Below are 504,558 nucleotides of genomic sequence, written 5' to 3' on the forward strand. Positions count from 1 at the left end.
CCCTAGAGGCCCTCCTGGCTCGGCTGGGATGATGTGAACATTTGGTGTCTTTGCTCCTGATTGAAGTTCTAGAAGGCCTGGCAGGGTCAGGGCGCGATGGTGAGGGTGGGGGTGGAGGGATTTGGAGCCCAAGAGGGAGTGTGTAACAATGGACAGTAGGTTCATGTGGGATTCAAGACCCAAAAGGGAGTGATCTGTTGGCTTGTGGGTAATGGTGAGGCAAAGCCCTTGGGAATAATAGTGGTTTGATTGAGTGATTGATTGATTGATGTGTGTGTATGTCTTCTAAGTACATTTCAAATATTAATTAACCCGTTTCATCCTTACAGTCACCTAGCGGGCAAGCACTGTTATCTCAGTTTTTAACAGATGGAGAGGCTGCCGCAGGGCATTCACTAACTTGCCCAAGATGGCCATTAGCGAGTGCAGAATCCAAGCCAGGCTCCCAAATCCACAGCCCACATGCTAAGAAAGGGAGTGGAATTAAGTGTGGAAAGCACAGAGCTAGAGATGCCTGGGGATGGTGGGGGGGGGGGCGGGAAGAAGAAGAAGTTGCCTTTTAGACTGTGGTAGCTGGGCTGGGACATTTTCACCAACATAATATCAAAATCTCATATTTAACTCTAAAGGAAAATATTTCCTTCACTCGAGAAACAAGAAACAGGCTCAAAACTGAAGAGAAACTTGACTGTAGTCCAATTTCTGGTAACAGAACCCATACTGACTGCAGCTCTTCTGAGTTCAACATGGCTCTTTTTTAAGCCCCCAAGGAGGCAAGAAAAACCCTATTGTGTTCTGCTGCACCCTTTGTCACATCATACCTGTTTTTAAGGTACCCATGGCACATCCAATCTTTCAGCCCCTTCCTACAGTAGTGTGCATTCATCTGAATCACTAAGCACCTTCACCCAAGGCCTTCAAAGATATCTATATATGAGATGCAAGCTGTTGTCTCTCCGTAAAGCAATTTCAAGCATCAGTGAGCAAGTGAGGGAGGTGAGGGTTTGGTGTATGCATGCAGCAGGCTTTCCACAGCCTACAGCCTTCTGTTTATAAAGGGCTTACCTGCTGGCATTTGACGAAGTTCTGTAGGCTCTAGAACACCTGGAGAATCCTAGATGATTTGGATGTGTTCACAGGCAAGGTCTGGGATGAAAGAAACCTAACCACCTGCCCTCCCCAGGACTCAGTGAAAGGCCTGTCAGGTATTGGCACAGATGCCTGACCAACTGAGTATGCCTCAGGATGGGCAGGGCGAGGCAGGCTGGAGGGTTATTGCTGCAGGTGCAACTTCCAGGAGAAATATAATGCTAAGGACACCAGAGTTTGCTGTGTGTGGGCACACAGGAAAGTGTTCTGGTCCCTTCCTTTCTTCACAGCATAAATAATACTGATGGGCAAGTAACGGTTTTCATGCATATGAAAGGGTTTATCAGGCAAAGCAGTAGCCAGCTGGTGATGGAATATGAGAAAATGAAATTTTAGTCTGATAGATTTTAGTGTGGTAGATGTAAAAGAAGAATTTCAAGATGTTGCCTGATTGAAGTCATCTGATGTCTGTCCATGCGAGGCCAAGTTGAGAGGCAAATCCTCCAATAAAAGTAACAAGGCTGGGAATGTGGCTTAGCGGTAGAGTGTTTGCCTTGCATGCATGAAGCCTTGGGTTCGATTCCTCAGCACCACATATATAGAAAAAATCCAGACATGGCGCTGTGGCTCAAGTGGTAGAGTGCTAGCCTTGAGCAAAAAGAAGCCAGGGACAGTGCTCAGGCCCTGATTCTAAGCCCCAGGACTGGTCAAAAAAAAAAAAAGGAACTGAACACAGCAAAGAAAGCATACTTTATAAGGAACCAATAATCATAAAATCTAGCACAGTTTTTTTTCTAAGAGAGAGGTGTGCATAGATGCATGTTATTGGTGGGGGTCTAGCCCATGGAGGTGATTCAATGGCGGTGGGTTTATTATCCTTCAGAACTTATGTGGACTTTTTAATGCTTCAAATGTTAGCTTTAATTCTTATATTTTTCCATTGGCATTATTCTTTTTATTACCTTCAAATAGTCATTTAAAGGGGCTTCAATTTAACCAGACCACTTTTGTGTATAAGGTATCTTGAGCACTGTCATTCCAGGTTTAACTCTAAGTAAACATCAAAATAGGTCACACTCTTTCCCTCTGTTTTCTTCTGTGGTTGAGAATTTACTGTAATCTTTGTTACATTTCATTTTTCCTTTGGCATGACATCATTCTTACCAGTATATAAATATCTAATTTCTCCTTTTTGATCTACTTGCATCTATCTCTGCCCAATTTCTCTGCTCCCCTTTATTGCAAAGTTCTTTAAAAACATGACCTATTTGTGTGGCCTCTAAACTCCCATTTATCTCTTAAATCTACTCAAATCAGTTTCTCATACCCATCACTAAAACTATATCCATCACCCAAACTCTACTTATCTATCCCGTGTGCCGTGTTGCTAATTGCTAATTCCAAGGTCATCTCTCAACCTTGGTTCAATCTATTGGCAGCATTTGACTCAGTCACTCTCCCTCTCATCCTCCTAACAGCGTCTTTCCACAGCTTTCAGGACAACACATGCTCTGAGTGTTCTCCTTTCCCATTGGCTGCTCCTAGTCCATCTTTGTTGATTTTCCTTATCTCTTTCCTGCCTTAAGCTGGGAGTGCCTGAGGACTAATCCTTGGATTTCTCTTTCTGCAGTTACTCTCATCTGATCTCATGTTTTGAAATCCTTAAACTAAGCTATGGATCGTAGAGCCCTATTCTGCCTTCCTCTTCCAGAATATACAATGTTTTCAAGTGTAGATTATAAGGAAAAAATTAACTATTAAATTCTGCTGTTAAAAAAAGAGAGATCCTTAAACTCTATATTAGATTATACAGTTGTCTACTTGATTGCTGGATGTCTGACAGGCTTCTAGAATTTTACACATATCAATCATGTGCCAACATTCCTCTCCAAACCAGCATCTCCAGGCTTACCCTTATCAAGAAATGCATCCTTCTAGTTGCACTGTATCCATCCAACAGCTCACATGAAGACCCTTGTTATTATCCCTGGCTGTTTTTCTCTCACAGCTTACCTCCAGTCCCAGCAAGTGTTGTTGGCTCTATCTGCAAAAGACATCTCTAATCTCAACACCCATCTCTGCCTCCAGTATCCTGAGCTGTGCTACTGCTGTGCCTTCCTAACCTATCTCCCACTTTCTGCTTTTGCTCTTCTACAGCCAAGACTCAACAGCATCCAGAGCAATCCTGTGGAAACTCAAGGCTGAGGCGGTCACTCCTCTGCTCAGATGTCTCAGCACCTCCTGCCTTACACAGAGGAAGTCAAAGTGACCCATTGGTTCCTTAAACTCTCTAAGCCCATCTTTCCTTCCTCCATTCCCTCAGCTACACTAGCCATCTTAATCTTCCTTAGAAAGACCAGGGCCCTTCCTGCTTCTAAACTTTTGTACGTGCATTGCTTCGGCCATGACTATAACCTGAGTAGGCTAGGCCTCACAGGATGTATAATTACCTGCATTTCCTCTGCCAGGACTAGGACTTATTCAGGTAGCCATATGGTTCCAAGCTCCTTCAGGTTCCTATCCAATAACATTTGAGGGAACCCTCTCTGACCCACCCCCTCTATTTATCTCTGACTCCTCTATTTAAAACAAAACACCCTCATCCCTTTCAACATCTCTCTTTGTTTACTATCACCAAATATTATACATTTTCCAAGATTGTATTTGATTCATTTTGTTATATTCTTTCACTGCAGTGCATTGGACTTTTAAATTTTTATTTCTGGGGCCTGTAACAGGGTTATACACAAAATGGGTACCATTAATACTTGTTTAGTAAATAATATTTCCCCCCTTTTCTGTACTTCCACCTTTCCTTTGCTTCCTCCTCTTTCCAAGAGGCCTTCCTGAAAACATACTTTAGCATCTATTTTTTTCTCTTTCTGGATCTTAGGGGCTAAAAGAATTTGGTCCAGAAATGACCTGGAAGCTAAAGAGAGACTTCGCAAGAGAAGATATAAAAATGGCATGAGGAAATGTTCAACATCCCTGGTAGTAAAGGAAATGCAAATGAAAACAACCCTGAGATACCACCTCACCCCAGTTAGAATGGCCTATACTCTGAACTCAGGCAACAACAAATGCTGGAGGGGGTGCGGGGAAAGAGGAACCCTTCTCCATTGTTGGTGGGAGTGCAAATTAGTACAACCACTTTGGAGAACAGTATGGAGGTTTCTCAAAAAGCTCAATATAGACCTACCCTATGACCCAGCCATACCACTCCTAGGCATCTATCCTAAACAGCAAAATCCAAGATATCAAAAAGGCATGTGTACTTCCATGTTTATCGCGGCACAATTCACAATAGCCAAAATATGGAAACAACCCAGATGCCCCTCCACAGACTAATGGATCCAAAAAATATGGTACTTATACACAATGGAATACTACATAGCAATTAGGAATGGTGAAATATTGTTATTCGCAGGGAAATGGTCAGAACTTGAACAAATAATGTTGAGCGAGACAAGCCTAGAACACAGAAAACAATGGGGCATGATCTCCCTGATATATGACTGTTAACAAAGGGAGACGGAGAGACAGTAGAGACTAAGTCTGTGAAACCAAAAACTGCTTGTCAAATAGTATTTCCCACAGGATTGGGGTAGCGACCCAACAGTGTGTAACTAAAACCAAACAATTACTCAACATATAAAGGTCAAAAATTGACCTCTCAGGGGAATACAATAGCTCAAAAGCTATGTATGTACGTTCATATAAGACTACTGTCGACATATTGTCTAATTTCAACATTACATTTAAAGCCCTAGGTGAACTTTCTTGGGCATGGCCACGTGGCTACTGTATATGTTCTTGATACATTGTATATTGTATATATGTCTATCTGACCTAGAGAAGGGATAGAAAAACAGGGCGTAAGATATCACAAGAAATGTACACCCTGCCCTACTATGTAACTGTACCCTTTTTGCACAACACCTTGTCAAAAAAATTTGTGTTCAATTAATAAATAAATTAAATTTTTTTTAAAAAAGGAGAGAAAAGGCGAAAAAAAAAAAAAAAAAGAAATAACCTGAAGATAGGAATCCTTATTGTTGGTAGTACCTCCACCATATCTACTTCATTTTTTTTATGAATCATTTTATTTTTTAGTTGGGTTTACGTTACTACATATATTTCACAGTATACATTTTAACCTTCACAATGATGAAAATTATCATTCTCTACATAGCTTACAGAGTCTATGAACTTTAACAATGAAATAATATCCATATCCACTTTATAACTAACGTCATTTGCCCTACACTAGCTAGGAGCTCAGAAAGCAAGCTCTGCCTGTTCTGTGTGGCTTATCTCATGGCTCATTTTCCTCAGGTCCTAAGTGTGTCCTTTCCTCAGAGGAAGCAAGAGTGACCTGTCCTGCCTGCTGCTCGGAGCCCTGCCAGTCTGGGACTGAGCTGTGATGATGGCATCAGTCGAAGGCTTAGGTCATGTGTAGCACATGGGATTTACCTGTGGATCATGACTCTCCACCTCCACATGGAGCCAATCAGTGTACCTTGTGTGCATAGACTCCCTTTGTATATGCATTCACTTTCTTTTACTGCAGAACAAATTACTACAAACCTAGCAGCTTAAAATAACACTGATTCATCAGTCCATTTCCACAGGGCAGTAATTAGGGAAAAGGCCAACTAGATCCTCTGCTAAGGGTTTTATCAGCCAAATGTCAGCTGTCCATGATTTTACCTGCAGCCCAGGGTCTTCTTTGATGCTTATTGACCTTATTCAGTTCCTTGAACTGCATGTAGCCTCTGTGCTGAAGCTGGCTATTGGCCAGAAATTTCTCTGCTTCTAGAAGTCACCTCAGGTCCTAGTTACATAGCCTCTTCTCCCACCAGTATAGAGTGGCTGTTTTCTCTCTTCCAGGGCACCAGAAGCATCTTTTTAAAAGGCTGATCTGGTTAGATCAGGCTCACCAAGATGTATCATTTTTGTGTAATTCTGTATAATTCAAAGTCAACTGATTAGGGACCTTAATTATAACTGGAGATTCCCTTTTGCCACGATAAATTTAATCACAACAGTGTGATTTCCTCTTGTAAATACCTAAAGGGATGAGGTAATACTGGGCAGATTCATCAGAGAGTAGAAATCTTAGGGGTCAGCATGAAATTCTTCTTATCACAACTTGCCTCCCCATGAGGAGAAATGACAAACGGATCCATCAACTCCAGAGTTAGATCCAGGGCAGGCTGAGCTACCTTTTATTGTACTGGATTTTCTTTTCCTTCCTGCAACCTCTGAGTGTGGCCTTCTCTTCAGACCCCTCAAAAACAGCACTTCCTGTAATCATGTTCTTATAGTGGACAGAACATTTGTTCTACAGAAGTAAAAATGTCCACTTAAAAGACTGCTTCTTCAAGGCTTTGAGTGATAAGAAAAGGTGTGTGATGTTGAGGGAGTTGTGGGAGGGGCTCCTCCCTTGGCATATACATCTTCTATGGCAGCTAGGAATCTCAGCAGCCCCAAGCCTCTGTGGCACCTTTGTTTACATAAGACAAAGTGGTCACTGAGGCAGACACAGCCCCTTGGGCATATGGCCTGGCAAATTGGGTGGGAGCTGGACTTTAGCCACTATCATCCTTCAGACAACTGTCTAGTTTTCCTGCCTCCAGAACCTTCTATTTCTATCCTGTATTATTCATCTTCTAAATATGCACAACACCATCCTTCCTCCCCCAACCCCCCAAAAAAGAGAAAAAGAAAGAAAGTAGACTTCATTCCTTGGTTTTTGCTACCTTCCCTTTATGAGAACTCCTGCCCTGTGCAGTTTTCTAGCTGTCTCTCTGTAAATGTCTCAAATCTACACCTAGTTCCCTTCATCTTAACCTCTAGTCCAAGTGTCCTGGACTCCTTGAAGATAAAGTCATAGAAGAAGCACTGTCTTTCCCAGGCCAGCCTCACACAGTTCCTATGATGCTAGTGAAGACAAGCTTCTCCTTGTTAATCCAATGTACACTGCAAACTCTCCCTCAACCCCTACCACCTCCTTACACAGCCACCAGCCAGTCTGGGCCATTTGTCCTGTCTTTCTGGTCTTACTTACTCCACTCAGATCTCAGTGGTCTGCATTCATGTCTCACATGTGTCGTTGCAATTTTCAGATCACAGCGTCATTCCTTTTCCAGTGGCTCTCCTTGGGGGCATTGGGCAGTGTCTAGTGACATTATTGCTTGTTACAACTGAGAGTGATTGGCTATTAGCATATGGTGAGGCCAGGGATGCTGTGTGACAGCCCATAGAACACTGGCTTGTCCCCCAAATGAAGAATCACCACACCTGACAAATGTGTTATATTGAGATGGAGAAACCCTTGTCTATGTCCCTTCCTCCAAGTTTATAACCTGGAGCTATAGGCTGACTCTTCTTAAGGCACTTTGAAGCCAGGCATGCTGGCATATGCCTATAATCCTAGTTACTTGAAAGGCAGAAGTAGAAGAATCAGGAGTTTGAGACCAGCCCTAGCAAAGTTATTGAGACCCTCATCTCAAAAACTAGATACCAAAAAGAAAATGGGCTTCCATGGAGAGCTTGGGTCTGGAACCATTGTTCTGTCTTTCAGCATGTTTGTGCTGATAGTGATGTGATCCACTTACACCAATACGTTCCACATTTCCCAACCGCAATGCCAACTCTAGTGCGGTTAGACACAGTTTTATACTCTCTTGGCATAGCATCAGGCTCAGTAAATGTCTACCAATGAAAGTTTTACCAAGGAAAATTATGATTAAGTGTATTGAACAGTTACCAAATTTCATAACCAGAGTGAAATTCAATTGGTTCTTCTCTTTGGTACCATAGCCATTTGAGGTGATCTAACTCAGTAACTTTTCCATATTGCTTTGAAACTGGCTGAGGTCTAGGCTCTGTGTGGCTTAGATGCTTGATTGGAATCTCACTAAAACTGAGGGCTTTTTATATTATCTTCCCCTCCCTTGAAATCAATATTCAAACACTCTATTTCATTGTCCCAGTGCTGGTCTGCAGGGAGCAAATGTTCTCCTAGCTTTCTCAGTCTAAAGCTTGTTGTTACACTGTGCCCAAACACATGCTTCATAAATGCTGTTTTGTCCCATGATTCCCTTCAATGAATTTTTACTTAAATATTTAATGATGTAAAAATTGGTGTAAGTACTTCCTTAGGGAATCTTGAGAAAGTACAGGGATGTAATAAAATGGCTTTCCAATTGTACTTACTTATTTATAACTTTAATTTGAAAAGAAGGACCAAAGTTTTGAAAGAGGATTTTCACACTACACAAAAACTTTAGTCAATGGAATGAGGGGTAATCATTCTTAAGAAAAAGAAGAACTACCAAGTCATCGTCTGGAGTTACTACTTCTTACTCTTCTGATGTGGTAATAGTTATTTGTATGAGAAATTAAAAAGGCAATTGCTTCTGCCCACTGCTAACTATGGCTCTATATGCCTAATTCTACTATAGGGGAATCTCAGTCTAATCTCATGACTCTATGTTTACGACAAAACTCTCCACCAAGTTTCTTTTGAACCAGAATGATGATAGAGATGGATGGTAGGCATTTTGATTAACAGTTCACCTCCATGATTTCACAGAATTTGAAAATTGTGAAACTAAAGCTAGGTACCAGAGGCTCACACCTGTAGGCCTAGCTACCCAGGAGATTAAGAATAGGGGATTGCTGTTTGAAGTCAGCCCAGACAGAAAAGTTTACAAGATTCTATCTCCAAAATTACTAGCACATTATACTCATAAATTGAAATGTTGAATTGAAACCCCTTTGTACAACTTTGTAATGATAATAATTTTTTTAAAAAGCACAAAGCCAGGCTACAGTCATGATTCAAGTAGAGTGCCAGCAGAGCAAGCTTGAGGTCCTGAGTTCAAATGCTGGTTCTGCTCCTGCACGAGAAAAGGAAGAAATTTATATAGTTTAAGTAACCAGGATTTTCTTGGACTTTAGGCAGTTTTGTTTTTATATGCCTCTCATTAAAAATATAAAAACTTACATTTTATTATTGTGTTGGCAACACACACACATGCATATATCAGTATTGAGGTTTGAACTCAAGTTCTGGGTGCTGTACCTTGAGTTTTTTCACTCAAAGCTGGTGTTCTACCACTTGGGCCACAACTTGCTTCTGGCTTTTCACTGCTTCATTGGTGATAAGAGTATCACACACTTATCTGCCTGGGCTTGCTTTGAATCAAGATCCTCAGATCTCAGCCTCTTGAGTAGCTAGGATTACAGATGTGAACCACTAGTGCCCTGCTGTGACACATATACTAGAATTATATATGAACTTATCTTGATGCACCCTAAAAGTATTTTGCCCCCTAGGCACTGGGTCTCCTGTGCAAAATGAGTGAGCTGTGCCAGTTAGCGAACAATAGGATGAGTTGGTAGCTTAGGTCCTTTGTCAGGGTTTAAAGAGACCTGGGTCCCAATCTGTTTTCAATGACTTCTGAGTTAGGAAGTTCTGATCATAATATTTTTCCTCTGAGAGGCTGGACGGGTGGGGATGTTAGAAGGGTAGACAGTTGTGGGCCTCTGAAGGTAATGTCTTTATGTCCTAGGTTAGTCCCAGATTAGTCCTAGTCCTTCAAGCCTAATCTTTCTTATCATAGAGTTATTATACCTTTTCCACATGTTACAGAGGGTATTCCAGTCTAGAGGGGACCCAGGATGACTGTCCCATTCTCCAGGGAGCCTAAGCATGGTGAGATGACCCTGAGTGGTTTGCTCTTCTATGGCTGAATAAGATGCAACAACAGTAGAAAGGGAGATATGTTTTTGGGGGTTTTTTCTTACAATAAACGTGATACTGGTTTGTTATGAAACTTTGGAAAATATGACAAGGTGAGAGATTTAACAAAACCCCAATTCCCTTAAATCAAATCTCCAGAGCCAACCTCTGCTTACCTCTCCATGGAGTCCTATAAATGGATAGGGCATACCACACACCACGGATGGGACAGGAGAATTCACATTCCTGGGAGCCAGCCTGACAATGCCTGTCATTGCTGTGGTTTTTGTCTGATGCTGGACTTTACTGCAATGTCTTCTTCCCCTGCTCCCCTAAATGATTATAAGCTATGATGGTAACAGAAAAAAAGGGAAGATTGCAAAATGTATGTATAGTATGATCTCAATTATGTAGAAGCATGCATAACAAAACAGAGGAAGGCAATAGGTAGTTATCAGAGGTATTTTCTGTCCCAGAGCTATGAAAACTCCTGGCTGGATGAGGAACAGAGTTTTGGGAGATGGTAGCTTATCAGCATCACACTAACCCTCCCTCAAAGGCAATTGCCTCATCATTTTAGGACTAATATGCTCCTGTTTATATGTCTTAGAAAAGGGCAAAAGGGATGGTAATCCTTCCAGGTGTAACCCTCAGCCCTTGGGAGGTGTGGTCCTCATTCCTCCCTTCCTGTGCCCACCTGTGAGGCATCATTTTTGCAGGCTCCCATTTGTGTCCCAGGCTGACAGTGGATTTCCGCAGCTATCCTCCCGGGAACACGATTCTATTCTCTACATAAAAGCAAAGATACAATTAAAGCTACACATCAGAGAGCAATCAAGGGAAGTAACAACTCCGCATTACCATGGAGAGGAGGATGCTACTGAGCAAGGCAGTTTCTACAAACTGCTTCTTCTTATTGTTGTCCAAAATGCACAACTGCCTCTGGTGCTTCTTCAGCAGCTCGTATCTAGCTCATTCCAGAGAGATGGAGATTTACTGACAAAATATAATATCATCTTCAATGGTCTGCTCCAACACCTTACAGTATTTCCTTTTAATTCTTACCTACACCTTGCCTTATCTGTTTTCCTTGAAGTCATAGAACATTGGCCATGTGTCCCATCTGCTTGCCTTCCTCAGCTTTATCTTGGCTGGTTCAGATCCTAATGCCTTGCTGTTTTCTCAGAATTAGAGACACAGAGAGGAAGAGAGAAAGACAGACAGACAGACAGACAGACAGAGAAAAGGAAACTAAACATTTTGGACACAATCTACTTGTATAACTCCACAGGAGGACTTGAAAACTATGAAGCTGAGCAAAGCCACATAATGGTTTTTGTAGATTCTACTGCATTTGTGGGCCTCCTCTTCAAAAAAAAAAAAAAAAAGAAAAAGCAAAATCTCACATATTACATAATCCCAGCTTGCCATTGGGTTTCCTCTAAAATTTCTGCTTAATTTTAAAAATAATACAAGGTTAAGAAATTTTGAGTCTAAATGGTACATTCAGTAATTTAATTCAGTATAATGTGAAATTGGTTTCTTAAGTTTAAATGTGAGTTTTTACATATATTGTTCAGTTTGGGAATTAACTGCAATCCCAAAATGGGCTTCTCACACACTGGGCTTCTCACAAACTCAGTATATGACTCGTCATTTAACAGGGCAGTATTCATTCACCCAACAAACAGTATTTTTATGGCACACCTATACTTGGGAAACAAAAGCCTACCTTTCATATTAAATCAGTCCAAACATGATCAAGAAAAGAGATCTTCGGGGAAAGAGATACTGTATAGCAGGAGTCCCCAGGACAGCAGCAGGGGGGTTTGAGGAGGTGACAGCTGTGGGTACGGTCCCTTCTCTAACACAAGGCTGGCTGCAGGAGAATCCTGGGGGCTGGACTTGCCTCTCATTCTTGAATTGCATTTATTTTGGGAACCCAGCAGTGTGCTATGTCAATCTGCTATGAGGGAGGCAGAATTATAAATAGAAAATGTGCTGGAAATAGGAAATAAGATGAAAGATGGCATTTGGGGCTTTCACGGCTCCCCTACCAATCCCCATCCCCTTCAGCAGAGAGAAAAATCCATCCAGTTTGGGTGGAAACAAGAAATTCTGGAGTCCCTGTTCCAAGAGAAGTGGAGGGAAGGAGGAAGTGCAAAGTGGTGGAAAGTCAAGAGGTGAAAAGATCTGAGAGAGACAGGAACAGAGGGGTGGGAAGGTAAGCTGGCCCCCTGAGCAGATGCGAGGAAATCAAAGAGGAAAAAACCAGCACCGGCACAAAGAGTGAGGATTTACCCAGCTGGGGAGAAACTTGAAATAGCAAGATAACAATAACACATGGCCAGAAAGAAAGATTGGGTAGGGAAAGGATTTAAATGCTTAAGCCATAAAAAATGGAATTAAGCAAGAAGGTTGGTAAATAGTGAGGTAAAAGACCAGACCTGATCAGTAGCATTCCCAAGTAACACTAGCTTAAACTTTTCCCCAAAGCAGTCCTTTGCCTTCAGTTCTTCCAAAGCATTGTTGCATTCCCCATTGGGATTGTCCTTCTACTTGGTGTGGGAAGGGAGGAAGGCTGTATGGGAAAATGTCTTAGCAATGGAGGGGAGTTTGAATTCTACTGTTACCTTCACATCTGACTGGCATCTGTGAACTGGATTTGAATACAGACTCTGTTACAAACTTCTTTTAGATTTTGAAGTACACGCTAGGCAAGCACTGCACCACTGTTGGAATGGCTTGATCTACTAGACTTCATTCATTTTCTTTCTTCCTTTAGTGTTGGGTATTTGACTCTGTGTCTTAAAAGCAGCCACCTGGTTGGTAGAGAGTAGCACACACCTATAATCCTAGCTACTCTAGTGGCTGAGATCTGAGGATAGAGGTTCAAAGATAGCCTGCAAAGACAAATATGGTAACCAGACAAAAGCCAGAACTAGAGGTATGGTTCAAGTGTCAGAGTACCAGACATAAGAGAGCACAAGACCCTGATTTCAAGCCCCAGTACTAGTATGTATAGCACGTGCGCGTGCACACACACATATACATACAAGTGTAGCTAGGAATCATCTGGTATGACATGCTACACTTTAATACATGGATGAATACTAGGAGAGAATTTGATTTGTTCACACAGGAACTTTCTGTCACTTAAGGGAAGTTTGCACTTTATAGAATTTAGATAAATAGGATTATATGGTATGTGCTCTTTGGTGTGTGGCTTACCTCATTCAGCATAATTATGTTAGGACTGTTTTATTGTGATATCAATAATTCATTCCTTTTTAATACTGAATAGTACTTTATTGTGTGACAGACAAAATTTACCTATTCACTTATTGAGAGACATGTGATTTTTTTTTTCTGTGCTGGGCTATTCTCATTAAAGCTGCTATGAATATTAATGTGTAAGCTTTTTCCATGTAAAATGCTTTTGTGAGAACATATGCTTTAATTTTTCTGAATAAATATTTAGGAGTCCAATGGCTGGATCACATGACAGGTACATATTTAACAATTTTAAGAAACTGCACTGCTTTTCATTGTGGCTATGCTATTTTACATTGCTGACAGCATCCTGAGAGAGTTAAAATCATTCCACATGCATGTCAGTGGTTGGTAAGGCCAGTTTATTAAAAAGTTCTTGCCATCATAGTGAATATTTAATGGTAATTCCATGTGGTTTTAATTCACATAATGACTAATGCTCACTACCAACTAATCATGTTGAGTGATTTCCATGTATCCATAGGTCATTCATATATGTTCTTTGATAGAATATCTCTAAAGGTTTTGCTCATTTAAAAATTGTGTCAGGGGCTGGGGATATGGCCTAGTGGCAAGAGTGCTTGCCTTGTATACATGAAGCCCTGGGTTCAATTTCCCATCACCACATATACAGAAAACAGCCCAAGTGGCACTGTGGCTCAAGTGACAGAGTGCTAGCCTTGAGCAAAAAGAAGGCAGGGACAGTGCTCAGGTCCTGAGTCCAAACCCCAGGATTGACAAAAGAAAACAAAACAAAAAAATTGTGTTGGTATTATTGAGTAGTGAGAGTTATTTATATACTGGGGATAAGTCCTTCATCATATACATAAGTTTTGCAAGTATTTTCTCCCGTTCTGTGGATTAACCTATCTTTCTCTAAACAATATCTTTCAAAGACTACATTTTAAATTTGATATTAAATATAACTAATTTTTGTTTCATTGTCTTGCATATTAAGAAACCTTTGCTTACCCACAAACTGCAATATTACCTGCTTCTTAATTGTAGTTTTAGGTTTTTACATCACTGTAAAATTTTTGTATGGGCATGCTGGTACTGTGCTTGAACTCAGGACCTCAAGTTCTTGTTTATTATTGTTTTTACTCATGGCTGGTGCTCTATCCATTGAATCATGCCTCCAGTTTTGGCTTTCTACTGGTTTATTAGAAGAGTCTCCTACAGATCTGAGGATTGTGTTTCAAAGCCAACATGAGCAGGAAAGTACAGGAGACTCTTATTGCCAATTAGCCACTGAAAAGCTAGAAGTGGAGCTGTGGCTCAAGTGGTAAAGTGCTAGCCTTGAAAAAAAAAGCTCAGGGACAGCACCCTAAGGTCAAGCCTCAGTACTGGAACAACAACAACAGAGTTATATTATATAAGCCTGATAGGAGGAATCATCTATTCCTAGCCTTTCCCAAAATGTTACCTCCCTTCTCTGGTTTCCTATAACTTGAGAAGACAACAGTTCAGGTCATACCACGATAAAGTACTGTAATTTGGAGACAAAGTAACTGAGATCTCACTGGCATAATTTATTGGCATTATTATTCCCAATTAAGCCACTTTTGTAAACATTTTATAAAAAGAGATGAACTCAGAGAATGGGCAAGTTTAGCAGTTTTTTTTTTGTTGTTGTTGTTTTGGTTTTTTTTTAGGGAAAGGGATTAGAAAGTCACAATCCTTTGGAACAAAACTGGATCCTTCCTGGCTTGCAACTTACCTAAATGGCAGATGATCATCTGGTGTCAAATAAACTTAAGTTGAACTACCTTCAACTTTGCTTGTAGCCTCTTATCTTTTGTCAACTCCCTGAAGCAACCAAACCATCCTTGTCTTACAATTTAAAATTATTTTATTTGATGCATACTTAAAGGTTTTCATCGGTTTATAAAAAAAGGAAATTGTTTTAGCTAAAATAGTTTTCTTGTTTCAGAGGATACCGACTTACTTCATTTGACCAGAATTCATCCATCCGATGTTCTAATTATCACTTCTTATAGCAGCTACCATCAGGGAACTTGACATGGTGAGAGAGAGACAGGGGTGAGTAGATGTTTTAAAGATAGATCTTATGTTGCTATCCCTAAAGAAATGTGACTTCCCTAGCACCTTCTCAAATAGTTACTTAAGAGTCATCCTTCTTCTCCCTCCACTCCTTCTTCCTTGTGGTATTGCAGATTGAAATAGGGACTTGTGCATGCTAGGCAGTTAATATTCCCAGCTCTTGAGAATCATTCTTGGGCTGGGAATATGGCCTAGTGGTAGTGCATGCCTCGCATACATGAAGCCATGGGTTCGATTCCCAAGCACCACAAGTGCCAGAAGTGCCAGAAGTGCCAGAAGTGGCGCTGTGGCTCAAGTGGCAGAGTGCTAGCCTTGAGTAAAAAGAAGCCAGGGACAGTGCTCAGGCCCTGTGTCCAAGGCCCAGGACTGGCAAAAAAAAAAAAAAAATCAAAAAGGAGAATCATTCTTGTAAAGAAAATATTGCTGATATTGATACAGATAGCTGATAGCTATTGCATCAGGGATTTGAGAAGGAGAAGACCATGTGTGTCCTTTGCTTAGCTATCTTCTTGGCTTTGGACAGTTAACTCAAACTTACACAGAGCATTGCCTGAACCTCAAAAATACTTGGAATAAGTCTACATACCCATCAGCCACACTCACGTGTGTGTGTGTGCATGTGAATGTGCAATGGAGAATTATTCAGCCATAAAGAAGAATGAAATTATATCATTTTCAGGAAAATGAAAATATTAAGTAAAATAGACTAGACTCAGAAAGACCAATATTTCATATTATTTCTTATATTCAGAGTTTAGACCTATAAAAGTAGGTTTAAATTTGGCATTAGGTGGGTCACATCTATAATCCTAGATACTCAGGAAACTGAGATCTGAGGATCATGGATGAAGCCAGCCATGGAAGGAAAGTCCATGAGACTTTTATTTCCAATTAATCTCCAAAAATCTAGAAATGGAATAGTGGCTCAATTGGTAGAGCTAAAAAGCTCAGGGACAGCACCCATATCCAGAGTTCAAGCCCCAGGGCTGGTCACAAAATGTAGGTCTAGATTATGATTATAAAAGGACATAAGGGTGGAAAGGAGACAATTAATGTAGGGAACCAATTGGAGAACAAACAGAAAGGTTTATGATAATTGAATTTGATCAAGGTACTTTATGCTCAGGTGAAAATATATTGAAACCATTAAAACTGGAAAAGAAGGGGTCTAGAGAAGAAAGAGTAATAGAGATGTAAGTTATATGCTTGCATGGAAATACTACAATGAAACCACTTTGCAGAGTTAATCTGTGCTAACAACAAAAACAATTCCTAAAGGCAGGCATTGGTGGCTCATGCCTATAATTCTAGCTACTCAGAAGGCTGAGCTCTGAGGATCACCGTTCAAAGACAACCCTGTCAGAGAAGTCCCTGAGGCTCTTGTCTCCAATAAACTACTAAAAAAAAGTCCAGAAATGGCACTGTGGCTCATGTGGTAGAGTTTAGTCTTGAGTAAAAAAACAAAAACAAACAAACCACTTAGGGACAGTGCCTAGGCCCTGAGTTCAAGCTTCAGGACTGGCAAAAAATTTAAAAAAACAAATACCTGAGATGGTTGCTCAGTGAGTAGCAGTACATTGAACTTCCTTCTACCTTGGCTTTTATGTCCAGAAATATGGACCAAGTATGAGAGACACTAAAACAGAACAGATCCAACTCCATTGGGCCTTACCACTTCAAGACTCCTGGACATCTTCCACCTGCCACTTTCTGCTTGAGAACTTTATCTCAAACCCCATAACACCACCAAGCCCAAGATATATGGCAATTCAGAAGTGCTAGAAAATTAACTGTAGCCTGTCTCCCAGAAGCATCCTTTAACAATGAGTGATGGGAGATGATGAATAAATATCCCAGCAGCCTTCTCCCTTGGGTGGGATAAGTCTGAGGTGTGTGTTTTACACTGTTCCCATAGTCTCCCCACAGGATTAAGCTGCAGTTGTCCAACATGTAGTTGGCTTAATAATTCACTTTTTATGGGCTGCCTTTCCTTCCCTGACTCACTTCCTCACTTTCTTACTGGTATTTCCTTAGATTATCTCCCAAATAAATTATTTGCTTTCACTTTTTAATGTTTCAAGGTCAGCTTCTAGAGGACCTCATACCAAGATAGTTCTTTAGTATAAGTTAACATCACAAAACACACTTTACTGGGGAAGTGTTAAATGAGAAAGGTATGTGTTCCTTTTCTTATTCCCTCTTCCTATTTGAGGCAGTGGGGTCCATGCCCAGAGAGGCTGTCATGTAGACATTTTCCTCTGTGTAGCGCTTGGAACTGTGCACAGGTATTGGGAGGTCTCCTCACAGTGATGCAAATTGTTGGAGTAAGACATATTGATTGACTGGTGTTGGTGGCTCAGGCCTATAATCCCAGCTTTTCAGGAGCCTGAGATCTGAGGATTGCAGTTTAAAGCCAGTCTGAGCAGAAAAATCTTCAATTTGCCAGTAAAAAGCTCAGTGGAAGTGTGGCAGAGCACCAGACTTGAGCAAAATGGCTAGGTGAGAGCATGAGGCCCGGAGTTCAAACCCTAATACTAACACACACAAAAATACATAGAAGAGAGTATAGGGAAGAGGCAGGAAGGCAGGGAGGGAGGGAGATGATAGTAAGCAAGACGAACTATCCTCATTAATACTGTGGAGGCAGAGATAGGAGGATCATGGTTTGAGGTGGTCCCTGGCAAAAAGTTAGCAAAACCCTCTCTCAAATAAAAAGCCCGATGTGGTGATATATGCCAGTAGCAGGTGAAGGTAGAAAGATTGTAATCTTAGCCAAGAGTGAGAGACCTTAGGTAGCTTGTCTACTAAGTATGAGGCCTTGAGCTAGACAGAGAGAGACAGAGAGAGAGAGAGAGAGAGAGGGAGAGAGAGAGAGAGCATGTAATCTAAACTGTGCAGAGGTTTGGGAATCAATCGATTAAGCAAAGACTTTTGTGCTTTTCTTGGGGCTTGAATTCAGGACCTGGGCACTGCCCCTGAGCCTTTTTGCTCAGGATTAGTGCTTTACCACTTGAGCTACAGCTCCACTTCTGGATTTTGGGTGTTTAATTGGATATGAGTCTCACTAACTTTCCTGCCCAAGCTCAGATCTCAGCCTCCTGAGTAGATAGGATTACAGGCATGAGAAACTGGGACCTGGCTAAAGCAAAGACTATTTTACAACAGAATTTCTCAGACTCTCTGAAAGAAGGATCATACATATGATGTTTTCCAAACCTCTCTGACCACAGACCATTTGAGGACATATATTTTCCCTCTCTGTAATGTCTATCTTTCCATCATGAATATTTTAAAATAAATTTACCTCAGGAGGCTGAAACATCCACTTTAGTGGAGCTTTCTCTCTGTCTCTCTGTTTCTCTCTCTCTCTCTCTCTCTCTCTCACTGCAATCTCCTGGCTTTTGCAGTTTCTTCCCACATGTGAACATTGTTATAAAACAATCTTGAAGATAGATGTTAGAGAGCCTTAGAGCTGAGCATCCTTCATCTGAAAAGTTCACAAATCTGAAACATGTTTTTCAATAAAGTTTGGATTTTAGATAGAGCATTCAGGATTTTTGAGTTTTCAATCAGAAACGTTTGAACAAAAAAAGTCTAAGCAAATATTCCAAAATTTGGAAAAACTCCTAAATCGGAAACATGTCTAGTCTTTCTGGCATTATGGATAGGGATCCTTAGTCTGTATTGAATAGGAGAAGGAATTAGAGAGGTTTTCCCAGAATTCCTTGGTGGTATGTCACTGTGTGCCAAGGGGATGAGAAGCAAGCAACACAAACTCAGGACTCTGACTTTTTTTTAATGGACTGAACTTTGAGTAAAATATTCAGTGAACATAGGAGATTTTATTTTTGCACAGACTTAGAGGTTTGAGGAGCAAGACAGAAAAGAGGAAGAGGAAATCACACGAGATTCTTCCAGATGGTCTTCACATCTCAGGAGGTCGATAGTCCTGGTAATACGAGAGCTTCTAGAACTAACCTTAGGTTAGAAGTTTTGCTCCATCCTTTATTAGATGTGTAGCTTTGGATGAATTACTTAAACAAGCTGCGCCTCAAGTTTCTTCACTTGGAAAACAGAGCAAGAACAGAATTTCTCATAGGGCTGCGACAAGAATACAAGTAGGTAATAGATAAGCTTATGGTATAGGAGGTGCCTGACATGTAGTAGGAGTGACAAAGGAAAGGTAGCTATGACTGGTAGAACTAGGTGTGTGACTTCTAATTTGGGGCACAAATTAATGGTAACAACAACAAGAAGAACCAGGCATTGGTGGTGGTGCTTTACCAGAAACAGTACTGTTTTCTAACAACTTTTGATAGTTTGTTCATTTTTGCCGAGTTTTATTTTTTGTAAAAATGGGACTGAGATAAGTCTTTACCATTTCCTTTCTCTCTAAACCAAGAGCCAGTTCATGTTCCCTTACACAGTAACCTGCTTTCCAACTGAAAGGAAAAAAAATTGAGAACTTATGGAACCACAACCCAGGAACATGAGCACTTTTCATTGCAGCTTTTCTTGGAAAATTTTGTGCTGTGGTTTGAAATGGCATTGGGATGCCCATCTTCTCTCCCTGCCCTTAAACTCCCAATCGTGATTTATATTTCCCTGTTTTAAGCTAGTGCAGATTTACGAGACTTTAAACACCATAGTTGAAGTTATTGGAGATTTAAAGGGATTAAGCAGGTCCAGCAGCACCTGGAAGTATGGAGGTTGTTTAAAAGATTTATCAGCATTTCTATGTTAAAATTCACTTTTCAAGAGTCCTCGTAGTTTAGGTCTGAATCTATTTATTTTGGAGTGAGGAGTAAATTTTTAGGATTTCTCATAAATAGGGGGAAAAATCCACCCCTCTAGCACTTCCTGCCTTTTTCTGCCTGCCTCTGACTTCTTTCATGCCTAGCCTTGTCTTCCCTGGGGTTCCCTTCTCTCTGTTCTTGTTTTCTCTCAAGCAACTGAGGCTTTCTGTTTGTGTATACTAACACTACCTTCTGGCCATGAATCGTGACATTGAAGGGAGCCTGGTGCTTCCTTCCTGCCCTGGGCTCCTTGTTGTCCAGGGAGGGCTTACAGTGGTGGGTAAGACTCCAGCAGAGGTGACAGATCCCTGTGTTTACACCAGAGGGAGCAATGACTCCGTGGCTGAGGGGCTGCTTAGAGTTTTCCAAATCAACTGTTCATTGAAAAGATACACCGTTCCTAAGATGTCAGGTTTAAGCTGAACTGAGTAACCTTGAAAATAGGTTCAGGATATAAGGTGGGAACACATGTTTTATTATATTCCAGCAATGCAGGGAAGAGCCAGTGCCCTTCTCATTGCCAATAATTATGCTCCTCAGCCTCCACATCTTTCCTCTCAGGTTTCTTCCAAGTTCCAGCTCTGCCTGCCCTGTCAAATCAGTGTGGGTGTAGGGAACGTGAACTCATTTTAATATCAGCCTAAACCAGACATCACTGGGAAGGAAATCAGAGAAGCCATTCCAAAGTCAACTAAAAATAACTCCTGTGAGTACATAGTCTATGATTCCATTTAGATGAAACCCTAGAAAAGGCAAATGTGATAGATGGAGACAGAAAGCATACTGGTGATTGCCTGGGGGGCAAGGTGGGGCAGGTTAACCAAAATGTGGAACTTTTGGGATGACTGGAAGATGCTGTGTCTTGATTGTATCTCTGGTTGCACTGGTATTCAAAATTGCATAAACTCATTAACACCTACAGTTAATTGTGGTATAAACTAGAGCTTGGTTTTAAAAAAAATCTATTGGCTATTTATCCAAACATATTTCCATCAGCACACATAATAGAGAACTTATAAATCTGAGTGCTTCCAATCCATGGGTACACAGCCTATGCCATGTACCCATACAGGGCAGGTATCTTCTATGCATGCACGGTCCCTCAGCACAACCTGATTTACAGGAGGAACAGGGAGGGAGCAAGCAGCCAAGAAATGTGGTAGGGGAAGCCAGATGAAACAATTACAGGGGAGAGACAAGAGGATGAATGACCACATGGGTGATAACAACTTGTTGACTCTGTAATGTGAACTGTGTATTGTGTGAGACTGTAAAGGGATTGGTGAGTTTGGACAGATGCTCATTAGAAACCAAGCCAGCCACACCAAGTGGTCCTGGCATCTGGATAACAGGAGGTCTTCATCAACTCCATCTTTCCCATATCTTTAATTAAACATTTGATATTACTTAAGTCGGGTTCAGTGCCCTATTCATTCTGACATCCAAATATCCATTTGAAAGTTGGCCTGCCTCACCCAGAAGATGATGTAACCAGATTGAGAGATGGAAATTAAGATAAAAAAACAAAAGCATTGGATGTTTGTCCTTGCTGTGTGACCTGCTGGGAAATCATTCTCCCTGTTTGTTTATTTGTTTACTTCATGAAATTATTTAGCATCTACTACAAATTAGGCAGCTTGAAACAAACTGGCTCTAGACTTTGCTTTCCTCATTGGCAAATCTTCATTTTGGGACCCCTATCCTGTCGTGACTACTGTATAGAGGCTGATGTGGGTAAGAATGTGGTCAGATTGGGAGACACTCAAGGCTGCTTCTCAGTGATAAAGATATCTATGAGGCATAGAAAAAGATAAAACTCTCACTTTTCTGATCTCTCTCTCCCTTTTCAAAAGACAGTTGCAGGCCACTTAAAGGATCATTGCCATAAAAAATTCTATAGAAATGAAATTAAACATTTTTAGTTTTTATTGCTGAAAGACTGCCCTTAACAAGCCTTCTAAGGCATTTTTAAAATTAGTTCCTTATTGCTTCAAAGCTTAAACTCTCATATAGTTACAAATCAAGTTAACATTTGATCTCATGCAGGGCAGTAGATCAAGGTTTTTGACAAGCTTTACAAAGTGCTGGGTCCCACCCATGGCTCCCCAAGCAAATTTACAAGTCAATAGAAACAACATTGTCTCCCATCTTTAATTTCTTTGATTATTTTTGTCACTTATATTTTGCGTGTATTGCTTAAGATTTCATCTACTTCATTTTCATTCAATTCCTTAGTTGTAGAAGTTGTTAGCTTTTGGAGAAGACATAGTTACTTATGTTTTCATTTTACTAGTACATCTATGTTGGTTGGGATTTACCCATCTGAGTGCAAGTTTTTTATTGGATGGTTGAATCTCCTATGACTTTTCAGATTTTCCAATGTTTAGCACAATTGGGAAGGGGCAGAATGAGAATATCTGGGAAAGGTATGAGAGAGAGAGAGAAAGAGAGAGAGAGTGCATTTGAGAGTGAGATTGATGAAGGATGAATAATACTGAAATACATCCTATCTATATCTGAAAATGGTACAAGGAAACTCACCAACAACAGGTAAGGAGCACAGGGAAAAGAGAGTAATAGAAGTCAATCTAACTAAATTATAATATACACACATGTGAAGTACCATGATGAAACCCCTTTGTACAATTAATATATGCTAATAAAATGGAAAAGGAAAGGAAAGTAAAACAGGCTCTATTGGGGGGACAGGTATGAGCAGGAAGTGGAAGGGTGAATATGGTGGAAGTACTTATGTGTGTGTATGAAAATAGAACAATGAAACCTATTGCTATTGTTTATCAATAGGCTATACAGGTTGGTGGAAAATGGTGAGCAATGGAAAAGGTGAAATAGACACAGTATCACCTTTCTGCATGACCTCCTCCTCACACTTGTTTTCCATGCATCTGAGATTTCTAGGGAATTTTCAAGTACACAAGTTCTTTTCCTTTCCATATCATCAAACTAGCTGTCAGAAAAGTCTGATATAGCAGGATTAAATTTCGTTCTGTCCATTTCTAGTGTGTGACCCAGAGAAAATTTCTATGCCTCGGTTTTTTCAATTGGAACTCAGGAGAATAGTATGTATTTTCAGTTGTGAGTTTAAAGAAGCTAATGGATGTAGCATCTAACATAGTGCCATGGTGATTGTTACTAAAGTAACAAAGTAAAGTAAAGTGAAAGCTGGAGATTGAAGAGGAAAAACTACCAGAGTACAAAGTATTCCACTGATTTCTTGGAGTGGAGAAACTAAAAACCTTCAGCCTTTATTGAGTGCATAGATACATCAGGGAAATACATGTTATCGTTCTGGAGGATTGACATTTTAAGGAAGTTAAGGCATCCATATGCTCTTGACTAGGGAAGGGGAGGGCCTTTCTCTTAGAGACCAGCTATTGGAGGAATGCATATGGGATAATGATGGAGGGGGGGGGGAAGCACATCCTAGCTATTTAGGATGACCATATCAGCAGATGCCACCACAAGATTACCTACACATTCTTCCAGGAAAGGTCAAATCTCCTGGACCTCTCCAACAAAGATATTTTTCCACCCAACAGGTCAGAATCAGTGTCAGAAAAAGGGCTGAGAACCTGGTGATGGAGTATGCCTGCTGATCCAAGAACAACAGACAACTGGCTCAGGCAGTGATTCCAGCCGGCAGAACAATGGCCACATTCATGATCTAGACTTCTGTTTACTCTCCTTTTCCAAGGCCCATCATCTTCCCTCCACACAGCCAGCCAACTGTGTTCTGAGATTTGTGGTGTTAGCACCTGGAGGTGTTGGATGGTCTTGATTACTGAATAACAAAATTTAACATGCATGATTTGAAAGTACAGTTATAAGGTGCCAATCTATTTATAATTGCTAGGAGCCCCCAAATGAAAATAAAGCTCCACATGAGTAGAGATCACATCTATATTTTTTACTGCCTTATACCCAGTAATAAGCAAGGAGCCTTTTAGGGTGACCAATCAAAAACCCAAACAATCCTGGTTAGTGCAGGGTTTTTAATCTGAAAATTCTTGTGACTGGCAAAAATTCTTAGTCACAAGCAACATGGAATGGTTGGTCACCCTAGACAGGGCACAGAATTCATTTTGTCAGTAAAATGAGTACATTAAAGGATAGGAGATAGCTCAGAGGTAGAGCACGTACCTTGCATATACAAGGCTGGGGGTATGACCCTCAGTATCACAATAACTATAGCTAACTAAATGTGTATGTGCAAATACATATGTATATATAGAGAGATATACATTAAATAAGAAATACAAATATAACAGCAATTATGAAGAATTGCATTGGGTTAACTGTTATGGCTGTGAGGATTGGAATCTACCTCTAACAAATGCTGATTGGAACTTGGAGAACCTTGTTTGATGATATGTAGTCCCAGGATAATACTTTTTGCAAAATCGATGTCTCTTCTTTTTGATGTTGGTTTAATACATCTGAGCAATCAGCATTAGATTGCACAGTTCCAATTTCTAAACTCTATTTTCCTAATTGTTAACTTTCCCATTTCATCTACATAGAAGCTAGATACTTAAATATGATCCGTACTATACACTTTGGAAGGGAGGAGCATTTGTCCAGTTAGACATCACAGTTCTTTATGAGTTCTTTACACACTCTTTCAGGTGCTGCAGAATGTCTACAATGAGTAAACTACAAACTTTGTCCACAGTAGCTTTCAATCTTGGAAGGTTTATGACACAGCAAACCTGATTCATGTATGCTATTTTAATAATTTTCATTTCACCCTGTGTGACTCTTGGAGAGAGGAAGCTTAAGTCATTGTGGAGACTTTTTCTTGAAGGTGGTGGGTTTTAAGTTGGCCTGTAAAGGAAGCCTCGGACTTGGAAAGGTGCCTGCAGGGTAGAGGGAGAATGATTTTCTGCTCAGAATGAAGAGTGAAAAGAACAATTAGTTGCATTAGGCCACTCAAGACATGCACCTGACTGGAGTACATTAATTAAAAGCTGGCATGTTATGACACACAAAAAGAATTCCAAGACTGATATACCAGACTCAAGCTCAGTGTCCAGATTCAGTGTCCTATTCTCCTTTTCTCCTACTTCTTTATCCTTGTGGTGTTGTGCCTTAGGTTCCTAGGATGGCGGTTCCATCCAAACCCTAGTATGTATAGAAAAGGGAGGAAAAATAAAGAATAAAAAGGGTAGAAGGAAAGGAGACCATGGCTTATAGGAGGATGGCAACAAATTTTCCTAAGACCCTAGCATACTTTTATTTTGTCAGTTGTCTTTCCTAACAAGAAGCAAGTTACATGACTAGGCTTAGCTTCAAGGAGTCAAGGAAGGCGAGTATTTCAGTGAGAAATATTGTCCTCTGGAATGATATTATAGTATATTAATAAGAAAGTAGGATAGAGATGGAGGAAAATGGTGACCACTGGGAATAATTAGTACACGTCTAGGATAGTCCTAGTAGAAGATCACAATAGCTCAATAGCCATGCCCATATAAACACATAAGATGATGCTAAGCAAAATGAACTCCAAGTTACAGAAACAAGTGGTATATCATTGTTGTTGTTATTTTCAACATGCCATGTGAACATGTGCCCCTTTTTCATATTTATTTCCTGTGGTTTTACCCCTCATATCACTGCAACTGATTTTAGTGCCCTGGATATTGTATATATGTGTATTGGAACTAGGGAAGGGAAAGGGAATACCAAAAACAAGAGACCAAGGATAAAAAGGCAAACCAATGTAACAGCAATGCTTACAAAACTATATGCTGTAAACCAACTGTATAACTCATGGGGGGAGAGAAATGGGGAGGGTGGAAGGCAGGGAAAAATGAGGGATGAGGTAACAAGTTGGATAAGAAATGTACTCACTGCCTTACATCTGAAACTGTAACCCTTGGTACTTCACTTTGACAATAAAGAAAAAAAAAGAAAGTAGGAAAGAATAGATTGGGGGAAGGTAACTAGAAGTATCTATGTCTGTGGGGGAAGAACAGAGATTGCTTGATAAATGAGAGAGTAGAATCTTGTGCTCGGGATGGAGCAGTTATAGTTTGATTGTGGAGTGCAATAGGATAGGCAGGAAAGGGTTGGGCTTGATGCTTTCTAAAATATGGGGAGGGGAAATCTGAAGAAAATATTTGAAAAAAAAAGAAGCCCAATAAAAGAGATACAGCTCTCATCTGTCCCTTTTATTTCTCCAAGAAAGTTCCAGAACAGCCTAGATAACCCCATGTTTCACGTTTTATAGGATAGAATTTATCCTTTATTCTCAGTCTTTCCACACTAAGCCTTATGGCATCAAGCACCGAATAGAGATATTAAAACATCTCTTTGAAGCTTGTATGTGCATGTCAATGTCAGAAGAAACTGATGAAGTGCTTAAAGCATTTGCTTTCCCTAAAATTCATATGCTATAAATATTTCAATCTTATATTATTGCTCATATATTATTATCATTAATCAAATTCTGTATTTCCCTCAGTCTTTTTACAATGACATAGTTGTGATTTTAGTTTTGCCAGATAGTAATAAGGAAACAAAAATTTGTATTAGTGAAACATAATACTATTTATAGTTATATATACATATACACATCTCTGCATATGTACATTGATGATTAGTATTTAATAATGCTAACGTCATTTTACTCAGCCTCACTTGTATTTCCCATTCTATCTGTAGCAGACTTTTTGAGAGTCTTAACTTTGCAATTTCTTTTTTGTCTTGGGGGCTGTCTTAATAAGCTATGGCTCTATGAATAAATTTTTCTCACTGCTTGGATCCAGCCTCGGTTTTTTTCAGGGTAATAGTTTTGGAAGATTACTTGAAGTATAAAGAATAATTGAGGATAATAACATCAGGGGACATTCTAACATTATTATTACAATAAGTTAGGAATTAACTAAATTTTTTTTCCTCGAGTACCAGATAGTACTTTTTCTTTCTTTCTTTTTTTTGTGCCATTGAACTCAGGGCCTGAACTCAGGGCTTGAACTCAGGGCCTGGGTATTTTTGTTCAAAGCTAGTACTCTACACTTGAGCAACAGTTCCACATACTGGTGTGTGTGTGTGTGTGTGTGTGTGTGTGTGTGTGTGTGTGTAACTGTAGAAAAGAGTCTTACAGATTTTCCTGTCTGGGCTGGCTTTGAACCTCAGATCTCAGCCTCCTGTGTAGCTAAGGATTACAGGTGTGAGCCACTAACAATCAATTCATTTTATTTCCTATGTTTATTTTCTTTTTTATAGTACTGGGGCTTGGACCTAGTGCTTCCCACTTGCTAGGTAGGTGCTCTACCACTTAAGCCATGCCTTTGCTCTTTTTGCTTTAATTTTTTTTCTGGTACGGTCTCATGTTTTTTCCTCAGTCAACCTAAATTTCATAGAGATGACAGGCAAGCAACACCATGCCTGGCTTATTAATTGAAATGAGATCTTCTACTTTTTGATCAGGTTAACATTGAACTATTAGCATCCTTATCTCTGCCTCCCAAGATACTGTGTTTTGTCCACATCTTGATCCTTTCTTGTTTCTTGCTATAAGATATATCCTGAGGAATGATTGATGGATGCATTTAGTCTTTTGAAATGACATCAGAGAGGAAAACTAGAGAGGCACTGGGGCTGCCCGGATTTTGTGTCACGATACCTCTTAAATAGACAAACATCTTGGGTAGTTTAGGACATGCTTAGGTTTTTTTCCATGGCATTCTTTCTGGGTTTTCTCTGGACCTGATGATTAAAGGCATCTTCTCCTCAAAAGTTGGTACCATCAGAGGCATGTTAGCATGCTCTCATCTTTTTGAGCTTCTCCATCTCTTGCAGATGTCTGTGAAGGCCATCAGGAACATGCAGCATCTAGAAGAGCAACTTCCTTGAGATCTGTAGGAAATCTATATCTCTTTACCTTCTGCAGATTTCCTCATCCTGACATGTTTTGCGTTTTTTAGTCACTACATGCTTCCCTAAAGACAGGATGAGAGGCAGTGGGCTTCAACCACAGCAGAAAAGATTAAGAGTACAGGTCAGGAAGAACTTCAGGGCTGTGGCAAGGCCAGGACCAGGGGATGTTTTGGCGTTCCCTTGGAACTGTTAAAAGCACAGGACAGATTACTTCCTATCCTCACTCTAAACAGAAAAAAATAGTGTGACAAAGGAAACAGCTTTCTGTTAGAAATTTCCGGTGCAATAAGGACTGAGGGCTGGGAATCAAGATTTGAGGCCCAAATATCTTTCACTAGTTTCCTCTATACAGACCAACACTCAGGGTGACAGCTACTCACTGTGACAGGGAAGGCCACCCATCCTTTTGGAGTGACAATGACAGTCTTACAGTTTCAGAATTTCCTGCTTCTTCTTTTTCTCTCTGATGTCTCCCCCACCCTGGCCTTCTTAACCTTTTAATAATGCAGAGCTAGCTCTATTTTGAAAATAAACCAGTTAGAAGTTTAGCCATCTTGTGTAACTTCTGCCTGCCTTCCTTCCCTCCCTTCTCTCCCTTCCCTCCTTTCCCTCCCTTCCTTCCCTCTCTCCCTCCCTCCCTTCCTTCTTTCTTGCCTTCCTCCCTTCTTTTTTTTTTTTCCTTTTCTTCTATTTATGAGCTGGCACTAGGGCTTGAACTCAAGGACTTGGACTCTAACTTGTCTTTATTACTCAAGGGTGGCACTCTACCACTTGAATGGCAACTCCACTTCTGGCTTTTTGCTGATTAATCGGAGATAAGAATCTCAGAGACTTTCCTATTGGGGCTGGCTTTGAACTGCAATCCTCAGATCTCAGTCTCTCAAGTAGCTAGAGTTACTAGTATAAGCTACCAGTGTCTAGACTGACTTTCTTTCACTACCCACACTTTATGGACAGAAGCTTCTTCTTTGCTGCCACCTTCCCCTCATAGCACACTGGCTCCTGTTGGGTCTACAGTGAGCTCTGTCTTCTGCCTTGTTCTTTCATACTCTTTTCTACTGAAGGCAGCTTCTTTCTTCTCATTACCCTCCACTTAGTCAAATCTTATGTCCATAGCTCAATCTCCACTGCTCCTCAGGTACCTGTGGCATCTCATGCTTTCCATGTGTGGCTCTTCATGTGCCTCCTGATGCTCTCTTGTTTCCTCTCCATATAGATTGACATGTTTTGTGACTTATCTGTCTCTCTTGCCTTGGCTTTTCTTTTATTCTATCTAACCATTCCTTTCATTTCCTTGCCTGGGGCTGGACAGTGGTGGTGGTGGTAGAATAGATAGTAAGCAGCTGTAGAAATTCAAGATCACAGAACTTTCTGGGTATTGTGGTACACATCTGTAATTCCAGCTGCTTGGGAGGCCGAGGAAGGAGGATCACTAGAACTCATGAATTATAAGACTCACCTAGGCAACATAGTGGAAATCCTGTCTTGAATTGAAATGAAATGAAATGAAATATACATCACAGGATGGTGTTAGAGGGAGAAGAGGACCTTTGAAATAACTTTTAGAAGGAAACCTTTGGTTTACTGATAGTCTGGATGCAGGAAGAAGAGGAGGATGGGGGAGAACCCAACCAATCTCTCATGTTCTAGTCTATGTGATGGAAGGGTGAAGTCAGGAGAGTGGGAAGAAGTACCATGCTAGGGAAGATTTGATTTGAACAGAAAGAAGAACATACAAGGGAAAGTTAATAGAAATAGAAAACCTTTTATCTCATTTGCTCTTGCTGTTTCATCCATCTATTTCCAGCTCCTAACCCCTCCCCCAATCTCTACGCTGACAGTTCTAATGGCTGATCAAACATCACCACCAGGATATCCCTCATCACTTCAGATTCCTGAGGTAAGAGGGGAGTTGTGTGTGACAGGGCAACCATATGAAAACTGGCCTGGTACTCATGCAGCTAACATCTGCTTGTAGCAAAGTCACTTCTTCCCCTCTTGTTTACTGTTCTCTCCTTGTGAAAATAACTTAGATAACATGTTGCTTAATCACTTTCTCATTATTACTCATTGGCTCCTTCTTAGATTTTGTTTTTCTTGTGGTCTTGTCAGGATTCTCTGTTACCTAGTCTAACCTAGGAGGCACCTGGGACATCTACTTCTCACTCCTTCCTCTTTCCTACTCATACCTGCTCTGCTTTCTATGTAAGCCATCGGCACATGCTATTGCTTCTCATCTCATCCTTTCCCATGGCTTTCCATAGCTTGACATTTCAGGCCACTGCCTTGGCAATGTATTTGGCTCCTCCTCCCAGGCTAACTCTATTGACTCCAAATGCCTCTCTCCAGTTTTTGCACACATCTACCTTCCTAAAACACATCTCCCAACTTGTCCCATTCAGTCTGCCCACTCCTTACATTTTCAAAGAGGACCAGAGAGAAGGGGGTACCTGTCAAGATTCCTTGGTGCTTTTGCTAAATACATATAGCTGAACCTCTCTTCCATCTTTCTTGTTAATAACCTTGGGTACCACGTGAAAAAGTTTGCCAGGGTAATGATCCCTCCATTGTAAAGAAGCTATGATGTAAACACACATTTACATTTTATACAGGTTTTTATAGGACAAAAGTCATATGTAATTCTGTACAACTGATATTTTCTTTTAGTCACATATAGCTTTACTTAATGTATTATTTTAAAATCTTTATTGAGGTATAATTGACATGTGGCAAACTGCATGTAGTTAAAGTACATAATTGGATCAGTTTTGACACACGGCATACATCACTATAGTCAAGAACATATCTGTTGGGGCTGGGGATATAGCCTAGTGGCAAGAGTGCCTGCCTCGCATACACGAGGCCCTAGGTTCGATTCCCCAGCACCACATATACAGAAAACGGCCAGAAGCGGCGCTGTGGCTCAAGTGGCAGAGTGCTAGCCTTGAGCGGGAAGAAGCCAGGGACAGTGCTCAGGCCCTGAGTCCAAGGCCCAGGACTGGCCAAAAAAAAAAAAAAAAAAAAAAGAACATATCTGTTACCTACCAAAGTTTCTTTGTTCCTGTTTGTAATCCCACCTTGCCACCTCTCCTTTCCCAGTTTCCCACTGTGGTCTTTTCCAGACAATCACTCACTTGCCTCTGTCAGTATAGATTAAATTGCCCAGGTTGTTTTCTTTCATTCAATTAATTATTTTGAGACTTATTCAAATACTGAGTAATATTCCATCATATGTACATATCATAACTTGTTTATCCAATCACTTGTTGATGGATTTTTGGATTGCTTCCTAGCTTGGGCTCTTATAAATGAAATTGCTATGAATATTTGCATACAAGTCTTTGCATGGATATTTTATTTCTTTTGGATAAATACCAAGGGTGACAAGATTGGGTCAATTGGGTCATATAGTGGGTGTATGTTTAACTATTTAATGTAAATCACCAAACTGTTTTCTAAAATAGTTGTACTATTTTGCATTCTTTTTCTCCAGTTGGTCATGGAACTCAGGACCTGCGTGCTATCTCTGAGTTTTGTTTTGTTTTTTTCTTTTGCTCAAGGCTGGCACTGTACCACTTTGAACCATAGTTCCAGTTCTGGTTTTCAGGTAGTTAATTGGAGTTAAGAGTCTCACAGACTTTCCTGCTCAGTCTGGCTTTGAACTGAAGTCCTCAAAGCTCAGCTTCCTGAGTAGCTAGAATTACAGGTGTAACTGAACAGCACCCAGTTCCATTTTACATTCTTATCAGAAGTATAGGAAAGTTCCATTTCAGATCCATTTTGACATCCTCACCAACATTTCACAGGTTCACTCTTAAATTTTAGATACTATTTTTATTTATTTTTTGAATTACTAAAGTTTGAACTTAGGGCCTTGCACTTGTCAGGCAGATGTTATACTGGTTGAACCATGCTTCTGCCCTTTTATACTCTGAGCCAGTCCAGGCAAACAAATCTGAAAGAGCCTTATCTCCAATTAATCAGCATAAAATTAGATTGGTGACATAGCTCAAGTGGTAGAGCTCTATCCTTGAGTGAAAGAGGTGAGGCCCTGAGTTCAAGTTCACAGTGTTAGGTTTTACATTTAGGCCTGTGGTCTATCTTGAGTTAATTTTTGTGTATAGAGCAAGATGTGACTATAAGTTAACTATTTTTTAATATAGGAGCATTGTGATGAGTAGAATAATGACTTCTCTCCCACAGATCTCTAAATCCTAGTATTTAGATGTGGTAAATGTATTAAGTTACATAGCAATGGGGAATTAAAGCTGTAGTTGAAACTAAGGTTGGTAATCAGCTAACCTTAAGATAGAGACGTTATCTAGGATTTGTCTAGATTTGTCCAATGTAATAAGTGCTTTTGGAAGCAGAAAAGGGAGGGCTTGAGTGTATAGATTAGTGGCAGAACATATGCTTTGGGCGAACAAGCCTTGGGTTTAATCTCCAACACAACACACACACACACACACACACACACACACACACACACACTCACAAAGAGTGGCACTGTGCCACTGAAGAGAAACTTAAGCCAAAAAACCAAGTGGTCTTTAAAAGTAGAAGTAAAGAAATGGATTTTTTTCTTAGATTCTCTGGAAAGAATACATCCCTGCTAGCACCTTAATTTTAGTCAAGTGCGACCCATTTTGACTTCTGATTTCCAGAACTCTAAGATATTGTTTTTGTACTGTAACTCAGATAATAAAATTCATGTTTAAACCCTATAAAATTTATGGCAATTATGTATAGCAGCCATTGAAATACTAATTTTTCAGTTGTTCAAGCACCATTTGTAAAGACCATCATTTTTATACTGGATTCATTTGGTCTTGGTTGATAATCATTTGATTATATAGATTTGATATCAACTTATTTCAGTTTATTCCATTGATTTACACCTCTACATTGCCACAACTTTATATAGTAAGTCCTAAAATTGAATAGTGTAATATCTCTAACATTTTTTCTTCTTCGTTTTTTGTTGTCTTTTCTAGGGTCTTTGTGTTGAATCAACTTATCTATTTCTAAAAAAAGATACAACTAGGATTTTGACTGTGATTGCACTGAATCCATAAATCAATTTGGAGAAAATTGATGACTTGTGCATGACACAAAATATTTCTTTTTATTTAGCACTCCTTCACTTTCTTTTTGAAATGTATAGTTTTGTATATTTTAAAAATCAGACTAAGACTTTAGATTTCATATTTTCCATGCTAATATAGTGATATTTAAAATTTTTCAAGTCCTAAATCTTCATTGCTCTGGTGTAAAAGTGCACTTTATTTTTATATTGGTGGGTTTGTTTTGAAATCTTTCTAAGTTAATCTATTGTTAATGCTAGTAGTTTTATTTTTTGATAGATTTTGTAGAATTTTTCTAAAATAACAATCATGTTTTCTCTGACTAAAGGTAAAGTTTTACCTTTTTATCTCTTTGTTTTTGTTTTGTATGCTGTTTGCTGAGAGCATTTTAGTTTTTAGTGCACTGGCTAGAACATCCTGGATAATGTTGATCAGGAACAAAAGTGGATATCCTTACCTTGTTGATGTTAGAGGGAAAATTTTCAATCTTTAGCTATTAATCATGACATTCTGATGCTAATTAGGCTTATTTAGATGCTTTTTGATTAATCATTTTATTTTATGTTATTATGTTATTTTATTTTATTGTAAAGGTGATGTACACAGGGGTTACAATTACATTAATCAGGTAATGAGTACATTTCTTTTTGAACAGTGTCACCTCTTTCCTCATTTTCTCCATTTTCCCTCATGACCTCTCTCCCACAAGTTATATAGCTCATTTTCAACCTAGTATCTAGTGAGTATCACTGCTGTATGAATTTACCCTTTGTCTTGCCATTTCTGTGTTTCCCCTATTTTTCCCCAAACAGATAAACTTACATACAAGACAAAAGGCACAGAAATCATAAACAGCAACAAAAGAGGGGGAAAAGAAAGCAAAATAACATAAAACCTCTTGTTTCCACTTCTTGGAGTTCATTTGATAAACATCATTTTATATGATCCCATGCCCACAACTACTTAACCTTTGTGATCCTCTCCTAAGAATATCCTCCTTTGGTCTCACTGTGTGAATATCTAAAGTCTTGTATAATTTATCATGTCTAAGTGTATTTTTTTTCTTTTGCCATCCAGTGTGTTTACTTGTAGATTTATAGGCACTTTCTAGTTACAACAAATGAGAGAAAACATGCAAACTACGTGACTTTGAGTCTGGCTTACTTTGCTTAGTATCTGTCAAGTCTTTCTATTTCCTTATGAATGGAAAATCATTCTTTCTGATGGAAGCATAGTATTCTATCATATATATATATATATATATATATACATATATATACAAAGATAGCCATATCTATATATCACCATTTTCCTGATCTATTCATCTATGAAGGGCATCTGGGTTGATTCCTTATCTTGGCTATAGTAAACAATGCTGCAGTGAACATGGTTGTTCTGCTAGCATTAGTGTGGCCTTGGTTGTGGTCTATTGGATTAATGCACAGGAGTGGAATTGCTAGGTCACAGGGAAACTCTATCTTTAGTCTTTTGAGGAACCTCCATACTGCTTTCCAGAGTGGTTGAACAAGTTTTCATTCCCAACAATGTAGTAGTGTTCCCAGTTGGCCACATCCCTGCCAGCATCTGTAATTATTAGTTTTCTTGATAATAGCCATTCTAACTGGGGTAAGGTAGAATTTCAGTGTTGTTTTTATTTGCATTTCTTTTATGGCCAGAGATGTTGAACATTTCTTCATTTGCTTATTGGCCATTCTTACATCTTCTTCTGAGAAGTCTCTCTTTAAGTTTTTAGCCCATTTATTAATTGGGTTGTTGATTAAAAACATGTGTTTCTGCTATTCTTTTATTTATTTATTTATTTTTATTTTTGGCCATGGTACCTAAGCTTCTTTTGCTCAAGGCTAGCACTCTAACACTTGAGCAATAGCTTAATTTCCAGCTTTTTTTTTCTTTCTTTCAGTTTATTGGCAGTATGATTCTCATGGATTTCCCTGCCTGAGCTGGCTTGGCACCACAACCCTCAGAGCTCAGACTCCTGAGTAGCTAGGATTACAGGCATGAGTCACTGTTCCCTAGCTTATCTGCTATTTCTGAGTCAAGTGTTCTACTAACAGACTACTGTTAGTAGAATTTATTTAGTTTTTATTTTTGTTGGTTGTGGGGATTGAACTCAGGGCCTGGATGCTGTCCTGGGTTTTGAGCTCAAGACTAGTGCTCTACCACTTGACCCACAGTATCACTTCATGTTTTTTTTTTTTTTTTTTTTGCCAGTCCTGGGCCTTGGACTCAGGGCCTGAGCACTGTCCCTGGCTCCTTCCCGCTCAAGGCTAGCACTCTGCCACTTGAGCCATAGCGCCGCTTCTGGCCGTTTTCTGTATATGTGGTGCTGGGGAATCGAACCTAGGGCCTCGAGTATCCAAGGCAGGCACTCTTGCCACTAGGCTATATCCCCAGCCCCTCACTTCATGTTTTGAGTGGTTAATTGGAGATAAGACTCTCATAGGGATGTTCCTGCCCAGGCTGGCTTCAAACCAGGATCCTTAGATCTCAGCTTCCTGAGTAGCTAATTACAGGAGTGAGCCACTGGTACCTGGCTGATAGAATTTTAAAAGTCTTTTATGTCTTTACCCATTATTCAATCAGTTATTAAGAGACAGATATTAAAATGTCTGGCAATAATTATGAATTTGTCTATTATTCCTTGCAATCCTATCAGTTTTGTTCCAAGTATTTTGAAGCCTCTTATTAGGTGCAAAGACTTCCAAGATTGCTATGTCCACTTGATGAATTGAAATGTCCCTCATATCTATGCCTTCCTAATAACCTCTGCTCTGAAATCATTGTCTGATATTAATGTAGTTGTGAGAATTTCATATTTGAATATAAGTCCCTTTTTTCTTTTTGTGTAATTACATAAGGTAGTCTCTTTTGTGTATCACAACATAAATTATTATCCCTTTCTGGGCATATCTGTTGAAATTATGATAGAAATCTTCCTCTAAACATGTTTCCTGGGAATTGGGATGAGCAAACACCTTGCTAGGCCATGCACAATGGCAGCATTTAACAGTAGCTCTGTTGTCATGTGCATGAATGACTTAGTATGCTGGCTGACCAAGAAAGAAGCATGGGATTAAGGAGAGAGCAAGATTTAGAAAAAACAAATCACTGTTGGAGAAGACAGTAGGTAGGAGGCATCTGGCTTCTGTAAGACATTTCAAGATATCAGGGCTAGATGAATTAGATATCAGGACTGTGAGCTTGTGATTTCAGAGTCACTACTGAAGTAGATAGCTGTACCCAAGGTTGAAGACAGGTACACTAATAAGTGAAAAACGAAGAGGCCATTTACAACATTCAGTTAAAAAAAAAAAAGACAAATACCAGGAGCCAGAAAGTTCACTAAAAAGACACTCCATTCCTCTCATTGGCTGTTAGGGTTACCCAGTTACAGGATCTGGAAATGTCCCAGGTGCTTTGGCATCTGAAGAGAGGTGGAACCAAATTATTTCTCCAGAGACATACAAATCTGGGAGATGCTGACTGATGGTTAGCAGACCATCAACTTTAGAGCAGCTTGTTTTTCCTGTGCAATGCCTTTTAACACATTAGGTCACACCACCGCTCCATCTGTCTGGGTGAAGGTGACAGCAAATATTCCTCAACATATTACATTATGGTCTCAGGTCTAACTACCCTCTGTTTATAGGCTATACAGTTACTGGGATGATAAACAGACTACTGACTAATTATTGTTTAATTATTGCTTAAAAACCTATTGCCACAATACAATCACTGCATTAATTACCCCATACAGCATCTGTTTTCTTTCTTTCTTTTTAAAATCACCCCCATTTCGCCCCAGTCCTTTCTCCCCACTTTAATTGAAATTCAGCTTGCTGTAACACCTCCTTTCTCTGGGCCAACTGGATCTCTCCATTCATACCAGGGAGAAGAACAAAACAGAGATGGCCCCAGGGATTAGGGAGTTTTGACAGCTGTCCAAGAGGAGCACCGAGATAGGGGCCAAGTACAGAGACAGGACCCAGACAAACAAGACACAAGAGAGTTGACCGTGAGGACAAGAAAGATAGGCAGGGAAACATCACAAGAGGAATACACTGGACACAGATCCACAGAGAACAGCAGAAATGTTGGCAGGAAAGCAAAGAAAAAAAAAAAGGGGGGGTGGGTGGGTGGGGAAGGAACCAGACAGCTAAAAGAGAGAGACCTGGGCAGGAGAATCCGAGAGGCTGGGGAGGGAGGGCAGGGAGGACTAGGTGCAGCTGGAGGTTGGCGGGGCTGGGGTGGGCTGGGGCTCCGAGGGCTGGGGTTCCCCGGGCGCACCTGGGGGTGTGTTGGGGCGGGGCTGAAGAGGTGGCGGGCTGCAGGGGAGAGGTTGGGGTGGGGTGGGAGGTGGGGGGGGGCGTAGTGCGGCCGCCAAGCACCCCCCCCCCTCTCCCTGGGAGCCAGGCGAGCGCCCTGCGGCCCCGCCCCCTGCTCGGCCGCCTCCTCGGCCGGAGCCCGGGTTTTTCCTGCGGGGCTCAGGAAGCCCGGCCTAACGGCAGGGTGAACAATAGCTCGGGGCTCGGGCTGGGGCTCTCCGGAGGGCCGGCTCGGGCCGCGGGGAAGGCGGCAGCCGCGTCGCCGGACGCCTCGCAGCGAGCCCCGCGGCCAGAGGGAGCCTCGGTGGAGCTCGGCGCTGCCCGGGTCATTGTTGGCCAGGACTGAGGGAGCGGGGAGCCGGGGAGGAGCCGAGGCGGCGGCGCGGGCCAGAGGGGGAGCCCGAGAGCGCACGAGCGAGCGCGCGAGCGAGCGAGCGAACGAGCCGGGAGGGAGACCGCGGAGAGCGAGCGAGCGAGCGAGCGGGCGGGCGGGCGGGCGAGGGAGGGAGGAGGTAGGGAGACAGGGAGGGTGGGAGGGAGGAGGAAAAATAAAGAGGAGAGAGGCGAGCAGGGCTGAACAATAGAGACGGGCGGACGGGCGAGGAGGAGAGCCAGCTGCCGCTGCTGGAGGACCGCGGGCGCCCAGGCAGCACGGACCCTCCAGCCACGGCTCGGGCCCGGGTGCCGGCCCCGGCCCCAGACAGCAGGCGACCAGAGTCCCGGGGAAGGGGGACCATGGGGTGGCCGGCGGCAGGCGCCTGCAGCCCGCCGCGCGCCGCCGCCTGAGCAAGGCTCGGCGTCCTCTGCCTCAGCCCCGCCGCCCAGCGCCCGCCCTCGGAGCCCCCGCGGCCGCCGGCTCCGCTCCGCGGCCACGGCCGCTGCGCCCTCCGCCCACCGGGCGCCGCTCCGCGCTCGGCCCCAGGCTTCGCCGGCGCCCGGCAGCCCGCGGACGCCCTTCCCCAGTCATGAACCCCCCAGAGGGGGCGGCGGAGGAAGGGGGAGCAGCCGACTCGGACGTGGACGCCTTTTTCCGGACAGGTAAGCTGGCTGGGCAGGGCGCAAGGGCCGGGGTGAAGGCTGCTGCCCTGGACGCGGCGTCTCGGACAAGTTTGGGGACGGCCGGCTGTTGCCGGGGTGTGCGTGTCGGGGGGGGGGCAGCCTTCTCCCCCACCCCCTAACGTGTACAGTCCCCCCTCCTCCCCCGATCGTCCGGGCTGGAGTTGCCGAGATTCTTGTTGTTATGGCAGTGCTGGATGCGTTTTGAGGGGAGGGCGTGGGGGTGGGGAGCTGGGCGCTCCTCGGCATTCACCCCAGTTGCGGGAATGTGTGCTGGGGAGGCGGGAGGCAGTCCCCTCGGGCCGCCTTCTCCCGGAGCGCACGGATGGGGCGATGTTGGATCACTTTGCCGCGCGCCGCCCCGGCCCCTCCCTGGGCTCCGGGTTCTCCCGGTGCCTTGTCAGCGGGGCTCCGGGGTGCTCTGGGCCGGCACCCTTTCTCCTGGCCGGAGCCGGGAGCCCTGATCTGCAAAGAGAGGCAGCCGGAGGGGGCCGGAGATGCACTGGCTGCGGGGCTGGACGGGCCCTCGGGATCGGAGCGGACCGACACGAGGGTGCCGGGTGCGTGCCCGGGAGCCAGGTCGCGGACTCCGCCGGCGGATCCGGCTGGGAGGGAGGTGGGCGCTTCGGACCCCCCCCCCCCCCCCGCCTCCTTGTTCTCCGCTCCAGTTCTGGGAACGGATGAGCTTTTAATAAGAACCGCTCGTTCCTGGAAGCGTGAGTTAGTGTCCCTCTCATACACACCCACCAAATCTTTGCTTGCTTGAGATGTCTCTGCAGCTTTTTGCAACCCTGCCACCTCCCATAACCCAGAGGCCTGTAGCTCCTCCTGTTCCCATGCTCCACGTCCCTTCCCCAGCGCGGACACAGACCGCCCTCATCTCCCACCACCTGTGGCCCTGTCTGTCTGCTAGCCAAGGAGTCCCCATAGCCCCCATACCTGTGGCTTCCATCAGCTGCGTTTTATGTAGTTCCCCATCTCCCCACATGTCTGGAACCATTTTGTCTATAATCTTTGTCCCAAGCAGTCTGATAAGTTATCCCCCCCCCCCCGCCCCATCTGCTGTCCTTTTGGAAAGTTGATTAGAGGACATATACTGGTGGGGTCAGGGGTCGGGTTAGCTGTAGCTGCTGCACATCCATCTGTCTCCTAACTGTATTGCTTTGCCCTGGAGGTCAGCTCTAGGGAAGGGAGTAAGGTTCTTTGTTGAGAAGACTAGTGGCACTGGAACTCAACACTTAGCTGTTCTCTATGGTCATTCCCTAGTTGGTCCGGAAAGGAAAGAGGGTAGGAGCTTATGTGTCAGGAATCTGGGAAGGCTGCGGGAACCTCTGTCTTCTACCCTGCTTCCAGAGAGCTCAGCCTGTCCTTCTCTCTCCTGTCTCCTCCCTCCCCCCTCTCCCATTCCGTCTTCTCCCTTTTTTCTCTTCCCTCTCCTTCTCCCTTCTCCCTTTTTTCCCTTCCCTCTCCTTCTCCCTTCTTTCTCCCTCTCTCCTTCTCTCCACTCTCACCCTCTTTCTCTTACCCACCCATACCCCATAAATTCTAAAGGGGTTTCTTACTTGAGTTTATAATCTAGGAAAGAGGTTCTGGAAGCTGAATGACAGCCTGGAACGCTCTCCAGAAGGGCCCACCTGATTTCTGTTTTAGCTCTTAGCATTCTCTTAAGGGGGGGGGGGCGGGGAGGGAGTCTTGTGGAGTGTGTGTTTTCTCACTTTCATTTTCTCACCCATTTCCATCTTTTGGTGTCCACTCTTCCTTCCCTTTTCCTGATATCCCAGTACAAGGACACATATCTATCCTCTTTGTCCCAGGCCCCTAGAGCAGAGCTCCAGTTTCGGGAGCCTAGCTTATTTCTGACAAATGAATTCACAGTGTTAACGGTGTTAAAGGTGTTAATGGTGTTAATGGTGTTAATGACCTATAATGGTCCGATGTGTCACTTTTCCCAGGACCGTTCAAAACACAACTGTGGCTTATATTGTCTACAGATCACAGAGTAAATAGAAGACAGGTTCAGTCTCCTTTGGGACTCCTTTTGGGGATAGCCTTCTTCAGGAACCAATCCTCAGTGCATAAAGATGGAAATGATTGATGACTTCTAGCAAGTTGCAAAGGAAAATAGATGTAGGACCACCGTCTTTCCTGTCTGGCCCTCTGTATTATAATTTCTGATCTTTGCCCCACTTCAATCTCTAGCAGAATAGCTAGCGATTGAACCTTCTCTGTTCTGATTTCTCTACCTCTGTGTGATATAATACTATATGTGGTTGGCTGTCTGGAATGTAAATTCATTCAATGAAACAATTGAGAAACCATCAAACAAAATTGCAAAGTTCCTAGCACCAGACCTACCCAATTCTTTGTGGTAGAAAAATTTTGCATGTATAAAGACCAGATTGGTAATTACTTTGTCTAAACCCTGGCATACTCTGCCCCTAATTAGGCATGTTCTAAATAATTCTATTGTTGGTTCCTTACTTGTTTTCTGATTATTTTGGTGTATTAGTTCTCTTGACCAACGAAGCTATATTTCATAAATCTCACTTCCCTGAATACACAGGTGTACAAACATAGCCTACCCTCAGCCCATTATTCGTATACATAAGTGGACTCCAGATAGTCTTTTTGGTAATTCTCTGTTCAAAGCCTGAGGAACTGTGGTACAACTTTTAGATTTTAATTTAATTAAATTTGGTGAGCTGAATGTGGTGGCTCCTGTCTGTAATTCTAGCTACTCAGGAAGCTGAGATTTGAGGATCTCTCGTTAAAGCCAGTCCAGGCAGGAAAGTCCTTAATATTTTTATCTCCAATTAACTACCCAAAAGCTGGAAGTGGAGCTGTGGCTCAAGTGGTAGAGTAATAAGTGCTATCCTTGAGCACAAAAACTCAGAGATAGTACTCAGGTTCTAGGTTCAAGGACCCCCCCCAAAAAAAAAAAAGTGTGTGTGTATATATGTACTGGTCATGGTTATAAGGAAGAGAAGGCGAGATAATGAAATTCCAAACAGAATAAAAACCAACTGACCAGTCAATCAATAAGAACTTTTCAACTCCTACAAAAACGGTCTGCTGTCCAGGGTGCTATGGAACACAAAATATTCGAAGTGGAGTCTGCCCTCCAAGAACTTCTAGATTCCTAATTATTTAGTTGCCAAGTGTTGGAGTACTATAAATTACAAACTTGATAGAACTTGGGGTGGGTGGTGAACTCTTGGGTGATTCTTGAAGAGTGGGTGATGAGTAGGCCATTGAAATCAGAGCATTAAGCAGCATAGGTTAGTGAGGAATGAGAATCAAGACCAAATAAGAGCAGTCTTGAAAGCCCAAGAGAGGAGTTTGGATTTGCTTGGTTCTTTGTTTTTGGTGCTGGTCCTGGGGCTTTAATTCAGGGCCTAGATTGCCCCTTGAGCTTTGTTGCTCTCTACCACTTGAGCTACAACTTCACTTCTGGCTTTTTGGTTGTTAATGGGAGGTAAGAGTCTCATGGACTTCCTTGCCCCTGATGGCTCTGAACCATGATCCTTAGATCCCAGCCTCTTGAGTAGCTATTACAAGTAGAATTACAAGTGCAACACTTGGCTTAGGAGTTTGGATTTGACTCAGGAGCAGTAGGGAGGCCTTACAGGTTCATGAAAAATGCGGTACTTAGAAAGGTTGAGCTGGGGCTGATATTACTCATGAATTGGTGAAACGTAAGACAAATCTAGGACCCAAAGAGATTAAAAAAAAAAAAGATCTAGAGCTGAGGAGTATTTGGTCAAGATTGGAGGCAGAGGGGCTGGGGATATAGCCTAGTGGCAAGAGTGCCTGCCTCAGATACACGAGGCCCTAGGTTCGATTCCCCAGCACCCACATATACAGAAAACGGCCAGAAGCGGCGCTGTGGCTCAAGTGGCAGAGTGCTAGCCTTGAGCGGGAAGAAGCCAGGGACAGTGCTCAGGCCCTGAGTCCAAGGCCCAGGACTGGCAAAAAAAAAAAAAAAAAAAAAAAAAAAAAAGATTGGAGGCAGAAAGGATGAGGAGTCAGAAATAACTCTGAGATTTTTTTTTTGGGGGGGGGGGTGTAGAATTGTGGAGATTTGTTGACAAATTACTTACAATAAGTGGAAGAAGAAAGTAAGTCCACTAGTAAACTGAGGTAACTGGGTTGGGAGTCCAAAGAACAGGCAGTGTCCCAACTGCCTGACATAGTCCCGTTGTGGATAGGAGCCAGTTATGTAGGGAGAAATCCAAGTGCTGTTGTTTTTGTCAGGAGCTGGAAATGTGGGACTTAAGAGAGGAGCTCTGGCTGGAGGATGGGACAGATGACACTGGCTTGAAAGGCCAAATGCTGCTAGTTTTTTTTTTTTTTCCTTAATGTGTTAGCCTCCATGGGAAGGGAGTACAAGGAGAAGAACAAGGGCTGAAGTTAGATTTTGAAAAGAACCTTTATTTTGCAAGTGGCAACAAAGAAATGTGGATCCCCCAAACCCCAGGAAGTCAGAATGGGCTCTAATATGATAGAAGATAGGCTGACAGGTAAGAGCAGAAGTGTGTGTGTGTGTGTGTGTGTGTGTGTGTGTGTGTGTGTGTTTAATTTTAAAAGGTCTCAGTGCTGTCTCTATGGACACAGGATAGAATGGACATTCAGGATGAGTATTTAGGACGATAAACAAGATATAGTTACTTGTAGTTTATCAGTGGTAGGAGAAAGAAGGATGTGCTAGTCAGAGTCACGAGTTGTTTTTATTTTTTGTTAGAGCACCAGAGAAGATTTGGGGAAGAGCTTGTATAGAAGAAACCCAAAGATGCTAGAATGATGTTTGAGTTTGGATGCCTGTGGAGGTGAGACAAGAATAGGTTCTGTAACACAAGTAAGAGTTTAGCTTTGGAGAGAAGAAAAAAAAATTCTTTAAAATGTAAAGGCATGGGTGGGTGTGGTGGTATATGCCTGTAAATCTAGATACTCAGGAAGTGGAGGTAGGAGGATTACACAGTTCAAAGCTGGCTAAAGGAATAGTGTGAGTCTCTACCTAAAAAATAAATGAAAGTAAAAGAACTAGGGAAGTGGTAGAGCACAACGGCCTATGTCCAATCTCTAGTTACCCCTCTTCAAATGCAAAAGCAAAAACTTAAGATCAACAAAAAGAGATTAATATGAAATACCTTCTACCTTCATCTATTTGACACCCTTTGGCCTCTGCATCCATTTTCAACTGGAGTGATGCTGTTACTTGGGCCTGGGCCAACCCTCAGGCTCAGCTGTGTCTTTCCAACTTTGCAGACTCTTTCCTCTGCCTGATTTCCTAACTTGTGTAGGTGACATTTTCAGCAGTCATGATGTTTTGAATGGTGGTAATGACTGTGAAGAATCTGTCTCCTCTAACAAGTTTTGTTGGATTGCCTGGCATAGTTAGCCCTTCCTATTAACCCTCAGGGCTATGCCCATAATCCAGGTTCCAGTGTGACTTTCACAGTCACTTCCTTGCCTTCCTTTTCACTCCTCAGAATCTGCTCCTTTATCCACACTCCACATTGCACTGTAGATTACAATGCCTAAATTGCTACTTTCATCCCCAACCACCAACTGGTATATGAACCTATAGTGACTCCCTAGTGCCTTCAGGGTCAAGTCTATTTTTCACTGACTGTTTGTCCTACTGTCCTTGAGCACCTTGACTGATATTTTCATTGATTCATCTGCACTTTTACCAGCATGCTCCAAAGCCAATTAACTCTTCAGGGGTTAAGCTCCACCTTCTTTCACAATGGCCAGTGACTTCCTCAGTAAAACCCTGTCAGTACTAGTGCATGCAGGGCTTATTTCCCATTGAAATTATTCTTTAGAGATAAGGAAAGAAGTCTTTAAAATACCATGTGATTCATCAAAAGCCCTCCATGAATAAAGATAGAGCAAAAGTAATGCTTAATGAATATATAATGTAAAATAAATGAGCAGTTTTTTTAACCTAGGTGATGGTATGTTTGTATTTATGGTTCACAGCGTAAATCATTAAAGTTTTCTCTCAAGTAATAAGCCCACTTCACCTAGACAGGGAAGTTGGAACCATAGCCATGTCTAGATCATAGAGAAGGAAGATTTTTAGAACAACTAAATTTTTGTGGAATTCTTGGAGTAAATATCACCACTAAGTCTGTGCATTGACAGGCACCTAAAAAGGGAAGGATTCCTTATCACTTAAGATCTCTTTTACAGCAAAGGAAAATGTCTTGACATTATACTTGATGTTCTGGGAGGTTGACATGATGCTTAATTCAATTCTTATTGTGCCTTCTTGAGTCTCTTCTACTGCACCATCAAGAATTGGGTATTTGTGTACACTAATTCCCAGGAATTTCTGGGGGAATATAGAGAAAACTTCATGGTTTTGGTGAGAGGCTATTGTTAATATTGTATTTTATATAGGCAGTGTCTACATGAACAATATTTTATTTATTTATTTATTTCCATTTTTTATTTTTTATTTTATTAATTGAACATAAATTTTTTTACAAGGTGTTGTGCAAAGAGGGTGCAGTTACATAGTAGGGCAGTGTGTACATTTCTTGTGATATCTTACAACCTGTTTTTCCATCCCTTGTCTAGGTCAGGTAGACACATATGTAATATACAATGTATCAAGAACATATACAGTGTTCACAGACTTGGTCTCTACTGTCTCTCCGTCTTCCTTTGTTAACAGTCATATCAGGGAGATCATGCCCCTTTGTTTTCTGTTACATGAACAATATTTTAGAACATATTGATGATATCCATGTCCATCTCTGTAAGACTGAGGAGGCTTTGGTTCACAAAGTACTAGACACTAAGAATTATTCAATAAAAATGTCAATAGTACTGAGGTTGATAACTCTGTTTTGGAACAGATAGGCATGGTGGTAACTATGGATAAGGTCTGGTTGAAATATTTCTATTTCTCCTGAGTCTTCTGCATAATGGGTTTAATAAAGTTTAATTCACAAGATGAGAAGATTAAGTTGGAAAAAGTATATGAGAAGCATCAGTCTCATACATGGTAGGATCACGAGAAATCCTTTTTATCTAGCCAGATTGTTCCTATTGTTTTAGTTATGAAGTGGATGTGATGGCATAGTAGTTAGGACATCTCTGGAGGGGTGGTAGGCATAGAGAAGGTGTGAGAGTTGCAGCATAATGGAACTAAGGTTCCTTGCCTGTGTGTGGACTCAGAAAGTTAGGATTTGGGCCTCAGTGCTCTTTTATTCATTTACTACTTTGTTCAACAAGTATTTAGTTTTGAGTGCTTATTATAGGCAGTATAGAGAATATGGTGTGGGAGAGTATAAAGCCAGGAAAGACTATAGAGCAGGAAGGGAACTAGATATAAATATACCCCTGAAGAAGCATTTGGACTTAAGAGGCTCAAAGGGGAGAAAAATCTGTGAAGGAAGACCTGGAAAGAGGACTGGGACTAACAGTTTTCTTTGCTTCCTACTTATCTGAATGAGTTGGGCAATTGACTTTGACCTGTGTGTAAGATGAGGATAATAGTCTCCCTATCCTCTTTCCCTTTATAGACCTGTGGAAAGATTTAAATAAGATAGCATACATGAGAGGTTTGTATAAGTTGTATAATGGTATACAAATATATGTCAATTTTACTTTCAAATAGGATATTCTATTACTCTTAAGTGCCTCTTCTGACAAATAGTATCTTATTGAACCTGACCTCCATGGGACTTTTGCTGTCCAGAAGGAATACACTTCCTCATCTGTTAGAACAGATCAGAGCATTTCTGTTCTTTCCTCTTCCACAGAGGAATAAAAATGCTCCCCTGCTCAGGCCCTGGGTCACATGGCCCAATGTGATCTGGAGGATCCTAGTGTGAATGGAGTTCTTGATTCTGCTGAGCTTCAGGTGGATTTAGGGAGTTACCTTTTCCTTCTATGTCTGCCTGCAGTTCAGACTCCTCCTGCAACTCCTTTGTGTGTAGATGACTGGCAACAAAATAACTAGGAAATGACTGACAGCCATGGAGCTGTTGGATCAATAGAGCTGCTTAAAATCGTGTCTGCTGAGAAGTGAGAGAACAGAAAGAATCATCTGTGAGGACAGAGGAATTAATTCATGGAAGTAAAGCAGAAGCTGTTGAGAATTAGCTTTGTATCTTCTCTGCCCCATGGCTTTATTAGAAGGGAGCCAGCCAGATGCTAGCTACAGCACATGGTTGCAAGGCATAAAAAAAAAAAAAAAAAAAAAAAAAAGCAGAAAAATGGAGAATGGCGGATGAGTTGTGGTTTATTTCTTTTCCAGCCGGGGCTTGAAAAATAGAAAATATTTGGGCAAGAAAGCAAAGTGTAGTTTTTCTAGGATTGAGTGGTGGAAGAGGAGGTGGGACCATTCATGGCTTAATTAGAACAGTAAATAGTCCAGTTAATATGACCCTGAGGATATAGGTAGAAGATCAAACAAGATGACACTTGGAAAAGGATGTAGATTGATTACTTTTTTTTTTGGATCAGGCATTTACTAGGCTTCTAGGTCATAAAGGCTTTGAATAGAAGTCCAGTGAGTTTAGTTTTCCCCACAGCTGTTTTTAGAAGTCCCGTTAAGTTTCTGAATGGCACAGTGACATGATCAGGGAGATAAATGGTCAGCCCTGTGGAAGTGGAGGCCAATGTTTGCCAGGGATGTGATAGGTTGGGAGGGTCTGAACTTGGGGTGCTATGGTAGAAATGGGAAGGATCTTTTGGAGGTCCAGTCTATATGACTTGGCAATTTAGACATAGGAGCATTAAGGAAGATGTAGGAATCCAAGATTACTCCTGAGTTTAGAGACTGAATGACTAGTCAGCTGGAGGTGCCCTTGGTGAAAATCAGGAGATGAAAAGAAGGGAAGCAGCTGTGGGGAGGCAGGAGGAGAGGGAGGATTTGGAGAATTTACTTCGGGACATGTTGCATTTCAGGTGTCAGTGCAATAGCTAAGGAAGGTGTTGATTCAGTAGGAGGATAAGAAGGGAGTCTGGAGCTTTGGAGGAAGGCCAGAGCTGGAAATATAGATTTAGGAGATATCTGAAAGAAGTTGTGGCTAGAGCTATCAGAATAGATGAGATAATAAATGAAAAGCTTACACAGACTTAAGGGCAGAAGGCCAAGGGCAGAAGTGTAGATTAAAGTGTAGGGCTGGAGGGGAACCAGGAGAGAGCAATGCTTAGAGAAAAACAAGTGACCACCACAGTCTGCAGAGAGGTTGAAGGAGATGGGGACTGAGCAAACACCACAGGTTCTGGAAACAAGGAGATTGTTGGTAACCTTTGAAATTACCAATCTTGTTTAAGGGAATGGAATTCAAACTGCAGGGGGAATGAAGACTGAGTGGATGGGGAGGAAGTGGTGGGAGTGCATATAGATGACTTTTTGGAAAGGTTTGGCTGTAAAAAGAAGGTTAAAAATAGTAAAGTAGTTAGAGATGGGGAGCAGACTTGAGGGGAGGTTTAAAAAATTATTTTTTTTTTTAGGTAGGGAAGATATGTGAATACCTGGGGTGGAGGAGCAAATTGATGGAGGAAAGTTCTAGATAAGCTCACAGAAGTGCTTGCCTGGGATCCAACTCAGGGCCTTTAGCATACTAGGCAAATTGTCTACCACTGATCCAAATGCTTAGCTTTAGCCTGGGGAGGTAGATACCAGGGTCATCTGAGATGCAAGCTTTGTGCCAGAGAAGGATACAGACCACAGAAAAATTGCTGGCTAGTAAGGGCCTGAGAATGCAATGGGCCTGACTGACTGCTTCCAGTAGAGAGAGCATCATCTGACTGTGATACCCAGGAGCCAGTGCTACTGTGCTTGTGGAGGCCAGTACAAGCTGTAAAGTGGGTGCACTGGTTGATGGCCCTCAGGTTTGGGGGCTGAAAACCTGGAAAGTAAGGTTGGAGGGTTCAAGGTTAGCACTTACAAGGTTAGACTGCTCCAGACGGGTGGGGGAATCTAGGCTAGTACAGAATCTCTTCCAGCAGGGGATATGTCAGACAGACAAGTCTGGGAGGTGAGTGAAGAGAGGACAGGGAGGCAGACTCGGGCAAGAATTTGTCAGGTAGTCTCCTGGATATCGCTTCATCCCTGGCCACCAAGGGCAGTATCTACCAGGGATTGCATCTGATCATGATTTTTCAGTTTCCTTAATGCCTCTGATGTCCTAGGAGAAAGCAGAGTTAGCACAGTTACAGAGAAGCCTTTTGCTCCTTCTTTATGAGGAGGTAACTGTCACACAAGGTAGACAACATCACACTGTATCTTTTGTCTCCAAACACTCTTTTCTTTTTGTCTTAGGGACTTGCTGAAGAACCATTATCAAGTGAAAAGCCTGATTGTATTAAGGCTCCTTAGGGTCAGGTGGCCCTGCAGAGGGCTGGGGTAGGCATCAGGGTGGCTGTGGGTGACCTGGTTTATTTTCCCTGGAGTAGAAGATGGTGGGAGTTTCCTTAGGGGTGAATCAATTTCACAATCCAGAGAATCTTACAGCAAAAAGGCACCCCTAGCTATGAGATGTTGTGCAAGTTATCTCTGAGCCTTAGTCTCTTCATCTTTAAAATGAGTAAGAAAAAGAATCCAACATATATCCTACAAAATGAAGAAGAGTGAGGGGCTGGGTGGGTAGGGGAGGGATGGGTGATAACGTTGAAAGGGCTGATCAAGATATAGTGTACTCATAAACTGCTTTGTTAAATGGCAACTCCTTTGTACAACTACTTAAAGATAATAAAAAGGGGAAAAAGAAATATATCAAAGATTATCTGAAGGTAGTGGAGAGGACAAGTAATTTGAATCATCTAAAGTGGTGAGCTGAGATATCAATTACTGGACATCAGGCATCATGCTAAGTTTCTAAATCTAGTTCAAGGAGAAAAATTTAATCTACTCACCTCTATTTCTTACATCTTGAAATTAAAAGATGCAGTGCAATTTTGTATGACGAATAGATAAATATTATTAAACATCAATTTTAAAAGCAAGATGTGATAATATACACATTATTATGTTACTCTTAATTTGACCCCTTTACTTTCCACACCATCAGAATTATGATTCTTTAGTTTCCTCACTCCATTCCTTTCTCTCTCCCTTTCTTCTTCCTTTCTCCCTCCCTGTCTCCCTCTTCCAGTGAAGAGATAGGTTAAGAATGTGATTTTTAAGCTTGGAATTACAATTATTCCAGGGCATGATGAGTAGGAACTAGGGCTTGGGGGAAATCTCTACCTTTTACACTGTTATCCCACAGCCCACAGACAAAGGGCATCTTGGGGATGGGGGTTACACAGTATCGAGTTGGCAGCTGGACAGTGAACCTAGAAGGGGGCCTGGGAGACTGACAGATGGTTAATTGGATGTGACAGAGGGGGTTAAAAGGAGGAGTCTGGGACTCCTAAGGGATTCTTATTTATGTCTACTTGCTGTCCTAGAAAGGAGGGTGTGGGGAAAGGGAAGAGCAGCTCTACAAACAGTTGGAGAGAAGGGTTGTCACATACCCTGTCAGAACTGTATCGAGAGACAGAGTAATATCATAGTTCTATGTCAAAGGGAAGACTACAAGATGTCCAGCTTCTTTTCCACAACCCAGGTGCATTGGCATGTGTATCATACTCAGATAATTGGGTGAATGCTTGACCAAATATTAGACCACTATACTTCTCTCATTCTTCAAGGTCCCATCCACTGAGTTTTGATAGCTAAATTTCATTACTTTTGATGAGAACAAAGAACTTAATCATTTTTGCTCAATATTTACTCAAGTGTCAAACCTCAGCTGTACCTACTAAGTGTGAGACACTGAGTGCACACTGATAAGTCAGAAATAATCTTTCTCACAAGGAGGGCAGTGTAAAGAGATTTGCTGGCACATACACAGATGGTAGTGCAGTGAGCTGAGGGGTGTGAGGAGATGGCACTATGTAGTGAGAATGTAGGGGAAGAACTGCAGCTTTACTTGGATGTATATGGAAAGAATTCACCAAAAACAGAATGCCTGGTCTGAAATGGATAAGAAGATTTTAAAAATGAAGACAGTAAGTATAGACCACCATTCAGGAAATTTGATACTAAACGTAATGAAAAACATGATAATCAAAAGGACATTTTGGGGGTGTTATAGCATTTTGGGGTTTTATTTTTTGACTGTAGCTATACTTTGTGTGAAATTTCAGTGACATGCATATAGATTACAGGTACAGTTTTGTGCATGCATTTTATTCTTCAATTAAAAAGTTAAAAGGTTATCTGGTGTTCTGTGAAAATTCTCGTCCTTCCCAAGGAGTGGGAAAACTTCGAATGTCTGAAAAACTTACAGGAGGAGATAATGATGGAGATTGTCTCTGTTAAAAGGTGGTATGTATTGAGGCAGATTACCAGGGTTGATGTCACGCTTCCTCAAAAGTAAGATGAGTATGAAATTCTTGGACAAAGAGATTATCTTCTTCGTCTGTGGATATGGGAAAAGACTAGGTGGATTTAAGGTCAGATGTTAAGAGTTTTTATTAAGCTGAGCTCAGTTGTCTTAGTGAGCCGGAGCCAAGATTATCTGCAGGCACTGATAGGTATTGGGAACCCAGGAAGAGAGGAGCCAGCCTGGATGCATTATCTGGAGAATTACATAAACATTTGATCTGTCTGGTGAGTTCAGAGTGGATTGGTATGCCAAGTTCTTCATGCTGGGGATAAAAACATGGACTCTTAAGGCCCAGGACTGGCAAAAAAAAAAAAAAAAAAACCTCCAAAAACATGGACTCTTGTGTTCTTGAGTGGTGACTTAGACATTTGGGGTACAATGAAGTATGTGCCAGTCCTGTTTGGACATAATTATCTTCCCAAATCTTTATTGAACACTGCCTTGGAAAATGTGTGTGTCCATGTATGCTGTATATTCCTTTGCTTTGGACTTTGTACTTTTTCTCAACACTTAGTTTAGTGCCTTGCAGATAATACCAGATTAACTAGTACTTGTCTTGGTTTTTTTTTCCCCCATACTAACTGATTATAGGCCACTTGGGAATTAATGAAACACTAGGGATTTTTTTTTTCCCCTGAAACACTGGAGCTTGTACTCAAGACCTTGTGATTGCTTAGCTTGCTTGCTTGACTGATACTCTACCACTTAAGCCCATGCCTCCAGACCACCATTTTGCTGATTTTTTGGAGACAGAAACTTAGAGCTTTCCTCATAGGCCAGTTTTGAACTTGAATCCTCTGGCTCTCAGCTGTTGAGTAGCTAAGGTGCCAAGCATGAGCCACTGGTGCCTGGTAGGAAATGAGTCATTCTTATGGACAAGCAAACCCATAACAAGAAGACTACAAAGTTAACCTTGTGAAATATGGCAGTCTGTTGTGTCTGGATTAGTCAGAGAGCCCCTTTATTATCCTTTACTTAAAGTAGTCATGTATTTCATAGGCACCAAAAAAGTAAATAAAGATACATTCTCCTTTTAGACAAACACAAAAAGGAAATACAAATGGATCAACTAATCAATACTGAGTGAATAACTAAATGTGTCTAGTAATATGTCAGAACTAAGAGGGCTGGCAAAAGAAGGTTTTCTTTGAGCAATTTATGGTCTTGAATTAAGAGAAAAATGGCTAACTTGAAATCAACCAGAAAGGAAGTTTCATCCAAGCATTGATTCATGTAATATGTATTTGTCTATAAGCTAAAATAATTTCAATAATTACTAAAGTAAAGTTTTATTTAGAGAGTCACTTTTAGGTATGCCTTCATAGAATATTTAATGTTTTATGGTGTTGTTGTTTTTTTTTAGTATGAAACAGTATTATAATGCTGTACCACTGTATAGAAATGGACAGTCTGATGAATTACAAGAAACAGAAAAGCCACTATAATCCCCTCACTTGGAGAGAAGACCTGTTGACTAAAGGTTTCCTTAGATTTTTTTAATAAATGAAGTTTTTTTCAATTGATTTAAGTGTAGAACATACTCAGATACATATATTTTATTGAGCAAAGTAAGACGTTGATAAACTCATTAACAGTTATGTGGGGGCATGTAGAAAGACATAAAAATCCTTTGGTTGTTGGGTCAAAGCATTCATACTGTCACACAAAAATGTTTACATAAAGCAAAAGTAAGGACACACACATATACATACACACATATGCATATTTTTTTCTTTTTGGTGTTAGTATTGGAGTTTGAATTCAGAGTCTCACACTCATATTTGGCTTCCTTTTCCCATCAAAGCTGGTGTTCTACCACTTGAACTACAACTTCCCTTCATCTTTTTGCTAGTTAATTGGAGATAAGACTCTCACAGACTTTCTCTGCCCAGGCTGGCTTCCAGCAGTGATCCTTAGATCTCAGTTGCCTAAATACCTAAGATTACAGCCATGAGCTATCAGTGCTCAGGATTCAGGATGTACTTTCTTCCTTTCCTCACAGACTGTTTGGATACATTTACCAGGTATATGTGCTTGGTTTAATTACATGTTTACATAAGTGAATAGCTTTTAAATTTTATTTAACAGAAAAGAGGATCATGCTCTATCTGTTATTCTGCAACTTGTATTATTATCACTTGATAATCACAGATTTTTATTTTTTTGGTCAGGACATATAGCATTACCTCATTTGCCTTAAGAGGTGTTTTACAGCTGTTGTGTGGATATGCCATATTTTATTTAACCACTGTTCTAAGGATAGATGCTTATAACCCAGATTTTCTGTGGACTAGTGTTGGTTCTGGGACATTATTTGTTTCAAACCATACTAAGAAGGGGCACTTGTATTTTTGATCCTTTTCAAAGGTGGCTGTAGGAGAACTGTGGGTTCAGGATGTGTCCTCTGCTTTTATCCTCAGGAGAGAAAAAAGAGAGGGAGGACAGCCAGTTCCTGTTCCCCAAGGGATAGCTTTCTGTAGAATGTTTAAGGGTGCTCTGTTGGTAACATTAAAATGAATAGTGGAGACCATTCTTGGCCTCTTTTACTGTGTGCTTTTAAGTGACTTAGGAGACAGATATACAGATATACAACCATTAAAAAAAAAGGCACGTGTCTATAAGCTTGAGTGCCAGTTAATTCTAGTACTGCAGTTAGTTATGGAAGCACTTCAGGTTGTGTGTACAAAAGCCATAGCCTGTGGTTCGCTAGAAGAAACAAAAGATGTGATTTGGGAGACCTTGATTTCCAATCGTACCCTCTGCTAAGTAACTATATGACTTGACCAAGCCAGTTCTTACAACCCGATTTTACAGTTGAGACCTCTCTTTAATCATCTGAATAAAGAGGTCAACATTCTTCCCTGCCATATCCCATAGGAATAGTACAAGATAAAGTAAGATGATAGAAGAAAAGTGCTTTGGAAAAACAAAATTGCTGAGTACATGAGAAGAGATTTTGTCAGCTCTTCTCTAGGGTCTTCTCTGGTTTTGAGTGTGGTTGCAAGCTGAGCTAGAGGACTTGTATGGGAGTGACAGATCATACTGTACTCAGGACTATATATTTTTTTTCCATGTCTGGTAGAAAATTGGCAGCATGGAGATGGAGTGAAACATTTCATGATATGTTCCATTTGCTTCTGAAAGAGTTGTATGTATGAAAGTAGAACAGTTGCTTATCTAACTACTCAGAGCCAGTGAGAGTTTTCTTCTGGGTGGCAGTGCTGTTCTCTTGCACACTTATTTCTCATGATCAGATGTGCAAAGAAAATACAGCTTTTAAGATGTTATAAAGTGGAGGCTCACTCATCTACCCTTGCCCAGTTTTGTTAATTTATAATGTATTGCTGCTTTTCTGGATTATTCTCTTTTGGATGACTGTTTCTGTTGGGCTACTCACTCAATGACCTGCCCACCTTCTTTTCCAGCATTGGGCCTAAGTGTGTTGAGGTCCTAAGGTAAACTTGTGCTGATGGTGGTGAGAGCAGGAGGAGAGGGTGCCAGGAGCTGAGGCATGCTGGCCATACTTGCCTGTTCTTTGGCATTTGTAAAGATGTTGCTTTTTGAAGTATTGTTTTGAGATACAGCACCAAAATTCAAGTCGTATTATTTGCCTCTGGGGTCAAAGCTTCTGAAGACCAGAGCCTCTTTGTCCTGATTCTAGGTCTTTCCCTAGGCATTGACTCCCTATGATCATCACCAGGGAACAAAGAAGTATGTGGATGCCCAGCTTGCTTCAGTGTCAACTGCAAGAAGATGACAAGACCAGAGCCTCAGAGTGCTGTGTTCTTCTTTACTCATCACTATCCCCCCCTCTCCACAGGTCTTTCATGGTATTTGACAGAAAGTAGTCATTCTTCTAGAGGTCTCCAGTGTTTCAGGGTGTCCTTAGAGGTCTCAAGTTGCTGTTATATCTATTGGATTCTTCCCTTCCCTTCCCTTCCCTTCCCTTCCCTTCCCTTCCCTTCCCTTCCCTTCCCTTCCCTTCCCTTCCCTTCCCTTCCCTTCCCTTCCCTTCCCTTCCCTTCCCTTCCCTTCCCTTCCCTTCCCTTCCCTTCCCTTCCCTTCCCTTCCCTCCCCTCCCCTCCCCTCCCCTCCTTCCCCCATACTTTCTTTTTGGTGATCTTGGGGTTTGAATAGCACTTGCTGAGCAAGTGCTCTATCACTTGAGCCATGCCCAAGCCCCTTTTGATTTAGTTATTTTTCAGGGAGAGTCTCTTGCTTTTGCTCTCTCCAGTCTCAGAAATCAATCTTCATGTGGCCCTCAATCCTTCTGCCTGTATCTTCTACCTACTTTCTTGGAAGGTAATGCCTGGCTGTCTATTGAGTTATTTCTAAAGATGCCTTCCTTCAGTGTTAGTTGGTTAGTACTTGAAGTGGGAATATAAATAGGAACCTGAAACCTTGCTTTTTGCTCTAGACTGAATCTTTCTGATATCCATCCCCAGATGCTCGAAGGAGAGGACTTTCCCTCTTATATGGCAGGGATCTCTCCTGTGTTATAACCTCACTACTTCCCATATTTGGTTTGAAGTAACCTCCCTGTAGGTCTATCCAGCCTGCATCTTGGTATATATGTTCATGGGCACTTGGGAATTTAAGCTGTATGCTAAAAAAAGCTAATCTTGAATATCAACAGCTGAACATTACTGCTTTGTCTTTGCCTGCTACTGTAAGTATCCTAAACCTTCTGGAAGCAAATAGAGGCTTAAAGTGGGAGATTAATATGTAGAAAATGTAGAAGAGCAAGCTACATTACACTAAAACTTAGTTTCCTAGTTAAAATAGTGATTTTGGGAAGCAGAGGCTTAGAAATGAGGCTTCTTGGATTCCCCATATGCATTCCTGGGGATCTCATGTATATGTGTGTTTGTGCTGTGTACTTGTAGACAGTCAAGGGTGTGAGCACAAGCTTTTGGAGAGCACTTGGTACATATTACGTTGTGGTACAGAGGGGTATATGGAATAGTCTCTGTATTTAAGGAGCTCTGGTTGTAGGAGGAAATGGAGTGGAGATGGATTATAAACCAACATGCACCATGTAGATCTGCTTTGGGAAAGGCTGGTGTTTGGGTTCAGTAAACATGACTAATGTTTGAGGTAGGGTCTGTTTTTCCCTTACTTTGCCAGGATCTATTTTGGGAGTCATTTTAGCCTCCTAAAATGATGAATTCCAGTCAGTTTTTCTTTTTTTTTTCAAATGAAGTTAATTCCTTTAACATCAATCTTAAGTGTTCAGGAAATATATTCCTTAGGAAGGATGTGGTTAAATGAGATCGATTTTAGTCAGTAATAAATATATAGCAAAATGACATCCAATGTAGAGCTGCTGCTCTGCTGCTCTGTGGTGGAGCTCCTTGTTCACTGTTTTTTCCAGTCCTTGGGCTTGAATTCAGAGCCTGGGCACTCTCCTTGAGCTTTGTTACCCAAGGATAGCCACATTTGAGCCACATCATTTGAGCCACAGCTCTACTTCCACTGTTTTTGGTGGGTAATTGGAGGTAAGAGTCTCATTGATGTTCCTGCCTTGGCTGGCTTTGAACCTTGATCCTCAGATCTCAGCCTCATGAGTAGCTAGAATTAGAGATGTGAACCACTGGTGTCTGACTTCAATGTTGTTTTCAACCAAAATTCTTTCATTTCTTTTAACACAGAAAAACTTACATATTTTATGTACTGTTCTCACTCCAGGGCTCTAGGGTTCAAACAGTGTTAGGAGTTATAAGCTTTATTTCTAGTTTGACTGGGGAAAATGGCAACTTTGTCCCCTGTGATGGTGGCAGGAATTGGAAGACTGGCAAACTAGGCCAGGTCAAGCAAGTCCTGAGTAAAAATAAAGCAGCAGTACCAGGTGTTTATAATAATTCCAACACTCAGGGAACTGAAATGGGAAGGTTATGTAGCCAGCCCGGGCTACATAGACCCTCTGTCCCCAAAAATGTAATCAATCAGCCACCCAACCAGCCAAATAACTAAATGAAGCAGCAGTAAGTGATGACGATATCAAACAGTTGCGTTCAGTATAACAGCTGGCTGGGTGCTAGGAAAACAGCATTTCAGTTATTCAGCTTGGGAAAGTCCCTTTCCTTTGCTGAAGTCAATGGCAAAGTTGAACTACATGGCCTGGGATGTATCTTCCACTCACAAGATTCTGAGTTAAATGGGCAGGAAGGAGGGAACAGGGAAGCTAAGGATATAGGAACCAGGTAGTGAGCAATCTCAGGGCATTTTGCCTTTGTGCATCACAGACTTTCTACCCATCCCAGGCCTTTTGTCTCTGCAAGCTCAGGGTTGCTGCTCAGCCCCCTGTTGCTGGAGCTCATAGACCACCCAGTGTTCTTACTTGGTAGAGAGCTATTAATCCCCTTCGAGAGAATCACTCTGATGGTCAGAATCATTGTGATGGTCAGCAGGTTGCTGACTATCATTTTTGGCCCATAATACTTTGAAAGGAGGACTATGTTGCTGGAATTTCTGGATCCTCAGTTTGTTCCTCTGGATTCAGAGTCTGCAGCTGGGAATGTACCAGACACCCTAGATAATGCCTTCGTGAGAGACCACTCTGTAAGTTAGTTCTCACTGGTCTATCAGTCCATGTCTTTGAACTTTCCCTCTTAGATGGAAAAGATGGTAAAAGTAATTCCAGATCTTCTTTTTCTGGAGCGAACGCCATCATCTCAAAGGAGAAAAAGGGGAATCAAACTAGTGTTTTAACTTTGTTCTGCCTTTCACCCATAACTGCATCTCCATTCTCCCTCCCCACTCCATTTTCTAAATCTTCTTAAAACCTACATTTTGGTAGAGGGCAACATGGTAAAAAAAATTTAAAGGGCATGAAATTATTCCAGGCATATGAAAGGATTTTGCTAGTGGCTAACAGGAAACATACAAGGAGCGGTGAAGCCTATTTTGGAAGAATAGGGTAGTGTCATACTGTAAGAACTATTTGAATGGTGTTTAGAAGATGGGTTCATTATCAAGAGTGTCAGGATGGGAAAGAACATTTATATCACTAGGAGAGGACGGGGGAGAGGCCTGAAGGCCTGGAGATGTGTGTGAAATCTTGGCTTTTCATATTCTAGGATTTGGAATTTTGGTTTTATTGTCAGAACTGTGGTTTGAACTCAGGACTTTGCACTTGCTAAATAGGTACCCTCCTGCTGAACCATGCCTCCAAGCCCTTTTTTGCTCTGGTTATTTTTGAGAAAAGTCTTAACTCCCCTCCACCACCACCACCACCACCATCACACACACACACACACACACACACACACACACACACACACACACACACAGAGTTGAGAAGACATCAGTATACCACTGTACTTAGCTTTTTCTGTTGTGATTTTTTTTTCCCCCCGAGTTTGCTTTGGAACCATGATCCCTCCTGATCTTAGTTTCCTGCATAGCTGGGATGTCTCATGTCTATACCACCTTGCCCAGATATTGGTTGAGAAGGGGATCTTGAAAACTTTTTCACTGGGCTGGCTTCAAACTGTGATTACACAATTACAAGTGTGAGCTACCCCACCTAGCAAGATTTAAATTTTTGATTTTAGGATTTAGATATTATCTTGCAAGCAGTGTGTGCATGTGGGGGTATAAAGTATATTGAGAATGATGTGATGAACTAAAAACTTCAATTGGGGTCAATTTAGGACCTTTGTACTAATTTGAAAGGGCCAACATTGGAGACAGGATTTCATGTTAGGAAAATACTGAGACATAGCTAATAATGCAAGAAATGTAAGGATAGAGGAGTCTACAGGATTCACTGTCAGTTTGCAGGAGTTTGACATGGGTTTTCAGGAGAGAATGAAGATTTATAATCTCCATGTATGGCTTAGATTGTGTTTTTACCAAGCCTGGTACTACAAGAATCACATAGGGTATAGAGCTATTTCTCAAGCCACTGTAGCTTTCTATTGTAAAGGAATTTGACATTGTGCCAGTCTTCAAACTCTCTAACACTTTGAATATGAAGCATAAACTGAACTCAGAGTGACTGATGGCTGGACAGTTTTATACTTAGATAACAGTTGTCTGTTAAGAGTGGCAAGTCAGCATGCTTGTGTGTGCATATGTGTGCCATGTACATGCCTGTGATGTTACTCGTGTTTGGGTGCAAATGTTTCTGCTTTTTTTGGTGACAGTATCATTTTTCAACATTAAAAGTCCCATCCTTATCCAGAAGTGCTCTACTTAGGATCTATTTCTGCTTGGCTCTGTGCATGCAAACATTCCAGTGGAATTGATTGCTTGTGTCAAATTTAATTTTTTCGTATCTCATGGGGAGTGTCTACCATGTACAAACTGGGGAAATCCCCAGGCCTCTTGCCAAATGCAAAGCTCAGATAGAGGATCAAGTCAGGCTTAGGTAAAAAATGGTCATAGATAACCTTTAGGGCCTGTATTTTTATATTTATGCTAACCTTCCTGGAATGCTTTGTGACTCTTCTTAGAAAACAGAAGCCTTGAGGCTAGGTGGAGATGACCCATATAAGAGCATCTTTTAACACCAATTGCAATATCACTTTCTTCTCCCTTTCCATCTTCCTGTTACATGGAAACCATGATGAATATCCTCATTCCCCACCCAACTGTTGTGTAATTTTACAGAGCTCTGGGATTATTTTCCTTTCAGCCTCTTTCCTGATACTTCCCTGTAAGTTTGATGTACCTTCAGAATGTAACTCTCAGCTTTTCTCTAGTAGGTAGCCCATAATACCATCATACTCAATCAGCCAGCCTTACCACATTTGCCAACCTCTTGATAGCAGATAAGGGATCTTCAGACTATCTTTTTTATAGTTAGACTTACTAGCCAGTAGGCATGGTCACAACAGTGTGTTCTAGACTATACTGTTTACTAATGAGCTAACTTGTATCTTGGCAGTAGTAAGTAAAATAATAAGAAGTGATAATTCCCCCAGGATTTCTGAGAGTCCTAATTAGAGTAATTTTAAGATCAAGTTTTCAGATTTTGTTTGTCCCTAGTTCCAGCTGATTTCTCTATGAGAATATAATCTATAATGTAGCTGAATACAGCTCTTTATTTCATAAGGGTTATGTCAAATAGTTTATTCGGTTAACCACTAACAGTCAGGACCTTTGGAACTTTAAGAAGAAACCTGCTGAATTCCTCATAACAAATAGCAAAATACTGAACTTCCAAATGTGTGACTTAACTGTTACTTTTTTGTGGGGAATTGAGGCTTGCATTCTCTTTATCAAAAACTTCAACATAAATCAATAGCAGAAATGACAGTATTTCCCAACAGATTCTATAATGTATCACTTCTGATAGATATACAATTTAATTATAATTTTTCTAGAATTGGAATGTAATTTCTTGTTTTTTGAGCCAGAATGACTGGGCTATTAGTTGGGTGAGGGGTTCGCAGAGGTTTGCTAACTGCTAACCAAAATGTTTCCTCTTTTGATGCCACCGAAAATCTCTCTTGAGTCCAAAAGGAGGTCATTTAATTTTTTCTCTTTAACCTGGCCCAGTTTCTAAACTCTTGTAGCTATATAGTTCTGCCTAGTTTTCTGGGTTGTTTATTTGATTTGTTATGTGTCTTATGTTAGTCTTAAGTTATTTGTTATGCTATAAATCTCTGGGAAATATTTTCAGGTTATCTTAATTACTGTATGTAGTATGATTCAAGGCACTGAACAAGCGTCTTTGTGGTTTTCCTCACAGATTGTGTGTTTTTTTTTTTTTTCTTTCTGAGAAAGACCAAGAGGTTTTCCCAATGAGGTTCTGTCTGACAGACCCATGGTAGAGTGTGTGATCATGGGCTACACCTAGGTTTCCCAGAGGCCCCAGATTGGAAGAACTCTCCAATTGGCAGGACCTGACTATAGAGGAGGTGCCATCAAATCCAACCCTAAATCTCTTTAGCATTATTTTTAAGATGCTGTCAAGTTTTTGGTTGGGTGCCATTTTTTTTCCCAAGACAAGAGTTTTTCCATTTTATGCATTTGGTTCTGCACCCAGGGTATGTACTTTATTCATTTCTTCTAGGACCCTCAGGACTGGGCTTTGATCTCTGAGACTTTTTCATTTCTGGGCTGTTGGATTCAATTTGATCTTCCCATACATCAGCATGAATGGTGAGAGCCTTGCAAATTCCTAGAGAGCCTTTGTGTAGGTTAATAACAAAGGAGATAGTCAGTACTTTTAACCCTACGTTTTCCCTTCTCCCTTTTGGGGTTGTTTAAATCTTTGCTAGAACTTTGCCTTAAAAGTCATGTGTATGCTGTTGTTGTGGTGTACTTTACAAAAGAGAAACATGTTTTTATTGTGGGATAGAAGAGGATTCTTTCCAAAATAAGATTAAGTCAAAACCTGCCTTTCTTTGGGTGTTAGCAGGGACCTTCTCAAATCTGGCTACGTACTCCATGGCCTCAGTGGGGTATGGTGTTGTGTCCCAAGTGTGTAGTGGGGACTCCTGCATGCTGCTCCTTTTTTTTTTTGGCCAGTCCTGGGGCCTGGACTCAGGGCCCGAGAACTGTCCCTGGCTTCTTTTTGCTCAAGGCTAGCACTCTGCCACTTGAGCCACAGCGCCACTTCTGCCCATTTTCTGTATATGTGGTGCTGGGGAATTGAACCCAGGGCCTCATGTGTAAGAGGCAAGCACTCTTGCCACTAGGCCATATCCCCAGCCCCTGCATGCTGCTTCTGAGCTGTATGCTGGCCACTCTGTGATCTTGATCAGCCCACAATCTGAATTTCTAGGTCTGAGTTTCTTCACTACAAAGTGGAGGTGCTGAAATGGGAGATCGATGAAGTTTTTTCAACCTCCAAGTCATTTTGAAAGTCAAGTACATCCTTGATAATGTACTTATGAGAAAGGCTTTCCCCTGTTTATCTCAACTCAGAAGATGCGAGTCTTGCAGAGATTATCTTATGCCTGGGAATCCCTTTTCTCAGACATGACACATAAAATTCACAATATACTGCCACCAGCTGCTATTGTCCCTATCCATTAGAAATCCAGGAACAAGAATCTCTATCTTGCCAGTTTCTGGATGAGCTGTACAGAATAAGTTCTGAGCCAGCTATATTCTCCTTAGTTTATAATTTTGTAGAACCCGCCAAATATTTATGGGCTTCCCAAGAAAGTACAGTCAACACTTTTGAGGTAGCCATAATCTCTTAAACATGATTTATTTTCCTTTCCTTGTCTGTTAAGGATGATTTTTTTTGAAAGGAGAAAAATTTTGTTTGAATTCTCTCAGAACCTCCAAGTTCTTTAAATTGGATATTTGGCAAATCCTTTTCCCCAGAGTTATCCATCTTGGCTGGCCCTGCAAGATCTTTCCCCTCCCTCTTAGAGGGATTTATTCCTTACCACATTTGGCTTTGGTGAAGGGCTCATGAGGAGGATGATCCTGTCCCCAGACTGCTGCTTCCTCTAGACAGTTCGTCTTCAGAAAATGCCCTGTTCTTTTTCTTAGAGCCTTTCCCCACCCCCTGCTACTCTCTCTTCAGGTGTGAGTTCGATATCTTGGAAGCTAAACAGAGAGTGAGAAATTGGGATTGAGGAAACAGAGGCAAGATTTAAAGATGACAAAGCACTACAAGTTTATACAATGACCAAAAGTCAGAGTGGAGGAGGAAGCCAGGTCAGAGTGCACCACAAAGCCAGATTAGAGATCAGGAAGGTAGATAAAGTCTAAGAAGATAAAGTTGTTAATGGTCAGTCTAGGAAGGTAGTGAGTCATCCATTCTGCATCCAGGGCATCTGTAGAAACTGGAGGAGCAGAAGGGAGGGGAAAACAGTGATTGGGGATCACCATGCCCCGGCCCTGCCCCCTGCATAGGCAGGTACTAGCTCCCAAGTCAGAGGAGTAAACAGACTGACTGGTGGAACCCAGTGAAAGCATTGGGGCATAGTTCTTGATGTTCTGTATTTCTTTCTGAATCAAGCTATCTCTTGAGATGGTCATTTCTCCTGCTATGGACCTTTCCGTCTTCTGAACCTACAAGTGTCCAGGATTATTTTACCTTGAAGGTTCAAACTATCTTATTATGTTAAGAAAATAAGACATTGGGCATCAGAATTTCCTACAGCTTGAGGGCCTTTGTATGTGTAATTTTTCTCCTTCAGTTCATGGTAACACAGTTACTTCTGTATCTTTATCTGTCTTGTGGTGGAAACATATCTGTTTCTGAGTCCTTAGGCTGGGTTAACTCATTTTGACTGGTGTGCCAGATGCTTTTCCTGGCCACACATAAAACAGGTTGTAAATTGAAGAGGTCCATTTATTTAGCTGCTTCTATTCTATTGTATTCTATAACAAGAGAGGCCCTTACTGTTTTCTGACCCAGACCCAAATGCTAGTTACCTTTTTTTTTTTTAACCTCAAGCTTGCAAGATTTGAAGCCACGTGTCTACCTATAATGCTGGAGAGCATCTGCCCTATCTGTGGCTTGACTTAGCACAGTGGGCCTCATAGCTTGACCTGCTATTGGATTTTCTTGAGAATTTCTTACTAGCATTGATTTAATACAATTAAATCAGTGAACTTCCCTCTTGTATCTGTCTCAGCATCCTTCACTTATAGGTGTAATATCTTTCTCCAGCCTTTTACAAACTACAGTATCTAGGATAGATACTTTTAGGATAGAGAGGAAAGCATTTAGATTTATTAAACATTTTTCTTAAACAGCCAAGTTGAAGTTTGTGTTTTTGTAAGTGGCTTCTTTAATGTGAGAAATGTCTGGCACTCCGAAGTGACTATTGGTTTGTATTTAGTTGAGTCCAACTCTACTTCCATTGGGTATGTGTTCCTTATAATACTGTTTCTTGCCTTCCTTTCCTAGAGACTTTCAGCAAGGAATCGTGTAGTACAGAGGTCCCAAATTTTATTTGTTCATAGTATCCTAGCACTCTAGTAATTTTTATACAGTGCTTTGAAACTACAACTTTAATTTTATTGTTATTAAGGTATTGTACAGAGGGGTCACCATTTCATAAGTAAGGTAATGAGTACAGTTCTTTTTGGACAATGTTACCCCTTGCTTTGCTTTCACTACTTTTTTTGGTGCCAATCTTGGGTCTTGAACTCAGGGCCTGAGCACTGTTTCTCAGCTTTTTTGTTCAAGGTTAGCACTATACTACTTGAACCACCAACCCACTTCAAGATTTTTGATGGTACATTGGAGATATGACTCTAATAGACTTTCATTCATGTGGTGGCTTTGAGCTGTGATTTTCAGATCTCAGCCTCCTGAATAGCTAGGTTACTGGTGTAAGCCACTAGCTTCTATGGTACCTTTAGGTCAAATAAATATAGCCTATTGATTAAAAACTAGCCTGGTACAAGAAATGTATCCAATGCCTAATGTATGAAACTGTAACCTCTCTGTACATCAGTTTTATAAAAAAAACTTAAAAAAATAAAATGAGAAAAGGCAAAAAAAAAACAGAACAAAAAAACTAGCCTGGTAGTTAGTTCCAAACAGTTGTTGGGACTAACAATTTTATATTAGTGGTCTCACAATGTAGAAGTTTTTATGAATAAATAATACACATATGTTGACATATATTTTCAAATATACAATAAATTGTTATTAATTATAGTCACCATATTGCATGATAAATCTTTCGCATTTGTTTACTCTTTCTGACTAACTGAAAGTGTGTATCCTTTGACCAACATCTCCTCAATCCCTCCCTAGGAAAGTATTTTTATTTAATTCCTAAACTCAGGTTACTCACTAACAGTTACTCACTAACAAGATGTATATGCCTGTTGGGTATTGCACAACTTCTCAGATGTTGGTATCAGATTGGATATTTCTCCTCTCATTTCCTGTTCAAAACTGATTTTTGTGCTGTGCTTGCTTTTTTATTATAGCAACTGCCCCAAATCTACTTTTGCAGAGATATGATGTCATTGAATGGAATGAAGTATGATTTTAATGTAGAAACTGAGAACTGTCTTGTGCTAATAGTTCTTGCAATGTCTGACAGATGCCCAGTGTTGGCATCCACTGTGACTGATCAAGCTGAGCCCCTTGTGGATGAGGAATTCACTAAACCATGGTTTATTGGCTGCTGCCATGTCTCTGGTAATATTTATAGCCAACTTATATGGAATGCCCGTAATGTGTCAGACATCATGTGGAGTGCTTTATTTGTAATAATTCATCTAATTCTTGTAATGACCACATTTTATAGATAATAAAACTGAAGTTAAATGAATTATTCCAAACCCTATGGCACACAGAGTCAAGTTTTGAAACTAGGTAATATGATTTTGGAGCCCACTTCTGAACCAGGCCACCATTCTCTTTCGGTGTCATCCAGCTTTTGTTCCTAACAATGCCACTAAGTATATCGTTATTTCTACTCCCAAATAAAAACCCTTTTGTTTGGTCCTACAAGTATTTTCAGACAAAAACATCTATCTATCTATCTATCTATCTATCTATCTATCTATCTATCTATCTATCTAGAAATTTCCTTGTAAGGTGAGAAAACCAAGAAGCCACATTTTGAAAGGTTGAATCTTGGAGTCTTTATTAAAAGGCTGGCGACTGCATGGTGGACTCTGTCTCAAAGACCAGCAGCCAGCAAATACACTTAACACTATTAGAAAACTGAACCATGAAGGCCAGAAAGAAAGAACAAAAACAATACCAACAAACCAATTCAGCTCCAATGGAAAACTGAATTGGGACACCATGGTGACAACAGAAGAGCCAGGAGACCAGAGACAGGACATTAACAGAGAGATGGGTGGCATGGTGTAATGGTGCCTGAGGTGGTCTGGGCCTAAATAGGTCAGATCAAGGGGCAGGGTCATAGGAAACTCACGTCTCAGGCACTGGACTGACAGGATTAGTAACCTGTCAATGAAGTGCCTGCCCCTGTCTCCAGGGATTCAGGCACGCTCATCACCTGGGAGGTGGGGATTTCACCTTTCCCCACTGTGAAGACAAGATGGTGCCCAAAGATGGCGCTGGCCAGATCCCAATGTCCTATTTCATCCAGTAAAATGAAATAATCTAAGTTTCCAGATACATTTCAAAAGCAGTTATGTAGTTTGAATCTTCTCAAACCCCAGTTTTCATCCTCCAATCATAGCATGGATGTTTTTAGTAACAACAGTCACAGTTTGAGGCTTGTGTACCCTCTTGTGAAGCTCCACTTGTCAACAGGTAACTCTATCAACAGAGTAACTGCCTCTGTCAACAGGTAACTGGGGCCAAACCTGGAGGCAGGTGTGAAGGGAGTCTGCTTTGGAAAGTCTGCTTATTTCCCAGTGTAGTTGAGGAACAAGGGATAGACCACTTTCTGAGGCATTAGTGCTAGTTTTGAAGAAATAGGCCACTTGTTTAGAGCAACAGAAGAGCTATTATTTCCCCTACTAAGACTTGGTACTCAACCTATGGGTGGTGGGCCAGCAGCATTGGTGTTAGCTGGAAGCTAGTTAGAAGTGCAGAATCCCAAACCCGCCTCCCCCTTGGTGAATCAGATTCTGCATATTAAAAAGTGGCTCAAGCTGGGTGTCGATGGCTCACACTTGTAATCCTAGCTACTCAGGAGGTGGAGATCTGAGGATTTTGGTTCAAAGCCAGCCTGGACAGGAAAGTCAATGAGACTCTTATCTGCAGTTAACCACCAGAAAACTGGAAGTGGCACTGTGGCTCCAGTAGTAGAGTACTAGCCTTGAGCTGGAGAGCTCAGGGGCAGCGCCCAGGCTCACAGTTTAAGCCCCACAACTGGCAAAAAAAAAAAACAAAAAAAAACAAAAAAAACCAGAACAAAACAAACCAAAAAGTGACTCAGGCAATTCATTTGCACACTTTAAAAAACTTTGTGCATATGTCTGCTCATTTATTTATTTCCATGGATACAGGACATCTGAATAACTTAGGATATTCTGCCTTGGGTTGGTATGGTCTTCAGTAGGCAGGGAAACTCCTTTGAGCTTCATTATTATTATTATTATTACTATTATTATTATTATTGCTGCCAGTCCTGGGGCTTGGACTCAGGGCCTGAGCACTGTCCCTGGCTTCTTTTTGCTCAAGGCTAGCACTTTACCTCTTGAGCCACAGTGCCACTTCTGGCTTTTTCTATATATGCAGTGCTGAGGAATTGAACCCAGGGTTTCATGTATGCTAGGCAAGCACTCTACTACTAGGGCATATTCCCAGACCCTCAATATTTTTTTTCCCCATCAAATGAAGTTTGACTAGATAATTTCTGTGGTTTTCCCCAGTTCTATGATTTTAGTAAAAATCCCCAAGTAACATAGCTTTGTAACAGTTTATTGCTTCTATTTAAAGCCACCTTTGGGCATTTGCACATTTTTAGACCTGTCTGTTTTATCATATACTAAGCTACCAAAACCCATTGCCCTCCTCACCCCACCCCTGAGAGTGACTTAGGGCTGCTTGCATCAAATTCACTTTAATCATTTGTTCAAGTGCAGGTACTTGGGCCCCGGCCCAGCTTTCCTAAATTAGAGTCTCTGGGGTTTGGTCCTAGAAATCCACATCTTTAACCTCTGTTGGAGTGTATGTGTTAACACTTCCCTGCTATTTTTCAAATAATAATGCTTCTACTGGTTCTCTTCTTTGGTTGGGTCAGTCAGTCTGTCTGTCTCTCTCCTTGCTTCCTTGGCACCTTAATAAAATAAAGGCACAGTGGAAGAAAGGGGGATTCTGGGAAAAGAAGGTAATTTAGAGGGAAACATTGAATTGCATTAATAACCAGTAATTAAAATGCAGATTTCTGGAAAACATTTGAGTCTGTGAGACACAGTATGCAGTAGAGAACAGGGCAGTGCCAAACAGCCAGGTATATGTTTTAAGGGCAGTGGGAAGAGCAACAGAGGAAAGAAAATGATAAGGGATGTGACTGGGGTGGAGGTTCTATTAATGCTTTTTATGGGTCAGTTTGAGGGGCCTTAATGGGTCAGAGTTGAGGAGAGGTGAGTGAGTGCCCTCAGTGCATGCACAGTGCTTACACAGTAGTGTCTACAAAGTTGCCAGCTTGGAGGGGAAGTGATGTGGGTGCAATGGGGGAAGATGCTTGGTAAAGACACAAACATTCTTGGCCAGTTGGCAAACATTGGGAGCAGCAAGCTGGAGGCAAACAGATGTCAGTATTTAACAAGATGTTAGGACATTTTGAAAGCAAGTGAGCCCTTCTCTCAGCCCACTTACAGGAGGAACTGGTAATTCTCTTCCTCATTTGAACTTTGTCAGGTACTTAGCATAATTCAAAGACACTGGAGCTATATTTGGCACACGGTCAACTTCTCCAGGGAGCTTGGACTATGGACATTGTCAGACCAATCAACAAGCATTTCTCGAGGGTGTGCCATATGTGAGCACTGCCTTTGGTTAGTGAGGATGGAAAAGGGTTGAGCTGCTCTGTCTGGAGTCCTGGTCTAAAGAAATTGATTGATGTATAAAGCTCTAATAAGAAGCAGACTTTTATTCTTTTTGCTCAAGGCTAGCACTCTATCACTTGAGCAATAGCTCCACTTCCGGCTTTTTCTATATATGTGGTGCTGAGGAATCAAACCCAGGGCTTCATGTATATGAGGTGAGCACTTTACCACTAGGCCATATTTCTAGCCCACTTTTATTCCTAATATGCACACATACATGCTTTCCGGATGTGTATTGTTTTCCATTAACTCTTCTATCAAATGAGCTATTGAGAAGCATTTGGGGATTATTTTTGAAAGGAAAGAAAAATAGATAGTCTTTTGCCATTAGCAAGATAAAGAAAGTGCTTTTGGGAGAAGTGCTAGAAAGTAGTTCATTTTGACCAATTGATGCTTGACAGGCCCTGAGTTAAGGACAGACAAGGGCACAGACAAGAAAGAACTGGTTTTAGCCTCAAGGAGCTTGGAATCTAATGGAGGCATCAGCACAGAAGCAGATCATTCTAGCTCATCCTGACAGGTCTTACAATTGGGCCATCACTGGATGTTAAGGGAGAGTAGGAGGAGGGACCAAACTTAGGAAGTGATTTTGATTAACCCAGAAAGAACACATAAATAGGATTTTAAACTGCCTAGAGGATTTTTAAAATCAGCAAATGAGATGATGTGACTCCTCTCTGGCAGCCATTTGGAACTACGACATGTGTTTTTTGGTGTTTAGGGATGTGTTAGGGAATGAGCTCCTGAATTGTAGGCAGGGAGGACACAGATGATGCCTTTCTGCTCTGTACTTTTCTTCTCTACATCTCACTTTACTATTTCCTTCCTTCATGAGAAAGTCTGAAGCCAGAAGGAAAGCAGCAATGATGATGGCTGGATCCCTTTGCTAACTGCCCACTGCACATACTGCCTAGCCAGGTCTGGGGGAAGAAATGTGGAAGTTTTTCGAGAAGGTACCCTATGATGATGTCTGGACAGTGCAGGTATTTATCACCTGAGTACAGAGGGAAAAACATGGTGTGTATATGAGGACTGATTTTGGTTGGGAACTAGAATATCACAGTGGCTCTCTCATATCTGAGAATGACCTAGCCTTGCCTTTCTTTCCCAATCCACTTGACCTATACAGATGTTGCTTCCAGAACAAGCATGTTCAAGGCAAACACAGCAAATTTTGAGTTTTCTCTCAGGAAGAGACCCCCATTTCCCTCTGTGCAAGATCTTACCATATCTCTGCTCCTTGTTTGCTCACTGTGGACATAAGCAGTGCCACATATGTATTCCTTACCATGTCTCTCCAGTGGTTTGTGTTGCAGTCAGCAGAGGCTAAGATAGGAAGATCGGTGTTTACCATGGAGAAAAAACTGGTTTGAATTAGACTTATGCAGTAGCAGAGAGAAAGAGAACTGGAGTAAGAAAAAAGGGTATCCAAGAAGGAAGAAGCACAGCAAAGGAATAAGGGGTACTGTGATGATGGGGGTACTTGCAGATGCTGGCTTTTTAGCAGAAGCATGTGAATAAAAATGGAAACAAGGTGGGGGAGATCAGCTTGGCCCCCTGCAAGGAAGTATGCAGGATGAAGGGTTGTCTTTAGGGGAGATAAGAAATTTGAGTATCAACTGATTATTAGATGGCCTTAAGTATTTGCTGTTAATTGTAATAGTTTTGTGGCCAAAAGATGAATCGTAATTTTGTAGGTGAAAAGCCATGATAGTAATTATAAATAATTAAGTAAAAATAATGAAACAAGCATGGTAACAAACTAATAATTGCTACATGTAGGTTATAGCAATGTGGGGACTGGTTACAATATTTGATCTATTTTCCTGCATGGTTAAACACAGTAAAATATAAAAAGCCAAATACAAAAGAGTGCAGGCTTTGGAACCAGACTACAGTGGCCTGAATCCTGGCATGTGGTTTTAACCTCTCTGTGCTGTTTTCTCTTTTGTAAAATAAGATGTGATGATAAAGTTCTCTACTGTATACATTTGGGTGAAGATTGCATTATATAATACACAAGATGCTTAGATTGATATCTGGTACATAGGTACTTAATCACTGTTATTGCTGTATACTAGAAAGAAACCATGTAAAGAAGTTGAAATGTCAAGCTTAGACAGGCCGAGGCTGAGACTGAACATTACTATCCCAGAAGCCAGACAGACATATTCAACTTGGATCACTTCTACTCTGTGTAAATCCAGGAGAGGAGAAGCAGAGCTGGGCTCAGTGGGGACCTGGGGTCCTTGAGGACACTGATTTCCATGGGAGGATAACCTGGGTGTTGTTAGAAAAGGTTCTTCTCTAAGAAGAAATGTTGAATCAGCTTAGGGGGTAGAGCATATTAGACAATGGAGTGAATTTTGTAATGCTCATCCAGGCACAGAACCAGGGTTCTTAGCCATTGTGATGTTAATTCTGAACAGGGAAATTTTCACGTAGACAAAGAGACAAATCAGGTTCTGTCTCCTACAGAAAGTCGGAATATGTTGAATTGCACAGTGCAGAAACTTGAGTGATCAGTTGTTCACCAGTGGGACTAGGGAGAAAATGAGCTTATTAGATGCAACCAGTTAGTTTCTTTGGGAAACAAATGTCCTTAGGTTGCATAATGAGAGGGTGGTTTAATGGGGGGCTTTTTATAAAGGTGGGTAGAGGCTTATAACCAGGAGAGGTCAGGTTTCCTCAACAGAGAGGAGTGAGTGGCCTCTAGAACTGATCATGGAGAGTCTCTGTGGAATAGGGACCTCAAAAGGAGCTATGACTCTGGGTTGAGGGACACAGCCAAGCCATCAGATTCACAGAGAGGTGGTCAGGAAGTAGGGGACAGCCTATTTGTCTGCTTCTTGCTTCCTCTGATATATTCTTAAGGCTTCCTCCTTGTCAAACCAAGCAGGGTGTCAGATGGCAAGGGAACTTTGGGGAGATTTCTACAGGCCAGCCTCCCAGAAGAGAGCCCGGCTAAAGAGGGATGGAGGTGTACCTAGGACAGGTGGAGAGTGATACAGAAGCAAACAGGAGACATACAGCTCACTAGGATAATAAGATACTTTTAAGAGAAAAAAAAATGGTCCTCTCAATTATTTCCCCTTCTCCAGAATACATGCTAGGTGATCTCTGTTCTCTGTACAATCGCTATTAGGTTTTCACAAATACCACTTTATGCCATATTCTCTATCATGTTCAGGCTGGAAGTATACTTTGAATACCCAACTTGGAGCTCCAGAAGGAGTCAGAAGGGACATTAGAGATAATTTAGTCTTGTGTACCTTATTTCTTCAGATAAGAAAACTGAGTTCCCATGAGGCCAAGCCATTAGTCAACTGATTCTTAGTGGTAGAATGAGGGCAACTCATATCCTAGCTTTTTAAAAAATGGTCTTTCCTTGAGGCCCTAATTTTACTCTGACTTCAGCTTTGAAATTGGCACTATTACTTTTTTAACTTCATTCCTTGTCCTTGACCTTGACTTCTTACTTCTCCCATCCTGTCCCTGTTGTGAAGGGAAGTTATCCCAGTGCCACGGTAGCTTTTGTTGGCACCTTAAGTAAGTCATGAACCGAAAGGTCACAGCCAAATTCGCATGCTAAGAGCACATAGTTTCTTGAATCAATTTTCAACATAGCAAAGAAACCAAAATACACAAACATGGAAAGAAAGATATGGGATAGACTTAAGCAATTATTTTAGGGTACATGTGGTATAAGGACCACTGACTTCTGTATTGTATTATATTACAAGGGTCATATATCCTTTTAGCTTCCCTAGATTTAGCCTTTCCTGCTCATGAAGTATTTGAACTGACAGGTATGTGAGAGGACACATGAGGAAAAACTTGCTTTTTCAGAGATGATCTGTGGGATTTGTTTACATGGTTCTGGTAGAAGATTAATGGGGTCTGAATGGTGTTACCATTGAGCAGTCATTGACAAGCATGGATGTGACCTGTCTACTTGACCTTTTTTCCCTTCCTTGTTTCTCACAGCTCATGAACTACATTTGTACTTATTACCTATACTTAGTCTTATCTGTCTTCATTTTGCTTTTTTCTCCTTCTTTTGTATGTGGGAGAATTGAACATTCTTCAATTGTAGAGCAAACATCTCACATTTCATATATGAAAGCCAAATGCTTGTATTTTGTGGTTTGTATTTCATTTTCTAGGCTTTGGAGATTAAAAAAATAGCACCCAAAGATGGAAAGAAATAGTGAGCCCTTTAGTGACTTTTTCCCACTGAAGTTGCCTATTTTGTCCATCTTGGAATGCTAAACTGAATTCTTATACTGTCTCTATTAACCATAAAATGAGAAGACAGTTTAAGAGGCTTCTAATGTAGGTTCCTTACCTTCCACTGGTGTTCTGATGTACTGGACCTGTCTTCTCAGGACTTGTACTAGTAGTGCACTTGGTCAGTAGTGGTCTTAAGGAGGCCAAACCATGAGTCTGACCATGGTAGAGACCAGCTAGTGTTGTATGAAAGACAAAAATAGCTTTTCTTCCATAGGATGTGCTTCCTTTAGTGCTAGATGGCTGTTTTGAACATCATTTCTTCCATGGGACAGGATAACAAAATTTGGATGACAGTTTAACCAGTTCTAGTTTTAAGATGAACTAGATGTTGGGGCATCTTTGTTTCTGAAGGGAACTACTTGTTTCTATCTGGGGATCTTAAGTGTATCTGACAGCCTCACCTTGTATAATTTGCCTTTCCTCAGGCAGCAGTCTCTGTGATGTCCTATCAGATTGCTGCCTGGAAACATCCAGGCACTTCATGAAATTGGGACTAAAACCAAACAGGGGAATTGACTCATTGACACTGATGATGCTAGTGCCTCTGTGTAAGTGTACACTTCCACTTCCAGTCTCTGGGAGGCTTTTCTGCTGAAGGTCCCATAGAAGGAGATTTCCCCTCTAGTGTTCTTCTGAAATGAATTCCCATTTTCACCCAACACAGTATTTTGTTCAGAGTCACAATCATGAAGCAACCAGAATAAAACCTACCCACTGTCATCACAAACAAATGTCCAGAACCCCCTTCACCCTGTATGGAAGTGATAGAGAAGCCTGGTGAATTTTAAACATTTACTGATTTATAATCTTTCTCCAAATAGTTGAAGAATGCCTATTGACAGGATTTGGGAAATATCATTTTTACAGAAGGATAGAAAGATCATAGCACTTGTAGGAGTTAGGGAAGTGGGAGAGGAACCCTTCCTGAAAGATGGCATAACATTTCCCACCTGAAGGATGAGGTGGTGATGGATGTAAAGGGCTTCCAGGTTCTAATAGTGCCCACACTGAAACTGGATACCAAGGTTGTAAAGTGGGACTCTGATCTACTTTTGTCTTCCTGCATATATAGAAGCATGAATAAGAACAATGCCCTCAGTAAACCTACCTACTATTAACATGAATACCATACGTTTAATAAAGGGCAGAGCGTTTTCACAAATCTCTCAGTCTTAACCTGTGGTACCCATTTTTGTGGTGAAGAATTAGAGACTCAAGGAAGTTAGAAACTTGTCAAAAGTCACACAGTTAAAAGTTGACAGAGCTAAAACTTGAAGCAAGTAGTCTGTGTCTCTTCTTTCATGACCATGTTCCTTCCATTGTACCATCTGGGGGAAAAATTAATGGGAACCTAATAATAGACAGAGAAAGATACACTTAGGGAACATAATTAAGTTGTCTGAGAGAATGTGGATCTCTGTGAGCTAAGTCAGTACATGTGTCCCTCTGTGTAGCCCAAAAACAGTGTTGAAGAAGAACCTTGCTGTTCTTTTTTTAATTTATGGAGGGGAACAAGGCATGGCTTGAAGAATACAGGATTGTTAGAACAAAAGTAGGAAATCAACCTACAGGTAAACTGTTAGTAAAATGGAAAGTCTTTCATTGTGTAATAGAGAGTTATTGAGTGAGAGAATGACATAATAGAACTGCTTTGCTTTAGTATAATTCAAATTTTAGCAGTGTTTAGAATAGATTTCAGTGTGGAATACAGAAGTAGATAGCACATGTATTTGCAGCTCAGGCAGAACAGAGGTGAGTTTTATCTGAGGGAGTGGGGGAATGGTTTGTAGGAAAGCTGATATTTGGCTGAGACCTGAAAGAATAAGTTTCTGTGGAAAAGGCCTCTCTTGTCATGATGACCACTATGCAAATGGGTTAGAGTAGCAGGAATGTATCTAGATGCTAGCCTCATAAAGGAAGGACTTATATGCATTACAAGGGGCCATGTGTGGTGGCACAGATCTGTAATTTCAGTTACTCTTGAAGCAGAGATTGGAAGTATCCTAGTTCAAGGCTAATCTGGGGGAAAAAAGTTAATATCTCAACCAGTACGTCAGGTGTGATGGTCTGTGCTGTAGCCCCATTCACACAGGAGACCTAGGTAAGAGGAACATTATTGGAAGCAATCCCTGAGCAAAAGAGGACACCCTATCTGAAAAAAAATAATTTAAAGCAAAAAGGGATGGGCTGTGGCTCAAGTACTTGCCTGGGTTCTAACCCTAATAGTGCAGAAAGTCTATTATAAATAATACAAACTAAGGAAAAATAAGTAGTCATGATATAGGGAAAGAAGAAGGCTTAGAGTAGGAAGAGTGAGATGAAGGTAGGATTGAGGTCAGTGAGCCAGGTGTATTTGTCCTGATTTTTGGAGGACTTGTTCCTCCAGGCTTTTAGATGGGGACCATTAGACAAGGTAGCATGTGTGGAGGGCGGGCAGAAACTGAAGAGGCAGTGGCATTACAGACTTCACCCCTATGGGCAGAAGCAAGAATAGTTGGATAAGTTTGTGTGGAAAGCAAGGAAGAGGTTTCTGCAATGAGTGTGTGGTCAGAGCCGTGTGTGTGTGTGTGTGTGTGTATGTGTGTGTATGTGTGTATCAGTACCATGGAGATTGCTGAGAAATTTGGAGTCCTGGAGGACTCTGCTTTATATATAAAGCTCTGTGATATCTAGTAAGAAGTATAGGAAACATCAGTTTTATAATTGTTAGATAGGCCCTCAGAGCCTGGTAGCATTATCTTTTATCTGACTTGAAAACATACCATGTTCAGTCTAACCTCCAGGGCTCAGCTCCTATGGAACCTTACATTGAGGGTCCTTTTCATCCCAGCTGGGATCTGTTCACACTGTGTGCATGATGTGATGCTCTAGCATGCCCTGTTACATGTGGGGAGGAAGTTTCTGTGACCTCATTCTGTTACTACCTTGGACCTCCCTGAACACATTGTATGACCTATCATGACAAACCTACTTTACTTGCTTCATATGCTAGGTGTTTTCTAGGTAGCTAGTAGATAGAGACGGATATTTTTCTTAAGTTTTAGTGTATAAACCAGTGTTGTTCATATGGTAGCAGGTAATAAATACAAACTTGACCTTCCCTTCCTTTAGCATCTTGACCTGTGTTTCTATTTTAGTGGGTTTGCATAGTGTAGGATAGTAAATGAGGCCATCTACCTTGTAAGGAGGTCTTGGTTTAGGAATGGATCTGCTGTTGATTTGAATCTATCTCTTCTTTTGACAAATCCACCTTTTCTTTTCCCACTGGTGAAATGAGAGGGTACATTAAATGAGTGACCGAGGTCCCTTTTACATATATTTTATGATTCAAATTGTCCTAATTAGGAAGATCTTGCCTTGTCTCATTCTCTCCAACTATCTTTCCTCCCAAGCGTGCTGATGTCTTTCATAGAAGAATTTTTGTTCATGTTTAAAACTCATGTTTAAGACTAGGAAGGTAGCATTTCTATTTGAGTGGTGACTAGGAGACAAGGGAGGCATCCTTACACCTGGTTGGCTGACACAAGAGAAATGGTGTTTATGTCTGCTTAGGTGCACTAGGATGCATGGCAATCTGATCTCAGTTAGGTTATAGCTGATAGGTAACTTCTCAGTTGTGCCATCTGTAACAAACACCAACTTTCTGGATAGTCACCTGTAATATAAGCAGCCATTGACTAAGTTCTTTTCGAATGTTATTTCTAGTCTTATCAACTCTAAAATAGTAATTTCTCCCATTTATAGTGAGGAAATAGGTTAAGGTGGTTTGCCAGAAATCGTCATAATTTAAGCCTGTCTGGTTCCCAAGCTTGGGCTGTTAATGTCAACATTGCCTTGCAACTCAAACCTAGAAGAGAGAAGAAGACATCCGTGCCACATCTGTGTAGCCAGGCAGAGTCTCCCAAATGGTAAAGTATCTCCTCAAACAGAACTTCTAAATGATACACCTATCAGTTCCTGAGCCAGAGGATTCTGAAGGACCACTGGAGGATGACTTGTAGCCTAAGAAATTTGAGGCTTGAGACATATTAAGACATATTTCTATACTCTTAAGTTCTAAGGACTAAAGCTAAATGTTCTTCCCTGTGCTAAGACATTAGGGAAGTAAAAGGGGATATTAGCCAGGATAAATGTCACAAAAGAGCTGTTCCTTTTTAAGTAGTGGATATCAATTTCTAAATACAACCTAGGAACATGTTCCTTCCTTCTGCAAATCCTTATAAAGACAGCAGCTTAGCACATCCTTCTTCCTAGATTTGTTCTGTTCTGTTCTGCTACCAGAATCTGTTCTCTCTCTCTCTCTCTCTCTCTCTCTCTCTCTCTCTCTCTCTCTCTCTCTCTCTCTCTCTCTCTCTGCCCCTCCCCACCCCCAACACCAATGCTGGAAAGTAGTCTCTTCCTGTCAACAAAGTTAATGCCTACAGCCTAACCTACCAACTCAATCAAGGCTAATTTATTAGCGGTAGCTAATGAATTCCTATTCTATTTGCTGAAGAACCATAGCATAAAATAGAAGATGAGGGTCCTGGTCAGGGGAAGGGGATTTTAATTTTTCTCACAGAAGTTTTCTGGAGGTTACAGTGAAGCCATTTTCCATGACCACAAACTTGGAAGTAATAAAAATGAATCTGCAAATGAGGGTTAAAGTGGTCCACTCACACATCCCACATTGATGTAATATACTGTTTGCAGCTATGGACCAGAAGATGTGTGTGAGAGAAGAGGAAAGACTATCATGTGACCTGAGAGTAATTGTCGGGATGCTGCTTTGAAATTCAACTATAGTTTACTAATGCCAAACTCAATCACACAAAGTGCAGTCTGAGGGAAAAAAAACTGTGTAGATGGTGTTGATTGGCAAGAGGTGCTTCTGAAGGACAAGCTAAAGAAACAGAAGCTGGTCATGCCTGTTTAGGCTTGACCACAGAGCAGAATCCGTTGGTTACCTGGCAGGTCTAGGTTTATTCTTGGGGTACAGGCATCAATAGCTTGATGCCACTGAGTGGTAAAGGTAGACTTTTCTAGTTTGATCACATGCTCACAAGGTAACTTTCTGATCATGGCTTGGCTTCCCCAGGACTTTAGTCTACACTGATCATGTTGACCTGAACTCTAGAGTTGTGTGGCCGTTGTCTTTTGTTGGTGATGTTAGCATTGAATACATAGAGCTTCTGGATTATACATCAGCTTTGTGAGTTTGGTTACTATGAGTCTTCATTCAGTGATGGATTTTTCTCTTAAAATACAGACACAATGTAGTTTCAGAGCACTATCCCTTTCCTTTGGTGGGTAAATCAAAGGCAGTTCAATTTCTGGAGATGGCTGAAAGCAGGTAATGGCCCACTCCTGGTTAAGCTACAGGTTTACCACCTGTTTCTACATATACTTTACTCAAGAATGTATATGAGTGACACTGGCCTTCACAATTTATAAACATATATCAGCAAGTCTAAACACTTACTGCACAGAGAGTAATAAAGGGGTAAATGAGAGCCAACAGAGTTGTAGAGCAGAAAGTGATAAAATAAAACTTATCTTTTAGAAGCCACATTTAATTTCAGAAAGACAAGAAAGGAATCTGGCTTCTGTTTAGGAAGATGTTAGTACTAGGTAATATTTATTGAGCACTTGTTAGTCAACAGCTATTCTACCAAGCTTAAAATTTTTTTTTTTTTTGCCAGTACTGAGATTTGAATTCAGGGCCTTATGCTTTTCAGCAGTGCTCTACTACTTGAGTCACTTCTCCAGATAGCTTTTTGCTAGTTATTTTGGATATAGTCTCATGGAGTTTTCTGCCAGGGCTAGCTTCAAATTGCCATTCTTCAGATCTCAAATCTCAGCCTCCTGAATAGCTAGGATTACAGGTGCAAGCTACCAGTATCCAGCTTATACCACACTTGGTATAAACATTCACACAGGTGATCGCCTTTAATAGATAAACTTAATTATCCTCTTTGACAAATGGGGATATTGAATTCTGAGTTCACTCAGATGGTGATTAGAAGAGCCAGAATTTGAGCATGTCTGTCTGTCTCTCTCTGTGTCATCTCTAGATAGATATAGAGTATCTTATTAGAATTTGCCTTAACAGGTGCTCAACATGGAATTCTTTTGCTCTTGCCTTCCCTAGTGAAGCATTGACCTTAAGTACAAAGTGATAGAGTAGATTTTAAATTCTTGTGATGACTATGGGCATACGGTGTGTTGCCCCTAGTTTGGAAGGAATGAAAGGTCTTGAATAAGCATAGCTAGATGCTAAGGGGAAGTCACTTATGCTGGAAACAGCAGAAATCAAATAGGTAGAAAGAGTAGGTTTCTATAGGGTGGGGAAAGTTGGGGATGCTGAGCTTACTCTGATGTGTATTTCTATAGTCAATTCCTGCTGTATGCCCACAATATGTAATAACAAAAAATAGTCTAAAAAGAAGTGAACAAATCTGATCTTACTCATGTTTATTTTAGAATTCTTGGTTTCTAGCACCAAAGTGATTTTTCTATGAATGTTTACATTGGATTTATAAATTAGAAGTTCCATGAATTGAATGGGTAACTTCAGGTAAAGGAAGAATGGCTGGCCCATGGCAAGTATGTCTGATCAAGGTTTAGACAAAGATGGTGGACAGTTTTCCTGTAGGTCTACTAAATATTTTCTTCTGAGACTAAATTTGGGTTTTTCCAGGTATGTGTAGTTCTGCAGCCCACAATCAAAAGTTTGGGGAAATAGAGCCCAGAATTAATCTCATCTGGAGAGAACACTAAGAAACTATTGTGAGGTGTGGCTAGGTCTCATCACGCTGACACTTATCTGATCCTTTCATCAACTATAGACCTCAAAAAACCTTCCAATCATTTCTCTATCAGTCACTTTTTCCTGCCTGAAAGGGTGTAGACATGTAGAGTAGCTCGCTGTTCACTCCCTCCCATAGCTTGTAAAAATTGTGTCAAACCATTTCTAATGATGATGATAATAAATCTTTCTTTTATATTTCTTAATTTTGAAAAGCACCAGTTTTTTCTTTTATAAAAATTTATTTTACCTGATATCAAATAGGGTAAATATATTACAAGTGGTTGATAGGGCTCTTAAGCCCTTTTAAAAGAGCTGGAGATATAGCTCATTTGTAGAGTGCTTGTCTAGCATGCCCTGAGTTTAATAGTCCTGGGTTTTCGCTGGGAATATAGCTTAGTGGTACAGTGCTTGCCTAGCATGCATGAAGCCCTGGGTTTGATTCCTCAGTACCACATACACAGAAAAAGCAGGAAGTGGCGTTGTGGCTCAAGTGGTAGAATGCTAGCCTTAAACAAAAAGCTCAAGGACAGCACCCAGCCCCTGAGTGCAAGCCCCAGGACCACACAAAAAATAAAAAAATAAAGACTTGTACTTGCTTCTGAACATTAAATTTTTTTTTACTAGTCCTAGGTTTAATCCCAAGCACTGAAAAATAAAAGAAGAAAAGGAAACACTTTTAAAATGTATAACATCTCTTTCTTTCTATTTCTTCTTTTTTTTTGTTTTTGTTTATTCTTTCTTTTTGTTTTTGGTCTACAAGCCAGTTCCCTGAAAAAGTATTTTGCTTGTCTTTTTACTATAGTAAAAATTTGCTCATAATTTTCCAGAAATGTATGCAAACTACACCCACCCACAGATTCCATTTAATTCACGTTATTTACTCCTTCAAAAACTTGTGTATATAGTATATATGTTATTTTGTATATACACGTGTGTTTTATATATACATGTATGTGTATATATTATGTGTATATATACATATATATTACTCTTATAAGCACTGTACTGTATTTTCCTCTAAGTCATGTTTGTTTGCCGGCTTAATAAGCCTATTGTTAATATCAATTCTGCTTACTTTACTGGTGTGAAGATGAGAACTCACCCTGATTTTCTTATGAATGGAGCTGCCATGGGCTCTCTGCCAATATTAGAGCATGAGTGACTTTGTAATCAGAGGTTACACATTTTGGGCAGCAGCTCTACAATTTCACCCTTGAATTCCTTTAGGACTCCCAGGTGGATGCCATATGGTCCTGGTGATTTACTTACCTCAGTTGTCAGCCGGCTTCCTCATCCTGGCTACAAGCACAATACTGACCTCTTTCCCATTCATTGAGGAGGGCAAGTTGGGAAGGACCTTCATTCTCAAGTATATGCCTTGTGCCAGCAATATCACTAACTGGCTCCACTGATCCTGTATCCTATATCCCATTGCTTTCCTTTGGTGGAACAAATAAACCCTCTGAGATTGACCTTGACACTGGCATCCCTCCGCTTCATTTTTGGTCTGATTAATTTCCTGGGTTGTTGTTCCATTTTTACATGACATTTCTTCCTCCATAGTCTCTTTGAAATTTCTGTCTAGTCCTGCAGGATGTTTTTCTTCTTTGAGGGTCTGCTAATTTGGACCTTGTCATCACCTTATCTGTCCTGCAATTGTAATACTGCATTTTAAAATAGTGTCCAGGATTCTCTGGCTTTATGACATTATATATTTTGCTTATTGATTTCCCCTTAACAAAGTCTCTCTCTCACTTTCTGTATAGCTTGGCATTTGGGTTTAGGTACAGCTTGAGAGAGTACTTGGAGACACCCGTAGAATAAGCTGGAATGGTGAACATTGGGCATTCTTACCCAGAAGCCTTTTATTTCAGTGCACTGGAGAAGCTGAGCATGCTGTCTGGGTAAGGTCAAGACTTAGGTCCTAAAGTGTTTTTGTTTTTTTTTTTGGTCTGGTAGTATCTGTACCCAGGAATGTCCTGAGGCTGCCAGCCCTGTAGATATACCTCTCTCTGCAATGCGGTCAGTGAGCAGGCTTTCTTTCCATACCTCAACTCCAAAGGGTTAGGTGACTGCTTTGAGAATCTTGCTTGATATTCTTTCTGAGCCTGGGAAGAGGCCAGAATCTCTGTAGGACAGACAAAAGAGGAATGAATGGCTGCTGTGGCAGAGGGAGAAGCTGATTTTGTATACAACAGAAAAATTTTCAAGGAGCCCAGGCAAGCTCAAGGAGAAATGGAATCTCTCTGGTGAAATGTAGAATATCTGTCTGTGTGAACAGGCAATGCTGACCAAGTAAAGCAAGGGCAGCGGGGGTGGGGGATCTCTCCTGAAGCTTTTAGTCTGAAGCTGCTTCTGATCAAGACCACTTCCTGCTCCAGCAGCAAGTGCCTGACCAGGGTTGTTAAGCTAATTGTTAAATTAGAGTGGCTGGGAAGCAAATTGTTTCATGATGGGGTTTCTCTGACTGTGTCCAAGGCTGATGTCATCTGGCCTTGTGCCTCCTTGGTGGAGTGTGAGGGGGAGTGTACAGGCCCAACACAAGTGTTAATGAACCTTTATTAGCTGCAGCAAGAGCCTGCTCCCTGAGAAGCCCACATCTTCCATCGCGGGCAATTCACTGCCGCTCCTCTGTGTTGTTTGCTATCCCTAATGCCTGAGCCTTAAGATAATAGTATTTTAGGTCATCTTCTTTAGGGGCTGTGAACTCATGTGAATTCAGGTGCTTACAGGGGCCAAAGCATTAGTGTAATGATTGGAATGATTCGAGTATAGATGAGAAATGACCTCTAAAATAGCAGTAGACAGTGGTAGTATTGTGGCAAACTAAAGGGTAGTGTCCTGTCTGAGAGGACCAGTAGCTACTCAGGTCCAGTTTATGGATGCCAGGTAGAAATGTCAGTTACATGATGCCGGATTTTTTCTAGGGAGGCTGAAAATATTCTTTTTTTTTTGTGATGGCCTGATTTACAAGTATGGAGGCTAATTCAATTAAAATATGTTTGTCAAACAAAGTCCATTTGCAGATAACCTTGGCCCATGTATCTCCAACTAGCAACTTACAATTCTAATCTGGGCTCCTGTTTTACAGATGAGCAGACTGAGATCCAGAGAAGTTGAGTGTCTGGTTTAAGGTTTTAGGGAGTCATGAAGAAGTTAGATTCCAACTCTGAGCTTCTAACTCCTTGGTGCTGGCTTGGGGCCAGGCATTCTCTGTGCTGGAGTCGGCTAGTCACAGGAGTATAAATCTAGGTAGAAATGACTGTATGGTGTCCCATGTTATTGCTTTTGTGGGTGACTGGGACTCAGATGTCCTGCTTAGATGGGATAGATGGGGGAGTTCTAGAAGCTTTTGCAAGTGGCAGCAGTGTTTAAGAGTAGGGAGCTTCTTTGGAACTTGAGGGCGTAAAGCTGGTATTTTCACCTACTATTCCTACTCTTTCCCATGCATGCACACATGCAGAGCCATTTCCAAATCCTCATCCTTCTCTGCCATGCAATTTTCTTGACTTCTCTGAGCTTGTTTCCTTCTCCGTAACAGGAATGTTTTGTATTTAATTGTTTCAAGGAATAAATGGGATCCTGAATGTAAAACACTAACTATGACACACACTTAATTTTCAATGAAAGAATAACTTATGGGCCTTGGAATTCTGGTCCTCTGTTGCCTGTCCTATAGACTTAGCTCTAGTTACTCCAATTATTTGTTGATCTCTCTATATCTTTGCTCCTGTTTTTCTGTTCTCTAATACTCCTTTTTTTGGGGGGGGGTGTTCCTGTGTATATTCGTATCATAAGTATTTTATACATTTGACTAGCTTTCTTATTCAGGATGTACTTTTTGATGCCAAGACCTGGGCTCAACTCATACCCACAAGACACTCATGAAATGTTTGTGGAATGGTTGTTACTCTCAGTGAAGCAGCTGCCTGGACCTGGGTTCTACATTAATGATTGATTGACAGTGTCTCTCAGTATAAAATCATCTCACGTATATTTATTGAGTCCTACTGTGATTAGGCAACACAGTTCCAGTCTGAAGGATCCTGCAATGTGAACATGGGTAGGAAAAGAAGCCATTGTAGTGGGTATGGAAGGATGGTGATAGGACAGAGAGGGCATAGGGTGCTCTGAAGGCCTCCTAGAAGAAGAGATATTTCCTTGTGACCAGATAGCTAGCAGAACCTTGATTCAGAAGCGTGGTTAATTGTGTTGCAGTACTGGGTTTGAACACAGAGCCTTGTGCTCTCACTTGGCTGTTTTGCTCAAGCTGGAGATCTACCACTTAAACTCCATCTCCACTTCTGGCTTTTTGGTGGTTAAGAGACTCACGGACCTTAATGCATGGGCTGTCTTTGAATCTTGATCTTCAGATCTCAGCCTGAGTAGCTAGTATTACAGGGATGAGCTACCAGCATTGGGCCTAAAAATGATTTTAATCTCAATTTAACAAATTTTTTTTACTTGCATTGGTTTATGAGCAATTACTGGGAATAATTCTTGACTACCAGGTTTTCTAAGTGATCTGTCACCAGTTGAAAATTTCCCAGGATAGAGACAAGGGTTGCTGATTGTAGTTAAATTTTAAGCAGCATCCAAGTCTGCAACTGTGGCTGGAGAAGGCAGGTTGTCTTTTAAGAGCAGAGTGGGAGAGTATTCTTTTCTACTTGAAAAACATAGTCATATACTTTTATGCTCTCAGGGTAGGGTCCATTTTGTATTTGTTTATTGCTTGCTTGTTCTGTGGTTTCAGCTGTGTGGATGCAGAAGGAAGGCTGGAAACAGGAAATGGCTAGAGAGCTTATTTGACCCTCCTGATGGTTCTTCAGCTTGGGTCAAGAAGAACGATTGCAGTAGCAGATGATGTGATCTGCAGCTGCGAAGGAAGCAGAACTTTTTGCACGTAGTGGAGATTGAGAGATCAAGAACTGCTAAGCATGTCAAGTAACGTGACCCCAGAAAGGCCACAGAAGATAGGGGGTCTGTAGACCCTGTAGGAAAGGAACACATGGAGGAAGGTGCATGGATTAAAGATCATTGTAATGGAACAATGGGAAGTATTTTGAGCCATACTTTTATGCTCCTTTGAGAGGGGTTACTTTTGTGTTTTATTTATTTTCAAAAAATATTGCAAAACTGTTCATTTCTTTTTGACCACACCTAACAATTAGAATTCAGAGTCAAGGCATCTACTGCCACCTGGTGGCAAAGTACATTGCCTGTGGGAATTGGAATTGATAGTTTACATTGAAAATCAATTCTGCAATGGAATTATGGAATAGTAGAATATTAGAGCCATTGATGATCTTAAAGTGTCTGTAGTTTTTAGAATGAAATCCAGCCTATTTTTCTGCATAGTTTCTTACTTGAATGCTTCTAGTGACAGGGAACTCAGAACTCACCTTGTAGACTATCCTTTAATTAATTACAATGTTTTTTTTAATATTTAACAGAAAAAATAATTTGTGTCTCTTTGTGGTAGCATTTACCACCAGAAAGCCAAGTTTTCAGCCTAATCTATGTAATAACCCTTTAGATATTTGAAACAATCTGTTTCTCTCCCTGTAATCTTCTTGTCTTGAGGTTAAGGAGTTTCAGTTCTGTCAATCATTATTATGCCATGCCTTTCAAAATTCCACTAGCCATTTATTTTCTCTAGTTGCATCCTACTTTGTCAATGTCCCTGCATAATTGTACTTCTGTGTTGAGAGTAGCAGTGTTCCAGGCATGATCAGCTAGGTGACCCTTGGCACTTGCAGATTATCCAGACACCAAACTCTGCCACGCTCTAGATAGTATGAGTTAGCTCTTTGCAATCTTTCTGCGGTGCTGATTCCTTTTAACTTCATGGCAACAGAAAGCCAAGGAATTTCTGCCTTCCTCTGTATTTTTGGACTTTTGTTTTTAAAGCCAAACACAAGACTTTACGGTTTAAAAAAAACCTTAATTATACAAATGAACAGAAAATACATTCTGCATTTCAGATGTTACTGGTAAAGTCAAAGCCCTTTTGAAGTCTTTAACAACTTATTCACTCATTGGATATAAATCTTGGAGTCTTTGTGGACCTTTTGATGAATATACATATAGCCATATATTTATCTGTAGAAATGTGCAAATTTCTTAATGGTTCACACTGTATCTGAATATGTATGTGCTTTACATATCCTTTTGCAACTTTTTTCATTTCCTGAAAATCTGTGTAACCAATTCTGTGTAGTATAATCTGTGGAATATATTCTTAATATGAATAGCCCATAGTTTCTTAACAATTCTGCCAACATGTTTTAAACAACATTATAAACAATACTGTGGGAGTACTTGCCACAGCATATTTCCTGTGCACCTGTCTAAGTGTTTCTGTAGAGTAGATACAGAAGACAATAAATGCCTGAGGAGTAATATGTACACCTTATTTTGAAATATATACCTCAGATATAAAGTTTTCCCTTACTAATTTTGACCTAAGGTTTAAATTTGCCAAGATACTTTTACATCCTTATTTTAGTCATCTGTGATAGTACTATAATACTCACTACACCAGTATTTTCATCATCTGCCCACATTACAAGCATATCTCTGCTTCATCATTTAAGGAAATTATTTTTTAATAAGTAAGATGGCAGTAGAGGGAGCTGATCTGTGTTCAGAGCTCCACATCCCTACAAAACTCACTGCATCCTCCTAACAAATTCTCTGTGGGCCCTGAAATTCATTTGAACTAATTCCACCCAACTATGCTCTCATCCCATTCTTTTTTCATCCTCTTATCTACCAGAATATCTTGGAGGACATTTATCAGAGGCCTAGTAGAAATCCAGACACATGTTCAGTGACATTTGCTTCTCTACTCTAGTGGTTTTGTCTTAGAGGGAAATGAGTATAGCATATACACATTGCCCCAGGGCAAGTGTAATTTCAAATAGACCCCAGTAACTGTTTAATGAGCAGTGTGTTTATACATCTCTACTCAAGAGTACATTTGGTCTCAAAGATACCAGGAAAAAAATACTGTTTATTCCCAATTGACCTTCTTACCTATCTGCTCCCAGTCTACTTGGTCTCCCAGGGAAACTGTATTTGATGACTAAGACAAAGCTGCCTTAGTAACAAGCTCAGGGTTGTATTTCCAGTGCTTTCTGGCTAATCTGTTCCACTCCTGACAGAGGAATATTCACACAGCCATTCCCACAGGTCTACATGTATATGTGTATAGACATCACTACATGTTCTCTGTCTAATAAAAGAGAAAAATATGTCCTCCCAGTCAGAGCCTTAATCATTTACACCATATTATCTCTAAGAAGAATGGAAACAATGGAAAATTTTAGACTCACTTTAATCTGGTACTGGAATTTGTTTTAAGTCATGCTCAAAATGGTAGTGACGGTGAGATTTGAGTTAGGGTGGGAGGAACTGTTGAGAAAGTGTGATTCTTCCAGATCACCCTTCAAAACAGGTATGCAGTCATAACACAGTGTACTCTCGTGTCCCCCTGTTCCAGAACCCCCCTGCTTCCTGGCTGGGGCTGGAGGAAACCATTGCCTTTCTGAAGGGTGCCAATCTTGCATTTTTTTCACCGAGGAAAAGATTCTATATTCTGTCATTCTTAGGGCAACCAGGATGGAAAACATAACCTCATGTATCTATGATGCAATCACCCAGAGAAAAGTTGCTTCAGCATTTTCTTACTATAAGTAGGAATTCTATTTCCTTTATTCCTTTAGTGAGCCTAGGCTATCAAAAGCTTCAGACAGATTTACAGCCAAGTAGCTCTTCTCCCAAATCCCACAGGTGGCCTTTGGGGGTGGGATGGGGTAGCAGTGCTAGCTCTGCTTCAGAAGATAAAAGTAGAACAAACAGCAAGTAGTTCTTTAACTCCTGATGTTTCTTTTCTTTTTCTTTTTTTCTACTGGGAGAACCAGAGAGACCACTGCTGGGAGAGTAGGGTTGGGGATCGTGAAAAGTGCAGAAAGGAAGAAGTGATAGAAATTGATAAACAGTGAACAGTTTGCCTTTGCAGTCTGCAGTGTCCCTTGGCTCTGGGCAAGGAATTGTGTGAGGTCCTGGGTAAGATGGCAGTGTGGTGGGATACAAAGTGGCAATGATTTCCATAGGTAGTTTGTTGAGGTCAGTGAGGTAAAGGCAGTCTGTAGACAGCATGGAATGTGATGATCTGATGACCGTTGTTTCTTTTGGATACATTAGACTGCTACTTGGTAAAATACTCTTATAAAGAGAAGGCCATCAGGGTATATATTATGTAAAAATGTAACTACGTAACTTGAGAGCAGGGATGGAAGAGGAAAAATGGGAGAAACAATGGAAGGAGTGACATTGATCAGGAAGCATTGTACTCATAACTTGATTTATTAAATTGTAACCTTTGCACAACTACATAATAGTAATAACAGCAGTAACAATGGTAAAAAGGAAAGGCCATTCCCACCATTATAGAGTCAGTCTTATTTATTCTCTAATGCAGGGCTGATAAACTGCATCAAGTATATTTGACTGCTTGGTTCATATTCAAAAGACACACCTTAGGCAAAGTTGCATTCCCCTCTGAGAACCTCTTCTTTCTGATACCTGGTTGACCTGTTACTTTGGGAAGAACTACCCCATCACTTCTATTGTCTTGAATCACTGTTATAAGATAGAAACTGTTTATGCAGTTGTAAGCTTGTGGAGAGCACCTTGGGTGTTTTATTTCTTCCTGTATATTCAGGGGTAGTCCAGGGTGTGATAGTTGAATGTAACAGCTGCCCAGCATCCATTTTCTATCATCCATCTATTCATTCACTCATTCAGTTGCTCATTTATTGAGTGTTTTCTCTCTGCTAGCAACTAGTGATATGGCAATGAATAGGAACTGGTTGGGGAGGCACACATGGAGAAAATCAGAATATAATATGGTCCTAAGGAAATGTGTTATGGGTGCACAGGCTGGGATACCCAGCTCAGCTGAGTAGACCAGTAAATGCTTCTTGGGGTTAAATGAAGGAAGTTAAATGAAGGCAGAATAAGGAACAATGTGCCAGACCTTGGAAAAGCAGAGACAGTAAACCAAAGGTAAAAGATACCTTAGCATGGAAAAGTCAAAGATGACTACTTAATAATAATGGCATTCATAACACTACATTGCACTTAGGATATTTTCTGTATGCCAAGTATGCTCAGCCCCTTATATTTACTAACTTATTTAGGTACTCTTAATGTCCTGTTCACAGTTGCACACAACTAATGAGTGGTGAATTGGAGTCTTAACCATGTCTGTCTCTCTTTTTCACCAGCTGAAAGAAAAGAAGCATTCTTAGACAATTACTCCCTAAGGGAGCCCAAGGACTGGCTTTGTTTATTGAACATTTTTAGTTACAACACGTGAAGTTCTGGGATTTTTTTTTTTTTTTACTGTCTATTTATTTCTTCTGTTTTTGGCTATAGGGATAGGGAAGATGAGTGAATTCTCAATTAACAGAACACTTGGAGATTTCAAAATTATGAGAGGGATGTTCCTTTTTTTATTGTCAAGATGATGTACAAAGGGGTTACAGGGGGTTACAATTCCATACCTAAGGTAGTGAGTACATTTCTTGTCATACTTGTTACCCCTTTACTCATTTTTCTCCCACCTTCCCCCCCTTCATCATTTTTTAACCTTCCCAATGATGGACATAATCATTTTAGTCTGCATTGCTTATGAACTCTATGAACATTAACAATAAAACAATTTCTTCCAGGTAGGGTGATTTGTACATTTCTTTCCTTTTGCTTAGGATAATGTGTTCCCTCTTTTTCTCTCATTTCTTCCCCCCTCACCCTGCTGCCTTTGAGTTGCTTAGTTCACTTTCAATAATGTCCATTGCAGCTGTTGGGCCCCCATTACTGTACTATTTTTTCACCTGTTTTCCACTCATTCTGTGCCCTCCTCTCAGTTCTCCCCAGATACACACATGTATACACCATATGTGAGGTAAAGAATATAGGGTCCTCTAGATACTGTAATATTAATTAAGAAGAAGTCATTTGTTTCCTTGTCTTTGGAGTTATTTTCAGTCTGTATATTATTTTAGGTATGTATGAAATAGTGCTTGGGTCTTATTTTGGTGCATTTCTCCCAAGACTGTCCTTTTTTGGTCTCACTGTGCATTAGTATCTTAGGTCCTGTTTGCTTTGTCATGTCTCTTTGCAATTTGATTTTAACACCCGCATATCAGGGAGACCATGTGCTGTTTGTCTCTCTGTTCTTGGCTTGTCTTGCTCAACATGATTTGTTCTAGTCCTGTCCATTTCCCTGTGAATAGAAAGGCATGTTCTTGCATGGATTCAGTTGTTGAGTCTTTGGGATGAATAACTCAGTAAAATGTGACAGATGGAACTCAGGCTCAGAGCTTACCTCAGGCCAGCATTGCACCCAGATGTCCAGAGTCATTCAAATGCAGCGGTGTGGAGCCACATTCCCACCTGCAAGGGGCCATTTCTCCTCCTCAGACTTTCCACATCTTCACAATGTCTGCTTATAGACACACCACATAATTCATAGTCACAATCATTATTAATCTCCGTTTACTCCCTGCCACCTTCCACAACCTGCAGCTCCCCAAACCCAGATTCTACTTGAAGTTCGGATGGCTCATTTAATGTGTGCATGAGGCACAGCCCATTGTACAAGGAGGGATGGCCCATTTGAAAGCCCACATGTTATGGCTTTTCTTGCCTTGTTGTTGGCAGATGTCAGTAATTGATGGTAAACTCTTTCCCCATCCAGCTTACAGTGTGGCGTCAGAATCATTAGTATGAGTCTCTGCATAGTCCCTTTGCCTTGGTTACAGCTAGAACTTGAGATGAAATAGTTGCCATCGCTGGCCAAAGTCCCCTAAGGTGTCTTGAGTGGCTGACAAATGAATAGTCTGAGTGGAACTGAGGTTCTTCCTGAATGCTCCTTAAGTTCATGGAGAGCCTATCCAGACTCTTGTGGCGTATGAGGGATGTGGAACAAAGTTGAGGCTAAAAGGAATTTTCCTGGCACACAGTCATAGAACTTCATCTGCTTGGCGCTTGGGCAGGCAGATAAGTCTAGGGATCTAGTTATTCTGACCTGCAGATTGTCTGACCATCTCATACTCCAGATCTTGTGAGGAGGGAAGGGGAGATGGAAACTGTAGCCTGGCCCTGAGAGGGAAATCTCCTTCTCAGAAAAGATCTGAATTGTTCCTTTAGTCAGCCTGAAGGTTTCATGCTCTGAAAATTATCAAATATTTATGCGAAAAAATTTAAAACCAAATTTTATATGACACCATCTCTTAACTACCTTTCCCTAAAGATACCTACTGTTAAAAGTTTGGTATATGTCTATATGTGGGAACTCTTTTTCTATGTACATGTATATATCTGTTTCCTTTTTTTTTTTTTTACTAACAAGAGGATAATAAAAGTTATTTTCATTTATTTTGAAAACTGCATTCTCCCAACAATAGGGTGTGGATATCATTTCCTATCATTTCATATCAGACTATATCTTCTTCATAGTTTCCATGTATAATGTACACTATCATAATTTATCTTACTAGCTAATTATTGTAGGACATTTAGGTTATGCCTCCACCTTTTCTTACACAACTACTTAAAAGTAGTTGTATAAAGGAGTTGCCATTCACCAAAGCAGTTTATGAATACAGTGCATCTTGATCAATGTCATCCCTTTCAACATTCTTAACCACTCCTCCCCACCTTTTTATTTGTTATTGTGCTTTAGGTTTTGCCATCATAAAATACATTGTAATGTATGGATTCACACATAGAAATTAAAGACACTTCAGTAGGTGTAGTATAGCTATTTCAACAGAGTCTTAAAAATAGAATTGCTAGGTTGAGGGCTACAATTTTTTAAAATCAGTTTACTATCCTACAAGGCTATATATTTATTTTTGGAAATCTAACAGATAAAGTGTAACATGTTGTTATTGCTTTAATTTGCATTTCCCTGATCATTAGTAAAAGTCAGCATCTTTTCATTATTCTCAATTATTTGTATTTCTCTATCTCTGAATTACCTGTTTATAGTCTTTACTTATTTTTTTTATAAGAGCATTAACTTAAAAAAAATGATTTTAGTGGAAGTACAGCTGTGACTCAAAGTGGTAGAGTGTTAGCCTTGAGTGCAAAAGGTTAGTGCCCAATCTCTGAGTGCAAGCCCCAGGACTGGCAAAAAAAAGAAAAAGAATATTGAGAACTGTGTATCCATTCATACCTTTATGCTGGCATTTAGCTTCATTTTTACCATGAATTTAAATGGTTGCAAATAATATGTTTTATAACCTGTTGCATATTATATGTAGTCTTTAGTTATATTTTTTTCATAGTCTCAGAACTGCAGATTTATATGAATTGAAAGAGGCAAGTCTCATCAAAGCAAGCAGCCAAAGCAGATATATTCACTTCCTGTCAGAGAACATCAGACTTCTTTTTAAAATTCAAGTGTGTTAATTAGATACCCTCGGTGACAACGCTGTCTTCACAATTCTGATTCCAAAACTGGTAGACAGGTAGATAAATAGAGTTGCCATGCTTTTTGTCTTCTAGAAGAAATGCACACAGTCCTCAGTACTTTCTGGGTAAGCTCACTTAGACTGTGGCTTTTACTACTCTTCATGCACAGGCTACACTCTTCCACTTAACCTATTACACTATAAGGATTACCTTATAAATCTTAGAGGTTTATAACAGCAGTACTTGTGAGTATGAAGGTTGATCAGGCAACTCTAGCACATATGATACCACCAGCGGGTTGAGTGGCTGGAGATCCAACGTGGCTACCCCTGATGGCAGTTGGTACTCGGTAGTGGCTGGGACCAGCTGGGGATCCCTACAGCTCTAGGTGGTTTATCCTTGTCATAAGATGGCTGCTAGACTTTGAGAACAGTTCTATTTATTTATTTTTTAGACAATACCCTCTAAAGGTGAAACTTTAAAAAAGATAGACAGTGAAAAGTAGTTTCAATGCCATTGTTCAGCCCCCTATTCTCTTTAGGTGATTTGCACATCCTCTCAAAGATTAGAAAACACTGCATCAACAAAGCCAGTATCTTGAGTTTTGTGTTTTGTTTGGGAACACTTTCCCACTCTATGACAGCAAAATGTTTCTTCTTGAAGTTTGATTTTTTTTCTGTGAATATTTTTTTTTATTAATTGAACATAAATTTTTTTACAAGGTGTTGTGCAAAGAGGGTGCAGTTACATAGTAGGGCAGTGTGTACATTTCTTGTGATATCTTACAACCTGTTTTTCCATCCCTTGTCTAGGTCAGGTAGACACATATGCAATATACAATGTACCAAGAACATATACAGTGTTCACAGACTTGGTCTCTAATGTCTCTCCGTCTCCCTTTGTTAACAGTCATATATCAGGGAGATCATGCCCCTTTGTTTTCTGTGTTCTAGGCTTGTCTCACTCAACATTATTTGTTCGAGTTCTGACCATTTCCCTGCGAATAACAATATTTCACCATTCCTAATGGCTATGTAGTATTCCATTGTGTATAAGTACCATATTTTTTGGATCCATTCGTCTGTGGAGGGGCATCTGGGTTGTTTCCATATTTTGGCTATTGTGAATTGTGCCGCGATAAACATGGAAGTACAAATGTCTTTTTGATATCTTGGGTTTTGCTGTTTAGGATAGATGCCTAGGAGTGGTATGGCTGGGTCATAGGGTAGGTCTATATTGAGCTTTTTGAGAAACCTCCATACTGTTCTCCAAAGTGGTTGTACTAATTTGCACTCCCACCAACAATGGAGAAGGGTTCCTCTTTCCCCACAGCCCCTCCAGCATTTGTTGTTTCCTGAGTTCAGAGTATAGGCCATTCTAACTGGGGTGAGGTGGTATCTCAGGGTTGTTTTTATTTGCATTTCCTTTACTAGCAGGGATGTTGAGCATTTCCTCATGTGTTTCTTTGCCATTTTTATATCTTCTCTTGTGAAGTTTCTCGTTAGCTCTTTTGCCCATTTCCTAATAGGTTTATTGGGCTTGGAGGGGCTTAGTTTTTTGAGTTCTCTGTAGATGACCGATATCAGGCCTTTGTCTGTTGCTGTGCTGGTAAATATCCTTTCCCATATGGTTGGCTGTCTTTCTATTTTGGTGGCTATGACCTTAGCTGTGCAGAAACTTTTTTGACTCGACTTTATTATATGTATGATATGAGCCAGGATGGACACCAACTCATTGCTGTTTATTTATTATGTGAATGCTTAGTTTACCAATGAGAACAGTTTCTTATATCACCATTGCTGAGGGACTTAGGAACTTGGTTTCCCATGTTCTCAGTGCTGAGGACTCTGTTGATCACATGGACATAGTCTAAGACTTCCTCATCATTGACTCTCTCATGGAACTTTCCAACATGATAGGCAGCAGGAGGATGCTAGCTAGATAAGTTGGGGAAGCTAAACACTTTTTCTTCCTTTTATGTAAGAAGTGTCACTGGAATTAGAGAGGGAATACCTGAGAATCTTCCCCTTCTGAAGGGCAATAGAACAGCCTGGAAGACATAGGTGCCTCTCAAACCAGACCACTTGTGCTGAACTCTGGGCTGCATGTGGGCTACTTGGCTGTTATCAGTAGTGGAATGGACATTGGTTTTTAATCTGTCCTAGTGGGTCTCAGGGATTAGGAACTTCAAGCTTCTGGTAAATACACTGACCTTTTACTAAGCACCCACTGTATTGGTGCATTGTTTATTGTTGTTGTTGTTTTGCCAGTCCTGGGGCTTGAATTCGGGGACTGAGCACTGTACTTGGCTTCTTTTTGCTCAAGGATACACTCTACCACTTGAGCCACAGTGCCACTTCTGCCTTTTTCTATATGTGTGCTACTGAGGAATCGAATCCAGGATTTCATGTATGCAAGGCAAGCATTCTACCACTAGGCCATATTCCCAGCATATTGCATTGTGTTTTATGTATGTTATTTGAAGTTACTCAGGCTTTACAGAATTGGTCTTCATACAAAATATGCAGAAACTGGGATTTAGGGAAGTTAAGTAATTTTCCCCAAGTTACTCAGCTAAAAAGAGATTTGGGATTTGAACCTATTTGGTCTGATTCCAAAGCCCCAGATCCTTTTCCTTGTCTTTATAAATAATAGTTATAATCAAAATGATAAGATTTATGAATTCCTAGGAGTCTGTTATTTTTAAGAACCATAAACAGACTTCATATGTGGAAAAAATAATCACAGCTGATCTTTAGCTTTCAGAAAATAAGAACAAAGGAAGAGGCAATCAAATTACCATTATGTAGTTAATCTTGTTACCTAAGCTGGTGTGTGTATATGTGTGAGACACTGAAGGCATTAATTAGTTTAATATTTTGGTTGAATACTGGGTTGCTCAACACAGACATTAAAAAGTTTTCAAAAAAGAAAATATGAAAAAATATAGAAAAAATGTTAGATATCTGTTAGATATCTGTTAAATATCAACAAGTGTATGCTAACCAAAATGTAGCATTTCTCTGGTGATACAGTGAACTCTGATTCTGCTGAGCTTTATGTTCACGATAATCAACCCTAATCCTCATAGTGTGGTTTCTGACTCTACTGTGCAGAAGTGCTGAGGGGGGCTGTTTGGCAAAGTTTGTGGAGGGAATAAGGGAGAATGTGGGCTGTGTGAGGTGTGATATTTCAGTTATGACTGGCAACTTCATTTTCCTGATTCTCTCTCTGTGAGCTGGCAGAATTGAAAGATGAGAGGAACATGTAAGAAAAGCCAAACCTAAGGGGTAGCTAAACTTCTGGTCCTGCAGTATCCTTTGATCCTGCCGTGTCCTCCAGCCATGGAGTCACACCACCTCCTTTGGTAAGTGAAGAGAAGGTTCTCAGTGGGATGACTTGGGGAGCATTGTTACTGACTATGAGGGAAGTATAGGATGTAATAACGAACCTAGATAACTTAGGTCTTTTGGGTCAGGTGGCTTCGTCAGCTATTTCCTAGGTTTTTGGGTTTTTTTTTGTTTTTTTGTTTTTAAATTCCTCTTTTCAAGAAGAACCACTCCAGCTGGATGTATCAGTACATGTCTATAATTCTAACATTCAGGGGCTGAGGCAGGAGGATTGTGAGTTTAAGGCTAGCCTAGGCCACATAGCAAGGCCTGTCCCCAAAACTAACAAACAACAAAGACAGACAGAGAGAGAGAGAGAGAGAGAGAGAGAGAGAGAGAGAGAGAGAGAGAGAGAATATATATACTTTGTAATCCAAGTGCTTTGGCAGCTAGCCAGTAGTCATGTTCTGAGTACGAAGTGGGTCAGGAGAGGGAGAAAGGGGGGTGAGAGAAGCCCTAGTTCTAGTGAATTGCCATCAACAGGTGGTGTGGCAGAGATATGCCTATGAAGACTTAAGTATCAGCCATGGAACTTCTTCCTTTGATTCTAAATATCCTGTTCCTCCCTTCTTCTGGAGGCCCAGACTTCAGTAACCTAAACATTGAGGGGATGAGGTTATCATAATATTTTTCATGAGATATAATCAAGAGGAATAGGGCCCAGAATGTATGAGCTTTACAAGACAGACAAAGAAGAAAGGAGTCTGGATGTTGGTTTGAGGTGTGTTAAAGTGGTTCATATGGCAGGAGATTGTTGTGGATTCTACCTCAGGACTTCTAGGCACACTGGAAATCATTATAAAAGACAGAAAGGAGGAATTAAGCTCCCCCATTGACGAGTGTGGTTTAGAGCCCAGTACAGCAAGAGGTTGCATGAAATCAGCTACGGGATAATTAAAGATCTTTGCAGAGTTTGGAAGTATGAAACATGAAAGCTATACAGAAACTAGGGAAAGAAGGTTAATTCGAATTAGCTTCTACCCCCTTACCCTCAACTTGTCCTTACACTAAGGCGACATTTAAAGCCATTGTATAGTGAAACTGTGACAGAAGGAATGTCTCTGGGCCTGTGAAGAACTGAGGCTCCTTTCTTTTTCTGGGTACTAGCTCTCAAGCCCTCCATTCAGGGCCCTCTGCTGGGCCTCTGTAGAGCCTCTTCTAACAGTGAGCTCAGAGGGACCTCCTTCAACACCAAGGGGCTGGGAGAGAGGTGGGGACTATATTCTAGAATTTGACTAATACCAGCAGACGCCTTGTATTCACAGGTACATGTTTCCAAGGAGAATGTTGTTGAGGAAAAAATCTCAAATGATCAGGATGAAATCCTTGTTTGATTTTTGCCACAGTGCTGTTCAACTTCCACTAAGGGTTTACTGCCTTTCAACAAATCTTTTTTTTAAAAATTTCTTTATTATCAATTTGATGTACAGAGGGGTTATAGTTTCATATGTAAGGCAGTGCATACATTTCTTATCCAACTTGTTACCTCCTCCCTTATTTTTCCCCCACCTTCTGTCCTCCCCATTTCCCTCCTTCCCGTGAGTTGTACAGTTGGTTTACAGCATATAGTTTTCTAAGTATTGCTGTTGCATTGGTTTGTCTTTTGTCCTTTGTCTCTCGATTTTGATGCTCCCCTTCCCTTGCCTAGTTCCAATACATGTATATACAATATCCAGGGTACCAAAATCAGTTACAGTGACATCAGGAGTAAAACCAAGGGAAAGAAAGACAAAATAAAAAAGCATAATTTCACATGGTATGTTGAAAATAACAACAACAATGATAAACCACTTTTTTCCCATAACTTGGAGTTCATTTTGCTTAGCATCATCTTATGTGTTCATATAGACATAGCTATTGAGCTATTGTGATCTTCTGCTAGGATTATCCTAGATGTATACTAATTATTCCTGATGAGGGAAACCATAGAGTTCATGTTTCTTTGGGTCTGGCTCACTTCACTTAGTATTATTTTTTTCCAAGTCCTTCTATTTCCTTACAAATAGGGCAATGTCATTCTTTCTGATAAAGGCATAGAATTTCATTGTGTATATGTACCACATTTTTTTGATCCACTCATCTACTGAGGGGCATCTGGATTGGTTTCGTATTTTAGCTATGACAAATTGTGTTGCGATGAACATAGCTTTGCTTGTGGCTTTAGTGTGGTCTTGCTTATAATCTTTTGGGTAGATGCCTGAAAGTGGGGCTGCTGGGTTGTAGGGGAGCTCTCTGTTTAGCCTTTTGAGGAACCTCCATACTGCTTTCCAGAGTGGTTGAACAAGTTTGCACTCCCACTAACAATATAGTATGGTTCCCTTTTGGCCATGTCACCTCCCACGTCTGTTGTTATTAGTTTTCTTGATAATAGCCATTCTAACTGGGGTGAGGTGGAATCTCAGTGTTGTTTTGATTTGCATTTCTTTTATGGCCAGTGATTCAACAAATCTTAAACTTTCACTATCACTTAAATTAAGCATATTAACTCTTGGGTCTTACCTTGTTGTTTTAGGCATCATTTGATTTTTTTTGAGCAAGGCATATTTTCATAAATGACAGGGCAGGGAGCCACACACAGTAAACTACAATTTAAACCCAACTGATGTGAAAGCAGGACTGATTTAGAGCTCCTCCACTCTGTGTGTGTGCATGTGCATGTGTGAGTGTGTGTGCGCGCGCGTGTGTACATACAATCCTGGGGCTTGAACTCAGTGCCTGTGAGCTTTGAGCTTTTTTTGTACTCAGGGCTAGCACTCTACAACTTGAGCCATAGCTCCACTTCCAGCTTTTTTTGGTATTTAATTGGAGATAAGTGTCTCATTGATTTTCCTGCCTGGACTGGCTTTGAACTATGATCCTCAGATCTTAGCCTCCCAAGTAGCTAGGATTATAGGCCTAAGCAACTGGCTCCCAGCTCCACTTTAACTGAGATACAAAATGTGAGTATGGGAATTAAAATTTTTTGTTTCTGAAATTTCTTTTGGTTTTTGAAAATGTATTGTAATTTTGACTATACCTGGTCAAAATCATAGGTACTAAAAGCACAATAAGGTAGGCTTACTATAGCGAAATGAAGTTAGTGCTGAGGGTAGGAGAGAAGATCAGTGGCAGCAGAAGCAGGTAGATCACCATCTCAGAATCATCTTGGGACCTTGTTAAAAATGTAGGCCTTTGGGAGTGAGGGCCTCGTTATCTGTGTGGATAGCCAACCCTTAAGGCTGTTCTGCTGCCCATTAATCTTTGAGAACTCTGAGATAGCAAATGTGTGAGGTTAGCAGGGAAAGGCCTCCTGGGAGGAGTGGACTTGAATTTCAGTATCTAGGTGATACTGTCCTCAGGTGTGGATTTAAGGAGACTGTTTACCTGGGGACACCAGGCTCTTATAGGAGCGACTAGCAGGTGGCCATCCCATCCCTTGCATGGTGTCTCTAAGAATGTGTTGCTACTGGCTTCCTTTTACTACTTGGTGATAATTGCTAAGGGGACAGAAGTGCAGTGGGAGGTGGCTGATGATGGCGTCTGCTGGAGTGTTTGGTTCATGTTGCAATTGACACGCAGCTTGCAGGGCAAAATGGCAGCTTGATGGAGCCCACTTCCTGAGGTGAGGTGGGAGGAGAACACTATGTCTGTGGGCAGTTTTTACTCCAATTCATGGGTGCCAGCAACTGGCCATTTCTGTGTACCCTTCTCTGGTCAGATAGCTCAAATGTCTCAGGAACCAGCCAGGCTGCTGAGGAAATAGTGGTTATTGTCCTGGGAAGTGAGTAGGAAAGATTTGGGAGATGATTGGTTCTTTCCTCCCTCAATGCTGTTTGCCTTCTGCTCCATCTACTTGTGCTGGCTTTATGTGATCAGGAACATAGTGTTTTCCTGTTGGGGTGGGTAGAGAGAGGGAGAAAGAAGAGTGCCAAGGAACGTAGAAAAGAAGAGAACACATTTCCATTATGACACTGAATAATTGCTGAACACACAGACAGGCAGTGGCCTTCTGCAGTGAATGACTGTTGCTGGCCTGGAGGCACTGTCTGTCTCTGGGGGATGTCTCTGCTATCAGTGGGGTAGGCTGAAGGAAACATAGCAATGAGAATGGCTGGCTTATTTGACCATAATGAAAGAAAGAGTCACTTCGGAAGCATTGTTTAAGACCAAATAGCAACAACAACAACAACAAATCTAATAAGGCGCTGTCCTGGCCAACATCCTGGCCTTTCTAATTGCCCTGCAGCTAAATGGAAACTCTGGCAGTGTCTTGGAACATTTTATTCAACTTTTGTAGGGGCTGCATTTATAGGAAAGCTTATAAGGTTCTGTGGGAGTAGAAAAAAACAAACAGTGGTGGGCTGAGGGGTTCTGAAGAGCCCAGCTTGATGGGCTAAAGCCAATCTTGAGTAAAATTCTGGGCTGAATGGGTTCCTCCTGAGCTTGGCCCAATGGGTAATGCTTATGTTCTTGTGTTTGCTGTGTGCGGGGGAAAGGTTTGCACCCATGTTGTTCTTTATCAGTCTTTGTTCACTTTCCCTCAAAAAAGAAAAAAAAAAGGCTGTTTGGAATGTTTTGCCCTTGATTATTAGAATGAGAGACAGCCTCTACCAGGCCCAAGGTGAGGGGAAGACTTGGACTATCAGCACTGTTGTAGTACTCTCATTTAAACAGTGTACACCCGGGCATTGGTACTATCTGCTTCATAGTAGATAGAGGCTCTTCCCCAAGCCCCTCTTGTCGTTTCTCTTCTACTAGAAGTCTCCCATTTAGATTTCTCTTGAGTTAGGAAAAGAGGCTTTGGTATTTTTATTTGGAGATGTACTCTGGGCAGGTATAAGCTGGGGACCAAAGAAAAAGATCAAAGGCTCTTGATTAGTGTCTACTCTCAGACCTTCTACTCACCCTGTGTCCTTGGCATGCCAAACTTCCCTGAAGGAGCCTCCTAAAGACAGCTATTGGCAGACAGCCCCACTGTGAAGGGGAAGATGTTACGTTTTCCCAGAGAACTGAGGGCAAGAGATTGCATCTATACATCATCTGACCTTATGCATGTTGTTTAGCCACCCAAAATATGTATTTGCTCTTCTGTAGCTGGAGGAAGGTGAATGCGGTTCAACAGACCTTGCAGGGCTGTTAAGAGGCCCAAAGGAGTTGATGGATGTGAAAATACTTTGTGAACTAAAACGTACTGCCACATGTGAGCGATGGATTCTTGTTATTCACAAAAGGGGAGACTGTGGGTCACTTCTCTCTGGAGAAAGGAGGGAGGCTTTGCATTCTTGTGTTAACTGCTCACTGAAATCTTGTCCATTTAAGGCAATAACAGAACAATATTAACAGAACCCCAGAGGTAGCTTCCTGGGTGGTGGTGTCTCTGCTCTATCCCATTCCCTTTAAGAAGAAACCATGAACCAGTAGTGTTGCTAGGCAGGAGCCTAAAGGTAGAGGTTGTAGACTCTGCCTACTTTCTCCTTCTTCTTCTCCCTCCTAGGCCCTGCCCCCTGGTCTTGCCTCCTTTCTAGCCTGAGCCCTGCAGAAACTTGCAGCCTCTCTCATTTTCAAGTTCCTAGGAAGAACGAATGCTGAGGAAACTCTGCTTGCATCAGCTGTCTGAGAGACCAGGAGGCTAGGAGGCTCGTATTTCTGTTAGGATGTTCCGTAAAGCCTAACCAAAGCTGTGAGGAACATGCACATGGCTACTGGATAGTTTTCAGACTTGGAAGATGGGTTGTCCTAGACCTAGAATCCCCTCAGATTTCTGTGAACAGGACTCAGTTACCAGGGGAAGAGCCTCATCAAGTGTGTGGCTAGCCTACTGACTGAGTAGTTCTGAGGAAGGCAAGCACAGGGCACCCAGCCACCCTTCTTCAGGTCTTAATTAGTAGCCAGGAGCTAAAGATCAAGAGTCCATTTTTTTCCTTTGCCACACAAATGGAACAGTTTGGGGTACCCAGATTCATTTGCTTATTTATTGATCTTATTAGAAATCACTTGAGTACTTGTGTCCTCCAAAGTACTATATTGGGTACTTTGGAGGACACAAATGATTAAAAAGCAGATCCTGCCTTTATGAAGCTTATAGTCTAGTCATGGAAAAGAGTCACATAAAAACAAGAAAGTGAAATGAAAATGAAGATAAAGGAAAGTTGATGAGGGAAGGCTATTTAGATTCCATAGATCTTGAAAAAACCAGATAGATTTGGTCTTAATGAGAAGGGGGAATGGGAGGGAGTGCTGCTGGCAGGAAGTACAGAAGCAAAGGCATGATAGATCAGGGAGGGGAAGGTCAGGGAAAACCTTCAGTCTACCAAGTGGAATACCACGAATGCTATATTACTCCTCTATTTTGCACCCTATAGTACTAATGTGAAACAAATACTAGTTCACAGAGGAGGACAGTGACACCAAGGGATTTGAAATAGCTTGCTTAAGGATAGGAAGTGTTACGTTATAACCAGGATTTGAACAATGATCATAGGAACTCAGAGCTCATGCTGTCTGTCTTCTAATTGGTTACATGGAGGGATGTATGAAGAAAGAATTGCAAGCCTTTTTCTAGTCTAGTGGGCCTAGCACTCTTGAAGGAGGAGTACCTGAGGGCCTCTGGCTCCTGGCCTTCTTGACTGATGGTTAAACATCTGGCTTTCCAGTCTACCCTACTGGAAGAGTTATTGGCTTCTGTGTGGAAGGAAGGAAAAGCTGGGATGGTGGGATATACTGGAATGAAATTTAAAACATGGATTTTCTTTCCTAAGACTATCTCCAACCTCACCTCTTTGCAAAAGCCCTCTCTGACTCCCTCCCCCGCATCTCTAGCCTCCCCTTGGGTCCATGCAGGCTCTGTCTGCACACGGCGTTGTTCTGCACTTGTTCCTTTGTTGCTGTGAAACGGGCTCCCGTCACAGTCAGCCTCTGTGTGGGAGGACTGTCTTTACAGGCAGGCTTTTGCTTAGAGCAGGCTGCGTGTAAGCCCAACATCCAGCGATTTTGGCCTCCTTGAGTCAGTGGTGGTGGGATGAGGCTCTGCCCAGGGGACTGGCTGTGAAGGATGAGTTCAGGGTGGGATGACGGACCGCTTCTGGGACCAGTGGTATCTTTGGTATCTCCGTTTACTCCGGCTGCTGGATCGAGGTATCTTGATTGTGTGTATACTGATGTGTGTGTATATGCATGTGTGCATATATGTATTATGATGTGTGTGTGTGTGTCTGTGTGTGAAAGAGAGACAGACATAGACAACACAGAGAAAGACAGCAGATAAGGGAGTTGGAGCAAAAAGAAAGAGAAGGAATGAAGCAGTAAATAATAGCCAAACCCATGGAAAGTAAAGACCATTTTTCCTGGAACATGTGTGACCCAGCTGGGAATGGGGAGTACAGGGAAATCTGGGGAACAGCTGTATGGCAGGATCACAATTCTTGTTGGGTTTTCATCAGGCTCAGGTTCAGGGATTTCATCAGGGGTTTCATCAGGTTCTCCATAGAGCATCAGAGAAGTGGTGCAGGAAGGAGAATGGTCCTTGCAGCAAGAAGCTGGGGTAGGGCAATGCAGACTCAAATCAGCTCTGCCACCACTGCCCAACTCTGTGACTGTTAGGAGAATTTGTGTGGCCTTTCTGAGCTTGTTTCTCCACATGTGAAATGGGCATGGTGGTTATTTAATTGATGCATATAAATCATAACATCATAGCTAGTGTGCACACTGGGGGCTTAGTAAAAGGGAAGTTCCTCCCTGCTTGCTTCTCAGGAGCAACAGAACCTGTCCTGAGGATATCTCTCTTTGTTGATTGCAGTCAGAGCTAGTACAAAATCTTTCTGGGGTTAATGAAAAGACACGAGACCCAGTTTTATTCCTTAAGTTAATCTTGACCTTAAGACATTTTACCATTATTAATTATTAATGTGATAAAAATCTCCACACATATCCAGACATTGTGTTGGAAGGAAGAACAATCATGAACTTTGTATAAAAATTGATTGTTGAATGTTATTTTTAAGAGCTTTGACTCCTGTAAGAAGTTTTTGGCAAGAGTGAGCCCAAACTCCTGATTAAAAAGATGGTCCTGGAAAACCCTGCTGCATACCCCAAGGTGTATTCATTTGCATAAGAGACAGTCTTAGATGTGACAGGAAGTCAGGTGGAAGCAGAGAGCTGCCCAGAGCAGGTAAACCAGGGTCCTTGTCAGGAGAGAAATCAAATATGGAGGAAACAAAACCAGCACATGTAGAATGCAGTCTTTCACTAGACATAGACCCATGGGAGCCCAGACTTAGATGAGGATGAAATGATAGTGATAATAAAATAATAATAAAGAACCTTATACTGAAAAATGTTCCTCCAATTTTGAAGAAATCACAAATAAATGGAGATGTATACAAAAAAGGTATAGAGATCATAGACTATGGAAAAGAGAAGAAAATCATCCCCTATCTGTGGATTTCAGGCAAGTTATTTAACCTCTATGTGCCTTCTTTCCTTGATTGCTAAAAGAATTGATAATGGTGGCGGTAGTACCAACTTAGGGGATTGCTGTAAGGGCTAAGTGAGAAACTACATGTAAAGTACTTATCTCAGTGCCTAGCACAAACAAAATATCCCTAAATCCTGGGAAAGACAGGAATAGGTGCTATGTAATAACTAGGAACTGAAAAAAGTTCAATTAAGAATTGCTAGAGGCTTAGAGAAAATATATATCTATGTGAACTAAAGCAAAGTACATACTAGCATGTGATGCTACTAAGAAGAAACTAGATGGTAATGTACATACTATAATAATAATTTTCAATCTTCATAAAATGTTTGAATCCATGAATTGTGAACTTTGGCTCAAATTCTACCTACATTGTTTTTTAAATGCCCTTGAATAAATAAATAAATGATTTATCCTTGAATCTTTAATCTGAAAGGTGGAATATTAATAATATCAATATCATAGACTCTCAGGGACATGTATGTATCAGGCCATGTGAAAGTGTCCTGCACAATGGATTTGTGGATTCACAGATTCTTCCAGATGGCAAAAGTAGGTTTTCAGAAATGTGTGTCCTTCTTTATATGCTTGGTCACCATCTGTGGCTATAATAACTTGAAAGTTTGTGGCTTTAATATAAACTGTCTATGGGATTTCCCTCAATGTGAAGCTTTTTACTAGCAGCTCCTGCCTGTGTATTCCATCTGATTTCAGACTTTTGGTGTTTGTATGTTGGTGATGCTACCCAGTTCTTGTTAATGGACATTACAGTATTGTACATATCCATGTGTGTATACTCACATTTACATTTAAATGGAATTAGGATATAGCAAGTGTAGTAACTAATGTTAGCTAACATTGCATTAAAAAAAGTATACCTTACAGACTGAGCTAGCTCATTGTAAATATTTGTTGACTAAATGAACAAATGAATGGACAATGAACATACCATTCAGTGCAGCTAGCCAGTTGCTCTTAGATCTATCTCTAGGGTAACAGGATTTTACTTGCTTTATTTGTTTCAGGATTTTATGTCATTTTGCTCTCATTGTTGTTTTGTCTGACATCATTTTGAAAGTTTCAGGCCTCAAGAAAGTGAGGAAGGAATACAAGATGAGAAGAGGTGGAAAATTAGGAGTTTAGCCTAGGAAATTGAGATAATTGACAAGTCGTGTGCCAGCTTGAGTCATCTGCTTGGCTGTGACTGGAGGAGAGATGAATCTGATTTGGCACACCTAGGAAAAGGGAAGAAGCCTTAGAACACATTATGGAGCAGAAATAAACTTTACAAAGAAATAGCAGTGTACATTTGCTGATTGCAGATGAATCTTTAGCTTCTCCATCATTGTTCCACTAATGGTAGGAATTAAAAAATAAAAGACATTGTTTTTTAAGGTTCTCCTAAACCCTTGGCAAGGATTTATGTGCTAATCAATGCCAACTCACCAGACATTACATTTTGATGATTTATTATCATCAGTAACTTGGTATGTTTATGGTGTGTGTTACTGGGTGTTTGTCAGCCCTGCTGACTGTGGTCTATGCTTAGAGATGTTGGCTAATGGTTGCCATGATGGAGACTGTCCATCAAAAGATAAGAGCTCATGCAAACACAGCTCATAAGAGAAGTAATTCTGCCTCTAGTTGTTGATTTTTGGTGTATCAGTGGGATCCTGACAAGGAAGACGGGGTTTGCAGTCCTACATTTGCACTACACTTTGGTAGTAAAGAAGGAAGAGTGAAAGACTGGTGATTTTTATTTCTAGAGCTTCTCCTGTGTTTCCCAGCATGCCAGAACCTCCGTCACTGCTAGTTTATGAGATATTTATTGGTGGTTTACAGATGTCATGTGAGCCTCTCTTGTAGGCCACTGCTTGGTATAGACTGAAGGACAATTTATGTTGCCCAATGCTGCTTCTGCTGAGCTATTCACCCTTACCCTATGCAGTGAGGACCCTGTCAACCCAATTGATTCTTCTTTTTTCCCCACTTCTAGCCTCCCTTATACCTTTCTACCTCTCATCCCATAGTCTCTGGCCCCAGGTGCCTACTTCATCAGCCCCCATGTTCTCTAAGCTCCTGTCTTTCAGGTCCTTTCCTTCTGTCCCCACTGTTCTTTTAAAGACACGTCCTTATGCTACTTGTACCTGTGCCTCATACTTTATCATTGTTCTATTATTCTCCTAATCCATTTCTAAGCTTCTGTCCCTCTCATCCCTTTATTGGACCAATGTGCCCTTCCTTTCCTGCTAACGCTGAAGTTCCAGACTTTTTAATATTACTATACTGTTATCCCCAACCTATTATTATTGTTATTGCTATTATTATTTTTTAATATATGTTAGCTGGGGATTGGTGTCTCATGCCTGTAAACCTAGCTACTCTGGAGATGAGATCTGAGGACTGAGATTTGAAGCTAGTTTGAGCAGACAAGTTCAAGAGATCTTATCTTTTGTACTATTAAACCCCAGTACTAGCACAAATAAAATAAAATAAATGATTTAAAATGGAGTAAATTTAAAGTAATACCAAAGATTCACAGTGTAGGAGGAAGTGGATATGGTGAAAATGATTATAGGAGTATTAAAATGGCCAATACTTGGAAAATCGATAAAAGATATGGAAAGTTTTTCCTACCAAGGGACATTTCAATATTTACAACATCATTCATGGGTCATACAAAATTGTCAGTGTAGGCAGATGGTTGATGAGAAGCATATGTGTCTGTCCTGTTATGTACCAAGTGACTCCAAGGGCCTTATACAACCTGTAGGCTGGATGTTCCTCACCCCTGAGTAAATATGCTGAATTTATTAAGAGGTTCCTGGCTGCTGATTTCTTCCTGGAGCTTTGTCCATATTCCTGGGACTACCACAAAATACTAGAAATTTTGGACCAGAAATCAGCTGCTTATCATCTCTCTGTATTCCTGCCATATCTGGGAGCTCCTAGAAGAACAATGCCTACATTCTTCCTCCCAACTCCCAATCCCAGCAACTGAATTAGAATCACTACAGAGTCCTAGGCACTGGTATCCCAGACTTGCTCTACAGGTGATTCTAATAGTAGCTAGGTTGGAAGCTACATTACTATCTTATATGATGCCAAAGAGTAAAAGCAAAAACTCTGGGGCAAAATAACAAAACAAATTAGACAATCAGTCACTATGAGAAAATAGTAAACACAGAAATGTACTAAAGAACAAACTGTAAAAGAACACAATCCTCTGGGTACAATTCATGCAACCTTATTTAGAAATTACAAACATTTCCTATTAGTTCCTAAACTTTGACTTCCCTTTATATATCCCAGAAGAAAAATTTACCTTGTCTCAGGAGATTTTCTGGCCACATACTTTATTTGATTTTATAGCTCTCAGTCCTGCCTGGTTTTGGAGATAAGGGTGGTGGTTTTTCTCTGTAGATGTCAGTACCTTTTCCTTACTTGTTCAGTTGTAACTCATACTAGGGAATAGGTGAGTGGTCAGTGATTCACACACAATGTGCATACCTCATGGGCAGGTTGTGAGAATTGAAGGAGTGTGTGGCCACAGGAGTGTGATTAGTGCATAGTATTGATAAGTTCTTAGTACATGTGAGCTTGCTCTCCTTAATTTCTGTAGCTGTTATGTCTATGGGGTAATTTCTCTCTACTGAGAGTGGAGGGCCATCACCTAGCCAGAGTTATATTCTAATAGAAAACATAATAAATAATTTGACTAAGAATATTTGGAGTCTTCAGAGAATAATGGATCACCACAGCATTGTTAAGGAGTTAAAAAGAGAATAGTAATGGCTTTATAATTCCAAATATCTTACCTTCTTTGGGCATCTTTATGCTTCCCTGAGATATGTCACATTGGTTCCTATTTGACAGATGGGAGAAATAGGCTTATAGAAGTTAAGAACCTTGCTAAAGTCACATAGTTCCAAAAGAAAAGCTAAGACTTGGGACTCCTGATTCCCATCTAGGATAGATGTCACTTAGAGTTTCTACCATCTGGTGGAGAGATCCCCATCCATTTCTCTCTTTAGCATGCATTTTACACTCTCTCTCCTGATGGAAGATGTCTGAGTATATCACTAGAGTTGTATATCACTAGAGTATATTGTCTGTGGTATGAGATCACCAGACAAGGTGTATCTAGGCCAAGTCCTGGGGGGAGGATAGTGATAGCTATCCAGTGAAGTCCTGGTGTGGGGTTTCTATCTGGTGGAGTGGAAGTTATCACATGTGAGAACAGTAGAGCCAGCACTGCTTCCCCTGCTATGGCATGGCCTCCCAGGGCCTGGTCTTCTGTTGGGGCTGGCTTATTTAATGATGGTTGGAGGTCAAGGGGCAGTGTGTTCCTGGATGGTCAGAAAGTCAGCTGAATTCCTAGTGTGAGTGATGGGTTTGTTTTTCAACTTGTGTATGGAAGTGGTTTGTTATCAAAGACACCATGAAACAGTAAATATTGTGCTGATATTAGTGGCTGTAGTAATACTGAAGAAGGACACAGATATTGCGAGGGCATTATTGGTGCAGGGTAGGGTTTTTGCTCTCAGGGAGCTTACAATTCAAACTCTGAAATGATCTTAAAGGGCCATAATCTGACAGCAACTTTTGAGTCTCTTGTAGCCCCTTATTCAACAATGGATTTTTGGTAAGTAAGGTATCTTCTAATAGGTCAAGGTTCTCTGTGAACAATAGCTGCCTCATCTACAAAATATGTACTAGTAACACTTGTGATATATCCATATGGTATCACAGGGTACGATTTCATGTTCAATTATTAAGTGAGTGCTGTTAATCTACAAAGGTAGAAATAAGAGAATCTGAATAAAGAAATGCTCATTCATTCAATATAAAAACCAACTATATGCTTTACTGTCTTTGGAGCTCTCTGAATACAGTGTCAAAGAAGACAGTGTCTTCATAAAGCGTTATAATCTAGTAGGGAAATAACAGAATAAATAATACAGTGACAGAATGAAAATAGAACAGAGTTAAACTTTAGTAACACTTAAATTTAGTAGTACTTAATTATGAGCCTGGAAGTCAGAGAATCCAGAGTGCATGTGCTTGTGGAAGTAATGACTAACCAGGCTGCCGAGAGCATCTGTGTGGTAAGAGTTGAGGTTGGAGAGAGAGGCTGAGGCCACTTTGTGAGGACTCTTGCTTATGTGTCATTGTTATAAGTAAATGATGGCAGAGTAGTAGCTTCCATTAAAAAATGTAGTGAACAATCCTCATGTATCAAGGAGTGATACAAAGAAGTACAACTTGGAAGTGCTCATGGTCTAAAGGGAGATGAATAGACAAAATGTGCTTAACGAAATTATTAAGCAAAACCAACAAAGCCTGTATTGGGGGACAAACAACTAACTGCCCAGAGGAGTTGGAGAAACATATTTTTCTAGAATATCTGATGGTTTGGCTCAGGCATACAGGATGAAGAAGATAAAGTTGGACATTTTAGTCAGTAAGGCAGAGACAGAGGCACAGAGAGGCCTGAAAGAGAAGCACAGCTAAAGAAGATTTGGAGGAACTGAGTGTATCTGGACAGTAAAGCTCACAAGGAAAGGAAGTCATAGGGAAATGAGCACTAATGCTGGCAATGGTCTTTAAAGGTAGAAGGTTAAATAGGTCAATAGAAGGGAAGGAAGAGTAGGATATGGGTGATAATGTCAGAGGGAGTAATAGGAATGTCTTACTCCTTATATTCAAGGAGGGTAGAGGCCTCTATGCTTTTGTTTGGCTGGAGGCGTGGCTGCAGTTATACTAGAAGTCTGAAGAGGGGACTTGGGTTGAAGGTGTTGGATTATGGATGCAGAACATTTGAGTTTTAGATCACAGAATGTCCAGTTCCTCCATGTATTTGCAGTGTGTCTGGTTCTAGAAAGAGGTGCATAATTTTGAGTAACAGTGAAACTCAGGGAAGATAGCACAGAGAAAAATCTAGAATACTGTAGACTGTTTCTGGAAAGTATTGACACAGGAAGACAGGATCAGAGAGAAGAGTATTTCTTAAAGGTAGGAGGAACAACAATCTCATGGGAATAGAGAAGGGACAGTGAGTGATCTCTAGATACAAATGGGCAGGGTTGAAGGTTTGGTGACAGAAGGCACTGGTGAGTACTTGCAGCATTGTCTCCATGCCTCGATGAGGGAAACCAGATTGCAGTGGGAGGAGGTGGTGAGGATGAGGCAGCAGCCAGCACATATTGTTTGTTTGAGAAATATGTCAGAAAATGCATGGTAAAAATAGAATGATGGTTGGTGGGATGTTAGGGTCAAATGATGATTTTGTTACAGAAGAGAAGCCCATACATATCTGTTCAGGGGGCTACTAACAGAAGTTTGAAAATGCTGAACAGAAATGTATGTATTAATCTATTCAATAAATAGTCCTTGAGTGCTGACAATGAGTCCTGGCATGCCTTTGTTGTTTGCTGGGGACACAGCATGAATAAAGCATGAAGACTTCATGAACTCTGCATTCTAGAGAGTAAGGCAGACAGTACACAAGTCAAGCAACAGTTGAATTTACAGCACCTGTGATATGTGCCATAAAATACTGCAGTGGCCTGAGGAGGTAGAAATGGACTGAATAAAGAGTGCAGATGGAAGTGGTAGACTGGAGGAGGGGAATATTTCCTCTGTTGAGAGGAAGAAAGGAGAAATACTGAGAAAATTATATTTTTAAAGTAATATAAAGGTAAAGGAAAAAAATAAAGTTCAACTGGCCTTGATGCTTTTAGCAAACAGGCAGTGTTATGGGCTGAGATTAGAGAGGTGGGATAGTTCAAGTTCTTGGCTTATTCCTGCTTTGCTTTGCTTTATTCAAATATTCAGCGACCTTGTGACATAGAAGGTGGTATTCTCATGTAAGATTTATTTATTTTTTGGCAATACTGAGAAAGTTTGAACTCAGGGCCTTGTGCTTGTGAGGTTGATACAGTACTGGTAAGCTATATCTCCAGCCCTTAAGATGCCATTCTCATTGTACAGATGAGGTAAATGGAACAACACAAAGAGTGTCCATGTTTAGAAAGTACAAGGACAATGGGAGGATCACCTGGATACTCTGTAGTTGTGCACATCTGAAGGGTTCAGCTCAGGGAGGACAGTCAGTGTCATCAAGCAACTAGGCCTTCCTCTCTCCTGTTGTACAAAGCTTGCACTGAGCCCCATGGAGAAGGGGCAACACCTGCACCAGGACTGGGCTGAAGGCTGATAAATCAGTGTGTACTTAATAATATGTATGCTGACATTGTGAGTATTTAGATCTTTAAGCATATGGATAAGCAAGGGGATAAGTCATGCTGAGAAAGATTAGACTCTACTTTGGACAGGAATCTATGTGGGCTTTTCGCTTAAGTTCATCTCTTCTGGATCATCCATTCTTTGTTGTCACAACTTTCAGATGACTTCCCAATCAAAGGATTGATTGACTGACTCTGCCCCAGTGGAGTACAGGATCAAGGGCAGCTGTAGAGGCCAGACGTGATAGAGTTTACTTGTAATCCCAGCTATTTGTGAGGTATAGGCTGGAGCTTTTATATACAAAGCCATATTAGGCAAAAGTGTGAGGCTTTATCTGGGAAAGAAACTAAATGCAGTACAAGCACTCTAGGGATCCAGAGAAAAGATGTAATTAGAGAAGGCTGAGGCTGGATTAGATTAAAAGAAAAGTGATCATCATGAGATGCTATCAGGAGAGATCAATGGTAAGCAAAGAGGTTTGTTTTTCTTATTTGTTTTACCTCCACAATTGTATCCCCAGCAAAATGAGAAAGAGACAGAGATGGAAGAGACCTTTTAATCTGAGAGATCAGAAAACTTGAGTCCCAACGATGGGGGAAGGGCCAGTAACAGATATTTGAAACTGCTAGAGCATTTTCAGATATGAAGTCAGGGTAAAACCTCCAAGTTGAGACCTCCATTATATTCCCTTTCAAATGTGCTCAAAATGTTGAGGGTGGCAGACTGGAGAAGTTCTGGATTTGAAGATGTCTAACCTTTTACGATTCCTAACAAAATTTCTAGGAAGCCCCAACAGCAAGATTGTTCTCCATCTTTCCTTGTTATTACCATGAAGCTGGGTAGAAGTAGAAGTGGTATGCCCTGGCTCTCTCCTGTTATGGCAGAAATGGGCTCCGCAGGATGAAGGCAGGAGGAGTGTCTTCCTTAGAAACCTAGGCGGAAGAACTGGCATGGGGCTTTTAATCTACATTCATGTGAAATGAAATCTGTTAGATGGGATAATGAGTTCCATGTTTTATAGACTATTTTAAGCCTGTTTCAAAATAAAGCATAGGGCCAGGGGTGGAGGAAGGACGTAAGTCTTGGAGACAAAATGGCATTACTTACTCATCAGTGTTTTCATTTTAATGATCCCAATCCCAGTACAAGTCCCTCAGTGACACAGTAATGGAAACCACATTTTTTTTCTTGCTGGCAGTTTCAGGATGAACACAGCCAAATGCCTAAAGACTAATTAATGTTGCATTCTCATAACCCTGGTAGTACAGAGACCTTTCACCCAGGGGGCTCCAGCTAGAGACAATGTGGTTGGAAAACAATTTAAATTATAGAGATTTCTTCCATCAGCCTCTGGTCCACCACAACTTCTTCTCTAGGCCTTCCCTTCCTGTCCCTTCCCATCCCCCTTCTTCTTCCCTGCTGCCTCACCCACATAAATAAATTAGAATCCTAGTGTTGATTTCTGTGCCTCAGGGAGAGAATCACAGCCTGTGCTGCTGTTTCCACTGGAGGCTGAGCCAGGCTGGAGAAGGCAGCACAGGCAAAGCAGTAAGGGCAGCCAAGGAGCCTCCAATAGATCTGAGGAGCTAGAGAAGGTGTGAACAGTGTTATCATTAGGAATGAAAGAGGCAGGGACTTCTCTGAACATTACAGGCTGGAAAATCCAGCTCATAGGAAGATGTTAAGGATCTAAGAGTACAAGGAAACCCCTTCTTGTGTTTGGATATGGTGGGTAAGAACTTTCTCAGTTTGGATTTCTTTCTAAATCTGTAAAGATCAAAATTAAGAAACTTGGCATGGCCAAACTGATTATTTGGTCTTATTTTTCCTTATCTTAAGCACGGAATATATAAGATAGTGGGAGACCTTTGTAAATGCAGGCACTGTTTGGCCAATTACAGTTCAATCTTACCCTTGAAGGAAATGTTATAGTTAAGTTAGCCCAAGGAACAGAGGGCTAAGATATTTGCCTCTGGTCACATTCTCTGCTTCTGGGAGTGATGATTCTGGAATAGATCAGAGACTCAACCATGAACTTTGATTGGTTCTGTAGAAATCACTGCCACATTTCTCTCTTCACCCCCCAGTGGCCAATAGTCATGTTAGTAGTATGATGTGTTGATTAAGTTTCTTTTGTGGTACTGGAGATTAAACTCAAGGCATGGTCTCACGCTTGCTAAGCAAGAGTTTTACTACTTGAGCCCCACCCCTAGTCCTTTTTTGCTTTTTTTAGTTTGGGAATCATGCTTTGCCTTGTCCATCCTCAGACTATGATCCTCCTGTCTTTGTATTCCAAGTATCTGGGCTTTTAGGTGTGCTTGTTATCATGCCCTGCCAATTAATTCTTGATTCATCTAATTAGTGATAATTAAATATACCTTTCCTAGCCTCAGTTTCCTTCTTCAGATAATTAGAATCATCTATCTATGGCAGTCATTAATGTTACTCAGTAAATGCTTCCAGCTCTTCACCTTCTGGGTATAATAAGTAATAAGTTGTACTTCCATATGCCTTTGGTCATGTGACTTTATTTGGCTCATGAAATATGAGCAGATGTCAGGTATTTCATTTCCCAATAGAAGCTTTAAAAGCCAGTATATTATTTAATTTTTCCTTCTACTGTTTTGTTAATTGTAAAAGCTCTGTTAGGGTTTGGGAGAGGTAGGGGCAGATGGGGTAAGAGTGAATTGAAAGCACCCCTACACATGGCTATTATTCCCTTTTACCATGTCGATGGCTATTTTATCCTGGAACTTGAACCTATCCACTCTTTATCTACCACTTGAGCTTATCAATTTGTGTGATTAGAGTCTTTAAGGAAGTGGAGCTTGTGGCTAAAGTGGTAGAGTACCAGCCTTTAGTGAAAAAGGTAAGGGATAAAGCCCAGGTCTCGAGTTCAAGCCTTGAAACCCTAGTATTGGTACTTTCTTCCCCTATACCCTAGTATTGGTACTTTCTTCCCACAAATTCTTTTTTTTTTGGCCAGTCCTGGGCCTTGGACTCAGGGCCTGAGCACTGTCCCTGGCTTCTTCCCGCTCAAGGCTAGCACTCTGCCACTTGAGCCACAGCGCCGCTTCTGGCCGTTTTCTGTATATGTGGTGCTGGGGAATCGAACCTAGGGCCTCGTGTATCCGAGGCAGGCACTCTTGCCACTAGGCTATATCCCCAGCCCCCCACAAATTCTTAAAATGCAATTGGGAAGTCTTGAGCCTACTGGCCAGGTTTATTTTGTAGGTTGAATTGCTTTTTAGTCAATATGCTGGATGGTTAAATGTGAGGAGGCTATGAATCAAAATGGCCCAACAGCCCATAGTTCCATCACTTACTAGTAAATGACATGGGGCATGTCATTCCACATTTCTAGGCCTTATTTTCCTGATGTGGACAATATCATACTTGAATACTCAATAAATTAGCTATTCTTAACCTACATTGCCTGAGATCTAATTTTGGATTAGAAGAGAGTGTTGACTTGTCAACAGGAGACAAGCTTAGGAAGACAAATTCTGATGGGGTGAGGGAGAGAAAACTGCATGTGAGGACCAGTCTTTGAGAGGAGAAAAGTAGAGTTGGGTTGAGGGACAGATTAGAAAATCAGCTTCCATTTGCTTGGCCACAGCCCTAGGGAAGGGCATTAGTCTCAGGCTGCTTTGTGCACTTGACTGTTTCTAGCGGGAGTGGAGCCATAAGTATGCCTTTTAAGGCTCTTCTTCCTCATCTTAAGGCCACTTGCCAGGCAGCTGACTGGGCTTCCTCTGAGGGGCCAGTTCCTCTGCTAGCCCAGCCAGCCAAGCTCAAGGTGCTTCCTGCTTCACCGGAGTTCCTTCTCCATTAAGTAGATTAAGAGCTTGAGTGACCAGCCCAGAATAATGGACACACTAATTGGCAGTCATTAGGAGGTTCCAGCACTGATAAACCTTACGGCTGTTTGCAGTATCTGCTGAAATATATTTCACTGACCCCTGTGGGAGAGAAGGATCCAAGGGCTTTTGGGAAAGCCAGTGTTGACCAGAGAAGGAGGGGCTGAGGCAGCAGGGTCCTCTCGGGTAACAGAAAGAAGAGAGTAGATTCTGGGCAAAAAGAAGGATGTCAAAAGAAGGATGAAGGTAAGAGAAAGAGTTTTCATTCTTATGTAGCAAAGGTATCTACAGTCAGTGCTTCTTCACTATTTTAAACAGAAGGAGAACAGCTCAGGCCTGAAGCAGCTGATTGGAAGAGGAGTATGTCAGAGGTAGCTTCAGCTGGCCCAGTGGTCACCATCAGTATCTGAATGGCATTCTTCCATTAGTACCTATTTGTATATGAATTTTAGTGGGAAGAAGAGGAAATAGATTTGGAGGAGACCATGAGTCAATGCCCTGTGCTCTCATGTGAACTCTAAGGAGAGCAGTACTGTGTACAAGTTGAAGGTGCTGTGTTTGTGAGGGCTCTGGTGTGATGCGGGGACAAATTATTGCTGATCTTGGAAACAGCAACCCAAGCTGTTTGACACATGTAGTATTGAGATTTGAGAGCTCTGGGTTCTCCTTTACCCCAGGTCAGATACTGGTATCCTCATTGAGACCACTGTAGGCAGCCAAGGCAGCAGAGGAGGCAGGCATGGCTGGCAGGATGATTTGAGAGCAGTTGTACACACAGGGGTATGTATGAATGGGGTGAGAATTATCAGCAGCTAATGAGGAAAAACAAAAACAAAAGTCAAGGCAAAGCCAGTAATACTTGAGTTGCCTCTAGCACCTTTATGGGGACTTCTTATCTGGTGAGGACTAGAAAACTCAAGGAAGAAACTTCATAAGGCAGCATTTATTTATTTAACAAGTATTTATTCAACACTTGTGCACATCCTACTATAAGCACGAGCAAAATAGACGAAGTCTTTGCCTTCATAGGAGTTACTGGGAAAGAAAAGGATGCTCAGTTGGAAGGTGCCATGGAAACAGAGAAGAAAATCCTGGCTGTGGACTTGGCCCTGAAAGGCATTGAGGAATGAGCTGAATGAAGGTGGATTTATGGAGATGGAGAAGAACAACAGAGGAAAGAGGAAGGGAGTTTGAGAAATAGTCTTCATGTGGGGACCTGCATCTATATATGGTGCTTGTGTGATTTGGAGTAATGAGGAAGAAAGCTGGAACCACTGCCTGGGAGGGCTTTATGTACCATGCTAGTGACTAAGGATTTGATTTAGTAGCCAGCAGGCTACCATTGGGAAATGGAGAGCAAAGAAAGTAGCTTGATCAATCTTTTCCTGTCTGGCTGAGGTCACTTAGCAGCATGGGTGTTAGCAGGGCTGTAGGCCATGATTGTTGCATTGCGTTCTCTTCCTAGCCTCCTCAAGGGAACAGTGGCAATTTTATTGTTACCCACATCTCTCTCCATTTTGGGTGTGTGTCCGATTAGCAGCTCTGTGCCTCTAGTTGGAATAAAGTTTCTGTTCCAAGTGCTGGGTGGGTGGAGTCTTTGCACCACTATCCAGGGCTGCTGCCCTCCTTGATGTTAACCTTGGCTTAAGAGGGTGTGTCCCTTGATTTAATGCAGCTTGCTTCCCTTATGTTTTCAGCTCTGTCCTGATAGTTTGGAATGACCAAGGATTCTGCTCTGAGGTAGAGCAAGGGCAGTTGGTGGTATGAATGTGAGTTCTGGCAGCAACTAATAAATGAATAGTCAGTTATTTTAGGAATGTAGATCTTTGCTCCAGGTAGATTTACTTCCATTTTATCATAAATACCAGAAGCTTCACTAATTTAAATTGGTTTCCAGAAATAGTCTGCATCTAGTAACATTTCTCAGTAGAAGGAAGGGTTGTGGACAAAGTTGGGGATGCAGTTTTCAAGATAAGATTTATTTATCTGGGCATGGCCTATGAAGGAGTTAAGTTTGGTATGTTAAAACTTGGAAATGGGTAGGGGAGGAGAGAGAAGAATGGAGGGCAATCATAATCAGGTCTCACTGTATATAGAAATGGACATGTTAAAATGAAATCCTTTGTATAACTAATTAATAGATAAACTTTTTCTTCTGTATAGAGTGTACGGTGCAGATTGATTTTATAGTAATGTGATGTTTTAGAATATTCTATGGTGTTGTGAGCTTAGCTGATATAGACACTGTATTCATGAGGCCAAAGTTGTGGCCTACCTCCTCCTCACTGATGGACAGATAAGCTTTTTCTCTGGTTATAATTAGAGATTACAACTACTGTTTTTAGCTGATAGTGTCTGAGTAGCATTTGATTAGTCATGCAAGAGCAGTAAAGACTATAGATTTTGGTAGGTGTGATGGTACATCTCTACAATAGCAGCTATTTGGAAAACTGAGGATTACAAGTTCAAATCTAGACAATGTAGTAAGACACCATCTCAGGAAGAAAGAAAGATCATAATATAAACCAATGATAAAATTCTAGGCCCTTTATTGAGAAAAGAACCTGGAGAATATAATAATGGTTGTGTTGTGATTTACTTTTTGTTGTGGACATTAATTAGGTACTTTCTATGTGCTAAGAATTGTCCCAGGTTTGTTTTCTTTATCTCAACCCTCACAATGTGTAGACCTGTTTTACAGACCAATATACTGAGACATAAAGACGTTTAGTTACTTGTCCAAGTCATTTAGCTTATATAATATATATCATTAAGATCCTATGCTATTTTTTTTAAAATTCTAAACTCTGTGCCTTTCCACTCTATTGTTTGGGAACTGACAAGAATACCTTAAGGCAGAGTTAGATGTTGGATTGCTCAGTTACATATTGGGGTCTCCTAGGGCCACCAAAGTATTTTTATTTTACTGTGTCCTCTTCTTGTTCTTGTTCTGGCTTCTTCTTGTTTTGAAGCCAAGTTACCTATGTCTCATTTGGAGTTCAAATTCACATCTGCTCATCACCAAGTAGACCCCTGGAGACCTTTCCTACACTATCTTCCAGCCCCCATCTACTGCTGAACTGGGGATGTGACAGATGGAAGATCAAGTGGCACATGGAAGATCAGATTTCAGACGTTGCAGGCTTCATTCTGATCCAGGACATCTCAGAGGGACAGGAAGGGGCCTGGCTGGTGTGTGGAGAAGTGTATTCCCTTGAATTGCTATCTTTAGCTGGAGTCTATACTAAGAATTTCTTTTGTGGAAAAGAGAAACAATGGTGTTTTTTTACGGAGCTGGAAGAGGGATAATTAAAAATATTAGATATTTAAGTAAGTAAAAGATTTATCTGGAGAGGGCAGTTAGTGTGATTTGAAAGGTGCTTCCTACCCAGAATCCCTCAGATCCCACAATGCCTGGGCACCTTGAACAGTTCATCCATTTGTCTGGATAATATCATATAGCAGATCCTTTTGTGAATATTAAATCAATGCACCCATGTGCTAATTTAAGATTCTTCCGGAAGAAATAGAGGAACATTAAGGCAGAGAGTGGGGGGAGTGGGAGGGAGTAGAGTGGGTAGTGCCTAGAGTGAATGGAATGACTCAGATTTGGTGGGAGATATTCTGGGATGGCTTCCTGGAGGAGAAAAGTACTTAGTGTGGTGTGGTATGGGGGCCAAGAGGGCTGTTGGTGCTGTTTTTTTTCAGGAACTATGGATTGAGATACTCACCAAGTTACTGAACATTAGTTTTTAGTTTCTAACATAATGGAATTAACACTACTACAAGATACAAAGCCATTATTAACTTATAAGCCTCTATAATTACTTTTCAAAAGCCCCTTTTGCTTTAGCTTAGTAAATCTTTCAGTGCCAGGGATTTAAATTTTTCAAATGACATTTAATTAATGTCATTTAAGAATGCAAAAGGTAAAGTCCCTTTAGATTTTCAAGCTGCCTTGGGAAGTCAGCCACTCTTTCTCTCCTTCCAAACCCATCCTGTCTTCTCACAGGGATCATCCTGGGAGCTTCCTCCAGGGCTTACATGGGAGCAATAGAAGAGTATGCCTCCCACAGAGTGACTGCAGAATTTTAAGGTACTAGAAGCAGGACATACTTCTTTCTGCACCAAGACCAGACTTTAGGGAGGCTAAGTGGTGGGGCTGTCAGCTGGGGGTAGGACAGAGGGACCGCAGAGGGCAGGCTGCTCTGGCTGCCACTTGAGGAGTATGTTCTTGGAGGTGAGAAGGTGGAAGTGGCTTAGGTTGTACTCCCTGAGAAGTAAACAGTTTGCTTTCCATAGACTCTAGGCAAGATTTAACAAATGAGTGAGGTTTATGGTATGCCTGCAGGGAAGAAAGATTTGAAATGTTTACAAGTGCAACACACACACAGACACACATAGATACACACACACACACACACACACACACACACACACACTTTCTCTCCTTCACAGAAACCTCAGCCTTTGATGTAGGCCCTGGATTGTTATCCTGACTTCTGTATATCTATGTATACAAGTAATGAGAGATACTCACTCAGTTAAGATGTGAATGAGTCAGGCAGTGGGCCCAAATAGTCAATGAGCTCTAATAAAAATAAACAAGTTTCACTTCTTGCATTTTTATAGCCATGTCTTATCTTTGCTGTATACCAGGATTTTCCTAAGTACTTTAGCTTATATACTTTATATACTTATATGCTTTAGCTTTATATTTGATTTTCACAGCAATGCTGAGGGGTAGGGCTTTACAGTTAATCAAGTATGTATATTAATCTCATTTGATTTTTCTTTTGATTTAACTTTTTAATTGTTATTATAAAGATGATGTACAAAGGGGTTAGAGTTATCAGTTGATTTTTCCAATAATATATGTTTCTACATTTTATAGGTGAGAAGTGGCCAGATTAGACTGTAAATTCTTGAAGTAGTGACATTGGAACTTCTTTATTCCCACTTCAATCTTGCTTTCACCATACTATAATGAAAACTTAGAACTGTTTGACCCTCTTCTTATTCTAGAGAGAGTTTTTCTGGGATTCTCTATCTGGGTATATTAGTCAGTTTCCCATCACTGTAACAAAGTACTTGAAACAATTGTTTGTTTAGGTGACAATTCTGGAGGTTCAGGTTTAAGATTGGTTGGCTTCTGGTAAGAGTAGCTCATCATGGTAAGGACACATGGCAGAGCAAGACCAAATCATGAACCAGAAGGTTTAAAAAGGGACAGACTGGGAAATCTCCTACAAAGACACATCCCAAATGAGCTGAGGACCTAGCACAAGGCACTCTCTTACAAAGTAGAGCCATCCTAGGGACCAAAGCTTTATTACATGGGCCTGGCAGGGGGAAATATACTCATGTTTTTTTGTTTTTTGTTTTTTTTTTTGCGGGGGGGGGGGCAGTCCTGGGCCTTGGACTCAGTGCCTGAGCACTGTCCCTGGCTTCTTTTTGCTCAAGGCTAGCGCTCTGCCACTTGAGCCACAGTGCCACCTCTGGCCTTTTCTATATATGTGGTGCTGAGGTATCGAACCCAGGGCTTCATGGATACGAGGCAAGCACTCTTGCCACTAGGCCATATAACCAGCCCCATAGGGGGAAATATACTCAAGGATAGCACTAGGGGAAGTATCTGGGAAGGTAAGATTTTTATGCATATTAGTAGGTTTGGGGAATGCAGATTGAGAGGCAGTATGGAGTGGAGACTGACTGGCAAGGCCCTGGGGTGCTTGTCAGAGAAACTGCACAGATATAGCACCAGCTCCTCATGGTTAAGAGGAAGCCTCACACTTTGGAGTGGATGAAGGCTGTTCCCAATGTCTTCACATCTGTGAGGGGACTGATGACACAAATACTGATGAATAGACAGGAGTTTTCAGACCCAAGTAGATATTAAAATAAATATTTAATTGGAACAAATTGTGCTGTGGATAACGAAGACAAATATAAATCCTATGAATAAGGTTTCTTTTATTTCTCTGAATTACAATAAAGTATTTATTGAGGGAAAGAAGTCAGTTCACTGCCTTAATGACAAAATGTCATTGCTGGCTTCCAAGAATGGCTTCTTTGGCATCTGTCTTACATCACAAGGATGGGGAAGAAAGCAGGAATACTTCCAGGTTAGTCTAACATGATCTGGGGCCAGACCACTCTGATCTGATAAGTCTGACATTGTGTCTGGGATAGAAAAGGGGATTTCATTTTCATTTAACACTTAATTTTGTAGTTCCTAGAGGATACTTTAATTTGGAGAGTGAGGGGAATAGGTTTTGTGATAAGTGATCTCAATTTTCAAGTGGTAAACTCAGAGATACTCTTTGAGAGTATCTGTACTTAGAATTCTCTGATTCACTCAGGGCTTTTGTAGGGAACTTGGATGTCCCACTGGCATCCCTGGGATGTATTCATCACGTATAGGTAGTAGTTTTCACAAACGTGCAAAGCACAGCATATCCAATCCTCCTGATTGCGTCTAGTAAAGTATATTAGTTCATCTCACTACAGAGAAGCTCCTGTTCACTGACTTCCTTAGCTATAGCTTGTTAGAGCAAGGCTGGCTATTCCAGGAGATAAATTTCAAGAGGATGAACTAAAAGACAGCAAGTAGAGGCCAGTGAAGATACCCAGGGTCTCTGGCTCTCTTGTATTGGCTTTGGCTGCAGCTATATGTCTCACAAGGTTCTGACTCCTGTGTTCAAAGTCTTTTAGCAGGCAGGTCCTGTGTGGGTCATATGATGGATGTCTCAGTGGATGGTTTTGCTATCTTAAGTGATGCTTGCTGCTTCAATTTCATTCTGGTTTTCTTTCCGAATGCATAGGTGGCTTAGGTCAAAGCTTGGTGATGAAATGCATCCCTATTTCTCCCTTACAAATACAGTATTCTGGTCAGGAAGAAAGCTTAGCTAGTATATTTGAGGGAGTCGACGAGGACTCACTGTATTATTTACCTTGGCCTTAAACTTTCCATTTTCTGAATCTAGAGTCTGCTTAATTGTATTAGCATGGAAGAGAAATGTCCATTTCTAACAGAATTACTGAATTTAACCATGTACGGAGGACCAGCCATGTGCCTAGCACTATGTTGCTTGTGCTAGAAGATACAGAAATAAATGTCTTCATTTTTTAAGAAACTTAAAGCCCTCATAAGAAAATTTAACATAGATATGTATTTTTCTTTCTACATAATTATCTAAGTATTCATTAAACATATACTTAGTACCTTCTCTTAGCAGACTATCAGGGAAATCAGAAATACTTTGCCTTCAAGATGTGTCAGAGGACATGTTTACAATTACCTTATAAAATGGAGAGTAATGTGAATTCTGGGAAAGCGCTATTGGTGAAAGACTATTAGATGAAAGTGAAAGACTAGTCGATTAGTAGAACAGGGAAGGAGACACCAGATAAAATTTTTGACTGTATATTGTTTTGTCCCCAGAGGCTAGCACAAGGTCTGCTGCACAGTAGATGTTCAGTAAATAGAATAAAATCTTGGTATACACAGATAGATGTTTCTGAGGAAACTACCATTGAGGAAAGACCATGGATACACAGGAAACATGGAGTTCAGTATTTTATTGTGCCTGCTTGATAATCCTCCCCCACCCCCAACACTGCCCAGCTTCAGCTAAAAACATGCTGCTTTTAAACAAATGTAAAATTTTCACTTTATCACTTAAATTAAGAACATTAACTTTTACCTTGATTCTTGGGCATCATTGCTTTTGGAGAGGAAGATTTTCACAAAATTAAGGGCAAGAAAACATTCAGCAAGTCACATGGGACTCACTAAGAGCTTCTTCACATCAACTGACATGTGTCGTGCACACAAGAACGTACAATTTTTGTTTTTGTTTTTGAAGTTTCTTTTTATTTTCTACTATGCTTCGTCAAAACCACGTGTAGTAAATCTGCAAGTAAGATGCACTTACTATCAATATTGAATGAATAATGAACGAATGAATGAATTTTTCTAAGCTGGAGTGGTCAGACGACTTGTAGAAGTCAAGCTTGAGTCAGATATTTAAAATGTGATAGGATTGTGGTTGCAGCAGAGAGGGCATTTCAAATTTTTCAGGGGAAATCACTGCCAACTCCATGGCACTGATATTTATTTCTCTTTCATGTTTCTAAAATATTGCACAAGTCACCCATGTGCACTCAGCTGTTTCTACCTTCTTATCAGACCATTAGAGAAGGGTTGACTCTGGGTACCTGTGGTACCTGGTTGTATGACAAAGTGCAAGAAATAATGATATATTTCTGCTAGAAACGTTTTTTATAGCTTGCAGATGCCTTCAGAGCTTGCCGAAAGAGACTGTGGATTGGGATTCTCCATAAGGCCATTAATTATTGAATTTGCTTTGTTGTAAAACAAAGGAGCTGCTTAGAAGTGTCAGCTGTTAAAGATGCAGAGCGAATCAGTATCAGTATAAGTGCTCTTAATCACAGGCAGACCTGTTAGCAGACACACTCAGGGAAGAAGACAGGATACTGTCAGCACAGTGCTGCAGGGAAGACAGGCAATTATTGGCTTCAGATGTCACATAGCATCTTTCTTCTTTGGTCTCTCTGGTGCTTTGTTGGACAATCAAAGATTTTAAAACAAGTCTCTGAGTGAATTGTGGACTTTGGCTTGCCAAATGGCAAGGTGAGTGGTGGCAGGGAATTTGGCTATAGTGGTCATGGAAGCTCTGCAGGTGGTGGTGCTACAGAGAAAAAGTGCCTGTCATGGAAGGATTTACCTTCTAGGTAGCACTTCAGGTTGCAAGAAGGCAAATCCTTCCATCTTGCCAGGCATTTGTACAGATGATGAAACTAAAGCTCATGTGGGTGAGACTTTCTGTAACTGCTCCACTAGCAATAAACCTTGAATTTCGGACTTCAAATTTTGAGTCTCCTGTTCTGCTTTGTTATTCTTGTTCTCAATTCCTAGTAATAAAGCAGATGGATACATATGACATGACACAAAAACTCTATTAACACACTGACATGCTGTTTTAGGAAAGAGGGGAAGACAAAGTCAGAGACTGTGTCGTGAATAAATAGGAGCTACAGGTGCTGATCTTGAGCTTCATACAAAGGTGAAGGAGCTGTGATATACTAGACAGAGGGCTGTGTGCCTCATTCTTGGCAGAGTTGTCAAACACCATTATTTAAGACGTTTTTGAAATTATTATTCCTGGGCATGTGAGGAGTCTAGAAAGAGTCAAGAGTGAACACATACACCACATTTTAACTTAGAGTGTAATTCCCATTGCCTAGAAATGCTTTCAACACAACTACCTGTCAAAAGCAAAATACCATGGAATGATTTCTCTGTACTTTTTGACTTTGTAGGGAAACAGGAGGAGAAAAGAGATGTCAAGAACCTTGTTGACTCACACAGTTGAGCTATCATTTTCTCTAGTTAATAGGAATGAGCTGCCATGATTTGGGGCTTCCGCTATGAACAGGAGTGGTCCCACAAGTTAGAAGCACCATCTTGGTTTGAGTCTTGACTTCACAAAACAAGTCTAGAGGAAAATGAGATGAACAAAAACCCCTCAGCAATTCCTTCTAAGGAATGCCTTCTAAGGATACCCTTTAACAACTTCTCTTCAGTCTTCATGATTTACCTTGATGTTTGCTATAGAAATCATGTATAAAAGTGGAACATTCTCTTAGAAATTTCTGGGTATTAGGATAGACTTCTATGATTTTACTGAGCCTCAAATTAATGATATTCTCTGTGTGGTTGTGTGTCTGGTCATCTTATGTAGCTCAGGCTAGCCTTGAATTCATGATCCTCTTCTGCCTCCTAAGTTCTAGGATTATAGGTGTATACCACCATGCCTGGCACTTGCCCTTTTAAAATATAAATGAGTCATGAGGAATTTTCAGCAAGATCCCTTTTTCTTCTTCTTTTTCTTCTTCTTCTTCTTCTTCTTCTTCTTCTTCTTCTTCTTCTTCTTCTTCTTCTTCTTCTTCTTCTTCTTCTTCCTTCTTCTTCTTCTTCCTTCTTCCTTCTTCTTTTTTGCCAGTCCTGGGCCTTGGACTCAGGGCCTGAGCACTGTCCCTGGCTTCTTTTTGCTCAAGGCTAGCACTCTGCCACTTGAGTCACAGCGCCACTTCTGGCCATTTTCTGTATATGTGGTACTGGGGAATCGAACCCAGGGCTTCATGTATACGAGGCAAACGTTCTTGCCACTAGGCCATATCCCCAGCCCCTATGTTCTTCTTGAAATTGTCCTAAAGAATCCAAAATTGCCCAACCAGTTTTCTCAGCTACTGTTGGCAATGTTTCTCTAAGCTGCTTCTAAGGTCTCTTACACAAGTATTTGAGGCCCCTTCCTACTCCTCCCTACTCCACTGAGGAGAGGTAGACAGTGGAGGTTTGTCTATGGTCTCAGGGTATCTCTTGGCTTCTTTTCCTTTGTAGTGTTTTGCTGCCTGTTTCAAGCCCAGGATGGTGAACAGGAATGGTATCCAATCACAAGTTTCCTAAAAGAGGTCATATAATTCTCCTAAAAGAGGTCATATAAAGTTTCATGCTTGTAAGAATTTCTCATGATAGTACCTAAGAATAAAGGCTATTCCTTTGCTTCAACTGTAAATTTTCATGTGAAAATGGAATGGCCAAGACCTGCCATACCACGTTCTCCAAGTGACAGTTTCATTAAGTCCGTATGTTCACAGATGAGGGAATCATTGTCACATGGGCAAATGGCCAAGCAAGCTCCTTGCCCACTTCCGCAGGATTGTCCAAGAGTGCCTGGCACATTCCACTCCTCAATTATTCCCATCGATTGTGAACAGATGGGCACAATACTCTTTTAAGCCATAGTAGTGACTTGTATTTGGCCATTATCCAAGATAAATGAAAGAAGGTGTTGTTTGCCTGGCTCAAATATAATATAAGATTCATAAAATAATGACCCCTAGTTAGATAATGACAAGAGTCCAAGGCTGCCAGGATGGCAGCAGCTCAGAGATCACCATTTGCAAGTTTCAAATTGGTTACAGACTTGTGGGCTAGATTTGCTGTTGGCTTCCTTCAGTTTACAACTCTATGGCCTACCGTGTTGCATCAACTTGTTAAATATCTCATAAGATTTTTGGTCATCTCAGTTGACCCAAGTTAGGATTATTTACCAATATAGGCAGGCCTCAATTTACTCGAAATAGATAGTTGCAAGAATAATCATATGGCATAATGTTTCTGGATCTTAAAGTGTTCCTGATACAGGTTACAGAGTGGGTTTTTTTATTTTTTCTAATTTTCCTTTCCTTGGTGAGGTTTTGGGGCCTTACACTTCAATATATACTCATATTTATAAATGTCATCACCCTCCCAGACCTCATGCTTTTTTTTTTTCTATTTATTGTCAAAGTGATGTACAGAGAGGTTACAGTTTCATATGTTAGGCCTGGGGTACATTTCTATACTGTATGTTACCTCCTTCCTCATTCCCCCCTCCCCCTTTCCTCATGCTCTTTTGTTTCAGCAGGCCAAAGCAAAGTCTGCTTTGTTGGACTCTATCAACTTTTAACCACTGAATTCTAGAATAGTAGGAACTCAGTTGTGAATGAGGTATTTGAGTTCATTCGTTCTAACTTTCTACACAAGGCCAAATTGTTTCTATCTAATATATGAGTGGTAAGTGATTCATATCTTCAGTGACAAGGTACTTATGACCCCACATGGCAACGCTTTATTATTGGTTAGATCTAATTATCAGTAAATTGTTTTATGTAATTGAATCTGACTCTGTTTAATTTAGGCTTGTTGATGTTAGTTCAACTCCCTAGAGTAGTACTACAGAGCTGTACAACTTTGTTCCTCCATGAAGTCATTCAGATAGTTGAGGACAGCAGTTATTACTATCCTATAGTATTTTTGTCAATACATTATACTTTTTGGCTGATATTTGTGTCTCCTTAATTTATGTTATACACTTTATTTATCATATTATTCTATTCCACAGTTTTATAGACTCACCTTTCTGTTATGTATCCCTTAAGAATTTATATGTTTTCAAATTTGAGAAAAATAGGGTGAGTTGAAGCTGGGGGGTACTGGTGGTGGTGGTGGTGGTGGTGGTGAGGATGTTGAAGGGATGACACAATCAAGATGTATTGTATACATAAATTGTTTTGTTAAATGGCAAAAGATCAATACATAACCTAAAAATTAAGAAAAGTGAGGGAAGGGATGGGGTGAGAGAGGTGGGTGGGAATGTTAAAAGGGGTGACATTGATCAGGAGGCACTGTACTAATACACTTCTTTGTTGAATGGCAACTCCTTTGTATTACTTAAAGAAAATAAAATGCATTTAAAAATAATTTATGTATTTGATGTATACAGTACATTTTAAGCCACCCAATTATTACCTACCTTTATCCATGCATTCTCTCAATTAATATTCATTAAGTGCTTTTCTGTGTGGCAGGGCTGTGGTGGGTACTGGGAAGACTACCTAGGGCCAGCTCTGTCCTCAAGAAGCTTATTGATGTGTCATGCTCTGACTTCTCTCATTATAGTCATATTTATCAATGAGATAATTCTGGAAAGTAGAAGTCTGAAAACAAGAAGAGAAAACTAGAAAGGGATGGAAAAAAAAATATAAAGCTGTCATGTTGAGATCCTTGCAACCTTGTAATACCTGGAATTCTTTGTCTTTCTCATTACTTGTCACTTGGGGAATTTTAAATTTGTCACTTGAAAAGGTGGGTTTTCTATAGAGATAACAGAGGTATAAACACTGAGGACAGAAGCCTGAGGTGAAACTTTTGGCTGAGAATAAAGTCTTAACTCAGTCCCATTTTGCTGATTGGCATCTTGAATGTGGTAGTTTTACCTTTGCTCCTGTCAGAAATTGTTCCATCTAGGGCTGGGGATATGGCCTAGTGGCAAGAGTGCCTGCCTCGGATACACGAGGCCCTAGGTTCGATTCCCCAGCACCACATATACAGAAAACGGCCAGAAGCGGCGCTGTGGCTCAAGTGGCAGAGTGCTAGCCTTGAGCGGGAAGAAGCCAGGGACAGTGCTCAGGCCCTGAGTCCAAGGCCCAGGACTGGCAAAAAAAAAAAAAAAAAAGAAATTGTTCCATCTGGGTTAACAGTACAGTCAAGCAGGCAAACAAAAGTGAAAATTCAAACCAAGAAATAAGAAGTAAATGGTCCCGCAGGATTAAGACTACTGTACTCTGAGAAAACTTGATTTGGGTTCCCCAAATATCAGAAGAAGTGAGCTTGACAGAGGGGAGCACTGAGGCTGAAGAATGTCTTTATATGAGTGACTCTAGTGTGATACTGAGGTGTTTGTTCCGCCTTGCCTTCTCCACAGATGTCATCTCTACTTTCAACTACTCCTGAAAGGTTCTGGGCTCTAGAGATACTTTATGGATCTAATCCTCATATTCCTGTTCCTGGTCCTTTTTTCCTCGGCCCACTGCACTGTTGATGTGGATATACTTCCACACATGGACAGTTCAGAAAAGCCATGGAGTTATTCCCAGTTAGTGACTTTTGGTGTTTAGAGGTCCAACCTAAAAACACTGAATTAGGGAATAAGTGGCTATAGTACGGATGAGCAAAACATGAGCATTACATAGCCTACTCATCTGAGGACTGCCTCCAATACAATCCCCAAACATCACAGTTAGTGCACCTAGGCAGCTTTTGAAGGAGCATTAGCCAAATGGTATCCTAGTATCACTGTGACCTTAAGTGTGTCCCATCTATGCACAGATACTAGGGGTCCTGTTTCTTCTTACTCTTGTCCTTTGCTTTGCTAAAGGGCAGAGTCCTCTCTACTATGCTCTGTTCAAACATTAATTTAGCTAGGTCCAAGATAGCAAAGAGTTTTGGAAATTATCAGGAGAGATGTCCACATCCTAATTATACTTGAATTTGTTGAAATTGATAGCAACTACTATTTTGAATCACATAAAATGCTACTAACAAATACTATGCTGTGATTTCAAATGATTGGGCAGTAGTTTATGCATGACTTTTGGTACACCTGGCCTAGGGCCAAGCTGTGACATCAGGTTGCACCTGAGGTGACTTAAAGGAGAGGGTATGGTGATTCCCTAAGTTGCCCCTGTTGGGAAGCCTGGGGGATCCACATGACAACACACTGGCCAGCACTAGGTGTTCAGGAAGAGGGTTCTTTTCAGTGGAGATCCTTGGACCATCATAGCCAAGTGAACAGTGCTCTGCTGGACACAGAGTGTCTGGTTCTGGAGGGCCTGCCAAATCACAATGTGATATGAAACAATAGCTTTGCTTCCATGGGCCTTAATTTATCCTCTGTACAATCGAAGATTGATGCTTTAGACTTTTCTTGGTTCTATCTTCATCTGTATGTTTCCCACATAGCCAGTTCTTAATTATTTCTGTATGTATTTTATATGGGCTGTTTTATTTTTTTCTTCAGGTACTGAGGATTGAACCAGGGTTTCATGTGTGTTAGTCAAGTACTCTACCACTTGAGCCAGTCCTCCAGCCCTTTTCATTTGTTTTGAGAAATGGTCTCATACCTTTCCCAGGGCTGTCCTTAAACTTACATCTCTGCTTCATGGGATTATAGGCATTCATCACTATGCCTGGCTACTTGGGCAATTTTAAATCCTGAGCTGGCTTTATCTTTTATGTGACTGTTCCCTACCACTCTTAGGTTCATTTCTGAATGAATACATGCCTAAGAAGCAGCTTGTTTTCCCAAACTCATGCTGTTTCCTAATGAGCAGTATCCATCATTCTGGAATATAGATTATCTATCATTCTGTTAATTGTCTATCTCTTTGCACCATGAGTATAGGACTAAGTGCTGCCTGTATTATATATACTGTCCCTACCACTTTAGCTTCCCTGTACCTTGCTGTAACTTCAGCCTGAGATACCTTGAGAGACAAAATTGTGCCTTGGCCACATTCTCCTAAGGGGCATGAAGGTAGCTTTATCAATGAGTACTGCTAGAGTTTGAATTTTGACACCTGAACCAGGGAAAGAAAGAGATATAAAGAGAAGTCCTGTGAGAAAGCTACCAGCACCAGCACTGAGGTATCTGTTACATTGTCATTCTCTGTGTCCATCTGTCTTGCTCTCACTCTTATGCTCTTTCTGCTTGGCCTGAGCATTTTAAGCCTGAATAGAAATATAGAGCCAAGGAAGGAATATATTATTCTCTGTCTGGGTTGAGCAGAGGTCTTACTTTGCACATGGGAGGACTTGAGGAAGGAGTAGGTCCAGGAATGTGACTGTGGTATCTGAGGAGAAAAGAGGGAATTACAAAATGAGAGAAAAGCTTCATGGCACTTGTACTGTTTCTGTTCCTCTATGGTAATCTGGGGAGGGACTTTTGTTCGTACATAACATTCCAGATTCTCTCATGAAAATTCTGTGGGTCAACGATAAGGGCAGGCCTGACCTTTACAGCTCCTATTCTTTGGAGAATTGCCTTTTTCCTGCTGCTTTGGTATCTAAACTCTTCTCTTTCAACAAATTTCCAATGTTTTGCAGTGGGAGTGAAATCAGGATCAGAACCATGGCTTACCAGGTAGCAAGGCTTATCCTTTTACCATGATGTAGGCCATCTCACTTAGGTAGGGTGCATCTGGTGTCTTCTTAACTCTGGGAGGATGGTAGAGTATGTTACTTAATAGAGTATCCAATATCCTGCAAGGAAGCTTAGTAAGTGTTAGAGGCCCAGAATTTCTGGGTAGAAGATCAAAGAGATCGAGGAGTTCTAATCCAAGACCCAGATCCTGGTGTGGGATGACACGTAGGAAAAGATGATCATGAATTTGCATGGCCAAGAATATGTTTTACAAAGCTGGAGATGGTGCTTTTTAAAGTTACACTTTGTTTACACACTAAATGAAATCCAGAAGAAACTGGGGTGGAAATGTGACTTAGTGATGGCATTATAGGAATGAGGACCTGAATCATCCTGGATGAGTAGGGGAAAGAATTGGTGGGTGTCATGGCTGAAAGAATTTGGGGAGCTATGAAGAATGTTCAGTGTATTTGGGAGAAAAGGTGAATATAGTAGAGGAAGTTGGCAAATTGGTTTTCCCTTCTAAAAGAATGTGCTTAGACAAGTGGGGACTTGAGTCATCTGGTTTTGCTGAGCAGTGAATAAAGCAGTCTTCAAATTTTCACTCAAGTGACCACTATGTGCGTGACCCTGTTTTAGAGGTTGTAGGACCACCAACCTATCAACGATACAATGCCGTGTGAGTGATCCACACAGATATCAGGTCTTTAAGAGTGGGGCAAAAGGCTTTCTGGCTTCCAGAGGGCATTTTCACTCTCCTGTTGGCTCTACTGGTATGAGAGATACAGGGTTGTGGAGTGAGAATAGTATGAAGTAGGACTCCTCATGCTTGAGGCTATGGTATATTTGTTGGTAAGGATGTAAAAAAGGGGAGGGGAATAGATGAAAAATTCCTTATCCTGGGTTATTGTCCCATAATGCTCTCAAAACTTGAGAGTTGGAAAGGCTAGGGGCCACCCTGAGGACACTAAGCTCCTGACAGTAGAGCTGGTTCTCCAAAGAGTCCTTAACAAGCAAATTATGTGTTATTTTTACCCTTCTCCCAAAGATTGCAAGTTGGAAGAAGAGGAAGAAAGCTCCTCCCTTTAAGGGAAGACTGAAGTGTACAGAGGACTAAAAATGATGGTTTAGTTTGCGATGGATGCAGAGGCATGGCTGAGATAACATCTGAACATACCAGTTTTGCTGAGGGCAGGGTGAGGATCACAGCCTTCCTAGAGCAACATGGTGGTATATGTGCTTCATCCTTACAGTCTATAGAGTCTGTCTTGTGGGGGCCAGGGAGGAAAGTATGTAAACAAGAGAGGTCAGAACAGTCCTAGCCAGAGCAGAGCCTTAGGCCCTGGATACTCCTACTGGTCCTCCAACAGGTTGTACCTCAAGACTCACAGGATCTGTCATGGGTGCCATGCCTTATCTCTGTGGTTTCAAGAGTCTCCTTCTATAGTTCTTACCATAACAGCCCTTCTGCTGTCTTCTTTCAGACTTAACTCCCACATCTGGGCTTTGTGAGAGTTAAACATTTAATCAGAACTACAAAGCCATTTCTTGGCCATCAAATAGCAACTTAGTTGGTCTTTTTTTACCCCACCTCCCATCAAAATCATTGGAGGCTCCCCCGACTTTGAAGTAGGTTAGATCTGACTTTGAGGAAGGGACAGACCAGGATGTCTAAGCTCTTGTTCTACCAGTGGTATAACGCACACATATTTGTGCCAAAGAGAGCATTTTGTTGCCTTGGCAACTTTCTTGCCTGTGTCCTGGTGCTCGGAATATCTGACAAATCTAAATGTTTCATGCTCAATGGGCAGAGATAGAGGAGTAGATCAAAGGGTAAATCTCAATCAACAGTGTCAAGGCCAAAGATTAAAAGGCTGACGGGGCAGAGTAGAAGATAGCCATTGACATCTGAAAGGATTTCCTCAAGTTAGTTCCCTCTCCTGCCTTATCTTCCCCCACTTGCCCTTGTACATTCTTATCATTCTTTTCTGTGAGTTCCTGGGGACCTTTTGCCTCTCCTGGTGTGCCAGTCACCAGCATGAACTGAGCTATGTGGTAGGGGCAGAGTGTTCCCTGGTGTTGATGGGAAGTGGTAGACAGGCAGAGAGGAAGAGTCAAGGACCTGACATGTGACCCCTGGTCATGACTGAGGTCCATGGAGGACTTGCAGCCTGTTGGGAGCAAGCTGGGTGCTCATCCCCAGGGCACTTCAGCTAGGGGAACAAAGGATGTCTGAGAGGAAGCCAAGAGGTTAACAACATGTTCTCTCACATCATTCATGTCTGTGCTTACTGTAGAATCTATAATATAGATATAGATATGAGGCCAGAGAAAGAGTCTGTTGTAAAGGGATCAGAAGGAGGCAGGAGGGCCTGCATGAGAGAGGGGCAGCTAGCTTGAGGGGGGGGGGAGGCAGTGGTGGCGGGAATCCCTCTGAAGCAGAGAAGAGCTCTCCTTCCACTTCGGTTCTATCAATAGGACTCAGATTCTTTCCTTTTCCTTTGTGACACCCTTACCTCCATGGATCTAAAGGAGCAGAGAAATGAGGGATTTAGAGGTTGACAACGTACCTTTCGAGCTATTCTTTGGAGCAAACATGTGGAGCTGGGCTCCTGTGTCAGAGTCAGGGGGTGTGTGTCAGTGAAGCCTTTTCAGAAACAGAATGAAGTGCTGTGCTTTGTGTGGCTTCCTGTGGTGAGATCCTCTTGAGTCACTCTGGGGCCAGCATTCTAATGTATGAGCTTCCTTTATTCCATCTGCAGTTCATTATGCGCCAGCCATGCGTCAGGCTCTGCATATACCACTCCTCCCTGCTTGGCTAAGGATTGCTGGACAGTATCCCTCTGCCTTGTTAGGGAATAGGAGTGTGTGTGTGTGTGTGTGTGTGTGTGTGTGTGTGTGTGTGTGTGTCCTGAGGTTTGGATATTAGGATTTCATGGTCGTATTTGGAGGAATGGTTCAGGAGTGTGTGTGTGTGTGTGTGTGTGTGTGTGTGTGTGTCCTGAGGTTTGGATATTAGGATTTTATGGTCGCATTTGGAGGAATGGTTCAGGAGTGTTAGGGTTGGAAGAAAGCATAGATGGGCAATGGGGAAATTCTGTGTCATCTGGTTATGTTTCCTGGTTTTTGATCTCACTCTGTCCTAGTGCAGGTGAACTCTTACTTTGTTTCCGTAATGATAAAGTTGGCATTTTCCTGATTCTTTCTGGAGATTACCCATATCCCCCCCACCCCCTAAGTCCTAAAACATGCTAATTCTAGGCAGCTGGGTTATCTCTTCTGTGACCCTTTTTATCTCATGTGATGGCTTATTCTGGTCTAAGCTATGAAACGTGCTTTTCTGGATCCCTTTGCTCCTCTGGTCTTTTGCTTCAATAGCATACCCAAATAGACTTAGTGATTCCAGTTCTAAAATACTCCCTCCTCCAAAGCATTAAAGCCTTTGCTTTTTACAGGCAGCTGAAACACTAATGCATACTCTTGTATTCATGACTGGTAACAGCTCAATGGTTATTCCTCTTAGAAGAATCTATAATTTAAAAGAAGCATGTTAAGCTAAAGGAGTAAATCTCAAATGATAGAATTGTAATTGCTATTAATGGGAAGGTAAAGGTGATATTGGGGGTTCTAGGATTCATTTAAAGAAGTACTCTTTATTTCTATCCAAGCTTGGAGAGGAAATTCAATTCAAGGTGATCCAATCCCACTTTCAGAAGCAACATGCTCAATGTTAACAGATGGAAAGAGAAACTCATTTTATTTTCTCTTTTTGGGGGGGAGAGAGTCGGGAAGGTGGTACTAAGGTTTGAATTCTACCACTTGAGCCACACCTCTAGTCTTTTTTGCTGTAGTTTATTTTTCAGATAAGGTCTTGTGCTTTTTACTCAGGGCCTACTGTGGATTGTGATCTCCCCCACTGGGATTATAGGTGTGCACCACCATACTCAGTTTGGTTTTGAGAGATAGATTTGCTAACTTTTGCCTATTCTGGCCTGGAACCACAATCCTCCCACCTTCACTTCCCACATAGCTGAGATTATAGACATGTACCACCACATCCAGCCAGTATTTATTTTTTGTTGTCTCAGAGAGTATAATTCAGCCTTCTGAGCAGATGTTAATGGACAAATGGAATCAATAAGATAACAGTTCTGCTCTTGGGTTGGGTAGGAGGCAACTAATATTTTAACTGGCACTGTCTGCATACACTGTACAATGCCAGGTATTTGACTCTTGCCTTATTTACGTTTCAGAGATGTTGAGTACCTTGCCTACCCTTTACGCAGTGATTGTTACCCAGGTCTTTCTGACTCTATACCAAGATGTTAGGCAAGGTTCCTTGTGATTCCCAGTCTCTGACAAAGGTAGATACCACTGTCCTAGAGCAAAAGGAGGTTTCTGCTTGGAGAGGGAAGTGGACTCCATTCTTCTAGGTGTGAGAGTTTCAAGTGAGGGTCGATTGATGGGAATCATTCAGTGTTGGCTCTGGGATTCTGCCGCAATCCTCCTTGTTGACTTTCCCTAGGTGAACATAGAGTTCCCAAGTCATAGAGCAGCTGTCCCACTTTCCCTGGAGGCTTATGGAAGAGGGGAGGGCTAGGCTTACCCTCAGTGAGAGTGGCCCTAACTCCTGCTGCTCTCAAGTTTGTGATTTTGTTCTAAAGTGGATGACCTAAAGAAACCTTAAACTCAATGAGGAAAGTGAAGCTTATCTCCATCATTATCACCTTCAACCTCATTTCTTTTTCTGGGCTTCTTTGGTTCTCAACAAGGTGTCATCGTTCTCTTGGCTTGTTATGTGGGTTAATTTGATTTCCCCTTTTCCAGCTCCCCAGGCACTAGGACTTGTCTGTTTGTCCTTGAAATACCCTGGGAAACAGCCTGCCCTTCCTACTCCCATGCCACCCCCTCATTCAGACTGTCTTTGTCCCACTAGCCCCTTCCCTGGCTTTCTGAGCACTGTGCTAGTTTCCTTTACCTCAAACCTTCTTCTAACCATCTCTCTCCTTGACTCAGCAGTCAGTGGATTTTCATAGGCTGGTTAACAATCAGTCTTTGCCTATACACCAAGATTCGAATTCTTCCAGTCCAACTTTCCCCACCTCTTTTTTTCTAAGCGAAGTTATCTTCTACTTTCTGTGTTTATTGTTTCTAGTGAGATTTTTCCTTTTCCAAACGTTCTTACCTTCCTGCTGGTCTCTGCCTGATTCGTTGTTGTTGGATATTTTACTGTATTAAATTTTTTTTATTGTCAAAATGATGTACAGAGGGGTTACAGTTTCATATGTAAGGCAGTGAGTACATTTCTTACCAAACTTGTTATCTCCTCCCTTAGTTTTCTCCCTCTTCCTCCCTCTCTGGACCCCTCCCCATGATTTGTACAGTTAGATTACAGCATATAGTTTTGTAAGTATTGCTGTTGCATTGGTTTGCCTTTTATTTACCCTTTGTCTCTCCATTTTGATGTTCTCCTTCCCTTCCCTAATTCCAATAAACATATATACAATACTCAGGGTACATATATACAATTCTCAGGGTACCGAAATCAGTAACAGTGACATCAGGGGTAAAAACCTGGGGAAGAAAGACAAAAGAAAGTGGCATAATTTGCCATTGTTAAAATATGGAACCAACCCATATGCCCCTCAGTAGATGAATGGATCAAGAAAATTGGTATATATACACAATGGAATTCTATGCCTCTATCAGAAAGAATGGCACTACCCCTTTCGTAAGGAAATGGAAAGACTTGGAAAAAATTCTACTAAATGAAGTGAGCCAGACCCAAAGAAACATAGACTCTATGGTTTCTCTCATTGATAATTAGTATTATACTAATTATATATACTAGTATTATACTAGGATAGTCCTAGCAGAAGATCACAATAGCTCAATAGCTGTGTACATGTGAATACATAAGATGATGCTAAGTGAAATGAACTCCAAGTTATGGAAATAAGTGGTTTGCCATCATCCTGTTATTTTCAATGTACCCCTGCCTGATTCTTTAAAGGCCCAGATCCAATCTCCATCTTCCATAGAATCATCTTTAGCACCAAATTCCAAAGCAACTGTTCACCCATTTGGACTGTGTTTTGACTTAGTTTTACATGCCTTGTTGCAGATGTTTTGTAGTATTTCACTATTAATTTTCATGCTTTAACTCCCTGATTATGAATTAACATAGGAAAGAATGTTTCATATACCACTGTCTTTTCTGTAGTATGTAGCATGGTTGGGGTGGGGGTTATTTCTTAGTGGCCAACACTAACCAATTTAGTTAGTTGTTCTCCTTTCTGCTCACCACACATGCCCTCCTTTCATTCACATACGGTCTCCACCCCAGGAATCTTCCACTCTTCCTTTGTTAATCCTTGTTACTTTTCAGTCTGTCAGGATCTTCACTACAGTCCTGCTCATACCCACTTTCCTCCCCACTCAGCTTCTCAGCGAAGGCTGTGGGGCCTGTGAAAGTGCTGAACCTCAGCTCTGCTGTGTAGCTTCCCTCAGGTTTGGCTTCTTAAGCTCTGGAAGGGGGACTACACTTTATCCTTAGGTCAAAGCATAGACTATTCCCTCAGCAGCGTTATCCTCTCCACTCTCCCCTTTCCTCTCTGTACTCACAGTCCTTCCTGAGTATTCTACTCAGCTCATCTCTACCCTTCCTGAAATGCTGCAGCATCTATAATGTCAAAGGCATGGGTCTCAGACTGGAAGATTTGCCCAGTGTATGTCTCTCAATTTGTAAATCAGGTAACTGGACCCAGAGTGTGAGTACTATGCTGATTCTCACACTCAGGCCTAGATTCTAGACAGGCATCTGTCAGCATCCATTCTTCCCATGCCATACCGCAGCATACTTGCACTGTTTCAGTCAGGAGCTGTCACTGCTTCTGTGTCCTGCAAAGTGCTTAATGAATCTGGAGGAGGCTGATAAACATTATGTCCATGAGTTCTCTTTCCCTGTTGGGCTGTAGTTCAACCTTTATGCTATTCTTTGTCATTCTTTGGTATTCAGTATGGCTCTGGTTATAATATCTGAAGGTTAATTTCAGGACCTCAAAAATTTTTTTTCTTTACTGGTTCCTGGAGCTGCCCCCAAGATACTCTGACTACCTCTGGAGAACACTGTCTTGTACAGCATCCATTTGTGAGAGCCCCATGGGGGGAGGCCTGCAGGTGTAGCCTTGGCACTGCTGTGTACCACTTTGCCTCCCCCTCTGTCTTCCTCCCAGCTCCACCCTCCACCCACTCCCTGAGCCATGTGCTGTGTGCTCTCAGGCTCTGCTAAGAATAAATCATCATGGTTGCATAGCAACCACTTTGGTTTCTCTTACTCCTTCTCCCCATCCTCCCACAAAAGTGCCTTAGCTCTAAATTTAAGGTAGTGTGTCAGGAGGTTCTGTTACCCCACAGAGACCTCTGAAACCTCGTCTTGCTCCCCCATAGTGGTTCACTTGACAAGGACAAAAACTCTAGCCTCTTTGTTCTTAGTTCTGACTGCAACACTAAGTACTAAGTCACACAGTAGGTTTTCAATGTATGCCAGTTGGATGAAGTATAAATAATTTCTCTAGAATTCTTTATAATTAGGAGGGGCTTCTGGGAATGGTAAACACCATTAGAGGCTCCAAGATGAGCCATGGTTCACTTTTTGGGCTGTACGCCTTCCTCTTCCCTTTCCTTAGTCACCTAGGAAGCTGATGCAGCAAGAGAAGGCATACATTCCTCCATATCTTGTGCGTGGTGAATGTTTTCCTTTTCTGGATGCTGATGGTTGAGGCAGTACACACAGTTTATGGGGCTCAGTGGGAGGCAGCAATCAATAGGGTTTCGTTGTTCCTGTCTGGAAAGGCAGTAGTCTAAAAGGCTAGGGAAGATTATTCCCTCTGGGTAGAAGAGTTGGAGATTTGCTTTCAGGGTAGGATGAACCTCTGTGAGTTTTAAGTCACTGTTTTAGGTTAGAATCCCAAGCTCTGCTACTTGAAAGCTGTGTGACCTGAGTGGCCCCTAAACTTAGCTCATAAGAATTATAGGAGTAAAACTATGAATAGGACCTAATAGAGTGCCAAGAAATGGGGTGGCCAAATAGTGTATTTCCCTTTCTCCTTGGTGGAGAGAGAAACAGAAAATACTTATTATTTGTTAGTGAGGGGGTTGTACATATGCCAGCAGGTAGAGGAAACAAATACAAAAAAAACTAGCCATGTGCTAGTGGTACACACCTGTAATCCTAGCTACTCAGGAGACAGATCTGAGAATGTGGTTCAAAGTCAGCCTGGGCAGAAGAGTCTGTGTGACTCTTATCTATGGTTAATCACCAGAAAGCTGGAAGCAGAGTGGTAGCTTAAGTGGTAGAATGTCATCGTTGAACCAAAAGCTAAGGGATAGCACTCAGGCATCAACTTCAAGCCCTAGTACTGGCACATGCATGGGCGCACATACACACACCAGTAAAACCCCCTCTCCTATAAAAACCAAGCAACATTGAACAATTTTGATGCTCTAAAAGCTTTCATTGCCAACTAAAACAATTTAAAGTGTATGTCCAGCAAGTGAGACTATTTTGAAATATCCTAAATATAAATATAAGAAAGCAATTTGCTCTTGTAGAACAAAATAACCTGAACAATTAGATGGCAGGAGACCTGGAGTGTCTGTCTGGGGAGTATTTTCCCTCTGGCTAAAATTTATTTCTTTTCCTCCTCTTTTTCTGCCTTAAAACGTAAGTGTTGAATTTCATGACTGACTCTCCAGCTGCTTTGTGTTCAGTTTTTTTTCCCTAACATCCCTACATAACATCCCCGATTGACTCACTATATTCCTCAGGAGTGGGAAGTCCAGGGTACAGAGGGAGAATGGTAAGTTCAGTGACTCCTTGGGGGCCATGGAAACAGAGGCTGGAGGGGCTGGAGTAGGGCCTCTGAAAGCTAAAAATAGCAGCAGCAGCTAAGGAAGCAGCCAGAAGTCGAAAGCTAGAGCAGCCCAGGACACATTCTTGGCAGGAATCCTGAGTTTCACTAAGCTATTCTCCGTCCCTTAGGACAGGATGGTGGATACTGCCCATTTCTCTGTCACCTATACCTGCCCAAAGTAGGTAGCTTGCATCTCATCTTCCCTTTCAGGCCTACGTAGCTCCTCTTCCTATCTCCACCCTCTTTGCCTTGCCCATCTCTCTGTTCCTTTTTATGGTTACTGTCGTGGCCTCTGAGGACCCCTTCCCCCTTATTTCCTGGGGGAAATGCCTGAACCTCAGTTCTGAAAGAAACTCCGCCCTACCCCTCATACCGGCAGAAGGAGTAAGGCGTGTCCTTACTGGACTGCTCTAAGCTGAAGTGGGATGCCGAAATCCCTTCCTCGGCCTCCCATAATGTGTCAGGAGCCGCAGGACAAAGATATCGGGGAGACGGTTGGATGGTTGAATGGGTCTCAAAGGATTTAATTGGGAGGGGGGTTTATATAGTGGTAATGGCGGGAAAGGGAAGGACTTGGGCCATTGGCTAAGCCGGGATGCCCATCAGGTGATGTCATGAAACTTCCTTTGTGGGCTGGACAACCCTATCATGGTGACACACACGTGTTCGCCCCTCAGGGGCGGGGTGGGGGGGAGCTTCTTTTCTGGTTGAGTCTGGAAGGTGGGAGGGGCTCCCTCCCACACTGCCCCAGGGCTGGGGAGGGAAGGCCAGCGTCAGGCTCTTGTCGCCCATCCCCCATTAAGGCCAAACTAAATCCCCAACAGTTACCTGCTCAGCCACCATTTGCCAGACATTTTACAAACCAGTCACACTAAATGGTCTTGGGCTTCAGTCCTCTGTAAGTCTACAGTCTGAGAGAGCATACTGGACTCATGAGCCACCAAAAAAAAAAAACAATCAAAGAACAGCTATTAAATAAACAAAAAATAGATAAGATAAAGTATGTTTCATCCTGTATAAGCCAATGCTAGGAAGATTTGGGGGCTTTCTTGGGTGTGCATTTGAGTTTCTTGCCTGAAAAAGGTTGAGCTAAGCTAGTACTATCTTAGGGCCCCAGGGGGTAAGCAAGCCTTCTTCTTTTAGGCAAGAAGATGAAGAGGGAGGCTTACTGGCTAGAGTTTGAGGCTAATGCTTAAGAAGAAGGTGCAGAGGACCTGAAGGGAAGGAATTGGAGGAGATAGGAATCAGGGCCAGACTCTTCCTCATCCATCAATCCTGTGATCCATTCACTATTTACTCTGTATGAACTTAAGGACTCCTGCTAAGTACCAGTGTAGATGAGAGGGTATCCTAAATCAGTGCCTTTTCATCTTGGTCACACCCTTGAATTGCCTGTGGAAATGAGGAAACTACTGAAGCCTGGGCTCTACTGCAGATGAGACATGAATACTATTTTCTGGGTGTGTGGTATACACACGAGTATTCCTTTTAAAGTTTCTCAAGTGATTCACTGTTTATCCAAGATAGGTGACTACTGGTCTTATTGAGGACTCCCCCTTTCCCCCATCCTCCAGGCTCCCTCCTATGACAGTGCCACTCATTGGCCTGTGTTTTGGTCATAGCTGCCTTCTCCCGAGTGATTCGACTTGAAGATGTGACTTACAGTCACTGTGATCTAGCTGGCACTCTGTACTCACCTCACAGAGTCATCTATTGAGCAGCTATCATGTGCCCAATGTTACAGAGACGCCGAGATGAGATTCACAGTATCCCCAGGAAGTAATGTAATAAAAGCACTCAATTTCCTTGAATGTTTATCTGGTGAGCCAGAGGCTGGCATTTCTGATGAATGGGACTTTCCGCAATTTGTCCTGTCTTCTCTCTCAGTAGAAGAGGAACAGTGACTACATCTGGTGCATTTCAGTTAAATGAACATGAAGTAGATAATGGAAAAGAAACAGAGAGGCATGGGTGACCCAGGCAAATAAGGTGGGACAGTGGTAAGGGACAAAATGTTCTCATCAGACAGGTTTCTATGAGTGCACAGTCAAGTTGTCCATATCACAAGGTAAAGGCAAATGATATATGTGTTTAAATATTTAGATTATCATCAAGGTTATGCTCCTTGGAGGTATCTGGTCCTGTGCTAGATGCAGTGGACATGATCCTGACATTCAGAGGACATTCAGTCCAGATGAGGAAGTAAAAATCACCATGCAAGAAAGGTGGTGGCCTTAGTGAAGTAAGCCAAACCCAAAGAAATATAGGTTGAATGTTTTCTCCCATCTGTTGTAATTAGAATGTGCCTATAAATCTACAAGTAAACACATTGGATGGTAAAAGACAACAAATTATACTTGGACATGACAAATTATATGGGACTGTAAACATTCACATAGTGAGACCAAAGGCTCAATGGCACATGCATATATGACCATATAAAATAGTATTTATTGAAATGGACTCCAAGAAATGGAAACTGATTTTTCATTATTTTGGTTTTTTTTCTCCTTTCCTTTGTCACTGTTTTTGATTTCTCTACCTTTTGTCTTATATGTAAATTTTTCTGTGTTGGAGAGGCTAAAGGAGAGCACAGAAATGGTAGGACAAAGGGTAAACAAATACAGCAGTGATACTCACTAGACACCATGTTGAAAATTATACAACTTGTTGGGAAGGGAGATCAGGAGGGAAAAACTGGGAGAAAAGAAGAGAAGTGACACTGTTCATAAGAAATGTACCATTAGCTGACTTATATAACTGTTTCCCCTCTGTACATCACCTTTATAATAACAATAAAAATATTTTCAGAAAAGTAGGAGGAGAATCTTAAGTACTAGATTAAGATTTTACCGTGCATAAGACTGTTAGGAGCTTGGAGAAAGGAGGAACTGAGCAGCTTCTCCCCTCTCTTCTCTACATTCTCTCCTCTCTTCCCTTTCCTGTCTCCATCTTCCCCTCAACTCTCTCCCATTCCTGCTCTCTCTCTGTCCTGGAGCTTGAACTTAAGACCTGGGCACTGTGCTGTATTTTTTTTGTTGTTGTTGTTCAAGGCAAGTACTCTATTACTTGGGCCACTGGCCTACTTCCAGCTTTTTGGTGATAAATTGGAATAAGAGTCTCATGGAATTTTCTGCCTGGGCTGGATCCCCAAATTTCCTTAGTATCTAGGTGTATGAACTAGGTGTATGAACTACCAGCACTGGCTGAGCAGTTCTCTTAAAGTGTGGTCCACCGTACATAGCATGGATCTTTGTTGCTAGTTAGTAGTGATGAGGACAGAAATGGAACAGATGTATTTAGAAACTTCATAGTAGTTTTCCAATGCAATTTTGTATCTGTTGAAACTAAGAATTAAAACCAAGAATTGAAAAAACAGGACTTATAATTGGCTTTTAAATTTGTGCCTCACTACTATCTTATTTCTATTGCAATTTCCTAAAGTATTAGTTTATGACAGATTGTAACAAAAAGAAAAAGAAAAAAGCAAACTGCCCATTCATCACAGATGGTCTGAGAAACACTAAACTGGAGTAGCTGGAAATTGGAGATGTCCTGGAAGGATGGAGAGGTGCCAAAAGTAGAGAAAGGACAGATGATCTGGTTCTGGAAAGGAAGTATGAGTATATCTAGGAACACTAGACCTTATTCATGCATGAGGCTCTATGAACCATAAACATTTTGGTGGATGCGGGAGCATCTTGTGTGCTTTAATGAATTATTTTATTTCATTGATTCCTCCTACAACACTATGACAATAGTTTCTGCCCCAGCTACATTTTGTAGGGACTTGTAGAGGCTAACACCATGCCCAAGCTTTCACAGCTAGTAAGTGGTAGTCCAGAGCCATAGTGGTTTAACCTCCTCATCTAGGCAGTTACATATGGATAGCAAGGGAGCACAGGCAATAAGTGCTACCCATCCCAACTTTCCAGAGTGGGAACAAGGAACAGGCCCTGCAGATGGTTCAGGTTTGTGCAGCTCAAGGTTGTGCTTGCAAGAAGGTATTTATTCCAAGGTAGGCAGAACATGGCCTTCATTTGGCAGTTCAGTTTTTTTGTGTGCTTATTTCCAGAAATACTGAAGTGGGTAGACTTTGATTAGACTCTGAACTGCTCTACCAACATCTTTTGTCAGTGGCATTGTATCTTAAAAAATAAAAATTGAAATAATTATATTTATGGGAAGTTGCAAAAAAAAAAAAACCATACTGGAATCCCATATATCCTTCACGCAGCATCCTTAAACATCTTGCACAACTATTGTATAATATTGCAACTAGAAAATTGACACTGGTATAACGTGTAGACTTGCCCATCCATTTTTGCTCTTACAGTGTGAGTACTCTTAAGAGAAGCATCATGGAGTCTGTGTATCTTGAGGAGGGAGAAGGTGCTGGTCTTGAAGCCAGGTCATATCCAGAAGATACTACTAAAGGGACTACTGTAAAATTTGCTTATGTGTAAATACCACGTTTTAATTGGATCTTTCATTTTAGCACTTATAGCAGCATAAGATATATAGTGGGTCCTCCAACAAATATTTTTGCTATTGATTTTAAACATAAAATATGCTAGAAACACAACAACTATTTTCTATTTTGCTGGGTCTCCAGTGTGGAGCAGGATTTATTCATCTCCTATTACTCTAGGGGTCAGAGCTAGGACTAGGAGGTGGGAGAAGGATGTAGGGGAAATAGCCCACCCAGGAGTGTGGAGGTAACATTGTAACCGGAAGTAGATCTCTCCCCTACACTGAAGTATTTCCTCAGTAGAAGACTATCAGGGATGCGTTTGTACTTTTTGATGCTACACCAGGTAGTTTTAATGCAAGTATTTTCCAGTTTCTTGTGTTCGAGGTTCTAAGAACATACAGTCATGAACAGAAATAAGACATTGGGAGGTGGGTATTTATGGAGTTAGAAGCAAAAGCAATTCATTCTCATAGAAAAGCAACTGTAGACTTTGAAAAGATTGTATCTGTGTTTGAGGGAAAGTCCAAGGCAGCCATATAAAAGCCCTTCTCTTAGTTGCTCTGCGTAACCTGTGGAATCTTTTTCCAGGGGAACATCTAGCATGAACCTGGAAATCAGACTCTCTTGTCTTTTTTTTTTTTTTTCAAAGTGTTATTTGACAACATTGGTCTTAGAGAAAATTTTGGGAGCTGGATTCTGACTGTAAGTGACAGGTTTTCGTCATACTAATCAATTATTGAAATTAAGAAGAGGATTATTGCAGTTTCTATTCTAGGAAGTGAAGCATGCACTGAGTTAATCAGATTAATTCCAGGTGAAAAAAAGAAAAAATATGGACTAGGTTCTTAAATTAGGCCACCTGAGGTTATTATATATTCATATATGATTATCCTATAAGATATGAATGTAAATTATTTATGTCTTTATTTCATTCTAGCTGTTAAGGAAGTTACAAGTTGCTCATGTCAGATGCTTATACAAGAGATGTACCCACTGCCTTACATATGAAACTGTAGCCCCTCCGTATATTACTTTGACAATAAATAATTTTTTTAAAAAGCTCATGAAAAGAAAACTCATCTTTTTGGATGAATTTAAGAAAGTGCTTAAACTTTTAGCCTACTATATGACAGGAGCTTCTGTTATTTTAATAATTTCCCCTGTTATTATAATGAGTAGGTATATCATTTTTTTTTATGAATCATGATATATAGGGTGTTGATATGTAGCTCAGGCTGGCCTTGAGCTCAAAGTCCTCCTGCTGTCATTCCCTGAGTGTTGGGATTACAGGTATGTACCACCATGCCAGTCATATCATTGCTGTTTTATGATCAGGGAAACTGACACATAGAGAAGTATCATATCAAGTGGAAAATAGAACTGAGGTTCAAAGCCAGTGTTCTTTAGTATGGGTGGGATAAAATCCCTAAGTAGGACCCAAGCCTACTATGTCCATGAATGGATTCCTGTCTGGAGAAGAGCCTGCTCAGATTGGATGTATGGGAAAGATTCTACCATTGTTGATAATGCCCTTTTTGTAGTAGTGTAAGATTGAAGCATTCTAAACCATCACTATACTTAAAAACAAATATTTCTACTCCCAAATCCTACTTATCAGCCTCCTCACATGTGATCATGAGGCATGATCTTAAAGGTGAACACCGTTTTTGTGTTGTGGCAGTTTTCTGCTTGTCTGCTGCCCAAATGTTTAATAATTCTAGCCTAATTTTCTCTAAGTCTTGGACGTGTGTCCTTATTAAAGGCCTTGAGAAAAGCCAGAAGACCTCATGGCACTGTGCAGTTCTCTGTCCTTGTGTGACTTACCAGATAAGTGCCTTTAAGGAATCTTTGAACTATCTGAGATTCAGTGCTATCACCAACAAAATGATAGTGATAACCTATATTTCCTTTTTAGGGTTAGCACAGACTGAGATGATATTAGTACCTAGCAGTCTTTGTAAGTAATAAGGCATTACACAGATGTAAGAGAATGAGTGATCTTGTCCCCTGAAAGAGCCTTCTAGAAGGGCTGAGCACCAGCTTACACGTCATAGTAGGAAAACATCAGCTTTTTCTGGCCAGCCAGGTTCTGTTTTACTAGAGACAGATTTGCTCTCTGTGGTCCCCTCTTTTTCCTGAATAGCACAACTGTGTTTCTTGGCTTGGATTATTGAGATAATTGCTCCCAATCTTCCCTTTCCCATGAGCTGGAGGCTGTTAGACCTGAACTACAGCCACTGGCTGAAGCCTTCTACAGTTCCTGACTGGGTAGACTGTATTTCGCTCAGCTTAATTTCTCTGCTGGTTATATAAATATTAGTGTGGTTAATCTTCATTAGAGGGTGTTAGCCAAGAAAAATGGCATTTTTAAAAGCTTGTATATTAACATGGAAAAAAAGTAATAGTAAATCAAGCAAAACTGAAGAATTTTGATGTCCTAACAGCTACAATGAAAACTAAAGGGCCTCTAATGTGTGTATGGTCAACAAATAAGACTGTGGCTTCAAATTCTTTTTGAAAGTGGGCACGTAGCCTAAGTAAGTAAAAAAAAAAAAGTCTGTTTTAGGAAAAAAAGCTCTGAATAATTAGAAGCTATCAATTCTGCTGTCATTTAAAAGGTTTGGATTTGCAAGGCAGATTTTATGGGTTCCTCTACTGGACTTTATTCCTTAAATTTATTTTATGTTTATATTTTCTTATAAAAATTTTTACTGAATTACAACATACATATGGGAAAGTGTGGTGAACTTTTACACAAGGAACATACCTGAGAGCTAGCCCACTGATAGAGAAACAGAGCATTACTAGCACCCCTAAAGATGCTGTTCCCAGTGTCCTCTTAATTCACTAGTTCCTCTTCTTGGGGGTTATCTCTGCATTGACTTCCAGTACCATAGATAAGCTTGTGTGTTTTAAAACAAGAAATGTACTCATTACCTTACCTATGTAACTGTAACCCCTCTGCACATCACCTTGACAATAAAATTAAATTAAAAAACACCCTGAGGCCCGTAGAAAAAAAGCTGTAGACATGTATACTTTGAGAAAATGCTTGGAAAAGATTTAATTAACTTTTACTACATTTCTATTTCATTTTGGACTTTGTTTTGTGAGGTAGAAGGTTCTCTGTGAAAACTTTTGTTCTAATAAAATATTTTATAATAAAAAATCCTGATAAAAATGGGATCATAAAGTATGTACTATTGTATGTCTTCAACAATATATATGCCAGATTAATCTATGTTGCATGTAGCAACCACCTTTATTGCTATGTAATATTCTACTGTATAAATGGACCACAATATATTTATTCATTTTATTTGCATGAGATACTTGGATTATGTCCAGATAGGAGCTTGTTGGAGTAGAATTGGTAAGACCACTCTTGAAGATACCTGTTGATAGCCAATATATACAATTAAGAGGAAGTACCAAACTGTCGGTTTATGAGTATGTTTAGCTTAAGTAAATATTGCCAAACAGTTTTCTAAGTGATTGTAGTAATTTATACTTTCCCCATCAGGCAGAAGACTTCCTATTATTGTTTTTGGCAATACTTGAAGTTATTTGTTTCTTTCTTTATTTGGTATTGCTTGCCATTTTAGCTCTTCTGCTAGATATGTGATAGTGTTCCCTTGTATATGGGTTTTGGCTTGTTTTGTTTTTTTTTTGTAATTTTGCATTTCCCTGATTACTGAAATCAAGAATCTTTTCATGTGCATATTGGACATTTATATAATGTGAATCTTGAAGTGCTTTGCTATTGAGTTACCTGCTTTTTTCTTAATGAGTTGTGGAAGATTTTTATGTGTTTAGATCTGAGTCTTTTGTGGATTATATATCTCTGGAATATTTCTCCTAGTCTTAGAGTCTGCTTCTTTATACTTTTCATGGTGTATTTAGGTGAACAAGCATGATTAACTTTAATGTAATAATTAATTTTTAAATAAATAGTACTCTTTCTGTCCTGTTTATGAAATTTTTGTCTGGTCAATTTTTTTTTTTTTTTTTTTTTTTTTTTTTGCCAGTCTTGGGGCTTGGACTCAGGGCCTGAGCACTGTCCCTGGCTTCTTTTTGCTCAAGGCTAGCACTCTGTCACTTGAGCCACAGCGCCACTTCTGGCCATTTTCTATATATGTGGTGCTGAGGAATCAAACCTAGGGCTTCATGTATACGAGGCAAGCACTCTTGCTACTAGGCCATATTCCCAGCCCCTGGTCTATTTTTTTTTAAATGAAATAAGGTTTTATTTTTCACCTTTGGAACAATAATCAATTTTGAAATGTCTTTTGTATAAGAAGAAGGAAATTATTTTTCTTACTGTTTAACCATCAGTGAACTCAGAAACATTTGTTGAAAAGACTATCCTTTCCCGCACAGCATTGTGGTGTCACCTTTGTCCTAAATCAGAGGACTGTATTCATAGGGGTCTGCTTCCTATATTAACATTTGGAGATGTTACCAAATGACTTACATTGCCTTAAAGCTTGATTATACTAAGTAAGTGACTAGTTTCTTTGCAGAGGCAGAGATGATCAAAAAAGACCAAGCACTGAAGTCCAGAAAATTTCCAGATTCAAAATCCATTAACCCACAGGTTCTACAAGTAAAATGACTTTAATAGATTCCTATATTATCACTTTACGAGACAATGTGCAAACTGTCCTCTCTGTTAGAAGATGAATACATCCCCTGGTTGAGGTGGAGCATACTTACATTCCCAGTTACTTTGGAAGCTGAGGCGAGACGATCACTTGAGCCCAAGAGCCCCCTCCCCACCACAAAAAAAAGTACCATAAGAAATGACTTCAAAGGAATGCCATATCTATTTTCAGAGTAAGTACTGTCTTTCACAAGGCTGGACTGAAAATCTCTCTAGTGCTGGTTCTCCTCAAAGCTTTCTCTGCAAGTAGGCTCAGTTTGTGTCCATTTCTTGGAGTTCATCACATCTGCCTGATCTGAGTGCCCAGGAATCAGACATCTGGAACATTTAATTTCTTGCTTATTTTAACTCCTCTATAGAGGGCCTTTTGTTTGTGCCAAATGCTTCTAGCAACCTGAAATCTTTCCTTTCCTTTTTCTTTTTTTTATTCTAAAGCTGCTTGGTTGGTATGCTTATGCTCCAGTGGATGAGTACCCTTTTTCTAGTTGCTCCATCCAGTTTCAACAATGAAGGACCTCAACTCTGACAGAACTCTGGCTCATTCAGATAATACAGTTCTTTTTCATACCTAAGGTGATGGATGGAACAGGTATCTTCATTCTAAGAGAGGAAGGGCCTGGTGCAGACATCTTCCTAGGGCTGAAAGCAAACCTCACTGGAGCAATGGCTTTTTTTTGAAGTTTCCATTTGCTCAGAAAGTACAATTGAGCACCTTCTTTATATTGGCACTCAGTATCTATTCTCAGTCTTTGAGGAGCTTTAGTTTACTTCTGACAGTGTTAAATGACAGGCTTTAGTTAAATATGGAGCCTGACAAAAATCTTAGTGTTTGATTGTCTGACCTTAACTCCTGCTCATCTCTGTTCCCTGTCATTTTAGCTGAGTTTTAGGGGATGAATCTCAGATGTCTGTTGTGTATTCTACCCCACTTACATTCATGTGACTCAAGTTAATTCATATCTCACTAGTTAGGGTGACTTCAACTCACATGGCAGGTTTTACATGGTAACATGTCCAAAATGGGCACCCGCTTAAAGCCCTGCTGGCCCAAACCACATTCTTAAGGACCTTGAGAAGGTCTGTTACCCCTGGTCTGTCACCAAGCCCTGGCAGGTGTTCTTGTTAGGAGAAAAACTGATATTTTCATATAGTGCCATCTACATATTGGGATCCTGGTTTCCTCTTGTGCCTAAGAATAAAAAAAAAGTATCATGAAATTAGGAATGAGGTATAATATCCCCATACTTGTTATATTTTATTTCAAATAAAAGTCTTTGGCACTATGAGTTTTTAACCACTTTTATGTTACATAAATTCGATCTCATCTATCATTTGGGTAAGAAGATAAAGAGCCTAAAATAATAATAATAATAACATTTATGATGAATGACTTGAAATTTTATTTTGGGGTTTTCAATTTCTTTTCTTTTAAATAGGCATTTAAAATATTTTGGTTTTGTTTTAATTTTTAAAAATATATGCACATTTAAAATCCATTGTGTATAATAGAACCACAGGCTTTTGGAATCCATAGTTATTAGATATCATTAGTCCAGTCTTTTCATGACTAAATAATATTGTGAGATTTCTCTTCTTGACGGTATTTTTAAACATCCTTTTATAGTCACGGGAAGTCAGAGCTGGAGGAGGATGAAGCCTTGTGCTAGGCCAGCAATCTCCCACAGTTGAGGAATCTGGGGCTCCGAGGAAGCTAATTATTGGATTACATAGACTGGTATGATAAGATCCTGGGTTTCCAGACCCTCAACTGTGTAGACAAGACTGCATCTCACTTCCAGTTTTAGTTTTCACTTATTACCCAGAGATAGAATGAGTTTCTTATAGAATCTGTAAATGTATTTGTCATGAAACATTAATCCGTGCCAGGATTTAAGGTAACATGGAAATAGCCAAAATGTCCTTTGGGTAAGAGCCATGAATCTCAGTGGAAGTGGGCTGGGAAAAGCAGTTATGTTAATAAAACCTTTCACATCAGAACTGTGAGTCAGAGTTAATATATAAATACCATTAAAAAGTTACACACAGAGAGAGTTTAATTTTAATCCAAATAGATCATCTGTTTGTACCCCTTCTGAAATAAATGGGGTGGGAATTGTTCTGTCTTTTAAATTACATTGATTACAACAAAAACAGAGAGCAAGCTGGAGGAGGTCAACTCTCTTTTGGATTTCTGTCTTGTATGGGGACTGTTCCTATGAGGCATGAACTTTCTGAGCAACAGAGAGGGAATGCAGTATATGCTTTTGGATACTGTGCTTTTTGCATTAGCACAGGTCAGGAAATCCTACCTCAGCCCTTCAGTGCTTTTTTTTTTTTTTCTCAAATTTTTATTATCAAACTGACGTACAGAGAGGTTACAGTATCATACGTTGGGCATTGGATACATTTCTTGTACTGTTTGTTGCCTTGTCCCTCATGCCCCCCTCCCTCCCCCCCTTTCCCTACCCCCCCAGGTGTTCAGTTCACTTACACCAAACAGTTTTGCAAGTATTGCTTTTGTAGTTATTTCTCTTTTTTTACCCTGTGTCTCTCGAATTTGGTATTCCCTTTGAATTTCCTACTTCCAATACCAGTAAACACGGTTTCCAATATACTCAGATAAGATTACAGAGATAGTGTAGGTACAAACATAGGAAGGTGATACAAAACATCATCAATAATAGAAACTACACATACACATAGGACGTTGAAAGTAGTTACAACTGTGATATATCACTTGTTTCCATAACATGGAGTTCATTTCACTTAGCATCATCTTATTTGTTTCTAAGTGTATAGCTATTGGGCCTTGTGATGCTCTGCTATGGCTTGCCTAAACCTGTACTAATTATTCCCAATAAGGGAGGCCATAGAGTCCATGTTTCTTTGGGTCTGGCTCACTTCACTTAGTATAACTTTTTCCAAGTCCTTCCATTTCCTTACAAATGGAACAATATCATTCTTTCTGATAGAGGCATAAAATTCCATTGTGTAAATGTACCACATTTTCCTGATCCATTCATCTATGGAGGGGCATCTGGGTTGGTTCCAGCTTCTCGCTATGACAAATTGTGCTGCGATGAACATTGTTGTGCTGGTGGCATTACTGTGATTTTGTTTGTGGGCTTTTGGGTAGATACCCAACAGTGGGGCTGCTGGGTCATAGGGGAGTTCTATATTGAGCCTTCTGAGGAATCTCCATACTGCTTGCCAGAGTGGCTGAACCAGTTTACATTCCCACCAACAATGAAGTAGGGTTCCCTTTTGGCCACATCCCCTCCAACAATTGTTATTATTAGTTTTCTTGATATATGACATTCTTGCTGGGGTGAGATGGAATCTCAATGTTGTTTTGATTTGCATTTCCTTTATGGCCAGTGATGTAGAGCATTTTTTCATATGTCTATTGGCCATTCTCATTTCCTCATCAGAGAAGTTTCTTTGTAAGTCTTTAGCCCACTTGATGAGGGGGCTATTGGTTCTTTGCAGTTTTGTTTTGGAAGAAGGTAATTTTTTTAGTTCTGCATATATTTTAGAGATGAGGCCTTTGTCTGTTGAATGTCCGGTAAAGATCTTCTCCCAGTCTGTGGGCTTTCTGTTTATCTTGAGAGCTATGTCCTTTGCCGTGCAGAAGCTCTGGAGTTTGATGCAGTCCCATTTGTCCAACCTTTCTTTGATTTGTAGCCTTTCAGGGTCTTTGTTAAGGAAGTTCTGTCCTGTGCCAAGGAGCCCAAGTGTTTCTCCTACTCCTTCCTTTAGTGTCTTCAGGGTGCCTGTCCTGGGCCAGTCCTGGGCCTTGGACTCAGGGCCTGAGCACTGTCCCTGACTTCTTTTTTGCTCAAGGCTAGCACTCTGCCACTTGAGCCACAGCGCCCCTTCTGGCCGTTTTCTATATATGTGGTGCTGGGGAATTGAACCCAGGGCCTCATGTATACGAGGCAAGCACTCTTGCCACTAGGCCATATCCCCAGCCCCTTCAGCGCTTTTAAAGAGAAGGAAGGCCTATCCTCCAGCTCCTCAGGACTCTCTTTCTGCTGACCTCTCTCCTATAAGGCCACTGGTAGAAGATGTGGCATGTGGACTTTAGAAAGTGACCCACTTTTCATCTCTAGACTTGTTGTCTCCTTTGTGTCATATCCACTCTTTTCTCTGCTCCTTAATGGATTACACAGGGATGTTTGTGATTGAATGAGGAGAATGGAGAAGGTAGGAATGTTACAGTCTCCTCTGAGCTTGTGTCTTATGACTAGAAGGAACCAGATTGGAACCTTAAGGGAATGACAGCCTGCCTATTCCTCGCAGGAAGCAGCCAGTCTAACAGAGAAAATAGTGACTTGTCTGATGGCCTTGGGTATAAAGCAGTATCGGATCCTCTTCATTACTTCTGAAATACCAGTGTCAGTCATAAGCTAGTACAGCAGTGGGAGGAACTGGATCTGAACTGAGGTTCTCTCTGCATAGGCATTGTCAGAAGAAACACTTATGGGTTGATTTGCAAGCACTCTTGAGCATTTTGTTGGGGAGTTTTGTGCAGATATCTCCATTCCTGGAATTTACTGAAAGCTTTCCGTGACGTGCCTTCTGCATCTCATCATGTTAATGGGAAGGAAGGCAGGCTTGGAGACCAGCCAAAGGGCCCACTACAGCCATGTTGGGATGGCCATATTGATTACAGAGTTTGACAGAAGGCTATGACAATGGATAGAGATTCACTTGACTTTCACAAGGCCACTGATAGTGGAGACATAAAGCTCTGGCTCTGGAGTCTGTCTTATTAACTGGGCTCCAAGCCAAGGCTCATCAACACTCTTTTTACCCTGGTCCATCAGGCACAACCCAATCAGGTATAGCTCCTCTGATGACACTGTCTAATTCCCCAATGGCTGAGAAATGACTAATGAAGCCTAGACTGAATGCCCCACAAGGATCAGGTGTAGGTGTAGATCCATAAACAATTGCTGGCACAATGTTACTCAAGTACATCCAGACCACTGTCAAACCCATCTTGTGAGGCAAGACTCACTGGCTAGGCATATGGAGTCATTTCACAGTCCTCTAAAATTTCAGTTTGTTTTGTCTTCTGAACTAACCTCCACCTGCTCAAATCCAGACCCTCCTTGAATACTATGCTGTGGGGCATTTCCCTGGCCATTGATTTTTTTCTATTTATTTATCTGTGTATTTTTATTTATTTTGCCAGTTTTGGGGCTTGAACTTAGGGCCTGAGTTCTGGCTTCTTTTTTGCTCAAGGCTAGCACTACCACTTGAGCCACAGCACTACTTCTGGCTTTGTGTGTATATGTGGTGCTGTGGAATCGAACCCAGGGCTTCATGTATATGAGGCAAATACCCTACCACTATGCCATATTCCCAGCCTCTTTTTTAAACTTCCTTCTGCTGTTAACATCACTTAGTTACATTTTACCTCCTCTGAGTAGGTGTGTAATAGCTCATTTCTCTGAACTCCCTGAGAGCAGGACCCTCTGTAACCTCCAATCTAGGGCTGAATGTAACATGAGCACAAGCTAAATGGAGAGAGATGGAAAGTCAGAATAATGAATTTGTTCTGCAGAATTTAGCACTGTTTCTTTTTTGACCTGTGTTCATACATCTATTTTAAAGTCATTTCTAGAGGTGGATTAATGAGGAGCAGGGAAAACTGGGATAGAAACAGGTGCCTTAGAAAAAATTCCCAGCTCAACAGTGGTTGAGGCAGGATTGAGAGAGCAAGTACTAGAGATAAAAATGAACAAAAGTATGGAAAAACAAAGAAACAGAATTCAACACATCTTGGAGAAGGAAGGTGAGTGTACTGGGTTTAATAAATGTAAAGTTCGTGTCTACCTGAACTTCAGTTTTGACCTATTTGGAAATAAGGTTAAAATAAGGTCCTTGCAGATATAGTTAGTTTAGGTAAAATGAAGTCATACTGGATTAAGATGGTTTCTAAATTTGTGACTAGCATCTTTATAAGAAGAGCAGAGGACACAGAAGGAAGAAGACTGAGGTAGAATGAGGTGAATGATATAGCTTTAACCAAGGAACATCTAGGATGTGAGGAGCCACCAGAAGCTAGGAAGGATAAGAAAGTAAGAGTTCCTAGTCTTCAAGACAGAATATGGCTTTGTGGATACTTTGATTTTGGACTTCTGACCTGCACTGTGGGAAAATAAACTTCTGTCATTTTGGCTATACCATCATATGGTAGCTTGTTGTCACAACCCTAGAGAATTAATGCAGTGGGGTTCACTGCCCATTAAGGGAATATGTATCAGAAATTCAAGGGAAATGAAATGCTTAGATGACTGTGTATTTCTGTGTGTTAGGCACCATAATCAACAATGAATTTCTAGTTGTAGCAAAATGTCTGCACTTCTCATTCATGATGCAATTGTGATAAACACAGGTGTTCATGGCTCACACCTGCAGTCTAGCTTCTTAGGAGGCAGAGATCTGAGGATTTTAGCTCAAAGCCAGCAGGGATATAAAAGTCTGTGAGACTCTTATCTCTGATTAACCACCCAAAAACCTAGAAGTAGGGCTGTGGCTCAAGTGGCAGAGGGCCAACCCTTAGTGGACAATCTAAGAGAAAGTTCCCAGGCCCTGAATTCAAGCTCAGAACAGACACAAATAGAAAAAAAGGAGCATCCTCTATCCATGAGATATAGCTGGCAGATAGAAAACTTGAGGCATCCTGAGCGTGTTGAGAAGCCCAAGACACCATCATCTCTACATGTTCAGGAAGGAGGAAACACCACACAGGATTTCTTGGGTGGTCACATTCATGGTCTGTGTGAGTATTTTTTCAGTTTTGGTACTGTGGATTGAACCAAGGGCCTAATGCATGATAGATAAGTGCTTTATCATTATTCCATAAGGAGCAGAGGAAGTGTGTGCAGTAAAAGAGTTGAGAAGTGTGCTATGGTAGTTTGATAAAAAAGTGAATGGACACTGATCAAGATATATTGTATTCATAAACTGCTTTGTGAAATGGCAACTCCTTTGTACAACTACTTGAAGATAATTAAGAAACAGTTAAAAGAAAAACAAACACCAAACAAGTGGATGGGATGGGGGTTTGCTTTGATGTAAGTAGTAAAAGAAGAGGCAGATAGGAAACGAAAAATTATCCATGCTGTTTCTCTTAAAAATATTTTTATTAAGTCATTGTATAAAAGGGTGTCAATTCTGGAAGTCAGGTTATGAGTACAGTGCATCTTGATCTATGTCACCCCTTTCATCATTCTCCCCTATCTTTCCTTATCCACACTGGTTTCTATAACGCATGATGTTCTGACATCTGTCAGATAGAAAACCCGTAAAACAGAACTTGGGGTAAAGAGCAGCCTTGGCCTTCAGAGGATTTCCTTAGGCAGCACTTCATAATGTTCTTCCTTCTTGTTGCTGTCAGTAGTGTTAAGGCATACTGGGAAATATATGCTGGGAAACTGGTTCTGTTTATGTCAGCTGTTCCCTTTGAGAGAGTCCATCCACTCTTTGGATCTAAGATGTCTCCATTTTGTAGAAGCTTACAATATTGATGTATTGAAAATACTTCGTAATCTTTCAAATTCTGTCTACAGCATTGCATTTTGTAGTTTCCCTCAGGACTGAACGGGAATCTAGATGGAAACAGTTTGGAGGTGTGGGAGAGGCTCACACACAGGAAAGCAACAGAGGTTTTAATGCTATTGAACTGTGCACTTAACATGATCAAAAAGATAAATTTGGGGCTGGGATGTAGCTCAATGGCAAACTGCTTGCCTAGCAAGTGCAATGTCATGGTTTCAGTCCCCAAAACCAAAAAAGAAAAGACAAAAAACAAAAAAGGATAATTTCATGTTCAGTAATTCCTCAATTAAAAAAAAGGCATGAGCATTACTCTCCAAGTTCCTAGGGAAAAAACTCAAAACAGAAATGCAGATACTGACAAAGCCGATATTCATGTAAATTTGACTCTAGATGTTACAAAGCAGTTATTAACACTTTGGGGTGAACACTTGTATTTGCAATCATTTAACAGGACTTGACACAATATATTATAGTTACTGTTTCTGGATAGTTCTAGAAATTTCCTTGTAATTAGATCATAACTGAAGTGTAAATGAACTACAAATCTAGTTACTTAGTTAACAGATAATTTGCGATCACTTCACCTGCTGTACCTCTGCCCTTCCAAGTTAGTCTCACTCTTCGAAATGACTTTTTTTTTTAACCTCTCCCCATTGGTTGCCACGTTACTCTTTATCCTATGTTAGGGTAGAAATGGATGTGCCTCTGAGACAGAAATACGTCATTCTTATGAGGAGTCCTGCATGTCACCAAAAAATTCCTGTGTTATCATGGACCGTGGGTCTCTTGTCAAGACTTTGCACCCAGAAGTGAGAGCAATATACACATCTCCAAGGTTATTTCACTCTCTGGGCCTGTGGAATCCACATCAAAGACTCAGAATCATCTCCCAATTTTCTCATTCCTCTAGCTCTGGGCTGCTTTTGAAGATCAGAACCACAGGTATAAATAAGCAGGGCATGGAAAAAGAAATCCTGCATGATTTCATTTGGATGGAAATTTAAAAATATAGATCTTACAGATCTCATAAACCCCAAATAAACCATTTAAGATCTGGTGTTCAAATATTGGGACATATATGTCCTCTTTCAAATCATCTCTGCACACAATGTAGAAAAACATGTTTAATGTTGAATGACCTATGGTGCCAGATGAGTTTGAGTCACACAGAGAGCCAGTCTCAGCTCTTGAATATAATGGCTATTTGTGTTTCTGAAAGATGTCCAGTTTCTCAGGAAGGGGTTAAAAAACACTCAGTCCCTTCTTTGTGGGCTGCTCCTTGTTGAATTTTGGTCCACAGGTTAGAGAACAAATCCAATCCTCCCAAACTGGACATTAAGACTAGGAGAAGTAGATGCTCATTGGAGCCTATAGAGATGATCCAATAAGGAGCCCACAGCCCTTTGTGATCAGGAAAGGCAGGAATAAGAGTCCATGTGAAGGTGTGGAAGTCAGAAGGAACTTGGAACTCAGCTCCTGTGGCCTTTCAACTTGAGATTCATGAAGAAAAAAAAGTGATGTCTCCCACTGAAAGGTAAGAGTTTAAATCTATCTGAATTCTGAATACTGTGGTCTATTTTAGTTTCAGTGCAGCACCATATTTCTATAATATATTTAAATTAGACTTGAATTTTCATGAATCTTTGTTCTGAGGCAAAATTGAATATCTACTCTTAATAAGCCAAGGTAAAGCCCTTAGAGTGAGAATATTGCCTCATGCTCTCTAAGAAGACTATGATGAAATTTCTGTACAGTGGATCTAGAACACAGACTGACACTAACTATGGCCATATCCTTTCTATCCGTAGTAAAGTGGAGCCTCCATTATGCAAATAGAAGCCCTTCCTCACTGAAGGTGAAGGAGCAGGCCTGACTCCTAAATACAATCTAATCATGTAGGCATGTCTACAGGATGAGGATGACTGAATGCTTCTTCTTGCATGGGAAGTGCCTGACGAATGAGAATTGGTCTGTGGCGAAGCACCAGTACCTCTGTCTAGCACTCTGAATCCACAGTCCTACTTCTGCTGTAGCCTCACATGGGAAACAAAAGCAAACCATCCCAAACTCCTTATACTTACATTCACAAAACTTCACATATACCATGCTGATTGAAGATGAAAAGTTGTTTGTTTGTTTTTTAATAGAGAACACTCTGTTCTCCCTATCATAGCACGAGTGCCTGAAAGTTTCATGTAAAAATCAGTCTCGGATCTAGAAGACACCTCTTGGCAAGCCTTGTGAGGGTGAGGATGTTGAATAGGCAGTAGAAGCATCCATGAAGGGCAAGTAGTTGCTCTAGGACTTGTCAGTAGATTGTTTGGTCACTAATACAGTAGGAAGGAACCATGGATTTCATGCTAATGACACTTGATTTCAGGTTTTGGATTTCCAGGAGTATTAAAAACAGAAGAGAGCCACCGTGTATTGAGGATACAACAACTTACAGAGAAGTAAAGTAACTGGTTTGACAAATCAGTTGTTTTGGCAGTAATATACAGCAGTTCGGAAAAAAGAAATGTCCTCATGTAATACTTCATTGACATGCTCACCATAGCCTAAATCTGTAAATGACATGAAAATACATGTTTGTTAATATTCTTTATGGATGTTTATATGTTTGATGTACCCCAGAAAATAATTAGGGAAGCAAAATAGGTTCTAAAACAGAATAGGTTTCAGATTTAGATCTGCATGAAGAAGAAATAACATAAAATTAGAAGAAACTTGTAAATAGTACAGCATGATACTGAACTATTTTTGGACCTTGACTCACTGATTGAGAGTCTGTGTACACACACACACACACACACACACACACACACACACACACACACACACGGGGGGAGAGAGAGAAAGAGAGAGAGAGTGAGAGTGAGTGAGCACACGCACCAGGCACAGTGACTCACACCTATATTTCTAGTTACTGAAGAGGCTGAGATTGAAAAGACTGTTTTGAGGTCCACTGAGCAGAAATATTCACAAGACCTCATCATTTCAACCAATAAAAGCTGGACATGATGATATGTATTTGCCATTCCATCTATGCAAGAAGTGTAATTAGGAGAATCAAAGTCCAAACCAGCCTAGAGAACAAAAGAAGACTTTATTTTGAAAAATAACCAAAGCAAAAAAGGCCCTGAGTTCAAACCCCAGTATCACACACACAAAAGAAATACACCAAAAAATAGACAACAATGACAACAACAAAAAACAACCTAATAAAACCCCCAAGAGGGGCTGGGAATATGGCCTAGTGGCAAGAGTGCTTACCTTGTATACATGAGGCCCTGGGTTTGATTCCTCAGCACCACATATACAGAAAATGGCCAGAAGGGGCGCTGTGGCTCAAGTGGCAGAGTGCTAGCCTTGAGCAAAAAAGAAGCCAGGGACAGTGCTCAGGCCCTGAGTTCATGGCCTAGGACTGGCCAAAAAAAAACCCCAAAAACCCAAGAGACTGTAGAAAAAACCAGATAGTACAGATTAACGATGTACTTCTGGTAGTTTAAGACAAAACTATTTAAAAAGATATCTGAGTATGTTAAAAGACTATAAGAAGTTTCAAAAAGCTTGGAAAGACAAGTTATGTCTGAGTGCCTTTTCCCATATTCTACACAAAGGTAGAATTCTGAGTGTATCCTGGAACAAGTTTAGAGGATCTCTGGCCAAAGAAAGCAGACTTTATTTCTGAAGAAAGCCTGCTACTTTCTAGTCAGTAATGACTACCTATGGGTTGAGTGGCCTCTGATCTTGGACGACATATTTCTCATCTATAGACTTGCTCTGGTCACCATTTTTTCCTTCCTCTTAAGCTTCCCTTTATATAATCTTGCTGCTGGGTTACCTAACTTTTGTTTTGTTTTTGTTTTTGATGCCTGAGGATTTGCTTCCACCCCTGCATGGTCAGGACTTTGCCAATTCACTATTTCTGTTTACTCAGTTGCAATATCTGCCGCTGCTGGGAACTGCTAGCTTTCATATCTCACAGTCCGGCTTAAATCTAGCATCTACTTGTGGTCATGCGGAGCACAAAATGCTGTCTTTTGTATAGAACTCACATACATAAATGTTCAGTTTTCATAGCTGATGCTGCACCCAGATTGGACAGTGACCTTGGCTGAGACATCCCTTACTTCTGTGTCAGATAAATTCTGCTGGCATTTAAAAGCTCCATGTACTTGTTCCACCTTGTCCAGAGAAGAGTTAAGTGAAAGACTACATCAAGCAATGGAGAAGAGCCACATGGATGGTCACGGATGCTGTGTGAACATTGGACCCAGGGCTTAAAGGTGGTGGTATAAATGCTGATGGCACTGTTGTGTTTGCCTATTACACCTTCAAAGCCAGCAGCGTATATCTTGATTTCACTGTTGAAGTGATGTTTCCAAATATCATCTGAAAGAGTCCACAGATGTTTGACTATAGGAGCAAACTGACGACTTGGATTTATAAAGGCCTCTGGCAGCATGGGAATGGGGTACTGCAGTTTGTAGGTTCCCAGCTTCTAACTGTTCCATTCTCTAGAAGCTAGAGATCAATGTGTCCATATCTAATATGTGTCTTAAACAGGAATTGTTGACTTGTAGAAAACCTGTCTTAGATTGTGCAAATCCCTAGTTTACAGAAACCTATGGAATTACCAAATTATCACAAGAAGCAGTGACCAGGGAGGTCATTATCTGAAGGGATAATATGAAAAATAAAAGTTCATCTACCCCAAATTGTATGTGATTAGTTTGTGTTTTTTCCTGACTATTCTTTTCCTCTTTTTTTGTATTTCTCTTCTAAAATTGAGTGATCTTTCATTATGTACTTCTTGTTGTGTAAAATACCAAATCTAGAAATTAAGGTGGCTTTTTTTATCTTGACTAATAAACAGGAAGCATCATGGTATGGTGCAAGAAGTTGTGGTTCCAGATCCTAACCAGTAGCTTGAGTTTTTCACTCATTAATGACTGCTAACATTGTTCTTATCATGGACCTCTCTGTATCTCTCTTTCTATATCTATAAAATTAGAGGGGTGGTTGGAGGTGCCTTTCTGGCTCTAAAAATCCATTAACTGTATTACCAGTTGTTTCTTCTGTTTGGAGTTTCTAAATCTATCATAAAACAAGAACCAGAGTTTAGGAAGAATGGGAACTTGGACCCCCATTTATAATAATGTTCAAAACTTTGATGCAAATGAAGGTAATTAATTTGTCACCATTACCTGCATATATTATACTTTAAAATACTGCATTATAAAATGTAATCTTTAGAGAATCAAATTGTTACTGAAAATCAGTAATTGTTCCTACATGTCTGAAACCCTCACTGCAGGTGCAGTGCTTAGCCATGGTAGTTCTCAACCTTGGCTGTAAATTAGTGTCATTTAGAGAGGGTGAACTAATGCAGCAGTGATACTCACTATATACTTTGTTGGAAATGAACTATACAATCTGGGAGGGAGGGGGATCCAGAGGGAAAAAACTGGGAGAAAATGCGGGAGGGGTGACATTGTTCAAAAAGATATGTACTCATTACTTGACTTATGTAACTGTAACCCCTCTATACATCACTTTTACAATAAAAAATAAATACACCAGTGGTTGGTCTCTCTCTTTGAAGTTTTGATCTAATTGGTCTGATATGAGTCCTTAGTTACCATTTTTTTTACATTTCTTGGAGTTAATTTTGATAAATATCATTGTTAAAAATTATTATTGTAAAGTTGATGTACAGAAGGGCTACAGTTACATAAGTCAGGTAATGAGACATTTCTTTTTGAACAGTATCCAGGTACAATATTTTAAAGAGCCAACCTTGAGAACAAGTAGCTTGTAAAACCCACACCCTACTATGTAGATCAGATCTACCAGTTCTTGTACCATCTCCATGTGATTCCCTTCAACTTGCCACATTATTTCACACTTCCTTTGCACCTTTCCACACCTTGCCATCTGCTGTTATGACCTAGAACACCACTGTCCCAAGATGTCATTCCTAACTCCTTCTTAGCCTACCTCCTATAATAGTTGGTAATAGCTTGCTTTGCACTCATTCTTCCTGTACTATAAGTATTGTATCCATGATTAAATACATTTATATTCATAAATCTATGCACTTAACTTCCCCATACTCAGTTATCTTCCCATTACCATTAGAATACCACTCACCTTTTCTCATGGCTTGTAAAGCCCTTCATGAGTTGAACCTTCCCCTTTTCTTAGATCTCTCCTTCTACCACTTCTCATTCAAGCCTTAACAGCCTTCAGTCTTTAAACTATGCCATGCTTGTTCTCATCTCGAGACCTTTGCATGTACTGTCATTTGAAGGCACCTCGTTTGTCTCCTTCCCACCTTTCAAACCTCAGCACGAATGTTAGTTTGTATCACCATCCCACTGTCATCCTCTATCCTGCTTTTATGTCCTTTAGAGAACATGCACTCTCTGAAGTGATACTGTCATTCTGTATACATAGATATTGTAAATGTCATTACTGGAACGTAAGTTTTATGAAAATAAGGACTTTATCTGTCTAGTAGAGACTTAATAAATATTGAATGCTGTCTCCCCTGCAAGATAATGCTATGCCTTGTGTAGTGCCTGGAAGTAGGTGTTCAATAAGGGCTTCATGAGTAAGTGGTTACTACATATCATAGACCTGTCTCCTTAATAAATGGGAAGACCACAGAACTCTAAATAATACTAATAAAAACGAAGCTGACATGTCTTTACATTTTTCTTACTATCCATATAGAAAAGCAAATATGTATTTTTCCTCTTTACAGGAAAATAATTTCTCCATATTCTAAAATCACAACAATGGAAGTTTCTTTTCTCCAGTGATCCATTCATCAAACAACAAGGGAAAGAGATTATTCTGGAAACTAGTTTTCCCTTAGAAGTCTGAAATTTAAATGGATATACTTCTCTAAGCTAAAATTTTTTTTGCTGGGTGCCAGTGGCTCATGTCTGTAATTCTAGCTACTCGGGAGGCTGAGATCTGAGGATTGCAGTTCCAAGCTACTCTGGGCAGGGAAGTCCATGAGACTCTTATCTTCAATTAACAGCCAAAAGCTGAAAGTAGAGCTGTGGCTCAAGTGGTAGAGTCCTAGCCTTGAGTGAAAAACCTAAAGGACAGTGACCAGGTCCTGAGTTCAAGACCCATTACTAGCACAAACAAAAACAAACAATAAAACCTCTGTTTGAAAACATTTCTTGAACATCCAAGTTTAGAGCCCTTCCAAATAGATGGCTAGACAGGTGCATGTGGAGAGTAGGATGTAATGATCTCTGGATCTTTGCAGGGTCTTCGTGAGTCTAGGCCCAGGGTTCCCTCAGATCCTATTTTTCACTTTAATCCCCACTTGGGGCCCTTATGAAATTGTTAGACTTTTTTTTTTTTTTTTTTACTGAGGTGGCTACATGGTTCTTATTTCTTGTTTATTTCCTGGGATATGTAGAATTAAACAATTGGGGAGGTTGTCAGAAACTTTTGAATGGAATGGTATGGATGGAACGGGATTCTCCAGGAAACATGAGTTCTTTCAGGTGTAATCTAAGGGGAAATATGTATAGCAGCCTATTTTCCATCTCTGTAAATTTCCCCTCTCCCTGTTTGGTTTGCAAATTAAAGTGGTGAATTACTATTGGTAGCAAATATGACTGGGAGGGATGCTCTAGAGCAGCATTGTCCTATATAGCAGTCAATAGGACATGGCTAACATTAAAATTTGTTAAAATGCAATAAAATAAAATAAAAAACCAGTTCAGGTATGTTAGCTACATTTCAGTTGATCAAAATTGAACATATCAACTCCACTACAGTTCTTGTTGGACAGAGCTTATGTGTGCCTTTCTGTGGTCACAGAATGTACTATTGGACATTGTTGATTTAGAGGGCACACTTACAGCTTGCTTCAGGTGAGAGCTGGGTAATTAGAGAACTGCTGTGGTGTCATCCAGCTTGAAGGCTGAGTAAGTCTGTGGCTTTGTGTTAGAAAGGTCATATCTCTGTCCTTTCTTTGCTGAGAGCCTTTCAGTCTACAGAGAGCTAAAGCTAGTAGAAAGGGGCAAACCATCACAGAGGGTTCCTGTCTGCCTGAAAACATTGTCATTCATCTCAAGCACTGCAGTGAGAATTGTAGAGAGATGCTGAAAGCCCCTAGAATAAGTTGAAGTGTTACATGAGTATAGTTATGGTGACTATTAACTGAATGTATTAGATATGAAGGCAAATTGGTCGTGGCTTCTCCTTGACTTCCTCCCCCTAAATCAATCAAACTGAAATTGGGTTTGAAGCAGTGGGCTTTGGTTGCCATTGGCAACAGATTTTCTCCTTTGTGCAAGCTGTGGGAACCTGACTTAGAATATAGGAATGAGCAATGAGCACTGGTTTTTTTTTTTTTTTTTTTTTTTTTTACTAAGATGAGTTAAGTTTACCTGGTCTTTAGGGATCCCCTAGAGTGGTAGTGAGACTCAGGAGGAAAGCTTACAACAGGTTCAGCCTGTTTGAAAACTACAGGAGGTTCCTGGGGGAGAAGCTTTAGCGGTTTCACTGTTTTTCCCTGATGAAGAATGAGCTCATAGAAAAAATGGTTTTGGCTCCCCTCTCTGAATGTCTTCTGGCCAGCTTTCTTTTTTAACTGGTTTTAACTCCTGTCACAATGACATAGCATATTAAATGTTATAGAAAAGGCACAGAAGAATGTGTGAATAGGTACTATCTCAGTGGATCTCTGATAGGACTCTGGGAATGATTGGAAAGTATCCCCATCTGTCAACAGTGTCACACTTACCTCCAAGAACCTGGTACAATGCTGGGAGCTATAGGAGCAAGGAAAAGGCACTAACTCCATCCTTGAGTAGACATACACTCACAGACAAACAGCATAATATGAAATGTTGGCTCTTGAGTGCAAAGTTGTAGATGTTAAGCCACATGAACCTTCATCTAAATGCTATTTATTGTCTATGAGTTCTGTGTTTATTGTCCTTGGGTTCTGTGTTTCAGTTTTCCCTTACATGAGCTGGAAATGATTATGCCTTACCTGCAAGTATATTCTAGAAATGAAATGGTGAATGAGCATGTACAGGACCAATGGCATTGAGTCATTTAATTATTTCCTTTTTCTTTATGAGGAGTTAGTGTTGTGATTTATATAAAGGTAATGGGAATGGCTGAATTTTGCTAAGCATATGGGCTCTCATGGATGTTAGGCTGATAGGGAAGAGATAGAGATGAATTTTGCTTACTGGGTTAGGGAGGCTCTTCATACAAGACCATTCTGAGCCAGTAGTTGACATTTTAGAAGCTTTAGCTTATAGGCTGTGTGCTGTAGTTGCACAGGGGATATAACTGGCTTATCTACACCCAGCACTTAAATGGAGGCAGGAATCAATGATGGAGGGGCAGTGTGTGTACCTTTAGATGGAAGGAAGGAGACCTGTCATGTCTCCCTGGTACCTCATGCTCAGTAAATTGTTATTTCAATCAATGGTATTGACTGATCTCTGATGGAGATTTAGCTATGTTCATTCAATTTCCTGTTTTGCTATGGAATGTGAGTATATATGTTTGTGTGAGGGAAGGAAGAAGCTATGATCATTAAGTAGACAATAGGGGAGAAGATAGGGAAGAAATGGGGGGCGGTTCTCTCTTGGACTCTCAGTTTCCTGGATTGGGGAGCAGTGCCTTTCTGGAGCAAGGAAGTTAGGACTAGAGGAATATTACAGGCCTTATTCAATGAAGATACTGGAGGAGGATGTAAGAACAATTTTAATGTTGGACTAGAAATATGAGTCTAAGAGGCAAATAGTGGATCTGGAGATGTAGGGAGTAGAGGAGGGTTAACTTGGTTACAACATTTCACAAATTTCCTACTCAGGAACTACGTTGGCAAAGCCTTAACCATATTACTGATATGTAGATACACTGTTTTCCCTTGTTATCCAGGGTATATTGAGTCTATGACTTCAAAATCTATAGTGCTGAAGTTATTTATATAAAATGGCATAGTATTTGTATATAACTTAAGTGTACTTTCCTGTATACTTTATTTTTAGGACACTTATAATACCTAACACAATATAAATGCTTTGTAAGTAGTCATTGTATTATATTGTGTAGGGAACGATGACAAAAAATGTTTGTTTGTGCTCACCACAGATACAGTTTTTCCCCAAATAGCTTCAGTCTGTGTTTGATTGAATCCATAAATACAAAAATCTATGGATACAGAAGCTGGACTGTATTTTGGACACACACACACACACACACACACACACACACACACACACAGAGCAAATAAAAATGACCCAAGGGCCTAGTCCAGTACTCTGGTCCCTTACCAATTGCAAGTTTTAAGATATTCCTTTATTCTGCTTGGCATTCCACAAAGTTTTCTCCTGAAAGAAGTCCTTTTTCCTTATTATCATGGAAGGTGTTGAACCATGAGAAAAGAACTTTACACTTAGCTACTCAACATGTGCCAGACCTACTACTGGAAACATTTATTATGCCTTTTTAAAAATAAAAATTGCAGGCTCTCTGTGTATAAAATCCAATTTTACAGATTAAGAAACTGAGGTTCACAGATATGAAGTATTTTGTCTATGGCCATATTCCTAATAAATATGAAGCAGCTCTGGGGTTTGAACCCCAGATATAACTTTAACCAGATCACTTAGAACTTCTGAATCAGATTAATGAGTTTGCAGTACTTTCCAAAGGAATAGGGAGCTCTTGACTGTGATCAGCAGCTTGATATATGAGAGAAGACATTTTCCTCTTGAGAATACACAGAGGAGTTGTAGATCAATAAAAGCAGCCTCTAAACTGCTCCCATTTTTATGGGCCCTGGTGAAACACTTGGGCTTGGTTCTTCTTTATACAGTCAAAACAGTTTCCTGTTTGGCTCCAGTCTTGGGGTTTCTTGGAGTCTGCAGAGTATCAGGTCATGAGTCACACCAGCTGTCTTGCCTGAGATATACTTTACAACCTTCCTCAGTCCCCACATTCTTTGTGCTCCCCCTTATTCTCAGAAGTCATGAATTTATGTACTGGAGTGATCCTTTGTGGGGCAATCTGGGAAAATGAACTCCAAGCCACAATCCATATTACCCATTTATTCACTCTTCTGCCTACCACACATACTGTGTAGTGCCAGGTTCAACTGTACCCTTCACATTGTACTTCTGTTATCTCTGTTGGAGGATTGGCTGATTGACATCTATAATGTTTAGTTTATTGAGGATAGAGTCCTCAACTTACACATCAGTGGATACTCTATTCCTTCTCACACAGTTCTGGGCTTTTATAGGATGCAGTACACAAATAACATACAGAAGGAAGGTAAGAAACCTCTAGAAAAAGTACTTCCTCATGGTAGCTGACCCCAAAAGAGACTTCTCACCCAGGCATTGCTGAGAGGAGGCAGAGGAAAGGATGTGTAAGTTAGCTATTGCTTTGTAACAGAATACCTAAAGCTTAGTATCTGAAAACTTGCTTATTTGCTTATAATTCTATGAGTCAATACTTTGGATTTAGATCAGCTGGACAGTTCTACTGGTCTTCCTGGGCGTTCCTCATGTGGCTACAGTCACTTGGCAGGTCCATAGAGCAGATGGTCTGAAATGGCTTTATTCACATGTCTAGCAGTTGGTATTGGCTGTCATCTGGGCACCTCTGTTTTTCTCTTTGTAGGTAATCCATCAGAAGGCTGGACTAAGTTCTTTTACATGAGAGCAGAAGAGTTAAAAGAGGGCAAGAGGGGCTGCGAGTATGGCCTAGTGGCAAAGTGCTCACCTCATATACATGAAGCCCTGGGTTCGATTCCTCAGCACCACATATATAGAAAAAGCCAGAAGTGGTACTGTGGCTCAAGTGGTAGAGTGCTAGCCTTCAGCAAAAAGAAGCGAGGGACAGTGCTCAGGCCCTGAGTTCAGTCCCCTGGACTGGCAAAACAATAACAACAACAACAACAAAGAAGGCAAGAGCAGAAGTTGAAACCAGGAGATCAAACTGTGTCTCTTCTGCTATATTAGCACTATTGGTTAAAGCAAGTCTCAGACAAACTCAAATGCACAGGGTAGGAAAATAGATCTTAATGGGAAGAGGTAAAGCACATGGTCAAAGAATGTGCACATAGGACAGAAGGTCTTGGTGTGGCCATTCTTGTAAACCAGTTCTCACAGAAGGACTTCTGTTTTTCTCATCTTCCCTTAAACTTTAACATGTTTTATGAGAAATTCCTGCCTGGGGATATGAAATTAGAATTTGGATTTTTAAGCAGATGGTTTAATAACTGCAAGCAGTTACCACCAGTGTCCCTGAACAAAATCATTTTTCTGAGAGATTTTCTGGAAAGCTTTGGTGGATCCTTAACACCTTTCCCCAAACCTTGCACTACCTCCATGAGCTTTTGGATCCTGGATGAAAAAAATAAGCTTGATGTAGTAGAGAAGCCTGGGTTGGGAGTCAGACAGACCTTCATTTTGCTGGTTCATCTTTAGCTCTGACGGCCACATGACGTTGGTTAGATTAACTGTCTTCTCTGAATCGTAGTTTCTTTATCCACAGAATGGCTATATCTGTTTTGTATGATTGATTTGGGGCGTAATTAATTTAGTAATGAGTAATGATAATTAGAATCAACTTCCAAGGGGAGCATGAACTCAAGGCTCCTCTTTCAAAATTCTTGAATTGTTCCCACCCCTTCACCTTACCTTGGCATGCTAAGTCAGCTAAGTGATAAGTTTCCTTAGGTCTTCCTGTCTTATTGTATTGTAATTGCTCCTAGTATGGATGATTAGGATGGGTTTTCTTGATTCTCACTGGCCCTTGAAGTGAGCAAAAGAAACAGCTAGGAAAACCAGACAAGATGCATGCTCCAGATAAGAATTTCTGATGGGTTAGGTAGAACTGCTAGAAAAGATGCACAGATAACCTGGTCACTGCTTAAGTTGAATTTGGATTCAGAAGGTGCTGGTCCTTGTACCTCTGAGGTCTTGTGTAAGCCTTTTAACTTGTCTGAGCCCTGAGACTGGAGATCAAAAGTTTGTTTTGTGTATTTGTTGAAAAGACAAAATAATTTTGCTAAGAGCATACCAGAGAAACGTAATAGATACACAATAATTGTTAGCTGGTAATGACTCCCAACCTTCTTTGTGCTATAAATCTCTGCTCCATGTGTACCAGGGCTGTGCTATCTACAGGAAAGGCTGGGGTAAGACATTTCTATCTTCAAATGGCCAACCTCCTGGGATGTGCTGTCTGTGTTTTTGAAAATTGTACATCGTGTGAATTTTTTATAAGTTGAACGCTATTTCCTCATTCACTGATCTGATTATTGATCTCAGGAAAGAATTCATTGAAAGCAAATATAATAGGAATGAGCAGAGCTGTCATAATCATCTTCCATCATCATTCTAGCCTGGAAGCTGGGCTTTGGGAGACCAAGTATCTTACTCCAGGACACAGATTGTTTTTATTTTTTAAAGGATAGAAAACTGTATACCAAGAAGACTAGAAAGAAAATAAAAAATTTTGCAGTTAAATATGTGACAGGTAGGGTGGGGTTGTGATATTGGTCATATTATTTTCTGTATTTTTTAAAAAAATCTTTTATGATTACCATGGACTTTATAATAGCAAAGTAAGTTCGGTTAAAGAAAAGTTAAATTTCAAAAGAAGAGTTGGGAAGGCAGAGTGTAAGTAGTGGTCTGGGTCTAGATTGTGGACTTAGGTGTTTTAGATTGGAGGGAATGTTGTGGACGTGGGGGAGTGGATTGGCAGTAGAAACTGACCTTTTGAGGATGGAATTGCCATATGGAAGTGATGTTTCAGTGGATTTGGAATTGTTTGGAGATGGGGAGAATGTCAGACTGACAAACACACTGATATTTCCTCTACTCAGTTTTTTGCTTTGGCATGCTGGCCTTGTGTTGTTAGAAAAGGAATTAGAATGGAAGGGGCCAAGGTTTCCTGTCCTTTTGAATGGCCACATGTCAAGACCAACTGGAGAGACCAGGGCAAGGCCTTAGAGATTCCCAACAGGGCAGGGATGAAAGCTTCTTCTGGCAGCTGTAGAAGAAAATATGTAAAGTTCTGTTATTGTTGCTGTGCAATGCTAAATATTCCACCATATATCATCGTCAAGGAGTCCCTGATGCTCTGCAGACTTTATGCAGCAGTGATGTGGGAACTTTTATTTATTTATTTATTTTTAATTTTTTTCCTAATTTATTGTCAAAGTGATGTACAGAGAGGTTACAGTTTCATACGTTAGGCATTGGATACGTTTCTTGTACTGTTTGTTACCTCCTCCAAAAACGCAGCATCTGTCCCTTTTATGCATAAGGCTAATTTGCTTGTCATTCACTACCAATCTCCCCTTAGGTGGGGCCCCTTTACCAAAAACTCTCAAGTTATAGGAGCCCTTTTTGGACCCAGCTAGGCCACTCCTCCACCCCCAGGATATCAGGCCACTGGGCAAAGTGCCCAGAAGTCCAGAATCACAGCTGTCTCCCTGGAGAAGGACATAAGTGCAGGATTTCCCCTGGGCCTTCATGCACGTAGACTGGAACAGAGCTTCTGTGAGCTTTTTCTGCCACTCCAGTCCCTGGACAAAACAGGCCTTCCCTGCCCATTTGCCAGCAGAGCCCATCCAGAGAAGAAGAGATACCTCCGAGAAGGAAGAGGGAGTAGCTTACAGGAGTATGGACACATTCAGCTGTTGTGCTTATGTGCAGAAGGGAAGGCTTTGTTGAGATCCTTTTCAGGGCTTAAGCTCTCTGCTTTTGCCCAGCTACATGAAGAAGAGGCAGGATGAGCCACCCCAGAATCTACCCCTTCTTTACCACCTGATGATGTGGAAGTTTGTAGTATCCTCTAGTGAAAAAAGGCCTGGAAAGAAATTTTTTAAGGCCTCCTCTCTCCTAATCATCTTAGTCAGTTCCTGTCTCAGACCAAAAGGAAACCATACCTCAGAGATGTGCCTAAGTGATGGTAACTGTTCAGAGGCTGAATGTTTGTATTTGCTTGAGGAATATGTACCATCTGGCTATCATCTTCATTCCATGGCTCTCACCAGGTACATTGGAAGTGTTGTATAAGCCCTGCTATTTTCAATTTCAGGAGAAATACAAAAAGATAAAGATTTATACTAGGCTCCATGGAGGGATGGAAAACTGGCTGATTGGCAGTCAGATGTGGCTATTTTCCCATTAGGGACCTGTGTGTATCCTTATCCAAGAATGTGTAGCCTGAGACTTGCCACAAGGCTCTGGAGCTAGAGGAGTCGTGGCTTCACCAGGCGGCCAGAATTCTCTTTCTTTCTTGGTATCAGCTCTTATAGTCATTGGCAAGGGAAGATGTGTGAAGATGTCTCAGGCCCTATGTACTCAAGAGTAGCAGGATTTGTACCACAGTCTTCTAGTGAGTGTGTGAAGACTCCGTGTTTTTCTTTGAAGAGACAGCTGTCAGGACCCTAACAGCTAACTTCCAATGTCATGAAATCTAATGAAGATGGTGAGGCAATTTGTGGGTCTTGCAGTGGGAGGCCCAACCTAACCCTTGTGTGCAGACAGGGAGGCTTAAGTTCTGCATTTCCCACATGTCCTGGTTTAGTGTATTGAGACCCTTGGAGTGACAGCATGCCAAGTTCTCCTTTCTGAAGGTGCTCATAGAACAGTAGGAAAGTAGTACACAGCCATAGAGGCACTGGCTACCCAGGGCAAAGTGGGCACTGCTCCCCAGAGCAGTGGAGAGCAGTGCCCACAATGTGGCCACTCACTGAACATCTTTGAGATCTCAGCTTCCATTCTTTCTCTGCTCTTTGGTCTAAATAAATACCATGTCCAACATGTTTAAAATTAAACAGCCCCTTCTCAGATACATTTTCCCTCTTTTTCAAGATGTAAGCCTTAGGTTTCTTTAGAGATTTTCTCTCCCTCATAGCCATCTTATCTTAGACTTTAGGTCTAGTTGCCCTTTATAACTGCTTTTCTTTGTCTCTACCTTTCTACCTTCTTACCTGTGATATAAGTACCTTCAAAAGCCTCCTGGTCAGTCTCTCTGATTCTGCCATTCCTTTCTAGCTCCTTAGATCTATCTTTCTAAAATAGCAAATTCCCCCAGTAAGCATTAATCATTTCTATATTAAATGATCTCCATGTAATATCACCCATATTGTGATTATGGTAGCTTGGAAAATGCTGGGTCACCTTTTCTCTGTCAACCATCTTGGGGTATGTTATCATTTGACCTAGGTATGCTCAGGGACTTTGACTCCTTGGGATGTTAGCTGGAACCAAGAGGGTAAAGCAACTGTGGATGCCAAAAGTAAGGGCATATTCTTCAAGCCAAAGGTGGCTGAGTGGGGCTATAGAGGGAGGTTAGCATAAGTCACTCTTCCAGTCTTCTTTCAGTTTTTGTTAAGATGCAAAATGAAATCAGTTCTGTGATCAGCTTATCTGGATTGTTCATTCTACCAGTGTCCTCTGTTTTCAAGAGAAATTAGGAAATGCCTCTGTTTTCTTAGATCATCTCTCTCTTTGACTCATTCCAAAAAGGCATCTTTGAGCCTTTGCTATAAGGAATTATGGAGTGTGATTCAGTCATCCACTCATGGGCATCCACAATTTTCATAAAGCAAAAGCGACAGCTGATTGATTTCCTGTCAGACTCCTGGGGCAGAGAGCCCCATTGAGCCCCAAGAGATCTGAGCACTTAGTAAAGATCACCTGACTTCCCTGAGAAGGGGTGGAGGGTTCCCTTTCTTGTTAGAGATAGATAGAAATGCCTGAGTGGATGCTACTGCTTCAGGTAGGTGTGCTAATGAGTTTCCTTGTTCTCTCTCCATTCCTTTTCATGGGACCTGAGAAACTGAGGGCTCCAGTGTTGGAAACCTCTGTGTGTCTTCGAGGAAAGGTTAGTTCCCATACGCTCAGGACAAGACTGATGCTTGATGGTCATAGATGTACATAAAGCCTTTAGTTTCCTCCTTGGGACATTTTGAACACAATATCCATGGTAACTGTGATCACAACTATAATCTAGCAAAAACATCGGGGATGGCCATTAATTGGGACTAATATTCAGGAGTCAAGACTCACAAATAAATCAGGTGCTTATGAAGGTTTCTTGAAAAACCATTGACAAGATGAGTGTGAAGTTTGAGTGGGTTTGAGATATGTCTGTATGTAATTGATTTTAGAGGCTAGTTGTTTAGACGGTTTTTTTCCTATGCAGTTGTCCCAGTTTCCTAAGCCCCCTCCACTGAATTCATGTAGTACTGAGCAATTCTGTCCAAGTCTCTTTCTTAACATGGAGTCTGGACTAGTTGTTCAGCACCATATGAGATGCTCTTTAAAGTGCAGTGCCCCAGGGTCAACCTGAGTTCAGGTACAAATGGTTACCTGAGGTAAGAGATGAGCACACAGCCCTCTTTACTGGGTTTACAGCATACTTTATTATTAAAAGCGTTATGTTTCAACAACCCTAAGCAGTGGCTAAGAGAATGTAATTTTTTCAGAACAAACGTTTTTTAAATTAAGTCAGATTATGAGTACAATGCGTCCTGATCAATGTCACCCCTTCTTTGTCTCTTATCTTTCTCCATCCTATCTCTACTTTCAGTGACATAGTTCAGCTTTTATGTAATGCATCTGGAATATAATTACTGTGTTTTAAACGAACAAATGCCCAAGATATATGGCTGCATCTTCCTTGCTATTCCCTTTATTAATTTATTTGACTGTAATCATATATACAAACTATGACCAGAAAGATGCTGAGCCTGCAATCTGGGGTAGCATGGGGGGGGGCGGTGATATGTGTCTAGCCTTTCTTGGTTTCATAAGCTATAGCTCTTTTCTGCGAGAACTGTTTTGTTTCCCATTTGCTTTCTGGAAGGAGTACCCTGACATTCTCTTTTCAGTGTTCCCACTGTCTCCAGCCCTTCTGCTCCTTTGTTGAATGCCGCAGTTTTCCATGATGTGGGAAATAGAAACTCTCTGGTCCCCAGAATTCCTTTGCCAGTTTACTCTTGTGCTCTGGTGTTACTCTTTCCTCAACTTTCATTATAAATGTCAAATCTATCTTTTCCTATCTAGGGACAGAAGTGTTAGATATACTAGAGAGTTTAAAGAAGGTTTGTGTTGGATCTTCAAAGACCCATATTGGAACTTTGGCTCCTCTACTTACCAGCTATGTGATATCTGGGAAGTCATAGAAAGTCTCTAAGAATCAGTAGCCTCATCTGTACAATAACAAAATATGACCTCCCTCATGGCAGGATTCTCTTTCATGACACGAGAAACCTCTAATTAACTGGCCCACACATAGTAGTTAGTAAATACAATGCCTTTACTCCTGCACCCTGGCTCTTTCCCTGCATTGTTCACCTCACCCTGATTTCCCTTCTCTCGGTTCTTCCTGGCGGGCCCATCTCTCACATCACTTCCTATAACAAACAGAATTGACCTCACTCTGTGTATGTCTGTGGCCCCAAAGTACAAGTGTGTATGTCTAAAAAGTCAGGTGTCAGAGCTATGTGTTCTTAAAAAATTTGTGCTTACACATAATGGTTAAATATTTCCTAGAATAGACCAAAAAACTGGCCACATACCCTACATGAGTTTACAGTAAAGAGAAAGAACACTATCTTATTAATACGAATAGCAAAAACCACGGCAAAGACAAGTCCTGTTTTACTTTTTTGGAAAGCTGCCCATGATCAAAAGCAGGTTAAATTAAATCAGGAAATGAGGAAGTGGGAAGATAGAGCATTAGCAGAGGCTCTGATGTTGATTTTGGGGTGCTTTTAAGAGCTTTAAAGTTGATGGCTTTGGTTTTGTAAAAAATCAGCTCTAATTTACTCCAAAATGTATGGTGCTCCCTGATGCAGGTGTAAATCTCTGGCACTGATCTTGCAGTTATCAGCCATGATTAGATTATTTTTGGCTCTAAAATAGAACAAAGGAGGGAGGAGAAAATAGATGGGAAAGGAATGAATTTCTTTTTCTTCAGGTAGTTTATAAAAGAGATGAAGGGAAAACAAGGAGGCAAATAGGACAAAACTGCATATCAACATACTCTGCAAACACTGTTTACTCTAGACACTGGTACCTAGGAGAGATACAGGAGCACAGCATCTTTCTTGTGATGGAAAAGAGAGAAACAAGTTCAAGAGAGAAACCAAGGCTGGTGGGAGAGTGAGTGCTATATAGTGTTTTAGGTCCAGGGTACTGTGGAGGGCATGGGGTGAGAATCTTACTGCCATCCTAGTTTTAGGTAGTCCCATACTGACTGTTAGTATCCCAGAAGTGCCTTTATAGTGGCACAATCCTTTTGCAATATGCAGAAGCAATCTGGTAAAAATTACATGCATGATAAAATTATCTTTAGGTAATTAAATACAAGTATATATTCTGGAAGATACTAGTTGGTTAGAAGTCAGAACAATAGGACAGTGGGTATTTGGGGCTAGAGAGAGGACTTTTAGGCAATGTATCAGTTATCTGTTCTTGTAAAGCAAATCATTCCAGATGTGGCTCATTGGGTCTTTTGCTTTACAACTTTCATGGGGCCGAAATGAAGGTATCATCCAGGGTTGAGGTCTCATGTGAAGACTTTACTGGAGATGGATCTACTTTCAAACTTGCTGACATAGTTGTTGGCAGCCCATTAAGGGTTTTTTGGACTAAGGGCCTTTGTTTCTTGCTATGAAGGCCTTTTTAACAGAGCTGTTTGTTCCATCAAAGCCAAGAAGAGATAGCACGAAGGATATAAGACATAGTATTATGTAGTCTAATCATAGAAGTGGCACCTCCTCACCTTTGCCATATTCTGTTGATGAGGAAGCAAGTCTCTAGGTCAGTTTACACTCAAGGAAAGGGCATTGTTAGGGCCTGTCTCAGAGCCTTCATATCACAGTAAACATCAGGTTAAGAACTCAGGGCACTAGGAAATCCACAGTCTGTCTGTCTCTCTCCCCCTCTCCCCCTCTCCCCCCCTCTCTCTTTCTCTCCAGTTGTGGGGCTTGAACTCAGGCCTGTGTGCTGTCCCTGAGCTCTTTTGCTTAAGACTAGCACTCTACCACTTTGAGCAATAGCACCACTTCCTTTTTCCCCCCTGGTGGTTAATTGGAGATAAGAGTGTGACAGACTGTCCTGCTAGCTGTGAACTGCAGTCCTCAGATCTCGGTCTTCTGAGTAGCTAGGATCACAGGCATGAGCCACCAGCACCCAGCACTGAGTCTCATTCTTAACTGGTTCCATCTGTCTTCTTAACTACTTCATGATCTGCCTCCACTCCTGAAAGATGTGAGTTTTTTTGCCTGGATTCCCTGTGTTGCCCATCCATTCTGATCAACACAGCATCTTCACAGCTGTTGTTCCCCATTAAAGATTTTCATTTTGAGTAGAAAACTTCTAAGAAGAAAAATAAAGTGGCAGGGAAGCCAGCCGAAGCAGGAAAGTCCGTGAAACTCACATCCTCAAGTAACCACCAAAAAGCTGGGAGTGGAGCTGTGGTTCAAGTGGTAGAGTGATAGACTTGAGCAAAAATGCTCAGGGACAGTGCTCAGGCCCAGATTTCAAGCCCCAAGATTGGACAATAAGAACAAAAACATAAATTTGCTCCTTCACATTTGTAGGATCATATAGGATAGCAACAGGCTATAAGTCAAGAGGGCTACAAATAAATAAGAATGTAGTGATCAGTGCTGTAATCAGAATGTACTTTTTACTATAGGAATACATAGTAATAGACACTTTAGGCTACTTATATATTGAAGGAATTGTAGTATGACAAGTGAGCTTCTTCGGGGAGAAGAGGTAGAATTCTCAGGTAGAAAAGGAGGAGGGCTGATGGGGACTAGAAAAAGCACAGTGTGAATAGTGGACTCTACAATCTGATAGGTCTGGATTTTTATATAGTACTTAGCAGCTCTGTGACCTTGGACAAGTCAACTTCTCTGTGCCTTAATATCTTCATCTTTGAAGCGAAGTCAATTACAATACTGCCTCATAAAGCTGTTGTAAGGAATGGATGAATTAATAGTGTGAAGAGCTTAGAAGAATGTAAGTTCTTTATAATCATTAGGAATTATAATTGCTTCTGAAATGCAAATCTTTTGATGTCATTCCTTGGGGTTAAAATCCTCATTGATTTCAGTGGAATAAGGTCCAAACTTCTTAGCATGCCCTACCTAGAGTGCCACCCTTCCCCTCTGTTTCTCCTCTGAGGGAGGACAGCACATTGCTCACATTTTTCTCCCACCCATTCTATCCCAACTATAGAGAAAAAGGCTATATGCTCATGAAGACATCGGTCAATTTTCAACTCCCATTTGAAGTCTTTTTTGGTCCTTTCTGCCTTCATTTCTGTAGCCATATATAGATTTCAACTGTAGCATTTATGTTTAAATTCCAGCCCTTTTGTTTACCCTCATAGACAAAATACCTTGAAAGCCCAAACTATGTATTTTCTCCCAAATTTTGTATTTTGGGGATCTGAAGCATACTCAGCATGTAATGAATAGTTTATGGTAGAACTTGTGTAGAAATAGTATATCTGAGTCCTGAAAAGATGGCTTGGATGAGCCAGAGAGGACTTTGAAGATCTGATCTGTGTGAATACACTTAGATGAAGTGGAGGAGCTAGAAGAGTATAACTAGCAACTATTTTTATTTTCTCATTTATGGAACTTTGAAAAAATTATTTCAGTAAGCTACCAAAAACCAGACACATACTTAAGGCTAATGTCCTGCTTGCTCTGGGCTCTCATATCTTTTCCTTCCCAGGTGGAGAAGAGACCTACTTGGACTTCATTTCTTTCTCATTACCTCTGTATTTTTCCTGAAGCTCTAAGGCTTCTGTGTAGGTTCTGCATTAGGTCCTATTTGGTAGGATTCCCCAGTCTGAGGGCCTGCCATCCTTGGCAGGTCAGTGTAATGTTGGTTCTTGGGTGCCTAGGTGCCTAGAACTTATTCCAGGATTTGATCCTTCTTCTTACTCTGGTCAGGGTTTCACTGTTGGGTGACTGGGGCACACCTAGCACATCAATATCATCAGTTGCCTTCACCCTTTATGAGCAGCCTCATAAACATAGTAAGAAGATCTGGGGAAGACTAGGCCAAGCCCTGTCAGCCCAGCCAAATTCCCAGATGGTGGTAGTGCCCCTCCCTGTGGCCCTGCTGCTCCTTTACCTTTTCAGTGTCAAGGTCACTGATGAACTTGTTTGACCTAGTGTAGCAGCTGGTTCAGTGAAGTGAGCAGGTGCTGAGTGGAGCTGGTTGCTAGGAGATGGAAGCAAACCTATGGAACCTGCCCCTGAGCCACAGGAATTTCCCTCTGAGCCGCATTAGGCGTATCAGAAGCATCTCACATCGATAGAGTCACCCTTGAGTTGTGACCTAGAATCAAGTTATCTGGCTGGAGAGCCAGTTTATTTACTATGGCCGCTTCACCAGAGGAAAAATATGTGCAGTGGAGAATAGTCATAGACTCTAAGGGAAAATTCTGGAAGAGGAGATATGTCTCCTTTGAGCAATAGCAATTCATGGATATTTTGTGCCATGGATTTCTTAAGATGTTTGACACAGTAGTTGGGCATTTGGATTCCCAAATCAGGCTTCCTGGATTTCATCTAGATATGCCTTCCAAAGGTTCATGTCTTAAAACAAATTCCATATCCATAGGTTGAGAATATTTGAATATGGGGTTTTGGGGAGATAATTAAGGTTTAATGTGGTCATGAAAGTGGGGCGCCATGATAAGGTGAGATTTGTAGCTCTATAAACAGAGGAAGAGAGACCTGGCCAGGCATGACTACTCTATCTGGCCATGTGATAACCTCTGGCCATTTTATGGCGTAGTAAGAAGTCCCTCACTAGATGCCAGAAGCATGTTCTTAGATTCTTAGTTTCTAGAACTGTGAGCCCAATAAATCTAAGGTGTTTATTTTTCTAATTCCCCAGCCTATACCATATTGTTAGATCAACATATAATGGAGTAAGACAGGCCTATTAGTATTCTTCTCTGTTCCTCAGTATTTGTAATATGGGGGTAAAAGCAGTGGTAAACTCCAAAGGTTTGTAGTGAGGACTGAATAAATTAATACTTTAAAGATTATTAGAAACACACTAACCAAATGGCCAAAACATGTTATTTTAAACATTTAAGCAGTTACTTTGTATGAGTTCAGGAGGAGAGACCTTGTCTTATCATTCGAATCTACAGTGTCAAGCAAGAGTCTGTTATAAGTTGGTGCTGAAGTTTCTCGTTGCCTCCTACAGACAAGGCTAATAAACTCGTTCCTTTTTCCCTAGGAGTGAAAACTCTTTCACAGTTCCCTTATGGAATCTCTCTGGCCAGCTTAACATAGCTCAAATTTTGGCCATAAAAGTAGTTCATTCTTTTGATATAAGGTATTTCCCTTTTTAGGCCTTACCAGTACTCCTAGCTTGAGTGTATCTGATTTCTCCTCAATAGAGGTTGTAACAGAGATGACTGTGGAGACAGTATGGAGAAACTTTCCCAGCAAGGAGGAGCAGAAGAAAGGGATGATGTTTGATGATGCTTTGAGAAGTGGCTGGTGATTATTTTATTTTATTTGTTGTGTATCCAAAGCATCTTCATCAGAGTAACCCTTTCATTATTCTTACTCGCTTCCATTTATCCCTTCTCCTACGAGTCACCTCAAGTTTTTCAGTTTCTTGATTATATAGCAGCATTGTCCAGAGCTCACTGTGGTGGAGAGGAGGGTCTTTCCAAAAGACATAGCAATTAGAATCTAGAACATGTGGATTGCATGGTCTTTAAAGACAAGATTCCTACTTCTAGAGGAAGGCTCTTTAGCATTCTCCTCTTTCTATAGGCATAGAAAGCAAATGTCATATATTTGGAGATGTCCAAATGTTTTTGTCCATATATTTGGAGGGTTTCCAAGTTAGGTCTTCTGAAGTTGGTATCTTTTGTGGCATCCTGATCACCAATCCTGACAGAAAGGATGATTTGAGATGATGAAGCAAGATCTCCGATGGTCTTAGACTATGCCCTGCTGACAGAAGTTCCTAAGCCTTTGTTATGTAGGGATATATTCACCTAGGTTATGCTTCCCTGGAGATTTGGTGCTGGGTGTCAGGGGATAGTGTGGAGGACTATGCATGACAGACTAATAAGTTAGGAGAAACCAGTTTCCAAAGATAACTTTAGCAAGGTTAAACGTGGACTGATGGACAGTTAAGCTGCAGTGGATAGATGGGTCTGCCAAGGAGGAGTAAAGCAAGGGAACAGAATAATTTGGTATATGTTAAGAGGGTAGGTTTCTCTTGCATGTGATTATTAAGGAATTACAAGATAGAGAAAATTCTTAGGATTTCTATTTGAAGGGGGATGAAAGAAATGGATTTGTTGAAGAATGACTGGGATGTTAGATCATAGGAGTGTAAGGGGAAAGTCTTTAATAGATTCATTTTCCCAATAGTATAGGTAGACTGCAGGTTCTCAATGCTGACTGCAGAGGAAATGTCCAAAGAAAGACATTTTTAAACCTTTCAGAATAAAACAAAGCAAATATAAACAAGCAAATAACTCTATGCCTTGGTTTTACTCAAGACTTAATTAGTGATATTCTTTAGAGAGCCCGATCATTACATTTTCATGTGTGACCACAGGATTTAGAACAAATTTTACCACCTATTAGAATCACCTGTGACACTTTTTAAAAAAAATAGAGATGGCTAGGTTTCACTTCTAAAGACTGAGTTTGTCTGGTAAGGGTATGGGAGAGAAATCTGCATTGTCCTCAGTTTTCCCCAGACAACTCAGATCCTATAGTAGCATTGCTAGCTTGGATGATGTAGATGTTCCAGGTAAATGGTCATGAGAGGCTAAGGTGGTGGTGGAGAACAGCTCTGATAGGAAAAAGGCATTTTTGAAGACTTCCCTTCAGTGCAAAAGCTGCTATAGTTAATACCATTATCCTTCAATGTAGCTGGTTTGGACAGAAATTGGTATCTAGCACTCAACTTAGTCAATTTATTACATTTACTTTAAGCTTCTCTTGGCTTCTGGCAGCACGGGCAGTGTGTCTTGTAATCAAGAGAAGGAAGTACTTTGGAATGAGAGAAGCTGGAGTAGGTATTTTGGAGGGAAGAGGGTGCTCTCTTATCACTTGATATCGAGAGCTATAAAGGATTAAGGTCTGAGATTTTATCTACATGCATTTGTTAGCTTGTTTCAAATGCTGGCCATCATTTCTCTTATTTGTTGCTGACCCCAAGACATGATAGTGTAGAACAAAACTGCTTTATTAGGCTCATGTTTTATGTGTCAAGAATTTAGAAATAGCATACTAGGGTTGATTTAGCTCTGTTCCCAATGGCTGAACCTTCAGTTCTATCTGTAGTTATAAGAGACAAGACCCAAAAAAGTATTTTTTCCTACTCTCATTCAAACCACTCCACATAGAATATTATACCTCTGGTCACCAAAATATTTGGTGATTTTCCTCTACCAGAAACCAGTGAATTCTTTTTTCTAGTGGACACCATAGTTCAATTCAATTCCGACACTATCTACTTAGAGATAGCATCAGTTATCAAAGGTTAAAGGCTCAGCACCACAGTTGACACCCACTTCAAATGCAGATTTTAAGTCCCAAATGGTAACTTGCACTCTGACTAACCAAAAAGGTTCTCACCACCCCTTCATCAGGTTTGTTCAATTTGCTAAAGCAGTTCATGGAACTCAAGGAAACACATGTACCCAGTTATTATAGAGGACTTTGCAAAGAATATAGGTGAACTGCCAGCTAGAAGAGATGTATAAGGTAAGGTGTGTAGAAAGGAGTTCAGAGTTTTGATGTCCTCTTCAGGTGTGCCTCTACAGAATCAGTACCCCCTCTTCTTTAGCCTTTCCTCTGTGTGGAAGCTCCTTAGACCCAGTTTGCCAGGGATATTGTGTCAGCTTTATTATGCAGGCTTTGTTGGTTTAATCACTGACATTTGATCTCCATTTGATCTTCATACCCTCTCCGCACCCTGTTTTAGCAGGATTTGGCAGAAAATCCTCACCCTCTAATGTGCCTTGGTCTTTCTGATAATAAGGCCCATTTCTGAAGCCATGAAGGAGTGCCAGCTACGAATCATCCCAGTGGTATATAAACACTAGTATTACTTCAGGTACTCTAAGGCTTTTTAGGAACTGATGATAAACTATTTCAGTATCACAAGTCACATTCCTCCTTGACTAACTCCCTGCTTTTCCTCTCCCACATTGTGTCTTCTGGGCCCAGAATATCCACAGTGCTTTTTCATACCAAGGTTGGTACCTGGGTGAAAATAGCTTCTGTCCATCTGTTTTCTTATCTTTGTGTGGTCTTTCCATTGTACTAGCTTGGGCTTCCTTGCAGCATGGTGATCTCAGTATAGTCAGACTTCTAGTGGTAGGTGGCATTTCCAATGTATTTTAAGGACCCTAGGGAAAGGCTGCAAGGCCTCAGAACTCTCAGAGTATCCCTTCTGTTCCCCAGATTCAGGAAATGGAAATTAGACTGCCTCTTAATTGCCAGTGAGAAATTTTTGAATACCTTCAATCTACCACACCAGGTTGGGCAGCTCAAACTATTTATTATCTTTAGGTGACAGATCTACATGTTTGATGAGAGACCACAGAGGACTCATCATCAGGAAAATATGAGAAACACTGATTATTATAGGCTGCATTATATACCCTTTAAAATTCACATGTTGAAGCCCTAACCCTCCAATACCTCAAATTCGACCACATTTATAAATAGGGCCTTTAAAAAGGTGATTGAGTGGAAAAGAGACTGTTAGCATGGGCCCTAATCTAATTTGACTGTTGTCATTAAGACAGGAAATCAAACAGACACTAGGGGATGCAGACACAGAGAAAAGACCACGTGAAGGCACACTAAGAAAGTTGCATTCTGAAAACTAGCAAGAGAAACTTCAGGAAAAAAAAATCAAACCTGCTGACCCCCTTTGTTCTTGGACTTCCAACTACCGGAACTGTGAAAAAACAAATTCCTATTATGTCCCCCAGACAATGGTATTTTTTTGAAATATTATTTTATGGTAAAGATGATGTACAGAGGGGTTATAGTTACATAGGTAAGGTGCTGAGTACATTTCTTTAAAAAATTTTTATTGTCAAGATGATGTACAGAGAGGTTAGAGTTACATAAGGTAGTGAGTACATTTCTTATCAAACTTGTTACCTCCTTTGTCAGTTTTCTCCCATCTTCCCTCCTCCCCAGCCCCTCCCCCCAGTATAGCTTATTTACAGCTTATTGTCTTATAAGTATTGCTATTGCATTGGTTTACCTTTTACCCTTTGTCTCACCATTTTGATGTTTCCCTTCCCTTCCCTGTTTCAGACAAACATATATACAATACCCAGGGTACCAAAATCAAATACAGTGACAACAGTGCCTAAACCATAGAGAAGACAAAAGAAAAATGAAATAATTTTATATAGTACATTAAAAATAACAACAACAATGATAAACTGTTTGTTTCCATATCTTGGAGTTAATTTTTCTTAGCATCATGTTAAATGATCACATAGTACATTTCTTTTCCAACAGTGTTACCCCTTGTTTTCTACCACTTTCCCTTCCCAAGTGTCCCTATCCTCCAGGTTGTAAAGTCCATTTCCAACATAGTATCTAGTGAGTATGGCTGTTGCATTGGCTCACCCTTTGATTTTCTTATCCTTCCCCAAATCAGAGGATACCAAAATCAGAAACAGTGACCATGTAGAATAAACCAGAGGAGGAAAAAAAAAAGGAAGGCAAAAGAAATAACTGCAAACAATACACTAAAAAGAAAAGAAGGAAAGAGGAAAAGAAAAACAAAATAACCAAAAAACCCTCTTGTTTCCATATTGTGGACATCATTTTGATTAGCATCATTTTATATGGTCATGTGTACAAAACTATTAGGCCAATGTGAACCTCTGCTAGGACTATCTTACAGCCAGTGATATTTTGTTATATGTCAGCCCTATAGACTAATATACAGGTAGCAAGAGTTAACTGTTAAGACACTGTGTTTCTTGTAATTATGTGTATAAAACTTACATTCTCTAGAAAATGGCCAGCTAGTGTACTTGTATAATTTATTGACTAAATCTTTTCATGTTGATCATGGGCTGATTTGTCTTCAGATACATTCAGTTTTTGCCCTGCCTTGGTTTGCATGTTGTCATCCCCCACAGACTGCATTTCCCAGGATCCATGACCACTGGCCCATGCCTGCAGGAGGCCAGTAGAGGGAACTGGTGGGAGATTAAGGGGTAGAAAGTGAGGCCCTACCCCCTTTTTTTTTTTTTTTTTTGGCCAGTCCTGAGGCTTGGACTCAAGGTTTCCTTTTGCTCAAGGCTAACACTCTACCACTTGAGCCACAGTGCCACTTCTGGCCTTTTCTGTTTATGTGGTGCTGAGGAATAGAACCCAGGGCTTCATGCATGCAAGGCAAGCACTCTACCTCTAAGCCATATTCCCAACCCAGCCCTACTCTTTTTGACTCCCACACTTCTATGTGAAGAAACGAGGCTCTGTCTTTTGGTCCTAACTTACATGATGAGAATCCTGGAGTCCCTGAGTTTCCTCTCAATCCTGTCTGGGATAACCAATTTCCTGCATTGAATTGCTTGTTTATTTCAAGAGCAGTGTTTTTCTAGTTGGACCCTGAGTGATTTACTCCTTTAATATTTTCTCCTACTTTAAATAAGTGCTTATACCTCTCCATTCCCAAGCTCACTCCCACAAACTTCTTCTCTACAAATAGAAGCTAATCTAACATTTATTTTGGAATTTCTTTAAAGTGCAATTTCTGGCATTTAAAAGAATAAAGGAAAAAGGCAATCTTTCAGAGTCCAACCTGCAGGTAACCTTTAACCTGGGGTGTATTTTCTTTCATATTCTGTTCCCCTTTTTCTTCACTTTCACTACTATTTTATGCCATTTTTACATAGTTGATCTCACAAAGGCATCTATTTTTTGCATCCTATTTCTTTTAGCTTGACATTTTTATCATAAGCATCCATCCGTTTCTTTAGAACTTTCTATAAGCATCCATTGTGAAAGGGACCAAATAGGTAGAATTAAGGAGGATTCTGACTTAGAAAATTCTATATCCCCAAAAAGAGTGTGACAAGTAAATTTTACATCTCTCTCTCTCTCTTCCTCTTTCTTTCTTTCTCTCTCTCTCTCTCTCTCAAACTGGTTGTTCACTAAGGGCTTATAGTGCCTGTGGTGTAGGGAGAGAAGGGAGAGGATCTGGGAGCAGGGAAGAGGACACACATGGGGGGCAATTAGACAGTTGCAGAAGATAAAAAAGAAATCAGTTGCTAGGTGGAGTACTCCAGACTATGATTGTGATGACGGTGATGATAGTAATAACAATAATAAAACAGAGGAAGGAGAGATCAATCTGAGCTGGTCCTCAAAAGTATCTTCTTGTGACATGATCTGAATAGTGAGTGAACTATGGGCTTGGAGAAGAAAAAAGAATCTTCAGAAGCAGGAAGGTATAGGTTAGAATTCAGACAACCCTCTTAGTATTGGTTTTGTCTTCTGTGTTACCGGCTTCTTAGTTTTCAGTTTCTTGACAGGTGATTTGTCAATGATAGGGGAGGAGAATCACAGGGAACCAGCCTTAACTTAGTAAGAGATGTAATAACATATGGCTAGGTTCATGATACCTTCTCCTGTGGCTCCCTTGCTTGGACTGGATGGGAGGATGGGAGGAATCTTTTCCTTCTCCTCCTCCCCTTGGCCATATGGAGTCACTCATCTTGTCCAGCCTTCTCTCAAATAGGAAGGTCTTAAAATACAGAGCTTTGGTGAATCACTACCCTTGGATGCATTATTCTTGGGCACAGAATTGGCTTCACAAGAGCCTGTCTTTGCCTCCACTCCCATCTACCTCTTGACTCCATTGTTTGGATAATAATGGGGAGCCAAGTTTAGCAGCTGAGCATGGGGTGTTTTGTCCACACTTATGCACAAAAGGACAGCTGCTGAAGCCTGCAGAGGCTTGCCTTCCTGCCAGGAGTTTAATTTCAGATGCTTGCATCCAACTTACCTGCACTGAACTGCAGTCCTGTAATCATTTAAATTCTTGTCAAACGTGCACTTTTGGGCTGGGGATATGGCCTAGTGGCAAGAGTGCTTCCCTCGTATACATAAGGCCCTGGGTTCGATTCCCCAGCACCACATATACAGAAAATGGCCAGAAGTGGTGCTGTGGCTCAAGTGGTAGAGTGCTAGCCTTGAGCAAGAAGAATCCAGGGACAGTGCTCAGGCCCTGAGTCCAAGCCCCAGGACTGGCAAAAAAAAAAAAAGTGCACTTTAGCTTTAGGAAGAGGAAGAGCTACATAGAGCAGAGTGGTAGAGAGTCAGGGAAACCCACCCACACCCACACACACCTCCTCTATTCTTAATAATAGGAACAAATGGAAAAGAGGTGGAGTATTTTCCATGGCTCTACACATCTGAGAAACCCAGGAACTGCCTCTTAGGGCTCTCTGCACAGGGTACTGACCAGTGTGGCTGCAGTGAGCATTACTGGTTTATTGTTTAATTCCGGGCCCCATGTGTTTGTTCATCTTGGACTGAGACATGCCTCAGGTTTACTGCTCAGGTAGAAGTTGTTTGAAATATGAGGAAGGTATGTGAGGGCTCTGTAAAGAAGAGAAGTGGTCTTTGCCTGAGAGAGTATGTGGGTGATATTGATGGAGACTGTTACCAGTTCCTAGATTGGAGATGCTCAAATCCTGAGAAGGACAGGGTGCAGGTAGAAGCAGCAATGGCAGCCAGAAATTTTCTTTTTATTAAAGAATTTGCTCAGGAGCACATTCCCCTTAGAATGTTATTTTTCCCCTCCCACCCTCCCTCCCATCCCTCTTTGTCTCTTCCTTCTCTTCCTCTCCCCTTCCTTCTTTCTCTTTTCTGTACTTCCCCTCCTCTTCCCTTTAATACGCCCCTTCTCCTCTTTGTATTCCTCCTCTTTTTCTTTTTCTGGCTATATTGAACTTGTTCTTTCTTTTCTTCATTTCTTCAGAAATGAAGCAATTTTCATCTTATTTTCTTAAACATCTAAATTCACACATACATAAATATATGTCAACATAAATATATATGTGTATGTGTAACAAAAGCAAACTAAAGATACTTCATAATCTTAAGCTGAACACACTAATCATTTTTCAGTATAATAATTAGAAATAGCAGTGCTTTGGTCAGATTCTGTCTTATGGATACATCTTGATAATAGCAGCACTACTAACATTTATTGAATATTTTTTTGCTGTCCATGTCTTTAGAATGTGTCAAGCCCTGTGTTACATAGTGACACTGGGAGGCAGGCCCTATCATCATATCCAGTTACAGATGAGGTGTTGGAGGCTTAAAGAAATTATGTAATTGTATATATGTCTACCTGACCTAGAGAAGGGAAAGAAAAACAGGGCGTAAGATATCACAAGAAATGTACACACTGCCCTACTATGTAACTGTACCCTTTTTGCACAACACCTTGTCAAAAAATTTGTGTTCAATTAATAAATAAATTAAATAAAAAAATAAAAAGTGTTAACAGGAGGTAACAAACAAGGCAAAAAAAAAAAGAATTTATGTAGTTTTCTGGAGATCACACAGTTTTTGAGGTGCCAAGTCAGTATTTAAGCATTCTGATATCAGCCCCCCCCCCACTTAATGATGATCATTTTGCTACCTCAGAATGATGGACATTATTTGATTACAAAAAATTGTAGCCAGAATGGTGGCTGGCTCAGAAGGCTGAGGTTGGAGGACCACAAGTTCAAAACTAACTTGCACTACAAAGTGAGACTTGGTCTAGGAAAAAAATAGGAGAAAATCCTTGTAGCTTACTCTTTGCATACATTTATAATGATTTTCTCAAGTTCTTTTGTGTCCGTTGTTCTTACATGTTCTTATATTTGAAGAATATAATATCTTGAAGACAAGGGAGGGGGGTATGAGGGACAAGGTAACAAACAGTACAAGAAATTGTATCCAATGCCTAACGTATGAAACTGTAACCTCTCTGTACATCAGTTTGATAATAAAAATTTGAATTAAAAAATAATATCTTGAAGACAAATAACTTGATAAGCTTATTCTATATATTCAGAAATATAATTTTTTTGTTTAGTTTTCTGCATACTGATTGAATGTAGTTGTAAAACACTCAGAAAGTAGTCTTTTCTGCTTTTCTGATTCGGCTTTCACTGGATCTTGTCTCCCAGACTCTAGGCTCTTGTGAAACCATACCCTGACTTTGTCTCTAGCCTTGAGCCTCTCAGCTGTGGGAATCTTGCTACTTAGATGGTATTTTTCCTACTTATTTTCTTCTGGATCACTTTCCAGCCCAGACTTGGTATCTCCATGACTATCTTGTGAAGACAGTGCATTCCAATTCTATTTCCAAGGACCTGACCCTTGTTTTCTTTTCAACAGACACATATCAGGGCATGTATGACTTGTCCTCTCTTCTGATCATCGGCCTGCTGTTAATAATGTATGAAAATAATCTGTTATGTGACATTTCTATTTTTTCTTGCTAGCATTTTATCTAGGAAGGATCTTTCCATCTGCCAGTTAATTTTCCTCATTCAAAGATGTTTTTCTACTTATCCCATTACCCCTACCCACCTCCCTTAGCTACTCTCTAGTGTTTCCCATCAGTGACACCTACTGCTCTCTCCAAGTCACACTTTGTTAGGTTCATTCTATACCCATGCTCAGTCTTTCAGGCACTGTATGCTTTTTAAAAGCATCACTCCATTTATATAGACCCAAAGAAACAGGTATATCACAGTGGGGCCTTGCTTCTCTTTCACAGTAGATTTCAGACTTTGTGCCTTATAGAGGGGAGAGGGTAGATTTGGGAGAGCACCGGAAACTTAGTGTTGCTTACTCCTAAAGGTGGCCTCACCTCAGGAAGTCTCTAGACTGTGGTGCTTCAGAGAGCTTGTGTGAACCCTAGATAAACCTGGATATGCTTCCACATTCTGTAACTCACTGTGTGGCCATTATCAAGATCATTGACTTCTTTAAACATGGGTTTTCTCATCTGAAATGGGAACAATATTCATTTAACAAGTTTATTGTGAAGATTAGATTTTCACAAAATATATATCAAGTCCTTTGGCTTTCTACCATTTGCCACACCTTAAGTCTTCAGTGTTTTTTCATTAAAAGCTTTGGGGTGGTTGGGATTTAGGGATAATTTGTGCACCCCAAATGCTTCCCTTTAGAGAGGACAAGCTAGAAATTGTCAGAATGAGCTTCCAGGGGCTTCTCTCAGGGAGCACACAGACATCAAACAAGAGTGCATGACCTCATCTGGACCAGGAGCTTTTATTCTAGCTCCACCAGTGGCTTTTTGAGGTTCCTTCCAGTTTCTACAATTGCACAGAAATATTATGGGTGTACGTTCATGTGCAATTTACCAGTACAAAAGCCTGTGGCTTTTATTTGATTCTCAGAGAGCTCATTGAGTCCACTGTCTTAGATGTTCCTGTGGCTTCCTTATTCTCTTCCTCCATCGACAGCAGCTTAGGTCTACAGTGGGAAGGACTGATGGATCCCAGTAGGACTGGGACTAGATCATATGAGCCCCAGCTGGACTCGGGAACTGTTAGGAAGTCACAGGCCAGAATTGTGTGATGGGTCAGGGCTAGGAGAGTCACATACAAGGATGGAACAGGTGCCAGGGATTAAGGTAAGGCATGTGGCAGACCTAAGGATCAGAGATAGGAAGTCTTTTAAGCTGAGGCCAGGTTCCTATGTGATTGCTGGACTGATTGCCTGAGTGCAGGAATCAAATCATCAAGGCCGCAGTACATATATGATATTTATTCTTGCTGTTCCCAGGCTGGGCTTCATCAGATGTCCCTCCTCATCTGCTTTCTACCAACAATCCTGCCTGTTAGGATTCTTCTTGGCTAGGAAGTACCAGATCAAGGTGCCTACAGATTCTGTCTGATGAGGGCCTGTCCTTCAGTTTCTTCTACCTAATTTCACATGGCAAACAGGAAAAAACAGATTCTTTACTGTCTCTGACAGAAGGGCACTGATTAAAGACATGGAGACTTCATTCCCATTACTACTCACCTCCCAAAGATGGTTCCTTCAAATACCATTGCATTGGGAGGTTAGAATTTCAACACATGGATTGGGGTGAGGGCATACATACATAATCTAGTCTATAGAATCTGACTCATGGAAATGTGGTTAAGAGCACATGAAAAGAATGCATGTAAGTGACTTAGCATGTTAAATTAGAAGGGATACAGCTGGAAGCCTGAGAGGCTTTTCTGAGATTGGAAATATGTACACACACCCATACACACACACACACACACACACACATATTTCAAATCTTCATATTGAAAGAACAGAAAATGAAGAGCTACCACACATTATCCCTTTTGGGAGAATATGAAGCTCCGTTCCATTTGTAAGTCATATGTCACACACACTAAAGGTAGTGTACTTGGTACCTATTCCTTCTCTTAGAGAGGGTGAAGAGTGAAATACTTAAATCTCTTTCTTTCCTTGTCTCAAGGGAAGACTGTGTAATTATGAGGCACAAGTCAAGGAGAGGGCCTTTTCTTCCTAAACAAAGATAAATCCATCTAAAGAAAAAAGCTGCTTATTCACTTTCCTTCCTTCCTGAAATGGGGCTATACTGCAACCATCTTGTAACCAAGAAATTAAAGACTATATGCCAAGATAACAGATTACAAAGATGGCCACCTCTAAGACAGTCCTGAAGTGCCAGCTCCAGACTTCTTGTTGCTTACTTGATTAACTCATTGTAGTAGAAATGTGAAGCCCAGCCAAATGTAATGCAAGATTCTGAAGTCTGGGAAGTCTCAGCTGCACTCAGGCTCCGAGGGTGGTAGAGACACTGTGTGGTGCAGGCCATTCCTTTCCAGCAGGAAAAACAATAGCTTTTTGTGACTCTGTCTGGCTGAGCTCCTGCCCACTCCAGTGTCTTGGCACTTCCCCTAGAGGTCTAAAGCCTTGAGTATGTTTTCTTTTTCTTTTTTCTTCTTTTTTGAACAAATACTGCTAGTTTTCTTTGCCTCTGAAGGAAGGATGCTTTTGACAAAAGAGCTTTTGAATGCTATCCTCATTAAAAAAAAAAAGTGAGCCATCAGTGGCTCACACCTATAATTTTAGCTACTCAGGATACAGACCTGCAGGACTGAGGTTCAAAGCCAGCCTGGGCAGAGAAAAGTCTGAAGGATTCTATCTCCAGGTGGTTAGCAGAATACTAGCTGGAATAAAAAAAATCCAGTGTGTATCCTACAAAATTAGGAAAAGTGAGGGAAAGGGTGAGTTGGGAGGGATGGGTGAGAATGTTGAACATAGTGACATTGATCAAGACACATTGTACTCATAAACTGCATTGTTGAATGACAACTCATTGTACAGCTAGTTAAAAATAATGAAAATATATTTAAGGAAGTGCTGACTGAAAGCTTAATTCAAGTGAGTACCAGCTATGAACAAAAAAAGCAAAACATGAGAGGCCCTGAGTTCAAGCCCCAGTACTGGTATAGGGAAAGTAAAAAAGCATTTACAGTGTCTTGATGAGTGGAAATAATGCTGAGAATTGTGCAGGTTAATGGGTATGGTTTCTACTTTCCTAAAGCTCTAGCTGGGGGGGGGGGGGGGAGGGTGGCAAGGAGTAGACCTACTGTGAGAGCTTCTAGCTGGATACTGGACATGGGACATCACCCAGGGATATAGTTGAATATGGGTGCTTTTTGGGAATGTTTAACTTCTAAAGATGTATAAGTTAAATTGTTATAAACTAAACCCATTAATGCATCCAAGGGAGTTAATGCAATTACTCAGCTTTCAGAGAGAAAAGTGCCTTTGGCTTGAGCCATATCGTCATCTCTGGCTAGGTCTGACTGACTCTTGTAGCTGTGACCTGGAGCTGCTAGGAATGAGGCCCATGCACTCGGCAGACTGAGGCCAGCTGGAGCCTGGAGATGGAGCCAGGGTAGGCCAGGTGCTTGGACAGAGGGAGAAGCATTTCCTGTCACATCTCATCAGTCCCACTCTGTCCTTGTTTCCTAGCTCCCTTTCCTTGGAGTGGAAAACAGCAGCTTTAGAGCAAGCTCAAATGGGAAGTATGAAATCCCACGTGTTTGGCATGTTTTAGCCTCATGAAATGATTATGAAATCTTAAATTAGGAAAAACCTTAAGTTTGAGCTTTACCCTTTGGGGACAAGTAGCAGCCATTGTACTTCAGTCTTAGGCAAAGTGACCTTATGTTGTATGACCTAAGTTTTCTCTGATTATTCTATTTCTTCCTCCTCCTGACCTCCTCTTTGCCCTTTCTTTCAGAGACCCACCCTACCTTCCCTGTTCCCAAGCCCACCCTCTCCTTCTGTGGCATTTCAAACTTATGATTATTTCCTACAGTAGATATACCTGAGGCTTCCTCCAATCTTCTGCCTTGTCACCATTTCTTCAAGACATACCTCTTTTGCTTTCTGGGAGAGAACACAATGCTGTTCTCTTAAATTCCTGGGAATCTTCCAGAGTCTCTGGGGCCCTAGCTATTGCTAAGGCCCTCTGCCACTGTCCTACTGCTGTCTGGCAGGCTACATCTTATTTCCAGGGTGTAGTGCCAGCTGGCAGGCAAGGACAGCAATACTCTCCAATGTTAGCTTTGCCGTTTCCTTTACTCCCTCACAAGTTCTGCTGGTGGCTTGAATTCTACTAATGTTTTATTTGCTGCCCCAGGAACCTTGGTTGCATTACTCTGGGGAAGTTTTCCATCTTCCCTCCCCCTCACTATAGAATGCTGGATCTGGAAAGATCACTTCATTTCCCAGAAACCTAGTATCATCTGTCATCCAGCATCCAATTAGCTGAAGCTCAGTGCAGCAGTTTGGGGAGCCAGCATTCTTTGTGACTGGGCAGGAAAAGCTTCTGGCCAAAGTGACAGGCCGATTCATTATTCCTGAGCTGAGTGTCAGCCTTCTTCTTAACCCATTCTCCTGGGCTCTTCAGCAGAACTTTTGGTCAAGATAGATCCTGTTTTACTGTGCCCATTAGATAGGACTGAAAATTAAAGTCAAAGCAAGTAGGAGGGTTGAACCTTGTAGTAAGTTGAGGGTTAAGTCAAGCGAAAACTGACATCTTGCTTTCTGACCACTGGTGTCATCTTCAGAAGATGGCTGGGTCCTATTCTTGTCTAATGCCGGAGAAGGGAGCTGAAAGGACTCAGGTATCAGCTTTTGTAGCTTCATACATGTTGGCGGGGGATGATGTTTCCAGAACAGAGAAAGAAAAGGTCATAGATTTAGAACAGTACCTAACAGAGACCAGTCCCTCTCCCCCTGCATCAGACACTGTGATGGATGTGTTCCACCTTCCAGCAGCCCTGCAACTCAGTCGTAAATCTCCCTGTGTTGTAGGTGAAGATTCTGAGGCAAGAGAAGTTAATACTTGCTCTGCAAACATAGCCAGTGTTTGGCAATTAGTCTCTCTCAGAGTCCTGCTGGATCTAATTATAATCTCTTCAAACCTAGAATCCTGTGTAGGTCTTCTATCCTGTTTTCCTGTTCCCTGGCCATTCTCAAGTCTGTTGGTCAAACTTACTTAGGCTTTTTCTTAGGACTCTTTAATTGTCATAATTATTGTTTTGCTGTGATGCTTTTGGGAGTCGTTCAGTTCAATTTTGGCAAAAAACATAGTTTCTTAGATTCACTGAATTGTAATCTAAATACAGACACAAGATTTTGTATTTTTAAATATCCTCTCCACTGGATTTGATGATGCTCCAGGTTTGAGAATAATGGCTCTGGATCACAAATAAGTAATACTTTCTTTATATCTTACATGAGATGATTTCTCACATGGGGAAGGTTTACTTAAAAAGAAAATAGAGCCAGGCATGATGGCATGTGCATGTAATCCCTATAATCAGGAGGCTGAGAAAGGAGAATCAAAAGTTCCAACCAGCCTCGGCTAAATAGCTAAACAGTTACGTCAAAACAACAATAACAAAATGAAACACGCGTGCGCGCACAGACACACACACACACATACACACAGAAAAGAAAGAAGAAAAGTACATGCAAGCTGGTTGTCCCTAATCACTTTATAAACTTCTATACTTAGTTGGCACACATCAGATCAGCCCAGGCTCATCTAATTAAGATTCACTTTGATTCAAGAAGGTAAATCTTGTACAGTTGATCAAAGAAAAAATTCCAGTTATTCATCTTTGGCTTTGGAATGCATCATGTGATTTTTGCCTTCTGCTTTGGATTATCTATGCCACTGAATTAATGTGCTAACTGCAGTTAGCATGTTTTGTTTTAAACCCTTGTTTTAGAATTTACCTTAAGGAGCTTGTGATACTTTTTTTATCCCTTAGTTTAAAACCAAACCTCCCAGATAATTCTTTCACAAGGTTGTTCATACTGCCCCACAGTTTAACTGCTTCCCATTTAAGCCTAGTATTCTCCTTCTTAGTCCTTTCTTATCAGCTGGTTAGAGAATTGTCAGTGCCATGTTTAAGGCTTCTTGTTCCTCTGTATCTTTGTAACATTTGCCTTTACTTTTGTAAATTTTTGTTGGAAAAATCTGCAACCCAGGAGCTCTTTCCTTCTCTTCTTTATTCCTGATATTTTAACTGCTTTGAATATTGCCATACTTGTTTAAATAGGAAGGTATAGTCAGTGGTGTTTCTGAGGAGGAATAAAAGCCCAAATTATCATGTTTGTAGCATTTGCTGATTTTCATTGTGTAAATATTCCTATTATAGCAAATTTCAAGCTACTAACCTATTTAACAATGAGCTGGCAAAAAAAAAAAATCTTTGAAAACCATTGGCTCTCAGGAGCCAGTTAAGAGCGGAATTAACCACGTGTGGTTAGCTTCTTAAGGAAGCTCTCCAAGTATGGTGCTTTACAGAAACAAAAACTATTATGGCAGTTCCTACTTACCAGTTGTGTACCTTTAGGCAAATAATTAGATGTTTATTCATTTCCGTTTCCACAACTATCATATAGATTTCTTTTCCTTCTTCTACTTTTGGTTGTTGTTTCAGTGGTAATGGGGTTTGAAGTCAAGCCTCACACTTGCAGTGCAGGTCTGCTACCATTTGAGCCACTCTACCAGCCAGATATGGAAATAATCTAGTGAGCTCATTGCTCTCAGAGGCCTGGCATACATTAAATGTGAAGTAAGTTAATTATTTATTTGAACATCGTAGAGATACAAAGTAGGGGTTAGAGGGAGAGATTTATACTTCGGGTGACATCTCACTAAATGGAAACACCTGGTGGTTGCAGATGCATCTGGAGCTAGACGAGGCTCTCTGAAATGTTTCTGGTGCTTTCACATGGGCTTATCAGAGCCATGGCAGTGGATAAACTGTTAGGAAGAAGAATGGCTCATCACTGAGCTCGCATCTAATCCTTTCCAAGTATTTCCCTCCCTTAGACTCACTGGTTTGTTTTTTTTCTCTTGTTTACTTTTGTACTCTTAGTGCTTTTAATGAGATCATGTCTAACTTTTATGAGATATGTTAACAGTAGACATAAGATTTTGAAATGGATTTCTTTAGTCTCTACAATTTTCCATATTGAGCTATCACACAAAATTATTGCAGTACTAGTGAACAATATCCACTTAGTGGTCAACATAGGTTGACAGCAGTACACCTGCAAATATCAAGGGTAATGGAATGGAAGCTTATTTCTCACTCATATGATAGCTCCCTACCAATGTTCCTGTTAGTGATAGACAACCTAGAACCCAAGCTCTTTCCATTGGCTCCAATATCCCTTAATGTCTTGAGATTCCCTACTGGTGCCTTTGCTTCTACTGGTTAGAGGTGGGAGTGTAGAAGATGTGGGATAACTTCATGGATGAGACCTGGAAGTTGCATGTAACACTTTGCTCCTATTTTATTGGCTAGAGCTTAGTCATGTCACTGAGATAGGTAAAGAGAGGCTGAGAAATGTAACAAAGTTATATGATTCAGAGAAGGAATGGGCTTGCTAAGCATCTGTGCCCATCTTGAAAGGATTGGTAGAAATAGCTGTGGATATAGGTGAGTCCAATTCACTAGTAGATATTCTCATGTTTAGCTCTAGTTTGATAGTGTGTCTTGTTGAGGAGACTTCATCCCCCATAGTTAGACTGAGATTTCATCTAAGTGGATTTACAGTTGTTGGATTTACTGTCTTGTATGAAGCATTTCTAGAACTGGAGTACTTTGTTTAGTGTACCAGCTGGTTTCAAATCAACATTTGAAGTCAGCAATAGTATTTGCTGTTATATTTATATTTATCATGATTAAGAGTCAGTGGGGGTAGGGACTTACATGGATCTTTTCAGTTGAGGTACTTGTTGCTTGAAATGCTTCAGCTTTAAAGGTCGTGATAGTCATTTAACTATATAAAAACCAATATCACACATCAGACAAGATTAGTATGGAAGCTAGGTGCTAATGGCTCATGCCTGTAATCTTAGTTACTCTGGAGGCTGAGATCTGAGGATCACAGTGAAAAGCCAGCCTGGGCAGGAAAATCTGTGAGACTCTTTATCTCCAATTAACACCATAAATAGGAAGTAGAGCTGTGACTCAAAGTGGTAGAGCACTAGTCTTGAGCAAAAAAGCTCAGCGACAGTGCCCACAATCTGAGTTTAAACCCCATGACCACCACCACCACTACTAACAAAATATTGGCATTGGAATTTTGGTTATATTGGCAAAATGTGTGGTTATTTAGCTATGCAAAGAGGTAAATAGTCAGTAGTGAAATTTGCAGGATCCCACATGCATCACAAAAGTAGCCAAGTGTATATCTTTGGAAGGGCTAGGGAAAGGTACAGAATTTAAAGGAAGATGAGTGGACAAGTGCAGTAGTGGAACTCACTGAACACTGATAAAAGTGAACTCTACAACTTGTGGGTAGAAATGGGAGAGAGGGACTTGGAGAGAATGAGAGAACAGAGACACTGTAGGAAAGGAAATGTACTCATTACTTGACTCATGTAATTGTAATCCCTCTGTATAACACCTCTATAATAACAATAAAGCAAATTAATATCAGGAATTAAAAATAAAGTAACTTTTTTTCAGTCCAGCACTGCCACCTATATTGGGGAATTGTGATTTCTTGTATCAGCAGAGTCCACAAATGCTAAGAGACACTTGGCATCAAGTGAGTCTGTAGTCCTACACTAGTGGGCCATAACTTCATTTCTAGAGGTCCTTATCCAGTGAATGAGGTCACATAACCCAAGAAATCCTTCATTGCAACCTATACTAAGAGAGGGGAGTGACAAGACTGGTCAAAGCCCTTAATAATCAAATAGATTTTAAAGTTCAATGCTACTTGCAGGATATTAAGTACAGGGCTCAGAAAACTGATGCAGAACTCCAGTGTCTAGGTATCCTAGGACTTCATAGAAACTCAGGGACAGGGTCTCATCCCAGTCTCATCAAATACCATGTATGAGGCTCTACCAAACATAGTCAGGAAAGTTAGAAACTCTGCGTCCGCCTTGACATGGGTACGAGATGATATAGATCCACACATAACAGGCTTTGTATATAGGCTTTGAAATCCTGACTTCATCATTTCCTACAACTGAGACTATGGATAAACTACTTGATTTCTGTAATCCTCAGTTTTTCAACCATTAAATGTGGAAAACCATGTCCCTCAGGGTATATGCAAGCATTAAACATAAGATATGTAAAGCACTCATGGAGTTTGCCCTAGCTTGTAACCTTTAATAAGCAGTAGCCAGTATCTATCACAAAGTTCTACAAAAGCAAACAGAACAGAACAAAAGCCAGGCAGGGCTTAGGAAGGAGGGAGCTGGAATTTGGGCCCTTGAGATACTTAATTTTCAAAGCTTTGCTTTGTGAGGTAAGCTGACATCAGGGTAGTTGGTACCTTGGGCATGTCTGCTGGTTTCTCCAGCTGAGCTTTCCAAGAACACAGTAAGCTGTGAGGTTGGACACATACTTCCCCCAGTTAGGTGTCTTTAAGATGGAAACTAGCACTGTTAAATCAGCCTATGTCAGCCTACATCTTGGCACTTTCCACTTCCCAGCTTGAGGGCCTATAACAGGCAACCTGCAACATAATTATCACCTATTATCTTCAAACACATATGTAACCAGGAGCACAAAGATCCCAAAAGTGCTAGGAAGAAATATCCCTCCTTCCTCTATACTGGCATTCAAATTTTAATGGCTACAAGGCTGAGCATAATTGTCTTGACCTTGAGTTTGAGATGCTGTGAAGTCTGGAGATCTGCCCATGCTTGGAAAGGGGATTGCCTTCACTTTAAGAGTAGCAGGATAAATTATGAAAGGAAAGGAATGTTTTCAAGAAGCTCACTTTTACAGGCCTTGCACCAAAAGTTAATGTAGGGGTAGAGAACTGGACTAAAGCCAGAAGAAAGCACACTTGTGAGCAGCAGTGACTGATGAGGGTATTGTTCTCTGCTGAGGAAGACAGTCTGTCGTAAAGGGAGACAGAGAAGGCAAAGATGCAGGCCTGTTCCACTTCCATGCAACCAAGAGAATGTTCTTCAGAGTGCAAAATACACAACCTGTCTGCCTACCTGCCTTCCTTCCTTCCTTTTTTTTGTACCAGAGTTTCATGATGCTACTTGTCTTCCTTGCTCATGACTGGCCCACCACCACTTGAGCCATGTTTCTAGCCCAACTTTTTACTGATTCATTGAAGATGGAGTCTCTCAGAGTTTTCTAGTTCGGCTAGCATTGAATAGTGATCCTCAGACTTCTGAGTAGCTAGGATTACAAGTGTAGATTCTTGTAAAAAGTCAATAGCTGAGAAAGGGAAAGGTAAAAGCCCTAAACTATTTCAAGTCTTAACCATAATAACTGCTATTGATTGCCCACTACTTGTGTGCCATAGGGACTTTATATGTATTGTCCCTGTGAGGTTGGTGCTATATGCTTCCTTTTACATATGCATTCATAAGGCAGAGATTAAGCATGTTAGATTCTTAAAGCTAGAAACATTAGAATTCAGCTCCATCTCATGTTCACTGTTCTAAGAAGGTTCAACACCTCAGATCTGAAGGAATTTGCCTGTAGGGTAACAGATAAACAATTAAGAAATGATAACCAGGAATTGTGGTTCCCACTTGTCATCTTAGCTACTCAGGAGGCTGAGAATCTGAGTATTTAGGTTTGAAGACAACCCAGGCAGAAAAGTCTGTGAAACTTTAATCTCTAATTATGGCTCAAGTAGTAGAGCTCCAGCCTTTAGCAAAAAAGCCAGGCAAGAGAGTGAGGGAAGTGAAAAACTTGGAGAGAGCAAGTGAAGGGGTGACATTGTACAAAAGGAAATGCAACTGCAATCCCTCTGTACATCACCTTTACAATAATAATAAAAAATTAAAATTAGAAAAGAAGGGAAGAAAGAGAGTGAGGCCCTGAGTTCAAGCCCTAGTAATGGTGTGTGCATGTGTGCACACATATACACACATAATGATAGAGATGGAAAAATGTCTGGAACTTGGAAAGATGGGAATAGGAGATTCAGGAAACCTTAGACTTGCAAGCTTGATCATATTACTTGGAAAATTCCAGAATCCTAGCTTTGGTGTTAACTGGCTATGTAACCTTGAACAAGTTACGTATCTCTGCTGGTCTTCAGTTTGTTGACAAACAAGGCATGTACTTGTGTTGCATAATCGCTAAGGTTGTTACTAGTTCTCATATTTCATCCTAGAAAGTCCTTTTAACTTGCACTGACAGTTTGTGATTGTCCTATCTCTATCAGTTAACTCCTTTTTTCACTGTATCCAATGTCCCAGTTCTCAAAGGGCAAAGAATAAAGATAGAGTCTGGAGTGAAATTGTTAAAGTTCATATCTTTCTCTAATACGTTGAAACGATCCTAAGCAAATTCTGCAAGTCCTCTGAAACTGTTTTCTTCTTGATAACATGCTGATCTTTTACATGCTTCCTTGTTTCAGACAATAAATGAAGTAACACATATAAGGCACGTAACTCAGTGCCTAAAATTTACAGCATGCACGGTAAATGCTAGTCCCTGTATTTCATGGATTCTAAGGTATTTTTCCTCCCCTCCCCTTACATTTTTCCATCTCTGAAATCGGCATACATCTTAGAGTTTATGGTATGCATGCAGTAGTTTAATCTGCTCTGGAGCTTTATTCTTTCTAAATGGCACATAAACTAATGATGCATTTTACAACTCATTAAATATGGTATTTTCACAGCGTGATTTGTACCTATGAGGTTCTCACATCTCCTCTGGGTGCTGCCTACCCTAACTGGTTACAGGTCTTGTCTCTTCTATAGTAAAAACAAATTAGGGAATGGAACAGCTGGGGAGGCAATGGTCTCTGCCATCATCATACCTTTCTTGTTTATGCTAAAGAGAGGAAGAGAAACAAGAAAAAGCTCTATGTGGGGCTGGGAATATGGCCTAGTGGCAAGAGTGCTTGCCTCCTACACATGAAGCTCTCGGTTCGATTCCCCAGCACCACATATATGGAAAACCGCCAGAAGGGGCGCTGTGGCTCAGGTGGCAGAGTGCTAGCCTTGAGTGGGAAGAAGCCAGGGATGGTGCTCAGGCCCTGAGTCCAAGGCCCAGGACTGGCCAAAAAGAAAGCTCTATGTGAAACTCAGGTCTTTGGATCCCTAGTCTAAACTTATTTCCTATATCAGCAGTGTTATTAGCATAGAACAATATGACAAGCTATGACTTAGTTTTTCTGTAAACTCTAGACCCCAGTTGAATAGTGAATATTTCCAAATCTGCATATGGGTTTGAGGTAAGAGTTCAACCCTAGAGCCCCAAAGCTGCAATGATTAGGTCATTGACTATTCTTTCTATTTGTCTAGAGTCATACTTATTTATTTATTTTCCTTTTTTGTCAAAGTGAAATACAGAGGGGTTACAGTTTCATATGTAAGGCAGCGAGTATATTTCTTGTTCAACTTGTTACCTCCTCCCTCATTTTTCCCATGCCTCCCCCCTTCCCCCCCTCTCCCCACCCATGAGTTGTACAGTTGGTTTACACCAAATGGTTTTGTGATATTCTCAACTTTACAGTAGCCAGAATTTGAAGACATGCTTTCTGGAGAGAGATTCTTTTCTGTCTGTGCCTACAATTTAAAAGGTTGACAGCATGTGGATGATTGCGTCTTAAATTGTAAATGGTTTCTACAATTTGGCTGCTTCCAGGTTTGCACAGCGGTGCCAAGTGACAAATCAATCACATAGTCCAGATACTTTATTGAGTCACTCATTCACTCCATCACCTAGCATTTTGTAGACACCTGTTGTCTACTAATCATCAGTACACACATAGTCTTAGTTCTCCACAAAAACTTTTTCTTTTTTGGCCAGTTCTGGGCCTTGAACTCAGGGCCTGAGCACAGTCTCTGGTTTCTTTTTGCTCAAGGCTAGCACTCTGCCACTTGAGCCACAGCACCACTTCTGGCCATTTTCTATATATGTGGTGCTGAGGAATTGAACTCAGGGCTTCATGTATAATATAAGGCAAGCACTCTTGCCACTAGGCCATATTCCCAGCCCTCCACAAAAACTTTATGAGATTTGTCTTTTTTTTTTTTACATTTTGCCAATGGAGAAACTGAGGATAATGGTGCTAGGTTACTCTTGTTTCAAGTTGGACATTAATGAATCTTCTAGGTAAAGAATAGGAAAATGGTATTCTCAACCAAGAAAGAATTTCATTGCTATAAGAAAAAAATGTCTTAAACTTGGAATTACAATATGAACTAATTTATATTACAAAATGCAAACAAGTACAAAATATATCCATAGCCTACAGCAGAAAACAAAGAAAATGTTCATTGTGTGTCCTGTTTACTCTCATTGTTAATTTTTCTCACTTTTAACTAAGCCAGCAGGACTTAGAGCAGACCTTGTCCTTGTTTCATATATCATCAGAACTTTCAGGTGTTGAAAATATCAGGCAATTTGGTCTTCTGTGACTACTGCAAGCAACTCATTTCTGTTCATCTTGTTCTCATTTTAATGAATGATTTTTAAAAATGATACCAGAGTTTGAATTCAAGGCCTCAGGCTTGACAGACAAGTGGTGCCACTTGAACCATATCCTCAGGCCTTTAGATTTTAATTTGTTTTTCAGATAGGGTGTCATTGCTACCTTTGCCTAGGCTGGACTACAACAAAGATATTCCTACCTTTGTATCTCAAGTAGCTGGAATCATAGGTGTGTACCACCATGCCTACCCATTAATGATCTTTTCTTTTAATAAGCTGTCTTTATTGGAACACTTATATCCAGCAGTTTTTAAATGTTCTTAATCAAACTGTTCTGCAACATTTGAGTAGACTAGCAGGAGGGTAGATATGTATATGAAATGTTTCTTCCTTGACCAGAAAGTTCCCCATTCATTGAGTCCTAATGTAACCATACGTTGGACTGCATGCTTCCAAGGCCACTGGGTAAGTTGACAGCTTTAATTATAATGCTCAGCTTTTTGTTGGCCTTTCAGAGGGACTAAATTGAATACGCATACATGTAAATTTTAGAATTTTATCTAGGAAACATTGGGTCTTCTTGCTTGATGAAGAAATTTTCCCATGAGAGAACTTGCAGATTTCCCTTTTCATTTAAGTTTGTCAGCCATCTGGTACAGCTAATTCCCAGAGTAGCTAAGGCTCAGAGCCCCTACACTGATCAACAGCTCTGGTTCCCATTGGATAATTTGACCAGGTATCAAAAATCAATAATCATAGCCAAACACCAATGGCTCATGTCTGTAATCCTAGCTACTCAGGAGGCTAAGATCTGAGGAACATGATTTGAAGCCAGCCCATTCAGGAAAGTCCATGAGATAGTTATTGTCAATTAACTATCTAAAAGGTGGAAGTGGGGGCTGGGAATATGGCCTAGTGGCAAGAGTGCTTGCCTCCTACACATGAAGCTCTTGCTTCGATTCCCCAGCACCACATATATGGAAAACGGCCAGAAGGGGCGCTGTGGCTCAGGTGGCAGAGTGCTAGCCTTGAGTGGGAAGAAGCCAGGGACAGTGCTCAGGCCCTGAGTTCAAGGCCCAGGACTGGCCAAAAATAAAAAATAAATAAAAATCACTTGTATACATGAAGCCCTGGGTTCAATTCCCCAGCACCAGATATATAGAAAATGGCCAGAAGTGGGCTGGGAATATGGCCTAATGGCAAGAGCACTTGCCTCCTACACATGAAGCTCTCGGTTCGATTCCCCAGCACCACATATATGGAAAACGGCCAGAAGGGGCGCTGTGGCTCAAGTGGCAGAGTGCTAGCCTTGAGTGGGAAGAAGCCAGGGATGGTGCTCAGGCCCTGAGTCCAAGGCCCAGGACTGGCCAAAAAAAAAAAAAAAAAAAAAAGTGGAAGTGGAGCTGTGGCTGATGTGATAGAATGCTATCCATGAGCAAAGAAAGCTAAGGGACAGCATTTAGGCCTGGAGTTCAAGCCCCAGTACTCACAAACGAGCACATGCACACACGCACAAACATACACACATTTTAATAAGAAAAGAGACAGAGACAAAAGTCACTTACTTTTACCTTAGATGTGTCTACAGTGAGGTCCTTTTGGAGCCATATGCTATGGAGTGGAAAATGTTGGTGTTCAGGGTTCTAGACTCATTATATGACCTTAAAGCCTTTCCCTTGAGTCTCAGCTCCTGTTTATTCAGGCAAAGGATGAGAAATTTCATAAAGACTTTTTTACCTCTGTTATCATTGGTTTTGAGTCTGCTTGATTCCTCCCTGAAGGCCTTTCTAGAATGGGCATTTTTTTTTTTAATTACAGCCTAGTTACCAGGAGGGAAGGGTAGTTTTTGCTTTCCTCTGCTCAGCTCACTGGCATGGTTTATTTGTATAGCCATTGGAGTACTTCTTCAAAGGCTGCTAAGAGGTAGTGAGGAGAGGACAGACTTCTTTCCAGCAGGGTGGAAAAGATATGTGAAATGGAGATCATACCCATACCTACATGGTGGTCCATCACTGTAATTGGTAAAGAGGTTGTCAAGATGAGTTCAATTGTCAGAAGAGAGACATTAGTGGAAACAGCAGGACTCTGGCTGAACTGGATGTTTCAAGAAAAATTAACAATGCCTTCTTATGTTTGATTTATCTGAGTATCTTAGAGTATATACTGAGATCATTATATGCTTAGGGATTCAGGCAGGTACCTTTAGGGTTTTGACAGAGACTCCCCACAAATCATGTCCTTTGTGCTTCTCAAATTGGAAGAGGAGACACAGAGTTACCTGGCATCTAGTCCCAGATGATCCATATAGACAAGGGCGGTCAAAGTCCAATGTTATAGTCAGTACATTTATTCCCTTACGCTAGAATAGTATGGGAAAGGACAGTTTAACCCAGGCCTTCCTTGATCCTGGTTACCAATTCAGAGTCCTGTCTCTACTGTGAGGTGAGGATCGAAGGTCCTTAAGTGGAGCCTAAAAGCATGGACATATTTCACAGTCAGAAAGGCATAAAAGCCAGTCACTTCTACAAAAAGGCTATAGTACAAGGTGTTGTAGCTGCTACCTTACTTTTGCTCAGGAATAGTACCCAGACCCTGAGTTCAAACCCAAGAACCAGGAACAAAAAGAAGGAAGGAAAGAAGGAAGGGAGGGAGGGAGGGAGGAATACAGGAGCACATCTGTCTCTTCTACAAACTAGTTTGCTTTCCTTTTGATTGTGGAATCCTATGCAAGTTCTATTTTTAATGTTTTGAGGAATAGCCATGCTGTTTTTTGTAATGGAGGGATTGATTTACATTTCCACTAACAGCATGCAAGTGTTCCCTTGTCTCCACATCCTCATCAGCACTTGTCATCTTCAGTCTTTTTGTTTATAAGCCTTTTTAATCACAGTGATATCTCACTGTGGTTTTAACTTGTATTTCTTTATGACTCGTGGTATTGAGCAGCACTTTTCACTTGCCATTTTTAAAGAACTGCTTATTTAACTCAATTGTACTTGTTTTCTTGGTAGTACTAAAGACTGAACTCAGGATCTAGCAATTGTGAGGCAAATCCTCTACCAATTAAGTCACTTTCCCACTCTTTTGCTTTAGTTTATTATTCAGGTAGGGTCTCACACTTTTTGTCTGGGATGGGCCTTGGACTGGGATTCCCCTTTCTCCCACTCTTCATAAATCTGGGATTATGGGAATGAACCACTACACCTAGCTTGTGACAGCATACCTGATTTTTAATTATTTGTTAGAGTATATCATTGGTGCAAAAGTATTTTATTATGTTATTTCTGTACACACACATTATGCGCTATTAATTAAATTCATTGCCTCTATTATTACCTTTTTGGCTTTGTAAGAAAGGATCTCACTTTTTTTTGGCCTAGCTAGCCTCGAACCATACTCATCCTATCTCTGTCTCCCACATAGTTGGGATTACTATTGCTCCCCCTCTTTTTTCCCTGCAGTGTTGGAGTTTGAGTTTGTTACGCAGGTTCTACTGCTGAGCCATACCTCTAGCCCTTTTATTGTATTGATTACTCTTGAGATAAAGTCTCACTCTGACTGAGTACATGTTTGGACCATAATATTTCTATTTTATGCTTCCTGTCATAGCTGGGGTGATAGGTTGTGCCACCATGCCCAGCTACTTCTGTTGAGATTAAGTCTCACAGACTTTCCTGTTCAGACTGGCCTGAAACCATAATCCTTTGGATCTTAGCCTCCTGCTAGCTGGGGTGATAGGTGTGCACAACTGCTCCTAATGGTTGAGTGGTTGTCTTATGAACTTTTTGTCCAGACTGGCATGAACTTTGATCCTCTCAATCACAGCTTTCCAAGTGGTTTGGATTACAACTGTAAGCCACTGGCTTATCACCTGTTTTGAAATCAGGATATATATATACATTTTTTCCCTAATGAAGTTTTGGAGTTCCTTATATGTTCTGGATACCTGTCAAATGTATAGTTTTCAAATCTTTCCCCCCATTCTATAGGCTGTCTTCACTGTGTTTATTCCTTCATCTGCTACACAGAGTTTTAGTTTGTTGCAATCCTATTTATCTTCTTTGCTTTGTTTTCCTTCAGAAAAGATAAAGCAGAGAGGTGGCTTAACACAGATTTGAGTTTAGAATGTTTCTTTCCAAGGCAGAGTATCTATGTAGCTCAAACTGGCTTGCCTCAGTCCCCCAAGTGCTGAGATTACAGGTGTATACCAGCCTGCAAGTATGGGTTCTCTTCATGTGACCGTTTTCAAATTTTACAACATCTTAGCTTTAGTATATTTTATTGTTGAAAGCTATAAAGAAGAAAATAAGTTATCTCTATAATCTCATCACCTAGAAATACATTTGTGATGATATCAAATCACTATTTCAAAAGACTAAATGCAGTTGAGCTTCAGGAATTTTATGGTTCAACCTAACATGCCTGGTACATGTGCCATTTTTATCCTTTTACCTTACATATGGAAACTAAAAAATTACTCTGAAGTAAAAATTTTAATGACTGACTAGTGTTCCATTTTTACCTATCTCATTTATTAACAATTACATGTTTATTTGATATTTAGGTTTTTTATAAGAATAAAAATAAGAAATGCTGCATTAAGCCTCTTGCTTTTAGGTATTTTCTTCAGTTCCTCAGGATAGATATCCAAAGAGAATGGTCATTATACACAGTGTTATTACTGTGATTCCCATTATCAAATTGCTTTCTGGAATGGTTATAGCAATTTTATTTTCTCTAACAGGAATAGGGGCAGGGCAAGAGTAATTGAACTTTTGTCAGCCTTTATTTTGTGCTAGTACTGGGACTTGAACTAGGGTCTGGATGCTGTTCCTGAGCTTTTCTTGCTCAAGGCTAGTGCTCCACCAACTGAGTCATATCTCCACTTCTGACGTTTTGGTTGTTAATTGAAGATAAGAGTCACATGTACTTTCTTGCCTAGGCTGGCTTCAAGCTGTTATCCTCAGATCTTAACATCCTGAGTAGCTAGGATTACAGGAATGAGCCTCAGTCCCCTGGAACATACTTAATTTTTTATTTAACATTTTTTTTTAGTGTAAATTAGTTGTAGAAAGGGGGTTTCACTGTGAAATTTACATGCATGCATGTAAATCAAACTCTTCCCCTCTAAGCATTTCTCTTATCTCTCTGCAAATGTAATTTTAAGCTATCTCATTGTTAACTTATGTTTCTTTGCTTGAAGAAATTAATTTGACTTTTTTCTTTTTATTTTTTTCTTCTTTTTTGGCCATATTTGTATTTTCCCATACAGAGTAGTATTAATAGTTTATCATATTTTAAAATACGCTTTCTACCTTATCTGCATTTTTAATTTTGTTTATAATCTTAGGCAGAGTTTAAATTTTTACATAAAAAACATGAATATTTTCCTTTCTGTTTTCTTTCAAGCTTTTTGTGCCTAGAGATATCTTTCTCATTTGGGAATCAGTTAAATACTCAAATTTTCTCTTAATGTTTTAGTATGTCATTTTAAAGGTTTAGGTTTCTAATCTTGGATTTGTTTTAGCTTGTGGTATGAAGTTGTAAAACTAAATTTGGGTTCTTTGTATTATATTCTTCTCGTATTATGCATTAGGTTTTAAATATGCCAGACCTGTATAAGGGATATGTTTCAGCTCTATTCGTTTGTATGCTGATTCTTCCACCTCTTAATAATTGTAGTTTAAACATATATTTTAATATCTGGTTGGGAAGCTCAACCCATTATTCATCTCTTTCCAAAAACTATTTATTTAATAATTTTTCATCAATTTATCCTTCTGGATGAAAGTGTAGTTGAAAATTTCTTTAATGCATGTGGGTACTTAGAGATTCACTGTATAGAGGTACTCACTATGATAGATTGCTTTTCAACCCCCAAATGTGTTTTTATTTTATTCAAGTCTTCTTTAATGTCTTACATTCCTGGAACAAACCCTATTTGCATACATGAAAAATCTTTAAATGGTATTTAATACAAATGGGATTTTCTTTTACAGATTATTTAGATGGCTTCTTTTAGTCATCAGACAACTCTTTGATAGATGGGAGCCATTTTTTATTTGCTACAAAATTACATCACAAACAGCTGCATAACACTGTTGTCTTCAGCTTTAAATAAGTTTCCATTTAAAATGTGGTTTACAGATGTTATCATGCCACAATTTAATTATTAAAATTTTAAAGTGTATGAACATTCCAAAGCTCTTGTATATGAAATATTGGCATACAAAGGAGAATTTTTTTCTCCTACAATGATTTCAAGTTTTGACCTAGAAAAACATTAAACAGTAGCAAAATAAGCCACAGTTGTGCTATCCAGAAATCACCACTATGTGTATGTGTTTGGCTTTCACACACAGACACATATACACATATCAATGTATATTCAACTGGATATGGCAGTAAAGGGTGAAAAGAGTGTCGGATCAACTGAGCAGCTGACTTTCACCCCTGGGAAATTAATTGTAGGGAAGTAAGCTCAGATTGGGTAGCAGAGGAACCACACAGACAAGTGGGACCAGCATTACTTACAAATGTGTAGTGGGAAGATGAGGAAGCAGTTTTTAGCTTCCATTTTCTGAGTTTACTCCATTCACTCATTCACTTGCTCACTCTTTCATTAACATAATCAATCCTTAATATTTTTGACCATCTGCTATGCACCAGGCTGCATGTTGAGTCACGATGAGCAGAGAAAAAGAAGGAACATTATGTTTTCTTAGCATCAGCTGTGTGTCTGATACTTTTAAATAGGGTTTTTTTTCCCTTTAATCACCCCAACAACATATCATAAAGTAGGTGTTCTTATCTCATCCAAGGGAAGAGATACAGAGAAGCTAAGAAAGATATCCAACGACATATAGCTAGTAATTGCTAGAAAAGAGAGTTTGGTTGTATCCAAATCCAAAGACTGTGACTCGCTCAGGACTGGATTGAGAGCTGCCTCTTAGAAAGTATCCATCTTGGAGAGCTCATCATCTCAAGAAGATGACTTGTTGAACAAATAGTAGCCAGCCACACCCCACTTTGACTGATGTCTAGGAATACTTGTTACGGACATCTCTGCTGGCTTTAACATTGATTAAGAGTTAGGAGCTCAGGAGGGCCAGGTTCTTGTCCTTTAGCTAGAAGTGTATTTTGATGTCTTGGCTATAAAGAGTACTGAGGTCTATCTGGAGCGTCTAGGGTAGCCAAGACACATCAAGATACCTTGCTGATAGTTCCATAACCCATTGCCTCTGATCTAGCTACTGCTATTTTACTCTTTAGATGTTTTTAAAGGCTCTAGTTTTATTATGTCTTTGGAATTTTTCCCATGTATGCCTCTATTATTATGTTTCCTGCAAGATATTGAAACTCTATGTTGAGTGCCTGTCTCCCTAAGTTCAGGAACTCTGTAGGTTTTTTTTTTACCCACAGTAATGAAAACTTTGCTTGGCACATAAAGGTTCTCAATCAATATTTATTGAACTGAATTGGGCATGTTAAAGATGTCCAAAGCAATAATTCAAAGAGTGATTCAAAAGTGGCTTAAAACTCTAGGTATCTTTCTCTGACAAACTCACCCGCACTGGATATGGTTAACCAGTTTATTCTGAAACCTAGACATGCATTTGAGAGACATATTTGAGACATATTTGAGAGCCATCTCATTTCCACGAAGGCTGGCTATTTGTGTGTGGAAGGGGCTATGTACATAGACCTTTCTTTAGTGATTACTACAATAATTTGTAAATATTGCCAAACCTCGTTTCTTTTTATTCTCTACAGTAATCTTCTCTTGTCTATGTCCTTCCAATGTTTCTTCACACTTATCTGAATCCCAAATGTATCTTAGCATCTTTCTCTTCTCTATCTCTTTCTCATTTGATTCACATATCCTAGGACAGCTGGACAGCAGCGGCTCTGAGCAGCAATTATTCAATAGTTCAGGACCAAGGACAGTGCCAAACATGCCTTTGGAGGGAGAGAGTGCTTTAGGTTTGTTCTGTAATATGAGCTTTGGGTGTGTCCTGTCTTACTTACTGACAGCCCTGCAGTTCGGAAAACCTGGATATTAATTTAATTCTAGTTTTTTCATGTCTGTGGCTAATCTGTGTCCTGTTTGTGCTTGGTATGTCCCTGTTGCATTGATGGCCATTGTAATGTCCATTTCAAAAACTAAGAATCAGAAACAGTAAGGTAGGTGCAAGGAGCTCTGGGCTATAGGGAACTGAGCTTCCTATAAAGATTTCTTGTCTTGAGCCATTCAGTCAGCCATTATTATGGGTTTTTATTGCTACCCCTATCTAAATTTCAGGACATGGGCAAGAGAGAGAAGCTGTGCAGTCAGCCATTGTGGGTTTTACTGCTACCCACACCTAAAATTCAGGACATGGAACATTTCATGTTGAGATACCTGCCAAATTGCCAAGATACCCAGAGCCATCAGAGCCAATTTTTGCCTTTTAAATCAGCCATTTACATTTAACTAAAGTCTTTTTGTCCTGAATAAATACAATTGCTATTTATGTTTAGAAAGGAGAGAGGAACAGAGACTGATAGTGCCAAAGAGTGAGCCTTCTGTATGTCCAAGCTGCCATAGCACACACCATCTGCTTTGAGCACCTCAGAACCTCTAAATATATTATTATGGAAAATATATATTGCTTTTGTTTACTGGTTGATGCATATTCATCGATAGCAGGCTAGTACACTAGCCTGTGGATCTATTCAGGAGTAATGCTCAATGTTAAAAGCAAAAGTCAATAAAACTACTGCCAACATCTCCTCCCACAAGGCACAAGCACTTCAATCTGGTCAGTTAGTAAACAATTAATTTTAAAAGAAAAGTGGTGAGTAGATACCAGTATTCCTGAGGTGTCAACTTTTTCTGGGAGGGAGGGAAAGTGAGTGAGCCTATGTGTATTAATTACCACTGAGGTCTCAACTCCAGCTAATATTCAGTCTTGTGAAGAATAAACAGAAACACTTTACTCATTAGCTGAGCTTAGAGAGGTGCTACCCATGTGTTTAAAGTGCTAATTATTAGTGATTTGTAATAGAGCCATTTTAGCCATTGTAAGTATTACAAATCTCTCTTCTTCAAAAGTATCCCATTAGCCAGGACTTTTTATCTAATATTGACTTTAGAAAGTTAATATTGAAATGGACTACAGTTGGAGTTCATGTGGAGGCATGAAAGAAGAACAATGAAGGTAAAGGCAGAAATAGGTACAGAGAGGTCCCAAGGGAGGTAGAGGCACAGCAATTAGTAAGCACCTTTGAAGGGAAAGAAGCCATAGCACTATGAATATAAAAACTTGATCCCTGAGTCCCTTGTTAGTATGTGTCAGGCATGCTGGCACCCCAGTCCCTGCCCTCAAATGCTAGAGTTGAATTCGGAACAAGGTGTGATGAAACTGCGACAACACAGTGAAGAGCATGCTGCATGCTATATAGAGGAGGAGCCAACCCAGCCTGGATGGTGGTGGTGTATTAGAGATGGCACCCTGGAGAAGGTAGCATAGCCCACTTCAGTGCATCGGTAGAAAAATGTTCCTTGTAATGAGTGAAATTCAAATGCTTGTCAGAGTCTAGAAAAGGCAGGCATTACTTTTCTTTATTTTAATGACTTTCCACCCTGGTTACTCTCTCAAGCCCCTGGCTACTGCTCAGGTTACATGAGACATGCTTGATTTGCTTAGCAAAGCTCAGTATTTAGCAGCTTCCAAAAGAAGAGCTTTTTGTTGATTTCCCTCCTACCCCCCTTTCCTGCTGGCATTAAAATCAGTAGAGGCTTCAGAGTGTTCTTTAAGATCTCATGGCCGGACACAACTCTGCCTCCTGCACACCTACTGGCCAGGGACAGTGGATGCTTGTGACATTTGTGGGTGGCAGTGCTGGCTGTGGGCAGTGGACCTCACAGTGGGTACATGGGCTCTGGGTTAAGGAGAGGATGACCACGTTGTGATGTGTGCTTCTGCTGGCATAAAGCTGCCCAGTCTTTCTCTCTGCCAGATTTATTTGTTCCTCCAAACACACACTTCCTGCCTCTCAGAAGTTGTCTTAAGGAGAGCTCCAAGGAACATATTTATAGTTGCTAGAGGAGTTTTCCAGCAGGCAGTTTCCTCAATAGCTCATTAGAGTCTGTGAAGAGGAGACAAGAATATTCACCTCCATTTCTGCACACATAAACATGCATACATGCCTGGCTTTCTATTCAGCTCCTCATCTCTTGTTCTTATCCTTTTCTTGTCACCTTTTCCAATTGTTGCCCTATCTTTGCCCTTTTTTGTCTCCTTAGGAAAGAAAGAGATGAAGGTTTTGCCTCTACCACTAATAAGCTACCAACCCCCAATAACAGTGTCTTTTCTTAAGTGCTCTGCCCATCTATTCACTGCACAGAAGAAACCATGCCCTTATGTTTCTTTTTCTTAAGATTCAATCCCATATTGGGTATTTCTGAGGTCTTATACAAACTGCCTGCTGCTCCTGACCTGGTGTCTCCCCAGTGGTAACTCACAGATGACTATCCTAACTACCTCTTTGGGACTTCATGAGAAGATCTTATTACCAGCCTCAGAAGCCATGTCTCAGTCTCTTATCAGAAGAGTGTGGCCTAGAGGTTACAGTCAGAGTCTTCTGGGCCCAGCTCTTTTCTGAACCACAGCCCTCTTTCAGGTCCAGCCAGATTCTCCCAGCTCTGCCCCTTGATATAGCCCAGCCTAACTCTCCACAACTTGCAGCTGCCTCTGAGCTGCTGGTTTCTGGGAGTCAGATCACAGACTCCACAACCCGCCCACTCCCCACTCCTATAAACTCCATCTGCGTCACAGTGTATTGGCCCCTTGCTCTCTGCTTTAGCATGTGCTGCTTCCCATCATCCTATGGCCCTGCCCTACCCCGTTTCTAACTCTCCACCACCTTACTCAGGCTTCTTGGTACCTGTGAGTGTTCAATTTTAGTTAAATATATTATAATGAGTAAGACATGATCCCTACACCCAAGGCATCAGGATCAGTTAATAGGAGTAAAATGAAAATTAATAAATGCCATTCAGGAGTGATAGGTACAACTGGGGACAACTCAACTTGATAGGCAGGTCAGTGATACTGCGCAGAGGAAATGATGGATTATGGAGAATTTGAGGAGGTAGAGTCAGCAGAACTGAGAAAGAGAATTAAGTGTGAAGGAAAAGGGGGAGGTAGCTAGGATGCTTCTCAGGTTTCTGTTTGGGCACAGATCAGAAGAAGGCATCCTTATAATCAGGACATTGTGTATACAGGATGGCCCCAGGTGGTAGGCAGGAGGAGAAGGTCTTGTTTTTTATTTGGAGTCTGGTCCCCCTTTTTTTTTTTTTTTTTTTGCCAGTCCTGGGGCTTGGACTCAGGGCCTGAGCACTGTCCCTGGCTTCTTTTTGCTCAAGGCTAGCACTCTGCCACTTGAGCCACAGTGCCACTTCTGGTCGTTTTTTGTATATGTGGTGCTGGGGAATTGAACCCAGGGCCTCATGTATAAGAGGCAAGCACTCTTGCCACTAGGCCATATCCCCAGCCCTGGTCCCCTTCTTGTTGTCACAGGAAATGGGCAGTGGATATTTTTATTAGGCTTAAAATTTCCAGAAAGTGTTCTCTCCATCATAGGAAATTCCCTGAGATGAACACTATTTTTTTCATTAGATATGAAGCTCCCAGGGTAGAACACTTCTTCCCTTCCTCTGTTTCTTGTCCAGTATTGCCCAGTGTTTGAGTTTTGCATCTGTGAGTTGGGGGTAGATGGGATAAGGAAGCATAAACAGAGGCCCCTCTGTCCTCCAGGGCCATTTCAGAGATGCATCTTGGTCTACAAACGTGATCAATGACTATATTTATGAGAAAAGAGAGAGATTGGAGGGTAAGAAGGAAGATTTGTTGTGAAATTAAAAGACCTGATACATGAGGGAGTGGTTTAAGGTACCAAATTCTAAGCAACATGGATGAATGGAATTAATAAAGGTTCGTGCTCACACACACACACACACACACACACACACACACACACACACACACACACACAAATAAATAAAAGACAGAGTCTAGTTTAAAGGCCCTGAAGGAAGAGTAATCTATTTGTGGTGTAGCCTTTTATTCTAGCACTGAATATGAGTGGTAGGTTACAGATAGATGACAGCTGTATCTTTAGGACCCTGAGCAAAGGAGAGGGGCCTTCTCATGGTGGAACCGGAAGATGCTGAGCAGCTTAGAGCAGATTTTAGGCCCCAGGTCACAGCAAAGGAAGCTGCTTGTTCTCTGTCTCACAATGTCCTTTTTAAGCAGAAAGAAAAACCTGGCTGTTAACACAATGCAGGTTCTGATTCTGTAGGTGTGGGATGGAAGTTCCATTTTTGGCAGGTGCTACATGGTAGTTTACTTATGTGCATATTGCTTTGAGTATCAAGACTTTAGGATTGGCTTCTAAGAACCCTTTTGTTCCCCTATACAATAGAAAATTGGCCTACAAGTGAGAGTCTTCAGACTGTCAAAATTATATTCAACCTTGCTATAATTATATTATACCTTTAGGTATAATTTTGACTTTTTTTTGCCAGTCCTGGGGCTTGAACTCAGGGCCTGAGCACTGTCCCTGGTTTCTTTTTGCTCAAGGCTAGCACTCTACCACTTGAGCCACAACGCCTCTTCTGGCTTTTTTTCTATATATGTGGTACTGAGGAATCAAACCCAGGGCTTCATATATGCGAGGCGAGCATTTTACCACTAGGCTATATTCCCAGCCCTAATTTTGACATTTCTGTGTTCCAAGAATCATTCTTCCATTATTTTTTTAATTATAACCTAGCACTTATTTTATTCTAGGCCTTATGTAAAGTATCAGTGAAAAACAAATAATGGGCCTTGTTCTCTGAGGAGCTATAAGTAGAGGTAGATTGTATGCAGATAGGACAATGAGCTGTTAAGAGGTATGACATCATCTGTACAGACTGCATGGGACTCCCATATTGGACACTACTGGCTCAACGTAGAAAGAGGATACAGTAACCTTAGTATTGGAAAACTGCTGTCCAAATGGTAAAACAGCTTGGCCTCCAAGGTTAAAAAGCTTAACAAACTGGGTGCAGGTGGTTCATACCTGTAATCCTAGCTAGTCAGGAGGCTGATATCTGAGGATTGTGGTCTGAAGCCAGCCTGGACAGGAAACTCCATGAGATTCTTACCTCAATTAACCACCAAAAGGGCCAGAAGTGGAACTGTGGTTCAGATAGTGCTTAGCTTTGAACACAAAAGCAGAGAAAGCACACAGGCCCTGAGTTGAAGCCCCAGGAATAACAACAAACAAACAAAATTAGTTTATAAAGTCATCTCCAATGTGTCCAAATTAAGGGGTAGTGAATGAGAAACAGAAGGAAATGAAGAGCAATCCATGGATACTCTCACAGTGTATACTTCCAAATGGTTAGTTAATGGTCCATCAGTTGTTTGTTTTCCTGCTTGTTGAAATCAGGATTGCTTTCAGAAGGAGGTTAGCTTAGACCACAACCACCTGCTGCCCTGGAATTCACTGCTTTCTAAGACCCACAAAATCAAGGGTGGAAGCCATGGCACAAGGGCCAGTCTCACCCTTCCCCTGTAAATACGCATATTGGGGTCTGGGAGCTAGAGTGGGGGTCACTGACATTTTCCAATGTGGGAAATGCTGGTGAAGAAAACTTGAGGAACAAGCAGGCACAATGTGAGCATAATACATTTGGGGCAAAGAGAAGCAGAAGTGGGGCTTGGAGGAGACCCATGCTGAAGAATCCTGGGGAGATGGCAGTGGTAATTTTTACTTCCCTAATAGATGTGGAGCATTTCAACATTGCTAATTAAGAGAACAGCGGGCTTGTAATTCTGACAGCAGCAGGACATGAATGGGGTGGGATTAAGCACTGAATGCCAGCCAAGCATGCCTTTGTCCTTAAGAGGAAGCACAACACCCACATTGAGTCAGGTCCACTAGGGTGCCCGGGGTGCCCACTTGCTTGTTTTGTTTTCTACAGAACTAGAAAACAAACTCCAAGGAGTTAGAGGCTCTTTTTTTTCCTTAGGCCTTTTGTAGAAGTAGTGTGTGGGAAGGGGGAGAGTCTACTATTTCAACAGGCAGGCCTTTCTTTTAAAGAGAAAAGCTGGTCTGACATTGGTCTAGTGTTTATGGCCTAATAGTGCAATCTAGAATACTTTTTGTATCAGAAATAGCAACTGCAGTGTAAGCTGCTTCTTTCAAGGTGTGTCTTCTCCAATTTTGGCAATTTAAACTGCTTACAAAAATGTGGCGAACTGCCCCAAACATCCGAATTCCTAACTGGCTCCTGGAAAAGAATATGCTAGGAATCTAGTTGTTTTTATCTTCTCAAGGTACACTTGAGTCTTGTTGGGAAATTTGTTCCCAATAATACTTCCTTTCCAAGTATATTGATTTAAGAATCTGAGGATTTTAAAGGCAAATAATATGAAGAAAAGCCAGGTTCTGGTGCTTTGTGCCTGTAATGCTGGCTGAGATCTAACAATCAAAGTTTGGAGCCAGCCTAGGCAGACAAATATGAGACTCTTATCACCAATTAACCAGCAGAGAGCCAGAACTAGAAGCTTAGATTGAGTGGTAGAGTTCTAGCTGTGGATGGAAAAGGCCAAGTGAGACTGAGAGACCTTGAGTACGAGCCTCAGTACTGGCACACAAAAACAACAACAACAAAAAAAAATGAATCTGAGTATTAGAGCCGAGTGCTACTCACATCACCATGTCTAAGTATTGACAGGTGAAGTATCTGGTCTTGTGTAAATCACTTTAGGAAGAGATAGCTTTCATTTAGTCATTCTTTTTTTTTTTTGAAGGTTCATAAGGAGGTTTATTAGTGGGGCCATAGTTCCCACGGTAGAGGGAGCTACATGGCGTCTGCACCTTATCCAGGTGGCAGCTTCTGTCTCTGGGGGTAAAGGGGAAGTAGGTAGGTAGTGAGTAGGAGTGGCTCATTAGGAATGGGTGGATCTGGGGGCTAGTGGGAGGGGCTTAGGACCTGAGGCTAGGGAAATGCTAACATTCCTCCATTTGTTGTTTATTAATAACAGAGGAGGGGTAACAGGCCGGGAGTATGAGTGGAGGTTGTTTCTTCTGGAGCTACTTCCTGCTGTAAAGGGGTGAAGTAGTCAGGGGTCCCTGATTGGTCATTTGGCCTGGTACCATCCAAGAAGTATTTGTTTGACAGTTTGGTTGGTAAAAGTCCTCATCATTTCCACAAGAATGGTTATCAGGGCCACTGAGTGTCATGGTCTCCTCTGGCTACCTCCTGCAGCTTGGCCACATCAAGGAGTCACTCAGGGCTCAGATCTGCACTTGGCAGAGCAGTGTAGTAAGAGGATGGCCTTGAACTGCAAGTTCCCAGGTGGCTATCGTTTTAGTCATTCTTTCATCAAATATTTATTGAATATTACTATGAGTCAGTATGACATGTGTCTGATAGTGAGAAGACTGTTGCTGTTTGGTGTTCAGTGAACCTACCCCTTTTTATATATTCCAAGAGCTGGTTTCATGGGTGCTCTGGGGAAGTTGATACATAGGATCTTCAGCCAGTGCAAATAGGTTTTATATGCAAGGTCACTAATTTCTGAGCTGTTAGGCTAATTAGTTTAGCTCTACTTGGCTTTACATAATACATGTGTTGTTGGAAAGTTATTTGTAATTCAATTTTTGGCAAATGAAAAACTAATTTAAATCACTAAGGGAACTTTTATTTAAAGAGACCCTGGAGCAAACTCTTTATAATGTGCAAAATCATGTTGTTGTTGCTGTTGGAAATGATTATCCCTTAGTTATAGATATAGTAAATCTAAGCACTCCTGGTTTTCTTATGGTGCACTCAGAATCAGGCAGATTGCCCAGCAGTGGGCTGAGTAGGTTGGGGAGAACTCAAGCCTGGGATGTGAACGTTTTGGGAATCTGAGAACAAACATTTCAACCCAGGACATTAGCATTTACTGGAGTAATGATCGCTAGCTGCATGAGTGAGCTGCATGCTATCCCTCAGGTCCTGGAACCTAGAGCAGGAAAGAAATGGGGCACGGTAAGTGTATGAGACAAGATTGGGAGTTCCTACTTGCTTCTGATCCCTGCAGATCCGAGTGAGAAGAAGATACGGTGAGGATGTTTGTGTTTCCATTATAGCAGTTGCGAAAGTAAAGTTGTACATGCAGTAGGGGAAGAGGAAAGAAACACTGGGAAAGACAGGACAGGAGTTTAGGAGATAACAGGATTATGTGAACTCTTGTATTATAAAATCTCATTAGTTCGGACCTTGCTTACTTTGGATTTGTGCATAGCCTGGGAAAATACAGAATGGACTTTTAAGTTTTCATATTAAACACCTTTTTTCTGTAGAAGTTAAATGTATAGAATTGATGTAAAGGAGAACATTTGAAACTGATGAAACATATTGATGAGTAAAAGTCAGCTTAATTTTATTTAGTCATTATTTTACCCAAATAAGTCATGTGTTAGTTAACAGTGGTCTTATCTGGTTGGGAATGCCAAGTAGGATTCTCCCTATGAAGAAGTTGAAATATTTCTTTGCTCCATGAGGATGACAAGAAAAGAAACAAAACACAAAGCAAAAAAATTATATATCAACTTGCAATTCTATAATAATTTATGTTGATCCTCATTTAGTCTCTGTTTTTTGTCTGTGTAGAAGATAAGGTTTGTGCCCAAATATCTGTAGAAACTAAGGCTACAGTGTGCCAGCTAGTACTGTAGACTTTGAAGTCAGAGCTTTCCCTTTATAGTGTTCTATTTTTTCTTCTTCTGTTGCCCAATGAGTTCCTTCAGCATAGGTCTTATGTGGCAACTTGTAAAGAGGAGCTAATTGGTGAATAAAAAAGCTGTTTATATTCGTTTAGTGAAATACAAAAAAAAAATAGGTGAATGGGCCACATATATTTTAGAAATTGGGTTTGGGTGAAGATTTGACTTCTAACCATGGATGCAGGCATTTGGGAACACACCTCTAGTTCTCCTTGATTGAGTGTACCCAGGCACATTTTTCATCTCCTAGCCAGTGATCTTATTCTTGAGTTGTTCCTAAAATTCCCAGATGGGTCTGTTGAAAGGATTGTTGTTTAGAGATGGAGGGATTGAAAGGGACTGTCCTTGACCAGTGTGTTGCTCTCCTCCGTAGATAGATTTGGGCCCAAGGAACTGAAGGACAAAAGCAGTAGAGGGTATCTCTGTGGCTCTTGACCCTAGTGTGCTGAAATGACATAGAACTACTTGCTCTCTGGGGTCCATTTGTGCCATGTACCTAGTACTAAAATACAATAAAGACCCAGCAGTGACTTGAAGGGAGTATGTGTGGGTGGTTCTCCCTGAGAGACCTTGTGGGATGATTGAACTAACTGATGGGGGCACAGTGGGTTAGCCTGGAGGGTTTTGTATGTGAAAGCTGGGTCCTGCTTCCCATACCAGGCTGAGTTGTTCTTTGCCTCCCAGGTTGTGAGATATGCCACTGTTTATACAGGCACATCTTTATTTTCCATTATTTTTGAACCCTCTGTCTCTCTGCCTCCAGTTCTCAGCTAAACCCAGGAAGTTCTTTCCAACTGAGAAGGGAGACTTAAAGGACAGACTAAAAGAAATGTGTTTCTTTCCCTATTATCTCCCCTTGTCCTGTAGTGTGGGCTGTTGCTGATGACATCAAAGGGAGGAGGAAAGAGAGAACAGAAGTATATCATCAACTTTGCTTTCAGCTGTGGGATTTTCCTGGTTTACTTTTCCCACTTGTAAAATGAAGAGTAATTGTCCATGTGCCACTTAGAGGAAAGTCAAGAAGAATTATTCAGGGCACTGTAATCCATCTTGGTATCAGTGAACTAATTTAACAGATATTTCCCAAGTGCTTTCTGTATACGAGACACTTAGCCAAGCACTACAAGTACAGAAATGTTTTCTTACAGCCCCCATTTTCAAATTGCTCAGTAGCAAACAGCAGCACCAGAACATGGAGCTTTGTACACATGTTCATGGAGATGACTTGGACTATCCTCTCCCTGAGAAGGGTCAGGAGGGGAAGAGATGCCTGTGCTCTAGCATCACAAGGAGGTATCCTTTCTATTAGGGGACCTCTTGTGTGTTTAACTGGACCACAGGGACTGAACAAGGCTGGGTGATGGGATGGGAGGTTAAGTGTGGGACCTAGGGATTCGGCCAGCTGTCCTCTCTCACCTGGTCCTTCTGTTTTGTTATCTCACAGGGTCTTTTCGGAATGATGGTTTGAAAGCTTCTGATGTCCTTCCTATCCTAAAGGAAAAAGTGGCCTTTGTGTCTGGTGAGTATTTGTGAGCTTTTCTCTGTAACAAAGAAGGTGTGTGTGTGTGTGTGTGTGTGTGTGTGTGTGTGTGTGTGTGTATACATCTGTTCAGGCAGACACTCACTTTTATTGTATATTAGTGAAAGAGAACTTGAGGTGGCTATCCTGTTTGGATCATCTGTTTTTTTTCTGCACAGGTAAGCAGGCAGAGAAAAACGGGCTGGTCACATCTACAGGTTCTAGAGGACATTCATACACACACAAACACACACACACACACACACACACACACACACACACACACTGCACACATCCCTCTCTCCTGGCAGAAGCCACTGAGTACTGTGAGAGGCTCCCTCCATAAAGAAGAAAAGAAGAGAGAATCCACCCCACAGATATTTGGAGGTTGTACCTGGATTTGTTTCCGAAAGGATCATGAATAGGAGGTTAAAATTTAGCTCCTCCCTCTCTTTTCCTGACAAAGAGCACTTAATTTTGTATTTAAGAAAATTTCTTATTTTCTCCTGAGTAATGACTTCCAATATTTATTCCTGACTTATTTCCCCTACACATTTTGTACCCCTACACTTCTTAATGTCTTTTAAGTTAGCAAAGAAAGCAGGGTGAAATGGAAAAAGAAAAATTTCCTACTCCTCACATAGGAAATGGGAGTTAAAGACTTTTGAACCTCTTAATATCTAACTCAGGAGTTAGCATCTGCAGCTGATGGGACAATTGGAGCTGTGTGTGTGTGTGTGTGTGTGTGTGTGTGTGTGTGTGTGTGTGTATGTGTGTGTGTGTCATGGGGCTTGAACTCAGGGCCTGGGTGCTATCCCTGGGTTGTTTTGCTCAAGGCTAGTGCTCTTATCACTTTGAGCCATAGCTTCACGTCTGCTTTTCTGGTGGTTAGTTGGAGATAAGAGTCTCATAAACTCTCCTGGCCCAGCTGGCTTTGAGCCCCAGTCCTCAGATCTTAGCCTCCTGAGTTGCTAGGATTACAGGCGTGAGCCACCAGGGCCTGGCTATTGTTTGTTTGTTTGTTTGTTTTTGTAAATGAAGTGCCACCAGCACCTGGCTACTTTTTTTTTTTTAATAAAGTCTTACTGGAATCCAGCCATGTGTGTTTGTTTAGGCAGTGGGTTTGTTTCCCATGGATGCTGTAGCAAATTGTCATAGACGTGGGAGCGCAACCTGAAGTCTATTGGACCGGAAACCCTGGCAGAGCCTGAGCCTGGGCTAGAGGGTGGCAGTGTGGTGATGCCTATGGTTACACAGAACCTTGATCCCTGGGTAACTTTTCTTGTCTTCATGGAAAGGCTGTGGAGTCACAGGACAAGAGCTGGTACATTCCCTTCATGCAGGTGCCCACTGTGTAGGCGCTGCTTGTCTGGCTGATGAGAAACAAGGAAAATGGAGAGGAGAGAGGGGACAATTATAGAGAAACTGTGCATAGGTTGTATTGCACACCATCAAGGGAAGGCAAGAGTCCTGGGGGCTAATGTAATATGAGAGGTGAGGTAGGCATGTGATGTTTACATGGAGTCCTTTATAAGATTCCCAGTGAATTTTGCACTAATAGTACAAACAATATTTTAGTCTGCTATTGTTGTTAAGACAGTAGAGACCAGGAAGCTATATTTGCCCATTTGTATTAAATGTTTGCACACAAGGTTAGGTAGGTAGTGAGCTTCCTGCCACTGAAGATGTTGAGGCACTGGCTGAACAGCACCTCAGGAGGATCCTATAGTGATTTCAGTACAGGCAGTCACACAGGTGACACAACCCTAATGTTAACTTGAATTTAAAGTGCTTACTCTGGGTAGAAGTACTACAGGCCCCTGAGCAGTGCCAGTGTCCTGACCGATACCCTGCACTCCTAGGATGTGGCTGTATGCCTCCTCCTTCTGTTTGTGGCTTAGTTAATCCAAGGTCCTTCCTGACCCCTCAGTATTCTGCTGATATGCCCTGTGGTTACTCCCATTTTTCTAATGCCCAGTCCATCCTAACTGGAAGTATCTTCTCCATATTTGCCTCTTGGAGCCTCTCTTCTCCTTTCAAGTAAGTTCCCACTTCAACTTCTCTAGCATGCCTTCCCGGATTACATATGAGTGTCTGACACTATCCTGTACTCTATCAGCTTGGGGTAAATAAGCATATACAAGGTATACTCTAACTCCTGTTTCATTGTCCATGGTTTATTTTTTCCCAGGTGTATTCAGTTAGGACTAGAACAGACCTTCCCAAGTGGTAGGGAATTATAAAATTCTCCATGGAGCTTATTGAGTTGCATGCCAGGAAGGCAATCAGGAATGGAGGCAGATAGAAACTTCCTAGACAAGGGTGAAGGGGAAGGAGTACGAAGCTCACTCCCAAGCAGCCTCAGTGGGCCTGATTCACCCACACCTGCCATGCCAGGAACTTCTGGGTTTAAGGGACAATTGCCCCACCATGCCTGAGAAACACACTTGAGGGTAACAGGGAGATAATGACTAGCTGCATCTAAGGAAGAAAACAAAAAGACACACACACACACAAATAAAACAAAACAGAAAACCCCTACATTCTGAGCCTGCAAGAAACAAAATACCAAAAGATAAAAATAAAGAAACCCCAAATTAATGCACCAAAGCAGTTGCATTCCTTTCTGAGGAGAAAGGAACAAAGCAAGGAAGGAGATAGGTAGAGAAACAAATGGTTGTGCCACCCTCCCTGCTAGCACCTCAGCAATGGGCAGGTGAAAGGAAAGCAGGCTGCCATGGCAACAGACATCTGGAATAAGTCAGGGCAGCCTAACTACTTCTGCATGTGGGCGAGTGTGTGTGTGTGTGTGTGTGTGTGTGTGTGTGTGAGAGAGAGAGAGAGAGAGAGAGAGAGCCGCTGTGGCTGCCCCTCAGTGCACCTCCCTTGTTCCCACCCTGCCCCATCCCTCTCCATCATGCACAGCTTGCTGGCTCTCTGACCTTCCTGGCTTTCTTTGTACTGCTTCTGCCTCCCACTCACCGCACGCATTGTGCCTTCTCTCCAGCCTCCCCAAGCAGGACCTCTAAGCTTCATGTGCAGATGCACCCTGCTATGGGCACATCCTGAGGACTCCTTTCTGCTTCCTCCTCCCCCACCAGCATCATTTGCCATCACAGTTCCCAGGGAAGTGCATGCAGTGGAGTACAATTATTTGTACCCTGTCTTGAGTATGTTACATAGCACGGTCTCACAGGATGATCCTCAAAGCAGGGAAAGTGACTCTGTTCTCAAACCTGGAAAATTCTGCATATTAAGACTCCCCTCCAATACTTATCCCCTGGATATGGAACATTCAATAAAGAACCTTAACATTTTAAGGCTCTGGAAGATTTTACAGTAAAGAACATTATCTTTGTCCAGCCCAGTAGATGCTGCACCCCTTACCTCATACCCATGCTGGGGTTTCACTCCATTCATTACTGGTACTTTCTAACATTAGAATAATCTCTTGCCACCCGCCCTCCTTTTTGTGCTACTGAGACTTGAACTAGGTCCTAGGCACTATCCCTTAGCTTTTTCACTCAAGGCTAATGCTCTACCATGTGAGCTATACCTCTGCTTTTTGCTGGCTAAATGGAGATAGGTGTCTCACAGACATTCTTGTCTGGACTTGACTTCAAACTGTAATACTCAAATCTTAGCCTTCTGAGTAACTAGGATTACAGACATGAGGCACTGGCACCCTGCTTAGCCTCATTTTCTTTAATCCCTCCCTCCCTCCCTCCCTCCCTCCCTCCCTCCCTCCCTCCCTCCCTCTCTCTCTTTCTTTGTCCAAAACAATTGTGTGAACAAAACATTTGGTATGCTTTCTGAAGTGTATCTCCCACCCCCAAAAAACCTATCCCAATCTGCTTGCCCTAACTGGAGCATGACACCTACTGAAGAAGTGAGCACCATTTCTTCTCTGCTTCATCAGAGAAGTATCACATCTCCCCCTTTTAGCCTTGCCTCCTTCCTGAGCTCTTTCCTGCCCCTACAGAAGGGGCTCATTGCCATTTCTAGAACACCTAAGCATCCCCACTTCCTCTGTTCTCTGCATTCTTGTCCTTTAAGCCCTAGCCTTAGAACCTTGCTCAGCAGGTAAGCAGTATGCACAAGGGAGTGGTGCTGTTGAAGATAATGCCACTATCTCTGTCTTTTTTTTGAAACATGGCTACTTTTTTCCTTCCTATCCTCTGGGATCCACCTGTAGAGTGCACCTTGAATTCAGCAGTGGTGAGAATTCAGCAGAGTAGGTGGTTCTCACTGTTCATCTCCATTGTGTATACATATACCACATTTTCATTATCCATTCATCAATTGAATGACATATAGGCTGTTGCCATAGTTTGGCTATTGTGAATAGTGTTGTTATAAATATGTGTATGTGTGTAAATGTGTGCACTTTTATTGTATGCAGGCATGGATCCCTCAACTATATATACCCAGGAGTAGCATAGGAAAAACATTGTAGTTCTATATTTTAGTTTTTGAGGAACTTCCATATTTGTTTCCATAATGACACTAATTTACATCCTCACTAACAGTATATAAGGGCTCCTTTTTCCTTGCATTTTGGCCAACATTTGTTGTTCATTGAGTTAGGGTCCTGTTCGTTTTTTGCTTTGGCTGGCTTTAAACTGTGGTCATCCTGGTCTATGCCCCATTAATAGCTGAGATTACAGGCATGTACCACCACACCTAGCCCTCAATGTTTTTTCCCTGAAACCCCCCCCCCCATAATGCTGCCCAGATGTATACTATAAAGCTTCCTGTGGTAATCAGTTCCTTGCACACTTTCATTTTACAGAGGTCTGTAGAAAGGGGTGGCTGGGGGTTAAATTTCTAAAGATAAAGTCTTCTACCCAGCTTGATTTCTCAATATGAGCAGTCACAATCACCTTCCTACCATCTCACACATTTAGAGAGTTCTGCTTTTTAAAGTACTTCCCAGGTTTCATCTCACTATTCCTGGAAACAATGCTGTGTTATGCTGCTATAGTTTTCACTTTTTTTGGAATAATTACTTATTTGCTGTCAAAGTTATGTGCAGAGGGGTTACAGTTTTATATGTAAGGCAATGAGTACATTTCTTGTACAGTTTGTTATCTCCTCCCTCATTTCCCCCTCCCCCTTCCCCCTTTCCCTCTCCTCCCATGAGATGTTCAGTTAGTTTACACCAAATGGTTTTTTAAGTATTGCTTTTGGAGTAATTTGTCTTTCTATCCTTTGTCTCTCGATTTTGATATTCCCTTTCCCTTCCCTAGTTCTAATACCAGTATATAGTACCCAGGGTACTCAGATGAGATACAGTGATAGTGCGGGGGCAACCACAGGCAGGGGATACAAGAGGATCATCAACAAAAAAAGCTACGGTTTCACATGGCATGTTGAAAGTAATTACAACAGTGGTATAACACTCGTTTCCAAAACATGGAGTTCATTTCACTTAACATCATCTTATGTGTTCATAAGGTCATAGCTATTGGGCTCTTGTGATCCTCTGCTGTGACTAGCCTAAACCTGTACCAATTATTCCCTTTGAGGGAGACCATAGAGTCCATGTTTCTTGGTTTTCACTTTTTACAGACAAGACAGCAGAAACCTCTAAATACTTGCCAAAGTCACATGCATTACCTATATTTAAACCTCCACCTGGTTCTAAGCAAGGACCAGTTTCCTTGGACATCATTTTGCCACCTGTTCTACCACTCTGGACTCTCTTTTCTCTATGGCTGAGTTTGCTAGATGTATTTCTTAAACTCCCTCTTCTTGCTTCCCACAGGGGGCCGTGACAAGCGAGGTGGACCCATCTTGACCTTCCCTGCTCGCAGCAATCATGACAGAATAAGACAGGAAGACCTGCGGAAACTTGTGACGTATCTGGCTAGTGTGCCAAGGTAAGATGAAAGGGACTGGCTTACAGAGGAGGAGAGCTGGGCTGTTGCCAATGAGTTGCAAAAGTCTGCATCTTTGCCAGTGACCCTTGGAGTGCATTCTCATTATTCCTGGAACATCTCTTCCCATTGTTTGCCTGTTCCCATCACTCCCACGGTTCCTGCTGGGATTTGTGCAAATGAGGGCAGTCGCAACTGTGGTCAGAAGGGAGGACGCAGGCTGAGAGGACCAGTCTTAGGCCTACACCAGGAGACAGTGTGGCCTGGGGTGGAGGAATGAGAAGCTGCTATTTACCTCGATGCGATGGGAACTCTGGCTGATCCTACTCTAGCTGTGTAACAGGTTCTTTTTAGAATCATAGGTTTTTCAGACGGATCTGAGGTGCTTGGAGTTGGGGGTAAATAACTCTACCTGTGTCACTCAACTATAGGTAGCCCTTGTCTTGCAAATCAGTGGGGGTAACAGCGCCTCCAAGAGGGGGTGAAAATTGATTGTTGGAGGTATCAAATGAATTTTACTCCCATATGTCATAAGAGCAGATGCATATAAAGTACAGATGTATACTAGTGTGTGGTAATAAAATTTCATTGGGGGCTGGGAATATGGCCTAGTGGCAAGAGTGCTTGCCTCCTACACATGAAGCTCTCGGTTCGATTCCCCAGCACCACATATATGGAAAACGGCCAGAAAGAGCGCTGTGGCTCAGGTGAGTGCTAGCCTTGAGCGGGAAGAAGCCAGAGACGGTGCTCAGGCCCTGAGTCCAAGGCCCAGGACTGGCCAAAAAAAAAAAAAAATTCATTGGGTGGCTGGAGTTGGTGACTCATACCTGTAATCCTAGTGACTCAGGCTGAGATGTACGAATTGTGGTTCAAAGCCAGCTGGGGTAGAAAAGCCTGTGAGACTCTTTATCTCCAATTAATAACCAGAAAACCAGAAAGGATGCTGTGGCTGAAGTGGTAGAGCACTAACCTTGAACTGAAGAGCTGAGGGACAGCACCCAGGCCCAGAGTTCAAACCACATGACCGACAAAAAACAAATTCATTGGGTAGAGAGATTGGGAGACATCTAAAAGGCTGTTTGGGGCAGAGGATGATACTGAAGGAAAGATGAAGATGGAGAAACATTGGCTAGGTGATGCTGGCCACTGAGGTGAGTGGTAAGAGACAGACCAAGGACATGCCATTGTGATGAGAAGGGAGAGAGGAAGACTTTGGCTGGTTAGAGAGTCACAGAATGTGAGAGCCAGAAGAACTCTTAGGAGCTGTCTGAGCAAATACATATTGCCTCCTGTATAGGGATTGAAGCAGGACACGAGCAGCTCACCGAGAGATCAGTGGTTGAGCTTGTTTGGAACTCACCCCTCCTGACTTCAGCTGTCTCTCTCCCCATGCTGCTCTGTCCCTACCATTGCTCCTTGATCTCCACCAGCAAGGGTTCTGCTCCCTGTCCCTTGTGGAGCTAAAGCCTGTGAAGTGTTTGTTGTTGTCAGATAAGAGGTGGTGCCTTGAGCTTTCAGAATCTTCATCTCCTACATCAGTGCATCTCATGGGAGAATTAGTAAGTCATACAGACAAGCTATATCGTCAGAGCTGCCTTTGTGAGGAGATCTGGGATAATTTTGAATGTGCTGATTAAGTTCTTGAAGCAGGTGTCAAGTGAGGCAAGCACTATATTTCAGAGCACCGTGGGGGAGGAAAATGTAAAAAGGATTGGCGGATGGTGATGAGCAGGTGGTAAAGGGGATTTTAAGAGCAGTTATCAAATGCTTGGAAGTATGCTGAATGGAATGGTGAGCCCCAGAGAGCTCCAAGCAGAAGGCTGTGAACAAACAGATGTCAACAAGTCTCTATTTTTTCTTTATGATATCCACTGGGGACCAGGAAAAAAGATAAAAGAATCTTAAGCTCCAGTGAAAGAGATTTGGATTATATCTGAAAATTTCTAAGCTTTGAGTGCATGAGACAATGAACTGAAGAATAAAAGGCCCTACCCACCACTCCCCCCACCCTCCTGCAGAGGTCATTATAGTGAAGAAACACCCATGTTTCAGAGGCAAGGAGATGGACTAAGTAACCCTTGGTTGATCTAGATAATTGGGTAATTTGGCCATCTGTAGACAAATGGGGTTTTAAAAGTACCTTCCCCAAATATGCTACTAACAGGTACAAAACCAGTCACTTTCTATAGCAATTTACAAGAGAAGTTGTTTTTTTTTTTTTTTGGCCAGTCCTGGGCCTTGGACTCAGGGCCTGAGCACTGTCCCTGGCTTCTTCCCGCTCAAGGCTAGCACTCTGCCACTTGAGCCACAGCGCCGCTTCTGGCCGTTTTCTGCATATGTGGTGCTGGGGAATCGAACCTAGGGCCTCGTGTATCCGAGGCGGGCACTCTTGCCACTAGGCTATATCCCCAGCCCACAAGAGAAGTTTTTATAGGGAAGAAATTGGAATTCTAGGAGATATGAATCATGTATTTTTCTTCCTTGTGTGTTCATTACATACTTGCAGCTAATACAGGCTCATTTTTTCTTTAGAATCAAAAAGGAAAGAGTTGGAAGGACATTTTTCTTCATTCTGACTTAAAGATTGTGACAAAATAGATTGGACTTTTTTAAAGAAAATATTTCTATTGGATGAAAAGCAATGAAACCCAAACACTGCAGAGGTTGAGAGGAAGGTCATCAAAACAAAGGAGAAGGGTCCCACATGGTGGGTCACACCTCTCATCAAGTGACAGTGATAGGGAAGAGGCTGATTCAAGGCCTGTCCAGGCAAAAAGTTGGTGAGATTCCATCTCAGCCAACAAGCTTGGTGTAATATGTTTCTGTCTTCCCAGCTATGTAGAAGGAATAGGTAAGAGGATCTAGGGGCAAGATACTATCTGAAAAATAGTTTTTTTTAAAAAAAGGTTGGAGATGTGACTCAAGTGGTAAGTACAAGCCTCGTAAGAAGCCATAACTTCAAATCTCAGTACCCCCACAAAAAGCAAAATAAGAGAAAGACTGCATTATCCCTGGAAGAGCATACTATATATAGTGTCTTCACTCTCTCTCTCTCTCTCTCTCTCTCTCTCTCTCTCTCTCTCTCTCTCTCTCTCTCTCTCACACACACACAAGAATCACATCCTGTGCTTATGAGAATATAGGGTTTCTGGAAGTTGATCTGTGATCATCTACTGTCTCCATCTCCAGGGACTTAAACTTCCTGGGAGTGTGAGCACCTGAGCAAACTCAGAGACCACCAATAGTTATGCCCACCAGTCACTTCTTGGTTCTCTTGGCCACCAAGAGACAATGCCTGGAGACAGAACCTGCAGCAGAGTTGTTGTAAAAGCAGTGACGTTTGGTAGGAAAGCTCAAGAATTTAGTGAGCCACTCTGCTATCCAGGCATGCCTTTGAAAGAGGAGGGACTTGGAAAATGAACAGCTAGATTAGGTGGATGATCCTAGTGAGAAGAAATTATTCATCCTGGGTCATGCTCCAGATGCTAAAAGGGGAGGCTTCTGTTTGGAGATAGACTATTTTGCCTCAGAATAGTGTGATCAATTCTGTAGGTGAAATTTCATATTCATTTATTCATGAATTTATTTATTATTTAACAAGTATTTAGCACCTCTGTATGCCAGGTAGATTGAGGATTCATGGTGTGCTGGAAGAGACATTTTGAGGAAGTCAGAGAAACCTCGACACAGTTCAAACCCACAGCAGCAAAGGGCAGCACAAGAAGGTGACTTTACTGGTACTGTGAGACATGAACTAGCCAGCCAAAGACAGACTAGTAAGGAAGCGTGAGTGATGAAGAAGATCTTGGAATCTATGGAACCAGCCTGCACAATGCCAATTGGGGCAGGGGGCAGGGGGCAGGGGGAACTATTCTAGAAGAGATTGAGCAAATGATCTCTGATAACAGAAATGAATAGGAAGAAGCAGTCCTTTGATGTGCTGTGCAGGTCAAGCTATATTAGGACCATTACATTCAACTCTGCAATATCCAACTTGCAGTTCCATGGACCGGTCAGTGTTATCAGAAGAGCAGCACCCACAAATGTCTGCAGTTGAAAGGATGAGGGTTGTTTATCAGAAGGCATGAGGATGGAAGAGAAAAGTGACTCTTGACTTCAGATGTCAGGAGAGCTACCCTGTAGAGGGCAAACAAGCATAGTTTCTGTTGTATTTCCAAGAAGAGATCAGAACTCTGAAGTGAAGAAAAATCCTGCCCACCTGGGAGCTGTCTAGCAGCAGCACTGCTGCTTCTTGTTGGGTATCTAGGAGGCACTGGGTTCCCCCCTCCCCCCCGGCTTAGGGATGCTGTAGAGGGAATTCAATTTATATACTGCACTAGAAGTGAGATGAATAATTTCTGATTCTTTTCTGACCTGAACTCTAGGTTACTGTGATACTGGGAAACAAAACATAAGACCTAGGACCTCAGAATGAAGTATTACCATTCTACTAACAGATACATCCCTTATTTTACTCCTAAATAACTTAAGGCCTAGAATCTTATTTACAGCTTCAATGCTAATAGAAATGCTTCCTAATCTTTCTGTACTCTGGGTGGCAATTTGGGACATTACCTGGCACTATGCTAGAAATGAGAATTTTCATTAGTCCTCAGTTAGTTTTTCAGGGTTTGTTCATCTCAGACAGATGAATCCTGTTAGCCTCTGTTGTTGTGTTCTGATGAGTTTGGGCATCTGTGTCCTGGGTCCTTTCCAGGCCTTCCAGCATCTAGTTCTGAGAAATAACAGAGTCTTAGGGTAGGAAAAAGACAGTAAAGATTTTCTACTTCTCCATTCATTCAGTTCAACAAAAAATTATTTACTATGGGCCAGGACCTGGATGGAGGTCTTAATGAGTTTCATGTTATCTCTTCCAACTGTCACCCACCCTACACTTATCTAGCTTAAAAAATCATTCTGGCCTGCTATCTGCTTGTAGTTTCTTGTGTGTGAAAGGAGAGGAAATATTCTACAGATGCAATCAGCTGTTGAATGTTCCTAGAAACTGAGAGACAGGGTTGAAATTTCACCCCGAGAGTAAACAAACTCTGGCATGGCCAACAATGTGGAATATTGGGAGCTGACCATATGCTAGAAATTGGATTTCTAAGTACTGTCTCTAGTTCAGAATTATGAGTAATCTGTGTTGCACTGACTTTCTTCTCTTCATCATCACTGTTACCTTGTTTGGTCACAATCTTTCTGCTGCTCCCAAGGGCATGCATGTACTGTACATGCCAGTCTCTGCATATGCCACTTGACTTCTCTCACAGTGCTGCTGAGATGCTGAGGGTTCTGTCAGTTAATGCAGGTGTCATATCAGAGGAAAGATGACAAGAAATTAGGAAAGGTTATTCTCTGGTGCCAATCAAACCAAGGTGCCTTTATTTTTGGCTTTTTATTTGGTAACATTTGCTCTTGTTCTGATTCCAGCAAAAACTAAATTGAACCTAAAAGTCAGAACTGCCTTTGTGCTACATCACCAAAAAAAAAAAAAAAAAAAAAAAGAAAAGAAAAGAAGAAGAAGAAGCCAAGAAAGACAGTTAAGCAAAAAGGAGGTAAAAACTGCAAGGATTTCCTCCCACTATTTTCAGCATGAGAGATCCCGAGTTATCCAAGCTGTCATCATCAAATGTGTTTTGTTGTTAGGGCCTGTCAAGATGTGATGTTGGTGCCCTGCCCTTTATTTTGGGACCATCAATTAAAGAAGGATCTAGAGAGAAATCAAGGTGATAGAAAAGCCAGAAAACAGGACTAATGAGAACATTGAGGTCACATTGTTATATTTTTTTTTTTTTTTTTTTTTTTGGCCAGTCCTGGGCCTTGGACTCAGGGCCTGAGCACTGTCCCTGGCTTCTTCCCGCTCAAGGCTAGCACTCTGCCACTTGAGCCACAGCGCCGCTTCTGGCCGTTTTCTGTATATGTGGTGCTGGGGAATCGAACCTAGGGCCTCGAGTATCCGAGGCAGGCACTCTTGCCACTAGGCTATATCCCCAGCCCACATTGTTATATTTACATTCACATTATAACATTAAACTAATATTTTTTTAAATCCATCTGATATTTCTTTTGTTGCCAATGTGTGGAAGGTTTATCATTTCTCTTCATTTCCAAATGTTGCACACATTTCTCAACAACTACCAGTTAAGTGTATCCTTTTTGTTAGTTATATGTAACACCAACCCTAAAGAGCAAATAATGTTCAATAGAACATAGTTCAGGAATACAAAATCACAATAGTAACTGCCATTTTTATTCTCCTTCCTGAGAATAACTATTAAAAAATAGAAACACAAAATATAGAAGGAAAACACTGAACTTTTCATCCTGGCTCCAACACTTTGGAGTTGTGAGAAATGTGGCCTCTCAACCTGGGGAGCTGGAAAAGACTTTAATGAAGAGATTATTTATAAAGATCTGGTCAGGTTATAGGGAAAGCAGCTAGTTTGGAAACCACAGGTGGGAGACATGAGCTGTGGAGGCCTGAAGGGGTAGTATGAAATCAAATGCTTCGGTAGGGAAAAATGAGTATTGCTTTGTAAGAGGACCTAGGCAGGAGCTGTGGACTTCAGAAGGAGATGACACACCTCCCAGAGATTCTCAGGTGAGGGTGGCAAGGGACTTGATATCCTGACCTTCCTTTCCTCCATCTTCTGGTCTCCTACAATTTCCTTTTGATGTGCTGAGTATACCTATGGAGGAGTCTGCTGGTGTCCTTGTGATTCAGCCTTCCAGGTCTCTGGGGTGGCAATGGGTGGGATGAAGAATGAATGAATAAAGAGGTATACATGGAAAATGCTTGACACAAGATGAGGCCTTGGGTACATTATTCATATCACATATTTCTGAGTTTAATATATAATTTTTGTAATAGCTAATCTTTCATTTGGGAAAAAGAATATCTGTCTCACAAAGATGTAGAGAAAACATCTGGCAATCTCTCTGTTGTACCCCCAGACACTCAGTAATTGTTAACTTTATCCCCCCAAGGAGTGTAATAATGGTTATAACAGAAATAATAATGAAATATACAAATGCAGGGCAATATTTGCTACCTAAGTAGGTTTGATGTAATGTACATGGAAGTTACCAAGCAGGAAATAAGCTGAGTATTTTAGAGGCAGAGCATTACCTCCACCCTTGATGCAGCCAGGGCTGCTTCTCTTTCTCCCAGAAAAATCACTGTGGAGAGTTTTAGTTTATCTTTCTCTTGCCTTTTTTGGTATAGTTTACCAAATGTTTTTATAAACAATAGATTGTTTAGTTTTGCTTGTTTTAAGCTTTATAAAAAGAATACCCTACCATATGAAGTTTTCTTTCTTTCCTTCCCCTCTCTCCCCATTTTGCCTTTTTGAGACAGGACCTCACTACATAACCCAGGCTAGCCTGGAATTTGCTGTGTCACCTATACTGGCTTTGAACTCAGGATCCTTCAGCTTCATCCTCCTAGTCCCTAGTGTTGGGACCATAGGTGTGTGCCACCACATTCTAATCCACGCATAGTTTTCTATTACTAGCTTTTTGAACTGTTGTGATAGGTAACAATGTGGATGGATCTTCAAGCCTAATTGTAATATTTATTTATTTTACAATACTAGGGTTTGAACTAGGGCCTTGTATTTGTTAGGTGGGTACTCTACCACTTGAACCAGCCTTCAGCTATAATTTAGAATGAAAAAGAAACTAACTCTGAGATAAGTTTATAATCAAATTATTAATAGCAGATTAATGAGGTACTAAAGTGTCTCTTGAGAAGTTTCTCTTAGTTAAATGAGGAAAATCAATCACAATTACTTTTCTTGGTACTTTGCATAGGTATTTTAATTGATTAAGATATCAAAGAACAAGTGAAATTCTTTTCAATTTATTGATTGCTATTAAGCAAATAAAGATGCCTAGTGCTTGTACAGTGCCTGGTGCACTGTAGACTCAATCAACACTGGCTTGGCTTTTCCCCCAAGTTCTGAGGGATCTGGCATGTGCATCAATATAAGCAGCACCTGAGGCTGGCACTCAACTGCAGGACTGAGCCCAGTGCTATAGACTTGTAGCTCATGGTACCTCCAGCATTTCTGCTGACTTGGAATAGGGAAGCGGTGAAAGGAAGTGCGCTGAGAAGAGGCTTGAGTGTTTAGAGAATTTTGCCAAAGGTCTAAGAGGTAAAAGCAGTCTAGAAAGAGGAAGAGGCTTGGAGAAAAGGTTGGGTTAGGCAGGGAAGATTGGGAGTTTTTAAGTTAAATTTTCCAAACAGAGAGGATAGAAGCTTGGAGCCTTTTTGAGAGAGTCAAAAGACAATTGAGCAGGCTGGGAGTACTTGCCTCCTACACATGAAGCTCTCAGTTCGATTTCCCAGCACCACATATATGGAAAACGGCCAGAGTGGGTGCTGTGGCTCAAGTGGCAGAGTGCTAGCCTTAAGCAAGAAGAGGCCAGGGACAGTGCTCAGGCCCTGAGTCCAAGGCCCAGGACTGGCCAAAAAAAAAAAAAAAAGACAATTGTACAATTTCATGGGTCCAGTTAAGAAGTATTACTAATAGGCAATAAAAAATATTTAAGAGCTCTTCAGCAGGAGAATGACAAAGTTACACTTTAGAAGTTACATTCTGACAGCTTGGAAGAAGTAGGGAGATGAGAAAGCTAGGAAATGAGGACACATTTGCAGTAGAATACAATAATGACTGGCATTTATTTTTCATTTATGAGACCATTCTAGGCACTGAATTCTCATAGCACATTGGGAAGGGAATTATTACCATTCCTATTTTGCTTATGAGGAACTGAGGCTTGGGTAGATTCACCTATATAATTTAAGTAAGAGACAGTATAATTTGGAGTCAGATGGTCTGGCACTGGAGCCTGATCTTTAATCAACTGAAGAAATGAGGAGGCCAAAGGAAGTCTGAGATGGTGACAGTGTAGGAATGGACTTGTAGAATGACCAGGTGGTCTCTGAAGGAGAACTGGACCAAAGGAAAAGTGGAAGAGGGGAGTAAGGAATTAGGGGGCAGACAAGTAAGTGGTGGACAGAGGCTACCAGTGCTTCAACCTACATGAACAGAAGTTCTCTTTAGAAGTAGGTGAGGAGGTTGATGCAGTCAGGAAGTTCAGGTGGTGATTGCTTCCTTGGGCCTGGGCAGCCATGTGCTGTGGAAATTCAGGATAGAGTATGCTGTAAGAATGATTTAGAATTTCTCCTTTGGTGTTTGTGTTCAGCTTTAGACAAGCACATGCTGTTTGTTTATGCTAATCTGTGGGTGACAGTCAATTGATTTAATTACCAAATTGCACTGGGATATGTAGGGAAAATGCGAATTCAGTTAAGACATTACTACCCAGAGATAAAGAGATTGAATGTAAGGCTTGGATTGGTGGTGTGGACTCTATGATATTCTACTGATGGCCATTTGTTCTTTTCCTTGGGTGTTTTCTTCACTTAGTTGCAGGCTAAATCTCCCTTCTGCATTGTTCTGGCATCTGGACTATGGTTCTGGAAGTAGTGGTCAGCTAATATGCATTTTGAGGTTCGTTTACCTCCATTTCTATTTCACTGTGTAGGACTTGGCAGGTCTGAACAGTCCTAAAGATGATGCAGGATTGAGGAGCTCAAGGAAAGACAATGAAAAGGAAACAATTTGTGGGGAGGAGGGGAAAAGCTAGGCACGATACCGAGATGAACATCTGTAATTCCCTGGAGAAGGATGTCCTCAGCTATCAGAGGTGAAAACGTGAGGTCATGAAATAACTGGGAAGCAGCCCTGGTTATTCTAGGAACCAGTAAATGCCTTTAGGAGAGAAGTCAAGAACACTGAAGTTGGCAGTCTCAGTAACAAGGGGTTGTTAGGATAGAAGAACTGTGAGCATTACTGTTAATCTGTGGACTAGCAGAAGAAGAGAGTAGGCTGATACTGACACTTGGAAGTGATATCAGGAATTCCAGCCCAGGAGGATCAGACAGTAGAGGGCCCTTTCTCCCTGAAACAAGCACTGTGTATGCTTGCTGACTAATTTTGTCACCTGTAGAATAGACATAAAGATGTGATCACCATCAATAGTCGGAGTGAGGGTTATATCAGGTGACACATAGGGAGTACTTTGTCCAATGTGTAGCACACAGAAAGGGTTGATGATGTGGCAGTTAATTTGTCCTTGCCTTGCTTAAAAGAAAGTAGATACACTGTTTTGTCATTTGTCCATTATCCTTCATACTGATTTGTCAAAGCTAGAGTTCAAGTTATGCTTCAGATTAGGGAGATATTAGTAATCATTGTAAACCTATAGCACCAGTAAGGTTTAATAGAATTGTGAAAATGTCAAACAAATGAATGTATGCGCCTATTAGTCTTGGCCCAACTATCAATTAGGAAAACATACTACTTTATTGTACTAAATAAGTACAGGAAAACATAAAGAATTTTTGGAAAAGGATTTATAACTCTAATACTGAGTTAACAAGACCAATATATTGTCAAATTTACTTCCTGTCTTTTTTAGAGTTCTTCAGTAACAAAATTGAATGTGTTCAATTTAACCTCTTTCCTTTTGGCAGTATATTGTCAGGTTAGTTTTATAACATTCAAAATTTGGAACTTGGAATATATCATATTTCAATTAGTGCTAGTAACAGACATCTAAGTCATTTCCCAAACCTCACTATTATAGTCTTCAGTAAACATTTGCTCCAGGGCTTGAACTCAGGGCCTGGGCCCTGTCTCTTAGCTTTTTCGCTCAAGACTGGTACTCTACCACTTGAACTACAGCTTTGCTTCCAGCTTTTTGTTGGTTAGTTGGACGTAAGAGTCTCATGGACTTTCTTTCCTGGGCTGGCTTCATACAGTGATCCTCAGATCTCAGCCTCTTGAGTAGCTAGGATTACAGGTGTGAGCCACTGGCACCCTGTGAATAAACATTGCTCTGTATAAACATTTGTCTGCATCTTGGATCTTTTTTGAGGGGATAGATTTTTGGCAAAGTAGACATTGTTTTTAAGGCTTGTAAAATAATCACCTATTTGTTTTTCAAGTTTCCCAATTAATACTCCCAGTATGACTTGTCTTCAATTTCAGTTTTTGCCTTTTCTCAACTTTATTTGCACAGCATTGCCCAAGAGCCACTGTTCATATGTCATTATCACTACATCATGACAACCTCACTTAGGACCGTGTATTATGCACTTACATATGATCCTGGATGTGGAAAAGATTAAAGGAATTGGTCACATTGCCCATTAAGCTTTTCCAGGCTGGAGTTCTTTATATTTTCTTTAACAGAGACCACATATTAATGTTCAGAGCCGAATGATGTCTAGAAAGGGTTTGATTATTCTGTGCTTGATGAGCTGTTAGTCTTTCTTTCAGCTCCTCAGTCAGTAGTATAGTTAGTTCCTAGCTTGGCTCAAAGTGACTGCCAGTCTCCTCCATGCCCAGCAGAACTGGAATCCTTATCTGCCCTCCTGGGAGGGGGTGTCTCTGGGCAGTAATATCTACTACGTTTAAAGCTTTGGCCTCTAAGATTTAGTCCCTAAAGATTTTTAGGCTGCTGGAGTCCATAGCTCACCAAGAGCTGGTTAATTAAGAAGCTGTGAGATATCTGGTGTCACTTTGACTAGGTAAACTATAGTGTGTCAGGTGAAATAAGATCCATGTATTCGGGCCTTCTGAAATTCCTGCTAGGTCATCAGGATGATTTAAATTTAGCCAGGATTCATTTGGCTGGAATGTTGGGAAGAAGGGAGTTCCTTGAATATAAATGCTGAGAGATAGCCTCAGATCAGGGGGGAAATGTTTGTATTCCATATTTGGTACTATTCTCCCTGTCTATTATGGGGTTATTTTTCTCATGTTTTGTATTTTTCTTTTCACTTAGCATTGGTTAGGTCTTATAATGTGCTCTCTTGGTATTTAGGGTTGTGTATGCTTTCAGGCATCTTTTTCCCCCCAATTTACTTTATTGTTTTTTTTTGTTTGTTTGTTTGTTTTTTGGCCAGTCGTGGGCCTTGGACTCAGGGCCTGAGCACTGTCCCTGGCTTCTTCCTGCTCAAGGCTAGCACTCTGCCACTTGAGCCACAGCGCCGCTTCTGGCCGTTTTCTGTATATGTGGTGCTGGGGAATCGAACCTAGGGCCTCGTGTATCCGAGGCAGGCACTCTTGCCACTAGACTATATCCCCAGCCCCTTTATTGTTGTTTTAGAGGTGATATACAGCTGTAATACCTTTATAGGCATCTGGAAATAAGTACATTTCCTTTCACATAGTTTCACCTGTTCCCTCATTCTCTCCCACTCCCTCTCTTCCATCTTCACCCATAAGTTGCATAGTTCACTTTCATCAATGTCTGGTGCAGCCAGTGCACTCCACTGTTGCACTTTTTCACCCTTTTTCCTCTGATTCTGTACCCTCCTCCCACCCTCCCACATGGGGTTGAGTGAAGAAGCTCAGGAACAATGCCCAGGCCCTAAGTTCAGCCCCAGGACACACACACACACACACACACACACACACACACACACAATATTTTAAGGCATCTTTAAATACTAAGGCTTTATGTGATAACACTTGTTTTGTGTAGAGGTTGCTTGTGTTATAGACACAAATTAGGTATGCTGCCACCAAGGGGTGGAATATCTCAGCTGCCTAGAAAGACAGATGAGTTATGTGAGGCTCTCCTTTTGTATTTTCCAGGTTTATTTTTAAATTTTTATTGAAACACTGAATTTTAAGTAACCACAAGCAATAGTTATTGTTCCTCAACTACAAATGTGTTTATACAAGCTTCTTCAGAGAACTGGAGTAAATGTGATATAAAATATTGTTTATAATAATGGCACCAGGTGCTGGTGAATCATGCCTATAATCCTAGTTACTCAGGAGGCTGAGATCTCATGATTGAGGTTCCAAGCCAGCCTAAGCAGGAAAATCCTTGAGACTTTTATCTCCAATTAACCACCAGAAAACTGGAAGTGGAGCTGTGGCTCAAAGTAGTAGAATGCTAGTCTTAAGCAAAAAGAGCTCAAGGACAGTGCATTAATCACCAGCAGAAACTGAAAATTTTGTAATGGTATTATTTTGGGGGAAATGCCTAAAGTAATAATACAGTAATTCTTAGCTTTCTTCCAAAAAAATTAACACAGTCACTAGCAACAAATCTTGTCCTCTTGTTGGTTTAACTTCAGTTTTAGGTGGAGTTGAAGTCACAGTGTCCCAGGCACAATTATTTCTCAAAACACCCCCTATCTTGCTCATCATTTTTATGAGCCACAAATATAGATTTGTCTTCCTTTCCTTTTAAACATCCTTTCCCCATCTCTGAGCATGGAAGCTAGGAATTTAAGAGAAGCTACTCCCCAAGGCCATCTGTTGCTGTGATTGTAGGCATAGGTCCTTTCTAGCCTGTGTCCCACCCAGTGGGGGGAAGATTGCCCCTTACCTTCCCTGCCTGTCCTGTTGCCTCTGGGATGGCTTTAGATGAGATGTCTTATCTTAATTGTACAGGATGATGACCTAAGCAGAACTAATAACTTGAACAAAATTTGAGTGGACCTTTGATCATCTGCTTAGCTCTGATTGTCCCCTTGTCTGGTAGGGAGCAAAACTCTACAGGGGAGAAAGGACAACTACTGTTGCTTGCCTGCCAGTTGTAGAGGGCAGCTTTGCAAGTTGGTAGAATTCAGTACACTGGAAGCTTCCCAAAAGGAAAGGCAGGGAGGGCCTCACACTCAGACTCCTCTGGCCAATGCCAGGGAGCCTTTTGCAGACATGATGTCACTGAAGCCAGATTAAACTTCCTTCAGGACATACTTTCCTCTGTATAGAGCTGTACCCATAGACTCTGGGTCCAAAAAGAAGCCAAGTCCTAGCTGGAATGAATCATGCAGAAGCACAGTAGGGTGGGAGAGAAGAGGACTGGCTCACCAAGGAGGTGTGTTTCTGTTTCTAAATTGAGCCCGGATGACAGCCAGTTCTCCTGGAACCCAGACAAGAGCACTCTGTCAGCCACAGTGACTCAGCGAGGACAAATGTGTTTCCGGATAACTTACTGACGCAATCCAAGTGTGTGCCCTGACAGCCCTGATCCTGTTGCCTTTTCTCCCAGAGCCTCCTTTCCCCACTCCCTCTTCTAGGTAAGTTGAGGACCAGCCTTGGTTGGAGAGCTACTCAGAAACCTTGACAAGGGAGCCCTTTTCCTGCTCATCTTCAGACTGTGTCCCCAGTGTGAATTTTATCTGTTCCTGTCACTAGTCATTCATGTGCTGGTTTGGGCTAGGTGCTATAGGCAAGACCTGAACCTGGTACTGTGGCATGCCTCACCCTGGTCTGCTTTGGAAAGAGAATGCCCTTGATCCAGACCATGGGCTGTTTTCCTCTGTAGGAAGTACAGGCTTCCAGTTCACCAGCTAAAGAGAAACTATCAGTTGTGGACCCAGAAAAAGGCAAGACCATTCCTTTTCTTCCCCAACTCTGACTATGATAGAGGCTCTGCCTGTGAAGTTAGGGCATCAACAATCCTTCTACATTCCCTTCTATGAGTACACAGGACAGTTATTTAGTTGTCACACACATCAAACCAGAGGAGATGGTCAAATGATTTTTGGAGTTCTTCAGACTGTCCTGAACTTGCAGACTAATGGAGGTGAGGGCAGAGGACCAGTTCTTGCTCTCACTGAGTTTCCAGAATTCAAGGAAATGACCTTAAAAAATGCTTTCAAGACAGCAGTCAAATAAGTATGCTAGTTATATGGACTTAATCAGAGATAACTTTTTGGAAGTAAAATTTGATCTGGATGATAAAGGAAGGTAGAGAGCTTCAAGCCATCCCTTCACTTTACGAGGTCTGAGCCCTATCAAGGTGAGTGTGGTAGTATGCCCATGGCTATATTGGATAGGCTGTGGGCTGTGGTTTCTAGCTCATTCTTTCTTCTGTCCACTGCTTTGGTTTTCATTTAGTTTCTGCTTCATGTTCTGAATGGGCCAGAAGGAAGGGGTGAACAGCTGGGCAGGGGAGGATGGGAAGCTAAGGCTACTGTCTGGCACAGACATGCCCATTTCTTTCCCATCCCCACTTGAGCCCATCTCTCTGGCATCTTTTGTCTCTGGCCAGCTGCCCCAAACTTCTGGATGCAATGGCTCAAGTCCTTGAGTTGGCAGGGCAGCCTTCTCTTAGCTATAGCTAGCTCCTTCTCATACTATGCTTCAGGCCTCCTGACTGCCAGTAAAGTTCTTTGTCTATGATTAGGAGTTGGTTCAGAGCCTTGGAGGCTGTGAGATGGCCTTGCTAATGACAGATAGCCCTGGGCGGGCCTCTCCAAGAACTTCTTTGGGAAGCTGCATGTTTTTTACCTGGTACTGCTGGCTTTATACCACTTGTTTTCAAACTCCATGAATTTGAATTCTCTCTTTCTGCTATAATGTGCACTTTTGCAAATATTCATCTTTTTAAAAACCCGCTTCCTTTAAAATGCTGTTTCTTTTGAAGACAGCACGAAGATGGAATGTGGGTACTGAAGTCTCATTATGTGGTTTTAGGCCTTTGGACCTATTACTTTATAACCACACTTAGGAATGCTGATGGCACCTCAGGGCCTAGGTTTGTGCTATTTAGTAATTTACCATAATTCAGGGAAGAAAATCAGAAAATTTTCTGCTCCTGCTATTTGTAATCAGTGTTGGTTATTTGCTTAACAGACTCTGGGGTATAATTAGGTAGCAGACTTTGAAGAGATGGAAAACACCGACCTTCCTCATTTGGTCTCCTTATCAGGCTTCCTTGTGTTATCTGACCCAAGTTGGGTTTGCTTCTGGCAAACTTAAAAGTGGGCTGTCAAGCATTAGTTCCTAGACCTGGAAATGGACAAACATCAAAACTTTAACTTTAATTGTGCTTAGCTATGCCATATTTGAGGGAACTTTAAATAACTATTGATCCCAACCTCAATTAATCAACATCGCCTCACTTCACAGAGAAGAACTTGTTTAGACTTAGGGTAAAACATGACCTTTTACATCCCTACCTCATCCTCTGGCCCTGACATCAGAAGTCAGAGATGCAGAGGCAAAAGCTGGGTTCTTACGTGGGTAGAAAAGACACCAGCCTCTTTCAGAAAGAGGGCAGCAGCTATCTTTTTTTTTTTTTTTTTTTTTGGCCAGTCCTGGGCCTTGGACTCAGGGCCTGAGCACTGTCCCTGGCTTCTTCCCGCTCAAGGCTAGCACTCTGCCACTTGAGCCACAGCGCCGCTTCTGGCCGTTTTCTGTATATGTGGTGCTGGGGAATCGAACCTAGGGCCTCGTGTATCCGAGGCAGGCACTCTTGCCACTAGGCTATATCCCCAGCCCCCAGCAGCTCTTTTTGCAAAACAAAACAAAAACCTAAAACAAATGTCTAGGTGAACTAATGTGGATACTGAAGTGGCCTTGACGGCAGCTAAATCACTACAAACAGAATGCCAGCTGGCTTTGGGCAGTCACTACCACCCAGTAGAGAGAGCAAAGTAACAGGCAATGGGAGCCCTTCCCCCTTTCAGCTTCTCCATTCCCTCATATATCTTTCAAGGGAACACAAATATCTAAACCTCTTTATCATGAATGAAGAATTTGAGATCTGTCTCAGCAAAGAGTCATTCTCAACAGTATTCCCCACAGGGTAGCTCCTCCAGGAGGCAGGGCTCTTCCAGGATTCCTTTTACTACTTCTCATTACTGCAATTAGAAAGCTGAAAGCAGGTGTTAATGTGTTCTTAACACTTTTCTTCAACACCTGCTGATTTCTGGTTGTTTAAGAAAGTGGGTGCAACCTGGTTTGGGGCAATCAGCAGAGAATTAACAACTTGTTAGGATAGCAAGGAGGAACAGAAAGCAGGTTTGGGGGATCAGGGGATCCTTCAGAGAATGGAGCAGAATTCCAACACAAGTGGGTCAAAGGAAGCCTTTTCACCAAACCCAGCTGTTCCACGTTGCAGTGGTTTCATTTTCATTTGATGTTTCTCCAACTTGAGGTGTCAAGGTCCCAGACATTTAGACCTCTGACCCAAGTGTGGCTTCTGATCTCTTGAATTCTTACTCAACTCCACTACTTAGTGTGCAGGCTTTCTTCTATCTGAGAACCTGGGCCTGAGTTCCTTCACTGTGCCCTTAGCCAGTTCTTATTCAGATCTCTGCTTAAATGGTAGTTCCTTCTGTGGCCTGTCCAGACTCCTTGACAAATTCTATTTTTCTCTCCCTTCCTTCCCTCCCCCTCCTCTTTTGTACTGCGAGTTGAACTCAGAGTCTTGCCTTTGCTACGCAGGTGCTTTACCACTTGGTCCACACTGCTAGCAGCCCTTTTTTTTGCCTTTGCTGTTTTTCAAATTATCAAGTATATGCCTGAGTGAGTTTGGACTATAGTCTACAGTCTCATCCTAGCTTCCTCTGTAGCTAGGATGATGGGCATACAGTATTGTATCCAGCTATTGAGTGATCTAGGCTCACCTGGAACTGTAATCCTCCTAATATCCACCTCCCAAGTAGCTAGAATTACAGGTGTGAGCCTCTGTACTCCGAGCTCCCTGATTTCTTGAGGCTTATGATTACATGCATTTATGGACTTTTAGCTACTGTCTTGTGTCCATATCTCCTTCTAGAATGTGCCTTCATATTTCTGTCTTAACCACTTACATCTCCATTTCCTAACACTGGGTCAGCCACAAAGTTGATGATCAATAAATATTGGATAGATGACTAAATTAACAAATAATATGGTGTATTTAAGTGACACCATAGTATTATTTATGAAGCATCTTTATAACTAGATTCTCCTTTGGAAGCCATATGAATCTCTTTGGGAACTGAAGAAATACAGAGAGTGATTACACAGGTCCTGGCCCTAGTTAGCCATTTATGACAGTTGTTATGTCAGGCAGTCATAGGGTTCTAGTGATACACCGGGAATCGTCTCAGCGGAGATCAGTCAGGGAAGAAGATCCACTCTTAGAAGAAATGCTTGTGATTTAAGCCTTAAAATATGATTAGAAGTTCTCCAGGCAAAGGTGAAGTTGGGGTGGGTAAACATAAAGCATCTAATAAAGGAATGAAACTAGTAAGGGTTTGAAGGCATTAATAATATGTTGGCTATTATAGCAAGGTTTGAGCACTCTGATGCAGGACATCTGAGTAGAAAGTAGGGAAGACAAGATGTTGGAAAGATAGAATTAGGATCTAGTATTTAGTCAGATGATCATGGGACATATCTAGGGTGGCTCACTAAAGTAGCTAGAGTAAAAATTGGAGAGATATGTAGACTTTGCTTGGGTGAGGACCTAAGAAGGAGTTCAGGAGCAGTGATCTGGAGACAAGATGAGAGGAAGTAGCACTAGGCCCCCTGAAACCAGACTGTACCCACTTGTGGCTTGGGGCACTAATTCTTACCCTTTCCCTCACCCCCAGTGACTTCGGATATTAAGTTTTTTAATGTGCAAAACAGGGTTTGGTAGAAATGGCAGCTAAGACAGAGAAGCAAAGCCAAGACCAACAGATGGGTCATGTAAGAGTATAATTAAGCAAGGAGTGGGCTAAAGAGTGGAGGGTGTAAGCTCCTCTAAAGACAGGAGAAAAAAGTATAACAATAGCAGCTGTCCCTCCTAAAGCCACATTTGGGAGTTAGGTTCAATAGGGGGTTGCAAAATTGTCATCTCTGCTAAGTATGGGAGTCATGAGGGTCAGTTGTCACATACTTCCTCATCATTCCTTGCCTACCTACCTACAAAGTTTCTTCTCTCCTGGACCTATCAGGCCTGGGACCAGCCCTCACACAGTTCACAGCCCAGTGGGTCAAGACATGACTCTGAGATCTTCAAATGTAGGTGAGACCTAAGAAAGCACTAGAGAGACACTCAGGACTTGCAGATACATTTGAGATGAGGCTGCCAGGCCAGGTGTATGCTGAGAAGAAATTCCATCTTGATTTAATGGCAATTTAGAAACCAAGGAAAGAAAATCTTCAGCAGCATCTGATTAAGCACAATCAGCTAAGTTGGGGATGGGATCCACAAAACCCTTCAGGGAAAGCCTACCTAAGTGAGTGAGGGGGAGCTCAGTCTTTCTTTTTTAAACTTTTATTGTAAAGGTGATGTACAGAGGGGTTGCAGTTACATTAAATTAGGTAATGAGTGAGCTTAATCTTGAGAGCCTGCAGCAAAAATCCTCCTAAACTGACAGTTGTCATGAGTTACTCCATTCTCTAGTAAATGAGAGTATGAGGCTACTGAAAGAAGTTCCTTAACCTTTCTACAAGCTCTTAGATAGCAAACTTGTTGGTTCACCTTGCAAATGCTATTCTGACCAAAATTCATTATTGTTCTGTTTGATATACTTGAGTGTTCCCTGCTATTTATTAATGAGTATCCTAATATCTGATTTAGTCAAAGCAAATCTTTTATCAATAAATTCTCACAAACTATGACCAAAGAAGTGTTGTCTTTGGAGCATGGGGAAAGAGTCCTAGGCCTAGTTGCATACTAACTTCTATCAGAATATATGGCCCATGCCTGTAACCCTAGCTACTCAGGAGGCTGACATCTTGTTGGGGTCCATCTTTCTCGCCTTGATGGAAGGGGCTTGATGCACCTCCCCCAGCCCTGGGGAATGCGGCCCTGCTACCCCCTCTGGATTGGAATCCAGAGAAACCAGTTGGACCAACCGGTTGCCAGCCAGCCCAGGGCCTACCAACCCCGCCCTGGCTCGGCACGCTCAGAGTGACGCTAGCCCTTGGGGGTCAGGTGACAGCTCTTGGCCTATCGGAATCCTGGCCAACCCCCTTCCTTCGGAATCATCTCCCCTTGTCCTTCTCTCAATAAAGTTAGTTCGCTCTCAGAAGCCAACTCCGTGGTCTATGTACGCTAGCTCCCAGGGAAGGATAGCGGCCACATTACCACGTAGGTCACGCGCACGCCAGGCCGGACCGAACCCCCACGTCTCACTCTAATTTACCTGCTGGTCGGGAGTTGGGGGAGAGGACATTATGGAGGGCAGGAAGAGGGAAGAAAGAGTCCGAACCGGGAGGGGCAAGAAAAAACCCCAACAACATCTGAGGATTAAGGGATTTGAAACCAACCTGGGCAGTCAAGGCCATCTCTAATTAACCAGCAAAATGCTGACTGTAAGTGTGACTCAAGTAATAGAGTGTCAATCTTGAGCGGAAAAAGCCAAGCAAGAGCATGAGTCCCTTAGTTCAAGTCCCAGTACCAGCACAATAAATAAACATCCTCTAATGGAAGTCATAAAAGTTTGAGAAGCTTGGCATAAAGTGATTAAAAATTTTTTTACAAGATAGTATATGCTTGCTGAGCGAAAACAGATCCAGTGACATTTAATGAACAAAAGAGTTAATGGTCTAGAATTGAGTATAAGAAACAGCCGATCAATCATCTGCTCACTCAGTGTATACATCTATGACTTCTGGACCCAGAAGCCCTAGAGAGCCTAAGTAATAGTTCATGGCTCTGTTTGAAGGGATTGTGATTTGTCACACAGGGTGAAAAGATGGCTAAAGGTTCCCAAGGTGGCCCTAGCCCCAGCAGGGAAGTAATGGGACAGAAAGCCAGTCCAGGGAGTGAGCAGTGGCTACCTTCTCTCTCTCAAGAAGGAGTGGGAGGTAGAAAGGAACTCTCTCTCCTTTCTTTCCCCTTCTCTGCAGATGTCAAGGCAGCTGCTCCAAATTCCACTTTTCTGTATTCACATGCTTGCTATGCACAATGCAAAATCCTGCCCCTGACAATTTGATTGGGGCTAATAAATATATTTTGAAAGGCACATCACTTAATGGGAAGGAGAGCTACCTGATAGCTATGTTCCAACATTTAATTGGTTTGCTGAAGTTTCTGAGTGCACCCAATGAAAGGAGAGGAGGCTGGGAATGGGAGCCTGGGAAAGAGGCGGCTAGGAATTTGTGTGGGGCCCAGGTGGACCAGGAGCATCACACAGATCCTGTCAGCTTTGAAGCAGGGCATGATCCTGGGAGCAGCATTGCTCATAAATAGCCTTTGCTGACCTCATTATTTCCTTCTAATCATCCCAGAGATCAGCTAGAGTGACTGTGCCCTTGCCTCAACATTAATTCTACCCGACACCCCCACTTTACCACTGATGTTTGGGCCCGTGGCCTCTTAGATACTGAGTGTGATGCTTCTGCTCTCACTAATGACCTATCTTTCTGCAACACTGCAGAATTTGCCACTGTGGTTATCTTGTAGTTCTCTCCTCCCTTGTTTCTACCACATCACTCTTCTCCTGCTTCTCTTTCCCTCTGTGTTTTTTTTTTCTCAAATTTTTATTATCAAACTGATGTACAGAGAAGTTACAGTATCATACGTTGGGCATTGGATACATTTCTTGTACTTTTTGTTGCCTTGTCCCTCATGCCCCTCCCTCTGTGTTTTGTCCTCAGGTACATCTCTTTTCTTTTTCTTTTAATCAGTGATGTTCTTGCTAGCTCCATCCTTGGACTCTGGAGATAGCTCTTTCTGTCTCCCTTGTTTCTGATGAGTGACCCTTGCCCAAATCTGCACACACCACCTCACATGTATTATGGATTTACTTCTCAATCATAGGTGCTGTGTGACTCCCAAATAAAAAATTCTAGCCCAGGTTTCTCTGTTAATCTTCAGATTGTATAGAAAATTGCCTTCAGAATTTCATATTTGCAAAATATATCATTCTATTTATATACTTAGCCCTAACTTATGATAAAAAGTTATCCTCTTGGGCCTTTTTGAGAGAAGGTGATTTTTGAGATAGAGACTTAGGAACAAATGCTTTATTAAGAGCTGGAGTTCCAGGAAAAACCCATAGTGGTGTGAGAGAAGCAATGTGGGCAAGAGGAAGGATCTGGGCTCAGGCCTACCTGTAGCCTTAGCAGGAGTCTGGGCAGGCTGTGAGTACATGTCACATTTCAGAGTCACTGTCCATGAGGTTAATGCCAGGCTTCAGTGCACTATAGTGATAACTAAAGAGGCATAGCCAACCCTGGGGAGGGTCTATAACTGCTGATTTATTCCTGGAGAAATAGTGCCCTTCAGCCAAAGGCAGGTGTCCTAGGAAACACAGGCATAAGGTGATGGCTACTCTGTGCCATTGGAGAATGGGCATAGAGGTCAATAAAGACATCCTGTAAGGGCCACACACAGTTGCTGCCACTTCTTGCAGCAGCTAAAACTCACATAGCCCAGACTGTATCTGGCACTGTAGTGAGTACTTTATGTACAGTAATAGACTTAACAATTAAAATAGCCCTGTATGGTAGTTACTGCTATTCTTTGCATTTTACAGTGAAGGAACTGAGGCCCAGAGGGGTTAAAAGTAACTTGCCCAAGAATCCATCACAAGTAAATGGTGAAGCTGGGATTTAAATCTAGTGACCATACCTTTCTACCCCTGCTTCCTCAAAGGCTGAGGACCCATTGAGGAGAGGGTTGTAGGACAGAGCCCTGAATGGGACTCCCTAAAGCACTCTCTCTCCTTACTCTGCCTCTTATACACATGCCTGAACCAAAGTGCTTGGCTTGAACTTTCTCATTAAGCCATGTTCTTTTGTGACTGTTTTGCCTTGGCTGCACAATGGAAGTCATTTACTTGGACTTTTTCTCTAGTTTCTGTCATCTCTTAAGAGTTCCCCAATCTCCTCATTCATTGCTGAATCCCAATACCTGTCCTGGTCACACTCCCACTCACATGTAATGTCAGTTTGGTAAGTATGGCATGGGCTTCAAAGTCTACAGTCCTACTTTTGAATTTTTGTTCAGTTATTACTAATCATATGTCCATAGAAAAATATGCTTCAATTTAATCTTCTCTTACACAGAGACAACTGTGCCTAGTTCATTAGGTTACTGTGAGGGTAAAATGACATAATGTATGGCCAATGCCAGGCATAAGTGAATACTTGGTAAAAAGTTCTTCCCACTCCCCTAGCTATGTCTCCTTGAAACCAAATATACAAAACATCTTGAGAGATTAGGCTGTTTCCACAGAAAGATGTCAGTTATATTATATCTCAGCACTCAGCCCCCCTGGGTTTCTTTCTCTACTGACTTAATGAAAGCTTCCTGGCAAATCTTAGCACCTAGTTTCTTTTTCATTTGTCAGAAAATGATGGTTAATGGTGTTTAACATGCCAGTGGCTGCCACACTTAGATGCTGGGATAGTCACCTTCCAGTCTTGATAGTAATACCAAGTATTTGTTGTTAGAGACACAAATTTCTCATGTCAGCATAAAGCTGGTCACAAGAAGCCTGAGGAACAAGGGAATGAGCAAAACTGGGGTCTCTAAGGCAAGGAATCCCAGTTACCTTAAATTGTGTGGTATATGGAAGAATACAATACATTTGAGTTGAGCTAAACAAAAGTATGCTCAGTGAGAAAAAAAATTTTAAATTTGTAGAAAAGTGGATGAATGAACTGATTTTCAGAAGAAGTATTTGTGGACCAATCAATATGTTATAGCTGGTAAATGCAATCCATTTAAAAAATATTCAACAATTTAAAAAATCAACAACTACTGAAGATACAGTAAGGAGGCGGTACTTTCATACATTTTCGGTGAACTTGTAAGTTGATTACCTTTGTGAAAAGCAATAATAATGATTATTATTGTATCTTTTAACTATAGCAGTTTCAGAGGTGTTTAAAATATGAGAAAAACTGTATATTACAGTGAAAAGTAGAATACTATATACACAAAAAATATTGAGGGGAAATTATAAATGCCTACAATTATATCTTTTATGTAGATTATTTAATATTTTAGCTCCCTATAGTTATGAAGTGTTCCTCCTATAATGAGAACAAAATCCTATCATTTAAGCAAAAGTCACATAGTTTTCAGACAATAAGCATCACATATGGAAGACCCTGGACACCTGTGGAGTCAGTAAATGTCAGAGAACAAGAGGTAAATCCTTTCTTTTTGGCTCCATGATTTTAGGCAACACAGAAAATTGGTATTTCTTTGTGTATGGCTTACTTCACTTAGTATCTTTTTCCAGGGCTTACCATTTCCTTATGAATGGGGCAGTAACATTCTTTTTGATGGAAGCATAGAATTCGTGTGTGTGTGTGTGTGTGTGTGTGTGTGTGTGTGTGTGTGTGTATCACATTTTCTCTATTTGTCCACTGAGGGGCATCTGGATTGATTCTGTATCTTGGCTATGGTAAACAATGCTATAATGAACATAGTTGTGCTGAAAGCTTTAGTGTGGCCTGGTTTGTGGCCAGTTGGATACATATCCTGAGTGGAGAGGAATTTCTGGGTCACAGGGAAACTCTATGTTTAGTCTTTTGAGCAACCTCCATACTGCTTTCCAGAGTGGTTTAACAAGTTTGCATTCCCACCAATAGTGTAGTAGTGTTCCCTTTTGGCCCTATCTCTGCCAGCATCTGTTATTGTTAGATTTCTTGATAATGGCCATTCTAACTAGGGTGAGGTAGAATCTCATGATTTCCCTCATTTGTGGTAATTAGAATGTGCCTATAAATCTACAAGTAAAGACAAAAAAATTATACTTGGGCATGATAAATTAAACAGTACTCTAAACATTCACACAATGAAACTGAAGGAGTATATTCTTAGGGGAGGATCACAAAGGCTCAATAGCTATTTGCAAATGATCGTATAAAAGTATGCTTATTGTAATGAACTCCAAAAAATGAAACAAGCTTTTTTATTTTACTTGTGATTTATTTTGTTTTGTTTTTGCTTTTCCCCTTTGTTGGAGTTTTTGATTTCTGTACTTTTTGTCTTGTATGTAAGATTGTATGTTTGAGGGAGAGTAAGGGGAAACACAGAAGAAATAGTGGTTCAAAGGTAAACTAATTTCAGCAGTGATATTCTCTAGACACTATGTTAAAAAATGAACCATACAACTTGGAGGTAAGGGGGTTGGGAGGGAAAAAATTGGGAGAAAATGAGGGAAGAGGTAACATTGTTCAAAAAGAAATATATTTGACCTATGTAACTATAACTCCTCTGTACGTCACCGTGTACAATAAAAATAATTTTTTTATAAAGAAAAAAATTGGTGTTTCTTTTTGTGGCAGTCTCAGCCCCTCCCCCCAATAGTGTCCTGTCTAACTTGAAGGCCTAAGTAATATTCCATGGGTAGTGGATACTCATAGTCACATAAGCTATGACATTCTCATCATTGCTTGAGACTTAATAGTGAAGCCTACATGAAAGTTTCTGCTTCTTTTTGTGACCTCAGTCTTCTTCTAACTGTGCAGCCTTATTGCTAGTGGCTATGAGTGATTGTTATATGATGGGAATATTTGAAGGTCACATAACATTCACAGCAGTTTAAAAAAGCAACTGGGAGATAGGGAAAAGAACCCAAGGAAATGCCACACCAGTGTTTACATTTTTTAAAACATGAGACTTGCTGGGTATCGGTGACTCATGACTATAATCTTAGCTACTCAGGAGGCTGAGATCTGAGGATTGTGGTTCAAAGCCAGCCCAGGCAGCAAAGTCCATGAGACTCTTATCTCTAATTAACCAGTGAAAAAAAATCTGGAAATGGAGCTTTGGCTCAAGTGCTAGCCTTGAGTGTAAAAGCTCAGAGACAGTGCCCAGGCTCTCCGTTCAAGCCCTGCGATGGCTAGAGAGAGAGAGAGAGAGAGAGAGAGAGAGAGAGAGAGAGAGAGAAAGGAGGGGGGAGGGGGAGGGGGAGCGGGAACCAGAATCTATTTTGTTATCAAATAAATGGGTAGATTAAGGATACCAAAAACAATAGAAGGATCTCCACCTACCAAAATATAGATTTCCAAACAAACATTACAGCTATTTTAAATTTCAGTTTTTTCTTTCTATTTTTCAGGAGTTATAATCAAGTAACTCGCATTTAAATATACTTTGGTTTTAATAAACTTAATATGTTTTATAGTAACATACACTTAACCTGTAATGTCTTGGTTTCTATCACCTTCATTTCAAGTTACTCCCCCACCCACACACCCTGAGCTATGCATTTGCGTGGCTTACTCATCTGTCCAGTGGGAGAATATGAGACAGCTGGACAATATCCATCCTTCCAGCTGGTTCCATCCTTGCTATCTTCCAGTGGCCAGTCTGACTCAGCAACCTGATTTTATAAAGTTAACATACATTTTGAACTACAAGTAATTCATTTTAAGTACGGCGGCTGTAAATGTATGATGTAGTGTGTATACTATCTCTGATCAGTTGGCAAAAATTGGCCTACAGTCCTTTAATGGAAAAGATTCTCTGACCCAGTTGGGGTTCAACAGTCAAGTTTACCAGTCTTTGTCAAGATATGGGTGCAGGGAAGAACAGCACTCCTGCTGAGGACTTCCATCTCAGGGTTAGTGGGCTGCAGGGTCCCTGTCTTCAGAAGCTGAATTCAAGTGGGAAAACATAATTCATCCTAAAGAGAAAAGAAGGAGGAAGGAGACAAAATTTAAGACGAAAAATCAGCAACAAAACTGAATTCCCAAGAAGCAAATTTCCCAGCAGTTAGACCTGGCTTCAAAGAAGGTTAGGGCATTTGCTAAGTGCTGAGAGGAGGTGGAATTTCAGGACTTTTGTCAGATGGGGTTACTCCAGAGAGGTTTTTGGAGTGAGGACCTTTTGACCCGACTTAGAACCTTTTGACCAGAGTCAGAGTGAGGACAGGAGAACTGGTATGAGTTGGAGGGATGATCCAGATCAAGGGGAATGCAGGTTTCCAATTGTTTTTCCCTTTGTACTCTAAAGTCTTAGCTGATCATACCTGGCCTCTGACTTACCCACAGTGAGGACGTTTGCAAACGTGGCTTCACCGTCATCATCGACATGCGGGGCTCCAAGTGGGACCTCATCAAGCCCCTCCTCAAAACACTGCAGGAAGCCTTTCCAGCTGAGATCCATGTGGCCCTCATCATCAAACCTGACAACTTCTGGCAGAAACAGAAGACCAATTTTGGCAGCTCCAAATTCATCTTTGAGGTGAGCTACACTTTTCCTCCATTTTTTTCATTCCCTCTACCACCCACACATTTCTCACTTCCCCTTTTCTATCTACCCTACAGTATACAAGATGTCAAGGGCTGAGACTTCAGGATTATTTTTATTGTTGGCCTTACCAGTTACAGTTGGGGAGAAATAAGAGGCTCAAGCGATTGCTCCATAGGTACAACATCATTAGACAATTATGTTTACTTGTGCTAGGCATACACATTGGAATAACTATTTCTGAGAGCTTCTTTCTAGTTTGTATAAAAAGCCTTTAGGAGGCCATGTATGGTGGTGCAGGCTTATGATCCCAGCTATGCAGAAAGCAGGATTGTGGCCTGAAGGCAACATGGGCAAAAAGCACAAGACCCTATCTAATACAATTAAGTGAAGCAGAAAAGACTGGAGGTGTGACTCAAGTGAGCACCTGCCTAGAGAGTGTAAGGCCCAGAGTTCAAACCCTAGTACCACTGAAACAAAAACAAGAATAACAATTTTAAAAAACACCTTTAAATGTTTTTATCCATCCAGAATATAACTAAAGATGATCACATTGAGATAATCCAGTCTCAGATATACAAGTATTGTTTGTTTTCATTTATATAAGGAATCTAGACAATAATAATGACACTAATACTTGGTTGGAAAAGAGGACTATCTTTATGGAGGGATGGAAAAAGAAGGTTGATGAGGGGTAAGTATGATCAAAGTACATTATATGTGTGTTTGAGAATAGCATAATGAAACCCACTAAAACTGTTGAAGGAGAAGGGAGAGTGGTTAAGAAAGAGTAACATATAGTCAAGGAGTTTCATCATGTAAACTTTACAATGGAACTCTATGATACAATTTATGCTAATACAATTAGTTTAAAACATAGGAAGAGTTTATATCCATTTATCTAATAATTTTTCTCCTTAGAAAATATTCTTAATTGTAAGACCTAACTAAAACAGGAAGTTAATTAAAATTACAAACCAAAGATGTCTACAAAGTTGTTCATCATAGTATATTTTAAACATTGTATATGTAAACAGACATATGTAATGTATCAATATATACATGCATGTATAGGATACATCCTAACCCTACATTAATTTGAGTGACCTTGCTTACAAATACTATGAAACCATTAAATCTGTACTTAGAAACTACTATCACAAAATGTTTGTGGTATACTTTTTCTGAAAAGGCAGGTTATAAGGCACTGTGAACAATGTAGTTTGGAATTGTGTGTGCATGTTTGTTCTATATGTATGTATGTTTGTGTGTTTGTGTGTGTGTATGTGTGTGTGTGTGTGTGTGCCAGTCCTGGGGCTTGAATTCAGGTTCTGTGCGCATTGTCCCTGAGTTGTCCTCAAGGTGAATGCTCTACTACTTAAGCCAGTTACTACCGCTGGCTTTTTGGTAATTAATTGGATATAAGAGTCTTGCAGACTTTCCTGGCTAGGCTGGCTTTAAACTGTAATCCTTACATCTTAGTTTTCTGAGTAGTTAAGATGAGCTACCAGCACCTGGTTGGATTTTGTTTTTTTCAGTGTATGTATGGAGAAGACAGAGACACATGGCAATGTTACTAGTGGGTTTATTTACGGTAGCTGGGTAATGAGTAATTTTTACTTTATTTGTATTTTTATTTTCTTTCAAGAATGACGAATGATTTTTATAATCAGAAGAACAACACATTTTTTAAGTAAATTTTCTAGAGGGCATATGAATTCCTTGAGAACTTTTAATAGCAACACATCAAATCAGAGAATTAAACATCCTTGTTTCAGCCAACTTTGAGCTGTTATCTTTCTCTTTGTGTATATATGCATGTGAGTGTGTTCCTATGTATGTGTACACACATACATGTGAGTTTGAACATGTATATGTGTGTGTATGTGTGGTTGTGCATAGGAATGTGTTGTAAAGTCAGAACTGTTTTTAATCTTTTATCAGCTTCTCATCAAAACTATTATCTCTGAGGGCCAGAAGTGCCTGTGTATAGGGTGGTGGGCCCAGTTGGCTACAGTTGGAGTAAGGCGAATGACAAAATCACTTCATTGAGAGAGTTCTCACTCTGTAAATAATCCAAGAAATGTGTCATGGTATAAAACCAGCTAACAGTCCTTTTGTCTCACTGCTCTACTTAATGGCAGGAGTCCTATAGAGAAATGCTTTGAATATTTCTGGCTCCTTTCTACACTAGTGGTGACAAGCCCATGGAATTTATAAGCTGAAAAGATTGGAAAAAATATTTCCAATAAATCTCCAAACTTTTCCTTCAGTGTAGCTACCCTGTACATTCCTTCTCCCTTGCCCTTCAAACTAAACTAGCATAGCTCTACCTTCTAAACCAGAGATATAAGACATAAAGCTAGGGTCCTTCCCCTGAGGTGGGATTGAAAAGCACTATCTTGTAAACAGCAGAATCCCCACTGCAGACTGGGGCACAAGTGTACAGGAGGGGAGCACGGGCTCATTTCACAGCAGACACTCCGTAACTCCTGGGGACTTCCTGGAAGTGGTAAGCTGAGCTAAATTTCAAGACAAAGTGCTGTGAATAAGGTTTCTTGGGATTTACTGTTCACCAGTGCACCAGGGACCCTATACATGCAGATTCTGGTTTTATGCAGACGACGAAGTGTCTAAGAGTGAGTCTGGTAGATTTCCGTTGTTTGTTTTTACTTTATTTTTTATAGTACTAGGGTTTGAGCTCAGGGCCTTATACTTGCTAGGTGCTCTAACAACTGAACCATACCCTTACTGCTTAAAATTTTTTTCAAGTATGGTCTCACAGCTTTGCCTAGGGCCCATCTCAACCTATGATCCTTTGGCCTCTTGCTCTAAGGTAGTTTGGCTCATCAGTGCTTGCTACCACATCTGGCTTGATGGGCATCTGGCTTCAAACTGTGATCTTTCCAAGTAGCTGGGATTATGGGCATGAGCCATCATACCTAGCATGAGTCCACATTATTCACAAGCTCCTAGGTGATATAAATGTGTTTGGTCCATAGGCCAGAACATAAGGATCTAGATTGTCAGGGATTTGTTACCTGTTGGGTACACATTAGACTCACCTGAGAAGTTCTTTTAAATGACCCATGTTCAAACTCTACTCCAATGGAATCAGAATTCCTAGCCATCAGTTGTTTATTCAATTATAGTAAACAGTCAATTTTGAGAACCACTGGTTCCAGAACAGCCTTTCTAGTTATGGCAGATCCTTCCTCTGTCCTAGGAGAGGAATGGAGGGAAAAGGGAAGAGATGCTCAAAGCATCAAGACTTGGGGACAAACTGCTTTTACAAATTCAAGTAGTGATGCCACCCTTCAGCACATCCTGGTGAACGCTCACAGGGATAGAGAATGTATGTCCATGAACTCCATGCCCAGCCTCCTGTGTACTTTCCACGCATGAACATTTAATCACAGCAAGCACTATGAGAGCGATCAAACAGGTTGAGTATTCATTTAAAATGACTAGTACGGGCAGTGTTTCAGATTATGGAATATCTTAACGTTCTTTACTGATTGACCTTCCCCGGTGGAACAGTTTTTATATCTGAAACCCAAGGGCTCCAAAACCCATGCCAGAGCAAAGATGTTCGAACTGATTTATCTCCACTATATAACGGGTGGCACCAAATCTTTGAAAGGCTAGTTTCCCCAGGTCATGTAGTTAGTTAAGTATAGGGCCAGAACCCAAACCCAGATATTTCTTTCATAGTTTCTCCTTTGCCAGCAAGCATAGAAGCCTGAAACCTTACAGAAAGGAAAGAGAACAGGTGTTTGCCGGCGAGCCAGGTGGTTGTCTGCACAGGATGGAAGCTGTATCTTAGAACTATTAAAAAAACAGATTGCCCTTCCTACTGCCTGGTTTTCAGTTAGTGTTTTTTGTTTTGATTTGTTTTGTCAGTATTGGAGTTTGAACTCAGGGCCTTGTACTAGGCCACTCTACTGCTAAGCCACACCTCCAGCCCTGTTGTTTTGCAGATTACTTTTGAGATAAAGACTTGCTTCCTGATTAGGCATGCACCTGAACTACAATCTGGATATTTTAGGCTTTTCATAGTTGTTGGAATGGCAGGTGTACAACATCATGTCCTGCTTTCTTCCACTGATATGGAGTCCTATAGACATTTCTGCTCAGGCTGGCCTAGAACTACCATCTGCCCAGCCTCAACCTTCTAAATAGCTAGGATTACAGGTGTGAGCTAGTGGCACCCAGTTTTAGGTCAGTTTTTCTTCTATATTCTGCTTCAAGTATCTGAATCCATGTTTGGTATAAAGACAGCCTTTCCCTATATATGAATGTGGGCAGGTGGAAAGACCTGTGACTTAGTCATCAATCTGTAGAAACTGCTGACCTTGACTGATCCTGACCAGTTGGCCCTGTGATCTCACATACTCCCTTTCCTAGGCAGGCTATAGTCATTGCTATGTGGGCTTATCTTGATCTTTCTCTTTGCCTTTCTCTCCTCCTGCCTATTTCTGCCCTCATTCTTTGTTCTCATATTCCCCCACACCTTTGAGTCTCTTTCTCTGTTTTTAATCTCCCAGACGAGCATGGTATCCGTGGAAGGCCTTACAAAGCTGGTGGACCCTTCTCAGCTGACAGAGGAATTTGATGGCTCCTTGGATTACAATCACGAGGAGTGGATCGAGCTGCGACTTTCCCTGGAGGAGTTCTTCAACAGTGCAGTGCACTTGCTCTCACGCCTTGAGGACCTACAGGAGATGCTGGCCCGGAAAGAGTTCCCTGTGGATGTGGAGGGCTCTCGGAGGCTCATTGATGAGCATACACAGCTCAAGAAAAAGGTGCTGAAGGCCCCAGTGGAGGAGTTGGACCGAGAAGGGCAGCGGCTATTGCAGTGCATCCGTTGCAGCGATGGCTTCTCAGGGCGCAACTGCATCCCAGGCAGTGCCGACTTTCAGAGCTTGGTACCCAAGATCACCAGCCTCCTAGACAAGTTGCACTCCACCCGGCAGCACTTGCACCAGATGTGGCATGTGCGCAAGCTCAAGCTGGACCAGTGCTTCCAGCTACGGCTCTTTGAGCAGGATGCTGAGAAGGTAGGAAGAGAACAGACTCAGGTCAAACTGCAGTGGGGTGAAGGAATCATTTTTTTTTTTTTTTTTTTTGGCCAGTCCTGGGCCTTGGACTCAGGGCCTGAGCACTGTCCCTGGCTTCTTCCCGCTCAAGGCTAGCACTCTGCCACTTGAGCCACAGCGCCGCTTCTGGCCGTTTTCTGTATATGTGGTGCTGGGGAATCGAACCTAGGGGCCTCGTGTATCCGAGGCAAGCACTCTTGCCACTAGGCTATATCCCCAGCCCGAAGGAATCATTTTTTAGGGAAACTAATGGAAGTTACTAATCCAACTTCCTGACTCATGGTGGTAGAAGTTTTGTTGAAAACTTTTGTGTGTATGTGTATGCTGGTCCTGGAGCCTGAACTCAGAGCCTGGGAGCTTAGGTTTTCCTTTTAGGTTTTCACTCAAGGCTGGTGCTCTACCACTTGAGCCACACCTCTACTTCTGGCAGCTTTTTGCTGGTCATGGGAGATAAGATTTAAGGGCTTTTCTGCCTGGGCTGGCTTCAAATCCTGATCCTCAGATCTCAGCTTCCTGCATAGCTTGGATCATAGGCTTGAGCTACCAGTGCTTGGCTGAAAAATACTTTTGTTTTTATTTTTTTAAGGTCTAGGGCTTTACCACTTGAGCCACACCTCCAGTTCTCCTGAAAACTTTTTCAAGTGCTTGTTATAGCCTGTCTAAGTTATTTTTAGCTATATATTTGTCCACTGATTATAGGTTGTTTGGGGAGTTTGGGGTTTTTTTTGTTTTTAGTTTTATCCTTATTGGGGATTGGACTAAGGTCCTCACACTAGCTAGGCAAACACTCTTATCATCTGAGCCATGTTTTTCTTGGCTTTTAGTTTGTTTCTAGATTGGATTTCATGCTTTTTACCTGAGCTGTGCTTGGATTTTAATCCTCCTCTATCTACCTCCTAAGTAGCTGGGATTGCAGATGTTTACCACCACCATGCCCCATCCTTAAGTTGTTCTTACAGTTTACACTAACATAGTATTTAATATGTACCATGCACTGTGTGTATATTACCTTATTTTAATACATATAAGTGTCCTAAGAGATAAGTAGACTATTATCATCCCATTTTACTGATGAAGAGACTTTAGTGATGAGGAAATTTGCCAAGTTAGGAAATGTAGGCTGGCTGCAAAGTCCATGCTTTTACCAATGCTGTCTACCCTCCTTCTCTACGTGTTCATAATGAGTGGGTCAAGGTGCTATCAGTCACTGTAGCACTGAAAAAGTGACTGGTCCTGTAGTGGAATATACTACTGACAAAAGACTCACCCATGTAGAGTCTTATTCTGCACAGTCCTTTGGTTCCTATGAGGCATTTGGTTGGTCTCTCTTGATATGTAGAGAAACAAAGCTTTTTGATCTTGGGTCTACAATGGCAGTTTTCTGTTTCCAAGACCAACGGTCTCAGGCTGGAATGTGTCTTAGTGGTAGAGTGCTTTCCTAGCATGCATGAAGCCCTGGGTTCAATTCCTCAGCACCACATATATAGAAAATGCCAGAAGTGGCGCTGTGGCTGGCCTTGAGCAAAGGAAGCTCAGGGACAGTGCCCAGACCCTTAGTTCAAGCCCTAGAACTGGAAAAAAAAAAAAAGTCCAAGCCTCTCATTGCCATACCATTTCTTTTGGGGGCACTTGTTGTCACATAAGACATTGTTTTCCCAGCAGTGCATTTGCAAAACTTTCTCCTTATCAGGAAAAAGTAAGATATGAGCAAGTGAGAGAGAAGAATGGCATCTAGATTCTGTCTAAGCTAAAGAAGATAAAAAGAAGAGTTTACTGCCATCTGCCCTTTAAGAGGAGTGAAATGAGCTCCCTTTGATCCATTTTCTCTGGGTGCCTTGTGTTTAAATGCATAATACTATTATTAGAAATACTATGATATTTCTCAGTAACCGTCAAGTTTTATGAACAGTATGATGTAATAGTTTTGTGTCTTTCTAGGCATTTTAAAGTGATAAAATGAAGATATGAAACTTTCTATATAATTATAATACTAATTTATGCACAATGGGAAGAAACTTTAATGTTAATGATTTTGTTAACTTACCATTAATTGTAATTTTCTGTATTTTTTAATATTTTCTAATCACAAGAAAATTAATCTGTGTCATTTTTAATGCATATGTATTCTTTCTACACAGAAAATTTGAATCTCACTTGTATACATTTTGGGGATAGATATGTGAAGGAGTTTTCCTGACCTTACCCAGGGCCCATTAACCAGTAGCCTAGCACTGGGTCTGATTGGCCTGGCTTGCTTGTAAGGGGCAGCTTGTGCCATAGAACCCCATGAACTGCCCACTAGTAAAAATAAACCAGGCCAGGAGTCAAATGTTCTATGAATGCAGAAGCAAGATCCTGTGATCAGTGCTTGGAAGGTTTGAAATACTTCCTGTTTATTTGACATCTCTTCTTTTTGGGGTCATGAATCTATTTTGAAGCCCCATATGGGTACCTCTTTCAGTGATCTGGAGACAGAGGTACTTATGTCTGCCTAGCTGTGTTTTAGATTTTGAAACCCTTCAGGATATCTCTGAAGTTCAAGGATATCAGAAACCTTCATGGAACACAGATTATGCCTGTCTCAAAAACAAATCCAACATACCTTAGCCTCGGAACTCCCCAGGTAGGTAAGGCTGTCTAGAGCCAGACAGGTTCCATCAACTGTGAAGTAACTGCTGCCGTTCATATACTCTTTTAATTCCTGCTTATAAGAATGGTATGGTAGGGTTGGGATTATGACTCAATTGGTAGAGCACAAACCTAGTGAGCATGAAGCCTTGAGTTCAAATCCTGGTACCTAAAAATATCCAAACAACAACAAAGCAAAAACTAACAAGCATTGTATTGTGTATTGATGTCTAGTAATAGAAACTCAGAGAAGAATGGTGGCTTGCTCTAGATCAACATTCCTGGTTAAACAGGACCGGGATTTTAGTCTGTCTTCAAAACCCACCAAAGCTCTTATCCAGTAATTCTACACTCCCTTTCTCTCATCCAAGGACCTGCCTCATGTTACCACTGAAGACCACCTATTAGCACCCAAGTTCCCTGTCCTGCACTCTGGTGATCCTAGTACCCATTCTTTAACAGGGGCTTCTTGTTCTTTGTAAGCCATTGGCCTCTGGGCGAGTGAAGCCTATGGACTCCTCAGAATAATATTTATAAATGTACAAAACAAGTATATGTGCCTTCAAAAGCATCTGCTGAAATACAGTTATTAAGTTTGAAAATGTCAGTAACCTATGTATTCCTTTATTAACATGTTAAATAATCAGATTAGCTTTAAGTCTAATAAATATCATAATTTTGACATAGTAATAAGCAAAATCCATAGTTCAAGGCAACATGCCTGATATGAAATGGAAACGTGTGTTTTCACTGCTGTCAGGACATATAGTTAACATTAATGTAGTTTATTGTCTGTATACATAATGGAAGGGAATGCTGTAGTGAGAATATAGGTATTTCTTTCCCTATCCAGGTTATGATCCCTGATTTCTGTTCATGAACTCTATTAGATCCCTGTTTTGTGGTGTGCTTAGACCCAAAGAAGAAACGTGTATATAAGTGTGTGTATGTACATGCAGAGATGAGTGTGTATGTGTGTAAAGAGAGGTGGGGGAGGGAGGGAGAGGAAAAAAAAAAACATTAAAAGCAAACCAGAGAAGGATGAAGGGAAGAAAGCAGCTCAAGAATATTTTGGCATTGAGTCAGTGGTGAAAATGCTGTTCAAGGTTGACCCTGCTGCTGCAGAAAATGCATTGGGTATGGGGCTAGGGAGAAAAAGTCATTTCAAGTTGCTTCCAAATTAATTTAAAATACCTGTGCAAGCTGAATGCCTCAGTCTTTGGCTTATTTGGTGTTTTGGAAAGGGGGTGAGAGGTGATGGTTTAGAGTAAGCATAGTATATGTAGTTCCACATCTAAACAAGAGCATGAGGAAATAGTTCCTGCATGAGCCATGTCTCAGCCTGGGGGGGTGGGGTGCTGGCGGACTGATAGAGGCCTCTAACTCCACATCTGGGAAGCTCTTGGCAGTCAGAGGAGACTAGTGACCTTTCAGCTTCTATTTTTGTAACAGAGGTAGATACAGCATTTCCTCTAGCAATGGGATGCCAGTATGCCTCCTAGGACTTGCATGGTAGGCCAATGCTTCCCACTTACCAAATGGTCTTGAGGAGTAAAACTTCCACCACCTTTCCTGACCCCTATAATGGCCCCCTGTGTGTTCCCTGTCTTAGAGATGGTTGGAACAGAGTCATTTTCTATCCCAAGTCAACCTTCAATGAGGAGGGACTCTTGTTTCATAGTAAATCTTAGAAGAGTCTACCCATTCATTTAATAATCAATATTGACCAACTGTTATGAGCCCAGACAAGGCACTTGAATAGATCAGAGTTCCTGTCCCAAAGCAGTTTGACATCTAATAAAACAAGCAGATACATCAGTACCTATTAACTTATTTATATTTTTAAACATATATGTTGAGGTATAACTGATATATATATAATATATTATATATAAATAATCAACTATACATATTTAAGGTATACAGTCTGTTGAGATTGGACATGTGCATATATGGAACTATTGTCATAATCAAGGTAGTAGATCACCCACACCTCTCAACACTCCCTTGTTCTTTGTGTCAAATTATTTATTCAATGGCTGCTAAGCACAGACCCTGTGTTAGGGAGTTCCCAGGGAATAAGAACATCATGGCTTAGCTCTGATGGGGAGGATTAAGAAACCGTCTGTGGGAGTGTTGAGTAATTCAGAGATGACTTAAGTAATACACTGTGTTAGAAGCTGAGGCACTGCTGCCTCAGCCTGGTACCCTCGAGTCTCTAGGTAAATGGCTGTCCAGCACTGTGTTCATAGAGCACAGGCTTGGCTGCTGCACATTGGCCTGGCATAGATTGTAGCTCTCTGCACTGGTTTATTTCACAGCTGCATCTACCTACAGCTGCCCCATTGAACCCCTTTGTGAGGAAGCTGTCTGCCCTACAACAACAAACCATTTCTAAAGAGAAGGGATGGGCCTCATCATTAGTAGGGACTATATGTGGCATCTAAGATCATTAAGCAGACCCATTGTAGATGTGTCTTTAGGAAAGGAAAGTGTGGGTGCTGTTCAGTGGATAGCTTCATTCCATAGGTGCCTCGGGATATTATATTACTATGGTAGAGCTATAAGGGACCTTGTAGTCAAAAGTCTACTTTTCACACATTGTAGAAACCTCAAGCTTCATCATATGAGACGATTGTCATCTCACGATGGCCAACTAGATGTAAGTACAATGAGACATATCAGAAAATACTAACACTGCCCTGCCATTGACCTTCTGACCTGAAAAAGGTTCTGGAATCTCCAGTCTTTACAGTATAGGAACATGCTTAGATGAGCCTTAGCACACAAATATTGCTGAAACCTTTTCTCCCCTTTTCTTCTCTCCCTCTCTCCTTCCCTCCCTCCCTCACTCCCACCTTTTTTTCATTGCTATTGGGTCTTGAACTCAGACTCTTGCTCTGCCAGGGCCTTTTCTGTTCACAGCTGGTGCATTACCATTTGAACCACACTTCTACTTCCACTTTTTGCCTGTAATCCTAGCTTCTCTGGATGCCACAATCTGAGGGTTCAAAGCCAGCCAGGGCAGAAAAAAAGACTCTTATCTCCAATTTATCATAGAAAAAGCCAGAAGTGGAACTGTGGTTCAGGTGGTATAGTACTTGCCTTGAGCACAAGGAGCTCAGGGACAGTGCCCAGGCCCAGAGTTTAAGCCCTAGACCCAGCAAAAAAGAACAAAAAAGAAAGAAAAAAAGTATCCTGGGTTTGTCTGCCCAAGCTGACTCTTAATCTTGATTGTCAGATCTCAGCTTCCTGAGTAGCTAGGATTACATGCATACCACCAGTGAGTTCAGTGAGCATCTTAATTTTTAAGCACCTTCCTGCATGGTAAAATTCTGTTAATATGGAGCCATGTCCATGAAGAAATGGAGCTGTGGTGAGAAGCGCTTAGGATTTGTCCCGAGGAGCTTCTTATTAGATGCAGAATTTATGGGGACCACACAAGTCACTAGACTGTGCAGTGCCCCTAGGCAAGGCTTGAAAAAGGACCACATAGATCAAAGTTGGGTCATACCTGATCGGTCAGGGCAAGGGGAAGCCTCCATAGGGAAAAGTCTCTGGAAAAACACTATCTGTCCTTGAAGCAGCCACAGAAGCAAAAGATTCTCAGGAGAGGTGATTGTCCTTGTACATCTAAGATATTTGTTACCTGCTTTGCATTATAGCTAGGAACACATTTGTCTTGTTCTTTGCTTCATGCTAGAAATACTTCCTGTAATCTGTCTAAGAGACATGTGTGCATTTTGTGTGTTTGTGCTGGTGCTGGGGCTTAAACTCAGGGCCTAGGCTCTGTTCCTTAGCTTTTTCATGCAAAACTATCATTCTACCACTTGAGCCACAGCTCCACTTCTGACTTTTCGGTGGTTAATTGGAGATAAGAGTCTTATAGACTTTCCTGCCTAGGCTAGCTTTAAATTGCAATCCTCAAATCTCAGCTTCCTCAGTTGCTAGAATTACAAGCATGAGCATATGACACCTGGCCATTTTAAAAAAATGTAGAATTCTGTGCAAGCAAAATAATGTTACTTTCCTGTTAATTACTATGAGAAAATAGGGGAGTACTGTGAGTGATGGGCAAAAGGCCACTTTGCTTATGTTTTCTGGGGTTTGCATATCCTGTTAGCTACATTAGCATTTCAGGACATCCCCAGGATGCCATGCTACTGGGCAAAGTCTCAACTGCTATTTCCTGCTCTCTTCCTTCAAGGTATAAATAGTTCTGATCACTCCCTAGAGCCCAAAGCAGGACCCAAAGTTTCATCCTGCCTGGGAGGACCAGAACCAGTATGGCCAGTCATAGAGACATTCCACTGCCTCTCCTTCTATCCTGGCCACTGGCCACTTTTGCTTCGCTTTTCTTCCCCATATGTCTAGTACCCACACCCATGAGCCAGCAGTAACCTCGCTCTATAATCATTCATCAAAGTGAAGTGCCTTTGTAGTTACTACAATACATAATATGTTTTTGAATGTCAGCTTACAAAGTGTTCTCACACCCATGACCTTAGAGGTTTTTGGACCAAGCCCTTCCTTTTGCATAGAAAAGTTGGACTCTGAATAGAGAGAGACCCAACAGAATCAATGGGGTAGCTCATCAACTAGTTTCCAGATTGCCTTCTGTGATGAACAGACTAGGTAGGCATGGGTCTGAACCTTGGTTTACAGATGGGAAAGTGAAGGCTTGGTGAGATGGACAGGTTTGTCTGGGATAGAGCCAAGAAAGCTGCATAGAATGTTGGCAGTCTACTCAGAGTCCTGTGCTTTTTCCCCTTGAACACACACACACACACACACACACACACACACACACAGAGTCACGTGCACATGCACCAGCAAACATACACTTATATAGCACACCCATACACAGCCTGTTTGGGGGAAGCTTCTTGCTATGCAGGAAAGACAGCTAAGTATGCTAGCATCCTAGCAGGTGGCTGAAGGACTTCAGAGTGTGTGCTGTGGGTAGGGGGAGGGGTGAGAGTGGAGGATAGAGGTCAGTTGGCATGTGTCCTGACCACTGCTGAGGTAAAAGGGCAATCACTGGTCAGGCCTCTAGAGGGCTATGCCAAATCTTGGTGAAATTCAGTTGCCTGAGCCTTTCATGTTGAGAGGGAATCTGCAAAGAGCTTTAAGCTTTGGGGAGGCCAGAAGGGCAAGGTCTTTACTGGGCAGTTTGTAATTTCCTGCTTTTTTTGGAAACAAGTTCTGGTGCCCTCTTGTTTCTGGCCTCCCTCCTCCTACCCAAGGTCTAAAGTACTGAACCCCTCCACCTCCTGTTGACTGAGCTCAGGGCAAGGAAGTGTATGTGTACCCCACGCCCTGACACAGAACACAGTGTCCTGAATTACTTCCAGCCTGCTGGTCCTGGGAATCTCTACTTACTTTTTCTCATTTCCTCCCCTTGCACATTAGAAACACTGGATTCCAAAAATAATCCAAGTCACAATGTTCTACAGGCTGTATGTGAGAGTGTGTTTCCCTCCAAAGCTGTTTTCTCCCCCTTACATCCTTTCTCTCTCTACTTTCTTCCTTGGCCTGCATTTCAGCCCCATTTGCATCCTGAGCAGAGCAGGCTGTCTGAGGAGTGTAGGTGTGGACAACAGCTGAGGGGAGAGTTGAGAAGGTTCCTCAGGCCTGAGAGACATGGCTCTTCCTATAATCCTGTCACCAAGCTGGGGGTGCAGACTCCCAAACTGCTGTAAGTCTGCCTTTGCAGCCTGTACTTATGAATGAACTCTGGTATAGAAAATCTGAAAGACACAGTCACACAGACACAGACACACACACATACACACACACACACACACACAGCATAATGAAATTCATCAAATATTATTTGAAAGTGTAAGGGAAGAGGAGAAGATTTGGAATATGGTAGAGGGGGTGAGTTTTTTCAGAAGTATACTATGTACATGTATGGAAATATATTAATACCCCCTCATATCACAAGTATATGTTAACTCCAAAATATAAATCAGTTTAAGAGTCTAGTCAAAAGTAAGAAGTGTGTTGTGAGGGGCAGACGTTGAGTCTGCTCTATATGGGATCCTTTGCCAGATGTTGAGGACTATATCCCAGTACTTTTACCTTGAGCATTGGATGTAGACAGTAAAGGATATGGATGCCCTTCTCCGGACCCTGTAAGAAAGAGATGCCAAAGAAATAGTAACTGTTTGGTTCACCAAAAGGAGACTGCCATGTGGTTCAGGCACAAAAGAGTTTATTGGGAGGAGGGCAAACTGCTGGTTCGCACAAGATAGAGGGTGCCAGGGGTGCAGGGGGGAACTAATGATGGAGATTGGCTATCTAAGGAGAGGGTGGGAAGGAGGTGTGGTGCAGCAAAGACCTCAGATGCTGGGGGACCTTCCACTCTTCCCCCACTCCAGTGTGCCAGTTACCTGCATTACAGTACTGGGTAGGATCTTCTAGGGAAGGGGTCACATGTGAAGGAAGGGAAAACAAAGGGAAGGAGCCATTTTTCCCAGGCAGACCTAACAGTAAGCGCTCCAGTGATTGTAACCTAAGTTAGTTAAGACATCAAGGTTCTCTCTCACTTCCTAAGCTAGGAGTAGGATTTGGAGCTGGGGTGGGGAGAGGAGGGAGCAGGGGGCGGGGGGGGGGGAGGTCAGTGTGCATGGGAGAAAGAGCAGAAGACGGTCCATACTGAAAGAAAACATGTCAGTTCTGCCACATGTTTTTAAGCCAGCAGAAAACACGACTCTATAATCATTTATCGAAGTAAAGTGCCTTTGTAGTTACTACAATACATAATAGGTTTTTGGATGTCATTTGCCAAGTGTTCTCAAACTCAGGAGGTTTTCAGAGATAGACTTGAGTTGCCCCATCCAAATGAGTTGGAGAAATGCATTTCAGGGGCCGAATCTTTCTTGTGGGACACCGGCAGTGTGGGGGAGTACAAACTTTATCCTCAAGTTAGCAAACCTATGCTATGGTATGCAAAGGGAGGAAACCTGGTTCTAGTTGGAATTCCAGAGAACTTTTTCCCCATGTCTCCATCCATGTTCCACAAGAAATACCACTCTCTCCTTCCTATGCTCACCTCCAACCTCTCCCTAGTAAGACAGTAAGACAATAGTAGGACAATACGTATGTGAAGGAGAGACAGACAGACAAGAGTGGGAGACAGATGTGATGAAAGGAGACATGCCCTTTCCTGGTATAGAGGAAAAATAGGTGGGATGGCTGGTCCCGCCCCAGGGTTCTTGACTTGCCTGATATTTCCCTAGAAGGTTGACTTTGTCTTAAGGTGCCAGAGGAGATACAAACCAAAAGGATCTACAATGGTGACTAAAACTAGACTTGTGAATCTATCTCCCACCACTGAGATTGTCCTCTTCTGGGCTTTTATGTTCTACCTTCTCATACTTCATACTTTGTTGATGTTACCCCCACTCACTGAGAATACCTGTTCCATCTCTGTTATCAGTTGGAAGTACTTTTTCACAACTCTGAATATCCCTGCAGCCCCTTAATTCATGGTGTCATGCTGGCCCTGTTCTACCCATGTCTTTTGGCTATATGCTTATAGTTGGCATATATAGCTATATGCCTGAACCCAGTTTAGGCCGACCTCACTTCCCCAATAATATTACAAATTCCTGGAGGAAAGGACCAGTAATTTTGATAACTCTGAGCTTTCCAGATGTTCATAGTGTCAAATAAATAGCAGGCCAAGGCACGTTCTCGGGTAATAGAGCTAAACTTTTTAGCACTCCGTTTGAGCTTGCACAAGAGCACCATCTACTGCTGAGAGATTCAGGTAACTCTTCTCTAAGGCCCTCTCTGTTTGACAGTGAAGTTTTAGCATGTTTCATCTTGCATTGGGGGTGATTCTTAGGCAGAAAACCAGTATTTGTCCTCTGAAACAAATCCAAGTGGGAGGTGCAAAAGGAAACGGTCAATCCCGAAACCTCCAAAGGAAAGAAAATTAGACCAGATGACTGATGGGTGTCAGGGAGGAAGAAGAGTGAAAGTAGCACCAAAAGCTTTGTGTTAGGATGATAGTGACAAGAAAGGGGTAGAAACAATTCCCACAAACAGTTGGAGGAATGATAGATAATCAAGTGAAACTCAAAATGGAATTTTGAATAGAAGTATTAAGGAAGATAATAGTAGAGGTATGAGTGAAGATTGCTAAAGGTATTACTGTATACTGGGGGGCGGGGGGCGTGCATTTCTGCCCTACTTGTAGGGACAACGGGCACTACCTAAACCACAGGGACTCACCTTAGTCCTGTAAGTAGAACTGTTAAGGGAATGGATGTTAATGAAGAGTGGTTGGGCCCCTCATCCAGAAAGTACTTCATGAGCTCTGCTCACTCTACTTTGCCAGGAAAAGTTTGGAAGACAAAAACATGACTAAGAACCTCCTTGTGGATATGTCTGACTCCCTGCATGGCCTCACACCTGCTCTGGTCCCATTTGATCCCATTGCTGAGGCTGCTGTTGATAAAAAAGAAAGAAGGGAAGAGGAGCAGGGTGTATCTTCCTCAGCTCTTTGAAGTCAAGCCTACCTCACACAAAGCTTGACAGCAGAAAACCTCCTCCTCCTCTCAGAGGGGCTTCTAGAAGGATGACTGCTTCCCCTTCAGCCCAAGTGGAGTGTTGTTCCCAGATGTGCAAGAGATTGGCACAGCCAGTTTTAGGATGTGTGGGAGGACTGGATGAGAACATCCAGCAGACACTCCATTTTTGCAGTAATAATAATAGTTCCCATTCAGTGAGTGTATCCTGTATGCCAGGAACCTTCATCAGTTCATCTAAATTAACTTGCCAAAGGCCAGGTCTCAGTAGATGCCTAAATTTAGCTCTGGGATAAAGTTGGGCAGTATTTTCTCAGCTTGGATTAAATAGGACTTGACCTCTTCAGTTCTACATTTTGGGAAGTGAGTGCAGTACATTCCTTCATTCTGTTTCTGAAAATAGTTTATCAGCATTTGTGGTTTAAATGGGAGGAATTTGGCCATTCGGCATCAATATCTTGAGGCTGACTGGGCTGACTCTTGGCTTGGCTGGTCCTGCTTCTCAGCTGCTTAACTTGCTGGCTCCTGCATGACTGTTCCTTCCCCACAGGAAAGCAATGAACTTCTTGCCAGTACTGAAGCAAGTTTGGTTCACCCAAGCACATAGGCTTGGAAATAAAATGCAAAACACAAACACAAGAAACAAAACTCTGCTTAAAGCCTAAAAATATTTATATTATTAATGAACTTGGTGAGATTTTTCATCACTTCCCTAACACAAGGAGGGCAAGAATGAGGAGTGAGGCCTTCTAAGGCTTAACAGAAGCCTGTGTGTCTCCAGGCTGGGCTGTGGCTCATCTGTCAATAACAGGGTGTGATTTTGAACATGAGGTTTGCAGCCTGAGTTTCTCTGATTAGAAAACAACTACCTTTACATGACTGTGGTTTACCCTGTCAGAACCAGGAAGGTAGGAAGGAACTAACTACAGTTAATGTCTGCTGGGCATCACACACTGTGCCGGGTATCTTTTGGGTATTACTGTCTTTCTCTTCCTCGTCTCACATTTTGCAGGGATTGTAAGAAAAAAAAGTGGGGAGAGAAAGTGAGAGCAGAGACTGAGAGTTAAGAAGTCTATAACGTTCTTGCTGATTTTGGTTTGTGAGGTGCCTGGCTAGCTTAGGCTACTCTTTGTTTTGAGTGTGTGTGTGTGTGTGTGTGCACGCGCGTATGTGTGTTTGTGTGTGTACATGTACTAGTCATCCAGTTTAGGCAGACCTGGCATTATCACCCCTCCTCAATGGCTCCCTATTGCTGCTAGATAAAGCCTCAGTTCCTTGTGTTACATGTTTTCTCCTTTAGGACTTTGGCATAAGCCCCCAGACCTCTGCTTAAGGGATGCTCTCTCATGAATATGATCTTTCCATCTATACCTCCTCTACTTGGCCAAATCCTATTGTCTTTCAAGTGTTCAGGTGTTGCCACTTTCTGGAAGTCATCCACATCTTTTCCTACCTCTGCCAAGTTGGAGACTTCTGCGGTATGGGTCTATGGCATACACACTTCTTTTAGTACTTTTCACGTTTTGCTGAAATTTGCAGGTTATCAAACACATTTGTCTTTTTCTTGATAGACTTCAACTTTGGTCTTTCCTCACCAGCCTCTAATCTAGTCAACAGGGGAATATTTAGCTGCAAGAAACAGAAATCTGCATTGATACTGGCTTAAATATCAAGGAAATTGATTACTTCACAATTTAAGTAGATATTCAGAGACAGAGTGAGCTTCAGAACTGATGAAGCTGTGCGAGCCTGTCATCCAGGATCTCTATCCACTGTTCTGCTCTGGAACTTGTGGTTCCAAGGTGGCAGCTAGAAATAAGAGAGCAACAGGCTTCATGGTTCACCCAGTGAGGGAGGTGGAGGAAGGAGGGTGGGTGAGCTAGTCAGATGCTGGACTCTTTTTCCCAGAAGCCCAAGCATCTCTACTCAGTTTCATTGATTCATACTGGCCCTGAACCAGTAAATAACAAGGGAAATGAAAATATCATGATTGGTCTGAGCAAACCATCTAGGGTGAAATGGATGTCCAGTATACTACTCCAGAAGGAACTTTCTGAATGCTAATCATGTCCCAGTTTCTTCTTTCCCCTGGAATTTAATAATGCCTGGCCTGTACCTGTTATTCAGTAGTCACAAATTAATTAGACTAATTTAATTAATTAAAAATAAAATTAAGGACTGAGTGTTTGGCAACACTTGCCTCATTTCAAGTATACAACAGGCACATGTACTGAGAGGCCCCTTTGCTGTACAGGCAGGTGCAGAACATGCTAATCATTGTAAAAGTCCTCCTGGGAGAGTGCTCCACAAGACCTCAGCTATGTCCCATATCTCTTCTGCTCTGTTCTACATTCTATTGCTTTTCTGCCTATGCAACAGTTTTGTATTGATTCATTTTCAAGTTCACTAATCCTATTTTCTGTATCTATTCTGTAATTAAACTTACCCAATAAGATCTTAAGTTCAACTACTGTGTTTTTGCAATTCTAGAACATCCATATAATCTTTTCCCCCCTCTGGTACTGGGGTTCAGGTCCTCACACATGCTAAGAAGTGTTCTACTACTGAGTTTTGCCCTTAGCTCTTCTTCACATAATTCTTTTTGCAGATACCAATTCTGTTGCCATGTTATGTCTATTTTTTCCCTCCCTGCTGTTCTTTGTTTTGTTTAAAATATTAATCTTAGTTATTTTGAAAGCTGTGACTGCTAATTCTTATCTGGATTTTCTATGGGTCTACTTGTTATTGACCAATTATTTTTGATGATCAGATGCGTTTTCCTGTGTCTTCATATGTCTCATAATTTTCTTTGTATACTGGATATAATGGATGGGGCACTATAAAAGTCTTGATGAATTATCTTTCTCTAAATACTGTTCTGTTCTAGGATTCAGTTTTGTCCTAGGGCTCAGGTAAATCAACCAATAGCAAATCATCATGACTTTGCTGAACCTCAGTATAGGCTTTACCACCGCCACTTTTCATCTTTCCATTAGTCCTAGGGTATATTCATTCTGAAAATGTAGCTCTTACTCCCACACCCTGGTCTTTCTGGGATCACAACTACAGACCAGCAGTCTACATCAAAGTCTCTTTGCATGGTTTGAGTTAAATTAAATTTCTCCAGTACTGTGTGACCTCCAAAATTTCTCATCAGTTCCCAGTAAAACATACCTCCCATATCTATTTTCTTTACACTTTGGGGAGTCTTGTCCTGCATATGCACAGCTTAGGATTTTGCCAAGAAGCCAATGGAAATTGTAATTTCCATTAGGGCTCGTCTCTGCAATTTCCTTCTCTTAATATCCTGTCACCCAAATCCCAGGCAGTTTGCCAGCTCTGAACTCTAATCTGTTTTTCATGCCCATCAAAACTATAGATGTTGTCTGCTTAGCTCCTAGTCCTCTTCCCACTGTTTGAAAAATGCCACCAAAGAGAAATCGGGGAATGAGATGGCTAAGAGTGCATATTTCTTTTCCCTCGAGGATCATGGGTATATACTGCTTATTAGTTAGTGCTTTCAAATGGATTATAGGTTGTATAGTTGAGTCTGATGCAAATTACTTCATCCTGGACATGAGTTTCTATGTGAACATTTAAAAAAGGAATGCAGGATATCTGGGCTCCAGTGGTGCATACCTGTAATACTAGATATTCCAGGCTGAGATCTGAAGGATTCCAGTTCAAAGGTGGTCCAGGCAGAAAATTACACAAGATTGCTTCTTCAAAATAGCCAGCAAATAACAGAGCTGAAAGAGTGGCTCAAATGGTAGAATGCCAGCCAAGGAAGCAACATAGCAGAATCAGCTGGGGAAGCTCCTCTTGAATCAATATCTCAAGCACAGGACCCAGGAAACCATGGTTTCTAAGAAAGCATTTCAGATTGTTCTGAAATAAGACTAGGCTTATGAAGTACTGTCATAGACATTGGAGGGGTGAGCTTAAAAGAAAGAGCTACCAGAATAGGTTCCTTTGATTAAGGAACACATTGGGAGAAATTGAGGATTCAATGTTGAAGACTGGGAATAATATGGAGGCAGGGGTGTAAACATTTCTGCTAGGAAATGATACAATTACTACTGTATAGGAGTGGAATAAACGTTGGATGAGGTGTTTGCATGGCAAAGAATAAAACAATTGAGGTAGAAAGAATGCTTTGTATGGAACAGTGTTGTGAAATAATAGGATGAGGCCAAACTGAGGAGTGGGGTTCTTTAAGAAGATTGGGGTTTGTTTTATAGATTAAAAGCAATAGGGTTTTTTTGTGCGTGTGTGTGTGTGTGTGTGTGTGTGTGTGTGTGTGTGTGTGTTGTCCAGGAGCTTGAACTCAGAGCCTGGGTGCTTTCCCTGAGCTTTTTGCTTAATGCTAGTTCTCTACCACTTGAGCTATAGCTCCACTTCTGGCTGTATGGTGGTTAATTAGAGGTAATAGTCTCATGAGCTTTACTTCCTGGACTGGCTTGGAACTGTGATCCTCAGATCTCAGCCCCCTGACTAACTACATTTATAGGCATGAGTTACTTGCTCAGTATTTTGTTTCTTTGTTTGTTTGACTGACTGAGAGAATGACCTAGTTAACAGCTTCCTGAAGCAGTGAACTTGGTTGGGGCAGATGGTTTGACCAAGGGACAGAATGGAGTCAAGGAGACAGGTAGGGAAGTATTTACAGTTATAGGCAGGAGACATTGAGGCATGAGCCAGCATCATTGTAAAGTAATGAGTATAGCTATTTGAAGAAACAAAGAATAAAATGAGTTCTGGGGGATGAGATGAAGTCATAGGAAATAAGGAGAAAGTAATAGTTTGGATAGAAAAGACACAGCATGGACATAAGAAAATCACAGTTCAAGCCAGGCTCAGGCAACAACAACAACAACAAAAGGCATGGTGGTACATATCTGTAAACATAACTATTTGAGAAGTGGAGGTAGGAGGATTGATGTTTGAAGCTGGCCTGGGGAGAAAAAAGTGAGACTGAAAAATAACTGAAGCAAAAAAGGACTGGAACATGGTTCAAGTGGTAGAATGCTTCCGTAGCAAGCAAGAAGCCTCAAATTCAAATTCTGGAACCACAAAAGGAATATGAAGAAGAGGAAGAGGAGAAAAAGATGAGGCACAGCAGCTTGGGATATTGATAGAATATCAGGAGGATGGGCCAGGTGTTCACAAGGTATTCATAGATACCATGTGACTAGAGAGTCTCCGATTTCTGTGTGCATTAGGGAGACAACTTAATAATGCTTTAAAAGCATGGGTTTTAGAGTTGTGGAAACATAGATTTAAGTCTTCAGTATGTCATCCTGATGGAGTGGCCTAGCCCACATTATTTGATCTCTCTGAATTTGCGGTGATGCATTTGTTACCTCTTAGCAGTACTGCAGGATTGACACAATACCTGTGAAGTTCACTGTATCTACCCTGAAATATATTTATTCTTGGTATTAATCTGGAAAATTGTAGTTAGAGGGCATCCTGAAAAAGGAGATTGCGTGAGATGGATGCTAGATTCTAAATTGACCTTCGTCATTTATAATCTGTGTGATCTTAGATTATTTTGCCATTTGCTACAATCATCCTTCTTATCCATGGGAGATTAGCTTCAAAAACCTCTAAAGATAAAAAGTATAAAAATCTCTACATGCTCAAAACTCTTATAGTAAGGGGGAATGAGGGACGAGGTAACAAACAGTACAAGAAATGTATCCAATGCCTAACGTATGAAACTGTAACCTCTCTGTACATCAGTTTGATAATAAAAATTTTAAAAATCTTGTGGTAAATGTCATAATAATTGTATATAACCCTGCTGTATACTATATATCATCTTTAGATTACTAACATGTATAAATGCTATGCAAGTTGTTGCTATACTACATTGTTTAAGGAGTAATAACGAGAGAAAAAAGGCTGGATATGAAACAAAAAAATTTAAAAGGCTGGATATGATCAGTACAAGTATAGTTTTTTTCAAATGCTTTTGGTTCATAGTTGGTAAATCTTCACATTCAAAACCTCAGATGCGAGCGGTAACTCCATTGAGTTTTTTAAAGCCATATTTAAAATAGAATCAACAATACTTTCTTCATAAGCATTAAGACAAGGCCTATGTGAGATAAACTAATGAAGTATTTGGCACATAAAATAGGAAGCACTATTAATATTGTAGAAGCTTAGGGCTGGAATGAATTTTCACATGGACAGGACTGATGACTCAAGGACAGAAGGCTGAGGGACATTCTTTAGACTGTAGGAGGGGTGTAGGGGGCACAAAGGGAAACCATGAAAGGGCAGCCAGAGAGAAGGGAAGCAAATCTGGGTAAGTTGCAGGAGTGTTGGAAGATTAGTATGTTTTTGTCAGGCTGAGACTAGACTTGGGGGTTTGAAGAGAGAGTTCAATGTGTGAAGTACTAGTTCCCTGTAGAGACCCTGCTGTGGATAGACACTGTGACAGCAGGGGAGAAAACCTGTCAGGTCTGCAGAGAGATGGCCTGCTGATGAGCAGGTCCTGGCCAACAGACCAGCTAGGTAGAGAAAAACCACATCCCATTCTGCATGAGAGATAAAGACTTCAGGAACTTGGAAGCAACTGCTTTTCATCATGTGTGCAGATTTAACTAAATCAGTAAAGCAGATTCTATTAAAGGTTCTGGGGTAAGATGTGGAGGAAATACAAAGGCAGCAGAACACACTTCTAAAAGATTGGCGATGAAAGGCAGGAGAGAATGAATGAGCACTGAGCTCAGTGGAACATGTAGCAACCAAGTTCAGAACATCAACACCATAACTAGACTTTTGAGTTTGTATCTCATCCCTGTTACTTAGTAGGTATATGGTGCTGGTCAAGTTAATTAATCTCTGAGCCTTAGTTATCTAAGGTTAACTATAGAGGTGTTTAATAATTCAGAGATAATTATGAGGTTTTTAAGGAAGAATTTAGCATCTTAATATATGTTAAGGTACTTAGAACTGTGCCTGGCACATTGTGAACATGTAAAAAGTATTTGCTGCTGTGATTTTTTCTGCCATTACAGTGTGGGTGTTAATGGAGAGACATAGATAATGAGCAAGGAGTATGGAGAAGGGCAAGACAAAGAGAGCTATAGTACATGGGTTGAAGAGAAGACACAGAGAAATATGAGGATGAAGAAGGGGAAGACTGGAGATGCAGTACTTTTGTCAATATAGGGTGGCTATAACTTACAGGCTAACACCTACCAAAGAATCTTCTTAGTTGCTACTAAATGTTCAGACTACTAGACAGCCACTGGCAGTTGTAGTCTGCTGAGAACTACTTAGGACAGGATCCACAGCTTGCTTGAAGAACAAATCTTACAACAGCCTAGCTAGCTCAATTGCAGAGTTCACCAGCTCAGATAAGGTGCAGAGATAGGTCTGTATTGGGCACCTACCAACACTGCCATTGCTTCATGGGAGCTAGTGTGTCTTTGTGACAACCATTGGCACAACTTCCAGGGTCCCTGCACAGGACACACTAATTATGAGGATCCCACCAAGTATTCATATTTCATCCCAATCTAGGTACAATTTGCCAAGCAGGGTTTTGTTTTTGTTTTACCATTTCATCATTACTTGGCAAAATGTTGGCACTTGCCATGTTTATCTGCTGTTGGGAAAACATAACCTAGATGGTAACTGGAGGTCAGGTTACCACTCAGAAAAGGAAAGAATTTTGGTAACCCTTTGCATGCTGTGGATATTTGGTTGTGTTTCAGGATTATTCTAGATTATGAGCGACATGTAAGGTTAGATCTCAGAGCTGAGATAAGGGACGTGAGAGTTGAAGGTAAAATTGGATCAGCAGTAGCCCAGTTGATGAAATTGTCTGGCATCTCAGATCATTACTGAGCATACAGTGATGGTTCCCCCCAGGTAATAAAGTTGACCTATTCTCTCTGGAGCAGACTTGATTTATGACAAAAGACAACTTCATTTAGACAATATACACAAGTATGTAGGCTGCCATGCCAAAAGCATATAGGAAAAAAGCAGAACTTAGAGCACCTTATATCCTTCAGTAGGTATTTATCACACTTGCAACCTGTCAGGCCAGTGTCCCAACTGTCTTCCTGCCTGCAGGTTTCAGTGTAATGATGACCTGGCATCCTCTCATCCTGCAGGGCTTGTGGTATACAGGAAAAACAAGACCTAAGCTGTCTATGGTGAGGGATTCTTGGAACCTGAAAACTTAGTCCTTGATATTTTCTCTGTTTTTGTTTTATTTTGGAAAAGTAGGGAAGCTCAGTGTCTTGAGAATGGATCAATGAAAACCAGAGGCTAAAAGGTCTCAAGGGCCTGGGTAAGAACACATATATAGGGTTTGGGTGTTGCCCTGTTTGCATAAGAACATGAGTCCCAAGATCAGGCAGAGTTCCCATGAAAGTAGAAGTGTGAAACCAAGGAAATGTCTCTGGTTCACAGGTGCTTCTAATTTTCAGGCCTCTCATCTTTTATCCAGGGCCCCTCCACCACATCATTCTAGGATTGCATTTCTGAGTCGTGTTCAGAAAGGACTAAGCTGTTTCTGAATCCAGGACAAAGTAGTTCCAGTAGGATTACAGGAAAAACTGTATTTTAATAGGAATCTCTCTCAAGTGAAAAACTGTTAAGAGCCAAAGGAACTGAATCTCTAATAATGACAGCTGGACTATGGCAGAGAGGGCAAGTAAGGCAGTGATCTTGTGAAGCCTAAGGTCTTTACTTAATTTTCTTGCTCTGTGGTCAGCCAGGAGGGAGCTACCAGAGCCCTCAAGCAGAACCTGAAGAAAGTGCATTGGTCTATGAGACTTGTGTGCCAAGAGGGCCTCCTGAGTGTGTGAGAGATGGGTACTTCGGGCCATATCTGTGCATTTTCCTATGGTCACCCTGGGGGTACCTCTCTGGATGGATGAACTATAGATGTGTTTGAGTATGAGCTACTAGTGTGATTCCAATTTGCCAGAAGATTTTGTAGTATGAACCTATGACAGCTTTAAATCCACATCTTTCAACTGTTCAGGGTTCTAAACAAAAACATTTGGGAATACGTATGATACCCTATGCTCATTGCATAGATATAAAAATCCATCATGTATCTAGCACTTAGCAAAGCATGTTTCTATCCACCATCTCAACCTGGTACCCTCAGATTCAAGTAGTATAAATGGTTACCCCTATTCTACAAATAAGGAATTGAGGTTCAGACCACGATAAAATGTGTGAACGTTTATGCGGCAGCCTATACTGATTTGAATCCTCAGTTCTGTGTAGTCTAACATGCATAAAACTTTATTTTGCATTTGACTGGACATCTTGTTTCCCAGAGCTAACAAGAAAGTTGTTAATGTTGTGTGGAGCACAAGATTTCACAGATTACTTCACTGTAGCAACAAGATACAGATATTGATACTGAAGTGTTCCTATTTAGGCAAAGGAAGTCCACTGGTTCTCTTCTGCTTTTCGTCCTCCCTTTTTAATAGGACTGGAGTTTAAGCAGGTGCTCTATCACTTGAGCCATGACCCAGAATCTGTTTCCTCTGAGCCATTCTGGATCACAGTCCTTAGACCTGGAATGACAGGTGTGCACCACTGTCCCCAGCTTTTTATTGGTTTTTATTGAGATGGGGGGTCTCACAACCTTTTTGTCTGGACTGGGCCTCGAACAATGAATGATCTTCCCAAACTCAGCGTCCCAAGCAGCTAAGATTGAAAGTGTGAGCCAGACTTCTGTCATCGTAATCAATTTATTGAAGTTGAATGTGACCACCTTTAATTCCAATGTAATCCATAATTAAAGAGTATAAAATACTAACAGTAGATAGTAAAAGGTTTGAAAGTTAAAAAAAGAGAAATCAAGTGCATTTGCTAAATTTGGCAAATGAAGGAAAATAAACAGAAGGTCTCTACTTAATATCCCTGTGCTATGAAATCGTTTATGCTTTGCCAAAATGAGAACAGAACAATAATAAACTTACCTCCTATCCTCATCTTTAAAACAACAGAAAGATTTCTGTTTATTTTCCTAATTTGCATTTAAATAGATTCCTTTAACATTTACTATTTATTAAGAACCAGATTGTGTCTTTTTTTACTGAATGCTAGCCAGCATAAATACTACCTAGGTTAGTTACAAAGTATGAAAAAAAATGAAACATCTTACTTAATGAAACAAAACTATGTTAGCATCAGACAGATATACATTATTGAGACATGAACTTTCCTGTTGAAGGAATTGTTTGGTTATATTCCAACGTGTGTGTGTGTGTGTGTGTGTGTGTGTATGCATTTGCAGCTCTAAGAAAAAGACATATAAAAATCTGATACCACTGTTGAAATATTTTCTATTCCTTTCTTTCTCCCTTCCTTCCTTCCTTCCTTCCTTCCTTCCTTCCTTCCTTCCTTCCTTCCTTCTTTCCTTCCCTCCCCCCCTTCTTCCCTTCCCTCCCTCCCTCCATTCCTCCCTTCCTCCCTTCCTCCTTTCTCACCCTCCCTCCCTCCCTCCCTCCCTTACTTTCTCATTTTTGGATTAATGTTAAGTTATCTTCCAGAGAGCCATTCAATTTCAAATAGACAAAATCATAAACTGCTGTAGCTGAAGGCAGGGGTACCTTTTAGAAAAGATCTTAGTTTTTTAGATTAGCAATTCTAAAGCCTATGGCCATCTCTCTTGGTCATTTGTTCATTCATTAATTCAATAAGTATTTATTGAGAGAAGTATAGCTGTTTGAACCACCTATTCCCAGGTATCTGCTATATTTCCTGATGGTAGTATTAGATGAGGTAGTGGCTGAATATTGATGAGTGAATGGTCCCCAGTGAGGAACAGCCCCCTTCCTTGGCTGGCAGCTACCATTTGAAAAGCAAGTGTATTGTATATATGTCTACCTGACCTAGGGAAGGGAAAGAAAAACAGGATGTAAGATATCACAAGAAATGTACACACTGCCCTACTATGTAACTGTACCCTTTTTGCACAACGCCTTGTCAAAAATTTTTTGTTTAAACAATAAATACATAAATAAATAAATAAATAAATAAATAAATAAATGAAAAGCAACTGGCTTGTGAAGCCAGGAAGAGGAAATCTTATAGCAGGATCTTACAGCTTTTACTATTTCATAAATATGGCACTGGGTGGAATGAATGAGTTCTAGACCCTGGGCTTAAATTCTTTGAACTGTTTCCCACTCTGTGAAGGGAGCCTGAAGGTGACACCTATGTGGAACAGTTTTGAGGGTACCTTGAGATAGTGGGTATGAATGTTGGTGCAGAGGCCAAGAAGCTGTATTTCTCTGGCCATATAATGATGCCTGGGATCTGGATGCCAGTGGCTCATGTCTTTAATCCTAGCTACTCAGGAGGCTGAGATCTGAGGATCATGGTCGAAAGCCAGCCTGGATAGGAAAGTCAGAGAGACTCTTCTCTCCAGCTAACCACCAAAAAGCTAGAAGTGGAGCTGTGGCTGAGGTGGTAGAGTGCTAACCTTGAACGGTACTTGTGGAGAAGGGTTAAAAGGGAAAAGGGATGCCAATTTCCTCACTGACATTCTTATTCAAAAAGCTGGAAATGTGAGTTATAGCCATGAATATACATCTTGATCCAAGAGGCTCAATAAAACTTTTTTTAATTTTTTTTTTTTTTTTGGCCAGTCCTGGGGCTTGGACTCAGGGCTGGAGCACTGTCCCTGGCTTCTTCTTGCTCAAGGCTAGCGCTCTGCCACTTGAGCCACAGCGCCACTTCTGGCCATTTTCTGTATATGTGGTGCTGGGGAATCGAACCCAGGGCCTCATGTATACGAGGCAAGCACTCTTGCCACAAGGCCATATCCCCAGCCCCCTTTTTTTTTTTTTAAATTTTGAATGGAAAAAATGAGCCTTTCAGGTTTCCAAATTGAGTTTGTTGTAGACTAGGATATTCTCCTCCATTCTGTGAAGCTATTCCTTGTAAGGCAGGAGAAGCTCGGAAATGAGATGATTCGACAACAGTCTACTGGGGAGTTGGTGAGCAAGTCAGGGCTGGATTCAGCCCACTCCTCACTCTACTGGCTACATACATATGTACTTGTGCGCACATTTTGTGTCTTCAGTCTCTTCCATAGAACACATGGAAATGAGTGACCCTTGCAGACAGCTAGGCTTCCATGGGTAAGAATTATATACAAAGAGGTAGCAAGTTCAGGCCTATGAAACATTTGCAGTTGTCCTGTAAGAAGGAGTCACCTGGGAGAACCCTGGTTCCTAGTACCATATTATGTGAGTCCATTTAGGCCTCTAGGCAGGTCTTTTTCTCTCTGCCTGAAACCTCTTGGGAGCCTTATCTTTTGGAAAGGTCAACTTTGACGGACATAATGCCCAAACCTCTGGTGAGCATTTCTGTGTTCCAAGTGCAGATTGTGGCATAGGTGGAATGGCATGGTGCCCGTGGCATTCTATGAGGAGCCCTTTCAATGAGGTGCACAGTTCCATAGCCCTTTTCACTCTTGCCTGTCTATTCTGTTTGGCCTCTATCCAACTATCCTTGTTCTGTAGTCCAACAGGGACCTGGTGCCTGAGCAATCCAATCATCCTGACACTAGCACATAACTCACCTGCTTATTTGCATATCTAAATAGTCATTTAACAGAATTCACGGAAGGTCACTTCTGGGCCACTGAGATATTCAAGAAAGTATATGGAGGCTTTTAAATCACAACTTCCAAGGACTTCAGGCATTAAAGATCTTCATTAATTTTATTGATCCTTTTGTCAATAAGGAAGAGAAACAAGAACTTAATTTGAAATGAGGTTGGGGGACAACATTTTTAAAAAAAATTATAGACTGAGAATCTTCTAAACCTCTGAGGTGAGACGGGGGGGGGGGGGCGGGTGTCCTATCTTCTTTTCTCTTCTGGCCCTTATAATAATTAAAGAAAAAATGCTGACCAAGTGCCTGTGACATGAGGCTGGCTGTGGCTAGTGGACTAAGAATGGTGCACACAACACAGATATCGACCCAGCCTGAAACAAATCCTCAGCACTGGAGATTGAAGGATGATACTTTTCTCCTTTCTTTATTATCAGTGTAGAAAGACACAAATGATCTGAGTAATTCAAACCAGAGGATAATCATCAAATCATGCATGCTTGCCTTGGGAAGGTGATGTTTTTATACTTGGGTGTGAGTTGTTATAGCCCTCTGATGTCTCTCTCTGGGCCTTCAGACATAAATCTAACAGGACTATGACACATCTGCTTGAAACTCTCAAACTCAGCACATCCAAAAGGGAACTCACTCTTTAACTACCCACCACCACCACCCCCCTCCCAGCCTCTTATCCTCATCTTTAGGCAGCACCTGTGGTGGCTCTTTCAGTTCCATGAACCAAGGGGGCTATGTCAGAACCTGCTATTCCCTTCAGCTTTTTCTTGTTCTACCCTTCCCAAATAATGGAGAGCCCTCCATTCTACCCCCAGAAGCTCTCCAATCTGCCTACCTCTCAGACTTCACTGATATTCTCTCATCTGGGTCTCCAGACTCACCCTCATGGGACTTATTGTCACACCTTCCTAAGTATTCCTCTCCATCCAGCCCTGCCTCCTCTCCATGCCCCATGCTGCTGCCAGAGCTATTCACACTTTACTGCTCAGCCTGGGTTTACCTCTCACTGCTTCCAGGGCCAGTGTGTGGTCTACATTCCCAGAAGTCATGTGCCTCCCCAGCCCTGTTTCAAGGTCATGCTCCTACAGCACAGCCAAAGTGCCTTCAGTGCCTGAAACACACTGGGCTTCTCCAGGCTTGTCAGTGCCCATCATTTCCACTTTTGCCTGGAATATACATCCCACTGGTCTTCACTTGGCTCATTACTACCTGTGTCAAGGCTCAGCCTAGGGGTTGCCTTCTCTTCTTCCTTCCCCACTCCCTTAAGGGTGGCTGAAGGACTATTCTCTGTGCTCTTTCAGCAGTCCAGGTTGGCTTCCTTTGTATCCATAGACTACCTTTTTATTGTATTTTTTTCTTCTTCTTTATTGTCAAAGTGAAGTGCAGAGGGGTTACAGTTTCATATGTAAAGCAAGTACATTTCTTATCCAACTTGTTACCTCCTCCCTCATTTTCCCCGTCTCTCCTCTCCCCACTTCCCTCTCCCCATGAGTTGTACAGTTGGTTTACACCAATTGGTTTTGTAAGTATTGCTATTGCAGTGGTTTTTCTTTTTATCCTTTCGATTTTGGTATTCCCTTTCCCTTCCCTAGTTCCAATACACGTGTATACAGTATCCGGGGTACTAAGATCAGTTAAAGTGATAGCAGAGATAAAAACACGGAAAGAGAATATGAGAGAAAAAAGGGGGGGGGGTGAAGTTTTACATGGTATGTTGAAAATAATGCCATATACCACTTGTTTCCATAACTTGGAGTTCATTTTGCTTAGCATCATCTTATGTGTTCGTGCAGGTATAGCTATTGAGCTATTGTGATCTTCTGCTATAACTATCCAAGACATGTACTAAGTATTCCCTATGCAGGGAACCATAGAGTCCATACTTCTTTGGGTCTGGCTCACTTCACTGTGTACCAGATTGTGCTGAAGTTGGATCTGAGTCCATTCCAGATTTCCACATTGGCCTTAAGTTGTCTAATCTCAAGAGCAATGTTTTACTCATTTTTGCTTCTCTGTGATCTTGGACAATGCCTGGCACATTGTGGTTGCCCCATAAATGCTGCTAGAATGTAATCAAAGGAGAGTTTGCTCTTCTGTATGAAGGGATAAGCTGTCATGGAAAGCCGATGCAGACTTTGCTCCTCCTGGCCTGCTCCCATGCTTCAGCTTCTCCTTCCTCCACCCTGCAGCTGGCCACAGCCTTTTTTTGTTTTTTTCCAGTCCTGGGCCTTGAACTCAGGGCCTGAGCACTGTCCCTGGCTTCTTTTTGCTCAAGGCTAGCACTCCACCACTTGAGCCACAGTGCCACCTCTGGCCATTTTCCATATATGTAGTACTGGGGAATCGAACCTAGGGCTTCATGTATATGAGGCAAGCGCTCTTGCCACTAGGCCATATTCCCACCCCTGGCCACAGCTTTTATACAGGGGTATTTCTTGCACCTTTCCTGGCTATACCACTTGGCTTTTCTGGGCAGAAAATATTATCTTAAACTGAGATGAATAATACAGATGATCTTTCTTGGCTCAGATCTCCATGTAGTCCAAAGACATGGTGAGGTAAAGGCTCAGAGCACTGCCTGTTTGCTAACTCCACCCTTTCTCTCCCACTGGCTTCTCCCCCAAGTGCTGCCAGCAGATGTCTTTAGAAATATGAGATCAGAAACACATAGGATAATATCATAAAAAGTAAACGGGCATCTAAAAATCTGGAGTTCTGCATCCCAGAAGTTTCCAGCAAACTTGCCTTCATATTTTATTGGACTGAGTCAGGTCACATTCTTATTTCGGAGATAATCCCAATGACTAGGAAAGGGCCATGGACTGGTTGACTTAGGTCTGGAGTCCTGAATAGCTAGGACCCCCATAATCAGGGTTCTGATCACTTTTCCCTCCTACTGTGCAGGCCTACAGGATGTATGGGAACTGACTAACTTGACAGCACTGCCACTAAAGCAAGCATGGGGCCTTTTTTGAGGATTTCTTAAGGTTCTTATGAAGGGGGGAGGGGCAGGTACCTACAGAGAGTGAACAACTTCTTCTGTGTTCCCACTTTCCCACTCATTTTCTCTTTTTCTCTTAGACACAGAGGTTGTGGTTTCATTTTACTTGCAGTATTGGGATCTGAACTCAGGGTGACATGCTTGCTAGGCAGGCATTCCACCACTTGAGCCATGTGCTTGAGCCCTTTTTTTGCTTTATTTTTTAGATAAGGTTTCACATTTTCATACAGGGTAGCCCTTAGATCACAATCCTCATACCTGTGCTTCCCTATAGCTGAGGCCACAGGCATATACCACTACACCCAGTTTGCTGGCTGTGATGGAACCTCTCTAACATTTCCCTTAGGCTGGCCTCTAAGGACCATCCTCCCATTCTCTACTTCCTAAATAGCTGGGCTTACAGGTATGAGCCATAGCATCCAGTCTGCATGCGGGTCATGTGAAGAATGGCCCATCCTAACTCTAGGAAACTAGAGAGCTGCTTCTCCTGGGCATGAGCAAGAGGGCTTTTTCTTTCCTTCAGTCATTCTGAATGCTTTATCCTGTTGGATCCACAACTCTTCTGATTACTGTATTCCTGCTTGTCTTGTATCCTCTAGATGTTTGACTGGATAAGCCACAACAAGGAGTTATTTCTCCAGAGCCACACGGAGATTGGAGTCAGCTACCAGCATGCCCTTGACCTCCAAACGCAGCACAATCACTTCGCCATGAACTCCATGGTAAGTGGGGAGACTGTTCAACACTTACCTCCAGGCATGGGAAGGGAAGCTGAAAGAAAGGCTGGGATGAAGAGAAGACCTAAGGAAAAAAGGAAAGCTCCTAACAGACTGATTCTTTAGCAGTCCATTTGCCAAAATAGGATGTGCGGGGCATGTGGCCAGCCAGTCATTCCTAGAGCAGACTATGGTCCCTACTTTATGCCACGAAAGGAATGTGCTTGGTTTGTGGGAATTATTAGCTCAGCACAAGACTCGAAGAAGGGCTAGTCATGAGTTCCACTCCACTGACTTCTCTGACATTTTTTGTTCCCCAACATAAGTGAGTCACTGAGCTGGGAAGGAGAAGGGCCTCAAGCTGTGGTGCAGTGGGCAGGGTTGAGTGACTTGGGGCTGTTTACAAGGGGAACAGGAACCATATGGGACACATGACTGCTGCCTTCAAATATTTGAAGGGCTGCTTTGGAGAGAAGGGAGTAGAATTGTTGTATGTTGGTCTTGGCGCCAGAGGTGTCCAGGGATGGCAGTTTGAGGAGAGGCAGTATGTGGCTTGCAGGGAGGGATGGAACACAAAGGAGTGAGCTCTCATGACAAGGAATGTTCTAACAGATGCTAAAGTCAGAGAAGGCTATTTACTAGCTGTACAGCTGTAGGGAATTTACCTCTCTTGTGCTTCAGTTTCTCCATCTGTAAGATATAAATAATAGTAGCTATCTTATAAGGTTGTTTGATGATTCAGTGAGTTAACTGCAAGCTGTTGGAACTGCCTGCCACATGGTTAGGTCCCCAGTGAATGCTGGTGTTATGATACTAATTAGGGTATAGGAGTTTACCAGATGACCTGTATGAGCTCTCTTAACCTAATACTTTGGGGTGCTGTTTGTTTTTTATACATGGTTTCTCCCAACTTTCTTCTGAAATCCTGAAATCCTGCTAGCTCCTTAAACCTACTGCCTTTTAAAGGCCTGCGGCCTAAATGTTCCTCAGTATACCTCTTTCTAAACCCTTTAAAAACTATTCCTTTTTGCACTGTTGGTCCAGTGGAATAGCTCCACCTTTCCCCACATATCTGAGAAGCAGGTACATCTGATCACCTTTACTGTAGTGATGTTGAGAGCGGGTACGTGTTAGAAAACCACAAACCTTGAGGATCACAGAGGCTAAGAGGAAATTTCATTTTCTAAATTTGTTTATTGTTATTGTAAAGGTGATGTGCAGAGAGGTTATTTGTTACATAAGTCAGGTAAAGAGTACATTTCTTTTGGGACCATGTTACTCCTCCCCTCACTCTCTCCCAGTTTTTCCCTCCCATCCTACCCACAAGTTGTATAGTTCATTTTTGACATAGTGTCCAGTGAATACTATTGCTGCATGTGTTCATCCTTTGTCCTTCCACTTCTATGCCTCCCCATATACTCCCAAAGATAGATAAATGTACAGAGTAAAAGGGAAAGAAAAAAAACAGCAAAAAATAAAAAAGCTCTTGTTTTCATTTGCTGAAGTTCATTTCAATAAATATTATTGTGTATGATCTGATGCATTGTGCCTTTCTACTGATAACCTCATATTTTGCCAGACTGTTTTAAATATGCTTCTCACTGAACTTAACACACTGAAGATGATATCATTCTGGCCTCAGATTATTTAGTGTTTAATTGGAAAGATAAAATCCCAGACACTCATTGTGTAGCTTGATATATGTAAGGTCAGAGATATGGTAACGTAACTAAGAATATTAAAATCTCAGGAGTTAAAAAAATACAACAGAGGTTGGTTTCTTACTTCTACCATATACCAACAACTAGCTAGTGGGAGGTGTACTCATCATAGGCAGAGGGTCTGGGAAAATGGAGCAATTACTATCTCAGATGCTACCAGTTCCTTTGCCAGGCAATCATGAAGCCAAGCATATGATGACTTTGAGATTTCCAACTAGAAATGAGTGGCATATTTCCGTCCTTTCCATTGGCCAATGCCCATCATGCTACCACATCTAACCTCAAGTGATAGGAGTGATGCTGGCAAAGAGAGAGAGAAGAATAGCCCTAATAGAGGACTACCAAATACTGTTAGGTGTAGAATACATTTGGAGGTTTGCACGAAAAGATCTATGGCTGCTGAGAAGGTTGTGAGACACAGTAGGGAAATCAACCTGATCGTCTTGTCAGTTCTGGCTACAACATCATCTTGTGTCTTCATCTAAATGTAAACTCATTCCCTTCCAACTCGTCTCCTATAATTATTTCCTACCACCAGCTCACTTAAGTCACAGAGGAGCAAGAAATTGATCACAAGCGATTAAGAATGTGAACTCAAATCTAGTCAAGTTTGATTATCTGTGTGCCTTATATATTTCCCCTGATGAGTTTCACAAATTCTGAGCTGGAATCTTTACATTATCAAACCTCCTGGCTATAAGGCAGACAAACTCATTTTAATAAGCAACAAAGACAAACATAATTTAAGAGGTGAGTCTGCCATTTCCCTCCCCCCCCCCAAACAATGCACTACAAAGAGAAATGCAAAAAGGCTTTGGCTTTGAATTATCAACACTACTGCTTTCCTCAGTTGTTAGTATGAGGAAATGAGAGTTAATGGCACATTGAAAACCTTCACTCTGACAGGTTTACTGTTGAAGTCTCCATTTTTAGGATAAAAATTGGAGAAGTATTTTTCCAGAACTGGAAAGCAAGAGAAGACATTTAATACTCAACAGTCAATTAATATTCTAGCCACCCTCCTCCTTCTGGCCCCTAGCCTTCTCCACTGGAATGGACTAGCAGTCTGAGGTCCCTTTAGCCTGATTAGGCTGGATCTCACCTCCTGTGTAGGGTAAGGGAAAGAGAATTCCAGAGTTGTTTGATTAAATTGCCTGGGCATCTGTGCTTCCTAAACACAGCTGAGTGCCTTTGTTAACTGGGAAGTTTATGGATTTGTTATCAAAAGGAACTTCCTACAAAAAGAAAAAAATGATGGTGATGGTGGCATCCCAAATAGGTGACAGGAGGGAATTACAAGCTCCTGGCCTGAGTGGTGAACAGTGCTGCCAAGAAACAAATGAATGAGAATGTAAGCAGCTAATACTAGAGGCTAAAGACTGTGGGATAATGATCCATTCAGGAAAAGTGAGACTGTGGATGGTTCTGCAAGTTCATTGAGCAATCACTCTCAGTTCTTGGAAATCATATGTGCCTACATACACCCACACATCGGTACAAGAAAATGTACATGTAGCATTGTCTATTTCAATCCATAGGTGAATTGTTTTATTTTTTTCTTTTGAATCCCATCTTACCTCTACAGTAAGTCAGTGATTCCTTATTTTATGGGGAGGCGACTCCTTTGAAATCAAGTGAAGGTTGTGGGTGCTTCTCCCAGAGAAATGTATACATGAACAAAGTTTTAGATACATTCATTTTCAAAAGATAAAGGGAATCCTGGAGCCTATCAATCACTCTCCCCAATTTAAGATTTCCAGCTCATGACTTCTTTTTCCCATTCATTGAACAAATAATTAAAGGTAAGACATTGTACTGACTGCTGGGCATATAGTAGTCGTTGAAACAGAGATGGTTATAACCCACGGAGGTTTTTCTAGAGAGGCAGATATTAAATATATAATCCCACAAATAAATATATAATTAAAAACCGATAGTCTTCTGTTGAAAGAAGGACTGCTGTAACAGAGGGCCATTTGAGATGATGGAGAGGGATAAAGTACATTTTCAAACAGTCATCACAGATACTAATTATCTGTGTGTAAATTAACTCTATTCACCAAAGAAATCATAGTTTAAGTAAATCCTAGATATATAAATTTGATAATTATTATTATGATCAGCTCATAACTTGTTTCTTAATTTTAATTTTCTTATGTCTAGTGTGTGTGTATATATGTATATATATGTATATATATATATATATATATATCCCAGTTACAAACCTAGCTCCAACTAAGGTAAAAATTCTTGAATGTATAAAAAAACTAATACTAATACTAAACTAAGACTAATGTGATATCTTCTAAGAAAATACCACAGGTTGTATGCCTTAAGTAACTGAAATTTATTCTCTCACAGTTCTGGATGCTCAAAGCCCAGGATCAAAGTGCAAGCAGATTTGGTTTCTCTGGAGACCTTCCTTTGTGGCTTGCAGATGGCTGTTTTTTCACTGTGCCCTCACATGGCCTTCCCTTTTCAATGTCATACCCCTGATGTGTCCTGATCTCCTCACTTTGGAAGGATATCAAGTGGACTTGTTAAGGACCTGCCATAATGCCTTCATTATAATTTAATTACTTCCTTAAAGGACCTGTCTCCAAATATAAGCACTTTCTAAGGGGCTGAGGAGTTGAGCTTCAGCACAGAGGGGTGTGTGTGTATGTGTGTATGCACATGCATACAGTGCATTTAAACAAAGAAATAATTCCATAGCATTAAAAATCATTAAAGGAAAATCAGAAATTTCCCAAGTTTTATGTATGAGTTGGTACCAATAAAACCACCAATTATCTGCATACTGAGATTGCAGGAGTGATTTTTCCCTCAATACATATAGCACATATCTGGAAGACAAAAGAGACAATGCATTGTTCTTTAGATTTTGTTATAACATGATTTTCACAGTTCCTGTAGGGGAATCATACTCCTGTATGGGAATAATAATACTACCTCCTGAACCCAATAGGAAAATATCATCTGGCTTTCAGCAGTATCTGAGATAGCCAGGTTTCCTGAATTCTCTGAGGCCCCTGTCTTTCTCAATTCTGCCTTCTGCTGTGGAAATATTTTTCATAATTTCTTCTTCCCACGTGTGGCATTGTCTCCCACTGGGAGTACAGGCAGCTGGAAGCAAGTTGTATCCTCATATACATAGAACAGTCCTGTAGCTACCAGTGTTTCTGTTCTTTCTGAGAAAGACACTCACAGGAATTCCTATAAAACTAACACAACTTACGTACAATTTTAATTCGCTAGTTCTTTGAGGAAAAAAATTGCTAAAGGCTTCTGTCTAGGGTTCTAAAATATGAAATAGTTTTTATTTTCCGTTATTACGAGTATGAGGATTCATATTAGTGATGAGTGTTCAGTGGGGCAGTAGGAATCCTTTCCCCTGTGGCTTGCTTAATAGTGCTTTAATCCTATCAATTCACTCACCAGAGGTTTGTATATTGTCACTTAACAGTGTACAGATCAGACCAATTGCACCAAAGCCTGTGGTATTCCATCTTTGTTTTGAAAGAAGGTTACAAATGCAATGCCAAGTAAAAGTCATATCGAGTGCAAGACAAAAAAAAACCCAAAAGATTCTGAAGCAAATGGTTTCCTTTCCCCACTCTGGAGTTTTACTGTGGGGTTCCCTGTCATCATTGATTCTTGGCAACCCCTAGTCATGATTCCATAGTACTTCCTGTGAGGACAGAATTTAGCATAAACAAATAAATTCACTCTCTGTCTTTGTCTCTCTTTCTCCTTCTCTCTTTTTCATTCTCTAACTTGTAATCATAATAGTTTTTTGTTTGTTTGTTTGTTTTTGCCAGTCCTGGGGCTTGGACTCAGGGCCTGAGCACTGTCCCTGGCTTCTTCCCGCTCAAGGCTAGCACTCTGCCACTTGAGCCACAATGCCACTTCTGGCTGTTTTCTGTATATGTGGTGCTGGGGAATTGAACCCAGGGCCTCATGTATAGGAGACAAGCACTCTTTGCCACTAGGCCATATCCCCAGCCCCATAATAGTTTGTTTTTTTTTAAGAACTGGGATTTGAACTTGGAACCTTGCACATTCTAACTTTTTAGGCAAGTGTTCTACCACTTGAGCCATTCCTCCAACCCCTATAATGTTTTAAGTCACCTGTTTTGGACCATACCAGAGCTGCAGAGCCCCTTAGTAGACATAGAATCTGAAGGAAGATCAGAAGGAGGTGGAGGAATAGTTTTATCTGGTATGTACTAGCATTTTTAGTATAATTCTTTTCCAAGGAATCACAGGTAGAGCTTCTTTAAAATGCACATTCTTTCTCTCTTTCTGATATTTCCCAATCCTGGCAAAACCTCGAGGAGAGGGGTGAAGCTCTAGGAATCTGTGTTTTTAAACTTTGCCCCAGTGATTAACATGAACATTAAAGTTAGAGAACTGTTGTTCTGTACAGATCTGTATGCATCCAGTAGTCACTCCCTAAAATAAAGCAGTTTGGGTTCGAAAGGCAGTTCACTCCCCACCACACAGTGTGAGGAACTCTGTAGATTTGCTTTCCATGAAACTAGTAAAAAAAAAATATTCTAAAATGGACATTTTAGGCCTTGGAAATAGTTCCAAGTGCACACAGAAAGCAGAGAAATTTTTTTCTCTTTTTCTTTTTGGCCAGTCCTGGGCCATGAACTCAGGGCCTGAGCACTGTCCCTGGCTTCTTTTTGCTCAAGGCTAGCACTCTGCCACTTGAGCCACAGCGCCACTTCTGGCCGTTTTCTGTATATGTGGTGCTGAGGAATCAAACCCAGGGCCTCATGTATACAAGGCAAGCACTCTTGCCACTAGGCCATATTCCCAGCCCAAAGAAACTTTTTTCAAGACATCTATTAATACTTGGTATGAACTGTGTCAGTGGTATATAAATGAATGCTTCTCCCTTTCTCTCTTTCTGCCCTGGTCTGGTAGGATGGAAACTTCACCCCAAATTGTCACAACCAAGAGCCTAGGATCCCCTTTCCCACAACTCCCAACTGAAGGACTATCTTCCCAGACAGAATTTCTTATCTTTCCCCAAGCCACATGTTACTGAGACTAAGCTCTGGATGAGTGTGCCATAGAGGTGGGGGCTCCTTCTTCTGCCCCTCCTTACTCAAGGAACAGCAACTCCACCACTAGTGTTGTGTTCTTTGAGACTATTAAGTCCCAGTTTACTCTCGCTAATGAAGGCAAGTGAAGAAGGCCTGAAGCTATTCACCCCATTCCATTAAGAGTTTAGCTCTTAAAGTAGGGGCATCACTCAGGAAAACATCCTCCCCAACCCTAGCTTTAGAACCATGACTCAAAGATTTTGCTTAAAGGTAGAAACGTACTGAAAAAGTCCCAAGTCTTGCCCCAAAGGAAATGACGGAAGCAGAGACTGGAGAAGCTTAAGGCAACAGTTCTCACACACACACACACAAAAATGTCCATAGATAGATTTATTGAAGATATTGGTTACGTTTTAGACTTTTAGATTGACAGAGAGGACTGTGGAAAGAAATGATAAAGGGAGTACTTTAGACTGAAAGTAAGTGACCCCAGACAGTAATTTGAACCCATACTAGCAAAAAAACATTGGTAAAGATAGTTATGTAACTATAAAAGGCAAGGTAAGTACATGGGTTCTGTCCTTTCTCTTAACTCATTTCAGAAGCAATTGTATTGAATAATATGTGTATAATTACTGTTCATCCTGTAATATATAGAAAGGTATTATATTTGCAAATAATTGCACAAAGGAGTTAAATGGGGATGAGATGGTATTAGACAATGGAAATATTTCCAGATAGTCACTGGACTTCAGAGGAAGAAATGAAAATATCCAGAAACAAGGAGATTAATAAATGCTATAATATGCACTAACTTTCCTTTCTTGTCTCAGCTTCTTTAAGAGACATAAAAATGGCTTTGACAACATTGACTTTGGAACATTTATGGACATAACATATAGAAGGACAAGTTCACATACATGAGGAAAAGAATAAAGCTCCTCAGAGGCAACTTTTTAATATTCACTGCAATGAATTTAGTGTCCATCTGAAGCTGATTCTGATAAGATATATATCTTAAGCACTAGAGTAATAGTTATAAGAATAACTTTAAAAAATAATGAAAGGCCTGGCACTGATTAGTTTTGTAATCCTAACTATTCAGGAGGCTGATATCTGAGATCTGAGAATTGTGGTTCAAAGTCAGCCTGGGCAGGAAAGTTCAGAGACTCATATCCCCAGCTTTGGCTCAAGTGATAGTGTTAGCTTTGAGCAAAAATGCTCAGGTACAGCACCAAGTCAGGTCCCTCCAAAAGTAGTGAAAAGCTCAATTGTAAAGTATTAAAATGTTACATTAGAAAATACGCACTTTATGCAAAAGAAAGAAGCATAGAAGGAATAAAGGCACAGAAGACATGTAACACATAGAAAAAAGTAAAATGGCAAGAATAAATTCAATAATGACATTAAATGTGAGAAAATTAAACAGAAGTGGACATTGTCAGAGCGGATTAAAAACCTAAGATCTAAGTGTTTGCTTTCTACAGGAAGCACTTTAGGTACAAACAGACTGAATATCAACAAGGATGGAAAACATCCAGCCAGTCTCTTGAGTAATTTCCTTTGTCCTACACACCTCCTACAAAGGCACTGGCAAACATATTACATTTCTATATATTATAGGTCCAACAATACATTTTATAATATTGTTTTATATAATTGCTTTTGAAAGAAAGGAGACGAAATTTGCAAACATCAACCACTAGAAAACCAGAGTGGCAATACTAATAACACACTTTTAAGTGTGTTATTTTTAAAAAGTTACTAGTGCTACATAGGTACTTTATTAAGTGATAAAAGGGCCACTGTATCAGGAAGATATAGTGTGTGTGTGTGTGTGTGTGTGTGTGTGTGTGTGTGTGTGTTAATGGACCAAATAACATGAAACAGAAACTGACAGACATGAAGGCAGACATAATTTAATAATAATTGGTGAAGACTTCAGTACCACAATAATGAATAGAAGAATTTAACAGAAAACCAAGAAGGAAATAGAAGACTTAAAAAGACTGTAACATTTCAATAACAATAACAGTTTATGCATGAATTTCAACAGTAACAGTTTTTATATTTTCCTTAAGAGCTTGAAATATGGTTCAGGGAAGACCATATGTTAAGTCATAAATCAAATCTCACTTGACTGTAAATTTGGTTTATTATCAGTAGGATTAGAAACAAAAGAGATTTCCCCAAAACACTGAGGAAATTCAATATCCTGTCATAATAAAAATATTCAATAAGTAAGGAACCAAAAAGAACCTTCTCAACCTGATAAAGACCATCTACCAAAATTCACAACCAAACTCATGCTTAATGGAAAATAACTGTATGTTCTTCTCTAAGAAAAGAAGCAAAGCAAGAATATGCTTACTGCTTCTATTTAATATTGGAGGGGACAGTGAATGTAATTACTTGGGACAGAGAAAATTTTAAAAAGAAATAAAAGCATTATCTGCTGACATGATCTCATATATGGGGGGAAAACCATTAGAACTATAAAATTAAATAAAATTGTAATATACAAAATCACAATACAAAAATTAACTGGATTCTGATACTTTTACACTGAACAATCTGAAAAGTAAACTAAGAAAACCACTCTATTTATAATAGAATCAAAAATAATAAAATACTACTGCAAAAAAAATAATAATAATAAAATACTAACCTAGGTACCAGTGGCTCATGACTATAATCTTAGCTACTCAAAAGGATCACAGTTGAGGCAGGAAAATCCATGACACTCTTTGTCGGGATCTGAACGATCCCTTTCTCCCCAAACTCCCGAGGAGAATGCCTGAACCCCAAAATCTATGAAAGAGCACTCGGCCTCCTTGCCTTCCGCCGGCAGAAGGCCAAAGGCGTACTCTCAATGGACTTGCGCTAAGTTGAGGAAAGGTTGCTGAAGCCTCCCCTCCCCCCAGCCCCCTCACATGTTATCAGGAGCGGGGGCGGAAAAGAAGGCACCAGGGACACGCTGCTATGGTGGGATGCGTCTCAAAAACTTTAATAGGGAAAGGCACTTATATAGAGGTAATGGCGGGAAAGAAAGGGGGCTGGCCAAAGGGCCAGTCATAGGCTAAGGACCATGTCCATCAAGTGATATCACGAAACTTCCTTTGTGGGCGGGCCAACCCCATCATGGTGGCGCACACGTGTTCGCCTCCCAGGGGCAGAGGCTTTCTTTTCCGGTTGAGACCAGAAGGTGGGAGGGACTTCCTCCCACACTACCCCAGAGCTGGCAGGGAAGGGTAGCGTCTTGGGAGCTCAGTGCCCTTCCCCCTTCATGGCCAAAACTGAATCCCCAAGAACTCTTTATCTCCAGTAAACTACCAAAAAGCTGGAAGTTGAATTGTGGCTCAGTGCAGTGCTAGTCTTGAGCAAAAAATGTTCAAGGACAGTGCCCAGCCTCTGAGTTTAAGTGCCAGAAGCGCCATGAAAATAAAATAAAATACTTGGGAAGGGGGTATGAGGGACAAGGTAACAAACAGTACAAGAAATGTATCCAATGCCTAACGTATGAAACTGTAACCTCTCTGTACATCAGTTTGATAAAAAAAAATTTGAAAAAAAAAAAGAAAGAAAAAAAATACTTGGGAATAACATAGCAAAACTTACATTGGAAACTACAAACTGCTGTAAAAGAAATTTAAAATATAAGTAAATTTGAAAGCATCTCACATTCATGATAGAAGGTTTACTATTTTTATGATAACAATACTTCCCAAATTGATCTATAAATTTAAGATTTCTCAATTTCAGCAGACTTTTTTTTTAAGTAGAGATTGGCAAGCTAATTTGAAAAAAATTGTATGGAATTAAAAAAGGCCAGAGTAGCCAAAATAATCCCAAAGAGAAAAAGCAAAGTTGGAGGACTCATATTACTCAAAGTTTATCACAAAGCTAAGGTAATTCTATGCCAGTGGACTAAGAATAGATAGATAGGTCAAAGTAATAAATTAATACTCCACAAATGAACCAGTGGTCAGCTGATTTTTGATCATTCATTGTGAAAAAAATCTTCTTTTTAACAAACGCTGCTAGTACAACTGGACAATCACATGTAAAAGTAGGTAAATTTACTTAATCAAAATTTAAAAATACGGGGTTGGGAATATGGCCTAGTGACAAGAGTGCTTGCCTCGTATACATGAAGCCCTGGGTTAGATTCCTCAGCACCACATATATAGAAAAGACTAGAAGTGGTGCTGTGGCTCAAGTGGAAAAGTGCTAGCCTTGAGCAAAAAGAAGCCAGGGACAGTGCTCAGGCCCTGAGTCTAAGGCCCAGGACTGGCAAAAAAAAAAAAAAAAATTAAAAATATTTTTCACACATCGAAAGATACAATGAAGAATGTAACAAGATTTTCCATAGAATAGGAGAAAATAGTTTCCAATCACTGATTTTACAAAGAACATGTTTTTATAGTATATAAAGAAATCTTTCAACTCAATAATTAAAAAGACACCCCAATTTTAAACTGGAGAATGGATCTAAGTAGCTATTCCTTTAAAGAAAATATACACATGGCCAATAAACATATGAAAAGATGTTTGGCATCATTATTAGGGCAATGTAAATAAAAAACACAATGAGATACTATTTCATACCCATTAGGGTAATTATAATGAAACATATTGATAACAAATGTTGGTGAAGACATGTTAAGGTCAGAAGCCTCATATATAGCTGAAAGGAATGTAAAATGATGTGGGTACTTTGGAATACTGTCTAGTGATTCCTCAAACAGTTAAACCTAGAGTTACCCTGTTAACTAGTGATTCAACTACTCAATATATATGCAAGAGAAATAAAAACATGTTCATACAAAACATTCATACATTGTACACAAGTGTTCATAGCATCATTATTTATAAAAGCCAAAACTTTTTTTTAAAAAAATACAGATGTCCATTAACTAATGAATAGATGAAGAGAAAGTATCTGTATAATGGAGCATTATTGTTTGACCATAATAAAAATTTAAGTGCTAGGATTGAGGATGTAGCTCAGTGGTAGAGCACTTGCCTATCATGTGCAAGGTTCTAAAACTGCAAGGCAGAAAGAAAGAGGAAGAGTTAATGCATGCTGTTATATAAGCAAACTTTGAAAATATTTTCCTAAATGCTGGGAGCCACAGCAACTATCAGCAACCTCAAGCAATATGTAAGCTTTATTTTTTTTGGTACTGAGGTTTGATCTCAGGGCCACTTTCTTACGAGGCAGATAGAGGTTTTACTGCCTCCTACCTCTTTTGTGTGACAGTTATTTTTTTGATAGAGTCTTGCTTCCTGTTCAAGTTCCATATGACCCAGAACCTCTTTGTTTCTGCTATTCTAACCGTAAAATATAGAAATAAATATAGAATAAATAAATATAGAATAAATGTGATCTACTTATCTGGAGGCTACGTTGTGGTTCCTAAGCCATGCCTTTCAGGGAACTCTGTGATTGCAAGAACAGCATGGAGCACCAGCCAGCCTATTCTTACCAATGGAGTTCAGCAGGATGCAGTGTTTGTATCTCCACAAGCAACCTTGTGGGTGGAATTTCCCTTTTTTCCCAACTCAGTAGGAGAAATAGATTTTATCTTCTGATTTGCACAGAACCCATTTATGACTTTTGCTCTTGGCACCATCATCAGCATGCAACTTGACTGAGGGAGGAGACGGATGGAGTATGCTGAGAGCCCGGCTCTAGTTAGGTGTGGTGTGTGTGTGTGTGTGTGTGTGTGTGTGTGTGTGTGTGTGTGTGTGTCCATGTGTCCATGCCTCCACTTGGACTTCCTCCTGCAGTCAGCCGGGTGCTTAAAAGAAATTCCTATCTGGACCCAGCTACCCTAAATCCTGCTTTAATTGTAGGTGATGGGACCCAGGATATCTGTAAAAGAGTGAGAAGCAATTTGAGCATCATAGGTTGAAGTTAAACAGCCAACTGATGTGCACCCTAGGACAAACTCTAAAGCTACTGATACTTAACCTGTGGAATTAGTTGGAGCATGAGGGCTTCCCTTAGTTTCAGGAGAATCCTGACCCAGAGAGTGCCTACCTCTTTTCACCCCCACCTCTTGTACCCCATCACCTCTTCCAATGTCTCATGTTCCTTCTCCCTCTAATCTCATCAGCCCTGTAGGGAGATAGGCACCTGGTCACATGGAAAACACAGGGACAGTTCTGGGCTTAGGCAGAGGCTTCTTGGTGTCACTCAAGTGCACAGTACTACCTTTCTTGACCTTATTCTTTAGACAAGTTCCTTCCAAAACAGTTTGCTGAGCTGACCCACAGGGTTTGGCTAGCAGCTCATACTCCTGCCCCAAGTTTGGCACTAGCCTGGCTCCACCTTCTTTCTTGGTCATCCACACCCTCCACCCTTACCCTAGATTCCTTTCCCCTTCTGCCTCATTGTTTCTCTGTCCACAGCTCCTAGTACCTCTCTTCTGGCTCCCATCAACTGTTCTCCACTGCCCACTGTCAGCATGCTTCCTGCCCCAGCTTATTTATGGGGTGCTCTCTGTGTTTACCCCCTGAGCCTCATAGATCACCTACACACTTGCACATATGATTCACAGGGCTACCTACTCACTGCCAAGGAGTTAATTTGTCTGAAATGCAGCCAAAGCTGACACATGCCCCCTTTTGAGGTTTCCTGGAGTTGAATGAAAGATATCAAATGACTCGTGAAACCTAGTGCATCAGATGAGCCTGTGAGGCAGGACACACACGTGAAATATGTATAACAGTAAGCAGCAGCAACATTGCAGATGTCATTCTGAACACGGGTGATAGCTGTCCTGAAAAGGAAAGAGGCTGATCAAGGACCTACAAGCAAGATGTTTGTAAATCAGTAATTTGAAGTATGAAAAGTTAGAGCCAGGTGGGTCCATGGGAGGGAAGCAGTACAGGAACCAGAGGTCAGAGTTTATGACACAACCAGAGGCCTGGGAATGAAAAAGGGCGGGCAGAAGGATTTCCTTTGGCAAGTTTTTCTGGCTTCTTTTCTCTACCACACTGGTCTAAGCTGCTATTATCTTTTTCCTGGACTGATACAATGACTCCCATTTGGTCTTTCTGCATCTACCTTTGCTTCCCTGTAGTCTATTCCCATCGTGTCTTTCCTCTGCTTTCAGTGCTTTAAAGTCTTCTCATCCTTCTCAGAGTAAAAGCTCAAGTTCTCTGAAATGGGCTTTATTTAGTAGGGGCCCTAGTTACCTCTTTCATCTTAGCCTCTTCAGCTTATTTATCTGTTCCAATCAACCTAAGCTTCTTCATGCTGTTTCTTTTTTTTTTTTTTTTTTTGGCCAGTCCTGGGCCTTGGACTCAGGGCCTGAGCACTGTCCCTGGCTTCTTCCCGCTCAAGGCTAGCACTCTGCCCCTTGAGCCACAGCGCCGCTTCTGGCCGTTTTCTGTATATGTGGTGCTGGGGAATCGAACCTAGGGCCTCGTGTATCCGAGGCAGGCACTCTTGCCACTAGGCTATATCCCCAGCCCCTTCATGCTGTTTCTTGACCCACCAAGGTAATTTCTGCCTTGTGGCTTTGGCCCTGCAACTCAGTCTGCCTGGAGTCTCTTCCTCCAGATAGGCATATGGTTTCCTACCTCTCTCATTCCTCTTAGCATCAAACTCAGCTTGCTAGCTCTTCATACACTTATCATTTTCCCAGTTGTATTTTATGAAGCACTGAAATAACTATATAGTAAATCTTCATCAATTTGTTGTCTGACTTTTCTACTCTATTGCACACTTCATGAACATAAAAATTTTGTGTTGTGGCTCCTGATGGTACCATGCCTTGTAGTGTTCAGTGAGCAAATAGATGGATAAATAAGTGGATGGATATGTAGAAGTAAGGTAAGATGTTAACTAAAAGGGCAAAGAGTTGCCTTAATCTTGAGCTGTCTTATGAGTCTGTTCCCCAGAGTGAGTAGGCTTGGGTTTGCATGTGGAGATCATTGCGCCAAGGAGGAAGAGGACAGGAGAAGTTCACCTGTTGGCTCTCTGCCAATTTCAGAGCTGGGCTAATCTGGGAATACCAGGGCAAATAAAAAGCCTAATGGAGAAGCTTCAAAGATGATATTTATATTGACTATTCTCTCCAGGTGTCCTATTTCTTTGGGATATGATTTTTAGTATCTTTGGATAAAGTTTCTCTTAATCATCTTCTCTCTTCATTGATGGAAGTCCTTGCCAGCCCCACTATTCTCATGTATAAGGCAAAGTAAAACATTTCAGTGGGTGTGAGCATGAAGTGCCAACCACATCTCTGCAGTTTCTTCCTCATTTCTGACCTTAGGCAAGGAATTTAAATTTCCCAGAGCCTTACCCCCCTTATCTATAAACAGAGCCTAAACAGAATACTTTTGCTGGGAATGTCCTAAAGATGAAATATAGTCCTGCATTGGGCACAGCATTTGATACAGTGTTATTCTTAGCAAATATCCATCTGCTGTTGACAGGATCAGAAATGTTAGAAGACATAGTCTGTGTTTGGGGCAGCTCCTCAGAGTTCCTGTGGAAAATCATACATACTCATGTGCATCCAATGTTCACCTGGATAGCCTTTCTTTAAAAAAAATTATTTATTTATTGCCAGAGTGATATGCAGAGGGGTTACAATTTCATATGTAAGGTAATGAGTACATTTCCTATCAAAATTGTTACCTCCTCCCTCATTCTTCTCCCTCCCACCTTTTTTAAAACGAAGATTTGATGTAGAAGGTAGGAGGGAGGACTGGTATTCTGCTTTACTAACCAGCTTACAGGTAATCCAGCTACCACAGAGCTCAATCTGGCTAGATGCCAGATCCTGTACTAGAAAAGGCTAGAAGGTAAAATACTCATTAACAAGCTTCCTGAAGTCTCATCATATCTTCCATTTCTATGTTAAAGGCAATTAAAACGACTGCATCCCCACCTAGAATAACTGAGTTTTCCCAATCTTTTTTTTTTTTATCTGCTGGTATTCCTAGATCTGATGCCAGCTATACCCACACTTCCCTACAATGAGGCCTCACAGAGTCACAACCCCTTATAAGGAGGTTTTACTCAGAGCTGAGAAAGGAGGAGATACTTCTTTTTCTTCAGCCTGCTGCTGGGTTTCTATGGCCCTTGGACATATGGTCAGCACTTGTTTTTGTGGCTGCTTAATGGTTTGTGAGGCAATTGCTGGAGGAAACATCACGACAGCAAGCCAGGCCAGAGGGACAAAAGGCCTCATGGGCCAGTATTATCTTGCTAAGTGCCAGGCCTGTTCCTGCTTCTTTCCCCTCTCTAGCCAACAGTGACAGATGGCTTCCACATGGTTTGACCTACTGTTCAGGCAGACTTGACCAGATAGCCATCCATCAGCAGCTGCCCTGCTTGCCCCCTCCAACCCCCACCCCCAAGGCACCCTGTGGTTTCAGGAATTTAGAGGTTTCATTTAGAGCTCATCACATTTTGTGGCTGTTGTAGTACACTTTCAAGCATGGACAAGTTCTTATTCCAGATGTTACCATCCCGGTGTCCATATGTTGTCGAGGTGGGATCAGCAGGTTTACATGGTTATGCTAAACTAATTAATCATAGGCTGATGTCTTAACAACTCCAGGACTCAAAATGGGCTTGAGACTATAAAGATGCAAATGGTGCACATGGTATTATTAAGAAGGAGGAAGGAGATGAGGCTGAGCTTTCTATTGCTTTGACACAATCTCTTATATTCTTACTCATATTGAAAGTTACTTACAAAGCCTCTGAGAGCTGTATGGAGCACTCTCCAAATACTTCTCATAACTCTTTTTGAATAAGGCAGAATTAAAATTTAATAAGCTGCTAGGCACAAGAAAAAAATATAGCAGTAAATGGAGGGGTTGAGCAGAGTAGGAACTAACCAAGAGACCTGAGTTATCTCCCATTCATCCTCTTCGTTTGTGACGTCAAATATGGCACTTGATTGATTTACTATTTTTAATTATCTATTAGATGTATTCAAGAAATACCGGATTGCCTTCAATTCTACTAAATGAAATTGTTACCTTAGCTTTGTTTCTGGAAAACTTTTAAATTACATGATTTTTCACTCCTTATAAAAGCAGTACTCATTAAAACTTGCCTATTTTGGTATATATTCCTTAATTTAAAAGAAAAGCTTTATCAAAGTCAAATGAGGTAGAAAAACATAATTATAATGTTGATTTGGGTATAACTTAGCCTACTCTATTAAAGATGCATTAATTAAAAAAAATTTTAAACTAGAAAATCTGTTCAAATTAAAATCCTAAAATACCTGGCAGCCCTAACATTTTCCATAATGGGGAAGAAAGAAACTAGAAACAACCTTTGTGCCTTTATAAAAGAATGAGGACTTGGAGACATACCTAGGTGATAAAGTGCTTCCCTGGCAAGGCCCTGAGTTAGATCTCCAGCACCAAAAAAAAAAAAAAAAAAAAAAAAAGGAGGAATGAGTTGGATAATATTCCTCTAGTTCTATCACTCATGGACAGCTGAAGTTTTGATTTCCCTGTGTGCACATGTTTTTTTTTATTTGTTGAAGTAATACTATTTATATGTGGTGTTCTTAGCATTTTTGTTGAACATTTGGCCTGAATGGTTTTGCTGTGTGCATTGGCCTTGTTTCCTTTCCCATGACTTTTTTTCAATGTGTTTGACTATCAGTGTACAGAGGGGTTACAGTTACATATGTAAGGCAGTGAGTACATTTCTTATCAAACTTGTTACCTCCTCCCTCATTCTTCTCCCTCCTTTCCCCCTTCCCTATTCCTTCCTCCCCCTCCATGAGTTGTACAGTTGGATTACAGGATACAGTTTTGTAAGTACTGCTGTTGCATTGGTTTGCCTTTTACCCTTTGTCTCTCCATTTTGATGTTCTCCTTCCCTTCCCTAGTTCCAATAAACATATATACAATACCCAGGGTACCAAAATCAGTAACAGTGATAGGGTAAGTGAAGCGAGCCAGACCCAAAGAAACGAAACATAGTCTCTATGGTTTCCCTCCTTGGTAATAATTAGTACATGTCTAGGATAGTCCTAGCAGATCACAATAGTTCAATAGCTATGTACGTATGAACACGTAAGATGATGCTAAGTGAAATGAACTCCAAGTTATGGAAATAAGTGGTTTACCATTGTTGTTGTTATTTTCAATGTACCATCTGATATTATAACACTTTCTTTTGTTTTTTTCCCATTACTTTTTGAATTCAGAGAATCATGGTCGCCAGAGCTTGTGAATAGGATAGAGCCCCATTAGGGAAACTGGCCCTAAAATAATGGCAATGCCTTACCTCCTGTGATGATCCTACAGACAGATCACCACTTTAAATTTCATAGTAATAATTAAAAAGATGTAGTCCCATTAATTATAATAGAACTGAGAATTGTTTGCTTGTAAGTCATTATTTGCAAAGATAAAACATCTCTTTGATGACTTCCCACTGCCTCTCTGACCGTGACAAGAGACCATATTGCCTCCAGGGCACAAAATGAAGGCCCCTGAACCCAAGCATAAAGAGAAAGGTTCCATAACCTTTTGTGATCCAGACCAAGATAAGCAGAAGAATCTGTCCTCTTCATTGAGGATGAGAAGTTCCCTCTTGTAAGCACTCTAGACATAGCCAGAGCAGTTGGAGGTGCCTTAAGTCTATTCCAAGATACAGATGCAGGTTTCTCAACTTCAGGTATGGAAGGACATTGCTTTGAGCTTTTCTCAGAAAGCTAGCTACTGGCCCATTCTGAACTCTCTCATGTCTATAGGTCAAGGAAATCTTGTAGCTAATTCAGGGCACTAGCCCTGAAGTACAAGTATCTGCTGAGGGTCTTGGCGAAGGGTGCTGCGGTAAGTAGGATAGGGCCCTGATTGGCAGCTTAGATCAGCTCTGACAACTGAAGAGCTGGGAAACATAGCAGATCCTATACAAAAGGCCTCTTTCAGGAATAGATGGGACATTGTTATATGCTTCCTGTAAAATACAATGGGATGTTGAACCACTTCTTTTGCCTCTTGCTGGAGTAGCTGAACAACTTTTCTGTTTGTTGTGCTTTTTACTAATACTTAGGTTTGGCTGTACAACTTGTGGAGTTAATACCAATCTGCTGGAAATGGATGAGAGAAAAGATACGATATATATTACATTAATGGTTCAATGCCAGGCTGTACACTTATCTCATGTAACTCACTGTTCTGATTTAGAGTAAGGAGTTAGGGCCACAGGAGTATAAAGCTCACTCTTAACATTTAGGAGTCAAGTGAATGGGATTCAGATAATGTGCATTCTTGCCAATGATCTTTTACAATCAGACCTTGGACACAAAGTATAGTTACCAAAATCATAGCTTGCCTCAATTATTTGACGAATCATTTTCTTCTTTCAGAGTATCCCACAGAAGAAATCTCATTTACAGAGAAATTTTGCTTGCATTTTTTGATGGAAACTTATCATTATCTTGCAGATAATTGAATGTTTTTGTTTCCAGCTGGAGTAAGCCAGGAAGCAGCCTGAAATCAAGTCTATCTACTAGTTCTTTAAGGAGAATGACTGCTCCATCCATTTCAGTTGGTCACAGCAGGAGACAAGGGACCTTTCATCTTGTCATCTCCAATTAATGATTTGGGGAATGAATTAAGAAAACTGAGAAATATGTACGTAGTAAAAGTGGAGGCAAATATATAGGGTTTCAAGTTAGCAAGATTTTGCTGAAATTTAGTTATTTTTCCTGCTTGTGACCAAAATGATAAGAGAAGAGACTTTGAAGGGAAGTAAGATGGTCAGATGAGCAACACACTGTCAGAGGTATACTGCATTGTATAGAGTAGACCATAGTTATTATATCTCAGACTATGCCAGACTTTAAATATGATAATAATAATAACACTGCACATGTATGGGAAATTTATTAATAAAGAAACTGTGAAATTAAAATGGAAGAAGATACTCATCAAGGTAGATTATTATTAGTCAAGGTATTACCTTCGAACCATGGAAGCTAGATAGTCTGAGCACTTCAAATCAGAGCAAGGGACTAAAGTTGGGGGATAAGTAAGGACAGCTGTTCTTGGATCACATGGAGCCTAAAGAACTTGACTTGGTATTCATAGTAGGTGGTAGTGAGCAAAGCTGAGATGAGGTGCTACGGCCCACAGAGAGTGAGGCTGGGTTCTATATTCCTCTAGAGAAAGCAGTGCTCACTGTTTATTCAGGAATAGTAGCTCTGAAATTGTTTCATCCAGTTCCCTCATTTTATAGGTGAGGAAACCGAGGCACAGGGGACTTCAGTAACATCTATGTGAGTTCCAGAGGTGTAACTAGAACTCATGTCTCTTGACTTCTGGCCCGGTACCTTTACGTCCTAACTGATTAATTGGTCGGCAGATGAAAAGGCATTTGAGGCTAGCAAAAGAGAATACAAGGGCCAGGAAGAAGGTTGAGGACTGGGGAATGAGTTGGTTGAAGAAGAAGGTAAAAAAGCCAAAATATCCACTCTTGCTTGCCATATCTCATGGACAAAGAACAGAGGTGTCAGTAGTCACACAGAAGATCCATATAATAGACTGTCCAAAGGCAGAGCAATATTATGAGGCCTAATGACTGTTCTGTAACCCTATTGTATTCGTGATCTTCACCTAAGTCTTTAAATCTTGCTCTTTTCTTTTTAATTACCAGAGTCCTTCCCTGCCATTCCTCCCTTCTTCATGCCTGCCATTGTACTCAGGAAACAACTGTTGTGTGTAGTACCTATTTGCCTATTTCTCTCAAGTTCTAGGGTGGAGAAAGAAGATGATGAATTTGAGCAATGAAACTTGCCTGTGGGCTCTGGAGGCATAGGGAAGAATAGTGAGCAAATCCATGAGTCAACATCCTGTTATCCCTCTATTGTGAGGGAAGCTGCTTCAACCCCTTTTGTGAGGCATAATTGTTAGTTTTAATAAGATATTTCCCTGCCCACTGATAAACACAGAACATTTACTGTGCTAGTCTCTAGAATGTGACATAACTCTGGCTGCTTGCGTGCATGCGTGCGTGTGTGTATGTGTGTGTATTTATTGAGCAGCCATGATCACAAGTTTAAGGGTTGAAGACCTATGAGAGCCAGCAGCCTCCCCACCCCTTTGAGTACAGGAAGCCCCTTCCCAGTATCTCTGCTAATGGCTCAGATCCCTTCCCTCAGAATCCTCACAATGACTTGCTTCATTTTGTTTTAAATTACAGTTATTTGAGGATTTGTTTTAAGTCTCAGCTGTGAACCCCTGAGGGCAGGGAGTGGGTGAGCAGGAATTCTGGCTCATTTTTCTTTGATCTCCTACAGCCCCCAATGCAGAACCTGGCCCATTCTCCATAAATATTTGAATGAGTGACAAGCTGTTAACAATCTCTAGAGGCAGCCACAGTGGGGCATCTCTAAGAGCTACAAAATTCACCTCCCCCGTTCTCTGAGTGGGAGGGGAGTGTAAACAGGCAGCGATGACCAAGGGCTGTCTGGGGACAGGGTAGTGTCCTGCTTACTGTTTTTCCTGAATCCTTTCTCCAGGGTAGAAAAACCAAGATTGAGTAGGTAAAGCTGGATAGACTGAGGGGTCCCAGGAATTGAATCAATTTAGGATAGCTCTGTCAGGCCCTGTCCATGTCCTGAGTACATCCCTTCAGCCTACCTACCCCTTGGGATGGGCTGGTGTGCTGATGGTTCCTATGTGAAATGACAACTTCTGGACATGGTAGCTCTTGGACCTTGGAATGTGCTTCGACTGTGAGTGGGTCAGGCAGGAAGTGCCAGGGACTTACTTTAAGAGGGACCATCAACCAATGCAATGGGACATGGTGCATAAATAACCCCAAATTCTTTACCCTCAGTAAGAAAGCTTGGGAGATGTGTTTTGTGGAGTCATTGTAAAAGTCTCCCAAGGAACCAAACCCAGATGCTCATAGCACTAGCCCATTAAGTAATATACCCCTTACATATTTTCCCTTCTTCTGTACTTCTGGGGAATGAGCCCAAGTTCTTGTCTCAAGGTCTGCTTTAGGGAGAACCTTAACTAAGACATTCATGACAGGAGCAGGAAAATTAAAAAAGTTTTAGCCTTATTCCCTTAGAAGGCAAAAGTATTAAAATCAGTACATTCTTTTCTTCTAAGTATGGTGGTTTTTCCCCCTATTAGTTCTATAAATAGAATTTAATTTTCAGTAGAATTTGTGTCCTAGCTCAGAAAACAGGGTTGGTAATCACTTCTGAATCTTTGAAAGATATTTATTTCATAACAATGGCCAGTGATACTCTAGCTCTATTAGGGAAATGCACAGTGTCCAGAAGGGTTCAAAACAGCTGGCATATGTGGGGGAGGGGGACTCATTAGACATCAGGATGAATTTGTGTTTAAGTACCTCACTTAACCTTTAAAACTTCCACAGAGACCTTTGAAATTAGGAGACCTTATCAACCTGGCCCAGGTTTGGGATGGAGTGCTTGGAGGTTGGGGACAGCTGAGATGAATGGGGAGCAGGAGGGAAGTAGGAAAGGAAAATAAAGAGCCTTCATTAAACCCACCCAGTATTAATGAACTACACCTGAGCTAATAGAGCCTAGAGAAAATGCTGTTACTGAAGGACATTTATTATCATTTGTGATTTGTACTACTGTTAAGAGTGAGAGTGTGTGAATAGCCTTCCTTCCCTGTCCTGCTGCAGGCAGACATTGTGTGATTCAGAAGAGCTCTCTGTGGATGCCACAATATTATTTGGCTGTTGTGACACCTCAGACAATTAATAGGAGGCAGCAGTTAAAAATAACCAGGATCTCTACTGTCTTGTGTTTATGGGGGTTTTCCTTTCTTTTCCTTCATGGAGAGGGCTTTTTTTTTCTTCTTTTTTCTGGCTTAGTAGGAAACACCACACACATGCTCATGAATTTTTTAATTGGCTAGCAAAGATGGGCCTGAATGTAAACAAAACACAAGATAAAAGGAGGCAGCAAGTCAACAGAGTCTACAGATGAATTTCAGAGACACCTATAGAAACCTTTTGGAATCAGTGGGGAAATGTTCTCAAGTCAAGCAGGGATAAGAAAGAGATCCACAAATTTTATTTTTAGTTTGGAAAAATGCTGTGGCTCCAAACATTGTCTTATGTAAGCCTCAGTACTGATGGCTAATGCCTCAGCTGTTTGGTCAGGGAGTGGAAAAATGGGAAGATGGGAAGACAGGAGAGGCATCTTTGGTCTGTGACAGGAAGATGTAGATTTTCCATGTTTCCTTTACCTTCTTTGGTAAGCAACATTGCCCTGTTGTAGAGGACATTAATCCTGGCAGTATAACTCTCACTTGTTAGCAAGAGTGATGTCTTCCTTGGCCTCCTTCAGTTTGTACCTTGATCTGATCCATTGTTTCCAAAGAATGCTCTTGGGAGTGCTGCACAACCCCCCCACCTTGAATGATTTCATAAGTTGGTTGTCAAGATTATGTAAGATAGTCCGTGTAAAGTGAATGTATTTATGTAGATTAATGGCACAAAATCTGTTCTGGTTTCCCAGAACGAAAGATCTCAGTTACTGCCCTTGCTATCTGCCAAGATTTTATGTCATAGAGAAAACTTTCCGTTGAGCCTGAAACAGATATAGCAGTATAGCCTGCACCAAGCTCTCTCAAACTTTGTACTGGGCAAATCCTTTCCCCAAATATTGGGCACAAAAGTGCCCCATGTTTGCCTTTTCAGCCTTTCCTACTGAGCATTCCCTCTCCTTTGCTTCTTAGAATGCCTATGTCAACATCAACCGCATCATGTCTGTGGCTTCCCGCCTTTCAGAGGCCGGCCATTATGCTTCCCAGCAAATTAAACAAATCTCCACCCAGCTGGACCAGGAGTGGAAAAGCTTCGCAGCTGCCCTGGATGAACGCAGCACCATCCTGGCCATGTCAGCTGTGTTCCATCAAAAGGCTGAGCAGGTAAGGGAGGTCCAAAGACTTGCTATGGGTGCTGGTGGTGGCTAGGGTACAAGGACAAGGGATGGCAGGAGCACAGTCCTCTTTACAAAGAGAGCCCCTGCTGTCACTACTAAAGAGCTACAGCAATAATCCAAGTTCTTCATTGTCACTGGCACCTCTTGGTGACCTTGTGTTTTCATAAGAGTGGATTCAAAATCTGTTAACATTTTGCTTGGTATGTGTGTGTGGCTAATCTCATAGGGCTGTTATAAGGCTATCACATGACCAATGAAATGTAAGGTGCCTCGTGTCAGAACTAAATGGTGGACATTACTATTTTATTGTCTGTCCTAGTATGTTTTGATTTTCCCCACCTTTGTTTCTCATCTGTAGCCTTCCCAGACACTAAACGTAAGTAAATGTTACACATCAACCTTACCTTTACACTTTGTGACAGGAATCTATCTCCTGTCTTTTCCTTTTTTGAAAGGTAGTGACCAGCTCCTTCTTAGGACCAGATGGATGTTGATGTCCAGTCTCCTGTCTTCCACTGTGTCACTGGCACACTTTACTCAAAGTTTATCCAGATTGGCAAGGAGACTCCGTGCTTCCCTCTTTGTCTCTGGCTTTTTCTCCTCAAGCTGACCATTGTATGAGAATGTTAGGAAACTCCTATCAGGGTATTACAGAGAAATCCCAAGGGCCTGGACAAAGCTTCTTTTCCCATGGATGATACAAGAATGTCAAATCACTCTCAGGTTCCTCTGGAAAGTAGTTACTGCTGGAGCAAAAAACCAACAAAGATACTTCTGAGATATCAGCAAGTACCTGAAATCCGATGCTGGATGGCACCTGGCCCTCTTCCAGAATGGCTGAGAGATGACCTAATGTGTCAAAAGACATACCAAATGGAAAACCAACCACAACAGCCAACAGTCCAGGGGCTGAGAGCTGTCAGTGACATCAAGACAAGCACTCAAGTCACTGTAGAAGAAAACAAAGGGCCCTGCTGGGGCTAGCTTTATTTAATATTTTCTGACTTGGATTGGCTTGGACCAGAAGCAATTTTATTTGTATCTATTTTTTTAATGCAGTTTCCTCAGGTACTACTAGTCCTTCAGGGAAACTCATAAACCATACCTCTATTTAGCTGGGGAGGGGGAAATAAAAACAAAAATGACTCAAGACCATTTTTTTCTATGCATTTATTTAGCAGCTCTTTATTGTTCTCCTATGAGCTATTCTAGGCAATGAGATAAAAAGGTATTTAGGCAATTAATTTAATAGAGCTGTGTACCCAGGCGAGGGGAATCACAGACATTCCCGACTGTTGGGTGAAGAATGATTTACATTTTAAAGGTATATTTTTCCACCCAGTAAATTTAAGTGATTTCAGATAGCTTGCCCTTTGTGCATGAAGATCCATAGTTTTCCACAGTTGTTAATTTGAATTTTTAAATAATATGGTATCTGTAAAGATCTGTGTCTATAGATCAGGTCTCAGAAGCCATTGCCACCAGAGACACAGCAAAATCTATCCTACCCTGTCTTTCCTATTCCTCCCTGCTCAGGGATCTGGCTCAAGTGGGAATCCTATCCAACCCCTGGCCAGGTGCTGATAGCTCATCCCTATAATCTTAGCTACTCAGGGGACTGAGATCTGAAGAATATGGTTCAGGCAGGAAAGTTTGTGAGACTTTAATCTCCAATTAACTAGCCAAAAGCTGGAAGTGGAGCTGTGGCTCAAGTGGTTAGAACACTGGCCTTAAGCAAAAAAACTAAGGGACAGCACCAGGCTCTGACTTCAAGCCCTGGTACTAGCAAATAAAACAAACACACATAAAAATAACCTTCTATCCCTTTGTGGCAACAGTCTCTACAGGGTCCCAGAGGCTAATGGCAATGCTGTGGAGGTGTTTGTTGCTTCTCTCTTCACATCTCAGGGTACACCCTATGAAGTATAGATGGGCAACAACCTCTCACTCCCCTTCATGCACTCTTCTGCATGACTGTGAGTGTGCACAGAGGCACAAGCCATTGTGTGTCCATGGCTGTGGTAAGTTGTGCACACCTGTAGTTAGTAATTGCTGGTAGGCAGAACCTCTTAAACACCAAGACTGTTTGTCCCACTCCCCAGTTGTATAATCTGTGTCTTTTCAGAAACTATGCTTCTCAAACAATAGTCTGAGTTGGTCGTCTTCCCACTGCAGAAGACTGTCAACAATCCTTATGCTTATTTCCAGGCTATCTGACACAAGTCACCCATTCTACACCCCAGTGTTCCTCACTTAACCTCTTGGCATCTCCTTTCAGTTCTTGTCGGGAGTGGACGCCTGGTGCAAGATGTGCAGCGAAGGTGGCCTGCCATCTGAGATGCAGGACCTGGAGTTAGCAATCCACCACCACCAAACCTTGTATGAGCAGGTGACCCAGGCCTACACGGAGGTAAGAACGGAGAGGGCAACCAGTGAGCTTGGGTAGGTGGGAGAGCCTTGCTTTGTAAGCTATGGAGTAGCCTGGATGAGTTAAGCAAAGCAATTTGCTTTCTCTCAGAGGTATGATTAGGAATCATCATCTGTGAACAAATCTGCAGGCAGAAGCAAATGCCATTGGAGCCATTAGCAGGGGCCGCTAATGCAGCTCATAAAAAAAAATAATAATACCAACTTTCTCACTAGAAGATCCAAAGGAAGATATGAGGTAGAGATCAGTGCACAGAAGCAGGATGCTGTTATGGATGTGAAAGACAAACAAGGCCTGTCCACTGAATAGCAAAGTGGAGGGTGCTTCGGTGTGAAAAGGGGGAAACCTCTTGACATTCCTGTTTGAGTAAAAGAAAAGGGACACACAGCTGCATCTGCAGGGACATTTGTAAGTAGATTGACTAGCTGGCATATGATCCAGGATGGAGCTGGGGGGGTTGAAAGAGATGGGAGGAGTAGAAGGACAGGTAAGGAGGGGAAGTGAATGTACTTCTGGCCTCTTGGGCAACATCAGTGGGAAGATTTCTTATCAAAGTTCCCAGACCATCAGACAATGGCAGTTGACGAACAGACTTCCAGGCCCCACTTCAAACTGGGCCAAAATGTCAGTATGTGGGACCTAGAACCTGTATTTTATTACCAACTGTCCCAAGTGAGTTTGTTGCTTGTTGAAGTGGCTTCTGGATAAGAGTAAGGCTTTTGCCTTAGAGTGAAAACTGGGTTTGACTCTGGGCTTTCCAGTTCTCTAGCTGTATGTTCTCACGCAGATGACTTTATCACACTGAGCCTCAGGTTCTTGTGTAAAGTAAAGGTGTGATAACTAATATCAGGGATTATACAGATGTGTGTATGTCTGTCTGTCAAAGTAGAAAGTACAAACAAGATTGAAATACTTACACTGTTTACACTCGTGAATGTGAGTATAATTAGACATACAAACAGCATTTCTTCCAGCTTTTACTCAGGCTCTAGCAGCATGGATCCTACAGGTTCCTCTAAGCCCACTTCTAAGGTCAGAGGTAGTAGGTACCCCTGCCTCCCACAGATGTGAAGACAGAGGGCTGGAACTCATGCCAATTCAGATTTCCAGGACTTGGCCCTCCATCTCTAAACACCTTGCCTGATAAGCCCAAAGAAAGTATTTACTGAATGGAGTTGTCCTGAGTTTGGCCATAGGACATTTGTCTTACATATCTGGAGAGCATGTATAAGCTACCTCCCCTGAAATAAGGTAAAGGAGATGGAATGGCAGGTATCAGGAGTGGAAGGTTTCCTCTACTACCTCAACTGCTATCCACTGTAGTGCTTCTCCAGTAGAGGTTAAACCCTTCCCCAGCCCAAGAGGGATTCTGTAGCCCCATAAGCTGGATTGCCAGTTGCCAGTATGATGTGTTCTGGACTCCCAGTGAGGCCTGCAGTCGGGAGGATGCAAGGTTGCAAACAATTTCTTGTTCACCATCATAGGGAGACCTGGAAACATGCCCCCTTTCTATTCTGCTGGTAGGCAGAGAAAATCACTTCAACTTCACATCAACTTTAGCTTTAACCAAATTAATTTGGTCACAGATATCTTGTCAATTCTGTAGTTTTGCATTGGGAAGGTACTCTTTACTGGGTACTCTGCCACTTGCAAAACCACTGGTACTGACCCTGGAATATTACTTTCCAGAATTTCTGGTGTCTCCAATTCCAATGGAAGGAAAAATAAGATGCCACTCCAACTATATAACCTCTGCAGGTGGAAGGTGGGAGACCCGGAGCATAATCAGAGCCTCCACAGTCTGTGTATATACTCTGTGTATTCAGGAAAGATGCTTGTCAGGAGAAAGAAGGTGGTTATATCCAGGGGAAAGACAGAGAAAAAATAGATGAAGATATGAGAACAAAATTGCAAGGAAATAAAGAGGAAAATATGAGATGGGAAAAAAGAAGCCAATACCACGTGCCTGTCTTTAAATCAAGCACCTTCCCTGTGCTAACTAATTCAATACTCCCACAACTGGATGAGGTAGTGCAATTGTCATTACTCTGACAGACAAGAAACAGGCTCAGAGCCTTTGATCACCCTAGTAGAAGTTTGATGCCAAATAGATAAAGCCAAAGAAGAAAGAGCAGGAGAGGTTTACAGTGGTGACATATTTACCTTCATTTATGTAATGAAGTTCTGCTGCTGATGCAGTCATTGAGTCACTCTGGATACTCATCAAGTACCTACTGTGTGCCAGATTCTGTCCCAGCACTAGAGACAGAGAGCAGAGAGCTGTCCTCAGGCAGCTAAAATTTAAGAGTGGAAAAGGCTCTCACAAACTGGCCAGCATTCCTATAAGCCTGGATGCTCTGCACCCCTCTCCCCTACCCCACCCCAGGGTTGTGGCTGGATATCCCAGCAGCTGTGACTGGCCAACACACTATGTGTGATGAGTTGGTGGGACTGAGATTCTCAGGCCTAATCAGGGACACCCCTTTACCCCCCGGCAGACTTCCCTCACCTCTTTCTGGGCCCTGAACTTATCTCCTTTTCCTAGGGGGGTGGGGTGTGTGTGTGTGTGTGTGTGTGTGTGTGTGTGTGTGTGTGTGTGTGTCTTTAACCTGAACTCCCTTCCCTCCTGCAGGTCAGCCAAGATGGCAAGGCACTATTGGATGTGCTGCAGCGCCCGCTGAGTCCTGGGAATTCCGAATCCCTCACTGCCACAGCCAACTACTCCAAGGCAGTGCACCAGGTGCTGGACGTGGTCCATGAAGTGCTGCACCACCAGCGGCGGCTCGAGAGCATTTGGCAGCACCGCAAGGTGCGGCTCCACCAGCGGCTCCAGCTCTGTGTCTTCCAGCAGGATGTACAGCAGGTAACAGGTTCTGCTCCTGTCTTCTTTCCCACAAAGCTGGTGATCAAGCCTGTGGGAGCCTAGGTTCATCAGAAGGTAAAGGACAATTTAGCCCCTAGCTACCACCCCACATCCTGAAAAAAATAACACAGAAAACACCAAACAAACAACCAAAAGACTCTTTAATCATATGCTTTTATTTTTGTTATTACTAAGGTGGTATACAAAGGGATTACAATTCCATACATCAGGTCATGAGTACAGTACTTCTTGGATAATGTCACCCCTTCCTTTGCTTTCCTCCCTATTCCCCTTCTCATCCCCGCCCACAAGTTACACAGTTCATCTTTTACATAGTGTATATTGAATACCATGACTGTTCATGCTGCTTTGTTATTTATCATTTTTCAGTGGGTGGGGGAGAGTAACTTGGGTTTTAAACTCAATGTCTTGCACTTGCTGAATATATGTTCTTCCAGTTGAGCCATAACCCCAGTCCTCCCTTAAAAAAACAAAAAACAAAAAAAGACAAACCAAAAACCTTTTATAGTTACTTTTGAGGTAGGGTCTTAACACTTTTCCCCCAGGCTGGCTTCAGACCATGATTTTCTTACCTCTGCTTCCTCTGTAGGTAGGATTACAGATGAATCACTATACTCACCTTGTTTGTTGAGATAGGGTCTCACTTTTTGTAAAAGTTGGCTGCAAACTGCAGTCCTTCTTTTGTCTACTGCCTACTGCTGGACTTACGAGCAGTTTTCAGATTTTTTTTTTTGAGACAGCTTTTTACTGTATAACTCAGGCTGGTCTTGTGATACACTTTCATGTTGGTGAGCTTGACTCCCATGCAGCAAGTGTGACTGCTAGGTGATTTAGGGGCTGTCAGAGTTGGACCCTACCTGACATGAACTCACTTGTCTATCCAGGGACAAGGTATCCTGCCCAAGTGAAAGTGACATGATATACAGAGTCTTTCAGATTTGCTGACTAAGCTGGGCCTGCAAGGGCATATTTAAAACATGGGTTGTTTTTCCCTGTGTGGTCCATGAGTAGAGGTTACTTCTGTCTTTATCTGTTTTTCTATATTATTACTTCAGTTGTGGCTTTTCCTTCACTGAGGATGGTAGACAGCCTTGCCATAAATGCCCTCTAATCAGGGACACCCCCTTCCCCCCAGGCAGACTTCCTTCACCTCTTTCTGGGCCCTGAACTTATCTCTTCAGAGGAAAGGCCCATTCTTTACACCTTGCACTTTCTATTTCTCTGCCCTTGGGGACTCTGGGGGCTTTGTGCAGAGGACTTCGGTGGGAAGGGCCAGGTAGGAGCTGGGTAAGATCTCAGCTGTCTCCCTCTGAGTTTTCTGCAGGAGGAAGGCCACAAACACCTATTTACATGCTATTCTGTGGTCACCATGTAATTTCAGGATTGTACACATGAAATAACAAGCCACTCCACTTTCATTTTTCTGTGCTACTGACCAGATATAATCCCAAAGTGTAGCAGGATAGACCTGGAAAAGCGAGATCCCATGTATGTCTTCACTTCTGTTGTTGGGAGGGACCCTGTGCTAGGTGACATGCAAGATAGGAGATGTCCTTATCACTGTGACAGTTTTCTGCCATACAGCTGATTCCAGACATAGAGGAGACTCTCCTGAGTCTCCTGAGACTCCCTAACTCCCTTACAATGTCCCTTTCTGATTGGGGTGGGATGGAGTCATCAGAGGGGCACCTCAGCTTCCAGATAGGCCATTGCTCATGTACTACCCAGCTCTGACACCCTTGCAGGGCCAGCGGGATGAGAGAAGCAAATGAGTCAGTTGTCTGCTCCTGCCATCTGGAGCCATCCAGACAAATACATCATCCTGAGCACACAGAGCAAAGGGGCTTGCGTGATTGAGACCAAGCAAGGTACCAGCCTCACAGGGACAAAAGAGTGGGCGTGTCTACTTCTGTGAACTCTCTATGACTCCCTGAAATGATCCTAGCCACAGACTGGAATAGTGGATAGCACTGTCTGCTGGACTCCTCTCTCCTTCTGTTCTTAGGGCTGTAGCCCCAAGCTGGAGAGTAGCAGACCAGATGCAAGGATGGGCAGGGTAAAGGCTTTCCAAGCCATGCTTAGGTTCTCAGGAATCAGCTGTCATCAGACTTCTCTGTGAGTAGGTGACATCTTCACTAAAATGAAGAAAAGGCATGATAAAACTACATGTATGCCTATTCTGCACTGTGCTCTTAAAAATGAGAGCCTTTCGATTCATCACATTGTCAGCACTGTGCAAAAGCCAGCAGAAGATTAGAAAGTAGATGGTGTGAGGGAGGATTTGAATGTTCTGTGAGAACCAAGCTCCCAGGATGGTTCATTTCATTGTTCTTTCAGAATATGTGAATGAGATCTCTAGGAGCAAGAATGTGTTCACCCCTTTCTTTACTTGCTCACTCTGCTGCTGACACTGGAACAAATGGAAGGAAACCTGTGGGAAAGAGGATGAACTAACCTTGTCATGGGTCTCCATTGCTTTCCTGACACCTAACCATTGTATTCAACGGATGTTAGAGCTGTGCTTTATTGGTCATTGAACTCACACACTTAAGAGTAGAGTGAAAGATTAGATCTTTGGTCTCCAGACTCCTAGCTGTGTATGAGACTATTCTAGTTTTTAGGATCACATGATGACAAAAGTCACTTTTCTGCTTCATGCTCCCTTTGTCCAGTGTGTGTGTGTGGTTGTGGGTATGTGAGAGAGAGAGAGAGAAAGAAAGAAAGAGAAAGAGAGAGAGACAGAGACAGAGAGAGGAGAGCAATCTTGATAATATGTCCACATTCGTGTCACCATAATTTATGAACTGTGTTGCCTCATTTCATCTAGTATCTCCTTGAGAATAGAAACCAGGGCTTCTTCCTCTCTGGGTCCCTTACAGCTCCTAGCTGTGTCTGCATGAGTCTGGGGCTCTCATTATGTATTCTGAGTAGAGCTGAGATTATCAGAAAATCCCAGCATCTTTTACTTCTTCTGAGTGGATATCACTCAGCCCTCCTTTACAATCCATCCAGTCATTGCTTTGCTGCTGAGTATCTGGAGTCCACCTGTGAGAACTGTAATGTGGCTGTTTGAGGTTCCAAGTGTTTACAGCCAATGCAGAGGTCAAAGGGACATAACCTCAGAGTTCATGCAGCACTGTGGCACTCATCAATTACTTAGCAAATTCAGGCTTCTACCATGGGCCTGGTATTGCACTGTGAAGTGGCAAGGTGCCTGGTTAGATAGAATGGCCTAGGACAATCACACTTGATGTTATAAAGAACAAGTCTACCAGAGCATGCCAATCAGCACCTAGATAGAGCATGGATGGGACAGTTCTAGGCAAAGGTGTGAGAAGTCTGAGTTCATGCTTTGGAAAAGGAGAGAATTAGTTGGAGCATCCATATAGTCTGGGCCCAAAACACTTAAGTGCATTTGGGATCCAGAGACGCTTACTGAAGTAGCCTCTGGGAAGACAGTGTACAAGCATCAGTATCCACATCAATGCAGACTCTCAGACAGAGGCTGCCTCTGGAGTGAGATAGCTTAGTGTAAATCCTGTTCCAATATATGTTGTCTGTGGGACCAGCAGACCATGCACAAATCGCCAGAACTCAGAGTACTTCCATTTCTTCAGCTGTAAAACAGGACCACTGTAACAATACCTGGCTCATGAGATGCAGTGATGCAAGAACAGCTCCTGCCTGCCTAGCACATAGTCAAATCCTGTTGTTAATCTCATCCTCTCTGAGTGGTCCTTGAGCGCCCCCTGGTGCTTGTGCTGTTGGGGGCTTCCAGCCTGAGCCTGCTGTTCGTACAGCTGCTGTATAGGTTGGCTGATTCCATTTCATTCAATGACAAAATCTTGGAGCCATCAAGGACTGAAAAAGCATCCAGTCTAACTTGCTATACAGTTGAGGAAATTGAAGCCCAGAGATGTCAAGTAGCTTGGCCACAACCGCACGGTGATCATGCCGGGACCAAAAGAGAGGTCTTCTGAGCTGCCAGTCCAGGTGTCCCAGGAAATGTCACAGGATAGAAGCAGAGAGACAGAAAAAGGAGTAAAAGAGATAGGAAGACACATTGACATGGGAAGGGGACAGATACATCCCTTCAACTCACCAAGCAGAGAAAGAAGGGGTGGGAAATGAATGGGTGAAGAAAGACTGTATCCAGAGGGCAAATAAATATAGATGAGGAGGGAGGAGAAAGGGAAGGGGAAGAGAAAGGGAAAGATAAGAGAACCAGAGACTCTTGTTGGCAGGAAGCAAGCTAGCTTCTGCCTTCTCACCTATTGCCAATTCGGGAGTAGGTCTAGCCCAGGTGGGAACATATTACCCTTTAAGATTCAAATCAGAATAAAGCAGGGCGGTACAAACTGAAGATACAGGCCAGTGGAAAAGAGATTCCACTTAAACATCTGCTGCCTGACACCTTTCCCTCTCAACGGGTATATTCTCAGCTTTTTCCTCTTTGCTGTGAATGGGGATGATAGAAATTTCTTGAGGGTAAAACTGGAATTTAGAGTCATTAAACTGAAGAGAGGACTGGATAGGGCATACTTGCCATACTATTACTACTGGAATGATTTTCAGTCCTATTGTTTTTCCAGCTTAGGAACGCAATTTCCAGTTCAGAATGGTACTGAGCAATAGCCAATAAAGCACTCAGCCTATCTCCACCTCCTGTCTGCTTTTCTCCCTAACTCCTCTGCTTCCCCTGCGAGCCAAATGGCAAATCTAAGCCCAGTAGACCATATTTATGGTGGGAAGAACCAAGAGTAATTGGGTGTTTCCTTTTCCTGAGAGATGTAAATTGCAGTCTGTTTTCTTTTCTTTCTTTTTTGCTTAGCCAAAACAACTATTTTCCTAGTACTTCTGCAGGCCATCTTGCTCTGCCTCCTACTTCTTTCTTACCCTCATTTTTTTTGCAAGAATATGTAACATGTTTTGGAATACCTACTGTGTGCAAGGCCGTGTTACAGGTTAGAGTCTTTGCCCTTGAGAGTAGACATGCATATACCTGAGGGACTTACAAATAGCACATGGCTGTCTGGTTTCTGGGCCAAAGAAGCCAAAGAACAACGAGCTGATGGAGCCAAGAGTTCCCTCTGAGGGGGTGAGATTTGTATTGGTCCTTGGAGCATAGATGGAAGTAGGAGTGGGGTTCATAGGGAAGGCTGGGAAGCAGAGAGTTGAGCTACAGACATAAGGAAAAGGGAAATCGGAATTCTTACTGTAGGCAGTGGCAGTAGGAGGTGTATCTGGAAGGAGATGGGCATGATCATGGTGGTGTGAGAGGAGGGCCTATGTCCTCCATTAGAGAGAATGTATTATATTTAAACAGTCTAATCAGGGGAGCTACTAAGGGAGAAGTGATTTCAGCATTTATCTATTGTGGTGTGTTAGCACTTAGAATTGGTGAAAATTAATATTAAAGTTCATAGTTCCTGTTCTACAAATGAATCTCATCTGCTTCCACTAGTTTCTCTGGAGCCTCATGTGGAAAATTATAGCTTTTACTGTGTTGATCTTGCTTGCCAAAGAATGTCTGTCTGAAAGGGATTTGAGAGTGATTTTTTTTTAATAGCTCGAGATAGTCCATCTTTTACTAGCTATAGTGACTCTAACTTCTTAATCATGCTAAACCAGTTTGGATGTTGTATAATTCAGCTGACAGCTTTGCATGATAAAAATGAGCATTCTCAGAATGATTAGTAATAAAAAGTAACCAGAATGATGATGAGTCTGGAAGTTAACTCTTCCAGGAAACATTCAAATGAGCAAGGACAGGCTTGGGAACTTGTGTATCCTCTGAAATGAGAGAATGCCCACATGGGACCCATCTCTGGCATTTAAAGCAGACTGGTTATTTGGTGCATACTTTCAGAAGGAGACTTGAACATCAGAGGGCAGACTGGTTCCAATCCTAATATTCTAGTACAAAGACTAAATGTACCCATAAATGTTATATTGTTCAAAGCTGTGAATAAATACCATCAAACATCTACCTAATCCTTTTTCTTGTGTTTTCTGATTTAATCTAACAGCACTATGGGGGCAGGTAACTGAAGGTAATCATTTGGGCCTCACTATTCTTTTTTTTTCTTTTTTTGGTGCCTGTCCTGGGGTTTGAACTCAGGGCTTGGATGCTATACTGTCTGCCTCTGAGCTATTTTGCTCAATGCTTGCGCTCTACCACTTGAGCCACAGCTCCACTTGCAGCTTTTTTTTTGTAGTTAATTGGAGACAAGAGTCTCACAGGCTTTCCTGTCTGGTCTGGCTTTGAACTTCAATCCTCAGAACCCAGCCTTCTGAGTAGCTAGGATTACAAAAGTGAGCCACCACTTTTCATTTTTAAATTTTTCTTTTTTTAATTAATTAGTTAATTAGTTAGTTTATCTGTTAGGGCTTGAACTTAGGACTCTAAGGTCTCACTTGACTTTTGCATTCAGGGCTGGTGCTCTACTACTGGAGCCACACCTCTCCTTCCAGTCTTCTGCTGATTAATTGGAGGTAAAAGTCTCATGAACTTTTTGCCTATGTGACTTCAAACTGTGATCCTCAGATCTCAGCCTTGTGAGAAGCTAGGATTATAAGCATGAACTACCAGCACCTGGCCCCACTTTTCTAATGTGTAATTTTAGGCACAGAAAGAAAGGTAAGTAAACCTATCTAGAGCCGCACAGTTAGTGGCAGGTCAGGGAATCTAACCCAAGTCCACCTGATATCAAACTCTATCCTCTTAGACTCTCCATTATGCTGTAGTATTATGCTGGGTGATGAGAATAAAAGAGACATCTCTGACCTTTGGTTTATAATTTCATGCTAGAATATCACTAGTCAAAGGACCTTTGGAGATTACTTGGTCCAAAGGATGAGATTTGTGGCTAATCATATAGCTACTGCCAACCTCAGATGGATTTTCAAGCTACCTGTGCCACGGAGACAGTCATACTCATACTCTAATGCCTTCCCATCTTAAAAATTATCTTCTACAGTTATTTATCTCTAACAGAAATTACCCTAAAATAGTAAACACACATTGTCATGTATTTTTCATTGTCATAGTTATACGACTCTGGCTTGTTGATACTGTTCTTTGTGGTATCTATCTTGAATGGTTGCCATTTGCCCATGGTAGTAATCAGAAATATTAAAGTTCTCAGTTAAGTGTTTTGATAATCCAGACACTCAAATGAATAAATGATCTGATGAGTGATCGAGGGTTCTTTGGGCAGTGTGAGATCCTGTAAAGAGTGCAGGGTTGAAACTTAGCTGAGTCTAGTAAGGGGTGGAGGGAAGACTGGTAGGATGGCTTTCTGATGGGATTGACGGTAGGGAAACATTCTCATCTGCCCCTGTTATGTCTGCCTCTCAGAGGAACTCCTGGATTCTTTCCTGTGGTAAGACGCTGGTATTCAGATCAATGAGTTCCATTCTTCTCCATGTGTTCATCAGCATCTGCAGATAGAAGCTTGCTCCTAATACCTTTTTCCTAGCTCCCTATTTCCCACCTTTCACCCACCACTGTACTCTGCCCTACCTCCTGTGTCTTCCTGACTTCCCTTCCCTGCCATTGTCCCATTGCCTTCTCCAAGGGTGTTTACTTTGATAGTTGTTTTTCTCCTTTCCTGTCCTTTTTTTCCTCTTCTCTTTTTTATTCTTTTCTTTTTTTCTTCTCTTCTTTTTTGTTTTCTTTTCTTTTTTTCTGTGCTAGGGGATTGAACCTGGAGCTTTGGACATGCTAGGCAAGTGCTGTACTACTGAACTATATCCTTAGCCCTTACTTTGCTTTTTCTGAACACAACTCTGTCCTGACTGAAGAACTGTCCTTCCAAACCAAGCACCTTCAAGGAAGGACCAGATACCCACCTCTGGCAAGTGTGGGGTATTGGTAGTAGTGAAGGAGGCAGTAAGACGAATAAATCTCTTTCCAGAAGTTACTGAGCCTTGGGGCTTTCTTGATCCATAATTAATTTTTAAATGTTTTTTAACATCCTCCATCCCTTTTTATTATCACACTAATGAGCAACCTGACAGTTACCAGTCCAGTTCACCTCCTGGTTCACTTCCAGAGCCTTGACTTACCAGGCTAAAGGAGAAAGGATTTATATGTTATTGCTAACAGGACCCAAAGGAGGATTTTTAGCAGAGGAGAGTTATATGATCAAAGTGAAATTAGCCATTAGGTGGCTAGGATGAAATGAAGAGGGACTGGAAGCCACAGTCACATCGTGTGGTCATAGAGCATGAACAAGGGCAATGGGATAGGATGGAGCTGAGAGCATTATTTTTTTAAATTTTTCTTTATTGTCAATGTGAAGTGTTCCTATTTTTTTTAATCCAGGCGATTTTAGCCTCCCTAATGTTCAGAACTTCTGACAAGCATTTCAGGCCTTACTGAGAAGTGTGGTGACTCATAACCTGACATCAAGCACCAGGCTGAGGAGGTTCTCCCAGTGAGGCATCAGGTACCCCAGCCTCACCTCTGTTGCAAGGAAACAGTACAGGTTGCCTGAAATGTTGGAACTCAGGTAGTGGGAAGAGCTGAGAGTTGGGGGTTGTCTAGACTCTCCCTGGGCTCCTACCTACCTAACATCAAGACAAATGACTATAGCTAGCAGGAGAGACCATATACCTGCCAATGAATTTTAGTTCAGCCTTCTCAGGAAAAGAATGGCTTCTCCTGTCACAGCAAGACATTTATTTTCACCAAAAGAGGGGACAGAAAAAGAGTTGCTGGTAATTGGTCATTTCAAGTGGCATCTATGTACTCTCAAATTACAGCCTAGCAGGAGCTGGATGTTCCCCTAGCTGTTCTTTCTCAGAACCAGTGCTCAGTGTGCTGGTGAGTAGACAGGAACAATGATTTGATGGACTTTGCTGGGTACTCTTGCACATTGTGTGTACTTGAGCCTTTAACAGCCAAATGTGTGACAGACGCCTGATGGCACATAAATGCTTGTTCATTGCTCTCAGAATGATGACTTTCTAGATGGGTAGGCTGTGGAGCTGGGGTGTTGGGAGATCGATGTTGAAAGGGAGGAGATCTCAATGTACTTAAAGTACCAGATGCCTTGTTTATTTGACCATGGATCAAATTATGATGGAAGATTAATAGCTTAGTTTGAGCAAAGTTGTTTATCAGAGAAAGCAATGAAATAATCAGGGATGAGATTCTGTACCCATTCTGTTTGTAATGTCTCCATTTCTTTTGTTGTGTTTACCTTTTATCATATAAGTGGTGCTAGGTCAGACATGCTGAGTTCACTTACTCATTTATTCAGCAAGTGTTCTTTGAGAGTACAACAGTGATCCAAACAAAGTCCCTTACACTCTGAGGCAGAAATAAAACATCATCCAAACAAAGTATAGACACATCTTTCACAACTACTCTGCCTTGAGTAGAATGCCGAATGAATATGTCATGGGGAGAGATTTAAGAAGCGGGCCTAGACCCATGGGACAGGCTTAGGTCCTTAAGACTAGGATGGCCTTTCACTAATTTGGTTGTACCTAATGCTCATTGACCAGACATGAACAATAGTTCTCATCCAAAGGATATTCCCTTCCTCCTTAATTACTAGAAAGGATTGTCTCCTGTCCCAGAAGAGCATTCGGTCTTGATTGGAATAAACACAATTAGACTCAGAAGAAATGGTGTTCGTAATGGATGTTAGATTGGCTACCAAATCTGTTTCAGAATGTCACTCTTGGAAAAGGTTATACTGGGGGAAAAAAAACAATTTCTTGTTGAAACATTATGGCAGGAGAAAGGAGCAAGCATATTACAAGTTGTTCTAAGGCTGGCTGACTGCTGCAGTGATAGATCTGCATTGGCCTGATATGGCAGCATGGAGTGGCTAGCTTTTCCCAAGACAGGTAGAGCAGGAGCATCAGCCACATCTACATGTGATTATTTATGGCCATGCGTATTTCTTGTTTATTCATTGAGCACAAGGAGAAAAATGCTTTGCAGAAGAGGAGAAGATGATGCCATATAAAAATCAGTACTTCTTTCATTGCCCTAGGAATCCACATGGGGCAATTGGGCATGGGAGTGAGGGTTACACAGAGAATGTTGAATGCAGACTGTGAGTCGTGCTAAGAGTTACAGTGGGAATATGATAAAGCAGGTGATACCAACCTACAGGTGAATGCTAGCGGGATCAGTTTGCATTGAGTTCATTTGCAGCTGTGTTGAGTAGTCACTGTTTTGAGTACTGTGCTGTGCAGTAGGAGTGCAAGGGGTGAGAGACAGGCCTGTGGTTCATAATTCTGGTTTGGGCACAGCCAGAGAACAACAGCCTCTCCTCGCCCCCCTCCCTCGCAACCTGGATGGGTTATTAAAGAATAGAGGATTTCCAGAGCCAGTGATTCTCACAGTCCTTGTATTTACAGTAGATTGAATATGTCCACCTGGACGGCTGCTCTCTACTAAGGGGAGGATAGAGCTTAAAGGATGAATAGGGAGCAGACTGGGAAGTAGGTTTGGATATGAACATGGAGAGTTCCCATGAAGGGGAAGTAGTGAGGGCAAAACTCAAGACAGAATCAATATTCCGAGTGAGACCATTGGAGCTGGGCATGTTCCATGGGATCAGCCACCACAGTGGGTCTTACAGACTTTGTATGTCAGGTTATTAGGCTACTGAAAAGCTATACCACAGTGCAAAGGTCTTGCAAGAATGCAGGAGTTGGGGGCTAGGGAAGTGGCTCACACCACTTACCTAGGTGGAAACCAGGAGGATCACAGTTCAAGGCAAGCCTTGGCAAAAAGTTAGGGAGATTCCTATGTCAAGCAGCAAGCCTAGCATGGTGGTTCACTTCTATAACCCTGACTACATGGGAGATATGAGTAGGAGAATTCTTACTTCAAGGTGGGCCCTAGGAAAAACAGAACAGGAGACCCTACCTGAAAGGTAACTAAAGCAAAAGGAGTTGGGACAATTACTTAAGTGACAGAGTGCCTGCTTAGCAAGTGTTAGAACTTTAATTCAAACCTCGGAAATAATACAAAAAAGTAGAATTAAAATACTTACTTATATAGCTATAGTATGTTCATTTAAGTATGAGACTGTGTTTTGTTTTTGTTTTGTGCCAGTAGAGGGGCTTGAACTCAGGGCCTGCGTACTCTCCCTTAGTTTTTTAGTTCAGTGTTGACATTCTACTGCTTGAGCTATAGCATCACTTTTGGCTTTTTGGTGACTAATCAGAAGTAAGAATCTCATATACTTTAATCCCCTGGCTGGCTTTAAACTATGATTCTTAGATCTCAGTCTCCTGAGTAGTTTTAGGATTACAGGCGTGGGCCACTGGCACCCAGAGAGCCTGTGTTTTTAAAATGGATTTGTTGTCTTCTTTTTTTTTAAACTAATATAAACCAACTAGAGTAATAATCATTTCTTTTCAAGCCTCAGTATATAAACTACGTAAACTAAGTGCACTGCCTGTCAGATCAGATTAACAGCTACCACTGGAGATTGTTCTCCATTTAAATTCAGGGTACAACTATCATTTATTTAAAAACAAAACAAAACAGAGTATGAAGGTAGAATTCAAGAAATTTTTCTTAGGGAAAAAAAAATCTGTCTCTGTGCTACCACTCCTTACTCATGTGCTTCTGTTCCAATGACTGCTTCTATCTGTGACCCAGTTATTCAACTCAGGCTCCCAGAAGTCACCTTGTCACTTGCCCTTGTATCACCTCAACATCCAATCACCAAATTGTGGCAGTTCTTTCCCCAAACCTATTTAAGGGACACTGCCATTAGCCTTGTCTGAGTCACTACCACCTGTTGAAGGAATTATGGTTGTCACCTCCTGTTTTTCAACCTACTTTTGCCTCCCTCCGTCCAGTTGATTCTCTCCATAACATCAGAGTAGTATCTTGAAGTAAGGAACTTGGTGTGTCTCTCTTATTTTTTTTAATTTAATGTTATTGTCAAGGTGATATACATAGGGGTTACAGTAACATATGTAAGGTAGTAAATACATTTCTTGTCATACTTGCTACCTCCTCCCTCATTTTTCTCCTACTTTCCAGTATGTCTCTCGTCTTTGGAACCTTTCAGTGGTTCCCAGGATGGACACTTGAATCACTCATTCAACATACCATTTCTTGCTTACTACCCTACTGCTCTCATCAATTTCTATTTTAGTTAAGTCTTGCTCTCTCTCAGATTTCAGCTAAACCTCCCTTCTTCAGAGGGGCCTTCCCTGACTCTCCAGCCAAGATGCATCTGATCGTTGGTACTTTTCATCTGTGTGATTAACAACAGTTGTGTGATTGATTGAGTGACTAGTGTTTGTTACCTCCATAGACTGAGTTCTTAGACTCAGGGCTGCTCTAGTGCCTGGCACAGGTACACAGTAAGACAAATACATATCTGACTATGCAAATGTTCATGTCTCACATATGCTTATTTGTTGCCTTGGATTCTTCAGACAAAAACAAGAGTGCAAAACCTCCAATGGTAGAAAAATGCTTAAATACCAACCCACAGCCATTATCACATATGAATATCTATCACCTATACCGCCATAATTATGGTGTCAGTGAGTATTTTTAATATAATCTGGATGACAGAAGTTAAAAAGGAAGGAGATTATAAGGGTTACCTTGTTGGGAATTTATGCCCAGGATTTAGCTGAATCATCAATTTCTTCTCTAGTAGATGTTCAGATTCTATGACCTAGCTCACCACATTTATCCATCTCACCAGAGACAAATAGAAATGTCAGGCAGTGCTGACATCTTCTCAGAAGCACATTTCCCTACTGTGAAGATTCACAGGGGAAGCTGGATTGACTCCTGGAATGGAGGATATGGCATCTGGGTCAAGAGCACTTGTAGTCTGCCTGTATGTGCCCAGAAGTGAGGGTAGAGTAGAAGTAATAAGCAGGTTAAACAGTGCCCAATGCATGCTGCAGCCTGTTTAAAAGTATTAGATTAGCATGTGTGAGGACTTGGGTTCTGTCCAAGGAACCTAACAACAACAATAATCAACGAGTTAAAACTGAGACTGAACAAGTAATAGAAGGGTATTCTAAAAATCAGAGGCTGAGTTAAATTTAGTTAAGGGTGAAACTCATGTTTCCAATGCTGCTACTCACAGCCCTTGTATTTACAGTGGATTAAATATGTCCACCTGGACTGCTGCTCTGTAATAAGGGGAGGGTCAGCAGTTGTATGTGTTGTCATATGGCTTTCTTCCTTCTGGGAAGTCATTGTTTCTGTCTTCTCTTCCTTCTCTCTCCAGGTGTTGGATTGGATTGAAAACCATGGTGAGGCCTTCCTCAGCAAACACACTGGGGTGGGGAAGTCGCTGCATCGAGCCCGGGCCCTGCAGAAGAGGCATGATGACTTTGAAGAGGTGGCTCAGGTGAGATACTACATGTATATGATATATGGGGGAAGGAAGAAGGAGAAGGGAGATAGCCAGGTAAAGGAGATTAAGGCTGTGGCTTTGGTGTTTGAAATATGTTAGATTGATGATCTGTGGCTGTCAGACTATCTTCTTACTTGGTGCAAAGAAGTTTTTGCCCTTTCTTGAGTCCTACTAGATGAGTAGTAAATCTTTTCCTAAGTTTGTGATCTTTAAAGAAAATCTTCCTATCTGAGCATTGTGGTGTATACTTGTAATCTACGTGCTTGGGAGGTAGAGCAATGGGATTTTGGACAAGCTTGGCTATACAGCAAGACCCTGTCTCAACATCCCCTCTGCCTGACTGCCAAAGGAAGGAAACAAGGTAGGAGAAAAAGAACGGTTTCTGCCAACATAAACTAAAATTGCCTTGTCCACAAGGTGGTGCTGACAGGAGGGTAACATTAGAATCATCATCAACCCAAGGCTTTGCTTTATACTGGCAGTGCTGATGAGTGGGAGCTGGAAATCTGTTTGCAAAGGTGTGTACCCTTTGAAAACTGAGGGAAGAAGTGATTCCTGATCTCCAGCCACGTACCTATAGATCGGTGTGCCTAGGAGCCACTTGTACAATTTTTAGTCTGCGGTTTGCACAGTCTTCTACCCTTTGGTTGAGCTCTACCTATGATCCAAATGAGCTTTGGGTCATCTCTGAGTGTCTGAGGAAGTTCTTTAATGTGGCTATATCATCTGCTTTCAGTGGTTCTGCTGAAATTTTCCAGTTCTGCCAGACTCTTTGTACCCTAATGAATCCCATGGTTTCTCTGTTTATTGAGGTATGGGTGCTAAGTATAAAATACATTTCTGAGTGCCTGGTGCATGTAGAACGTGTATGACAAAAATCAATGACAGGGAGAGTGGAGATGGTGCTAACAACTCCATGTAATTGGCTCCTGCCTGCCTCTGAGAGAAAAGAGTTCCAACTTCCACTTTACTTTACTTCTACTTTACTAACAAGTATGTCCTCTGGAATGGGAACCCCTGTAAACTAAGAAGTGGGAACCTAAGCAAGGATCATGAGCTCATTGCCTTCATGACTTGTGAGTGAGTCAGTAGAAGTGAAGCTTGTGGTCTGGAAATTAGTCTTGTTCCTCTCTCCTGTTCCAACTCTGAGGAAGGGGTTAGGGTGCAGTGGAGCTTCCCAGTATCCTAGTCCACATGGAAAAAAAAACAACAAAAACCTAACTTGTACCACAACAAGAGTGGTAGTAGTCTGCCTGAGACATGCTTTATTCTATGGGACTTGATTACCAGGAGGTTAGAATGGAGTGACCACAGCAAGAAAGAGTTTTTCCGTCTGTCACTTTTGCTAATAATTAGCTGAGGGTCACTGGGAGGCATTGACTTACACAAGAATTGGAAATTTCTTGGAGCAGCACCAGAGGAGTATGGTAGAAAGATAAAGCATGAGAACCCTTGTTCCTTATTGTTTGGAGTTGGTCAAGAAGAGTGGTATACATGTTGTAGTATAGGAAGCTGGGATTCAAGTAGGAGTGGTGCTCTAGAAGGCCAGGATTCTTTGATCTGAGGAGTCTTCAGCCTGAGGCTGACATGAGAAGATGGAATTCTCAGCAACCATTCCCTGTATTCAGATTCAAAAAAAAATCTTGAATCAGGGCAAGAAGAGAACTACAGCTTCTATTATAGCTCCTGGAAGTTTGCTCTTCCACAGTAGAGAGCAACCCTCAAGTAGAGAAAATGGTCCTAGACAAATGTATCTCCCCTCTGGGATAGTAGAAATGATATGACTGGTCATTCTGAAGTAAAGACATTTAAGACAGCGATTAAAATGACATAAATGATATCTATATAAAGAATTAATGTAGCAATCTACTATCCCTCATATCCATTATATTTGAATTTTGCACTTGAAAGCTCTTGAATACTTTGTGTGTATGTGCTAATATTGGGGCTTGCTCTCAGGGCCAGCCTAGGCTTTTTCACTTAAGGCTAGCACTGTCCAACTCGGACTACAGCCCTACTTCTGGCTTTTGGGTGATTAATTGGAAATAAGAGTCTCATGGACTTTTTCTGCTCAGGAAGGCTTTGAACTGTGATCCTCAGATCTCAGGCTTCTACATAGCTAGGATTACAGGTATGAGCCATCAGAACCTGACCTTTGAATACATTTTAAACAAATTCTTTTTTAATTTAATTTATTGTAAAGGTAATATACAGAGGGGTTACAGTTACACAAATAAAGTAATGAGTACTTTTCTTCTTAAACAGGGCTCCTCCTCCCTCATTTTCTCCCACTTTCCCTCCCACCCTTGACTCCTTTCCCTTCAAGTTGTAAAGTTCATTTCCAACATAGTGTCTTGTGAGTATTGCTGTTGCATTGGTTCACTCTTTGTCCTTTGTCTCACCATTTTGTTATTCCCCTTCCCTTCCCCAAATCAGATAAATGTATATACAAAACACAGAGTACCAAAATAAAAAACAATGACAACAGGGGATAAACCAAAGGGGAAAAAATGAATGAAAAAGAAATATCTTCACACAGTATATTAAAAAAAAACAAACGCTTGTTGTCATTTCTTGGTGTTCATTTCAATTAGTGTCATTTTATATAGTCATATGTACATAGCTATTGAGCTATTGTGATCCTCTGCTAGGACTGTCATAGATAGATACTAATTATTACAAATGAGGAAAACCATGAAGACTATGTTTCTTTGGGTCTGGCTTAATATTATTTAATAGAAGACCCCAAATACAAAAACAGTCCTTAACAGGAAAAATAGTGCTGGTGGAATATCAATACCAAACTTCAAACTGTTATAAAGCCATACTTATCAAAACAGCTTGGTGCTGGCACATGAATAGGCCTGGGGCCCAATGGAATAGAACTGAAGATCCATAAATGATCCTACAGATCTATGGCTACCTAATCTTTGCTAAAGGAGCCAAAATCACAGGATGGAAGAAAGACAGCCCCTTCAACAAGTGGTGTGGGCAGAACTGGCTATACACATGTAGAAAACTGAAATTAGATACTTATATATCACCCTGCATCAGAATCAACTCCAAATGGATCAAAGACCTCCAGGAAAGAGCACATACCCCAAAAATATTACAGGAAAGGATAGGGGATATGCTAGGGCTCCTTGGCACAGGTCAAAGCTTCCAAATAAAGATCCAGAAACATAACCAGTCAAAGAAAGGATGGATAAGTTGGATTGCATTAAACTGCAGAGCTTCTGCAAGGCAAAGGACACAGCTAGCAAGACAAATAGAAAGTCCATAGATTGGGAGATCTTCACTAGCTATACAACAGACTAAGGGCTCATATAAAAAATATACCTAGGGCTCAAAAAATTAAACCTCCAATAAAAATCCCTCAAAGAAACAACTACCCCATTAATAAGTAGGCTAAAGAATTAAAAAGACACTTCTCTGAAGAGGAAATAAGAATAACAATAGACACATGAAGAAATGTTCAATATCTCTGGCCATAAAAGAAATGCAAATCAAAACTACATTGAGATTCCACCTCACCCAATTAGAATGGCCATTATCAAGAAAACTAATAATAACAGATGCTGGGGGGGATGTGGCCAAAAGGGAATGCTACTACACTGTTGGTAGAAGTGTAAACTTGTTCAACCACTCTGGAAAGCAGTATGAACGTTTCTCAAAAGACTAAACATAGAGCTCCTTTATGACCCAGCAACCCTACTCCTGGAAATGTACCCAAATGAACACAAACAAGGCCACATGAAAGCTACCAGCACAACTATGTTCATCGCAGCATTATTTACCATAGCTAAGATATGGAATCAACCTAGATGCCTCTCAGTAGATGAATGGATCAAGAAAATGTGGAATGGAATTTTATGCTTCCATCAGAAAGAATGACATCACCCCATTTGTAAGGAAATGGAAAGACTTGGGGGAAAATCGTATTAAGTTAAATTCTTTAAAATATTTGTAGACAGTTTAGGAGTCCTTAGCTCATCCTGCAGGTGGCACTATCTGAATAGGTTTTCTGGAGGCTGAGCTGAAGGAAAAGGTGTCAAAAGTCCTAATAGCCTGTCTGATGGGACACCCAAGATGTAGATGGTGAGAGTGAAGGTCCTGAACAGGGATGTTCCAGGAGGTCTGTGTTCACTGACCTCTGTAGTCCAAGCTACTGAGATGGAATATACTCACAGAGGAGACTCCTCCCTGTCCAGATGAATACTTGACTCAAGTTGCCTATAAACTCACCAAATAAATCAGGCATAGAATAAAACAGCTTTTAAGAGGCACTCGTATTTTTTGGTGGCACATTAAGTGTCTTTGGGAGAATAAACAAATATAATATGGAGTTTTGCTGTCCATAATAACATAGTTGCCAGGGGAGAAATGTGTCCTTATCTGCCCAGGTGGTGGCATAGAATATAATACTGCTACATCATCCTGAGATATTTACTATTATTTGGTAGGAAGTTCTTAAATGCCTGTGGTTTAGGTAGCAGCTGTGTGTGCTCTATTAGTCATTTATTTTATGGCCTCATTAAGTGAAACACCAGACTTTCTGTAAGCTAAGTTAGTAAAAAAAATAAATAAATAAATAAAAAGAAAAGGAAGAAAGAAAGAAATACATACTACCTAAAGTCTCCAAGCACTACATTTAAACAACTGAATGTAGTAAATAGCATCCGTGTAGCATTTCTAAAAGAATACACAATTTAGGAAAGATTTAAAGCAATACCAAAGACATCAGCATATTTGCTGAATTCATTCAAAAAATTCTAGCTGTGTCACAATATGACCCATGTATGTTTCTCAAACTTAATTAGAAAACACTAAAAATATTGATAGTTCATGCTTCATTTTAAACCAAAGTAAAAATTAGTAAGGGAAGCTCTTGGATCTGTCAGTGACTTTAACCTTGATGGTTCGGGGGTAACCAGTGATCCCATCACAGGACAAAAAGGAAGTAGAACAGGTTAGTGCACAGGAATGGGAGGCCTGTGCCCTGAGAGTTGGATAGTAGCTCTCATTAAATTCTATGTCCCATCAAGCCTGTGTTGGATGCCATCAAAAATGAAAAATATGCCCAGTTTCTATCTTGGGGAAATCATAATCTAATCAAAAACATACATCAAACATTCTAAGAAAATCCATATCAAAAGAGGAGAAATGATATACACCCTTTGAGAGTTCTCAAGGAGAATTGTGTGAGTGAAAGCTAGGAAAACCAGTACTTCATCTGGTGAGCCAGTAAATATAGCTACTAAGGCGGGGTGTGGTGACCTTTAAAATAGTTTTACATCTTCTCTTCTTGCCCAAGATGATGACCATTTATAGCAGCTGCAAATCCAAGAAGAAGGGAAAGGTTCAAGAGCTTAAATAGATGCTTTTGCACATCCTAGCTTCTTAGCAAGAATGAAAGGTTTTTAGGGAGATTTAAAAAAATGGTGACGAATGCCAGGAAAATGCAGAGACATTAATGTCATGAAGTGGGCAAAGGGAAGAACATGAACAGATGGTGCTGAAGGGTAATCTTACCCTTTGGATCTTGCATGGCACTTTTCCCATTGGGGTTCCCATTGGAGTTCAAGCTATCCTTTCCAAGGAGCAATGGGGAAAAGTTGATGGCCTGAGATGATGGGGGCATAATATTATGGTTATGCTTGGGAAGAAGAAATATGTTTTACATGTAGGCTACTTTTAACTAAGGGCTTTAAACATTACTTTGTGTAGTTTCAATGTGGAAAGTTGGGAGGATATAGGAAGTAGTATATACAATATGGAGTGCTTATCCAGCTCATATAATGTCCCCCTCTTTTCCTCTTTCCTACTTGGAAAAAAATGGAACATTCAGAAGACATTAAAACTTCACTCCTAATGTCTTTAAAGTTCTGAGTAACAAACTAAACTATTCAAAAGCACAGGTGGTGTTTGTGTCTCTCATTCCATGTAACACATTGAGGTTTTAAGAAAGAGATGACTGCCTACGTAAAAAAGTTTTCTGGACTGTGTTCTGCAGAGCCAGCATGGTGCACTTCTGGTAATGGGTGAAAATCATTTTGTAAAGATTAGGAAGCATGCCTATTGGCAAAAAATACCCTGATGAATCTATATGTAAGGATTGAAATGAGTTATAAACTGGGCACCAGTGGTTCACTCCTGTAATCCTAGCTACTCAGGAGGCTGAAATCTGAGAATCACCTTTGGTTGGTTTGGAAACCAACCAGGCAAGAAAGTCTGTGAAGCTCTTAGCTCCAATTGAACACCAAAAAATTGAACACCAAAAAATGAAGCAGAGCTGAAGCTCAAGAGTTAGAGTACTGGGGCTGGGGATTTAGCTCAGCGGAAGAGTACCTGCCTGGCGAGTGCAAGGCCCCGAATTCGATCCTAAGCTCTAAAAAACAAACAAACAAAAAACAACAACAACAACAACAAAGAGTTAGAGTACTAACCTTGAGCCAAAGAAGCTCAAGAAAGTGCCGAAGCCCTGAGTTCAAGCCCAAAGACTGGCACACCAAAAAATAAAAAATTAAATGAGTTTTGAAAATGGAGGGGAAAATATCCAGTAAAGCCCAAACTAGATATATATCAGGTACCACACAGGCTTCATAGACAGAAGCACTCTGTGAAGAACCTACCAAATCTCCTTACGTTAAGTATTAAAAACAAGAGATGGTGTCAGTGACTCATGCTTGTAATCCTAGTTACTCAGTAGGCTGAGATCTGAGGATCTGGTTTGAAGCTAGCCAGAGCAGAAAAATCTGTGATATTCTTAACTCCAGTTAGCTACCAAAAAGCCAGAAATGGAGGTATGGCTCAAGTGATAGAGCACTGGCCTTGAGTTTAAAAAAAAAAAGCTAAGGGGCAGCTCTACACCCTTGGATCAAATCCTAGTTTCAACACAAAATAGGTAGATAAATAAATAAGAAGATTGCAAGCCATAGTTACAGACTTCTTTTTCTAAAAACCAACTAAAGAGATTGTTAATGGTGTGTTTATAACAAATGTCCCTAGGACTTTAGGTATTGAGCTCAAAACTAGAAAATGGCCATAGAAGAGGATTCTTTGCTTAACAAACTCATGCTAATAGGGGTGAGGCTGTATCAGGAAGCTTCTCATCTTTATGAAATCTACAAATTTGAGGGCAGTAAATAATATGGAGAAATAAGAAGACAAAAGGAACTCAAAATGTAAACCATCATGCTGTTGGAATGGCCTTAGTTAATTCCATTAGATAAAGGACATTGAAATGTAGTTATGATATAATTTGAATTCTGGTTCATTTATAGTTTGAATTCTGGGATCATCCCAGTCCAGATTTCCCAGCATTTCCCAGAAATGGTGTAACACTTTTTTTAAAAAGTCTGTTGAAAGTAGAGGATTCTACCTGGTAGAAAATGAGGCATTGTAGAAAAGTTCAAAAAGTATAAGTTGTATCTTATTCCCTAAGAAATTTGACCTTTGGATACAACAGTTTTTGGGCTTTAGTCTCAGAGAGAAATGTTAATGGCTCTTGAGTGATAATATAAATTAAGCCATAGTCTCTACATAAGAAAAATAATTTATCTGCACTCTAACTGGATCACATATGGAATGTTGATTGTACTTAATTGTGGAAAATTAATTTTAAAATAAGTGACAAATATATTGCAGTTGTTGGAAGGCTGATATGATTGATTGTGAAGTTGAAATCAGAATAGGTTCAGTCTTGATTAAATAGTGTTTTACGGTGGGTTTGATGGTTGAAGGCTTTCTATGGAAAATTAAGTAAGGCATGAGAAAGCCTGTTTTAACTAAGTTCAGGTATAATTTCTAACCTGTAGATTGCTTTTTTAAGCAATGTCCAGAAGTAGCATGAAATGTTTCTGATTTAGTGGACTTCTTGTCACTGGAGGTTTTCCAGTAGAGAAAACTTTAGATTAAATCATTCCCTTTAAAAAATAAATAAACATAAAACTAGTTGAGCGTCAGTTGATCACACCTATAATCCTAACTACTTAGGAGGCTAAAGATCTGAGAATTGAACTTCAAAGTCAGCTTGCTTTAGGAAAGTCCTGAGATTCCTATTTCCAACTATCCTCAGAAAAACCAGTAGTAGATCTGTAGCTCAAGTGGTAGAGCACCAGCCTTGAGCATAAAAGCTAAGGGACAGTGCCTCGGCACTAAATTCAAGTCTCAGTACTGGCATACACAAAAAAAAGAAAAGAAAAGTCTCCAGGAGCCCCTTCTCTGAACAGTATTTTCTTGTGTTTTGAAACCTCCTTCCTCTTCACAGCTCAAATTCTTGAGAGAAGTGTCTGTCATCTCTACTTCCTTACCTCTTGGGTTCCCTTTGACCCCGATCATGGATTTTTCTGTGCTCTGACCCACTGAAATTAATCCAACTGGCCATTTTTTGCTGGCAAATCTCCAGGACACTTTCCAAACCTCCACTGATCTTTTTGAGGCATTTCACTCAGCCAGCCAGTACCTCCATTTGAAGATCTCTTCTCACTTCTCACAGGCTTTCCATGATAGGGGCATCTCCTATTCTTTTTCCTTTTTGGCTCACCCTTCCCAGATTCTTTTATCTCTTTTCCACAGGATTTGTTCCTCAAACCTTGTTTTCCCACTTTATACACACTTCCCAAAAGATTTATACTCTTTCCTGTCCTCAACTTCCCCCCTTATTCTGATAGCTCCCAGCTCTGTGTTTCTTCTCTGATCTCATGATCTGAGCTACATGTGCATAAATGCCCTGGCTTTCTGGACTCCTCCACTTCTCATAGGATTCTGAAACTCATTCTGTTCCAAATGCATTTTTATCTCCATTTATCCTCTCCAGGTGTGGTCTTACTTCTGTAATGTCCAGGCCAGGTGATACCAGCTGCCCAGCCCAGCTGCTCAAGCCAGAAACGGGGAAGTTATTCTGGACTTCTTTTTCCCAGTCCTCATTGAGTCCATTGCAAAGGCTCACTGATTTTACCCTTTTAATTACTCCCTTTCCTTCTATCTGCATTGTACTGACTTAGATCAGTCTTTCTTCTTGCTTGAATTACTACAATGATCTTATTTTCTCTGACTCCAGTCATGATCTCCTTTAATCCATCCTCACACTGACATATCTCATCTTGCTACTCCATTGTTGTGGAACTCATGGATAATTCACCATTAGGATTAAGCACAAGCTCATAATATTATAAATCCATAAACCTTTATCTCTTTGAGAAAAAAATTGCTGTATAGTAGGCTAGACTCAAACTCAAGATCCTTCTGTTTCCTCTTTCCAAGTTATGCCCAACCATTTCAGAAGGATCTTAAAGGCAACAATAAGACAAAAAGGAAAAGAGACAAGTATGCTGTATACTGGTTGTATAGTCAGTATATTGATTTTGAGTCCATCTGGTTATTGACTTTTTGACTTAATATATTGTGTTCATTGATTACCATTGTTTTCTTCTCCTTTTTGAGATGTCCCTAATAACAGCAATAATGATATCACCATCTACTACCTTCTCTGCACTAGAGACTGTGGGAATCTTTTGTTATGTTGTCTCATTTAATCTTATGACATTTTGTGGAGTACATATTTCTAGCTCACACTTACAGATAAGAAATGTCAAGCAAAGAGACTAAATAAACTAGCTCTAGGTAACAGATCTGGGACCCTATGGTTGCCTTTCCTCTTTCTATGCTGTCCTCTGGCTTATCTGAAACCAACTGTTGGAGACAACTTGTCCTGCTTTCTGCTGGCCTGTTTAATTGACATGGCCAGTGTTTGGTTTGAATCTTCATTTCTCTGCTCTAGAGCACATTGGTGTGTCTGAGAGGCCTAATGCCTCTGTTCTTTCCATTTTGGATCTTGTAACTTTGTGACAGTCAACTTAATTTCTCTGAATCTTGGTGTCCTTTTTGAACTGATAGTAACATGTACCTTGAAGAATGATATGAGATCTCAGACAACTTAGGTAAAGTGCCCAACAGAGAATTTGGATCATAGAAGGTGCGTAATAAATGTTGGTTCCTGTGGCTCCTTAGTACGGCTGGTGTATGCGGATGGAATATATCTCAGTTTCGTGGCATTTCATGATAAGTTATCAATTGCCATGCTGGCTTCTCTTAAGATGCAGCTTGTTGTGGTTATTTTGAAGAGAGTAGCTTATCCTTCAAGACAGCCAAGAACTGAGGAGACAGGACAGGTATAGGTGTTGGAAAGCCAGGCTTAAGCATTATGAAAGGGATGGTCACACAATTTGCCCAGTCAGAACCAAGAAAAGCACATAGCATGATGGCAAATTCTGCCAGATGGCAAGGGGTGCTCTGTAGCTGGGCCAGCAGAAGCAAATGGCTCACAGATCCAAAATGAAAAACGGATAGATTTCATTGGAAAGGTTTTTCACAGAGCAAGGCTCAAGCTACTTGGCTGCAGTTTCCTTACCTAGAGCCCACAATCAGGAAATGACTGGCTCTTACAAAAAGAACAAAACTGTAGTTGTCAAAATGGGCATCAGGGCACAATAAGGATACCTTGGCTGCTAATTGGATCTGATGTGGAAAACCAATCTTGGGGTGAAATGTGTGATTTTGTTTGATTTCTATAACTATACTACAGCTGAGCCTGCCCTAGGACTCCAGAAACAAGGGAAGGAAAGAGAATCTAGGAATTAAGGGAGAACAGACCGTCCCTCCCAAAGGATTCTGTGACTCAGAGAGCCAAGTATGTAACCACTAGATTTCATGATGTGGCAGTGTATCTGCTTTGCACAGTAGCAGTAACATAGAGATGGGAAGAATGGAATCAGTCTCGGAAAGCACCAGCACCAGCTAAAAAGGAAACGGAAACAGGGAGGCAGTTCTAAAAATAAATTTCCTGTCTGCTAGGATTGATTCAGAAGGCAAGCCATTCATCACTGGTCAATCTACAATTGCCTTTCTCTCTCTTGTCTTTCTCTTGTTTGTGTGATGAGCTGGGCTACCAGGATAGGTCTCAGGAGTGTGCTTGCTGTGTGGAAGCCAGCATTTGTCTAAGCTGAGACTAAGGGAGAGCCCTTGGTGAGCCTACACCCAAGGGGAATATATGCATATTCTACAGTGAAGCTAATTTGCTTTCAGAAAAAGTTTGGAAAACATTTTTCAGGTTTTAAACCTGTGTTGCAAAGGCAAACATACAAGAAAAGAACTAATAATTGCCAATTATTGAAAACACACATTTGCAAAGTTCTCATTCGGCCCTTGAAACAACTATTCAGTTAGTGTTAATATTTTTTCCTCATTTGTTCAGGTGAGGGTTCAGGCCTAGAGAGGATCATTCAACTAGAAGAAGCAAGATCTGATGCCAGGCAGGCAGACCACCCCCAAACCCATGCTTTAGTACATCGCCATTCAGAGTAACATAAATTGGGCTTATTCAACCCTTCCTTTGATTATTTTTTAGAGGAAGTTAAAATTATGTTATTTTTAATTACAAAGCTACACATTTTGAATATAGAAAATACAGACAGGCAAAAATAATCTACCCACTCAGTTGTCTAACCATTACTAATACTTGGTGTTTATTCTCCCAGAGTTTTCTATTTGTGTGTATAAGTACATTTGATGGCTAGCTTTTCTCATTTAATGATATATCCAGGGTACTAAATACACACAATGTTATTATCTTTTCTGACAAAGTCTTTAATATTACGAGTTCTTGTTCTTTTCCAGATTCTAGCAATTTAATAGGGTATGACTGGTACTATTTTAAGTGTATAAGGAAAAACAAAACAAGCATTGAAAACAGAGTTGGGTTTGAAACAAACATCCAGAATCTTCTCAAGAGAGGAATATATCAGAGAATGGCAATCTGTACACACTTCCTCCCAAGTCCTTCCAGCTCCTCACTGCAAGTCTGCATATATTAGAAGGCTGTGATAACCTTTTGAGCTCATAAACCTGGCCCGAGTCAGGTAGACTTTAAAAAGATAACATGTCCTCCCCCAAAATGTACTCTACTCTGTAACTGTATCCCCTCTGTACATCACCTTTATAATAACAATAAAAAAGAAAAAAGAAAAGAAAAAGGATAACATTTGAAACTTCTTTCCTCTTCCTGGTCATTGTCGTAGTCTTTCTCTTCTTTCTCCTCCTCGGTCATTGTCATAGTCTTTTCTTTCTCCTCCTCATTCCTGATTCTCACCCATGCTTCCTCCTTTCTTCCTCCCTAATTTTTTCTACTCCCTCTTCCTCCTCCTTTCATCTTTTTGTCCCATCTTCTCCTTAATGAATTTCAAGAAAGCCTGAAATAGAGGCTCTAGTTGTGGCCCAGGGTACAGCCCTTCACTCTGTCCCTAGTGTGACTTAACTCACACTACGACGATGTCTTCCAGCACCCAGTACCTCCCTGTGGCATTGCCATGGCATTAAGGGTGATGGACGCAAACCAGAAGTGTCTGAGCTGAAGGGTAAAGACTTTTCCGAACTTGTGGGTGAATGTGGCACCTAGTAAAAGTAATGAGTTATAAGGAAGTAGCACAAGAGAGTCCCAAGTTGAAAGGGTTTCAGGAAGCATGTTATGTAAACCTCCCCGCATAAAAAAAAAAAAAAAGAAGCACATCATAATCAGAACAACCCACCACACAGATCTGTGTGTTTTCCTTTGCCAATGAGCAATGGAGGCGTTTTATGAACCAATTTCGTTTGGAATAAATTTCAAACAGGAGAAAGACCCGTTGCCAAGTTCTGGGGACAGGAACTAATTTGAGTTTTTCCACCTAGCAAGAAAGCCAGGTTTGTGCAGTGGGTTCTTATGGCCTCCAATGGTACCTGGGAATGTCGGAGCCATGTTGGGATTGGTGTCTGTATTTGTCTTGGGATACACAGACAAATACCCTGCTAAGCCAAGGCACTTCTCTCTGGATTTAAGTAGAGACTGGCACAGCTGTTCTTCTTCAGTCCAGGAGGCAAAAACACAAAATATGGGTAACTTCAGCTCTAATTATATAGTTCCAGGGTGTTTCACACTGTGAGCTATTTTGTACAATACATCTGAGCCTCAGCAATGCCAGCTATGGATTGAAATAGTCCTGGTGGACTTTGGTCCACCACATGCAAAAATTTGAAAATATCATTGAAGGAAAGAGGCATTGGGAGAGTCTAAAAAAGAACTTCAAACCCATGTGATGGATGTGTTCCATTTTCATTTTTCTTCTTCACAAAGTTTGAACTTTGACTATGCCTAACATTATGGAGTCTTCCATATCTTGGGGTGCACAAGGTCAGTCTCATTTGCTTAAAATATGTAACTAAAGTGGAGTAGGTTCTTTGAATGTACATCTTGAGTGTTAGCCGGATTTTTGTTGCTGTGTCAAAATGCAACTTTAATAAGATTTTTGGCTTGTAGTTTCAAAAGTTTCACTGTATGGTCAGCTGGCTCCATTGTTTCTGGGTTGTGGCGAATCAGAGCATCATGGCAGGGTAGGGGCAGAGGATCAAAGTTAGGTGCCTATTGCAGCCAGGAAGCAGAGACAGACAGAGTCCGAGACACAGGCAAACAGAGAAACAGACATAGAAATGGATAATGAGAGAGGAAAAAACAGAGAAAAGGAGAAGGAGAGAGAGAGAGAGATTGAGAGAGAGAGAGAGAGAGAGAATGCCTGATCCCCTTTCTTCCACCTAGGCTCCCAGCCTACAGGATGGTGCTATCTTCATCCAACGCAGGCCTTGTCCCTTAGTTTATCCTCTCTGGAAAATGCTTCATGGGCACATCTAGCAAGGTGTGCTTTATTTACTAATCTAAACACTTCATTGTTGTTGTTGTTGTTTTGCTGGTCCTGGGGCTTGAACTCTGGGCCTAGGTGCTGTCCCTGAGTTTTTGTGCTCAGCATTCTACCACTTGAGGTCTAGCTCCACTTCCTGCTTTTTTCTCTGTTTTTGTAGTTAAGTAGAGATAGAAGTCTCACAGACTTTACTGCCCCGGCTGGCTTCAAACCACAATCCTCAGATCTCATTCTCCTGAGTAACTAGGATTAAAGGAGTGAGCCATTGGTGCCCAGTTTAGGCACTTCTTAATCTCACCAATTTAAGAGTCAGGACTAACCATCACATTTTGGGTCTAATCCATCTGAATGAAGTAACTGCCACTCTGGTGAAAGTTTATGAAGTTAGGAAGATCCAAATTTGGAGGATTTGCTTTAAATTGCATTCTGCTGTGGCTTCAGAGTACCCAGTTATGTGATACCAAATGACATGAATCCAGGACTGTTTCATTCTGTGCCTTGGCTTTGAACTTTTAATGTTACCTCTGCCCATCTACAGGACAGCAATTGCAGTCTTCCATGAGAGGAATGTGATTCAATGGGTTGGATACAGAGATGGAGCACCTAAGTGGAAAGCCAATCTATCCCACCCATATGTACAGGTTATTTAACATTGTCAGTCTCTGCATCTACAAAATGGAAATATCTATTTCATCATATTTGAAGTGAGCACTATGCTAGATAATATACTTGGCAGCACTTTAAGTGTGAGCACAGAGTAAGTGTAAATTATCATTGTTATTATTCAGGAGATAGGATGACAGTGGATGAGCTCATGTCTGGAACACACTCAGAAAAGAGAAACTGAAGATATACAGGAGATTGATGATATTGTCCCAAATCAAAAGTTTCACAAAAGAGAGAATGTGCTGACCAGTCTTTTGAGTTTAAATAAACTCTTGATGCCCTTGGCTTCTTCACTGTTTGAGAGCTAGATTTCCCAGGGTAACCAGATTATGTGGGCTTCTTCTACATTCTGAAGCCAAAGGGAATGGAGGGATGAATGAGGAACTCCCTTGTCCTGATGTTTATTTAAGTTCAGGTTCTTGCAAATGGAAACAACACAAGGCTTTGTATTCTATGCACTCTGCTTAAAGGGGACAGGGTTATCTTTCACAGTGCCCTCTCAATAGCAAGGAGTGTGGTCCCCAGCCTATACTTACCTCTCTGCAAGGCAGCCTTGGGGACTGCAGAGGTTCTGCCATCTACCCTGTTGGATTCTGTAAATTTATCCATGCTCTGCTAAATCCTACCTCTTATCTACCTTGCTTTAAGTCATTGTGTCACCCTCACATTCACTGCTTAACTTTCCTAGTCTGGTGTTGAGGGTAGGTTTGTATGCAACTGCTAATGATTCCTGCCTTAGATTTTCATGACTCTAAGGATTATGGATACTGCCGGTGGTCATGGAAGATAGCTTGTGGCAGTCAGGAACATTCAAGAGCTCTGATCAACAAGGTACAGGATAGGATGAAAACCTGAATCCTGTGAACCTGAATCCTATGATCCTTTTCTGCCTCATGGTCCTATCTCCTGCTGTTTGGATTCTGACCTATCCCTAAAGGGCCTTGTATGGGAAGACTTTTACCTTCCTGGCTACTCTGCACTGAGGAAACGCTCCCATGGTTGGGTCTCTTTGTTTAGTGTCTATGGGAAAGGAAATAGGAAGACTATGTTGTTCCATCTTTAGAAATTGGGATCCTGGGATCTCAGAGGACCTACTTAATCACTGTTGCTCTTGGTCAATAGTCTCTGGTGAACAGTTCTTACAGGCCATATGGCATGTCTTCAATCCTAGAAAAATCTCTTGATGCAGTCCTGCTTAAGAAGGGTATACAGGTGATCCTATTCTTTCTGGTTAGCTTTTTATTTTTGTTTCCTCTTTAAGACAGTCTTGTTGTGTAGCCCCAAGCTAGCCTGGAATTTGCCATATAGCTCAAGCTGGCCTCAAACTCACAACCTTCTGCCTCAATATCTCAAGTGCTGGGATTATTATAGATATGAACCACGTCACTCAGGCTAGCCGACCCCATTGTTCATGTAGGTCTCCTTCTCTGTCTTTATCTCTCTCCTCTGCTTTCCTCACACACTCTCCCACTATTACACATCAGCCAGCCACTGGCTGGGACTGGTCCTACAGTAAGCCCTTCAAGTAAGCTTTCTGGCTTCCCAAACTGGGCTTCTCTGATGACAGATGACCCACTCCACAGCAAGCTTTCAGCTCTGCCTGGGAGGAGAAGATCTCAATATAGTATCTCAGTCCTTTACCAAGGCCTCTTCCTGATCTCGATCTGTACTTTGCTATGCCAACCCTTTCATGAGCAGATTACTACCTTCAGTTCCACATTGTCGACTTTAACATTGATGCAAAAGAACTGCTTCTCCATCTCACACTGGTAGCTCCTTTACCTAGTATATCTGTGATATTATAGCACTGATTTCTATTAGTGTCACACCTTGTAAATTGCTCACCTTTGGAGAATTACCTGTTTCACATAATTTAATTCTGTGAAGAACCAAGAGTTAAGAACTTCATGTTTCATTTTTATTGGTGGTAAATAAAGAAGTTCTAGAGTACATCTTACACTTTGCATACCTTATACACAGAGCGTTCTGAATATAAGTCACTCTCATTTTGATGCCTTTGGGCCTAAAATCCCTGGTTTTAATGGTGAGTAAAGACCCAGGAAGGGAAAACTGGGAGAAAACATGGGAAGAGGAGACAGTTCAAAAAGAAATGTATTCACTGCCTCACTTAATAACTGTAACCCCTCTGTACATCAACTTAACAATAACAATTTAAAAAAAAAAGATATCCTACCAGGGCCTGTACTGTAGGCTAAGGTCTGCCTGTTCCCTTTATTAGTGATTTCTCCTGCAGTGTGACTCCAGGGCTGGCTTGTATTCAGAGGGTCCTGGGCAGGAACTACAGTCCCCAGAGCAGTCCTATCTCCCATGTTCTCAGTACCACCAGTAAGGGTAAGATGTGTAAGGGAGTAAGGGAGGCTTTCTTCTGCTGTTACTTCTTTTTTTCCTCTCCTGCCTCCTGCTTCTTTTCCTCCTCCTCCTCTTCATTATTATTATTACTATTATTATTATTATTATCTTTAAGTAGTTGTACAAAAGGGCTTCAATTCAACATGCCAGTTTATGAGTCCACTGAATATTGATCAATGTCACTTCTTTCATCATTCTCCCTCATCTGAACCCTACCCATCCCCTCAAGTTACCTGGTTCCATTTCCATAGATAGATAGATAGATAGATAGATAGATAGATAGATAGATAGATAGAATATTATGACTGTATTCTCTTATACTTCTTCTCTTCTATCTATCCCCCTCCCATTGGCCTCACCCACCCACCCTTTCCCCAAGGGCAATGGAGGCTTTCTAAAGCCAGGCCAAGCCAGGCACAGAGCAAATCACACACCCCACCTCCTTCTCCCTTTCACTTTTCACTCCCATCACTTTCACTCACTTGAGCTTGCTGGTTGTATTTACCAGGCTTTAAACATTTCAGTCCACATCAGCTTTCTAGCTCTAGCCCTGGGAACACCATAGACGGGCCTCCTGCCTGTCACTCTGTGCTGCCACATCAGCTCTGTTTCATGGATGATAAGGCTTTGTTGTGTGTCTGATGGTAATGGGGAAGCCTTTCAACCAAAACTTACAGCCCCATTTCAGACAGAGGCCCTAGGCCAAGAACATGGCTCACTCCTAAGTATTTCAAATTTGATGACTCTGACTTCTGGCTGCTGAAGAAACACCTTACTGTCATGAGTATATGCTGCTGGCATTGTGCCAGGGAGAAGAATTTCTAGGATAATCATAGCTGATTACTTTGAACTGGATCTCTTTTTGCATACATATGTCATACCAAAGCCATGTTTCTTCTAACCTCTAATGAGCAATGTCATAAACTCCAAACTGAGGAAGGTGATATGTCTGATTGAGGCTACAGATTTACATGCTTTGTGAGTGTGCTTTATTTATTTATTTTTATTGTCAAACTGAGTGCTTACAGTTTCATATGTTAGGCATTGGATACATTTCTTGTACTGTTTACCTCCTCCCTCAGTCCCCTCTCCCCCTCCCCCTTTTCCTTTCCCCCCATGAGTTGTTCAGTAGATTTACACTAAACAGTTTTGCAAGTATTGCTTTTGTAATCGTTTGTCTTTTTTACCCTGTGTCTCTCGATTTTGGTATTCCCTTTCAGTTTCCTAGTTCTAATACCTGTATACACGGTTTCCATTGTACTCAGATTTGTTTTGATCAGGCATTATTGTTTTCAAGATCCCCAAATATGCAAGCACATCCATCTCTAAGATAAGTTTACTTGTAATTATATTTATTTATAGTTCCAAATATGCTCAAATTTTCACTTGTCAGCTGACAAAAATATTGACTCTTTATCTTTTCCTATAAAGCTTCCTTTTTCTTTGTATTTTTCAAAATTTGAAGAAATCCCCCACATGTTGCAGTAGCAAGGGAGAACATTGCAGAGATATGGGGATAAACAGGCTGATGACCCCTCCACTCTCATTCCCAGCAAACTTTTCCAGGATACCTAGCTATGTTGCATACCTTTCTTCTTGCAAATAGAAAATAAGCAAACATATGTAAATAAATTCTCTTTTATTTATATATATATTTATTATCAAACTGAATTACAGAGAGGTTACAGTTTCATACATTAGGCATTGGATACATTTCTTGTACTGTTTGTTACCTCGTCCCTCATTCCCCCCTCCCCCCTCTCCCTTTCCCTTCCCCCCCCGCCCCCGCATGAGTTGTTCAGTTGTTCAGTTCATTTTCACCAAAGTTTGTAAGTATTGCTTTTGTAGTTGTTTGTCTTTTTTTACCCTGTGTCTCTCGATTTTGGTATTCCCTACCAATTTCCTGGTTCTAATACCAGTATACCTGGTTTCCAATATACTCAGATAAGATACAGAGATAGTGTAGGTACAACCACAGGAAGGTGATACAGGAATATCATCAATAATAGAGGCTACAGTTACATATGGCACATTGAAAGTAGTTACAACTGTGATATAACAATTGTTTCCCTAACATGGAGTTCATTTCACTTAGCATTATCTTATGTGTTCATAAGGGTATAGCTATTGGGCTCCTGTGATCCTCTGCTGTGACTTGCCTAAACCTGTGCTAATTATTCCCTATAAGGGAGACCATATAGTCCATGTTTCTTTGGGTCTGGCTCACTTCACTTAGTATAACTTTTTCCAAGTCCTTCCATTTCCTTACAAATGGGGCAATGTCATTCTTTCTGATAGAGGCATAAAATTCCATTGTGTATATGTACCACATTTTCCTGATCCCTCTTTTCTTTTTAGAATGATTTGTTAAGGGTTAACCTGCATATATTTGAGTGATTTTTCTCTTGTTTTCTAATAATAAAATTAATATATGTTCACTACGGAATAAAATTGTGGAAAAACTTCATCTCTAATATTATTCATAGTCATTGTTGTTTTAATTTTTTTATTTTCTTGACTTCAAAAGGTTGTATGAGGTTGTTACCATTTAACATCTCCAAGTATCCAGTGCTTCTTGGTTGAAGTCTCTCCTTCCATAATTTTCCCCCTTCCTGGCTGTTCCCTCACTCCAGAATCATTTTACATTTACCACTTCCTTTATCACATATATACATTGAGTATTCTGGCTGTATGTGTCCTCTATTGCCCTTTTCATTCTTTCTTCCTACTACTTCCTCCACCTTCAAACTCATTTGAGTTTCCTGGTATAAATTTATAAGTCTGTTTGAAAGGTTTACTCTGTGGAGCTTCACTCCTGCATATATGATACTTTAGCCAACTAAATCGAACCACTGTTTGATCAATAAATTTCCATTCAACACAGCAGAAGATTGTCTTGATTGGGATCAACACATGAATTCCAGATCAGCATCTACAGTTTACTGCTATGAGAGATTACTCCAGTTCTTTACTTTTTCTAAACCTCGGTTTTCTTACCTGTAGTGTGCCATTATAGCATGGTCCAGCTCATATAATAACACTTCTATGCCCATCCCCCTGGGCCTTCCATAGTGTCCCATGCCAGAGCAAACTGTGGTCTGGAACCATTGCCTGGCCTCTGCCTGTGGGCTAGTGGCACTGAAGGGGGCTGCATAGAGGGGGAGAAACACCTATAGGTTAATCCCAAATGATAGCCATCATTATCAATAGTAGCTTATAAATAGATAATAAAAATCAGAACTAGAATTTGCTTTTCTTGATTTTTTTCATTTAATGTTACATTGGGAAAATTTCCTCATCATTAAATATTTCTCAAAAACATGACTATAGTGACGGCATGATATTCTAGCACACGAAAGTGACAGTGGGGAGCCCATTTCTGCTGTTGAATATTTTGGCCATTTCTAGACATTAATTTTATAAACCACAGTTACTGTGTTTGACTTAATAAGCAAAGTATTAAATTGATCAGATCTTAGTTCCACTGAGGTTTTTTTGGTCTTCAAAACCAATGTCATTCATTCAAAGACTATAGGTATTTCAAGGCAGAAGACTAGATTATGCTCACCTCAGTTTTTGTTGATTGTTCTTTCTTGTTCTTGATTTTTGAGACAGTTTTGATTTATAGCCCAGGCCAACCTCAAACTTGTGATCTTCCTGCCCCAGACTCTCTTTAGTACCTCGGATTACAGGCTGTGACCACTGTGGTTGGTCACCTCTGAATTTTAGCCCAGGCAAGCATTGAGCTCTGGCCTTGGGTGAGTGGTTTCAATGTGGAATTAGCTGCAATTACCATCACCTGGGGAGGTTTTAAGCCACGTGGCTGCCAGACAGTCGCTCACCCTGTTCCCCAGATGATCCTAATTTTAAGTAGCCTGCAATAGGAGCCTGGGAACTACATTTTTCTTTAATCTCCACCCTCATCCCAACTATCACTATCTCCTGTGATCTGTGGGAACCATGGGATTAGGTAATGCCTTAAGGCTCCATCCATCTGAAGCATTACCAGGAAAACACTGTAAACTGAAAGAATTGCATAGCACCTCAATGGGGTTTCTTCTATCGACTTGTGGTCTTCATCCAATTTTACATACTTGGTCTCACTTAGAAAGCAATCATTAGTCAGTGTTGTTGGGGGTTCTTTTGGGTGATAACATCTGGATAAGGCCCAGGGATGCTTTCAAAACATAGTACTTTGTACAGGACAGCCCTTACCTTTGTTTCCCAACATTTCTCTAATCTAGTACCATGGTCTGCAGAGGTTAAAGCACCAAAAAAACGCATTTTGTCCCATGGTTTTGGAAGCTGGACATCCAGCGTCAAATGTCAGCAGGATTAGTTTCTTTTCTTTTTTTAAGGCCAGCCTTGAACTTGAGGCCCTCTGGCCTCAATCTCCCAGGTAATCAGGCCTATAGGCATGTGCAGCCTTTCCCATCTTAGGGCTGGTTCCTTCTGAAAGCTATAAAGAAGAATCTGTTCTGGGCTCTGTCCTAACTTCTGCCAGTTGGCTGGTGGTTTATGCTTGTCTAATATAGCAGTACAGTGCCAGTCTTGGCCCTTATGTCACATGCTGCTGTTCTTGTGTCTGCAGTCTCACATGGCCACCTTTTTACATAAACACCAGTCATATCACATTTTTGGATAGTCTGTTTCAGTATGATCTCATCTTAACTAGTTACATCCACAATAACAATGTTTTTTAAAAGGCTTATAGTCTGAGGTACTTATAGTATCAGATAGTTGTAGTATCAGATACTCAGAAATTAGAACTTCAACTTAACTTTCAAGAGGACAGAATTAAACCTGTAAGAGTCCCTAATGCAGAGAAATAGCCATCATAAAATGCAACGATTGTTGCTGTTGAGAAACTATCCCATATAATCCAAGGATCAAGCCCAGGGAGGCTAGCTAAAATAAAAGATGGGTAGGCTGGGCACCAGTGGCTCATAGCTATTCAGGAGGCTGAGATCTGAGGATCAAGGTCAGAAGCCAGCCCAGGAAGGAAAGTCCATGAAATACTTATCTCCAGTTTATCACAGAAAAAGCTGGAAGTGGTGTTGTGGCTCAAGTAGTAGATTTCTAGCTTTGAGGAAAAGGAGCTCAGGGACAGTGCCCAGGTCCACAATTCAAGCCCCAGAACCAGCATGAGCATAGCATAGCACATGCATACATGTGTGTGTGCGCATGCACACACACACACACACACACACACACACACACACAGAGCGAGACAGAGAGAGAGAGAGAGAGACAGAGAGAGGAGACTGGAAGTTGCTTTGGCTAGAGTCCTTGTTTCTCCTTACAGGTTGAAATTCAATCTCCAATATAATTGTTCTGGGAAAGGGACCCATGAATATGATTAGGGACCTTTCTGCTATTTGAAGACACAATGAGAAGGCACCATCCAGGAACCCAGAAGTGGGCCCTTATCAAAGACCATTCTAAATTTGCTAGTGCCTCCGTCCTAGACTAGTCAGCCTCTAGGATTATGGAATATGTACTTCTGTTATTTAAAGGTGCTTAGTCTAAGGTATTTTGCCTGAGCAGCACAAATGATCTAAGATGGGTGGGAAAGGGAAAGTACAGAGTCCAAGAAAGATGGTGGGCAGAAACACCATCACTAAGTCAGTGACCCTGAGGTCAGAGGCTGTGGGCTCCCCACACTTCTGTAAGATAGGGCCAGCCCTGGACCCACATGGCTTTATGGACCCAAAACAGGATAGAAGGACCTAAAGGAACGCTGTGCCAACTGGGAAAGAAGCAGAAGTATGGCCCAAATCCTATGTTTTGATCACTTATTATTCGACCCATATTTTCCTAGGCTAGGCACAGCCTTTTCCTCTCTGACCCTTTAGAGATGGAGCAGAAGAAAAAGTAAAATACATAAGCTCCTAAATTCTCAGCAATATTTTTGGGCCAACTATCTTGTCTCTCCAAAGCCCTGCCTTCTCCCTCTCACCCCCACTGCCTCCCACAGGCAGCCAAACTTAGACTACAGAAAACAGGAAAAACAGCTACACTGGGAAGTTACATCTTTTTGAGATAGAACATTGCTTTGGGTACATTTCCCCCTATTAACTCTGGAATTGCCAAACCCTGCAGCCATTGGCTTTATTCTGTAATGTGGAGATGCTGTCTCACAAATTGTTTACTTCTCTTCCTTTAAGAATTGATTTCTGTACCTTTTGCTTTGCCTGTAAGTTTACCTATTTAGGGGAGAGTAAGGCGGAGCACAAGAAATGGTGGGACAAAGGGTGAACAAATGTAGCAATGATATTCACTAGACACTATGTTGAAAATGAACTAAACAATTTGTGGGGAAGATTGCCAGGGAGAAACTGGGAGAAAACAAGGGAAGAGGTGGCACTGTTCAAAAAGAAATGTACTTATTACCCGACTTATATAAATGTAACCCCTGTGTATATCACCTTTACAATAACAATTTTAAAAAAAGAATTCCATGCAAGAAGGAACTTATACAGGGTTAGAGCCACTGGGCATTGTACACATCTACTGTGAATGCTTCTGCCTACCTTCTTCATTATTTGTATTTTGTCCAAATTATCCTGTTATGGCCACATGTTCCCCCTTGTTATTTTGCCATTTTGAGCTGAGTGATCTGCAGAGATTTTTTGGCTCTGCATGGCACAGTTATTCTTGGTTTGAGCGCATAATTGCTTAGCTCTCTTTGCTGTCTATTGCTTCCTTTCATCTGTCCACTGCAGCAACTCTGGGCCAACATCTGGCCTTTTTAGTCTCCCTACTGTCCTCACCATCTTGTTTGCGTTCTAGTATCAGTGACAACCCAGGTTCTCCCAGGCCTAGCTTATAGCAAATATTGCCTTCCATTGCCCTCTTCAGTCTCTGCAGGGAAGGTGGAGCAAGGTCTAGGAAAGTACTTCCATTAGGATGGCTATAGTTTCTGGACTCTTGGATGGTCTTTTCTTACAGGATGGACCTGGTATTTCCTGTCTGATTCTACCTGATAATTTATATTAGCCTCCTCTAGGACTGACCATACTCTTTGGTTTGGGAACAAAGTATTTTGTTGTTGTTAGAGTAAATGGATAATTTATTACTTGTTAACAGTTTGTCTTCTCTTTCTTTCTTTCTTTCTTTCTTTCTTTCTTTCTTTCTTTCTTTCTTTCTTTCTTTTTTTGCTCCCTCGCTTGAGAGTGGTTAGTCAAAGTTTCCAGTCTGCAAATGAGAAGAAAACATAATAAAGTTCCTTTAAAATATGTGTAAATGAAGAGGGCTACTGAAGATTAGAAAGAAGGGAAGGAAGGAAGGAAGGCAGGAAGGAATGCAGGCAGGCAGGCAGGCAGGAAGGAAGGAAGGAAGGAAGGAAGGAAGGAAGGAAGGAAGGAAGGAAGGAAGGAAGGAAAGGAATCAGCAAAAGAGAAATATCCTACCACAGAACACCTACTATTATTTCCTTAGAATATGGGGGTTCTAGATAAGTTTTTGTTTTGATTTGATTTTGCTTAAGGCAGTACTGGAATGTGAACTCAAAGCTTCTTACTTTATGTAGACAGGTGCCCCACCACTTGAGCCACAGATCTTCCCTTTTGGCTTTATTTTTCTCAAATACAGTCTCCCCCTTCTGTCCCCCACTAGTCTTGGACCACACTTCTCCATCTATATCTTCCCATACAGTTGTGTTGACAGCTATCATACACCACTATACTCAGCTTATTACTTGAGACAGAGATCTTGTTAACTTCTTGCCCAGACTGGCCTCAAACCAAGTTCTTCCTAATCTCTCCTTCCCAAGTAGTTGGGCTAATAGGTATGTGCTACCATTCCCCAACCTATGTACATCCTTAAACCTGTAAAGTTAGTGCTATGGTTTAAATGTTTATTCCCTCCAAAGTTCATGTTGAATTCAATGACTTTTTACAAACAGTATTATGAGGTAGGATACTTAGAGGTAGTATGCCTGAGGAAGTTACCTTATAAGTGAGATGGGTGCCATTATTCAAGGATGACTTTGGCTTTCTCTTGCCCTCTACCTTCCACTATGGGGTGCCAGCGCATGGTGACCCTCACCAGGTGCTGGTCTTGTGGATGTCCCATCCTCCAGAACCGTGAGCCAGTGCACTTCTACTTGTTACAAACTACTGAGTCTCACCTATTCGGTGGTAGCAGCAAAAACAGACTATGAGTTCAATTGTAGGAAGATAAAACTTTTTTAAAAAATATGGGGTGAATTCTGGTAAGCTGGGTTCAGTGGCCAAGTACCTGCCTAACTTGCAAAAGATCTTGGCCTCGATCTTCAGCACCATAAATAAAACCTTGTGAAGTTCTTCAAGTATACTATTCATAGGAAAAGGTGCTGAAGCATTTTATATATAAAGAAAAAAAACTCTCTAGCAAATAGAGATGTATATGAGGATGTGTATGGTGATGATTACAGATGTAAGTGTGCTAAAGTTGGTGTTTGAGTTCACAGAGCACCAAGGCTATTTGTGTTGAGAGGTACTGGCATCACAGTTGTTATTTTTGGTATCAATTCCAAATATACCGAAGATTCATGTGGATACTCTCCAAGTTAAGGAGCCCCTGACCAGGACTCCTAATTAGATATGCCTCTGTGAACATATAAGTTGCCCTACTGGAGGCAGCTCTTCTTTGTTTCATTATCCAAGCATGCAGGAAGACATGCTTCTTCCAGTAGAAGTAATCTGGTGGGTCCATTTTCTGCTTTCCTTCCTAATGCTTCCCACCATAGACCCCTCTGCTATGATTATTAGAGTCCATTCCTGCATCCTCACTTCCCAAGTCAGCAAAAGCCATTGGGTGGAGAATTGTGTTCTCTGTGCTCTGGGATGAAAACTGAAAAACATCTTTCTGTATCACACTCCTTGATTGTACATGATATAATACATCAGTACTCTATTTTGAACATATTATATGTTCAAGGGATTTAAAAAAAAATTTTATCCTGCTAACCTAACTCCCAACCATGGTATAAAATAGGACTGAAAAAGTGGTTTACAAAGGAACCTTTGACTCACTTTATTCTTAGCTGAGTACTGCCTACGTTAAGAGATGAAGGCAACATCCATTTCCAAGACTTACTGCGGTCATGCCTCTAGACTGCAGCTTCTGGGTTGACTGAGCACTGAAGGAGAGCACAGTGCCCACAGGGAGCACAGACGAGTGTTGGGAATGACAGCAATGACTAAGATAGAGGGGATTCAGTTCTCCCCAGAAGGCAAGTTGTAGACATAGGTAGTGCATTTCAAAGCTATAAGTGTGACAGTTACAGTGCCATAACTGAAAATTCAAAGACAAAAGAATAAGCAAAATATAAAGTAAGAGGTAAGCCAAAGATATGGAGACTTTGGGGAAATATGGTTCAAGGAAGTGTTTGGAAGTTTATAGTTACATGTGGCTTACCATTTTCTAGTTATATAATATTCCTCAAATATGTTACTTTAATGCCCTGAGCCCTAGTATTTTTATTTGTAATCTTAAATTAATAATACCTAATCTATCATTGATCCCAAAGCAGAGAGAAAATGTAGATAGAGAACATACTCCAGGGCCTAAAATACTATGAATATGTGCTTAACTGTTGAACTGTGGGTTATTTAGAAATGGGCATAGTTTACACCACTTTGGTGATTTTCCACAGATATTTCTATTGTTGAACTCTACTTTAATTATAGTCAGAATAAGTATCTTGTTTGACTTGCAGCCCTTTAAATTTGGGCCTGTTATGGCCCAGAATATGGTTTATCTTGATAAGTGTGCTTATGCCCTTGGGGAAAACGTTCATTCTGCTGTTGTTGGGTAGAGTTTTCTGTAAATGCTGTTTAGGTGGAGCTGGTTGGGTGTACTTAAGTCTGCTTCCTTACTAATTTCCTATCCACTGTCTCTAGTAATTATTGAAAGAGGTATTAAATTACTTGTCTGTAATTGTGGATTTGTCACTTTCTTCCTCCAAGGTTACTCAGTTTTTGCTTCACATACTTTGAAACTTTGTTATTAGTCACAAAAAATGCTTAAGATTATTATGACCTGATAAAGTAATCTCTTGATTATTATGAAATGATCTTCCTTTTTTTAAATTGATTTCTTTATTGTCAAATTGATGTACAGATGGGTTACAGTTTCATGCATAAGGCAGTGAGTACATTTCTTATCAAACTTGTTACCTCCTCCCTCATTTGATCTTCCTCTTCTTCACTGGTAATATTATTTATTCCCAAACCTATCTCTTACATGGATATAGCCATCAACTGTCTTTTGATGAATGTTATCATGCTATATCTTAGAATGTTCTCATAGGCATGTATAGTTGGACTTCATTTTTTATCCAATCTGACAGTCTCCGCTTTCTGTCTTAGAATTTATAGTTCCTGTGATCCATTTATATTGTTTAGGTTTTGATATTTTCTATTTATTTCTATTTATTTCATCTGGGGGTTTTTGTTGTTGTTGATTGAATTTTTATGATTCAATTTTATCTTAGCCATATTCTGTTACTTTAATGGTTGCCTTAGGTTTTATGGTACATTAATTTGTCATAATCTGCAGCAGATACTACTTTACATGTAATATAAGAACTTTATATCATTATACTTCCCTTTTTATCTTCTACAACTTTGTGATTATTGCTGTCATATACTATATTTATAGATGTGCTATAACCCACACCTTACACTGTTACTGTTTTTGTTTAAACACATGATTATCTTTAAAGAGATTAAAATGAGGAAAAAAAACAGACATGTATTTATCATTGTAGTTAACATTGCTAGTGCTTTTCATTCCTATATATGGATCCCAATATCCATATGGTATTGTTTTTTTCTTTCCTCCTGTCAAACTTCCTTTAATATTTTTATTCACACAAGTCTACTAGTGGAGTTGGGTTGTTTTTTTTTTTCAGTTTTGTATACCTGAAAAAGACTTTATTTAACATTTGTATTTGGAAAGTATTTATACTAGGCTTAGCATTTTTTGTTTCAGACATTTTTTTCCCAGTATTTTAAAGATGTTCCACAGATTTTGCTTGTCCTGTGGTCTAATAGTCTGCTTTCCCTCCTAGCCTCTGTTTCCCTGTATAAAACATACCTGTTCCTCTGGCTGCTTTTAAGATTTCCTTTTCTTTTTCTCTTCACTTGATCTGATTTCATGGCATCTTAGTATAATTTGGCCTTGCTTTTCTGAACATATATCTTCAGTCTACCTTGGTCTTCATATCACATTGTGGGGTGTGTGTGTGTCTGTGTGTGTGTGTGTGTGTGTGTGTGTTCATATGGCATTCTTCTTATAAGGACACTAGTCCCTCCTCCAGTATGGCTCAGATTTAATACAACTAATTGCATCTGAAATAATTCTCTTTCCCAATATGCCCACATACTGAGACTTTAATGTAAATTTAGGGAGAAGATACATAATTCATTCAATAATAACCAGGCCTTCAATTAGTTTTTAAAATTCTATAGTAATTGCTATGAGCCCATTTGGTTCTTCATTTACTTTGTGTTTGACACCCATGGCTTCTGCTTCTAGACTTACTTGGCCAGCTGTTCATGTAAATCACCAGCTCACCATCACAAGGCAGAGTGCTGACTTGAGAGCTATGGAGAAATATGTACATACACCTATGTCACCAGTTCTGTGTCAGTATGTGTTGGGAAAATTTGTTTTGTTGGTACTAACACTTGAGCTCACAGCCTTGCATTTGCTCAGCTTGCTTGCTCAGCCGTTGCTCTACCACTTGAGGCATGCCTTCAGCCCCACTTTCTTGGATTATTTTGGAGATGAAACCTCATGGACTTTTCTACACTGGTTGGCTTTGATTTTCAGGATCTCTGCCTCTGAGTAGCTAGGATTACAGGTGTCAGACTATATTTCTTTCTTTTCTTTCTTATTTCTTTTTTCCTTATTTCTCTTTCTTTTTAAAGAGAATCAGTTTTATCTATGGCATATAATATAAAGACTACTGTAAAGATGGACTGAAAAATCCTAATTGCAAGCTGATTGCGTTTTTTTAATGCTCTGGGGAAGTACCATGAAGCATGCTGACAGGTAGTTGGAGGAGTGTGTATGTGTATGTGCACATTTGCATGTAGGAGGTGCAGTAGCTTATGGCAAACAAAATGATCACACTCCCATCCCCCCAGGTTCCTGCAGATAACCAGCCTTTAAGGAGCATAAGGCAAGGCCTGCATTTCCTCCCCTCTCCCCCCCACCCCTGTGGCCTGCTTCCTTCTCTTGGAAAGAGAACGCTGGTTTAAAAGATAAACATCTAAAGCTACTGGCAACTTGGGGAAAGGCAAAGCAAGCCTATCAGTGTTTTGTTTTGTTTTGTTGTGGGTGTGTGTGTGTGTGTGTGTGTGTGGAGTTCCCACATAGAAACACAGCCCATCTTTGTGGATGAGCTATTTAGAACTCTGGCAAGTTCTACGGGAGATGGGAGGACAAGGATGGGGCTTCCTGAGGGTGGAGAGGGGTGTGGAGGTTTTCGCAGGTTGCTTCACTTCCTTCCAGGGATGTTGCACTTCCGAGGAATCCCAGAAACCGGAGAGGTTCCTAGCTGGTACCCACTGTGCAGAGCAGCCAGGCTGCTTGCCTGCTGAGAGGCGGTGTGCCAGCTCCACGCACAGGCGTCGGTGCCAGATCAGGGAGCTGTTGGCTGGGTGCCTCCGCCCTCCTCTCCTGCTCCTTTTGGGAGCCCCCAGGGTGGGCTGAGGAAAGGCAAGAAGCTCAGTCCCTGACTACCAGTTGACTCTGTCTCACTGTTGTTGCTGGCAGAATACATACACCAATGCAGACAAGCTTCTAGAAGCAGCGGAGCAGTTGGCTCAGACTGGGGAATGTGACCCGGAGGAGATATACAAGGCAGCTCGACACCTGGAGGTGCGCATCCAAGACTTCGTGCGCAGAGTAGAGCAGCGGAAGCTTCTTCTGGACATGTCTGTCTCCTTCCACACACACACCAAAGAGGTAAGGGGATCGAGGCCGTTCCCCCTTGGCAAGCTGCTCGTAGAATGGGTAGGGGCTAATCAGGGTTCTGGGTGGTCTGAAGGGTGGTGAGAGCAGCCTCTAAGAGAAGTACAGGCTCCTCGCCTCTGCACCCCCCTTTTCCTGGGTTGTTGCTTGCTGTCAGAAATCAATCCTGAAGAACTTTGACCAGGTGCCGCCCAGAGAGGAAGAGGAAGCAAACCTGTGGCTGCTTTTCATATCTGATTAACAAGAGGCGCTTGGAAATTTAGTAAATGTCCAGAAAGGATGCCCACTTAGCATCTCCTGCATAGCACCCTTGGCAAAGGAACTCATTTGTTGTGTGCATGCCTGTGCTCCCCTAGGAATTCATTTTAATAGAGTATTAATTAAGGGGTTGACTGCTGCTCAGGAAAAAAAAAAGCTAGCCTACTTAATGAAGTTGATTTTTTTTATATTGGAAATGCATTAAAAAATCTAGCTGTTACTATTTCTCAGGCTTCTCTGACACTTTGGGGGAATAAGATGTGAATTGTTGCAGTGCCTATCAGAGAAAAACATGCAAAGATAATGTTTTCTAAATGGGGGTTTCCCAGGCAGATGAAGGCCTGGCGAGCTCCCTGAAGCTGGCTCTGCTTCCTCTCCACGGGACACACAGATACTCACTGATGAGTGTCTGCAAAGATAGAGGATTAGCTCTAATCCAGGGTTTCCTGCCTAGTTGTCTGCTCATTTGTGGCCCACTTGATTCTTAAGGATAGTCTCAGAAACCAAAGGAATGTGGATTCCCTTTTAATTATGAGTTAGGGGGATGAGGGAGTGGAGAATGAATGAACAGAAGCCATATCCCCAGTGAGGGCTGTGAGAGTGCTAGCTTCATGAGAAGGTAAATGGACTTCCATGTATGGAAGTGCCACTCCCAAAGGGTGACCTTTCCTTCCAGGAATTCCCTTTCAATGCATCTCCAACTTTTAAACATGCAGCTGGAAGGTTGGGTTTTTAGTACAGATACTGTTGCCCCCAGATAGATGGATGAATGGATGTGTATGCATACACACACACACACACGCACAAGCGTGTGCAAGTAATTTCTGATCCTGGCCCTGGATTCCTGGTTTTATAAAATGATGCACTTAGATTTAGTGCCCTAAGGCCTTTGTAGTTCCAAAGTAATCCCAGGATTCCTTTCTTTTTCATTTCCCCTTTTTCTTACTTGGTACTGATGATGATGATGATGATGATGTGATGATGATGATTATGTGATGATAGTGGTAATAATAATGAAAAGGAGAAGAAGAAAAGAGGAAGAAGAAAGCCTGAAGTAGCAAGGGTGATTTCTTTAGTCTAAGATTTGGCTCATTATTAAATACTCAGTATATATTAGATGCCTTTGAGTAACTGCTTCTTGTCAGATACATCATCTCATGTTATCTTCATGATAACAATGGTACATATTCAACCTACTTCAGAAAATAATTTCTCTAAGGTTATAGTTTCTCTAAAGTTCAGCTGAGGTCTCATAAGCCTTCTTAAATACAGATCACTGCTAATTCAAAACCCCAAAATCCAAAATGATATTTTACAGGATTTGGAGATTTCAGAACATTTTGGAATTCAGATCTTTGGCCCAACCTGTACATACTGCTTTCTTAACTGCTACCCATAGTCTGTTTCCTCTATGTTCCCTTGTGTCTGCTCTTCCTAACTTTTCTCGTTTTTCCTCTTCACAGGGACTTGATCGTGATGTAGATTTTAGCTGAAAAATATCAGTGTTTCTGGGGTTATGAAACAATCAGACATTAGCAGTCTTTCCTAAAAAAGCGTGGGGTGAAAAGAAAAAAAGTAAAAGAGAGAATAGCCCATATTTTTTTTTTTTGGCCAGTCCTGGGCTTGGACTCAGGGCCTGAGCACTGTCCCTGGCTTCTTTTTGCTCAAGGCTAGCACTCTGCCACTTGAGCCACAGTGCCACTTCTGGTCATTTTCTGTATATGTGGTGCTGGGGAATTGAACCCAGGGCCTCATGTATATGAGGCAAGCACTCTTGCCACTAGGCCATATTCCCAGCCCCAGCCCATATCTTTTTATCCACCCCAGCTGTTTGACTTTAACTCTATGGACAATGAATTCCAAGAGGAGATTTCCCTGCATAGAAGCATTATTAGGTGGACAGAAGTGAGCAGCCTTCAGGGTTCCAATGAAAGGCTCCTGTGGTTTGATTTTCCATCTCCTATTTAATAGCTCCCAAGATGTGTCACCTCACAAATTTGGCTAAGTGTGAGTCCTCTTTGATTCTGGATATATTAACCTCTAGCGCCTTCTTCTTGACTCTACAGGCAAACTTCTGGCTTTTTATTTAAGACTGAATTAGCTGTCAAGTTTACTAGTCTATAAATCTATTTGGGAATTCTGAATTGCCAGGGTTGTTTTTCCCTTTACTGTGAATTAGAGTGAATGGGAGAAAAATCTCAGCTTTGCTAAAGTAGCCTTGAGTATTGGTAAGTATGGTTATAGACCCTTATTGCTTGTTCCTTCCTTCTTTAACTCTTTTCTGCCTGCAATAACTTGCTGAGTTTCTGCCTTAATGCCAATGTGTAATAAGATGTCATCATAGGATGTAATTTTTATGCAATGAAAGCCCCCTTCATGTACGCTTTCTGAGTGGGAACTGAATGTTCATGTTCATAAATGATTCCATCTACACTTCCTGTGAATTTCTAGGCTGAAGTTCATAATTTTACTTTTGCCCACTTCCCACAGCAAAAGGTTTACTCTAATTAAGATCAGAGAGGAAGTGCAAGATATGCAAATGATAACCTTCCAGTCTTACTTTTTTCTGCAGATTAAAGGGTCTCCTTAATCCTATCGACCTTGCTTTGTGAATTCTTTTCAACCTTAGGAGTCTGAGGATTAAAACTATCCAGTCATTTCACTACAGTTTTCATCATAGTCTTGAATAATTAGAGACCATCTGAAATTCCACATGGGGTGATTTGTTAAACAAAATATAGTATATCTTTATAGTGAAATATTACACAGTCATTATAAATCACATAACCAAAGATCATTACTATAATAATATGAGGAAGGGCTTGTGCCATAGTACAAAAATTCATCCATCATGATCACAATTTTGATCACACACATAAAGATTAGAAACAAATATACTAAGAAGTTAATCTTACAGATGTTTATTTTTAAAATATTTTCCTATTTTAAAAGTCTTCTTTAATGATATTTTTAACTTATAGTCAGAACCAATCCTAATAAATGTTATTTTACAAATACAAAACTCATTTTTAGGTACTAGGGTTGTAACCCAGGGCCTTACACATACTAGGAAGAGCTTCTACCATTGAATTATACCTCCAACCTCTCAAAATCATAACTTTTTGAAAAATATGTAGAAAAACTAATTAATAAAGAAAGTTGACAAGAATTGCTTGGGACCTTTTTATGTATCCAGAACCTCTGCTGTTAGCAGAGATTGTGCTAAATTTTGAATATCTTCTTATTTCTGGGGCCAAGAGGGCAGCTGGCAGTTTGCCCTGATCTCTCTGTGGAGAACCAGAGAAGGTATAGGGAAAATCATTGACCCAAGCAAGACCTTGTTCTCTTTGCATGTGTAGCACATGTCATCTACTCTACAGAGATGATCTAAACAGAATTCCTTTTCCTTACAAGGTTTCCATGGAAATGCTGCAGTTCCTGTGCTTTCAAAATATCCATTTTTAGGTATTTTTATAGTAAGAAAGTAAGAGTCAAATTCAGGAATGTGACCAAAGTAACCAGCTTTGGCTCTTAATTAGTCAGCTTCATTAAAAACCCACTTCTGGGGCTGGGGATATAGCCTAGTGGCAAGAGTGCCTGCCTCAGATACACGAGGCTCTAGGATCGATTCCCCAGCACCACATATACAGAAAACGGCCAGAAGCGGCGCTGTGGCTCAAGTGGCAGAGTGCTAGCCTTGAGCAGGAAGAAGCCAGGGACAGTGCTCAGGACCTGAGTCCAAGGCCCAGGACTGGCCAAAAAAAAAAAAAAAAAAACCCACTTCTGGGCTGGGAATATGGCCTAGTGGCAAGAGTGCTTGCCTCCTACACATGAAGCTCTCGGTTAGATTCCCCAGCACCACATATATGGAAAACGGCCAGAAGGGGCGCTGTGGCTCAGGTGGCAGAGTGCTGGCCTTGAGCGGGAAGAAGCCATGGACAGTGCTTAGGCCCTGAGTCCAAGGCCCAGGATTGGCAAAACAAAACAAAACAAAACAACCCACTTCTGTTTGTTTCTCACCTCGTGAAATCACTCTGACACACACATTCTGTACCACCGACACTCACATGTGCCCATGTTCCTCCATCCTCTTCCCCAGAACTGAAACTATATCAGTCTTCAAGGGTATGATGGTCTCAAAAGCAAAACAACTTTATTCCTCATTTCAGTTGCAAACAGTCATGGCATTTATTTAGGAACTAAAAGTTAGTAGTCAATGCCAAAGGAAAACAATCTCTTCAAAACGAGGAAAGGAGAGGTTCACTCTGTGGAAATAAACGATCCTTTCTGCATCCTGAAAAGTCAGTGAATTGTACCAGCCCAGTGGCTGCCAGTGTGCAAATGGTAAAACATCCCATCAGCAGGAGAAAAGTGATGAAGTAAAACTGCTTTCCTGAACCACTCACCATAAATCTGATTGTTTCTACAAACTCCTCCTAATGTTTCTCTTCTCTATATTCTTTCCTTCTGCTTTCTGTGTTGACCTTTTCTCAGACTGCTCCATGATGCAGGCAGGCTAGGGGCTATGAGCTGACTTTTCCTGACTTGACTGGTTATACCACAAGAGATAACCTTCTGTAGGTCACTGAAGGGCTCCCTTAACTACCCCACCAAGGTTCTAGAAATTTTCAAATTAGCCCCGTTTTTGAGGTATAGTTATTTTGGATCACAAATACTTGTATTCTAAAGATAAAGAATATACACAGCATGGACCATGTAGCCATGGCCAAGTAGGGAGCAGGACCTTGCAAGCATAAGCCATAATATAAGTCCATTTGACCCAGAAGAAGAGGTTCAGAAATGGCTGTAATATGTGGTTCTGTCTGAGGACCAGCAGGTGGGTGGATAAGCAGAATACTACCATGTTTATCCCAGCTAATCAGAAGGTAAAGGATTTCTCAAGAGGAAAGGAGAGAAACAAAAATGGAGGACAGTAAGAAAAAAAATCACATACTGTCACTGCAGCTGTCATTTACTTAATTAATTCTGATAGTCATTGGTTTGCAGATGTTTGATGTGAGAGCTCATTCTGGCTGTATCTTATTGGCTGACTGAGAATAAGTAAGTTAGTAATAATTTATTTCTCTTCAGTCTGTAATTATTTCAAAGAAATCCAAGCATGCTTGCCTGGGGTAAGTCAAATGAACACATGTAGACATTCAGATAGTTCCTTAGGAAAAATATAGTTTAAGAAATGGAATACTGACCGTTACTCATGATTTAGCAAAATTGTTGTGAATTTGTCTGTTTTGTGGTGCAATGTTAAGTCCCAGGGATGCATATGCAAAATTTTGAGCTTGTTGTTGAATTCTGCTATCACCAGAAAGTGACTATGTGTTTCCTAGAATTCCAAGAAGCAATTTACCAAAGTATTCTGCGTTTTATATAGTACCTTAAGTTGGTATTATCATTGTTGAGGAACTGGTGCTAAACCATCTGGATTTCAGATACCTGTCTGTCAAAGCAATGTGTGTAGTTTGGCTTTGGTTTTTATTTTTTACACCTTCTTACTTGTCTTACCCATGTTATCATTCTACTGGCTTGTTTTCCTAGAAAAGCTTCTGAGTTTATTTTTCCTGTTAGCCATATTCATCTTCCTCTCTATCTTACAGAAAAATGCTCCACAGTAATATTTAGAATTGGTTTCCTGTTGCAGAACACTGGAGATGTATTTTCACAGTGCAAAAGAACTCTCAATAAATGAGTAATTCTATTCAATCCTTCATATTTTCCAGTGTTCATTCTATTCAAAACACTAGACTTAGCTCTTTTAATGCCTTTTGAGCGTTAATATCATCCTATTACAGCTCATCATCTCAACTATGATAGAATATTTTATACTTTTATTGGAATTAAAATAAGTTACACTTTAACATTCAGTATTCCATGCAACCTAATAATCCTGCAAAGAGCAAAATAGTTTACAATAGCTTTGATTTTCCTAATTAATTTTCATTTGGCTCTTGTTGAACATTGTAATATTATTTTGAATATTTGAAATATTATGATAAATTTCCAGAAATCAATGTCTAGCCTTCAGGAAGAAGTGGTCAGACTCTTTTTTTTTTTTCCTTTCTGAAAGACTGAACAATATCAGGCTCCTGTTATTTCTGGTTTTTCACAGATGAGGGATCTCTTTGCTGTAAGAGACCTGTAGGTTTCTCTAAATTACAAGATGGTTCCTGTTCTTAGAGAATGCCAACACTAATGAAATAACTGAACCAAGATGGGTACTGAATACCAATATTGAAATGCAAACTGAGCTGCTGTGTGTACAGATCCCTGTAAATGTGCTGATAAGGACAATCTTGCACAGACTGGCCAAGGGTGGGTGGGCTGACTGTAGTCCAACTTTCTTGCTTTCTTCCTAGCTTTAGCTTCTCATACCTCCCACCTGAGTAGAGGTTTGCTCTCTCCCCAACAGTTGTGGACATGGATGGAAGACCTACAGAAGGAGATGCTGGAGGATGTCTGTGCGGACTCTGTGGATGCAGTCCAGGAACTGATCAAGCAGTTCCAGCAACAGCAGACCGCCACCCTAGATGCCACACTCAATGTCATCAAGGAAGGAGAAGACCTTATTCAGCAGCTCAGGTCAGCGCCTCCCTCCCTGGGGGAGCCCAGCGAGGCCAGGTCAGCATGGGCAGTGCTTTCCTCGGGCTAGATATGAGATAAGTCCTGTCCTGTCTTGACAGCCACAGCCCACTTTGTGGTCTTGTGTGAGCTTCCATTTCTTCATCTGTCAGACACGCAAATGCCTGTACCACACCCACTTTGAGTTTGGCTGGAAATAGTCCATGTTTTGAAAAGCACTAATCTTTCAAAGCATTTATTTACCACTCAAGATGATGTTCAGCAATGAATAAGGAACCAAAATTACAACCAAAAATAACACAATTCAACAACAGAAAAAAATGAAATGACGTATTCATTAAGAATGATGGTATACTTGGCCATGTGAAGAAATATGTTTATCTGGCATCTGATCTTGGGCTACACTCTGAACTCCAGTGTCCTACTGGTCACTCTTGCTGCCGTTTGGCTTCGGCCCCCTGCCAAGTGGGCAAACTCTCATACCTCCATTGCCCACTTATAGCTTATCCATCATTCTTGTTGCCCAGAAAATAAAACTGCTTTGTTAACCTAATCACACACAAGTGAAAAGGAAAGTTCTGTCGAATACTATTGATTTGTTTAGAATCACCCACAGATTGCTTCCTTTCTGTTGGTATCAGTGTCTACTTCCTGCTCCTTCTAAGGATGCTGGCTCCTCGGAGGAAGTGTCATAGGCCTTGGGCTAGGCTATCAGCAACCAGCCCCATGCCCAGGTGCTGTATAAAGAGGATTTGATGGTGCTAATGATGCCTGCCCTCAGGGACTTGTTCCCATCCCCAAATTACCAAATGCTGGGACTTCTGCCAGCTGCAGACAGGAATAATCTCATCAACAAATCCCCCAGCCAATCCTGGGGCCTTAGGGAATAGCTTTAGTTGAGGGAGGCTTTTCTTTTTCCTCATTTCCAGTTGTCCAATTAAATAAACAATGAGAAATTACCTTTAGGAGGCTTGGCATGCTTTTCTGTTGGAAATGAATAATTTTTATTCTAAACCTATGCAGGAGATGTTCTCAATTCATACTAACAAGAATTGCATACTAACAAGACAGCCTCTTTGCCTTTTGTCCCCCAGTTTATCTTCATGAATATATAATGCTCGGCAGTTTGGTCTGACTACCTAGGAAGTTCCACTGTTGATTGCTTCTAAAGAACATTCTTACTAGTGGGTAGTCACTTAACCTCTCTGGGTCTCAGCTGCTTTATCTGTCCAATTAAGGGGTTCTTTCTAGGAGCTCTGTCAGCTCTAGAATTTTGTGTTGGTTTTGTGTTATTTCTTCAGATACCTCATAAGCTTAGCCGACTTTACTTTCTGTGGGGATGGGCCTGTGGGGTCATTTGCCCTTTCACCTTAAATCTTGCACAGAGCTGCAGAGATTCAGACTACCTGATGATGGTAAGGGCAACAATGACAATTAAGTTCCAAATACTTTAGTGAGCTCCATAGGCTTGGAACCAAGTGCCATCAGTGACATCTGTTCACTCACTGGCCTGATCCTAGGCTCCTGTGTCCAATATGAAAACCAGCCAAAGAAGAGGGAGTAAGTAAAGCTTAGTGGACATTGACAAGATGATTTATACACATCAGAAGCACACATTCTCCAGGCCCCTGATGTTCTGACACTCTTGGAGTGTATAAGACAGTTTTTATGTCATCTCTAATTCCTATTGAGTGTGGCACTGACGGGTACTGTACAACATTATAGAGACCATTCTCTTCCTTCTGGAAGTGGGGTGGAGGAGAGAGATGTGAGGGGAGCAGTGTGGCACCAACCAGATCCAGTAGCAAAGCTGTCAACAAGTATATAATGGATAATGTTGACAATGTGGATAGTATTTACTATTTCCTGTGCTGTTTTTTAGGATGTCTATGGACAGTGGGGTAAGAACTATGTCCTGTTCATGCCTAACTAGGCCAGAATGAGATCACTGAGTTGGGAGCTCTCCAATATAGAGCTTGTGGGAGAAGTGCTGGAGAAATTGCCTTTATTCTGTCTTTAGGAACAGATAGCGTGTAGCTCAGATGCTGGTTCTTCTGAGACAAGCATAGGCTAGAAAGACACCTTTCCAAATACCTGCTAAGGACAGCATTCAAAACTGATGTTTTCCCCCACAACTTATTCTCTGACTTCTTAGATTGCCTAAGAAACTAGGGTAAGGAATATGCCCATTCATTTCAGATTTTCAGGCCCTAGCTTACTCAGGCCCCTGTAAAATCTGTTTCATTAGTTCCAAGGTTTTCCTCTGATAGTTAGCTCTTTGGAGGTCTCACCATGACCTCATTTCTCTGAGCAAATCAGTCTCTTTATTTCTTGGTTTGCTTTTACAATATGTTACTTTCTCTTACAACTGTATAGACTGATAACAACAACAACAACAACAACAACAACAAACAATCTACCTGATTGTATTCATTCATTTCCTTAAGACTCCAAATCAAAACACAGCTGCTCTGAAACCCTTTTGCTTGTTCCAACCTCTTGTCATCTCCCTTTTTTCCTTCTAGGTTTGGCCTGTGCCCTAGTCAGCACTGGGTACTTCACTGTGTCTTTCAGGATTAAGAATTATTTATACAACATGTTTCTGGTTACAGTTCACATGTACTGTCTTATTTAACAATGAACTGAAGTGAGCAGGGTAGGGATCATGAAGTCTACTTTACAAACCTGCTTTACAGCTATGCCTCTGGAAGGTATGGGGAATATAACTTCTTCAGGCCACCAACCAATAGATGTCAGAAAGGGAGCCTAAGCCATGTTTGCAGACTCCAGATCCCAAGCCTTCCTACTTAAGAATGCCAGCCCACAAAGTTACTATAGCACTGGAAAAGTAGGTGAATAATCTTGGCAACTATGATGCCATCTTACTTTAACAAGCTTATGAAGTAAAAGCCAGGTCTTTGTTTTTGTTTGTTTTTATTTTTCATTTTCCTTTACTTTGTCTAACCTTATGTATGTGATAAATGTGCATGTGCATGTATTCAAGCATACCTCTTAGACTGTATGAAACCAATTTTTCTAATCTTTTATGCTTTGTAGAGCCCTTTCCCACACCCTTAATTCTTCTGGGAATAGGAAAACAGTTACTTATGGAAATAAAGTTGTAAACCCAAAAGAAGATGAATGCATCTTTGATTCCTCTACTAAGCAGATGGCATTGTCCTCACAGTAGGAGTTTGTTGCCATTTCTGATGATTGAATGACTCACCTGATTCACATCTACTTTGCTTAGATGAGAAGCCCCTCTCCTCCTCTGCCACTCTTAACATGGCAATACTTTTCCCTATCTTCTCCTCCTTGGGCTCTGCTACAGGGACTCGGCTGTGTCCAACAATAAGACGCCACACAGTAGTTCCATCAGCCATATTGAATCAGTCCTGCAGCAGCTGGACGATGCCCAGGTGCAGATGGAGGAGTTGTTCCATGAACGGAAGATCAAGCTGGACATCTTCCTGCAACTTCGCATCTTTGAGCAGTATACCATTGAGGTAGGATGGAAGGGAGGAGGAGAAGAGGCAGTGGGTGACAGAGGGTGGCAGAGGGAGAGAGATACAAGGACTACGTCCTGACTGAGAGTACGGCTACACCAACAGGATATCAGAGGTGATTATATCATAAGATACATTTTTAGAATTCAAGAAATTCCAGCCCTTTTCGGCCCCACTGCCAAGCAGAAACCTTCTGTTTTTCTTTTTGTAGATTACTTCATGACAAGTTATTATTGCTGTTCACTGGCCTCTTGGTTAGTTCTTTGGTTGGTGAAAGACCATAAACCTGAGTGCTAAGTAGAGGTGTTGAGTTCCATAGCTTCATGAGTGAGAAGGTGTTAAAATTAGACAGCTCCTCAACTGAGCACATACATCAGCCTTTAGATGAAGTCACATGGCAGCCAACAGGTCAGGAGCTACAGGAAGAAACATGTCTCCTCACTTCCACCTCTACCTGTTAATGAAGGCAATCTGGGTGGAGGCAGTTTGTTCATTACTTTTGGAAGGTCAGAATCATGTATTTCTGTCATATTTATGCAATGTGTTTGGTACAAATTAATAATGCCTTCCCTATGTAATAGCAGCCTTTTATTATTTTCTGTTCTGAAGCAGTAATGAAAGCCCAGCCAATAGATTTCCTGGGATATGAAATGTATTCTACACATAGTTCCTTTTCAGGAGTTTATCACTTCTGAAAAGGCCCTGTCTTCTCTTTGTTCCTGAAAAAAATCTCCATCTATCATTTCTTTCTTTTTTTTATTTTTATTTTTATGGTGCTGGGATTGAACCCTGGGCCCATATATACTAGGAAAACAGTCTACCACGAAGTTATACCTCTTGCCAAACCTAACAGTTCTTTTCAACTTGATTTTGTATTCTAAGTATCTTCTCATAGCTGGGGCTTTTGAGTTTCTGGGGCCAGTCTTATGAAATATATTTGTAGGAACTTTCATGGAGATGGTTGGGAAGGAAGATAATTTTTTGATGTTGGAAACTAATATCCCAATCATAATCAGTTGATTATGACTGTTGCCAAGAGCTGTCTTTTGTTTCAGTCCTTGGACCCAAATGTTTATGTTCAGAATCTAAAACTTAAAAGAAAAGCTGTGTTGAAGGTATTCTGGTATGAGCTTTTTCTTCTTGTGAGTATACCTCTACACCTGCCTTCCTGGGAGCCCCAGTACGTTTCTCTTTAAGGATTTCATGGTCTAAAGGTCAGTGGGATGAGGGTGCAGCTTAGTAGCAGTTGTCTACCATGAGTAAGGCCCTTTCAATTTCCAGGAAAAAGAAAGGGATGAAACGGAAAGGAAGGGAAAAAAGACGAGAGAAAAAGAAAGCCTATGTTCTAAACGATGCTTTGTGACAGCTCCTGGAATAAATGAAAAGGAAGTCTATAAGCCTATATCTTAATTGTCCTTCTACTTCTTTGTAACTACATATACTTGATGTTTATGTTGACTCTACACTCAAAAGGATTTCAGGTGGCCAGGGGCCTTAAAAACATTAAGATAAATTAATATAATTAGGATGCCATATAATGTACATGGTGAACTTCATAAAGATGGGAGAATAATAATAATAATAAAAGGAAAGAGGAAGGGTGAGGCATTGTTCCCTAGTAATTGAGAGCAAGATTCAAAAAAATGAAGAGGTTACATTTGATTACCGTGGTACAATTCTTCCTCAGCTCAGTGACACTACCGGGAATGAATGCCAGGGGAAACTGTGATAAGAGGTGTGGTGACTTTGCTGTTGTATTCTTTATTTAATTTCCTGTCATTCCAGGTCCACAATAAAAAAAAAACTTAAGGGGAAGGAAACAGTCTGGAGGTTGGATGTTTAAGATTTATTTGATTAGATGGCAGTGGTTTGGAGGTCAGAGCTGGTAGTTCAGTTCCAGAATGGGTCAGTTAACTTCATTCTACATAAACTACCCTGGCATCAGCTGAGGGCAACATTAGGGTGTATTTATTTGCTTGCAGTGATTCTGGGAAATTCAATTTCACTGCTGAAAAATAATCCAGGGCATATGAAGCAAATACCATTTTAAAGAAATACGAGTGTAAATCAAATATTCTTAAATTAGATCCTATTTAAATGTTGCAGTAGAAGCGTGGATATTTAAGTCGTAGAATTTGCATTCTTCAGCCTTTCTATATTTAAAAATTCCCCATGTCACCCCAAAGACTGGACAGCAACGTGAAAAGCTTAGTATGCTGCTAGATGCCAGTGGCTCACATTTGTAATCCTAGCTACTAAGGAAGCTGGGATCTGAGGATCAAGGTTTGAAACCAGCCCAACCAGTATAATCTGAGATTCTTAGCTTTAATTAGCCACCAAAAAGCCAGATGTATTGATGTGGCTCAAGTGGTAGAGGACTAGCCTTGAGTACAAAAGCTCAGAGGTGGTACCTAGACCTGAGTTCAAGCCCCAGGACTAGAACAAAATTTTAAAAAAAGAAAAGAAAAGAGAAAATACTTGGTATACATAAAGCAAATATAGGAATGTAGTGTGAAGGCTTGATAACATGAGGGAGATTAAAAAAACACAACAACAGTGGTTTGGTTTTGTATCCTCTAGTAGAGATGATGACATCTAAGTCTTAAAGGGGTCTAGCCCCCATCTTGCAGGAGGCCAAAAGCTAAGAGAAAAACCTGCAATCTAATCTTAGAAATGGAAATCCTGCCAGATCTATGGAAAAGTTCTGCTTCAAGTCAGATTGTCAGAAGTTATTTTTAAGGGTGATGAGATTATTTCAAATACCAGCTATGCCTCAGTGTGGGGCTGAAGAGCAAAGAGAAGCTTCTGAGTGTGAAACTGAGGGTGGTTTCTGTAATAAGAGCCACATCAGAGCTGATATAAGCCAGGCCAGTATCTTGACTTACAAAACCTACATCTATGGTCCCATTCCTAAAGGAAGGCATTTGGTAGATGGACATACTTCATTTTCCCAGGGGCTACTGGAAACCAGTGCAGGCCTGTCACGCTGACATCTGGGGGATCTCAGTGTGACTCCTCAATCACATAACTGAGGCTGGGATGAGTCAACTAAGGGATCCTACTCAGGATCTCCTACAAAACAATCAACAAATCATGACTGTATTAAAGATCAGTTTTAATTATAATAATAGTGAAGAAAAGAACTTGAAGTTGGCTGTCAAAATTATCCATTTATCTAAGTGATCCGATTGGAAGCGCCGTTAGGTAATTGACTATTGGGAATGATTCATCAATTACAACATTCTGCAATATGTTCTTACATTATTTTTTACCAAGAACTAAAAACAACTGGAGTGGATTTCTTTTTCTTTTTCTTTTTCTTTTTTTGCCCTGCTTGGACTCAGGGCCTGAGCACTGTCCCTGGCTTCTTTTTGCTCAAGGCTAGCACTCTGCCACTTGAGCCACAGCGCCTCTTTGGCCTTTTCTATATATGTGGTGCTGAGGAATCGAACCCAGGGCTTCATTTATGCAAGGCAAGCGCTCTTGCCACTAGGCCATATTCCCAGCCCCTGGAGTGGATTTCTTGACTGCCAAGTTCCTTTGTTTTTCCAGAAATGGCTTGCTAGAAAAACACATCCCCCAATGGACTTTATATAGCTATTTAGATGCTTTTAACTCTTCCATAGCTTGTATTTCTGAAACAAAAGTAAATGTTTCAGTACTCTTAATGGTTAAAACTCAGTCTCATCATTTAAGTTGATTAACAGAAAAACATTTAACACTTTACTGGACAAGAAGAGTAAATGACTATGGTAGTTCAGTTTATTCTAGTTCACAATGGTAACTGCCAGCACACAAACCCATTATAGGTGAAAAACTTGTACAGTGAAACAGTCTCTTCAACTAACTGTCCTTCCTGCCACCAGTACATGTAGACCAGCGGAGAACATTTAGACTTCCCTTAGTAAAAATGATAGCGTAATACAGAAAGATGTTTATGTTTTAGTCAGCAGCCCATGTGTTTCAGTAACATCCCAATTCAATGGAATATACAATATGTAGGTAGTGTTTAATATGTCTAACCACCATTTGCTGACAAACAGTATTATACCATGATCAAATGTACAGTATTTGTATTAGGTTGCCTGGACTCAAACCTGTTTCACTAACCTTAGTAATTGTGTAATCATAGGTAAGTTACTTAAGCCTTTGGAGTCTCTGTTTCCTTCATCTGAATGATGAAAATAACAACATTTGCTGATCCAAAGGGTTATTACTGTAAGGATCTAAGGAATTAACACATACAAAAATTTTAATCAAAGTTTTTGGCACTTAAACAGCTCTTAACATACTGTTGTCAATATTGTTACTGTTGTGCATAATGCATTTTTATTTCCTGTGTATAAATGTATAGGCATATATAGTATATATTTGTTTCTGGACTTTAGGCAGTTAACCATCCCATCTCATTGTTCTCATTGTTGTTCTCCTAGTCTGTTCTGTTACTGAGTCATATTAGGAGATCCCTGGGGGTTCAAATGAAGCATCTGTTGTGGAAACACAAATCTGTGGTCTTACTGTGCATTGAACTTGCCCGAGTGGAGAGCAGAACATCATCTGTTGAAACTCTATTACCTCTGTTCACACACTAGAACCAGATTTCAGGTCAATCTCTGTTATGGCGAAAGCCTTTGGGAAACTAGAGAATTCTAGGTCAGTTAACATTTCCTTTGTATTTGGGAATTTGGCAGAATCAGTGAAAAGAAATTATCAAATTCTTAAACGAAAATACCTATTAAGGAAGGCAGTATATTGTCCTGCAAGGAAAATTTATGCCTGATATTTATTTAAGGCCCAAAACACCATAAGTTTATTGATCTGGTCTAAGAACATGTGATGTATTTATAAGGTGAAAATTGAAAATCTTTTTTAGCATTTTGGTTATTTGGTGTATGTGTACGCATGCCTGGCCACTGTCCTTTAGCTTTTTTGCTAAAGCCACAGCTTTAAGCCACAGCTTAAGCCACAGCTGGTTAGTTGGAGATAGGAACCTCACAGACTTTTCTGTCCAGGTTATCTTCAAACAAGGATCCTCAGATCTCAGCCTCCTGAGTTATTAGAATTATAGGATTGAGCCATTGACACCCAGCTTTTTGTTTTGTTTTTTTTTTTTTTAAGAAAACAGAAGGTAAAACTGGCACTTTTCTGATGTGAGAATAACACAAAGAAGGACATTCCATAGAACTCAGTCCTTGGAGCCTTACTGATATAATTCTATGGTCAGGAGCATTAGATTTTGATGGTTGAAATACTAGTTGTGAAACTATGAGGAAAATTGCCTACTTTCAATTCCTCCTGGAATTTTTCTAAAGATTAACTAAAAGATAATCAAATTCCTAACTCATAAAAATGTACAGTTCACAATAAAATGTCACCAGGTGCAAGCTACTCAGGAAGCTGAGATCTGAGAATTACAGTTAGAAGCTAGACCATGCAGGAAAGTCTATGAGACTCTTACCTCCCATAAAAAATTAATTAATTAATTAAAGCTAGAAGTGGAGCTGTGGCTCAAGTGGTAGAATGCTAACCTTGAGTAAAAAGAAGCTCAGGGACAGTGCCCAGGCCCTGAGTTCAAGCTCAGGACCAACACACATACACACACACAAACACTTATATGCAAAGCAGAAAATAAAATGTTATCTTCAACCATATCATTATCTTTATCATGATCATTATCAGGAACTAAAAACTTTCTGGAAAAAAAAGGAATAATGCAATGTGATCCTAGAGAGCTGGGTGATGAGCACAGACCACAGGAAATGGAGAGAAAGGGGAAGGTCAGTTTGGATTCAGGCAGGTACAGGACAAACAGGTTAGGAAGAGACACTAAAGTTGTCTTTACACATAAAGACTGGGGAAGTCTCAGGAATTGAAGGAACCAATGGAGAGAGAGTTCTGAGAATAGCACCCAAAGTGTTGAACAACTCCCATCTATCAATTTTTTGACAACAAGAAACTGAATTTCATGCTTCTCATCTGGTATGAAAGTTGCTGCCTTGTCTTTCCCTGTGGTATTAGCGTTTGAATGCAGGGCTCCATGCTTGCTTGGCCACTCTCCCACTTGAGCCATGTCTCTAGCCTTTTGGATTTTGGGGGTTTTTGTTGTTGTTGTTTTTGAGATAGAGTCTTCCTGTTTGCCTGAGGGTTTTGTATTTTTTTCCCCTCAAAGCTTAAACTATGATCTTCCTATTTACTTTTTTTTTTTTTTTTTTTGCCATCCCTGGAGCTTGCCTCAGGGCCTGAGCACTGTCCCTGGCTTCTTTTTGCTCAAGGCTAGCACTCTGCCACTTGAGCCACAGCACCACTTCTGGCCATTTTCTATATATGTGGTGCTGGGGAATCGAACCCAGGGCTTCGTGTATTAGAGGCAAGCACTCTTGCCACTAGGCCATATTCCCAGCCCCCTATTTATGTTCTTGCCATAACCAGAACAGGCATGTGCCACCAGCCACTATGCACAGCCACTTTTTTCAGTTGATGGGATCTCATTAACTTTTTGCCCAGGCTGACCTCCAGCTATGATCCTCCTGATTGCAGCATCCCAAGTGACTGGGATTACAGGAGTAAGCTAGTACACCCAGCTTGGTCTTTTGTGTTGTGTTTTGTTTGTTTGTTTGTTTTGTTTGTTTAGTGAGATTTTTTTCATTTCTAAGTGCCTCTTTCCCTTTCTAAAAAAAATTTTTTTTTTTTAGCTCTTTGTCTGATTCCCTTCCTTCTCTGTCTCTAGAGCAGACAATTGTTAGAATGGAAATATTGCCAAATTATCTCTCAAAGAGGTCATCGTATTTTAACACTCCAATTAACTCAGTGAAAAAGAGAGATACTACTGAAGCCAAGAGAGGATCTGAGTGGACTGGAAGCTAAGTGGGAGCTAATTAAGTGGAAGGAGGAAGTGAAAAGGCTGACAGAAAGCTGAGAGCACTTGGGAACCTTGCATCCCATCTTTCATTCGTGTGGCTCAGGCCTTAATTCAGGCCTGACTACATTCTGTCTGGATGGACTTAAATTGCCAAGTTCATCCCCTGCTGAAGATTTTCTGCTTTTCAACCTCATCTCTGTGAGAACAGACTCACTTATGATATGAGACAATCCATGAACGCATGGGATGAGGAAGGTGCACATCTGCATATATATGTGCCTGTGAATCTCTTTAAGCCAGGGGCTATGCATGGAAAGGTGGTCAGGGCTTGGACAGATTAGAGGAAGGACAAAGACATTTTAGGGTTACTTGACCCAGAAGGAGGCTGGCAGGGGCCATGCTTACTCTCCAGGTTAGCAGAAACTGGCTGGCCAGTTCTTAACAAAACAGCATAAAGTATGATGACAAAACTAGATTTGCTTCTTATCAGTAAGGTAACTTGAAGGTTTGAAACAGGGTTTGTTATTTGTTTTGACAGAAGTGTGGTTTAAACTCACACTTATTAGGCAGGTACTCTATCCCTGAGGCACACTTCCAGCTGTTTTTGTTGTTTTGCTTCCTTCCTTAGGCACACACCTGGGCCATGATATGCCTACTTTAACTTTCAGTTGTAACTGTTATAATAGGTGCACCCAGATCTTAGTCAAGAAGGTGTCTCACAAACTGTTATTCCTCAGCTGACCTTGAACCACCATCCCCCCTATACTCACTCTCCCAGGTCACTAGGGTACCACCAGTACCCTTATGGTATGCCAGCTTTATACACAAGAAGCTGAATACAAATTCTGGAATCTTCCTGTAGCTAAAGGCCCTTTAAAGGGTCACTTCCATGGAATCAAAATCAAAAGCTAAGATTAAAAGAAGAGGCAGACTCTTCCTTTCATGCTTGCCTTAGTTTTATTCTAGTTTCTTAAGCTTAAATGCAAGGAGCAATAGAAAATTTTGTTTGGGCTATTTTCAATAGATTATCTCATAAAGAACTTATATCCAGAATATGTTCATGGACACTTACAAATCTATGATCAAAAGATAATCTAGTTTTCAAAAAAAAAACAGGTAAAAGAACTTGAAAAGATGCTTTAGAAAAGTAGCTATGAAGTCAGGCACTGGTGGCTCACACTTGTAATTCTAGCTACTTAAAGGCTGAGATCTGAGGACCACAGTTTGAATCCAGCCCAAGCAGAAAAGCTCATGAGCCTCCAACTAACTAGCACAAAAAGCTGAAGTGGAGGTATAACTCAAATGGTAGAGCACCATCCTTGAGCAGAAAAGCTAAGCAAGCATGTGAAGCCCCAAGTTCAAGCCTCAGTACCTGCACATACGAGAGAGGGGGGGTGGCCAATAGAGCACATGAGAATATGTTCACCATACAAATCAAAGGACTCTGAGATTTCATCTCACCCCAGTTAGATTGGCCAATATCATGAATTTGAACAACAAATGTTGGTGGGAATGTAGGGGAAAAGGAACCCTATTGCACTGTTGGTGCAATGTAAACTAGTAAAACCACTTTGGACAGCAGTCTGGAAGTTCCTCAGAAAGCTAAACATGGATCTTCCCTACAACCCAGCCATACAGCAGCTACCCAGAACATCACAAGCCAGAATACTGCAAAGATACTTGCATATCCATGCTCATTGCTATACTATTCACAATAGCTAAGCTATGGAAACGGCCCAGATGCCCTACAATAGATGAATGCATCAAAAAAATTTAGTAACTATACATAATAGAATTTTACACAGCCATTAGAAAGAATAATATTATGTCACTTGTGGGGAAATGGATGGACCTAGAAAAAATCATGCTAAGTGAGGTAAGCCAAACTCAGAAACAAATGGAACATTTTTTTCTATCATATGTGGAAGCTAGATCTAAAAAAAAAATATACTAGGACACGAAAAATTATACAGGACTGTAGGCATTCACACACAATGAGACAAAAGGAGGATACTTTTTTGTCTTGTTTGTTTCTTTTGTCTTTGGGAGGGTTAATGGGGACACAGAAACAGGAACAAAGGGTAAACAAATGCAGCAGTGATACTCACTAGACAATATGTTGAAATGAACTGTACAACTTGTGGGTGGGGACAGCAGGGTAAAACTGGGAAAAAGTGAGGGAAGAGGTGGAACTGTCCAATAAGAAATGTACTCACTACCTGATTTATGTAAGCCTGACCCCTCTGTATATTTTTATAATACCTTTATAATCACAATTTAAAATAGGTTTTTACAAAAAAGGAAATGTGTTCGCCATTAGCAGTCAGCAGTAAAACCCAGTTTAAAACTATAATGGGATACCACTTCAGACCCCCAGTGTAATTAATTATTAGACAATAAAACCAGAATGGCGAGGTTGTAGAACAACTAGACCTTTTATATGTAAAAATATGGAATCATAAAACATTGTAATCACATTGACAGTTCTTATAAAGTTACATCTATCCCATGACTCTCCAATTTCATTCAAGAGCACTGAAAACCTATGTCCACAGAAAGACTCATAAGAATTTTCATATTAGCCTATTGGTAAGCCCAATATTAGAAGCACCCCCAAAAGCTGGTTAGCAGAGTAGTAAGTAAACAAACCATGGTACATCAATACACTGGAGTGCATTCTCCTGTACCAAGGAAAGAACCATTCATATACTCAGTAACATGGATGGATCTTGAATACAGAGTATTGAACAAAAAAAGCTAGACATAGAAGAGTACCTGTTATACCACCTCAGTCACATGAGACCCAAGAATAGGCAAAACTCCATCTATGCATAGGAAAACCAGAAAGTGATGCCTGGTTTAATGAGGGCAAAAAGTGACTGGAAAGGAGCATGAATAGTGGGCCTTAGTGTTTGCTAACAGGGAAGGTGATGTCACCTGCCAGTCGGGAGAAGACCCATCAGCATGAAAACACCCAAGCTAGGGGCCTGGGATATGTGCCCAGACTGCTGGGCCATCCTGAAAAAGTGTGACCTGGTGAGACTTCCATTTCCAATGCCAAGGGCAATCATCTATATTTTGTTTGGGGTACTGGCTATAAGGATGTATAAAATTGTCAAAACTCAGAGAACTGAATGCTTAAAATATGTGTACTCCATACAAACTATATCTTTAAATATAGAAATGGAAAATATATTTATAAGCCTAGCTTAGGATAAACTGTCCTATAAATTATTTCCCTCTGTCTAACCCCTTTGTGAGTAAAGAATTAAGTAATCCTTAAAGGTGGGGCTCCAAAAGAAACCCATTTATCCTGACAACCTGCTAGTTCCCAGACTTCCTGAGGCCTCCCCACAATAAGAAGATAACTGTGTTTTCTTGTAGAGTTCAAATAGTTTCCTTGGATTGACCTGAAAAAATGTGAGGCAAGAGGTGGAGGGCAATATTCTAACAGTTCTACCATCACTGTCTCAAAGAAAGCAACCACATTTTCATCTGTTTCTGTCTTGCTTAAAGAAAGACCTTACTGTTAGATAACAAATGGAATCCTAGCACCCAGACAAGCAGCCCCTTGTGAGGGATTGCTTGGCTTTCCAACCCCATTGTGGCTGGGATATAAGAATGCTTTTCTCCCGCCCCTCTATCTGATTTTTTTTACTTCCCAGTGTCCGCTGAGGTCCCTCCAACAGCAGTGTTTGGTAACCAGGAAGATGTAATGTCATCTGTCAGCTGGGATGAAATCCAGCATAATGAAAACACCTAAAATAGGAAAACTTTCATTCCACTTTCCAGAAAAGAAGCTGACGGTACTTATGCTGTTGCCCTCATAGGCCATCATGAGGATAGCATCAGATAACAGAGCTGAAAACCTTGATTGACAAACCAGATGGAATTATTTAATTAAGTATGTCTGAGTTGTTCCTACTCTGCGGTTGACTGTAAAGGGAGTATAGGACTCAGTCTTTCTTTGCAGAGAACTAAAAGTACACAAGGCAAAATCATCTGAGTTAAGGTGTAGAACAATGAACAGTTACTTCATGTTAGAACAATGTTTTCATTTATTACATGCTTCAGTCTTCATGAGAATCTTTATTACTTTTCAATTGATTATAATCTGCTTGAACTTTTAGAGGGAAGTTATTCATTTATGCCTGATTTGGTTACTAATCCCAGGGAACAGAAGAAGAGAATCCTGCACAATAGAACACAGGAAACAGATGGGGATAGCTGGGTGTGATGTACACCAGTGCCTTAACTAATTATGCAACCTTAGGACATTCTTGAAGCTGCTTTAGCCCTCAACTTCTATTTCTGAAATAAACTCACAGCTTAGTTTAAAAGACCTCTCCAATTATGAGATGTTTGCAATGAGCAACAGTTATGGGATGGTAGACACAGTCATTGTACCCAGTAGATGAATTGAACTACTTCTGAAGCTTTGCCCCTCATTAGCAGAGCAAACTCTGGGCAAGTCACTCCATCTTTGGTTAGAGGTGAAGTTCCTTTGAATGTTGAAGCGTCAGCTTCCTCTTCTGTAAGGTAAGCCTGGAGAACCCATGCTGCCTGCCTTACTGGGTCATTGTAGGGACTGAACAAAATGAGTACACAAACACTTTACAAACCCTAGTTCAGACCATAAATGTTTGCTGCCATTTGTTTGCTGTTGATATAGGTATTGAAAAGCTGAGAGAATACTTTAAAGCCATGTGCATAAGGGCACATGATAAGGTTGCTTAAATAAGAGTCCAGGGGCAAATGAGATGCAGAATGGAGAGACTGAGGGGTATGGAGGTTCTGTGGCTTGGAGTCAGTAAATTCCAACCTAGCAGCCTCTCATGGGCCTGGTGAGCGTGCACTGATGATGGTGGCTCCTCACAGGTAACAGCAGAACTAGATGCCTGGAATGAGGACTTGCTCCGGCAGATGAATGACTTCAACACAGAGGATCTGACCCTAGCAGAGCAGCGGCTACAGCGCCATACAGAACGGAAGCTAGCCATGAACAATATGACCTTTGAGGTCATCCAGCAGGGTCAGGATCTGCACCAGTACATCATGGAGGTCCAAGCTTCAGGTGGGTGGCCCGTCCTTCTCATTCACTTTACTCCTACAGATTAAAAAAAGGGAAATTTTTATTCATGAATTTAAAGAAAAAGAAGAAACCAAATCCATGAAAGTTGAAATAGCTTCTTCAAGGTTTCCCATTTAGGCTGCGGGTAAAATGGCAACAGAGCTAGGGTTTGTGGATACTATGGAGAAAATAGGATCAACAATAATGAAAATTAGTATCGGGTTTTTTTTTTTTTAAAAAGATAGTTGGAGAAACAAACCAAAAGCAGACATCAACGGAATTGTCCTCCAGTGTAGAGCTGACCTCTATTCTATCTCTTGCTCCTGCCTGCATCATACTCTCTACCTGCCTTGCCCTCTACTTTAAGGTGGTCTCCAGATTCCATGCTTCCAGGCTCATGCTTCCAGGGAGTCCTCAATATTTTTTAATCACTGATCTGTAGATGAGTTTAAATAATGTTAATAAAAAATTATAGATCATATGAAAAATTAATCTTGTACTTCAGTAACGTCTCAAGAAAACATGGCTGAATTACCAGAATTTTACTTCTTTTCCTGCTCAGGATTTATCCAACAAGAGTGATCCCTTACTACATGCCTGCCATTCTCCAATATAGTCTGTGATGTTAGAACTGGAGAGAGCCAGAGCAATGCCTTGAGGACAGCTGGTTCAGAAGGAATGAACCCACATATCTTGATGAACCCAGGATTTCTATTGTTCAGTCCAGCCTACCTCAGCTTCTTCTAGGCAGGACTTTGCTGTGTGAGGTCTCTTGTTCTCTGCATTGAGGAAGACTGGGGCTGAGGCCATTGACACCTTAAAGTACAATTGGGCCAAGTCCCTGATGGCCCCAAAAGATATTAGAATCATGAGATTGTCAAAAGATTCTTAATGTTCCTACTTTACTTTAGAGTTCTGTTTCTCTTTTTAATCCCTGAAAAGTAAATACTGTACCAGCATTCAAAAGAACTTCACTCTAACCAAAGAGGAGAGAATCTAGTAAATCCTTTTCACTTTTTTTAGCACAATCTTTCCTCGATTTGTCATCTATGTTACAACTAGGCTGGTTTTAAGGTGTGCATCCTGCACTATCACAGCCCTGAAAGGTCCATTCACTTTGCAGTCTATTTGGAGACTTTTTTAAAATGACAATCTTAAAGCACCATGCCTTAATATTCTAGTTTGCTGATGCCCTTGAAGCAAGCATCGGTAAAAAGCTCCTCAGATGATTCAGCTATACAGCCAAGGCTGAGAGTCACTGTTTTTTTTAATCAGTTAAATCATAGCAGCTGCCATCTGTGAAATGGCCTTTGTCAGTGGCTCTCAACTTGTCCCCAGACAAACATGGTTAGCATCACCTAGAACTTCCTTGAAATGCGAATTTAAGGAGATACCTCTAGAGTCTATCACATCAGAATCACTTGGAAGTGGAGCCCTGCAATTTGTGCTTCCACAGAGTCTTCTGTGGATTCTTCTGATGCTCTACTTGCCACTCAGAGTGGATCCTGAACCAAGAGCATTGCTCTAACTTGTAGCTTGTTAGAATTACAGAATCACAAGCTTTATTTCAGACCCATGAGTCTGAAACTACATGCTAACAAAATCTCCAGATAAATCATTTGTGCACTAAAGTTTGAGAAGTTGTGTTTCTAGCACATGACCATGACTTTTCAGAGCCTTCATAGGGGAAAAGGGATGAGGAACAGTAATCCCTTTTCTGAAACTGAAAATCTCATCTGCACTCAAGAGTTTAGCTCTGCAGCTACCCTCATAATGCTCATTATAGCTGGCTATCCAGCTAGGACTGGGAACCATAAAACATGCAGACCCAGGAACTAGAAGAAAGGCTGAGTGGAGAGGCTGTGAAAGTTTACTCTCCCTTCATCCTTCTGAATGGACTGCCAAGAGCTGACATAACCCTAAGCAAGCTAACTTCTGTCCCAGGATCCAGACACCCATGGTAAAAGAAAGATGTTTAACTGCTGGCAGTCTCTGAGGACTGCGTGTGACTGGGGGTTAGCTGTGCTTGGCGTCCACCTCAACCAGGAGGGTTGAGTGGGTGAAAGTACCCCAAACAGATGGGCTGCCCACCCCCACAGGATCCTGTTCTTGAAATAAGCTTTTTTAAAAAGCAGTCTGGCTAGCCTCCTCAGCCTTCTTTGCTGAAACTGGCTGTTCCCCCTACTCCTACCATAGCTGGATGTTCAATCTGGCAGCATCCCTGGGGCTTCAAAGGGAGCAGATCCAGGCACTTCAATGAGCTCACTCTCAGACCAAGGCCTGCTCCATGGGAAAGTATCTATCTCACTGTGGGCTTGTAGCAACTGGAGCTAGATGGGTAGGGTAGAGACGGTAAGGGTAGACACTGGGTAGTCCCTGAAGAATGCTAAGCTTCCACTAATAAATAAGGAATGAGATAATAAATGGATACTCGCAATGTCTTATGAACTGTATTTTGAATAAAGGTAAAATCCATTGTTTTAGAAAAATGCCAAATAGAAAAACTAAAGCTTTGGTTGGTTTTTAACATTCTTTGCTAAATTAATTAAAGTTTGGATTTTTGTTAGTAGTCAAAACTAAGGAATTTACATATGCTTCAAGTTTGAAGTTAATAAATTAGGCTCTACTATATCCCTCTGGTATGCCAACAATTCTAACCAAAGAAAAGACCACAGCAACCTTAGGAATTGAGCACATAGGAGCAAAATCTTCATTGGTTCCTGTTCTTTCCTCACTATAGTATTACCTGCTTGAGTTTCAAGTTGGGAAGAGGTAAGTGTTCCTGGGAAGAAACATGATGCCTAAACTCAAAGCCCAGTACCACCACAAGTACTCTGACTTTGGAAATACTCATCCCAGCATTTGAAAATACTGTAAGATAAATTACATTTTGTAGGACTCATTCTTAGCCAGGCACTAGTGACTCACACCTACAATCATAGCTACTCAGGAGGTTGAGATCTAAGAATCACGGTTTAAAGACAGCCCAGACAGACAAATCTGAGAGACTTATAACCTTCAATTAACAAGCAAGAAGTTGGAACCGAAGGCCTGGCAAGAATCATTCTTGTCCTTATTCATGGAGGCTAAGAACACAGAAACAAGAGGAGATACTGGGCTGAAGTCCCAGCGCCACTCATCCTGATGAGTGTCCTCAGGCATGCCCTCCAATCTTTTTTAAAACTATCCGTTCAAGAGAGCTATGACTTAGGATGACCTATCACAAGGGGTCTTTGCAAGAATGCAGTGAGATCATACATGAGCATGGAAAGAATCCAGTAAAGTCTGACAACAACTGTTTAATACTTAAGTGCCAGCCCACACTGCATGCATCCTGTTGGGGTAGAGTTCCTGTAGCTTCTTCAGCAGCCCGAGGACAGTCTCTCAACACTTCAGCCTCTAGCAGAATGGTTGTGTCTTACGCATAGCAAGTTGTCAGTAATAACATTTGCTGAATTAATCAGGAATGAACATCAGTGTGGGTGGAACAGACAAAAATAATAGCCCACAAATAATTTTATTTACATTATAAAAGGAAATGAGAGGAAAAGCCTGTTTTTCAAAAAGGAAACAACTCTGGGGTTAGCAGGAGCTGAAAAGAGGGAAGAGCCTCATTGTATAGCAGTAATTCCAAACCTGGCTGCACACTTAGAACCACCTGGGGAACTTCTTAAAAATACCAGTGCCTGAGCCTTGCCTCTCAGGAAGCCTACCTTAATTAGTTTTGAGTGGGCCCAGGTTGGTTTGAGGGTTTTTTGGGTGTGTTTTTTAACTTCCCAGGTGATTATAAGGTACAGCCACAATTAAGAACAACTGATCTAAAAACCTGATTAAAGAACTTTCTAATTTCTGACCTGGGCATTGTATATAGGGAATGACACAGAAAGAAGAGTGGGAGGGGAAAAGAAGAGAGAAAAAAATAATATTCTCCATGTGAAGCAGATATAGATACTTAAAAGTAGAAATAGTTGAAATGTGTTATAGGTATGGACAAGATAACCAGGGATACCCATATCTGACCCTGGGCAGAGCTGCCTCTTTCCTTGAGAAAATGAAATGGTATTACTGTTGAAGCAGTGGCTCTATACCCTGTTTAGCATGAGCAAGGCTCTGGCTTCCATCCCCAGAATCACAAAAAAAAAAAAAGGAAAGAAAGAAAGAATGAATAATAAAGTAGTACCCCCAACAGCCAAGGAAAGCAAAGTAACACTTGGTATCTGCTCGTGCCTTGAGTCTAAATAAAGGCTGGTGTTGAACACTGTACAGCTGAGTGTGGCATGAGTGTTCCCTGGGTTGTGGCCCTGGTGCCATCTTGTCCAGTGCTTCACTCCTGGTTCTGTGTTAAAATCTGCCTGAGAGTTTTAAGAGTTACTGAATGGCTGAGTCCCAACCAAACCTTCTGCTTTGGGCCTGGGATGTTCCCAGGACATGGTAATTTCAAAGGTTTCTGGATGAATCTGTTGTGAGCAGGCATTAAGCACACCAGCCTAATGTTTCAACCACCATAGTCTATAATGATATGCATTGAGCAAATATATAAACACTTGTCAGTAGATTTTATATTTCTATTTCATATAAGCCTTTCAAAAGTGCCATCAGTGATCAACTGTTATTTTCTCCAAGGGAAAATGGATATTTTGAGCTGACTAGATGTTAGGTGCTATACTTGCTATATCTCAGCTGGACCTCACAACATACCTAAGAAGATGTTGTGATTCCCATTTACAGCCAAGTTACTGATGCTTAGGAAAGGTCACTGTTAATAGATTGTAGAGCACAGACTGAAAGCTAGGCTGTCACTAACGAAACAGTAGGGTTATCACTAGACCACTGTACAGAATGCAAGCTCTTCTTTGAAGAGGCCTATTTGTCAATTGATCGGGAATCTTTTGGGTGGTATGAATCAAGCACAATGCTAGGACCAGAAGAAAAGAGACAAGTAGGACAGGGTGACCAGGCATCCAGGGCCTGTGACAGTATAGATCCTGTGACAATATGAAGAATGTAATGAAGAACCAACTTTGTTGGAAGTATGGGCTCAGGACACTGTAGGGGCACATCAGAAAGAAACCTCAGTTCTATTTTTTGTTTTTGATCCTTTGCCAGTTCTGGGGCTTGAACTCTGGGCCTGGGCATTGTTGCTGATCTTCTTTTGCTCAAGGATAGTTAGTGTTTACCACTTGAGCTACACCTCCACTTCCAGTTTTTTTCTGTGATTGATTGGAGATTAGAGTTTCATAGACTTTGCTATGTAGGCTGGCTTTGAACCAAAATCCTCAGATCTCAGCCTCCTAAGTAGTTAGGGTTATTGATGTGAGCCACTGGCACCCAGCTTCAGTACTGTTTTTTAGACTGATAAACTGCTTCATTATAAATATATCCACTTCTTGATGGAAAGAACACACATGTCTTTCTGTCTTACTGTGCGCCCTTCAGGAAGACAGGGAGCTGAATGAGAATGAGAGTAGAATTATCATCACAAGCAAACTGCTTTCCAGTGATGGTGGATACTTCCTAGCTGACAGGTTTTAGCAGCTGGGACTCAGGGCAAGTGGTTAGGAGCAGTGGAAGAGAGCGCTTCTTTTCTCTTCTGGAGGTGGCTTGCGTAAGCCTTCATGTTCTCTCCATTTGGCAACAATGATGTGTTGTTAGGGAGGGCAGAGGTGTGATACTATCATCTTCATCCTTTGTATCTCATAGGTTCATCCACATAAAATGTGATAGATGTGATTGCAGGACCTGAGTCTTGCAAGGAGGAAAGGAAGGCTAACCTCCTTGGTGAATTATTGACCTTAGAGTGGCCATTTACAAGCAGTGTAGCAGGAGTGAATCTTGAGTTTCCCACAAAAAGACACTTGGATTAAGCCTAGCATACTGAATCACTAAAGACACTTGCAGAGTGAAGATGAGCTGGAACAAATCTACACTGTGCCTGGGTGTGAAGGAGAGATGGATTTTAAATTATGTTTGCAGAAAGTAAACATAGGAGCCAAGGGTCAAATCCCATACCCAGCCAGCCAGAGACAGGAATTTCTCCATTTCTTCTTCTTTTGATTTTGGTCAAGGAGGTGTTCTACCTGATCATCCTTCTGGTGATTGAAAATAGTAACAAGAGGGGGTTGGCTGCCAAAAGAACAAGCCGTTCTGTCTTCCACAGATATTTTAGGAGCTGGGACTCAGAATTATGAAACTCAAAGTAAAAAATAAACATGAGAAGATACTGAAATTATTATCATGTAACACCAGGAAACATTTTTCCCCCACTCTTCCATATTGTCCTTACATAAAACACTATTTTTGCCTCCAGAACTGAATTTCCCCTGGTGTGTGCAGACTTTCCTCATACTCCCCCAGAGGAGGCTGCAGGTGTGCTGGTGGGGGCAAGGCTGAGTTTCTAAAGCTGTGAGTCAGAGCATTGCAGACATCCCTTAAAGAAGATCTGCTTTTTTATTTTGTGGGGTTTTTTTCCTATATTGTTGGTTTTCGGTTTTTTTTGTTTCCAGTCCTAGGGCTTGAACTTTGGATCTGGGTGCTGTCCCTTAGCCTCTTTGCACTCAAGGCTAGCACTCCACCACTTAAGCCACAGTGCCACATCTGGCTTTTTCTAGTAGTTTATTGGAGATAACAGTCTCGTGGACTTTCTTGCCCAGGCTGACTTCGAACCATGATCTTTACATCTCAGCCTCCTGAGTAGCTAGGTTTACAGGAATGAGCCACCAGTTCCCGGCTATGGAAGATCTGTTTTTTAGATGGCTATATATATATTGAGATTAGTGGATTTCTTTGGGTCTGACCTTCATGGAAGTTCACTGCCCTTGGGAACTTGTTGCTGGGCTCTCAAGTCTGAACTTTCCTTGTTAGGCTCCTATTTTTCTGTTTCTGACGGGACCATGGCAGCCTTGGATCATTGGTTACTTGGAAAGGATTTGGATAGAGGCTACAAAGCCAAGGAGAGTCAGGGTGAGACAGAAATCCAGAGTTAGAATTTTCTCAAAGCTAAGAATGTGAGCAAGGTGGAGAAATAGAACATCCTAGTTTATATCTAAGGATAATGAAGCTTCTGCAAGCTAAAGTAATTTGGATTCTAACACAGGATTGGATCAAAGCTAGTAAACTTTCCCTGTTGTCTTTGCATGCTAAACAAGGACATAAGATAACCATGGCAGTTCCTTTGTTGGGTCTCAGAATTTAACTCTTCCATTTGAGGAAGGCTGCTTTGGACCTGCTGTTGACGATGTATAAATGGGGACACTGACGTGATTAACAGAGGAAAATGTATGTGTGTTGGCATTAGGGTTTTAGGAAAAAATATACAGAAAGAATAAAACAGGAAGGTCAACAAAGAATGAATGAGCCACAATTTATGACTAGCAGGGCTCCCATTTCAAGTTGGCTGTTTATTAATGTTGGAAACACTTGTCAGTGGCTGACAGGACTTCTTGCTTTGAATTAGTAAAACAATGAGCAAGCTCGCTGTGTGGAAAAAATTTAAACATGGTAGCTTTTCTGAATGGATCAGTATTCAATATCCCTGTGATATTGTTGAGGTATGTTATTCAGTATGCATTGTGTATTTTTTAAGGTACTAGCGCCTGAACTCAAGGTTTCTCCTTCTTAGCTTAGATTATTTTGCTCAGAGCTAGTACAATTGCCACTTGAACCACACCTCCACTACTAAAACCTAAGAGTCTCTTGGAGTTGTCTGCTCAGGCTAGCTTCAAACTCCAGTCCTCACATCTCAGCCTCCCGAACATACATGGATACAGCCATGAGCTATCAGTGCCTGACTTAGTACATATTTATATAAGTATACCCAGTATACTTATATAGTATACTTAGTATACATTTCTAATTCTTTGCTTTTTTGTTGTTGTTGTTCTGGTTTTTTGCCAGTCCTAGGGCTTGAACTCAGGGCCTGAACACTGTCCCTGGCTTCTTTTTACTCAAGGCTCGCACTTGGCCACTTGAGCCACAGCACCACTTCCAGCTTTTTCTATATATGTGGTGCTGAGGAATAAAATCCAAGGCTTCATGTATATGAGACAAGCACTTTACCACTAGGCCATATTCCAAGCCCCAATTAATTGCTTTTTATTTCTTTTCTTTTTTTTTTTTTTGGCCAGTCCTGGGCCTTGGACTCAGGGCCTGAGCACTGTCCCTGGCTTCTTCCCGCTCAAGGCTAGCACTCCGCCACTTGAGCCACAGTGCCGCTTCTGGCCGTTTTCTGTATATGTGGTGCTGGGGAATCGAACCTAGGGCCTCGTTTATCCGAGGCAGGCACTCTTGCCACTAGGCTATATCCCCAGCCCAATTAATTGCTTTTTAATGGATGTGAATTAGCTAATAAAAATCATCACTGACTGGATACTGGCATCATAATAGACTTCCCATCTTATAATAAATTATATATGACCAGATTAAAGAAAATGTGTGACCAGTTTAAAGAAAATGTGTGCTGGATGCCAGTAGCTTATGCTTGTAATCCTAGCTACTCAGGAGACTGAGATCTGACATCAGAGCTCAAAGTATCCAAGTTCAAATACAAGTGTTAGAGCCATGATAACTGATAGCCTAAAGCCATGAGTTGAAGTCCCAGTAAAAAAAGATAAAGAAAATGAAAAAAGAAACTGTGCCTTTAGCAGAAGTTTGAGACAAGGTCCTCTTCTGGGTCTGTTTTTTATCATTTCCAACATGATCCAGAGGTTTGCCTTTGAGTATTCTGGGTTTTGGAAAGTCCCCCAAGCTAGAGACTGCTTGTTTCTGTTTTTTCTAGGGTTTAGCTTCTTAGAGGTCCAGCTCTCTAACTCCTATTGATAACAAGAAGCTAGTCCTCCCTTGAAAAATAATTCCCAATGGATCGGTTCACCCAAAAGAGATGGTATGGTCCAAGCACCCTAAGTTGGATCTATTGTGATGAGAGACTAGAAGGGTCTGATAATGGCTGCTTCCAAATTCCTGTTTTCTTAATGCGTAGTAGGAAAATGCTATCTACTACTTGGTTTTTAATTGCTTGCATTTTTTTAAAAACTAGGAATTGAGTTAATCTGTGAAAAAGACATTGACCTGGCAGCCCAAGTACAAGAGCTACTAGAGTTTCTTCATGAGAAGCAACATGAATTGGAGCTGAATGCAGAGCAGACCCATAAGCGGCTAGAACAGTGCCTCCAGCTGCGGCACCTCCAAGCTGAAGTTAAACAGGTGAGCCTGTTTTGGTCCTACTCCTGCTGAGGGGCAAGGCACACAGAGCTACAGATGTGTCCTTAAAGTAACCAGGCCTTAGAAAATGTTAGAGGTAAGAATCAGTTGGATTAATATTTCTGAAAGTTTGGCTGCTGTAACAAATAGACAGTGCTGAGGTGGCTCAAACTGTAATCTCACAGATTGCAATGCAAGGAGAATATTCCAGAGCTTTTCCAAATTGTCCCTAGACACTAAATTCTTTTCCTACCTGTGTTCAGTTCTGTCACATTACCCATGAGAAGTACAAATCTTTCATCCATAAACAGATTCTGGCTGTAGAACCCGATAGATTTATTAAGGCACCAGGGTGCCCAGCTCCTGACACATTTTATAAGTAGTGATTAAGTAGTAGCAATTACCAACACTATTTTCAACACATGTGTGATTCCTAGAAGACCATTTTCTTGCCATTTAAAAATTGATATAAAAAGGATACAAGAATTCTTATCTGCATTGGGCCTTATATTAAATGTTTCACTGGAGGATATACTCAGACCCTCAGGAGCATAGATATAATTACTAGTGGCACATTTGTAAGTATTACTATTATGAGTAGACTAAGCAATTATTGTTAGTAGTGTGCCTTACCCAGACAAAGTCATGTTGCCTTTTATATAACCATCAACTCTCACAACCACTGAAACAGATACTGTTTCTACTTTACAGATGAGGGCACTGAAGCCTAGAAGGTTCCTCAATGAATGCAGGGCACCTCCTGCTAGGTAGATAACACTTCCTTTTAGTGGTGCTGTTCTTAGATCTATGCTCTCCCAAGTGACACTAGGGTCTCTGCTTTCTCTAGGCAGAGCCCTGTCTTCATCATGAATTATCCTAAACAGAGAAACACTTTCCACCTTTCAATACTCTTTCACATGTATTGGGGCTGCCAAAGCTTATAAATTTTAATCTACTAACTTACAGTAAATGGACAAAAATGTTATTTTTTGTTTTGTTTTGGCCAGTCCTGGGGCTTGGTCTCAGAGTCTGAGCACTGTCCCTGGCTTCTTTTTGCTCAATGCTAGCACTCTGCCGCTTGAGCCACAGCGCCACTTCTGGCCATTTTCTGTATATGTGGTGCTGGGGAATTGAACCCAGGGCTTCATGTATACAAGGCAAGCACTCTTGCCATTAGGCCATATCCCCAGCCCCAAAAATGTTATTTTTATTTGATTATTGCTCAGTCACATTCACATTCCCTTGCTAATGGCACTGTCATAGTTATTTTACAGAATTTGTCATATTGAACACAGTTATCTTCCTCTCTGTTTTTCCAATCAATACTCAACCAAAATACACATGTACATGCACACTTATATACACATGTGTGTGTGCACACACACTCACACACACACCATGCTGAAGGTCTGTATTCACCCACACATAAGAGTGATGAGCTCCCACAAGAGGCAGGATCACAGAGTTGCCATACAGGAGTTATCTGCTTAATTACACTGGAATCATGTCAGAACCTCCAGAGAAAACTGTTGGAAATTCTAGCAGGCAGAGAACAACAATGAGTATACAAAGTGTGGAACTTTTAGCAGTAATTAATGTACTTTCTTGTCATGTGAGATGTGCTTTCTCACTTAAGATCTCACTTTAGGAGACCCAGACAAGAAAAGAGATAAGGAAAGAGAAAATGAATGTGATAGAGAAGAGACCCATGGGAGAACGTGATTCTATACTTACTTTACAAGTTAGGAAAATTGAGTAACATAGAATGATTGCTTTCCAAGGCCTCTTGAATATTTAGCTGTAATTTGAGACCATGCATCCTACATCTGAGGTTTGCCTCTTCAGGGTTCCATACCATTTTGGGCATGGGGAGCAATAGAAAGAAGCCCACCAGCAGTCTGAGATTTTCTAGCACCACACCTGAGAAGACAGACAGGGTTATCCTTGGATCCACAGAGGGGTAGCACCTGTCACTCTCTCAGCAGGACTCTAGCATGTCATCAGAAGACTCAGTCCTCTGTCATGTCTGATATTTCCGTCAATAGTACATAATAGGAATGTCCATCTGAACAAAACAAAAAATTTTGGATTGTTGTTGTTTCTGCATAAATAGTAGAATCAACTCCCTAATTATGTTTTTCTTGGCTAATATTAAAATGGAAATGATTCATCATTCCCCAAGTACATATTCTATATAGGGTGAGGGGCTGGGATGATGATAGGAGATTTGTCAAAGGGAGAACTAGATTATATATAAATAATCCTGGGTTGGGCTGGGAATATGGCCTAGTGGCAAGAGTGCTTACCTCGTATAAATAATCCTGGGTTGATTAAAGCTGTATTCATTCACAATTCACAATTTTTTGAGTAGGAAGATAATCCTTTGTAGGGGAAAGTGCCTTCTCGCCATGGCAAGATTGACCAATAGTGGGATTGTAACTCAAAACTGCATAAAATATCTCAAGTCCAAAGACCTACAAAGGTCATCACAGAGGACAGCAGCCCTTCAAGGTGCCAAGGGACTGCTGCTTGGTTAAGCCACCATGCCTCATTAGACAGACTTGTTTTCCTTGTCAGGATAGGGTTCTTTCTTTAGTGATTCATCTGATCCCATTTCAGAGAACACATTTGTGTTTGATGGAAATTGGTGGAGCAGGAAATATTGATTTGGAAGCCGTTGACACTTAGAAAAAGAGAGTTAATTTAGATGTCAGTATTGATCAGTGAAACTAAGTTTAGATATGGCTTCAGAGTTTCTCTTTTGAATATAGTCTCAAAAAAGAAAGACACCTTAATTGAAATGCCATTAGTGGAGACAGAAAGGGAGAAGGCAGTAATATACTATGATAGAGCTCTGTTGTTGGGACTCTAGATTAAAGGTTTAGATTTGACATTATGGCCATGATAACCTTAAATGTAGTTGTGCCAAAATCATATTAAACTAGAGCTTTGAAAGGTGTGGATGGCACACATACTAGACTCAAATTTATCTTGAAGAAATAAAATTGTTGAATGCAATTGATTTTATTTTTATTGATTTATTTATTGTCAAAGTGATGTACAGAGGGGTTACATTTCACACAAGATTTCATAGAACTTTATGTCTGAGGTAGGCAGCATATGCAGGGGAGATGGTGGGCCTTGAAAGAAATCATCCTACTGATTGCAGCACCGCACATGTTCCAGGATCTTAGACCACCCACGTGCCCCTCGGATTACTCTCCAGACCCCACAGAATGCTCTGATTGCTTCCAGGAAAATTACTACTCTGGTGAAGATGACCTCACATCTATTAGATAATTCAGAAAGATGTGAAAAAAATGACTTAATAGAAATAAAAAATGAGTGAATTTCCATACGTATTCCTGCAAAGCAGTGCATTTAAGAGGAAATCAGTGTAAATGAATTTATAAAACACTCAATTGCTACTTTGGGCCACATGCTGGCCAGATTTACATATGATCAAGATAGGCACTCAAAATCATGAAAAAAATATACTTTTTCCCGATCTTATATTTCTTTGGAAAATACTGTGTCCACCAAAATAGTCTGGTGACATATCAAAGATAGAAGTTAGAGTCTTTCCAAAAGCTGGCAATCAAAAGGACAAGCACCATCTTTTTGTTCAAAAGATATTTAAGATGATATATGGCATATGGACATGGTTTATAAACTCATGAAGGATAAACATGTATAATGTCATGAATTGGTAGAACCAAGGAACTCTGGGGATTTGACAGTGCCCTGCAACTATCTGATGCACTGAGAATTTTTTCATACATCTGGTATTACAGAAATAGCCGTGCCTCTCAAGTGAGCAGTCATCTATAGTTGCCCTACGGGCGATTACATGGATTTATTGTAGATATGACCTTGGGGACAAGGTCATCTATAAACTTTTTTCTAGCTATAGGAGAACAAAGCCCACACTGCCAACTGAATGGTATCATCATTCATGGACATCCATCTTCAATTGCCCCAATTTACTCTCCTTCTGATTTAGACTTATCTAAGTTTCCTTAGCCTGAGGAAGTAATAGGTCTTAATTTTCAGTTGCTGCTCTAAGCCAAGACTCAGCAGAATTCTTGACTTAGCTCTTAAATCCCAAGCAACAGTATTCTTCCAGTGTTTTATTTATGTCTACTCAGTTTTTCTCTGGTATCTTATGGGTATAGGGGTATTCTGTGAATTTTGAAATAAGTATAGTATGCTAAAGCAGAAAATGACCTGGAAAAATGACCTAACCCCTAGGTGAATTGTTACCTCAGATGCCCTGATGAATGTAATGTGAAATGAACAGCTATTAATAATTAATAATTTCATTTTTATTTTTATTCTTTGCTTTAGGCCAGAAAGTGTTCACATTTTACAGATGAGGAAACTGAGGGCTAGAGTAAATGACACCTTCAAGGTCATACATCTAGAAATGTGTGTAGGCTCAATCTTTTCTTACCTATAATATTTCTTCCTCTACATAGCACATACTTGGATGCTCATAAGATGTTTTATTAACCAGGAGGATAAAAAAGAGCCTGGTAATAGAGTATTATACCAACACAACACAAATATAATTACAACAACCTAAAACACCTATATTTTTTCAGAATTTGCCAATAGCCCTTATAAATTAATTGACTATATCTAAATATTTACCATCTAAATATAATTCAGTATAGTTAAACATATTTAATAATTCACTAAATCTAAATATACTTACCATATCTACATATTTCCTTTATTATTGGGAGAATTATCACTGGAAAATCCCAATTACTCATCTTTGTTCCAAACTGGAAATCACCACCACCACCATCATCATCATCACCATCATCAGACTTTACATTTTCCAGTTTGTTGTACCAACCTTGTATTGTAGAAAGGGATCCTTATTTTACAAGTGAGAAAACAGAGATTTAAGGATATTAAGTAATTTTGTCAGACAGGTAACAAAGTCAAGTACTCTGACTTTGAATGTCATGCTCTTTCTCTACTATGCCACTTCTTCCATGGAGATGGAGATTTATGGAGATGTCTTGCTCTACCTAAATTGAAGCCACAGATATAAACTACTATGCATTTTTAGTTTCCTAAAATCAAATCTTTATAACTAGAATGCCTTTATAAACAACAATTGAGAAATATAAACATACAAGGATAAAGGGTGATTAAAAAAAGAAGAAGAAGCAGCAACAGCAGCAGCTGGGATTGAATCCATAACAGTTGTAAAAGGAAAAGCTAGTAAATGGTTATCCCCACTACCATGGCTACAACTAATGTTTCCATTTGGCTGGAATGAGAAGGGATAATATTCTAGCAGGACTCAGGAGGCAGGACCCAGATGGTGACTGATTATGAAAATATTTTTGACACCTACAAATGAAACTCCAAACAAAGCTGAAAGTAATGAAACATGATAGTTCAAAATATACATTATCAGCTCCATTCAAAGAGATGAAGCATTTAGTCAGGCAGCCTATGAACACATATATTCACATTTACAGGCAGCTTTTCAATTCCATTAGCATTTCTAGTCAGCTATCTACAGTCTACCAAAGACAACAAAGAATTCACATGTACAAGCTGAGAAGTTATTTCCTGTAACTAATTGATGTATGGATTGACATCTACAATCTACCAGGCTGGTGGTAAGTTAGCATCTCAATCCAAGTTGTCCAGCTGCAACAGGATTTATCCCCTGACCCCATGTTACCTACATGCAATAGGGCATCAGTCATTTTATGCTCAGTTAGAAAATTTTCAAGATGCCTATGAGAGTTATGGGACAGGCCAGGAGACTGGGCTGTTTTCTAGTTGTTCAACTCAAGAAAATTGAGGGGAGAAAAAAATCTGAAAGCAAATCTGAAACAGACCCTGGTGTCTTCTCCTTTGGTATGAGATAGCAGATTTACTGACTAAAATTTCAGAAGAATTTTATTTCCTCACCAAGCAAAATCGTCAGGCTCATTAGAAAAGAAGATATTGAACAGTGTTCTAGTGACCAGAACCAGGTAGGTTTTCAGAGCCTGACTCTTCTTCCCATTGGATTATTTACAATGCATCTATCAACCACATCTCCATCTCACTTAGGACTGTCTAGACTGCCAGCTGTTTCTTTCTCTACTGTAATACTTTCTGAGTTTTCTCCTCCACCTCCAGTATTCATCAAGGTCTCTAAAAGTTGTATTCAACCTAGCCCTAACTTTTTTTTTTTTTTTTTTTTTTTGCCAGCCCTGGGCCTTGGACTCAGGGCCCGAGCACTGTCCCTGGTTTCTTTTTGCTCAAGGCTAGCACTCTGCCACTTGAGCCACAGTGCCACTTCTGGCCATTTTCTATATATGTGGTGCTGGGGAATCAAACCCTGGGCTTCATGTATAAGTGGCAAGCACTCTTGCCACTAGGCCATATTCCCAGCCCCAAGCCCTAACTTCTGAATAACTGAAATTGATTATAGTTGGCTCTCCCCTTTTCTGATGATTCAATATATGAGTTATTCATGCTCTCCCTTTCCTCTTTCCTTTGGCTCAAGCCTGTCTAGTCTTGGCTATTTTGTAAGGTATGGGAGTTGGACCCACTGTTCAAATGTGACTCCACTAAGCTTCATTACTTTGAAGACATCACTATGTGTTACACTCCTGTGCTAGGCACTATGTAAGATTAAAACATGATAATTACAGGAAGTTTGCATTCTAAGGGAGAAGATGAAACACTAAATAAGGCAGATTGTGATAAGCACTGTAAAGGTAGTACATACAAAAATAGTACTGTACTCAGTGAGAAAAAGATTGTTTCCAACAGGAGCAATTAGGTATGGATAATTCCAATAAGTTATTATTTGAACTAGGCCTTAAAATGAGGATACTAGCAGTTGGAGTTTATACTATTTCTCTGTTTCAGAAAGCACTTTGGATATACATATAGTACAACTAGATAAAATGATGTTAATGGAGCAGGTGAAGAAATTGGAACAATGAGGTGTTGAGGGGAGGATGCAATGTGGGAATGAGGTTGAAATATAAAATGATGCCTATGGCACAAGATACTTAGGAATATGGGAGAGGTGACTATTTAAGACCCTTGTTGTCCTCAGAAGTTATATAAAAGCCTACCATCTGAAGTGCCTTTAGAGAAAGCAACAGGTCTTGGGAAGCTGTGCAATGCCATTCACTTGTGTATCTGGCCCCAACTCCCTAGGTTCTGGGATGGATCCGAAATGGAGAGTCCATGCTCAATGCCAGCCTGGTCAATGCCAGTTCTTTGTCTGAAGCAGAGCAGCTACAACGGGAGCACGAACAGTTCCAACTGGCCATCGAGGTAACACCCAAATCTGGCTATGCTGTCTTTTGTTCCCCTTTTATGCTCTGCTCATTGGTCAGGTGTGGGTATTTCTTCATGTGATAGAGCTCTTATTCTTTGTAGAGCCCAAGGAGCCTCCCTATAACTAGGTATTGATAGAGAAGTCAGTGCAAGACTTTGTCCATCTAAGTAGGTCCAGCATCAGAAGCCAAATACTGACTACAAGTGAGAATCTTTGTTTTTTTTTATGCTTTCCACCTTTAAGGCCTGCAACATTGATATTTCTGATACTATAGACTTTACCTTTACACACTTTATGTAAAGCTAAAAGGCTTGAAATGGTTTCCATCTGAAGGTCATTCAGAACTGAGAGTAAACAAGTGCACAAATCAGTAGTAAATTGGGATACTATTTAAATATTTGCTTATAGGTTAGTCTACCTTTTAACAAAAACTATGAACATTGGAGTGATTTGCACCAGATAGTTTATTCACTTCAAGTAGCTATTCAGTAAGGCTGGTAAAAATCATAAAGAATAAACCAAAAGTTTATCACCTAGGACTTTTAAAAAGTCTATTGCAAAATAAAACTTCACTTATGATAATCTAATATAAACATTGCCCTGCTTTAAATAGTACCTTTAATTATCCTTTCTACTAGGGCATTCTCCTTCCCATAGAGACTCAAGCTGATTGCTTTATGAGAGGGAGACAGGAAATGGGATGTAGAACTCCATTAAAAAATGAAACAAGTTCAGTACCAATGGGAAAAGAGTGAGAACAAAGTGAGAACTTATGGCCCAGTATAGAACTTAGCCCACTTCTGTGTACGTAAGAACCAGAAAGGTGTTATTTTTGTTTTAAAAAAATGATTGTTACTGTGAATTTTAGACAATAATATAAGCCATATGGCAAAATAATAAATTTTAACCACCCATATGCAGAAATAGGCCTTTTAATAAATAAAACCAGCTGATTGCTAGCCATTTTAAAACAAATAATGATTGAATTGAGACATTTAATTTTTGCAGGAACCATCTTAATGTATAAACGTAGTATGACATCTTAACGTTAATGAACTTTCCATTCATCATGGAAAGCTTCCAAGATACTTGATATCTTCTTAGGGGCCATTACTAGTCCTAGAAGTACTATCTGGGATCTGAGATTTAAAAATAAAATAATGTTGCACCTGCATTATGAGGGTGTGCAAGGAGGACTAGCCAGAGGGAAGAAGCCTAATCATTAGCTGTCTATCCTTGTACTGCAGTTTACTGGCATTCCCCATAGTGTTGCAAGCTATTGACTGTAAAGGAAAATCCAGAGTAGGTTTATCATAGGCACACAGTGGTCAAATTCCCATAGCCATGGGCAGCAGTAGGGGTTGAACCATCGGGCATGAGGCATGACATAAACTATGAGAGATGTTAGCTAGAGACATTGTCAGCTCTTGGTTGTCATCCTCTTTATTCATCTTGAATAAGCTTTACATGCCATGTCAGGTGATTAAATTTCCAGTCGTCCCTCAATCAAATTTCAGACAAGTAAGACCAAGTGTCATGGCATGCTTGATTATCTCAGTGGGCTGGCCAGAAAGAGTAGATAAATGTTTTCATAGTACTATTTAAGTGACTGAATTCTACCTACCTGCCTGCCTGCGTATGCATTTTGATTGGATTTCTGTAAAATGCATCCTTACAGAGTAAGGATTTGCTAAGCTTGACTATCTCCTAATCAGTCCTGAGTTTCTATAGGGGTATAACTTGATCAAGTACTTAAAATTGGTGCTGAGCTAGAGGCAAATCTACGGCTGGCGTCTGTGGTCTTAGGAAGGCGTGTCAGAGCAGATATAATTTCTGGAATATTTTGGGTCTGGAAGTAAGCAGGATGTACAACATGGCTAGAATAATAAGAACAGAACCAGAATTTCAGCATATGCTCCTTCTACAGGTGTTCAATGCTTTTCTCTAAATTTAAGTTTAGACCAGGCTGTGCATCAGGAGAAAAGTATGTCAGGGGGGATGTAACTGGTTTTAAAGTGAGTATAAGTAGTAGTCTGGTTTGACTTAACTTAAATGACCTAAATGACTGCTGGCATAATTTGGAGTATAATTTGACTTGTTGGACCCTAAAAAAGAATTTTTGGTTCTTGTGAGTGAAAATAAAATATCTGTTATAGGTAATATTATAATTTATTGAGCAAACTGTGACACTTAAATGTGAAAAGGGGAATTATTAATAACTAAACCAGGAAAATAGGTCATTGGCACTACATGGGACATATGAGGACATCACTCACCCTTTTTTGGGGTGACTTCATTAGGTTGACTTCTCCAATGAATGTCAAGCTTTTCACCTGAAGTAGCCTTTGTTTCAGGAAACCTTCTCCCAGAGCCATTCAGAATAGAGAGCCATATATAACACCTAGAAGAGTCTTAGCTTCATCAAGCAAACTAGATTATTATTTGTTGCTATCCAAGATATAGCTCCTGTGTTTCCAGAAGCTGTGAACTTCATAGACAAAAGCTCAATTTTGAAATCCATTTTTATTTGAATCCTCTTGTGCATTTTAAACCTAAGTTTATGCCAAGAAAGCTAGAACTGGGTAGTAAATTCGATTGATTCAGTTCCATTTTCTTCGGCATACTCCCTACTAATATTAATGTCCTCAATAATCCATGTCTTAAAGATATAACATGCAATAGGATTAGACAATAGGGAGTAAGAAATAAATGCAAAAATAATAACCTAAACTTAGCAAGCAAAGATTATGCCATGTGGATAAGGGTTTATCATTTAAGAAATTAAAGGGGGAAGGACATCTCAACATTATTAGATAATAATGAGCTTCAGGGTAAGGAAAAGAATTTATTACATGAGTCAATTATAAGGAAAATCAAGGGTGCTCCTTCAATCTAAAATAAGACATCATGATGGTTTGATTATGACAGTTACATGATGGTTTTATATGCTGAGGAAAGGCCAGATAATTATCATGATCAGTAACATTTATTTGGTAAACCTGACTGTAAAATACTATGGATACCATTCGAATCTTAGAGATGAAATGATACTCTGTGATTAGTGGAAAGAATGTAGATTTAGGAAGAGGTCAAACCTAAGTCTTACTCCTGGTTTCATCACTTCCTTGGTTGCATATTTTGGGGCAAGTCATTTTGCCAGCTGAGCCTCAGTTTCTTAATCTCTGAAATGAGAATACTAGCATCCACTTAGTGTGGGGAGAACTAGAAAACATATGCATCATCACAGTGCCCAGCACATAGCATTCCTCTGCATGAATGGCAATGACTTCAATGATTTTCTAAACTCTCCTGGCCCTGAGAGTTTCATCCTCTAAGTAAAATGAATAGGTCAAGTTTTATAAATAACTTAGGAGTTCAGAAAAAGGTAGTTTTGCATGAGTCTCGGGCTGACCTCATTGAGGAAGGGGGTACTTGAAACAAGTCTGAAAGCAAAGCTAGGACACAGGTGTGAGGAGTTGGAGGCATCTGCTAAGGGCAGGAAGAAGGAGGCAGCAAAGGAAAAACAAGTATGTGATGTGTTTTCAAAGGATTTTTGGAAGGAAGCGTCGTTTATATTGTTATAGAAGTAGTCGGGGACCATATTGTAAGGGACTTCTAATGACATCCTCTAAGGTTTGGACTGCATAGCAATGAGAGAACTAGTGAGGATTTTGAACTGAGAGGAGTGATACTTAAGCCACAAAATGGAAGTATTAAAGCTATGAAGGACAAATTGCTTAATGCAATTGCTTCCTATTATATGGAATTAAATGAAGCAATCAGAAATGTAAAGAGTAAATTGGGCACTGGTGGCTCACACTTGTAATCCTAACTCCTACAAGTAGGAGACAGGGAGTTTAGTGGTTAAAACTAGCTGGTTAAAAAAGTTGATGAGGCCTCTTTTCAACCAATAGGTTGGCATGATGACTTGTGCCTGTCATTCTAACTATATGGGAAGCTGAGATAAGGCAAATCCCAACCAGGCCCTCTCTGGCAGGAAATTCTGTGTGATTCCCTCTACATGGAAAGAAGCTATGTATCATCCCAACTATAATGAGAAGCAAAGGATGGGATGGTCATGGTCCAGGTGTACACCTAGTCAGGAAGCAAGACCCTATCTCAAAAATGATCAGTGCAGCTGGACATGGTGGTTCAATCCTGTAATCTTAGTTACTTGGGAGGCAGAAATGAAGGGATCAGAAATGAGAGGTAGAAATGAGGTCAGCCTGGGCATAAAAATTCACAAGCCTCCATCTTAATCTGTACCTGGGTGCATTGGCATGCACCTGCCATCCCTAGCAACATGGAGAAGCACAGCAGGAAGATGGCAGCCCAGGCAATAATTATAAAGTGAAATTCTGCCTCAAAAATAACCAAAGAAAACGTGGCTGGAGGTATGGCCCACGTGGTAGAACACCTGCCCTGCAAATGCAAATCCTAAAGTTCATCCAGTAGTACTGTCAAGAAATAAAAATAACCAGGGTAAAGAAGGATGGAAACAGGGCTCAAAGCACCTGCTTATCAAGCATGAGACTGAGTTCAAACCCCAGTACCTTCAAAAAGAGGAAAAAGGAAGGAAAGAAGGGAGAGAGAGAGAGAGAGAGAGAGAGAGAGAGAGAGAGAGAGAGAGAGGGAAAGAAAGAGAGAGGAGAGCTGAGACTGTAGCATAGTAGTATGCTTGGCATGCCCATTGCTCAGCATCACCAACAACAAAAAAAGAAAGTAAGGGAGGGAGGAAAAGAGAAAAGAAAGAAAGATGCAAGGAATGGATTTGACAGGTTATGAAAGGAAGCCAAGGAAACCAGCCAGATCGCACATATAGCAGTCTATGTATGAAGTGGTGAGGGCTGAGCTGGGCTGGGCTGGGCTGGGCTGGGCTGGGGAGTGGGAATCAACAGCCAGGAATGCTGTCAAGTTGCAATTCCTGTTGGGAAGGAGAAAGAATGGAGGAACCAGCAGAGGTGACCAAAAGAAACTGTTTTAAAGAAAGAACTTTCCACTGCAGAACTTGAGGAGGTGGTGGACTGTGAGGATAGGAAAGCTGTTCATATTCAGGGGCACGGGCCCCAGGAAGATATTCTTTAGCTGAAACTGCCTTTACAGCAGGTGGACATGGGGCTGAGACATCTAGACTGAGTGAAAACTGCTCACCAGGGTGAGGTGTGCAGGCAGCTTCCTGGCATCTGAAGACAAAGAGGAGAGTCAGACATCAGTAAGAAGAGCTCAGACTAGGGAGCTATGTGCAAGGAGGAGACAACAGAAACCAGAGAAACAGACAAGAGCACTATAGAAGGAAACAGAAAGCAAGGGTTGACCTTGCTACCTCTACAAGTAGGAAACAGAAAATGGTGCAAGGAAACCAGAGATTTGTAGTGCCTCTGTCTCTTAGTTCACTTTTCCTAGCGGCTTTCAGCAGATTAAAAGCCCAAGGCTGATGTAATCCTCAGGATAGAAACTGGAAGTAAGAAATGAGTGCCTGAGCTGCTGGAGGAGGTTGAGCTGGTAGAGCTACTGCAGATTTGGGAGAGAGCTAGGTAAAACCAATAGGTGTTGATAGGCTAGAAAAGATAAGTAGGAGTGTAATACTTGAGTCTATAAGGAGGTTCTGGGAGTAGGTATAGGTAAAGTTTGGAGGCTGTACTCAGATCCAAGAAGTGCTAAATGCCTCAGCCCTTGAGCACAGCCTGCTGTTGTCCATGAAGGGCAGATATTGATTCTGGAGTTAAGTCACTGGGTTTTAAGTTGTCCCTCTCCACTGCCGCTGAGCTGTGCTTTCCAAAAATACAAAGGACAAATTAGGACCACAGCATTTTGCTAGAAGGATCTCAAGCAGTTGAAGTTACAATGCTATTAGCCCTTGCAAGTCAGGGGGGTTCTGACATCTTCACAGGGGTCATCCACATGATGCTTTATCTTAGGAGATCATTTTGGCTGTCTCCCTGCCACCAGCCTGGTCTCCCCACCTTCTATGAACTCAGAATGCAATGCACATTTCGATAGAATTAGAAAGCATTAAGAAGCAAAATGTCTATCCTAAGTATGTGTATGTCCTACAAGTACATAGGAATAAAGGGGGCTGTGTGTTGAACTATGAATTCTCTGCTCCTCTGGCAAGAAACTAATTGAGGCTGGGCAAGGTTACTCTTCAGCTTTATTAGCCCAACAAGTTTATTCCTTCTACTGGAATCCTTTACAAATGATTATCAGTGTGTAAAATGGTTACATTGTTGTTTGTGCTTAATATGCTGTGTTCACTTGACCTATAAAGTGGGATAGCAGCAATAACCTCCTTTTATTAGATTTGAAAAGAACATTTAATGTGTCGATCAGAGATGAGATTTATAACTTCTGGTCTCTGTCTCAGAAACAGAAATATTTTTAAAATCCAGAGTAATGGAAATAGACCGAAAGAACTGAGGCTAAGAGTTAAAAGTCCTAAGAGTTAGTTAATGAAAATGTATGCTATCCTTTTTTAAAAATGTGTTTGTAAAACAATAATGTATTAATCATCATGACACAATGGATCAGTCATTTAAAGCTCTTTAACTTTTCTGCATCTTTCCACTCACGCCTCACTCCACCCCCTCCCATACCACGCCTGGGTTGTTCCCATGGACCTCTCTCTCCTCCCCTTGTGCCCAGTCCCTCTTTCATGCCACTTCCTTGCAGAAGACGCACCAGAGTGCCCTGCAGGTACAGCAGAAAGCGGAGGCGTTGCTCCAGGCTGGCCACTATGACGCCGACGCCATCCGGGAATGTGCCGAGAAGGTGGCCCTCCACTGGCAGCAGCTCATGTTAAAGATGGAAGACCGGCTGAAACTGGTCAACGCCTCTGTGGCATTCTACAAGACTTCTGAACAGGTGAGGGACAGGCCTATGGGAGGTGAGGGGCTGATGTTAAACGGGGACATTTCCTTTCTCACATTCCAACTCCAGGAAGGAGCTAGGCTTCTCAGTACTACCCTTTGAGAATAAAAGAATGGTTTGCTGAAACACCTTGTCATCTTTTCCGTTGTAGCAGTGACCATGTGATTTGTTGTCTATCAGGTCTATATAGTGTGTTTGAAGCATAAATTTGATGTATGCTGAATTTGAGCAGTGTGTCAGTCAGCTATGGCTATAATAATGCTATGTAACACACTACCTCCAAAACTTAGTAGTAGGAAGAACTCGGCATTTGCTTTTTTGCTTAAATAGCTGAATTCCAATGAGCTTGGACATCCTAGTTTCCTAGCTTCACCTTGTGTCCAGATGTGTTTCTGCGTCTTCTATCCTTGACCCACAGCTGCTTGGGGGTGGGGGTGGGGTGCATGTTTATTGTTAAAAACAGAAGTGCAAGAGCCCAACATCTATTGTTGGTGTTGAGGGTGGCCAAAACAATCAGCCAGACCAATGTCAGTGAGATAACACCTTCTATGAAGATTAAAAAAGGAAAAAATAACATTTGCGGTACAATAATATGACCTACCACAACTAGATAGCCATGCTGTGCTTGTAAAACATGGTTCTTCATTTGTGGAGCTCGTAGTCTTATCAAGGAAGCACAGCCCTCTGTCATTGGGGAACTAGGAGCCTCACTGGTGAGATGGTGCAGCTGTGGAGAAAAAAGGCAAATGTGTACAATGGAGACAACAAAATACAGCCACATTACCATTGTATCAGTACACTAATATGCAAATGATGCAAGAAGATTTTCTCAGTTAGCTTCTTTGCTCAAGGCTGGTGCTCGACCAGTTGAGCCAGGCCTTTATTTCCAGGTTTTTGCTGGTTAGCTGGAGAGAAGAGTCTCATGAACTTTTCTGCTTGGGCTGGCTTTGGAGTAGGATCCTAAGATCTCAGCCTCCTGAGTAGCTAAAATTACATGCATGAGCCACCAGCACTGGAACCAAGAAGATTCTCTTTAATGATTAAGATATAGTTTTGGAAATTTTCTCGTGAAATAAAAATGTAAAGCAAGAATAATTTTGTTCAATGTAAAATTCTTTCCTCATTTGACTTATTCCCCAGTAGAAATAGATAAGGGAAACTTGCCACTCTGGCTGGCTTTCAGGGCGATGGGAAAGTCTGCTTCAGAGAAAATATAACAGGTCTATTCCAGCTGCAGCCAGTCCCTATACTTCTCAGTCCTCTGTGTTGCTTCAGAAAGATGATGTCTTTGTTGACTTCAAACTAAGATAATAAAGAGCTTCTACTGTGGATCTATAAGGCCAATATAATCCCAACCAAGTCCCAAGAGGTTTTTTTCTTTTAGAAATAAGCTGATTTTAAGATTTATATGGTTAAAAAAGGCAAACCCTAGAATTGCCAGAACAATAAGGAAAAGGAAGGAGGACGTTTGAGGATTTATATTACCTTATTTAAAGACTTACTCTAAAATCACTGTGATCAAGACAGAACAATATTGAAGTAACAGTCACAGTGGAAGGAAATCAGGTTGTAAAAGAATACCCACATACATGCATTCAGTTGATATTTGGGAAAGCAACTCACTGAATGAAGGAAAATCTTTTTAACAAAAGGTATATCTTTGTGAAAAAAGACAATATCTAATCATATGCAAATTTCCATTTGAGATGCTTCAAAATGATGAAGATAACAGAGCACAGGATTGGTAGTGAGAAAATCTGACCCTGAAATGACCTTGTCAAGATTTTTACCTCTTGATGAGTTTCTGCATCCTTGCCTATTAAGTCATTCATGCTTATTAATTTTTAACTAATTTTTATAGCTCCAAAATTGATTCTAAATCCAGTCCTGTTACAACAGATCTTAAGTGGCCTTGTTTTTGGATATTTGGGGTGTGTGTGTGTGTGTGTGTGTGTGTGTGTTTAATTCTCTAGTTTTGTTTGTTTGTTTGTTTGTTGTTTTTAACTGGTCCTTGAGCTTGAACTCAGAGCCTGGGTGCTGTCCCTGAGCCTCTTTGTGCACAAGGCTAGCTCTCTACTGCTTGAGCCACAGCACTACTTCTGGCTTTTTGTTATCTCTTATTGGAAATAAGAGTCTCACAGATGTTTCTGTCCAACTTTTCTGCTTCAAACTCTGGTCCTCAGATCTCAGCCTCCTGAATAGCAAAGATTTCAGGTGTGAGCCACCAGCACTTAGCTTTTTTTGTTCTTGAGACCAGGTTTTCCTATGTAGCCCAGACTGACCTTGAATTTATATATCATCTGTTTAATCTCAAGACGAGTCTGCCCATACCTTCCACATCTTACATGAAGAGAGCAACCTGAGTTAGACAAGTCACCTGGAGATCTCATGTATGATCATGAGGGTTCTCTGCCTGAGACTTTCAGCTCGGTGAACAGTCTATCCAAAGACACATCCTTTTAAAAAAAAAGAATTGACTTTTTAAGAGGAAACCAAAGATAATTATAGCAGATAATTATTCTCCTCTATTGCTGTATTCAGCCAAGTGATCAAAGACTGTTAAAGGAAAGTACAGAAATTTAGTTTTCTGGTTTTTTGTTTTATTTTTCTTTGATTTTTGCAGTGTGGGGATTGGACTTTGCACATGCTAGACTAGTGCTCTATTGGGTGTCTACCTTCTGTATCTTCCCCTGCAGCCTCACACCAGTCTGCCTTGAGTTTCTCACTATAAGACTTGAACAAATTTTCTCTGGAAAGCCCTTTCAAAATGCTCTGCTCTCCTCTGAGGTCATTTATAAGGTCACTCAGCATGTTCTCTCCTCATTTTTTTAGAACTTTCAGAGATCCTTAACTGTCTTAGGCTAATTCAGATGTATTATTCCCCAGAAGTAAGTGTATGTTTTGAAATAGATGGCCTAGAGATATCACTGCTTTTTGGTAGGCCTTCAGAACATCTCTCCCCAGGAAGGAGGAAGTTGATTTTTGCTCATGAGCCATAATTCACATAAATCACAGGCAACTTCCTCCTTTACCTCTACTTTGAGGCTCCTTACTGCAGGACAAATGCAGTATCTGCTTCAAATCCACTTGTTGTTCTGTGTAATTCATGGTCATCATACAGTTACAAAAAAAATATAAGGTATATAACACTTTGAAACTACCTAAATGTACTAGTCTTCCTTCTTGTTCCTCATACTATTCCTGTGTGATGTCAATTCCCACAGTTCAGTTTTCAGCCATCAGCTTTAAGAAAATGGTTCCAGAATCCACATCCAGTCACAGTCTGTCTCCTGAACTCCAAACCCAGGTTTCTCTCTGCCTCCTGGACTTCTCTTAGCTGTCATAGGAGTGTGCCACACACTCAAAATCTACTGACTAGCTTTGCATGAAAAAAAATGTCACTATGTAAAGTTTTGTGGGCTGCAAATCTCCAGAGAATACTTGCTGACCAGTTTATTTACTGAGTCTTTTTCTCCATGATTCATTAGGTGTGCAGTGTCCTGGAGAGCTTAGAGCAAGAATATCGGAGAGATGAGGACTGGTGCGGTGGGCGAGACAAACTGGGGCCAGCAGCAGAGATTGATCACGTCATTCCACTCATCAGCAAACACTTGGAACAGAAAGAGGCCTTTCTTAAGGTCAGAGCACATTGTCACACAAGGTCTCAACCTCTAGCCTTGTTTCTTCCTTACGCACATATTGCTTCATATGGACTTCCTGTGCTCCTGCTTTCTCTAGCCTCTTATCTAGAGAGAGAGAGAGACAGAGACAGAGACAGGAAGAAAGGTTGGAGAGAAGATGTTGAACAGTCTTAAGGCTATACTTCAAACATAAGTTTCTCTCTTGGCACTTTTGATACCATCAGCAACTAGGATGCACCATTACTGACACCATATTCAATCATCCTGATATTCTATGGATGTTGTTACATGCTTTTATTTAGTTACATTTCCTTTATAAATTTACTTTTTATAAATTCTTTTGTGGTACTAGGAATCTATCTAACCCAAGGCCTTATGTACACTAAGCAAGTGCCCTACTGTTGAACCCTAAAATTGTTTATGAGCTGGGAGATATAAGCCTAGGCATCGAATATTATTATAATAAATCTTTAATAAATAGATGAAGCAAAATTTCAGATAAAAACAATAAATTTAGACATTATTAATCAGTCTAGCAATTATCAATTACCAGTGGTGGTAAGTGATCATTATATGGTGTTTATTCACTTATCCTAAGGTTGAAGTACCTTTCCCAGGTTTCTAGCCACTGAGGGAAGAAGTCCATCCCAGCTCTGCAGTGGGGTGGGAAGTCCTCCTGAGTGTCTCTACTGTATTCTTTGATCCTCTCAGTGGGGAGCCTTGTTCAGGCTGATCTAAAGGGTCCATGCTCCCTCACATTTCTGACTTTGATATTCAACTTTCTTTCAGGTTTCTCAAAGGCAAAATGAGGATTTTTATACCCTGACATGTTGCCAAGATATAAAATTCAACTTTATACAATTCTGTAATTAACTATCTTTACTTTTAAGTAGGGATTGCCCCTCTTGACTACTCCTTTTCTTTTTCTTTTAAGAAGTTCCACAGCCTTACCCTCCTTCCAGCTATCTGATCTGTACCTGTTGTTGGTCAGAACCCTTAACAATCAGCTCTTATTAGTACAATGAAGTAGAAGTTCTCCCATCCCATATGGGATTTATGTTAATTTCCAATTTTTTCCCTATTACAAGACAAGGTTTAAGACGAAACAGAAAATGCTAATGTCTTTAAATAGAGTTGTAAAGGTATTCCTTTATAAAATTAATTTTTTGTAAGAAGAGGAAGAGGAGATGAGAAGGAGGAGAAAACTGCTTGAAATAATGTGTTCTGTATATTCCTAATGTGTTCAAAGGAAACTTCCCATCCCTGTGGGAATTAGCCTTGCAGACACTGTAGAGAGCTCTGTCCATATTAGTTGATCCATTTCACCATCCTTGGCTTCCAGCCTCTGCCAAGCTGTCAAATGCACGAGCGTCAGTGCTCATAGGCTGCCAGAAGGCTGCTACCAAGATCCCAGAAGGCTATGTTTCTATTTTTTTAATGCGCCCATAAAGTTACATAGCTTTTTTATTAATTATATAATACATGATCGATTTTATTATCTAATTTGTGAGATCCGAGGCTAAATGTAAGGTTTTAAAAATTAACACAATTTGGTCTAATGATAATTTAATTATAGAAACTATGGATTAAAAATTAGGATGGTAGTATTAAAATTAGTATTACTTTTATAATTGTGGGAAAAAACATATTTTTTGAGAAATCTAGATACTGACAGAATACTCTTGCCATTGAACTTATATTCTAGACTTGAGTTACTTCTTGCCTCCCACACATCAGTACAATTGGGAGAATGGGACCTGTCCCTGTGTCACAGCAGCAGTGAGAGTTTAGGTGTGGCATAATGGGACCTATTCTTTCATGGAGATTGGTATTTCTCCTAAAGAAAGTGTTTATTCTTGTTGCTTACATAGGAAGCCTTGACGGATAGACAAATATTTGTAAGATATTGAAATTTCCACTTAGATTTAGAAGGTATGTTTGCAACTCACTGTACTTACCAAATACACTTACTCAAGTCCAAATCAAATTTAATGTTAAAGTGGGCTTATGTTCACTGGGACTTGTATCAATGGCTACATAAAAGGCATTCTAAGAAAGAGAAGGCCCATCTGGGGGTGAACACTAGCAAAACCAAATCAGTATATACCATAGAAAAGGGATTTGTCTGATTTCTTATGTATACATGAACTTGAAAAGGAATAGGCACATGGGGAATTCCTTACTTAGTGAAAGAGAAGCACAGACTATGAGCTTCCTAAATTGGAACTGGAGCATCTATGTACCGGAAGTGAGCTCCAGAGCTCTGCTCCCCCCCCCCCCGCCCTCCCCCCAGATTCCTCCAGCATCCCTATCACCATGAAGGAGTAGAAGAAGCGCATTCCTTCTTTGGGTTCCATGCACCTGCTGAGAATCAGGATCTCACACCTTTGTCTCTCTCAGGCCTGTACCCTGGCACGGCGGAACGCTGAAGTGTTTCTCAAGTACATCCACAGGAACAATGTCAGCATGCCCAGTGTTGCCAGCCATACTCGGGGACCTGAACAGCAAGTAAAAGGTCAGTCAGGCGTGCCAGGCCACAGTCACTTCAGCAGCACAGAAGAGAGGCCAGCCTTTCTCAACAATATGCTTGTGTCTAGTCTTCACATGATCTCAGACTTCCTGATGCTTCTCCTTAGAGAAGACAAAGTCTGATGGGATGATGTGGGAAGTGGTCATTCAATTCATGGTCAGTTTTTGTTTTGTTTTGTTGTTTTGTTTTTTATGCCAGTCCTGGGGCTTGAACTCAGAGTCTGGTTACTGTCCCTGGCTTCTTTATGCTCAAAGCTAGAACTCCACTACTTGAGCAAAAGCTTCAATTTGGGCATTTTGGTAGTTAATTAGAGATAAGAGTCTCATGGACTTTCCTGCCTGGGCTGACTTTAAACCATGATTCTCCTGAATAGTTAGGATTACAAGTATGAGCTACCAGAGCGTGGCTTCATGGCTAGTTTTTCAACATGCAAAACCCTAGGCCTGCACTGGACTGGTACAGTTTTCTGGAATAATAGAAGTGTCCTATATTTTCAGTCTTCAGTGTAGTAGCCACATATAGAAAGCATATGGAGCCACATATAGCTAGTCACATATAGTAATCAAGCGACTAAAGAAGTAAACTTTAGTGCTTAGTTAATATTAAATTATCTTAAAAATATTAGATTATCTTTAAGTAATTGTACCTGTAAGCATAATGCATCTTGATCAGTGTCACCCCTTGTATCATTCTCCTCATCTCTCCCATCCTTTCAAGTTACTTAGTCCCATTTTCACATGTACATTAACTAATGAGGATATAAAATCTCTACAGGTGACTCATGACTATAATATTGAGTAACACAGGACTAGGGTGAGTTATAACCTACAAACAATTCCATCAAGTCCTGAAGTTGTCATTTATTACTTGAGATCTTAAAACCTTAGTTTTCTTATTTAAAATAAGAGGGATGTCTTATCTCTTGCTACACAAAGTGTGGTCCCCATATCAGCAGCATTGATATGACTTGGAAGATTGTATAAAACACAGGTCTCACCCCACCCAAACCTACAAAAGATCTGTGTCCCCTTCTACTAACCAGACAATTTGTGTGCAAGAATAATTCTAGCTAAGCTTTAATATCTTTGAAGTATATAGTCTATAATTATGTGAAAAACATGTAACTTATTTTTGCCAGTGCCAGGGCTTGAACTCAGGGCCTGAGCACTGTCCCTGGCTTCTTTTTTGTTCAAGGGTAGCACTCTACCGCTTGAGCCACAGCACCACTTCTGGCTTTTTCTATATATGTGGTGCTGAGGATTCGAACCCAGGGCTTCATGTATACAAGGCAAGCATTCCACCACTAGGCCATATTCCTGGCCCCCATATAACTTTTTTTAAATCACTTATTGTCTGATCATGTTACACTTAAATTATCTGTCTTATTATCATGCATTATTATCATGTCTTATTACCTGATGTGTGGAAATAAGGTTTTTGAGTGGGCTGAGAATTTAACACATGTCCACTTATTAGGGTATAGAAATACAACCCTGGAAATTAAGGCTAGGGAGGAGGACCTGAGCTGACTTGAAGTGTGGGTGTGGTGGGACAGACCTGGAGACATCATGGACAAAGTGGGGATTGTAGCCCACTTTAGGTTGGTTTCCCTTCATGCTTAGAAAGCTTAAAAGTTGGGAAGATCAGGAGACATTGGAAAGAATTAAATTTAGGAATCAAACTTCCTACAGAGAGGAAAGATGCGGGGTTCCTTTCCCAGATGTATAACTGCATTTTTGATTGAGAGGCCGTGTGGGAGGTTGACATTATGTGCCCTACTCCTTTAGCACATTTCAGAACATATGCTCTGACTTCAAAAAGCAGATGGCAGCTTGGGCAAAGCCAGCTGCTGCCGAGAGAGACCACACCCCCACCTACACTTGTATGTGTAAGGAGGAGGACATACACCCAGAGGGAGCCAGAAATGCCTACATCTTCCTGAGGGAGGGCAGGTTGTTGCCCATGGTGAAAGCTCTCAACAAGGGGGGAAAGTGAAATGAATCTCTTTAGGATTTTTGGCTGATTTGGATTGATGGCATCCGGTGGACTTTACCTCCCATGGCTGGGCTTAGCAATAAATCTGTGCCGCAGGTGGCCACAATTGTTCCTTACTGCAGTAAGGTTCTTGTCTGTTTGTTCTGAGACCTGAGTGGAAGGAGTAATAGTTACCCAGAAGTTCTTGTTATTGGGTTGGCTAGGATCAGAGAGTAAGATCAAGTCCACACGCATGCTTCAAGCTCCTGCTTGGATCCAGCCTGTTAATTACATGCCAAAGTAATACATGTGGCTAAACCAGAGATCAGTGAAGGAGGGAATGAGGAAGTATACCTTGCCTCTCTGGAAAGGAAGGAAGAAGTTACATAATTAAGACACATATTGGGAGTGATATGGCTGGGACTCATGAAAGTTCTCAGCCTAAGGAAATATAAACAGAGCATAATAGATCCTATCCTTAGAAGCAAACCTGGGAGTGAGGATTAAAACAAAAACTTCTCTGTACAAACACTTAGTTTGGGTTGTGCATCTTGACAAAGCATGGCAGTGTGTGATTTATACCCTAGGAACTCAGGGTGACTACAAGCTTGTGGGCTCTGAAGTCAAACAGACTTGCCCCAAATCCAAGCTCTACCCCTTCTTATCAGAATGGCTCTGAGCAAGTTACCTGTTCTCCTGGAGCCAGGGTTTCTTCATCTGTAAAATGAGGAAGATAAAGGTTCATTCATCATGGGGTATGATAAAATAAATACATATACCCACCACCAAGTGAGTGCTAGTGTATTAATAGTCCCTATCATAATTATGCATTTTATTAATATCTAACTTAATTAGCAGGGAACAAGAAGTAGACATAACACAAAATAAATTTGGCTTCCTCAAGCATAGAGCATACTATTTAAAATCTTAAGGAATGAATTCTGGTATTTTCTCTCGTAGGTGGAAGTTAGATCTAATTTATAAAGTAAACACATAAAAGGACATACTGCAAGTATACACAAACATATTAACTGAAAAATTGTCTATGCAGGGGAGAATTCAAACCATGTAACTCCTGAGGAAAACTAATTTTCAGTCCAACAGAATGAATACCAGAAGATGGTACTTGAGATGGGGAGGGGGTCTCTCGGGGAGAGAGCAGATAAATGAAGTGAAGAAGAAGAGAAAAATGCATTCATACTCTTCAGTGCATATCCTGTGAAACTAGGAAAATGAGAGAGGTGGGATTGGGAGGGATGAGAAAGAATGATAAAACAGATTATACTGATCAAAATAGATATTTAGAAACTGACATGTTGAATGGTAACTCCTTCCACAACAACTTAAAGATAATTTTTTAATCAATTCTGATAGCCAGCTACAATTGAAGCATGTAGGGAACAAACAAACTCAGTGCCCACCATGGTCCCTTACTACATGCCTTGTATGTCCTCATGTTTACCATCATTAGAGGCAACATGAAACAGCTATCTACTTTCCTTGGGATCAGATCTGAAGTAACCTAGAGAAAGCATGTAAACATGATTCTAGCACAGTTTCCCTCCACCCTCTGCTCAGGAAACTCTGATGTTAAACTCTAATGTACACAATTCTTGTGTGGGGCCAAGAAGGTGGTCCTTCCTTCCTTCCTTCCTTCCTTCCTTCTTTCCTTCCTTCCTTCCTTCCTTCCTTCCTTCCTTCCTTCCTTCTTTCCTTCCTTCCTTCCTTCCTTCCTTCCTTCCTTCCTTCCTTCTTTCCTTCCTTCCTTCCTTTCTATCTTTCTTTATTGTCACTCCTGGGGCTTGATCTCAGGGTCTGAGTACTGTCCCTGGCTTCTTTTTGCTCAAGGCTAGCATTCTACCTCTTGAGCCACAGCGCCCACTTCCGGCTTTTTCTGTTTATGTGGTGCTGAGGAATTGAGCCCAGGGCTTAGTGCATGCTAGGCAAGCACTCTACCACTAAGCCACATTCCCAGCCCTGAAGACCCTGGTCTTGACACAGGCTGTCCATACATCACCCCAGCCTCTCTCCTCTGCACACCCTCCTGCTTCTCTTTTAGCAACTCCAGAGGGAATAAATGCCTGGGAATCCTGGAAAACTCTGTCCATACTACTTATGCTCTAGGGCCAACCAAATCAGTTGTTACTTTAGAGATTGGAGCTTAAGGTTTCTTACAACCAGGGACTGATTTTAGTGTGAAGAGAATCAGTGCCACTTGTAAGCCACAGGTGGCATATTTCCTCCCTAATTGATGAAACCCTCAACAACAGGGTCTTACCCTAATCTCCTGGATTTTGCCCCCATCAGGCAAATTCTCTCTGTACCCAGCTTTTGTCATCTTCTGCTGTTGGATTTGACCTATAAAGTTACTTGACAGATATCTGGGGAGTGGAGCTGAAGCAGTTGGGGCTTCACCCAGGAACTGCTTCACCTAGGGTCTTCCAGTGATCATGCTTACCTCCTTTGCCCCACAGCCATCTTGAGCGAGCTCTTGCAGAGAGAGAATCGTGTTTTGCACTTCTGGACCTTGAAGAAACGGCGGTTAGACCAATGCCAGCAATATGTGGTGTTTGAACGCAGTGCTAAGCAGGTATGTCCAGAGAGTTCCCTGGCTTTGTCTTAGTTCTGGGAGTATACAGTGATCCAGAGGACCAATGCTTGGATATTTCAGGAGAGGGCATAGTAACAAGTGGAGTGAAGATGGGAAAGAGATGAAGAGATGGGAGAAAAATAGCTGCCACTTGTTAGTCATTCAGCTTTACCAAGCGCTCTATTCTAAGTGTAGTGCCCGGAGATGTGAGGAGGAATCTGGTGCACATTCTCCCCTAGATCATGAATTATTCTAGGCCTGGCCTAGGGCAGGCCCCAGTCCAGTCCAGTGCTTTGCTGGTAGGATGTCCCATGTTAGGCAGCACATTGTCCCAAACTGTAAATTCTTCCCTGGTAGTATGCATGTTTCCCTCATGACAACTGCCTTCTTGGGGAATGTTTTCTCCACAGGCACTGGACTGGATCCAAGAAACAGGAGAATTTTACCTCTCAACACATACCTCCACTGGAGAGACCACAGAAGAGACTCAGGAGCTGCTGAAAGAATATGGGGAGTTCAGAGTGCCTGCTAAGGTAGGAAGTGTCCCAGACCCCTCCCCACATCCACCCAGCATCCCATTCAATGCCACACTAAGGAAACAAAAGCAGCCTGTGTAAGTGGAAACACATGGCCTCCATGACAAGAGGAAAGGAAGCTTACAGTTGTCTCCTTCTAACTCTTTGAATTCCCCAAGAGCAGCTCTAAGCTATACATTGAACTTCCAAAACACCATCATCATGCTCCAGGTTCTAGAATCTACTATCTTCTTTCAGGGCAATTAATGTATTAATGTAAAAATGTGCACACATGAGCATTTATACACATCCACATATTCTTAAAATTTCAATGGCTTCAAAGTCCACCTTAAGGAAGGGGTGAGTGGCGGTGGCTGGGCTCCTCTGGCAAAAGAGTTTTTTATTTCCTGGATATTTCCATCTGGCCTCAGAACCTGCTAAAGAGCCATGTTTGGTCTCCGGGGAACAAAATGCACGCTCACTTTCGCAATCCCATTCACACTGAGGTGGTGAAGAAGCCATCACAGAAGGAAGTCTGATTTTCATCTGTTTTCACAGCCAGAATTGGATTTGAAGACCTGTGGGTTTGAATGAAAATCTGATCTGTCTTAGCTCTCCCCCTCTTTGTGGCACTTTTATCTCTCACCTTGGGCTCCCTGCTGTGTGGGATCCTTTTCAACATCACTTTCTGCACGTGGCAGATGCTCTTCCCAGGGTGAGAGTTTTGGTGGGGATAGAGGAGAGGAACATATTAATGTCTCATCCTACCTCTACTGCAGCGTATGTCCTGGTGCCTTACTTTAGTCCTGTTTTATCCCTATTTTGTGAGTGACCATAGTCTCCCTATAGCTATGTGACAGAAAAATGCATTGCTTACATCTTTGGTATTTCTTGGAAAGGTCTGTCTTTCATGGGAAGGGCTATAGATAGGCTTTCCAATCCACAAAGGAGGGATGGTGGGGGGAGTTGGGAGGCAAAGGTAGTAGGGTAAAGACAAAAAGGCTGTTTTGGTTACTGCACCAGTGATATTCTGGGTCAGTTTCCCTCAGTTAACTAGATTGCAGCATGCGTCAAGTTTTGTCCTTCTTTTCTTCCAGTCTGAAAGATACTTTTTCTTCTAAGAATACTAAATATTCTTTCCTTTATGTTAAGGAAAGAGGTTTCTCTGGTAGCTTTTAGAGTTTCAGAGTTCAAACTTAAGATTGAAGATAAGCAAGTATTTACTTGTTGCAAAATCCTTACCATTTCCCTATCAACTTTCACCCAGTTTGAATCCCACTTTCCCTAGGAGACCTTTTGAACATTCTCATGCCAGTTACCTTCATTTGTTTCCATTTAAAAATTCTATGTTTTTAACTACACATACTCCTTATTTTGACATCCAATTACATGATGCGGGGCTGGGGATATAGCCTAGTGGCAAGAGTGCCTGCCTCGGATACACGAGGCCCTAGGTTCGATTCCCCAGCACCACATATCCAGAAAACGGCCAGAAGCGGTGCTGTGGCTCAAGTGGCAGAGTGCTAGCCTTGAGCGGGAAGAAGCCAGGGACAGTGCTCAGGCCCTGAGTCCAAGGCCCAGGACTGGCCAAAAAAAAAAAACCAAAAAAAACAATTACATGATGCCCTGAGTTACTTACTGTGTGACAATTTTGTCCCTTCTAGAGATATAGATTGTTTGGGCCCATACCCACAGCTCTCTGCCCAGGGTAGTTGCTTTATAAATTCTTACTAGAAATGAAATTAACCTGATGCATGTTAGTATTTTACCTTGTTAGCCCTATAACAGGCAGTGACTTCATTGGCCCTTTTTGCTAACCCTCTAATGGGAACTAAAGACAAGCCCCCGATGGTAACAGGGACAGTTTACCCTTAAGTCTGCTTGAATTTCTTTGGTTCTGAGCATAGACCAACTTACATAATGCTCGCAGCCTACCTCAGGCCAGTATAGAGAAGGGAGAGAATTAGGAACCAAGGATCAGAGGCAGAAAGGCTCTGTCACTAGTGCTATGAATTTGGACCAGCTCAAAAGATGAACTCTAATCCTCAACTTTTCCATCTGTACCAGCTACCCCCACCTCCTTCTTAAGAATACCTTAAGACTCAAATTAGCCTCAACTATGATGATAACGTACTCTGTAAACCAGTAAAACATGATTTTAATGTAAAAAAGTCCCATGTGAGTAGTGATAATAATTACCTGAGTGTCCACGCCTATAATCCAAGTTACCTAAGAGTTTGAGATCTGAGGATAGTTGTTTGAAGCCAGCCTGGCATACAAATTTGAGAGACTCTTTATCTCCAATGAACCAGCAAAAAGCCACCCCCAGACATGGAGGTGTGACTCAAGTGGTAGATCACACAACCTTCAGCAAAAAAAGCCAAGCAAGAATGCCAGGCCCTGAGTACAAACCTCAGTACTGGTACTTACACAAGGTAAAATAAAAAGTACTAATGATAATTGCTAACAGTTCCAACTTCCCTGATTATTACTGTGGCTACTGTAGGCATTGTGTACTCCCAGCTCATTTAATGCTCACAACAGCTCTACAGTGCAGGTACTATTGTGATACCTATTTTCTGAGTGAAGGAACTGAGAGAGCACAGAGGATTTAAATAATCTGCTCAAAGCTGTGCAGCTGGTGATTGACAGATTTTAAATACAAACCCAGACATCAGATTCTAAGGTTACCTATGGCTGTCATGCAGAGGAGAGAGGAACTTGGAGCAAAGGAGCATGAAAATAATGTCATCTAATAACTTTAGACTATCTTTTGGAGCAGCAAACAAAGGAGAAGGTGAAGCTTCTAATTCAGCTGGCTGATAGCTTTGTAGAAAAAGGCCACATTCATGCCACGGAAATAAGGAAATGGGTGACCACAGTGGACAAGCACTACCGAGATTTCTCCCTGAGGATGGGGAAATACCGGTACTCCCTGGAGAAAGCTCTGGGTGTCAACACAGAGGTGAGTACAGGGTGCATCCCACTTGGTGTCCTCCCTCCTTCCCCTCGGTACCACTGGTCTCATTGCTGTGGAAAAACGTATCTAGAACAGTCTTTCTGAATCATTGATCCCTAGAGACAGCCCATTCACCTCTACCCCGGGGATTAGTGCTCTGCATATTTCAGAACTGACTAGCCAGGAGCAGGACCCAGCTACAAAGCAGTTTTTCTCTATTTAGAATTAGCAGTTGACTTGAGGACTAACCCCTTATTTTGTCCTCATCAGTACCTTAGTCTACTCAATTATGTTAATCCGCAGATGATTACAGTCCCTTGTATGTGTAATAATGCTCTTTTAAGAATAGGGGTGCAATTTGTGTGAGGGCTATTTGACATTTTACCAGAAAGAAGGTACTATTTGCCATAAAGCAAATAAAGACTGACTTTTAATCTCTTCTTCATAGTAAAGGTTAGGAACCTATGAATTATGATCTAAATACAGCCTGGCAATTTAATCCTAGGAATTTTAACTTGTATATCCTTAAATAGGCTCATCATCTGAAGCAGGCAGCCTACAGCAAAGTGGTCAAACCACTAATAGTTAAGGCTGTTTACTTCTACCCCAAACCCTGAGTTTTTTTCCTAAGGGGTTCTACCATGTGTAAATACCAAATGATGGTTGAAGTAGGCAGGGATGAGCAATTAGAAGTCTCAGTCATTGTTCAATCACTTAACTTTCTATTTCGAAGGGAAATTGCTTATTTAAATAAAAATAGTGTGGTTATTTTCCTTTGAAAAATGAAAGGCTTTTGAAGCCTTCCTGTGTTTCTGTTTCATATTTATTATTAAAGAACCAATCTTGGACTAATTTATGTGTGTGCATGTTTAGAATTAATCTGGACCAGAGGCCTCTGGGAAATAGCTCTTTGTTGCTGTGAATACTAGCACTAAACATTTGACCTGAATGTTTTATATCTTCCTTATTTGAAAAGAAGAATTGCCTAAGGAAGACGGATGCATGTGGATAGATTAAATGCATGTGTTCTTGCTTGCCCACCTCCCTTTCTCAGATGAGTTGCTTTCCTAAGGCTTCCCTAAGGTGACCTCTGTGATCCCTGTCATGTAGGATAACAAAGACCTGGAGCTGGACATCATACCAGCAAGCCTTTCAGATCGTGAGGTCAAACTACGGGACGCCAACCACGAGGTTAATGAAGAGAAGCGGAAGTCGGCCCGGAAGAAAGAGTATGTGCTGGGGAACTCCCACTTACTAGCAGACTCTTCCTTAGTCCTCATTGCCATTCATCCCTTTCAAAAGCTTAATTTTCTTCTTGTCCACCTTCAGAGGTTGGGATGGACATATGAGATGCTTGCGTTAACAACATGGGTTCACCGCGGACTTGTTTGTCTCCCCATCTGTTCTGCACTTGAGTCCTCTTCATGTAGCATGGATTTCTTAGAGAATATCTTCCTCTTGGATCATCAAATTTCACCTCATAGTGTCAGAACTCAACAGGACAAATCAAGCACCTTTCTCCCCTTCCAAAGTTAGTTCTTCCTTCTGGCTTCCTAATCCTAGCTTCCCAGCCTTGAAGATAAGAAATGAATTTTGACTTATTTTTTTTTCATATTCCATGACATTTTCTCATCTCTGCCACCACTGTTTCTCCATCCCTTCCTATATGTGTCACTCACCACCAGAGTTCTAGAGTATTTGCAGACATTTATCTTGGCCTTTCCTTGGCCAGCCTTTGTCCAGTCTTCCTGCACAGTGATTCCAGGCTAACCTTGTGAAGTGACTTTTTTTTCTGATACTCAGAAGTGCTTGAACTCAGAGCTTATACTCACTCACTTGTTTCTTTTCCACTCACAACTGATACTCTGTTATTTGAGACATCCCTCTACTTCTGACCTTTTGCTACTTATTTGGAGATAAGTCTCATGGACTTTCCTACCTGGGCTAGCTCACAATCTTGACTCTAAGATCTCAGCCTCTTGAGTAGCTAGGATTGTAGGTGTGAGCCACCCAGCTCTGAAAGTGACATTTTATCCTTGCTAGTTCCAGTAATTCCCACTGCCACCCCAGGGTTTTATATGCTAAAACAACATAAAAAACTGTGTGCATACATACATATACATACATACATACATACAACGTACATGCATACATTCTTGTTAGGCATGTGCTCTACCACTAGAGCCATATCCTTGTCTTTTTCAGATAAAATCTGATAGTTTTGCCCATGGATCAGCCTCATAAAGCCACCCTTCTACCTGTCTACAGCTTTCCTACACAAATGGAGCAAATTTGTGCCATCACACATGGGTTACTGATTGCAATGATTGTCTTACTAACTTCTTGCTTGGGATGTCCCAGAAATTGATCCTTCCAAGCTCCACCTCCCAGGTAGCCAGGTTAAGCGGTTAAGCGGATTAATCCAGGGAGCCGTTTAACCTGGCCAAAATAATAGAATTTTTAAAGTAAGGAATATGTACTGGGAAAGTTACCCAGCAAGTAAATTATAGAAGTTAGATATCACCTCAGTTTTCTCCAAGGTCAACTGTAGCCCAAGAGTAGATGAAGTAGGAGAAAATTATCAAGAGATAGACAATGCCACAAAGAAAACATTTTGGAAGAATCTGAAATTGTCTGAGGTTTTCATAAATTGAATTCTGTTTTCTCAGACTTAAAATGGATAGGGGCCTGAATCCACTTAGAGCTGAAACGAATGAATCCTTAGATTCCTGCTCTGTTCTCTAAGTACAGTCAGCCTTCCATATTTATGAGTTCCATATCCTCTGATTCAACTAGCCAAGCATTGCAAACATTTAGGAAAAAGAACTATACTTGGACTGAGCATGTGCAGATTATATTTTCTTGCTGTTATTCCTTAAGTAGTGCAACATAACAACTATTGACGTAGCATATACATTGTCTTGGATGTCATATTCAATCAAGAGATGACTTAAAATACATGGGAAAATGGGCTGGGAATGTGGCCTAGTGGCAAGAAAGCCTGCCTCGTATACATGAAGCCCTGGGTTCAATTCCCCAGTGCCACATATATGGAAAATGGCCAGAAGTGGTGCTGTGGCTCAAGTGGCAGAGTGCTAGCCTTGAGCAAAAAGAAGCCAGGGACAGTGCTCAGGCCCTGAGTCCAATGCCCAGGACTGGCAAAAAAAAAAAAAATACATGGGAAGATGTGTGTATTTATATAGAGATTTATAGAAGGAATTTGAGCACATGCAGATTTGGGTATCCATGGGGATCCTAAAACCAATCCCTGAGAGAAGACTGTATTTCAGCTCCAGTCTCAGAAAACTTTGACTCTAGGCAGCCAGAATACATTTTCTTTTTTGGTTAGTAAATAATTGTTCACCCACATTTCATATTAATCACAAATACAAACGCATTGAACAATGGAAACAATGAGCCCTCTCTATCTTACAGTTTCTTTGCATTATACTTCCTTTATGCTGGGGTTACAAAGTCACATGTATGCAAAAAATACCTAGGGTACCTTATGAAGAATATTTGACAGATAATGAGTAATGCTAGAAAAAATACAGTGCGTCACGAGATTAAGTAGCTCTGCATAGTTCATTTTTTGGAGCTGAAGAAACAAGAGTTGGTCTGTGAAGTCAGACCTTACTTCATGTGCGGACTGAAAAAGTTTGTTAGGGCCACATAACAAAGCACCACAAGTTGGGTGCTTTTAACAACAGAAATGTACTGACTTACAGTTCTGAAGGCCAGAAGTCTGAAGTCAATGTGTAGGCATTGTTGGTTTCCTTTGAGGGTTGAGAGGGAAGAATTTTTTCTAGACTTATCTCTTTAGTTCATATGTAGTTGTGTTCATATTCACATGGTATTCTTCCTGAATATGTAATGCTTATATCCAAATTCCCCCCCTTTTAAAAATATATTGATCATATTGATTAGGAGCCCACCTTATTCTGGTATTGCAATAGCTCTTTCACCAAGTAAGGTCATCAAGGTTAGGACTCCTTCATAAATTCTAAGGGACACATTCAACCTATATAAGGGAAGAGGAGGAGACTATGCTTGGCCAAATCTTCTTCCTGGCTTCTTTCTCATTCACCAAAGAGCCATAGCAAATAAAAGATGAGTGGAAAATAAGATAAAAGTGATAGCATATAGTGGAGAGGAATTTTGAAGCTAGAAGATAGCCATATGTAAAAGACTTTGTCATAACTAGACACTCAAATGAACTTTGACCCGGTTAAGACAAGTTTCAAATGCCTGCTTTTTTGTTAGAACTAATTGAAATAACAGATTGGGGAACAATTTTTACAGATTAACTTTATGTAGTAGTTTAAGAAACAGTCTAAAGAGACTTATATACACAATGTTTTGATTTCGGCATGCCAAGACTGAAAAATGCATTTCAAAAGCTCAAAAGCAAAACTAAGTTGCAATCATTAGTTGCTTTCTGCAATTCCAGAGACAAATGAAAATATTCCTTAACATTAGATAGAATATATATATATATATATGAAAAGAAATTATGAAGACAGGTATACCTGCAGAATGCAGAGGGGAAAAGAATAAGGCCAGGAAACACAAAGCAAGGACATCAAAGATAACTCTCCAAAGCCCATCAGCTTTTTCTTCTCTAGTCTTCCTTTATTCCAAATTTCATAGCAACCTATAGACTTAATCACTGGGTTACCGCCCAAGAGCCTCCTGTGTACCAGGTACTTTGCTCTCATGATCCTGTTTAATCCTCACAGCAATCCCATGTGATCAGCTGTTTTATAATGAGTTTGAGGCCTAGAGAAGCAAGTTCTACTTTCACTTTATGACAACATAATTCAGTTCCTGTTTGACTCAAATATTCATGCACTTTTCGCTCTACCAATAAAGTAAAAATAGGAAGATTGACTTCTATAAAGGCTCACACCTGTAACCCTAGCTACTCAGGAGGCTGGAATCTGAGAATGGTAGTTTGAAGCCATTTTAGGTTTAAAAAAAAATACCTGTGAGACTGTTATCTCCACTTAACCATTCAAAAACCAGAAGTGGAACTGTGATTCAAAGTGGTAGAGCACTAGCTTTGAGCAAAAGAGCTTAGGGACATTGCCCAAGCCCCAAGTTCAAGCCTCATGACTGACCAAACAAAAATCCTTTAGCCAGGGGCTAGTGGCCCACACCTGTAGTACTAGCTACTCAAGAGGGTGAGATCTAAGGATTTCAGTTCAAATCCAGCCCAGACAGAAAGTCTGTGAGACTCTTACCTCCAATTATCTCCAATTAACCACCAAAGAACCAAAAGTGGAGCTGTGGCTCAAAGTGGTACAGTGTTAGCATAGTGATATCCTCCAGGCTCTGAATTCAAGACCCATGACCAGCCAGAGAGAGAGAGAGAGAGAGAAATTTAATTTTAATAGAAAGGCCATTACTAGGCTTTAAGGAAAATCCCACTAAGATAAATGTTCAGGAAAAGATGCTACCCCTGTAATATTTCTTGTGAAGTTTCCAGAAGAGAACACATGAGGAAAATGTTCACATGATGAAATTATTAGAAATAGGAGTTCTCATTATAAACTACATGAAAAACTTGACTTAATATGCAAGATAAATGTGTACACAATACAAATGTGCTAACTTTGATTATCATACACCAGCTAGCAAGCACTATTTCAAATAAAAATTTATGGAGGACAAAAAGTAGATCTACTATAACGAAGCCATGCACCATAAGTTTAACAATTGCCCCAATCCATTGTGTTACTTTGAGTGACAAGGAAGAAGGCAATTTTTGCCTTAACCACAGAGAGCTCAGACTTCTCTTTATGGGAGACTGAAGAGAAATCACTTAACACTGTTAACTTATGCTGAGTATGTTCAGCTTTTTGCAAATCAGTTTCTGATGCAAACAAGCCCTGCTTGGAAATAATGTCTAAATAGTTAACAGAACAATCTACACCAGAGATGGAAAACTCTGACCCAAGGTCGAATTTGACTCACCATCTATTTTATGTAGTCTATAAACTAAAACTACTGTTTATTAGCTAAGTGTTGTGGTTTATGCCTATACTCCTAGCTACTAAAGGTGTGGAGACCAATTTGAGGCCAGCCTTGGCAAAGAGTTAGTGAGACTCCATCTCTACCAATAAAAAGCTAACTGTGGTGACATATACCTGTCACTTCAACTATGCAGGAACCATAAGTAGGAAAGATCATGGTCTAGACCAGTCCAGATAAAAAAAAGAAAGTGAAACCCTATTTGAAAAATAGTGCAAGCAAAAAGGGCTAGAGGTGTGGCACAAATGATAGAGTACCTGCTTAGTAACCATAAAACCCCAAGTTCAAACTCTAGTACAAAAAAGCAAAATTATTTTTACATACTTTAGTAGGTAGTTGATTTTTTAAAAATCTAGGAAAACATGCTATTTTATGACATGTTAAAATTAGACAAATCCAAATTTCAGTATTCTTAAATACTGTTATTGGAACACCACCACATTTTTGGGAGATTTTATATATATATGTATATATACATATGTACATATGTGCACATATACACATATGTATATACATATACATATGTATATACATGTGTGTATGCATATATACATGTGTATATGTATATACATATGTGTATGTGCATATGTATATGCATATGTATGTGTGTGCACATATGTGCTGTGTATGTGTACATGTATATGTACATATACATCTATGCATGTATGTATATATATAAGATTCCTTGTATGTTACAGCAACAACACAGTATTTGTGACAGGACTGGAGGGTCCATAAACATGTACTATGTGGCTCTTTAAAAGAAAAATTACCAAGACCTGATCTCAATTTGTTGGACATCTTCACCAAGCTTTGAAACATGGTCTAACTACAGTATTGAGATCTGTTTTGGTATAAGTCTGAAAACTCTACTGAAGATCATTCTAGGATCATTGTAGGAAGCTGAGATTCAAGCTGTCCAGTATGTGAGATAGAATATGAACTGTCCACGCATCTGTATACACCCTGGCACACACATATGCAATTGCTAGTACATGCATATCCACACAATATGAAGAAACTGGGGAACTGGAGAGCATGTGGAACTGAGCACCAGTGTGCTGAAGGGATGCAAAGCAAATGATCAAGGTGAGAATGACTCACTGAGAGGGAAGGAATTGGATGGTAAAGCAGAAAAAAAAGACACTTAAGAAGATCCTAAATGTTCTATCCGCTTTGAAGTTTGAAGAAAAGAGGCATTTTGTCTGTAACCAACTGAAAGCCCATTTGTTTCCTTCTAGATTCATTATGGCTGAACTCCTCCAGACAGAGAAGGCTTATGTAAGGGACTTACACGAGTGCCTGGAGGTAAGTCTTGAAGCAATCAGTTCACAGCTCTATTAGAGAAATTGCAGCTCACCATTGTGAAGTCCTGAAGAGGACTCTGCTCTTGTTCTTTTCCCAGAGAGTAGCAAATAAAAAAGTGAGCCAGGAGAATTCTTCCTCCCAGCCTCAACAGTAATTGCATGGAAGTTTAAAGTGCTTTTGAAAGGACAGTCTACACTTTCCTTGAACTGGAGCTAAACTCATGTTTTTAAAAAAAAGAAAGTACGTGGGGCACTTCAGTACAAAAGCCATGACACACTCAATGAACTTAAGTTGAATCTGAAAAGGCTGCACCGTTTCCCCTCGAATCCACACACATTTAATATATATCAAGATGGCTAGAATGTTCATTGCTGTCCTACTTGTTGAACACTTCACTTTTTAAACTCTATGCATTCCTAGTCCTAATCCTACTTCACAAGTTTGAGATGCTTTGATGTGTCTCAATTTCATGTGATGTGCTTGCCAGTGATGAACCATTACTGTCTTACAGACCTACCTGTGGGAAATGACCAGTGGTGTGGAGGAGATCCCCCCTGGGATCCTTAATAAAGAGCATATCATCTTTGGCAACATCCAGGAGATCTACGATTTTCATAACAAGTAGGTTGGTGGATGGTTCAGCAGAGCCATGAATACCAGACATGGGTTCCTAACAAGGAGAGCAAATCCAACTGGTCAGTCTTACTCCTGGCCCAGTTCTTTACATCATTTACTCCCAAGAGTTCTTTCCTGCTTATTCTTTCTCCCCAATTGCCTGAATTCGCAGTGGATATAGAAGTAGCTGTTTAGTGCCCCTCCCTGTACTGTCTTTTGATGCCTCATCTGACAGTTCAGAATGGTTATCAGGCTTTGAGGAAAAAGCAGCATCCTCTCCTCCTTAGACTTGTGGGAAATTGTGACATTAGAATTCACCTGAAACTAACCATCCTACATTAAGGTCTTTTCCAATTCTACTAAAGTTTTCTCTCAACCTAAGTATTCCTCCATCCCCAACTATCCCATTATCCCTACTGTCAAGCAAGTAATCAATATAATGAAAATGTTCCATTACATTTACATTTCCTGAGTATCAATTGGCTCTGTAAATGTTGTTGAAGTCAATAGCATCACAGAGACCTAAAACACCACAATCCATTTTTCTAGCTCCCAACTTGATTGATGCAAGAATCATTTCCACAGCATACTAGACACAGGGGCTGAGAATTGGCAAGAACATTGTGAGTAGTTATATGGAAAAGCAATGGAAAGAACTCAGCTTCCAAAATACAAGTAGAGAGAATCTTAAGACCCAGGAAGAATATTGGCATGAAGCCCTTCAGCTTACTCAGGATCCTGCTGCAGAGAAGGCCAAGGTGGACTCATCCAGAAACTTCCTGAGCTGAGATGGAGATGCTGGAGATTAAGCAGGAAGTTCCAAAATTATCCCCAAGGAAACCCATCCCCATGTGCTCCAGTGGAGCCATCCTGAGGCAGGACAGGAACAGCACTGTCAAGTGGGGCTTTCTGCAGTAGTAGAGTGGTCTGCATCCACACTGTTCAACAGCATGGAACATAGCCACTGGATGAACATGGCTATTGAACCAGGGCTCCAAGGGCACCAGATTTTTTTACTTTACTTAATAAATTTAGGTTTACATGGTCACAGGTAGAAAGCCCAACTATAGACATGAAACTTTCAGTATGGCTGCGTGCTGTGAATGCCCAAGGGGCAAACAAGACTTGGGTGACAAATTGATCCTGGGCTCTGAAAGTTCTAAATAAAGGATGAAAGCCCTCCTTTTCTTGCAATTCATTCCTGTTAGAGCATCAGTTTGAAGAATCAGAGTATGTACCTCCCGTAACCTGCTAACCTTGTCACATTATTAAGTCAGTAAGCTCTGAACTTACTGGGAGGAGGCTGCTTGACTTCCTGAAATGTGTAATTAAAATTCCAGTCATTTTGTATCATAAACTTTAACCCTCCCCACTTGGATTATCTAGTAATCTCAAGATGCAGAAATATTTTGTCCACATACTTACTATTAATAAGATTTCAATAAGTCTACTTTGAACCATTGATCCCGAAGTTCACCATTTGAGCCCAGCTCAGAATCATCCCCTAGGGTATCTGAGCTGACATCTGAGTGGAGAATGGTAAATCACCTTACAGTCTGCCTTACGGTCTCTGGGGTCTGACTTTTCTTAAGTTCTTCCCAAAGTGACTGAATCTGGAAGCATTGCTTTATAATTTATTACTTAAAACTCAATGGATGAGGAAAAACTGAACAACTGTTACAAAAATAGCATCAGCGTCTGCCTCTTACTCTGGCTTTATGCTGTCTTTCTAGTAAAAATCAGGGTTTAAAAAATTTATTTATTGATTGTCAAAGTAATGTACAAAGGGGTGACAGTTTCATATGTAAGGCAGTGAGTACATTTCTTATCAAACGTGTTAGCTCCTCTTTCATTTTTCTCTCACCTTTGCCCCTCCCCGGTTCCCTCCCTCCCCTCCCCTGAGTTGTACAGTTGGTTTACAGCATTTTGCTGTTGCATTGGTTCGCCTTTTACCTTTTGTCTCTCCATTTTGGTGTTCCCCTTTTCCCTAGTTCAAAATAAGTTTTTTAGTAGCTGGGAATCTACCTACCAGTTTAAAAATATGGTTTCTGGAACTTGTTAAAAAAGCAAACCAGAGCCAGCACTGGTGGCTTGCGATTATAATCCTAGCTATTCAGGAGGCTGAGATCTGAGGATTGTGGTTATAAGCCAGCCCAAGCCAGAAATTCTGTGTAACTCCTATCTCCAATTAACTACTCAGAAAAGGCTGGAAATGTGTGGCTCACGTGATCAAGTTCTAGCCTTGAGCACAGAGGCTCAGGACAGCTCCCAGGTCCTGAGTTCAAGCCCCAGGAACAGAAGAAAAAAGAAAAAGATCAAACCATATAGAATGTTAGATTCTGTAGATAGAGGAACAAATACAGCTATCTAGAACAGAGTTGGCAAGTACATATAACCTATTTAGAACATTAAATAAGAAAATGAAAACCAGCCAGATGCCAGTGGCTTGTTGCTATAATCCTAGCTCTTCTGGAAGCTGAGATCTGAGGATCTGGTCTCTGAACCACTGAAAAAGATGGCACAGAAATTAAGTTTTGTTTTCATAGAAACATTTCACTGTTCTCCCTGTCAGCTACCACATTACTTCTTGTTTATATAGTTTCCAAGCCCATGGCAATTTAGAACTAATAAATATCATAAGATTCAAGAACTTCAATTAGTTGAGTGAGCAACATTAAATAAGACTAGGCAATAAAGAAGACAGATAAATAGCAATAAGTAAGTAAATAAACAATAAAACAATACTCAGGCATTGTGGTCCACACCTGTGATTCAAGCACTTAGGTGGCTGAGGCTGGAGCTATATAGCAAGAGCTAAGTCAGCCAGGACTATATAAAAAAGACCTCTCCCCACTGCCTTATGTATGAAACTGTAACCTCTCTGTACATCACTTTGACAATAAGTAAATAATTATTCAGGAAAGAAAAGACCTTCCCCAAAAAAATAATTTAAAAAAACATAAAATCAAAAAAATAGATTATAGTGGTCATAGTGTATCTCACTCTGAGGCTACACAGCCACTGTGTTAGAGTGGCAAAATAATTGATACTAGTAATAACTCTGAATCATTAATGTTATGCATTAAAAGCAAAGGACTCTGTAATTCATTTAGAAATCTATCGACCAAAAGAAATTAATGTTTTAATTTATCTACAGTTCAAGGGAACATCCAAGGATATCAGGCTGCATATTAATTTTTACATTATCTAGGAATTAAGGCTTTACTACACTCATTATATATGCTTTTACTTAAGTTGCACAAATTTTGATCAATAGAGAAAATACCTCTAAAATCTCCAATAAGAGATAAAAATGGCAATTAGACCAACTTTTAAAGTATAGTGATTGTAAACTCCTTGAAGGACCATATCTTTCCTTGTTTAACCCAGCCCCTGCTCATGGACAACTTGCAGTAAATGTTTGTTGGGTGAATGGCTAGATGGTCAGATAGATGGACTGAACAAAAGTAAAATTAGGTTCTGCAGCCTTATAACTAATGTTATTAAAATCATACTTCTCCTTCTTGTTTTGTGAAAGTATTGACACAAAGGGAAACCTCTGTCTATATGAAACCCCCAGTTATCAAAATCTCCTATAGCAGAAAAATGATGACAATTTTAAATAAAGAGTTCTCCTGGGAGCTTCTTGATGAGGGCCATGGAATTGATTTGACACCTATTTGTTTATTCTTTGGGTGCACAGAATGCTGAAATACTCACTTTTTTTTTAGCCTGAAAATATCAGGGTAACTCCAATTGTCTTACAGGGCTGGGAATGTGGCTTAGTGGTAGACTGTTTGCCTAGCATGCAAGAAGCCCTGGGCTTGATTCCTCAGTACCACATAAACAGAAAAGTCTGGAACAGGCACTGTGACTCAAGTGCTAGCCTTGGGGAAGAGAAACTCAGGGACAGTGCTCAGGCCCTGAGTTCAAGCCCCACCAGAAAAGTCTGGAACGGGCACTGTGACTCAAGTGCTAGCCTTGGGGGAGAGAAACTCAGGGACAGTGCTCAGGCCCTGAGTTCAAGCCTCAGGACAGACGGAAGGAAGGAAGGAAGGAAGGAAGGAAGGAAGGAAGGAAGGAAGGAAGGAAGGAAGGAAGAAAGGAAGGAAGGAAGGAAATACTATGTATCAAAGAAACCTACTCCTTCCTATTTTATATGTAAGGTACTATGACATTTTGGTTTTACTTGTCTCTTCTTTTTTTTTTTTTTTTTTCCTTTTGCCAGTCCCGGGGCTTGGACTCAAGGCCTGAGCACTGTCTCTGGCTTCTTTTTGCTCAAGGCTGGCATTCTACCTTTTGAGCCACAGCACCACCTCTGCCTTTTTCTGTATATGTGGTGCTGAGGAATCGAACCCAGGGTTTCATGCATGCAAGGCAAGCTCATTCCCAGCCCCTGTCTCTTCTTCTTACTCTCCTTTTTAAAAAGGGTGATTCCCTTCCATAAATTGGCTTTACTCCCCTTGAAAAATTGACCCACAGCCAATCAGCAAAATGTTGGCTCCACCAAGTGGTGAGAAAGAGGTTGTGCAGCTCACTGCCTGGGTTGTGGCTGCCTTTTACTCACAGCCTTAAATTTATCAAACATGTTGATTCCTATCAAAGGAATTCAACTAATGTCACAGGCATTTGAAATGGAGGAAGCAGCAAGACAAATGTTTGTGGCATTCATTGTATTCCTTTTACAGGCCCCCATAGGTTTGATAAACATAAAATCTGGAAGAAGTCTTTAAAGAAAATCTATTTCAGCACCCTTGTCTTACAAAAACTGAAGTTTACAAATGTTTGTGAGCTCTCCAGGCCACTTTAGATGCAGGATGCTAACCCCTGCCTTTGATATGCCTTCTGGGAAAGGTCATGAGCTCCTCCAGGAAGAATACATTTCACAGGGCTGGGGATATGGCCTAGTGGCAAGAGTGCTTGCCTCATATACATGAGGCCCTGGGTTCAATTCCCCAGCACCACATATACAGAAAATGGCCAGAAGTGGCGCTGTGGCTCAAGCGGCAGAGTGCTAGCCTTGAGCAAAAAGAAGCCAGGGACAGTGCTCAGACCCTGAGTCCAGGGACAAGGTAACAAACAGTACAAGAAATGTATCCAATGCCTAACGTATGAAACTGTAACCTCTCTGTACATCAGTTTTATAATAAAAACTTAAAAAAATACATTTCACCACAAGCAGTGGGACTATAGACCACATTTACTTTTGGAAATAATTTAAAATGACGGAAAAGGCCTTTAGAAATGATGCTATTCCCATAATGCTCAATGACACACTCGGAAAGATTTCTGTCATACATGCTAAATGTCTTAGTTCCGAAGATGTTACACAAAGCCAGAGGGAAGCATTTTCCTAAAAAGTAACTTCATGGTAACATTGGATTGTGTAATTTAATAGAGTGATGTCATTGCTTAACTCTTAACATTTCTTTAAAAGTTATATTCAGTTCTGAAAGAACCCCAGATGATGACACAAAATCTTTTCAAATTAAAAAGGTGAACGATTCAATTTATTCTACTTACCTGTAACTAGTAAATATCTACTTCTTGGCTTTTTTCCTTGAAGTTCAGTCATACATAGATGATGTAGGAATTGACAACTGAGCCGTACACTAGAATCTAGAGTTGTTTTACCCAAATATGATCTGTGGACTAGGTTCCTTAGAATTACCCAAAGCATGTCTAAACTATGCAATGCTCAGATCCTAACCCCAAAGGGCAACTGTACCTCATTATACTATTGGATTGCAGAAGTCTCACAATAAAGCACCAGCTTTTAACTCAACATCTCCAAAATATACATGGTAGGTGGACTTGGAATGCAGCATTTTATGTACCATCTAGTCAAAGCTTCCCTAGGGTAGGTTTGGAGAAAGTGATCTGCTATATAGATTTTTCAACAAAGCCCCCTAGTATCATTCTCTAGAAGTGTGGAAGAGTGGGGATATGTATGTTTATAAAGGCAATATAAGTTTACTAAGATTGAGTAGAGCTGATTCTGGAAAACTACTGTTTAGTGCTTACTGTGTATAACACACTGGGCTGGACTTCATGTATATGTGGACTTACTTGATTCTCACAACCCTACAAGGATGTTATTTAAAAAGAAGCAACATGAGACTTTGGAAAAGCTTTTCACCACCAGTGTGAGCCCTAGTTCTCTGAATTGTGTTTGGTTGTGGGAGGCAAGAACAGTACACCGGAGCAGAGACCAGTAGAAAGATGAGCAATGGTGGCTGCTGTTCAAACCATCATTTGCCTGCTTCATAACACATTTAGCCAGAAAGATCCTCCTGGGAGTGATGCCCTTCATATACTTCAGCCACAAAGTAGTCTTGACCATCAGAGACAGTATTTGAGTTGCCATGAACCTGAGTAAACAAACTCTCAAGTAACCTTGGTTTACACCTTCCACTCCTTGTCTCTCAGTAATATTTCTAGGATATACCACCCTAGTCCAGATAGTCATTTATCTTGCAATTCCCTTGCAAATTAATTATTCTTCATTCAAAAAGTTCTAACTGTTATGTTTTGGCCATTTCTTCTTATTTCACTCTCCCATGGAGATCCTCCTGTATCTCTAAATCTAATGAGTATAAATTTAATGCTGGTTGAATGCTGTACTACTCGACACATGCAACCACCCTTTTTGTGTTGCTATTCTTTAGATAGAATCTTGCATTTTTGAGCTTGGCTGTTTCCATCAGTAACCTTCCCTAAAGCCTCATAATTATTTTTTATTTGAAGAACATGTGATTCTTAAGAAATACCATTCCATTCCAATAATGCTGGCTTGTTTGAACTTACATCCCTGAATCAAATCTAATTATTTTATACATTAATTTGAAGTCCATGTAATCATTTCTTTGTTATTTGTTAACAAAGAAAGCAGCTATGACATAGATATCCATAGTGGCAGATAATTCAGTTATAATACAATTTGGATTTAAAATAGATCATGACTTTTTCCTTATTATATTTCTTCTCTAATGACATCTGAGTTATAAAACATATTTTAGCTGAAAATAGCATTTAGTGGAAGAAGAAAGTCAGAAATTATGAAGAGGCCAGGGAAGGATTAAACTCCTTTCCACTTCATGTCTGGGAGTATGTATCTATTTTATTTTGTCCTTTTTTATGTATTTTTTTCTTTATTGTCAAAGTGAAGTACAGAGGGGTTACAGTTTCATATATAAGGCAGTGAGTACATTTCTTGTTTAACTTATCTCCTCCCTCATTTTTCCCCCGCCCCTCTTCCCCTTCCTTCTACCCTCCCCGCCATGAGTTGTACAGTTGGTTTACACCAAATGGCTTTGCAAGTATTGCTTGTGGAGTCATTTGTCTTTTTATCCTTTGTCTCTTGATTTTGGTATTCCATCTCCCCTCATTCTAAGACACGTATATAAAGTATCCAGGGTACTAAGATGAGATACAGTGATAGTGGGGGTAAATCCATAGGAAGGGAAAATGAGAGAAAAATAACTTGTTTCCATAACATGGAGTTCATTTCACTTAGCATCATCTTATGTGTTCATAAGGGTATAGCTATAGGACTCTTGTGATCTTCTGCTATGACTAGCCTAAACATATACTAATTATTCCCTATGAGGGAAACCATAGCATCCATGTTTTTTGGAGTCTGGCTCACTTCACTTAGTATAATTTTTCCAAGTCCTTCCATTTCCTTACAAATGGGGCAATGTCATTCTTTCTGACAGAGGCATAAAATTCCATTGTGTATATGTACCATATTTTCCTGATCCACTCATCTACTGAGGGGCATCTGGGTTGGTTACATATTTTAGCAATGACAAATTGTGCTACGATGAACATTGTTGTGCTGGTGGCTTTAGTGTGGTCTTGCTTATAATCTTTTGGGTAGATGCCCAAAAGTGGGGCTGCTGGGTGTAGGGGAGCTCTATGTTTAGCCTTATGAGGAACTTCCATATCATTTTCCAGAGTGGTTCTTTTTTTAAATATCTATGTGTTTATTAAAAAAATTACACTATGCTCAGGTTATTGGGTAAACAAGTAGATTCATAATTGCTGAGAAAATGAAAGTTCTAATGCAACTACAATATTTCATCATCTCTTTTCACCCTAAGATGTGTGAGTGTCTGAGCAAAGGACATTGTTTTAAATAGCACCACATTTTGTTGAAATTACTTCCAACATCAAAAGTGTACTACATTATCACTTAGAGCAGAGAAGCCATGTGTAAATAATTGAGAGTTTATAGTTGCAATGGTCTCAGTATATTCCTCTGAAGGTCCAATGTATCTAATGCAGTCTTTCTCTCTCTCCTTGCAGCATCTTCCTCAAAGAGCTGGAGAAATACGAGCAGCTGCCTGAGGATGTGGGACACTGTTTTGTCACCTGGGTAACCAATCTGAACTCTTTCTTCCACTGTCCATGTTTCCAGGGGTGCACCTGGCACCACTGCTCTGTGCTAAACCTGAGGATTGGTGTTGCTGCCAGTCTCCCTAACACCGGGCACTACAGAGGGGGATCATGAGTAAGATCTATGAGACACAGTTCATCGCCAGGGAAATCCTTAGATGTCAAGTCCAAGCTCCATGAGCTTTCTAAAATTATGAGTTCACTAGAGTAGAGCAAGACCAGAACTCCTTGCAGCAGCTGAATCCACTAGTTACTTTTACACTAGTGGCTAGTAACCACTGGCCACACTTAACCCTGGGTTATCAATCACAATTCTGACCTACAAGATGCAGATGTCAGTTCCTACTCTTTCTTGTTTTGTTCTCATGGGTCAAGTCAGTGGGCTAAATGTAATGGATCCTAATCACATAAGCTAAACATTTAATCTTTGTTAGCGTCTCTACTGCCCATTATTCTGCACTTGGACTCCATGGAAATAAGGGTGAAGAATTCCATTAAAGTCCTCTTAGCACCCTTAGTTCAGTGCACTAAATGAATATGAAACTCCTCCTCTGGGCCAGGATTCTATTATACAATAATTGCCTGATTGTAATTTGCACTCAAAATGGGCTCACAACTTTACAGAATGTTTTTACAATCTAGAGAGTTTATGCTTCCAACATCCCTGTGGAATAGGCAGAACTATGGTCATGTTTTACATTTTTTAATTATTTTTAAAAATTATTTCCTGAACTTCAAAAGGTTCTACAAGGAGGTTACAATTCAAGGTGTCCATCTGTGTATCTATGTGTTTCTTGACCACAGTCACCCCTTCCATCATTCTTCCCCATCCTGTCTGTTTCTTCCCTGCCGACTCATTTCACATTTCCTTTATGCCATGTTTTAGACTTTAAAGATGGGCACATCTCAAATGAAATAAGGTGACTAGTCTGCAAACCGTAATAAATATCACAGCCATCCCCACTGCTCAAGACCTGATTCCTCAACATTTTCTCTTTATGAAATCTGAATGTTTGCTTCCAAGCATACTCACATTGCCATCTAATTTTGTTCTAATATATGAGCCAATGCCTACCCCTTGTTGATAAATGGCATACCCCTTGTTCATAAATGATTTATTAGTCCTCATACAGCCAACATAGAGAAAATAAGATTGATCATTAAGTAAAGGGATTTTATTGCATATTGTTTTGTGCAATTCATGATTTTCTTTCTTTCATCATCTTTCTTATAAGGATATTACAGATAGACCCCAAAATTGGTTTCCGAAAACCATTGGTGATTGGATCTTTTGTCAGGAATTATCCCAAAGAGACTTTAAGTCTTTTCATCTTCATGTATGTGAAGAGTAGAAAGAGTTGCTTGTAATATGCTGAGTATAGTGGCTAAGACTAAGAAGTCTGAAGTCAGATTGTCTGGGCTCTACTAGATTTTGACTATGGGAATATAAAGTCATTTAACCAACCAGTGCCACAATTTTCTCATCTATAAAATTGGAATAGTGATAGAACTCATTGCATAGGGGTAGCCTGGGCGTCAGATGAGTTAACCTATGTGAGGCATTTAGGACACTGGAGGCTGATGTAAGAAGCACATAGTTTAGCTGTTCTCTCAGGAGAGTTTCCCAAATGTTCTACAGGCATTGAAATGGGTAGTGTTTTGCCAATAGCAAAAGTACTTGGTGGCCAAATTACACATACATGTTAAGTAAAAAGCACTGAACCAGAGTGTCCTGAGAGAAATAAGAAATGAGTTTCTGCCTAGCCATAAGGCCATAAGAATCTTGGCTGCAAGTAACAATCTGTTTGGACACTGCTGTTCAGACCCTGCCCGGAGGGACCATTCTGCCTTCTCCACCAGCCCCATCTCTTCCAAGAAGTTGGGGATAATGGCATAGTTACGTGACCTGCTCCTAAAGTCCTTCCAGTGAAGATATTTGGAATGTAAGCCAGTCTCTCTCTGAGATCATGCTTTATTTTCATTCTTTATTTTCTATTTGTCTTGGGTAAAAAAGACAAACAGACATTTGTCCTCTTTCAATGTAGAAGACAACATTGTAAGTAATACAGTGGGGTAATACTCTGTGATACATGAGTTTACTTTTTGTTCTAGTACAGACTGGTATTAAGGTGACTTTACCTTTCAGCAAGCTGTTTCTATCTGCCAATAGGAGAAAAGCCTCCCAAAGTATGTTAAGGATTCCTTGGGCTGAATAAGTGCAGAATATTTTGCCACAGAAAATTCAGTCACTGATATCTGAGGATTTAACAGTGGACCAGGCTGGGCCTTCCAGGTACAGTGAACAGAAAGGAGGAACTAACAGCTAATTGTCTGTTCTTCTTTGTTCTTTTTAGGCAGACAAATTTCAGATGTATGTCACCTACTGTAAGAACAAGCCTGATTCCAACCAGCTGATCCTGGAGCATGCAGGCACCTTCTTTGATGTAAGCTCTGGTTTTCCATTCTCTACTAATTGGTAAGCAGGTAGACCTGCTTTTTTGCTTGGTATAGTGAGTACTTTGCTACCCTTTGTTTTCCATTACTTTTCACTCAAAACCTCTATATCATAAATGAATCATGGAAACAAAATAGAAAACAGTGTTTATCTTTGTTTTATCCCTGCCCCATCTCAACTGCTATGATTTTGGACAAGGGAAATGTGTTTCTGTGCTTTAGCACCAAACCAAGCTACACATTTATCTGTGTTTAGAGGCCTATTATAATGAGGCCATAGGTTAAGATGTTTTATCCATATTTTATATATAGCTTTCTCAACCATACTGGTTCTCCAAATGCTGTCCTTGGGCAACTATATCATCATCACACAAGTACTTGTTAAAAATATAAATTCTGAGCCCCAGTATATATCTATTGACTTACCATCTCTGCTTGGGGATGAGCAATTTGAGTTTTAAGGAATACCTGGAAGTCTCACATGCCCATTTTGGTTTGAGAATCATTGCTCTAGTGCTGTTGTTTCCACACTGACTACACAGTGGAATTGCTGGGGGAACTTTGAAAAACACTGGTTCTGACTCTCCAACTCCAACTGCAGACTCTGACATTACTGGTCTGAGTATTGCTTGCACTGGGAGTGTTAAGTCTCTGGTGAGAGACAAGTACAGACAGGGTTGAGCCCTTTTCCTGTCATGGATGCCAAGAGCCTTTGGTTTAGAATGAGAACATGATCATTGGTGGATGATGGGCAAATCCATCTAGTACTGCTCCCTGAAAAAAAAATGACCTATTGGCAAAAATGAACTAAACTATATAGCTAACTTCAAGATTCAAGGGAAGAATGAATTAGAAAGATGAAACTAGTAGAAGAAGGAATAAGAGAACAAAGTACAGCAAGCAACAAGCTATAGCAGTGGTAATAATCCATTCTGATAATTCTATCAGAAGTGACAGAAACTTAGAATTCAGAAATTTGAAAAGGCCAGCAGCCTACCAGCTTTTATTCATTCCACAAATCTTCGAGTATCTGCTGTTCATGATAGTGTAAATGGCCTTGTGCAGAATAAAAAGACATTTAAACATGGTATTTTTTTAACTCAAGTTCGCAAAATAAGCCTTCTCGGGGTGTCTTTCTAGACTGACATTGCCATAGCTGAATTGGTTTCATTAATTTCTTGTTGGTCAGTGAAAGAGAGACACTTACCATGTGAGTAGCTTGATGAGGAATGAGTACAGGATTTTTTAATGGAAATTAATATGGAAATGGTGCAAAGTATCTGAAATTGATATTCTTGAAGTAATGCAGAAGAACCCAAGAAAAGTGCTTCTCTAACCTAACATCGAAATGTACTCCATAGCATATTGGATATTCTGTACTATTGTTATCTTTGATAATGTGCTTCCATAAAATGATTCAGGATGGTTATTCATCATAGGTATCTAAAAGTCTCCTTTAAAGTTTTAAATAGATTATACCCTGTCTTTTACTTAGCATATCCTTCCTTGTTTCTCTGTCTCTCTCTTTCATACACAGATACATACATAGACACACACAGACACACACATGCACGCACATACTCACACACTTCAAAATTCTTACTATCCTCTGAAGGTCAAATGCTGTGTCCCATACAAACCCTTTTCTCTCTCCTCTGCGCATGCTTTGTACTTTGTTATCTCTGTGAGAGCATTTGTAATAACTTTCCTTTTTCAGGCTAACATTGTACTATGCTGTCGCATACCTCCCTCTACCTGCATGCCCTTAAAACCTCAAGGTATTTGTGATTCATATTTGTATATATCTCAGTGCAGACAATATTTCCTTAGGCCCTTAGTCCTACTTTCCTCCTTACCCTGTTCCTAGTGAGTTCTAGACTCCCAAGCTTCCTGTGATATACTCATTCCCCACGATGCACCTCATGAGTATATCAGTTGGGAAGCCCATTGGAAACCAGAATTTCATCAAGTCTGCCCTAGGCATAGAGAAGGAGGGCAAAACCTCTCCCTGATTTTTCCAAGGTCTTTCAGAAACCACAATTGTGTTATCTATGTCTATTTCAGAAGAATTTCTCTAAATTTTATACCTAGAAAACCATGTGCCTTAGTTATTTCTATTTAAAAAAATAGACTGGTTCTTATTATTCATCATTGTAACAAAAACCAAGAGAATCAAATTTATATAAAGGTCCACACATTTACCTGAACCAGACTTTTGATTCTAAATGTGAGAACAACGTAGGCATGATGTCTGATGTCCTGAGATTCCTGAGCATGCTTTGGCTGCTCTTGTTAATAGGGGCAGCCCCCTTCTCCCTGCTCTGCATGCAGCCTTCCTTGACACATGTCAGAGAGGGAAAAGCACAAAAGATGCATCATCACCAGCGTTCTTCTGGCATGGGAGTGTGTGGCTAAATGTTTTTTGCATCCATGGGGAATCCACAGCCACCAGACAAACCCACAAAATGAATTTACTCAGAGAGAGTGAAGCTGCCGGCTATTTGCCGTCATCTTCCACCAAGTCCTGCTTCAGGGCAGAAGGGAATGAGTAAAGAAATCACTACTATTGGCAGTGGTTAAATAGTTCTAATTCTAACTCACTTTCTCCATTCATTCACCCTTTCTGTAAACCCACAGCAACTCCTATGTAAACTAACTTCCAAATTACTTTTCCCTAATGTTTTGTTCTTTCTAATTTTAGCTTAGGGCAAGACCACTTATTGTATATATACCTGGACTTTTAAAACATAATACCGTTATTGAGCTATAATTAACATGCTGCCCAATTTGCCATTTGAATTGTAGGATGCAAAAGCTTTTATTAGGCCTATTATATGTAACCATCCCCACAATCATTTCCATCATTGTAAAAAGCAAGCCTAGACCTGCTAGTTGTTACACAACCTCCATCCCCTACCCCAGCAACTCCAGCCCTAAGCCATTGCTCATTTACTTTCTTATAGTTTGCCTTGTTTGAACATTCCATAGGAATGGAATTGTGCAATGTGTGGCCCTTTGTCACTGGCTTCTTTCCTTTAGTATAATGTTTCCAAAGTTATTCTATACCACTGCATGAAACAGAAACTCATTCTTTTAAGAATGCAAAACCATTACAATGTGAGCTTAAGTTTATATCATTGGGCTCTTGGAATAGCCTCTAGTTCCCTTATTGTCTATAATCCCTAATCTTTACCCCCTGTGTTGCTGTGAGGTATGTTATTCTGTCCTCATGTGTTTCTGCTCTTTAAGATGTATAATATTTTAGCTGGGCTTAGTGGCACAAGCCAATAAACATAGTTACTTCAGAGGCTGAGATTGGGAGACAGGTTTAAGACCAGCCTAGTCAAGAAATTTTCAAGAATGTACCTGAAGGCCTACCTGGATGTGATGGTATGAGCCTATCATTCCAGATAAGCAAGAAAGCACAGATGGGGAGAGTCATGCTCTAGCATGTTCTGTAAAAGCAAGACCCTATCTTGAAAATGACCAACAAAAAGAGCAAGTGGAGTGGCTCGAGTGGTAGAGCATCTGCCTAGCAAGTATGAGACCCTGAGTTTAAAAAAAATCCATAATATTACCATTGAAAAAACATAACCATCAAATCCTCCTTTATCCTAATTCAGTTCCATCACTAACCTAACCATCTGACTTATCTGTTATTGTTCTGTTTTGTTTTCCCTATTCTAGAACCCCTATTTGTATATCCTATGTGCCATTCAAGCTGCTCCTCACAGTGGTTGTTTCAGCTTATTTTAGGCTCTCCCTTCAGAGTGCATCATTTTTTTTTACTTTCCTTTTAACCCACAACTCCACCACAGACGTAGTCCCAGATGGGACTTTATCTCTTCTAACCTCCTCATCACTCCTGATCCAGTCATCTCATTCAGGTCTCACTGGCCGTGACATACCATAGACTATAAGGTTTTTGAGGACAGGGAATACCTTTTTCTACCCACCATAAAACTGGGATTTGGGGAAGAAGATCATTTGAAAGTAGAACAAAGAGTGGATTAAAAAGGTAAGACCAGAGGTCTTGGCCTGAACATGAATGATGAGAGTGGTATCCATGGGAAGGGGGCAGAAAGGTTTGTCCTCAGGGATAATAAGAGAGGAAATGGCTAACAATGACTTGGGTTTCTAGGTTAAGAGACCTGGGAAATGTGCTGTTGATCACAATGAAAAATGTGTAAAAAAAACTAAAGTTGAGATATGTTAAATTTAAAGAGGAGAGATTTATTTTTAATGTGAACATCCATGTGCTATTTTAAAGAGACTAGCGGTAGATAAAGACAGTCTTTCTTTGTCTTCCCTATACCATCATTGTGTGTGTGTGTGTGTGTGTGTGTGTGTGTGTGTGTGTGTGTGTGTGTGTTTCTCTTCTTAACCCTGCCTACCTCTTTCCAGAATACATACTTACTCCTCTCTGCCTCATTGTGCCCTGTTTTCATCCCCGTAGGAGATTCAACAGCGGCATGGGCTGGCCAACTCCATCTCTTCCTACCTAATTAAGCCAGTCCAGAGGATCACCAAGTACCAACTGCTCCTGAAGGTACCTGTCCTCTCCCTCCAACTCCCTCCTTAGCATTACTGACTGGGGAAAGGGACTCCCAGATTTCCTATCCAAAGACCTTCTGCCTAGAGCAGAGCTTGAAGTACACCCACACTGGAATTTCTGCCTCCAGACTGTATAGCTCATCTCATAGAATATCAGATGCTTGTCTGAGGCTTCAAAGAATGAAAATTGGAACCAGGATAAGTTATGACTACTTTTTTACTCCTACCCACTATTGCAAACTTTTAGCGGTTGTCACCTCAAACACTGGCAGGTTCTCAGGAGCTTTCCTGTTCCCCTCTCCTGAGCAGATTCCTCCCTGGAGGAAGAAGCTTTTGATGGAATCATGGGTCAGAGACTTAAAGACAATGTCAGTTCACCTGGATAGTGGAGGCTAGGGTGGCACCTGCCATTGCCTAATTTCTAGATCTGTCAGGACTACATAGTTACTGGGGGAAAATAGTCAGAGGAAGCATAGAATTCACAATAGTATGTTATATATTAGGGCTCCATATGTTTGGAGTTCTAGAGCCAACCAGGAGATTCGGATTTTCTTTCAAAATCTTTTCTTTAAAAAGTTAAATAGCTAAACTGTGTAAAACACAAAGTAAGTTGGGATTATCCTTCTTATATAAGAATATGCTGAGGCTAAAAATGTGGCATTTCCACAGAAAGCCAGGAAAGTTGATATTGTAGACAGAGATTAATATAAGTCTATACTTATTCTTAGAGTATAAGAGTGGATTTTTTCCTCTTTTGAGATTCTCTGCTGGTACAAAAGATAAAAGAGTAGTTGGAGAACATGTTAAAAGAAGTACATTGTCGGAACAAAGTGACGAAGTTGAGCTCATGTATAGAAATGTCTGAGGAATCTTACATATTCTGGCTTCTCTCAACCTGAAAGTCAGTCTGGTCTCAAATCTAGATCTCTAGTTATACCATGGTCTTTCCCCACTCCAGCCCCTGAACTCATGCTCTCTCTGTCTCTCTCAGTGAGAGACTCTGCTGTGAAAAGAATAAAGACAGCAGTGAGGTAGAGGTTCAGAAAACTTGTGCTTGGCTCTTCCATTTTCTTCCATTTTGCTCTGGGAGCAAAGGGCCATGCACCATCCTTCTGCTTCTGCCTCCTTCCTGCCGAGCTCCTTTTTCATCTGTCAGCCTGCACTTAGAATGATTGAGAGTGCTACAATGGGATGTTATGCTATTCTCCTTTATTAAGGACTAGTGTAGGAAATAACAATGGAGAGAACATGTCACCTGTTTGGACAGAAGTGCTTTTGCTTCTTTGTTTTTTAAACAAAGTTTCTCCGTAAAGACTCTGAAATCCTGATAAGCTCTGGAAGTCACAGGAGGAGTGTTCTTTCTTGACCCTTAAACCACAGGTGCTTTAGCCCCTCTCTGCCTCTATCATGTTACTTAGAGTGGACCCTGCTTAGCCTGGATTTCTGTGAGTAGTCACTTTTTCCTTCCCCATCCCACTTAATATTTGATTTTCTTAAATATTTTTCCACGTGCTAATAGACTTTTTAAAATTGATTTTTATGGGGTTTAATTTCTATATCTTAAAGCTTTTACAGGACTTAATGGGGTGGTGAATTTAAAAAGAAAAAAAATGTTGACACACAACCACACATGCCTGTGTCTTAAAATCAATTAAGATGCATTCTAAGAGGGGCTGGGGATATAGCCTAGTGGCAAGAGTGCCTGCCTCGGATACACGAGGCCCTAGGTTCGATTCCCCAGCACCACATATACAGAAAACGGCCAGAAGCGGCGCTGTGGCTCAAGTGGCAGAGTGCTAGCCTTGAGCGGGAAGAAGCCAGGGACAGTGCTCAGGCCCTGAGTCCAAGGCCCAGAACTGGCCAAAAAAAAAAAAAAAAGATGCATTCTAAGAGAAACACAGATATTTCTCTCATTTTTTTAATTCCTTGGGGCTGAAGGCCCATAGGATGAATTTTGTAATACAGAAAGGGAGAGAAATTGGGGCTGGAATGGACCACCCTGGATTTGGCTTGAGGCAGCTGGAGGGATGTCTGTGGGCTTCTGGAACTGAGTGTTTACTGAAGAGGCACTTGTGCAGGAACTGAAAAGTGGACAGATAAAAAGTAGCAAGGATTTTGTTATAGAGAGGCCATAAAATATTGTGGGGGGAGATATTTTTGGCCTCTTTAAAATGTGCTAGTGGCAGAGTGCCTGCTGAGTAAAAGAAAACTAGTTTGCTGAGCTTTTACGATAAATAAATTATGTGAGATTTATTTTCATCTTAAATTCAGTTTTATTCCAAATAAATTGATACTTAATTGTCAGTATCCTCTGGGGCTCATCACTTAGGTACACCATGAACATAGAAACTGTAACTGTCAGTTACAGTGTTCGATATTCTGCTTATAAATCTACTACAGCTGTCCTTTGGAGCCTAAATTAAATATGGAACCTTCTCCTTATCATAAACAGGAGCAAGAACCCAAGGAGAATTTACTGGCTGTTCTGGTAGATTGGTGGGCTTAACTAAATTGCTTTGGGAATTAAACTAATTGGTATTTGCTGTTACAAATTGAAGCATATTTCTTGTTTCTCTCCTGTATTCTGCTTCATACATACCTTTGACAATGTTTGAGGGGAAGGTTGGGAGAGTTAAAATTAGCCCTAAAGGGTGGAGGCATCAGAGCTTCAGGATGACTTAAGTAATCACAGTGTTATACATAAGGGTAACCTTGTGCCAACTAGAACCAAGGATAGGGCTGGGAACTACAACTTTCCAAGCGTATCCCAATGTATTTCCAACATATCCCAGGGAGTTCACCTCTTCCTGGTCACCAAAGCATTATTCATATGGACTGTATCCAAGATAACACAAGAAAATCCAAAGACAGGAATTTCATTTCAGATGCTCACTAATCAGGTATTTCACCAAGTTTAAAGCTTTACAAAGAATCCCAAGGCTACAAATAATCTTGGAAAGTCCGGGACCACCAATGTAGCTCCCAGTTCTTTCTGGCAGCAGCAGAATGTGCTCTAGACCAAATAACACACAAGGTCTCCAAATGTGAGCTGCATAGTATCACTTACCCTGAATTCAATTAGAGAATTGATAGTTTATGTAAACTTTCCAGAGATCCATGGCCCTAAAGCCACAAATTTCATGTTTGTTTACCATCAGAAGTCCTAGACACACAGAATATATCTTACTAAGAGCATTCCATAGATAAGTAGTCCTCTGGTTTGCAAATGCCGTTAGTTCTTTCTCAGGAAGCCTGCCCTTAACATGTTTATAAGACTTGATCTGACAAACTTTCCTTTCCTCGAAGTGTGCCCGCACCCAAACAGCCTTCCCTTTCTCCTGCAAAGAGAGAGTATGCATTATAGGTCATTGTTTCAACCAGCTCAAAAGGAGCAAGAAAAGTAATCTACATAGAAAAAAAATTAAAACCAATATTCTAGTTTGGGCAAAAGAAACATTCCAAGCCAGGAACTGGTAGCTTATGCCCATAAAATTAGCTATTCAGGAGGCTGAGATCTGAAGATCTCAGTTCAAAGCCACCCCAGGCAGGAAAGCTGGAAGTGAAGGTGTGGCTCAGTTAGTATAGAGCACCAGCCTTGAGAGAAAAAGCTCAAGGAGAGTACCCTGACCCTCAGCTCAAGCCCCAGTATTGGCACACATATACACATACACGCACACATACAAATTTGAAATGATTTTATGATTCCTGAGAGAGTTGGAAATACTCTCTCTTTCCCCTATTAACCAGATGCTGCATTCGGGGGGTGGGGGGGAGAGTGTATTTTGATTGCTGAGACCCTGGTCAAGTGGTAAAGAGAGAAGATAAGAACCTTAGTTCCCCAGAAAGTAAGGGAGGAAGTCTCAGTCAATAGGGCTGTGGAACAGGCAGCTCAAGTAGTGTACAAAGTGCTCTGCTTGCTCAGATCTATATCCGGCTTCTGCTTAGCCTCTTTGGAGACACATATCCTGGGAGAAATAAGTCATCTCTCTTCCTCCCAGTGTTCAATTGTAATACTGAAAGGATTCATCTAGAATCTACCTACTGGATCTAGGTTAGGAACTTCTGACCCACATGACCCAGAAACCTCTTGTAAGTCTGACATGCAATAAGCCTATGATGTCACTAACCTCAGTTTGCTTTGAATAGGAAAAGGCTTATAGATAAAATGGTGTTAGCAGTGGGTGTACAGAGATACCTGAGTGCTGCATAGAACACCCTTTGTTTTCTCTTTATGTCCATTGTTGTGACTCCACAGCATTGCACCTCTGTTCCTGTGCTTGTCCAGGAGCAATGTCCTCTTCAGGAAGGTAGTACAGTGACTGACAGTGCCCCAGCTGCTGTCTTAAAGTTCCCACCATATGGGAGTTGGGTTGGATTGGCTTCATTTGGACTAGATAGGACTGAGGAAAAGAAGAGAAATATTCATTGACTTCTTTAGCAGTAACATCCTCCCTGCCACACAACACAAACACACCTCACTTTACTTATGGTCTCTAGGGAGTTGTTACAGAGAATGAAGTTGCTGTATAATTTTCTTTATGGTGTAGATGGTGGAAGTGTTGGGAAGCTAGAAGAGATGATCTTAATTGTGTCTGGATTTTTTCCCCCCAGGAACTTTTAACTTGCTGTGAAGAAGGGAAAGGGGAACTCAAGGATGGCCTGGAGGTGATGCTCAGTGTCCCCAAGAAAGCCAATGATGCCATGCATGTCAGCATGCTGGAAGGTAGCTGTCCTTCTGGTCATAAATCCAAGGAGCTTACGTTCTGGGAGGGAAGTGGCATGAAGTCGGGCAGGGGCACGATCAGAAAAATGGAGAAACATCAGGTTGTTAGACAGGTTTCTTCTAGACCTGTGAGAGAAATACTGTGGACCAGCTTAGCTAACTCCTGCCTGTAAGTGGTACTAGGCCTAAACCATTAAAGCTGTGTGGACACTTTTTACCCACTGAATAGTCCAGGATAGGTTATGATCCTTAGCGTATATGTACCAGTGCTCAGGCCCACAGTAATCTTGTTTGCTTTGATTTTGTCATCAGAATGGGTGGAAATTCTATATACACACACCCTTTATGTGTTTGTGTATAGTTCTGTAGACTGAACCCAGGACCTCAAGCCTGCTAGGCAAACACTGAGCTACATTCTTATCTGTCCTTTTTTTATTTTTATTTTTTGAGGCAGAATCTTGCTAAGCTGCTCAGGCTAGCCTCAAGCTTACAAGCCTGCTGAGTAGCTGGAATTACAGGCATGTACCATTGCTTCCAACTTCTTTTAAAATATTCATGAACAAGCCTGGCACTGGTGGCTCACATCTGTAATCCTAGTTACACATGAGGCTAAGATCTAAGAATCATGGTTCTAAGCCAGCCTGGGCAGAACTGTCTGTGAGACTCATCTCTAGTTAACCAGAAAAAGCAGGAAGTAGAGCTGTGGCTCCTTGAGCAAAAAAATAAAACCAAACAAGAGCAGGAGAGGCCCGGAGTTTAAATTCTAGTACTTACATAAATAAATAAATACAAAAATATGAAATAATAAAATATGCATAAGCATATATAACATAAGTTTACCCAAGTATCCCATTTTTAACAATACACTTTAGTGGCATTGAGTTTACTCATGTTCTTGTACATCCAGCTTTTTTCCTTCCTAGCAGGCTAGGAAAGCCCAGCCAGAAAGCTCTGGTGGGATTCAGTCAGCTGAAACTATGTTCTTTTTTTTTTTTTTTTTTTTTTTTTGGCCAGTCCTGGGCCTTGGACTCAGGGCCTGAGCACTGTCCCTGGCTTCTTCCCGCTCAAGGCTAGCACTCTGCCACTTGAGCCACAGCGCCGCTTCTGGCCGTTTTCTGTATATGTGGTGCTGGGGAATCGAACCTAGGGCCTCGTGTATCCGAGGCAGGCACTCTTGCCACTAGGCTATATCCCCAGCCCCTGAAACTATGTTCTTAGGATACAGAATCTTTATAGATCAAAGCTTTAAAAAAAAAATGGTCTGGGGCTGGGGATATGGCCTAGTGGCAAGAGTGTTCGCCTCGTATACAAGAAGCCCTGGGTTCGATTCCCCAGCACCACATATACAGAAAATGGCTAGAAGCAGCACTGTGGCTCAAGTGGCAGAGTGGTAGCCTTGAGCAAAAGCAAGCCAGGGACAGTGCTCAGCCCCTGAGTCCAAGGCCCAGGACTGGCAAAAAAAAAAAAAAAAAATGGTCTTAACGTGGCGAACAGATGGGCAGAGCAGCCAGACTGAGGTGAAATTTGGTAATAAACTTATTAGCCTTCCAGTCTGAGCTGACAAACAGGTACTAAAGGAAATAAGTATAATCTGTTGTAAATATATGAACATGTGGGCTGTTCTTCCTCTTCTGGGCTCCATCCCACCTTGCCACAACACTACCATCACTATCATCAGTGTTGGCTAGGCACTCACACATACAACCCTAGCGACTCGAGGCTAAGATCTGAGGATCTCGGTTCAGAGCCATCCCAAGCAGACAAATCTGTGAGACTCTTATCTTCAGTTAACCAGACATACAAGAAGAAGCTAAAATGGCCTCAGTACTTCTAGGACTTCTGTTAACACAGGAAGTCCAAGTTCTCAGAGCAACTGAGCCCTTGTTATCTTCTGCAGACTAAGCACTAGTTGTCTAAATATACAGATCCCAGTTTCTCCACGCCTTTCTTCTCTATCTGCACCTGGCCCCCATACCTGGATGTCCTCCTCTACAAGTACCCTGCTCCTCAGTCTGTCTCTGCCCTGTAGTCCAGCTACTCCAGGTATGTGAGGTAGCAGCAGCATCTATGAGCTGGTCAAGAATGCAAATGCATGGACTTACCAATACCTCCTGAATCAGTCAGTCAAAGGAATAGGAGGGGAAGGATCTGTTTTTACACACTTAGGCATACTTAAGTCCAAGACCCTTCTTAAAGGCCTAAAGTAGTATAAATATAAATTATTGAAAGCCTATCCACCACATTATACTGGAGCAACCGAAAAAGAGTACTTAGACTTGAATATAAGAATCAAAGCAACAACAAATAAAGCAGAGCCAAGGACACTCCATTAAACAGTATTGTCCTCAGTTCTACCCAGAGCTTCAAGTTAATAGGAGTGAGAGCAGTGGGGGAAGAAGATGTATTAGGATTTGCCCTTATCGGAGGTCCCAGGTATTTCTCAAGTGAGGGTGGGCAGAAGGGAGGCCACGTGGGTCTAAGATTGCTTATCTACATAGGAGACACGATGCTGTGACCGGCAGGTGGGGGAGATAATAATTCCAATATTATAGACAGACAGGACTGTGTCAGTGTCCGAGAAGGGAAAGCCTTGTGGGACTTGTATTCTGATCATTAGGGATACCTTTCTCCAAGGGAGTGTGAAACACAACCCTTCACCCCTGGTGTGGTGGTAGAGAAACTCTACAGGGTGGATGTGGGTGTTTTTCAGGGTTCGATGAGAACTTGGATGTTCAAGGGGAGTTGATCCTCCAGGATGCCTTTCAAGTATGGGACCCGAAGTCACTGATCCGGAAGGGGCGGGAAAGACACCTATTCCTCTTTGAGATTTCGCTAGTTTTTAGCAAGGAGATCAAAGACTCTTCAGGACACACGAAATATGTTTACAAGAACAAGCTACTGGTAGGTGGGGCAGCCGGGGTAGGACAACACTCCCTGCTTTCATAGAGCCTGCTTGCTCCCTAGGGCAAGAAGGGATCTGGACATGTGCGGTTCATCTCTTCCCCTGCCACCACTTGAAAACCTCCTGGACAAATGCCAGTGTTCCTTTCTGGAAAGTGTCACCCTCGCTGCCCACTTCAGCATCTCAGAGTTCACAGTTACTTCTGTTTGTTTTTAGCACTGCCCTTATCTCTCCCTGTACCTGCTAGTCAGGCATGTGCCTGTACATCCTTTCATCCTGGGTAGATGAAGCAATTATCCAGTCTGTTGAAGTTTGAATGACAGAAGCCCCTCCCTCGGCCCTCTCCTCTTTGTTGCCTTTCCCTTCCCACCCCAGCCCTAAGTTTCCCCACTGCCCTTCCCTTCCCCGCCTCTCACAGGCATTTCCTGTCTACAGACCTCAGAGCTGGGTGTGACCGAGCACGTAGAGGGCGACCCCTGCAAATTCGCCTTGTGGTCTGGGCGCACCCCATCCTCAGACAATAAAACAGTGCTCAAAGTAAGTACCACCACTCTCCGTTGGGCACAAAACCTTAGCTGGGGAGGGAGAGCAGATGGATTTGGCCATGTGACACCTGTAAGTCAGGGCCTGGACACCACAGAATCACCCAGCCTGACCTGGGAATGGCAACATCACATAGGTGTTGAGAAGTAAAAGCCATCCCAAAGGTAGACCCAGAACCTCAAAGGCACATGATCTCCTCTCCTTGAGTCCATAGAGGGAAGCAATGACTGGCTTATTGACTTTGTCAACAAAGCCTACCTATGTTCTGACCCTATGTCCCCTAAGTAGTTTGAATAACAACTGGACCTAAAAAAAAAAAAAAAAAGACATTGTATTTTGCTCCACATCACTCAATACATTTCCTAAATGCCCTCCACATATAAGACATTCTGTCCAGTGCTATGAGGACAACTATGTATTAGACACAGACCTTATTCTCTGGAAATTCAAGTTCTGGATGCCCTCATTAAAAATTAAAAAGTCAGGTCTGGGAATGTGTCTTAGTGGTATAGTGCTTGCCTAGCATGCATGAAGCCCTGATTTTGACTCCTCAGCACCACATAAACCAAAAAAGCCAGAAATAGCACTGTGCCTCAAGAGGTAGAGTGCTAGCCTTGAACAAAGGAAGCTCAGGGACAGTGCTGGGGCCCTGAGTCCAAGCCCCAGGACTGGCAAAAACAAACAAAAAAAGACCACTGGAACTCAGCATGGTCTTTTCAGCTGTCAAAGCATGGATGGGCCTTCAGTCTCTACTCTTGGTAACAGTAGCCTCATGAGCAGGGATGCTATAGGAGGAGCTCCCACCATCACTTGCTTGTCAGAAGGACCCATCAACCAAGGACCAGTTGATCCATTCCCATTAAAAGATTCACATTTGTTCACCCTGAATTGCCAGCAGAGCTGCTACCTGTCACAAGACAAAAATATTCAGGAAGACAATGAGATGTTTATGGAATGATAGCAATGCCTCTAGGGAACAAGTTTAGCAGCTGAAAGTCTAGGACTGACTCCCAACCAGTGTTCTCTATGTAGCCTTAGTAGGTAATGAACATCCTACCATATATCCATACCGATTGGTAAACAGATGTTGTCTTTCAGTACTACCCCTCCCAGTGTCCACCAGACCTTATGAGGATCCAGCATTTCAAGTGTTAATCTAGGACTCAACAGAGGCCTCTGGATACTACTACTACAAGCCTCAGAATAAACATCAGGATTCATCAGTGCCTTATAGGTTGTGAAATATTTTGAAAATTCTCCCTGTCTCAAGGGTGAATTTCTCAAGTCTACATTGAGTTTTAAATGCATAAATCTACTTTAGGAGGTGAAGAAACATGTCACTGGGATTGAAAATTCACAAGTATAAAGTAAGAAATAAATTACCCACACATTTGGTATCCTTGAAAGTAAGAGCTGGGGCCTGAGGGAGGAGGATTGAGAAGGGTTTTGATAGAGTGACAAGAGCTCAATCTCTCTTCCTGTGGCACTCCAGGCTTCCAACATTGAAACCAAGCAGGAGTGGATCAAGAACATTCGAGAAGTGATTCAAGAAAGGATCATTCACCTGAAAGGAGCTTTAAAGGAGCCAATTCAGCTCCCCAAAACACCAGCCAAACTGAGGAACAATAGTAAGAGGTAACCAGCATCTCTCCCTCCAGCACTGCTACCTCATGTGCCTATGGGAGTGGGAGCAGGGTGATCCTTGGCTTCCAGGGTAGGGGGAGAGGGGATGCTGTGTACCTGTGATAATTGACTTCATCTTTAAGCACCTTACCGGTGACTGCCAATGAATTTGACAAGGCTTCACTGAGCACTTCTGATTTGATAAGTATTCTGCTAGGTGCTACAAGAAGATAAAGAGATATGTAAGATTGGATCAGTGTGTTTAGACAAGAACAAGTACCATCCACAGGGAGAATAGATGCTATTAGAATCCAGAGGAGGAACTTTAGACAGGCCAGGAAAACCTTTGGGAAGGTGCTAAGCCATGGATGGAAAAGGCTCTGCACTGGTCAAAGATGGTAGAAGTTTTATAATAAGGGGTGGGCAGGTATCAATCCTGCCGCTCTTAATATAACCCCACAGTGTCCTCACCTTCATTCACCCTCAGTAACCAATGTCATCAGAAAAGAGGACATTTTTCTTGAATCTCAGGATTCTCTGAATCCCACTCAAGAGCTGCAGACATCTTTTGTTGGTTGGTTCATTGGTCATGGGGTTTGAACTCAGGGCCTAGGCACTAACCATAAGCTTTTGTGTTCAAGGCTAGCACTCTACCACTTTGAGCCTCAGCTCTGCTTCCAGTTTGGGGGTGGTTAATTGGAGATAAGAGACACAGACTTTACCTGCCCAGGCTGTCTTTCAACTACAATCCTCAAATCTCAGCCTCCTGAGTAGCCAGGATTACAGGCATGAGCCACTAGCACCCAGCCTGCAAATGACTTCTTGCATATTTCTTTCTGAAGTCCCATGTGCGATCTTCACTTCCAATAACTGCACTGGAGGGTATCTCATATGAAAGTCTACCAAAAAGAAAGGAAGGGAGGGAAGGAGGGAAGGAGGGAGGGAGGGAGGGAGGGAGGAAGGAAGGGAGGGAGGGAGGGAGGAAGAGAGGGAGGGAGGGAGGGAGGGAGGAAAGAAGGAAGGAAGGAAGGAAGGAAGGAAGGAAGGAAGGAAGGAAGGAAGGAAGGAAGGAAGGCCTGCCTCACATGCATTTTGCAGAAAAAAAATACAGCAGAGAAAAGGTTTTTTGAATGTCATCTGTGAGAATGGGTTCTCTTTTCCTCACCTGTTTCCAAATGAATAATGCAGAGGACTTAGTTGACCTTTTGAAACCAGAGTTATAAAGACAGCAAAGCCATACCACTAGTTCTAAGGGAGATGGTGGCCCAAATAAGGATGTAGCTAAAATAGGCCTCCACAGGGCAAAAGCCTCAAGACTCTTCTGGCCAGGAAAAGGTTACTTCCTAACTAGATTAGAGAAGAAATCATTTTGACTTAATATACTGTGTCCAGAGTCCAGAATTTGAGTATTTTAGCACTAGAGACAGACCTTGCTTTACAGAGTCCCTACTTTAACAAAGAAGACTGAAAAGAAATGGTTATAAAGGAGGGATTATCCAGCACCATAGTGAGAAAATAACTTAGGTGAGGTTGGTAGGACTTATTCTGTGAAATAACCCCTTCTAGAGTAGGAAAGTTGGAGTGCTTCTCAAATGTAGGAAAAACATGTCTTCGGAAATGACTCCCACCTCCACACTGCCCTCTACTCTACCTTTTTTCTTGTCCCTCATGGGAGGAGAGAAAACCTTGCAAACTGCAGAACATAGCCTGTTCTTCCATTAACTTGGCTCCCCTGATAAGGTGACAGAGCTTACGGAGGAGTCAGTTGGCTTAGAGAATGCCACCTACACTCCTGGATGGGCCCTCATAACCCCCAAAACTGGCTCCATTTGAAGTAGACCAGAAGGGCTCACAATAGACCAGAATAGCAGGAAGCAGAAAGTACAGCCAAGTTGGGGGGGGTAGGGAGGGGGAGACAATAGCCTAGACAATCCAAAACAACAGATGATCTTAAAGTCCTTTATTTTTGGTTTTGCAATGCATCACATAATTTCTTTTTACAGCAGACTTTCCTTCCTACGAATGTATGGCTTATATAATTAAAATAAGTTGGCATTTCCCAAGCTCACAAGTGGTAGAAAGAGAACAGTTAACTTAGAAATTTTCTGCATGGGAAAAACTCTTTCTTCCAATGATTGGACACTGCATATGTACACAAGCACATATCTGGACACTTGCATTACAAGCATGTCCACATACACATATACCAGATTCTAATTGTTTAGACTCTGTGAGGTAGAGTCATCTGGCATTTTGTCTATGGGTAAGATTCATAGGCATCTGGTTCCAGTGTCTCCCAGTGATACTACTTCTTCACAAACAACAGTAAGGGGGTGACTTTCATAAAAGGTCCATGGGAAGGGCTACGGTTTTCTCTCTTAAGTTCTATAACCCCAAGTTTTCCCTGACAAACTAGTCTGCAGTTACAAGACATCCAATCCCTCTGAGGCCCAATTCTGGGTTCAGTGCAGAATCGGGGCATAGTTGAAACTTGAAATTAGTGTGGACAGCACAGCTCTTTGGGGCAGGGCCCAAGAAAGAGATTCAAATGCCAATCATGCACTCAGGAAACTGTCTTATTAGATGCCTAGGAGCAGAACTGGCTCAAACACTTCTGGTGGAATCTGTGGTGTTTCCAGTCTGTGAGAAAATGCCTTGCCTTCTGTGTTGATAAGAAATCATGACAAAAAAGCATGAAATCAACAAAACATGCCAAAGGAAGGCAGTGAACTCCTTCATACCTAGGAGTTGATAATCCAAAATCAAAAACTTCTCAAAGATAATATTCCCTAGAGAAAGTTTGCTTTCCTCATCTCCTTGAGAAGAAGAAATGCAATGCAAAAAATTATCTTAGCCAGGCTCAGTGTCAGCTGCCTATAGCCTTGGCTATTTTAGGCTGTTGTAGGCAGGAGGATGACTTGAGCCCAGAAATTCAAGGCCAGCCAGAGCAATAGAGCAAGACCCCTATCTCAAAAGAAGAGAAATATCCATTCTGGTTTCTTTGTACACTAATAATGAGCCAAACCTCATCCTAGTTTTATAGTAGGCAAAAAAAGTATTTGAGCACCTTAAACTCTGAGCTTATTGAAAAGGATACTTTAGATTGGACAGAAGTCTAGTTTCTAAGTAATATGTATAATATATATTATATAATCTATGTTAGTGTGTGTGTGTGTGTGTGTGTGTGTGTGTCCCTAAACCCATTCCAAGTTTTTTTAACCCCTCTCTTCAGTATGGGCCAGATAGTCATAGTATCCTTTTGTATTCAGTTGTCAACCCACTGATTTTGTTTACTAAATGCAAGAAGTAAAATGGTTGAAAAATCACATAGGACTTCTCCCTTTACCAGGATAATTTTAGACAAATTCCTGCTAGAAATGCTGAGGCACTGCTTTGCCAACCCAGCCAAATCCTTGTGTGCTGTAAACCCACAGTGGTTCCCCCTACCCCCACCCCTGTTTTCCTTCTCTTCTTCCTGCAGGGATGGAGTAGAGGATGTTGACAGCCAAGGGGACGGGAGCAGCCAGCCAGATACCATCTCCATTGCCTCTAGGACCTCCCAGAACACAGTGGACAGTGACAAGGTAGGACAGAGTCCCAACCTCACCCCCAACCCCAATAAAAACTTTCTGTTGACTTAACCAGCCCTGGAGAGTCATCCTCAGAATTTCTCCCACTCTGGAGCCAACCCACAGCAGCCGGCTGTCGCATTGTGCCAGCAAAGGGGAAAGAACACGGCTGGCCTTCCATGTTGGGAAAGTCTCAGAGAGCACAAATGAATAGTGAGAGAAATGAGGTGTCTGAGATGCCCCTCCTGAGCTGCTTGAACTGCTCTGTCTTTTGGGAGGACAACCTCAGAGAAGTTGAGATTGGTATGGTTTCCCAAGACTCCAGTGACCATGACTGACCCCCACTTATCATTATTTTAATGAGACAGTCTTAAAATTTTCCCAAGATCAATGGTTTGGAATACTGCCACAGATATGTTCATTGATAGAGGCTTCTTACCCAAAAAGACTAATGAGTATATAATGCCTTCCTCTGGCCAGCTCACTGGGTCTCAGTTCCTGATGGACAGGAAGACCAGGAAATGGTGTGTGCAAGATATAAACATCATGTAAGAAAGCCTAGTCCCTTTTTCTCCCACATCTTAAACAAGTTAGGAAAAATTAGGATCTCAGAGGGGAAGCACAAGAACAGAGACTACCAAGATTCCCTGCATTCGCAGCTCAAGCTGCATGAGGATACCACCACTGGACTTCACAGCAGAGGGAAGGGAGGCTCCGTGTCCTAGTCTGCTCACATTATATCCAGAGAGTGGGAGGTGACCTCATATTAGCTGCACATAAGTGATTTTATTGATGAAGTTATACATTTCCAAAGACTGTTTGGCCCTAATTTATCTAGGCCTAGTACTTTAGCCTGTTCCTTCAGCCTCAGGCAAGAGGTGTGTCCTTGTTCATTTTAGTTTAAAGGTATTTTCAAAGATGATCTTGATTTGTTAGAATTTTTCTATATCCCATATCTACTGAGATTATGGCCCCCAAACACACTAATCTTACTTGGTTAGGCTAGTAGTGCTCAAGGTCATTCTATCTGAGAATTGTGTTCAAGTTTTTAAGCCATAATTGACTATCAGAGTGGATAGAAAACTAGTTTGTTTCCACTCATGAAAGAATATAGAGAATACTTATTGCTATACTTTCCTGTCTGCTCTGATCTATTATCTAGCAATATAACTGGAATACCTTATGAATAAATGAAATCCCTTTAAATGCCCATGGGTGGTAAGTCAAGTGTGGTGTTGCCCATGTTCAGACATAGACTGCTAGTTCCATGGTCCAGGAGATTTATTCCTTCAAGCTGCTAATCCATCTCCCCAGCAGTCGTTACTCACACAGAGTCCCATGCTGAGACCATTTATCTTACAGAGACATCTGCACAGCTATTTTTTATTTTGGCAAGAAGGTAAGTGAGGCTTCAAAAGAATTCCGACAGTAAGAATTTCACTAAGTAGGATTTCCTTGTACTTAGGCTTTTCCTTTAAATGAAAACTGATGCACAGAAAGAATGAGTACCATCCACAAGAAAATTGTAATGGCTAGTAGAAAAGCAGGAACTAGAACCCAAGGCCTCCTGATTCACTGCCATGCCTTCTCCTCACTCTAGATGTCAAGAAATTAAGCTCTCAAGGTTAATGCAGCTGGTCAGTCTGTCTGTAGATATTCCACAAAAAAAAAAAAAAACCAGCAGCCACGTATTTTTGTAAAGCCCTCGCCATGTGCCAAGCTCTAGGCTGGATATTGTAGAGAGCTATGGACTATTTGTTCAATGTGAACCCTTATTTGTGTAATTTGTTTCTTGTCTGTCTCTATAGCCAGGCCATTGGTCTCTGGTCCTCGCCAAGGGCTGTGTCTGTTCTGCTTCACTGCTGTGCTCCTAGCATGTAGCATAGTAAAGGCTCAGGAGATTTTGTGAAGTGAATGAATAGAGGGTCATTAGTACCAGGTCTCAGGGAACTTCAGGATTAAAGGGCAGCTTAATCCAGCATTCTAGAAGCATCTAAACATCTGTTTTTAAAGATGCTAAAGAAGCTTAGACATTCTCTTACCTCCAAGCAAGAAAGTGCTGAAGTGCCTGGCCTGTTGGGGGCTAGTGCTCCCGGCATTTTGTCTTGGGAAGCATGAACAGAAGGTTCATAATGAAATAATGAGAAGTTCTCTGTTCTGAATGAAACTAGAAAATCACTTCAAAACAGTTACCCTTTCAAAATAAAAGAGAGAGAGCCTGTCCATTTCAAATATTCTCATTCTCCTAGCATCCAGCATTCGATGATAGGACAGCCATGTGTCCTGTGACCTGCACCTCCCTTCATCAGTGAAATCATTTGTTGCTATCTTGAATTCATATATGTTACCAACAGAATCAAATTCTCCCTGTCTATGTGAGAACACAGAGAACCCTGCTTTCCAAGTAGCCGGGTGGGCAGACTCTGGAGTAGAGAGAGATAACAGGGTGAACTGATCGTACTCACAGAAGGGAAGACAAGGGCATTGTGGAGAGGGGCCTAGGCAGAGACACCTCTCAGAAATCAGCCTCTACTTTAACAGTGGATTTCTTTAAAAATATCCTGGTCTTCCTCCTCTAATAAAGAAGAATGATGGCAGTGTGGCTCCATTAGGCTGATTAATATGGAGAGTGTACCACTGATGGTCCTTTAAAGGCCCAGATTGCCCCCCCCCTCTTCTAGAGCACTGTGGGGAGGTAGAGCCCACTCACCATGCATGCTGTGCAGCGGTAGAACACCTCTCCAATCGCCTCTCTCATGCTGTGCCCTGTATTTCACAGCATGGGGGAAGGAGTTTGGCCACATCTGGATTCAAACCATATCTCTGGTGTCTAGATTACTGCCCGTTTCCCTATCTGTAAGACCAGAGTAATGTCTCACCATCTCATGGTCATTGGGGAGACTAAGCAGAATATATTTACCTGGTAACTGTTGGACAGTTAGACTGTTAACTGTGAGAATGTTAGACATTTCTTTGCCCCTTAGAAGAAACAAACGTTTTAAGATTATGAATGAGGGCTGGGGATATAGCCTAGTGGCAAGAGTGCCTGCCTCGGATACACGAGGCCCTAGGTTCGATTCCCCAGCACCACATATACAGAAAACGGCCAGAAGCGGCGCTGTGGCTCAAGTGGCAGAGTGCTAGCCTTGAGCGGGAAGAAGCCAGGGACAGTGCTCAGGCCCTGAGTCCAAGGCCCAGGACTGGCCAAAAAAAAAAAAGATTATGAATGAGAAAACCCAGTTTCTGCAGATCCTGGGGAGATTTGCAAACTCCTGATCTCTGCCTTTATCATGAGTAGTCATGATGTTAGACCTAAAATGGTATAGCTCCCATGACCTGTCTGCAAACAAAGTGACTTCTCTCCCCTCTCCATCTGATAGCCTGGAATCTCAGACATACATTTGTTGTTAGCATTGACTCATCAGTTATATTCATCTATCCAGTTTTCATTTAATGTACAAAGTATATTACATTTGGTGAGAGATAGCCTCCTAAAGCTTTAAGTATTCGGAGACACTTGTCATGCCTTTAGAAGATCAATTTAGATGTCCTCAGTTATCCCAGCTGTTCTTTATATTAGTATGTTTTCATACCCTTCCATTTCCTGGTTGCCTTTCTCTAGCTTCCCTCTGGGTGTAACTTCTGCATAAAATGGAGTATCTAGAAAGGTATGCAGTCTGTACGTAAGTGTACAGCAACCTGATCTAAGGAGATTGTGTTCAGAATGGTGTGTCATATTTAATAGGGATCCAATATTGGCTCACAAAATCTCCATATCTTTTTCATGGCTTAGTCTTACTTGAAAGATGACTTAGTGATCCAAGTATAATACCACTTTGTATCTATTAGATTCTCTCTTTTTTGGGTTCCAGCCTAGTGTTCCAGCATGATATGGATAGAAATTACTTGGTCCAGTATGTTAGCTACAGCTCCACAGTATTACTGGATAACATAAACTTCTCCAGTATTGAGGACAGAAGACCAATAAGAAGCCTCCTTTCTCATTTTTCACCCAGGGTTTGACACTGGGAAAATAGCTTGTCTAATTCTTCAAGTTTTAAGAATCAAAACCTCCTCTGTGTTTCTCTCTCTAGCAGTGGAACTGGGACTTACAGCTGAGTCTTAAACCGTAGGGCCTTACTGGGTGAGGAAGCAATCTAATATTCATATTCTGCATAAGCCCTAACAGAGCCAATATGGTGCCTAAGTAAGAAAATGGCAATCATAGATTTTTCCAGGGTTGTTTCGTTTAATCTTCAACTGGCTCTTGGTGATGAGGTTCTTGCCTATTCTATGTGAAACTATAACTTCCTTGAAGGCAAGTGGCTGGTCTGAACCCTTCCTTGTTCCATCCAGAAATGTGTTCTAGCTACTCTTAAGAAGATAGTCATTTATAGTCTTTTGCCTTGAATGATGGGGCTTCCCAACATTTTATATATAAATTTATAGAACTCTAGTCAAGCAAGGCTGAATACTGAGGTGGAAGCAAGAAGACCCTTGTCATTTGATATGATAGATGTCCGTCAGATCATTTCCAGCCGATGGCAGAAAAGCAGCCATCTGCCCTGCGATGGGCTTGGCACATATGTTTAGGATAGGCATGATGAAGGCCTTTAATAAGTGTTTATTATCTTAGGAGGACTAGTCTCTATCCAAAATCACTGTTTCTAGACATGCCCAGGCCTGCTACCTGCAGAGAGGGAAATCAGAATGAAATTGAGTTGTGGGTTCTTGTTCTCTACAAAAGTTATCAAGGGAAGAAGATTGCTGAAACATCCCAGGGCTGGTGTGTGATTTGAATGAGGACTCTCGGTAATAAGCTAGTGTGACCTCAGATACAGGATGCGCTAGCAATGCTGACAGACTAAAAGAGGCAGGGCAATGCCTAGGGAAGCCGGAAGGTTTGAGGAGCTAACTCAATGATTTACTTTTAATTGAATTGTCAGATCTATGTAGTGAATCATGATCAACGTTTTGTTTTACTTATTGTGAAGGAAGGCTGGAGTTAGAAGGGTAGGGGGACTAAGGGCAAAGTCAAAAGATAACTAAAATAACTAAATATAAATAACCAAACATGGTACCTTTAGCAAGAAGTAGACCAGCCACTGGGAATGCATTACACAACAGGACATAGGTACAAGCATAGGCATCAAGAGAGTCAACTGTTGCATTGGTTAAGCTGTAGCCCCTGAAATTTATACCTTAGTGAGGACCTATCCCCTGCCTTGGAGCTTTGCTGAGGATGAAGACTCTACATTGGTACATTGATGTGGGGCCTAAGCCTTCCATTGGCATGGCCCACCCTCTTGATTCATGCACTGTATGAAGGCCTGGCCTAGTCTGTGGCAAGTGCCATTTTCTGCACTGAGAATGAAACAGTGAGGGAGATAAGGCCCCACCGTCCTCCAGCTTAACATCCTTGCAGGTAGAAAAGGGAAACATCTAGAAATAGAAAAGCTGGCAATAGTGTCAAAAAAAAGCATTCTTGCTTTTTTTTAAATTAGATGTAAGGCATTCTTTTCCCTGAGGACTCATGTGAATAAAGGATCTGTCCCTCCACACATGACTGCGTGGGGAAGGAGCAAAAGCAGATGTGTGTGAGGTTGCAACTGGAGCCCAGGTCAGGCCATTCCCTTTTGGAGCTGTGAAGCAAGAACATACTACTGCCCTGTTTTGAGGGAGGTCTGGTCTTTTATGTTGTCAACTGTGAATAGCCAGCATCACAAGAGCTATGGATACACTAGTAGGAAAGGAGTCTAGGTGGAGTGCCAAGCAACTGCTGTAAGGAGAAAAGGGATGCAATAGTAAGGTGCAGTCTTGAGACCAAGCCTGGATCCAATCCTGACCTTGAGGGGTCATGTCATTTTACTCCTCTGCCTCATGATCTATTCAAATGAACACAGTGATTCTTCTTCCTGGGTTCTGAGGTCCCAACTGAAATGATATCTGGCACCCAGGGGCTCAGTTGACTACGGCACTCTCTGGAGGTTTAGGGGACTATGGACAATGATTTGCCACTGAAGAGATGTCAAAACTTTAGAAATATGGAGACTCATCAGTGTGCTAATTAAAACTAGGTTCCTACGAGGTGATATATTTCACTTGATAGGTTCTTCAGAAATAATCATGATGCCCACTTAGGTTGGGTGTCTGGTCTGTGGTTGTGACCTCTGTCTTGGTGAGCTGTGTTTCCTGAGGACCCACGCCACCTGCTGGTGACCAGCCGTTAAAGGCACACCTGATACAAGTATTCTGATAATTCTCAACATTTCAATATTGCTATTTCCACTATTTCCACTTCAAAAATTTAGCCACAAAATATAATTTGTTAGTTTTTTTTTAGTTTTCTCAATAATATCAGGACTAGAGTTGAAAATAACGGATTTGGGGGAGTTGTTTTCTTATTTGTTTGTTTGTTTGTTTTTGCCAGTCCTGGAGCCTGGGCATTGTCCTTGAGCCTCCTTGTGCCCAAGGCTGTTGCTCTACCACTTGAACATAGTGCTACTTTGAGCTTCTTTTTTTAGTAGTTTATTGGTAATAACATTCTCACAGACTTTTCTGCCCCATCTTCAGATCTCAGCCTCCTGAGTAGCTAGGATTACAGCCATGAACCACTGCTGTCCAGCTGGATATAATATTTTTCCTAGTACAGTTTCCTTGTTACTCTTATCTGAAATGGACAGATGATGGAGGAGGGGAGATGGCAGCAGTGAGCATCAGAGGAGCCTAGGATCCTCAGAACAACTAAAGTTACCTCTCTCTCGCTGCTCTGCCCCCTCCCAGAAACACAATGCCATCCTTTCCTTGGGGACATCTTACACAGCACAGTTTGGCTTTTTAGAACCCATTGGTAGAGTGTGAGAACATGAGGCCACAGGTTCTCTTGTGAATGAACACTTCCCTGCACGGGTGCTGACTTCCAGATGCTGCACATCACCAAAGGGTATGAAATACATTTCATTGCTAATTACAACCTGAGGTCATCAAGCAAAATCTGGTGGTAGCATTGTTATATTCAGCATTCTCATTTATATTGTATACCTTGAAAAGCACCCTGGAGAAACCCATCATTAAAGTTGCCGATCATCTGAAAATAAGTTTCATAAACTACAGCAGCCAGGATTTGCTGAATATAGGCAAGTTGCAGGAAGCTGCAGGAATGCTATCAAAAAGCCTGAGCACTTGAGACTGAACAAAATACCTTTGTTCCATATGGTGGCACTACACAAGTATCTGTGACAGGAATAAGGATGGAAAGGTCATCTGCCAGCAGAATAGATACTTATGAAAGCTGCAGTTATGGCCCAGAGGCCTGATTTGGCTTAGAGTAAGCTTAGAGTTTGGGATCATAGAATCAAAGTGAAGAAAGCAGGCCTAGATCAAGCTCTTTTGCTTGATCCTGTTTAAAAGGAACAAAGTAATATGGGCACAGATGAATCCCACCTGTAATCCTATCTACTCAGGAGGCTGAGATCTGAGGATCAAGATTCAAAGCCAGTCTCCATTTAACCAGCAAACCCAGAAGTGGAGCTGTGGCTCAAGTGATAGAATGCCAGCCTTAAGCAAAGAAGCTAAGGGACAGTGCCCATGTCTTTAGTTCCAGCCTCAGTACTAGGAGAGAGAGAAACAGAGACAGAGACAGAGACACACACACAGAGAGAGAGAGAGAGAGAGAGAGAGAGAGAGAGAGAGAGAGAGAGAGGAAAGTAACTTGCTCAGAGTCAAAAGCCAGTTTAGTGACAGGCTTCCTGTTAAATCATATTAAGGGGGGAGCTTCTGACCACAGAAGGCAAACAAGACTGTTAACCCTTTTCCAGCTGCCTCTGTACCACCCCCACCAGGTGCCTGTGAATGCATAGTGTCCCACAGTACATTGCAGCATGGTTCAGTGTCTCTGGGGCCGGCATGTGGCAAGTAGCAATGCCTATCACACACTCCCTATAACCAAGTACTTGTGACTCACATCATGGCCTTGGTGGGGGTGTGATTCTGCCCCAGAGTCTGCCAGCCTCCTAAGAAGATTCCATTGGGCTCTAAACACTTGGCAGTGAGTACCAGAATGCGCCAAGGCTGATCCCAGCCTGGGAGGAACAATTTTCTAGAACCTTGCTACAGCTGGACATCAAACTGAAATCCTATCATTGTTAAAATTTTGGTGGAAGAAGAAAGCAAATCTGAGAGCAAGCTAAGGTGCTAAAGTGGGTTGCATTGTGACCGTCCAAGGCAAATAAGACCAAAGTGAGTACCTCTGCCTGACAGGCTGTGCTGGGATGAGGGTAATGTAATGGATGGAAGGAGGGAGGGGGTGGGGGACAAAAACATGGCTGCTTTCAGGTCAAGGGTTATACTGGCTTATTCTGCACAAACATCTTTGCCTATCACTCACCTTTTTAATCTTTAGTAAAACAAATAAGTTATTTTCATGCAGAACAAAATGAATCCAGCTTGTCAAAGCAGATGATGGTGAATACTGTCCTTTAGAAATTGAGTCCTGGGGCTGGGGATATAGCCTAGTGGCAAGAGTGCCTGCCTCGGATACACGAGGCCCTAGGTTCGATTCCCCAGCACCACATATACAGAAAACGGCCAGAAGCGGCGCTGTGGCTCAAGTGGCAGAGTACTAGCCTTGAGCGGGAAGAAGCCAGGGACAGTGCTCAGGCCCTGAGTCCAAGGCCCAGGACTGGCCAAAAAAAAAAAAAAAAGAAATTGAGTCCTGAAGGACTAGGAATGATGTCAGGAGTGTTGGCGCCCGGAGGTCAGGCCTTTCCAGCAGTTAGAAACATTTGCTCCTTTCAAAACTTTAAGCAAAAAATATGCCAGGAGCAACATGTAGAACAAAGGAACTAATGGTAGACAGTTGCCAGTGGCTTTGAGATCTGGCTTTGCTAAGCAGAAGGCCCTTTACCTGAATGACTTATGGTATAAAATGTGGCACAGGTTACTTGTGGTTACAATTCAGAGTTCTAGGAACACACCTGGTGAGCTGACAGGTGCACAAATGTTACCCATTTTTGTACCAGCCCTGTGGCTTAAACTCAGGACCTGGGCACTGCCCCTTAGCTTTTTCACCCAAGGCTGGCATTCTACCATTGAAACAACAGCTCTACTTCTGGCTTTTTGTTGTTTAATTGGAGATAGGAGTGTCATGGACTTTCCTGACTGGTCTTGTCTCCAACTGCAGTTCTCAGATCTCAACCTCCTAAGTAGCTAGGATTGTAGCCAGGAGCCATTCCACCAGGGCCTGGCATTACCCTGATTCTTGACCTTGAACTTGATTTAAAATTCTTACTTGATTTTACTTCCCTGGCAATTAATGTCACTTCTTCACTTCTGATGGCTTCTGCAACCTATCTGTTATGAGCAATGTGGTAGAAGGATAATAGGGTGAGGCTGACTTGAGGGCTTTGTGGTGTTGGAGTGAAAGCTGGGCTTTGCTAAGAAATGTGAATGTGAATGCCCTCCTGGTGGCTTCCTGTGAGAAGCCACGGTGACCACATGAGTTTTGGATCAGGATGTCTTCTGAGAGCAGCAAGCAGTAGGTCCTAGCTGAGAGGAACCAGCCTCTGTAACTCCTCTTTTTTAGAAAAGTGCAGGAAGAAGATGCAGAACTATGTAGCCTAGACCTATGACAGATGGCCATTTCTACTTTCAACCAGACCCATGCCCCACTACTAACAGTTCTTCTAATTCTTCTTCTGCCCTGTTCTATATGACCTTGGCTGTAGTGGGGTTAGAGCAGTCTTTCTGTATACCAGCAATGCTAATTTCCACCAGTCCCAACTTTTTATTGGTTGAAATGAGATCTCATGAACTTTCCCTAGGTTGACCTCTAACCATAGTCTTTCCAACTCTGCCTCCTGAGTAGATAGGATTATAGGCATGAGTTACTGGCACCTGACTCGAATTCATTCTTTCATTAACAAAAGTGAACTGGATGTCCGCTGATGACCAATATCGCAGAGATTCAGGATACATAAAAATAATAGTTGCTGTCTTTACCCACAGTCTTCAGTTTACCCCCAAGTGTCTTTATGTATGTGCTAATAGGGTGGATTTCTACATACATATCACATGTGTTCATGAAACAAGACAATTATACTTAGTACTTCCTCTTTGCTAGTTGCTGTACCAATCAGAGGAGTTGCAAGTATGAGATAGCTACTCACTGAACAATATGCTACCTTTTGTGCCAGAGGGATACCCACTTTGAAAGACAAATTTTGTCTGGGAACCAAGCTGCACCAAAAGTAAACTCTGAGCTCGACCTTGAGGTTCATCTTCCTTTCTGTTCTTCTCCTTTGTATCAACTTGGGCTCCAAAATTACTACTGTAATCATGGATGATATGTTAAAACAGTGCCCAAGAGACATCTGAATCAAAACAGTATTTTCTTTTTATGTAGAATCAAATCCTTAAAAAAAAAAGACTATTAGCTCTGTGCTTGGGAACTATTGAGAAGTTTCCTTGGCAGCGTTACCAAAACCTTCCCATTCTTCCACTTGCTCATCTAATTAAATCATATACTGTCACAGTTATTTTTTTAATGAATTTTGGAAGCACTGATACACATGATACAAAATGTACATATCCTTCTATAATGTTATTCTTTTTTTTTTTTTTTTTTTTGGCCAGTCCTGGGCCTTGGACTCAGGGCCTGAGCACTGTCCCTGGCTTCTTCCCGCTCAAGGCTAGCACTCTGCCACTTGAGCCACAGCGCCGCTTCTGGCCATTTTTTCTGTATATGTGGTGCTGGGGAATCGAACCTAGGGCCTCGTGTATCCGAGGCAGGCACTCTTGCCACTAGGCTATATCCCCAGCCCTATAATGTTATTCTTTAAAAATACAAAAGCTTGTGCACATATTTATTCTTTAAAAAATTGGACAAGTAGCATGCAAGAAAGTACTGCTTTATAATGTAAGGGGTAATAAATCACACAATCATTTTATAACTGGGCAAAAGTGTTTCATTTTTGTTGATGTCGGCTAAGTCAATTACTTACAGTAGCTTAATTTATTTAAATTTGTCTTTGTTGATGAGAATATTGAATGTGTCCAATCTGTTGCCATTTCTAACAAGGTTATAATTAGTATCTTTGTACAGACATCATTTTTCACACTTGTGAGCATATTGACAGAATAACAAGATAACTTCTACAAGGAGAAATACTGTCAAAGGAACATACATTTAAAATTTGGACAGAGGGGCTGGGGATATAGCCTAGTGGCAAGAGTGCCTGCCTCGGATACACGAGGCCCTAGGTTCGATTCCCCAGCACCACATATACAGAAAATGGCCAGAAGCGGCACTGTGGCTCAAGTGGCAGAGTGCTAGCCTTGAGCAGAAAGAAGCCAGGGACAGTGCTCAGGCCCTGAGTCCAAGGCCCAGGACTGGCCAAAAAAAAAAAACAAAAAACAAAACAAAACAAAAAAAACAAATAAAATTTGGACAGAAATGTCAAATAACTATAGATATACCAAATTACACCCCTCACTTGAGGATGAGTGCCAGTTTCCTCACAAACTTACAACCTAATATTTCATCAACGTTTTAAACATTTTTAATCAGACTTCAGATACTTTAAAAATCATCTTTATTCATTTTTGTTCTGGTATGTTTTTAATTGAAAGTCTTGTCTATTCTTTTTTTATTTTTTTTTGGTCAGTCCTGGGCCTTGGACTCAGGACCTGAGCACTGTCCCTGGCTTCCTTTTGCTCAAGGCTAGCACTCTGCCACTTGAGCCGCAGCGCCACTTCTGGCCATTTTCTGTATATGTGGTGCTGGGGAATCAAACCCAGGGCCTCATGTATACGAGGCAAGCTCTCTTGCCACTAGGCCATATTCCCAGCCCAAAAGTCTTGTCTATTCTTAATGTTTTAAAATTATATTTTTGTTATCTTTAAGTAGTTGTACTAAGGAGTTACAATGCAACAAATCAATTTATGAATACAATGCATCTTGATTGATGTTACCTCTTTTGTCGTTCTCCCTCATCCCTCCCAAACCCCAACTCTTCCCAATTTTAACTACCCCATTGCAGCTACAATTCTTTTATTTTTATTGAGATATACAGTATTGAATCTATACAGCATGATCTATTCTGGTTATTTTATTTATACACTAATGTGTATAGATAAAATACATTCCTAATTATAAATATCTAATTCACATTAAAGTTTTTTCAAATTATAAGATATATGTGCTGCAATCATGTAACATCAGGAAGTCCATGAAATAAAGCAGTGCTTATTTTCTAGAATCTGCTTGATGCCCTTTCTGCTCACAGCCCTGTGCTTTGGGAAAGACTACACTTTTTTTTTTTTTTTTTTTTTGGCCAGTCCTGGGCCTTGGACTCAGAGCCTGAGCACTGTCCCTGGCTTCTTCCTGCTCAAGGCTAGCACTCTGCCACTTGAGCCACAGCGCCCCTTCTGGCCATTTTCTGTATATGTGGTGCTGGGGAATCGAACCTAGGGCCTCGTGTATCCGAGGCAGGCACTCTTGCCACTAGGCTATATCCCCAGCCCAAAGACTACACTTTTGATGTTTATCATGACCTTAGTTTATGGTTCTGCTTTCTATGTGTGTTTAAACAATATAATTTCAGTATGGCTGTTTTATGGGACTAGAATCATACCACATATATTCTTTTGAGTCTTGCTTCTATCCCTTAACATTCATTTTCATGGAATTCATCCATGCTGGTATATGTAAGGTAGCTCAGTTGATTTCATTGTTGTAGAGCATTCCAGCATGTGACTATATAAAAATGTATCCATTCTGTGTGCATATAGGGTTGACGCTATTTTGGACATTGCTGTTCTGAATATTCTTACATCCATATCCATATCCTTGGGCAGATAAAATTCAGTTTCTCTGGGTATCAAACTGGGAATGTAACTGCTAGGTAATAGGAGATAACTCTACATCCTCTCTTTCCTTCGATGGTCAACTGTTTTTAAAGAAAAACAGCTGGAAGGAAATTTGACCCCCAACTATAATACGTAAGAATTCCCATTTTACATCTTTATCAGTGCTTGATGTTGTTGGACTTAGAACTTTTTCACATCTTGTAGGTTTGTAATTTGCATTTCTCTGATTAATAATGGGTTTGTATACCTTTTTTACCATCATACTTACATGTATCAGTTGTATAAAGGGAGTTTCATTGTGACGTTTTACACATATATACAGTGTATCTAGGTCAACCTCCAGTTCTCAATCACTCTCCCTTATCCCACACTCCCTTCATAAAACACTTTCAATAGGTTTCATTGTTCTGTTTTCATACATACAAATCAACCACGCTGACCATATTCATTTCAGTTACCCTCTTCATTAGCCCTCCTTCGTCCTGCTGGCACCACCCTCCTATTACAGTTTATTTTGATTTCTAGTCATTCATCTTTTTTATTGTATTTTAAGGGCACAGTTAATTGCACCAAGGTATTTCAGATGTGTATTTATCTCAGAATAACCAACCCTGTCTACTATACTTTCCTTTTTTTTTTAAGTTTTATCATAAAGATGATATACAGAGGGGTCACAGTTATATAAGTCAGTTAATTAGTACATTCCTTTTTGAAGTGTTACTCCCTCATTTTCTCCCACTTTTTCCCTTCCTGATCTCCTCTCCCCCTAGTTGTAAAGTTCATTTCCAACACAGTATCTAGTGAGTATCAGTCGCTACTACTTCATTTCCCCTCCCCCTTCCCAACCCTCGATTGATCAACAGCTTTCAGTGAGCTTCCTTTTATACTCTTCATACACAGTTGCACTATATTTCCAAATTATTCACTCATCTTTCTTTTTACCTTACCCCTTTCCCTTGGAATACCTTTCCTTATCCTTCTTGGCCTGTGAATTTTCTCTGAAAATAGCATCCCTGCCCAGCCTTTTGTGTTGTTTTGTACTTTTTATTCGTTGCCAGAAGTTCATATTAGTCCTCTGGGTATTAGACCTTTGTTGGTTAGATATATAAACATCTGTTCTTACTCTGTGGCTAGTGTTTTTATTCACTGTTTTGCATCTTGGTTTGTTTTGCCAGTCTTGGGGCTTGAACTCAGGGCCTGGTCACCATCCCTGAGCTTCTTTTGCTCAAGGCTAGCACTCTACCACTTGAGCCACAGCACCATTTCTGGCTTTTGCTGTTTATGTGGTACTGAAGAATCGAACCCAGGGCTTCATGCATTCTAGGCAAGCATTCTATCACTAAGCCACATTCCCAGCCTGTTTTGCATCTTGATAAACGCATAATTTGAATTTTGAGGATGACACCTTTGTAAGATACTCATGAATGTGACATAGGCATAATTTCTTACATAGACTGCTTTAAAATGCAGTTCAGCTTTTATTCCTCCACAGAAGAGTGCACTAACATGGATACCTAATATATAGCATATTTCTTTTTTAATTTATTTTTATTATCTTTAAATAATTGTGCAAAGGGGTTTCAATTCAACATGTCATTTTGCGAGCACAGTGCATCTTGAGCAATGTCACCTCTTTCATCCTCAGTGTATCTCTGTGTGAAGGAAGAACAAGGACTAATAGACTTTTTAAAACATATTTTTGTGTTCGGTTTTACTTGATACATTATATGACGTGCTAGAGTTAAGTTGACAAAATGTATTAGAAAAAGAAATTATATACATACTGGATTTGTCACTTAGCTGTCTGACACAGGCAGGTTCAAGACCAAGGCAGGAAGTCTTTTCATAACCACACTGAACAGTTCTGCCTCTCAAACCTTAATTTTATACAGTCCTTATAATCTTGACCTTCTGATTGCTTGGCTTTCAAGTAGAAGAGGAGAGAGTTACTTCCAGGTGGGTTTTGTCATCATAAAGGCTGAACTTTGTGCAAACAGCTGTGGATGGAGGGGCTCACTGAGGAACTAATTCCACCCTCTCTCCCATTGCACTCTGCTGTACCGATTGCTTCCCACAATTACATAAACATCTGACTGGTTACATGATTGATCTCTCCAGCAGACTTTAAGACTGTGAGAGCAGAAACATGTTTGCTTCATACTCTCATGACAAAACCATAGCTAGCAAAGGGGTGAGTGGTAGGAGGTATTCAACAAATATTTGTTGGATGAATAAAGAACCAACAAATAAATAGGAAGCAATCTGTTTGACATCTCTAGAGACTAAAACAAAAGATAATTAAGAAAATCAAAGCTTCTGGTTTGGCGAGGCCAGATGTGTTCAGCATTCGATGTTACTACTGGAGTAGAATCTATTATGGCAGCAGAAATACTGGGAGTGGGGAGGAGAATATTCCAGATACGTCAAACAGCAAGGATGAGGTGGGGAGGAAGGAGAATGTAGGGTAAGTTTCAGGTGAGGAGAGTGAATTTGCCTGAGGGAAGCTCAGGGTTTGTGTGAGGGGTGGTGGGAAGTAGAACATGCTAGATACTGAACGCCTTCAGGAATGTAGTCACAGCTGGGCAGTGTCCAGGAATGACTGAGGGGCTACAGTGTGGTGGGACATTGTAATCATCCTTTTATTCCCTCATTCTTTCCCTCCACTCGGGAAGAGTCTGTCATTAGCTCAGCACAGTACTCTGCATCTCCCTCCTCCCACCCCCAGCCTCTGTATCAGCTTCTCTACTGTTCTCTTTCTTTGATCATCAGCAACTTCTTTTTCCTTGCTGGTATGCATTTACTTACTTGTTCCTTCTTGTTCCCAGTGCCCCTGGACTTCTACTGATTCTAATGTTCCTGGTTCTTCTTTTTTTTTAAAAAAAATTTTTCCCTTGCCTTCAGCAATAGTCCTTGTTGCTTTACTTGGACAAAACTCCAAGAGTATGTCTCCAAAGAGACTTTACTCTTAACACTTTCATATTTATTTATTTACCACATTTTTTCCCTGAGTACCCGCTACTTGCTTGTGTCTCAATATAAAAGATTAACCTGTTGTTAAGCATAAGAGGGGAATATGTATGTGTGTATATGTGTGTGTACATGTGCTTATGTTTCTACATATACATATATGTGTATGTACATGCATATATACACATTTGTATATGTGAAGGAAATATACCAGAGTATAAGATATGGTTATTTCTGGTTTATGGCTTTTTCCAAATCTCTACAATAGGATGTAATACTTTTTTTAAGGATATAATACTTTCATTAACACAAAAGCAGAAAGATGTTATTTTTTGGCTGGGCACTGGTGGCTTATACCTATGATCCTAACTACTCAGGAGGCTGAGATCTGGAAGACCACAGTTCAAAGCCATCCCTGGTTATTTAAAAAAAAAAAAAGTTTGCAAGACTGTATCTTCTGGGCTGAAGTGTTGTCTTAAGTGGTAGAGTGCCAGCCAAGGTAGAGAGAGTATAATGCCCTGAATTCTAACCCCACTACTGTGTACACACACACACCTAATAGTTGTCATTTTTTTTTTTTTTTTTTTTTTTTTGGCCAGTCCTGGGCCTTGGACTCAGGGCCTGAGCACCATCCCTGGCTTCTTCCCGCTCAAGGCTAGTACTCTGCCACTTGAGCCACAGCGCCGCTTCTGGCCGTTTTCTGTATATGTGGTGCTGGGGAATCGAACCTAGGGCCTCGTGTATCCGAGGCAGGCACTCTTGCCACTAGGCTATATCCCCAGCCCCAATAGTTGTCATTTTTGAAGAATAGGAAGACAAAGGGACACAATTTCTAGATGGCTGCTGCCTTTTACCATCTACATGAACTACAGACAGTGCTTGGTAGGGAGTGGGCAATCTATTTCTCCTTGGTATCTTAAAGTTCAAGAGCGTAGCCAGAGAGTGCATCGAGGCTGACTGGCAGATGGACCAAGTTTGTGAGCTGAGGAAATGGAAAGTTCATCTGGTTGTGAAGGCCAGGATCTTTGGACTGTGGAAAGGAGAGAAGAGGAGATGAAAGAGAAAAGGAGAGGAAGGGAATATCAGAGGGCAGATGGGTAGGAGGAACAAAGCCTGGTAAGCTCCTCAGCCTTTCTTCTGAACTCAGCTATTCAGGGCAAGGTGAGAAGAAGCCTGAACATACTTTCAAGTTCATGAAGAGATTTTGCAAAGGGATGTGCCACAGGAGAGAGAGGAAGCATATTTCAAATGTGATTTCAGCTCTTCGGTCCCAGAAGGGGCTTCCAGAGGGACTCTTGGTGAGGAACACTGGGTCAGAAGGGGACAAGGGGCTTCTAGGAAAGAACTTAGTAACCACCACACAGGCAGCGAAGTTTCGGATAGGTCACAGTCCATCATGAAGTCTCTCCTCCCCTCCCTACCCCCTTCCTCCTCAACCACAATCTTAGAACAGAGGGAAAGTTCTCTGATAAAGAGGATGCTTCTAACTTTTCTAAACTTGGAACAAAAACATTTCCATGAAGCAAATCTTTTCAAGGCTATCTCTCCCACACTTATCTATGTCCAGAGTTCACTCAGAGAGCTTATTGTGCCCAGGGAGAAATGGAGGGCTTGATTCTTGCTGGTTGTGGTTGGCTTCCAGGTGATGGAGTGTTCTGCAAGTAGGAGGCACCTAGCCACAGGGCATAGCCCTGTGCCCCTCTGAGGCTTTATTGCTCAGCATCATGCTTCCCAGCCCGCTGTTCTTTACCCATTGTTCCCTTGCAGAAAGTGGGTGAAGAGCCCTGCATTGGCATGGGTAGTGAACACATGTTAGATCCCAAAGAAGACCTTCAGGCTCAGTAGGATATGTGAAAGAACAAATACCTAGTCACAAACTCATTCCTTAAAAAGAATGGATCTGGAAACACACTATGTGCTGTTGTCTTTTCTCTATGCATAATCCAATACCTCTACCACTGTGTGCATCATTTTTTATTCTGATAGCTACATCAAGGAGAACTGCCAGTCTAGGCTCTGGTTTAAAGCTTCAGGTGGAGAAAGACTCTGGCAAACCAGTCAATATGGTATTTGCAGAGTTCCTTATGTGCAGTGGAGGAACACAGACAGAGCACACACAGTCCCCACCAAAGAACAAAGTCTCCTCCCCATCCCTGAGACATCATTGCTGAGATGGTCAGGCAGAGGAACACATGGGCTGCCTGCCTGAAAGCCGTCCTGATAGAGCATAAACACCTGGCAGCTATCTCTCTGACTAAACCCCTGACAGAAATGACACTCCTTAAAGGTAAGTATCATTCTCCTCATTTTTCAGATGACAGAGTTTACAAGAAAATGTGGAGCAGAGAGGTTAAACAATTTACCCAGGATCACACAACCAGAAAGTGCAGAAATGGGTTTGGACCTACATCTTTCTGAGGTCCTAAGTATATACTATATACATACTGCCCCCCATTGCCAAGTCTAATAAAACCATTGAGTAGTTCAGGTACAAACACACAAACCAACCTTTTCACGCAGATAGTGTAAAGTCTATAATTTCCTCCCCCTGATACAACTGAATAAAACTCTCAATTTAAAAGCCAAGAACATTCCAGCTGTGTACATTGTGTGTATCAGTTGCTCCCTATTTTCTGTGCCTAGTGGAACATGGCAGGAATCAGAATGTAGAGGAGACAGCTTCTTATATCTTAGCCGTGGGCATGGCAGGCATGGACATCCCGCCTCCACAATTTCCTAATCCATCAGAATGAGACATTGTCAGCACGTAGTCACACACTACAGTGAGAACACTGTTGGAGAAAGGCAGCTGAGATTTCCTTACAAATCTATTGTAAAACTGGTGCCTCACCATGTGAACGAAGAAAGGGTGTAAATACCATATAATAAATATGTTCCCAGCTTGTGGCTGCTTTTAATCTCACTGGACATCTAGTGGTATCTCTTCCATGCCCAGTGACTATAAAACATCTCAATATGGTTTGAAAAGCTCTTGTTATGAGTCTAATAGTAGAACAGGGCCTCCAGTGTTAAGTACAAAGCTCATGTGCAAGAGTGTGTGCCTGAATAGGAGAATATAGGAAAACCTCAATATGCTCACCCCACTCCACCTCCCATAAAAGGAATCTTGAGCATGTCTGATTAATAAAAGCCCCCATGGCTTGGTGCCAGTGGTTCACCCCTATAATCCTAGCTACTCAGGCAGTTGAGATCTGAGGATCGCAGTTCAAAGCCAGCTTGTGTAGGAAAGTCCATAGACCCACCTCCAGTTAGCCACCAGAAAACCAGAAGTGATTCTGTGGCTCAAGTGGTAGAGTGCTAGCCTTGAACTGAAGAGCTCAGGGACAGCATGCAGGCCCAGAGTTCAAGCCCCATGACTGACCAAAAAAAGAAAAAGAAAAGCCCCTGTCCTATCAAGGGCACTGAGTCTTGCTCCCTGTGGATAGTGCTAAACAAGTACTCTTGGACGGCAAGTGTGGTGGCTGTGAAGGATAGCAATGAGATTGCAAACCAGGTTGTCTAGGGATGGTGTATGAAGAAGTCAGGGCATAACAAAGGCCTCAGCATGAGAGACCAATCCAAGAGACCCTTAGGATTGCTAGGGAAATGTTTCAAAGGTAGAATCTTTTGCTTGCCTAAAGAATCATAAAGTCATGGGCTGGGAATGTGGCTTAATGGTAGAGTGCTTACCTACTATGCATAAAGCCCTGGGTTCAATTCCTCAGCACCACATAACAGAAAAAGGCAGAAGTGGTTCTGTGGCTAGCCTTGAGCAAAAAAGAAGCCAGGGACAGTGCTCAAGCCCTGAGTTCAAGCCCCAGGACTGGCAAAAAAAAAAGTTCCTAAATTGGAAAATAATCATAAATCCAAAGCTATAAGATGTCTGGATATGGAATCTATGTGTGCATTCTAAGCTGAGAGCTGTTGTTTAAATAAAAAAAGATTTATAAGCATTTCCCAAAAAATATAAAAATCTCTTTTGTCAAACTTCCACTTTTTCTTCTAGTCTTTGCCTTACACCAAAATTTTTATCTAAATGAGAACATGAACAGCTGTCACTTTTAAAAGTTAAGATTTATACAGTTGGGCATGTGATATACTTCTGTACTCTACTTCTGAAAGACAGGGGCAAGGGTATCATGAATTCAAGACCCTCCTAAACTACCTAGTAGACTATGTTAAGAGCTATGTGTTGGTGTTAACCACTCTTTCTGAAGTAGCAACAAGGCTATATTAACGGTTGGCTTCCTGTGTACATATGCATGTGTTTTCTCAGGGTTTCAGTTCATCTACAATGGGTTTGTTTCATGGGTGTCTCATACATCTAACTACCATCAAACTAAGGTGAACAGAGACACTTAGAACCTAAAGTTTTAAATGGTAAAAAGTTTTCAGCAAAGCCTACATATAATGAAGTGATCCATACTACTTCAAGAGAGGTCCTCAGACACAAGGTAGATCTTTATGTAATAGGTACTTTCCAAAATCTTTGGAACCAACCATCATATAAATGTACAACATGTAACATGTAGCAAATAGTCCTCCCTTAGAAGAGGCAACATGAACATAGGATAGGTTTGGAGTTCAACACACCTCACTTTAGAGCTTTGCCACCTCCACTTGCCAATTGTATGACCCTGGGCAGGACCTCTCCAAGCTTCGGTCTGCAAAATAAGGGCAATGACATTACCTAGCCTCTGAGGTTGTGACTCCAGTGGTGTAACATGATGTATGTGAACACTTAGCACTTCGCCTGGCACATGGTAAGCACTCAATAATTTACTAACCATAACGAATAGTAAATAAAGAGTACAATGTCAGATTCGGTATTTATTTAAAGAGAAAAACTAATGAATTCTTCCATTAAAATAAACGTGGTAGACCTGATAACACATTTCTAAGTTAACCTGGGATTACTGGTAAATGACGGTGAGAGGGACTAGTTAATCAGGATGACTGATGCCACCCCTCTGTCCATGTTAGCGAGTGTGATATTGTGCCAAAGAAAATGGAGGTGGAAAACTCTTAAGTCTTTTTGCTGTGGTGCAAGTGAGTTCAGTGGACACTCAGGACTTGACCCTGAGCTGTCAGATGTGCATGTGGATAGCCCCTGGCTTTCTTCAGAATCTTTTCTCCCTTCTCTATCCTGGGCACCTCCTACCTTCAAAAGAACTCATGGTCACCACCATTTCAACTTGATGTTGAAGTGTTCACTTTAGCTTAGTGAACAGTCTTTGCCTAGCTCTTATTAGGAGAGTTTCAGATTGGACTCCTCATTTCTGTATGGCAGGTGCATGGAGTCTTTAATTTCATGGAGATGAGTTCTAGTCAGATATGAGACCATACTCTAATTTATCCTAAACTTTTATCTTACCTAGAAGCCATTGCTGTTGAAAATTTTTCATCCCTCCAATGGTACTCAAAGCTGACTTTCCTTGAGGGGCTTTCTTTTCTCAGCGAAACAATGGTTCCTTGTTTCACATGGCCCAATAGAGATGGTATAAACTACAATAGAAGATGCCAACTAGGTCTCTAATACTTTCCCACCTGCTCTGTCACCCATCTGGTAATTCCTCTCAGCCAGCCTTGCAGTCTGCCCAAACCAACCGCATGGCCTTAGAAAAATCACTGATCACTGTATGTTAGGGGCCTGGTAACACTTGAAATCACAAATTTTAAGTGGATTACTACCATTAGTATATATGTTTCTCCCAGCAAAATGTTATAGCAAAGTTTATTGGTAGGGCACAGGGACCCAGAAAGAGGTTAAGCAAGAAAATGTCAGAAAAAGAGTATGAAATAAACACTAACAATCACTGACATTTAGCGCTGCTATTTACTGCATCCCTCTCTGTAGCGCCTGGCTCTACTTTGCCTATCTTTGTGTCTGGGACATTGGGAGGCCACTGCAGATTTGGCCCACAGATGTCTTATGGATTGTAAGGATATGGATTTGGGTTGTAACACACTTAGCAAACAAATGGGCAGTCAGCGATCCTCATCTGGATCCTAGACCTGATTGGCTTCTTCTGAACTATGAGATCAAGGAATGTCCTACCCAACTCTGTTTCCTCCTGACCCTCTTTGAAAGAATAATTGTGTTTTCCAGGTTGCAGTATGCATTGGGTTACTAGTGCTACACTAGGTTGCACTGATAAGTTAACTGTTTTCTGTAAAGGGCTATGGGATCTCATGCAGATTTTTGCAAAGTCATATGCAAATCACAGAGCCCAGCCCTTTTCTTAACAGGATGGCAACCTTGTTCCTCGGTGGCACCTGGGACCTGGAGATCCTTTCTCCACTTACGTTTAGCGCGCAACCTGGGACTTGTCCCTGCAGCTCACCGGGTTAGCCGTGGCACCGTTGGGACCTCCCACCAGGACTCCAATCACCCACTTCTCTTGAGACTGCTCTGGCAGGGCTGGTATGGGGTGCAGCCTTTGCTCAGAGGGCAACCTGTTCCAAGCAAAATCTGCCCACCTGGGCCTTGGGCTCACCCCGGGGCCTCCCTGCATCTCTCCTGGGTGCAATTTGAGGTTGCTGAGCTTCTCTCCAAAGTCTAAAATGGTGGGGTAATGGGGACTGTGACAGCCCCCAGGGCCCCATGTACTTTACTCAGTTCCCAATCTGAACACCAGGGACCCCCACACACACATCCACCCTTGCTGCGCTGGAGGTCTGCAACACGCATAAGTAGACAGGATAGCTAGAAGGAGATTTTCTCCAGAATGAATGTTTCTATGAACAATGCCCCCCCAAAAAAAAATCCACAAAAAAAAATCATTCTACTCTAGCTTGCCTTTCCAATTTCCTAAAAAAGAGGGAAGAAGAAGGGCTGGCTTATGATAGAAATGATGAGGGCTGACCCTAAGCTTTCCCAAATATTGGCATCGGCCACCTCCCCAGCAGATCTAGTTGCTCCAGCCTCACCAGGATTGTCATGATTTCCTCCTCTCTACCCTCACTCCCTTCCAAGGTCTCTGGTGCAAAGACTACCCTTCTCGCCTCCATTTCCTTTCAGTGATCCTGTTGGGGTTAGGGAGAGTTTAGGAAGCTATAAGTGAAAATAATTGGCCAAACAATGATTATTGAAACTAGATGATGGGTTCATGGGTGTTCATCATACCATTCTCCTCACTTTGTATATGTCTGCAGTTTTTCATAATAAAAAGAATTTTTAAAGTCCTCCAGTTTCCATAACACTCAAGAGAGAACCCCTAACCCCTGACAGTTTCATGGTTACCCCACACCAAGGCAAGAGATGATTCCATTTCATATATACACTCATTTTCTAACCCTTTAAAAGGCCCCACTGCTTTATTTTCAGTAGAATAATCTTATTTCTCAGAGGTCCTGATGTTGGGGTCGCTTCCCCGACTGGGTGATGGGGAGGGCAGGGAAAGGGTTCCTTTAAAGTTTACACTTCCATGTATCTCACAATCTCTTTGTGAGGATGTGGCTTGTTCAGTGTTCTGAACTTTGTGAAGGATATGTGCTCTCGAAGCAAAGTGTCATTCTCTGGAATTGCACCTGGCTCAGGAAAGGACTGTCTTTGTACTTGAATTTAAATCCAATGGAGAACTTTAACACGGGCATTTGCATGACTGAGAATTGCTGCTGTCTTTTTTCCATATGTCACTTTCTTGAATGTGTTCTAATAAAATGATTCTAAAGCAGGCTGTTGATATATAGTGATTTATAAATACTTCCTGTTGAGCACTGAGGTCCATTTAAATCTCTGCCAAGAATCACCTCCTCCCACTTTCCGGAAAGATCTGTCAAATGGGACAGATGCATAGAAGGTGCGCCTGGCATGAGGGTGGCACCCCTGCAATTGCCGTCACTAATAACCATCTATGAACCACAGCAAGTTTGTCTCTGGTTGCTTAGCAACAGAATTTTTTTTCTAGAATGAAAATGATCATAGATGATTGCAGTGGGGGAAAGGCAAGACCAGGAGTATAATAATCCACTCTACCAGGAAGGAAAGGCACTAGGAGGGAAGAATCACAGTGCAAGGAGAGACAAAGATAACCAAAAAGAGAAGGGCCATGTTCAAACTTGTTCTGCCCATGAGAGGTCTCAGCACTTTCAAGTGGTAATTTTTTTACTTTCAGAACGATACCTTTTGATATCAATCTATTGCAGATTATAAATCTCATGTTTTGAGCAACACTTTGCGCTTTTGTGTGTGTGTGCGCCAGTATGAGGCTTGAACTCAGAGTGCTGTCCAGTCATTTTTTTTCACTCAAGGCTAGCATTCTACCACTTGAGCCAAACCTCCATTCTTGAGTTTTGGGTTACTAATTGGACATAGGAGTCTCACAGACTCTCCTGCTCATGCTGACTTCAAACCACAGTCCCCAACTCTCAGCCTCCTAATGAGTAACTAAGATTACAGGCATGGGCCACCAGCACCTGGCTCAAGCAACACTTTTTATCCTTATACTTGTGCCCCTCTAGCAAAGCAAGAGAACTCCCAGGAGCTAGTAGTAGACTTGGGTCAATTCTTTGATAAAGGAGGCATTTTTAGAAGTTTCCTGACCTAAAAACTTTATGAAGGAGAAGAGAAGATAGAATAAAACCATTTCCAAAGCACCTTTCTCATCCCAGATACTAGGAAGACACTTGATATCCTCTTGTAATTTTCACTGCCATACAGAAAGGCAGATAGCATTGTCTTCATTTTTCCAAATGACAAGGTTGAAGCTAAGAGAAATAAATGACCACACTTTATGCAGGTAGGAAATGGCAGGTCTGGGATTCTAATTCAGGTCTGTCCTCTCCAATCCACCAGGCAGCTGGCCATCCTGGGCTCTCCTTTGTCCCCCTCCCACTGAGTCCTCAGTGAGCAGTGCAGCTTCTCTGTGTCCTCAGGGTGCAGACTAGCAATTCTGCCTTTCTTCCTTGTCTGTTTGGGGAGCTCTTCCAGGCCTGCATCTTTGCAGCACACACCCATGTACCTGTGACTTGCTTATGTAGAGTACAGGTCAGAGAGACTGAAATCACCAGTTTTTTTTCCATAGTGATTTATCAAGTGTCTCCACATGCTAGGCATTGTCAATGTAGTAGGTGAGCAAACAGTCCCTAATTGATGGAGCTTACTAGTAGAGGAGACAGGCATTAGTTGCCAAAAGACACATGAACAAATATGTAGTAAACAATAAAAGGAGGCTTAAGAGCATTGAGGTGACATCAAGACCCAGAAATGCTGTTTGCCCAGGACTATATAGCCAGTTAGAGGAGGAATAAGAACTGGAACTCAGAACTTCTGGCTTTTATTCGTATACTGTTTTTCCCTACTTGTCATACGATATTGTTGCACAGCTGTAGACGACTCACAGCCCCAGCCTGCCTGATGAAACCAATCAATCTGGATACTACCCCTATTCCTTGAAGAACCTAAAGAGAATATTTTGAAATGAGAGACTGTGTGGTAAGATAAATCCCTGAGGATGAGACTTAACTTAGAGCCCAAAGCAAGAAGAGAGAGGCAAATCTCCATGTCCTAGTGACACTGTCCAATAAAGAGTTGAGCCGGGGCTTTGGTGTTTTGGTATGATCCCAAAATTTTACCATCTTCAAAATCCTACAGTCATTCATTCACTCATGAATTCAACAAATATTTATTGAGTGCATACTAGATGCCAGGCAGAGTTCTCAGAGCTAGGGACATAGTCGTGAACACAGTCTCACTGGGAGAGACAATGATAAAAGAAGTACAGCACATTAGAAAGTGATAAATGCTACAAAGAAAAATAAATCAAGCATAAAAGGTCAAAAATTTCAACAATAGGGATGCATTTTTAAGTAGAGAAAAGATCTCCCTGAGGGGAGAAGAAAGACTATTAGGCAATAGGTAGGTAGGTAGGTAGGTAGGTAGATAGGTAGACAGACAGATAGACAGACATGTAAGTGCTCTGCATTTCTTAATTACAATGTATGTCTTTCTCCCCACTACTCCCTCTTGATCTAACCTATTAGTAGAATAGGTGTCATAATTACATTTACAAATTAAATAGTCAAAAGACAAAGGAAGTTATATGGCAAGCTGTGAAAGTGGCTTAGTGGTAGAGTGCTTACCTAACATGCATGAAGCCCTAGGTTCAATTCCTCAGCACCACATAAACAGAAAAAGGCAGAAGTGGCACTGTGGCTCAAATGGTAGAGTGTTAAACGCCTTGAGCAAAAGAAGCTCAGGGACAATGCCACCCTAGGTTCAAGTAGAACTGGGCAGGAAAAAGAAGTTACATGGTTTCCCATAGACCATAAAGGATAAGAATCCCATGGCCTTGTCCCAATTCCACAGTTCTTCTCCCTTGCCCTGCTTAGGGCCTCTATCCTGGGGTATTACGATATTAGACGTGTAGTTACTATTTGCCTTATGCTCTGTTCAACCCGCCCCCCCTTGCTGCAAGTGGGTTATTCACATGGGTGATTAACTGTGGCCAGTATTAGGCCCACAGGAGTTTGCTATACCATAAACACATTTCTCCTCTTCTACCAGGTATTACATGGTGAAAATGCTAACTCATTTTATTATTAGTCTAAGCCAGAACTAATCATTATGAAAGCAAACCTGCTGGGGAAAAGCACACATAATACTTTCCAAAGGCAAATAGAAATGACATTTTGATTATATGTACCATTGCTTCCATTCTATTAGTAGAGATAATTGAAAGTTTTCTGTATCACTAAAACACACAGCAAAATGAGAGTGCATTTTGTTCAATCTGGCTGATGAATCACATTCTCAGGTATTTAAATAATCTCCTCCCCGCCAAAAAAAAAATTTAATGAAGGATAAAATCCCCCTTTCCTAGGATTTGCTCTCTAGTCATCTCCTTTACTCCTGCACTGACTTCTCATGGCAAGGGTATGGTTATCCCCACTGACTTCCTGTAGGTTATGGGCAGTGTCTCCCTCTAGCTTCCATGTGGGCTTTCACTATCCGGGAACCTAGGGTTTCAGAAGTTTAATTTCTACAACTTCGCACATGTGTTTCCTAACCGTCTGATCTTCTCACACTATCCTCTCACTGCTATTGCCACGGAGACCAGTAATGCATTTGATAAACATTTCATTAACCACTTCCTAAGCATCAGTCCCTATAAGCACTGTTGACTAGGTTACAAAAATGAATTAGAAACAATCCGATCCTCAAAGCATTTAATAGAGCCATTTTCCAAATCACATAGAATACTCAACATCCGGGTATATTCTAGATGTAGGTCAGAGTCCCATGGGAGCCGCTCCTTGCTTTCATTCTCTGTACTCAATGTATGCCCAAAATAGCTAACATAAAACAGGGTCCATTCAGAAAGAAAAATACCTGGGAAAGAGAAAGGTGATATAGGAAAGAAACTTGAGTCTGACACACTGGGCACACACAGAGATAGGCATATGAAATCAACTCAGAAATCTTGTCAGCGAGGAATATGCTAGGACCTCGTATCTGCTGCATGTATCCCACATGTGGACCATGGGAACTGATTATATGTGGATTCTAAATCTTGAAAGACTAGAAAATCCCTGTTGTGAAATATCCAGTCTGTTTGCAGACTTTTAGACTCCAAAGTATACTGAGAAAATGCTTTTCTAAGAAAAATTTTAAAAAGAACATGTGTTTGCTGACTTTTCGACTCCAACATATACTGAGAAAATACTCTTTTCAGAAAAAAAAAGTATACCAACTGCATGTTAGAAACAGGCTGGGTCAATGGAAGAAAGCGGGGTGCAGAAGATTCAACTAGTTAATTCAAATTCACGGGAGGAGATTCAGACCATGCACTGGCTGTGAGAGTGCAGGCCAATAAGGATTTTATGAGGCCATAAACTTACTCAATAATTTCTAAATTTGTAATCTAGAAATGAAGACTGGTTTAGAAAATTAGAAGTGCAGCAGGAAGTGAAGAATGAGACTGTGGTTCTGGTGGCCTCTGATATACCTTCTTTCCTTCTGTCTATATGGGGCCATGAGAATGTGGTGCAGCTCGCACTCTCTCACACTGAAGAGGGGTTGCCAGGCTGTGATACCACTCTTCTTTAGGCTGGACTTCGTGACAAGTAGAATCCCAATCAAGGGTTCAGGACACATACACCGTTGGTCCTCAGACCTGACCTTTGAAACCTGTTTCCACCAGCTGTGCAGACATGTCCTAGCACTTGAGGGAGTTTTTCATCACAGGCATTACACTCAGGTTTTCCAGTGACCACCAAGGGAACCAGTGGTGTGATAATACAGCCATGTGTACATGCCACGGGTGGGTTTGGTCATGATTAGTGGTAGCCACAGGAAGATCATGGAGGCTTGGAAATAGTGGTGGGGAGAGATCTTCTGTGTACCTGCCTATGAGTGTCTGGGATGGAAGAATGAGTGTGGATCTGTTTGTAAGGAGGTCCCGTTGTCTTGTGGCCTGTTAATGTTAACCTTTTAAGGGTCCTCACTCTCAATGCAATGGAGGGTTTTGCACTCTCAGTGCAATGGAGAGTTTTCAGGTGTGGCTGTGCTGACTTCTGCTGGTGATTAGGACATACATTGTGGTGAAGGATGTACCAACATGAGGTGGAGATTAAAATATAGTTGGCACAGAATAAAACTTAACATGATATTGGTGTGGCAGTCACTCTGAGAGTAGCCTATCAGTGTGGTGCTTCCATGATGCTCTGGTGTCTCACAGGTTCATGAGAATTACATGGGCACCTTGACCTTGAGAGGAATTGGGGCTAAAATCGATTCCTTTATGGTCAGCTGGAAGCTAGCAATGGAAGTAGGAGGCTTTATATTTCTCTGGGTTCTCAGTTAAGATTCTGACACATTGCTTTTGTTTTTTTTCTTTATTTCTGGAACTATCTAACCAGAAAAATTATTGATGAGCCATAGAATATAACCTTCAAAGCCAGGCTATCACAAATGGCCTAGATACAGGCAGGCCTAGGGGAAGAATAGGTTATTAAAGAGGGGCCCCTTGCAGTGCCCAATTGAATGGTTGGTGTTACAGAGCAAAAGTGGCAACATCTCAGCTTAGTACAGCAGAGGGCTATTTTCAGGGCCAGACACATATGTGCACAGCCTTCTAGGAGAGGTCATCATACCACAACCCTGGATCTCTGGCTCTAAGGAATGAATGGTGGCTCTGGCTATTAAGTCTGATAGGTGCTTAGACCATCATCACAACCAATTTGTCTATCATGATCTAAGACCTCAAAACATCTTTATCATTGATGAAATATATTGTAACAGAATGTGCTAGGAGCAAACTGTGGTGGGATTTGAAGAGTCTGAGGTTATGATAGCACTTATAATGACACTGGGCCCAGTTTGAGTAAATATTTGACATGGGGTAGGGGAGTCAATGGTTGTACCCAAAATAATATTATGATCTGGATTTTAGTGAACCCCCCAGCTATCAAGAGACTACAGGAGGGCTGGAGGCAGGACTCAGTGGTATGGAGGCAGCATAGCAAGCACAAGACCCTGATCTTGAATCCTAATACCACCACAAGAGAAAGAGATGGGGAGGAAGGGGGGAGAAGGGAAGAAAAAAGGCAAGTGGGAGGAAGACAGACAGAGACAATGGAAATGTTTAAAAGACTCTGTAGTCAGTGAGGGGTCATTTGTTGACAAACATAGATAAGAATTCCTAACTTTGGGGCTGGGAATATGGCTTAGTGGTAGAGTGCTTGCCTTGCATGCAATGAAGCCCTGGGTTCAATTCCTCAGCACCACATATATAGAAAAAGCCGGAAGTAGTGCTGTGGCTCAAGTGGTAGAGTGCTAGCCTTGAGCAAAAAGAAGACAGGGACAGTGCTCAGGCCCTGAGCCCAAGCCCCAGAACTGGAAAAAAAAAAATTCCTAACTTAATGGAGCCTATATTCCAGTGAGAATACAGACTATTAGATAAAATGACGTAGGTGATGACACGCCTATGAAGAAAAGTGCTGCACGTGGAGGCAGCCAGTGTAGGGACGAGGAGAGGGAGGACCTGAGTTCTGTTGGCTGATGCAGTGAGGTGTCTAGGGTTGAAGAAACGAGTCCCAAAGGTCTCAAGGCAGGTAGTGGTAAGGAGGCTGAGAATGTGGGGAGGAGAGTGGTGCATGAGAGTTCTTCTAGAAGCCCATACAAGCCCAACATTATGAAGGCTTGGAGATGGGCAGGTTTACCTAGGAAAGCTGGGGATGTCACTCAAGTGGCAGAGCATCCATAAGGCCTCGCACTCCATCCTCAGCACTATTAAAAAAGAACAGAAAAACTAGGCAGGAGCTTTCAGGTAAGGTGACCTTCAGTCTCCTTGCTTCCATGGGTACATGGATGCCCAGGAATGTGCCTGTGAATGAGCTCTGGGCTCTGCCAGGCATCAAGGTGCACCTCTCTCATCTGCCTCTGGCCTAGGTGAGAGGGACCTGGATTTTTGCGAAGTTTGAGGGACCTCATCTATGCTGTGATTTTCATCCCTCCAGTTCATGTGACAAGATTCCTGAAAATAAATCAAAGTTTAATTCAAGTTCCATATGAGTATAAAAACCAAGAACTCATGGAATGTTCAAATTATACATCTCTGGAAGCTCCAAAGGCCCATGCAGATGCTGAGCAGTTTGGTAAACTAGTTGTTTTGTCCTTCATAGATTTACATTAATTCCCCATAGTTACGTTCCTTGATTCCCAGCAGACTGCAAGGAGCCTCAAAGCTTGCTTGATGGATGTTTAACAACACAAAGCAGTTTCCAGCCATAGCTATTAAGAAACAGACCCTAATCACCAAGACAAAGATACAGTCCATTTTATTTTGCTCTATAAATAGGTACAGAAATTCGGGCTACTGTCTTAAGATTATAATTCATATAGAATCTGTTTCTCAGGCCCAGTAATAAATATGTTCAGCCTAGATCTAAGTCCCTGGTATCAGGAAGCATCTCACTCACATCATGGTATAAATGTAGCTTCCTCTCTTCCTTTCCCTAAAACCCATCCCAGGCCTCACTAGATGCATGCAGGTTTGAAGTTAGGGTGGATCTGGCTCTCTCCTCCCAGCTCATCAGTTTTCCCTCACAAGACAAGCTTTTGAGGTTGAAGCCAATGAGGGATGAGCTTCAGAATACACTCAGATTCTCTCCTTCTTTGTGTAAAAGGGTTCACCCAAGGCTTAGAGATAAGGTTAAGCTTTATCTCTAGACTCATTATAAGGCTAAATACAAGAGGTTGTCTTTAACAGGTTTGGTCAGCTCAGATCTATGATCTATGATCAGCTATTACACAGCTGCCTAGGATAAGTCCATCCTAGTTCAGGTCCTGGTTCAGAAGCCAAATAATGTAATAGCAAACAAAATCACATTCTCCCTGTGCCTGTGGGGAATTGAATGTGACATTTGGTTATATTCTGTTTTCTTAGATCAATACATATGTTCAGCAAGAGGCTTCTAACCATATCCAGTACAGATCAATCATCTTTTGGCTTGTCCCCATAAACATTTTTCATTTCAAACATGATCAGATCTCAAGACTCATCTATAGAATGCAAAATCGTTTGAACTTACATGTAGATGCAAATCATTACCTGGGTAAAGGATCAACACAATCTTATGGGATCCATTTTAGATCATACTAGTAAGTAGATTCTTATTGCCACAGGGCAAGTTCTGTGGGGGCAGAGATTCATGGCTCCTTTTCTCATTACTGTATTCCCAGTGTCTGTACTAATACATGATATGCTGTAGGTATTTTAAATATCACTGCATTGTACAGAGAGTACATGTAGTCTCCTTCAGTGTGCAGAAATACAGAGAGAGACACTCGGCATCATCAGTGCAAGGAGATTAGTAGTTAAGCACCTCTGTTTACCACAGAGGAGAAGGAAAGACTCTGCTGAATAACATCCTACATGAACAAAACAGACAATGCACTTCTTGAGTTCCAGACAATGTAAGAGTAGAAGCCAGGTTAATGCACAATCTGAAAGACAAAGTTTAATCCAGTATAAATGGAAAGGGAAAATGAAAGCTAGTGGAAAAGCTTCAACCAAAGGACCCACAGTCAAAGGAGCTCAGGTACAGTTGGGCATAGGAAACTAGTGTGGTTTGACCAGTGATAGTCAGAGAACTCTGCTAAATTCTAACTCCTTCTTTCAACTCAATTTGTTCTGTTGCCCACTCTTGATTTTTTAAATGTATCCCTTGACTTCTGGGGTTTTGTGAAGATTTCTACTTAAATATGGCAAATGGAAACATTGAAAAAGTAAAAGCACCAGGGGCTAGGAGCAGTGAACAGTAAAACAAACCCAATTGAGCACATATCCAAAAAAAGAAAGAAGGGAGAGGGAGAGAGAGTGAAGGAGGGAGGGAGGAAAAGAAAGGAGGGAAGGAAAGAAAGCAGAGAGGGAGGGAGGGAGGGAAGGAAGTTAGGAAGGAAGGAAGGAAGGAAGGAAGGAAGGAAGGAAGGAAGGAAGGAAGGAAGGAAGGAAAGAAGGAAGGAAGGAAGGAAGGAAGGAAAGACAGAAGGAAGGAAGGAAGGAAGGGACTGTTATGAGATGTTGTATTTGAAAAATGCCTTGTTTTGGTTTGCTTCACTGAATTGGTTACCAGTGGCCCTAGATTCCAAAGACAGTACTGGTTGAGAATGCATTTCTCAGCTCTGCCCCCATGCTTCTGATTCTCATTAAACATCTCTGAAGCTCCAGGAAACGGAAATGTGAGCGTCCATCCGTTCATCCATCTGTCGTGAGTCAACTCAAAAGATGGTCAGCAATGAAGTCTGATGTCAATATTCTGATAGCAAATGATGCAGGCCTTCAGCTTGATTTTATTGTACTTTAGCTAGCCCTGCCCCAAAAGGATGCAGAAGGAATTTAAAATATGATCCTTAACTAGAAATGTTGTGTAGTCCATTTGGAAGAAAGTATAAATGCTCAGAGAATAAAATTCACACTAGGTAGTACAGAAATAGCTCTGAGTAGCTGAGAGGTTCAAAAGTTAGAATGATCTCTCTTCCCTCTGCATCTCTATCCAACATAAAAAATGAGTTATGTCATGTAAATGTAGTAATCCTCAGTCTGTCCTTTTAAAACAATAATAACAATAATAATGGCATCCGTAGTAACAACAATAATAAAATCCATTAAGTCTGCCAAAATTGTGTTCATTTTGCATTAATATGGTTTCATTTCATCTCTTCCCCCTGCCCTTTTCCTAATTTTGCTTCTTGCCTATTACCTTGATTCCAATCACTACTTATCTCTTGACAGTTCCACTCAAAGAAGAGAAAATGAATAGATGTATTAGTCAGCGTATGCTAGGATATGCTGTAATAAAAAATAGTTCTAAAATTTTTGGTGAATTAAAATCATGAGGACTCATTTCTTGCTCATAATACATGCTCAAATGTACCCAGAGGACTTCATTGTAAGCAATCAAGGACTTGAACTGATGGAACAATTTCTAAAGTTCCAATGTCTATCTCAGATAAGAAGAACATTCTGAAGGTTCTTACAGCCACAGTCAAATGCCCCAGGCTGGAAATGGCTCATCCTTAATGATGAGAATTAGTCAAGTGATCCTATTCAATCATAAGGAAGACAGGAAAGTTAAGTATCCAAAAGACAAAAATCTAGAACTATTTGCTGAGCATAAGCATGACCACCTTAGCAGTTTAAATGAAGCCCTAGACTGGGAATGTATCTTAGTGGTAAAATCCTAGCACACATGAAGCCCTAGGTTTGATTCCTCAGTACCACATAAATAGAAAAGGCCAGAAGTGGTGCTGTGGCTCAAGTGGTAGAGTGCTAACCTTGAGCAAAAGAAGCTCAGGGACAGTGCCCAGGCCCTGAGTTCAAGCTCCAAAAGTGGCAAAATAATAATAATAATAAACAAAATAAAATAAATGAAGTCCTAATTGAAAATAATGTACATTTTGCCTCCAACTCAGTATTTACATTTTGGTTCTAACAACAGATGAGAGGGATAAGTCTGTCTGTCTGTCACATTTACTCCTTTATAATTTCTGATTCTATCCCACAGTTCTTACTATTGCCTAGTAGTTTTTATTTAATAGTTTCTATTTTCCCTGAGTTCCTAGTGACTCCACAGCTAGTCAAAGGTGGAATAACATTTATTCAGCTCATTGTATTTTGTTATTCCTTCTGCCCTAATGTCCACTAGCCTCTGCCCATAAACATTGGGTCCTATTTATAGTAGGTAAGTGCTGGTGTCAATGTCCAGAAAGGCTTCTTTTTTCATTTTTATAGTTTCTCCAACTTTAGGGAACTGATTTTAGGACCTAATATCCTAGTGAGTTGTTGCATATCTAGGAGCTGATTTATTGCATGACTAGCATGCTAACTATGGAGTGTTCTGTTAGAGCTGATCCTGCAAAGTAGGTGCTACACAGTGGGGTATGAAGTTGCTGAATCTCCTAGGGCCAAGTTACCAATTAGTATTACAAAGGATTTTTTTACCCTAAGTGTTAAAACAGGACCCAGGGGCCACCTGCTCCTGTGGTAAGCCATGCTGCAAGATCACATGCCTTTGTTTTATTGCATCAGTGACTAGCTCTGGTATTGTTGGGAAGCCAGGGCACATTCAGAGTATCTGCAAATACAGACTACTTGACACCAATGGACCTGGGCAATGCTATAGTAAGAATTCTATCTTAAAGCAGGATCCTGATTCTGCCATAGACCAAGTCTATGAGCTTTGAAAAATATTTTGGCCAAATCATCTGTCTTCTCAGAGCCTAATTCCTCATCTGTAAAACTGGAAAGGAAGAGGAACTATTCTCCAAATTCTCTTCCTGTTTAAGCATTATATTTTTCTTTTTTGAGTGAACATACATGTGTAATATAGGAGGGTGTCACTGTGATATCTTCACACCTATGCTGTATTTTGAACAAACTTACCCTTCTGCAATAGTTCCATTCCTTACCCTCTTTAAACAGGGTTTGATGTGTTTCATTATACCATATTCATATATACATGTATATATCATCCTCTATTTATATGGATTCATCATACATATATGTATGTCTGACATCTTTGAGTCTTTTTTCTATTAGTGGCTTAGTTGTAACTTATAAATGTGTGACTTTTATTGGGAAAAATCAATAAATATATATCCTAAGTTGTATAAGATTGGGTAGGATATATGTATTTATACATGCACACATGTATTTATGCATGTATGTATAAATATATATACACACATTAAAGACAGTCTAAGATTACATATAGCCTTATATAATTATTTATATATTACTATATATATGACTATATATAATAACATAATTATTGTCCATACTAATAAAAGATATATAGGTATTATAAAACAGTGCTTTTTAAAATTATTTAGCTTCAAGGTATAAGCAAAAAAGTACTCAAAAATGAGCTGAATATGTGCTAATTTTCTTCTTCATTTAGTCATATATTCACTTAAAATGTATTGAACATCTACCATGTAATCAGCTGAGTTAAATATGCAGACAGAAGCAAGGGGACTGAGAACATGTCAAGAGCACTAGTAAAATAATGTGTCACGTGTGTAATCCATATAAGAAGGAACATGAAGAAGGAGCAAGTCTAGAAAGAAGAATTTTTTTAAGCTGGAACTTCTAGTGGGGTAAAGAAATGTCATAATGCAGATTGAGTATCTTATCCAAACTGCTGTGGACCAGAAATGTTAGAGATTTTGGAGTTTTTCAGATTTTTTGAATATTTGAATAGACTTTACCAGTTGAATATATCTAATGTGAAATTCAAAACCCTTGGAACACCATGCTGGTATGCAAATATTTTTAGATTTTTGAGCATTTCAGATTTCACATTTTCAAATTAGAGTTCATCAACTTGTATAAGTTATTAAATAAGCACATCAGGAAAGGAAGTTGTGAATGGGAAGGAAAATGTGAGACTTCTACTTAGGACCAGGACAGAGAAGCAAGCTAGACTTACTTCCCTACTTGAAACAATTTTAAATGGGTAAAATTTAAGAAACAACAATTGTTAGAGCACTAGACTTCAGATAGCAATCAGATTTCTGGGAGAATTAAAAAAAAAAAAACTGAGACTGAGATCTGAGGATTATGGTTGGAATCAAACCTGGACAGGAATGTCTGTGAGAGGATACATATTACCATTTAACCACCAAAAAGTTGGAAGTGGAGTTACATTAGTCTTGAGTACTTGATCACAAAAGGGACATTGCCCAGACCCTGAGTTCAAGCCCTAAAACCAACATGCACGCACGCGCGCGTGCACGCACACACACACACACACACACACTATCCAATAAAGTAAAATACAAAAATACTGAATATCTGGGCATAGTGGCTCATATATCTAATCGCAACTACACAAGAGGCTGAGGCAGGAAGATCAGAACTTCAAGGTCAGCCCGAGCCACTCAGGAAGATCCTGTCTGAAAATGAAAAAGGAGTAAGGATGTAGTTCAGTGGCAGTGATTGTTCAGTGGTAGATAGCATGTAAGAGGCTCTGAGTTAATCCCCAATACTGAAGAAGAAGAAAAAAAAAAGTCCATGTAAGTAGTGTTGGTTACAAGACCTCACTACTAACTACAGGAAGAGCCAGAGGACAATAATATTCCAGAAGTTTTGGATAAGGGGAAACAGAAATAATAAATGGTTCTACCTGATGAAGAAAAACTACATACAGGAAAAGAATGGTGAGTTGATTGAGCTGTAGCTGTAGCTCAGTGATAGATTCACAGAGCCCTGGATTCAACACCCAGCACCACAAAATAAAATCAGAGTTGAAGTTGATTAATATTTATTACCAGTTAATTGACTTAGAGGTTCTGGGCCAGGCCCATCCAAGTTAATTTATCCCTTTGTGGGACTTTAACTGCAATTTCTGTAGCTCCTGCCAGGGGACTATTTGAGTCTCTCAACAAGTAGATAAGCAACAGAGCATCCCCAGATATGTAAATTAAAAATAAAAACTCAGTGTATGATTATACCAGTCAGGGGGATAAGAATATATTCAACGTCAAGATTGTCTTCAATGTATAAATATTATCTCTCACATTATAAAATTATAGACGCGTAAATATTAACAGCATAAATATTAAAGTATACAAATTTAAGCAAAATTGCTTAAAAGGTTGTGTTTCAGTGTTCTCATGGATCCTTAAACTTTGTCCATATTCACTTCTTAGTCTGATGTATAGCTTGTTTCTAGGCTTCTCTTGTAAGTGGAGAATTTCTGTGTTCTGCTTGAGTTTTCTAAGAATGCTGCGGTATGGCCTGATATGAAGGCTTATCTAGTTTTTCAATCTGCCTGGTCACTTGGGTTTTTGACCGTCTGTGTCTCAGGCCTAGCTGCCTACTAACTCACATAGTTTACACTGTCCATTCCTTTCCCAGATGATACTAGTTTAAATAAAAGAGAAATGTATTATTCTCTGACCTAACAGATGCCTGGAAGTAAGCACTCTAGAACTGATTGGGGGGAAAAAATTGAATCAGGTACTGTGTGTCATTCCTATAATCCCAACTAATGAGAGGTAGAAATTGGGAGGATCGTGGTTCCAGGGCAGCGTGGGCACAGAGTTCACAGGACTCCATCTCAGTAAGTGAGTGGTTGTGGTGGTGTGTACCTCTCATCCTGCTGTCTATGGAAGCACAAATGGAAGGATCTCAGGCTGACCCAGGCATTAAAGCAAGACCTGATTTCAAAAAAATCATCAATACAAAATACAAAAAGGACTAGCAGAGTAGCTTTGGTGATAGAGCACTTGCCTAGGAAGTAAAAAGCCCTGTGTTCAAATCTCAGTAACACACACACACACACTCACACACACACACACACACACACACACACACACATACACACACACACTGCAAAGTCTGCAGCTACCCAGGATCCTTCTATTTTTTTTTTCTCCACAATTCTTAGGGTTTAGTGTAGTTCTCAGAGTCCAAAACAGATTCTATTTCTGGGAGCAGGTTGGTCAAAAGGAAAAAAGTAGTGCCATTTCCTATATTAAGCAGACAACTTATATCAATATAAAGGGAGCCTGAGGCTATCATCTTTACCGAGCAGCACTGTGTTCTCCACCAAAAGACCTTCACATCTTTATTACTAAGAAATAAGACAGAATGGCTTTGGGAGGTACCTGGAAGTCATTGCCATACTGTCTCTTATTGTGAGGAAAATAACTAGTGGCATTCCATTATATGTGTCTCTAATTAAAGTTCTTCCACACTTCATACTTACTTTGTACAGAAAAGCATTAGTGTATACCAACGATATCCTGGGGATTGAGAACTAACTCATTCTATGTATCACAAAGGAGCAGTGAATTTTCCCACCTAATATGTAAAATGTTTTTTTAAACAAAAAAAATCCATTTTAGAGAACTATTAGTCATTTTTCTCAAACTTGATGGGAGCATAGTGAAAGAAGTCTAAGGGTGTGAGCCGATAAAAGGAATTTAAAATAATTAATAGCCATTTCTAAAAGGACTTGTAATTTAAAAATAAATAGGGCTAAGTGCCAGTGGCTCATGCTTATAATCCCAGCTACTCAAGATACTGAGACCTGAGAATCATGCTTCAAAGCCAGCCTGGACAGGAAAGTTTATGAGACAATTATGTCCAGTTAATCAGCAAAAAAGCTGGAACTCAAGGTGAGGCTCAAGTGATAGAATGCCACCCTTGAGTGAAAAAGCTAAGGGACAATGCCCAGGCCCTGAGTTCAAGATCCAGAACTAGAAAAAAAATAGGAAGGCTTAAACAGATTTCCAAGATTACAGCCCTGAAGAATGGTGGCACTCCTAAAGAGCAATAGTGGAGCTCCTAATGGTTGCAGAGTTCAGACTGGCCAGAGCAACCACAGCCGTTCTGTCACTCAGTCCTCAGCATCCCCATCACTTAATTCTTCCAGGGGCAAACTGTGGATAAGAACATAGAGTTGGGGGCTGAGAATGTGGCTTAGTGGCAGAGTGCTTGCCTAGCATGCATGAAGCCCTGGGTTCGATTCTTCAGTGCCACATACACAGAAAAGGCTGGAGGCGACACTGTGGCTCAAGTGGTAGAGTGCTCCTTGAGCAAAAAAGCTCAGAGACAGTGACCAGACCTGGAGTTCAAGTCCCAGGACTGGCAAAAAAGGAAGGAAGGAAGGAAAGAAGGAAGGAAGGAAGGAAGCAAGGAAGGAAGGAAGGAAGGAAGGAAGGAAGGAAGGAAGGAAGGAAGGAAGGAAGGAAGGAAATATAGGTGGAGCCTAAGGTTGCTTTTAGATGTTTTGTTTTGTCTCAGTGTCCAGCTGATTTTATACATGAGGAAATTGTCTAGAAAAAACCCTATGGCTTGCTTAGTTCACACTAAGGGGCTGACTCCTGATTGCTGAGGCTCTTGACCCCACTGGCCTTGCTGTGCTGCTGGGGGGTGGGAGGCACTGGTCCCAGCAAGAATCCTACTACCCATGTCTGTGTGGGCCCTGGGGGCTAGGCACATCCCTGCCAGAAGAGGTGTCACTGTGGGGTGTACTGTAGCCTGGCAGATGAAGAAGAGCCGCGGGAAGCAGCGAGATGGGGATTTCAGGAAATGTTCCAAAATGCTTTTTAGAGGGTTTTAGAGAGCAATCTACTTACCACCCTGCTTTGGGGATATTAAAATGCAGTGCAAACCTCCCCTTGCCGTGGCTTGCTGGACCTTCTGGGGGCTGAGTTCTTCTCTAAAATGCACTGATCCTCCCCCAACTGAGAGGTAGCTTTATAAGAACCACAATGCTGTTCCATTAGGAATGATGAGCAGCCCCGATGGTAATGGTATGAGAATTCCCTACCAGGTGACCACGGATTTCCCAGAGATCCTCCAGGACTGGGTGCCCTAGCATAGCCCCCCCCCCCCCCCCCCAGCACACAGCAAGCTCAAGGGCTTGGTGCAAATCCAAGCTGAATGGTAATAGAGATGCTTTCTCTCAGGTTTAGTGAGGGTGCTGGCTAAAGAAGAGGGTATGACCACTGGTGTTTCTATAGAAAAACCTAGGAAAAAGAAGCTAAACAAGCCTCAGGATCCCAGATTCTTTCGAATAGAAGAAAGGCAAGAATTATACACTTGACCTTAACTAATTTTAAAGGTAAATAAGATAAGAAATAAGACATGTCAGTGGCTCACTCCTATAATCTCAACTACTTAGGAAAGTTAGGAAAATTCCTATATGTCAACTAATGAATTGAGCATGATGGTTCATGCCTGTTGTCCCAGCTACACAGGAAGAATAGGTAGGAGGGTCAAGGTCCAAAGCTAGCCCCAGTGAAAATGAGAGACCCTATTTGAAAAGACAAAGGGAGCTGATTCAATTAGCAGAGCACCTGCCTACCAAGTGTGAGGCCCCCAAGTTCAAACCCCAATGCCACCAAAAGGAAGATCAAGAAGTAGTGGTAGTAAAAGGGGAGGGAGAAGAGGAGGAAGAGGTGGAGGTGGAGGAGGAAGGGAGGGAGGGAGGGAGGGAGAGACTTTTAGAGGGAAACAAAAATGGGTCATGCAGTCTCCTTAATTTTCATTAATCATTCAGGCACTTTTAGAAGAAGCAAAGATACTTGGGTAGCCATCCTGAATTTGAAGAAATCTGTCTGGTATACAGACAATATGTCCTGTTAGGGTTCTTAATTTGGTGGCGAGAAGGTTAAACAGCATGGGAATATGGTTGTCATGGGTCTCGGGTGGATGTCTAGGGGAGTGGTGAGCTATGCTCTGCTGATATGTGAGACTAGATCACATGTATAGGCCATTTTAAAGCAGGAATGAACCTGGAAGATCTTTCAGGGCAACCCTTTTCTTCAGTAGATGGAGTAACCGCACTTCAGAAAGTTGAAATAGCTCATCCAAGCCACAAAGCTTGGAATCAAATCCATGGCCCTTCATTTTTCAGTCCAGAACTCTTAATGCCAAATCTCTCTGTCCTGGTGCTATGAAGGTCAAGGTTTGAGGCATGTCAAGCCATTCCATGGACACTATTTAGTAAATGGCAGCCTTCTGTGTAGTGCTCTTTCATGTCTGTCATAGTGTTGGTTGATATCTGGGATTCACAAGCCTGCTCCCTAACTCTGCAAGTTCACTTTCAGTGGCAGTTTAGGGCCTATGAATGTGTCCATTTGCCTCTGCATCACTCTGAGCTCATTGTCACCTCTTCACCAATGTCTGAAGCAGTTTCTTCTTTTCATTTCTGCCTGCGGGTAAACTTTGGATCTCCCGTTTGCTAAACAACTACATTGCCAGTTCCTTTTCACATCAATAAATTTCAAAATAGGCTCTTGCTTCATGTCTGGCACAGCCTGGACTGAGACCCTCCTATTTGTGCTTCCCTTTGTTGCTGAGATGACAGGCACATAGCATTGTGCCCAGCCTTTGGGTAAATGGAGTCCTGTAGATTGTTTGGCTGACGTCAAACCAAGATCTCCACTCCCCCTCATCTCTGCCTCCCAAGTAGCTAGGATTAGGAGCTTGAGCCATTCTATCTGGCTTAAAACCGTTCCTAAAAAAAAAAAAGAAAATGCAAAACAGTTGGTTAGTTTTCAGTAACAGCTTGTTCTATGAGAGATAAAGCCCACTTCCTGTCTTAGTGTATAAAATGCATTCAGGGGCATTTTGTTGCTTGACTCTCAGAACTGACATTAGATCTTCATGTCTATATGTTTTGTTTTAGAAAACCCCATCAGCCTTGGAGTTCTACAATCATATTGTTTGCTTTTTAAATTCTAGATCAACCATGCCAACTTGGGTTAAAATCATTTACTCACTAGGGAAAGAACTCTCGCTAGACAGCTCTGCATGTAGTATATACTAGCAGGAGTCAGTGAGCAGGAGAGACCTCATAACAGCTGGAATTTAGTAGCCACAGTAGACCTAGACATGAGGCTTCTGCTAGGAGAGAAGATCTACTTCCAAGACATCCACTCACAGGGCTGTTGGCCAAGGCTCTGTTCCTTACTCCGTGGACTCTTTATCAGAATGCCTGAGTTGTCTTCAGAACATGGCAGCTGCTTTCCCCTACAGCAAGTGATCCAAGAGAGCAGAAGGAAGCAGAACGCCTTTATCCCCCATCACAGAGCCACCTTCTCCTCTGTGGCACCAGCCACTAAGAGCAGCAGGTGCTCAGAGAGAGGAGGCACGTCACACTCCATCAGCCCTGGAGGTAACAGTGGCCAGGAACTCATGAATAGATTCCTACAACCTACACCTTTATTTTTTTTAATCCTTATTGAAAAGGTGATGGGCAGGGGGTTACAGTTACGTAATTAAGGTAATGAGTATATTTGTTTTTAAACACGGCTACCCTCTTCCTCATTTTCTCGTGCTTGCCCCTCTTTATTCCCTTCTCTCCCAAGTTATAAGGTTCATATCCAACCTAATGTCAAGTGAGTATCAGTTAATACTTCATTTTTTCCACAATCAAGTTTCTGTATGGAATCAGCTCTGTTTTAGAAAAAGAAAAAAAATTACTCGTTGAAAGAAAGATAATTCTCATTCAGAAATAACTAGCAAAAGGGAAACTAATTTATGAGGCTATCATCTCAGGAGAATATTGAGAAAAAAAATTCCTGTTGCCAACCAAGAGAGGAAGACATAAGAAAAAGGAGAGGTAAATGGTGAACATAGAGGCAAGGGTTCATATGAGTCTGACTTTTCTTTTTCATCTTTTAGGATAGGATCCCACTGTGTAGCTATAGCTAGCTTGAAACTTGTCATCTTTGTGTCTCAGCTTCCTGAGTGCTGGGATTACAGGTGGGTGCCACCTTTCCCAGCTGTGATTCTGACTCCTGTGGGCCGAGTTTTCTTTCAGTTCAGGAAACTCTAAGTGAACTGATACTGGGAGTGCCTTGAGGGACCCCAGTTCTGGTTGCAGAGTATGAACCACAGACACAGATAACCCAAGTATAGTTACTTAAGCTTATATTAAATGTTGTTATCTAGTTATCTAAGCTTACATTAAATATTGTAATAAAGTTACTTATAATGTGCACTGGGAGTATGTGGGAAAGAGGTAATTATGCAATGAGTTTTTAGAAAGTCTTAGGGTACCATCACTCACATACAAATACACACACACTTGTCTTTCTTCGTTGTATTTTCTTCTTCACCCCCACTAACATTTTTCTCCTTTTGCCTACTCACCTAGGTTTCTGCCTGCCTCTCCCTCAAGAATGCAAACTGTAGGTGGGCAGAAGTGTTTGTTTGATTCAGTGCTGAATTCCTGTCACCTGTAGGAGAACTTGACATATAGTAAATTCTCCAAGGGCTTGTTCAATGAATAAATGAGATAACTAGTCAGGTAGTAAAGCAGTGGAGCTCAAACCAAAAGGAGATTTTGTTGGACAAGTAGTTAATCTGGGCTTAGCCACAGTGGGATAAACAGGGAAGAAGAGTTGGTGGAATCCTAGCACACAGTCAGATGGACAGACACTCCCAGAACTGGAAGCCCAGATGAACTCCAAGCTTTTGATTAGCCCTCCCAATTGAATCTAGTCTCCGATTTTTCATTTCTGAAATGAAGAATTCCTTCCAGGAAACAGCAATTAAGCACCCACTGTGTGCCACCTACCCAACGCAATGGTGTGCTTGGTGTTTGCTGTGCGGGCCAGTGAGAATGAGTGCTTTGTGAACCAGTATTTGGTTAAACAACCCAAGCATGTGGTTTCCCTTTGCAACCGTTGCTTCCCTTGAGTTGTTGCTTCCCCCTAGTGGTCAAGTTGTGGCATTTGCTCTTCTCACTAAAGGTCAGTTCCAAATGGAAGCCATAAAATGAAGATGGAGCTAAATCATGGTGTAGTCAAAGGAGCAGAAGCAAATGGGGACCAGAGGGCAATGTCATTACAGAGGATACCAGGAAGAGCAGAGCAGTTAGGGACACAATAATCAGAAAGCATGATGTTATGAGCCAGGCACAACGCATGGGCAGCGATCAGGCACAAAACAATAGTCTGCTATGGCCCAGCTGGCCCCCCACTTGCCTGTGGCTCTTCCCAATTCTGCTCCTAACAGTGCTTGAATTATGCCAACAGTGTTTCCTAGTTGGCCCCAGGAAAGCTTGGCCTCTTTCCAGGGATTACTTTGTTTGGGACACAGATACTTTCACCTTTATGGTGACTGGAGTACCGATGAGTTATCCTAATTTAGAAACGATTTCCAAGAATCCTCTTCCCAGTCTGATTCCAGTCTGTTGCTTCTTGAGGGGTTCTGGGGGAGGAAGAGGAGATCACACACACACACACACACACACACACACACACACACACACACACGGTACCTGAAGAAATACTTGTATAAGTCACACCTAACAAACCTATTATCCCTGGATTTTCAAATATATGGTTCCTTTGAATTCTTTTGTTCAGTCTGTCAGTTTCCCTCCATCTGAATCATTAGGGTATTTTGGAAATACATGTGAATTCTGTGAACACAAGGTATCCATGCAGAAAAATAGTCCCAGTGCATGCCAAGTTAAAATGAAATTATAACAATTGATAACATTCAATAAACACTAGACAAACTTTAAGTAACACTAAGCACATACTGTATGTCAAAGTTTTCCTGTGTTAACTCAGGCAGTCTTTGTCCTAACTCTCCATGGCAAGAATTAATATGATCCCTATTTTATAGATAAGAAAAATGCACCAAAAAGGGGCGCATAACTTGTTCAGGGTAATAAAGATAGTAAGGATAGAGGCAGAGTGAAGCCTGAGAAGTCTTGCTACAGGCCTAATAACCCACAAAATTGGAAATGGTGGCCCATATCTGGATAATTGAGGCTTGATAACAAATGGCACTTTGTATAAATAGTCTGGTTTCCTTTAAAGCTCAGCTTTCCAGTGGATGATTTATAGGACTGTAGGCAAGTGTACAAAGAAGCCCAAAACCTCTCATTTTTCTCTTTAATCTCAGATTTCTCCCAACCACCTCTGCTCCCTCTTTGACAGGTCATCTGGGGGTTCCCAGAGCCATTACCATTGGACTCTTTATATCTTTTCCCAAGTCACGGATATGTGGCCAAAAAAAAATAAAAAATGCCTTTCCACCCAAAATAGCAGTATAGACAGTTTTGGTCAGTCACAAAGCTGGCAAGAGAGGCCCCCTCTTGGCAAAACAGTCACCTCCACAGGCTAAGCTTTGTGGCAGAGACGGGAGCTGATTGTGTGCTGTTGACCCTCTGGACCCATGTATATTAACAACTTGACCCTCCAGGAGCTATGGGATGAAAACAAGAGGGGGAAGGGTAGTTGCTAGTCCTTTCCCAGAGGGGAGAAAGGCTCTGCTTCTCACTCCTATGGAAGACTAGTCTCTGTTCTCTGAAGCTTGTGCGGGAGAGTCCAAAGATAAAAGGCAGACAGAGCTTTGCCTGGGTTTGTATTTCCTCTTGCCTTGATAGAGAACTCCTGCCAGTCTTTGATAGATTCTCGCTGAACAAATGAATGAGCAGCAAATTGAGCCAAATCTGAAACCTGGTAACTTTCACCCTCCTAGTTAATTATGCCCTGAGCAACACAGGGTAATTCTGGCTCCTGGGTGTGTCTGTCTCCCTCTGTTCAATGCTTTTGCTGCTAGATTGTGTCTCTGATCTCCTACTTTCTCCACTATTTTTGTCTCCCAGCTTGGTGAATCCATGGAATTCACACTTTAGCTTTGCAAAGGACTCACCATTGTGATAGCAAAAAACAAGACACTGCACCTTAGCTAGAAAATCTAATTGAACAATTATAGATAGAAGAGTCTATGAGTTCAAAACTTCTGCATGCAGAAGGGGAAGGGGCTGGCTACAGAAGCCCTTGCAAATAAGTTTATCGTGAAGAATAGGATAGATGGAAATACTGACAACTACACATTTAAGAGCCATTTAAAGAACATTTTGGAAAAAGACTTTAGGAATTCTTATTCTAGTTTTCACACACATGAAGCTCCATGGAGGAAAGAAATTCTTCTGCAGTAACCTAGAGAGCAGAATAAGAACAGCATGTGGACATTGCAAACATAATAATGTTCTTAAAGGCTGGCACTGGTAGTTCACCATGTAATCAATCCTAGCTACTCATATGGCTGAAATCTGGTAACTGCTGTTTGAAGCCAGCCATTAAACTTTTAAGTAACCAGCAAAAAGCCAGAAGTGGATTTAGAGTGGCTCAAACAGTAGAATGCCAGCTTAAACAAAAAAAGCCAAGCAAGAGTGTGAGGCTCTGAGTTCAAACCCCAGTACAGGCACCAAAGCTCTTAAAACCACAGCTCTTCATCAGGGGGGTGGCTTCAAATATCAAAATGGGATACATTGTAAAAGGCACTGCCTGGAGTAGGAGGACAGAGTAAAAATTTATGACAAACTAGAACAACTTCTGGATTCTTTTGTGCTCTTAGCTGCCTCTCCCAGCTTTCAGTGCTGGGCAGCCATGTTCAGCATGACTTTTAAAGTCCTCTTTCTACACTGAAACTAGTCCATATGCCCAAGCACAGCGTGTTCATGACTTCATCAGAGAATATCACTCAATCCATGTACCAGTGACATAGGTACAAGAATGAGCCTACAGCTTTGCCACATTCTCTCAGATTAATGCAAATATCCAGCTAATAACATCCAGAAAAGGGCTCCAAGTGTTGAATTTGAAGATCTGAATCTAGTCGTAGGTCTTCTACCAACTCAGTTTCTCTACTTAGTAATGAGTTTAGAGGGTTGAATAATCTCAAATGTATTATTTTACTTACCCAGCCCATTCAGTAAACATTATCCACTATCTTCCAGACAGTCTCTTCCCTAGACAAGTCCCTTCCTTTTATCAAATTTTATTCTCCCCATCTGTGAAATAAAAGAATCAAGTTATATGAACCTCTCAGGCCCTCTGTCTACCTTAAGGCACCATCATCCCAGCCTTCATTTCATTGTTTTAGCTAAAAAGTTGTCAAAGCTTGGAAGAAGGCTATTAAAAAGTTAAGACGTTTAGAGGCTGGGAATATGGCCTAGTGGTAAAAGTGCCCACTTTGTATACATGAAGCCCTGGGTTCAATTCCTTAGCACCACATACATAAAAAAAGCTGGAAGTGTTGCTGTGGCTTCAGTGGTAGAGTGCTAGCCTTGAGCAAAAAGAAGCCAGGGACAGTGCTCAGGCCCTGAGTTCAAGCCCCAGGACTGGCAAAAAACAAAACAAACAAAAAGTTAAGACTTTTAGGGATAATAGCATTTCTCCAATCTATTAATTTTTAAAGGGGAATCATTTTTAATTTGTATCTATCAAAGGCATATCACATTAAGGAAAAGAAAGACTAAAAGGGGGAAATGACAAGATAGCAGTTATTAATCTTGCTAGTGAATACTTGTTGAATGCTTAGTGAGGCAAACTTTTGGGATTTTAGAGGTCTGAACTGCCTCATGATCCACCTGTAGTTTGTCTGGGTATACAACTGAAGGTAGGGAATAATTCCCACTCAGAATTTTGGAGGAGCAGGGCGCTGGAGGCTCACGCCTGTAATCCTAGCTATTCAGGAGGCTGCGATCTGAGGATTATGGTTCGAAGACAGCCCTGGCAGAAAAGTCACCATGAGACTCATATTCCCAATTAACCACTCAAAAACTGGAAGTGTTGCTGTGGCTTAAAATGGTAGTGCTAGCCCTGAGCAGAAAGCTCAGGGACAGTGCCCAGGTCCTGAGTTCAAGCCCCACAACCAACAAAAAAAAAAGAAATTAATTTTGGAGGGCTGGGAATATGGCCTAGTGGCAAGAGTGCTTGCCTCGTATACTATGAGGCCCTGGGTTCAATTCCCCAGCACCACATATACAGAAAACGGCCAGAAGTGGCACTGTGGCTTAAGTGGCAGAGTGCTAGCCTTGAGCAAAAAGAAGCCAGGGACAGTGCTCAGGCCCTGAGTCCAAGCCCCAGGACTAGCCAAAAAAAAAAAAATTAATTTTGGAGGAATTACTCCATTCTCTCTGTGTCCTTGTTTTGCTGTTGAAACTTGTTGTCATTATGATTCTTGATTTGCTGGATTTTACCTCATCTTTTTTTTTTCCTCTTCTAAAAGCATATATAGAACTTTTATTTTTCTAAAAGGGCATGTCCCAATACAGTATGCCAGAGTGGGAACTCATTATACCAGCCAGTTGGAATGCTCCATCAATGTAGCAGAACTTTCTATGCAACCCTTTACATCTCACTCCTTTCTATTCTTTGTTGGTAGGAGCTTGGTAGATCAGTTCTCTCATTTTCTTACTTTTTCCCATTATTCTCTCTGTGTTCTTGTTCTACCTCCTGAAAAACTCTTTGATATCACCTTGGAATGTTGCATTTCAAACACAATATTCTTAATTTGTAGGATCACTTTTTCATTCTATAATTTTTCCTCTTCCAGCAGTAGTGTGTTCTTTGTGAACATGATATTCCCTCTTAGCTCTGTGAGGACATGATAGTGTTGAAGTTTTGTTGTCCTGTTGTATTTGGATTCCTCTGACTTCTGGGTACTTCTGTTTATCCACTGAGTCTCTTGTGAAAAAGCCCTTTTGAAAAGCCTGGTGATCTTTAATGGATGTTCTCTCTATGGAACTATGCAGAGGCTAACTGGGCATTCTGTGTAAGAAGGGGCATTGTGGCTAGAATGTCTGACCTTAATGTGGTCTGGGAGGCATTGGAGAGCTTGGGAGATCTCCATTTGCCATCAGTACTTTAGTATCTGTATATCTTTTGGCTTCTCCAATGAGTAAACTGACTGAAATGTTTCTACTTAAACTTCACACTTTTGTAGGTCCAGCTGTGGACTCCCAGGTGACCACTGCTATGTCAACATTAATTCATGGGCACTCCATGTCTCAGCTGGCTGAGTGCTGGGGCGGAAGTTAGCAGACAGGCAGCCTGTTAACTTCAGCCTTATCTGATGGGCACACTTGAACATAATTCCGCTGTGTCGTATCAGATCTCTGGCAGAGCAGTGTCAGAAATGGATGGTCATGGTTATCAGCAGGCTGAGAAGCGGGTGTCAGACTCCTGGGAAATGGGAGCTTCTTCACCTGGAGTCTTCTGGAAAGCAAGGTGAATGAAGAAGAGACATGAGCAAGCCCCCATTCTTCTTACAGGGACTCTGGATCCTACCATCCCTTTGTATTTAGCAAGAAAGCATTGCTGAATTGGGGGACTTAGCACACACAGCTTTAGGGCCCATTCTACTAGATGACCTGGGATAGGACAAGGCTCTATTAATCCTAACAAAAAGGGGGGAAAAGGATCATTCACATAATAAAATACCTGCATACATACAGTTTGAAGGGTCTACTCCCAAGGAACGTGCCACCACAATGTATTTTATGTCTTCTCTGTTCCTTTCCTCCAAAATGTAAATAAAAATTAATACTTCTGAGACTTCTTTTTAGACAGATATTGAGAGCATATGCTGCTTTAAGCACTCTCCAAGTACTTTAATTGTTGTCTCATTTAATCTTCCTAACCACCTACTGTGTCAGTTCTGTTACTATCCCTTTTCACAGATGTAGAAGCAAAGGTAAGGAGGCTGAGTTCCCTGCTCCAGCCACACAGAGGGTGAGAGCCCCAGAGTCAATGCACTTCTCCACCCCTAGCTGTTGCTGAGAATGGGGAGACAAAGGGGCACTGCAGCTGAGGCCCTGCAGTAGCAACTGGCAGATGAATGCTGGCTCAGGGGCTTGTCCTAGCTCTGAACATCATTGGAAAGCCTCAGGGAATAATTGTGTTCTTTATAATATAGGGGAGCTCTTAGGAATGATGTAATCCCACTTGATATGAAAAGGGGGCTCCACTAGTCTCCAAGTACGCTGCAAGTCAAAAATAGATCTAAATGGAAGCAAATGTTTCTGGGGATACTTTAAGAACTTTGAAGATGTAGATGGGGTCCTCATGCTCCCTGAGAGGAGCACGCAGAGCTGGAAAGGGAGGGGGAAGGAGCTCCTTCTGGAACTCTGGGAGATATTCAGGGTGGAGGAATCCGTCCAACCAGGGATTGGGCAGCAGGGGAACAGGCCCCTTCAGAAATGGCCAGGACCCACAAAAGAGAGGCTCAGAAAACGTGGGCAAGGAGTTAAATGGCAGCTTGCCACCGGCAGCTGGAGGAAATCCAGGTCGGCAATTAGCATCAGAAAGGTTTAGCAGCCCTTAAGCAGGGTTCTAGGGAACTGAGCAGAGAAATGTCTAACAGGCTTGTAGGAAGGGAGCCAAGACTCAGCCATGGAAGACCAGACAGGGAACCAGACAGTGAAGGGAATAAGTGAGAGAAGATTCCAGAAA

At 41.1% G+C, this 504,558-nt stretch overlaps 1 protein-coding gene and 1 pseudogene across 6 annotated transcripts; both read left to right on the top strand.

Annotated features, from left to right (window-relative positions):
* Positions 1–38,140: 38,140 nt before the first annotated feature.
* Positions 38,141–477,142, top strand: LOC125351785 (kalirin). 6 transcript variants are annotated; one of them, XM_048346787.1, is made up of 34 exons: positions 38,141–38,344; positions 220,226–220,300; positions 226,068–226,182; positions 252,945–253,137; positions 257,691–258,203; positions 285,647–285,769; positions 309,276–309,467; positions 311,760–311,891; positions 314,542–314,772; positions 328,038–328,160; positions 357,701–357,892; positions 364,581–364,789; positions 368,082–368,256; positions 379,994–380,189; positions 389,218–389,384; positions 396,573–396,692; positions 403,339–403,557; positions 407,052–407,201; positions 409,605–409,719; positions 414,183–414,298; positions 414,709–414,831; positions 417,596–417,778; positions 418,883–419,001; positions 425,047–425,113; positions 425,625–425,734; positions 434,039–434,108; positions 436,483–436,572; positions 441,039–441,131; positions 445,748–445,859; positions 448,570–448,760; positions 449,197–449,298; positions 450,797–450,939; positions 454,409–454,511; positions 476,580–477,142. In XM_048346787.1, the coding sequence occupies exons 1-34, from the start codon at positions 38,272–38,274 to the stop codon at positions 476,640–476,642; spliced, it is 4,998 nt and encodes a 1,665-aa protein (XP_048202744.1). In that variant the 5' UTR covers positions 38,141–38,271; the 3' UTR covers positions 476,643–477,142. The 6 variants fall into 6 exon arrangements, with proteins under 6 accessions (XP_048202744.1, XP_048202745.1, XP_048202746.1 ...); XM_048346788.1 differs by having other exon boundaries at positions 403,366–403,557; XM_048346789.1 differs by having other exon boundaries at positions 364,581–364,750.
* On the top strand, positions 347,945–348,087 carry LOC125352097 (annotated as a pseudogene).
* Positions 477,143–504,558: the final 27,416 nt, after the last annotated feature.

The sequence above is a fragment of the Perognathus longimembris genome, chromosome 5 (genome assembly GCF_023159225.1).
Source record: "Perognathus longimembris pacificus isolate PPM17 chromosome 5, ASM2315922v1, whole genome shotgun sequence".
NCBI lineage: Eukaryota > Metazoa > Chordata > Mammalia > Rodentia > Heteromyidae > Perognathus > Perognathus longimembris.

Coding starts and splice junctions, on each gene's coding strand:
- LOC125351785 (XM_048346787.1), top strand. CDS start 38,272: ATGAACCCCCCAGAGGGGGCGGCGGAGGAAGGGGGAGCAGCCGACTCG. Junction 425,114..425,624: donor ACTTACACGAGTGCCTGGAG/GTAAGTCTTGAA, acceptor ACTGTCTTACAG/ACCTACCTGTGGGAAATGAC. Junction 434,109..436,482: donor GACACTGTTTTGTCACCTGG/GTAACCAATCTG, acceptor TGTTCTTTTTAG/GCAGACAAATTTCAGATGTA.